This window comes from Podarcis cretensis (genome assembly GCF_951804945.1).
Source record: "Podarcis cretensis genome assembly, chromosome: 7".
Lineage (NCBI taxonomy): Eukaryota > Metazoa > Chordata > Lepidosauria > Squamata > Lacertidae > Podarcis > Podarcis cretensis.
In genome coordinates, this window is record NC_137176.1 from 82,789,097 (window position 1) to 83,335,669 (window position 546,573).

At 44.7% G+C, this 546,573-nt stretch overlaps 8 protein-coding genes, 1 long non-coding RNA gene and 2 pseudogenes across 25 annotated transcripts; 6 read left to right on the forward strand and 5 right to left on the reverse strand.

The window, feature by feature from the left end:
* The first annotated feature begins 9,467 nt into the window (after positions 1-9,467).
* EFR3A (EFR3 homolog A) lies at positions 9,468-97,314 on the forward strand. 4 transcript variants are annotated; one of them, XM_079984243.1, is made up of 25 exons: positions 9,468-9,593; positions 25,481-25,570; positions 30,360-30,436; positions 33,628-33,755; positions 35,809-35,959; positions 38,023-38,144; positions 48,947-49,096; positions 51,739-51,876; positions 53,217-53,295; positions 56,087-56,222; positions 62,819-62,983; positions 64,313-64,427; positions 69,618-69,669; positions 70,079-70,251; positions 73,755-73,830; positions 74,782-74,943; positions 75,725-75,856; positions 76,179-76,246; positions 81,748-81,875; positions 84,967-85,055; positions 85,347-85,395; positions 85,639-85,742; positions 87,543-87,592; positions 88,579-88,712; positions 95,740-97,314. In XM_079984243.1, the coding sequence occupies exons 2-24, from the start codon at positions 25,558-25,560 to the stop codon at positions 88,682-88,684; spliced, it is 2,463 nt and encodes an 820-aa protein (XP_079840369.1). In that variant the 5' UTR covers positions 9,468-9,593; positions 25,481-25,557; the 3' UTR covers positions 88,685-88,712; positions 95,740-97,314. The 4 variants fall into 4 exon arrangements, with proteins under 4 accessions (XP_079840369.1, XP_079840370.1, XP_079840368.1 ...); XM_079984244.1 differs by having other exon boundaries at positions 88,579-88,673; XM_079984242.1 differs by lacking the exon at positions 95,740-97,314 and adding an exon at positions 88,814-89,203.
* A 2,676-nt stretch (positions 97,315-99,990) lies between these two features.
* OC90 (otoconin 90) lies at positions 99,991-128,832 on the reverse strand. Its single transcript, XM_079984583.1, has 19 exons — positions 128,619-128,832; positions 127,177-127,244; positions 124,810-124,875; positions 122,774-122,833; positions 120,718-120,892; positions 119,248-119,360; positions 117,729-117,857; positions 116,555-116,596; positions 116,329-116,385; positions 112,963-113,013; positions 112,778-112,828; positions 111,885-111,935; positions 110,242-110,292; positions 109,714-109,758; positions 108,353-108,472; positions 106,325-106,399; positions 104,553-104,727; positions 103,665-103,771; positions 99,991-100,424 (listed from the first exon to the last, which is right to left on the reverse strand). Exons 2-19 carry the CDS (start codon positions 127,223-127,225, stop codon positions 100,105-100,107), a joined length of 1,737 nt encoding a protein of 578 aa, XP_079840709.1. The 5' UTR covers positions 127,226-127,244; positions 128,619-128,832; the 3' UTR covers positions 99,991-100,104.
* Positions 128,833-133,076: 4,244 nt separating this feature from the next.
* On the reverse strand, positions 133,077-185,505 carry HHLA1 (HHLA1 neighbor of OC90). The gene is made up of 18 exons (XM_079984354.1): positions 185,364-185,505; positions 179,817-179,924; positions 178,913-178,963; positions 176,664-176,744; positions 175,939-176,022; positions 174,848-174,931; positions 174,370-174,453; positions 172,058-172,114; positions 171,353-171,439; positions 169,815-169,907; positions 168,772-169,023; positions 165,987-166,226; positions 152,117-152,194; positions 150,016-150,087; positions 148,382-148,456; positions 136,722-136,872; positions 136,141-136,223; positions 133,077-133,481 (listed from the first exon to the last, which is right to left on the reverse strand). Exons 2-18 carry the CDS (start codon positions 179,890-179,892, stop codon positions 133,438-133,440), a joined length of 1,692 nt encoding a protein of 563 aa, XP_079840480.1. The 5' UTR covers positions 179,893-179,924; positions 185,364-185,505; the 3' UTR covers positions 133,077-133,437.
* A 15,237-nt stretch (positions 185,506-200,742) lies between these two features.
* On the reverse strand, positions 200,743-368,997 carry KCNQ3 (potassium voltage-gated channel subfamily Q member 3). Of its 2 annotated transcripts, XM_079984226.1 has the most exons (16): positions 367,950-368,997; positions 228,507-228,597; positions 226,687-226,813; positions 225,849-226,021; positions 224,710-224,862; positions 223,262-223,372; positions 222,243-222,338; positions 220,820-220,914; positions 218,659-218,682; positions 216,200-216,256; positions 208,489-208,676; positions 206,888-206,990; positions 206,184-206,315; positions 204,788-204,886; positions 203,653-203,737; positions 200,743-202,291 (listed from the first exon to the last, which is right to left on the reverse strand). In XM_079984226.1, the coding sequence occupies exons 1-16, from the start codon at positions 368,327-368,329 to the stop codon at positions 201,575-201,577; spliced, it is 2,631 nt and encodes an 876-aa protein (XP_079840352.1). In that variant the 5' UTR covers positions 368,330-368,997; the 3' UTR covers positions 200,743-201,574. The 2 variants fall into 2 exon arrangements, with proteins under 2 accessions (XP_079840352.1, XP_079840353.1); XM_079984227.1 differs by lacking the exon at positions 216,200-216,256 and having other exon boundaries at positions 367,950-368,991.
* TMEM71 (transmembrane protein 71) lies at positions 252,324-466,312 on the reverse strand. Of its 6 annotated transcripts, XR_013840898.1 has the most exons (9): positions 466,178-466,312; positions 453,014-453,077; positions 451,116-451,328; positions 449,305-449,468; positions 448,989-449,177; positions 447,080-447,155; positions 445,404-445,468; positions 444,314-444,622; positions 252,324-252,352 (listed from the first exon to the last, which is right to left on the reverse strand). XR_013840898.1 is itself a non-coding variant. In XM_079984514.1 (8 exons), exons 1-8 carry the CDS (start codon positions 466,188-466,190, stop codon positions 444,600-444,602), a joined length of 804 nt encoding a protein of 267 aa, XP_079840640.1. In that variant the 5' UTR covers positions 466,191-466,312; the 3' UTR covers positions 443,555-444,599. The 6 variants fall into 6 exon arrangements, 5 of the variants coding, with proteins under 5 accessions (XP_079840640.1, XP_079840639.1, XP_079840641.1 ...); XM_079984514.1 differs by lacking the exon at positions 252,324-252,352 and having other exon boundaries at positions 443,555-444,622; positions 453,014-453,074; XM_079984513.1 differs by lacking the exon at positions 252,324-252,352 and having other exon boundaries at positions 443,555-444,622.
* DNAAF11 (dynein axonemal assembly factor 11) lies at positions 398,443-440,400 on the reverse strand. 3 transcript variants are annotated; one of them, XM_079984399.1, is made up of 12 exons: positions 440,244-440,400; positions 437,737-437,904; positions 436,836-436,913; positions 433,189-433,361; positions 431,733-431,971; positions 431,101-431,289; positions 428,451-428,528; positions 426,371-426,436; positions 425,521-425,590; positions 424,155-424,250; positions 413,069-413,154; positions 398,443-398,759 (listed from the first exon to the last, which is right to left on the reverse strand). In XM_079984399.1, exons 1-12 carry the CDS (start codon positions 440,251-440,253, stop codon positions 398,579-398,581), a joined length of 1,434 nt encoding a protein of 477 aa, XP_079840525.1. In that variant the 5' UTR covers positions 440,254-440,400; the 3' UTR covers positions 398,443-398,578. The 3 variants fall into 3 exon arrangements, with proteins under 3 accessions (XP_079840525.1, XP_079840526.1, XP_079840527.1); XM_079984401.1 differs by lacking the exon at positions 398,443-398,759 and adding an exon at positions 404,155-404,215; XM_079984400.1 differs by lacking the exon at positions 436,836-436,913.
* On the forward strand, positions 454,530-455,953 carry LOC307220507 (phospholipid scramblase 1-like). The gene is made up of 2 exons (XM_079984519.1): positions 454,530-454,919; positions 455,179-455,953. Exons 1-2 carry the CDS (start codon positions 454,874-454,876, stop codon positions 455,910-455,912), a joined length of 780 nt encoding a protein of 259 aa, XP_079840645.1. The 5' UTR covers positions 454,530-454,873; the 3' UTR covers positions 455,913-455,953.
* On the forward strand, positions 457,232-458,587 carry LOC307220491 (phospholipid scramblase 2 pseudogene; annotated as a pseudogene). Its single transcript has one exon. The product of its transcript is annotated as a phospholipid scramblase 2 pseudogene (transcript).
* On the forward strand, positions 459,704-460,872 carry LOC307220502 (phospholipid scramblase 1 pseudogene; annotated as a pseudogene). Its single transcript has one exon. The product of its transcript is annotated as a phospholipid scramblase 1 pseudogene (transcript).
* An 11,807-nt stretch (positions 466,313-478,119) lies between the features above and the next one.
* PHF20L1 (PHD finger protein 20 like 1) lies at positions 478,120-538,375 on the forward strand. Of its 4 annotated transcripts, XM_079984216.1 has the most exons (21): positions 478,120-478,320; positions 480,869-480,982; positions 489,722-489,893; positions 490,094-490,178; positions 491,258-491,346; positions 494,958-495,020; positions 502,564-502,771; positions 503,085-503,210; positions 506,568-506,650; positions 512,913-513,165; positions 517,345-517,530; positions 517,728-517,934; positions 520,572-520,628; positions 521,404-521,508; positions 523,460-523,624; positions 525,184-525,365; positions 526,428-526,527; positions 528,289-528,484; positions 529,849-530,215; positions 534,679-534,844; positions 535,785-538,375. In XM_079984216.1, the coding sequence occupies exons 2-21, from the start codon at positions 480,900-480,902 to the stop codon at positions 535,925-535,927; spliced, it is 3,036 nt and encodes a 1,011-aa protein (XP_079840342.1). In that variant the 5' UTR covers positions 478,120-478,320; positions 480,869-480,899; the 3' UTR covers positions 535,928-538,375. The 4 variants fall into 4 exon arrangements, with proteins under 4 accessions (XP_079840342.1, XP_079840339.1, XP_079840341.1 ...); XM_079984213.1 differs by lacking the exon at positions 517,345-517,530 and having other exon boundaries at positions 478,122-478,320; XM_079984214.1 differs by lacking the exons at positions 494,958-495,020; positions 517,345-517,530 and having other exon boundaries at positions 478,123-478,320.
* Positions 513,172-516,228, forward strand: LOC307220582. The gene is made up of 3 exons (XR_013840949.1): positions 513,172-515,377; positions 515,411-515,633; positions 516,044-516,228. It is a non-coding gene; the product is annotated as an uncharacterized lncRNA (long non-coding RNA).
* Positions 538,376-546,573: the final 8,198 nt, after the last annotated feature.

The following is a 546,573-nucleotide window of genomic DNA, read 5'->3' on the forward strand; positions in this document are numbered from 1 at the left end:
CATAATCAGGCTAGGGAGTCTATAGGCCCGGGATCTGTAACTTATGACTCTCCAGATGTTGTTCGAGTAGAACTCCCATAATCACAGGCCATTGGCCATGGTGGCTGGGGGTGATGGGAGTTCAACAAGTCAAACAACACTTGGAGGGCACAACATTGGCTGTCCCTAAATTATAGCCCCTTGACTGGCAGCAGTGTCCCAGCAGCTCTTAAATCACTTGCTTCCTGACTTTTTTTTAACTGGAAACATTGGGAACATCTCCTGGGACCTTCTATGTACAATGCATGATTTCTGCCACTAAGTTCTGGTCCTTCTCAGATCTCCACAGACTAGCATGACCATGGGAAATGCAGTGAAGTGCCCTGAAAACATAGAGACCAGTGCACTCCTAACTGCGCCTATCCAGAAGTCCCACTGATTTCAGTGGAGCTCGCTCCCAGGGTAACGGGCTCAGGATTGCAGCCGGAGTTTAGAAGAGGAGAACGGGTTCAAAAACCTTTGAGGAATGGCCATAACTCAGGGCTCAGCCGCACTTTCACTTGTGCCGTGCCTAGAAAGATTTCCCACTTGATCTGCGCTTTCTAGACACAGAAAGCCTGAACTGTTTTCTCCTTGCTCTGCCCCTTTTCAAGGGAAAACCTGTTGGGAAACTGTGTGCGTGCAGCTACTAACACAGAGTCAATTAAGGTTTGGCAGACAGCCAGAAGGCAATCTGAAGGAGTAAGTCTGCCTAGTGATAACAGAGACATGGAGAGCGCTCCCTGATTGGTCAAGCTCTCTCAAGGGAGTGATAATTAATGGCCTGCTAACTGGAATGTGTTAGTTCAGAGGTTCATGAGTTCAGAGTTCTGTGTCAGTGTAGGAGTTGTGAGTCATGTCAGAGAGAGCTAGCAAAAGATCCATGTTCTGTTCCTGTAAATAGTCCACTGTATATAATAAACACCTAACTACAAGTTCCTGGTTCCTGCTTCGTCTATCCTGTCTGCAGCCAAGTTGCCAGTTGCTTCTGTGGATTCTGCGTTGACTCTGCTAGGTCTGGCTAAGGTCCTGCAACTAGTCAGAAAGTTGCGAAACACCAAATAGGTTTTGCCAATAAAACCTGCTCTTTAGTGATAGTTTGCAACAAATGGCAATCTGGGGGGGAACCTGAATTGCCTTTGGCTCTGATTGAGCACAAAAGAACAGCGGTTTCCGCAGCAGGACAAGAGGAAGTGCGGAGATGCCCAAAGTGTTAGAGCACCAGCTTTACATAAGAACATAACAAGAGACCTGCTGGATTAGGCCAATGAGTAAACAAACAAACCCCTGTGTTGCAAAATATGAGCCAGCAATATCAAAAGCAACATAATAATAATAATAATAATAATAATAATAATAATAATAATAATAAAATTTTATTTATATCCCGCCCTCCCCAGCCGAAGCTGGGCTCAGGGCGGCTAACAACAATAAAATAATGCAACATTCTAAAAACATTTCATTATAAAAATTAATTAAAATCAAATTGATGGCAACCATTAAGCAAAAATTCTGTGCAGATTGCCAAAGGAGGGAGTCAGGCTGCGCCCTGACCAAAGGCCTGGTGGAACAGCTCTGTCTTGCAGGCCCTGCGGAAAGATGTCATGTCCCGCAGGGCCCTAGTCTCTTGTGACAGAGCGTTCCACCAGATTGGAGCTGCAGCCGAGAAAGCCCTGGCTCTAGTTGAGGCCAGCCTAACCTCTCTATGGCCTGGAACCTTCAGGATGTTTTTATTTGAAGACCATAAGTTCCTCTGTGGGACATTCCAGGAGAGGCGGTCCCGTAGGTACGAGGGTCCTAAGCTGTATAAGGCTTTAAAGGTTAAAACCAGCACCTTAAACCTGATCCTGTACTCCATGGGGAGCCAGTGCAGCTAGTATAGTACTGGGTGAATGTGATCTCGCAGCGAAGACCCCGTAAGGAGTCTCGCTGCGGCATTCTGCACCCACTGGAGTTTCTGGGTCAGTCTCAAGGGCAGCCCCACGTAGAGCGAGTGATTGCCATGAAACAATTACAATATGAAAAACTTTATAGTTCAACACTTAACGAATTGGCTGATGAAGAATTGGCTGATGAAGAATTCAACGAAACAGTAGTTGTTATCTGGAAACACTGTTCAGCAGAGTTCAGAGTTGGACATCAGAATTGGACATTTGCTGATTATACAAAGCTTCACAGCTTGTTCTCCGCCGGGTAAAGTCTGGCACCGTGACTCATTTCAGAGACTTTCAGAGACTTCAGTTTGATAGTTTTGATGTTTTGAATTATTCCATAAAGTTTTTCACATTGTAATTGTTTCTGGCTATCATGTTGCTTTTGATATTGCTGACTGATATTGCTGGATTAGGCCAATGGCGTATCTAGCCCAGCATCCTATTCTTACAGTAGTCAACCAGATGCTTGCAGATGCATAGAGAAGGTCACAGGTTCGTTCTCAAGGAACACCTCCTCTCTGAAATACTGGAAAGCTGATGCCAATCAGTGTGGACTAGGTGGAGGGAATGTTTGGGCCTTCATATGTTGTTGGACTCTCAGTACCCATCATCGCAGTCTATCGGCCATGCTTGCTGGGGCTGATGGGAGCTGTAGTTGCAGCTGGAGGCCCAAGACTTTCCCACACCTGGTGTAGACCATTCTGTGATGGCGTGGGACTTGGACTTGGAGCCAGAGGAGTCTCAGTTCACACCAGATCCTTTGCCTCATGTGGCAGCTGAACCTAGACTGGGGCCTGATTCTGAAGAGTCCCAGTCTGCACAGGTTCCCCTGCAACAAGCACCAGCTGGGCTGAGTCAGGGGTCTGAGCCTGCCCTGGCTCCAGATGCAGGGATTACCTCGTTGCCTTCAGCTGGGCAATCACTTACAGCTGCTCCACTACCAGTTGGGTCAGGAGATGCTGAGGTGGCCTCTGGGTCTAGTAACCCACCGAAATCTCCTGAGCTGCAGAGACTGAGGTCTGAGAGAAGGAGAGACCTGAGTACTCGCAGGAGGAGTGCTCGTCTTTGGGTGAGACAGGGAGGTGAGTCACTGGGGGATCAGGACCGGTGTTACCCTGACAAAGATAAAAGGCTGCTGGACCCCACCCCAGGTTGCGGGAGCAATGTTGATGTTTGCCTAGAACCTGCCTGAGACCCTGTGCCTGACCTTGCCTGGTTTCCTGCCTTGGCCCTGTCAGACTGACTCCTCACGGAACCCTTGGATTCGGGACCGGACCTGGACCGCATTTCATGGGTTACCTCTGGGCCCAGCACACATTCTGAACTACCGTATTTTTCGCACCATAGGATGCACTTTTCCCCTCCAAAAATGAAGGGGAAATGTGTGTGCGTCCTATGGTGCGAATGCAGGCTTTTGCTGAAGCCTGGAGAGTGAGAGGGGTCGGTGCGCACCGACCCCTCACGCTCTCCAGGCTTCGCACACCTCTCCGCAAGCAGCGGGAGCCCAGCGCTGGGCTCCCGCTGCTTGCGGAGAGTTGCCAGCATGCCGAAGCCTGCGCGCGCTGAGCTCAGCGCGCCCAGGCTTCGCGGACCTCTCCGCAAGCAGCGGGAGCGCTCCCACGGCTTGCAGAGAGCTGCCTGTTTGGGGGCTGGGGTTGGGGGAAGCTCGAGCTTCCCCCGCCCCAGCCCTGCGCCTGGGGGGAAAATAATTTTTTCCCCTTTATTTCCCCCCAAAAAAACTGGGTGCGCCCTATGGTCCGGTGCGCCCTATGGTGCGAAAAATACGGTAGATTAACCAAGAGGCTGAGTCAGTATAAGGCAGATTCCTTTCTTCCTTTGCAAATACTGTTCTACATCCTGCAAAACACGTAGTTCATCAACCTAGGCTTTGCTGTTTCCTGTCAACCTTGCGTATATTTCAAACCTTTTATTTTTGCTTTTAAAACTACACCTGAAGAAGATGTTCCTAGTATTCCCCCTCCCCATTAAACACGTCAATAATTGTGCCTGATTATTTCCAGTTTGAAATTGTTCACTGGAATCATTCTGTGGGGATTATTTTTATTCTCTTTTTCTTCAGAGCTGAAGATCACACCTTGGAGACCATTTCGAGAGGTACTCTGTAAAAACTGGTGCTATTAAACTGACTTTTAAAAGTCATGTTAATATCAATGTTGCCAACCTATTAGTAGTCGTATGCCCACGTGGCATTTTTTTTTTTTTTAATAATAATTTTTATTAATTTTCCAAACAAATAATAAAAACAATATAGAACAGTATAACTTCAAGCTCATCAGTTCATACCCTTCTTTCTTTGACTTCCCCATACCTCCCCATCCCTGCATCCTTGTTTAATGCCCACGTGGCATTTTATCTCTCGCTTTAGGGAATTTCAGAAATATAGGATAATGAGTCACCGTCATGACTCAAAATCCAGTCAAGCTCTGCAGGCCTAGGCTTAATTGGGGAAATATCAAGCAGACATTGTTTATTTCCCCATTTTGTAAAAGTCTCATTAATGAGAATTTTAAAAGAGCCCCTTCAAAGTGGCTGTGTGAATTGCACAGATTCTCATACCACCTTATTTTCATCCATACTATGTGTTGCAAAATTATATTTCACTTTAGTTTTTCCTTGGGACCAAAAGAGACTGATGCTGAATTTGTGAATATATTTAATGTGTCTGTTTATCCATCTCCTCCTTGCACTGTGGTTCTGCCAAAAAACCACCCCCCCTTTCCCGAACTGCCATTTCCCCATTTATTGATTGCATCAGTCCTCTACAGCAGGGTTGGGGAGTATTTTTTTAGTCCAGGGGCCACATTCACTTCTCGGCAACCTTTTGAGGGCCATATTCCAATGGAGGACAGGGCCAGAGACAAAAATGGGTGGGGTGACAAATGTAAATTTTACGCACATCTCTCTGTGCCCTCCATTTAAACATGCAATATGTACTATCAGAGGACTTCCTAACAACTCTTGGCACCCTTAACAAACTACAGTTTTCCGATTCCTCTGGGGGAAGCCATGACTGTTTAAAGTGGTGTCACAAGTGCTTTGAATGTATGGTGTGAATCAGGCCCAGGCTGCCCGGAAAGCAATGCAGAGTGAAAAATTTTCCCAACCCTCCTCCATTTGTTGATCACCTCGAGGATCCTTTGGACTCTATCCTTCTTTCATTCTCCCATGCCTAATTTCAATTGCCTTGTCTGTTTCAAGCCTCTCATATGGGATGTGAGGAGGAAGCCGTTTCCATCCCTGTCCTGTATTCCTTGCAACGCTTCTGTTCCACTGCAGTCCGGCTTCCCCTAGAGTCTACCTTGCTTGCCTTGCAGTCTGCTGGAACAAATGTAGCCGGTTATGTAACCAGTTACATAATCAATGTCAATGCATTTCAATGAAGCAAAGCCTTAGAAACAATTCAGGAAACAATGTAACTGCTTACATAAAGCTTGTGGACTAAAAAAATGAAAATGATAGTAAATACCACCTGTATTTCCCTTCTTGACCATCGATGAGCATGTGAATTGCTGCAGTTTCCACTCTCCTTTCTGATGGAAACCTCCTCAGTTTCTAATGCCTCTAACCCTGAACTCCATTGCTTGCAGGCAGGGCCCCCAACGATAATTTCCTTTCTCCTCATATTTTTTTATGTTGGATTCTCTCCCCCGCACCTGTGCTGCTGAGCCTTCATTCCATCCCTTCCCCCACCCAATGTCGTCTTTGTTATTTTCTACTCACACTGGAAAGAGCGAGATGAAATTTGCACCTTCCAACATTACCAACTGTGTCAGACCATCTGTTTAGAAAATTAGAAGAGGAATGTTCTGTCTCTCTTAATGGGCTGAAATGGCTCTATTTTGCTTTGGGAGGTTTCTTCACAGGCTGTGTTTTCCTCTCTGCCCCGCCGATGACTCTCACAATTCCCCCCCCCCCCGGCGCAGCAATTTAAATGTTGTTACGATCAGCGCATTGCTGAGGAGTGGTGGGTTCGTTTTGTTTATTGCTCTTCAGATCTGGATACTTACTGCAATTTCCTGCCTTTGACAACTTTCCCAATTTCAGCACTATCCCGAGCTTGACAATTTTGGCGTTTGAGCTATCAATAAATTACTAAGAAATAATAATAAAAAAGAGTATATTTGCATCTGAAGAAGTGTGCATGCACACGAAAACTCATACCAATACCTAACTTAGCTGGTCTCTAAGGTGCTACTGGAAGGAATATATATATATATATATATATATATATATATATATATATGCAAAGTTATTGTAAACAAATTAAGACGTTAGCAGGGTTAATGTAAACAATGTGCAGTAAGGAACAACAATGATGACGACGACAACAACAACATATAAGTAACATAGAGGGTAAATAACAAATTGGTGTAATATGCAGTAAATTAAAATATAAACAAGGAACCATAGAAGGGGGAGGTCAAAATATGAGAATGATTGTCTGTGAATTTAATTTATTTTTATTTTGTATATTGTAAAAGCTTATTTTTTTTAATTAACAAATAAAATAAAATGTTACCACTTTTCTAGAGGAGGGTGGGATGGGATGAGCAGCGTCAGTTATTCCTGTGGTTTCCTCAATGTATATGGAGCTCTACTGAGTTTCATGAGACAAAGACAGGACCCTGCCCTCAAAGACACTACAGTCAAATTTTATAATTTGTGAGCCCCAAATTTGGCACCCACAAGGGATCCTCTTAGTTATGGATCTTCTCAATGTTGTGCCCCCTTGACTTGGTGCACTGCGTGTGAGAAATGCCTGCATCATCCCAAATCTGGAGCTGAACTGGATCCCCTCTTCTGGTAACACAGCCCCTTTCTATTCTCACCACCCACCTCACTGGGTCAACAGCCTCCACAACAGACTGCAGTGGGGGAAGTATTAAATATTTCCTCCCTCCAGGATGAATTATTCATGGCTGGTATGAGCAAGTCACGCACAAACGGGAGGTTATGCAAACCCTGATTTTTCACACCCGTCCTAGACCGTGTTCCTAGAACTGCTTCGTGCATATTAATCTACTGTCGCAACAGACCCCAAAATCTTAAAATCAAATTAAGCCCCGTGATCCTTAATAGCCTGCAGGCTCTTTCCTTAATAGAAAATGGTCCCCATTTAAATAAGGCATTCTTCTGGGTTGACAATTAGCGCTGCGTGCTTGCTCCAAACTACTGAAGTAATTTGGATTATAAATCAAGCTAAACTTCCACTTACTGTGGAGCCGAGCTGTGAGAGGGAAAATAAGTTGCTGTTTTGTGTTGCGTTTTATGAAAACAGAATCTTTCTGCTATTGCGTACGCATAAGGAAAATATTCCAGTGTGGTGGTGCTTGAGCAAAAAAAAAGGTGTGGAATAGAGCTTATCTGTTAGGGTTGGTGGGCAAAGACATACCACATATGAAGAAAACAATATTTTTATATGCAACAGCAGCTGCCAGGGTAGTGATTGCCACGAAATGGAAATCTCAGGATACACCAACCAAGGAAGAGTGGATTTGTAAATTAAGCGAGTATATAGAATTGGCAAAATGAACTTCAGTTATAAGATATCGATCAAATCAAAAGTTAAGAATGGAGTGGAAGTATTTCGAATATTATATGTCAAAATATTGTTCTAAAAATGACATGCTAATCGGCCTAGAATAAAAAATGTAAGCAATAACAAAACCAATAAAGAAAGAAGGAAAAATCAGAATTTAACAAAAATAAATTATTATAGAATGCAAGGGGTGGGGGGAAGGTAGAAAGAAATATAAAGAAGTCGAATTGCTGTGGAGGGAAGTATAGAGTGGGTGGTGGGTTTTATAATTAAGTGTATAATTATGCCGCTGTTGTAATTTAGATATTATATTTTATTTGAGGGAATCATTGGGAATTTTGGTTATTATGTATATATGTTAAGTTTCAATAAAGATCTGGGGGGGGGGAAATGTGTGGAATTAAGCATTTGCAGGGCTACTTATGGATAGCAGCGCCAGGGTCATCACCAGTGAGGTACCCGTGGCGCCATCAGAGCAATTGCATCTTATAGGGACCTCAAACTGCAGGCACCCAGAGTCTGAGAAAAACATTACGACGTCACTGCCAGTCTGGGTAGACAGTGCTGAGCTGCATGGATGGATTGGCCCAATAGAAGACATGAGCATAGAAGATGGCGTTTATAAGTGGTCCATGTTTCAGAAGCATATACTAAGGTTGGTAGTACAATAGCTTTGTAAACAAGCATTTATGGTTTCCCTTCAGCAATACCCTTTACATAATGATAAAACTGTGGTTAAGAAAATAATAACCTTGTACTGTTTTGATCTCCTGAATGGGGTAACTGTGCCCCTGAAGGACCAGGTGCGCAGCCTGGGAGTCATTTTGGACTCACAGCTGTCCATGGAGGAACAGGTTAAATCTGTGTCCAGGGCAGCTGTTGACCAGCTCCATCTGGTACGTAGGCTGAGACCCTATCTGCCTGCGGACTGTCTTGCCAGAGTGGTGCATGCTCTGATTATCTCCCGCTTGGACTACTGCAATGCACTCTACGTGGGGCTGCCTTTGAAGGTGACTCGGAAACTACAACTAATCCAGAATGCGGCAGCTAGACTGGTGACTGGGGGCGGCCACCGAGACCATATAACACCGGTCTTGAAAGACCTACATTGGCTCCCAGTACGTTTCCGAGCACAATTCAAAGTGTTGGTGCTGACCTTTAAAGCCCTAAACGGCCTCGGTCCAGTATACCTGAAGGAGCGTCTCCACCCCCATCATTCTGCCCGGACGCTGAGGTCCAGCGCCGAGGGCCTTCTGTCGGTTCCCTCATTGCGAGAAGCAAAGCTACAGGGAACCAGGCAGAGGGCCTTCTCGGTAGTGGCGCCCGCCCTGTGGAACGCCCTTCCAGCAGATGTCAAAGCGATAAACAACTACCTGACATTCAGAAGACATCTTAAGGCTCAGGGAAGTTTTTAACGTGTGATATTTTACTGTATTTTTGGTTTCTATGGAAGCCGCCCAGAGTGGCTGGGGAGGCCCAGCCAGATGGGCGGAGTATAAATAAATTATTATTATTATTATTATTATTATTATTATTATTATTATATCAACTTTTTTCTTTATTTGCATTTAATTGCATTGAAACAGTAGAATAAAAAGACAGCATAAAATCACATAAAATAATAATATTTTTCTCTCCCACTTAGGTCTCTTTAACCAAATATTCTCATCCCTGGGGAAGGCGCTCTCTGTACATGCTCAGAGGCACCTCGAAGTAGTCGACACCATTTATTTATTGAACCGAAATATATACCTATGCAAAGCTGGCTAAGGCTGCCTGAACATTCAAGGATATAAGTGCTGAGCCCTGACTTACAAATATGTGCTGCTCTTCGCCCCGCCTTGCGCACAGAGGATGCAGTTGCGGCGACGCTCCGCTGCGCTGCAGCAGCCCCTGGGCATCTTTCTCTGCCGCGCAACAGGGGCGGGAGGAGGAGGAGGAGGAGGAGGGGAGAGAGAAGGACAGAAACTACAGCCCCCATCATGCAGAGCGCCTCGGCGAAGCCTTTAATAGGGCAGGGCGGGAGCAAGATGGCAGCAGCGGCGGCGGCTCCGGCTGCAAAGGGAAAGGGAGCGGCGCAGGTGAGTGCGTGCGCTGCCCGCCGCGGATGTGCGGGCATCGATCTCAGGCGCGGGTATCGCTTTGTAGAGGAGAATGCGCATAGGCTCCCATTTGCAGGGCCAGGGAGACAGCAGCAGCAACAGAGTCCGTCCTCCCTGATTCATTTTTCCTCTCCCCTCCCTTGGCTTGGGCACAGTGGACTGAGGTGCATTGCAATTTTTTTCCTTTTTTGCATGTTGCATTCTTAACATTTTTTACGCCGCCTTTCCTCCCAGGAGCTCAAGGCGGCTTACATGGTCCTCTTCCTCCCCGTTTTTATCCATCCAACAGCCCTGCGAGGGAGCTTAGGCTGAGAGCTGGTGGCTGGACCCAAGGTCACCCAATGAGCGTCATGGTTTTTATCTGAGCGTTTTCCCTTTCCCTTTAATCCCGTTCCCCCTCCATGCTTCCTCTCCCCTCCCGTTTCACCCCAACAACAACCTTGCAAGGTAGGCTAGCCTGGAAACAGCTGGCCAAGATGGTCACTCAAATCAGCTCCGTTGCCTGAAGGAGATTTGAACCCTGGTCACAGCCTTATGCTCTAGCCCAGTAGTTCCCAGTCTCCAGCTGCTTTTGGACTAGAACTCCCATCACCCCTAGCTAGCAAGACCAGTGGTCAGGGGTGATGGGAATTGTAGTCCAAAAAAACAATTGGAGACCCAAGTTTGGGAGACAGTGCTCTAGCCACTTCAACACACTACCTAATTCACACAAAGCGTAGAGCTTTCTTTGCTTATTGAACCCTGTGTCGTTAGCTGCGTCCTTATAATTATATCTGGGGTTTTCTCTCCCCTGCCCCTTTTCTTAACTTTATGCAGTCTGGAGAGGAAAGTATATTTCATATTTAGCAGGACCAGGTGAAAAAATGAGTTAGGTCTCTTGCTTGCCCTTTTAACAGCTGTGTAGACTTTCAGCTTAGCTACACCTGCTGAAATCTAGCTGAAATCTGAAGTCTGTGCGGCTATTAAAGGTGTAGGAACCTTCTTCTCCTTTGCATCTGCCCCCCCCCCACCATATGCAAAGCATGCCTTCTTCAAATGCCCCCTTGCCAAACCCTCTTGCAGTTTGTTGAGCGTGCGCTCATAGCTGTCAGGAAGATTTGACAATCCCTGTCGCTCCTCCATTTGCAGTCAGAACCCGTGGCTGGGAAGGTGGGAAATCCTTGCTGATCAGCTTATAGCTGCTAATCTGTTTGTCATCCCCGCACACACCTGCTTTCCTACGTTCCCTGCCCCTATAGACAAGGCAACTATATCATGTCAGTTCTGATGCTGAGGAGGAAGAGATTCTTCTCTGTTATGAAAAGAAGTGCTTATCAAATCCCCAAGTCTGGATTTGGAGTGGGGTGGATGAGAATGCAGCACAAATGCCAAGATAACCCTTGTTTGTGCCCCTGTTTCCTCTCCTCTCCAGTTTAGGAACCTGAGAAGCAGCCTTTTACAAAGCTTTGCCCCATTTAGCTTAGGATTGCCTACACTGACTGGCAGCAGCTCCCAGGGTTTCAGGCAAGGGACATCCCCAGCCCTGCCTGGAGAGCGAACCTGGAACATTCTGCATGCTAAGCAGGTGCACTAACACAGAGCCCTTAATTTGCCGGTATGCTCAAAGCAATCTCTTTCCCCTTTCCCCAAGGTGTTGGTAATTTGGGGTAGGAGTCAATCGTATGCCAACAGGTTAAGCAATGGGGTGTAGCTCAGTAGGAGAGCACCTATGTTCTACATGCAGAAGGTTCCTGATTTAAAATATAAAAAATCCTTCCAGTAGCACCTTGTTGTTGTTTAGTCGTGTCCTACTCTTCGTGACCCCATGGACCAGAGCACGCCAGGCACTTTTGTCTTCCACTGCCTCCCGCAGTTTGGTCAAACTCATGCTGGTAGCTTCGAGAACACTGTCCAACCATCTCGTCCTCTGCCGTTCCCTTCTCCTAGTGCCCTCCATCTTTCCCAACTTCAGGGTCTTTTCCAGGGAGTCTTCTCTTCTTATGAGGTGGCCAAAGTATTGGAGCCTCAGCTTCAGGATCTGTCCTTCCAGTGAGCACTCAGGGCTGATTTCCTTCAGAATGGAGAGGTTTGGCCTTCTTGCAGTCCATGGGACTCTCAAGAGTCTCCTCCAGCACCATAATTCAAAAGCATCAATTCTTTGGCGATCAGCCTTCTTTATGGTCCAGCTCTAACTTCCATACATCACTACTGGGAAAACCATAGCTTTATAAGGACCTTTGTTGGCAAGGTGATGTCTCTGTTTTTAAGATGCTGTCTAGGTTTGTCATTGCTTTTCTTCCAAGAAGCAGGCGTCTTTAATTTCGTGACTGCTGTCACCATCTGCAGTGATCATAGAGCCCAAGAAAGTAAAATCTCTCACTGCCTCCATTTCTTCCCCTTCTATTTGCCAGGAGTTGATGGGCCCAGTGGCCATGAGTTTGTTATTGGTATGAGCTTTTGTGTGCATGCACAATTCTTCTGACACACCGAAACAGGGTTACCACACCTATCAGCCAATCACCCATTCCCACCACCCTTCTGAGTAATACCCCTCCCCACCCTCTCACTATATATAAGATGTCTGGTGACTTCTGTTTCAATGTATCTGAAGAAGTGTGCATCCACACGAAAGCTCATACCAAGAACAAACTTAGTTGGTCTCTAAGATGCCTGGCGTGCTCTGGTCCATGGGGTCACGAAGAGTCGGACACAACTAAACGACTAAACAACAACAAGGTGCTACTGGAAGGAATTTTTTTATTTTGTTTCAGCTATGGCAGACCAACACGGCTACCTACCTTTTCCTGATTTAGGTAGTGCAATTGTAGTTGATTGGGAGGTTTGGTGCACCAGACTCACTTCCCCCAAAGCTCTGGACTTCTTGCTGTAAATAAAGTGATGGGGAAACTTAACTGGAAATGGTTTAAGGCAACATCATCTGACCTCCTTTCAACCATGCGAACAAATCAGAATGAATGTTCAATGAACAGGTCATCTGGAAGCTCCCTAACCTAGGGAGAAGAAAGGAGGCGTCCATAGGGCACTGACAAGTGCAGTGCATCCAGTTCTCTGTTGTGGCCAACCAGATGGTCCTCTTTAGTTGTTTGCTCCCCGGCAAACTGATAGTCAGATGTACTGCCCCTGAATATGGAACCTCCATGTGGCTATCATGCTTCTGCTGCTGTTAATTTGTTTAATCAACCTCCTGAAAAATCGTCCAAAGCAGGTTTCCTCAACCTTGGCCCTCCAGATGTTTTGAGACTACAATGCCCATCGTCACTGACCACTGGTCCAGCTAGCTAGGGTATCATGGGAGTTGTAGGCCAAAAACATCTGGAGGGCTGAGGTTGAGGAAGCCTGCTCTAAAGTAAGGATGGGGAAGCTGTGGCCTTCCAAATATTGCTGGACTACAACTCCCATCATTCCTGGCCATTGGCTACGCTGGCTGGGACTGATGGGAACTGTATCCCACAGCATCTGGCTGCCTCTGATCTGTAGAGTCACAGATCAGAGTCACTGCTCTAAAGCCAATATCAATCATTATTACATTGTGTGGCTGCACACTCTGTAATTGCCCTTCATGTGATGATGGCTTGGTTTTATTGTCCCAAATCTGCCGCCAATCAGTTTTTATTGGATTTCTGGTTCTAGGAAGCAGGAAGGCAGGAAGTTAATAACCTCTATCTTCGCTCCTCGCTTTCCCTACAACAGGCATAGGAAAACTCAGCCCTCCATATGTTTTGGGACTATAATTCCCATCACCCCTGACCACTGGTCCTGTTAGCTAGGGATGATGGGAGTTGTAGTCCCAAAACATCTGGAGGGCCGAGTTTGCCTAAGTCTGCCCTACAACATTTAAGACTTCTACCCAATCACCCTGGTTTTCTTTTTATTTCTGGTATACTCAAAAGTCCTGCTTCTGAATCTTTTGCATTTTCCCCCATTGGGAAATTCCACCCTCCAACCCATTCATCATTAGGGCTGTCCTATATTGCTTCTTTTCTAACCCTGTGCTCTTCACTTGAGAAAATGTTCCCCGGCTTTCTTTGATTAGAAAACATAGATAAAACACTTAAACAGATGTTGCCATTTTGGAGAATTAAGGGGTGGTATTCAGCTAAGTTTTACTCAGAGTAAACCAACTTAAATTAATGAACATGGCAAATTAATTTCAATGGGTATACTCTGAGTAAAACCTAAGTTGGCTACCACCCACAGTTGTTTAATGTTTAACTCTGAATACCTAGCAGTTCCAGAGTTTGTATGACAGTAGAAGATGGCAATAAATAATAATGCAAATGTTGGGTTTATTGACTCATAGACTCATAGACGTGTAGATGAAACCCCCCCCCCCCCCCCCGGATCATCTAGTCCTATCTTCTGCAATGCAGAAATCACAACTAAAGTACAAGACTCATTAGAGATGCTTAGAACGTCCATTGTTCCGATATGCTGAAGGAATCAAATTCCCTGCTACTGGCAGTGGAGTCTGGCTTGTTATAGTAGATTGTTGTTGTTATTGTTTAGTCATTTAGTCGTGTCCGACTCTTCGTGACCCCATGGACCAGAGCACGCCAGGCACTCCTGGCTTCCTCTGCCTCCCACAGTTTGGTCAAACTCATGCTTCGAGAACACTGTCCAACCATCTCGTCCTCTTGTCGTCCCCTTCTCCTTGTGCCCTCCATCTTTCCCAACATCAGGGTCTTTTCCAGGGAGTCTTTTCTTCTCATGAGGTGGTCAAAGTATTGGAGCCTCAGCTTCAGGATCTGTCCTTCCAGTGAGCACTCAGGGCTGATTTCCTTCAAAATGGAGAGGTTTGATCTTCTTGCAGTCCATGGGACTCTCAAGAGTCTCCTCCAGCACCGTAATTCAAAAGCGTCAATTCTTCGGCGATAGTAGACTGTAGCGGGTGTAAAATGGAATTGTGTCCTGGTTATTTTGTGTGTGTGTGTGTGTGTGTGTGTGGTTGTAGTTTTTCCAATAGCAGATTCCAGGCTGCTGCTATTTTGGGGGGATGGGGGTGGGATTCAATCAGGGCAATTCAGGCTGCATAATTATAGTTGATTGGGAAATCTTTGTGCAGCAAACCTGTTTCCCTGGAAGATCGGTCTTTTTTGCAGTAAGGAAAGTGACGAGAAAATTCAAGACAAAAAGTGTAAGCTAACACTTGCTTTGCTGCAGCTTCACCTAACCTCCCCACAAATGCTCATTAAATAGCCAGCACTGTCTAATCTCATTGTAAACAGATCAGGATATATACTGAACAAAACAGGTCAGCTGGAACTGCCCTCATTTCAGAGGAGGTGTACTCTGCTTGTGAGCTATAGTTTTCTGAAAGACACAACAGCAAAAAGGGATGCATGGTAACTGTAAGCTATGTGTAAATAAAATCCAGTATACCATTACAAAATATAATAGCATTTGCATGGATCGACAGGGGATGCAATCTGCTTCTGAGTGCACCAGCTTTTGCTGTGAAAATGGCAAGCCAGGAATAAGACTGTTGATTGCAAGGCAGCTCATGCTGTGATTATGCTGAGCATATACCGAGATTTTATTTGTCTCTTTAGCTTCTTATTGGCTGTGGTTCTCTAAGGAAATCAGGCAGAGGTCTTTCTCACTCAGGCACACTGTGATCCCTTTAACTGACATTCCAAGGGGATGAATTTGGGAGTGCTTCCTGAAGGATGCACACCAGGAATGGGAAACCAGTGACAGCAGGAAGGCCGCAGGTCTCTTGCTTCTGTCAGCCCCAGGCAGCACAGCCAGTGGTCAGAGATGATGGGTAGTTGCTGTCTTAAAACGTATAGAATCATAGAATTGCAGAGTTGGAAAAGACCATGGGGGTCATCTCGTCCAACCCACTGAAATGCAGGAATCTTTCGCCCAGGGTGGGGACCAAATCCATGAAATTAAGAGTCTCACGCTGTACTGACTGAAGGAGGACCGCAGATTCCCCATCCAACATCTAGCCAAATATGAGTGGTTTCAGAGGAGGGTATAAAAGATGTTTGGTAGAGCACGAGACTCTTAATCTCAGTGGGTTTGAGCCCCACGTTGGGCAAAAGATTCATACATTTCAGGTGGTTGACCCAGAGATGACCCTCTGGGTCCCATTCAGCTCTACATTTTTATGCGTCTTAGGGACTATGCAGGAAGGATGAAGAAATTGTATACCCAGTTATATACCCTTATACAGTGGTACCTCTGGTTAAGAACTTAATTCGTTCCGGAGGTCCGTTCTTAACCTGAAACTGTTCTTAACCTGAGGTATCACTTTAGCTAATGGGGCCTCCTGCTGCCACCGCTCGATTTCTGTTCTCATCCTGAAGCAAAGTTCTTAACCCCAGGTACTATTTCTGGGTTAGTGGAGTCTGTAACCTGAAGCGTCTGTAACCCAAAGTACCACTGTATACGTAATAGATCTCTGTGGTCTGCATTGCATGAATCTCACCTAAAACATCCTTGGCCATCCAACCTTTTCCTGTAAACCACCAAGGAAGGAGAGTCCACCACCTCAAGAAGGTGACCGTTCCATGGTTGAACAGCTCTTAGCACCAGAAAGTTCTTCCTGAAGTTTAGTCGGAATCTAATTTCTTAATAATCATAACAACAACAACAATAATAATTTATTATTTATACTTCACCCATCTGGCTGGGTTTCCCCAGCCACTCTGGGCGGCTTCCAACAGAACACTAAAATACAATATCCTATTAAACATTAAAAGCTTCCCTGAACAGATGTCTTCTGAATGTCAGGTAGTTGTTTATCTCTTTGACATCTGGTGGGAAGGCGTTCCACAGGGTGGGTGCCACTACCAAGAAGGCCCTCTGCCTGGTTCCCTGTAACTTGGCTTCTCGCAGCGAGGGAACCGCCAGAAGGCCCTCGGCGCTGGACCTCAGCGACCAGGCAGAACAGTGGGGGTGGAGACGCTCCTTCCCCCATTGGTTCAAGTCCTACCCACCAGAGCAAGAGAAAACAAGCCCTTATACCGAGTCAGACCACCGATTCATTTAGCTGCATATTGTCTACACTGGCTGGCAGCTGCTCTCCAGAGTTTTGAGCAGGGTTCCCTTCCAGTCCTTCTGGAGATGCTGGAGATTGAACCTGAGCTACAGCCTTTCCCCTTATCATTGCCATCGGTGGACTACATAGACACAATAAATTTGGATGAAAGCACATGTTGAAGTCTGAGCCTGTGTTCTCCATTAAATGAGGCAACCCTGGAAAGCGATGCTGCTGTCCACAGCATTGCTGCAAAGAAGTTATTGCAGTGAAGACGAGCACCGAGGCTCTTGAAATGTTAATGTTGTGCCCGTGTGCTGACACTCCTCTAACAACTCTTCCCAAACGAGGCAAAATAGTTGAGTGTTGTGGGCGGCTTTGCACTTGACATTTTCAGTGTGGGTATAAATACCCAGAGTGCGAAACGGGCAGGTTCCCTGTCAGTTGTCAAAGGCACGTGCAGGGAATGGTGACCGTTCCCTGCAAAACGCGCAGAAGCAAGCGTCTGATTCTTGGCTGCCCCTTCTGCGATAAAGCGTCTATTTATACATGCACCCTCTGTTCACACTGGATGAGGGATGTGTGCATATACGTGTATATATAAAACACCAGATTTTGTTTTAATCTTTAAAAATAGTGGGTTTGAGACACATGTGGGGAGCTGTTTTAGGTTGACACAAATCAAATTAATAGTTGTCGGTTGGGGGAGTGGGCGGGCAATCCTATGGCGAGATCTGTCTGGACGAGCAGTTTAGGATGCGGCCGATCTCTGGCTCGGCCAGCTGATTCCCCTCTTGGCTGGAGTCAAATTCACAACCCTGGCTCAGCCCATTATAGGTAAAGGTAAAGGGACCCCTGACCATTAGGTCCAGTCGTGGCCGACTCTGGGGTTGCGGCGCTCATTTCGCTTTATTGGCCAAGGGAGCCGGCGTACAGCTTCCGGGTCATGTGGAAAGCATGACTAAGCCGCTTCTGGAGAACCAGAGCAGCGCACGGAAACGCCGTTTACCTTCCTTACCTATTTATCTACTTACACTTTGTGCTTTTGAACTGCTAGGTTGGCAGGAGCAGGGACTGAGCAACGGAAGCTCACCCTGTCGCGGGGATTCAAACCGCCGACCTTCTGATTGGCAATCCTAGGCTTTGTGGTTTAACCCACAGCGCCACCCACGTCCCCAGCCCATTATATGTTGGTTTAAATTGCTCATCCAGCCAAAGCTGCTGTAAGTTTGCCAAAGGGGGGGGGGAATCCTAAGCCTGTACACCTCGCAGAGGCCCCCAACTCCTAGGGGCCCAGTTCTTTTGCTCATGTTCTGAATGTTAAGGGGGAGGGGGAGGACGAGTGTTGAACTGAGAGGGGAAGGAGGAGGAAGCTGTCAGGAGTTAAGCCTACACTCGAATAGGACCCTGGCAGAGACACATGCCCGACTGGCATGTTCCCTCCCTCCTGGTTGATCGTTCGGGAGCTTCATAAGCTTTCTTCTGCATGAACATCACAGTGACCGATGCCTACCGACATCGGCACACTTTGGGGATCCGCAGAGCTTACGCATCATGCGCGTGACAGACCGCAGCAACTCAGCATTTTGGCTAATCTAATTTATTTACACATAAACACACACGGAGCACTGCAACATGGCTCCCTCTCTCTCTAGCATCAGACAGCAAAAAGAAAGAACAAAGGACAGTACTCCCACTTCACAGAACACAGTAACACAAACATCCTGTGTCCGTCACTTCCCACTCTGTGGAGTCAAAACATACACCGTCATGTGAAAGACAACAATCACATGACTGCAGTCATGGAGCAGGAATTCTAACAGAAGCAGCCCCTGGCTGGTGGTGGCAGCAGGAGGCGAGGGGAGGCTGATTGTTGAGCCAGCGGCGGCTCCTCCTTCTCCTGCCATGTAAGGAAAAGATGGGGAAGCAGTCCCTGACTGGTGGTGACTGCAGCACGAGGGAGTGGAGGCCAAACAGGAGAGAGGAGGAGCCACCGGCCGTTGAAGTCACACTGCCACTGTGTTCAGCACCACCCCCTGGCTCCCCCCGACGTCCTGACATCACGAAATCACACGCACGACACCCTGAGGTCATGCGCACATCATCACCTCTCCAATCCTTGATGCAAGTTGGCGCCTTTGTCACCTGGTAATGTGGCTACCCAGCATAGAAGACAGTTTTAAAGGCAGGCTTAGGCAGAGCACCAGTCCCAGTCCCGCTGCTGAATAGGGCTTGGGTCTGGTGCAACTGTACTCCAGCTTAACTTACACCAGGGGTCAGCAAACCTTTTCAGCAGGGGGCCGGTCCACTGTCCCTCAGACCTTGTGGGGGGCCAAACTATATTTTGAAAAAATAAATAAATGAATGAATTCCTATGCCCCACAAATAACTCAGAGATGCATTTTAAATAAAAGCACACATTCTACTTATGTGAAAACACCAGGCAGGCCCCACAAATAACCCAGAGATGCATTTTAAATAAAAGGACACATTCTACTCATGTAAAAACACGCTGATTCCCAGACCGTCTGTGGGCTGGATTGAGATGGTGATTGGGTCACATCCGGCCCACGGGTCTTAGTTTGCCTACCCCTGACTTACACCTTCCTGCTATACGCCAGCTTCTTGTGCATAGGATTGCTCTCCTGATGGAACTACCAGCCTTCTTTTATTTAACTGATAAGACTATCATCGCCATGCCCCTCGTTGGCCAGAGTTATGGCTCTGATTTCTCCCACGGCTGTTTGTGTGTTCCGTGATTCTGCAAAACCAAAGGCGGAATTCTTCCTCACAACCTCGGTTTTCATTTAGGGGAGGGGGAAAAAACACACAAAACCCTCAAGTTTCTTGTGCCCGTGGCTGCAATGCTATTATAGGATCATAGACTTGTAAAGTCGGAAGGGACCCCAAGGGTAATCTAGTCCAACCCCCTGCAATCCATGAATCTCAGCTGTTATGCAAAGACAAATGGAAACCCTGAAATATGTTGAACAAATTTACTGGTAATTTATACAACTCAGGGTTTTTCAACACATTGTTTGGATTTCCTTGGTGCATTTGCTTAACCCCACTTGCCCCTCACTTCAACAGTTTTTGACTCCGTTTTAAAGCTCCAGGTTCTAAAAGACCCATCGGCCAGTATTTCCATATCTTGTCCTCAGCCGCTGTGTGTCTCAGCCCTGTGAAAACCCATATTTTTGAGGTCATTAAAATGTTTTGGCAGCTCATTGATTCCCCCCTCCTTTTAAACCATGAAACCTCAGTAAAAGAATTTTTTATTTAGTGTGGGATGACAAAGCTGGTGGGCGACATCTGTTTGACACACTCCTTAGTGGGTCCAATGGTACATTTTTTGGGGGGGGGGAGAGAGAAACTTTGCTTTTTTTCCCCCTTCCCAAAAACCATAGGACATTTTTTTATGTAACTGGGAAAAGTTGCACGCAGCATATTGACAATCTGTCGGTGCTGCTTAACCATTGATTTTTGTTTTGATGCTGCTCCTCGCTGCTGCTTCTTTATTATAAAATCATGTTGATGGATGACAAGCTGCAGGTGGTAGGAGGATGAGAATGGGCCGAGGTGGGAATAGCCCATTCGAGTTGTCTGCTGGAAGTAGGAAACTGATGGGAAGAAAGCAGAAAAGGGAAGGGTGGTGGTTGAGAAGAACAAATGCCAGTTTTGGCTGTAGCCAAGGGTTCACTAGAGACAGAGGTCCTGAAGTTGACTGGAGAGGTTATGAGCTACTAATTCCATCCTCTTCCAGCCTTGCTGGCTCTCAATCCTAGGTCGGCCCCTTCCCATTGCATGCTATTGGGGAGAAAACAGCAAAGACCTGATGAAGAGAGCCCAGCAGAGGTTATATTTTCTGAGAATCCTCCGGAAAAACAATCTCTCAAAGGACCTGTTAATGGCATTTTACCATTGTACTGTGGAGAGTGTATTAACTTATGGTCTGTGTGTGTGGTTTGGGAGCTGCGCGGGCAGGGAAAAAACAATGCTGTCCAGGGTTGTAAAGACTGAGGAGAGAATAATTGGGTGCACTCTTCCCACCTTGGATCAAATCTATGCTTCCAGGTGCCATAAGAAAGCTGCAGAGATAGCGCAGGATAGTGCGCACCCCAGAAATGATCTCTTCAGCTTCTGCCTTCTAGAAGAAGGTACAGGGTTATAAAGACTAGGACTAGCCACCTGAGAAACAGTTTCTACCCTAATGCGATTTTGGTTTTAAATGCAGTGTAAGGAGTCTCTATGGGAGTATATTGTATTTAAAAATGGGGTATCACAGCTTTTAGGGGGCTAACCAGGTTGGGATAGCTGGGATAGCAAGCTTGTTGGGTTTTGAATGTTTTATGTAGATTTTTCAATTTTGTTGTTCTGTATGGGACAATGACAATAAAGATTATTGTATCGTAAAGATTATCGTATCACATTGCGTCCTACATTTTGGGTACCCTTTTATGCACAGTGCTCAATGCATCCGCCTATAAAATGTTCATTTTGCATGCAGCCTCTGTGCACACCAGAAAGCACTTTGATACCACTTTAAACAGCCATGGATCCCCCCCCCAAATAATAATTCTGGGAACTGTAGTTTGTTAAGCGTGCTGATAGTTGTTAGGAGACCCCATTTCCTTTCTCAGAGTTACAGTTCCCAGAGTTCCCTATGAAGAGGGATTGATGGTTGAGCCACTCTGGGAATTGTAGCAAATCCCACCCCCCAGCAACACATACATCTGAAGCAGTATCTGAAGAAGTGTGCATGCACACGAAAGCTCACACCAATAATAAACTTAGTTGGTCTCTAAGGTGCTACTGGAAGGATTTTTTTTATTTTGTTTTGACTACAGCAGACCAACACAGCTACCTACCTGTAACATACACATACACACAGACTGGAGATTTGCATACCCACCAAACCGCTGAACCTTTGAAGGAGAAGGTAGTGGGCAGATATTTAAAAGGGAAGTGTGTCTCTGTTGTTGGTAAACAATTATTTCCCCCCAGCTACTACCAGTGTTACTTGTCCACATCCACTACATTGCGTTACTGGAATATCGCTTTATAAAGAATGTCAAGCAAAGCGCCTGTTTTTCGGGTTTGATTCCACGGTGATATCCAAAAACTAAACTTGTGGTGGCTGTCATGGCAACAGTGTCATAATACTTGCTATTAATATTACACACTGAGAGCATGTTTTGAGGCTTGCCAATTATGTCTATATCTTTATATATCTGATGCTTTCACACACACCCCCATCATTGCGTTTGATCTACAATATGCCTAAATATTTTTGAGGGGAAATGTTATGGAGAAAATGCAACGGGCCTCCTCCCCTCCCCACTCTACAAAATTTTCACAGCAGTATTTCTCACGACCTATTTGATGCTTATTACTGGTTTTCCAGCTAATGGATGTGTGAGTTTCTGCATGCCTTGCTGCACTTTTCGTCCTGGTCAAATTCCCATGTTTATTGTGCAGTGGTTTCAAAGTGTCTTCTGGAGAGTAACAAGTGTGAAATGCTATTAGTGTAAGCCAGGGGCTGACAGCGCAGTATGTTCCCAACCAGGGTCTTCTATGGCAGCTGGAAAGGTTCTAACCAAATGTCTCCATCCACTGCAGTTTTCACCAACTCACCCTCTTCTATATATGGTCCCTTTAAGCACACCTACATTTCATTGGATGCCAGGATTGGACTCCTCATACTTGGGTTCCAGCATGGATCTGGGCCTGAACTTAAGGGCACAGTTATGTAGCCAACATAATCCATGGTTGGGCAGCAGGGAAGGGTTAATCTGGTTGTTGTTCTTGTTGTTATTTATTAAATTTGTATACAGTGGTACCTTGGTTTACGATCTTAATCCGTTTGGAAGTCCATTCTTAAACCAAAACTGTTCTTAAACTGAGGCACACTTTCCCTAATGAGGCCTCCCACCGTTGGTGCCCTTCCACCGTTTGGATTCTGTTCTTAGACCAAGGTAAAGTTCTCAAACCGGGACACTATTTCCAGTTTTGCGGAATTCATAAACCAAATCGTTCTTAAACCGGACTGTCCTTAAACCGAGGTACCAATGTACTGCCCTATATCCACAGGTCTCATGGTGGTTGTCAACATAAAATCACAACATTTAAACACAAAATTCATAATAAACACAAGAACAACCCAATATCTCACACACACACACACACACACACACACACACACACACACTTTATAAGGGCATTGGAAGTCTATCAGGTAGCAGCTTGCGGTCAGCACCTTGGAGAGTTCCCATCACTTGTAGGAATTGCTCCATCACCTGTTGAAGCCCACTGAGCAGTTTTTAAGTAGTGTCTGGAGACGGCCCTAACCCACTCTTGGCCATTATGGGCTGGCAGAAATCCTGGATTGTTCTGTAGCTTTCATGTGTATGTTTTGTCTTCTAAACCCAGAGATTACAGAGATGAGTGCTTTTTAAAGGTAAAGGTAAAGGTACCCCTGCCCGTACGGGCCAGTCTTGCCAGATTCTAGGGTTGTGTGCTCATCTCACTCTATAGGCCGGGAGCCGGCGCTGTCCGCAGACACTGATGGTCCTATATTGAAATGGTCTGGACCTACATTGGCTCCCAGTACATTTCCGAGTACAATTCAAAGTGTTGGTGCTGACCTTTAAAGCCCTAAATGGCCTTGGCCCAGTATACCTGAAGGAACATCTCCACCCCCATCATTCAGCCTGGACACAGGTCCAACGCCGAGGGCCTTCTGGTGGTTCCTCACTGCGAGAAGTGAACTACAGGGAACCAGGCAGAGGGCCATCAGATGTCAAGGAGATAAACAACTATCTGACTTGTAGAAGACATCTGAAGGCAGCCCTATTTAGGGAAGTTTTAAATGTTTGATGTTTTATTGTATTTTTAATATTTTGTTGGAAGCCACCCAGAGTGGCTGGGGAAAACCAGCCAGATGGGCGGGGTATAAATAATAATAATTATTATTATTATTATTATTATTATTATTATTATTATTATTATTACCACTTTAAAAATACGGGGTCTTGGCTTTGAAGATGGTTGTTTGAAAGACTTGCAGTGGACAGTTCCATTACACAAATTTGCATACAATCTGCATGCAATTACTCTGAGTTACAGGATGGGCCTCATACATGGTATGCATGGATTGGGACCTCTGCAAATTAACATGGTGAGTGACTGACCTCTAAGCAAAGGGAATCAATGGTTTTTTGTTTAGAAGGAAATGGATAGGAGATCTAAGGATCAGTGCAAAAGGATTTCCCCCACCTTGGGCTACCACTCTTAACACCAGCACTGGACAGATGACTGCCTAATTTTTCAGGACGTACCCTCGGTTTTCTCTCTTTGTTATTGGACTTTGGGCAGGGAATAAAAGTTCTCTAAGGCAAACCCCACCGTAGCTGCATCTGCAGAACCTTCTATGCCACAGAAACACACTTTCAAGTTGACAGAGAACTGGTCTGTATAAATAGGAAATGTCATGTCAGTTTCTAAGGCAATATGATTGCCTGATCTGTGTTGTTTTATTTTAGTGTGTGTGTGTGTGTGTGTTTAAACATTCTGAAAAGGTTGCTCTTTTCAACTGTCTGGCCTTCTAATTTAGCTTTAGTTCTAAAAGTCAAACTGATACCTTCTTAACCTGTGCATAATTGGTATTAAGAGCTAAGAATACTTTCTGTTGGCCTCTTTCTTTTGCACCTCTTCCATCCTCACTAACGTTAGCTGCTGATTGTTAATGATAATGGCTGGAGAAGAAAGAGCCTGCTTTTCAACTCTGATTTGGAAGAACTTGCAGTGAGCAAAACATTAATTCTGTGTATAATTAAGCAAACTTGTGACCTGAGTGGCTCTCCTGCTATACTGAGAGCTGTGCCAGATGTAGCAATCAGTGCTGTGAGTTTTCCAGGTTTATTTCCTGGAGGTTTTCTCCGTGCATATTGGAGTCGTTTGCACTGTAAACTTTTGGGTTTGCATCAGGAAATTTTCTGATGCCCTAGAAAAGAGTGGTCTCATTTAGCATGTTTGCTTCCCTTGTGTTTAGTATGCAAAGCTAAAATCTTTGAAACTCACAAGCTGGATTTGCAGTTGGCATCTATTCTTTGCTACTAATGGACTTATAAAAACGGGGGAGGGGAAATCCATGGAAAAATAAAGCACTGGAAATTTGATCATGGGGAATTTTCTGCCCCACGTATCTGGTGACAATAAGAGGGGAAGGGTAGACAAGGAGTTGAATTGACCTGTGCTTCCGTATCATGTCTAAATGCAAACTTTTGCACCTCCACTGGGGAGATGTGTGCATGCTTTGAGGAGCAAGAGTGCTATTGTTTCCCTATGTCATCTGGCTGGGACCAAAGGATACTGCTATCTATATACAGTGTGAAATTGGCGATCAATTCAGATTGACCCACATGACGAAACATGTTGATCTTTCATTGTGGCATTCCAGCTCATAATATTAAGTTCTTGAGATGGCGAAAGGAATTACGAATGCTCTCTCTAGCATATATACTGTGGTGAGGCAGAGGTGTGCTTTTCACTGCTAGCACTAGTGTTATGGAATGTATTCCCTCCTGAAATAAGAGCGGCCCCATCAGTATTGGCATCTCGACGGCTTTTGAAAATTTGCTTGTTTATATGAGGGATTTCCTGGATCTCTTGACTTGAGCCTCCTGTTTTAATAGCAGTGCTGTTTTAATGGGATTGCTTTATTGCATATTTTGGTTTCTGGATGTTTACATTTTGATGCTTGTGACACTTCCAGTTATGGAAAACAAATGCTGTAGTTGTGGATTCCAGGGTACAAAATAGACTTTCTTGAACTATCTTTCTCTTGAAACCCTTCTCCTTTCTTTTATTCATTTTTCCCCAGATAAGGCTTTCCATCCAGGTTTCACGCTGGTTTTCAATTAAGCTTCATGTGTAGCATTTGCAGCTGGTCTACACGTCATGGTTCGGAAAGGTGAGTGCATTGGGCGATTTATTCTGTGCACGTCTGGCTTATAGAACTGATATAGATAAGCTTGATGCATATGAATATTTGCATTTTGTCAGGTTGTCAGTGTATGAAAGGCTTTTTAGTTGAGTAAGCACCAGCTTCTTACCAATTAACTGATTAACTGACTGCCGGTGAATAATTTTGCATATTATCTTAATCTCAGTACAGGCACCAGTTTTTAGGCCTTTGAAGGAAGCGAAAATGTAACATGGAACCAAGAAAAGCTATGTTGTCTCCTTTCCTTTTTTCATATAGGGAAAGGCCATCGTTATTTCCTGTTACACTTTTCCAGTGCATTGGAATACCCTCAAGTTATAAATGTGCTGTTTATTTGCAGGCCAGACGATGAAAACTCAAGCTTGATTAAATTGCTTAAACCAGGGGTAGTCAACAGGTTGCACTCCAGATGTTGTTGTTTTTTGGAGTCCAACTTCCATGATCTCAGAACACAGGCTATACAAGCTGAGGGTGAACCAGAATTGTAGCCCAACAGCAACATTTGAAGGTCACTACATGGGCAAGCCCTGAATCAAAACACACAAGCCTGCCATTTTGTATATGCATTCTGCTGTGCCGAGGTGCCTATGTGGAGTTCAAAGGTTACACTGTTTATTACAGCATAATAAACAGTTAACAGCACAATCCTATGCAAGGTCCCATTTTGTATAATAGGACATATTCCCAGATGAGTGCATGCAGTCTTCAAATGTTTATTAACTTAGCCTTTTGACTTGAAAGAAGGGGGGAAAGCACTTCACACAACAGCAAGCAGGGTCAGAAGGTATCCTGTAAAGATGTAAATGTTCTTTGGGCACCATGATAATCATTCAGTATACAAAGCAGCCACAGACAGCCATGTAGGAGAAGTCTATCAATAATCCTGATGGCTGTTAAGTCTAACAACATTGCATAGGATAGGGACCTTGTGACTCTCCAAATGTTGTTGGATGCTGACTCTAATCAGCCTGAGCCAATGAGACCAGTAGCCAGGGATGATCCCTGCATTGCAGGGGGTTGGACTAGATGACCCTCGGTGTCCCTTCCAACTCTATGATTCTGTGATGGGTCTTGTTGTTCAGCAGCATCTGGAGGGACACATGGGGTCCTTATCCCTAGTGTAGGGTTAGGTGTGATGGCAGGTGTTCAGACCTTTTAAGCAAGGGATTCACTGGCAATTATTCAGGATTAGCAGCACTGTGTTTATCTGAGGGGCAAAGAAAACTAATTCAGTCTGAGGTGATAATAATAATAATAATTTATTTTTTTATACCCCACCCATCTGGCTGGGTTTCCCCAGCCACTCTGGGCGGCTTCCAACAAAATATTAAAATACAGTAAAGCATCAAACATTAAAAGCTTCCCTAAACAGGGCTGCCTTCAGATGTCTTCTAAAAGTCTGGTAGTTGTTGTTTTCCTTGACATGTGGTGGGAGGGCGTTCCACAGGGCGGGTGCCACTACTGAGAAGCCCCTCTGCCTGGTTCTCTGTAACTTGGCTTCTCACAGTGAGGGAACCGCCAGAAGGCCCTCGGCGCTGGACCTCAGTGTCTGGGCAGAACGATGGGGGTGGAGATGCTCCTTCAGGTATCTTGGGCCGAGGCCGTTTAGGGCTTTAAAGGTCATCACCAACACTTTGAATTGTGCTCGGAAACGTACTGGGAACCAATGTAGGTCTTTCAGGACTGGTGTTATGTGGTCTCGGTGGCCGCTCCCAATTACCAGTCTAGCTGCCGCATTCTGGATTAGTTGTAGTTTCTGGGTCACCTTCAAAGGTAGCCCCACATAAAGCGCATTGCAGTAGTCCATCTCATTCCTTTTGCCCTCGTGCCTCAGTGTCTTCCAAGTATCAACCAGAAGTGGTTCACTGGGTGGGGCAGAGGCATGTTCCCTGTAGGGGGGGTCGTTGTTGCATACCAGGAGAGAGGGGGCAATGCAGCGGGGCAGTCAGCGCAGTGCAAGCGCTTCTATCAAAGTCTTCTTCTACAGTGGTAAGGGACACGGGTGGCGCTGTGGGTTAAACCACAGAGCCTTGGGCTTGCCGATCAGAAGGTCGGTGGTTCGAATCCCCACGACAGGGTGAGCTCCCATTGCTTGGTCCCTGCTCCTGCCAACCTAGCAGTTCGAAAGCACGTCAAAGTGCAAGTAGATAAATAGGTACCACTCCAGCAGGAAGGTAAACGGCGTTTCCATGTGCTGCTCTGGTTCACCAGAAGCGGCTTAGTCATGCTGGCCACATGATCCGAATGCTGTATGCAGGCTCCCTCGGCCAATAAAGTGAGATGATCACGGCAACCCCAGAGTTGTCCGGGACTGGACCTAATGGTCAGGGGTCCCTTTACCTTTACCTTTACAGTGGTAAATCAAAGTGTTTCTTGCTTTCGTCCCTTTTGGTGGCATATTCCACTGGCGGTTTATTAGGTTTATAGAATACTGTTCAAAGCTGTGAGACAGATAGAAGTGGGTGTAAACATGGGCCTTTTGGAGCATTCCTCCTTTAGCCCCTGGCAAAGTTCAGCACAGAGATGCACAGCTTGCTTCTGTGGATGTTGCCTCCATTTGTACAAGTGGGAGAGAACATTTAAAGAAAAGGGAAACAGAACGACTAGAGAGATAATGGACGTATTACACCAAATTTGACATTTGTAGATGTGACCTGCACTCTCATTCCATTAACATACAGAGGTGAGCTTGAATGCCTGTTAAATACATCTTTCTCGAGCAGAGCTGCCGTTCGGTTGGGTAAAACTCCCAACGATGTTTGACATGTTATAAGCAATGCCGCTGGAGTATATTTAATAATAATTATATAATGACTGAAATGCTGGACCTGTGTTCCTGTTGTGTCATCTCCTTTTTCTTTCAGGAGAACAGAATTGAAATGTCTGTCAAAATATTCTTAGTCAAAATTTCTTGCTTGCTTGAAGGCAGTAAGATGACAGAGATTTCATTTCTGTGTCCTTTATTTGACCCCGTTCCATGTGTGTGCTGTGACTTTGGAGGGGGGGCAAGATACCACTGCGGCATTCTTTAATTATTATTTAAGAAGTGCTGCTTGAAACCTCTCCTACACTGACCTGTGCCAACTATGTGTGAAAGGGTGAAATGCAACCTTTTTTGCAAGTTAGGAAATTAGACTTCAGCCTCTCAGATCGCTAACTATGATCTCATTTAAAACTGTTGTCTTACCTTCCTTGCTTTAGATTTCTCTCTCTTTTTTTCTTTCAAAAAAAAAAAAAAAAAACCCAGGAGTCTTCACACTCCAAAGCAAAAGCTTGAATTTTCTTTCTAAATATACAAAACACTTCCAGTTCAGTGAGTCATTTGGTCATAGGGAAATGAGGTGCTAATTACCAAAACGATAAAAATAGGTGATTTTCTTTTTTAAATAACGAAAACCAAAAAAACACTACAGTAGTTAAGAAGAAAGCACTCAATCTGCTAAATCTATGCATTTTTACAAGTTAATGAAGCAGAACGAGTTTTTGCATGGAAAGATTCAGACATATATGGTAGTGATTGCTATGCTTCAGCTCTGGGGCATGACGAGATATTTCTAGTGGACGAACATTGCAACGGCCCTGTAATATTCTACTGCTTGAGCCAGTAAACTTGATATAACCTTGCTCAGAGCTCTGGCACTCTTTAATAGTTCCCTCGTGTATAGCTTATGAAATTTCATTGTTTCATTAACTGCCAGAGATGATCATTTCATTTCTTAGTGTGAATTCTTTTCATTATCAGCATAATCTAAGTCTGGCTTCTACTTTAAAATGAAAAGCACAGATTGCAGGTTGGGGGAGGCATCAGCCAGGATCAGGTGCTCTTCAGACATGTCAGTGGGATGCTTATCAGTGATTGGGGGAGCATTTAAGTGATCCAATCATGTGAGTGGGTGGAGATAAGGAATAAGGATGTGGATGGTATATACTGAATTCAGTTTTCACTGAAAGACACACCTAACTAATCTGCATTTTCTGAAACAACGCACCAGCTGAAATGCAGCCATTGTTCATAATATGCACTTCTCTGAATTTTTCAACACATTTCAAGTAATTTGTACAAAAATTCATATGTTGCGGTAAAGTGGTGCATTAAAAATGCACACATTAGTGAAAATGACATAGAAGCATTATGCTAGGGAAAATTGCTTTGCAAAAGTGCGTGCAAACATGCATACATGTATAAATGCTACAGAATTTTCAAGACGGCCTCCTCTTAAAAGTAAATACATTGCAAACTGATGCGGTCATGGGAAGAATTGAACTTAATAATGGAAAAATGAGAAAAAATGACAGTCATCCATTCCTCCTCAGGAGTAAAAGGTAAAGGGACCCCTGACCGTTAGGTCCAGTCGCGGACAACTCTGGGGTTGCGGTGCTCATCTCTCTTTACTGCCGAGGGAGCCAGTGTACAGCTTCCGGGTCATGTGGCCAGCATGACTAAGCCGCTTCTGGCGAACCAGAGCAGCACACGGAAACGCCATTTACCTTCCCGCTGGAGCAGTACCTATTTTGCACTTTGCACTACTTGCACTTTGACGTCCTTTCGAACTGTTAGGTTCAGGAGTAGGACCAAGAAAAAAGGCATCAGCCCTAAATAAATTTCATTTATTGTATCACTGAGCAATTTTTCAAATTATTATTTTGGAGGAGGCAGTATTTCATAACTGTTCAAAATCCTTATTGCTACATTCTGGTTCTTACAACTGCATTCCTCCTCATTGCTCACCTGTCTGCCTGGGCCATGTTTTTCCAGGAGTTTGCTGCTGCTGTACTGCTTTGCGCCCTCGCTACAAACGCCTGGTGGATAACATCTTCCCTGAAGACCCAAAAGTAAGTAAAGGAAACGTCAAGCCACGTGCCTCGATTTGTTCCTGTGCTCAGGACCTGCTTGTCGGTTTCCAGACAAGTGTCTGGTTGGCTACCACGAGAACAGGATGCTCGACTAGATGGGCCTGATCCAGCAGACTCTTCTTGCATGTGAAAGGTTCCAAGTTCAGTTCTGGGGAACTTCAGGCTATTGGTTTCCATCTGTCTCTAGAGACCATGGAGCGCAACTCCGGGAATGAAGTCAAACCACTGGAGAGTCACAGCGCCTGCTGTGGCAGCAGAAACCGGTAACTCGTAACTGCTGCCTCCCACATTAATTTTGCTGTGTTAGGAGTACCAAAGTGACTTCTCCAGGGCTGTATGGAGGTCTTGTGTTGATCAGATGACAAGACCCCTGTAGGAAAAACGAGGGTGACAGGAGGTTGGATGCAAGTGAGCTGTGCAGGAGCCAGCTAGCAAGCAAGCTCCAAAACAAGCTGCTGGCTAGCTCTGCAGAGGCTCCTTTTATTAGCAGAAGTCAACACTTGGAAACAGTAGTGAAACCACTTTTATATGCCTGTTGTCTTTGTCCATGGAGTTTTCTTGGCAGGGATACTGGAGTGGCTTGCCAGTTCCTGCTCCAGGTAGATCATGTTTGGTCAAAACTCTCCACTATGACCTGTCCATCTTCGGTGGCCCTGCACAGCATAGCTCATAGCTTCTCTGAGTTATTCAAGCCCCTTCGCCACGTCAAGGCAGTGATCAGCCCTGAGTGCTCACTGGAAGGAAAGATCCTGAAGCTGAGGCTCCAATACTTTGGCCACCTCATGAGAAGAGAAGACTCCCTGGAAAAGAGCCTGACGTTGGGAAAGATGGAGGGTGCACAAGGAGAAGGGGACGACAGAGGATGAGTTGGTTGGACAGTGTTCTCGAAGCTACCAGCTTGAGTTTGACCAAACTGCGGGAGGCAGTGGAAGACAGGAGTGCCTGGCGTGCTCTGGTCCATGGGGTCACGAAAAGACGGACACAACTAAACAACTAAACGACTAAACAACAACAAGTGAAACCACTCTGAACATGACGTATTTCCATCTAAGCACATTTCCAGCATTAGCAGATACACGCGTTAGGAGGTGTTTCCCTAAAATGTCCCCCGATACTTGATTACGTCTGCATCCCTGGTCATGCTCCAGCCAAGCCTTATGTCTAGCAACCAAATCTATGAGAGGGCAAACGGTCAGGGGAAAAACCCTGTTTTCTAGCCAAGAAGGCAAAAGATCAGGGAGTGTGGGCGCAATGCTCCTTGGCACATCGTTGCATGCCTGGTGTGAGGTTTGCCTCAGCACAAGTGGAGCGTCACCTCCACAACCCCCCCCCTCGGCCTTGTTGACGTGGTGCAAAGGAAAGCAGAGCAATACCCTTGGCACCAGCTTGGCTGCAGGAGATACCAGAAGAAGGCATACCAGACTTCATCCAACCCTCTCAGGGACTCCACACCAAATCTGTGTAGGGTTTGCTCCTTAGTCTTTTCTTCTCCCAAAGATGCCCCACCAAACAGCAGAGGACCAGAGTTTTCTTTCTCCTAGATGGGCCACCTTCCCAGGTTGACCAGCCCCATCTGCCCTTCACCTCACTGTACAGCACATGTAGAAACCACCTCCTTGACCATATGACCCACCCTTGATCTTCTCAGTCCACTGGAGCCTGTCTTCACATGCAGGGGAAATCCCTAACTCGCTGAGGGTTTGAAACCCATCGGCTACCCTCACCAGGGCACCCTCCAGGATTTCAAATGTGTTGCCTCTCCCAGTCCTACCTAGAGATATCGGGGAGTGAACCAGGGACCTTCTGCCTGCAAAAGGCAGATGCTCTACCACTGAGCTGTGGGAACCAGTTCCAAATAAGATGCAGCTATTCAGGTGTCCAGCTCTTCAAGCTATTATCCCTCTGAATTTAAATATTGCCTCCAGCTAATGGATCAGCAACATTCCAGTACATTTAGGTTTAGTCCTTTGGGATATTGTAATTCTAATTATTTTTTTCCTTGTCTTGCTAATAACTCATTCATTTTTTAAAATTAAGTGAAGTGTGCTGATAATTTGCATACCTTGCCTCTCCACAATTTAATTTTGCCCTGTGGGAATAATTTCAAGATTATTGTTGTTATTTTTTTAAATAAGTACTTTGACTTGAATTCTTAATTCTCTGTGAAAGAATTTGAAATGCTCTGCCAAACATAATTTGCAAAAAGAAAAGAAGCACTATTTATTTATATCCAAGTAGCTCAAGATGGTGCTCCCTTGTCCTTCCCATCCCCAGCTTTTCCTCACAACAACCCTGTGAGGTAGCATAAGTGGAAAGATGGTAACTGGCCCAAGGTCAGCCAGTGGGGTTGAGATGTGCAATCTGAAACTCGCTCTACTCACTCCTGACACTCTGGCCATGTTGCCACAGCTGGTCCTCTAGTAGATGTTTGGTGGAGGGGTGAGAGCCAAAATTTAGCACCCAGAATTCCTGCTTCTCTCCCCTTCCTATAATGTTCTAGAAAACAGGCCTTCAGTGGCCAGTGTCTACACCAGTGCTTCCCAAACTTGGGTCTCCAGCCTTTTTTTGGACTACAACTCCCATCATTCCTAGCTAGCAGAACCAGTAGTCATGGATGATGGGAATTGTAGTCTAAAAACAGCCAGAGATCCAAGTTTTGGAAACACTGGTCTACATTATTGACTCATTTATTTTATGATATTCATATCCTTACTTTCTTCCATCATGCGACCTAAGATGGCATGTACAGTCATAACTTGGATCCCAAATGCCTTGTGAATTGAACATTTTGGCTCCCGAACCCCATAAACCTGGAAATGAGTGTTCCTGTTTGCAAACGTTCTTTGGAACCCGAACGTCCTGCAGCCAATCGGAAGCCGCGCCTTGGTTTCCAAACGTTTTAGAAGTCGAACGGACTTCCGGAACGGATCCGGTTCGACTTCCGAGCTACCACTGTACATTATTCCCAGACCACCCATCCAAACACTCACCAGACCTGGACCTGCTTAGCTTCAACAAGGAGGTGGCCTTGTATGCCTTTGGTCCATTCCTCAGGACACTATCTTCACCACGTCAATATCTGGCCATAGTATCCAAAGTGCAAATCATAAGTGATTTCTGTCACTGAGGAAAATAGAAAAACATTGACTGGTGATTCTTCTTATGATTAGGATGGGCTTGTCAAAGCTGATATGGAGAAGCTGACTTTTTACGCCGTTTCTGCACCTGAGAAGCTCGATCGAATTGGTGCTTACTTAGCAGAGCGACTGAGCCGGGATGTTGTCAGACACCGTTACGGGTAAGCTTCTTACTCGTTAATGCTGATGTTATCTTCCCACCAGTGATTCTTTCAACTTCCCCCCATAATCTGGGCTAGAACCACGGATGTTAGATGGTGGAGAGGGTGTCTGTGACTCAGGTTGAGCGGCAGTTAAAACCAGTGGGAACTTTTTGCAGGAACTAGCTGTTATCAAGGGACACGGGTGGCGCTGTGGGTTAATCCACAGAGCCTAGGACTTGCCAATCAGAAGGTCGGTGGTTCGAATCCCCGCGATGGGGTGAGCTCCCATTGCTCGGTCCCTGCTCTTGCCAACCTAGCAGTTCGAAAGCACGTCAAAGTGCAAGTAGATAAATAGGTACCGCTCCGGCGGGAAGGTAAACGGCATTTCCGTGCACTGCTCTGGTTCACCAGAAGCAGCTTAGTCATGCTGGCCACATGACCTGGAAGATGTACGCCGGCTCCCTCGGCCAATAAAGCGAGATGAGTGCCGCAACCCTAGAGTCGGTCACGACTGGACCTAATGGTCAGGGGCCCCTTTACCTTTATCTTTAACCTGATATCAGAAGCCTGTCCTCGGAGGAACAAAAGCTTTGTAGGGCTAGAAGTTTTCATTTTCCTTTGTCTTACGCCAAACCTACACATTGGGTGTCCAGCTGTCGTTTCAGCATGGCAACACTCATTACGATCCACTTGACACAGTGATCACGCATCTAAGAATCTGAACTGGGCAGCGTTCAAAGCGTGGATGCGGTCAGGGAGAAAATGAGATGGTTTCATTTCACATTAGGCCAGGCTTGAAATTAGCCTGCGTTCCATTCACCATCTTTATAACTGTTCAGCAATGTGCTTCCGAGCTTGAATGATTGCATTCACATTTAGATGTAATTGCGAGCCATTATCAGTTGTTGCTGTGAAAAGGACAGTGTTTTATATAAGTGACCTCAAGAACATATTACTCCTGAAGTGAGGTGAAGTTGAGTTAGGTGACATCCCACCTTGTTTGCAATAGGTCTGGACCCGTCCTGCTTCTTATGGGCCTGATTCCGTCTTCTAGCCTTGCCCAGGATAAAGCTATTTGTGGAGCTGGGAGTGGCAGAGGGTTCCTCTTTCTTCCAAGGCCGAAGCCCAACAGAGGCTTTGCCAGCCTCTCCTCTTTCCACAAACAGCTCTGGTCCCGGTCAAAGGATTTTTCAAAATGTGGGTGTAGCCCTACACAGCGTAGTATCCTGTGTACATCCATTGAAAAGAATTCTAAAAAGAAGGCTGGTGCTGTGGGTTAAACCACAGAGCCTAGGACTCTCAAGCCTAGGAATCAGAAGGTTGGCGGTTCGAATCCCCACGACGGGGTGAGCTGCCGTTGCTTGGTCCCTGCTCCTGCCAACCAACCTAGCAGTTTGAAAGCTTATCAAAGTGCAAGTAGATAAATAGGTACTGCTCCGGCGGGGAGGTAAACAGCGTTTCCGTGCACTGCTCTGGTTCACCAGAAGCGGCTTAGTCATGCTGGCCACATGACCCAGAAGCTGTATGCCAGCTCCCTCGGGCAATAAAGCGAGATGAGCGCCGCAACCCCAGAGTCGTCCGCGACTGGACCTAATGGTCAGGGGTTCCCTTTACCTCCTATATACCTTAAAGTTACAAAGTTATTCCGATGAACCGGTTAAATAGAAACTGTTGCAGGAGAGTAAGAGCCAAAGGCAGCATGGCTCCCAGCAGAGCCAACAGATTGGGCCTGGTGGAATGGCATACAATTGGACTGGAAGGCTGGCTTTGTTGAAAGACCCAGCCTCTCTTAGGAGGGGGGCAAAAAGGTTTGAAATACTGCTTTATAAGCTATTCCAAACCAGGTTTCCTCCTCCCTCTTTCTCTGGAGCTTAAAACACAGATACAGCAGCCATCAAGAACGAGGGTGCTAGGAATGTAACTAAGCCTAGCGTGGAAGGAGGCTCCATGGAATGCAGCAGGGCTTCCTTTCAAATAAATATGCATAAGAACAGACAAATATAGCTTATTTGGTTTCCTGAGTGCATTTGCTGCCTGACACCTGTGGATCTTTGCTTGCCTGTTCTCTCAGATACGTTTTAATCGCCATGGAAGCCCTGGACCAGCTTCTGATGGCCTGCCGCTCACAGAGCATCAAACCATTTGTCGAGAGCTTCCTTCATATGGTAGCTAAGCTGCTGGAGTCTGGAGAGCCAAAGCTGCAAGTTCTGGGGACCAATTCAGTGAGTAAACCGAAGTTCAGCTGAGCAGGGACCGAAGGAGCAGCGTAAACACTTTCAGTTCCTCTTTTGATGGCTGTAACGAAAGGGGGAAGCATCCTTAAGTTTTGATATCCCTTAGCAGGCAGGCAGAGATGACTAAGGATGATGGAGAACTCCAATGGAGTTCACATTTAAAAGTGAACTTACCTAATTTCAAAACAGTACACGAACAGTACACCCAGCCCTTCTCTGAAATTTGCACTTCTCTGAATTTTGCAGCACTTAAGTTATGTGTGCAAAAATACATATATACGGGTAAAGTACGTTTCCGAGCACAATTCAAAGTGTTGGTGCTGGCCTTTAAAGCCCTAAACGGCCTCGGCCCAGTATATCTGAAGGATCGTCTCCACTCCCATTGTTCTGCCCAGACACTGAGGTCCAGTGCCGAGGGCCTTCTGGCGGTTCCCTCACTGCGAGAAGCAAAGCTACAGGGAACCAGGCAGAGTGCCTTTTCGGTGGTGGTGCCCGCCCTGTGGAACGTCCTCCCATCTATCTGAATTTTAGAAGACATCTGAAGGCAGCCCTGTTCAGGGAAGTTTTTAATGTGTGACATTTTGATGTATTTTTAATCTTTGTTGGAAGCTGCCCCGAGTGGCTGGGAAACCCAGCCAGATGGGCGGGGTACAAATAATAAATTATTATTATAAAGTGTGCATATAAATGAATATATTGCTGAAGATAACATACGTATTAAAGGAAATTACTTTGTATATCAGGCAAAATTTCACACAAATATGTGTACATTAGGAGAATATAAGATGAGCCAGTGGCCCATCTATTCCAGCATCCTGTTCTCACACTGGTCCCCCAGATCCCTGTGGGAAATTTGTGGAAGCAGAGCATAGCCATCATAACTCCATGAATTTGCCCAATCATCTTTTAAAGCCATCCGAATTGGTGGCTTTCCCTAGGTCTTGTGGGAGGGAGTTCCACAGTTCAACTATGAACAAATAATTTCTTTTATCTGTCTTTAATCCTCCAACATTCATCTTTATTGGATGGCCACACAATCTAGTGTTTTGAGAGAGGGAGAAGAACTTTTTCTCTCTCTAATTATGCCCTACATAATTTTATACATCACTGTCATGTCACCTCTTGCTCTTGTTTTCTCTAAACTTTAAAAAGTCCTTAGTGCTGCAGCCTTATCTTACAGGGGAGTTGCTCTATCTCCTTAATAATTTTGGCTGCCTTTTTTCTGAGAAATTAGCACTGAAAGGCTGGTGAATTTCCATGAGAACTGAACTTTAGGCTGAAAAAAATGAGTACCTGAGAGAAGCCAAATTTGCCAATCCCTATTTCAGGTGAACTTTTGTTCATTGAAGAACATTGAAGAAATGTCTGTCCCTCAAATATGTTGGATATAATACGTGCATTAAACACATCATAGTACCTCCCTAACTCTAGCAAATGTTGAAAATGGATGTATTTTGAGTTTCATTCTCCTCAGGTGATATGATGTAGTTCTAAAATCTGTGCAAGCCTTTTCCATAGCAACACAAAAGATTCTACAGTCATAAGGAGGAAAGAGCTATTCTGAGATATCATAAATTATTTTCAATTTCTAACTTTTCAGGTGAATCAGGTTTCAAATTGGCCTCGTGCCTTGGCTACAGCAGAAGGTACATTCACTGGAAATAAAGTAAACTTGATATTTCTAAGAATGTGCGCAGAGATAATTTGCTCCCTGAAAGTAGAACCTTGCCTGGATATTTATGGAAAGGCTGAATTTAACGTGGTGACTTTCAAAGCGAAGTTTTCACGTCTGAACTTCAAGATTTTAGGGGGCTGGTAAAACAAAGTTCACACAGATCTGGCTGCCCTGTGCCTGTAGCAAAGTTAAGAAAAACAAGTTTGTTAGCTGCCTCTGATTAAGTGCACATCCAAGTTGATCTTGGTCTTTCAGTGTAACACCACAAGGGACGTACTCTTTAAGCCAGGAAAGTAGGCAATAGACTGTTATCTCTTTCAAGTATTACCTCTGACCATAATCCAATCTTGTATTCTCTTCCTTCTGATTTCCCTAGTTTGTTAAATTTGCAAACATTGAGGAAGATACTCCTTCATACCACAGGCGCTATGACTTCTTTGTTTCCCAGTTCAGTGCCATGTGTCATTCTTACCACGAGGATCCGGAAGTACAAAATGAGTAAGTAACCAGATATGCATACAGGGCCAGATTTAGGTTGGATGAGGCCCTAAGCTACTGAAGGGAATGGGGCCCTTTATATATCCAGCTGCCCTTTGTCAACAACAAATTGTCGCTGTTTTTGTGTGTGTTGAATATATGCTATATGGTGATTTATGGACATAATAGGTATCTCAAGCCATTTGCCCATGTTGCCATGCAACCAGTCCATGCAGAATGTAGGCACCATATATATAGAAATGAGCAAACCAGTGATATTTTAGGGAGCAGGCTAGCAGGCGGGGCCCATTACTTACATCACAGGAACCTACACAACACAAAACACTGTTGCTGTATGTAGGTTTTGTTTTATTAGTTTTTTATCTTATCTTTTGGAAATGTACATCCAGGTTTTTTTTTCCTTTACATTTTTTTGGCGGGCCCCCAAGAGAGTGGCTCCTAAGCTATATTGGGCCAGTGTGGTGTAGTGGTTAAGAGCGATAGACTCGTAATCTGGTGAACCAAGTTCGCGTCTCCGCTCCTCCACATGCAGCTGCTGGGTGACCTTGGGCCAGTCACACTTCTTTGAAGTCTCTCAGCCCCACACACCTCACAGAGTGTTTGTTGTGGGGGAGGAAGGGAAAGGAGGATGTTAGCCGCTTTGAGACTCCTTAGGATAGTGATAAAGCAGGATATTGAATCCAAACTCCTCCTCCTCCTCCTATAGCTTGTTTACCTTATACGTAAATCTGGCACTCTGCATATTTGCTTCAAGTCCTCTTCCTTGGGCCAGTTCTGGCATCCTGGCTTGTTCACTTCTTCCCACTCACAGGGAGGTCTAAAATGAGCATCTATTTGCAGGATTGTAAACAGCTTTGCAGCCCAAAGCTAATAAAATGGTGTGCAATGAGATACAACCGATTACTGACTCAGTAAACGAAAAGCAATAAATTCGTTGCTGCGATGGTACAATTAATACTCCATAAGATGATTGGGCTACATACCAGGGAAAAAAACCTTCTCAAAGAAGCTGCCTAAATATTAGGATGCTAAATTCCTGCCTAATTTCAGCTGGTAACTAATTCAAGAGGGCAAGAACTGCAACATAAAAAGGCCAATTTTCTGGTAATATTCAGCCGTCCTCTGGTGTACACAATGACTCTTGTCAATGCCCCATCTGAGGAGCAGAGTTTCTGGGCAGGGAATTTAAGGCGGTCCCTTAAATTCTCAGATATTTTTCATTGAAGCTCTAGACTTGCCAGGAGTATGTTTCTTAACTGAGATTGTATCCTTGTCAAAACAGCTGGCTGACTGTTGTACTCGCTTCTCCTTAGAGGAGAGGAGTCAGAAGCTAAATTGCCTTGAAAATTTCCGTGAACTGCTTTCATTTGAAGCCTCTACTCGAGATCAACTGAGGGCTTGTCAGAGGAGAAGGGGGGAGCCCAGGTTTTTCTGCTCCTTCCCCACAGGAAATGAGTCACCAGCCTGCCCCGCAATGTCCCTTGTTGTCAGTCTGATTCACATGACCTCAGTTCATCCCTAAATGTTTTTCATGTTGCAGTCAAAGTTAGCATTGCCCTGACAGAGCAGATGCTGTCCAAAATGGCCGCCTGATAGCCTGGTTCCCCCCACTTTTGCCTCTCTAGTGCAATGTATGTCATGATTATTACTTTTTTGTGGCACCAGAATATATATATATATATATATATTGTGAAGTTGTGGCTCTCTGTCCGTGTTCAAAATGGTTGCCCCATAGTCTGAAATGATACTATCCACTCTTCCGTAGCCACCTCAGCATTCTCACCATTTAATTCTGCAGTGTGCATATTCCAGGCTGTCAAGATTACATAGGAGGAGGGGGAAATCTCAAACCTATGTTTTGCTACCATTGCACCCGCCTTAAATGGGTCTTTATCACCAAGCTGAGACACCTTTTTACAGACCCTTGCCAGTGTCCCTATTTTCCAGGGACAGTCCTGTATTTACAGAAGCTGTCCCGGTTTCTGATTTGATCCCAGAATATCCCACTTTTCCTTGGGACGTCCCTGTTTTCATCAGAGAAATGTTGGAGGGTATAGAGTTATGTGAGCCCCGAGCCAAGGAGATAAGTAACTATACAACCTTTAGAAGACATGTGAAGGCAGTCCTGTATAGAGAAGCTTTTTAATCATGGGTAGGGAAACTAAGGCCCGGGGGCTGGATCCGGCCCAATCGCCTTCTAAATCTGGTCCGCGGACGGTCCAGGAATCAGCGTGTTTTTACATGAGGAGAATGTGCCTTTTTATTTAAAATGCACCTCTGGGTTATTTGTGGAGCATAGGAATTTGTTCATTTTTTTTCTTTCAAAATATAGTCTGGCCCCCCACAAGGTCTGAGGGACAGTGGACCGGCCCCCTGCTGAAAAAGTTTGCTGACCCCTGTTTTTAATCTTTAATGTTTTGTTATGTTTTTATATGATGGAAGTTGCCCAGAGTGGCCGGGGCAACCCAATCAGATGGGCAGCATATTATTATTATTATTATTATTATTATTATTATTATTATTGAATAGGATGTACCCATTTTCATGGGAGAAATGTTGGAGGATATGTTTTTATCACAAATAGTTTGTTTCTTGAAGGAAGCAATCTATGTAAGCATATTGCATTCTGCCTCGGTCCTGTTTCCGATCTCGCGTTCGAGATGGCTGGAGCTGCAGCACAGATTATTCCAGAAAGTTCTGACAGATTTTCAGGTGCTCCCCACCCTTCTGTCAGCTGCAGGGGCCTAGGCGTCCTCACTCAATTCGTTTCTGATTCAAATAGTCTCCAGTGTCAGCCTTCCATCCAAAACACTGTTTCTATTCATAAACATTCATCTTACGGCAATCTCTTTTCCTAAAATAAACTGCTGTGGGTCATGTGTCGGCGTTTTTAATCTCCGGAGCTAGAATTCTGAATGTAGCTTTGGAAAGCAGACGTTGTTAAGGGTACATGCAGTTATAAAATACCTCAAACAGCAGTGTACGGACTTACCGCTGAGGAAATTCGCAAATGAATAAAGTAAGATGGATTATGTATGTTTCACCCTGCAGTTTGCTCACGTCCTTCTAATGACTTGCGCGCAAATAATTTTTGCATCTCAATTTTAAGATAATGTATCATATGAAACCTCAAACAACAGAGAGTCTTATGGCGCCTTTAGAGATCAAGGCTTGCAGCCAGCTAAGTCCTACACAGAGTAGAACCATCGATATTAAAGAAATTCTTCCTGTTCATTAATTTTAGTCTATCTATGAGGCTACGGTGTTAACAAATGAATGGGACTCTAGTCTTTAAAATGCCACAATATTCTTTGCTGCTTTTGCTGCAGTGGGAAATGTGCTCAGCTAGAAGGACTATTTTGGATTTATTTGAATGGATGATTTACCATCCTATTTATTTTATATTTTAAATGTATATCTGTGAAATGGATCTTGCAAAAAAAAAAAGGCAAAATTAAGTAGCTGTGCACAAATGTTAGAAGAGAAAACTGAAATATGGTTTGTGTGCCTGTACAATGAAGTTGTTCCTCTGGTCTTTAGCTCCCTCTAGTGAAAATATGGGTGGTTTTTTTTTTTTTTTTTGCACAAAAGAAAGGTAAGAAGGATCTTTCTGAGGCCTTGTTTACAGTACCTAAGTTCAGTAGCTCACATGAATTGCACTGAGGCAGGCCTAAATTCAAAGGAATCAATTCTTCGGCGATCTGCCTTCTTTATGGTCCAGCTCTCGCTTCCATACATCACTACTGGGAAAACCATAGCTTTTACTATACGGACCTTTGTTGGCAAGGTGATGTCTCTACTTTTTAAGATGCTGTCTAGGTTTGTCATTGCTTTCCTCCCAAGAAGCAGGCGTCTCTTAATTTCGTGGCTGCTGTCACCATCTGCAGTGATCATGGAGCACAAGAAAGTAAAATCTCTCACTGCCTCCATTTCTTCTCCTTCTATTTGCCAGGAGGTGATGGGACCAGTGGCCATGATCTTCGTATAGTAAAAGGTCCGTATAGTAAAAGCTATGGTTTTCCCAGTAGTGATGTATGGAAGCGAGAGCTGGACCATAAAGAAGGCAGATCGCCGAAGAATTGATTCCTTTGAATTATGGTGCTGGAGGAGACTCTTGAGAGTCCCATGGACTGCAAGAAGAACAAACCGATCCATTCTTAAGGAAATCAGCCCTGAGTGCTCACTGGAAGGACAGATCCTGAAGCTGAGGCTCCAATACTTTGGCCACCTCATGAGAAGAGAAGACTCCCTGGAAAAGACCCTGATGTTGGGAAAGATGGAGGGCACAAGGAGAAGGGGACGACAGAGGACGAGATGGTTGGATAGTGTCTTCGAAGCTACAAACATGAGTCTGACCAAACTGCGGGAGGCAGTGGAAGACAGGAGGGCCTGGCGTGCTCTGGTCCATGGGGTCACGAAGAGTCGGACACGACTAAACGACTAAACAACAACAACAACAACAAGGCCTAAATGCCAATGCTTGTTTCTTACTAAATTTATACCTTGCTACCCTTACCTCAAATTCTGTCACGCTGAAAAATGGCTTGGAAGCAACATGACCTAAACAATCGCTTTCCCTTCATATGCATACCCAAACCTTACGATTCTCTTCAGAGGCCATACTTCAAATGTCCCTGACTAGAGAACCTTTTCGGTGGTATCTCCCTCACTGTTGGGCTAATCTCATCCAGCAGTTTTCTTCTCACCTTCCTGGGGGACCTTTTTAAACTTTCTAAATAAATTGTGCTCTTTTTGCTGATCAGAAGGTCGGCAGTTCGAATCCCCACGACGGGGTGAGCTCCCGTTGCTCGGTCCCAGCTCCTGCCAACCTAGCAGTTCGAAAGCACCTCAAAGTGCAAGAAGATAAATAGGTACCACTCCGGCGGGAAGCTAAACGGCGTTTCCATGCGCTGCTCTGGTTCGCCAGAAGCGGCTTAGTCATGCTGGCCACATGACTCGGAAGCTGTACGCCGGCTTCCTTGGTCAATAAAGCGAGATGAGCGCCGCAACCCCAGAGTCGGCCACGACTAGACCTAATGGTCAGGGGTACCTTTACCTTTACCTTTAACCTCATCTCTTAATCTTAACCATCTGCCCCTAATAACCGCCAGCACCCATCAAAACCACAACGCAGAGAATCAAAACCCTCCATCAGTCAGAACATGCCAGCAGAGACTCAAATCATTAATACCAGTAGAATGCGTAAATTACATTAAAACGGTGTTAAAACAGCATTTTAAAGCCTGGGAGAATAAAGGCCTCATACTAATGTGGGCACCTTTTTGAGGCTAGCATTCCACAGCTGGATGCTGGCGGCCATTTTCCTTGTTGCAAATTTTATCCTGAGGAGGCACATAGAGCAGGGCCTCCGTAAGTGATTGTAGGGGTCAGGTATGTATTTATGGTAAGAGAGAGTCCTTTAGCTGTTGGGGCCCCAATCTGTACAGGACTTTTTTAGTTCAAAACCAATACAGTGGTGCCTTGGTTTGCGAAGTTAATCCATTCCAGAAGTCCATTCTTAAACCAAAGCATTCTTAAACCAAGGCGTGCTTTCCCAAAGCAGTGGGGTACCCAATTTACAAATGGAATACACTCGACAGGAAGCGGAACATGTTCTGCTTCCAAGGCAAAGTTCACAAACCAAAACTCCTACTTTGGGTTTGCAGCGTTCTTAATCCAAATTGTTCATTAACTAAGCTGTTCTTAAACCAAGGTACCACTGTAATTTGGATTGGGCCCAGAAATGTATCAGGAGCCAATGAAGGCTCCAGAGAGGTAGTGGAATATGTTTGTACCACATAATGCTCATACCACATAAGGCAAATGCTACCAAAAAAAGGAGAGGTGAGGTCTCAATAACTATCCTGGCAGATCTTCCAGAGAGGCAGAGTCTAACACTCTTCTTAGCCTATATAAGGCTTCATTGGGCTCAAACTCATTGCTGAGGAAACATCTCAGATAGCTTCCTCAGCAGGGCCAAGTGGAGTTGTCCATGGTCCTGAATGCTTTCTGCCTGACACGGACTTTGATTTCTTTTTGTTTCCTCAGCAAACCTTATACTCCCATAGAACTTCCCCCAATGGCTATGACAACATTGTCTCATACTGAGTGTAAACAAACTGTGAAAAAAAGACTTATGAATTGAAAGGGGAGACGTTGTATGTACTTTCCCTTGTTTATTCGTTTGTTTTGTAGTATGGAAAAAAACTTTAATAAAAACCAGTTTTAAAAAGAAATAAAGAACAGGACCTGGTATAAGGTCACTTCCTGTTTTCCTACTGTACTAGTCTGAGGAAACTTGCAGAAGTTTATATTCAGGTTGCAGATAAAGTAAAAACGAATCCTAATGTAATGAATCCAGTAGACTGAAAAGCCACTAATAAAACACTTTTAAAAAGTGTGGGGAGTGTGCTCGTGGACTTGAATGAAGCTGCGGAAGAGCAAATCCTTATAATTATTTGCAGTCGGCCATAAAATTGTCAATGTGTAGCATTCGTTGCTAACTCAGAATGATAGCTCTCGTTTGGATCACGCAGCATGTATAAAATAAGGCTTGAACAAAGTCATTATAAATCCTCTTTTTCTTCACTGAGCGGGATTGCAACTGACAAGAAAGTTGCTCTTGGAGAATTTCAAGTAGGCAACTGAGCCCAGCAAGCACCGTATGTTCCCTTGCCTTTGAAATTACAATTTAAACTGACATTAAAGGTCTTCACTGGCTGATAATTCCACCCCACCCCACATGCGAGGTCCAATTACACTGAACTTTCTCACCTGTCAGTATGTGGTAGATTATCTCCCTTTCTGGAATCTCTTGACTCTGAATCTCCAAAGAACGGGCTTGTCACTTACGAACAAGTTCTCATATTTCTTCAGGGGAAAATATGATTTTTTTGCACACATGACCCTTCTAGATCAGATGGTATTTTGCAAAGTTTCTCAGCATTGGGCATGGGACTGTTGCCCCTGCAGAGGTTGTTGGGACTCCCTGTTGTGACCATTGGGCCACGCTGCCTGGCGTGGATAGAAGTTGGAGTCCATCAGCACCCAGAGGGTTCTCCATCCCTGTCCCTAATAGCAGCTTACTTTAGTAAGCACCTTACTTTACTTTTGAGGGACGCGGGTGGCGCTGTGGGTTAAACCACAGAGCCTAGGACTTGCCAATAAGAAGGTCGGCAGTTCGAATCCCCGCAACAGGGTGAGCTCCCGTTGCTTGGTCCCTGCTTCTGCCAACCTAGCAGTTCAAAAGCACGTCAAAGTGCAAGTACAGTGGTGCCCCGCAAGACGAACGCCTCGCAAGATGGAAAACCCGCTAGACGAAAGGGTTTTCCGTTTTGGAGGCGCTTCGCAAAACGAATTTCCCTATGGGCTTGCTTCGCAAGACGAAAATGTCTTGCGAGTTCCTGCGGGGTTTTTTCCCTCCCCCCTTTTTCTAAGCCGCTAAGCCGCTTATCAGCTGATCCGCTAAGCCGATAAGCCGCTAAAAGCCGCTAATAGCGCTAATCTGCTAAGCCGTCAATGGGCTTGCTTCGCAAGACGAAAAAACTGCTAGACGAAGAGACTCGCGGAACGGATTAATTTTGTCTTGCGAGGCACCACTGTAGATAAATAGATACCACTGTGGAGGGAAGGTAAACGGTGTTTCCGTGCGCTGCTCTGGTTCACCAGAAGCGGCTTAGTCATGTTGGCCACATGACCCGGAAGTTGTACGCCAGCTCCCTCGGCCAATAAAGCGAGATGAGCGTCACAGCCCCAGAGTCGGCCACGACTAGACCTAATGGTCAGGGGTCCCTTTACCTTTTAGTGCTACTTCTGATACCCAAGCCTTCCTTGGAGATATGAGCAGATATCTAGCACCCTGTTCCTTCATCCCAGGCATCCCCAACCTACAGCTCTCCAGATGTTTTGGCCTACAACTCCCATGATCCCTAGCTAACAGGGCCAGTGACTAGGGATGATGGGAATTGTAGTCCAAAACATCTGGAGGGCCAAAGGTTGGGGGTGCCTGTGTTATCCTTTTGTGGTTTCTTTTCTGGAATCCAATTTAACAAATGGAATTCCTAAAATCAATTCTGTGTAATTTGCCACGGACTTCTTGCTCCTCCAGGTCATCTTTGCCTTCCCTGTGAATTGATAATGTGAATCTAAACCAAGGCAAGAAAGCAATCTGGATGTGTATTGTTTAACTCAGCGGTTCTCAACCTGTGGGTCCCCAGGTGTTGTTGGACTACAACTCCCATCATCCCTGAGCTCTGGCCTTGCTAGCTCAGAGTGATGGGAGTTGTAGTTCAACAACAACTGGGGACCCACAGGTTGAGAAATGCCCGAATTTGTGGGGGTGGGGGCACTAGGCACAAAGCCCTCCTGTGGGATTTTCGGCACTCCTCGACGCCGTCCCCGATTTGCGCCGCTGGTTGCAATGATCTTTAAAAGAAATAATTTGGACATGATTAATTGCACATACATCAAGGAAAAAGGGGAGTAAATACTGCTGACAGAAGAGATCTCTGATAACAAGACAACAATAAAATACGAGAAGAACGTCAAGATACGGTAATGACTGAGGGGGGAGGGGGGGAAAAACCTGCCTCTACCTTTTTATGTGATTTAACAAGAATCCCCCTCCCCTAATGAGTCAGAAATTAAGGACTTAAGCTGTGGATTTAAGGCTGTGTGGAGATAAACTTTCGATCCAAAGCAATGTTTCAAGATGAAGCTGGAAAGCTAAGAGTTTTGGAGTGACGCAGTCAGGAAAAAATGCCGTTCGCCATTTTGTGAGGCATTGTGGGAGCTCTTGGGTCTGGGAGGAGAAAGAGAGAAATAGAGTTGTTTACATATCGTGAATCAACTCCTCGGTGGGACTTAAGAGCGACAAATGCCAAAATTTACGATGGATAAAGTGATGTTATCTACGAAGGAGATATATGGAAACCATCTGGACTTAGTGAAGGAACGGGAAATCCACACAGGATTATTACACTTGCTATCGGCTTAAGGAGACTAACAGAAGAGATCGTAAAGGAAAAAGAGAAATTATACGAACAAGATATGATGTGGCAACACCAAGATAAGACTGGATAGAATTATGAACTTTGTTTGGACTGATTGGGACTGATTTGGACATTAACGCAGTAATAAGAAGATGATCTGAATTCCCCTTTGGATCTTGAAGTATGGGTTCCCCCAACAAAATTTAAAAATTTGGCTTTGTAATTCGGAATTTATATGATGTGATTTAATTTGATGTGATTGGCCAGTTAATAAAAATTATTTTAAAAAAAAGAGAGAGAAATGCTGGTTTAACTGGGGTATACCTGCAGCCCTAGTCACTGCTGAAGTTGCACACTATAATAGGTTTCATAGAACTGTTTGTATGATCCCATCAGTGGTACAGCTTTATCAGTGCACTGGCAGTGAAGCCTTGTTTGTTTGTTCATATATTTTATTTTTGGCCTCATATCCTGCCCGTCATCTCAATATTGTCCCCACTCCAGGGCAGGTAGCAGGGGATAGAATACAAATATTTAAAAAAACCAATTCCAATAAGAGTGTAATTAGCTAGTTCGCAGTATAACTGTCAAGGAATGCAGTCTTAAACAGCCTGTACTAAAAGACATGTCTTCAGCTGGTTCCTAAAACAGCATCATCTTGGCATCAGCTAACATGTTATGCAATAAATGCTCACAATGTGTTACTGTACTCTCTTGGCCACATTGTGCTGCAAGCTGTATGCATTTGTGCAGAGGATTACATCGAATCACAGAATTATCAAGTTGGAAGGAACCCCAAGGGCCATCTAGTCCAGGCATAGCCAACCTTTGGCCCTCCAGATGTTTTGGATTACAATCCCCATCATCCCTGACCACTGGTCCTGTTAGCTACGGATGATGGGAGTTGTGGTCCAAAAACATCTGGAGGGCTGAGTTTGAGGCAGGCTGGTGTATACATATTATCAGGAGGTCCATTCTGCAAATTGTAGGAACCAGGCCTTCAATGTGGTGGCACCTACTATTTTGACTTCCCAGCACCTGAGTGCAAGACAGGCATTCTCTGCTGACTTTTTGTGCTTACTGAGGACCTTCCTCTTCCAAGAAACCTTCTAAGTTATCTTTCTGTATTGGAATTTTAGAAAAGGTGTTTCTGTTGTTTTATTACTTGTTTGCTGCCCTTGGGCTCCTTTGGAAGGAAGGGAAGGAAGGGTCATAAATAGGCATGCCATATGTCAGGAAAATTCCTGACATGTCCTGGTTTCCAGTTGTCGTGGGTGAATTTTGACAGGGAGTGGAAACAGCTCAAAGAGCTTAAAATCACTATTTTGGGGTTTCCCCAAATTAGCTCCACAATTTTGGGGTCTTCCTCAAAAAAAGAAGAAGGGCTGAATAATTTTTTTGGTGCCAGGAATTTTTGCTTTTTGGAAGTATGGCAACCCTAGTAATAAATTCAATGCAAAAGTGATTGAATGAGCGGATCATATTGTTGTTAGCTTGGTGTAGTGGTTAAGAGCGGTAGTCTTGTAATCTGGGGAACCGGGTTCGCATCTCCGCTCCTCCACATGCAGCTGCTGGGTGACCTTGGGCCAGTCACACTTCTTTGAAGTCTCTCAGCCCCACTCACCTCACAGAGTGTTTGTTGTGGGGGAGAAAGGGAAAGGAGAATGTTAGCTGCTTTGAGACTCCTTAAAGGGAGTGAAAGGCGGGATATCAAATCCAAACTACTACTACTACTACTCTTCTTCTTCTTCTTCTTCTTCTTCTTCTTCTTCTTCTTCTTCTTCTTCTTCTTCTTCTTCTGTCTTCCTCTAGGATCCGAATTGCCGGAATCAGGGGCATCCAGGGTGTGGTTCGCAAGACTGTTAATGACGAGCTGCAGGCAACCATATGGGAGCCTCAGAACATGGACAAGATAGTGCCCTCCCTGCTGTTCAATATGCACAAGATTGAAGATGTCGACAGGTGTGTACATGCATGCTCGTTAAATCCTATTTAATTTATTTGAAAAATAAAAATGTATATACCACCAAATATCATGGTGGCATGGCCGGATTTAGGTTTGATGAGGCCCTAAGCTACTGAAGGTAATGGGGCCCTTTATATATCCATTCGTCAACAACAAATGGTTCGCTGTTTTTTGTGTTGAATATATGCTATATGGTAATTTATGGACCAAATAGGTATCTAAAGCCATTTGCGCATTTTGCCATGCAACCAGTCCATGCAGAATGTAGGCACCCTATATATAGAAATGAGCAAACCAATGATATTTTAGGGAGCAGGCTAGCAAGCAGGGCCCATTACTTACATCATAGGAGCCTCCACAACACAAAACACCATTGCTGTATGTAGGTTTTATTTTATTTTTATCATATATATTGGAAATGTACATCCAGGTGTTTTTCCCTTTAATTTTTTTGGGGGGCCCCAAGCGAGTGGGGCTCTAAGCTACAGCTTTTTTGGCTTATACGTAAATCTGGCACTGGTCAGAGATGATGGGAACTGTAGTCGAAAAACAGCTGGAGACTCAAGTTTGGGAAACCCTGATCTAAGATATAGCAGGTGGCAAACTGTGAAATGACTTCTTTGGTGATGGTTCCAGGCATGTCAATGGGACCCACATTTTTATCTTTACCGTGCCATGTAAAGCTGTTTTTCTTCTGCTTATTATTCTCCTGTACTCTTAAGATATTAATTGCTTTTAGCTCTGCAAGCGTTGTCAATATTTTTCTGGGCTTGCATTTTTATTCTGTTGAGTGTGTTTAATGTAAGCTGCCCTAAAAGCATGAACGAACTGCTGCTCATACACTTCTAAAATAAAACGATTAAAGTTAAATGGTTCTCAGTCTCAGCTTTTCAGTTCCAAAGACAATCGTGGGTCTAGCTAGAGTTGGAGCCTGGGGATTTTTTGCACCCCGCTGCCCAAAGGGTGATTGTCATAGTTCAGTACTGAAAATCAAGGGAGGAAACATATTTAGTACAGAAGATTTAACAGTGGGAATGAGTTGTGGCAGAGTATTGGTTAATGTTGAATTGGATCTTTGGTTGCTTTTACCCACAGGGTCATGAAACATAAATTCAGCCTGTTTAAAAGCCCCTTTCAGGTGCTGGTTAATTGTATCTATGGAAGGGTTGTGCCTGTGTTGACCTGGGTCAGTGCATTCCGACAAATGCAGTTACAACCCTTCCTGCAATTGGGAACCCCTTTATAGCACATGCATGCATCCTCTAAAAACTGAGAGAAGCTACACTTTCCTCACAAATATTCCTATGCAAATGTGTGGAGATTTAATTAGCTGATTGATTACAATTCAGGCAGTGGATCAACTAAGGCTTTCAAAATTGGTAATAAAAACAGAAATACGTGAGTTAAATTTTAACTCAACTGCTTTGAAATCTTTGTTTGGACATTGCGAATACTCCACCCGAAAAGGCTAATTTCACACGATCGACCCTCTGGATGCACATATAATAAAGAGCTTGAAAACAGTGTTTATGGATTGTTGAACTGTTGGCCTCATACGGTGCAAGCAATAAGTTTCTCGTCTCATTTTCCTTTTGGATATTATGACTCTTTGCATATGGAGGCATTGCAGAGAGAAGCATCTTGAAGAGTGGGAGGAATAAGCAGATGGTGGAGGCAGATGGTTGTGTGTAGGAGAAAATAGTATCTGCAGCCCCACAGCGGAGGGATGGAAGCACTTTCTCCACTTCAGGAAGAAGAAAACTTCAGGGTTGTTGTTTTCTTTCTTTCTTTTGGCAGCGATGTGACGCTGTGTGTCTTCTTAAAAAAACAGCCACTCACAACAGTGGATGCCCTGGTTTGATGAATTGCATTAAGCATAATTAAGCATTGTGGCGATCACACAGGGTCCCCAGACGTTTCACCGTCTATTGATCCCTGTGCCACCACTTTATTTCTCGCTGCCACCATCCAGGCACTACCTGGTACAATACTGAGTCCAGTCAGGGTTAAATTGGAACATAAACTTCTGTTTATTTATTGCAGTTTAACAAGCATGTGGTTTCATAGACGGATGGTATCGGTCAATTACAATCATGGGGTGCCTATCCTGACCTATAACTTCTGCTACCCGCTCTCACTCACTAAACCACCTCTCAGATATTTACTTGTCTTCCCAGCCCCTAACTGTTCCTGACTCAGCTTATTTCGCTACACTAACTCAACCTACCCACAGACTCTATCCCAATTCACTCCCACTCCAACCAACCACCCAACAAACTCCTCCCTTCGCCCCTCCCAGAGCTGGTTTTATAGTCCCTCTGACTCCACCCCCCTGGGTCCTGATTGGGTAACCTGTTTAACTATTTTACCTCCAGCACTCTCATATGTTAACATCACAAGTATATCATGGAATCACAGAATTGTAAAGTTGGCAGGGACTCCTTCTGCTAGGCCATGCCGGTCCGGCCTGCACAGCAGTGTTGGAAGCTGTGTGTGGCATGTGACATTGAGTTGTTTGTGTTTGTGTTTGTGTGTCCATTCTTGGTTGATGACTTGGAAAGATGACTTGGTTGGACACAACCATGCATGCATACGTGTGAATTTAAAATAACTTAGAGGGCATATGGTTTTGTTTCAGTCGGATCTGCCCCTCTTCGTCAGCCTCAGGAGGGGAAAAAGAGGAAAACCCCTCGGCGCTGTCTGAGAATTGTTTCAGGGAACTGCTCGGCCGAGCAACATACGGCAACATGAACCATGCTGTCAGGCCGGTTTTCGCGTGAGTAGGAGATCTGTTTGTGTGTGTGTGTGTGTGTGTGTGTAAAAAGAAAGAAAATGAAATGGCATCTGCAGTCTCACATTTGGGACTGCACAAAAAGAAGCTGATGTGCAGAATCCTATGGGCCACAGCTGTTCTCTTGGGGGACACTGAGGGTGGACCACTCCCCCCCCCAATATAGAAGTTCAGTTGTCCTCTTGAATCATAGCCAGAAGCTTACACCCAGTCATGTGAGTAGCTGCCCCGGTTTGGGATGGGGGAGAAATTCCAACCAGTTTGCATTTCAATGTGTATCTATTCAAATTGTGCTTCTTGAAATAATATGTGAACCCAACCACATCTACCTTTCTAAACGTGCTCTTCTCCAAATTCTGCAATGCCGTTCTCCAACCAAATTATGCAACTATAAGAATATATAATGACGGAAAACGACTTGCCAAAAAGTGCAATATATTAACGTAATGATTTCGAAAATGGGTACCGTATTTTTCGCTCTATAGGACACACCTGATCATAGGATGCCACTTGTTTTAGAGGGGGAGAACAAGGGGGGAAAAAATCTCTCCCTCTCTGCGCAGTGCCCCTTCAGCAAAGCGGCAGGAGAAACAGAGCCCCTTCCATTTCTCCTCCTGCTTCGCTGAAGGGGCGCTACGCAGCTCTTCCTCTCCCACATTCAGTGAAGGCAACCCGAAGCCTCCGGAGCAGGGCGGGAGTTTCTGCTGCGCTCCGGAGGCTTCGGGTTCCTTTCGCTGAAGCCAGGAGAGCAGGACTCTCCTGGCTTCAGCGAAAGGAGAGGCGAAAGGAGCAGCCTTCCCACTGCTCCCCGAGCTTGTCGGGGCTGGCGGGGGAACCCGGGTCCCCCCCCCCAGCCCCAGGGACCACACATTCGTTCCATAAGACGCACAGACATTTCCCCTTAGATTTTAAGAGGAAAAAAGTGTGTCTTATGGAGCAAAAAATACGGTACGTTAGGCAGAAATGCAAACAAAACCTGTGTATTAGGAGAAATGTGCATGGCGATGCTCTCAATTTTTTTATGAGGCTTAAAAAAAAAAGTAAAATTGCAAGCTGATGCAAAAATGTAGAGAAGTGAATTGAAGATTAGAAAAACGAGAAAGGGATAGACTGAAATTGGCATATGCATCGAACCACATACGCAGCACAGTGGTTTGTAGGACTGGGTCATAAGATGTGTTCACTGCTGTCATATAATTGCTCACATTTAGGAATAACTTGATAATGTTTAGGTCCCATTTGCTCTGAGCACAATGCAAAACAATGTTTGGATTAGGGGTAGTTTGGTTTAATTTATTTCATTATATTATACTTTATTTTCTTAGACATTTGGACCACCACAGACTGTGGGATCCCAACGAATTTGCTGTCGCCATTTTCAAAATCATCATGTACTCAATACAGGTAAGGTTTATTTCTCTAACTCTGTCACTTGAAGCAAAACCCAAGGAGGCAGATGTTCTTTGATGACAATCACTCATTGTTTAAATAACAGAAGGCCCCAAAATGCTACCAAATCCCTTCTCCTTCTGAGAAAATGTCAGACACTTACACATTAAATTGGTGCTCCAGAGATAGTTGTTACTCCCCCCCCCCCCCGATCTGAAACATTTGGCTCCCAAGAAAGGCAGCTGTGTTCATCTTCCTAAGCAGCAAATTGTCTTTTAAACAAATACTTGACATCTGTGTTGAAATCTCTTTTAGACACTTGACTTTCTTCTCCAACGTGAATCCCCAGTCGTTTTAAGTAAAATTTTTGCATAGCTGTACAATGTAAGAGCAACTGGAATAATAGAATAATAGAACTGTTGAGTTGGAAAAGACCCCCCAAAGGGTCGTCTATAATAATAATAATAATCATAATTTTTTATTTGTACACCGCCCATCTGGCTGGGTTTCCTCAGCCACCTCTGGGCGGCTTCCAACAAAGATTAAAAATACATTAAAATGTCACACATTAAATAATAATAATAATAATAATAATAATAATAATAATAATAATAATAATTTATTATTTATACCCTGCCCATCTGGCTGGGTTTCCCCAGCCACTCTGGGCGGCTTCCAACAAAGATTAAAAATACATTAAAATGTCACACATTAAATAATAATAATAATAATAATAATAATAATAATAATAATAATTTATTTATACCCTGCCCATCTGGCTGGGCTTCCCCAGCCACTCTGGGCGGCTTCCAAGAAATATTAAAATACTGTAATACATCAAACATTAAAAGCCTCCCTAAACAGGGCTGCCTTCAGATGTCTTCTAAAAGTCTGGTAGTTGTTGTTCTCTTTGACGTCTGGTGGGAGGGTGTTCCACAGGGCGGGCGCCACTACCGAGAAGGCCCTCTGCCTAGTCCCCTGTAACTTGGCTTCTCGCAGTGAGGGACCCGCCAGAAGGCCCTCGGGGCTGGACCTCAGTGTCCGGGCGGAACGATGGAGGTGGAGACGCTCTTTCAGGTATACTGGGCCGAGGCCGTTTAGTCCAGCCCCCTGGAATGCAGGAATCTCAACATACAACCAGTCCTTGAGAACTCTCTGTGTCGCAGTGAGTCAGTGCATCTGACTGTTAACCAGAAGGCTGGAGCTTTGAGCCTATCCAGGGATGGCTGTGGGCCAGATTGCTGCATTGGATTGGACTAGATTACCCCCAGGGTCCTTTGCAGCTCTACACTCCCATGATTCTAAGTGTATGGAGCCTGCAGTAGCTTCAAATTGTAAATGGATGATCTCCTAACTCGGATGGAATGGTGCAAGTGCATAGACCTGTTCCTGAAGGATTCGTACTCAAAGGCCTACCTATGGGTTGGCAAAACCGGCAAGCCCTGGGGACATGCACACACACACACACACACACACACACACACACACCACCTATGGTGGTGGACCACTGCTGTCACAGTGAGATCTAATGTGGCTGAAGCTTCTGCTCCTTCATGCACCGCAACACCTCCATGCACCACAACACTGCAACGAAAAGGTGTCCCCCACCCCCCCAGGAGATGGGATGATGATACAGTTATTTAACAAGGTCACAAGGGACCCTATGCACGATGGATACCATTCAGTTTCGTGGCACAAATAAATGGGTTTGGTTTCAATATTTAAAGCCCTAAACGTCCAGCTCCGAGGGCCTTCTGGCGGTTCCCTCACTGCGAGAAGTGAGGTTGCAGGGAACCAGGCAGAGGGCCTTCTCGGTAGTGGTGCCTGCCCTGTGGAACATCTTCCCATGTATCTGAATTTTAGAAGGCATCTGAAGGCAGCCCTGTTTAGGGAAGTTTTTAATGTTTGATGTCTTATCGTGTTTTTAATATTCTGTTGGGAGGTGCCCAGTATGGCTGGGGAAACCCAGACAAATGGGCATGGTATTATTATTATTATTATTATTAGGCTAGAGTCCATAATTCTTTATTAACTGTATCTTTCCACATGATCCCATCCCCTTTGATGGGTTAACATCACATTTTGAGGAATATCAGGGACTTTCTTATACTGAGTGAAACCATTGGACCATTATTGTCTCCACTGGCTCTGCAGGGTTTTTTCTTAGCCCTACCTGAAGATGCCAAGAATTTAACCTGAGACCTTCTGCATGCAAAGCAGATTCTCCACCGCTGAGCTGTGGTCCTCCCCCAAGATCTTGCTCTGGGTATCAACTCCTCTTGAACCCAGTTTTGCTGAAGCCCATGATATAATTATGTTGCACCAATGGCAGACTTTGGTAATCTGGGCAATCTGGTTCCTTGTGTGAGGATAAAATTTGGTGCCCTCAAGTGGATCTCCTCAGTTATGGATCTTCTGAATTTTGCACCTCTTCAGATCAACACCTTTTGTGGGGGAACAGCCTGCACCACCCTAAATCTGACGCTGGTTGCACATTTTCACCTGCTTGCTGCACCCTTTATATTTAATTAATATGTGGGGGCCCAAACTATCTATCTATCTATCTATCATCTCTCTCTCTCTCTCTCTCTATCTATCTATCTATCTATCTATCATCTATCTATCTAGGAGTGGGGCAAGGGAATAGAGATCTTTGTGTACAGCAGGTAAAAATGTTGTCAACACCAATTAAGTGTTTCCTCAGGCAGTTTGCATGAGAAAGAGAGAAAGAGCAGTTGGAATTAAAGATCACAGGAAGCAGATTTTAATTTACAATTGAAACCGACAAGTATTTTTTGATTTCTAGGCACAGTACTCTCATCATGTTATACAAGAAATTCTGGCACACCTGGATTCTCGCAGGAGAGATTTTCCCCGAGTCCGAGCGGGTATTATCCAGGCCCTTTTGCAAGCAGTGGCCATTGCTGCAAAAGGTTCCATAGGTAAGTGCCATGCTATGAGCATATCTGGGCGGGACTGGACACTAGTTCTCCATCATGTTGAGAGGAGCAAGTTTGCATCTGCTCAAGGGCATCGTTCATATTCATGTGGAAATAGGATGTGTGTTGTGATTGTGATGAAGTAGAGCAGGGATGTCTAGCAGGCCTATCACGATCTGTTGGTAGATCTCCGGGAGGTTTTGATAGATTGCAGTCGATCGCTGGTTAACAACAACAACAACAACAACAACAACAACTATTTATTATTTATACCCTGCCCATCTGGCTGGGTTTCCCCAGCCACTCTGGGCTGCTTCCAACAAAATATAAAAATACAGTGGTCTGTTAAACATTAAAATCTTCCCTAAACAGGGCTGCCTTCAGATGTCTTCTAAAAGTCTGGTACTTGTTTTTCTCTTTGACATCTGGTGGGAGGGTGTTCCACAGGGTGGGCACCACTACCAAGAAGGCCCTCTGCCTGGTTCCCTGTAACGTGGCTTCTCGCAGTTAGGGAACCACCAGAAGGCCCTTGGAGCTGGACCTCAGTGTCTGGGCAGAACGATGGGGGTGGAGATGCTCCTTCAGGTATTCCCTTTCCTCAGTGGTGGTAAAATAGAATCAGGCCCCACCCCCTCGGCCTGCCCTCCATTGTTGCAGGATCTCAGCAACTTTTCCCTGAACACGCCCCCTCTCTGAGGAGTTGGCCATCCTTGAAATAGAGATACTCTCTCCCCTATACTGGAGAAATCAGCTACCCGATTTTGGTCTGTGTCTACTGACTTTTATGTACGTAGGTTTTATTTGTACATTCCATCGCCAAATGGACATGCAAGGACATTGGAGGTGGGTTAGGATACCAGACTAATAAAAAGAACAATTACGTATTTCTTCCCTGCAATGTGATGAGCTGGATCAGGAAAGAAATATTGCCTTCCTCACTGAAATGTCTGGTTTTATATGTGTGTTAGATTTCTGTCCTGCCTCTACTCCCAAAGAAGTCTGGGGCTCCTTGAAACAGATGCAAATGGTTGCAAATGATTTAATAATCTAATAAGTAAAAACAGCCCCATGATTTTCAGTCTAGACTTGAATTACTTTATTTTATTATAATTGTTTTGATACTATTCATATTTTTTCTCTGCCCATCCACTGTTAATGACAAAACCCCCTTTAATTCTTGATTTACGTTATGGAGTGTTTGTTTTATTATTTTTTAATATTTAAAAGGATGCCATCATTTTTTAAGTCCCCAAAAGAACATTTTTATATTTGCAGTTGCAGATCAAACAACAGGTTGTGAAAGCATCGTCAAATGTGTGGAGGGGAAAAAAATAAAAGAACAAACCAGTGACTCATTTCAAAGTCACACTAATTATGGTGCAATCGAGCCAATTGCCTCAGCTGTGTATTTTCATTTGGGAGCATGCACAAATTGCTCCCAGTTGGGAGCCCTGACCGGCTAACAATGAACAGTAGTCTGGCACGATGTGTGTGTACTAGCTCATCAGCGCTTGGGGAACAGCGAACAATAGTATAAATTGCAAATCCCCCAAATGATGGTGAGCTCGTGGTGGCGGTTTTCAGAAAGGCGTAAATAGCCACGGCTGGAGGGGAGGAGTATGGTTGGAACACCCCCTAATTTAAAGTTGCAGCAGAATGATGATTTGGTCAACATTTCCAGAGTTCTTAAGGCTGATTTGGTTTAACTCCAGGAATTCTGGAGGTGGCAATGGAAGGGTTGTGTGATAAACATGTCTGGTTATAAGGCCAGGAGATAAGTTGGCGGCAAAAAGCAAATCATTGGGGTGTGAGTAGTGCGCTGAACTTTGGTTTTGACTTAATTTGATTTATTGCATTTCGATGCCTCTTATTATCATCATCATCATCATTACTAATCTATAAAGCAATATTAACAAATAGCAATTAAAAAAGAAGCTAAACGCTGTTCTCACACACTCTTTCCCCCCACCAATGACTCAGAATCTTTCAGTCTGTTTAGTTCATTAACATAAAAACACACACAAACACATTGATTATACAGGTGTTGTAGAAATTTAAATGGGCTTCCTAGAATGTAGCTCTCCCTTCCAGAAACCCAAAAGGAGAGGATATAGGCTCCAAACGAAAAGTTAGGCCTTTTAAAAGTTGGGGGGTGGGCAAAACGAAGCGGAGCACGGGGCTGATCAGGCTCTGTGGCGAAACGGCGACGAAGTGAGCAGCCTACAGTCCTTTAAAGTGGACGAAATGGTTGTGATGGGGTGGGGGTTCCTTACGGTGCATCGCGTGCAGCGCACGGGTAGCCGGGGAGCGAGGAGATCAGGGAGAAACAGTGACCAAGAGACCAAACCTGTAAAAAAGACCTGAAAGAGCAGCATAAGTAAACCAAGCACACTAACCTAAAGCAAAGTATACAAACCACAGCAAACGTGAGGGCTGGCCAGCAAAAGAGGGCGAGCCCCGGCCACGCCGGCCCTAAATAGGGCAGGCCACGCCCCCCCAGCCACCCGATTGGCTGGCTGGGTGGGCGACACGGCCGGGATTCCCCTGCTCTTGCGGAGGCTGCAAACCAGCACCCGCGCACGTGGGGTGGGCGTGATGCCCGCAACCCCACCTCCTTGCCAGGTCCCGGAAGTGGCTTTATTGAAATATAAATGCACATAGGGACAGCGTCAAAAGTAAGGAGAAGGCATATACACACACAAAAACCCCAAATTTTCACTACAGCCAACCAAAGACAACCAACCACATCCTAGGCCACCCCCCAACCTCTCTTACCACCAAGGAAATACAACAAGCAAATAGTAAGAGAACTCACACAAGTGGCGCTGGCACAAAACCCCACACATACACTAAGTAGAGGAATAGAAGTATTGCCATCCCACCCCACTCACCGTTCCCCCCTCTCCCTCTCTCTCCTTCCTAACCTAACACTGTATGTAGCACAAATGTCTCATAACATATGAAACTGATCTGTAAAAAATGCAACTTGGAAAAAAAGAGACAATGCATGTATTTTTGTAAACTAAGAAATTTTAAATAAAAATATATTTTAAAAATGTAAGGAGGAGGCTGCAAGCAACCACATCCAAAACAATGTTTCTGAAACGCTTCCAGATTGCACACGTGATTTCTGTTCGCTAATCAAAGGGTCACAGCAATCTTATCAATTGCAACCCAATGCCGTCAGCCTGAACCAATCGAAACCATTTGGCTCTTCAAATCAGCCCTCATCATAATATCCTGTGATTACATATAATCATTTTTCCATGTCTTTCTTTATTAAGACTCAGACTAATTTTCCTATTCATTAAATGTCTCCCAATATCCTCTTTCATCTGTCTACAAAACAATTCAAGATTAATCACAATTGCCATGCCTAGCTGATTCTCTGTTCGTGCATACAATGGCCACCATAGATTCTAACAGGTTATTCTTTCCAGTGTTCTGGAATGGGCATTTGCTACACACACAGCCTAAAAGCAGCTAGTTCTGTACTGTAAAAGGCAGGCACAGCCCTCTTCAGTTTACCTAGAGCATAGGCTCAAAAGAAAACGGAATCATCAGAATGGTACAGTTTTATGAAATTATCATTTTCTCCATCACAGGAGGACCCTGCTCTGATAGAAATACATATAATATAATATAATATAATATAATATAATATAATATAATATAATATAATATAATATAATACAGTGGTACCTCAAGTTACATATGCTTCAGGTTACATACGCTTCAGGTTACAGACTCTGCTAACCCAGAAATATTGCCTCAAGTTAAGAACTTTGCTTCAGGATGAGAACAGAAATCGTGCTCCGGCAGCATGGCGGCAGCGGAAGGCCCCATTAGCTAAAGTGGTGCTTCAGGTTAAGAATAGTTTCAGGTTAAGAACGGACCTCTGGAACAAATTAAGTACTTAACCCAAGGTACCACTGTACCTATAACAGAGCCATATTTTAACTTACAAGTTATTAAGTTAAACCTGTGACCTGTCCAGGGCCAGATTTAGGTCTGATGAGGCCCTAAGCTACTGAAGGTAATGGGGCCCTTTACATGTCCAGCTGTTCTTTGTCAACAACAAATGGTTGCTGTTTTTTGTGTTGAATATATGCTATATGGTAATTTATAGGCTTAATAGATATCTAAAGCCATTTGCCACTGTTGCTGTATGTAGGTTTTATTTTATTTCTTTTTTATCTTATATTTTGGAAAAGTACATCCAGTGGTTTTTTTCCTTTACATTTTTTGGGGCGCCCTAAGAGAGTGGGGCCCTAAGTTATAGCTTGTTTAGCTTATACGTAAATCCGGCACTGGACCCATCCCTCCGAAAAGTGGCATTCAAGGCAGCCACCACCAGCAGTACAATTGCAACAAAATGCAACCATCTCAATGCCCTTGGGTTTATTCAGCTGCTTCCCTCTGGGCCTCTGCTGCTATAGCCAATGTTGCTTCATATTAGGGGGTGCACATGACAGTTTGGACTTGATGGTCTGGGTCTGCACTGAGCGACTTGCTGCCGGCGGAACAAGCAAGGAGACTCCAGCTCTCTTGAGTCAACTCCAAGTTGCAGATGCCTCATAGGGAATAGGCCCAAACCTGAGCCCCGGTTACCACCGTTATTGACAAGAAGATGGCAACTTTGGCTTTGTTAAGGCCTTAGCCCTTGTTGCAGACCACCATGCCCTTTGTCCAGGGAATACAGGTCCACACACACGGAGTCACAATAACAACAAGGCCTTCTGCCTGTCCTGGGACTTTATGGAGATCCCCTCTTGAGGCAGCCATAGATACCCATAGTTCGGCCTGGTCCCAGTGTGTTTGGTGGGTTCCGGCTGAGCCCTTCTGAGCCCTTTGACTCCCCAGTAGTTGCTTGCTGTAGGCTGTGGGGTTTGGGTAGGGACAGTTCTAGTGGTCCTCTGGGTGGCAGTTTTATGACCTTCAAAGGTCATAGCCAATGAGCTCATTCCCCAGTTATACCTTTCGCAGTAGAAAGCAAATAAAAAGTGGAGAATGGGTTCTCCATTAATGGTCCATGACTCTCTTCATAAGTTCTTATGAAGAACTTATAATTGAAACAGAACAAGGCTTCAAACTTAGACCATACGAGGAGACAAAAAATCTATTTACTAGTTGGTTGCAATATCACCAGGTGAATGGTTTGTTAAGTGAAGATAAAAAGAAAGTAGGATTTGAAGATAAAAAATCTAGGTTTAATGTGGAGGTGGTAGAGGGAAAGAGTAAAACACTGTCTAAGATATACGATATATTACTGGAGTGGTACACAAAAGATGAGGAGGTGAAGGAGGCGATGACAAAGTGGGCAATGGATGTTGGCTATAACATCAATTTTGAAAGGTGGTTGGAATTATGGAACAATAATACAAAGTTTACGGCATGTATAGCACTGAGGGAAAATATGTGGAAGATGATATATAGGTGGTATCATACGCCGGTGAAACTGGCCAAAATGTACAGGATAAAGAATAGAAGATGCTGGAAATGTGGTGAAGCAGAAGGTGACTTCTACCATATGTGGTGGTTATGTAATAAAGTGAAAGGATTTTGGGAACTAATTTACAATGAACTTAAAAAAATCTTTAAATACACTTTTCCCAAAAAACCTGAAGCCTTTCTGCTAGGAATGATAGGTAAAGAAATCAAAAAAGAAGATAAGATAATATTCCTCTATGCCACTACAGCCGCAAGAATTATGCTGGCACAAAACTGGAAAACGGAAACTATACCTAGTATAAGCGACTGGCAGGTTAAAATGGTGGAATATGCCGAGCTTGATAGATTAACAGGTAGAATTCGAGATCAAGATGAACAAAAATTTCATAAAAATTGGAGTAAATATTGGAAGTATATTGAAAATAAAGTGTAGAGGGCACTGGTGGTGTTGGAATAAATCTAACAGAGAATGATTAAATATTTAGGATTAAAAATAAAATACGAGAATGTAGTACTTATTCGATACTTACCAAAAGGGTGGAGGGGAGTCCAGGGCTCAATTAGAGTCCAAATATGAAGCTTTGTTTATTTTTTGATTATCATTACTATTATTGTTATTTATTTTATTTTATTTTTTAGAGCAATCAGGGGAGGGAATAATCATATTATGTAAAGGAATTATAATTTTTTTATATGTATATTGATATGCTTATTGGTATGTTGATTTTTGTATTGTATGCCTACACGGATATGTTTATTTGTAAAGTTTGAATAAAAAAGTATTTAAAAAAAATGGTCCATGACTCTCAGCGCATTTAGCTGAAGACTACATCTGTGGAGAATTTTTTCACTTTTTTGTGTTTAAGAAAGCTGAAGTAAGATGCCTCCATTCTTGACAATGTCCACTTGAAACAGAGAATCCAACATTTAAGAACATGAGAAGAGCTGGATCGCTGGATCAGGCCACAGGCCCACCTAGTCTAGCATTTGTTGCTCACAGTGGCCAACCAGATGAGTGCAACATCACACTCACTGCCAGTGATTCAAAGCCACTGGTATTCAAAGACGTACTTCTCCAAAATTTGGGTCCCATTGACCCACCCTTTCGTTCCCAAAGGTTGAAGCCATTGGTTTTCGTCTCTCCACAGGCCCAACTGTCTTAGAAGTGTTTAACACCTTACTGAAGCACCTGCGTTTCAGCGTCGATTTCGAATTAAGTGACAGACGTAGCTCAGTGAGCAGTGCCAGCTTCAATGCAAGTGCCAAGGAAAATGACGAGAGAATTGTCCAGAATGCTATCATTCAAACAATTGGTGAGTAATTTTAAATAGTTTCAAGGTTTCATTTGTGGGGTGGAGGCAAAAGAAGTCCTCTGAACTACCCCAGGATCTGCGGGTACAGGGCAGTATACAGATGTAAAATAAATAAAAGCAGCCATGATAATGATTAAAAAAATCATCATCATCATTATCGTTATTAAGGTGGGACATGGAGGTGAAGAGAATGTAATATTATTATTAGTAGTAGTAGTATTACAATTATTTGTTGTCTCCAATGCTAGTCCTACTTAGAGACACATTTCCATGAGTCCATGAGTCTACTCTTGAGTAAAACATAGCTGGATGTTTTTATTTATTACATTTGCTTGCAACGTTATGCAAAAGAAGAAGAAGAAGAAGTCTCAAGGCAACTTAAGCTGAAATAGGTAAAAGGTAAAGGTACCCCTGCCCGTACGGGCCAGTCTTGACAGACTCTGGGGTTGTGCGCCCATTTCACTCAAGAGGCCAGGGGCCAGCGCTGTCCGGAGACACTTCCGGGTCACGTGGCCAGCGTGACATCGCCGTTTACCTTCCCGCTGGTAAGCGGTCCCTATTTATCTACTTGCACCCGGAGGTGCTTTCGAACTGCTAGGTTGGCAGGCGCTGGGACCGAGCAGCGGGAGCGCACCCCGCCGCAGGGATTCGAACCGCCGACCTTTCGATCGGCAAGTCCTAGGCGCTGAGGCTTTAACCCACAGCGCCACCTGCGTCCTAAGCTGAAATACAACATACTAAAAACTAGGAAAACCAGAAAACGCCAAAAATGCTCATCCAGCGACATAACAATGGCAAATTAAAATAAAATAAAATAAAATAAAATAAAATAAAATAAAATAAAATAAAATAAAATAAAATAAAATAAAATAAAATAAAATAAAATAAAATAAGGACTTTTCAAAATTTCACAGTCTCTAGTCCTGATGTAGGAGTAATCCACATAGAGTAACCCCTTCGGATGCTGTTTGACTAAAACTCCCATCAGCTCCAGTCAGTAAGGCTGATGGTTGGGAATGATGGGAGTTGTAGTCCATTTGGAGAGCACCACATTGGCCACATCTGTCCTAATGCATGTTAACTGGAATATTTTGGGTTTCTTTTTCTTCTTAAAATCTAACAAATCATAACAGGAGAAGGAATTTTTTTATATGTAAATCAAGGAAAATAGCAAAAAAAGAGAAGTAAAATCATATGCATAATAAAATCCAGCCTGGGGAGACAGAACAATTACCAATTGCTGGTTTTTCATTCGGGGCAGAAGAAAATCCATTGCTGTTTGTTAATATTTCTTTCTGGAATTTTTTAAAAAAATATTTTTACACCTAGGTTTCTTTGGAAGCAACCTGCCAGACTACCATCGGTCTGAGATTATGTTGTTCATCATGGGGAAAGTTCCTGTTCTGGGAGCAACTTCACACACCCTGGACACAAGCCAGTTTGGGTTTGTTCAGATTGCTACATATTTGGGGCTTCCAGTGGGAAATTTGTTTATCCTAAAAGAGGCAGAAATAAAGGATGGCATGCTTTGCATACAGGCTTGGATCCTGAATACTATGTGCAGATGGAAGCATATAGAGAAGGGGCTTTTCCTATTTGTCCTTCCCCTTTGCAGCTTCTTGCTTCCCCCAGCCAAAGAAATTCTCTGGAGCATCAGGAACACACACAAACACAAACCAGGTTGGCATAGGTCAGGGAGGAATCACTCAAAATGGTGTGAAGAGACTTTGCGTGAACACAACCCAACTCTTAAAATAGACCTATTCTTTTTAATCTGATTTCCATAGAGAAAGTGTGTAGCCATAGGCGGTTTCCAATTTTGTCTGGGAAGCGAATAAAAACTGGAGAGAAATAGAATTGCACTATATATGCTGAAATATGGGTGGCGCTGTGGGTTAAGCCTAGGGCTTGCCGATCAGAAGGTCAGTTGTTCGAATCCCCGCAATAGGGTGAGCTCCCGTTGTTCGGTCCCAGCTCCTGCCAACCTAGCAGTTCAAAAGCAAGTCAAAGTGCAAGTAGATAAATAGGTACCACTCTGGCGGGAAGGGAAACGGCATTTCCGTGCACTGTTCTGGTTTGCCAGAAGCGGCTTAGTTATGCTGGCCACATGACCCGGAAGCTGTACGCCGGCTCCCTCGGCCAGTAAAGCGAGATGAGCGCCGCACCCCAGAGTCGTCCACAACTGGACCTAATGGTCAGGGGTCCCTTTACCTTTACCTTATGCTGCACCAAAGCAAAAGTATGTAAGAACATAAGCCATGCTGAATCAGAAAAAGGGCCCAGCATCCTGTTCTCACAGTGGCCAACCAGATCCCTCTGGGAAGCCCACAAACAGAAGCAGAGCACAAGAGCCCCCTCCCCACCTGCAGTTCCCAGGAAATGGTATTGAGAGGCATACTGCCTCCATCTGTATAGGTAGAACTTAGCCAACATGGTTAAAAGGTAAAGGTAAAGGTACCCCTGCCCGTACGGGCCAGTCTTGACAGACTCTGGGGTTGTGCGCCCATCTCACTCAAGAGGCCAGGGGCCAGTGCTGTCCGGAGACACTTCCGGGTCACGTGGCCAGCGTGACATCGCTGCTCTGGCGAGCCAGAGCCACACACGGAAACGCCGTTTACCTTCCCGCTGGTAAGCGGTCCCTATTTATCTACTTGCACCCGGAGGTGCTTTCGAACTGCTAGGTTGGCAGGCGCTGGGACCGAGCAGTGGGAGCGCACCCCGCCGCAGGGATTCGAACCGCCGACCTTTCGATCGGCAAGCCCTAGGCGCTGAAGCTTTAACCCACAGCGCCACCTGCGTCCCAGCCAACATGGTTAGTGTAGCCTTATCTTCCACAAATATGTCTCATCCTCTTTTGAAGACATCCAAGTGGGTGGTCATCACTACCTCCTGTGAGAGTGAATTTCACAGTTCAGCTGTGCGTCATGTGAAGAAGTACTTCATTTTATTGGTCCTGAATCTTCCAACATTCAACTTCATTGAATGTTTCTGAGTTTTGGTATAATGAGAGAAGGTTGTAAACCTTATCTAGTCACCTACGGCTGGTGAGAATCTCTTTCTTGGTTGTTTTATTTTCTCCCTTTTATGCCACAACTAGCTGACATAGATAGAGAGATATGGAGTCGCAGACCATTCAAGACCTAATAGCTTCTGTAGATTTCTTTGCAAGATTCTAATAAAAGAGCCATTATTTCCAACATCCCCCTTTTGCAGCTTGCCAGTCTCATTGGTGTTTGCCATCAGCTGTTTAAGATAAGTTTGCAAGTGTGTTTTGAGAGATGTTTTTATTATTGAACAAGAATACTTTGTTTTCTTTTACAGCATGATTGGGGGGGGGGAATCATTTTTTCTTGTTTACACTTGAATTTATTGGCTCACTGAGCCCTTTCCAGTCCTGTGTTGCTATGTTGAGCCTTCCGATCACCTACCAAATTAATTTCCCTCTCCAATAATTCGTGAGGGACCCGTCCAGCCATATAGAATGTGGTTAACTGGAAACACCTTCTGCTTTCTATAAAACTAAAAATTCTGACCAGTGTGGTAGAAGGCTGCCTATTTTGGCCTCGATTGATTCTGTAGGCTTCTGAGAAATGCTTTCTAGAGGAGGATGGTGCTGATAAACAGGCTTCTGGTGGAAATGAATAATTCAGAATCATTCAGCTTCGTTCTCTGCTCATCGATTTTCAGACGGGGAGTCACGAAGCAGCGAACCTAAGGCACTCGGGATGATTCCTGTTGTGATGGGGATTTTATTCCTCCGTAAATTCAAATCATCAATACATAGTTATATTTTATTCATTGCTTTTCTAAGGAAACCACCAGACTCCCATGGCTTTTTATTTTAATTGGGCATATCAGCCTCTAGAACTCTTTATCGGTCTGGCTCTTTTCTCTGCTGCATACAAAGGAGCAGACCTCTCTTAGCCTCTTGGTAATTTTTTTCTTTGAATGAGGCTAGCAAATGATGCATAATATACTAGTGTACAACATCTTAAAAAGCAGAGACATCACCTTGCCAACAAAGGTCCATATAGTTAAGGCCATGGTTTTCCCAGTAGTGATATATGGAAGTGAGAGCTGGACCATAAAGAAGGCTGATCGCCAAAGAATTGATGCTTTTGAATTCTGGTGCTGGAGGAGACTCTTGAGAGTCCCATGGACTGCAAGAAGATCAAACCTCTCCATTCTGAAGGAAATCAGCCCTGAGTGCTCACTGGAAGGACAGTTCCTGAAGTTGAGACGCCAATACTTTGGCCACCTCATGAGAAGAGAAGACTCCCTGGAAAAGATCCTGATGTTGGGAAAGATGGAGGGCACAAGGAGAAGGGGACGACAGAGGACAAGATGGTAGGACAGTGTTCTCGAAGCTACCAGCATGAGTTTGACCAAACTGCGGGAGGCAGTGGAAGACAGAAGTGCCTGGCGTGCTCTGGTCCATGGGGTCACGAAGAGTCGGACACGACTAAACAACTAAACAACAACAACAACGTACTAGTGTGCAACTGAGGACTGTCCAGATAGCAGTTGCTCTCCCCAACCCTCTACCACATAGTTTCATGCTGCAGAGAGAAGCGATAAGTGGTCCGAAGCAAATTGTGCTCCGCTGTTCACTACTTCTGATTCTGCAGTGCCATTCTGGTTTTGCTAATCCATCTCAGGTCTGAGAGTTCATCATCAGAATCATTAGTGTTGTCCTCTTGCTTCAGGGTGTCACCCACTTTGAACTTACGTGATGCCCCCTGCCGAACCCCCCAAAATATGTTTGTCTTTTTTTTTTTAATAATATTTATTAAGGTTTTGCATAATAAAACAAATATCACAATCAGAAAAAAAGAAAAAGAAAAGACAATCAAAAACAGCACAGTTTAAAAATGAAAAAAAGAAGGGATAATCAGAAAAAAAACTAAAAACAGAAAAAAAAATTATTTCTTGCTTACTGTCTTTATAGCCCTCTTTCCTGACTTCCTCACATCTCCCTTTTCTGTGTTCCCCTTTACACAATCAAATTCAGCAATTCCCTACCCTCTTTCCAGTCTTATTCAATATTATACACTTCAACCTATTATGCCTTTGGTTTCCTTTCCTTTTAAAACCATTTATCACATGTTGTTTATAACTTAATCCTTTATATCATTTGTTTAGTCTCGAACCCCCCAAAATAATACCGTTCTTTTGGATGGGACCTAAATAGAGCATCAACAGTTTCAAAGGACATGGGGATATTTTGAGGATTCAAAGGGTCAAAGTCCCTCTCTTGTCTTCTACTTCAACCTTTAAGGAAGGAGGTCAGCAGCAGAAGGTCTCTTCAAAGCCAGAAAAGTCTGACAGGTGTCTCTTCCTTCCTGGTAGCCAAAATTAATGGGCCTTGGCAACATAGTGACACTACAGTGGTACCTTGGGTTACATACGCTTCAGGTTACAGACTCCGCTAACCCAGAAATAGTGCTTCAGGTTAAAAACTTTGCTTCAGGATGAGAACAGAAATCGTGCCCCGGCAGCGCGGTGGCAGCAGGAGGCCCCATTAGCTAAAGTGGTGCTTCAGGTTAAGAACAGTTTCATGTTACGAACGGACCTCCGGAACGAATTAAGTACTTAACCTGAGGTACCACTGTACTGGTCTCTTTTTCCACTTAGGAACACGAGGTGTATATAAGATGAATCTCAACTTGGGAGTTAAGCGGGATATAAAGACATCAAATGTTGGATCAATCCATCAACCTCCGATGGATGTTTAAGAAGGATTGGGTCCTGCATCACTTTCGCTGCGTGTGTCGGCCTAGCATATTGGTAGCAGATATATATACAGTGGTACCTCGGCTTACAAACACCTCAGGTTACAAACACTTTGGGTTACAGACTCCGCTAACCCAGAAGTAGTACCTCGGGTTAAGAACTTTACCTCAGGATGAGAACAGAAATCGTGCACCAGTGGCGCAGCAGCAGCAGGAGGCACCATTAGTTAAAGTGGTACCTCAGGTTAAGAATGGTTTCAGGTTAAGAACAGACCTCTGGAATGAATTAAGTTCGTAACCAGAGATACGACTGTACAGACATTCACCACTGCCATGGTCAAGGCATGCTTAGAGTGCAGCAAGAGTCCAAGACTCTGCTTCTCTCACCGCAACCTTTCCACAGCTATTCCTGGCTGTTGCTTTAAAATTGCTAGATACCGCCACTTTCTGGCGAGGCAAATGTGGAAACACAGAACACTGTCTTTCCATCTCTTTACACCGAGGCTGTTACAATGTTGGCTGCTCAGCTCGCAAATCACTGGTTGGTGCGTTGGCTGGGAAACAAACCCAGGTCAACTGCTTGGAAGGCAGTTATGCTCACCACTTCGGCCTTCAGAGTTCTCGTTTGAATATGAATGACCTAGGCATCACTTCTGCTGGTCAGTGTGGATTTTAACTAAAATCCAACAATTTACAGCATTTTGCTCCTTGGGCCACATGGATTCTTCCAACTTTTGCTTCTGTTCTGAGGCTTACTATTCCAGCTTGCCATTTTATCTTAACATTTATCAAGTTCTGCATCCCACCACCAACAACTATGAAAGTTGTTATTGTTTATCTCTTTAAGAGAGAAATAAGTGTTGATTCAAATTAACTTTGGTTTCCCCCTCCATTTCCTTTAGGGATTTGGGAACCAGGCGAATTCAAATTATGTTGCTGAGATCGTTACTGATGGTAAGTGATGGAGGAAATTGACATGATGGCTTTTATGTCCTTATTTTAAAAGATCCATCTTACAGCATGGCTAAGCAGGCAGAATAGCCACTTCTTTAAACTCGAAGCAAAAGTAAATGAGAGTGGTGTTTTCCATAGGACTAGTCTACATGTGCAAATACTTTTGCAAATTACTTGTCTGGTTATCTGTGAGAAATGCTGAGAATGGAGTAGGCAGGGGGGTTTTTTTTGCTGTTGAATGGGCTCAGCTTTCCCTTGTGCAGTTTGTGCAGCTGAATGGACACAGCTCCAGCCTGCATAATTTGTTCAGTTAAATGGGCACAGCTTTTGTACCCAGCTTTTCGCTGTGTGATTTGGCTGAATCTTTTCTTTGGTGACTTCTCTTTATCTTTTCTTTGATTCTCACCAGGTCACAACAGGATACAGTGCCAAGACCATTTCTGCTGCCCTGCCTGCTCCTTTTCTGGATCCTTTGCTCTCTCCTTCACTCATGGATGACTCTGAACTCAGACAGCTGGTCCTAGAAATACTGCACAACGTTATTGATCGGCACGACAACCGAGTGAAGCTCAGAGGGATAAGGTGAATGCTCGAGTCTGACAGGGTCTCAGTTGAGTCCCTATGCAACAGTAGCTCATGCCAGTGTACCATGGGAATCTCGGATGTAGATGCTAAAATTGGTGGCATGCACAAAGAGATTAATCCATCTCTGCCAAAACTCCCATTAACTATGTTCCTTCTGCAGTTCGTGCATTCTTATAAAGCAGTGGGGAAGAAGTTTGTTTGGTCTGCGTTTTGATGCAAACCTATTTAATTTGCAGTTCTCAGGCAGGAAGTGAAGCAAAACACAACTGTCATTCGAAATCTCCACTTCTCCAAACAATTGTGGTGCAACTCCCCAACCAAGATGTGTGCACATGCTAATTTAAATGACATACAAAACTACTATATTATATTGGGCAAAATTCCTGGGTAACTGTACCTGAATTTTTGTGTGGAATATTTAAAGGGAGGGGAATCACAAATGGATGCAGAAATGGGGCGAAGTGACTTAAGATTTGGGAAAATAAGAAACAGAGATTGGCAGATGCTGTTGAATTTGCAGTGTCCCAAGCACAGCGGAATGATGAGGAGTACGTGCCACATACTCTATATTACTTTATTTACACTTCAAAGCTGGTAGATTACAGAAAAACATCTTGCCTCTGCCGGAGCAGAGAAAGCATCCTCTCTCCTCTAAAGCACGGAGAGAACACAGTGAGAACAGTGAAAAACAGGAAACCAGTGTACGTCACATCCAGTCTCCTTTCCCGTGAGAAACTCCAACAGCAACTCTGACTGGAATGTAAACATTGTCTTGTGACAAGCATTTCGCTGCACAGTGAAGAGAGCAGAAACCAACAGATGCATCCATCCCTCCCCAGAGATAGGCAGGGCTTTAGACCACAGTAGTGTGGATCAGGGGATGCAGGTGGTGCTGTAGGTTAAACCACAGAGCCTAGGACTTGCCGATCAGAAGGTCGGCGGTTCAAATCCCTGCGGCGGGGTGAGCTCCTGTTGCTCAGTCCCAGCTCCTGCCAACCTAGCAGTTCAAAAGCACATCAAAGTGCAAGTATATAAATAGGTACTGCTCTGGCAGGAAGGTAAATGGCGTTTCCGTGCGCTGCTCTGGTTCGCCAGAAGCGGCTTAGTCATGCTGGCCACATGACCCGGAAGCTGTACGCCGGCTCCCTGGGCCAATAAAGCGAGATGAGCGCCGCAACCCCAGAGTCGGTCACGACTGGACCTAATGGTCTGGGGTCCCTTTACCTTTAGTGTGGATCAAAGTCCATCCATCCTGCTATAAATCTGCCCCCCATCCTGCTTCACTTTTGCTCCTCTTGTTGTTGTCTTCCAAGGAAAGGAGTAAAAGGTGGAGAGGGACCAAACATTGTCCATGTCAGATTGTCAGGTAGGTGGTCCGGCCCAAAACAGATAAACATTAATGTTTATCAGGTCCTTGGAGGCCTTCAGGCCTGGTGCATGGCATTTATGACATTTCTATGGTCTTGGGACCCAGTCCAGCCCAGATTAATTTTCTAGGTGTCCAGAAGACAATCACTATGGATTGTTTCCAAAGTATGTTGAGAAGAGTGGTGGCTGATTTCTAGGAATGCCAGCAGAGTTGCACCTAGCTGAGCCCTAGGAATATAACCCATCACACTTGCCACCATTTGCCTTGTCCTGAAAGACCTACATTGGTTCCCAGTACATTTCTGAGCACAATTTAAAGTGCTGGTGGTGACCTTTTAAAGCCCTAAATGGCCTCAGCTCAGTATACCTCAAGGAGCATCTCCACCACCATCGTTAAGACACTGAGGTCCAGCTCCGAGGGCCTTCTGGCAGTTTCCTCTCTGCGAGAAGTGAGGTTACAGGGAACCAGGCAGAGGGCCTTCTCAGTAGTTGTACCCACCCTGTGGAATGCCCTCCCATCAGGTGTCAAGGAAATAAACAACTATCTGACTTTTAGAAGGCATCTGAAGGCAGCCCTGTTTGGGGAAGTTTTTAATGTTTAATGTTTTACTGCTTTAATAATAATAATAATAATAATAATAATAATAATAATAATATTCTGTTGGGAGCCACCCAGAGTGGCTGGGGAAACCCAGCCAGATGGGCAGGGTATAAATTATTATTATTATTAGTAGTAGTAGTAGTAGTAGTAGTAGTAGTAGTAGTATTATCTCGTGGGGAAATGCTAAGCTGGATCCAAGGGTGCACTTCCATATGTGGGGCGCCAAAGCTAAAAGTGAGTGCAGCCCCACGCCCTTCTCTTTCTCCTTGGAGACAGACCCATTCAAATGAATGGACTTAAATGTGTCATGCCCACTGATGTTGGTGGGTCCTCTCTGTGCTTGACTTATTTGGATCCAGCCCCCTTTCCACTCTCTCCTTTGTTTTTTCCTTGTGGTCATCCACATGAAATCGAGCCCAGGGCCCCAGTTTGGCCTGTCCATGCATTAAAGACTGTACAGATTAAATGAGACTAAATCCATAGATATTCTTCCACTCGTGTCGCCTCTTATGCAAGCAGAAGCCCAAGAACTGCTCCTTGCAGGAATTCTAGTGCAAACGTCCGTGTTACAATTTTGTTTCTGCTCATGGTGGTTCTTTGGATTCATTCCTCTAGCCATAGATGTGGTAGCCCAGGCTATTTGTAGTTTTGTTCTGAGTTCTGGTTTCCACATCTAACCTCCTAAAGGCAGGCAATTAATAATGAACTACCAGCCTCAAACCTAGAATTGTTTGGGTACTTTAAGAAACCAAGGAAATCAGTGCAGTTTTGAAGGGTTTGGTCCGCCATCTTGATTGAAAATGGTATCTGGTTGTATCCAGTCATCGATGAAAACCTGCTCCTTGATCTCAGGAACCGTCATGCAAAATTTGGTCTCAATATCATAGCTGTCAACTTTTCCATTTTCTTGCGAGGAATCCTATTCGGAATAAGGGAATTTCCCTTAAAAAGAGGGAAACGTTGACAGCTATGCTCAATATCTTAAGAGGTGTCCAGCTTTGTAAGTGAACAAGGTTTCAAAATATATAGCAAATAAGAGAAAACTACAGTAACAAATTATGTTTTCCAACTGTGATCAATAGATGCCATTTTTCTTCTGTTTTCCATGTTCCATTTTGTCAGCGAAGAGAGGAAAAGTGCAGAAATGTAACAGTTGAATGTTTTTCATGCAGCAATTGATAATTTTGTTATCCAGGTGTCCTGCCCTGAATGTTAAATAGCTCTTCCAAATTGCTCCTGGTTTAATTAAGCTTGTAATTATATTTTTGTTTTATACAAAACATAAAATGGACTATTCCTGTACTGAGTCATAATTACTTATTCCCCCCCCCCTTTTTTTGAATAGGAAATCTATTGTTATTGCAAAATGTGGGTTAATTAAAATGGAGATGACTTCAAAAATGCCTGGATAAATTAAATACTTTTCACAGCATGATTCCGAGTGTTCCCATGGCTGAGAAGTAATTTGCTTGCAAATTATAATTATTAATGCTGTTTTGACAAAGTAACATACTGTTTTGTGTCTGCGCAGAATAATACCTGATGTTTCGGATCTAAAGATAAAACGGGACAAAATTTCAAGGCAAGATGCGAATTTCATCAAAAAGGTAATAATATCATTAAAGATCAAACCAATTGTTAGAAGAAAGAGATGTTGCATACTGTTAGGTAAGGGATATAGGGACTCACTGCTCTGTGGGTAGAACCTGTGATTTCAGTGTAGAAGGGCCCAGAATTTATTTTTTGCATCTCCTCTGAATGTAAAGTCTAGTAACAGAGCTGTGCTTCTGCCAGGCAGAATTGACAGTTATGGGCTAGATGAAGATAAGATGAGCCCTGCTGGGTCAGACCAAAGGCTCAGCTGGTTAGTATCCTGTTCTCTTGGTGGTTTACCATGAGAAGCTGCCTTGAGTCCCAGTCTGGGGAAAAGGCAAGCTAGAAATAAATATAACAATATTATTATCATCACCTACAACTCCCATCAACCTTGACGTTTGGCTCCGCTGGCTGGGACTGATGGGAGTCGCGTTCCAAAATATCTGGAGGGCCACTTAATTGAAGAGGCTGCTCTGGCTTTGGTAGAAGCCAATACCTGTATTGTGAATGTGCACCAAGTATTACCTAGTGGCTCCTCAATGGCTCCAAAAAACCTGACATAAACATGCGAACATAAGGAGAGCCTGCAAGATTGGGTCAATGGCCCATCTAGTCCAGCATGCTGTTCTTACAGTGGCTGGCCAGATGCCTGTGGGAAACCAACAAGCAGAACATAAGCCCAAGAGCCCTCTCCCCTCTCGTGGTTTCCAACAATTGGTATTTGAAAGCATTGCTGGCTAGAACTGTCGAGGCAGAAGATAGCCGTCATGGCTACCAGCCATTGATGGCCACCTCCTCCATGAATTTGTCAATTCCCTTTCAAAGCCATCCAACTTGGTGGCCATCACAGCCTCCTGCGATGGAGCAAGTTCCATAGTTTGAGTATGTGTAAAGAAGTCATTTCTTTTATCCTAAATCTTCCAGCAAAAACCTTAATCAAGACTCCTCTCTGCTCTCTCTAGCATGGGCAGCAGCTGTATAGGCATGTCTACTTAGGATGTAAGGAAGAGGACAATGTCCAGAAGAACTTTGAGCTTCTCTACACAACGCTGGCTCTCATGACAATTGAACTAGCCAATGAAGAAGTGGTCATTGACCTCATCAGAGTGGCTATCGCCTTGCAGGTAGGGCTTTCGAAGTGCATCTAGGTGGCTTTGTTGATATCATGTCAACGGATTGGAATCTGTATTTCTGATCAAGAATGGTGTGCTTATTTTGTATGCTTCGAATCTACTTGCTGCATCATTTTGCGCCTTGAGAACCTCACCTTCTTTTTGTACATGCTGTGGTTTCAAAATAAAGCTTAGTTAATGTGTAGAGCAGGCTCAGAAATGAGAAGGGGGCAGTACAGTGTTCCCAGTGTTCATGGGATGGATGGGTAGGGGGCTTTTCTGATACCTGTCCATCACAGTTGTTGCATTCTAGGATCCTACCTGCCTATTGTTCTAGGATCCAAGCTTAGTACATAACATTTTTATTGCTTCTTTTCTTTCTAATGTTGTATTCTATTGCTGGTGTTTTTCACCGACTACCCCCCCCCCTACCCCCGACCACCTGAACAAAGCTCCTGAATGACTGACGGTCCATGGACCACAGTTTGGGAACCCTTGCTCCAATACACTGTCAGATCATAACTACCCATAACTGTTTTAAGATGTGTTGTGCACTGCACAAGCTATTAAGACTAGTTTGTCCTGCAAAATAAATAAATAAATAAATAAATAAATAAATAAATAAATAAATAAAACTTGGACTGACTTCTCCACTCAAAAGACTTAACAGTGACCTGGGACAGGGGGAAAAACTGTTTTACCTTCCTGGCTCTTAGTCTTTTCACCCATATGAAAAAAATATGACCAATGCCAGTCTTGAATGAGGTTCCCTCCTCCCTTTCTTCCATTGTAGGACATTGCAATCCTTAATGAAGACAACTTGCCCATGTTCCATCGCTGTAGTGTGATGGCAGTGGTAGCCGCATACCTCAACTTCCTAAGCCAGATGATCGCTGTTCCTGCTTTTTGCCAACATGTTACTAAGGTGCTGTATCGCTTCTGATTTTCGCGGGTGTGCCTTGCATTGATACACTAGCAGAACTGCCCCCCCGGCTTGGCTAAATCAAGAGCCCAAAGCAAATTTGGGTTGAGGGTTACTTGTAATATGTATGGACTGCAGAGACAGGCCACTGTGAGTGACAGCAGGCATGGGCTGGGGCTTACAGGAAGCAGGCTCGTCCCTCAAACACGTCGTCCACACTTGCAGTGCATATTTATTTATTTATTTGCAAACATATACATTTTAACATAGAATGCAAAGTGAGAAAATCGTCAAACGCTGTCTTGTTTTTCCGCTCGTGTTGCAGGTCATTGAAACCAGACATGTAGAAGCACCCTATTTTTTACCCGAAACAATTTTCAGAGAGAAGTGCAAGTATGTGAAATTTTAAACAACTCGTAAAACATGAGAACCAGTAATGTTTTTGACTTAAGGACTGTGGAAGACCATCTCTGTTGCTGGCATGTCTAGTTAAAGGGCAGTGAGGACAGATCTTCTGCCCAAGACCCTGGAGAGCCTCTGAAACTCAGAGTAGACAGTACTGGGCTGGGTGGACAAAATAGAATCATAGAATTGCAGAGTTGGAAAGGACTGTGAGGGTCATCTAGTCCAACCTCCTGCAGTGCAGGAATCTTTTGCCCAATGTGGGGCTTGAACTCATGACCCGGAGATTAAGTGTCTCATGCTCTACCAACTGAGCCATCCTCAAAACCTATTTGGTGTTTCGCAACTCTCTGACTAGTTGCAGGACCTTAGCCAGACCTAGCAGAGTAAACGCAGAATCCATGGAAGCAATTGGCGACTTGGCTGCAGGCAGGATGGACGAAGCAGAAACCAGGTGTTTATTATATAAAGTGGACTATTTACAGGAACAGAAGAGAACACAGATCTTTAGCTAACTCTCTCATACCCAACTCAAAACTCTCAACCTCCAACTCCTACACTCAACCTCGTACTAACACACATTCCAGTTAGTAGGCCATTAATCATTATTCCCATGAGAGAGCTTGACCAATCATGGAGCTGTCTCCATGCCTCTGTATCACCAGGCATACTTACTCCTTCACATTGCCTTTTGGCTGTCTGCCAAACCCTAATTGAGTCTGTGTGAGTAGCTGCACGTATTCAGATTCCCAACACTGTGTTCCCCAGGTTTTAATGCAAGAGTGGGGGAGCTTTCTCAATCCCTTCTGAGCAATCTCTTGGAGCCAGATTCCAGTGTCAGGCAGAACCAGAGGCAAAAGTGTGCAGAGCAATCAATGCAAATCTTACCTTTGTGCAATAGTTTAGTTTTGACGCACACATGCATCCTGCTCTGCTCTGTATCCTCCATTCAGACAAGCAAGAGACATTATCAGAATTCAAAGACACATTCTAGCCAGGTACAAACACTCCAGGTGTGAAGCAGGGCCAGTGAGGGGTGTGGCCTGTGGAGAAGGGGTGTGGCTTGGTAGAAAGGCCTGGAAGGCACATCCCTGGTCTTGTTGGTGCTAAATACTACAGTGGTACCTCAGGTTACAGACGCTTCAGGTTACAGATGCTTCAGGTTACAGACTCCGCTAACCCAGAAATAGTACCTCAGGTTAAGAATTTTGCTTCAGGATGACAACAGAAATCGCCCACCGGCGGCGCAGTGGCAGCGGGAGGCCCCATTAGCTAAAGTGGTACCTCAGGTTAAGAATAGTTTCAGGTTAAGAACAGATCTCCGGAAAGAATTAAGTTCAGAATTCAGGGCCGGTCAGAGGTATGTGCCTATCTCTCCAGGCACCGGCTGAATTCTTTCGACCTCCCTCCGGCGACTCCCGGTAGGAAAAACACACGAGGTCCGTTCCGGCGATTTTCCTCAGGCTGTGAGAAAAACACACCAAACTGCTTCTCCTCCTCCCTGCTCTCCAGCATATCCCCAGGGAGGGGAATCAGACACAGACAGAAATGTATCTACATGTTTTATTCCTGTCTTCAGCAGTCATATAGAGAAAACATGTCTGCTCTGTTCAACAAACAGAGAGAAACTCCACCCATGTACATCCTGTACAGGTCATATGACACACACACTGAGCTAACATCCGGTGCTCAGTACAGAATGGACTGCCCCTTTGTTTCCATGGCAACAGTCACATACTTCCTGTTTGGCTTTCCAGCCACAAGCAGCAGACTTGGCTGCTATAGCCTTTGCTTGCTGCAGCATTGCTGCTTTAGAATAACATACTCCCCCTAAAGTATCAATGCGTGCTGCGAGCAAAGCGTCATCCAGAGAAGAAAACAAACAGTTGTTATACTTATAACACTCCCCTGTTGTTTCAGTTCCACCCTTGGAACTACTCGCCACTGGTTTTACCAATGTACCTCTCTGGTTGTGTGACTTCCAAGGAATGAGTGCTTCTGCATTACCTTGGTTAGCAACTCTCTGTTGTGCCTTTGTCTCTGACTCAGACACAGCTTCAATTTGACCTTGGTCGTTTACAACAGCAACACATGCAATAGCTAGGTTGGCAAACTCTTGTGAATACCTCTTGGGTGGTACACCCTTCGTTGCTCTCTCAGACCTACGTAAGAGGTGCTGCTCTCCCTTGCTTTCTGGTTCAGCCTCTGAGCTCTCTGGAGAACCAGTACTAAGCTTAATCAGTGGTTCATCCTCCTCTTCTGAGGGTCTAGTCATTGTGTGAGATTTCCTCTCAATGACTGTGACAACTGAGCTGTCTGAGCTATCGCTGTCATCATCAGTACTACTGAACTCAATAAGATCAAACTCATCATCATCATCATAATCATCATCATCTCCTGTGGGAAATGTGTGAACAATCACTCTCTCCTGTTCAGGAGCACTCTCTAGGAATTTTGTGAGAATCACCTGACCAGATTCAGACAAAATTACTCTGTAGAGACCCTTTTCATAACCCACAAAAATGCCTCTGGCATTCTTTACTCCACCTGGAGCTTCTGTTCTCACATGAGACCCAAAAACCTTGAAATGGGCAACAGAAGGTTTTCTGTGGAACAGTTTCTCAAAAGGAGAACATCCCAAGTCTTTTGAAACCTTTCTCAACCACGTGTAACAAAATGACATTAGTGACTCAGCCCAGTACTCATGTGGCAGATGTGAACTAAGCAATTGCGCTTCCATTCCCTTTTGCAATTCTTTGTTCACCCTAACACAGACACATCTGTTCCAAGCTTCTTCGGAAGCTGCAATTTTGTGTCTTATCCCTTTCTTCTTCAGGAACCTCTGGAAATCCTGTAAGAGAAAAATTGGCTTCTCATCTGTGCAAAGACAATCTATGTCAGCATCATGCATATTTTTAACCTTGTCACAAAACTCTTTAAACCTTTCTAAGGCTTCTTTCGGTCTCTCCAAAAGATAAATCCAGACAAAACCTGTAAAAGAATCAACACATATTAGGTAATACTTTGCATTGCCTCTAGATGGTGCTAAAGGACCAATCACATCAGCATACACCCGCTGAAATGCCTTGTCAACCCTCGAGGTGACCTGCTTGGCGTTCTTTTCAGCTACACCTGCAAGAGAAATCATGTTAGAATCACAGGAATTACATTCCATGTAATCACTTTGATCAAAAGTCAACAAATACAGTCCATCTTTCTCTTTGGCAGAAAGATTCGACTCTCCATCTTTGTAGATCTCGCAGTGTTGATCATCATAGGACAGTTTTAGTCCCTTCTTGGCAATCTGCGAAACGCTGAGCAGATTGTACTTCAACTCTGGAACCAAATAAACATCGTTTATAGTCAAGTTCAGACTTTTAAGATACACAGTCCCAATTCCGGTGGCTTCCAGCTCTTGACCGTTGGCTTGTTGTACAACGAAGCTTTGCTTCTTAAACGACGAAAACAAATCCCTGCGATGGGTCATGTGAACCGTCGCTCCCGTGTCTAAAATGAAGGAATTCCCCACTTGTGGTGTGGCTTTTAGGGACATCAAAGCCTTTGCAGGCTTCGCCTGTGACTTGGCACGACTTCTGCCTGACGCCTCAGACTTCGTGGAGCTTCTCTTGGCTCCTTTGTTCTGACGTGGCTTCCTGCAGTACCGCTGAAGATGCCCAGTCTGTCCACAATTGTGGCATCGGACAACGTTCAAAGCTACGGCGTCTCCTCCAGTAGCTACAGCAGTGGGGGTGTCTGAACTCCGTTCTTCACTCCCCCTGTCCTTGACTTCCAGGGCGGCAAGCCTGTCATGTTCGTTCAGGACCACGGCAAAGACCCTGTCCGAAGTCAAATCTTGCGCTGGGAGAGACCCCAGCTGACTGGCAACCGTTTTGTAAGTCTGATTCAGGCTGTTGATCACCATGAAGCAAAACACTTCCTCATCCAGACGGAAATTGCGCTCCACCATCTGCTGACGCAAAAATTTCATTTCCGTCAGGTGCGCTTGAACATCTCCATCAGGCGCAAGCCTCAGGTTAGTCAGCTTCTCAAAATACAGCAACGCTGAAGAACCTGCATCTCTCTGATGTGTCCTTCTCAGCGTGTCCCAAACATCTTTCGCGTGCTGTAAATCTTGTATATGAATAAGCTGAGAATCTGACACGCACAGAATTATAGCAGTTCTGGCCTTCACATCCTGTGACTCCCAAGGACGCGTTGGTGCTGCAGGGATGGGGTTCTCAATCACCCCAAACAGTCTCTGATTCTGCAGCAGGGCCTTCATCTTAATAGACCAAGATGCATAATTGTCACTGGTCAAAAGGGGTGGAGAAGGCAGGCCTTCCCCCTTCTTGGCATCCATTTTGAGTCCTTGCATTGACTCTCAAACACAAGCCTCTAAAATCCAATAGCTGGCTTGTTTACACTCTGTGCACCTGGCAGCTCTAACACTGGCCGCTTGGAAAGTCCCTTTCCAACAGTTCCTTTGTAAAGGCCTAGTCAAAACACGACTTCCAGCCCTTATCTTGAAACTGGCCTGCGTTGCTTAGCAACCACATTCCTTTCCTTGGACAGGAAAAACCACAGGAATGTTTGGAATGCAGACTCTTCTCTCTCGGAGCTGTTTTTCCCAAACGTTGCTCCCATGAAGCAGAGAATTAATCCATCTGCATTCACACTCTTAAGCCCGAAAATCTCATACCTGGGCTCCGTAGCTTGGCTTTCAGCTTCTTCTGGTCAGCTTCTAGCTGCAGAGAATCAGCCTCCATCTCAGGCTTCAATGGAGAGGGATGAATACAGCCTCCTTGATGCAGACTCCCATGGATCGTAGCAACCGTCAACTGCTACCAATGTCAGAATTCAGGGCCGGTCAGAGGTATGTGCCTATCTCTCCAGGCACCGGCTGAATTCTTTCGACCTCCCTCCGGCGACTCCCGGTAGGAAAAACACACGAGGTCCGTTCCGGCGATTTTCCTCAGGCTGTGAGAAAAACACACCAAACTGCTTCTCCTCCTCCCTGCTCTCCAGCATATCCCCAGGGAGGGGAATCAGACACAGACAGAAATGTATCTACATGTTTTATTCCTGTCTTCAGCAGTCATATAGAGAAAACATGTCTGCTCTGTTCAACAAACAGAGAGAAACTCCACCCATGTACATCCTGTACAGGTCATATGACACACACACTGAGCTAACATCCGGTGCTCAGTACAGAATGGACTGCCCCTTTGTTTCCATGGCAACAGTCACATACTTCCTGTTTGGCTTTCCAGCCACAAGCAGCAGACTTGGCTGCTATAGCCTTTGCTTGCTGCAGCATTGCTGCTTTAGAATAACAGGTACCACTGTATTTAAGAATCAGATCTAGGGTGCAATATGCTCCATTGGGTAATTCGCTCTAACCTACGTTCTGAACCATGCCTCTCTTTTTTTCTCATTCTTTGCTTCTTTTATCTAATGGTTTTAAATCCACAATTGCAAATTGTGTTTTGAAGCCTGCCCAAGTCCCTGGAGAAGGACGAAACGAGCTTGTTCTTCTTGACCAACCAAATGGCAGAATCGCTGGGTGGCAGCGGCTACTGCGTGGAGAGACTCTCTGTGCCATATGTACCACTTGTGACAGGTAAGCCCCTGATGGCTCACGCATCCTCTTCACCTGTAGTCATTGACCACTGTTTATCATAGCTGCTTTTTTAAGGGAGGGGGTTGCATATAGCATACTTTGGTGCTTTCCAGCAGTCCAGCAACATTGGAAGTGCAACCAGGCTCCCCATCCTTATTGTAGGAGAATCCCAAATACTCATAATATTATCTGAGTGAAATGCATATGCATACATTTTTAGAAGCATATCCTACTGGCTTTCTTGATTGCAGCTATTTATATCCATCATGGAGGCCCTTTGGAGATGAAGAAATGCTGTGATACATTTCGCTGCTAGTGAACAACGAAGTCTTTTTGGATCTACTTTTAGGCATGCTCAATAGTCTTATTGATTCTGTGTCTCTATAATAATAATATAATAATAATGTATTATTTATACCCTGCCCATCTGGCTGGGTTTCCCCAGCCACTCTGGGCAGCTTCCAACAGAATATTAAAATACAATAACCTATTAAACATTAAAAGCTTCCCTAAACAGGACTGCCTTCAGATGTCTTCTAAAAGTCTGGTGGTTGTTTTCTCTTTGACATCTGGTGGGAAGGCGTTCCACAGGACAGGTGCCACTACCAAGAAGGCCCTCTGCCTGGTTCCCTGTAACTTGGCTTCTTGCAGTGAAGGAACCATCAGAAGGCCCTTGGCGCTGGACCTCAGTGTCTGGGCAGAATGATGGGGGTGGAGACTCTCCATCAGGTATACTGGGCCGAAGGCTGTTTAGGGCTTTAAAGGTCAGCACCAACACTTTGATTTGTGCTTGGAAACGTTCAGGACCAGTGTTATATGGTCTCGGCGGCCGCTCCTAGTCACCAGTCTAGCTGCCGCATTCTGGATTAGTTGTAGTTTCCGAGTCACCTTCAAAGGTAGCCCCACATAGAGCGCATTGCAGTAGTCCAAGCGAGAGATAACTATATGCAGAGTGAGACATGCACACATACATGTTTAGCTCTTGTGGCTGGGGAACAGGCTCCTTCTCCATCACTAACATATTAAATGCAGTTCAAAGCATTGCAAAGGAACTGAGACCCAGAGCCTTTCTTGGGTTGCATAGTTATTTAGATTCTGGCCCAAACGTTGGTGACTTTTCTGCTGCCCCTTTCTTTTTTCTAATTTTCCATATGATATGTCATCCTAAAGCTTCTATTTCCATTCTTATGCATCTTCGGAAATGTAGCTCTATTCCCATCTGGCAAAAAGCCTCATAAATGCAGGCGCAAGTCGAAAGGTAAATTGGAGCTGCCACTGCTTGTTCTAGTTATAGCTTCATTGTGTTAGGACCCAAAGAAAGCCAAATAAGCTCCTTATGCTCATAGATAGAAAACCCCAGTGTTGTGCGATTTTCCTTTATTTCCCCTGCTCCTAGCTGTGACCCACACAACTGTAGACATTAGGGCAACCAGGGCCGGATTTAGGTTTGATGAGGCCCTAAGCTACTGAAGGTAATGGGGCCCTTCATATGTCCCCCTGTACTTTGCCAACAACAAATTGTAGCTGTTTTTTGTGTTAAATATATGCTGTATGGTAATTTATGGACCTAATAGGTATCTAAAGCCATTTGCCCATGTTGCCATGCAACAGTCCATGCAGAATGTAGGCATCCTGTATACAGAAATGAGCAAACCAGTGATATTTTAGGGAGCAGGCTAGCAGGCAGGGCCCATTACTTACATCATAGGAGCCTACACAACACAAAACACTGTTATTTTATTTGTTTTTTATCTTATATTTTGGAAATGTACATCCAGGTTTTTTCCCCCTTTACATTTTTTGGGGGTCCCCAAGAGAGTGGGGCTCTAAGCTATAGCTTTAGCTTATATGTAAATCCGGCACTGATGGCAACCCTAGTAGATGTAGCATATTTGTACGCATCTCATAGGTATTTTCCCCAAATGTTTTTTATCTATCTTCGCATTTATATCCCACCTTTCCTCAAAGGGCTCCCCTCTCCTCCATGTGATCCTCACAGCACCCCCGCGAAGTAGGCCAAACTGAGAGGTAGTAATTGCCCAAAGTCACCCAGTAATTTCCATGGCCAAGTGGGGATTTTAATCTCTGTCTCCCAGATTGCAGCCTAGCATTCTAACCGCTACGATACACTGCCTCTTCACGGACTTCCAGTGTGCTTCTGCGCACAATTTGAGTGGTTGGTATTCTCTTGCAAAGCCCTTGATGGCTTGAAGCCAAGGAATCGGAGGCACTAGCTATGAACCTGTCTGCTTTCTGACACCTTTATGCCTTCCTGTAAATAATAATAATAATAATAATAATAATAATAATAATAATAATATATTATTTATACCCCGCCCATCTGGCTGGGCTTCCCCAGCCACTCTGGGCAGCTTTCAACAAAATATTAAAACACAGAAATGCATCAAACATTAAAAGCATCCCTAAACAGGGCTGCCTTCAGAAATCTGGAAGTTGTTGTTCTCTTTGACTTCTGATGGGAGGGCATTCCACAGGGCGGGTGCAATTACCGATAAGGCCCTCTGCCTGGTTCCCTGTAACTTGGCTTCTTGCAGCGAGGGAACCGCCAGAAGGCCCTTGGCACTGGACCTTAGTGTCCAGGTAGAATGATTGGGGTGGACCCTCCTTCAGGTATACTGGACCAAGGCCGTTTAGGGCTTTAAAGGTCAGCACCAACACTTTGAATTGTGCTCAGAAATGTACTGTAAGTGTCCTATCTTCTGAAATTAAGTAGAAGACAACTGGAGAGAGGACCTTTTCATTGATGGTGACCCAGTCACAGGGCATTTCTCCCAGGGACACTTAGCTGATGCCGACGGTTAGTTAGGGGTTAGTTTTGCCTCCACCCATGCAAGCCAGAGGACTTATTGGAGTTTCAGGATGAATTCCAGCCAGGCAAAAGCACTCAAAGAGAGTGTGAAGCAGGCAGGTGAGGGGTGTGGCCTGGAGACAAGAGGTGTGGCTGGGCAGGGTCCTAATGGGGCCTGGGAGGGGCCACTGAAATTTGAATTGACTCGCTTCAGTTTGGGGCAAAGAAAACAGGAAAGCACAATGATGTCTTGACGAGACAGGCATTTCTCTTTTTGTTCAGATGAAGACAGGTTGTCAAGGAGGAAGAGTATCGTGGACACCTTGTCAATTCAGGTAGACATTCTGCCTGGTTGCAGCCTGGATGAAAAGGTATGTAACAGTTCCATTAAAGAAAAGATCATGCACCTCCCCCCCCCCTAAACATTTTTCAGTGCTTTCAGTCTATCTATATACCACAAGCTGTGGTAGTCAGTATTGTGATTTGCATTTGCAGATCTACTGTACTGCATTTAAAGTAAAAATGTCACCAGGAAAAAACACACACACATGATTCAAAGGGCTGTTTTTCGGGTGGAAAAAATATTTGAGACACTTAAGATGAATTGTAGATGACCTTTTACTGCGGTTGACACAGTAGCCTAAACACTATTGTTTCTTTAGGCAAATAGCACTGAAGAAATCACCTTTGAGACGCTGAAGCAGGCAATAGGTAAGAAGGTTTTGCATTTCTGTATTCACTAGTAAAAATAATATGCTCCTTCAAGGGTGAATTATTTCACTTCACTCTTTATTTAATACATTGGCCCTAAATTGGGATGAGGATGAATAATATTCCTGATGTTTCCCTTTGCTTTGTTCCCATGTTTCTGGTTACTCTGTTGATGCTGTTAGCAGCTTAAAGTCATTGGCTTAAAGTTGGTTGGTTTTCCCCCCACCCTCATCTCTCCCAAAGACAACAATGGCCTTGAGGAACAAGAGAAAGAAAGAAGGCGCCTTGTGATTGAAAAATTCCAGAAGGCTCCTTTTGAAGAAATTGCTGCACAGTGTGAAACCAAGGTAAGTACTCGGGCCATGATCCGTCTACTCTATCCTGCTAAGGGCTTAAACAGATGCACCAGGTACGCTGGACCTCATTAGCGACGAATGTCAGAGAGAAAGTGCTAAGGCTCTCCTGTCTCTGGACTAGGAATAGCAAATATGACACCCTCCAGATGCTTGAGACTGCAACTCCCATAATCCTCAACCATTCACCATGCTGACTAGGGCTGATGGGAGTTGGAGTCCCAAACACCCCTCTATACTTAGATGCCTCATCCTTCAACATGCATACATATACGCTTTGGCAAGCATCTTACAAAGGAATCTTCTAGGGCAGGCTTCGTCAACCTTGGCCCTCCAGATGTTTTGAGACTAAAATTCCTCTCCCTGCCCAACCACTCCTGAGCCAGTGTGGTGTAGTGGTTGGGCAGGCTTCGTCAACCTTGGCCCTCCAGATGTTTTGAGACTAAAATTCCTCTCCCTGCCCAACCACTCCTGAGCCAGTGTGGTGTAGTGGTTAAGAGCGGTAGACTTGTAATCTGGTGAACTGGGTTTGCTTCCCCGCTCCTCCACATGCAGCTGCTGGGTGACCTTGGGCTAGTCACCCTTCTCTGAAGTCTCTCAGCCCCACTCACCTCAGAGGTGTGTTGTGGGGGAGGAAGGGAAATGAGAATGTTAGCCGCTTTGAGACTCCTTAAAGGTAAAGATAAAGGTACCCCTGACCGTTAGGTCGAGTTAGGGACAACTCTGGGGTTGCGCGCTCATCTTGCTCTATAGGCCGAGGGAGCTGGTGTACAGCTTCCAGGTCATGTGGCAAGCATGACTAAGCCGCTTCTGGTGAACCAGAGCAGCACACGAAAGCGCTGTTTACCTTCCAGCCAACCTAATTATCTACTTGCACTTTGATGTGCTTTCGAACTGCTAGGTGGGCAGGAGCTGGGACCGAACAACGGGAGCGCACCCCATCGGGGGGATTCGAACCACCGACTTACTGATCAGCAAGCCCTAGGCTCTGTGGTTTAGACCACAGCCCCTCCCATATCCCCTTGAGACTCCTTCGGGTAGTGATAAAGCAGGATATCAAATCCAAATTCTTCTTCTTCTTCCTGTGGGTCTCTCTGAGATGCTAAAAGATTTGTGTGGAACCCCTCCCCTTTGAGAGACCCTAAAATTTGTCTTGTTAAAAAAAGCGCCAATCCCCATTTCGGCAAGTTGACCATTCCTGCTTTTAAGCGTCAGCAGCTTTGACTTGTGGCCCTTGAAAGGTTGACAACAGATCAACATGGCCTTTGACCCCAAAAATGGTTAGCCACCCCTGCCCTAAGAGTTTGCCTTTACAATTTGTGGCTTACAGACATGTGTTTTGGTGTGGGCAAGTTTCCTTGAAATGGTTAGTCACCTAACTTTTTGCAAGGATATAATCCTGGATGTGTACCCCTGCCCCAGCACATCAGTTGTGTGAATCACTGGCAGTCCCTGGGAAAGGGACGGCACATCTGGGTGTCTCCCCAGTGTCAGGCATGCTGGTGCCACCACCTCAAGACAGTCATGTGTTCCCACAGGCTCTCTGGTAATGGAAGGCAAATGCATAAGGAGCTGTTTGTGCACAAGCTTCCATGCGATTGGGCAATCCCAACTGTGTGGGTGCCCACAACCACCATGTCCAACCCCAGTAACTTCTTGGTGCCCTAGATGCCCACAATGCCAGTAGAGCACTGTTATTGCTGGCTCTGTTTTTCCAGACCAATTTGTCAGAAGGTTGCGGTGGTTACTCAGCACCTCCCTCTCCCTAAAATATTCAATCTGTTCTCCCTGCAGGCAAACTTGCTCCATGACAGGCTGACACAGATACTGGAACGCACCATACGGTAAGAGTTCACAGAAGTGGTTTTGCGTTTGTGAAGAATAGGCAAGGCTACCAGGTTCCTCCTTGTTTCCAAAAATAACTTGTGTTTCCATTTTATTTTGGGGTGGGGGCGGGGGGAGATGTTGGTTGAACTCCCATCCATACTTCCTAGGGTCCCATTAATATCTGTAGCACTTCCTTCTAAGGCAGGGGTCGGCAACATTTTTTGAGACTGGGCTGGTCCACTCCCCGGCAAACCTCTTGGTGGGCCAGAGTGTGTGCACCCACGCATGCGCCCAAGCTATTTCCAGCGCTCTTCTGGGTTGAAAGAACACCAGAAATAGCGTATATGCACACGTACAGGCAATCCTCTGGGATTTCTGGCACACTTCCGACCTGGAAGTCAGTTCCCATTTTGAGGGGGGGAAATGGCGCTGTGGGGGAAGATAGCACGGAATCCCCACCGTGGGCTTGTTCCAGGAAGCTCATGGGCCAGAACCAGCCCATGGACCTTAGGTTGCTGACCTCCCATTCTAAGGGATTAGACCAGGGGTCAGCAAACCTTTTCAGCAGGGGGCCAGTCCACTGTCCCTCAGACTTGGGGGGGGGGGCTGGGCTATATTTTGGAAGAAAAACAATGAACGAATTCCTATGCCCCACAAATAACCCAGAGATGCGATTTAAATAAAGGGAAACGTTCTACTCATGTAAAAACGCATTGATTCCTGGACCGTCCGCGGGCCGGATTGAGAAGGCGATTGGGCCGGATCCAGCCCCTGGGCCTTAGTTTGCCTACCCATGGATTGGACTGTTAGTAAGAGATACCAGTAGACCTAAATTGATTTTCTCAAAGAGCATTTCTGCGCTACAGAGTTAGATTGGTTTAGCAGGCATTCCCTCTCATCAGGAAACCCTCATCAGGAAACTGCGGTTCTGTGAGAGGTGGTGGTAACAATCTCTGTAATTGGCCTAAAAACAATGCCTCGATTTGTTCTCCATCTTCCCCAGGCCTCCTCCGAGCCCTTCTGGAACGGTGGCGATTAACACTGGACACAACCGTTACCAGTCCATCCCAGTCTACGAGATGAAGTTTCCTGATCTTTGTGTGTATTGAGTGTCCTCTGAATTCATCAAAAAGACAGGTTTTTGGCTTCTCAGAACATTATTTCATCAAATTTAATGGGGTGTCTGCCCCGAGCAGATTACATTATATTTTGACTATGTTTTTGTTTTGATTTTATAGGTGAATTCTCCAACACTTCTGCTGTGTCCCAGTAATAGTGCATTACTGATAGATCTATACCGGACTTTCCACACGATTATTTACTTTATTAATAGTTCTATGATGTTTTCCCCAGTGTTAACTGCACTATTGCCAGCTGGTGGGGCACTCATGCGCTATTGTGCAACATGAACAGGACAAGAGAAAGGAAGAGAACATATGTGGCATGAAATGTTGCAGGATTTCAGCAGGGAAGCCGTGGGACATGCACCGATTGGAAACAAAGCAGTATTTCCACCCAAAACAGGCACAAACAGTATTGAAAGCAAGATTGCTTATGAGCACAAATCTTCATAATGAAAAAGATTTCTGGAGGGGTCCTTATTCATCTCCACTGAATTCAAGACATTTTTTTAAAAAAAAAATATTACTATTTGGAAGGCAAACCCTTCTTTCGTCCCGCCCCCTCCGATTTGTTTATTATATCTTAGCATTTTTTAATTTTAGACTACAGTTTGCAAGTGTAGTTTTGGATGGGCTCTGGTTTGGATGGTCTGGTTTGCATGCTAAGCCCAAACCATTGCTTTGCACAAACATGTTAGATCCCAGAGACAATATTGCAGCTGTATCACACCTCCCTAGTCATTTTACTTCTGCACTGCATGGAGCTAAGCTATGGTTTGGCTTAACACATGGTCAAAACCCAGGCTGCAGACAAGAAACAAGCTGTAATGAAAGTTTGTCCTATGGCTTACAAAATGCAGTTTGCCTGGAGAAAGCTAAGCCTGGGTTCAGACAAAATGCGTAGCCAAACCGTGCCTTAGCTCAGGCATAGGAATTCAGGCTCGGTCAGAGGTATGTGCCTATCTCTCCAGGCACCGGCTGAATTCTTTTGACCTCCCTCCGGCGACTCCCGGCAGGAAAAACACACGAGGTCCGTTCCAGCGATTTTCCTCAGGCTGTGAGAAAAACACACCAATTGCTTCTCCTCCTTCTCCTCCCTGCATATCCCCAGGGAGGGGAATCAGACACAGACAGAAATGCATCTACATTGCCTTTATTCCTGTCTTTCACTTCAGTACAGAGAAAACATGTCTGCACTCTTCAACAAACAGAGAGAAACTCCAGACTCCACCCATGTACATCCTGTACAGGTCATATGACACACACACTGAGCTAACATCCGGTGCTCAGTACAGAATGGACTGCCCCTTTGTTCCCATGGCAACAGTCACAAACATCCTGTCTGGCTTTGCAGCCACAAGCAGCTGACTGAGCTGCTGGGGCCTTTGCTTGCTGCAGCATTGCTGCTTTAGAATAACATACTCCCCCTAAAGTATCAATGCGTGCTGCGAGCAAAGCGTCATCCAGAGAAGAAAACAAACAGTTGTTATACTTATAACACTCCCCTGTTGTTTCAGTTCCACCCTTGGAACTACACGCCACTGGTTTTACCAATGTACCTCTCTGGTTGTGTGACTTCCAAGGAATGAGTGCTTCTGCATTACCTTGGTTAGCAACTCTCTGTTGTGCCTTTGTCTCTGACTCAGACACAGCTTCAATTTGACCTTGGTCGTTTACAACAGCAACACATGCAATAGCTTGGTTGGCAAACTCTTTTGAATACCTCTTGGGTGGTACACCCTTCGTTGCTCTCTCAGACCTACGTAAGAGGTGCTGCTCTCCCTTGCTTTCTGGTTCAGCCTCTGAACTCTCTGAAGAACCAGTACTAAGCTTAATCAGTGGTTCATCCTCCTCTTCTGAGGGTCTAGTCATTATGTGAGATTTCCTCTCAATGACTGTGACAACTGAGCTGTCTGAGCTATCGCTGTCATCATCAGTACTACTGAACTCAATAAGATCAAACTCATCATCATCATCATCAGAATCATCATCATCTCCTGTGGGAAATGTGTGAACAACCACTCGCTCCTGTTCAGGAGCACTCTCTAGAAATTTTGTGAGAATCACCTTACCAGATTCAGACAAAATTACTCTGTAGAGACCCTTTTCATAACCCACAAAAATGCCTCTGGCATTCTTTACTCCACCCGGAGCTTCTGTCCTCACATGAGACCCAAAAACCTTGCAATGGGCAACAGAAGGTTTTCTGTGGAACAGTTTCTCAAAAGGAGAACATCCCAAGTCTTTTGAAACCTTTCTCAACCACGTGTAACAATATGACATTAGTGACTCAGCCCAGTACTCATGTGGCAGATGTGAACTAAGCAATTGCGCATGCATTCCCTTTTGCAATTCTTTGTTCACTCTAACACAGACACATCTGTTCCAAGCTTCTTCGGAAGCTGCAATTTTGTGTCTTATCCCTTTCTTCTTCAGGAACCTCTGGAAATCCTGCAAGAGAAAAATTGGCTTCTCATCTGTGCAAAGACAATCTATGTCAGCATCATGCATATTTTTAACCTTGTCACAAAACTCTTTAAACCTTTCTAAGGCTTCTTTCGGTCTCTCCAAAAGATAAATCCAGACAAAACCTGTGAAAGAATCAACACATATTAGGTAATACTTTGCATTGCCTCTAGATGGTGCTAAAGGACCAATCACATCAGCATACACCCGCTGAAATGCCTTGTCGACCCTTGAGGTGACCTGCTTGGCGTTCTTCTTGGCTACACCTGCAAAAGAAATCATGTTAGAATCACAAGAATTACATTCCATGTAATCACTTTGATCAAAAGTCAACAAATACAGTCCATCTTTCTCTTTGGCAGAAAGATACAACTCTCCATCTTTGTAGATCTCGCAGTGTTGATCATCATAGGACAGTTTTAGTCCCTTCTTGGCAATCTGCGAAACGCTGAGCAGATTGTATTTCAACTCTGGAACCAAATAAACATTGTTTATGGTCAAGTTCAGACTTTTAAGATACACAGTCCCAATTCCGGTGGCTTCCAGCTCTTGACCGTTGGCTTGTTGTACAACGAAGCTTTGCTTCTTAAACGACGAAAACAAATCCCTGCGATGGGTCATGTGAACCGTCGCTCCCGTGTCTAAAATGAAGGAATTCCCCACTTGTGGTGTGGCTTTTAGGGACATCAAAGCCTTTGCAGGCTTCGCCTGTGACTTGGCATGACTTTTGCCTGACACCTCAGACTTTGTGGAGCTTCCCTTGGCTCCTTTGTTCTGACGTGGCTTCCTGCAGTTCCGCTGAAGATGCCCAGTCTGTCCACAATTGTGGCATTGGACAACGTTCAAAGCTACGGCGTCTCCTCCAATAGCTACAGCAGTGGGGGTGTCTGAACTCCGTTCTTCCCTCCCCCTGTCCTTGACTTCCAGGGCGGCAAGTCTGTCATGTTCGTTCAGAACCACGGCAAAGACCCTGTCCGAAGTCAAATCTTGTGCTGGGAGAGACCCCAGCTGACTGGCAACCGTTTTGTAAGTCCGATTCAGGCTGTTGATCACCATGAAGCAAAACACTTCCTCCTGCAGACGGAAATTGCGTTCCACCATCTGTTGACGCAGAAATTTCATTTCCGTCAGGTGCGCTTGAACATCTCCATCAGGCGCAAGCCTCAGGTTGGTCAGCTTTTCAAAATACAGCAACGCTGAAGAACCTGCATCTCTCTGATGTGTCCTTCTCAGCGTGTCCCAAACATCTTTCGCGTGCTGTAAATCTTGTATATGAATAAGCTGAGAGTCTGACACGCACAGAATTATAGCGGTTCTGGCCTTCACATCCTGTGACTCCCAAGCACGCGTTGGTGCTGCAGGGATGGGGTTCTCAATCACCTCAAACAGTCTCTGATTCTGCAGCAAGGCCTTCATCTTAATAGACCAAGATGCATAATTGTCACTGGTCAAAAGGGGTGGAGAAGGCAGGCTTCCCTTCTTGGCATCCATTTTGAGTCCTTGCATTGACTCTCAAACACAAGCCTCTAAAATCCAATAGCTGGCTTGTTTACACTCTGTGCACCTGGCAGCTATAACACTGGCCGCTTGGAAAGTCCCCTTTCAACAGTTCCTTTGTAAGGGCCTAGTCTAAACACGAGCTGTTTTAGCCTCTCTGGGCATAGCCTGACTTCCAGCCCTTATCTTGAAACTGGCCTGCGTTGCTAAGCAACCACATTCCTTTCCTTGGACAGGAAAAAACCACAGGAATGTTTGGAATGCAGACTCTTCTCTCTCGGAGCTGTTTTTCCCAAACGTTGCTCCCATGAAGCAGAGAATTAATCCATCTGCATTCACACTCTTAAGCCCGAAAATCTCATACCTGGGCTCCGTAGCTTGGCTTTCAGCTTCTTCTGGTCAGCTTCTAGCTGCAGAGAATCAGCCTCCATCTCAGGCTTCCATGGAGAGGGATGAATACAGTCTCCTTGATGCAGACTCCCATGGATCGAAACCAGCAGCTCTGCTACCAATGTTGGAATTCAGGCTCGGTCAGAGGTATGTGCCTATCTCTCCAGGCACCGGCTGAATTCTTTCGACCTCCCTCCGGCGACTCCCGGCAGGAAAAACACACGAGGTCCGTTCCGGCGATTTTCCTCAGGCTGTGAGAAAAACACACCAATTGCTTCTCCTCCTTCTCCTCCCTGCATATCCCCAGGGAGGGGAATCAGACACAGACAGAAATGCATCTACATTGCCTTTATTCCTGTCTTTCACTTTAGTACAGAGAAAACATGTCTGCACTCTTCAACAAACAGAGAGAAACTCCAGACTCCACCCATGTACATCCTGTACAGGTCATATGACACACACACTGAGCTAACATCCGGTGCTCAGTACAGAATGGACTGCCCCTTTGTTCCCATGGCAACAGTCACAAACATCCTGTCTGGCTTTGCAGCCACAAGCAGCTGACTGAGCTGCTGGGGCCTTTGCTTGCTGCAGCATTGCTGCTTTAGAATAACACTCGGCCCTCTGGATGTTTTGGGACTACAACTCCCATCATCCCTAGCTAACAGGACCAGTGGTCAGGGATGATGGGAGTTGTAGTCGCAAAACATCTGGAGGGCTGAGTTTACCTATGCCTGCCTTAGCTGGCAGCAGTCAGTGTGAAGCAATTTCAATATCCTTTCTGGAAGTCTGGCCACTAGAATCCCAGCCCAGGAACTGGAGCTGCATACAAGTAGCATTTATTGCTACCAGTTATCTGTTGGTGGAGTCTGGGATTCATCTCACCCCAAGTGATTGGCAGCAACTTGACTTGCACAAGATTGGACTTTCAGCCTGGGAAAACTCATGCATGGTTCCCTCTGTCACATATGTGCTTCGTCCTGTTGGATCAGCACCCTGGTGCAGGCCCTAAAAGTTTGTATTCCTTTCAGTGGCAGTGCTCCATATGGGACACGGGTGGCGCCGTGGTCTAAACCACTGAGCCTCTTGGGCTTGCTGATCAGAAGGTCGGCGGTTCAAATCTCCGCGATGGAGTGAGCTCCCGTAACTCGGTCCCAGCTCCTGCCAACCTAGCAGTTTGAAAGCACGCCAGTGCAAGTAGATAAATAGGTACCGCTGTGGCGGGAAGATAAATGGCATTTCTGTGTGCTCTGGTTTCCGTCAAGGGGTTCCATTGCACCAGAAGCGGTATAGTCATGCTAGCCACATGAACCGGAAAGCTCCACATAATGTTTTGGAGCCTTAAATACTTGTTATTATAGAGTATTGGAATGTGCTGTGCATCCTGCCAAAGGCTATAATGTGGAGACCCGTGCATGCATGAGGCTCCTAATGCTGACTGCCCCATATGGAGTATTCCCTTCCACCCACTGCTGGCAGTTGGAGGATTTGCCCCATGTTTGTGGGGCTGCATCACCGGCCCACAGTCAGGGCGTCTTGCTTGAAAGGCAAGAAGCTTTCTGTTGGGGTCTCTGGAATTGCACTATCCCCCCCTCCCCTTCTAAAGGAATATAATTTCTTACAGATTTGTGGTTTTGAAATGCAGAGTATTTTGTTAATGAGAACTTTGGAACAATTAAAGGGAAAGCAAGTTATATATTTGATATGGCAAGGGATATGGTAAAGGCATTTTAAAGAGGTTAAGTATTTCATAATATGCCGAACTGTGAAATGGGTGTGAAGTATTTCTCTGTGTGTGTGTGTTTAGCAAACCTTTGTATTTGATGAAACTTGTATATCTTTAGAATGTTGTTGTCCAGCAATAGCATACAGTGGTACCTCTAGTTGCGGACACGATCCATTCCAGGGTGCCATTTGCACCCCAAAAAGTCCACAACTAGAGCGGCGCTTCTGCGCATGCGCAAAGTGCACAGAACGCTTCTGCACACACACACACGGCGAAACCCGGAAGTAAACACTTCCGGGTTTGCCGGGTTCGCAAGTCGAAAAGACGCAACATGAACCTAATGCAACATGAGGTATGACTGTATTCTATAGCCCTCTTAATTTGTATGTGCTTTACTGGATTTAATGGTTAAGTTAAATTTTGTCGGCCCATGTGTTTGGTGTCAACACATTGCCTGTGCAAGGTTAGAGTGTAACATTCTGTTAAAGCTGAACTGCAAAATGTTGTGTAAAGAATGTGATAATAATCAGCAGGGCTGTTGCCCTTCCCTGTTGTTCTGTACATAACATGAAGTATTGAGTGTTGTGCCAAAGATTTCTCCTGCTTCCCCCCTCTCCCCAACCATTCTCCATCAATTTATGAGAAAAGAAACAGCATTTAGAAAACAGAAGGTATAAAAATTTCTGTGAAATTCTCGTGGGCCAGGAACACTTGTTGCACTTACCTGACTTGCAAGGTGGCCAAGGAGTGTGTATGAATGTTTTGCCTTTCATTCTACACAGCGTCTCTCCAATGGTCTGCACTATGCAGTCTTCCTGGGTGCCTGTTTTTCAGAAAAAAAGCTCCATGACACCTCAGCCAGATCCTTCTGTAAGTACAAGGGAGCTGTCTACTGTCTGCACCTAGCAGCTGGTCAATGCCATTGTCTTTTAAGTGAAGCCTTCCATTTTACTGCTACTTACAGGACTTCCCACACTGCACTGGAATTTTAAAATAAACCAGCATGGAAAGACTCTTTTTTTTAAAAAAAAGACAGGAAAGCGGAAGAACTTCCCTTAAGAACGAAATTGGCAAGCACAGCAGTCTCAAGGGTTTGGTGGTCACATGTACCCAAATATATACCCTGGCTTTTTCCACTCTTCAGTTAAAGTCCAGGGGAAGATGCCATGGGCCTTTTTCAGATCAAGAAACTAGGGAGGCTACAGAGTGCTGCAGAAATGTTTAATGGAGAGAAAAACACAAAGCCGTGGCCTCTTCGCTGCAAGAAAGTTAATCTCAGTCCTGCACCCACCAAAGTCTGAAAAATGGTTCTAAAACACCCTGGGCATAAGGGAAGTCTCTTTTTTCAGGGTAAGAAATCTTCTGAGGAATTGTAGTGCGAATGCCACACACCACTTTTCATGCAAGTTTTCGGATCCTGGCCTGTATACGTCAAGACTAATAGGTCAGCAGCTTTAATCAACTTTGCATTCGTCTCTGTTGTTTTTTAAAATTTTCTTTAGAAATGGTAGGAGATCCATGTGTTGGAATAAAATGAAGATACAGCATTAGGCCCTGTTCGTTTTTCAGGTTAGCTGCTGATTTAACCACTAGGACTAATCTTCCCCAAACTCTCAAGAAATGGGAAGTTTTCATAATGAAGTCTTCTCCTGTTTGGCTAAAGAATGGGGCATCAATGTTTTAAATAATAATTGTTTTAAGAAATTATGGACCCTGTAATCCAGGGGTGACTAACCTTTGGCCCTCCAGATGTTGTTAGTCTACAGTTCCCATTGTCTCTGGCAGTTGGCCTTGCAGGTAGAGAGGTTGACTGGAGTCTAGCAACATCTGAAGAACCCACAGGTTAGCCACCCCTGCTGTGAGCATGTTAAGCCAGTTCTAAAGGGCTACAGACTTCGCTTTTATGCATTGCCCCAGCAGGATTTTGACCCTTCCGGGTAGCGGCACCCACCCTGTGGAACGCCCTCCCATCAGATGCCAAGGAAATAAACTATTTGACTTTTAGAAGACATTTGAAAGCAGGTCTATATAGGGAAAGTTTTAATATTTTATGTTTTATTGTGTTTTTAATCTTTTTGGGGGGAGCTGCCCAGAATGCCTGGGGCAACCCAGTCAGATGGGTGGCATATAAATAATATTTTTTATTATTATTAAATTATTATTCTATTCCTACAGCAGCCCCCATTTTTACACCAAGAGAGAGCTATTCCGGGTGGTTCGGAGATTACCTGGTGCCAAATCTAATGCAACATGAGGACCCGCAATCAGGAAACTCCCCAATATGTTGATTCACAAACTGTCTTAAGGTTCTCATACAGCTCCTTTGATCTGTGATCCCTTGTATGAGGAAAATACTTTGTGTGTGCAAGATAAAGTTGTGCATACAGATGTTGCATGCCCTCCAACATTTCTCCAATGAAAATAGGGGTGCCCCATTCCATCATGATAATTGTACTATTTATAGCCCCCACATCTTACTGGGTTGCCCCAGCCACTCTGGGTGGCTTTCGACATATATGAATACAGTGGTACCTCAGGTTACATATGCTTCAAGTTACATACGCTTCAGGTTACAGACTCCGCTAACCCAGAAATAGTACCTCAGGTTAAGAACTTTGCTTCAGGATGAGAACAGAAATCGTACTCTGGCAGCAGGAGGCCCTATTAGCTAAAGTGGTGCTTCAGGTTAAGAACAGTTTACATAATAAAACATTAAACATTAAAAGTACTTCCGTGTACAGGATTGCCTTCAGATGGCTCAGGGGGTCAGATAACTCCATACCCTCCAACATTTCTCCAATTAATATAGGGATGTCCTAAGGAAAAGTGAAAAGTAAGGGACTCTGGTGGCACTGTGGGTTAAGCCTAGGACTTGCTGATCAGAAGGTTGGCAGTTTGAATCCCCGTGACGGGGTGAGCTCCCATTGCTCGGTCCCTGCTCCTGCCAACCTAGCAGTTCGAAAGCATGAAGTGCAAGTAGATAAATAGGTACCGCTCCGGCGGAAAGGTAAACGGCATTTCCGTGCGCTGCTCTGGTTCGCCAGAAGCGGCTTAGTCATGCTGGCCACATGACCCGGAAGCTGTACACCAGCTCCCTCGGCCAATAAAGCGAGATGAGCGCCGCAACCCCAGAGTCCCTTTACCCTTTACCTTTAAGGAAAAGTGGGATATTCTGGGATCAAACCAGAAACCAGGACAGCTTCTTTAAATCAGGGATGTCCCTCTGAAAATAGGGGCAGTTGTAGGGTCTGGTGTTGTTGAACGAAGGAAAAGACACTGCAGATGTGGCTTCTGCAGAACAAGTATTCTGTGGCTGTTCTCTATACAGTGGTACCTCGGGTTACATACGCTTCAGGTTACAGACGCCGCTAACCCAGAAATATTACCTCGGGTTAAGAACTTTGCTTCAGGATGAGAACAGAAATTGCGCAGCAGAGGTGCAGCGGCAACGGGAGGCCCCATTAGCTAAAGTGGTGCTTCAGGTTAAGAACAGTTTCAGGTTAAGAACGGACCTCCAGAACAAATTAAGTACTTAACCCGAGGTACCGCTGTATGTGCAACCCACTAGAGCCATTTCCCCATGCTGTGCCCCTTTGAAGCTGGTGGGATTTGTACAAGAGACCCCTCACACATCTTCCATGTGCTTCATTGGGGCTGGAGCAGGAGAATGCCTGTGTCTGTAGCTTTTCTCCCACAAAACTTACAATTGAAGTGAAGCAGCAATTTCCCCCTCAGAACCACACCTTGAGCCCTGCAGATGTGATTTCCCTTTTCCTTCAGTCGTGCATGTGAACGAAGCACCTCCAAAGTGTCTAAAAAAACTTCCCTTTGCTTGCACACTTCCAGTATTGCATTGTATGTAATCAATATTTTCTAAAAAAATGTAAAAGACTTGTAGCAGCCAATGGTTTTTGTGCACCATTGGTGCATTCATAGTTGTGTTACTACTGTCTTATTCTTCTTGGTATCCATCTGAAGCATGTCACTTTATCCAACAAACACAAACCCCTTTGTGGGAAATGTCACCTGGTACAGATCTCTACAGACCAGTTGGGATTCATGTGTGAATACTAAAGCCCCTTTCCTGGGATCCACATAGTCCAGCTCTTTGTTTTCATTTCTTTTTCTAGCTTCCTAACTCTCTGGAGGAAAACACTGCTAAATCTAAAAAATGCAGATTCACACGCTTCAGATTTTCAAATTGTCCAGAGTGAAAATATGGCTAGTTTATTCCTTTCACCGCTCATGTTTCCCTGACTTTTACCTAATGAAAAGCTTTTGTGAAATGTAGAACACACTTTCTGTAATCTATATTTAAGCAAATAAAGGGAAAAGTGAAAATAAGCCGCATTGTTTGCACGTGTCTTCCTGAAATTACATGCTATTTTATGGTTGCCTTAGGCTTTTAATGGCCTTGTGATGTGCTGAGCCAAGGATGGAAAAAACAATGCTGTCCAGGGTTGTAAAGACTGCAGAGAGAATAATTGGGTGCATTATTCCCACCTTGGATGAAATCTATGCTTCCAGGTATCATAAGAAAGCTGCAGAGATAGCGCAGGATAGTACACACCCCGGAAATTATCTCTTTCAGCTTCTGCCTTCTGGAAGAAGGTACAGGGTTATAAATACTAGGATTAGCCGCCTGAGAAACAGTTTCTATCCAGATGCGATTTTGGTTTTAAACGCAGTGTAAGATAGACTCAGTGGGAGTATATTGTATTTAATTATGGGGTATCAGAGTTTTTAGGGGGTTAACCAGGCTGGGACAGCTGGGATAGCAGTCTTGTTGGTTTTTGAACGTCTGAGGTAGATTTTTTCAATTTCGTTGTTCTGTATGGGACAATGACAATAAAGATTATCGTATCATTATCGTATCGTAACATTGCTTACCTGAGAGTAAGCCCCACTGAAACCAATGGGACTTACTTCTGAATATACATGGTTAGATTTTCAGCCATAGCTGGCCACTTTATTAAATTTGTCTTTAAGGTGTCACAAGCTTTTTGGGGGGTAATCGTTGCTGCAAAAGACTATCAGGGCTACCCCTCTAGAAATTCTTTAGCTTTGAAAGGGATCATGCAGGGAAGGCTACTGATTTGTAAATATAGTGTGACTCAGCAGCATAGATTATGACAAAATGATGACAACAAACAATATAATGGAGCCATAGCAAACAGCAGGAGGGATAGCAATGTATCCGGCAGGAGCCGAGCAGCAGAGGAACGAAACCAGCTCACTTTAATGTCACATAAAGAGCAGAACAGACAGTACTAATTTCATACATTCCCTACTCCTGATAGCTTCCTAACTGGTGCAAGAGAAACACCAGTTATCTTCTTTGCAGCCGTACAGCTCTGGAGATTCCCCGGGCAAGGCGTGCTGACCTCTTCCTTCTTCCCAAAAGGCTCTTCGCCGGATCGGTCTCCTCACTGCTTCTCTCTTCCTCACTGGAAGCCCTGGAGCTGATCCCAGCGCCGCTCAGGGGTCTTTCATGCCCTCCCCTGCGGCAGAACAATTTAACCTCTGGCTCCGGACAGGCTTGTCTGTTTGGAGACCCCATGCTTTCGTTGAAAGAGGCAGCTGCCATACACTCAGCCGCCGCCTTATCGCAGGAACACTGAAGCTTTTCGCACATCGTCCATCCGATACCTAAGAAAAAGATGGTTCGTGTTAGTTTGTCAAAATTGGACTAGATAACAATCAGGGCCAGCCCTACCATGAGGCAAAGTGGGGCAGCTGCCTCAAATGAATCGGGAGGCAGCAGAGGCAGCTCCTCTGGCTCTCCCTTTTGAGCCCCCCATCCTAGGTTTCTTGTAAAATAATAATAATAATAATAATAATAATAATAATAATAATAATAAATTATTTATACCCTGCCCTCCCCAGCCAGAGCCTTTCCCTTTCCTTGTGAGGAATCCTATTTGGAATAAGGGAATTTCCCTTAAAAAAGAGGGAAATTGGCAGCTGTGCTCAGGGTTGCTAACACCAGTAAAATTACAGTAAAAACATAATAGATTTAAAATACAGGTTAAAATGCAATTTAAAATGCAGCCTCATTTTAAAAGTAGCCCATAGATCAAACCCGCAAGGGGAGGGAAAAATAAGGGTCAGACTGAGTCCAAACCAAAGGCCAGGTGGAACAGCTCTGTTTTGCAGGCCCTGCGGAAAGATGTCAAGTCCCGCAAGGCCCGTGTCTCTTGTGACAGAGCTTTCCACCAAGTCTAGGCTGGTGTTGAAAAGGCCCTGGTCCTAGTTGAGATCAATCTTGCGACCTGGGACCTCCAAAATGTTGTCATTTGTGGACCTTAAGGTCCTCCGCAGGGCATACCAGGAGAGGCGGTCCCGTTCTTGACATGCCTCTACCCTTACTAGCCTGTCCTGGGCCTGTAGGTCAGATGAAGGAGGTTTTCCCCTTCCCACCAGCAATGGTTGTACATTGTGTGGGAATCTGTGGGGGGTTTCAAAGCAGTCCCCCCCCCCAACTGTGGAATTCCCTTTCCTTGGAGGAATGAATGGCTGCATCCATAACAGGTTCCTGTTGCCTAGTAACAATAACTCTGTTTACCCTGGTTTGTGGTGAATTGGCAAAAGCCAAACTCTAGATCAGAGCTTTACGAACTAGGAAAACTGAATTACTGTGTCTCAGAATAATGTATGTCTAAAAAGTGTGTCACCAGTAGTGGGGGTTTTGTTTTCAGGGGCTATGCAGTACCAGCAATTTTTAAAAAAATAAAATAAAAAAGTGGCATTTACTGTAACAACTTCATGGTGAGTGAATACATATTTTTCGGGGGAGTGCTGCTTGTCAAAAAGTTTTGAGATCTCTGCTCTAGATCAAACAATGTTACATTGAAAATGCAGTATTGCTACGTTGATTTTATTTGCTCATTCATTTATGCCGATTTAAGTGGCTGTACTGACTGCATTAGAGGACGCGGGTGGCGCTGTGGGTTAAACCACAGAGCCTAGGACTTGCCGATCAGAAGGTCGGCGGTTCAAATCCCCGCGACGGTGTCAAAGTGCAAGTAGATAAATAGGTACCACTCCAGCAGGAAGGTAAATGGCATTTCCGTGCGCTGCTCTGGTTCGCCAGAAGTGGCTTAGTCATGCTGGCCACATGACCCGGAAGCTGTATGCCGGCTCCCTCGGCCAATAAAGTGAAATGAGTGCCGCAACCCCAGAGTCAGTTACAACTGGACCTATTGGTCAGGGGTTCCTTTAACTTTACCTTTACTGACTGCATTAGAAACCTCTTTTGTTGCAAAAAAAAAAAAAAAAAAAGTATATCAAAGTTGGAAATACATCTTCCCCCCCCCCCTTTGGCTAGATGTGTGATGGGGAATATGCAAGCCTCCAGATGTTGTTGGACTGTAATTCACATCATCCCTGACCATTGGTCATGTTATCTGGGACTGATGGGAGCTGGAGTGCCCATAACATTTGGAGTTTGACCTTGTTGCTGTTAAGAGGACAGAACTATATGTGCAAGATAGTATGCCCTGGATCCCAGGAAGAGCTTCTCTCATCACTGGCACTGAAACAACATTCAGCTAGGCTGGCTGAGTTTGGTACATGGAGCGGGGACAATTTTGTCCTCTGCCTCGGGCAGCTAAATGTCATGAGCCAGTTCTGACACTAAAATAAGGATTGCTTGAAGACGTCTGAAAGATCTGGCTAGGTTTCCCCAGCCACTCTGGGCAGCTCCCAACAGAATATTAAAAATGCGACAAAACATCAAACATTAAAAACTCCCTTAAACAGGGTTGCCTTCAGATGTCTTCTAAAAGTCAGATAGTTGTTTATTTCCTTGACATCTGATGGGAGGGCGTTCCACAGGGTGGGCGCCACTACCGAGAAGGCCCTCTGCCTGGTTCCCTGTAACCTCACTTCTCGTAGCGAGGGAACTTGCAGAAGGCCCTTGGAGCTGGACCTCAGTGTCCAGGCTGAATGATGGGGGTGGAGACACTCCTTCAGGTATACTGGGCCAAGGCTGTTTAGGACTTTAAAGGTCAGCACCAACACTTTGAATTGTGCTTGGAAACATTGGGAGCCAATGTAGGTCTTTTCAGTGTTATATGGTCTTGGCGGTCGCTCCCAGTCACTAGTCTAGCTGCCACATTCTGGATTAATTGCAGTTTCCAGATCACCTTCAAAGGTAGCCCTACATAGAGGGCATTGCAGTAGTCCAAGCGGGAGATAACTAGAGCATGCACCACTCTGGCGAGTCAGTCTGCGGGCAGGTAGAAACTCTGGCCCTATGCAGATGATGTTCCCATTTGAGCATTCTTACACATAGTGGGAAGGGATGCGTGTGGAGCTGTGGGTTAACCACAGAGCCTAGGACTTGCTAATCAGAAGGTTGGCAGTTCAAATCCCCACGATGGGGTGATCTTCTGTTGCTTGGTCCCAGCTCCTGCCCACCTAGCAGTTTGAAAGCACGTCAAAGTGCAAGTAGATAAATAGGTACCACTCCTGCGGGAAGATAAATGGCATTTCCGCGCGCTGCTCTGGTTCACCAGAAGCGGCTTAGTCATGCTGGCCACATGACCCAGAAGCTGTATGCCAGCACCCTCGGACAGTAAAGCGAGATGAGCGCTGCAACCCCAGAGTCAGCCACAACTGGACCTATTGGTCAGGGGTCCCTTTATCTTTACCTTACACATAGTGGGTAAAAAACACTATCATACGAAGATAAGAATAGCCAGTGGCACATCTGTCCAGCATTCTGTTCTCACAAGTGGCCAACCCAACAGCCATGGGAAGCCTGTAAACAAGACCTGAACACAACATCACTCTCTCCTTCTGAGTTCTCCAGCAACTGGTACTGATGTTTATGTTGCCTTTTATTGTAACAGGGAAGAAAGGAATCATCTTTCATCCCAAACTTACACTTTGGCGTGCGATCAAAGCACACAACCTCAGACCGCGAATTTCTTTCTGGACGGCATCCAAGTTTCTTGACTTGCTCCAGGCAGCAGTGATGAGAGAAGCAGCACCTGTAGTTACGCAAAAAGCGCCAAAGTGTTAAGTCTTCTGAATTCTTTGTATTGTCTGGATCCCATAAAAATTTGTCAGTGTTTTTCTAGGTCACTTTTGTCAAATGCCTTGGAATTATCCAAACACTGCTTTGTTGGTCATGACAAGGCATGCTTGTGGAACCATCAGAAACAGAAACAGTGGTTTATTACTCCAAGCACTACACTTCCCAGCACCGTTAGCAAACTATAATTCCCAGGATTCTTTCTCCAAAGTTGTGTGCTTTGAATGTTTGAGACTCTGGACTCAACTATACAGCTGCAAATATAATGTTTTAAGTGTGTTTTAAGTGCATTATACAAATGCAACACTAGATGGCGAGGGTGCGCTTATGGCAAATTCAATATATTTAAAAAACTTTTTTTAAAGCATTTTCACAGCGTTTTTTAAATATGTGTCTATATTCCACTTCTGTCTTTCTGAAATTCTTTCTATTTACTGCATTTCATTGGATTTCATTGATTTTACCAATGACCAGTGCATTTGGTGGGAGTTTTTTTAAAAAAAATATAAACTGTCTGAACAAATATCTTGAAAAGTCCCAATACAAAATGGCTGCCATGGGTTGACTATATATTTTTATTATGTTGCAAGCCATCCTAGGCAGCGTTTGGGGCACAAATGGCGAGATACCCATTTTTTAACATTAAATGTATTTTACTACAGAAATGTGTGCTGGTGCTGCTGAGGTTATTGTTTGCTTGCTGCTATTTTGTGTCAAAAGTGTTTGCCAGGAGCAACCTGTCCAGTTCATCCATTGGGTGGCCTCTTCCTTCCTGCCCACAATAACATCCGTATAACTCAAAGTCCTCTGGGCATCGGTCGGTTAAGCAATACAGCATCTCCCCCAACTGTGGGAGCACTCGCTTGACTCTTCCGTTGTCTCTCAGTTGCAGGAACGTAAACCGGTCACAAACTATAGAAAGAAGTAGAAATCTGAGTCATATGATTCTATCATTGGAGACCTTCTGGTTGTTGTAGTCCTCCCTAGCATTCTTTATGCCAGGGTAGGCAGAAAATAGGTTGGGATCTCCTTGTGATTTGTAGGAAACTGACCCCCTATGACAAAATGACAAACCTAGCAAAGCAATGACAAACCTAGACAGCATCTTAAAAAGCAGAGACATCACCTTGCCAACAAAGGCCCATATAGTTAAAGCTATGTTTTTCCCAGCAGTGATGTATGGAAGTGAGAGCTGGACCATAAAGAAGGCTGATCGCCGAAGAATTGATGCTTTTGAATTATGGTGCTGGAGGAGACTCTTGAGAGTCCCATGGACTGCAAGAAGATCCAACCTCTCCATTCTGAAGGAAATCAGCCCTGAGTGCTCACTGGAAAGACAGATTGTGAAGCAGAGGCTCCAATACTTTGGCCACCTCGTAAGAAGAGAAGACTCCCTGGAAAAGACCCTGATGTTGGGGAAGATGGAGGGCACAAGGAGAAGGGGACGACAGAGGATGAGCTGGTTGGACAGTGTTCTCGAAGCTACCAACATGAGTCTGGCCAAACTGCAGGAGGCAATGGAAGACAGGAGTGCCTGGTGTGCTCTGGTCCATGGGGTCACGAAGAGCTGGGCACGACTAAACAACTAAACAACAACAACCCCCTATCAGGTTTTGAGGAATTGGCTTCCTCCCCCTGTGGCAATAGATAAGAAAATCAAATAAAGGAATATCTTACCGGTTGGAAACTTTAATAATCACAGCGAGAGAACAAAGAACAGATCTCCTAGAAATGGCGGTGCTCCCAATTAAGGATCACACTCCCTTCCATCCCTGTTAATCTACGTCACTACTATGTCTTGTAATCTGAGTTTGTAACTTTCTGTTCTGAGACTTTCTGAGCTCTTCTCGACTTTGTTGAGATCGGAGGAATGCTGTCCAACGACTGTGAATCTGTTAACTCTCTTTCTCCCAGTGTTCCTTCTCCTAGCTGTTCCCCATCCAGTATTTCCCAGCTTCTGCCTTCTGAACTATGACCCTCTGCAAACCACTGTTCCAAATCTATACTGTCCTCCTGCTCCTGGGAAGAGTCAGGATCCAGATCAGAAGTAGGGGGTGGTTCCCACCATTCCTTCTCAGTCCAGCCCTCCTCAGCACAGTCCCTGACCCCCCCCCAACTGTCTGATCATAGAATCATAGAACTGTAGAGTTGGAAGGGACCACGAGGGTTGTCTAGTCCAACCCCTGCAATGCAGGATTTTTTTGCCCCACATGGGGCTCGAACCCATGATCCAGAGATTAGGACTCCCATGCACTACCAGTTGAGCTATGTTGCAGCTTCATAACTTCAGCAACTAAAAAGATTCCCACCCCTCCCCACCTGCTTTAAATTAGGATGCTGAAAAGGAATGTTAGGAGGAAAACCAGGAGTGGATTTCTAGTGCAAAAGGATTTGTGAGGTTAGTTCTGATACTAGTCGCAAATTCCTGAGCTGAGCAGACACACCCTGATCTTTAATTTTTAGTGGATGGGTCAGATCCAGTGAAGGAGCAAGATCATCCTCTTCTCACCTTCTCCAAAGGTTTCATCAGGATCTGGCGTCTCTTCTGGAGATATTGTAGAAAAAGTTCTACCTTCTTCTTCAGCTATTAGATAGATAGACATAGATAGATTCTTTATTGTCATTACACAAGTGCAACATTGCACAAGTGCAACGAAATTGGATGCCATCCCTTAAAAACAACAAAAGCAAAACAACAACAACAACCAAACAAACCACATTCCAGCCACACCCACACCCACACCCATCAAACTCCCAGGTCACACTATCGAGTTACAGCATTTAAAAAGGCCACAGCTCTTGGATAGAAACTATTTTTCAGTCTATTTGTCCTTGACTTGATGTTTCTATATCTCCTGCCAGAAGGCAGTAGTGCAAACAGACTGTATCCCGGGTGAGATGCATCCTGCAGGATGTTGTTTGCTTTCCTAAGACAACGGGAACTGTACAGTTCTTCCAAAGATGGGAGAGGATGACCAATAATCCTTTGGGCTGTGGTTATGACCTTCTGGAGCACCTTCCTCTTCCTAGCTATACAACTGGAGAACCAGGCACAAATACAGTATGTGAGAATGCTCTCTATGGAGCCTCGGTAGAAGGACACCAGCATTTTGAAATGATTCCCTGTAGATCAGATAAAATGAGGTTTTTTGTTTTGTTTTTAGGACCACAAGCTTTAAATAAACCTAACTGGTTTTTAAAAGAACCCCACAAAATAACACAAAGAATCTCCAGGCACTCTTAAAACGAACAATTTATTGTGATATAAACTTGCATGGGTTAGATGTCCATCAAATCAATTGCATCAAGTGGTCAGTTAAAATGGTAAGGATAGATAAATGATAGAGATGATAGATGATAGATAGATAGATAGATAGATAGATAGATAGATAGATAGATAGATAGATATAGATAGATGATAGATAGATAGATAGATAGATAGATAGATAGATAGATAGATAGATAGATAGATAGATAGATAGATATAGATGATAGATAAATAGATAGATGATAGATAGATAGATAGATAGATAGATAGATAGATAGATAGATAGATAGATGATAGATAGATAGATGATAGGTAGATAGATAGATAGATAGATAGATAGATAGATAGATAGATAGATGTTTTGTGTTGATAGACAGTGTTTTGTGTTGTGTAGGCTCCTAGGATGTAAGTAATAGGCCCCGCCTGCTAGCCTGCTCCCTAAAATATCACTGGTTTGCTATTATTATTTTATGTTATAGCAAGTTTCTAGAGACTAGATTACGAGTCTTTGTAAACTCTGTTTCTAAATGAACTTTTGTTATTGCCAAATGCCAATGTGTTTGCATTAGTAAGTTTGTTGTGAATACAAAATCAATTTAAGTTAGAGCTTAACAATTATTTCACTATTAATATACTTCGTCTTAATTGTATTTCACTATTAATATACTTCATCTAAATTGTATTTCAGGTCAATAATTACTTCGATAAAATACATATTTTGTAATGTGCAAATGGCTTTAGATACTTATTAGGTCCAAAAATTACCATATAGCATATATTCAACACAAAAAAACAGTGACAATTTGTTGTTGACAAAGGACAGCTGGACATATAAAGGACCCCATTATCTCCAGTAGCTTAGGGTACTGAATCTGACCCTGATGAGACCAGACAGTCAAGCACTACCAGAGAAGATCAGCATTGCACAATCGGGAATAGGAATGATGCACTCCCTACTAGAGACCGTTGCTGATGAATTGACATAGCAAATAGTATAAATAATCACCTAAACAGAAACAATCACATGTCTATGGACCTCTACAGACACTTTACATTTCCCCTCCATCAGATGGATACCTGAGTCTCAAGACTCAGTGATTCAGTTGTACATAAAATGTTTTAAGTGTGTTGTAAAGTGCAATACTACAAATGTGGCACTAGATGGAGAAAGTGAGCTATGGCAAATTCAATGTATTTTTCAAAATACGTTTTTTGAAAAAGCATTTTCACAGCGTTTTTTTATATGTATGTAGATTCCACCTTACTTACCATTGTCTGTTGATCTCCCAAGAGCATCAGAAGTTGAAACCGACTCAGGCTCTGTTGAGCTAATAATAGCAGGTGGAGCAGCACTGGTTTCTTCTGTGTTGAAGGCTTTCACTGACAGCCCTGAAAGCACACTCATGATTAAATCACTCACCTACTAAACAATAAATTTGATTTATGTCATTGGCTCCCAGTACGTTTCCGAGCACAATTCAAAGTGTTGGTGCTGACCTTTAAAGCCCTAAACGGCCTCGGTCCAGTATATCTGAAGGAGCGTCTCCTCCCCCACCGTTCTGCCTGGACACTGAGGTCCAGCTCCGAGGGCCTTCTGGTGGTTCCCTCCCTGCGAGAGGCCAAGTTACAGGGAACCAGGCAGAGGGCCTTCTCGGTAGTGGCGCCCGCCCTGTGGAACGCCCTTCCAGCAGATGTCAAAGCGATAAACAACTACCTGACCTTCAGAAGACATCTGAAGGCAGCCCTGTTCAGGGAAGTTTTTAATATGTGACATTTTAGTGTATTTTTCATCTTTGTTGGAAGCCGCCCAGAGTGCCTGTGGAAACCCAGCCAGATGGGCGGGGTACAAATAATAAATTATTATTATTATTATTATTATTATTATTATTATTATTATTGGTCTTTATTGGCATAGGTTTAAACCATGGGTAGGCAAACTAAGGCCCAGGGGCCGGATCCGGCCCAATCGCCTTCTCAATCCGGCCCACGGACGGTCTGGGAATCAGTGTGTTTTTACATGAGTAGAATGTGTCCTTTTATTTTAAATGCATCTCTGGGTTATTTGTGGGGCCTGCCTGGTGTTTTTACATGAGTAGAATGTGTCCTTTTATTTTAAATGCACCTCTGGGTTATTTGTGGGGCATAGGAATTTGTTCATTTCCCCCCAAAAAATATAGTCCGCCCCCCCCCACAAGGTCTGAGGGACAGTGGACCAGCCCCCTGCTGAAAAAGTTTGCTGACCCCTGGTTTAAACAGTAAAACCATACAAAGTTAGCCAAATACCTTAATAATCCAAACACATATAATATATATAAAAAACTAGGAAGCCACCACTGAGTAAATCAGGCAACTTTAGATTTAGCTTTAAAAATCTCAGCTAAATTCCCACGAAACAATCTTGGTCATTCCACGGGTGGGGAGGCACCACTAAAAAGTCCCTGGCCTGAAAAGTGTCAGGGTGTAGAGGCCTCATTCCTGGTTTAGTTAAGATATTAAAGACAGGGGTGCTTCTTGACACCTGTGTAGTGTTTTTTCCTGTCCTCTTGATCCATCTTGTCAACATCTGGAATAAGGAAAGAAGAAGGTTCCAGATCACATGGGATATAAACCACAGGGTGATGCTGACTTACCTCTTGGCATGGAGTTTCCAAAAGGTCCAGCAAGGCCTTCCTGCGCTTTAGTCGTGAATAAAGCAGAAAGTATATGTTAGCAAACCAGACAATGTGTTGTACTCTTTGCACAGTATTTGTTGAGGTTTCCCTATCTCAACTCCCCACCCTAAAGCAAAGGCCAAGAAGAATGAGGACTGATCAAGAAGAAGAAGAAGAAGAAGAAGAGGAGGAGGAGTTTGGATTTGATATCCCGCTTTATCACTACCCTGAGGAGTCTCAAAGCGGCTAACATTCTCCTTTCCCTTCCTCCTCCACAACAAACACTCTGTGAGGTGAGTGGGGCTGAGAGACTTCAGAGAAGTGTGACTGGCCCAAGGTCACCCAGCAGCTGCATGTGGAGGCGCGGGGAAGCGAACCCGGTTCACCAGATTACGAGTCCACCGCTCTTAACCACTACACCACACTGGTTTAGAACTTTTTGCACTGAACACCAGTGATTTTTATGAGGGCATTTTAAGCAGAGTGCAGGGACCAGAAACCACATACCTCCATCTCTGATGATTTCGAGGCCTCCGCCGCTCTCCATGTGTGGATTAACTGTTTTGAAAGAAAAGCATCCAGTGCAGAAATAATACTTTGGTCAGAAAAGTCATTCATTCTCCTGTCCATATAAATTCAAGCAAATAACTACTGTACTTACAAAAGATTCACTACAAAGAGGTTTGTCCTCTATCCCTTATCCTGTATCTGGCCTCCTTATTTACTTCTTATAAACTGTTTCCTTTATGAATAATTATTAAGATTTTTCTTATAACTTAAATATCCACAAGGATAAAGGAAGTCTTTTATTTGGTTGTTTGTATTGTTGTATGATATGTTCACATGTTCAAGTTTAATGTGTATTGTGGGGGGGGGGGTTGTGTTACGTTGTAAATAAAATTCCAATAAAAAATTAAAATTAAAATACAAAGAGGATGTGTCTGGTAAGTCCCCTCACCGCTGAAGGAAATTTCAGAGTGGGCCTTAGTGTGTCATTGACATGCTATCAAGTATTTGGTGGAACATTCACTGTGTCATGGACTTTGGTCTACCATGGTCTATCAAAAGCCTCTATCATTGATCTCATCAGCCCTACCACTTTTCCGCTCTCCACGTATGACCCATGAGTTACAAATATAGGGAGATGTTGTTAGATTAAGGTTGCATAGTTGTTCCTTGGTTCCTTTTCTTCTGATAAATGGGGGACGCGGGTGGCACTGTGGGTTAAACCACAGAGCCTAGGGCTTGCCGATCTGAAGGTTGGCAGTTCAAATCCCTGCAACGGGGTGAGCTCCCGTTACTCGATCTCTGCTCCTGCCAACCTAGCATGTTGAAAGCACGTCAAAGTACAAGTAGATAAATAGGTACCATTCTGGTGGGAAGGTAAATGGCATTTCCATGCGCTGCTCTGGTTCGCCAGAAGCAGCTTATTCATGCTGGCCACATGAACTGGAAGCTGTCTGCGGACAAACGCCGGCTTCCTTAGTCAGTAAAGCAAGATGTCATCTGTGACTGGACTTAACAGTGAGGGGTCCCTTTACCCTTACCTATATGATAGACTTTGCAAAACATTTAGCAGCATCACTGTGGTTTAATGCAGAAGTAGAAAACTTGTGGCCCTCCAAATGTTGCTAGACCACAACTACCAAGATCCCTGACCATTGGGTATGCTGACTGGGGCTGATGGGAGTTGGAGTCCCAGCAACATGTGGTGGTCTATTGGTTACCCCATCCCTGATGCTTGTGTTTCAAGCAGGAGTAGCCAACATGGTGTCTTCCTAATGTTGCTGGAATACAACTCCCATCATGTCCAACTATTGATTATGATGGATGGGCTGGTGGGAGTTGGAGCTGAGAACATCACATTGGCTACCCCTGGGTCAGAGTGTTGGACTGGGCTTGAAGAGACCTAAGTTCAAACCCACCACTCAGTCATATGGCATTCACTGGGTAAATGTAACAAACTGGAATTTCTGGAAGAAGAAGAAGAAGAAGAAGAAGAAGAGAAGAAGAAGAAGAAGAAGAAGAAGAAGAAGAAGAAGAAGTTATGAATCAATGATGACTTTGTTTATGTGCTGTGCTGTCAGAAGAGGCTGGAGATGAAGAGTGAGAAGACAGTGATGTTAACCTGTGAGATGTACAGTACTTACCACCTTCTTCTGGGTTTCTCAGCAAGAGGCCACTGGACTCAGGAGAAATGTCTGTCAAGGGAAAAGCAAGAAAGCTCAACATTCTTTAGTTTATTCAGACCATTATAAATCAAAGATTTGGCAACTTCTATGGTGTATCTCATAAGGGACACAGGTGGCACTGTGGGTTAGGCCACAGAGCCTAGGACTTGCTGATCAGAAGGTCAGCGGTTCGAATCCCTGCGACGGGGTGAGCTCCCGTTGCTCGGTCCCTGCTCCTGCCAACCTAGCAGTTTGAAAGCATGTCAAAGTGCAAGTAGATAAATAGGAACCGCTCCGGCAGGAAGGTAAACGGTGTTTCCGTGCGCTGCTCTGGTTCGCCAGAAGCGGCTTAGTCATGCTGGCCACATGACCTGGAAGCTGTATGCCGGCTCCCTCGGCCAGTAAAGCGAGATGAGCGCCGCAACCCCAGAGTCGGCCATGACTGCACCTAATGCTCAGGGGTCCCTTTACCTTTCCTTTACCTATGGTGTATCTCTGGCTGAGCTGATGAAGGAGTCTATCTGGTGAAGTTAGAGATCCACTGGATCCTAACCTGCTCACCCTGGAAGATCTTGCTGTAGGATTGTTCCCAAAGTTAGTTATATCATAGAATTGTAGAGTTGGGATCCAAAGAGCCATCAATGGCAGATGGCCACCCAACCTCTGCTTAAAAACCTCAAATGAAGGGGATTGAAACATATTAGTTTTAATGATCAATTGATTTTATCTTTGTTTTTATGATGATGACTTTAAGCATATTTGATTTAATTGGCTTATGGATTTGGCCATGTTTTATCTGTAAGTTCATCTATATGCCACAGTTTATAATTTTTCTAAACAAGTCTTCTAAAAGCCCTAAAGCCACCACACACCTCCTTCTCTGTGGGCTTCGAGGCCTCCATCACTCATCGCATCTGAAGCAACTGTTTAAAAGAAAATAAACCAGCATGGGAGCAATGCTTTGGTCAGGAAAGTCAAGCATGCTTTGGAAAAGCAACAGAATAAATTAATCATATCAAGGAGACAAACGATAACATGCCTGCGAATAACGACTTACGGTCTGCTCCAGAACTCAGTACAACCATCCCATCTGTGGTCTGTGGGATAACTGAAAGATACACAATATTGATATATGCCTATGAGAGTCTGCAAGCTTCATCATTGTATCCCATAATCAGAGTAACATCTGCTGTGCTATATTTTGTTTTCTGTCTGTGCAGAGGACAGTAAGGAGAAGAGACTGATCTTCTGCAGGAGGGGATAAACCACATATAGCCATATCTGAAAAAATAGGCCCAAATTCTCTCCCAAGGTAAGTCATGATATAATAAGATTTGTGGGGGGATGTCTTGTGAGCCATTCAGTTGAACCCCTGTTATGTACTGAGTTGAATAGGATCCAAAAGGCAGCAGTCTTATTGGTCCTAGAACAATAGGATTCAGAATGCAGCAGTCTGATTGGTCCACAGGAGCCACCCAATCCAGCTCCAGGTGGAAGTGAATCCACAGCCTGATTGGCCTACAGGTGAAACCCGGAATTAGCCAATCACGTGGTGCCCATTGTGTAAATAATGTATATAAAGCAGACATTCTGGGGGAACTTACATTCCTCCTCACCACTATGAGCTGAATAAAGAGCATGAAATCCACTCTCGACTCCGAGTATATTTCAACCCCCTTCAAGATACAAGACACCCAGAGATCTAGAGCATCAGATGGCTGCCCAACCCCTGCTTGAAGACCTCCATCAAATATCAGCCCACCCAACGCACTAGCTAGTTCCATTTTAAATCTGCCCTTAGTAATAATAATAATATTAGTATTTATATCCTGTCATCTGGCTGGGTTCCCCCAGCCCTTGATGTCAAGACATTTCTGATAATGTTCAGCAGCAATTTACCCTCTTGTAACTTAATCCCATTTGATCCGTTCCTGCTCTCTGGGGCAGCAGAGAATATGCCTTTGTTGTCTTCTACCTGGCAGATCTTCAGGTATTTGAAAAGTTATATCATGCCCCCCACGCCTTGCTCATCTTTTCTACAGGAAAAATAGACCTATTTCCTCGAAGCTTTGCTCAACAGGACTTGTTGAACACCCCACTGGCTATTGTTATTGCCATCTTGTGATCCGGTTCCAGTTTGTCTCGGCAGTTTCCCTGAAGAGGCTAACCTGAGCAGCAAAGGCTGGTCATTTAGAACAGATGAAGCACTATGGGGAATTGGCGGAATTGACACACAAACTACGCAATAAGGGCAACTGTGGCTTTAAAGAAGAATGGGAACCTTTCACAAAGTACTTAAAGAAACAACAAAATGAATTGGACTCCTTGGCAGGTTTTGAGTAAACATACACAAACTTTTTATTGGTAATATATAGATATTATCCTGAGGCTCCAAGACTTTGGCCACCTCATGAGAAGAGAAGACTCCCTGGAAAAGACCCTGATGTTGGGAAAGACTGAGGGCAGAAGGAGAAGGGGACGACAGAGGGCGAGATGGTTGGACAGTGTTCTCGAAGCTACAAACATGAGTCTGACCAAACTGCGGGAGGCAGTGGAAAACAGGAGTGCCTGGTGTGCTCTGGTCCATGGGGTCACGAAGAGTCGGACACAACTAAACAACTAAACAACAACAACATAGATATGACCTATCTATAAATTAAGGATCTTTACAATTTTATAATATGCAGAGAATAACATGTGCTGAAAAACCAGTGAGAGGAGCTGAGGGAAGTCTGGGAGGGGGGTTTCTTTTGAGGGGAGGGGGAGGGGGAGGGAAAAATGGGTGGGGAAATGAGGATGATGTATTTTTGATAAATTGTTATATTGAAATTCCTAATAAAAATATTCAAAAAAACCCCAAAAAACCCCAAAGAGATGAAGTACTGCCCCATAGACCTCTGCTGGCCCTTAGCTGGCCCCCACCTGCCTGCCTTCTTACTTATAAACAGTTCAAGGGCTGGCTTGGCTAGCCAGCTTCCTTCCCACTAGACTTCTCTCTCATAGGACTCAGCAAGGAGGAGGATGGAGACAATCAGGGCCAGATTTAGGTTGGATGAGGCCCTAAGCTACTGAAGGTAACGGGGCCCTTTATATGTCCAGCTGCCCTTTGTCAACAACAAATTGTCGCTGTTTTTTTGTATTGTATATTTGCTAAATGGCATGGGTAGGCAGTTCGAAAGCACTTCAAAGTGGAAGGAGATAAATAGGTACCGCTCTGGTGGGAAGGTAAACGGCGTTTCCGTGTGCTGCTCTGGTTCGCCAGAAGTGGCTTAGTCATGCTTGCCACAAGACCTGGAAGCTGTACGCCAGCTCCCTCGGCCAATAAAGCGAGATGAGCACCGCAACCCCAGAGGTCAGGGGGTTGTATATACCATATAGCAGGGGTCCTTAGGCATACTAAAGCCCTGTTTTTACATGAGTAGAATGTGTCCTTTTATTTAAAATGCATCTCTGGGTTATTTGTGGGGCATAGGAATATAGTCCGGCCTCCCACAAGGTCTGAGGGACAGTGGACCGGCCCCCCCTCTGCAGAAGTTTGCTGACCCCTGCTATATGGTATTTTATGGACTTATTTGTATCTATTTTGTACTTTGGGTTACAGATGCTTCAGGTTACAGACTCCGCTAACCCAGAAATATTACCTACAGGATGAGAACAGAAATCGTGGCATGGCAGGAGGCCCCATTAGCTAAAGTGGTACCTCAGGTTAAGAACAGTTTCAGATTAAGAATGGACCTCCAGAACGAATTAAGTTCTTAACCCGAGGTACCACTGTAATAGTGAAGTACAATTAAGAAGTATATTAATAGTGAAATAATTATTAAGCTCTTACTTAAAATGCTTTTTTATTTATAACAAACTTAATAATGCAAACACATTGGCATTTGGCAATAACAGAAGTTACTTTAGAAATGCAATTTACAAAACACTGTTGTTGTATGTAGGTTTTATTTTATTTGTTTTTTATCTTATATTTTGGAAATGTACATCCAGGTGTGTGTTTTTTCCCCTTACATTTTTTGGGGGGCCCCCAAGAGAGTGGGGCCCTAAGCTATAGCTTGTTTAGCTTATACGTAAATCCAGCACTGGAGACAATAGAGTGCATTGGCTCTGCCTGTCATTGGCTATAGCTCCACCTACTGTTGGTCCTCCTTGCCTTCCACCCTACCAATCCCAATGGTCATCACTGCACCCCAGCAAAGAGAAGAGGCATGCAGCTTAGCAGAATGGGAAGATATAATGTGTGGATGAATGTCAACCACTAGCATTTTATGCTGCATTCATACCCTTCTGTGGGAGCAGGAGAAATTAGTCAAAAGATGTCAGAATCACACAAAAAACCTTTTGCAGAATTTACCCTACCTTGGTGCAAAGGTTCATTTTTGATCCCAGCTAAACTAAACAAGAACACTGTCAAACCTACCCTCTGCAAGAGATGTATCTGTCAGCTGAGTATCTTCAGCCCTCTGGTTCTGAAACTCTATGGAAAGAAAGAAAAATAGATTCTTACTGGAAGAGATGGGCATATTTGCATAGTCTCCATCTGGGCCTATTCATCTGGGGGAGTCTGTTTTCTGTTACCTGTCGCTTGTAGACTCCTGCCCCACTTTGGGCTCTGGGAGAGACAGTGTAGGATACACATAGCATACCTGCAGCATGAAGCGTCGTCTGACTTCTCTCGCTGACTGTTTCTGTAAAGAAAAGGGAGCAGGTGTTCCATGATTCATTTTTGTAAAAAATAGTAATAACAAAATGTCCAGGCATATGAAAAACGGACAGTGCGCATGCTAAAGAGGAAAGGAGGGATGAAAAGGAAGGGGTGAGCAGCTCTTCTCAATGCATGAAGTACGTACAGAAATTTGTTCTGCTTTTTAAACTTGATTGACAATCCAGTCCAGAACCCCACATATATCCTGACACACTTACAAAGCACATGTGCTCGAGATGGAGTTTGCTGTTCTGCATCTATTTGTCTTTTGATTGTATTATTGTAGCTCAAACCCAGTCTGTTGCAGTTTGCATTTCATTGAACTTATAGGAGCTCTGCCCAATTTGGTGGCTTGCAGAAACAACTTTATTGTTTTCTGCGTCCTCCTGTTGGGACGCAGGTGGCGCTGTGGGTTAAGCCACAGAGCCTAGGACTTGCCGATCAGAAGGTCGGCAGTTCGAATCCCTGCAACAGGGTGAGCTCCTGTTGCTCAGTCCCTGCTCCTGCCAACCTAGCAGTTCGAAAGCACGTCAAAGTGCAAGTAGATAAATAGGTACCACTCTGGTGGGAAGGTAAACAGCATTTCTGTGCGCTGCTCTGGTTCGCCAGAAGCGGCTTATGCCAGTTATGCTGGCCACATGACCCAGAAGCTGTGCGCCGGCTCCCTCGGCCAATAAAGCGAGATGAGCGCCGCAACCCCAGAGTCGGCCACAATTGGACCTAATGGTCAGGGGTCCCTTTACCTTTAACTTTATCCTCCTGACAGTATTGCAAGCATTCATCGGTGTTGTGGACAGTAACACAGAAGATTGGGCATGAGAGCCAAACCGGTCTTCTTTGGCATGCTTGTCCATCTCTAGCAAGATCTTCTCACTGAGGAACCTTTGATAAGCCTAATTCCCTGGAAAGCAGGCTTAAAACCATTGGCTTGTACTTTTCACTCACTGAGACCCAAACCCAGACACACACAAATTTTCCTGACGTGTGACATAATAGCCAGTAGCAACAAATTAACTTTGCAAGAACACAGTTCATTAAAATTCAAATCAGGGAACAGGGACGTCTACAGACCGCCGAGGAAACAAAATCTCAGAGTTTTTCTTTTATATTCTCACCTGTAACCAGAGAGGGACAGAGTGAAACATCCATGCTGTTCAAGGAAGAGTTAATGTGGGAATGCAGAAAGCATTCAATAGCTGCCTTGTCACAGTTGCAGAGAAGGCGTTCACAGGCATCGTCAGACTCTGGAGACGAAAGAAAACCGAAATGGAGGGGGGTTGGAGAGATCAACATACAAAGTACTATTGAGGTATCTGTTTCCACAATCTGCCTTCTCTCTATAAGGTTTTGACCTGGAGAAGTGCATTTCGTTTTGTAGCTAAGAGTGTATATTGTGCCTCCCACACTATTCAACCAGCATAGAACGAGTTCAAGACTGAGAACAGTTCACAGTGAGAGATGGTTCTAATACACTGGAAAACTCATGCTGATATGAAATTCTCTTCTTTCCAATTACTGATTTGGACAGGATTCTCTTCAGGAAACAATACATGCAAAAATCAGCTGCACCTCTGAAAATATTATAATCTGCCAGTAGATAAAATGCCACCTGGAAATGGAATAAGCAACATTTTTAAAGAAGAAGAAGAAGAATCTAAACTAAAACATGTAGTACAGTATAGTGAAAACCCCAATGTTGATTTCCTTCAGAATGGATAAGTTTGATCTTCTTGCAGTCTCCTCCAGCACCAGCAATCAAACCATGCAGACTTTTGTAAATTTCTCTTGTCAGTTATCATCGGGGTTTTTTCCTAAACTATAAGGCCTCACCTTGCCAACAAAGGTCCGTATAGTTAAAGCTATGGTTTTCCCAGTAGTGATGTATGGAAGTGAGAGCTGGACCATAAAGAAGGCTGATCGCAGAAGAATTGATGCTTTTGAATTATGGTGCTGGAGGAGACTCTTGAGAGTCCCATGGACTGCAAGAAGATCAAACCTATCCATTCTTAAGGAAATCAACCCTGAGTGCTCACTGGAAGGACAGATCCTGAAGCTGAGGCTCCAATACTTTGGCCACCTCATGAGAAGAGAAAACTCCCTGGAAAAAACCCTGAAGTTGGGAAAGATGGAGGGCACAAGGAGAAGGGGACAACAGAGGATGAGATGGTTGGACAGTGTTCTCGAAGCTACCAGCATGAGTTTGACCAAACTGCGGGAGGCAGTGGAAGACAGGAGTGCCTGGCGTGCTCTGGTCCATGGGGTCACGAAGTGTCAGACACGACTAAACAACAACAACAACAAATGTGGCTAATAATAATTAGAAATAATATTTCAGGACAAATACTTTGGCAATCTCACTCACCATTGAGCAGTGGGTTTGGACTAGATGTGATTTTGGCTTTAGGGGCAATCCCCAAAATATAGCCGCTGCGTAAGTTGCAGGCTTACTGTAATGCTGAACAGTTCTTAGAAGTTGCCCGCCACTGTTCATAACATCTAGCCCACCAGACAAAAAACAAGCCAGAATAGGTGTGTCTTAGAGGCCTATTCATCTGAAGGCAAAGGAACCTTGGGAGAGGAGTGGGAACGGGTACGAAGCATTCATAGCATTTATTACAAAGCCCTCAATCTTACCACAGGTGATGTTTTTGGTGAGGCAGCTGACATCTGTCGAAATCTTTGCAGGGTCCCACACACATTCTTCTTCTGTTGCTTCTTCATAACACTTGCGATGCTCAAAACAGCAGCTTGTTTGGCATGCAGGTGTTGGTGGTGTAACAATCAAATAATTAATATAAGGCTATTCAGAATGTGATTCTTGGCTTAGCCACTTAATCTGTTTAGTTTGCATTTTAATACCTAATTTTCACTTCCCGAAAAAAGACATGAACTGTAACACTTCAGCATTCACACTTATCTGAATTCCGTGGTGCGACTCTCTAGTCACCCCTCCCCCCAAAAGTGCACTAAAACGCTAATTTTATTTATTTATTTTGAACATTCTTATTACATTCATGTCCCACCTTTCCTCAAACGATCTCAAGGTGGCACATACAGTTCTCCTCTCCCCCATTTTGTCCTAATAAAACAACCCTGTGAGGTAGGCCAGCCCAAGGGACTGTGACTAGCCCAAGGTAACTCAGTGAGTTTCATGGGTGGGAGGGAATTTGAACCTTGGTCTTGAGGGACCTAGTCCTACCAGGTGCCCAGTCCACTTCATGGGCTGCTAGGGTAAAGTGTGCCTATAGATCTATAGTCCAGAAAGCATTTCAGCCCAAATTCGTGTTAGGATTTTTATCTATATGAGCTGCTCCAGCGAGTGGTACTATGATTGTATACCTCATGTGAGTGTCTGAGAGAGCGTGAGAAAGGAAGTCTGTATTATCTATTCCTGCTAAGTACTGTTGGAAGTTTAGTTTCACTTTTGTGTGTGTCGCAATTCTGTACCAGTGTTCAGAGAGCACAGACGTACTGTTGGCGCCTCTGTATATAGACTGTAAATAAAGTAGTTCAGAATTACGATTGAGTCTTTCTTCTGCTATGATATGACAGAAGTCTGGCATGGTCTTTTTAGGAGAGATGGGTCGCCTATCACCGGTCTCTCTGGAATGAAGGAGATTTATAGCCAGAGAGGACCACCAGAGAGATGCTCCGAAGACTTGGGAAGTTGGCAGCCTTCCCGGGCATTTTTCCAACAATTCGGACTACTGTTGGACTTAAGCCTTTGGGCCAAAGGTAATCCACCCTAGATTTAAGGTGACATGTGAACCAGGTTATAATGCATGGCAGCCTCTTGTTTTTACAGTCCCAGGCAATCAAAAAAGTGAGAATTAATGTGTTCCTACTAGACAGTCTTCCTCAAGAGGTGGTGGACTCTCATTCCTTGGAGGTTTTTAAGCAGAGGTTGGGTGGCCATCTGTAAAGGATGCTTTAGCTGAGATTCCTGCATTGCATGGGGTGACCCTCAGGGTCCCTTCGAATTCTATGATTCTTTGACTCAATAGTCTTACAGGCCATTGTTACAGCAAGCAACCAGACACGGACAGACGTCCCTCACAAAACCTCTGCAAAATGGGAATGTCGTCACGAATATTCCAGACTCACCCATCAAACTCATCTGCGGGGAGACCCTCCATTTCGAATCGGCAGGTGCAGCCGTAGTCTTCGAAATCTCTTGGGCAAATACCGGTCACACACCTCATTTTGCTCACAAAGTTGAGCAGTGCAGGGAAGCTGGTAAAGATGGACTGGAGCCAGGTGAACTGAGAACCCAAACAGTCTGCAGGGACAACCATCATGTGAATTCAGAGTCTGAAGGTTGTTTGCAGTGAGTCAACCGGGCTCATCTCATAAATTGTTAATTTGGAGGTTTTCCAGAGAATGCTCAGAAACACACACACACACACACACACACACACACACACACACCTCAAGGAGACCAGCCCTTTGGAGAAAGGGTCATAGCTCAGTGGTAGAGCATCTGCTGGGAGACAGCCCTGCCTGAAACCTTGGAGAACTACCACCAATTGATGTAGACAGCACAAACCAGTGGTCCGATTCTGTATAATCCTATGTTCTCTTGATCCCCATGCCAGTTCCCCAAGTGAAGTAATCATTGTAAAGTAGGGAGAGAGATGTGAGAGGTCTTGCATACCCCAGTCTTATGGCCTGCATAAAGATAAAGGGACCCCTGACCATTAGGTCCAGTCGTGACTGACTCTGGGGTTGCGGCGCTCATCTTGCTTTATTGGCCGAGGGAGCCGGCGTACAGCTTCCGGGTCATGTGGCCAGCATGACTAAGCCGCTCCTGGCGAACCAGAGCAGCACACGGAACTACCATTTACCTTCCCGCCGGAGCAGTACCTATTTATCTACTTGCACTTTGACGTGCTTTCAAACTGCTAGGTTGGCAGGAGCAGGGACCGAGCAACAGGAGCTCACCCTGTTGCAGGGATTCGAACCGCCGACCTTCTGATTGGCAAGTCCTAGGCTCTGTGGCTTAACCCACAGCGCCACCTGCGTCCCAACAGGAGGACACAGAAAACAATAAGGAGCCGCCGACCTTCTGATCAGCAAGCCCTAGGCTCTGTGGTTTAACCCACAGCGCCACCCACGTCCCCTTATGGCCTGCATAGTCCCAAGCATATTGAGGGGCACATTTCCTGCTTGGATGCATGGGGGGTTTGCAGTTTCCCAGTGCCTCCTAACTGAGTAACTTCAAACATGCTGATTCATTGAATTGGACAGGGAGGCAGAGGAAACTCTAAATCCCATGCCTCCCAACAGAAAATGATACTCCTCAACCCTAATGATCAGACCTATACAGACTCATTTATTCCCAGCAGGTCCTCTCTAGCATGAATTCTCTCCAAGTTTGTTTGGGAAAGTGGGAGACTGGCAAGTGAGTGGCATTGCTTCAGTAGCCAAAGCTCTATCACCCATACAGAAGAGGGAGATATCAGCATGCTTGGGGAGAAGTAGAAAAAAAAAACCTTTAGAAAATCCTCTTAAGGGTGAGGAATAAAAACAGCCCAATGAGGATGGAAAGGGGTCAGTGGGCATGGAATGCTGACTGTTGTGTGGCCAAGTAGGAAATAATAATAATAATAATTTATTATTTTTACCCCGCCCATCTGGCTGAGTTTCCCCAGCCACCCTGGGAGGCTCCCAATCGAGTGTTAAAAACAATACAGCATTAAATACTAAAAACTTCACTAAACAGGGCTGCCTTCAGATGTCTTTTAAAGATAAGATAGCTGTTTATTTCCTTCACATCTGATGGGGGGCATTCCACAGGGCGGGCGCCACTACCGAGAAGGCCCTATGTCTGGTTTTCTGTAATCTCACTTATCACAATGAGGGAACCGCCAGAAGGCCCTCGGCGCTGGACCTCAGTGTCTAGGCTGAATGATGGGGGTGGAGATGCTCCTTCAGGTATATAGGACCAAGGGGTGAGGGAATGGAAGACTGGAATTCAGCAGTTCTCTTCCTGATACACAGCACCACTTTTTTGTTCTGGATTATGCACATAGGCACATTCAGATATGTCCACAATTCAAAGTCATGCACACAAACAAACGTGCAGATATTTAAGTGTCAGGAAGTGTTCTCCCTTTAAAACCAGCCTGATTTTTGTAAAAAAAGAACAATGTTCACTTACCAAAGAACAACGCAACACCTTCCACGTTTGCAAAGACCCCGTTGAAGAATGTAATGTTATCTGAATGTAAATAGTTTTAAAATGTTAAAGTTTATACATGCCCACCTCTCATCTATTTCATTTCATCTACAAACTAAATTGTGGGATAATCACAAAAAAATGAACCATTTCCCAACATTCCGTACCACTCTCCCAGTATTCTGTCACACTTTAGAGTGACCAACAAACCCAACCCGAGGCAGTGAGGCTGTACAGTTAGAAACTGGTTTGGCTCTTAATGGGTGGGACCGCCACAGGAAGGAAATTTTGAAAATCTTTATTATGACAAAGCCAGCTAACATCTGATGGACTTCTGGGAAACCTCTGCCACCCAACCCCTGCTCAGGCTATGAATATTGTTCTATATTCCTCACTACAGGTAATATTCTCATCTGTAGTGTGGATATGCAACACGGCTGCAGCTCCAGTCGATGGGTTTAACAGCAACCATATGGGAATGATGCATTTTTGCAGCTGATCTGAAAAGCATCAGAGCCCATAGAATTGTTCATTGGAGCCACCTAGCTGATCTAGAATCAACTGGCACAGGCAGAAGAATCACAACATATGTCTTTTTCTAGACTGTCCACTCCGCCAGTGTGGGGATCGCATGTTTAATTACTCTTGTCATGAAACATAAACTCCCTGCTTGCAGAAACCAAGAGTGTCAGGGAGAAGGCTATCCTGGATAACATAGGCATGTGATGCCCTCTACTGCAATATGAAACAGTGCACTTCAGCAAGAGCTAAGTCTGCATAAAAAGGTAAAGGTAAAGGTAAAGGACCCCTGACAGTTAAGTCCAGTTGCAGATGATTCTGGGGTTTGCTTTACTGGCCGAGGGAGCTGACGTTTGTCCACAGACAGTTTTTCCAGGTCATGTGGCCAGCATGACTAAGCCGCTTTTGGAGAAACCAGAGCAGCGCATGGAAACACCATTTACCTTCCTGCCGGAGCAGTACCTATTTATCTACTTGCACTGTCATGCTTTCAAACTGCTAGGTTGGCAGGAACTGGGACCGAACAACAGGAGCTCACCCTGTCGTGGGGATTTGAACCGCTGACCTTCCAATCGGCAAGCCCTAGGCTCAGTGGTTTACACCACAGCGCCACCCTCATAGGTTCCACTAAATCCCCATCCCTCGGAAACTGCTGAAGGCAATTCTCACTGGGACAAACTGGTTGTCTGAATCAATTCTTAAATTTCACCTCTTGTAAGCAAACAATTCAGCCCTTTCAGGTAAGGGGCAATAGTTTAGCGACAGTGCATACTTTGCATGCAGATGGTCCAAGAAGTTCAGTCTTATGCCTGCGGTATCCCTAGTCCTACATCTACAGTATCTCCAGTTAAGAAGATCCCAGAGGGCAACACAGCTGGAAACACAGCTGGCCCATGGCCCATGCCACTCAGGTGGCAGAAATGCAAGAGGCAGCACTCGACCCGCCTGACCCTTTGCATCCATTGCTGAGATGGAGGCATGCCAGCGTGAAACAATGCCGCTCGTCTTCCCTGCCCCTGGAGGAGAAGCCAAGCAAGCAGCAAGATTTTGAGGAGCTCTCTGGCTCCTTTAAGTTCAGCAAGAGCTAGGGAACAGCAGGAGCAGAAGAAGTGGAGCATGGCAGAGGGGTAGGAGGTGCCAATTTCCATTTTGCCCCAGGTGGCGAAATTGGCTGGGCTGCCTTTGGTTGGGAGAAACCCCTGCCTGCAGTGGAACTTGGTCCATTAAGAGAAAATGGGGCACTGCCCTGGCAACCTCAGTGAGCCCTCACCTGGTCCATGCCTACCTGCCTTCTTGCACACAGCCTGTCATTGATGCCACCTGCTGCTGGTCTCCCTGGCAACTGCCCTACCCATTGGACACCAGCCATCACAGCCTGCCTGAGACCTGGAGTAGCTATTGCCAGTTTAGGCAGCAATACTTGGCCAAGGTGGACATGCAATGCCCCATATTCATAGGTTCTGTTGCTCCTGGACAGATACAGAACAAGAGCTTCTTACTTAGATCTCTTTCTGCTGCGTGCGGAAGATCCATTGGAATTGCTGGTGTCTCTGATCCTTGACCTCCTGTCTCACCAGTTCCATTCAGAAGGATCACAAATTAAAACAGAAAGATTAATCAATAGAGTGCCTGAAGCCAATTTTCGTCAACTCATTTGTTGGTCTCCATTGCAATATCCAAAGCGCATCTCTTACTTGCTCTCTTACTTGCCCTTCCTGACAGTAAGAGCTGTTCGACAGTGGAATTTGCTGCCAAGGAGTGTGGTGGAGTCTCCTTCTTTGGAGGTCTTTAAGCAGAGGCTTGACAACCATATGTCAGGAGTGCTCTGATGGTGTTTCCTGCTTGGCAGGGGGTTGGACTCGATGGCCCTTGTGGTCTCTTACAACTCTATGATTCTATGATTCCTCTCCTCTATATCTGTTGGTTGACTTCATACATTTACCTTTGCTAGTTATATATTAAACATTCACTGAAATGAAATTCAAGATGAACTTAAAATGTGTAAGTGGGTTGTGTACCCAGGACCAGGTTGCATATGAAGATCTGAAGGCATATGTATCCGACAGATAATAATAACCCCAACCATCTGTTGCGGAGACTTCAAAGTCAGTTCTTTCTGAAATCGGTGGGAATTATCTGCACATCAGCGACACTAAGATCAAATTTCCAGGTTCAATTTTCGCCTTACTCCAACCAGCTTCACTGAAATGGGGGGGGGGGGGGGAATAAGTCTGTAAAACATCACCTTACCCAGAAATTTGGATGGGTATGAAAAAGTACAGGGAGGAAGGATCTTCTCAGAGGAAAAATTATTTATAACGTAATCAACATTTACAAAAATATTTGATTCACTTTAATTTAAGGGGGGGACTACACTTGTGTTTTTTGTAGGATTTTAGTGCATTTTGTGTAGACTTTTAACTTGGTTTAGCAGCTCCGTATAGCTGTGAGAAATTTCCCATTCACTGTGATGGTGGGACACTCTCTGAAGTGAACCCTCTACTGAAGTGAATAGAGACTTCTTCTCTTACACAACTTCTGTATAGCAGAAAATACACAGGCCATTGTAATACGTAGGGCTATTCCCAAAAGTTAGAAGGAACTGATACATCTCTCAGCAGCCGATGCATTGATCTGATAATTTTTTTAAAAAAATCTAATTATGTTTAATACACAATTATTTTATTTTACTGTTTGGCTGACAGCTTGATCTTTGTGTTCTACTCAGATAGAGGTGGGTTTTACTGACTTCATCTAGGCCTACTTATGGATACGTCTGCAGAGGATTGCAACCTTGTCATGTGTTCATCACCTGTTGGCATCCACCTGTCTCAAGAGACAATGGAGTGAGCCTCCAGGGGCAATAATAATAATAATAATAATAATAATAATAATAATAATAATAATTTATTTGTACCCCACTCTTCTGGCTGGGTTTCCCCAGCCACTCTGAGCGGCTTCCAACAAAGATTAAAAATACATTAGAATGTCACATATTAAAAACTTCCCTGAACTTCCCTTCTAAATGTTAGGCAGTTGTTTATCTCTTTGACATCTGCTGGAAGGGCGTTCCACAGGGCGGGCGCCACTACCGAGAAGGCCCTCTGCCTGGTTCCCTGTAGCTTTGCTTCTCGCAGTGAGGGAACCGCCAGAAGGACCTCGGAGCTGGACCTCAGTGTCCAGGCAGAATGATGGGGGTGGAGACGCTCCTTCAGGTATACTGGGCCGAGGCCGTTTAAGGTCAGGGGTGAAGTCTAACAGCTATGTTAGCAGTACTGAAGTGACCTCCCTGGGATGCAAGCCTGGGCAGTGTGCATGGAGGTCCTGGGCTGCCCAAACGACAACACCCCCCTCTCGGCCTCATTGATGTGGTCCAAAAAAAAGCAGAACAAGACGTTTGGCACCAGCTTGGCTGCAGGAGTTGCCAGAAGCAGGCATACAAGGTGCCATCCAACCATATTAGGGACTCTGCTCTGGATTTGTGTAGGGTTTCCTCCTTAGCCCTTTCTTCTCCCAGAGATGTCCCACAAGTTGGTGGAGATTTAGGATCAGAGTTGTATGTACCTATATGTGTTTTATCATCATCATCATCATCAGTTCTTACTATAGAGCAGCCTTCTCTAACCTTGGGTCCCCAGATGTTGTTATGGTATTCCGAATGTTCCAGCTCCCATAATCCCCATTAAACATGGCCAATGTCCATGGATAAAGGAACATGCAACCTGACCAAATCTGTGGATACAAGGCTGGGAAGTTCTGCTGTAAGAGCCTATAGGGTAAACAGTTCTTGAGGCATGCTTGACGCAAAACGTCCATACAGAATGATGACTAGAGCTTGAGAAACAGGAACATTATTTTCCACTTACCACCACTATGCAATACCATCAACATATTCACCAGGAGAATAACCATCATTGTTTTTCAGGAATCTTGCCTGGTGAATTAAGTAAAATGTTAGACCGGGCGTGCGTATTTCCTTTGAAGGTAATACAATATAGCTGCCCCATTGAAAAGCCATCAGATTATTTATGTCTCCTCAGTTCGTTCCACTATTCAACGACAAAAGAGAATATTAGTCCCTGAAAGTGTTTCAGCATAGGAGCCTAACAACTGGCAACGGTGATTCAACAGTCAGCTTGTCTGTGGAAGTAATTGCTCACACAAGGAGAGAATAAAAACACTTAGAGCTTTTCTGTTCATGAAAAGGGGGAAAAAAGACTATAAAGATTTTTTTAAAAAAATCAAATAGTGTGAAAAAAACAGTGGGTGGGACACACAGGGGCAGAATTTCAAATTTCAGCAGACCTCTTGAGATCACCCAATCTCTTATCTACAATTGCTACCTCAAGAATCTCCAGGGTAGGGTTGCTATAGACGGAATACAGCAGTAGGAAGCAATGTCTGGGAAAATCCGGACGTAAGGCAACCCATTTCAGAAGAATTTCCTAAAAGAAATACGTAGCTCAAAAGCTCAACAACTTTGTCAGAAAGGATTTTCACTTTCTGAAATATGGCAACCCTACTCCAAGGGCCCATCCAATTCAAAAAACCCCAAACAGTTTTGTGACTACATCAAACACCTTCTTCCACATCAACCCTTGCTTGGATCCCTGACCCTCCTTCTGAGTTTTCATCACACATAGGCTGCACACATGATTAGAATCTAAACCACACCTTCTGCCTCAAAGGTAAAGTGCAATGCAAATCAGGGATGGAGGAGAAATTCGATTCAGATCACATTGAGAGGCAAACCAACCTAACTGGTACCTTATGAATTAATACACGAACTGAAACACAGCCATCCCTTTGAAATTCTCACTTCTCCAAATGCAGTTCTCCAGCCAAATAAATGCAAAAACAATACATATACATATATAGTGAAAATACCACACCAAGTGCATGATATGAGGGGAAATTGCCTTACAAAAATGTGCAAATTAGGAGAGTTTTGTACTAAAATGCTGGTGGTTTCCATGAAGACTTTTAATAATAATAATAATAATAATAATAATAATAATAATAATAATAATAATAATAGCAAAGTGAAATGTGGAAATGTGGAGAACTAGCAACTGGAAAAATGAGAAACTGAAATCAACAGATCTGGCCATCCCTTGTTCTTTGGAAGAAGTTATCTCACTGGGTTCAACTGGACTAATTCAAGTCCACATGCTGAGGACGGCTGCCTTGTCCCCTTACGGCCACTGGTTTTCATCCTTCCAAGTCAATCACTTTAAGATCAGGGTGCCAGTTCAGATGCTCTCATCATCGCGTAAGATCCCCTTCCAACCAAAAGCGCATGACTTACCTTGAGGGATATTGCTCTAAAGGAGATGGGAAGCAGGAAATGGCCTTTAAAGAAGGTTAGGGCTTAGTGATTTATACTTGCTTGGCTATCCCCCCTCGCCCATGTGACCACTTTCTTCGTCAACCCCACTTTAAGCTTTCTCAATCAGCCCTTTCATGAGGTTTGTGCAGGTCACAATGCTCGCCGCGGTGAGGTTTAACATTATAGATCATTTATATACCTGGGGCTATATTAAATAGGCCTTCTCTCCAGGGGACTGCGAGTTGCCGGAATAATACAGGCCCTGTTGTAATTAAACAACAATTGCCCCTCTGTTATCCCTCTCCTGCCAAGTCGCGTGACGGTGGCGGTAAGAACTTAATAAGAGACAATGTTCCATGTTGAGAGACAGGTGAAAATCTAGACTGATTTGGAGCCCCTGGTTTCTCCAAGTGTTGAAAAGAACAGAGAGTGTTGGAAAAAAACAACATTAAAAGGTCTTTAGGGAGTGTGGGTTGGGGACAGGCAGATGATAGATGATAGATAGATAGATGATAGATGATGATAGATTAGATAGATAGATAGATAGATAGATAGATAGATAGATAGATAGATAAATGATAGATAGATATAGATAAATAGATAGATAGATGATAGATAGATAGAGATATAGAGAGGTAGAGAGATAGATATAGATAGATGATAGATAGCTAGAGATAGATATAGATAAATAGATAGATGATAGATGATAGATAGATAGATAGATAGATAGATAGATAGATAGATAGATATAGATAGAGAGAGAGAGAGAGAGAGAGAGAGAGAGATGATAGATAGATGATAGATAGATAGATAGATAGATAGAGATATAGATAGATAGATGATAGATAGATAGATAGATAGATAGATAGATAGATAGATAGATATAGATGATAGATAGAGATACACACGTATGAAAAAATTGCCCCACTTTTTTTAGAACAGGAAATCAAAGTGGATTGCAGGTTTTTATTAAAGGAAAAATAAATGATAATCAAAAGAGCATAAACGGAATGCTACAAAGAAAAGTCAAAAAGCTTTCTTGAAGAGCCAGGTCTTTGTCAAATGCCAGGAGGCAAGGGAAGGTGGTGGGGAGAGCAGGCAAAAGTGTGCCAAAGAGCCACAACCAAAAAGGCCCAGCAATTCATCTCCACTGACCCGCAACACACTTCCTTTTTAAAAACTCATCTTTCCAACAATGGCAGGGAGCACAGAGCTTCTGGGGTGCTGCAGCAGGCGCCACAACTATGAAGTCAAAGTGAAGGCGAGAGGGGTTCACGTCACACAGGGTGCCACCTAAATCTGAGACGCCACTGTCTGCCACTGTTTCCACTCCCATTCCAACCCTGCGGTGTGAGATTCACTGTACCAGCAAAAGAGAGACCTTAGTTGGAAGCCCCTTGTTGGAGGACTTCCTACGCATCGCTAGTTATGCAGAGCAGGGTCTTTTTGGTTGCGGCACCAAAACTGTGGAGCTTCCTCCCCTGGGAGGCTCAATTTGCTACTTTCCTCTTGTGCTTCTGCTATTTATATAATAATAATAATAATAATAATAATAATAATAATAATAATAATAATAATTTATACCCCGCCCACCTGGCTGGGTTTCCCCAGCCACTCTGGGCAGCTTCCAACAGAACACTAAAATACAATAACCTATTAAACATTAAAAGTTTCCCTAAACAGGATGTCTTCTAAACGTCTGGTAGTTGTTGTTCTCTTTGACATCTGGTGGGAGGGCGATCCACAGGGTGGGTGCCACTACCGAGAAGGCCCTCCGCCTGGTTCCCTGTAACTTGGCTTCTTGCAGCGAGGGAACCACCAGAAGGCCCTCAGCGCTGGACCTCAGTGTCCAGGCAGAATGATGGGGGTGGAGACACTTCTTCAGGTATACTGGACCGAGGCCATTTAGGGCTTTAAAGGTCAGCACCAACACTTTGAATTGTGCTCGGAAACGTACTGGGAGCCAGTGTAGGTCTTTCAAGACTGGTGTTATATGGTCTTGGTGGCTGCTCCCAGTCACCAGTCTAGCTGCCGCATTCTGGATTAGTTGTAGTTTCCAGATCACCTTCAAAGGTAGCCCCACATAGAGCGCATTGCAGTAGTCCAAGCGAGAGATAACTAGAGCATGCACCACTCTGGCGAGACAGTCCGTGGGCAGTCTCAGCCTGCGTACCAGATGGAGCTGGTAAACAGCTGCCCTGGACACAGAAGTGACCTGCGCATTTGGCTATAGCACAGGAGGGGGACCAGAAGCCCTGCACATGTTTGCTGAACGACAAGTTCCATCACCTCTGACCATTGGCCATGCTGCTTGGGACTGATGGGAGTTGGAGGCCAGCATCATTGGGAAAGCCACATGTTCCCTGAACCTGGTTGTGCTATTTCACCAGGACTGGCATATTGTTGTTTGCTAATTTAAATCTTACTCTCCTGCTCATAGATCGCTTTTTAAACTACTTTGAATTCTTTTGCTCCAGTCACCTTTGTGACTAATGCATCCCATCTCTTGCTATGTGTTCCTGAGACATTATTCTTCATTGTATTTGATTGTGGGTTGTTGTTTTTTAAATTAACTGTTATTAGCTACTTTGTGCATCCTCAGTATGGAAAAGCGGGATATGCATTTTAAATAAACAGGCAGAAATATTCAAGGAGCACTCAGAGCTCCTGGGCGGGAAGATATAATTGCACAGGAGCAGGGGGAAATAATGTTCAATTGATCTCCTTAGCAGGAGAATCTAGGCTCTCTCGCAGCATTCTGTGAAGGCAAGCTGGAAACTGAGCAGATACTAACACATACTAACTGAGCAGACACTAACACATAGATATCTGGAGGCAGGGCCAAAAGTGTGGCGCCACAAACCCGGGACTCATGGGATGCCTCCTCCCGTCAGAATTTAGACTTCTCAGAATGTTGCAATGCAGTGTGCAAGTACAGTGGTACCTCGGGTTACATACGCTTCAGGTTACAGACTCCGCTAACCCAGAAATGGTACCTCAGGTTAAGAACTTTGCTTCAGGATGAGAACAGAAGTCGTGCTCCGGCGGTGCGGTGGCAGCAAGAGGCCTCATTGGCTAAAGTGGTACCTCAGGTTAAGAATAGTTTCAGGTTAAGAACGGACCTCCAGAATGAATTAAGTTCTTAACCCGTGGTACCACTGTATGTATATATATCAGGGGAGGAAGTCAGCATTAAAATGCACAGATCCACAAAAACAGCATGCAAAGGTGGGACTCGTGACGTAGCAGAAAATTGCTTGCAAAAAATGTGTGTTTTAGTTCCTCTTAGGATGAAGGAGCTGGGGGTGAAATGAGAGGTCACAACAGCTCTGAAACCATCAGATTCTTCTCCTTCTGTTAGCTCTCCTGCACTTGTCTGAGATGGCCATGGGGAAAGTCTGCTCAGGTGGCCGGCCTCCTTTTTCCTATGCAGCAGCTCATAAAGTGATGCTCTAGGAATGAGCTCATCAGCTTGGGTCCTTTGGGTACATGGGTGGGCAATGCATTTCAAGCTTGACATAAACTTGCCTAGGAAACAGGTTTCCAACCAAGCTGATATCTCGCCCAGTATTAAATGAGAAGCCACCAATCTCCCCGCCCCCAATCCTATGCTCTGTGGCCTATGAAGATCTACACTACTTTCTCCATTGTGGAGTTGGCACAGAGCTTTAACTCCGGCCCCTCGCTCAAAACAGTTGGGCCTGCTGGTCTAGCACCACCTAGAGGCACAGCGGTGTGTCTGCTAATGCCATCTTTAGGATGTAGAAGGTCAAGCCTATCCATTCTTAAGGAAATCAGCCCTGAGTGCTCACTGGAAGGACAGATCCTGAAGCTGAGGCTCCAAGACTTTGGCCACCTCATGAGAAGAGAAGACTCCCTGGAAAAGATCCTGATGTTGGGAAAGATGGAGGGCACAAGGAGAAGGGGACAACAGAGGACAAGATGGTTGGACAGTGTTCTTGAAGCTACTAGCATGAGTTTGACCAAACTGTGGGAGGCAGTGGAAGACAGAAGTGCCTGGTGTGCTCTGGTCCATGGGGTCATGAAGACTCAGATGCGACTAAACGACTAAACAACAACAAGAAGTTTTATCTGCAATTGCCCATTTACACCACAAGTCACATTTAAATCTCACAGTCCCAGGAAGGGTCATAACTCAGTGGCAGAGCATGAATGGTTCCAGATTCAATCACTACTATCTCCAGGCAGGTCTGAGGAAATCTCCTGTCTGAAACCCTTGAGAGCTCGCTGGACCAATGGTCTACTCATTGTTAAAGCAGGTTCTTTGTATACTGCACATGATATGAAACAGCAATAGGTTTCATATCAATTCAGTTAAATATATGCCATTTCATAATAAAAAAAAAGTTCTCCAAGATTTTATCACAATCTAATTCTTGAACATATTTTTATTCAGAGCTGGTTTACCACAGTTAACAACCCTCAACATGCACCCGCAACAATACTAATGATTACACTTTATGAAGTACAATGTACAAAAAAAAAAAAAAAATCATTTAAGTTTAGTTTCATGCTTGAGTTCCACCTCCTATTATTACAGTTCATTTAATCAGTGCTTGGAATGGAAAATATTCTAACCTACTACAGGGAAAAACTCATTCTCCTCTCCTCCTCCTCCTCCTCCTCCTCCTCCTCCTCCTCTTCTTCTTCTTCTTCTTCTTCTTCTTCTTCTTCTTCTTCTTCTTCATACCCAGCAGTGATTTCTTGCCCTGGATAATGGGATGAAGTCTAAGTGTTTGTGTGAGTCTTCTTCTTAGCAATGACTCCTCTTTGGGCTTTAAATAGCTTTGCAAATGCTTGCAAGGCATTTTTGCTTTAAAGCTGAAAAAGCAAAAGGGGAAAGAGGAAACTCTTAACAATCTTAGAATCATAGAAATGTAGAGTTGGGAGGAACCCAAAGGTTTATCTGATCCAGCCCCCTGGGATGCTGTAATCACAGCTGAAGAACCCCTGACAGTTGGTGATCCAACCTCTGCTTAAAAACCTCCAAGGAAGAAGATTCCATCACCTGTTGTGGGAGTCTGTTCCAAGTTGAACAGCTCCTACTGTTAGAAAGTGTGGGATGTGAAACACAAGAGCAGTCAAGTACAACATTCCTAGAGTGAACATGTTTACACATGGGGAGGAATGTTTGTCCAGCCAGCAGGTAAACTTCCTGTTTCCTTCTGGGCTGGGACAAACTTCCTCTGCATGTGGCTAGAGGTGGGTGTGGCCTCACCTGTGCAGATAACGAATGCATAGGACTGGCCACCATCTCTCTCTCTATGACTACTTTCATCGAAGAAGCAACATCTGCTTAGCCAAAGCTGCTCTCTTGGCCTCCAGCCAAGAGAGGACAAAGGGACTATCTCCTTATGGGATAGTTTCCAGGTGTATGTAACTTTTCTAAGCTAAGTCTGCCTCCTGGGATCTGATTGTGAACAGAATGTGAGTAAACTCTTTTCATACTTTTATAGAAGACTGTGTCATGCCTTATTTTTTATGAGGGAATAAGGGGGAAATACCAGAACAGTTATTATAGAGGCTTTAGCGAGCCTGAGCAAGCACATCCGCTGAGAGTTTAAAAGGGGGAATGTTACTCTGCTAAATTGTGAACTTGTTTACACAAGTTGGAAAGGCCATAATCAAACAATATATCCTCTCCTGCATCCCTGAACATTCCCACAGAAAGTTCTTCCTAATGTTTAGTCAGAATCTCCTTTCTTGAAACATGAATCCATTGGTTTGAGTCCTACGCTCTGGTGCAGCAGAAAGCCAGCTTGCTCCATCTTCCATGTGACTGCCCTTCAGATATGGGAAGATGGCTCTCATATCACCTCTCAGTCTTTTCTTATTTGCATATATTTAATATATAGCAATGGTTCACACTCCCAAAATTGTGGCTTCGATGGCACCCTTAAAAAAAATCCTCTGCTTCCACCCACTACCCTCCTTTGGTTCTACCTCCTGAGTGCCTTGAGCATGTGCAAAGTGCAATATTCCGTATGACAGGTGTCTACCACTCATAAGCAATCACTTGGGAAGGTGAGGAGCTAAATGAGCTTGTCTGTGCTTCCTTTTTGTGTGCCACCCATGCACCCCTCCTTTCTTCCATCCTTCCACCCAGAGGTTAGGGACAGCAAGCTGGGCAGGAGGAAGAGAAGCTTGGGAACTGGAAAATGGGAAAGGCCATAGCTCTATGATACAGCATCTGCCTTGCAGGCAGAATGCCCCAGGTTCAGTTCCCAGCATCCCCAGGAAGATCTGCAAGAAAGCCCTCCATGAAACCCTGAAGAACCACTACCAGTATACAGTGCTGAGCTAGATGGTCTGACTCAGTGCAAGGCAGCATCATATGTCCCTGTGAGCAATAGTCCCCTGTGTTAAGGATGGAGTGATGGACTGTCAAGGCTGCAGATAAAGTTACCTGGGTAAAGTCATCTGGGAGCAAGCCACTCTGAAAACATTCTGTGCAAAAGCACAAAGTATTGTATTGTTGTCATCCATTTCTGAATAGCCTTTCAAACCAGTCTCAAGGCTATTTACGAGCATACCATAACAACAATTAAAAGCAATTTTAAAACAATATCCCCAAAGGGGCAGATACAGGTTTTTTAAACAATATAAAAGGAATGCCTAATGAAGTGGCTGGGGAAACCCAGCCAGATGGGCAAGGTATAAATAATAAAATTATTATTATTACTACACCAAGATGGAAAAACCTGTCAAAAAAAAAAAAGACTTCAGTAGTTTCTAGAAAGTACAGGTAGTGAATGCCTGTATGATCTCAACAGAGATGCTGTTCCACAAAACAGGGGAAGTCACAGTGAAAGTCCTGTTTTGAGTTGCTGTGGATCAGGCATCTGATGTTTTAGGGACTTCAGGAAGTGAAGTATAAACCATACTGGGTCTATGATGGTTTCTTAAGTAACCTGGTGCTGTTAAGGGCCTTGTATGTTAATCCAGACTTGAGGTTGCCAGTGCATGGACAGCTGTGGTCAAGCTATCCTGTCCTGTAATCACAGAAGGGTAGTGGGAAAGGAGATAGATTTTGTCTTAGGGAAAAGGAGGCAAGCCTAGGCAATTCAAGTTTATGGTCCCTGCAAGCTCTCCTGCAATCTTGTGAAAAAGGAGGAAATCTGGGTTCTGTTTGCAGCTGGGAAAAGAGCTGAACACCAGGTCTACTTGTTTGTTGAAAACTAATGTCTGCTGCCTAGTCCAAGGTCTACCCATGGCTACTAGCCGGTAGACCCATTAGGATGGACCTGGATTAAGTTCCTCTCACTGATGTTCCACTGAAGGTCATTGTGGAACAACTAGTCATGGCTAACCATATCCTATTGATTAAGTCTTAATATTAATGCAATTAATTTAGTCTTAATATTTTCCATTGTCCATTTCAAGGCCACATCCCCAAAATCCTGCGAGCCAGTTGAAAATTTGTCCCATTATATTTGAGAAAGAAAAGATTATGAAACACCATTGAGGAACATCTACTTACTCCTTGAATGGGCAGCCCTCTTGACTTTTTCACAGATGTATGTTGCATTTTTCAAGAACCAGGAATAGTTTTCAATACAGTACCTAAAAAATTTAACCAGAATCACAAGATCAATACAATATTGATTAGAATAAGATCTGATCATCTAGTCATTTCACAATCGCACAGAACCACCATACAAACTCATGGCAGGGTCATAAGAACAAAGGCAGCAGCAGCAACTATAACATTGGAGATGCACTCCATGATTTTTCAGTCATAAAATGTGAGTTTGGTATTTCCAGTCAGTGAGTGGCAAGACATGAATCTTGGGGCAATCCAGTACTTGGAAAAACCTGGACTGTATAATCTTTTATAGCTAACTTTGGCTATGGGACAATACAGCCCAAGCTTAGAACTCTTGAGGAAGTGGGCAGAGGGACCTCTATATCCAGCAGAATCCAGCATTCTGTGTGTTGAAAACTCTTTGCTATAATTGTATAGGTCTGAACTTCCTCATGCAAACTCAGTGTTCTCAGTTATCCTTCCCTGTCCCCCAAATTTAGGATAAAAACCAAGGTGAGACCGGTTCTACCTTTTACCTCATAGCTTCATCTCTTGAGTAGCTTCTCTCCCTTGCACAGAGGCACTGCTGGAAAAATTTGCACAGCTCCATCACACAAGGGTTTATCTTCTGAGCCGTGATGTATGGTGTAGTCATGGAGGAGCCTTTCTTCATTGCCTGCGGACATCCTACAAGGGAGAAGATAATCTCCAAGTAGACCTTGACAGTAGCTCCATATGTTTGGCACGTCAGAGGCACAGGAATAAGACACTCGCTAAAGTCCAGCCAAAAGGATCAAGGGGCTGGAGTAATTCTCTACAGTGAGAAAGTTGCAATGTTTGGGGCTTTTTAGGTTAGGAAAAAAGATAAGTAAGACTGTGGGGCATGAGAAAGGTGTATAAAATTAGGAAAGGTTTGGAGAAACTGGATCAGGAGAGTTTCCCTCCCGCCCCCACCCTGTGAGAACCTGGGATCATCCAATGAAGGCAAAAGGTGGGACAACTCTTCACACAGCTCATAGTGGAGATTTGCTCCCACTAGAGGTGATGATGGTCACCAACTTGGAAGCCTTCCCACAAGGATTAGGCAAATGCATGCAGGAGAAGACTATCAGTGGCTACCAGCTCTGATTGCTACCTGCAGCCTCCACTGTCAGAGATGGTATGATTCTGAATACCAATAAACCTAGGGAGAGAGCTATTTCACTCATGTCTGCTTTCTGTAGGGATTTGGTTGGCTACAGTGGGGACAGAATGTTGAACTAGGCGTAGAGTCATCAACTAAGCTCTTTAGGCCCTCCAATGATTTTCTTTGCTCCCACCACCCATGTTTTAAAAAGCAAGGGGTGGAGGAGGCCAGGTGCAGAGCCAAGTGTAGCATGGCTTCAGTGGTCAGCTCCTTCTCCTCATCCTCCTGCCACTACATCCTGGCAGTGGTGAGGTCAGAGGATTCTGATGAAAATGGAAAAGGAAGCCAGAATTGCTGAAGTTCGCACATCGATCTGAGATTTAGAACAGAAATCAGCCAAGCATTATCAATACATTGGAACCTCAGTTTTTGAACATAATCCATTCCGCAAGACCATTCGACTTCTGGAACATTCAAAAACCGAGGATCAATGGGCAGTTGGCAAAATCCCCTGAAAAAATGGAAAAACACACAGCGGAAGCCGTTCAACTTCCAAGGAGCATTCAAAAATGGAAGCAATTACTTCTGGGTTTTTGGTGTTCAGGTTCCAAATCGTATGTCAACAGAGGCGTTTGAGAACTGAGGTTCCACTGTATCCATTCACAACGTTGTTGCTGTTTTTAAGCCTACAGATGAAACTTAATTATCTTTTTAAACAGTGTTTTGACATTTCCTTTACATTGAAATGTGTGTAAGCTACGCAACTTACATTAAATAATGGAATATGAGACAAATGGCATAGTATTTTGCAGAAACCAAACTGCAGTGAAATGGAAACAGTGCTGACTGTGTTGAATACAAGTGGAACAGAAATCGCTGCCTTTTTGCATTTCTAGCTGACACTGCCTGTTTATCTCAGTCCAAAGGGGATCACTTACCAGTGGTTCATGATTTTCAGGGGGCACAAGCGAGTCCTGCTAACCCAATGCAGAAAAATAGCCATGCTTCATATACTTGTGTTTGTCTAAAGCCTGGTGCAGCCAATCCTATAGGGATGCTTGTGGTTATTGCTAGCTGCCTTTTGCCAGGCATTTGAAATCAAGGCTCAGCTGTACATCATTTTTGCAAGCTCTCTTAGCCGTAATCTCTTTGGACAAGGTAATTGAATCTCTCCCCACCCACCCAATGCCTTGCATTCCTTATGGCTTTGGTTGTGTTACACGATAGGAGAGGTTATGGAGGTTACCCTTAGAGTAATGAAGCTCTGTTGACATACGCCTGAGTTGTCGGAGCCCATCGCGAATTTAATAAAAAGTGGCATTCATTGATGGCAGAGAAATAAAGCTGCTGTCGTCTTCAAAGAGACAGGCACAAAACTACCTTAAGAGCTGGGTGAGCTAGCGAGCAAAATGGAATCCCGTCTTTTTTAAGTCACCCTGGCCTTTAACCTACTCATTTTCCTGCCCAGAGTTACCCCAAACTCAGCCCAAAAGTACAGCGTGTGGTCTTGCAGCGGTCATTATCTCGTTTCCAAACTTACCTCCCAGGTTTGTCGCAAAGATCTAATGAGAGACAGGGTGAACTGAACTTCTTGGAGCAGAAATGGGATGGGGGGGGTGGCGGAATGGTGATCCAAAAGGCTAGATAACCCAGTAGCAGAGATTAGTGCTGCTGCCTTGATCCCGCGATTAAGGGGGCCTGAGGCCATGTGACAACAGCACGGCCTGCAGCCGTGCCAGGAACCATGCCTTCAGAACCATTGGTCCAATTTTATGGAACTCCCTTCTATCGTCAACATCATTTTATTTGTATGTCGCCTTTCCATAGTTAAAACAGTGCTCAAGGGGCTTACAACATAACAAGATTTACATAATTACCAACATAACAAAAGTCATAAACAATAAATAAAGGTAAAGGTAAAGGGACCCCTGACCATTAGGTCCAGTCACAGACGACTCTGGGGTTGCGGTGCTCATCTAGCTTTATGGCCAAGCGAGCCAGCGTACAGCTTCCGGGTTATGTGGCCAGCATGACTAAGCCGCTTCTGGCAAACAAGAGCAGCGCACGGAAACACCGTTTACCTTCCCGCTGGAGCGGTACCTCTTTATCTACTTACACTTTGATGCGCTTTTGAACTGCTAGGTGGGCAGGAGCTGTGACCGAACAACGGGAGCTCACCCTGTTGTGGGGATTCGAACTGCCGACCTTCTGATCAGCAAGCCCTAGGCTCTGTGGTTTAACCCACAGCACCACCCACGTCCAATAAATAAAACACATCAAAAGGTACACAACCAAATGGAAAACAATTTCCACATAAAACATGAAAACTAAAACTAAAAATACAACATTAATATCAATAACAATTTAAAATGACATAGATAAAAAATAAAAACAATATTAAAGAAGCCCTCTCTGTCGAGCAGCAGCAGCAGTTCTTTATGGAGCCTGTCAGGCCCTGCCCCAAGCCCAGTGGAGAGAGGCAGGATAGGGCCCTTCAGGCTTGCAGCAGGTAGTCATTGCAGCTGAGGACAGACAGACCCTCTCCCTGTTGAACTTACAGCACCTACTGAAGACTGTTTGTTCTAGCAGGCATTTTAAATGAAGTCCGGTTTTATTGTTGGGACTGTTTATTTGTGGGATTTTTTTTACCTCTTCTTTATTGCATTTCTTATACACTTTAGAGACAATCATAGTTAAAGCCGCATATAAATGGCTTGAATAAATAAAACATTCAAGAGCAACGCACATGAACAGTTTTATTGACAGTTTCTTTTTTTATATATATAATAATTTTTATTAATTTTCCAACACAAATTAAAAAAAAACAGCTCACGAAACATAAACAAACAAAACATATAAACATGTATAATTTCAAAATCTCTTTTTCATAAACCTAACTTCCCAGACTTCCCCTTACCTCCCCTTTTCTGCATCCCTGTTTTAAAATTCCTTCAGCAACCCCTCACTTCAGTTAACTAATTACTTATTTTCTTTTTTTACCCTCTTCTCTTACTTAATCAATTACAGCTGTAATTTTATTTTTTCCTTTCCCTTGACATTTTAGCACTCATTAATTTTACAACAATTCTTAAGATATACTTTAAATTTCTTCCAATCTTCTTCCACCGTCTCTTTTCCTTGGTCACGGATTCTGCCAGTCATCTCCGCCAGTCCCATGTAGTCAGTCACCTTCGTCTGCCATTCTTCCAGCGTGGGTAATTCTTGTGTCTTCCTATACTTTGCTAAAAGAATCCTTGCTGCTGTAGTAGCATACATAAAAAACGTCCTATTGACAGTTTCTTAGGTTGAAAGTGATTTGCCCATAACTTGCAAACTGCCTAGGGGCCATCTTGTCAACTGGGCGGCACTTCATGGGCAAGTGACAGAATTCAGAATATAACACATTTATTCATTTTCTTACATATATATCCCACTTCCCATCCACCATGGAGCCCAAGCAGCATACATGTGGTTCCCAGGTGGTCTGCTACCTGGGCACTGACCAGGCCAAGATCTTCAGCAAACAGGTGTCCATTGTGTCTTCAAACTGTACCTTGGGACCCTAGAGGTCATTCTCTATAGTCCCAGTCTCTATCCACATAGGACAAAAATAACTGGTTCAATTTTATTATAATATTAATGAATCAAAAGAATATGATGGATGCAATCTCATTATCTCCTTCTGTAAAATGATTCCTTTGGGATGATGGCTTTGGAGGTGAGGCTTTATTCAGTCTTGATCAGTGATCTGAAGCCCAGAGAGCCTTTTCATTTTCATTTATTTACTCAAGAGTGTTAGCTTTCTTAAAAAACTTTAGAAGCATCTCCTTTGGCAAAGGGAGGAGACTTGCAGCTTCATCACATGGCAGGTACCAACTCTGACCCACCATCTCATTATGTTCCTGTAGAGAAACCAGAGATAATGGATCATTTTTGGGGGGGGGGGGCATTTTAAGGTGAAGAGGGTGTTCTTCAAAGCTGAGAATGTTCACATACACATTTACCTTCTTCCAGGGACAACAGCCTCATTCTTCTCAGAAGTATCCGCCCCTTGTCACCTGCCTGAAAGAAATAGTTGTGTCCCAGTGAACAAAATATATGCTTTAAGTGGATGAAAGCCAAAAGGAGCAAGGGAAAAGTAGAGAAGACAATGGATTACCTTGCTATCATTTCCAGACATGAAGGAGAAAGTCTTTTCAATCCATGCTTTCGTCCCCCCAAGACTTAAGACCAATGTTCTGCTTAGAACAGAAGTTGCAAAGATGGCATGTTGACAGCCTGCAAAGGTAACTCACTCTGGATTCCTGTTATACCATTGCTTTGTTATGGTGGTATGTGTTTTTTGCGTTTCTACATTGTAAACCACCCTGCAACCCTTGAATGAAGGACACTATGGAAATACAGTCGTACCTCAAGTTACGTTACCTTCAGGTAAAGTAATTTTGAGTGGCAAACGCGGCAAACCGGGTTTCGCTTCACGCATGCTCAGAAGCGCTCTATCATGCCGTGCGCATGCACAGAAGTGGTGCCTCTGGATACGGACTTTTCAGGGTAAGTACGGACCCCTGGAATGAATTGAGTTTGTATCTGGAGGGTCCACCGTATAGTATAGAAGGACAGTATAGTAAATCAAATTTACATGTTCCTGTCAGTAGCCATTTTGCTTTGGGCAGCCTATGGTGGGCTGCTTTTGCTGTCCTCATTTCAAAATGATAGAGTGGCTCCACATCAGCAAGTGTGCTACGAGGCAGAAAAAGCAGCTTTATACCAGGGTAGGGACCATGCCTCAGTCCAAGGACCACCTTCCTTTGTGCAGAACCTTCCAGAAACCACACGCCTGTGGTGGGCAGGGCCAAAGGCAAAAGTGTGTGGAGCAATGGGTGCCACTCTTACTTTTATTCAGTGGGCATAAAAGTAAGAGTGCCAGGCAAAAGTACTTGAGGTTGGGCACAGAACAAGGCAAATGTACTTGAGGTGGGCACAGAACAGGGTCGGCGAAAGTTGTGCCCTGAGGAGAGAATTTTAGAGGCCCAGAGGTCTACATTTGGCCCACCCTTACACAACTTCCAACTGCCACGAAAATACTGGGATCATCACAAAAACCCTCACGCTGTCATGGCTTTCCACCTTTCCACACAGAGTCCTGAATACCCCAGCATCCTTCCCTTCTGTACAGCGTTTCAGTGTGTTACTAGAAGGCTAGATCTGTGTGTCCCTTCCCACCGCTCATTCAATATGGCGCCACTTCCTGTTCTTGTGAAAACAAGATCTGGGGCACACGAACACACCTAAGAAAGTTTGTCACTGTTTTCCTCAGTTGGTCAGTTTCCCATAAAGAAAGCGGTGTGTACGGGAGCAAAGGGGCAGGACTTGTCCATGAGGCTGGTGCCATGGCTCCAAGGGGAAGAGCAGACATTGCAGTCGCTTGGCTCTGGCTTGTTTCGTTCGGCCGCTGTTTCTGCATTCCTGCCACAGCCTCTGAGGAAGAGGTGTGCAGGGGGACAGCGACACTGATGTCGAATGTGTCTCTATTTTCATCTGAGGAATGTTGGAGGGCATGCCCTTGCTATATACCAAGGCAAAGAAAGCACAGCTCCATCCATCTAGCCCAGTAGTTTGTTCTCTGACTGATAATGACTCAGGGGTAGCCAAGATGACTGCAATTCCCATCATACCTGACCATTGGCCATGCTGGCTGGGCCTGACAGGATTTGGAGTCCAATAATATCCAGAGGGCACCAAAATTGGCTACCCCTGCTCCAGGGTCTCAAGCAGGAAGGTGTTTGCCCAGTCCTGCTACACGGAGGTCCTTATGAATGGAGATGCCTGGGATTGAACCTGGAACCTTTTACATGCCAAGCATGCACCCTGCCACCAAGCTACAATCTGATGAAGTGACCTGTACCTTTGGTGCTGTTGGTTTTTTTTACCAGCCGTCTATTCAGCTGAAAAGCAGACTGCAGAGAAACATGAGAGAAGCAAACCTGGCAATACGCTTGAGCCATTTGCCCATGCCACAGTTTAACTATCCAATGGCTCAGTACTCAAATAGTAATGTAATTGCATTTCCAACATTCAATCAAGCATATATATGTGTGTGTGTGTGTGTGTGTATATATATATATATATATATATATATATATATATATATATATATGCAGGCACAACCAAGCCAAATCCAGCATTCTGAAGAACTACATATTCCAGTGGGAAGTTTAAAACACATACTTCCTTTCTTCCCATTCAACTCCATGAGGTTGCCGTTGCAATCCTATACCCAACCTTACTGGCACTTAGAGGGGCTTCCACACAGCAGTTTATTGTGGACGTGATGCTAGTCGATCCTGCAGATATTTTTTTGTGTGTGTGCAGCATCCAGAAGATGTCGTCCTCACCCAAAATGGTGCCCCACACAATTGCCTTATTTAATCTGGGTTTACTGTTTCTACAGCATGCAACTCACAGAGGGTCTCAGAGGTACCCCAGTCTTCATTCACTGATATAGGTGTCAACAGCCTACGGACCACCCTGAAGGACTCTGCTGGGCTATTACTCAAGGAAAGATTAAGACCAAGAATAAGAATTTCAAATGATGATGATGATGATTGGACCCATTTGAGTGGACATTTTAAGATTGCTCTGTTAATAAAGGTAAAGGGACCCCTGACCATTAGGTCCAGTTGTAACTGACTCTGAGGTTGCGGTGTTCATCTCGCTTTATTGGCCGAGGGAGCTGGCGTACAGCTTCTGGGTCATGTGGCCAGCATGGCTAAGCCGCTTCTGGCGACCCAAAGCAGTGCACGGAAAGGCCATTTACCTTCCCGCCGGAGTGGTACCTATTTATCTACTTGCACTTTGATGTGCTTCCGAACTGCTAGGTTGGCAGGAGCAGGGACCAAGCAACGGGAGCTCACCCCATTGCGGGGATTTGAACCGCTGACCTTCTGATCGGCAAATCTTAGCAATTTCGGTTGGGTAGCCTCTACATGGGATACATCAGCCTCGCCACTTGAATTTCTGCTTGCTCTGCAGGCATTAATGTCAAAGGAGGGTGCCCAGGGTGGAGGATGTGCGTAGAGACAGCTCTTCAGAGACGGATCAAGTTAAAGTTCACTCAATGGCTTGAAACAGAATCTCCCTCCTCAAGGATTTGGGCTTGTGCACAACACTGCATCCGATTGTGATGAAAAGATGGCCCAGAGGGAAGATGCAGCCAAAGGGGACACCTCTGGGATACCTCCTCCGGGGAATGTGAGCTTCAGAGTTCAGCTGATGCAAGAATGCAGTTGGAGAAGCTCCTCTCCTTTTTCAAGCAAGGGAACACAGCCCATGGATTTAATTGAGGCAAGATTCTCCAGATGCTTTTGCTTATCAGCTTCCCCTTTCTTTCCTGGACAGATCTTGCTGGATACAAAGCAATAGTGGCTTCCCGCCAGCCACTACACATGATGGTGGTGGGTGGCGGCAGAGGCAAAAGGGGGTGGAAAAAAATGTAAATTTTACCTGTGTACAGTGGGCTAGTTTCTCCGCACCCCCACCTCTACCTTCCAACCATGCAAGCAATCACCAGCAAGGTGTGTGTAGGGTTGCCATATGTCCTGGAATTCCTTGACATGTCCTCATTTGGGAGTCCTACATGCCCAGAAATGACTGTCTCGTATACCCCAGGTAGTGTGGTTGCTGACCTTGAACCAGACATCCTGGAGAGTGAAGTCAAATGGCCCTTAGAAAGCACTGCTAATAACAAGGCCAGTGGAAGTGATGATATTCCAGCTGAACTATTTAAAATTTTAAAAGATGATGCTGTCAAGGTGCTACACTCAATATGCCAGCAAATTTGGAAAACTCAGCAGTGGCCAGAGGATTGGAGAAGATCAGTCTACATCCCAATCCCAAAGAAGGGCAGTGCCAAAGAATGCTCCAGCTACCGCACAATTGCACTCATTTCACACACTAGCAAGGTTATGCTTAAAATTCTACAAGGCAGGCTTAAGCGGTATGTGGACCGAGAACTCCCAGAAGAGGCAGAGGAACCAGAGACCAAATTGCAAACATGTGCTGGATTATGGAGAAAGCTAGAGAGTTCCAGAAAGACATCTACTTATGCTTCATTGACTATGCAAAAGCCTTTGACTGTGTTGACCACAGCAAACTATGGCAACTATGGCAAGTTCTTAAAGAAATGGGAGTGCCTGATCACCTCATCTGTCTCCTGAGAAATCTCTATGTGGGACAAGAAGCTACAGTTAGAACTGGATAAGGAACAACTGATTGGTTCAAAATTGGGAAAGGAGTACGGCAAGGCTGTATATTGTCCCCCTGCTTATTTAACTTATATGCAGAATTCATCATGCGAAAGGCTGGGCTGGATGAATCCCAAGCCAGAATTAAGATCCCCGGAAGAAATATCAACAACCTCAGATATGCAGATGACACAACCTTGATGACAGAAAGTGAGGAGGAATTAAAGAACCTTTTATTGAGGGTGAAAGAGGAGAGTGCAAAATATGGTCTGAAGCTCAACATCAAAAAAACAAAGATCATGGCCACTGGTCCCATCACCTCATGGCAAATAGAAGGGGAAGAAATGGAGGCTCCATGATCACTGCAGATGGTGACAGCAGTCATGAAATTAAAAGACGCCTGCTCCTTGGGAGAAAGTCGATGGCAAACCTAGACAGCATCTTAAAAAGCAGAGACATCACCTTGCCAACAAAGGTCCGTATAGTTAAAGCCATGGTTTTCCCAGTAGTGATGTATGGAAGTGAGAGCTGGACCATAAAGAAGGCTGATTGCCAAAGAATTGATGCTTTTGAATTATGGTGCTGGAGGAGACTCTTGAGAGTCCCATGGACTGCAAGAAGATCAAACCTATCCATTCTGAAGGAAATCAGCCCTGAGTGCTCACTGGAAGGACAGATCGTGAAGCTGAGGCTCCAATACTTTGGCAACCTCATGAGAAGAGAAGACTCCCTGGAAAAGACCCTGATGTTGGGAAAGATGGAGGGCACAAGGAGAAGAGGATGACAGAGGACGAGATGGTTGGACAGTGTTCTCGAAGCTACAAACATGAGTCTGACCAAACTGCAGGAGGCAGTGGAAGATAGGAGTGCCTGGCGTGCTCTGGTCCATGGGGTCACGAAGAGTCGGACACGACTAAATGACTAAACAACAACAACATGCCCAGCGGGGTGGAATTTTTACATATCAAAGAAAATCCCCTGGATTTAGGGTTATTTTTGTGTGTGCAGGCAGCTCTGGGTTTGGCTATTATTATTATTTTAATTTATTATTTATACCCCACCCATCTGGCTGGGCTTCCCCAGCCACTCTGGGTGGCCTCCAACAAAATATTAAAATACAGTAATACATCAAGCATTAAAAGCTTCCCTAAACAGGGCTGCCTTCAGATGTCTTCTAAAAGTCTGGTAGTTGTTGTTCTCTTTGACATCTGGTGGGAGGGCGTTCCACAGGGCAGGTGCCACTATCGAGAAGGCCCTCTGCCTGGTCCCCTGTAACTTGGCTTCTTGCAGTGAGGGAACTGCCAGAAGGCCCTCGGTGCTGGACCTCAGTGTCCGGGTAGAACGATGGGGGTGAAGACACTCCTTCACATATACTGGACCGACTGGCTATCATGTGATTGCCCCCCAAAAAGCTCAACAACCTTTTGTGTCCAGATTTTTACCTCTTGAAATATGGCAACCCTAAGTGTGTGGCCTGCAGAGAGCATCAGGGGCCAGGCAGAGGGACCTGGAGGGCCGCATAAAGCTCTAGGCCGGAGATTCCCCACCTCAGCTCTGCACATTCATCTTTAATCCACACAGGGAGCCTAAGTGCTGCTAATGGGTTGTATGGAAGATGCCCACACATGTATAGCTTGTCTGCCACAGGCTGTGTACAAGGGTACATGAATGCATGCATGCCAGGGGTGCAGCCAAAATGCCCTCTGGTGCCCCCCTCCAAAATTGGTGAGCTTTGGGGTCCTTATTTTGAAGCTTGCAAGCTGAATGCATATTATTATTATTATTATTATTATTATTATTATTATTATCGCTCTCATCCACCTAGAGATTCAAGCTCTCTCCCTGCCACCTGGAGTGAAAAGGTAAAGGTAAAGGTACCCCTGCCCATACGGGCCAGTCTTGACAGACTCTGGGGTTGTGCGCCCATCTCACTTAAGAGGCCAGGGGCCAGCGCTGTCCGGAGACACTTCCGGGTCACGTGGCCAGCGTGACATCGCTGCTCTGCCCAGAGCCAGAGCCAGAGCCAGAGCCGCACACGGAAACGCCGTTTACCTTCCCGCTGGTAAGCGGTCCCTATTTATCTACTTGCACCCGGAGGTGCTTTCGAACTGCTAGGTTGGCAGGCGCTGGGACCGAGCAGCGGGAGCGCACCCCGCCGCAGGGATTCGAACCGCCGACCTTTCAATCGGCAAGCCCTAGGCGCTGAGGCTTTAACCCACAGCGCCACCTGCGTCCCATCACCTGGAGTAGGGACAGGCAAACCAGAAGATTTCATGTCAGCCCTGGAACTCTGGCATCCCTATTACATATTGCATTTTAAGATGAAGTACTAGGATGACGTTAAACATGCTTTTAACCTCCTCATCTCAAACCCTAAAAGCTCAGCTTATGAAGCCAAACTTGGAGGTGATATTTTTTGCAGTTAAAGGGCAGTTCCTGGACCCCAAATTGGCCCCAACCCCGTTTCCCTGTCAAATCCATGGCGGATGGAAAGTCTTGACCTTCTGCAGCTGAAGAACCCTGAAACAAGCCAACTTTTTTCCAGCCTGAGGCAAATTCACCGGCACAGATGAATTAGCTGCAGGATGAGACACTTGGTGCATTTGTAAAATTCCCAAACACAAATGAATATGGGGCATTTGCAAAGTTGGATATCTTTGAAGTTGGGATAATATGTGTAGGATCTACAGTAAAGAAAGCTATGGGAACTCATTAAAAAGAAAGAAAAAGATTTGCACGCATGGCAGTAAACAAACTTAGCCTGGTAGCAGTTAGCCATATATGGTTTCCGTTTTATAGCAAATTAGCACAAGACATAGGTACTCACTGGAGGGCACCTTTAGTAAAATGCCCGGCCTTTGTTGTGGCGTAGATGCTGCAGGAAGAGGCATGTTTTCTGCCACTGAAATGAGGAACAGGACATAAAAGATCAGCTGGGCTGCAAGATATGGGTCATAATATAATGTTTGAAGACTGGGAAATATTGTGGAAAACTGATTTAAAATTTACAGATTGTGGAACCCACCCTGTAGAACATCCTCCCATCAGATGTCAAGGATATAAACAAATACAGTGATACCTTGGGTTAAATATTTAATTCGTTCCAGAGGTCTGTTCTTAACCTGAAACTGTTCTTACCCTGAAGACCACTTTAGCTAATGGGGCCTCCTGCTGCCACCGCACCGCAGGAGCACGATTTCTGTTCTCATCCTGAAGCAAAGTTCTTAACCCCAGGTACTATTTCTGGGTTAGCAGAGTCTGTAACCTGAAGCGTATGTAACCCGAGGTACCACTGTACAAATAATCTGCCCTGGCTGAGAGATGCCCGTGCATCCTCATGGGGCCGGTCTTTTCTGCAACCTGATCCTGCAGAATGCAGATATCCACTGACCCAACCATGTGGGTTGGTGAGATTGTGTGGATCTTTGCAGAACGTGCTGAACCATGTGTCACTATTCCAGGCAACCAGCACCTTCTGCAAAGACTCATGGGCCCACCCAGAGTCTTCAGATACAGCCTCTGGACGCCTTAGAACTTGCTGAAGGAACTTGATTCCCCGTGGAGTTGCATGTCCATTCCTAAGAACCAGGAAAGGAAAGTGGACCAAGGCAATTAGAAGTGTATTGTTGTCGAGCAAGAATCATCCCTGCATCCCAGCCTCCTCATACATGCAAATAGGGATGGATGGACCTGTCAGTTTCAACTGGTCCTGGAGGAAGAACTGTGAGGGGAGAGACTCCTTCAAGCAAGGCCTCCTTCCACCTGCCTTGCCCCACCCTCTAGTCTCTGCTTCTCAATTGGTATTGTATTATTTCATGTACTGTGGCTTGCCGTTGTTTTATTGATTATAGTTTAGAAATTATTTATCGTAACTGTTGAGTGGATTTCTGTTTAACTTTTATTTGTTATTATTATTTAATACTATTCTAATGATTGTTGAATTTTACTTTTTTGATGTAGGTTGCCTATTTTAAAGTTTTATTATAACATTTTTGTATTGCATTAGATTGTTATAAGATGGTGTAATACAATATGTGCATGTGGAATATCTAATTGAAAAACTAATAAATATTATTTAGAGGGGGGAAGATTGTTATAAGATGTACATTTTTTGTTTCTTCAGCTTGTAAACTGCCTTGAGTATTGTAAGATAGAAAGATGGTATACAAATTTTAAAAAATGATGATGATCTCAGTTTTCCCCCCAATCTTAAATTCTATTTTCCACATTTGAATTGTTTAAAACAATAAATAAATTTTGAATTTCTAACTATTCTACTGAGAATTGGTCCCAAGAAATACATTTTTTTTTGTATGCATTTTGGACTAATATACATACTTTTGCAACCATTTCCACTAATACATGCAGAAAGGCTGGAGCTAGGGCATGGCTTCCATCATCAAGAAATTCGCAAGATACACCAAAGTGTTGTGGGTTCCTTGCAAGGCAAAATAAGCTCACCTGTCTGCATTGGGCGAGGTGCTTTGGTCCGTTTCAAAGAAGCTGGTCGCGTCCAGAACGTAAGGGCTTCAGCTGAAAAAGTAAAAGCAGAAACATGTATGCTCTTAATTACAGTGGCAAGAAGGAGTACTGTGATGGCCGGGGATTTGGACTCAGAGGCTGAACCTGAGGAATCCCAGCCTGCACAGGAGTCCCCGCCTCCAAAACCAGCTGAGCTGGGGCTGGGGCTTGAGCCTGAAGGGTCCTCACCTGGGCTGGATCCTCAGGTGCAGGCATCAGCTGAGTCTGCTCTGGCTCCTGAGGTGATGGAGGACCCATTGCCTGCAGGTGCTCCACTCTCAGCCCCATCAGAGGAAGCTGAGGTTGCCTCTGGGTCTGGTGACCCTCCAGCCTCTCCTGAGCTGCAGAGGCTCAGGGCAGAGAGGCGGAGGGAAATAAGTTCCTGCAGGAGGAGTGCTCGCCTCCAGGCCAGGAGAGGCGAGTCACCTGTGGACCGGGGCCGCCCTATGCCTCAGGGCAGATAAAAGCCAGCCAGCCCAGTCCCAGGTTGCGGGAGCAACATTGTTGGTAGCCTGTTCCTGCCTGCACCCTGTCCTGCTCTTTTGCCAGAGTTTCTGACCCCACCCGACTCCCTGCCTTGGAGCCAGCTACAGCTTTGATGAGCAGCCTCCATACCGCACCATTGACCTCGGACTGGACTCGGACCTTGCCTCTCGGTTAGCCCCCGGGACCAGCACAAGTACTCTTGTAGCGCCAAGGGTTTCACAGCAGTTACATTAAAGCAGTTCCTCAAACAAGTTAAGAGAGGTGCAGGAGATTCTCCCACGAATCCAAAGGATGTGCAAATGAGGTTTTTAAGGTCCACACAGGCTAACCCCATTCCCTGATGATGAGCCTAGTGAAACTTGTCAGCATTTTGGTACAGATTTCTCCATTGTTTATATGTAATTTTCTCTAAAATACACATTTTTGCAAAACTATTTCCCCATACGTAATGCATTCATGCATTTTCATTTCACTAATATATTTATGTGTACTGTATTTATTTTACCCTAGTATTTCTGTGGACATTGCTTGGCCACAGAACTGCAGTGGAAATAAAATAGAGGAGAATGAGGTGTGTTTAAGTTTGCATACTGTTTCGGCAAGCATAAATTCAGTGAGTTCAGCTTTAAATGCAAACTGAATTAATTTCCCCGCGTTCCTTGTTACTCGTGTTGAGATATCACAGGACTTTATCCATCGCAGGCATCCCCAAACTTGGCCCTCCAGATGTTTTGGGACTACAATTCCCATCATCCCTGACCACTGGTCCTGTTATCTAGGGGGGATGGGAGTTGTAGTCCCTAAACATCTGGAGGGCTGAGTTTGGACTACTGCAATGCACTCTACGTGGGGCTACCTTTGAAGGTGACTCGGAAACTACAACTAATCCAGAATGCGGCAGCTAGACTGGTGACTGGGGGCGGCCACCGAGACCATATAACACCGGTCTTGAAAGACCTACATTGGCTCCCAGTACGTTTCTGAGCACAATTCAAAGTGTTGGTGCTGACCTTTAAAGCCCTAAACGGCCTCGGCCCAGTATACCTGAAGGAGCATCTCCACCCCCATCATTCTGCCCGGACGCTGAGGTCCAGCGCCGAGGGCCTTCTGGCGGTTCCCTCATTGCGAGAAGCAAAGCTACAGGGAACCAGGCAGAGGGCCTTCTCGGTAGTGGCGCCCGCCCTGTGGAACGCCCTTCCAGCAGATGTCAAAGCGATAAACAACTACCTGACATTCAGAAGACATCTTAAGGGAAGTTTTTAACGTGTGATATTTTACGGTATTTTTTGTTTCTATGGAAGCCGCCCAGAGTGGCTGGGGAGGCCCAACCAGATGGGCGGGGTATAAATAAATTATTATTATTATTATTATTATTATTATTATTATTATTATTATTATTATTTGGGGGTGCCAGATCCATCAGAAAAACCAGGCTCTGTTAATCCTTAAAATGACACACAAACAAACTTTGGATTGTTTTTGCTGCAAGAGAGTAACCCATGCAGGATCTTTCCAGTAGATTATTCAGACATTTTCATAGACAATCTCTACTCACAGGAAGGAGGGCGGGTCTTCAACGCATCCTGTACTTGCTCTATGGAAGGAGAAGCCAACGGTAAAGGAATTCCTGTTGCTGAAAGGGTTGAATGTTAAAATTAGTTGCCTCTGATCTGAACTGAATTTAAACATTGCATGGTTTATATCTATGAGAGATAAACATGGACTAAATCTGATGTGGGGTTCTTCCGGAGGCGGCGCGAACGGTAATGGCGGTCCTCTTCCACTAGTGAGGAGGAAGCTCCGCAGAATTGGGTCGTCCGCTACGGCGAAGCGGAGACCCACTTTGGAAACCCACAGGCAGCAAGAGCCTGTGGTCTTGAGACTCGGTGGGCGCCAGAAACGACCCCCAAAGCGCTGAAGGAACCCCGTAAGGGGCTCCGGAACGTGGAGGGGGTAGCGGCGCTGTGAGTCGTTTCGCGATCCGCGGAGTGAAGCTGCGCTGCTGCTGCCGGTGAGCGCTGACCTCTCTTTCTGAAAACTTCTGATTCGGAAAAGCAACAACCCGTGAGTAAAGAAGGACTTTATAAAATCTGAGACTAAAAACTACTGAATTTGGCCGAAAGCGGAGCGACGTAAAAACAGGAAGTCCGTCTTCCGCTGTCACTGAACTTCAAAGCAAAGAGCTGGAGGAGTGGAGGCAAAGAAAGAAATTTTTAACTTAATTGATCTGAGCACCCATTGAATTTTCCTGTAAGCAAACAAGGACTTTAAGCATTTGATTTATGCTCTTTATCTGCATTGTGATACCTTTCTTCTATTGGAAATATAATTTGAGTAAGAAACCCAGGTGTTGGAGCTGCCTGAGCAACTGAGCTGTCAGTTTGCAGATTTGGACACTTTGAATTAAAAATTGCAACAATCTGAGGGAGTTTGGACTTGCTACTTTGAAGTAACATTTGGAATACCAGCATGCACTGTCTGAAAGAATTGTGACTGCCAATATCAACTCTGCTTAAAACTTGTTATTGAAGGTTCCTGGATTTTAAACTTGACTCTAGTAATTTTACCAGAACTGATCTCTTTCCTAAAGACATTTTAAGCTCCCCCTAGAGGATTTGGGATTTATAACAGTGACATTATTTTACTTTCCTTTTCCCGGCCTCCTGTTTGATTGTTAACATCTGGGCTGTTGCTTTCTCATGGGAACAACTCAGCTTGACCTTGACTTTTAGATAACTCTGGAATGAGTGGCGCAAGAAAAAAGGGACCAAAAACCAGACAAACAACTTTAACAACTTTAACCTCAGCCTCACAGACACGTAGATCATCTGTACCTACTCTGCCTTCAGAGGAAGAAGCTGCTTCTCTGCCACAAGCAGGGGAGGGAGAAATTGAGCAATTACAATTGGAAGATATGGCCTCAGGAGCAACTGCTTCTATATTAGAGAAAATTTATGAAAAATTGGAATCTTTGGATAAGAGAGTGGAATCTTTGGATAAGAAAGCTGACGAGCAAACAGCTAAAATTGACCAAAACACAGAATGCCTAAATAGATTAACTGGTCAAGTATCACAGAACGTACAAGCAATTGGAGAACTGACGGAGGCCACAGTAGAAAATCGGAAATTGGCTGAGGATACTAGCCAAAGACTTGGAAATTTAGAACAAGAGGTAAGACCACTCTGCAAACAAGTAGGTGAACACCAGACCTATCTCTCTATGATAGAACTGTGGAATAGGGAGAGTAACCTAAGGATAAGGTCGATACCAGAAGCGGAAGAAGGCAACTTAGCTGAGTTTTTGACCAAAGAATTTTCCAAGTTTTGGAATTTAGAGGAAAAGGACTTTAAAATTGTATCAGCTTTCAGGCTTGGAAGACTGGCAAAGAAAGAGAAGCCCAGAGATTGTTTGATAACATTGAGATCAAAGGAGGAAAGGGATAAGATTTTGGGCCTACACTACGAAAAGTCACTGAACATTTTGGACAAAAGAATTGAAATTTATAAAGACATTCCTAAACAACTGTTGGATCTTAGATCTGCCTACTTGGAATTGGTCAGACTGTTGAGGAGCAACTCAATTATCTTCAGGTGGGAATTTCCTCAAGGATTATCCTTTACCTTCAGAGGGAAGAAGGTCAAAATCAGAACATTGGAAGATAGAGACAAATTTCTGATTGCACACGGAGAGGACCTTCAAAAAGGAATTGAAATACCTCCTGGGCCTGGAGCACCGGCGGTGCCTGCACCTTCGGAACCGGAAGATCCAGTGAATAAGATACCACCCCCAGGAAATTAACCAGATTTATTCAGGATGTCTCTGCAACTTTTGAGTTGGAATATAAATGGCTGTAACATCCCGGAAAAAAGGAGGAAAATATTTCATATATTAAAAAAAAACAATTGGACATTATTTGTTTACAAGAAACACACGTGACTAGGCTCCATAGAAAAGTGTTAATAAATAAAAGACTTGGCCAGAAATTTATATCTTCAGACAGAGTAAAGAAGAGAGCCTGTCACCTAAATTTTTATTTAAAGATGAACATGGAAGAATTTTGGCAATTGAGATACAGCACCAAGGAGAGAAGCTTTTGATATTAGGAATTTATGCACCCAATGAGGGGAAATCGGAATTTTATAAGAAGTTGCATGAGACTATGTTGGATTATCTGGACTACAACAACATCATTATGATGGGAGATATGAATGGGGTCGTATCAACTAACATGGATAAGTCACAAAGCCAAAACGTCACAAAAGACGGCAGACTACCAAAGACTTTTTTTGAAATGACAGACAATATGGATCTGATTGACATCTGGAGAACAAAGAACCCCTTGGGAAGAGAGGGAACATTTTTCTCTGAAACCCAGCTGACCTGGACAAGAATCGACCAAATATGGATATCTAGAGGTCTGGCACCCAAGGCCAGAAAGGTGGAAATCTGCCCAAAGACCTGCTCCGACCATAACGCAGTAAAGATGGATATGACACTATTACCAACCGGTTCCTTTAGATGGAAGATGAATGACAACTTGTTTAGAGATCAGGAGATTATTAAGAAGGCCCAGAAAGCCTTGAAGGGTTACTTCAAGATAAACATGAACACTACGGTGGAAAAAAGAATTATCTGGGATGCAAGTAAGGCTGTGATGAGGGGGTTCTTGATACAACAGAATGCTGTAAAGAAAAAGATACAAAATGAGAGAAAAGATAAGATCTTGGAGAAAATCAAAGAATTAGAGAAGAAGTTAAGATCAAACCCAAAGTCACAGCCGATTCTGAGAGAAATTAAACTTTATCAAGCTCAATATTCTAAATTGATAAATCAGGAAATAGAGTGGAAGGTTAAACTAATGAAACAAAAAACTTTTGAATCGGCGAATAAATGTGGAAAACTGCTAGCTTGGCAGTTGAAGAGGAGACAAAAACTAAATACAGTTACAAATCTAGAGATTGAAGGAAGAAACATTCAGAACCCGGCAGACATTAGAAAGTGCTTCCAGAGATACTTCAAAAAATTATACACTCAAGGGCCGCAAGATGAGGTTGAGATTAAACAATTTTTGGAAAAAAATGGACTACCAAAATTGTCACAAGAAAATAGATTAATCCTGATCTGTAAAATAACACGACAAGAGATTGAACAAGCCATTCAGAACATGCAACTGGGCAAATCTCCAGGGCCAAATGGGTTGACCTCCAAGTATTATAAGACATTAAAAGACTACTTGATACAACCATTGATGGAGGTTAGCAATGAAATTATGGAGGGGAAGAGGGCGCCGGAATCGTGGAAGGAAGCCTTTATCACATTGATACCAAAATCGGAAGCTGAAAAGACACAACTTAAGAACTATCGTCCCATCTCTCTTTTAAATGTGGATTACAAAATATTTGCAGACATTTTGGCAAGTAGACTCAAAAAAGTTCTAAATGAAGTAATCCACAAGGACCAGGCAGGCTTTCTCCCAGGTAGACATTTGCTCGCCAATACAAGGAACATTATTGACATTTTGGAACTTCTGCAAACAGATATAAATACAAAAGCAGTATTAATTTTTATAGATGCGGAGAAGGCCTTTGATAATATTTCCTGGAAATTTATGAAGGGAAATTTAAAAGAAATGGGAGTGGGACGGGGTTTTGAGAATGGGATTGATGCAATATATTCAGAACAAAAGGCTAAACTGATAGTTAACAATGTGGTTACAGAAGAGTTTAAAATTGAAAAAGGAACACGACAAGGCTGCCCCATTTCCCCTTTGATTTTTATTTCGGTCCTGGAGGTGCTCTTGATTAGAGAGGACCGGTTGGTGGAAGGAATTCAGGTCGGAGCGAAACAATATAAACTTAAAGCTTTTGCAGATGACCTAGTTTTGACCCTGCAGGAGCCAGAATCTAGTACGAAAAGAGTATTACAATTGATTCAAGACTTTGGTCGGGTGGCGGGTTTTAAATTAAACAAACAGAAAACTAAGGTGTTGGAAAAAAATTTGACAGATACAGAGTCAGAACGGTTTCAGAGAGAGACAGAATTAAAAGTGGTTAAAAAAGTAAAGTACCTAGGGGTAAACATAACAGCAAAAAATCTGAATCTATTTAAGGATAACTATGAAAAATGTTGGTCAGAAATTAAGAGAGACTTAGATAGTTGGACAAAATTGAAACTTTCCTTGTTAGGCCGAATTGCTGCTATCAAGATGAATGTATTGCCAAAAATGTTGTTTTTGTTCCAAACACTGCAGATTGTGGACAAGACGGAGTGCTTCCGGAAGTGGCAGAGAGACATCTCTAAGTTTGTCTGGCAGGGCAAAAAGCCCAGAATTAAGTTTAAGATATTAACGGATGTGAAAGAAAGAGGGGGCTTTGCCCTGCCAGACCTAAAGTTGTATTATGAAGCCGCAGCTTTCTGCTGGCTAAAAGATTGGCTACTTCTCGAAGACACTGACGTATTGGACTTGGAAGGTTTCAATAACGCTTTTGGTTGGCATGCATACTTATGGTATGACAAGGTTAAGATCAATAAGGCCTTTAAGAACCATATTGTCAGAAAAGCAGTGTTTAATGTCTGGACAAAATATAAAGACTTATTGGAAAACAAAACTCCAAGGTGGCTTTCACCTCTGGAAGCTAAGGCCCGAAAAAGACCCAATATGGAGGCCAAATGGCCAAAATATTGGGAAATACTAGAAAAAGAAGGAGACAATTGGAAATTGCAGAGTTTGGAGAAATTAAAGGATAAAGTGTGAGACTGGTTACACTACGCTCAGATTAAAGAAGTTTTTAAAAATGACAAAAAGTTAGGGTTCCAGGTGGAGAAATCGAAATTGGAAACAGAACTGTTAGAACCTAAGACTAAGGTACTTTCAAGAATGTATAACTTGCTGTTAAAATGGAACACACAAGACGAAACGGTTAAATCGGCTATGATAAAGTGGGCACAGGATATTGGGTATAATATCATGTTTGATGACTGGGAAAGGTTGTGGACCACTGGGTTGAACTTCACTGCTTGTAACGCTTTGAAGGAAAATGTAATGAAAATGATATATAGATGGTACATGACCCCAGTTAAACTTGCCAAAATATACCACCTGTCTGATAATAAATGTTGGAAATGTAAAGAAAATGAAGGAACATTCTTTCACCTCTGGTGGACGTGCCCTAAAGTGAAGGCTTTCTGGGAAATAATATATAATGAGTTGAAAAAGGTATTTAAGTATACCTTCCTTAAGAAACCAGAGGCCTTTCTTCTGGGTATTGTCGGCCAGAGGGTGATAAAGAAGGACAGAACTTTTTTCTTGTATGCAACAACGGCAGCAAGGATACTCATCGCTAAATATTGGAAAACCCAAGATCTACCCACACTGGAAGAATGGCAGATGCAACTGATAGACTATATGGAACTGGCTGAGATGACCGGCAGAATCCGAGACCTGGGAGAGGAGAGGGTTGAAGAAGATTGGAAGAAATTCAAGATTTACCTACAAAAATATTGTAATTTGGCTGAATGTTAATAAGGATGCTAGATCGCAAACAATTGAGCACCACTAAAATAGTTGGAATTAGGATGATAAGTGAGATTGAGGAAAATATAATTTTTTTTGGAGAATTATTAATTATATTTAAACGAGCGGGACATAAGAATGCAAACAAGTTGATAAATTGCTGGCAAAAATTTATAATGATGTAAGTGGGAGTGGGAGACGTGAGGGAGTCCAAAGAAGTTATGAAACTATGTTATGAAATATGTTACATTGTTTACTAATTTTGCATTGGTATTTAAAAATCTCAATTAAATATTATTAAAAAAAAAAAATCTGATGTGGGGTTCTTAAACTGGAGCATCTTCGTAAATTTTCAGATCTGCTTAAAAAGAGAGAACCGATCTCAATTCTTAGGAAGTTTACTGTGGACATATATTTTCTTAAGTACTGGAAACTTTGCTTTAAAAATAATAATCACCATCTGAAATATACTCTGAGTCAAGAGTGGATTTCATGCTCTTTATTCAGCTCATAGTGGTGAGGAGGAATGAATGAAAGTCCCCTCAAAGTATCTGCTTTATATACATTATTTACACAATGGGCTGCACATGATTGGCTAATTCTGGAATTCTACTGTAAGCCAATCAGGTTGTGGATTCATTTGGAAAACTCAGCAGTGGCCAGAAGATTGGAGAAGATCAGTCTACATCCCAATCCCAAAGAAGGGCAGTGCCAAAGAATGCTCCAACTATCGCACAATTGCACTAATTTCTCATGCTAGCAAGGTTATGCTTAAAATTCTACAAGGAAGGCTCAAGCAGTATGTGGACCGAGAACTCCCAGAAGTGCAAGCTGGATTTAGAAGAGGCAGAGGAACCAGAGACCAAATTGCAAACATGCGCTGGATTATGGAGAAAGCTAGAGAGTTCCAGAAAGACATTTACTTCTGCTTCATTGACTATGCAAAAGCCTTTGACTGTGTCGACCATGGCAAACTATGGCAAGTTCTTAAAGAAATGGGAGTGCCTGATCACCTCATCTGTCTCCTGAGAAATCTCTATGTGGGACAAGAAGCTACAGTTAGAACTGGATATGGAACAACTGACTGGTTCAAAATTCGGAAAGGAGTACGACAAGGCTGCATTTTGTCTCCCTGCTTATTTAACTTATATGCAGAATTCATCATGCGAAAGGCTGGGCTGGATGAATCCCTAGCCGGAATTAAGATTGCCGGAAGAAATATCAACAACCTCAGATATGCAGATGACACAACCTTGATGGCAGAAAGTGAGGAGGAATTAAAGAACCTTTTATTGAGGGTGAAAGAGGAGAGTGCAAAATATGGTCTGAAGCTCAACATCAAAAAAACGAAGATCATGGCTACTGGTCCCATCACCTCCTGGCAAATAGAAGGGGAAGAAATGGAGGCAGTGAGAGATTTTACTTTCTTGGGCACCATGATCACTGCAGATGGTGACAGCAGCCACGAAATTAAAAGACGCCTGCTTCTTGGGAGAAGGGCAATGACAGGCCTAGACAGCATCTTGAGAAGTAGAGACATCACCTTGCCAACAAAGGTCCGTATAGTTAAAGCTATGGTTTTCCCAGTAGTGATGTATGGAAGTGAGAGCTGGACCATAAAGAAGGCTGATCGCCGAAGAATTGATGCTTTTGAATTATGGTGCTGGAGGAGACTCTTGAGAGTCCCATGGACTGCAAGAAGATCAAACCTCTCCATTCTGAAGGAAATAAGCCCTGAGTGCTCACTGGAAGGACAGATTGTGAAGCTGAGGCTCCAGTACTTTGGCCACCTCATGAGAAGAGAAGACTCCCTGGAGAAGACCCTGATGTTGGGAAAGATGGAGGGCACAAGGAGAAGGGGGCGACAGTGGACGAGATGGTTGGATAGTGTTTTCGAGGTTACCAGCATGAGTCTGACCAAGCTGCGGGGGGGCAGTGGAGGACAGGAGTGCCTGGCGTTCTCTGGTCCATGGGGTCACGAAGAGTCGGACACGACTAAACGACTAAACAACAACAACTGTAAGCCAATCAGGTTGTGGATTCACTTATATCTGAAGAATGATTGGGTGGTTCCTGCCAACCAATCATACTGCTGCATTGTTCTAGGACCAATCAGACTGCTGCATTCTGAATCCTATTGTTCTAGGACCAATCAGACTGCTGCAATTTGGATCCTATTGTTCTAGGACCAATCAGACTGCTGCATTTTGGATCCTATTCAACTCAGTACATAACACCATCATCAGATTATTTGGCTGAAATGGCATTTCCTCCCACCTTTTGTTTAGATTGGGATAGTCAATGTGGTAGCCTCCATATAACATTATTGGGTTGTATCTCACATCTTCCCTGACTGTTGCCTATGTCAGCAGGGTCTTATGGGAGATAGAGTTCAGCAACATTTAGAAGGCAATACATTGACTGGTCCTATTTTAGATTATGTTGGGGGGGGGTTGGGGGGAAGGACCCCAAAATAATATCAAGATAACTGTAGCTGGAAATACAATTACGCTTTAAAACAAAGTCATAAAGGTTCTGTTATGTACTGAGTTGAATAGGATCCAAACTGCAGCAGTCTGATTGGTCCTAGAACAATAGGATCCAAATTGCAGCAGTCTGATTGGTCCAAGAACAATAGGATTCAGAATGCAGCAGTCTGATTGGTCCTAGAACAATGCAGCAGTATGATTGGTTGGCAGGAAGCATCCAATCATTCTCCAGATATAAGTGAATGCACAACGTGATTGGCTTAAAGTAGAATTCCAGAATTAGCCAATCATGTGCAGCCCATTGTGTAAATAATGTATATAAAGCAGATACTTTGAGGGGACTTTCATTCATTCCTCCTCACCACTATGAGCTGAATAAACAGCATGAAATCACTTTGCGACTCTGAGTATATTTCAGGTTCCCAAACTGTTGGATTTTAATCTTGTACAAATAGAGATTCAAACTGAATGGACACCCAGGAATTAAAGGGTGCAATCTTGTGTACAAGGTACCAGAATCCTTCAACAAAATGAATATTTTCCCCCATGAGGATCTACACGGAATATATACCCACAGAGCTTCCTGATTCATACACAATAACCCATTTAGCCATGCATGCATATCACATGATTGCAGATGATCCACCAATTAATGGGTGAATTAACTACAGTGGTACCTCGGGTTACAGACGCTTCAGGTTACAGACTCCGCTAACCCAGAAATATTACCTTGGGTAATAATAATAATAATAATAATAATAATAATAATATACCCCACCCATCTGGCTGGGCTTCCCCAGCCACTCTGGGTGGCTTCCAACAAAATATAGTAATCCATCAAACATTAAAAGCTCCCCTAAACAGGGCTGCCTTCAGATGTCTTTTAAAAGTCTGGTAGTTGTTGTTCTCTTTGACATCTGGTGGGAGGGTGTTCCACAGGGAGGGCGCCACTACCAAGAAGGCCCTCTGCCTGGTTCCCTGTAACTTGGCTTCTCACAGCGAGGGAACCGCCAGAAGGCCCTCGGCGCTGGACCTCAGTGTTCAGGCAGAATGATGGTTTGCTTTGCTTCAGGATGAGAACAGAAATCGTGCGGTGGCAGCATGGTGGCAGCGGGAGGCCCCATTAGCTAAAGTGGTACCTTTAGGTCAAGAACACTTTCAGGTTAAGAACAGACCTCCAGAACAAATTAAGTTCTTAACCCGAGGTACCACTGTACAACAAAATGTTTTGCACCTGAGGCAATATGCAGGCTGCATCTGTGATGCTAGACTCATCGTGCCTCCTTCATAGACATGACTCATTGCTTCCTGCTGTTGTCACCAAATGATTAACATGAAGGTTGGTGGTTCAAGCACACCCAGGGACAGTCTTTGGGAGGATTCTTGCATTGCTGGGGGTTGGACTAGATAACTCTCAGGCTCCCTTCCAAATCTACAATTCTATGATTCTAAGAAGTATCATATAACACCACCAGCTGAGTCCCTGTTGAACTGGGATGGGGAACATATGCGGGCATATCTCTGGCTGAACCAAGGATGAGAGACTTAAGGTGGCACAGCCAGCTGTTTCAGGAAACTCGCAAGTTCAGCCAGAGATCTGCTGGATCCTAACCTGCTCATCCTGGTGGATCTGGCTATAGGATTCCTCCCAAAGTGTTTCTAAAGCTAAGTACAGTACCCTGTATACAGGCACGTACAACAGGTAGATCGTGATCTACCGGTAGATCACTGGACGTCTGTGGTAGATCACTGCTAGATCATTGGCTCACCTCAAAGAAGCTCAACAATTTTGACCTGAAGCCCTAAAAACGGGGCTTTCCCTCTGAAATATACTCAGAGTCGAGAGTGGATTTCGCTCTCTTTATTCAGCTCATAGTGGTGAGGAGGAATGGAAGTTCCCCCAGAATGTCTGCTTTATATACATTATTTACACAATGGGCCCCATGTGATTGGCTAATTCTGGGATTCACCTGTAGGCCAATCAGGTTGCGGATTCACTTCCACCTGGAGCTGGATTGGGTGGCTCCTGTGGACCAATCAGACCGCTGCATTCTGGATCCTATTGTTCTAGAATCAATCAGACTGCTGCATTCTGAATTCTATTGTTCTATGGCCATTTTGGATCCTATTCAACTCAGTACATAACACCCTCCTAAAAAAAAGCTCTACAACTTTGACCTGAACCCCACAAAAGGGGGTAGATCACTGCCAGTTTTTATTTTTTAAAAAAATAATAATAATATTTATTATGAATTCAAAAAAGTTACAATAATAAAAAAGAAAAGAAAAAGGGAAAAATACAAAACACAAAAAGGTAAAAAACAATTAAAAACAAATCAACCTTTCCATAACTTGACTTTCATTTACTTGTTTCCCTGACCTCCTCGCACCTCCCTTTTTTGTATTCTAGTTCAATTAGTTATTTCAGCAAATCCTTTCCAATTTTGCTTTTATCTTAATAGTTTATCTTAATATATTGCCTCTATTGCATCTGCAGAAAACAGCAGCAGGAGACTTTTTCAGGTGGTTCACAATTTAGCGGAACCACCTGCAACATCGGGGCCCAGTATGGGCCACATGTTCTCCTGCAATGATTTTGCAAAGTTTTTTGCAGATAAAATCACTCAGATTCGGGAAGAAGTAGACTCCACCGTGGGAGCAGGACTGGGGCGGGAGAGTGCTAGAGTTCTGTCTGGTCAAGTTGAGTGGGATCAATTCCAATCTGTTACCTCCGAGGATGTGGACAGGCTGCTTGGACGAGTGAAACCAACCACCTGTCTCCTGGATCCTTGCCCATCCTGGCTTATAAAAGCTAGCCGGGAAGGACTGGGCGATGGGCTTCGTGGGGTGGTGAATGCTTCCCTCCGTGAGGGAGCCTTCCCAGACCCGCTGAAAGAGGCGGTTATTAAACCGCTTCTTAAAAAACCATCTTTAGATGCGGCCACGATGGCCAACTATCGCCCAGTCTCAAATCTTCCATTCTTGGGCAAGGTGATTGAGCGAGCGGTTGCCGAACAACTCCAGGCACGCCTGGAAGAAGCGGACCATTTGGATCCCTTCCAGTCGGGATTCAGGCCTCATCATTGGACTGAAACTGCCTTGGTCGCACTGGTTGATGATCTCCGGCGGGCTAGGGACAAAGGTGAGTGCTGTTTCCTAGTTCTGCTGGATCTCTTAGCGGCGTTTGATACCATCGAGCATAACATCCTTCTGGACCGTCTTGAGGGGCTGGGAGCTGGGGGCACTGTCATACAGTGGTTCCGCTCCTTCCTCCTGGGCCGTGTTCAGAAAGTGGGGGGGGGGATGAGTGTTCAGACCCCTGGGCTCTCACTTGTGGGGTGCCTCAGGGTTCTGTCCTCTCCCCCATGCTTTTCAACATTTACATGCAGCCGCTGGGAGAGATCATCAGGAGGTTTGGGCTGGGTGTTCATCAGTATGCGGATGATACCCAGCTCTACCTCTCTTTTAAATCAGAACCAGTGAAGGCGGTGAAGGTCCTGTGTGAGTGTCTGGAGGCGGTTGGCGGATGGATGGCGGCTAACAGATTGAGGTTGAATCCTGACAAGACAGAAGTACTGTTTTGGGGGGACAGGAGGCGGGCAGGTGTGGAGGATTCCCTGGTCCTGAATGGGGTAACTGTGCCCCTGAAGGACCAGGTGCGCAGCCTGGGAGTCATTTTGGACTCACAGATGTCCATGGAAGCACAGGTCAAATCTGTGTCCAGGGCAGCTGTTTACCAGCTCCATCTGGTACGTAGGCTGAGACCCTATCTGCCTGCGGACTGTCTCGCCAGAGTGGTGCATGCTCTGGTTATCTCCCGCTTGGATTACTGCAATGCACTCTACGTGGGGCTACCTTTGAAGGTGACTCGGAAACTACAACTAATCCAGAATGCGGCAGCTAGACTGGTGACTGGGAGCAGCCGCCGAGACCATATAACACCGGTCTTGAAAGACCTACATTGGCTCCCAGTACGTTTCCGAGCACAATTCAAAGTGTTGGTGCTGACCTTTAAAGCCCTAAACGGCCTCGGTCCAGTATACCTGAAGGAGCGTCTCCACCCCCATCATTCTGCCCGGACGCCGAGGTCCAGCGCCGAGGGCCTTCTGGCGGTTCCCTCATTGCGAGAAGCAAAGCTACAGGGAACCAGGCAGAGGGCCTTCTCGGTAGTGGCGCCCGCCCTGTGGAACGCCCTTCCAGCAGATGTCAAAGCGATAAACAACTACCTGACATTCAGAAGACATCTTAAGGCAGCCCTGTTCAGGGAAGTTTTTAACGTGTGATATTTTACTGTATTTTTGGTTTTTATGGAAGCCGCCCAGAGTGGCTGGGGAGGCCCAGCCAGATGGGCGGGATATAAATAATAATTATTATTATTATTATTATTATTATTATTATTATTATTATTATTATAACTTTACATTCTCACCTGTTAACAATCCATCTTTAAATACTCCTGTCAGGGACTCAGCGGGAGCGCAGGGAGGAGAGGTGATGGAAAGCGAGGGGGAGCAATCCGAGGGCAGCGTAGGAGAATATGACAGCAGCCCGATAGATTCCATGAGCCTCTCCAGCGAATCGGAAGATTCACAGAAGGGGGCGCCGATGGGCAGGGCAAGGGGCGACCCAAGGGGGACACCCCAGAAGCAAGGGGCCAGCGGGGACTCCCAGAGCAGCAGTTGGAAATCAGGAACAGCTTCCCCACCAGAGCGTAGTGGGGGGGAGGAGTCCCAGGTGTCAGAGCCCACATATGCACCACCAGCGAGAGAAGAGGAGTCAGGGTTGACCACGCCTCCATCGGAGAGCGAGTTAACGGTTAAGAGGAAAGCTGCAGGCTGGGCGCGCGCGCCAAGTTCAAAGGTACAGGCGAGCGGCACAGAAGGTAGCCCGGATAGGGAACCAGGTCCTAAAGCCCGCCGGAAGGAGGGGCAAGAATCGTCAGGGTCAGCGTCAGAGGAGTCCAGGAAGGATGAGACCCTAGCGGGCAGGAGGGCCCAGAGGAGAAAGGAACTTAGGAAGAGGTGGAGCAAAGCGAGAGTCTTAAACTGGTGTGGAGGGGGAGGAGACTCAGACAGGACTTCGCCGGTCTAAGGTCGGGACGTAGAGCTGCACGCTGCGGCTTTAAAATGGAGACTGAATCTCAATAAAGACTTTTGTACATAACTACAGCCTAGCGTTGGTCCTCTGTGAGCTGGGACCTGGAGGCAGCTCTGACAACTCCTTTATAACATTACTGCTAAAACCACATAACTTCATTCCAACATCCTTCTAACATTCCTTAAGATCACTGCCAGTTTTTAACTCTGCGAGTAGATCGCAGTCTCTTGGGAGTTGACCACCCCTGCTGTATGCAAAGCAAGGTTTGCTTATATTCACAGTGGGCATCTATCAACCCTCTGCTTCCCACACTCTGAATGCTCACTTGGCACTGGCTGCGTTCCAGGCAGAATCCCATAGCTCAAAGGAGGCAAGGAAGAAGCCATCACAGTAGGTGAGACTGCCCATTCTTTCGCAGCATCCGTCTGCAGCCATGAGGACTCTTGGAAAGACGAAGCCTCAGCACCCTTCAAGCCAGGAGTCTGTTGCCACATGGTGAACGGAGACCAGGATGCCCCATCACCTTTTGCAGCAATGGTCCACGATTGTGCAGGCATCTCTGGAGCTGAAAAATCAAGACGCATAACAGATAGGGTTGCCATATCTTGAAGAGCAAAAAAGAGGGCAGCCCGAGCCGCTGCCAGCCCAGACTGGGGAAAGAGGCGTTTGGGGCAGCCGTCGCACTCGTGCACCTTTTGTGTGGACAGGCGGAGTCTCCTAAAACTCTAGGTGGCCCCTGTGTGGAATAATGACTTAAGACAACGTGCTATGGGGTTAAAATTGGCCACAACTTTATTATGTTTCAGATAATAAAGCATTATCAGGCATTGGGCGTTTATCCCTCCCAGTCCCCTGCCAGAGATCTGGGGAACATCAGGGCTATCCAGAGTGTGTGTGGGGGGGTGGCTCTGGAGAACATATGTTCAAGCAGAGAGAGCCCGCCCCCATTATGCCACAGTCACAGGGGAGAGCAATGACAGCCTCTTGGCATACGGCCAATGCCTCCCCTCAAAACAATCCCTTTAATGGGGAACTCTGGTATCGCCGCTGCAAAGAGGAGGGGGGCATGAGTAACCGCTACATGCCCACCCCCGATTTAGGGAAGATAGATTAAAGGATTCCGCCCAAGGCCTGATACCATCAAAGTTGTGACATTTTGCTAAGGGAAAGGTAAACCTTTCCGGCCCTTCAACAGTGACCTTGATGTAGCAGCGCCCGCGTACCTGTGGAAAAATGGTTAACCTGCAAAAGAAGTCTTAACTGAGGGTGGGTATGGTGGGAGAAGCTCTGGAGCCAACTGACGATTCCTAGGTGAGTTCCTCCCCCTATTGTGTGGGCAGATAGTCCCTCCCCCTATCTGGCTGGATCACCTTGGCAACGCCTCCCCAGGCAGGATTGGGCAACTGGCTGAGGTAGGCAGAGACCTCCAGGTATCCCACCTGGGGGGAGGCAAACCCAAGCCTGTGCTAATGGTGCCACATAGGGTCCCGGGGGCTGCGTGCGACCACGCAAAGGGTGCCCCCCATTTAATGTGGGGAGCGGTCATTTTCATGGCTCAGGCTGGCAGCAGCCATGGCACGAAAAGCAGCCCAAGGCACTGCCAGTCCAAGAGGAGGCAAGACCCCAGCTGCTATCTGATCTTCACTGCAACGGCCTCGCTCTGCTGTCCACTTCCGCTTCCGGATCACAGCACCCTCCTGAGCATGTGTGTGCCCCCAAACCCCTACCCCCCAAATTTATCCAAAAAACCCCAGGCAATTCCTTTAAAATTTAAAAATCTACCCGGATGGGCATGTTGGCACCCAAAAAGAGGACATGTCCGGGTTTTCCCGGACGTATGGCAACCCTAATAACAGATCCTGTGGGCTCACTGAAAAGCCTGTCCAAGAGGCCTGTGGACAAACGTTGGTCTTTTCATTGCCTGTGGTGGAAAGGCAAGGGCAACAATCCTGTGCACAGTTATTTGGGAATACAGTCATATCTTGGGTTACAGATACTTTGGGTTGTGCATTTTCGGGTTGCGCACCATGCTGAACCTTCTGCGTTTCAGCGCTTGCACATGCACAGAAGCACCGAATTGCAACCCGCACTTGTGCAGGCGCGGCGCTGCGGGTTGTGTACATGCCTCCTGCACAGATCATGTTCACAACCTGAGTCTCCACTGTTTGTCCTATTCCCATGAGCCAGGAGTGTGAACTGCCCAAGCCCTGAAAAATGGACATTCCATGGGAGAGGCAAGGGACTGAGCAAGCCAGGGGTACTTACTCTGAATCTTAACTCTGTTCAGCTCAGTCACATGAACTGGCAACTTGGTGGGACTTATGGTGGAACTCAAATGCTATTTTAAAGGCTTGTTTTCCTACTTCCAGTGCAAGTAGGTAAATAGGTACTGATCCGGTGGGAAGGTAAACGGCGTGTGCTGCTCTGGTTTCCATTGTGCCAGAAGTGGCTTAGTCATGCTGGCCACATGACCCAGAAAAACTGTCTGTGGACAAACGCCGGCTCCCTCAGCCTATAAAGTGAGATGAGTGCCGCAACCCCAGAGTCGTCTGCAACTGGACTTAACTGGCAGGGGTCCTTTAGCTTTACCTTTCCTCTGCCAGTCTTAGGTTGGCTCAGCTGGCAGCAGCCCCACTGCTGAATGTAGTTTGAATCTGGCACATGTTACGCTCACTTTATTTAAATTACATTAGCTTTCCATACTTTAGGGAACGAAAAAAAAATGATTTAAAAACGGATTGTGTAGAATGAAGGAAGGACACTCTGAAAGGGTATGGTAGTCTCCTTTTCTTAGCTATTGGTCTTTGATATGAAGATGGATTTGCTGTGGTATGTTGGGATATCTTTTCATGCCTAATGCAGTTTTCAGTGTTTCTGTTGCAACTGCCGATATTCAAGGCGTTTTTTATGTTATCTGCGCAGAGTATGATTGTTTGAAATGAAACGGAGCCGGTTTTAAAAGCGTTCCCAAGGAAAGCAATAAAATCGATTAAAATAAATGTGACACAGAGAAAGCGGTTGTCTGAGTGACAGACTGCAGTTGCCTGCTTTATGCTCACACTTCATCCAGATATGGACTGTGCACCCTCTTCTGAATCCTCAGAACTCACTGAGGGTTGCTGGAGCTTCTGATGGACTGTCATAGCTTCCCAGAGGAGTTGGTGGAGGCCCTGCTGAAGCTGTTGTAGTTGATGAAACCTCATACGCTCTTGAAACCTCAGTCTGCAGCCATAAGGGAACCTCTGATGACGATGATTCGAAGCCTGTTGGACTAACACTCTTTTGTATTGTGGGATCCTGCGTGAAAGGCATCTCCTTTCCTTTCCAGTCACCAGTCTGTGACCACCTAGGTATCTTTGTAGCTGAAATATGTTTAGGAAATATGAAGACAAAATATAGATTAGACATTATGTCATTATCGTTTGCAGATTTATAAACTGCTTCACTGCCCAAAATTACCGAACTGGCATACAGCAATAAAAAATGAGTCTGAATACAAAAAATCAACCCCAAAACGTTCTGAAAAACAATAAAACCATTTATACGGTTGTACAAATAGTATTGCAAAAAATGACTGGGTCACACTTTTGGGAAGGAAAAGGTCTTCAGCAACCACCTAAATGTCAAGTCCTATCTCATTTCAGCTGGCAATTGATTCCAGAGGGCTGGAGCTGCAACTCTAAAAGCCCAGTTTTGCAGTACAAATTAAGTGCACCTCTGGGACATATGGTACCCTCAGCGGTGCCCCATCTGAGGATAAATATATATGTGCTTATATATATTTCAATCATATACATGCGTAAGCACACCACTGTCTCCACCAGTACACACATTGATTTTGTGCTTCCAATACTACTTGGCTAAAAGTCAACACAGTCAGATACAGTCATGGCTTCCCCCAAAGTAGCCAAGGAACTGGGATACAGAAAACAGAGAATGCAACATTTTTAGGAATGGCGAAGATCAGGGCGAGAGCACCTTCCTTTCCCCATCAAAATGATATCATTGGTGGTACAATAAGGTAAGTGAAGGCATTTTGTACTTTAGATGTTTAAGAACATCTAAAAACAACCATGCCCATTGAAAGACAAAGGATTAGTCAGACAAATAAACAAAAGATTGCCTTTTCAAACACAGAGGGATACTTGCGCACTTTTAAATGTCCATGTGTCTTTTGCAGCATCACCTAAGACCTTGTCAGCATCTTCCCATAAAGGAACCAGGCCGGGGAGAATCAAATCTAAACCTTTGAGGGAGGGAGAGAAAAAGAAAGGAAAGCTGTTGCTGCAAAGAAAATGCAATGGCCATCATTACCAAACATTAGAAAACACCACAGGAAACAGGCAATAACTGATTGAGAAGACCTCATCAGTCATCCACCTGCCCATGGTCATGCTGAACAGGAACCAATAACAGAGGCAGTATCTGCAACTTGGAATCTTATGATGAACACTGCAGGTGAGCTTTCACAAATAGCTGGAATGGGGATTACCACCCACCCCCCAGCTTGAGGGCCATGCTCACTTGTAGGCAACCTTTGAAGGGCCACATGCCTGCAATGCAGGGAGGCTGGCCTTGATGGCTCTTGTGGTTCCTCCTAAGTCTACAATTTCTTATTGACCTCTGGGCCTAAGGTTCCCTGCTCATACTGAATGGGATTTGCATGGGAAAGTGTGTTCTCCTTCATAGAGAGCACATGTTGCGGTGGGGTCTGACAGGCCACCCCTCTGTTGCTGGGCGGGTTAGTATGGATGACCATCTGCAGTTATTGGGCGGTTGGGTTACTGGGCAAATTTTGGTGTCGCCATTTAGGGGGACAGACCAAAGGTTATAAAATCAAGTCATGCAGCACTGACTGGGCTCTTTTGCTGTGTGCATTGGATCTAGGGCTATTGCGTTGACCTTGCTATGCCTGTCATGGGGTCATCTGCTTTGGGGGCAGGGGCCTGGTAGGAATTTTTTCCATTTGACTGATTGGCTGATGCCATTTGGTTTTTGCCTACTGCTTAGCAAATCGTCACAACTTGTAAGGTTGCAGCTAGGCATTGGTTAAAAAATTGGTTGGTTGGTGGAGGGGTAAGTGCCTGCCCCTCCAATGCTGCTGCTGCAATGGAATTTTGTTAAAGGAATCCAGGGGCTTGCCATTCTTTCATCTGTACCCCTGAATGGGGCTAAGGGCCACGCAAACCCCCAGGAGCATGTGGGGGGTCTGGTGCCTGGCTCCATGCTCTCCTCAATATTATTTTCCCTGACTGGCTTTCACTGGAATCCGGAAGTCAGTTCTGTCCCTGGGCGTGGGGATAGATAGTCATAACCAATGGCTAAGCAACCACTCACATTTATGTATTTTAATAAAGTTGTGGCCACAACTATGCCAAAACCCTTAAACAAAAATTATGTGTGAATTGTGAATTATTTAAGCGTGGCTTGGGGGACCTCGACACGCAGTAAATGTTAAAGGAGGAATTAGGCCCTGGGAAAGGACATTGGTGGATAGGATTGAGCTATATTAAGTACTACCATTTTGCTTGTGTGCCCAGCTAGCAATGCCTCAGTAGTGCTAAAGGGTCTTAGGATAGAAGCAAGCTTAGCCTCCAAAGATCAAAGCCTGGCCATTTCATGCAACTCAAACACGCTTCTTGTTCATTAACAGCTCGGCCTCCCTCCGTGCTACGTTCAAGATACACTTACCCAGAAGGTCTGACACATTTCCTGAAAAAGTGTAATTAATAAACGGTGACTTTTCAATGGCTTCCCACAAATCGGACAGGTTTCTTCCTGTTGAGAAAACGTGGATTCAGGATGCTTCAATAAAACTGGATGGGACAAGGGGCGAGAGAATGACCTGGGATAGCAGTAGGCAAACAGGCTAGTGCTTGTCCCAGAATCATGGGAAAGGCTGTAGCTCAATGGAAGAGCACCTGAGTAACATGCTCAAGGTCCAAGTATTGGCTAGTGGAAGGTACGGAGGCCAACAGTAGGTGGTACTAGAGCCCATAACTGGCACAGCCAACTAAATTCTAGATTTGTCTCCATCGTCCTTCCCGTTGAGTTCATAAAACGCAAAACAGGGACCATGAAGGTAGATGTTTTCTGTCAGTGCCACATCCTGGATGGGTTATAAGTACCTTCAGCCAGAATGAGGTTGGGGAGGCAGTTCCCCATTCAACCTTAAGGATTGGCCTCCACCGCTACAACCCTTCCTCTTGGCATGTTAGGTTAGCTTGGGCAGAGATTTAGCCCTGAAACACCCCATCCAAAGCAATGAAGCTCTGAACACCCCCGGCTGAAGTGGTCCAGTCCAAGGTGGGTTTTTGTGCACAGGGTTCTTCCAAATACAGAGTTCAGATTTCTAAGCAACATATTTGGGGAAGAGAAGAGCAATTACATGGTTACCTGTGCGGCCTGACATGACACAAATATAGATGCAGTCCGTGTCATTTCCTTGGCTCACTGAAAGACAGATGCTGCTTTAATTAAAACCCATTGAAGAGGAACAACAACAACAAAAAATCAGTTTTCCCATTCACATCACAAAGTCTGCGACAGAAATATCCAAAAATTATCACTAAAGTTGTAGTGCCAAGATCTTTCAAGTTGGAATTTCAAGTGGCAAAGGCAGGGAACAATGCCCTTCTTATAATTATCTCACTGGAACTTCTTTGTAGCATGCATTAAACATACACAAACCACACACACACACACACACACAGCATCCAAGCAAATTGAGTCTAAATCTGATTCCCTCCTGAATTTGTGGAAGCAATCCTATAGAAAGATCCACCAGGAGGAGCAGGATGGGATCCAGCAGATCCTTGGCTGAAACAGGACGATCTCAGCTCAGCCAGGCTACGCCAGCTTAACTCCTTCCACAGCTCAGTTGGTAGAGCACGAGTCTCCTAATCTCAGGGTTGTGGGTTCCAGCTCCACATTGTAAGGGGTTAGACTAGATGACCCTCGTAGTCCCTTCCAAATCTACATTTCTATGACCCTCAACTGAATTGGGATCCAGCTGACTGAGCCAAGCACTTTGGGTCTTTTTTTTTTTTTCCTATCTTGGCCCCCTTTTTGCATTTTATTTATTTGTTAACATTCTTACATTCTTATATTACGTCGGTAAACATTGTCATATTACATTACAGGGTTCATTATAATATACTTTCTAACATGTATACCAAGATTATATACAAATTTTATATACCAAGAAAGAAAGAAAGAAAGAAAGAAAGAAAGAAAGAAAGAAAACCAAGGACATAATTTTTTTCCAAAGTCATATACATGCAAACACATTGGACTTCCTGTCTATCCCGTTGTATATTCCTTTTTTTACAAATGAATGTACTCTTGTTATTGTATATTTCTTTACATTTTATCTAATACATTCCTATATCAATATGTGCTCTTAGTCTTATTTCTCAACCCAGTCTTTCTCCAACATCAATCAAATGCTAGCATAGATAACGAACCTTTACTGTATTTAGCACTGTGGGTCTTAAGCTGCTGTAAATCCTGAAAAAGGGTGCTCCCAGTGCATGGCATGGGCAGCAGTGGTGTAGCGTGGGTTGCCGATTCCCAGGGCATGGCAAGTATTGCGCCCAGTAAGGCAAGTATTGAACCTCCTAACCTGTGCCTCCATGCATCACCAATGCTGCTGCCAGACAGGGCTGTGGAGCATCAGCAGGACATGCATGCATGGCTCCTTGGGCTGGGGCACTGGCACGAGTCTTGCCATCTGCCCGCCTCCCCCACTGGTGGGAGATGCTGCATAGCTAAGGACGGCAAAGGCCCATCCTCTCCCAGCTCCTGCTCAAAGTGCTGCTCAGGTTATGGTTACCAGACGTCCCCATTTCCTGGGGACACTCCCTGGATTTACAAATCTCTCCCCGAAAAAATCCGTCCCCTGAATGTCCCCGGATTTCATTTAATGTCCCCAGATTTATATTTTAAGTGCTGTAGATTTATTACTAGGGAATGAATGTTGCATGATTGGTTCAACAGCACAAGACACATCATATGGGGACTTCTGGCGAGGCAAAATGGCGGGCGCCACGGCAGCGAGCAGCTCCTGAAGCCAGGCAGAGCAAACTGTGCTACCAGGCTGGCTCCGAGCTGCTGAGACTGCCACTGCCAAGGGGGAACTGAGTACACCTGGTGCATCAACTGGGGGAACCGCTGACTGCCCCCCCCCCCACGACCCAAATTGAGCCAGGAGTGAGAGCACCTGGCCACTTGGCTGACTGCCCAGCGGCACTCCGGGGCCAGGAAAACCCCGGAGCCAACACAGGGAGAAGGAGGAGAGGAGAAGGAGAAGGGAGAGAGAGAAAGAGGAAGGAGGGGAGCCCCAACCTTGTTGCGCCGCTGCCACCGCTGAGGAGGAGAAGTAGGAGAGCACCGGGAGGGCAAGGACACTTGGCTAAGCCCAGGCCCGACCCGAGCCTACTCCATGGCTGCTAGCCCTCCAAGAGAGCAGGCTGGGAAGATATTACTTCTTAATTATTATTTTTTAAATTTTTTAAATATCTTTTTTTCCCCTCTTTTTTAAAAAAAGTGTCCCTGGATTCTTTGAAAAAAATCTGAGTGTGGTGGGGAGCCCCTTTGGTCAGGGTGGCAGATGGGGCCCATGGCCTGGCACCCACATTCCCTGTACCTGCCCTGCGATTGACAAGCTTAATGGACTTGGCATCAAATTTGCCAGCAATGACTCTTACCTGACACAATAGAGGTAGACTTGAAAATTTCTTTAAGGGAATCGGTGGAGTTGCCAACGATATCAACTAGCAAAGCGGTAAAATCTGGAGAGAGAAAACCCAGCCAAATAAATAAAGCAAGCACTTGTCTAGTCCAGGACCTTCCCCAAGTCCATCTCTTTACCACCAAAAATGAAGTGATGGAACAGGAAGAGCCAAACTACACATTTCGACGGGGATGGTGGAATCCCTGGTTTACAGGTGGCCACCCTGGTTTACAATAATCTGTAGGGCTGCCATGTTCACCATCCCTGGTTTACAATCATCACTTCCCCCACCCAAAAAAGTGTGTTTAAATTGCCCATTTTTATTTTTAAGTATTGGCACCCAACTCCTGTGCCACGGCATATTGCTTACACGCGAGTAAAGACTGACAAGTTGGGTGTATCCCTCAGATACTTCGGCAATGTCCCCCTGGTATCTTTCATGCACCACTCACCTGTTAAGTCATTTGTCCTGTTGTTCAAGCAATAGCAGTACCTCATGGGGAATTTGGTGGGGTCAATATTCTTCAGGTTGGATACTATAAAGAAAGGAGGGGGACAAAGCAACAAGACATACACTGCAGAGGCATTTAAGACATGGGCAATGTTCAGGAGATGATTTGTTAAATCAGGTAATTTATGTTAGGATTTTTATCCATCCGTGCTGCTCCAGCAGTAGCACTATGTTTTGTGTATATCGTGTGAGTGTCTGAGAGAGCGTGAGACAGGAAGTCTCAGTGCTGTTGGAGTATTGTTGGAAGTTAGTTTCACTTCTGTACTGATGCTGAAAGAACACAGACATGCTGATGGATTCTCTGTACAGTGGTACCTCAGGTTAAGTACTTAATTCGTTCTGGAGGTCTGTTCTTAATCTGAAGCACCACTTTAGCCAATGGGGCCTCCTACTGCTGCCACGCCGCTGCATGATTTCTGTTCTCATCCTGAAGCAAAGTTCTTAACCTGAAGCACTATTTCTGGGTTAGCGGAGTCTGTAACCTGAAGCGTATGTAACCTGAGGTACCACTATATATAGACTGTAAAATAAAGTAGTTTACAGCTACTGATTGACTCTTTCTTCTGCTATGATATGCCAGAAGACGAGTGTGCTCCTCTCAGGAGAGAGGGGTCGCTTATCACTGGTCTCTCTGGACTGAGGGAGATTTACAGACAGGGAGGACCATGGAGAGACACCCTGAAGACTTGGGAAGTTGGCGGCCTTCCCGGGCGTGTTTATTGGACCAGTTGCTGTGTCTCAACCTAACCTACCTCACAGGGTTGTTGTGAAGATAAAGGGGCGAACCATGTGCACTACCTTGAGCTCCTTGGAGGAGAAAGTGGTAGATAAATTCTATAAATATTTATTTAATGGCTTATGTTTTGCTTGTTTCTAAATTAAGAGCTTTCATCCTCCTTTTTATGAAAATCTCATCAAAGAAAGCAGAAAAAGCATGGCATAATTGTCATTGACAAACCACAACGTTTAAAAACCCATTAATGTCTATATATTTATAACCCACCCTTCCTCCCTGAAGGAATATTAGCTTACTGTTGTAGACGACTATGGAAACCTTATGGAAAGCATACGAGCTGTAAGATGTGATGCTCAGCAATGAGAAGAACTTTTTGCTGCCTGTGGAGATATAGACAAAACTTGCCCATCAGTTACATACACATGCAAATGAGTGTTTGGGAAAGGGCCCAAGCTCACAGATATAGCATTTGCTTTCCTCCTGCCCCTGCCTCCTGTCTCCATCACATACCTCCTGTCTCCATCCTCCAATGGGCATGCATTGAATGTAGTTAATCAAGGAGCTTGTCCTACACTCGAGTAGGACCCTGGCAGAGACACATGCCCGACTGGCATGTTCCCTCCCTCCTGGTCAATAGTTCAGGAGCTTCAAAAGCTTTCTTCTGCCCGAACATCACAGAGACCGATGCCAACCGACACCAGCACATTTAGGGATCCGTAGAGTTTACACATCATGCATAACAGACCTCAGCAACTCAGCATTTTGGCTAATCTACTTTATTTACATATAAACACACACGGAGCACTGCAACATGGCTCCCTCTATCTCTAGCATCAGACAGCAAAGAGAAAAAACAAAGGACAATAGTCCAACTTCACGGAACACAGTAACACAAACATCCTGTCTCCGTCACTTCCCACTCTATGGAGTCAAAACATATACTGTCACGTGAAAGACAAAAATCCCATGACTGCAATCATGGAGCAGGAATTCTAACAAATAATAGAAGGGGAACAGATACCTTTGAGAGCTGTGTTTAGCATTCCATTTACCAATTCAGTCAGGTTAATCGCTGCCAGATCAACCGATTTAGCAGGCAACTCTGGAAAAGAAGAAACCATTTCTTATGAGTGCCGACATTCCATGTTGCAGTTATGCCCAAACCAAACACTTCAAAGTGCATAGTTCAGCAACAGTTTTGCGCTTGTGATTGCATATGCAACAGCTATAATGAGGTCGCATAACCCATGCCACATCCAAGACAGTTATGCGCAATATGGTTGGTACAATGCCTGTACCACTTCTCTGGGTCTCACCTCACTAGACTTCTTCTTCTTTGCAAAATTGACAGAGGTGCTCTGTGAGAATCAGTAACACCTGAAATGTTCTCTGGTTATGTCTCAGTTTGGAAGCAGGCAATGGCACACAGAAAACAACAATCAGGTAAACAACCAAGGAGCAAATTCATATGGCTGTTTTCTGCATAAAGTGACTTCTGGTCAGTCAACTTCATGTATGTTGAAACATTCCATTCCACCTTTAGTTACAGACATGGAACTGTTGCATGTCACGTGTCTGTTTACATTCCAGCACAGTCTGCCGGGAACTTCCGTTGTGTATAGCTTTTGCTTTTCTCTGTCTCTCGGAGAAGACAAAGAGAGAGATGACATGTTTCTTTGTCCTGATTTATGATTAATAAATCCGTAGTTGTAGTATGCTTCCACAAGCCTCACGCCTATTCTGTGTGCGCAGTTAACTCTGCTGACATAGTGTGCCCTGGTTTTGAAGCCTGGGTCGCTGATTTACATCAGAGCAGAGGCCAATGGGTCTTCGCAGAGGCATGGCTGGAATGAAACAACCCAGCTGGGGCTAGCCAGCTGGCCTTGTGACCCTCTGCATGCCAACATCCTGATGTTCTTACATTTCTGGAAAGCTTTGAGGCTGTAAGTTCTGAAGTGCTCTGGTTTGGTTGAGGAACTGCATTGTGAAATTTGGATATCTGCGAATTGTGAAGGCTAGCTGTGTACAGTGGTAGCTTGGTTCTCAAACGGCTTAGTTGTCAAACAAATTGGCTCCCGAATGCCAAAAACCCGGAATTAAGTGTTCCGGTTTTTGAACGCTTTTCAGAAGCCAAACATCCAACGCAGCTTCCACTTGAGTGCCGGAAGCTCCTGCAGCCAATCGGAAGCTGCACCTTGGTTTTCTAACAGTTTCGGGAGTCAAACGGACTTCTGGAACGGATTAAGTTCGAGAACCAAGGTACCACTGTATTGGTTTGAGTATTGGTTCGAGAAGTGCAAATCAGGTGGGTTTCATATGTTGGTTCAATTTGGGTAGACAATGATGATATGAAGAAGGTGTTTTAGAGACCCCTAGTGGTTAGCGCCTGTTGTCTGTGTCCATGGAGTTTTCTTGGCAGGGATACTGGAGTGGCTTGACGGTACCTGCTCCAGGTGGATCACGTTTGGTCAAAACTCTCCACTATGACCTGTCTATCTTGGGTGGCCCTGCATGGCATAGCTCATAGCTTCTCTGAGTTATTCAAGCCCCTTTGCCATGGCAAGGCAGTATCTTAAAAAGCAGAGACATCACCTTGCCAACAAAGGTCCCTATAGTTAAAGCTATGGTTTTCCCTGTAGTGATGTATGGAAGTGAGAGCTGGACCATAAAGAAGGCTGATCGCTGAAGAACTGATGCTTTTGAATTATGGTGCTGGAGGAGACTCTTGAGAGTCCCATGGACTGCAAGAAAATCAAACCTATCCATTCTTAAGTAAATCAGCCCTGAGTGCTCACTGGAAGGACAGATCCTGAAGCTGAGGCTCCAATACTTTGGCCACCTCATGAGAAGAGAAGACTCCCTGGAAAAGACCCTGATGTTGGGAAAGATTGAGAGCACAAGGAGAAGGGGACAACAGAGGGCGAGATGGTTGGACAGTATTCTCAAAGCTACCAACATGAGTTTGACCAAACTGCAGAAGGCCATGGAAGACAGGAGTGCCTGGCATGCTCTGGTCCATGGGGTCAAGAAGAGTCGGACACAACTAAACAACAACAGTGCTTAGCACAATCACACCATTTGTCTCAGGAAAAATGTTGTATTAGCTGGCCCCTTTTTGGTGAGTAGGGTGCAAGGGGTGAAATATCAATTTATTCATTTGAAACACTCATCCATCACCCTTCCTGCAGTTCTGATTTTGGCTAGTGTGCAAGACTATATATCAACACACTCCCTTATTTATAACCCTTGAGTTTCCACAGAAAGACTTACCTGCAGTTGCCAGCACCGCCACTTTCTTGCTTTCTCCTTTCACACTTTCAGCTGCAAAAGATATTTAAGAGGCTTCTATGCTTCATGCCACAAGCTATCAAAACAAAACTTGAAGCGTGCTTGAAAATGATGAAAGGCTTCTCTGAGATCTTCTGCATCAGTAATGGTGGGATATAGGGAATGGAAAAGCTTTGAGTTGGAAACCTTTCAGGTGCCCTTGATGAATTGGGATCTGATTCAGAAAGTCTGGTTTATATTTAGTAAATGGAACTTTTTTTTTTTTTTAAAAAAAAAAAAAGCACAGCAGATGCTTTTCATTCAACGTACAAACAACTTCAATCATTTTTCAGGTAGCCAAAAGCAGTTAAACTGAAAAATCAGGGTTGCTTCACCCTGGCAGTGGAATCTTGAACATATCTATTCAGAAGAAAATCCCCTTTGTCCAGTGGGGCTTACTCCCAGGTAAGTGTACACAGGTTTGCAGCCTGAATGGCAGATTTGAGTTCCAGCTTCTCATTTCATAAATTGGTTTAACTCTGAAAGTCTGCAAGTTAATATGAAATGGGTATTTTGTTACCTGCTAAAAGCCTGCTCCTTTGCGGATAGCAAGACCCAGAGGTGGTCCGAGATGTTTTGCAGCACAAAACAGAGCCCCTTCCCTAACTATACTGGTCCAGCAGTTGAATCTTACTTCAACCCTGATGGTAGGAAAGGGTCTCCTTCACTGATAGCTTACGAGATAGCTAGATTACAAGATAGCAGGCAGCCTGTGAGTCACACAAACCACAGGCATTTCGTTGCTGCTTCCAACCTCCCAACATGTGCTGCCCGAGGCACCTGCCTCCTTCTGCCTAATGGCAGAGCCGGCCCTGTAAAGATTTGCCTATGCACATATGTTACTTACCCAAGCTGGAGGCAAACAGGAGGCAAAGGAACCCGAGGGATACATTAACAGCACCATGCAGAGGGAACCATGACATTTTGGAATCTGACTTCCAGTTATGTAAATTGCCTGGAGTGTGAGAAAAGAGAGAGACGGGGGACTCGGTACCTCTGGTGGAAAGGTAAGTTAGTCTACTTGGTTGTCATTGGTTGTCATTGTCATTGTCATTGTCATTATTATTATTATTATTATTATTATTGGATTATTATTTTTTTAAGTCACAAGTATAAACTTCAAACAAAATCAAAGTTATAATGGCCTGCCCTGCCTCTCTCCACCTGGCCTGAGGTGGGGCCTCGAGGGCTCCAGAAAGGACTGCTGCTGCTGTTGCTGCTGCTGCTCGACAGAGATGGCTCCTTTTTTAAATTGCTTTTATTTTTTACCTATGTCATTTTAAATTTTTATTGATATTAATGTTGTATTTTTCAGTTTTAGATTTTATGATTTATGTGGAAATTGCTATCCATTCGGTTTGTGCATTTTGATGTGCTTTATTTATTGTTTATGACTTTTGTTATGTTGGGAATTATGGAAATCTTGACATGTTGTAAGCCGCCTTGGGCATTTGTTTTAACTATGGAAAGGCGGCATACCAACAAAATGATGATGATGAACTTTCCTCATTGCTAGAATGTCATAAAATGATTAATGCATTAATTATACTTCACTGCCATGTTGGCTCATTAAATATTTCCCATCGGTATCTAACCGTCACATTGGCTCATTAAATATTTTCAGTTGATATCATAATGATGATGATGATGATGATAATTTATTTAAACCCTGCTCTTCCCGGCCAGAGCCGGGCTCAGGGCAGCTAACACCAGTAAAATTACAGTAAAAACATAATGGGGGGGGGCAATTTAAAATACAGGTTAAAATGCAATTTAAAATGCAGCTTCATTTTAAAAGTAGCCCATAGATCAAAACCATAAGGGAAGGGAAAACATAAGGGTCAGACTGAGTCCAAACCAAAGGCCAGGCGGAACAGCTCTGTCTTGCAGGCCCTGCAGAAAGATGTCAAGTCCCGCAGGGCCCTGGTCTCTTCTGACAGAGCGTTCCAGCAAGTCGGGGCCAGTACTGAAAAGGCCCTGGCCCCAGTTGAGACCTATCTAACCACCTTGTGACTTGGGACTCCAAAATGTTGTCATTTGTGGACCTTAAGGTCCTCTGTGGGGCATACCAGGAGAAGCGGTCCCACGGCAAGGACCCCGTAAGGAGCCTCGCTGCAGCATTCTGCACCCGCTGGAGTTTCTGGGTCAGCTTCAAGGGCAGCCCCACGTAGAGCGAGTTACAATAATCAAGCCTGGAGGTGACCATCGCAAGGATCACTGTGGCCAGATCAGGGCGAGAAAGTTAAGGGACCAACTGATGGCATTAAAATTGTGCCAAAGGTATCTTTTTTGGAAATGCCTTTTTGAGGGGGCGCGAAGCAAGAGCTCCCAGCCCAGCCAAGTGCTCATCTCCCGACATCAGAGAAAACAACGTTCACTGAGAGGAGCGATAGACTCTTGCCCTGGGCACCGTGAACTTCCGCAATGCCACTGGCCCACAATTCTTTTGGTAAATTAGAAGTTCTCTTCATGAAGGCTTTCTCTCCCCCCCCCCCCAAACTAAAACGCCACGCCCAATGGCTGAGCTGCTCTTGACTTTTCCAGGAGGCCCAAATGGTGTCAGAAGATCGCATGGCTGGGCCAAATTAAAAACCCCACATTGGGATGGCTTTGTGTCATATCTGCAAAATAGCCTCCCTGTTTGGGCGGTCAATTACCAGAGCCTCTGCATTATTGCAACATTTTGGAATGGACGAAGGATAAAAGGAAGACAAATGCCTTTGATGTCTATTAATATTGCACGGAAGAATGAACCGGTCTGTCAGCTGTCCGGCCGTCATTACCAGTTTGGTTCAACACATGGTCACGGATAAAAGGAAACGTTTCTCATATGTCCAAGCAATTTTCCAACCAGGATTCAAGAGTTCTGATTGTACATTCAAACTGGTGGGGGAGCAGTACTGAGCAACACAGAAAGAAAAGAGAAAGGAGCTCTTTGAATATATTAAGATTATTCAAATGGAGTTTGTGGGTGATTGTATTCTGTGACAACATACCAGTTCCCATGAGATTCGTTACTGCTTCTCAAGTTATTCCCAGGTGCTCCATCAGCCCTTATTTACCAGGGACAATTCCCAGTTTCATTGTCACAATTTTTCGCTTTGGGGGCATGGCTTTTGAATGTTTTGTTGGTGTGTGAATTGTCTTTTGTCTGCGCTTTTCTCCTGCCCCACCCAAGAACCCTAGAGGAGGAGTGGGCAGAAGGGAAAGATTTGCAGTAGATCGGCAAGGATGGCTGAAAACTCGCCCCCCACTCTAGTACAGAAATCGTGGGGGGTAATTAAGAATGGACTATTGTGTAGAATGGACACGAGTGGCACTCTGGGTTAAACCACAGAGCCTAGGACTTGCTGATCAGAAGGTCGATGGTTCAAATCCCCACGACGGGGTGAGCTCCCGTTGCTCGGTCCCTGCTCCTGCCAACCTAGCAGTTAGAAAGCACGTCAAGGTGCAAGTAGATAAATAGGTACCACTCCAGCGGGAAGGTAAACGGCATTTCCGTGTGCTGCTCTGGTTCACCAGAAGTGGCTTAGACATGCTGGCCACATGACCCAGAAGCTGCACGCCGGCTCCCTTGGCCAATAAAGCGAGATGAACGCCGCAACCCCAGAGTCGGCCATGACTGGACCTAATGGTCAGGGGTCCCTTTACCTTTACCTATTGTGTAGAAGGGCTGCAAGCTCATCCCAGTTATAATAATAATAATAATAATAATAATAATAATAATAATAATTTATTTATACCTCGCCCATCTGGCTGGGTTTCCCCAGCCACTCTGTGTACCTTCCAACTGAATATTAAAAACAATACAGCATCAGACATTAAAAACTTCGCTAAACAGGGCCACCTTCAGTTGTCTTTTAAAAAAATAGTTGCTTATTGCCTTGACATCTGATGGGAGGGCGTTCCACAGGGCAGGCGCCACCACTGAGAAGGCCCTCTGACTGGTTCCCTGTAACCTCACTTCTCGCAGTGAGGGAACCACCAGAAGACCCTCAGCACTGGACCTCAGTGTCTGGGTAGAACAATGGGAGTGGAGACGCTCTTTCAGGTATACAGGACTGAGGCCATTTAGGGCTTTAAAGGTCAGCACCAACACTTTGAACTGTGCTCGGAAATGTACTGGGAGCCAATGCAGATCTCTCAGGACCGGTGTAATGTGGTCCCGGCGGCCACTCCCAGTCACCAGTCTAGCTCCCGCATTCTGGATTAATTGCAGTTTCCGGATCACCTTCAAAGGTAGCGCCACATAGAGCATGTTGCAGTAGTCCAAGCAGGAGATAACCAGAGCATGCACCACTCTGGCAAGACAGTCCACGGGCAGGTAGGGTCTCAGCCTGCGTACCAGATGGAGCTGGTAGACAGCTGCCCTGGACACAGAATTAACCTGCGCCTCCATAGACAGCTGTGAGTCCAAAATGACTCCCAGGCTGCGCACCTGGTCCCTCAGGGGCACAGTTACCCCATTCAGGACCAGGGAGTCCTCCACACCAGCCTGCCCCCTGCCCCCCAAGAACAGCACTTCTGTCTTGTCAGGATTCAACCTTAATCCGTTAGCTGTCACCCATCCTCCAACTGCCTCTGGACATTCACACAGGACCTTCACCGCCTCAAAACAAATTATTCTGCTTTGTAGCTGTGCAAAGCCTGGACAGCCCATTTGCTTAGAGCATGGTGCTGATAAGGCCAAGGTTACAGGTTCGATCCCTACATGCGACAGTTACATATTCCTGCATTGCAGGGGGTTGGGCTAGATGATCGTTGGGATCCCACTGAAATGAATGGAAATGTCAGCTTTCCAAACTGTGTGTCGCGATGCATTAGTGTGTTGGCTGCAGTGTGTAGGTGTGTCATGCGAACGCTCCCTGCGCTGCTGCCGGGGCTGGAAAAGGGGTTAGTTTAACCTCTGGTTTGCTAATAAAACTGGACGACTGCATCGAGAAATGATTCATGTCTAAAAAGCGTGTCACCAGTTTGGAACAGTTTGGAAAGCTCTGGACTAAGGTCTACTCTGTTTTCAGTAACATTGGATAAAACCCATTTTTGTTATTTATTAGAAAAACATTTTAAATTCATTATTATTATTATTATTCTACATACATAGAAGTCCCAGTGATCTCCCATCCAGATTAAAGACTGCTTTTGTCCCTGCCTAACCCTACTGAAGATATTTTCATTCTGGCCAGCTCTTTGCACAAGAGGGCAAGCTATTTTTAGATGTAGATTTACTGATACTATTTGCTGATCAACTGTTGCTGTTACAACTTTGCAGTTTAACTGAAAGCGGCGTTTTGTATAATTATCCATCTATTAATTTTTTGTCATCCTGAGCTCCAGATCGCAGGAGGGGCAGGATGGAAGACTCTCTAACGAGCAAGCAAATAAATACATAAAACAACTCAGCAACATTTGGCCAAATACAATCCATTGCATTTTGAAACTGTTCAGTAAGCTCATCACTAATATTTTAAAACCTCTTCTGTAGCAGTTTCTAGTGCTGAGCATCTAAGGAGAGACACTGTTAATGATGACTTTTGAAGTCCAGCCTCACACCCACAATTTCATTCAGCTTTAAAAAAATCAATACCAGATAACATACAAATAGAACATTCAAAGAAAGTTTTCCATTTTGTTTTGCTAATATGTGTAGCATTTCTATGACACGCTATTATTTTGACGCCAAGCCTGAACTCAACAAAACATTTATTTTCTAAGACATTTAAGGTTCCTGATGGGGACTGGGCCATTAGCTTCAGCAGGGAAAAGATAGCTTCGTTCCAGATATATCAATTTATAACCTGTTTGATCATCCATAGTCAGACCATTTAATCAGGATTAAATACCTTTTCATTGCTCCGACCCGAGTTAACAAAAACACTAGCCACAGTTCATGTGCACCATTTCACACGACAAGTAACTTATAATGTTCTCCTTTTTGTGTGTTGCCAGTAATGTCAAATCAGGTATCAGGTGTTCCCCCTGCTTTTATCAGTAGCAATAAACAAGGAATTACTGCAAATGCAAAAAACACAGAGAGATCTCTTGTTTCGCGACTCTTCCTGTTTCAGCTCATTTCCAAGCGGCAAAAGGCCGCTGTCTCAGATCTGAAGCTAACTTCAAATATTTATATATATACTGCAAATTAGAAATACTGCAAATTATTTTCTTGATCGCTCATCCTATACTTAAAGCTAGCTTGCTACATTTATCATTCTGTCTGGTCCATTATTAGAGGAGGGTTTTGTGTTGTTGTTTTAAAGCTTTTCAAAAAGGGCTATATTTATGTTGAAACTATCCAGGATATCTCTCTCTCTCTCTCTCTCTCTCTCTCTCTCTCTCTCTCTCTCTCTCTCTCTCTCTCTCCATATCTATGTATCTTTTAGTTTCAACTCACCTGGCTTCTGTGGATGGTGTTGATAAAGCCCTGCAAGAGTACTCAGCCAAAAGGTTATCTCACTCCTTTTGATGAAAGGTGACTAGGCTGCGAATGGACAGGCTCGATAACCTTGTTTTTAAAAGATAAGCCGGTGGAAAAAGAGAAATGTCAGTCTCCATGGGATGGAGGAAGTGAAAGGCAAGCAAAAAGTGCTTGTGGCACGAACTGGAGTGAACCCCTTAGTGGGATGACATAGCAAGGTGCGATGTGAAGCCACTTTTGGCAGTAATTACTTTCCCTGAAAAGTAGAATTGAGAGGATTGTTTCTCCAACATTTAAAGAGACAGGCCCTCTTAGTGTCATAAAGGAACATCCCTTCTGGAACAAAGAGAGGTTGACTTCAGAAAATGGCTCTCTCTGTGTTAGTGCTTTGCATTAGTTCTGAATCCTGACAAGACAGAAGTAATGTTATTGGGGGTCAGGGGGCTGGCAGGTGTGGAGGACTCCCTGGTCTTGAATGGGGTAACTGTGTCCCTGAAGGACCAGGTGCACAGCCTGGGGGTCATTTTGGACTCACAGCTGTCCATGGAGGCGCAGGTCAGTTCTGTGTCCAAGGCAGCTGTCTACCAGCTCTATATGGTACGCAGGCTGAGACCTACCTGCCCACAGACTGTCTTGCCATAGTAGTGCATGCTCTGATTATCACCCCCTTGGACTACTGCAATGCGCTCTACGTGGGGCTACCTTTGTAGGTGACTCGGAAACTGCAATTAATCCAGAATTTGGGAGCTAGACAGGTGACGAGAGTGGCCACCAGGACCACATAACACTGGTCCTGAAAGATCTACATTGGCTCCCAGTACATTTCTGAGCACAATTCAAAGTCTTGGTGCTGAACTTTAAAGCCCTAAATGGCCTCAGCCCAGTATACCTGAAGGAGCGTCTCTACCCCCATCGTTCAGCCTGAGGTCCAGATCCAAGGGCCTTCTGGTGGTTCCCTCACTGGGAGAAGTTGAGGTTGCAGGGAACCAGGCAGAGGGCCTTCTCAGTGGTGGCGCCTGCCCTAGGGAACACCCTCCCATCCAATGTCAAGGAAATAAACAACTATCTGATTTTTAGAAGACATCTGAAGGCAACCATGTTTAGGGAAGTTTTTAATGTTTGATGTTTTGTGGTGTTTTTAATATTCTGTTGGGAGCCGCCCTGAGTGGCTGGGGAAACCCAGCCAGATGGGCAGGGTATAAGTAATAAATTATTATTATTATTATTATTATTATTATTATTATTATTATTATTATTATTATTATTTCCATCGTATGCTAACACATGTGTAATTAGGAGGGGGATTTGACTCAGTTAAGCGGGTATTGGCAGACCCACCTCATTTGCAGCTTCTGAAACATTGCACCAACTGAATTGCAAATGCATAGAATTGCCGAGTTGGAAGGGAACACGGCTAAGAGATGGTGACTGCTCACCCAGTGAACTTCATGGGTGAGCGGGGATTTGAACCCTGGTCTCCCAGATCCTAGCTCAACACTCTAACCATTATGCTACACTGGCTCTTTAAACTGTCAAGACGACACATGATAGGGGAGATCTTCCTGCGGGCTGATCCCAGGGAAGACAGATGGTACAGCACTGGTGGGTTCACCATTATCTTATGCAAACAGAGGACTGTTTTGGGTCCGATGGATATTTGGCTGCACAGGCTTGAATCCAGCCTGTTATGTGCTTAATTCTGCCCAATGTGAAGGGCTTGGTTTTACCAGATCTGAAGATCCGTCAGACTGTTAGAATTCCTGCTCCATGATTGCAGTCATGGGATTGTTGTCTTTCACATGATGGTATATGTTTTGACTCCACAGAGTGGGAAGTGGCGGAGACAGGATGTTTGTGTTACTGTGTTCCGTGAAGTGGGACTATTGTCCTTTGTTCTTTCTCTTTGCTGTCTGATGCTAGAGAGGGAGCCATGTTGCAGTGCTCCGTGTGTGTTTATATGTAAATAAAGCAGATTAGCCAAAATGCTGAGTTGTTGAGGTCTGTTACGCAATGCTGTGCAAACTCTGCAGGTCCCTAAGTGTGCCGGTGTCGGTTGGCATCGGTCGCTGTGATGTTCAGGCTGAAGAAAGCTTTTGAAGCTCCCGAACGAACGACCAGGAGGGAGGGAACATGCCAGTCGGGCATGTGTCCCTGCCAGGGTCCTACTCATGTGTAGGCCGAGCTCCTGACACAGACGTGAAGTCCATTTCTGCTGTTTATTTCTTTGGGTTCAGTCCTGGTCTCAGTCACACGGTACCTTCAGATGTTACTGAGTGCCAACTCCCATCAGATTCACCCAGCATGGTCAAAGGTCAGGGATTATGGGAGTTGTAGTCCAACAAAATCAGGAGGGCATCACATCGACTGCCTCAGTTCTAGACTGTAGGTTCAATGAGAAAGTACTTGAAGAAATTAATTCCTCAGATTTCTGCTTCCTCCTCTGCTGGAGGTTTTGTTGCCATTGACCGCTGCTTGATATTTCATCAATCATACTGGAATGAAAGGGCCTGGGAGAATGATCTATCACAAGACTCTCTAACTGAGAGATAAAGGTGTTCCCTGGGCCACCATCCAAACCGTTTGATGTTTGGATGCGGAGATAATTTGACTTTCAGCAGGACATACATCACACGGCCATTTCGTCTGGGGGCAGTGCAATTTCAGATGTGCTTCCCTGCAAGGCGATGCTCAGCTAAATCACTGTATTGTTCTGCTCTGCCCAGCATACAAAAAGCTTTATTTGGGGCAATAATACATTTTCTGTGAAAGCACAGCTCAGATGAATTATGCAAGGAACTTTCTCAGGGCTATAGTTTAACTTCCCAGCAGGAAACTTTTGACCAATTGCTAAGGGAAGAAACGAAAAAATAAGCCATAGAGCTTCCATCTCTAGGGGCAGTATACCTCTTGCGGACAAACAACAGAAAAATGTTATCTGCATCATGCCCTACTTAAGAGCTTCAGAGAGGTATGGGTCTGCTGCAGACAGAACATAGGTCTTATCTAGCAAGGCGATTGTTATATTATCAAATGGTGTGTGTGTGTGTGTGTGTGTGTGTGTGATGCTACATTCCCTGAAAAATTCACAGTAGTGAATGCAGGAATTTGGAGAAGGAAGGAATACAGTCGTACCTCTGGATGCGAATGGGATCTGTTCCGGAGCCCCATTCACATCCTGAAGCGAACGTAACATGGGACTGCGCATCTGCGTGTGCACAAGTTGCGTTTTGCCACTTCCGCGCATGTGCGTGATGTCATTTTGAGCGTCTGCGCATGCAAGAATGGCGAAACCCAGAAGTAACGTGCTCCGTTACTTACGGGTCGCCACAGAGCACAACCTGAAAATATTCATCCTGAAGCTACTTCAACCCAAGGTATGACTGTAATCCTCCATCTTCAGCTACAATATTCAAGGAGACCACCATTGCAGAAATTAGGCTTGATAAAAGCTAAACCCTCGTTGCCCCTAAGCTTAATAAGGAGGAAGGTGGGTGTGCATCAGAGGGAGGGAGGGACTGTTTGTGTGTGTGTATAAGACAGAGAGAGAGAGAGAGAGAGAGAGAGAGAGAGAGAATGAGTATACAGTACAGTGGTACCTCAGGGTACAGATGCTTCAGGTTACAGACACTTCAGGTTACAGACTCCTCGGGTTAAGAACTTTCCTTCAGGATGAGAACAGAAATCGCTCAGTGGTGGTGGTGCAGCAGCAGGAGGCCCCATTAACTAAAGTGCTACCTCGGGTTAAGAACAGTTTCAGGTTAAGAACAGACCTCCAGAATGAATTAAGTTCTTAACCCGAGGTACCACTGTACTAGATGCTTCACCTCACTTGGTCTGTTCACCAACCCCCCTGCAGTTCTGCCTCCAACATTAACTCCTTTAAGTTCCCTTTCCGTCTCCTTGCATGTACTAAGCTCACCTTCCATAGAACCATAGAATTGTAGAGTTGAAAGGTACTCTGTAAGTCATCTAGTTCACCTCCCTGAAATGCAGGAATCTCCAACCTCTGCCTCAAAACTTCCAATGAAGGAAATTCCACCACTTCCCGAGGAAGACCGTTTCATTGCCGAACAGCTCTTACCATCGGAAAGTTGCCATCCCGCTGAGTGAGGGGTAGCTCATTCAGTACAGCACGAGACTCTTAATCTCAGGGTTGTGGGTTTGAGCCCCATGTTGGGCAAAAGAATTCCTGCATTGCAAGGGGTTGGTCTGGATAACCTTTGGGTCCCTTCCAACTCTGCAGCTGTATGATGCCTCTACAGTGGCTTATTGGTGAATAGGGGGCATTGCTGGTCTCCTCGCACCCTCGTTCGTAGATCTTCACTCACCACTTCTTCCTTGGTGGGGTGGATCTTGTGTGGTTCACCTTGGGTGCTGAAATGTCTTGAGCCATCCCTTCAAGCCCTTAAAGAAATCAATTTGCAGGCTTTGCATGTTCTCTCAAATACAGTGGTACCTCAGGTTACAGACACTTCAGGTTACAGGCTCCGCTAACCCAGAAATAGTACCTCGGGTTGAGAACTGTGCTTCAGTATGAGAACAGAAATTGTGCAGCGGCAGCAGTGGGAGGCCCCATTAGCTAATGAGGTACCTCAGGTTAAGAACAGTTTCAGGTTAAGAACGGACCTCCAGAACGTATTTAGTTCTTAACCAGAGGTACCACTGTACTTAGAAAACTTTTCAAGGCTTTTCGAAGATGCAAATGCGACACTGTAAATGGCCTCGTTCATTTTCTGACGAAGGCAGCTAACTCCTCTCTAGTCAGAACGCATTTTGAAATGAATTCTTTGCACACGACCGGTAATTGAAATTCTATTCATTTATTAATAAGTGGTGCAGGTTGTATATTTTCTTTTTAAAGACAGAACATAAATAAAAAAAAAAAAACAGGTAAGAAGTATTATTTGCATAATATATATATATTTATATATATATATATGTATATATATATATAACACATTGAAATCAACATATTAAAGTTGTTCAAATGTTGGACAGTGCTGGAATATAAATTACACATAACCGTTTAAAAATTACATTAAATGATATTAGAAAGAGCTCTGAAGGCCACTTGTATAAAAGTTGTGTTTCCCTTGTCAGCCCGGATCTGAAGAGCATCTGTTGTAGCGTGGAGAAATTATTTGAATGAGCAAGGCACAATTACAAGTTAGAAGAACAAGAGGCTCTAAGCTAGAAAAGAAAACGCGATTGATCATATAACTGGGCGGCACGTTGGTGCAAGGGGGAGGTGGGTTTACAAAGTGCTTTTTTTAAAAAAAAGAAAGGCTCCATCTCCAACAGTACATTAAAAGCACCATCATACCACTTTAAACTATCACGGCAACCCCTGGGAACAATAGTTTGTTAGGGGTGCTGAGAGATGTTAGGAGACTCCCTTCACAGAGCTACAGCTCACAGAGTTCCCTGGCCAGAGGGATTGATTGTTCAGCCACTCTGGGAATTGTCACTCTTTGCAAACTCTCAAGATCCCTTGGAGTGGTACAAAAGTGCTTCAAATGCATAGTACAGAGGTGGCCGGAGCCTCGTTTGGAGCACCCAATCAGCAATTCATTTTTCACAGGCAATTGTATTTTGAATCAAGCAATGTCTGAAGGGGCAGCAAATATTGGTTCTAGTCCTATCACAAGCTGGTGCTGTGGCTTATCTTCTTTGACACACACATGCACACCACCAATATACAGTCGTACCTTGGTTTTCAAACAGAATGCGTTCCGGAAGTCCGTTCAGCTTCCAAAATGTTCGGGAACCAAGCCGCGGCTTCCGATTGGCTGCAGGAGCGTCCAGCAGCCAATTGGAAGCTGTGGAAGCCGTGCCGGATGTTCAGCTTCTGAGGCAAAGTTTGCAAACCGGAACACCTACCGTATTTTTTGCTCTATAAGACTCACTTTTTCCCTCCTAAAAAGTAAGGGGAAATGTGTGTGCGTCTTATGGAGCGAATGCAGGCTGCGCAGCTATCGCTGAAGCCAGAACAGCAAGAGGGAGAGCTGCACAGCAATCCCTCTTGATGTTCTGGCTTCAGGGATAGCTGTGCAAAGCCTCTTCAACGACATTTGATTCAGAATATTTTTTTTCTTGTTTTCCTCCTCTAAAAACTAGGTGCGTCTTATGGTTGGGTGCGTCTTATAGCTTGGAAAAATACGGAACTTCTAGGTTTGCTGTGTTTGGGTTCCAAGTTGTTCGTGAACTAAGCTTTTAAAAAACCAAGGTACGACTGTATATGTCAACACATTTCGATTGTAAACTTTGCTTGTTAAGAGGAGGGCTGTCCTTATTTATTTCTATATTTATATTTACGGTACAGCTGGAGAGGCTAGTTAACCCCCCCAGTTTGGCAACCTGATCTGCCCCTGCCCCCGATCCTGCAAGAAGGTTTTATTTTTATTTTTGGCTTCCCAAGATCTCATTGATTTTGACAACAGCAGCATGGGAAAGGAGATAAAAACAGCCCAGACTTAGTGCTGAGGTGGGCACCTTGATGGGCATACAAAATGGCCTCTCCCCAGTCATCAGAAGGATCATTCGGCAAGAGGGGGCAATGATATGCCACTCCTTAGCTGATCTCTGCAGATCTAAGAGATGCTCCTTCCATCAGCGGCCTGCAGGAGAAGGTTGAATGCAGCCCTTGTAGCCAAAAGAGTTAGCCACCCTCGCTGTGCAATGCCTACTGGCTTTGTGTGTTTTATCAATATAATAATTGCAGCAGCAGCATCAAGAAGTGCCCTGTGACAGAGTCCTTTGCCTGTCTATGGAGAGAAAGAATCTGGAGTCCTTGGATCAAACTTCCAGACCACCAGTTGTCTATCCCTAGACCAGCCTCCCCAAACATAATACCCATCAGATGGCATGCACTCCAGCTCCCATCATCCTCAGCCAACTTAGCCAAACAGCAATGAAACATGGGAGTTGTAGTCTGGGGAGCCAAGGCTGAAGAACACTGCTTTGGACAGTAACCTTACAACGCAATCCTAACCTGGCCAGGATGAGACAGAGAGGTGTCACTAGCAGGTTGGTGGGCAGAGACCCCATATATGTTTAGAGAATTCTGCAGGTATAAATCCAAAGGCCATCGGGGTTTCGGCCAGCAGTACATGGGACCTTCTGGGACAGATGTGGCCTTGGATCTACTGGATCCCACCCCCAAAAGCCCTGAGAACTTCAAGCCCAATTAGCCACCAGCTGGTGCGGGTCATTTTCTCCCATTGTTTTCAATGGGGAGGGGAGATTTAAAATAAAACAGCAACAAGTCGCTGTGGCTGAAAGAAACACATTACCCAACACCACCACATTCTGCCTTCAGCAGAAAAAGCTGGAGGATTTCATTAGAGGCAGGTCCCAATGAGTTTGATGTACTCTACAGCCCTACCTGCAAGAATGTGGAGTTTATAATGTAGCATTTGCTTAGGAGCCCAGCCGAATCCTAAGGATGTTGACTCAGAAGTAAGCCCTGTAAAATTTGATGATAATGACTCCCATCCCTTAGAACTGAGCATGGCACAGATCCAGGGAGGTGTGTCCCATTTTGCCCATCAAGTTGAAGCAGGAAGTGATGCCTTGCAACTGCCTCACAGCTCCTGCCACTGCTGCCATACCTGTTGCTTCCATTCTGCCACCTCAGCTACTGGCAAAGAAGCAGTGCTGGAATCAGCACAAATTTCAGTTGAGATCCCACCCAATTTGGATGAGATCTCACTAAAATCGCTTGAGATCTTGCACAATCTCATGTAATTCAGGACACTGTTTCAGCCAATGGCAGAGCTGTTTATCTGCCAGCGGCCTCAGTCGGCCTAATGGCAGAGCCGGCACTGGCTAGATCGCTATCCTATTGGTAACTTGGACCTGCTACACAAATGGTCCTGCCATAACACACATTTTAAAAAGCTCTGTTGAGATCAGTGCTAGAGACTTCCCTGAATTTTACCTAAATAAGAACTAAGAGGCTAACTTTGAGGGGTGGGGCTGTGGTCAGGTAAACAAACTAGAGAATGTTGGAACAATTTTGTCGCATTGCCTTTAAAATTTGCCCAGTCCAAATCTGTAGATCTAACGATGAACACACAAACAAACAAATTATAAAATACAATGGACGAAACCTAGACTAAGCTTTGAAATCAATGGGACAAGTCTGTGGAAGAATGGAAGCCCTTTTTTGGACTACTTAAGAAAATATTGCACTATGATGAACTCGTGAGCAGGATTTGAATTATGGGCAACAGAAGGAATTAAAGAATACAATATTGATGTTATGGTATAGGAGAAAGAAAGTAGGGGGTGGGATAAAAAACACCATGGAAAATGGGGTACGAAGTCAAAAGAAGATAAATCTATTATGTATTGAAGTATATATGTAAAATCTTTGAAAACAATAAAATTTATTATTAAAAAATGTTTAGGAATGTAAGAAAACATCAATATTTGTTTGACTCATGTCTGTCAACTACAGCAATGTTTTCATTCCACTGCAGTTCAACCTCTGATGTTATTCATCTTACTGAATGTAACTGTCCACTGTGATGGAGTTTCACATAATTACATAATTAAATCCACACCATTCATTTTGATGCAAAGAACATAAAAAACCGTAAGTTGAGCCTTCTGGAGCGGGCCAATGTCCTATCTAGTCCAGCAATTTGTTCTCTCAGTTGCCAACTGAGTGGAGTATGAGTGGAATAATGTGTCCAGTTCTGGGTGCCACAATTTTAAGGATATTGACAAGCTGGAACATGTGCAGAGGAGGGCAGCCAAGATGATCAAGGGTCTGCAAGCCAAGCCTGATGAGGAACGGTTGAAGGAGCTGGGTATGTTCACCCTGGAAAAGAGGACACTGAGAGGAGATACATCAGCCATCTTCAAATATCTCAAGGGCCGTCACATGGAAGATGGAGCAAGCTTGTTTTCTCCTGCTCTGGAGGGAAGGACTCAAACCAATGGCTTTGAGTTGCAAGAAAGGAGATTCCGACTAAACATCAAGAAGAACTTTTTGACAGAAAGAGCTGTTTGACAGTGGAACAGTCTCCCTTGGAGGTTGTGGACTCTCCTTTCGTGGAGGTGTGACGCGGCAGCTAAAAAAGCCAATGCAATTCTGGGCTGCATCAATAGGAGTATAGCATCTAGATCAAGGGAAGTAATAGTGCCACTGTATTCTGCTCTGGTCAGACCTCACCTGGAGTACTGTGTCCAGTTCTGGGCACCACAGTTCAAGAAGGACACTGACAAACTGGAATGTGTCCAGAGGAGGGCAACCAAAATGGTCAAAGGCCTGGAAACGATGCCTTATGAGGAACGGCTAAGGGAGCTGGGCATGTTTAGCCTGGAGAAGAGGAGGTTAAGGGGTGATATGATAGCCATGTTCAAATATATAAAAGGATGTCACATAGAGGAGGGAGAAAGGTTGTTTTCTGCTGCTCCAGAGAAGCGGACACGGAGCAATGGTTCCAAACTACAAGAAAAAAGATTCCACCTAAATATTAGGAAGAACTTCCTGACAGTAAGAGCTGTTCGACAGTGGAATTTGCTGCCAAGGAGTGTGGTGGAGTCTCCTTCTTTGGAGGTCTTTAAGCAGAGGCTTGACAACCATATGTCAGGAGTGCTCTGTTGGTGTTTCCTGCTTGGCAGGGGGTTGGACTCGATGGCCCTTGTGGTCTCTTCCAACTCTATGATTCTATGAAAACATTGTCTCGTTCATCATTCTATTCAGCAGAATTCTGAATGCCATATGGATCTCAGGTTAGCGGGATCTTTCTGGGCCAATATTCCATATCTGCTCTTGCAGATACACCTGGTTTCCAAAGTGGCAGTGCTATTTAGCTGATGTGCCACCATTTTTTATATATAAAAAAAAAAATCTCATTTTTTGTTTTCTTTTTTTTTTTTAGCCTGATCGCACTTGTTCAGTTGCAGAATCCCTTGAGCTATTTTCTCAGCCAGTCACCTGAAGCAATTCAAAGCAGCTTCTTAGCAGCAGCAGCCTAACAATGCAAAACCTGCTCTCAGTCGACCCGTTAAAAACAATTTGCTCCGTTGTTGATTTTTTTAAGTCACCACGGAGAGAAAACAGATTGAATCAGCCACAACTCCTGGATGAAAACAGGATAATAATCTTGCTAAACGTAGTGGGATATGTAAGGAAAATATTACTGCAACCACAGCAAGGACAACCATGGATAGGATCAGCTTTTCTGCCAAACTGCAACAGATGTAATATACTTTTGATAAAGTTTTTCTTTTTTGCATTCTCTCCCACATGGTCTCAGTGCTGCTTGCAAGGTTAATCTAAGGCCATGTAGAGATGCTATATTTTTCACACACAATAAAGTGATCAGATGGGAATTGGCACATAGCGACAGACTAGGGCTGCCATGGCTTTGCCCCCACCTCCCAAATAGCTCAACAACTTTTGCATCTGGATTTTCACTTTTTGAAATATGGCAACCCACGACAGACACCCTGTGTTGAAAACCTGCTAGGTGCATTAATGAGAAACACTTGTCAGATTTGGACGGCCCATTTTCTTCACAGTGGGCTGCGCCAGCCCCTGTTCCACATGATCAATCGTTAATTGCTTTGCACTCTTCGGAAATTCAGCTACCGCTCTTTTGTAGTGTGGGAGATGTCATGTGCTCCCCCCCCCCAAAAAAAAAGAGATCTGGCATGCTAAGCTTCTCTATGGCCAAGATGGGAGAAAGAAATGCCCTGTTAAAACCCACCATGGGGGAAAGGAATTCAGGTAACTGAAAGGAAATGGATGGCATTTCTAAGCACGATCATTTAAAATGGTGGTTTCCCATGTGACCATAAATTCAGCAAACACACCACTTCCACCTTCACATCACTTGTGAAAGACAGCACCAGTATATAGAATCGGCCGAGTCCGAGTTGTTGTCATGATGGTAGTGGTAGCATATTGCCTACCTTAATTTCCATAAATCCTGACATGATCAATCCTCACCAAATGGTGTATGCATTTCCCCCCCTTGCAATTATTATGGTCCATGGGAGAAGTTTTCCAATGAGAACTGGTGGAAAAGGCTTCACATTCACAAATGGTTCACCTGCCGTGAGTCCTGCAAAAGAGGTCGCCTGCCGACAGTGATGCTCAGGTGACCTCATGATCTAGGCTTGCTTCAGATTTTTACAGCATGGACGATGACATCGTCAGAGGAGCTGGCATGGGCCTGCCATATTCCTGCATTGCAGGGGTTTGAACTATATGATCCACAGGGTCCCTTCCAACTCTACAATTCTACAATTCTGTGGTTCTATGTCCTTGAACCATTTACAGAAATCGGGGTTGGACCACAGCTCAGTGGCAGAGCACACGTTCTTCCTGCAGAGGTTGAAAATCCTGGCCATTTCCAGTTAAAGGAGTTAGGTAGCAGGAGAGATTCTGGAGAGCAGCTGCTGGTCAGAATTGTCAGTACTGAGTTAGATAGCCCTAGTATAAGGAAGCATTCTATGTTCCTAAAGGTGTTCCGTGTAAAGGTCTGTTATGTAGAATGACTTGATTCACATGACTTTATCCCCTTAAAAGGTGGAAGGGGGGAATGCATACAGCCACAATGCACATGGGGTTCTCCAAAAAAGAAAAGAAAAGATGCTCACTCTGCATGTTACATGATGTATGCAGTGCAAGAGCATCTGCCCTCATCTCACCAAATGCATTGCCTCACCAGTCCATCAGGCGTCTGAAGCGAGCCTTACTCCTCTGCAAGACCGTAAATGAGTACCCTTCTCTTCCTGCCAATGGTCCTGCGAATGTGCCCCACAACATACACAGGTAGTAAAAGCGGGGAAATATATCAATGAACTTTCCACTGATTTCAAAGTGCTTGGCAGATGTGGACAAACTGAGCCTCACGTAGTCCTCCGCGGCGAGGTATAATTAGCCCCATTTTACAGATGGGGAAACAGAAGCATGAGGGAACCAGGTCATTCATTGATGCACAGGGGCCTACCAAAAGAGTAAAAAAGGGGGGGGGGCTGGATATACCAAGCTGGCTATTTTACGGGTGATGCGAAATTTCAGTGCCACTGAAACAGAGTGCCAACTTTTTTGCTGATCTCTGCTGGATTAGGATACATCCTTTGCTGTGTGCGGGTTTTGTAATATTAGGAGGAGCAGAAAAGTAGGAGGAGCTCGACTTCAGTTTGTCAAGGGTACCAAGCTGTGTCTCACTGGAGTTATCTCTCCTAATGATTGGTAATAGATTGTTCAGTCTTCCCAAATATTGCACTGCACTCCTTTTGCACAATATATGCTTGCCCTGGACACTGATCATAAATGATGGAGATTCTGGGTGCATTAAAATCACATTCAAACCAATGGAACGTAAGATCACTCTTATGTGCTCCAATACCATAGAGCTCAATGGGATTCAGAGCTGGCCTGCACTCCATGGAGGAATATCTGGCTGCTGTATTGTGGTTTTCCCTACAAGGAGTGTGAAGGGGAGAAGCAAAACTCTGAAACACAGAGCATGCTTCTCAAGGCATGTCCATGGGGTGTCCGTCCTAGTGGTGTAGACTCACATTTCCCTTTGGTATGTGACCTGTTCCCTACAGAGCCAGTACTGGCATAAATGCAGCAAACATGTATGCTACCATAAAGTAATGAAATGTGACGGGGCTGCATTCACATGACAGTTTATCTCATTTCCACGTTTGCCTAACTGTTCATTTCTGCATGATAGGCATCTCCCTGTTTTCACACGTTTAAGGCATGCCCGACTATGCATGTGTGCATTACCACAAACCCAGAAGTGGCACAAAAAGGAGCAAAAACAACCCTCAAAGAACATCCAGCAATCCTACGAGACTTTGCAAGTGCAATTCCATGCCAATAACCTTTGGAGAGCATACCCTCCAAGATTTCTCCAATGAAAATAGGGACGTCCCATTCCCTAATTTATACCCTACACATCTTACTGGGTTGCCCCAGCCACTCTGGGCAGCTTCCAACATATATAGTTAAAAGGTAAAGGGGCCCCTGACCATTAGGTCCAGTCACGGATGACTCTGGGGTTGCGGCGCTCATCTCACTTTATTGGCCAAGGGAGCCGGCGTACAGCTTCTGGGTCATGTGGCCAGCATGACTAAGCTGCTTCTGGAGAACCAGAGCAGCACATGGAAACGCCGTTTACCTTCCCACCGGAGCGGTACCTCTTTATCTACTTGCACTTTGACATGCTTTCGAACTGCTAGGTTGGCAGGAGCAGGGACTGAGCAACGGGAGCTCACCCCATCACGGGGTTCCGAACCGCTGACCTTCTGATCAGCAAGTCCTAGGCTCTGTGGTTTAACCCACAGCGCCACCCGCGTCCTTCAACATATATAAAAATATAATGAAACATTGAACATCTTTTTAAAAGTCTTCCCTATACAGGGGTGCCTTCAGATGGCTCAGAGGTTGGATAACTCCATACCCTCCAAAATTTCTCCAATGAAAATAGTAGGGATGAGCTACAGAAAAGTGGGACATTCTGGGATCAAATGAGAAACCAGGATAGCTTCTCTAGATTAGAGACATCCTTGGAAAAAGGGACACTTGGAGGCTTTGGGAGAGTTGGTAGTTTGAGCAAGGATGTTTGGAGGGAGTGATTGTGGTGCTTTCAGGCTTTTTCAGTGGTTTCCCAAACATGTGGGATTTCACTCAGAACATAAAGGGAGAGTCACTTGTATACTTGAGCTTTCACACAGTGCAAAAGCCACCTCTGAAACTGTAGTGGAATATAATGGGATTGTAGTGAAGCATAGCACAATTTAGCACTCATTTTCATATTATATACTACCTGGGAGCAAATAATATGGAAATTAGCATTAACCTAAGGGACGCGGGTGGCACTGTGGGTTAAATCACTGAGCCTAGGACTTGCCAATCAGAAGATCAGTGGTTCGAGTCCCCGCGATGGGGTGAGCTCCCGTTGCTCAGTCCCTGCTCTTGCCCACCTAGCAGTTCAAAAGCACGTCAAAGTGCAAGTAGATAAATAGGTACTGCTCTGGTGGGAAGGTAAACGGTGTTTCCGTGCACTGCTTTGGTTCACCAGAAGATGAGCGCCACAACCCCAGAGTTGGCCACAACTGGACTAATGGTCAGGGGTCCCTTTACCCTTTACTTTTTAGCATTAACCTTGCACTATAATTTCGTAATAGTTCCAGAAGTAGCTTTCACATTGAATGAAAGCTCAAATACAATGCGGAGCTTAACAGTTAGGGAAAAGTTCTGAAAATGGAATAAAGTAATTTATATGTGACAACGGCAGCCAGAATGTTATATGTGCAAAAATGGAAAGAAGAGGCATTTCCAACAAAGGAGGAATGGCTTTAAAAAGTAATGGGCTATATGAGGTAATGGCAAAGCTGACAGCAATATTAAGAGATCAAAATGATGGATTTTTTTAAAATAGAAGAATGGAGGTCTTTGGGGGATCATTTCGGAAAAAAAACACTGCAAATGAAATCGCAGACAGGATTTGAGATTGGAGCACGGAATAAAAATGATGAAGTAATTGTATTAGAGGGATTTCTGTAGTAGATAAGGGTTTGATATATAATGCAGCGGGGGAAAAGGTTTGGATAAATACATTTTTGAGGTGTGGGTGAGAAGTCCATACACGAACAATGTCAATATTTAATAGGAAGTTGATTTGCAAAAAAAATTGGAAATTTAATTAAAAATATATTATTTTTTTAAAAAAAGAAAATGAAATAAAGTGCCACGTGAATGCAGCCTTGGTCACCTAAAATCCTGTTTAAATTAATGGAATTTAAGGAGTCAGAAACCCACCAAGCTTAGTGAGATGGATGCTCTGAAGGTGATAGGAAGGCTGCCACAACCCACAGAGTGCTAGGGCATATGTAATTCTCATTGAAAAGTGTGCCTACATTCTATGATTTCATATATATATATATATATATATATATATATATATATATATATATATGGACCCCTGACCATTAGGTTCAGTCGTGGCCGACTCTGGGGTTGTGGCGCTCATCTCGCTTTACTGGGCGAGGGAGCCGGTGTCCAGCTTCCAGGTCATGTGGCCAGCAGGACTAAGCCGCTTCTGGTGAACCAGAGCAGCGCACGGAAACGCTGTTTACATTCCCTCCGGAGCGGTACCTATTTATCTACTCGCACTTTGACGTGCTTTCGAACTGCTAGGTTGGCAGGAGCAGGGACTGAGCAACGGGAGCTCACCCCATCGCAGGGATTCGAACCCCCGACCTTCTGATCGGCAAGCTCTAGGCTCTGTGGTTTAACCCACAGCGCCACCCGCGTCCCACTATATATATATATATATATATATATATATATATATATATATATATATATCAATCACTTCTATTACCAGAAGGGGCATGAAGAATGTTCAGTTATCAAAAGGGGCAGTAAGAGCTGTTCCACAGCGAAATGGACTCCTTCGGAAGTTTCTGGGATCTCCTTCATTTGAGGTTTTTAAACAAAGGTTGGGTAAACATCCATCAGGTATTCTTTAGCTCTGGTTCCCATATTGCACGGGGTTGGACTAAAAGACCCTCAGGGTTCATTTTTTAAAAAAGGATATAGTAAAGGAAATTTGGATGAACAGAATGAATTACAGTGATGCCGTCAAACTGGAAAACCGACGTACAGAAAGACAGGATGGGAGGGTGGAATATTCCACAGACATACACACATATATATATATTGAAAAGGGCATTGCTCTGTAACCTAGTGTTTGGTTTTGCTCTGCTTACAAAAATGTAGCATGTGCCACTGTTAGGATATCTTTTTGTGCCCAGAGTTGACCCGGCCCTCGGTATACCGAAGAACATCCATTTTTGCTATGGGTTGTTTTTGTTTTGTTTTTGTTATTTAAAATCACAGAAGAAATTATCTGTACCATTTATAGTGTAAAGTCATGCACAACCATTGCTCAAAACTAAACCGCTTAGTTTTGGCAGCATGAAGAAAACCGCATTAAGCCGACCGTATGAAATGGTGCAGGATGACTACCACTAATACCAGCATGCATTGCAGCCATTGGTGAAATTTGTGTGTGTGTTGGTTTATGAGCTAGGAAGCTTTGGGTGTGTATAGTGAGATATACAAAGTTTATGTTTACATTACGAGAAGAAGAAGCCAGCCAGTGACTCCAACCCCACCCCACCCCACCCCCACTGGATAATTTTTAAACTGGCTTGCTCGGAGTCCATACTGAATCAGAGAAGCCCTCCCCTGTCGAAGAAAGAGGCATGGAACCACTTGGGGTAAAAGGGTCGGTATCTGTGTCCGTTTCGCCCTCGGCCAAGTACCGCTTCTCCTTCATCCAGCTTGAGCCCCCGTTCGACCCGAAAAGGAAGTCGTCCTTGTCTTGAGAGATGCTGAACCCGCTAGGCGATCGTTCAAGTTCCTCGTGGTTGACAGAGAGGAGGGATAAGGGAGTGTCACTGTCTCTCGTCAGGCTATGTTTCTGCCTGGAAGAGATTCTGTCTGAGTGGGGGCTCTGGAGGTCTCCTGGTGGGGAACGGTAGGAAACGTGGGGGTCAATGAAGGTGAGTATAGGCAAAACCGTCGGCCTTTCAGCGTACGAAGTTGAGAACGGCATAGCCTGCCACCTACCGGAGTTCTGACCGCCCAACGGCAACGAGAGTGGGCCAACGTCACAGCCCTGCGTCGTGAAGCCAAAAGGGGGGACTTTGTTCACTGGTACATGGTGGAAACTCGGAGGCATTTCATGAATAGAAGGCTCAGAATATTTGTAAATGATGGACTTCAGTTCAGAATATCTGTTATCCTCTGCTGGGGACACAGTTTCTTTTGAAGGGCACACTTGGACTTGGAGATGCTCCATATGCTGCATGTGCATATCGACCAAAAAATCCAATTTCTTTCCCATGTCATGGACCTGAAAGAGAAGAGCCCATCAGACTGGAGGACAAAGAGCAATTGGCAGTCCAATCACATGCGGCAAGGAACCATTGTTCTTTCTAGCTCATCATGGTCTCCACCAAGGACCATGGAAACCTGAGACCCTCCAGATTTTGTTGGAACTCCAATTCCCATCAGCCTCAGTCAGCATGGCCAACAGTCAGGGATGATGGGAGTAGTAGTCCAGCAACTTCTAGACCAGGTGTGGGGAACCATTGGCCACCCAGATCTTGCTCAACTACAACTCCCATCAGTGCCAGCAAGCATGGCCAATGACCAGAGATGATAGGAGTTGTAATTCTCCACACTTCTACAGGGCCAGACTAGCCATAGTCTACACTGACTTGAAGCCACTCTCTATGGTTTTGAACAGGACGATTTCACAGAATCAGCTAAAACATGAGCTCCACCACAGAAGATAAGCCCTTTCCCCCAGAGTTTTCATGTTAGGCTGTGATGGAGGGAGGAGCTTTCACCTATGAGTTCTACATCTTCTCTTGGAGCAAGTTTGTACCAAGAGCTGGTGTACATGTCCCCTTATCAATAGCTCGCTTTAGCCATTTGGAATCTGTAAGCATGTTCAATCAGGAGGGTGGTATTTCATGTATGGCAGAGGGAAGCAATTTTTGCTTTCGAGTGCTGGACCAACAGTGCATCTGGAAAGCAGCGCATCACTGAGACCAGATGCAAACTCAACACGAACTTCAAGGAAGTCTGGAGTCTCCACCTAAGCCTTTCCACATCTTCTGCAGCCAACTGTAGCAAAAAAGATGGTCACCAGTACAAAATATATATCTCATCATTATAAGCATGTTACACATATGTCAGGGAACTGACATCGGAGCCAGGAGTGGAGGCAGGGCTCCCAAGCGATGCCGGAGAAGGGCCAAGCAGGGAGAGAGGGAACTCATCGGCTGGGGAAGGAAATCAGCGTAACACCAGGGATAAAGGGGGCGGTTGGGGGAATCGGAGGGGGGTCTCCAGGACTCTTCGCTGGAGACCAGTGGGGAGAGCACTGGTCCTCCTCTGCCCACACCCACCCTGCGCAGAAGACTTCCACGCAGGGAAAGTAGGCGTAGACTTGGCGTCAAAGAGCTTTTGTGCTGGAAGAAGTTTAAGAAACGCCCACTGACGGATACTGCTAGCGACTGAACAGCCACGAAGTGAAGGGCTGTCCAGTCAGGAAAAGTTTAACCAGGCTAACTAGCCAGGCATGGTAGCAACTTACACACGAGCAACCCCCATACATTCATTACAACATATATATTGCTATAGGCGTGTTATATGTTATAAGTGGATGTTATAGGGAAAACTTGGGAAGAGCTGAGAATTCCTTACCTGTCTTTCAACTCTGACAAATTTGCCCATCATACTTTGGTCTTCAGGATCTACTGTCGATGCTTTGGCTACATACGGATCATTCCTAAAAGCAAAAAAGGCTCTGGTTTAGGCAAAACCTTTGCTGTTGTTTTCACTCATATTTCCACTTCTTCTGGGCCCAAGGATTTAAGTGCCTCCCACACTACCTCACCAGTCTTATGTGGCATGGTGGAAGGCCATTGGATGAAGGAGAAGTGGCCTTCTCCAGGCTAGGGGATTGGCCCTTTAAGCACCTGCCGTTCTCCAACAAAGGAGGCGGAACATAGGAGAAGGACTGGAGTCAGAGGCTCCAAGACACCATCAGAGCATGCTGCTCAGCAGGAGCTGTCCGTGGTGCTATGACAACTGATATGCTTGACAGTGCATTCTGTAGGTGCTTCCTTGGCTCCAGAGCAAGAGCAGCACAGAAATCTGAATGGGTTGCATGTGGTTTTTGGACTGAGCGGTGCCGAGGCTGCTGAGATGTTGCGGCATCCCTCATGCCCAACTAATGCTTACCATGTCCTCCTTTGAAGAAGCACAGAATGGCCAGCTCAGTGATTCCCAAATTGTGTGGCAGGAGGCACCATGATCAAATTATGAAGGTGCTACAAGATCTTATATAATGAAGTGTGAACCAAAAGGCCCATACACAAATGAGGCTGATCAACGACTTACTGTTCTGGCTTTGCTTACCCCCTTTCAATTAGCCTCTATTAATAGTTTGTAAGTCTGTTGTGTCTTTCTAAGGATGTGCAAACATTCTTTGGCTTAGCTCAGAAAGCCACTTCCGCCTTCCAGAGGAGGTGGGGTTGCGGGCTTCACGCTCCCAGTCCGCGCATGATTGGGGGAATCCCCGGGCACATCACCCCCTGGCCAGCCAATTGGCTGGCTCTGGGGGCGTGGCCTGACCTATTTAACGGGGGCGCGGCCGGGGATCTCCCTCTTTTGCCACCTCCAGCTCCAGAAATGGTCAGGTTTTCCAAGGGTTCACGTAATAGTTTTGGTGGTTGTGGTTTTTGTAAAATCTACAGCAGGGATGGGCAACACTGGCTCTCTAGGTGTTGTTGGACAGTCGTCTATTCTCAACAAGCTGTGCACAGAGGAATTTCACCTTGGAGACTGCTGAGAAGGGTAAGGGAAGGCTCCTCCTTTCTGGGATTTCTTATGCTTGGGAGTGGACGGAGGTCCAGGTGCAAAAATCATATCTATTCTGAAAGAAGACAATAAGAGGACATAATGAAACGGGTGTGATTCTTTCATTGTTGGCCCGCAGCCCCGGTCACATTCTATTTTCTTTTCTTTTCTTTTTCTATTTATTTATTTATTTATTTATTTATTTATTTTTATTGGTTTTCACATATTGCATTACAATACAGATGTACCAAAGCCAACACCATTTCCTCCCCATCCCCCCATACATTTACATTTCTATTTCCTCAATCCATCATATTATTCTTTTCTCCTTCCTCCCACTTCCCTCCGCCCGATCTCGATTTCCTCCACATTATACAATTTACAATAATCTTTGCATTCTACAATCTTCTCAAATCATCTAGATATTTTTATCTTTCCTTACTAAATTTTCTTCCATCCAGTACTTCACATTTTAATCTAGGCATATTAGTGTATCTTTTTTTGGAGCAATATTTTGCCATATATTCATCAAAACATTTCCACTCCTTTTTTTAATTTTTGATCCGACGGATTTCTTATTATAGCAGTTAATTTTGCCAAAATTAAATATTCATTTAGTTTACAAATCCACTCCTCCTTTGTGGGTATAGTTTGTGACCCAGTCACATTCAAGGGTCAAAAGGTGTGCTATAAAACTTCCAAATACATCAATAGCATTAGCTCCCATTTGGTGGTGTTTTTTTTGGGGGGGGGTGTTTTGTTTTTAACCTTTATTGAAGTTCATTGGTATCGTACAATAAAGGTTTTTAACCTTTATTGAAGTTCATTGGTATCGTGCTTCTCTCTCCCCCCCAGCCCCTCCAGCCCCCCTGCCTACCTAGGGTACTGCCAAGAGGCAGAGGCTGGTGGTGGCAGTAGCAGAGGAAGAACAAGCAGCCCAAAAGAATAATGGGTAGCCAGAATAGCTTCTCAGTTAATTTTAATCCTAAATACTATAACGCATCTTTAGAGGCCAGTGCCACATTGTTTAGGTGGCTGCACCTATCGGGGTGTTAAATCGCACTGGGAGACTAGTAGTGAGTTTCCTGCGGCAGACAACTGCCCTGCAATGCATGGTGACATCATGTATGTGGGAATTTATGTGCCTTCCTCCCTTGCCAGACAGAGGATGTGTGAGTTTAAGCACCTTCCAAAATGTGGGCAGGGTTTCCTGTACAAAGCGGTAACTTCTGAATATCTCCTACAGCCATCACTGGTGCATGGGTTGGCAACCCCAAAGAGTCTTCTAATCCATACTGTGAAATTCTGGGCCAGTCCTTGCCAGCTGAACATCTTTACACCTTTAGCACACTGCTGGCAGCAGAGCCACTTACCTCGCTTGAAGGTATTTGATCCTAGTAAGCATGTCAAGGTGTCCTGCTGAATATTGCTCTATCACATCCTTTACATCATAAGGCCTCAAGGTCTCCTTGAATCGCTTCTTATAGAGGCGGAACTGTAGTATTCTGGTAGAAGGAGAGAGTGTTTATCGCTGGGGTTTCCCTTGGCTAGTTCCCGCCATTCTCATAGAGGAAGGGATTGCATATGTATCTGTGTTTAAAGATCAGCCTTGCTTATTAGACTGCTGCGCTAACCATAGTTCAGCCTTTGCCACGCTGGCTCACCTCCAGCGCCCATCAGCCCCACTCAACGTGACCAATTGGCATACATAGCAGGAGGTATAGCCAATAACATCTGCTCTAACTAGCTAACGGGCCGCTCTAGGAAGCTACAATTGGAAATAAAACTGTCAATATCATAATGCCGTTATTAAAAAAAATAGTGTCATTATTCTAAACAAAAAACTAAGGTGAAGCAGCACTTCCCCAAACAACTTGCAAACCGAAACACAGCCACTCATTGAGATTTGCACTTCTCTGAATTTTGCGATGCATTTCCCCAGCTCTAAATGCATCTTGAGACTGGGAAAACGAGAAAAACCAAGTTTTCCCCTAGTTGCAGTCATCACAAAGGTCAGGTTTACAGGAGCCAATATTTTAAACTGAGGCAAAAAGAGGTCAACAAGCACAGACTTTACCTGACAGCTCGGATGACCACTTTCAGCGTGGGGATCATGTCTTCAATGAGGAGTTCATTGCTGTACCCTCTGTCTTCTGCCAGAGGATCCCCAGTTCCAGCATCTAAAAGGTGAGTGAAGAATCCACATGAAGGAAGGGCAGATGCAGAAGAGTTCAGAGCAAAGTGGAGCTGCTCCTACAGTACCAGCTAAATTCTCGTATTATTGGGTTGTATCCATTGAAAATGTCCCAGTAGCACAAGACTTCTGCACGCACAATGGAAAATTCCATTATTCTCTCCCCATGCTCCCCCCCTCCAAAAAAATATTCTCCGGAGGACTGGTGGAACCCCCAGACCAGACCAGATCTGGGGTGCCCACAGGAGGAGAGGAAGATGATATTCCTTTGTACAAGTGGAAGTCTTTGCCCAAACCCATAGTTACCACCCATCAAAACCGTGGTTCTCAAATTTATCCAGGTCAAAAATGTAGAAGTCAGAAACTAGTTCTCTTGCATTCTTCTTTAGCTAAAACAAAACAAAACAAAACCCTGCTCTTTTGACACTTGTTAATTAGCTGTGTTGCCTGAATAAAACCATGCTTAAAGTATTAGTCCCCATTAAGTTGTTGTTGTTGTTGTTGTTGTTGTTGTTGTTGTTGTTGTTGTTTATTGGATTTATATACCACCCTGTACCCAGGGGGCTCAGGGTGGTTCACATAATAAAATCAAGATATAAAACCACAAAATACCTAATGAAAATAAAAACAACAACCTGATAGCCCTGAGGACACAACCTCATGTGTGGCTGAGCAGGATTTCTGACACACATTAACATTCTTCATATTACCTGGCAGTATTCACATGAATTAACCTGGGAGCAAAAGAAAGCACCTCAAGGGCCAAACCATATGTGTACCAAATTCACAAGGTAGAATCAATGTTGGCCACTACTACTCCAAAATACGGGGGGGGGGGGGTTGACCTTAATGTGCACATTACTTCTCATTTCTTTTTCTCTGTCTTCAGGGCAAATATTGAACAGTATCGTGTATGCCTTTTCTGACACTCTTGGAAATGTGTGTATGAAATGAGCTATGGATTCCCTGAAAAATGCGAAAGTTCATAAATGAACACACCAACTTTTACTGCAATGTCATAAGAGTCAAGGAAGGTACTGTTTTGTGGGGGGTTTTCTCATAGTTCACCTCCCCCCCTTTAAAATGGTTATATGGGTCAAACTAGTTTTTAAAACCTGAAATGCAAAATCGTGTCCAGAATGTGTGCACCAAATTTCATTCCAAGATCTAAATATTCAACAAAGTGATAATAAGCAAACAAATAGGGCTCGTGATCAAACTTTGTTTGGACAACAAGTAAGATTTTGCTGTTTTGAAAATGTCCTCCTAATTGAAAATTCAGCGGGGGGGGGGGAGGAGAGAGAGAGAGAGAGAGAGAGAGAGAGAGAGAGAGAGAGACTCAACCGAAAATTCAGAGCTTTGCCAGATGATGCATTTGTGCAACATTCAATTTCAACTCCAGCCAAAGGGACTCAGAAAATGGAGAGAGTGATCGGTGAAATAGCCCAGGAAAATTAAAACAGAAATCAATGTGAACCTTTTACCTTCGGAGCTTTGCCAGAATGCATAAGCTTTCATTCGGAATGCAGTGCGAAAACGCTCCCTATTATTCAAGGCAACAGTCTTAGGTTCTTTAGAAGGACTTTCTTCAATTGCATCTACATTCAGAGGGGTAAATAGCTTTCCTTTAGTATTGGTACCACGAACCCGATCCAAGAGACCCAGCTTTTGGCTAAAAAAATAAGGAAAAGGGATCATTTTCCCCCTCACTCTCACACAGACCTACATTTCAAGGTGCTCCTCATGCATTACATCCCAAGCAAACATATGCATGAAGGATACTATTAAGGACCACGTGGCAGCTGACTGCATAAACCCACAGATCAATGTTTTCATAGGTCTTCAAATAAAATGCCATCAATGGACCACCCAACATCACACTCACCCTACTGAAGAATTAATCACACATATTTATTGGCTGAGCTTGCACCGCTAGTATTTTCTTCGAACAAATGAATCGTGGTGTGTTTCAGCAAGGATTCCTGCAAACAATGATACTTGATTTGCTAAGCAATTCCACTAGTTTACCCCACCAGGGTTAAATGAATCCACCGGTTGGAAGTTTTGATCTGCCATACATATGATTCCAGTCCACCAACATTAACAAATTCAGTCACTCAGCACCCCCGTGTGGCACTGGGAAGGCACTTCTGAAGAATGCTGCGGGAAGGACAAAATTCCAGTTTGTCAATCAAAATGCATGAGCAGGGAGGATGCTGTCAAATGGTGAGCCAACTGTAATTTGCAGTGGAATGTGTAACTTCTGGACAAAGCAGCAATTGTTCTCAAAACTCGGGGATTCTGGGATGGAACTGAAAACTGCATGAGCTGAAGCTGACTTAGCTGACTAGTCCAAAAGTCTGGGAGCCTCATTTGGATGCAGAAGAGAGGGGAGAGGGGTGTTTTTCTTTGATGGGTTGGCGGCTTGAAGCTTGTGGGTTGACTAGGAGGCCTGGTATAAATACTAGGAGCCTGGCCAACAGAGCAGAATATTCTGTCCATTCTGGAAGGTACTTGAGACATCCCTGGTAATGGACAACATAGGCTGGAAAATGGCCGTCTCAGTTGTAGATAGGGCCAGCCCTGCCGTTAGGTCAAGTGAGGAGACAGCCTGAGATGGCAGGTGTTGTGAAGCAGTAGTAGCCCTTGGCTGTCAATCCTAACCCCATTCCCCTCTGTGGGAGGACAGAGTTGTGTCCTACAAGCAGCGGCAGAGGAAGCCGCTTGGGTGCCTGGGGCAGCATGCCTAGGTGCAGGGTGAGCTGGCCATAGGGGAGAGGGTGGGATACACTGTGGGACCTCCAGAGTCTTCCTGCCTCCTCCCACTCAGCTGCCCTACAGCTGGGGGGGGGGGGGAAACAGTGGGTGGACCGTTTCGGCAGCGCAGAACCTGTGCGCGCCCAAGCCACCGCATCTCTCCCAGGAGAGACACGTGGCTCAGGTGCGCTGCAGGCCCTGTGGTGAGTGCCACCCAGCATTTTGTCACCCCCTCAGTGGTGACACCCGGGGTGACCCACACCCACCGCACCCCTTCCTCTGTCCCTGCCTACAAGGCCCTTCTTAACCTGAAACTGTTCTTAACCTGAGGTACCACTTTAGCTAATGGGGCCTCCCGCTGCCGCCACTGAACGATTTCTGTTCTCATCCTGAAGCAAAGTTCTTAACCCGAGGTACTATTTCTGGGTTAGTGGAGTCTGTAACCTGAAGCATCTGTAACCTGAGGTACCACTGTATTCAATGAAGCAGGTCACACCCACATTTAAAGCATTCCTACACCACTTTGTCATGGCTTCCCCCAAAGAATCCTGGGAACTGTAGCTTACCCCTCAATGGAGCTGCAATTCCCAGCACCTTTAGCAATCTAGTTCCCAGGGTTCTTTGGGATGAAGCATGACTAAGTGGTATATGACTGCCTCAGGTGCATGGCAAGAATTTGACCCCAGTCCAGTCATTTTGGGGCAGCAAAAGGTCTTGGACTGGTTCTGGGTCTAGATTTGTGTATGTGGTTGGAGCCGAGGGGCTTCAATAAGTCCAAATGTGCCGTATTAGGTCTCTGCACACATGCGGCCAATGCTTCCAGTGTGTGTCATTCTCCACAATTGTTTGCAGTGGGGTGCGTTGCAAACATGTATGGAGCATTTGAGTGGCCTAAGGCAGGCTTCCTCAACCTTGGGCCTCCAGATGTTTTGAGACTACAGTTCCCACCATTCCTGGCCACTGGTCCTGCTAGCTAGGGATCATGGGAGTTGTAGGCCAAAAACATCTGGAGGCCCAAGGTTGAGGAAGCCTGGCCTAAGGGACATTTCCAGATGGTACTTGCCTTTCCCATATGCCCACTGCAAGGCCTGGTAATAATCTGCATGGGATTCTAGAAGGCAACTTGGGAGGTTTACTGAAATTGGTTCAGTGGGATGGTTTAGCTCCAGCAGACCCTGTGGTTCCACCATAAACACACAAGCTATGATTCAGAGCATTCATCCTGTTTTAGGCTCATACAACCACTGTACTGGATTTGGGATTGTTAATTCGGACGTCAAGCCAATAATTTTGGCTCTTGAGGATTATGTGGTCATCTCTCATGATCACTGTGCAAATGGATGATGTACATGGAGTCCAAATCGGCCCGTCACATTATGGACTCTAATTCCACCATGTTTTACTGCAAACAAGGTTTTTACAATTGGGCAAATGTGTGATAACACAGGAGTCAATCATGGGTCTTAGACATGTTCAAGGCAACTCAGTTCACCACGGACCAGGTAGGAATTGGAAAAAAGTAATATGTGCAACAGTCTGCCCCCAAAAGGTAGAAAACATAATGCATGAACAAAATAGGGTTTTGAACAATATGGTTGCGCCATCATGTCAGAAAGCCAATGGAAGAAAATCAGCAATATATGAACGGTGCAGAGCAAATGCAGAGAAGAGACATCGATTCACACAACTCCATTCAAATAAACAGTGGGGATGTGCCAGTTCTGAGATGTTTCAGTCCTAGATGCCCCAGATCCTAAATAGACAGATAATCAATTGTAGGCACGCATTAAGCATGGTCTGCATTAACAATTTCAGATATTTAAATAATAATGACAACAATCCTTGGCAATGATATTGCATTTGGAATATCCCCAGTGCTGGCACCAGGCTGTTTTGTGGCCCAGGCAAAGCTATTTTGCATCCTAGGTAAAGTTAAATACTTGCACATCCACCCAAAATATATATATGCTAAATTCGATTTTCAAAAACAGATGTCTTGTAGAAATGATAAAATTCTTCAAAATATAAAATAAAAGTAAAATATTATCAGGAATGTATATATTTTTAAAAGAAACTGCATAAAACTTTGCCCCTCAAAGGTCAGGACTGCACCCCTCTGAGATCTGTGCCCTAGACGGCTGCCTAGTTGCCATCAAAACCCAACCCACAGGTCATTTCCGGTAAACTGTAGAGCAATCCTGTAAAATGGCACAATATCATTATCCCTAATAATGCTAGTATTACCCCTGGAGAGCAGAGGCTAAGGTGAGAGAAGTGGGTTCACCAGTTAGTGTGCACAAAAATGATGCAGGACAGAGGACAGTGAAATGAAGAGCACAGTGTCACCAGGCCATGGGCATGTTTTGCCACACAATACTAAAGATGAACTCAATTTTTTAGCATTGACCCTGTGCTCACCAGAATGTCTGTACTGCTCTTAGCCATTATATGAGATCAGGAGTAGCCATCATGGTGCCCTGCAGAGGTTGTTGGACTCCAACTCCCATCAGCCCTAGCCAACACGGCCAACGGTCAGGGATGATGGGAGTTGTAGTCCTGCGGCATCGAGAGGGCAACACAATGACTACCCCTCCACTAGATCATCTTTTGTACAGCAGCCAGAATCAGACGTAATGGCAAACACTCATTTGTGATGACATGAATGACCATGTCATGTAACACCCTTGTCCTTAGTGCACAGGAGGAAACTGGGTTTCCACTTTCATTTTTGAACTTACTACAGTTCCATGTTACACATGTGCACATGGAACTGTGGTTTGTTTTAACTGTGGTTACTTAACTGTGTTCTGACCTCAACCCACATTGGGCTCGGTGTTCATCCAGCCAGATAAGCTTATATCCATGCCACGCTTTCGTGTAAACCACCCTTGAACTTGAACACAGCTTGAACAGCAAATGTAAATGCAAGTGATAAAAATACTTAGCTGTAGAAGTATAGATGGAGGGTTAAATCTGAATGAGATAGAGACTCTATGGATAAGATGAAAAGACAATACTAGACTAGGACCTCCAGGCCAAGTCAAAGAGGAAGAGAATAGAGCCAGAGTCGGGGTGTGTGTGTCTTATTCTGAGAAAAACTGGCCTAAACAGAATTAGTTATCTTATGTAGGAACAACCAATCAACGCATGCTAATAGATATTCAGGCTTGATAAATTGTGAACAGATTAACCCAGAGAAAATTAAAACAGTTGTAAATACAGGGACCAGGGGGAAATAGAACAAATAGCACAATGTCCAAATGGGGCAGAACAAGTTATCAAACTATATAGTTTGAAATCCTCATTTGTTTAAACTAATCACAGTTAAAACATACCACAGTTTCCCGAGTTTGGACATAACAAGGAACTGTGGCAGATTCAAAGTGAAAGCAGAATCTCATGTGTACAAAGGAGGGCGTGCAAGTTAGCCGAAGGGTTGTGCAGACTTCCTCTCATAATGACGAACCCATGATCCAGCCTTTACCTAATACAGTTCTTTAGAATAAACATTGCAAGTCTTCAATGGAAGCTTCTCCACAAAGCATTTGAATATTATTGAATATCTGAAAGTTAATGGGAAGGATAGCGGAGGTCAAACTTTTGCCTCCAATGTGTAAGCAGAACGGAACTTGAATAAGCCTTGGGAACCACTCATGCAACAGCTGAATGCAATTCCTTCTCAGCATGCAAACCAGACACTCCCCTGTTCATTGTCTGATTCTGCAGTTCATAACCAAATAATTAAATAACAAATGGCAGAGCAAAGCATGCCTCTTCCTCCATTTATCAGCCTTTTTTTTTTTTTTTGCAGGAGGAGGGGTGAAAGACCAATAAAAACTGAACAAAAATATAGCAGTTATATTCTTAGATTTTGCAGCCTTAACACTGGAAACACAAGACAACCATGCTTGCTCTGATTTTTACTACATTAGAAAGATGTATGTATCAACATGGCTGAACTCAGCTCCACCAAGCTGCGTAATGTTTGGTAGTGATATCAAAAACACGTAAGATGGACTTACACAATGCTCTGGAAGCCCAGGACAACCTCTAAGCCAAGTGTGGGGAACTTGTGGCTCCCTGACGCTTTTTAACCCCAGCTCCCACCAACCTCAGATGGCGTGGCCAATGGTGAAGCATGATGGGAGTTGTAGTCCAACAACGTCAGCATCCCTGACTCCAAAGAAACCATGCCTCAAAGTAACACAACTCAACATCTGAAGGTCTGTTTGCCTGCTCTTTCTGAACTGCTTTGCTGGAAAGGGTGGAAAGATGTGACAATGGCAGAAGACAATGGACTGAATTTGGCAGATCTGTAACACTACCCAGGAAAGAAATCAAGGAGAAGCCCATTCCACTTAGAATTTGCAAATTGGGATTTGCACCCACAAGGCTTTCTCATGGTGTGGAATGAAATGCCTATGTTACATCAGCTTCTGGTGGACTCCAAAAATTACCTCCAGTGTATTAAGACTTGTATCTAAAGGGAGAAAAGGGAATCCAGGGAGGCTAAGAAAAGAGATGGAGGCAGCAGAGGGAACTAAGGAAAGGGTGAGTAAAGGAACCTAAGAAGCTGAGGTAGCATCGGTCCCTCTAGCTCAGTATTATCTGCATCAAGGATGGAGAACCTATGGCCTTCACAATGCTGTGGGAAGACAGTTCTCATCACTCAAGACCGTTAGGCGATTCTGGTTGGGGCTGAGGTGTGTTGAAGTCCTAGTAACGTAACCTAAGGTTTAGTAGTATTTGGCATGTGCGTTGAAGTCCAGCAACGTCTGGAGGGCTGCAGGTTCCTATCCCTGTTCTATGACAACCACCAGCAGCTGGTCTAGAATTTCAGACATTGTGCCTTTCAGTATCTGCTAAACTAGACTCTAGTATTCCTCAAGTGAGTAAGAGGAAGGATAATTAATAAATCATATATCCTATCCTTCCTTCCAAACCTATCCCATCATGGGCTAGACTGCTCTCTTTCAAAATTTCCAAATTCCTCAATGGCAGTTGATGTTCTACAACAGAATCCAGTTTTCTTCCAGGTTTGCTCACCTCAAGTGCCACCATGATTCTGAAGGTAAGGAAAGGAAGCATTGTCCTGCAGTTCATAATGCAATCTGGGTTGGTTGGGTGGGAGAGAGAGATGAAACCGGCCAGTTCATCACCTCCTTCTCTGCGCTAGAAGTTGCAGGCTGGAGGAGAAGGAGACGAGGGGATTCCTTCTCTCCCAGAGAATCTTATGCCTTCACGTGCAACACAGCAAGGGAAATCTTTTACTTGGGAGCTGCCCTAGCAGTAGGGAGTGAGGCCAGATTGCCTGTGTGTGTTGTGCTACACCTTGCTTCCCCTGTGAGTGCAATAATCTGGGGTGTGGGAGCACCTTCTGGGCTTCACATCACCCCTCCCCATTTAATGAATGAATGAATTGATATCCCACCTTTCGTCCAAGGAGCTCAAGGTGGTGTAAAGAGTTCTCCTTTCCCCCATTTATCCTCACAACAACCCTGTAAGGTAGGTTAGCCTAAGTGTGAGTGACTGGCTTCATGGATGAGTGGGTATTTGAACCCTGGTCTCCCATGGTTCGGATGCATGGTTCATAGCTACCAGGAGCTGTGTGTCCGGTATTGTTGGCCCAATTTTATGGAACTCCCTTCCACCTGAGATTGGACAGGTTCCCTCCCTGTTGAACTTCTGGCATCTACTGATTTTTTAATTATTATTATTCCAGCAAACACTTTTAAATGAAGTCTGGTTTTGCAATTCTAACTTTTCCTCTTCTGTATTGCATTTCTTGCACACTGGATAGAGACAGCTGTAGTTCAGCAGTGTGCACAAATTGTTTTTAAAAAAAGAAGCAAAGAAAGATACAGTGGTACCTTGGGTTAAGTACTTAATTCGTTCTGGAGGTCCATACTTAACCTGAAACTGTTCTTAACCTGAAGCACCACTTTAGCTAATGGGGCCTCCTGCCGCTGCTGCGCCGGTGGAGCACGATTTCTGTTCTCATCCTAAAGCAAAGCTCTTAACCTAAAGCACTATTTCTGTGTTAGTGGAGTCTGTAACCTGAAGCGTATGTAACCCGAGGTACCACTATACTGTGACAAAGGTAACACTCCATTGCTCCACCCACTTTCTGCCCATGGCTCCGCCCACCACAGCATGTGGCCTCAGGCGGTTGTCCAAAATGAAATGTGGCTGTAAAAAAAAGCTTCCTCACCCCTACTTTATAATATATATTAGACATTTATGCTGAAAATTGAATTTGCATGTTCCATGCTAGACAACGCCCTCCCACTTCCATCCCTTCTCCACTTTTGGGTTTGATAAACTACTGTAGTAAAAATGGCTATTCAAAAATTAAAATAAAGGAGGAGATAGATATCGCAGGCAAGAACGGCATGCAGTATATAGAAAAAGATTTGGTTGTTATTCAGATGCATGTACCTAAGTTTTCTGGTGACGCTTGATCCAAAGAAAGCCTCCCTACTAAACATGACATTACTGCAAAGTGAAAAAGATGTCATTGTGAGTGGTTAATGTTCACTTATGAGAATCTACGTGGAGTTAATTAAATGAGTATGGAAACAGGATTACTGGAGCGTCTGGTCCTTCAGCCCTGACCCAGTTTCTCTTCTCAGGAAGGAAGGCTAAAAATAATCACATTTTTACACTTACACCGTTGCTTGCTATATTGCTATCCTCCTTTCGCAACCCACACCTCATTGAACAAAGGAACACAGATTACATACACAAAATACTGGGAAGAGATGCAACATTAAGAATAACAGGCGTTGTGACATTGGGTTGTGTTCAGCAGAGACCTCCCATTACCTCAAAGACTTCTGTTTGCATGAGGAACCTCCCCTACTTCTCCTTTCTCCATGTGCCCCAGCTCTGTCCTGGGGGGGTCAACACAACCCTCTGGAGCAGATTTTGGGGAGCAAGGGGAGAGCAGACTGAAGGGAGGGTTCACTGCCCAAGCAGAAGAGGTTTTGTCATGGTGTGCTTTTGGAGCAACTAGCTACCTCCTGAGATATTTGAAATAACAAGCCATAGCAGTGGTTCTGAACCATGATCTCTCTCTTTCATCATCAGCACGGAAACATCATAACAGAGCACAGAAAGACAGGGTGAGCCTGCCCAATAGCCCTGAGCTGGATCACACGATCCTTCTGGAATATGATCTCATAGAATCATAGAATTGTAGAGTTGGAAGAGACCATGAAATTCATCCTGTCCAACCCCCTGCAATGCCGGAATATGCAGCTGTCCCATATGGCGATGATTACTGACATGCGGACAGCTCCGTTGGTTAGAGCATGGTGCTGATAACGCCAAGGTTGTAGGATCAATCCCCATACTGACTCCCTTCGAACTCTACAATTCTATGATTTGAGATACCTTCCCAGCTGAGAACTGGCTATGTGACTGCGCCAAGATGTATCCCAGTCACAGATCATCATGTTCTCATTCAAAACACTTTCTCATGCCATGACATAGCTGGTTGCTGCTTGGAGACTTGGGTTGGACCCAAAGAATTTCTTGCTCCTGTGGAAATAATCGTTCTACAGCAGATGGATTCTTTCTATTGCTGCAAGGACACCTTTGGACCTAACCACATGCTGTTGATGCAATAAATGGCTTGTTCGGCTTGTTTTCTAAGAGTAATAACCTATTATTTAACATTCTGCCAATACATCTTACACGAACTAAAGCAGATCATTGCAAATTGTCTCAGGTCCCATTTGAAAACAGGTTCATGTCAGACACCAAAAAATGAATGAAAAACAGCACACATGGGGCTGGTTTTTGTACCCAATGTGGGAATGGATGGATATGCAGTCATGGTGCCATAGCATTTAGGGCTGCTTACCACATAGCTCACCCTCACCTTGACCAGAAACGTGCACAGATGACATGAAAATTCCACATCTCATAAGGGCTAGTCCATTTGGTAAGCACTCTCATGCATTACAGCTGCTATGCTGTATCGTGATCTAAGAATCAGTCCTTGATGCTGCTTATGAAAGTGGCCATAGAGTTAAATATATCTGGAAAGAATTTCAGCAGGTCTAGAACTGAGGTGCTAGTTTGCTATGTCTGGGGAGAATTTAAATGAGCGATTCCACCCAGAATCTGAAATGGTATTTTGCCCAGGAAGGTTGGAAGACAAATGTGGTACTATTGATACAAAGAAGTGGGAGCTGTAACAGAATATTGCAGTATGGAGTGCTTCTGTTCAGGGTTCTCCATTCTGTCCCCTGTGATGTGGTTTCCTATTACTCCACCCCAACAATATCACCTGGCCACTGAGCTTGCTCCATCCTGACTGGGCAGCTTTTCGGAAGGTCCTCACCTCACTATCCTGCTGAGACTTCTCACACCCCCCCCTCAATATTCACATTTACTCAAGGTTCCTCTAAGCCTTCGTTCTCATGCACGAATGGTGCAGTTTTGCCAGCACTCGGAGAACTGAGATTGCAATTGGCGGCTTTGATTTGTTCTCATTTGCTTATTAATTTTTCCCACTATGAACATGACAAACAATGATAAATCAATTACGCTGTTGTTCTTTTTGAGAATTATTAGTATGCACCAATTCATTAAAGCCAGCGCATGTAGCAAATTAAGACCATTCTGCTATCAGATCAAAGGTACTGGTGTCCCTTTTGCTTAAAATAATTACTGCAGCAACAGGTCAAATGCTAATCCACGATTATGCTACCCAGACAGTCCATTTTCTGTCATCTGGACAAACAAACAGACTTAGACTACTCAAAACTACTTAGCCCATTACAAACCAGTTATAAGTCACAATAGCGGGGCTGGATTTGCGTTCCTCCATTTAGACATACAACAAATGAATGCACGGCCATAGGAAGCTGAAGATATTGATTACATACCTGGTCCCATCCACTGGCTCTTTCCTTTTGGAGAATTGAAAGCAATGGGAGAAAAGCAAGGAGAAAGGAGGTAGCTGTTAAATTTAGCAGGAAATGCCAAGCATTAGCTTCAAGCCATGCAAAGGCATTTCTAAGTGCTTTTGGTCCTGCCACCTGACCCATAAGAAGCCTACATGTGCTTCTCTGGGGACATATTGGTAATAATAATAATAATAATAATAAATTTTATTTATATCCCGCCCTCCCCAGCCGAAGCCGGGCTCAGGGCGGCTAACAACATTAAAAGAGTGTGACATTATAAACATTATAAAAATGAATTAAAATCAAAATTGATGGCAACCATAAACTAAAGCTTTGTAAAGATTGCCAGAGGAGGGGGTCAGGCTGCGCCCTGACCAAATGCCAGGTGGAACAGCTCTGTCTTGCAGGCCCTGCGGAAAGATGTCAAGTCCTGCAGGGCCCTTGTCTCTTGTGACAGAGCGTTCCACCAGGTTGGAGCCGCAGCCGAAAAAGCCCTGGCTCTAGTTGAGGCCAGCCTAACCTCTCTGAGGCCTGGGACCCTCAAGGTGTTTTTATTTGAAGATCGTAAGTTCCTCTGTGGGGCATACCAGGAGAGGCGGTCCCGTAGGTACGAGGGCCCTAGGCCGTATAGGGCTTTGAAGGTTAAAACCAGCACCTTAAACCTGATCCTGTACTCCACCGGGAGCCAGTGCAGCTGGTATAGCACCGGATGAATGTGATCTCTAAGCGAGGACCCCGTAAGGAGTCTCGCTGCGGCATTCTGCACCCGCTGGAGTTTCTGGGTCAGTCTCAAGGGCAGCCCCACGTAGAGCGAGTTACAATAATCCAGTCTGGAGGTGACCGTCGCGTGGATCACAGTGGCTAGGTCAGGGCGAGAGAGGTAAGGAGCCAACTGCTTAGCTTGGCGGAGATGAAAAAATGCCGCCTTTGTTGTAGCTGCAATCTGCGCCTCCATGGAGAGGGAGGTATCAAAGATTACACCCAAACTCTTAACGGACGGTGCTGGCACTAATTGCACCCCCGCAAGAGATGGGAGTTGCCCCCTCAGTCCCATGTCGTCCCGTCCCAGCCAGAGGACCTCTGTCTTCGAAGGATTTAACTTCAGCCGGCTCCCACGTAACCATCCAGCCACAGCCTCCAAGCATCTGATCAGTGTGTCTGGGGCCGAGTCCGGGTGGCCGTCCATCAACAAATAGAGTTGGGTGTCATCAGCATACTGATGGCAGCCCAGCCCAAAACTCCGGACAAGCTGGGCGAGGGGGCGCATAAAGATGTTAAAAAGCATCGGGGAGAGTATTGCACCCTGAGGCACACCACACACCAAAGAGTGGCGGGATGACAATTCCCCCCCAAGCGCCACCCTCTGTCCCCGACCAGAGAGAAACGAGCGCAGCCATTGAAGGACTGTGCCCTGGATCCCCACGTCGGCAAGGCGGTGGTCCAGAAGTTCGTGATCGACCATGTCGAAGGCTGCTGACAGGTCTAGAAGAATCAGCAGCCCCGACCCGCCTCGATCCAGCTGCCTGCGGAAATCATCTGTTAGGGCGACCAGAGCCGTCTCGGTCCCATGACCAGCGCGGAAGCCGGACTGGAATGGATCCAGAACTGATGTTTCATCCAGAAACCTACCAAGCTGTTCAGCAACCGATAACATTTCTTTATCATGGGGATGTGGAACCTCGTTCCTCTCTAGGTGATGTTGGACTCCAACTCCCATCAGCCCAAGCCAACATGCCCGATGACCAGGGATTATGGGAATTGTAGTTCAACCAAAGTCAGATGTTTCCTCACACGTGCTCACACACCACATATTTCTCCACCCTCCTTCCTGGCGAACACAGTCACTTCTAGTCATGATCGCAGATGACAGTTCAAGGAGCCATTGCAGTCAGGCAAAAGCAGTCCGCAGGGGTGTGGCCTGGGGAAGGGGCATGGCCTGGGAAGATTCCCAAGGGCCAGATAGGCCTGGAAGGGCCAGGAAGTTCCCCGCCCCAGTATGCATACATCACAGGGTACACAATCTTCTCTGCCTGCTCTCAACAAAGCTGCCCCTTTCGTAACGCTCTGGTCTCCTGTTCCATAACCACAAAACAGGCCGTGCTGATTGATCTGGGAGTATGTCTCAAAGCAGAAGACTTACCTGAAATATGGGAATGACACAATTGATTCATAAAACCTCCAAGTGGCAACGAGGTCCAGCCTATTGGGATTAGTAGCATAGTACCTCCAGGCAGCCTAAAGAGACACAAGAGGAGCAACATGGTTAGGAGAAGAAGGGGAACAACCGGAGGCGCATGTTGTGCCTCTGAGCAAATGCAACGGGTGAATGAATGCTTTTGCACCTAGGAGCTGGACGATGAGACAAGATGTAAGAGGTGATTTGGGTGCAGGAAATGGGTAGGGAAGGAAGATGCAAACGGTTCCTTTCCCTGCCTCCTAAGGCTTGTCAGAATGGCCCCGACCCCGACCCAGTCCAGCAGTCCAAGGTTTTTGGGATGTTTGGGGTCACTAATAATAATAATAATAATACATTTTATTTATACCCCACCCTCCCCAGCCAGAGCCAGGCTCAGGGCAGCTAACACCAATAAAATCACAGTAAAAACATAATGGGGGTGAGGGGGGAAACCAATTTAAAATACAGGTCAAAATGCAATTTAAAATGCAGCCTCATTTTAAAAGTAGCCAATAAATCGAGACCATAAGGGGAGGGAAACATAAAGGTCAGACTGAGTCCAAACCAAAGGCCAGACGGAACAGCTCTGTCTTGCAGGCCCTGCGGAAAGATGTCAAGTCCCGCAGGCCTATAGTCTCTAGTGACAGAGCATTCCACCAAGTCGGGGCCAGTGCTGAAAAGGCCCTGGCCCTAGTTGAGACCCATCTAACCACCTTGCGACTTGGGACCTCCAAAATGTTGTTATTTGTGGATCTTAAGGTCCTCCGCGGGGCATACCAGGAGAGGCGGTCCCGTAGGTACGTGGGTCCTAGGCCACACGTAGGACAGAGGCACAGGGATCTGTCCAACTCTGTGGACCACAACGTATTATCATTCCATGACATTCTGGTAAGGACATAGGAATATAGGGATCTCTCCCTTGACCCATTTAGCTTACACTGGTTGGCAGAGGCTCTCTAGGGTTTCAGACAGGCCTCATGCCACTGAACCCAAGAACCTGTGCATGCTAAGAAGGTGCTCTACCACTGCAATCCTGCCCTTCCCACAAAAAAACCCAACCCATGACCACTAGGTTCCAAGAGGGGCACTGGTGAGCTTTGTCCCTGCCCCCTCCACCCCAAAAAATGCAAAAGAAGGAAGGCAACTCCTACCCCACTTTTGCCCTCCAAATACCCCCTTCCCCAAATTTGCCCAAAGGTTCTCATTGGAGAACTTTCAGTCCAGACAGTGACCTTTTCTTCTTGTTAAAGCTGGAAGGGTTTCATAAAGAAATATGTGAAAGGCCAACCCCTCCTCTGTGGCTTCTCGTCCACGAGACCTGGAAGAGGGCAGCTTTCAAAGAGCTGCAAACTGTGTGTGTTTCAAAAAGAGTACGATGAATCCCAACCTGTATGAGTTCCGCTGCAGGCTTTCTTCTTTTCTCAAAATGTTTCTGGCGGTGTTGCTCCTGCACTTTCAGAGCGAGTCCTGAACCCAAAATGCCCTGAAAGCAAAGTTGGGCAAATCATCATCATCGTCATCATCCTGTTGAAAATGGAAATGTCAGACCAAGGGCAAAACGGGAGACAGCTTCTCCCTGGGGCTCAAAAATGGTGGTGGAACCAAGATTGTCCTGGGCAGTGAGAGGTGATGGAGTTAAGGGCAGTGTCTCAAAGCTTAAGCCTTTGTAATAACAACAGCAGCAGCAGCAGCAGCAACATTTTTTTATTTATACCCCGCCCTCCCCAGCCAAGGCCGGGCTCAGGGCGGCTAACAAGCAATAATAAAAATAAGTTGAATGAATACAACTTAAAAACAAAATTAAAATACAACATTAAAATACTGAAACATTAAAATATTAAAATGTAGCCTCATGGCAGGAGGAGAAAGGAAAAGAAAAAAGAAAGAGGGGGAGGGAATCAAATTGATTCCAAGCCAAAGGCCAGGTGGAACAACTCTGTCTTACAGGCCCTGCGGAAAGAAATCAGATCCTGCAGGGCCCTGGTCTCATGAGGCAGAGCGTTCCACCAGGCCGGAGCCAGAGTTGAGAAGCCCTGGCTCTGGTTGAAGCTAATCTGACTTCCTTAGGGCCCATGACCTCTAGGGTGTTGCTATTTATGGATCTGCCCCCTCCACCCCAAAAAATGCAAAAGACCTGTTGAGGTGCTCCTCCCTAGTGGTGGCTGGTGTGTGGGGCAGAAGGCAGAGGAGCCCCCATTGGTGGAACTAGAGCCTCTTCTGAGGAAGGGAGAGGATGAGGTGGATATCTGCATTGGGTGGTGTGTGTTTTTTGTGGGATGGGGGCTTTGATTGGAACACTTGAAATACCTTGCCCCCTTTAAGGGTCACCAGGAGTGACGTCACCCCCCCCCCATTCCCAACCTGTTCACCCATGCCTTCTCTCACGAGGCCACTGGCAGAACTTACAGCTGGAAGAGCAAAGAAGGAAACTCCAACGAGAGAGAATGTTGCTGCTATGAGGCGTCCCTCCCATGTTTTGGGCGTCTTGTCGCCATAGCCGATGGTTGCTAGTGTAATCTGTGGGGAGAAGGTTTGGGACAGTCTGTAAGAAAGACAAATGGGCAAGGACAATGATTTCTTGCACTTTCCAACTCCATAATGCCACTCCTCAATCCCATACACACTCTGTGTTTAAGGCCATATCATTTAAACAGGCATGGCTCTTTCTCCCCGCCCCGCCCCCAGCAAAGAATCCTGGGAACTGTGGTTTGTTAAGATGCCAAGAGTTGTTCCGAGACCCCTGTTTCCCCTCTACAGTTCTCAGAGTCCCCTGTGATGAAAGATTGAATGTTAAGCCACTCTAGGAACTGTGACTCTGGAAGGGGTCTCCTAACAAACCTCAGAACCCTTTGTGAGGAGCTCATCCTACACTTGAGTAGGACCCTGGCAGAGACACATGCCCGACTGGCATGTTCTCTCCCTCCTGGTCAATCGTTCAGGAGCTTCAAAAGCTTTCCTCAGCCCGAACATCACAGTGACTGATGCCAACAGACATCGGCACACTTAGGGATCGACAGAGTCTTTGCAGCTTGCGTGATAGACCTCAGCAACTCAGCATTTTGGCTAATCTACTTTATTTACAGATAAACACACACGGAGCACTGCAACATGGCTCCCTCTCTCTCTAGCATCAGACAGCAAAGAGAAAAAGAACAAAGGACAATAGTCCCACTTCATGGAACACAGTAACACAAACATCCTGTTTCCGTCACTTCCCACTCTGTGGAGTCAAAACATACACCGTCATGTGAAAGACAGCAATCCCATGACTGCAATCACGGAGCAGGAATTCTAACACCCTTAACTACAGTTCCCAGAATCTTTGGGAGAATCTTCAACTATTTAAAGTGGTATGATGCTGCTTTAAATGTTGTGCAGACGGGGCCTCCATGGCTGCATCTTTTCAAGTTGGACTTCGCTTTACTTGACAGCCTCGACCATTTCCCCCAAGCGTGTGCAATAACATTTTCAATTAACTCGGAAGCTGTTGCAGGAAACACTTTTTGGTTCTTTTAAGGTACAGGTGGGCAACCTGTGGCCACAAGTAGCCCCTAGCTAACCCCCAATCTCATTTTATGTATCTCCCCATCTCTGGTTTTCATTCCACCCAATACCAGCATGTGGCCCCTGACAGGTTACTCCAAGGGGATCTGGCCCTCAGCAAGTTAGAGGTTTCCCAGCCCTGTTTGAAGAGGCTGCAATTGGAAGCCGCAAGCTTCCATCATCCTCCCTTCCTTTTCACAATGCAACCCAAGCTGAATAACAGCTAGCATTAAAATGCTAAAGGACCCCAGAACATTCAGACGAACCACCCCAAAGCGACCTCAGTCAGCATAACCCCTGTGGATACTGACCAGTCCCCACCAAAGGGCATCGGCATAGGTTTCAAACTCCCTTTTTTCCTTCCCTTCCTCGTTTTTTTCAGGCACATCTTTCTCCACCAGGTAAACCAGGAATGAGGAGAGGATAAGGGTCAGGAACCCGATGTACCAGGCAGTGATGAGTTCCTAAGAGGGAAATGCACTGCTGTAAGACAGAAAGCAAAGTTCCTGACTGGGCCAGGTCTTGGCCTCACACCCTGACTTTCCTAGTTCAGGAGACCCAATAGTTATTGCTCACCAGGGCGAGATGGTTTGAGCATATAATAGGGTTGCCATACAGCCGGAATTTCCTGGACATATCCAGATTACTGCAGCCACAAGCAGTTTATGGGCAGAAATCGGTGAAATGTCAGGGAAAATCTGGACATATGGCAGCCCATGTACGCAGTGTCGTTTTTGCCAATTTTCCTCAGAAATAGCTCCAAAAAACATCAATTTTTGCAGGAAAAAAAACACAATTTTTCTGTCCAGATTTTCACTTTTTGAAATATGGCAGTCCTAGCATATAACACCAATTATGGCCTGTGTCAGGGTGATATGTGGGTGGTTGCCGAGATAACAGCCCAGGATTCTAGTGTGTCTTTACAAGATTTATTAAGACCAAAACTATGTACAGTACGGAGCTCTTGAAAGCATGTCTGCCTCAGTCGCTATCAGTTGCCGGAAGTGGCTCACGCCTGTTCCCCCTCCAGCAGAGAAACTACCTGAGACACCCCATCCCTTTTCCTCCTCTCCTTATGTGAAAACCTAAGCACCGGAGGCTGCTCCTTTCTCTCTACTATAGCAGCCTTTTCCCTCCCTCTCATTTTCCATGTTTCCATGTTTCCTGATAGTCCCTCCTCCTCTCCCTCTGACGTAGTGCAGCTGCTCATCAAAGGAGGCGGCTCTCAAAGGATTCCGGTGTCTCCCCCCTTCTCTGCCAACTGGTCCCTGACAGTCTGGCTGCCAATTAGTTTCTGGGCCCAATTCAAAGTGCTGGTTTTGACCGAAACAGCCTTTAATGCCTCAGGACCGCAATACTTCAAAGACCACCCCTCCCCATATAAACTGACCCAGACCCTGCCTTCATAGTCTGAGGCCCTTCTTGTTCCAGCCCCACAGTGCTTTCTTACTTTGCTGTGTGCACAAATGGCGGAGCCCAGGAGCTTCCAGGTGCCTCCTCTTCTGTCCATCCGCAACATTCGCAGAATCTGAAGGAAACGGAGGCTTCTCAGCGACGTGGCCAGGACGTTGCCCTGGTTGCCAACAGCCACTACCGGCACAGAGGCGATCAGTACAAAGATATCTGTGGAGCAAAAAATTAAAGTAAGATCTTGCTCAGATAAGGAAGAAAACCTGCCTTGTCTCCTAAAAAAGAGAGATGGGAGGGTTTGAGCAATTTACAAGAACCTCAAGTAGAGACAGGTACAAGAATTGGTAGATATTGAAAGCCTTGGGAGTGAGGAATTGCCTTTTGTGGTTTGTTTGACCCAGTCTCCAACCCTGCTGGACCCTTCAAAGCAATAGAGACCACAAAGGAAAGCAATGGAAAGCCTTGTGGTTAAAAAAAAAAAAAGGCAAAGGACCCCTGGATAGTTAAGTCCAGTCAAAGGCGACTATGGGGTTGCAGTGCTCATCTCGCTTTCGGGCCGAGGGAGAGGGCATTTGTCCATAGACAGCTTTCCAGGTCATGTGGCCTAAACTGCTAAACCGCTTCTGGTGCAATGGGACACCGTGATGGAAACCAGAGCACGTGCAAATGCCATTTACCTTCCTACCACAGTGGTACCTATTTATCTACTTGCACTGGAGTGCTTTCGAACTGCTAGGTTGGCAGGAGCTTGGACAGAACAATGGGAGCTCATCCCGTCACCAGGATTCAAACTGCTGACCTTCTGATCAGCAGACCCAAGAGGCTCAATGGTTTAGATCACACCACCACCTGCATCCCCTGGAAAGGATTGTACTTACCCAACATACACAAAGGTTTCCGGGCAAACTTTAACCTCCCTCGCCATCCTTTGTACCGACAGCAGCAGCCGGCAGCCCAGATCCTTAAGGCAAACTCTGCTCCAAAGATGAAAATGGCAAAGGTTTCCTACACAGAATGGGAAACAAGTAACAAAACAACGTATATTACCAAATACACACAAAAAGTCATAGCTTCTGAAAGAAATCATTGGAAGGAGAAATTTGCTGAGAGCAAGTAAGGTCAGGTAGGGATGGGGGAACCTTGGGCTGGGGGGGGCAAAAGTGTCCCCCTATCTGGCCCGTAGGACTTTCTCCAGGCTATACAACATCCCAAGTCACAACACTCATGACCCCTGCTTTGCACCCTCTAGAACAGCCTTTCTCAACCTGTGGGTCCCCAGATGTTGTTGAACTACAAATCCCATCACTCCTAGCTAGCAAGGCCAGAGCTCAGGGATGATGGGAGTTGTAGTCCAACAACATCTGGGGACCCACATGTTGAGAACCGTTGCTCTAGAATGATGGTTCTCAAACTTTTATTCTCTGGGCCACACTTTCAGAATAAAAATTTGTTCACGCCACACTGAATTTTTTTATTGGAAAACAAAAAGAAACAACTCCTAGCAGTGCTTGATTTATGACATGGAACACGGCTACCTCATAATATGGTTGTGGGACATCCAGCAAGTATAAAACAACGCAGCTACATAAGAACATTAATCGTTCCCAAAATATAATTATAAATGAGCCTCTTACATGTGTACTTTAAGTATGCATACAGACTCCGTGAGAGGTGTGAGTTCACTTTTGCCATGTAATCTCATTTATATTAGGTCCATTTTGGGAGAAACTCCCATCTCCTCATCAACACAAAGAAACCTTTCTTTTTTCTGATCTTTCATGATGGTGAGAGTTGAAAATCCCTGTTCCCAACAATATGTCGGGGAGAACTGCAGAGGAATGGTCAATGCACTTGAAGAGAGGTGTGAACACTGCTTTTGATTGGTTGATCAATCAATAGATAGATGGTAGAGATAAATGATGATGATGATGATGATGATAGATAGATAGATAGATAGATGATAGATAGATGATAGATAGATAGATAGATAGATAGATAGATAGATAGATAGATAGATAGATAACAGATACACTGAAATGATTAAATGTTTCTATTATTGCCCTTGAATCTTCCTGCCATCCTCTCTTTCCTTGGAGGTCTTTAAGCAGAGGTTAGATGGCCATCTGTCATGGAAGCTTTAGCTGAGTTTCCTGCACTGCAGGGGGTTGGACTCCATGACCCTTGAGGTCCCTTCCAACTTTACAGTTCTGTGATTTTCCTACCTCAACTGTGTGGTGTGCCACACATTTGAGAACCCATCAAACCTGTTTATGTTGCCTATGTCATTTTATTCATTCATTCATTCCCCACCTATTTCGCTGATGGGACTCAAGGCACCGGCTTGTTAACCTATAAGGTGCCACCCAGGAGAGGCTTGCAGAGCTGGGAGACATTGTTCACTCGACTTCCCAACAGGGATGTTGCTGCCTGTAACTGAGAGGAGGAAAGGCAAGGCAGCAGAAAGGTTGGCATGATGTTGGAACCATCAGGTTGGCTTCAATGCTGGAACGACATTGTCCTTCCCACTGCCTTGCCCCTCCTTCTCTATCTCTATGTTCCTGACAGCCATGCCCACATTGGGAAGCCAGGTGAACAATGATGGCCACCCTCCAGTGGCTGCTGGCACCATCTGCACCGATAGTAGAATAAGTCAGTATCCTCTTCCTTTCCACCATCCCAGGTAAACACCTGAACTTACCAACAGCAGAAGCCAGTTTCCAGAAACAGTTTCGTATTCCTTGAATGTTGTCAGAACAGCTAATATCAAGCAGCCCAGGACTATCAGAAACCTAGAAGAGATATAGATTTAAAAAAAAAAGGGAAATGGAACGTTAGGAGATGTTCATTCAGTGTGTAGTCCTTTAGAAGGCTCTTGTTCCAAGAATGTAGGGTGCCTTCAATTTGGGATGCAGAGGCAATTAAAGGGATTGGCCTGTCTGCAAAACAAGCGGGCATTCACTGCCCAAGAGATTCCCAGTGTGGTGTAGTGGTTAAGAGCGGTAGTCTCATAATCTGGGGAACCAGGTTCAAGTCTCCGCTCCTCCACATGCAGCTCCTGGGTGACCTTGGGCCAGTCACACTTCTTTGAAGTCTCTCAGCCCCACTCACCTCACAGAGTGTTTGTTGTGGGGGAGAAAGGGAAAGGAAAATGTTAGCCGCTTTGAGACTCCTTAAAGGGAGTGAAAGGCGGGATATCAAATCCAAACTCCTCCTCCTCTTCTTCTTCTTCTTCTTCTTCTTCTTCTTCTTCTTCTTCTTCTTCCCACAAGCCAGGCACTTAATTCTTTCTCCAAGGAAATTGGTCACTTCACAGAGGGCAGTAGCCCTGGGAACAGACTTCCCTGTTGATCTTAACACCCAGGCAGGTCAATGTGAGAGTTCGCACATGAAGATGATGTACAGATGGTACACAACACCAGTGCAGTTAGGGAAAATGTACAAAACTAGTTCGGATATATGTTGGAAGTGTAAGGAAAAGGAGGGGACATTTTATCATATGTGGTGGGATTGTAAGGTAATTAAAAAAGTTTGGGAAATGATATACAATGAATTGAAGAAAATGTTCCATTTAACATTTGTTAAAAAACCCAAAGCATTTTTGTTAGGGATTGTAGGGAAAGATCTGCCAAAAAAGCTGAAAAACATCTTCATGTATGTGACAACGGCCGCAAGAGTTTTAATAGCACAAGGATGGAAGACTGAAGAAACCCCAACTAAAGAATCATGGCAAGAAAAATTGATGGACTATGCAGAACTGGCAAAACTGACATACAAGCTATGGGACAAGGATAACTGTGACTTTAAAGATGAATGGGAACCCTTTACAAGGTATTTGAAGACACAACAAAGTGAACTGGACTCACTGGCTGGCTTTGAATAAACATTCACAAACTTTTTACTGATAATAATCAGCTAAATAGTTTGAGGATCTATACAACTGTGTAACATGCAGAAAACAGCATTTTTAGAGAAATCAAAGACTGGAACTGAGGGAAGTCGGGGGTGGGGGTGGGTGGGTTCTGTGGGGGGAGGGAGGGGAGGGAGGAAAAATGGGGGGAAATAAGGATGATATGTTTCTGGATAATATGTTTTGTTTAAATTTTGAATTTAAAAAGTTTTTAAAAAAAAAACAATGTGAGAGTTCGCACTCCTTCGGCTATAGATCTGAAATTTTGATCTATCACTATAGAATTGTGCCAGTAAAGAATACCAAGGGCATTTCAAAACATCCCTCATTATGCCATACTTTCTTCATGCATGGGCTCTAGTGGTCAGTAATAGCTGTTCGAGTTTTCACCCATAGATTTGTCTATCTATGGAAAAAGAGAGAGATGCTTGTAGGAAAGGGGAGGGGGCAAGAGAGAGAGATTTGTGAATCTTTAGACGTTCTCCTTCTCCAGTCCACACAAGGAAAAGAGGAAGTGCTCTGCTTTGTCCACAGGGAGGCAGCAAATATCTATGCACTTAATGAACAAAGTGATTTTCCAGCTCCGTCTGCCTTGGCCAAGAAAAGAAATATAAGATAAGTGGGCGGGGGGCGGGGGAGTACCAAATCCAAAGAATTACAAAGAATGTTTTTTAAAAAGTAACTTTCAGCTAAACCTGCCAATCCCCCTTTTTCTGCTGGTCAACATTTTAAATCGAGAACCATAATTGTTTTAAATCCAATTAATAAAGGTATTAAAAATATATTTCTTCTGCCACTTGCTTAGCCAATCCACCACAGAGCTTTCCCAACTAAATAAAAGCAAGAATAACGAAACTGCAAAACATTAAAAAGGAAAAAAATAGAAGAGGGAAGGAAATATTGCAAGAAAGACTATGAGGAGAATTATTAGTTAATGATGATTAAGAGTAGTAGAGTAATTAAGAAATGCAGAATAAGTGATAAAGAACAAAAATCATCAGAGGTGTTGATGGAAGTCTAAAACATTGTATAAGATAAGAAGTTATGTTATATGACTGTTGGAAATGATATGTTAAAAAAACCAATGAAAATGTATATATATAAAAAAGAGAACCATAATTGTTTTGACCTCCTTATGATCCATCTACATGTTATGACTGTTTGTTATGGAACCACAATCACCCCACCTTAATGTGGCTGATGCATGGGGGTTTTGGGGGGAAATTTGGGGGGCAACACACAAGCACATGGCCCACTCTGAAGCTCCTTGTGGTTGCTGTTGGATGAGCACAATTTATCCATCAGGAACTACTTCCAAAATAACATTACATCATCATTGCTCCTGAGGGCTGTTGTTGTTGTTGTTCATATGCCACCCTTCTTTTTCAGCAGAGGGAGTTCTGACCTCAAGAAGGATCTTCAGAGAGTTAATCTCCCCCGCCCCCAAATCCCTGAATTTTGCTAGGAGTATTGGCCCTCCCATCAAAAATTCAAGCCAAAATCTTTTGGCTCAGGATGAAAGAACCTCTGTACATCAGTCGTAACATATATAGCTGGCCATTATATGGATTGCCACTATTACTTCCAAAAGTGCTGCTAACTGATCAGGCAAAATGCAGCAATCCAGCTCTGGCTCTGTAGTTACCTGTGGGCCAATTTCTCAATTTTTCTGTCTTGGTAAAACCCAGGAATTTGACCATGTGGTCAGACTTTGAGGATGATGCAAAAAGTCAGTAGCGTTGTATTGCACTCTATGGGTGTCATGGCCCCAATTGCCAGCAGCTCAGACAAAGAGTGGGGGATTAGCGGAGCAGAGTGTGAAGACAAGCCGTGAGTCTGCAATAACCCATGACTGCAGTCCTCATCCTTAGTCACACTGGAGGAGTGTCATTTTCACTCAACAGACCCACGCCTCACAGATCCTGTTTGCTGAACCAGGAAAATATGGTGGTTGAGAAAATATGAAGAGGCCACAGAGTGCTGGGCTGCCCCTTTAAGGTTTTGCAGTCCTCAACAAGTGGGTGGAGCCAGAGTCGGGTCCAGAAAGTATGGAAGGGCTCAGTTGGGACTGAGCTTTCATTGGAACAATGTCTTTACTTGCTGAGCCCTGTCCATGGTTCTGAAAAGCCTGCCTCAAGCTGCTTTTCTTTAATAATAATAATAATAAATTTATTTATATCCCGCCCTCCCCGGCCAAAGCTGCCCTCAGAGTGGCTAACATCATACAAGTAAGACAATACATAAAAGCAAGCGATTAATAAATTAAGATACATCCCACAATTAATTCAAACAAATTAAAATTAAAACTGGACAAGTGGCAATCTTCAAGTTAAAATTGAAGGCAGTTACCAACTGTTTCCACTGATATTATAAGCACCTGTGAGCAGGCTGGGAACCTCCTTCGTGCTTGTTCTTATACAATGAGAAAATGAGTCAGACTGAACCCTGACCAAAGGCCTGGCAGAACTAATGGGAGGTAAGGTCTGAAACTCAAACACCACCTGTTGGTTTCCTGCTCATCTTTCCCTCCATCCCTAACTGCTTGCTGGACCCACATCATCTCAACCTGTCCACAGGCTCCACCTTGTGAGAACCGAGCAATGAGCATGCTTAGATTACGTACCCATCACATGCAAGCTAGAGTGCCAAATTGTTGAGCCAAGTGGCAGCATATCATTTCCAGCCTGCTCCCTAGAATCACAGACCTCTAGATTTGGAAGTGCCTTAAAGGCCCTATGCTCTGCCAATGGTTCCTTCACAGATGATCTCCACAAGTTCTGTTGATCTGAAGGAAGAGTGTGTGGGTCTCACAACAGCACTGGTGAGGTGGCTGGTGTGGCCATGTGGAGTCTGCCCTCCCACCCACTTCCTTCCCATAGCCTTGCCTCCTTCTCACTGCCACATGCTCTTCTCACTGACAACACCCAACTACGAGAACTTTAGAAGTTGGTGATGGTATTTCTATACCATGATTAAGAGCAAAGAAACTTCTCATACAATAACAACGATCACCAAGATTTTTTGCGCATTGTAGCTTCTCCCCACTTTACCATCAGATGGGAGCACTATGCTTTGCAGTAGTCTCTTCCCATCTTCATGTCACTTTTAATTTGTACACCACCTTTCTATGTTAAACAATGCTCAGGGCAGTTTACAACCCATTGGAATGACAAGATGCAGGGGAAAAAAGCCACACAGCCATCTGTCCTGTTCTGGTACTGCAGAGAATTCTGGGGAGCAAGGAAGGCTGGTTATATCAGTACCATGGACAGCTCTTAGCAAACAACCAGTAATATAGCCAATGGCGATTACACTGTCAATCACAAAACAGCAGAAGAAGAACACAACCCAAGAGAAAACTAAAACATATTGACTTTCAGAACTGCAAATTATCAAAACCTAAAATGATGTAGTTACCACAAATCACTTAGGGTTTTTTAAAAAACAAAAAACAAAACAAAACCCCTTGTCAGTTGGCACTATTGAGTCAAAAAAGTAGTCTGTAACTTTCTATTTGCTAGAGCATAAAAAACTACCCAATAGATAACAAACTTCTCTCCATCAGATAATTTTGAAATCATGTGAATTACCTTCTTAAAAAGAAAAAAGAAACTCTGTAAAGTATATAGGAATATAGCCCAAGGGAAATGAAGAGTGATAAAGAGAACATTACAATGCACAATGTCTTCAAACTGGTCTGATCCACAAAGACAAGAAAGTGGTCATTAGTTGGCCTGTTAAATAATTCACTGGTCAGATATGGGATAGTTTGAAATGTGAGCTGAGTAAATACATCTCTAAAAGAAATGTAGTAGATGATAGATATAGATATAGATATAGATATAGATATAGATATAGATATAGATATAGATATAGATATAGATATAGATATAGATATAGATATAGATATAGATATAGATATAGATATAGATATAGATATAGATATATAGGTATAGGTATAGGTATAGGTATAGGTATAGATATAGATATAGATGATAGATGATAGATGATAGATAGATAGAGATAGATATGAGAGAGAGAGAGAGAGATTCCCACACATTAAAAAGTTGGATTTAATTTGTATCTACCAAACTGGACCTCCTCGTATATTCAAAGTTCATTTTGGCATCTTCAGTAAAAATTACATTGCAGATCTTACGCTAAAAAATATGATGAGATAACATTTGAGCAAATTGCCTTGATGAGAGATGGAGTTTGATAAATCTCCTAGAAAAGGAGGGCTTTAACTGGGGTGACTTATTAAAAATGCCCTGCACGTGAGTGGGAACCATCAGCTTTCCTGGGTAAACAGAGGCTGTATGGCCATCTGCTAGGGATTCTTTAGCTGTGATTCCTGCACAGCAGGGAGTTGGACTAGATGACCCTTGGGTGCCTTCCAACCCTACAATTCTATGTGTCAAAGACAGCAGCTGCATTCGGGTTGTGATCTCCCTTGTGCAATCTCAACATGGGGAAGCCAATCACCATTTCTCATTCGGCTTCCAGCTGCTGACTTCCAAAATCCTTGTCTCTGTTTGCTAAACTTTTCAAATGAGCCCAGGCACACTGTTTCAGATTTCACAGCAAGATTACAAGCTCCATTTGTCTGATATCTTCAATATTAAATGGCAAAAAAAGGCGGCACAAATGCATTTTTCATGGTCCTTTTCTTCTTTTTATCCATACCTGGCAAATATGATAGCAATGCAATCAACACAAGCTATTGCACACAAACAAATATATATATATATATATATATATATATATATATATATATATCTTAAAAAAGCAACAGGATTTGTGCATTTGGCATGCACACCTAGACCCATTTGATTGATTGTAACAATGTTCCTTGGGCTGTAAAACCAGTTAGTCAGACAGAGATATAGGAGCTCCCAGGGAGTAAGCTCATGTGGTCTAAAATATGGAGGGAGCTATCCCTCTTTTCCACCACCTTCCAGGTGGTGTTCGACTCCAAGTCCCTTCAGCGCCCGCCAACATAAGTTTTCTATACCTCCTGTGTAAGTTCTGGACCCACCAGCCCTCTTCAAGCATCCATAAAGGAACAAAGACTGTCAGTGCCCATTCTCCACACTTAGGATTCCCAGCAACCATCATTCAGAAGTTTACTGCCTCCAACGTAGGAGGTAGCACTGAAAGAGTTTCACTTGGTTTGTCTTGTTGTAAGAATTCTAAGGTCTCAAATATGAATTGAATGTTCACAAATGTACAAGGCAAACACATACATATGTACATAAACCATGTGTCTGAAATAGTACAGGAGAGCAATCCTGAAGCCATTTTGACTCTCCCAATGACCTCAAATATTCCTGTCTTTTTGCTTTAGGCCACATTTGTGTGTGAATGGGGTGAGCCTGTGACTGGATTCAAGTTAACCATCAGACTGCCCAGGTAATGCAATCAGTGACCATTATCAGGCTTCCTGGCAAACAGGATTTTTGCTGTAGACCACCTCCTCTGCTGTAGACCACCTCCTTCTGTGATGTATGCATGATGTTTCAGGGGGGTAGTCTTGGGCTTTAGGGTGGGCAATTTGAAAAGTCTATATAAGGGCTTGCACACCATGGTTCTGAGTTTGTCCTCCCTCCTGCATGTGGTGAGTGAGGACCCTGTTGCAACAGTTTAATAAAGATCAGGCTTATTAGCTGCTTTCTTCTCAATATACTCTGCTTGGCCTCTGTTATTTTCTCCTACTGATAGGGGGCCCACTTAAGGACTCTATACGGGCTCTTGGATACCCCATAAGGGAAAAGGAGCAGTTTCTTTTTTCTTATAACAGACTTTCCAGCAGCCTTACAAGGTGGATCAGTTCTATCCTCCCTCTGCTGCCATTGTGGGGGTGAGCAGAGCTTGCAGAAGGCCAACTGTGGAATTCATGATGGAGGTGAGATTTGCACCAAGGACTTGCATCTGATTTGTAGCTCTGCGCCACACACTCGGCAATTATTCATTTTTCTGAATGTGAATTGCGAGCGATGGATGTGCAGCTGATGATTCATGCCCTTCCTGAAGGTGAACTTTGCATTAGCCATGCGCCGCTTTTCACGTCACTGGGACTCTGATTTACAATTCAGCAACATAAACCCGTGTATTGTACCTGTGTAAAAACATCTCCCATCCTATATTTCCGTAAGTAATTAATCAGCATCAGAGAAGCTGGAACAAGCATCTGTAAACAAGCAATATTTCAGAAGAAGTCTGAAGTTGAAATCTTCAGAGGAGACTATCAGCTTCCTCCAGAGCCGCTTTGATTATATTCCTGAAACATTTCGCTGGGATGGGCAACGATGATTTCCAACAGAATATACAACACTTCTATTCACTCTGCTGACATGTTAATATTTCAAAAGGCATTATTCCTCTTTAGCGTGACATTTGCAAATGCGGACAGTTTTATCAAACTTCCAACAGAGAATATTATTGCTAGTCTGCTTTATTAATTTTGCAGTCTAAATTCCCACTAAATCTTGTCTGTCGCCCTCGACAGGGGACTGGGGATTTGGAATGTTAAAAGCTAAGTCAAAGAATGAATGCAGATGACCACTTACCAGGTGGTTAACTTACTGTAGGGCGGATGTAATCACTTGGTAAGTGAATCATCCTCTACATCCAGCTATGAATGAAATGAGGTTTTCTCTAAGGATAGGAAAAAGAACCTCTTGATTTCACTACAGAAAGTTTGCACAGACTGAGTCCATTCCTCTCCAGCCAAACTCTTCTGGGTTCCACAATCAGTTCCAAGCATGCACAGAGAGGAGCAGCATGACTCTTCTACAAAGCTTTTAATTTTCAATAAAGCAAGAACAGGCAACGAGATAATTAAGCGTATGTTGGGGGGGGGGGATTTGATTCAGTTTGCATTTACAGGTGAGCCTTCCTAATTTGCACTTTCCTAAGCAATGCTGGACCATAAAGAAGGCTGATCGCTGAAGAATTGATGCTTTTGAATTATGGTGCTGGAGGAGACTCTTGAGAGTCCCATGGACTGCAAGAAGATCAAACCTATCCATTCTGAAGGAAATCAGCCCTGAGTGCTCACTGGAAGGACAGATCCTGAAGCTGAGGCTCCAATACTTTGGCCACCTCATGAGAAGAGAAGACTCCCTGGAAAATACCCTGATCTGGGGAAAGATGGAGGACACAAGGAGAAGGGGATGACAGAGGACGAGATGGTTGGACAGTGTTCTCGAAGCTACCAGCATGAATTTGACCAAACTGTGGGAGGCAGTGAAAGACAGGAGTGCCTGGCTTGCTTTGGTCCATGGGGTCATGAAGAGTCGGACGTGACTAAACGACTAAACAACAACAAGCAATGTGTGAACTAGAACACAGCCAGCTTTCGAATTTCACACTTCCCTGAATTTTGCTCTGCAGTTTTCCAACCAAGATATTGTGAATACTATGGCCCCTGAGGTTTGGACTTTACTGGGGACTGAGCCTTTAGCATGGCAGGCCCTGCCCTGCCCTGTGGAACTCCCTGCCAGTAGAGGTTTGGCAGGAATCATTCCTGCTGTCTTTTAGCTGTCTCCGAAAATTGGTGTTCTTCAGGCAGTGTAGACTTTTAACAGACCAGTATTTATTGATTCTTTTCTGGATGTTTTTGTTGGTGTTTTTATCCCTCTTACTGTAAGATATTGCTTGCTTTTCTTCATAGCTCCCAGAGAAGAAGGATTATCACCAAAACCGAGCAAATTAAATACTTTATTACAAGAAGCATCAGAGGTTGTCTCTTTTCTGGTATAGATATTAGGCTTGCACCTACTCAGACCATGAACCCATCTGGTCCACCCTCGCAACTCTGGCTGGTAACAGTTCTTCAGGGTGCAAAAATACCAGCCTTTTGCCTATGAACCTTTTAACTGTCAGGGATTCTTTGATTACCATTCCAATTCTACAATTCTGTGATTCTATTATTCCAACCTGCAACATCAAGGATCGAATTTGGGTACGTATGCATGCAAAGTGTGCAATCTGCCACTGAGCTATACAGATCACAAGTGATTAAGTGATGCCATACACCAGAGCATGAGTTATCGCTGCAGCTAGGGAATAAATATTAAGACTCTTTCCCCCCCCTCCCGCTGCCATGTTCTCTGCCCTTGGTTTTTAAAACATCCTGTCGGAGGGCTACCAAAGCACACAGACAGTCGTGCTATGCATTCTGAATCACTGCATCAGAAGGTACAGTAGTACCTCAGGTTACAGACACTTCAGGTTACATACGCTTCAGGTTACAGACTCCGCTAACCGAGAAATAGTACCTCAGGTTAAGAACTTTGCTTCAGGATGAGAACAGAAATCGTGCTCCAGCGGTGTGGCGGTAGCTGAAGGTCCCATTAGCTAAAGTGGTGCTTCAGGTTAAGAACAGTTTCTGTTTAAGAACGGACCTCTGGAACGAATTAAGTACTTAACCCAAGGTACCACTGTAATGGCTTCTACTCTGCCTACCTGTCGTTGTGTGTACAGAAGTGAGAGGGGCTCTGTTTTATCCAGATGGCAATGGCTTTCCCCACCTAGAATCATAGAGTTGGAAGAGACCACAAGGGCCATCGAGTCCAACCCCCTGCCAAGCAGGAAACACCATCAGAGCACTCCTGACATATGGTTGTCAAGCCTCTGCTTAAAGACCTCCAAAGAAGGAGACTCCACCACACTCCTTGGCAGCAAATTCCACTGTCGAACAGCTCTTACTGTCAGGAAGTTCTTCCTAATGCTTAGGTGGAATCTTCTTTCTTGTAGGCCCTGCCTTGCCCCATCCTCCAGCCCTAGGAACCTTCAGAAGGAAGCTGTTTCCAGAGAAAGAACTGTGAGGGGGGAGAGACCATCACCATTCCTGACCATTGGCCTTTCTGAATGAGGTTGATTGCCCCTGGAAACCAACATCCATTCCCCTGGTTTAAGGCCAAAACTCCCTCAGCTTCCCAAACGTCTGCATTCATAGGGGATATTTGGCCCAGCCCGTGTCTTGTGTCCTTCTGTGGTGTGCTGCGTCTCCTTGGCAGGCGAATTTGCATGCATAGGATTCCCTAGAGGCAAAAAAAACTCTGAAAACTGGATGTGATACAAAAACAGGGGCTTGATTTATAGCGTGTGAAAACCAGCTGTTAAGTAAAATATAAACCAGTGGTTTTTTTGAACACTTTGGATGTATTTTCCTAGCTCGAAATAAACACCGCCTTGGGAAAATCATGAAGTGTGAAGTAGCCCTTAAGTGCATCCCAAGATTTCCAGCTCCGACACCCGGGAGAAGTTGATGGGTTGGTAGCTTCTGCCCTGTGAACATCAGCTAGAGGCGAGCTGTTTGGAAGAAGCTGACAGCAGATCTTAAAGGAGCACAGAGTGTGCTGAATCAGAGACACGACAGTGGGTGTTTTTCTGCTGCTCAGTTTAGCCCAATCTGTCAGGATTCCCCCCCCCCTTTTCCTTTTTTTGCTCAAGTGGGGTATGTCACACATTCCACAAAGCACTCTCGCCTCTAAAGGAGGGAAGACAAAGTTCTCCTTTTTTAAGTCACTCACCCAGAAGAATATTGAGCACGCACACAGAGAGAGAGAGCTGAAAGGGACATGCAAATGTGGAGAAAAGGGAATGGGCAGTGTCAGAATGAGACCCCTGATAATTTGTCCCCCAACCTCCTCACAGATCCTCCCAACACTTGTTTGGTCCCCACACTTGTGGATATTCACTACCCTGAGGTTCCAGAGAATGTATACAGGATCAGCCCTTCAGGCCAGCAAAAATGCATTTATTTACTTTATTTAAATTATGTCTATATTGCTTTATAGGGACGCAGGTGGAGCTGTGGGTTAAACCACAGAGCCTAGGACCCCACGACAGGGTGAGCTCCCGTTGTTCGGTCCCAGCTCCTGCCAACCTAGCAGCTCGAAAGTATGTCAAAGTGCAAGTAGATAAATAGGTACCGCTCCAGCGGGAAGGTAAACGGAGTTTCTGTGTGCTGATCTGGTTCTTCAGAAGCAGCTTAGTCATGCTGGCCACATGACCCGGAAGCTGTACACCGGCTCCCTCGGCCAATAAAGCGAGATGAGCGCCGCAACCACAGAGTCGGTCAGGACTGAACCTAATGGTCAGTCCTTTACCTTATATTACTTTATATTTTCCTACTAATAATAATAGTCTTAAACCATCAAATGGAACATTCCAAAAGGAGGTCAAGTATACACATTGCCTGCTCCTCTCTAGATTTGTAAGAACATTTGTAAGATTTGTAAGAACATTTCGATTACCAGGGGGAATGCTACTCGTAGCACTGCACCCTGCAGAATATTGTAGGGCAGCGACTCAAAAAATGGGCATTTCCCATGATTGCAACTCTATGATGGAATGCCCTTTCCCCCGTCATACATTGAAGCAGGTATAGCCTTTGCTCCCCCCTCTTTCACCTTTCATCTCCTGCTGGTATGCAGCCCCCAGAAGGCTGTTCATGTGACCCTTAGATTAAAAAACTTTGCCTGAAAGTTCTTCTCCACTTGTACTAGAAAAAGGCTCTCCTGCACATGAGCACAACATATTTCTAAAGGGAAATCTATTCCACATCCAAGCCCATGTCCAACCAGTCTGTCCTCAACCAGCCCTCAACAGCCTGCCTCCACATTTACACCCAAGTTCAAGGGGTGTACCTGGCCATCAGGTTCCTCCTCCTCAACCTCAGTGGAGACTGAGAACTCGGCAGGGAGGAGAACAAAGAGAAAGCTAGAATGAGTTGGCTTGGCTCATCATCAACATTGTGGCTCCATCTATTCTAGGCCACCAGCCCTACCAGTTCCAATGGACGCCATCCGCCACTGCTTTGGGTGTAAAGAAGCTATGGAACTCTGGTTAACGTTTGTATCCAGGCCCTTCAAAACGCAACTAGCCCATAGCACATGCCTTGGCTTTTATTACAGGCTCTGACAGCTCTCCTGTGATTTCATGACCTCTTCAACTTAAAACAAGACAAAGCAATGTCTTCCCAACAAATGCTTTGGTGTTTAGTGCAAATGCTATCACTTGCCCAAATCGGGAGGGGCTGAGTTAATTGAATTTTGATATAGACTGCCTAATGCATGGCACCGCAGCGTCCCTGAGTCCTGCAATTTGTAGGCAGAGAGTGACCTGGCCAATTCAGAGTTCACCCTTCTGCTTCTCCACCCTTCCATTTAGACTAGTGGTTCACAAGGTGGGCAGTATCTGAAGGAGCGTCTCCACCCCCATCGTTCTGCCCGGACACTGAGGTCCAGTGCTGAGGGCCTTCTGGTGGTTCCATCCCTGCGAGAAGCCAAGTTACAGGGAACCAGGCAGAGGGCCTTCTTGGTAGTGGTACCCACCCTGTGGAACGCCCTCCCACCAGATGTCAAAGAGAAAAACAACTACCAGACTTTTAGAAGACATCTGAAGGCAGCCCAGTTTAGGGGAGCTTTTAATGTTTGATGGATTACTGTATTTTAATATTTTGTTGGAAGCCACCCAGAGTGGCAGGAGAAGCCCAGTCAGATGGCTGGGGTATAAATAAATTATTAATATTAATATTAATATTAATATTAAATCTCCCATGGGGCACTAAGAGGCAGGGGGCACTGGAGGTGCAAATGACTATCAGACTTTGAGAAGCTGGTATCACGGCATCAAGCTCATCAGTTTTGTTGAATTAATCGTACTAAACAGTTTCTATTAGGATTTTTGCATGAGTGTGCAGTTAATTGTTATCATTCTGAATTTTATTGTGTTACTACCCATTTAATGTTTGGTTTTTATTATGATTTTATATTCGTTGGAGCAACTGAGTCAGATGGGTGGGGTACAAATAATAAAATTGTTGTTATTGTTATCTTTCTTAGCGGTTTCATGCAAACCACTATTCTGAATAATGTTTTTTATAAGGTAGGGTAGGAGGAATTGGGGTAGACTTTATGGAACCAAAGGGGGTGGGGTGGCGTGGAAAAAATTGAGAACGCAAATGAAGAGCTTTCCTGGTAGATCACAAGGAGTCAGCCCTCTAAAAGCATCACAAATAAACAATGCCATCCATCTCTTCGGCGACGGCTTCAGCCATCATTCCTAAAACAGCTACACTTTCTTTTCCCAGAGGCCCAGCAAGAAACGAAATCCAAGCCTGTGATTCATGCCAATTACTCATCCAGGTTTCTCTAGGCGGTAGGCCATGTTGTGATGTCGCCCCTTGGAGGGCAGGCAAATGAAATCAGCTTTCTCTTTGGGCTGGCATGACGTGATGGATGGTAATCTTGTAAGCAGCCACCGAGACGCGGCAATCTGATTTGCACTTCATGGGCTCCTGCCCAGTTTGCAGAGTGATGGTTCTGCGCAAATTAGGTCCGCTAAGCAAGTTAGCAAGCTATAACGCTTCTCCAGCTCTTTTCCTGCAGTTCAACCACTTGAGAAAAGAGGTATTGTCAGGCTAAGAAAGGGATGCTGATACCGTTTAACTTAATCATTGCAGCAATGTGTATTTTGTTTGTTTGTTTTAAATGCATTTCCTAAAGGAGGAGGGGGAATTAAGAGTATGTGTCTCTCTGTCTAAAATCTCCCCTCCAGTCTAAACATCATTATGAGATTCCCTGTTTGAGCACTCAGTGAACATCTTGCCTCTATCAGCAGACAGAGCAACTAAAGATTATCAAGGCCCTGTGAACACATTACTCTCAGCCCAGCACAGAAGACGTGACTCTGCAAACACAGATATTTTAGACTCATATCCCATACAACCCCTGTTTTAAACAGTTGTGCTGGTTGCCAGTTCATTTCTGGGTCCAGTTCATGGTGCTCATATTAGTATTTTGAGCCTTTAATGACTCAGGCCCCCCCAAAACCTGCAAGACTGCTCCCTACAGAGCTTTTTAGGTGCTTAATATCAGCAGAGGGGGCATTCCTGGTTGTTCCACCATCCTCAGAAGCTTGGGGGGGGGGGTTGACAGCCTCTATTGCAGATATTAATATTGTGAAGCGACTGGATGCATGAAAACTGACTCCTTTTCAGAAATAAAAACATTGTCAAGGCCCATAAGTTTAAATAAAACTTTACTTGCAGAACATTCTTCAAAACAAAACCCAAACGTCAAAGATACATCCAGATAGTTCCACAAGGCATATGCAAGTCTAAGGCATAGGTTCAGCATCTTACAAAATATTATATAATTCCAACAGACCTAGAAGCAGAGGTCTGTCTCCCCCTATAGCCTGCATTCCTGCCTGACCTGGAGAGCTTCATTTACATCCTTACCCTCAGAGTCTGGGAACAAAGAACTGCAACCACTACCCTTCCAAGATGGTAGATTTCAATTCAATACCTTAATTGCCAGATCTAAGGTTAAACACTCATGTCAGAGACAACAGAAAACAACAGTAGTTAATTATCAGCCAAAGCTCAGAGAGCCCTTTTTGCTCTTAAGTTATCTTCAAGGGAATCATCCAGTTAAACTCTTTCACCAATACATATTGCAATTCCCATTTCAGTGCCAATTAAGAAATTATACTTAACAGCCCCAACTTTGGCTCAGTTGAAGATACACTGGTGTAACTTGCTGATCCTGGCTCAGTTGGCTGAGCCTGGGCTGGTGTTATGTCCCCAAAGGGGTGTGTTCCATGGGTGTGGTGCAAGTGTGACTGAGCAGGCATCCTAACTGTGTTCAGCTCAGACATGGGATCCAGCAACCCAGCGAAGAAAAAGAGTGCGAGTCAAACTCTAAAGTCTTCTTTTCCTTCTGACAGATTTGGGCCAGCTCAGCCCACAGCAGCCTTGCTCCTGAACAGGGATTGGATAGGGCATAACTTTATGCCTGCTTAACTTAATGCAGTATAAATTACACTGGCCTCCCATAAGCTTGGACTGCTTCCCCAAAACATGATTGTTGTTGTTTAGTCGTTTAGTCGTGTCCGACTCTTCATGACCCCATGGACTAGACCACGCCAGGCACTCCTGTCTTCCACTGCCTCCCGCAGTTTGGTCAAACTCATGCTGGTAGCTTCAAGAACACTGTCCAACCATCTCATCCTCTGTCGTCGCCTTCTCCTTGTGCCCTCCATCTTTCCCAACATCAGGGTCTTTTCCAGGGAGTCTTCTCTTCTCATGAGGTGGCCAAAGTATTGGAGCCTCAGCTTCAGGATCTGTCCTTCCAGTGAGCACTCAGGGCTGATTTCCTTAAGAATGGATAGGTTTGATCTTCTTGCAGCCCATGGGACTCTCAAGAGTCTCCTCCAGCATCATAATTCAAAACATGATAAACAGTGGTAAAAGGTTGCATTTGGCCTCTTGACTCAAATTTTACAAATGCTTATGTGCCTCAGTTCCTTGGAGCAAGGCCTGCGTTGGACTGTCATTTGCCATTTCCATCTTCCGCCAGGCCTCCAGACGCCATTTATGGGTCAGTCTTTTCAGATTTGTAGCTGTGGGCTTTGCCAGGAAATGAACGTGCAGAAAACAGGACACATATTCATTGCACTCACAACTTATCTGACAGTTTCAAATGCCACCCGCTGCAATAAACATGTAACTGGTGCCCGGGATTCATTTTGTGTTTTCTTTTAAGAAATAGGTCCAGCAAGGAAAGTTCGTGATTCGCAAAAGGGCACTCATCCGGCATCTCTCCTGAGGAAGGATCTCCAAATTCACCATCAGCATTTGGCTATGGGAGAAATGTTCTCCCTCTCCCAGTCCTTTGGTAGCAATTTCTTTCCCTCTGTGAATCAATCCTACTCAAGTCATCTCAGCCAATCTGGGTGATAGATGATATTGTATCAAAACACTATACAGAAAATCAAATTTAGCTACGCATTGCTGTTACCGAGGGTAACTGAAACCCACTAGAATGAGAGGAAATTTAATTACTTAACGGAATTTGCAAATCACTTGATTGCCAAAAAATCCCACCTCTAAGCTGTTTGCAACATAGACAAAACATTAAAATGATTGATAAAAACGGTTAAGAACAGGTCTTAGAAATTATGTTAAGGATTCACATGGGAAATCCTAGACAATCCAATGTAGATACGCACCAAAGTCACCAAGGACAGCTCAGTCAGTAGAGCATGAGGCTCTTAATCTCAGGGTTGTGGATTTGAGCCCCACTTTGGGCAAAATAATTCTGCATTGCAGAGGGTTGGACCAGATGACCCTTTGGGTCCCTTCCAACTCTACAGTCCTATCATTCTAAAATGAAGCCTATTTGAATGAAGGTTATGGTTTCCTCATGTGAGCCATCTAGTGGCTCAAGGATCCTTCTAATAGTTTATTGGAACATTTGAAATGTTCCACGCCAGGGGGTTTCTCCCAAATGGGACAGTGTTCACCTTTCAGTTCTCGTGAATTGAAACTGCCCTTTCTTCCTCTAGTTTGGGCTCAGCACCAATATCATGTGATCCACTGCCAGAAAGAGAAAAAAACATTGTGTTGTGAAGCAATATGAAACATCTATCTGACCTTTCATGGCTTTTATATATCACTTGCAAGTCTGTTTGAAATTAAATTGCTTTCTTCCACAAGCAGACTGAATGCTAAACAGCTTCCCAAGCACACAAAAAGTGTGTGTATGTGTGTGCGCATGCACACACACACTATTTTAAATCTGCACCTATACAAAGTAAAACCAAGAACATGTAGGGCAAAGTTCTTGCTCACCAAAAGTTTCCAAGTGGGTCAGTTACATTTTGATCCCGACTGAGTGATGCATATTTCAGAATGTCGGACGAGACTGTGAAATTGAAGCCATGAAAACTGCTGTCACTTCTTCTTTTTCTGATCCATCCTGGACATATTTTTAATGGCTGAATATTCAATTTCCAGTTAAAGCCAACAGTATAGAATTAATCAAGACCCAATGCATGAATTAATAATTGCTATCCACTGCAATACAGGAATCGTGATCTTTTCTGCAAGTGCTTTCCGAGTTACCACTCTCTCTGTCCAATGCTTCATCTTACGTTATTCACATCTTCTCAGAAAGAGAATTGCAGCCAGAGAGAGTGTAAAATAATTTCCAGTGTTAAAAAGTAAAACTTGTTTCCTCAGAAACTAAAGCAAGGAAGATCTTACGCAAGGGAGGGGGGGGTGTTGTGGAACCACCTTGAAACCTTGAAAATAATCTCACTAGAAGTGATTTATATGAGGGCTAGGCAAAAATGCCTCCCTTGATGCCGCTCTTTTCACAGACTGTGAAATAAAGGAGGATGGTCTTGTCTCCTTTGGGAGTGGGAAGATCTGGTGAAGGGCAAAAATTTAGCAGAGCTCCCTCACACTTCCAATCAGTGGCGTAGCGTGGGGGGTGCAGGGGGGGCCGGCCGCACCGGGCACAACATCTGGGGGGGCGCGCTCGCACTCGCAGCTCTCTGCCCCTACCTGGCTCACTCACTCTCTCTCACTGCTGTGCTGGCTGTGCGAATCCGATCCGAGCCCACTGTGGAGGGGGGGGTGCCAGGCGTGCAGGTTAGGGGGCGCAAATTACTTGCCTTGCCCCGGGTGCTAACAACCCACGCTACGCACTGCTTCCAATTAGCTGGTAAGCTCAATTGCTGCTGATAACGCCAAGGCTGCAGCTTCAATCCCAATATGGGGCAACTGCATTGCAGAGAGTTTGGACTAGATCAGGCTTCCACAACCTTGGCCCTCCAGATGTTTTGAGACTACAATTCCAATCATTCCTGACCACTGGTCCTACTAGCTAGGGATCATGGGAGTTGTAGGCCAAAAACATGTGGAGGGCCAAGGTTGAAGAGGCCTGGACTAGGTGATCTCTAGGTGATCTCTATGATTCTATGATTTTATTTATCATTAAATAATTCATTCAAATAATTTATTATTACTTAATTTTAATTTTTCCATATATTTCTATACATTGGTTCCTCAGTTTAAGAACAGCCCTGTTTACAGTGGTACCTTGGGTTACAGACGCTTCAGGTTACAGACTCCTCTAACCCAGAAATAGTACCTCGGGTTAAGAACTTTGCTTCAGGATGAGAACAGAAATCGTGCGGCAGTGGCGTGGCAGCAGCAGGAGGCCCCATTAGCTAAAGTGGTACCTCAGGTTAAGAACAGTTTCAGGTTAAGAACTGACCTCCAGACCGAATTAAGTTCGCAAATCCCGAAGCAGCGTCCTGGTTTGCGAACTTTACCTCGGTATAAGAATGGAATCTGAATGGTGGAAGGGCATCGGCAGTGGGTGGCCTCATTAGGGAAAGTGTTCACCTCGGTTTAAGGATGGTTTTGGTTTAAGAAAGGACTTCCAGAACGGATTAAGTTCATAAACCGAGGTACCACTGTACTGTTGAATACTTAAAGACGGTCTTTTAAGCAGTTTACAAAATAACAAATGCTACAGAGGCAGATAGATTTATACAGTATAGATGAAACAGATGAGCAGTATAATGCAGTGCAATGGAATATTGAGCAAAACTACAGCACAATGCAAAAAAGCAATAAAATCCCCCCAAACAAGCAATAGTTTCAGCATCTTTGGTGCCAAGGCTTCCCTCCCTCTTCTGCCCTCCTCCAAGGCATGCATTGACTCATAAAAAACAATACTCATCCCACGAGCACACACGCATCACGCCCAAATCTGTCTTAGATCTACACGATTCATTCAGTACCTACTCCTCATTCAGTATATTCATCCCATTCAGCCCTCACATCCAACACACATCAGACAAACAAACCATCCACCGAATCAGTCCAATATCTCCCACTCAACCACTCCTTCCGCTCAGTAAAAAAATAGGTACCGCAAAAGCACCGAAGAGACAATGAAACTATCCACTGATAGTAAAGGTAAAGGTAAAGGGACCCCTGACCATTAGGTCCAGTTACGGACGACTCTGGGGTTGCGGTGCTCATCTCGCTTTATTGGCTGAGGGAGCCAGCATACAGCTTCCGGGTCATGTGGCCAGCATGATTAAGCCGCTTCTGGCGAACCTGAGCAGCGCACGTAAACACCGTTTACCTTCCCACTGGAATGGTACCTATTTATCTACTTGCACTTCATGCTTCCGAACTGCTAGGAAGGCAGGAGCAGGGACCGAGCAACGGGAGCTCACCCCGTCGTGGAGATTCGAACCGCCAACCTTCTAATCGGCAAGCCCTAGGCTCTGTGGTTTAACCCACAGCGCCACCTGCGTCCCATCCATCCACTGATAGTACAACAGTACAAATTGCCACCTATCCATCACAGACATGGACTGTTCCCCATAGCGATCGGGCCTCTCAGCCAGGTTGCTGCCTCCCATCCAAGATTCTCACCTGAGGATGGGAGGAACTGAACCCTCCATCCCTGGTACTTCTTCCTCTCACCAAGGAATGTCCTCAGACCATTCAACCAACACAAGAAGCACACCCCCCCAAAAAAAAAATATGGAGGAGGGCACCCCCTAATAATCCTAGAATCCTAGAGTTAGGAGTAAACGCGAGGGTCATCTAGTCCAACCCCCTGTGATGCAGGAATGTTTTGCCCAACGTGGGGCTCAAACCCACAACCATGAGATTAGAAGTCTCGTGCTTTTCTGACTGAGCTGTGCAGTGTGATGTTATGCATTTTTTATTTTATTTTTTGCGTTTTTATATTGTAAACTGCCCTGGCATCCTTGGATGAAGGGCAGTATAGAAATTTAATTGATTGATTGATTGATTGATTGATTGATTGATTAATAGTGATACTGAGCGACATGGACCAATGGTCTGAGCCCCTTTTGCTTCAATTGTGCTGGTTTTGTAGTTCCCTGGATGACTATCTCTGTAGTTTTGACAGTGCTATCAGTGTGCAAGGGGGTCAGGTGTTCTTATCTCTCTCCTCCATCCTTTAATGCACGTATAATGCATGAGTTTTAAAACCCCAGGCTTCTAGTCCATATGATGAGGCCATGTAGAGCTACTGCCAGTCAAGAGTACTTCCAGGGTAGGGAACCAGCTGCCCTCCAGATTTTGCTGGACTACAAAACATATGATCCATAAAGGTTGGCCATGCTGGCTGGGGCTGATGGGAGTTGGAGTCCACCAACATCAGTAGGACCACAGGATCACGCCCCTAGGATAGACAAAACTGGGCTTGACCTGAGCTGACCCAGCAGTATCGGTCTGTTCCTGCTCCAGACATTTTGATTTGCCTCTCCTAATTGCTTCCAATTTGGCGTTTCACTGCCAACTGGCTTATTAGTTCCCAACTAACACTTGATAAAGCACTTGCGAGATGCTTCTCCAAAATAGGGGGCTATGACATCTGGCTTACATTTCCTGCGTGGTGCTCTACGCGCTTTGGGGTCCCAGGTTGCATCTAAGCCTCGCTCTTTCCTGCCCCCCTGCTAAAGATGAAACATTTAGTGAGCTCACCTGGGTGCCAAGAGGCTTTCTTAATTAACGGGTGGCAATTGCTCAGAGAGACCTAAGCCAAGAGGTGCTGTTAGTGAATCATTACTATGCAAGATAAAGGCCTCAGACGCATCCCATGTGGCACACACACACACAGCCACATGCCTGAGTTAATTGCCTCCGTTAATTACAGGCAGAGTGTTTATGATGACGCTCGTTCATTCTTCTTTTTAGGAAGCCTCCTTGTTGCCAAATGGTCCCACCTCATGGCGCCAATCACCTCACAGACATTGGGCCTTGTCAAGAATCTTCCCCTCAGCGCTCATCAATTCGCGACTGCTGGATCCTTCAGAGGTACCGCAAATCATCCCGCTAACTCAAACCCAGCCATATAAACAATCCCTGGCAGTCAGTCACTGTTGCAGATATTAATTTTGCTCAGTTTGGAGCAACTGGAAGCATAGGAACTGACTCCTTTTGTAAATAAAGCATTGCCCAAGACCCTAGGAAGATTATTCAGACTTTTACTGGCAATAGGCTTCAAAACAGAATTAAAACATCAAATGGACCCATATTAATACCCATAAATGTCTGATGCTGTCCAACACAGGTTCAGCATCTTAGAAAATATGAAATACTCCAAACAGACCTATAAGCAAAGGTCTCTCTCTCTCTTCACAGCCTTCATTGCCCTTAGGCTGTTTACTTTCCCTTCATTTCACATCCTCATTCCACTGAGTTTGGGATACAACGATTCAAAGGCAACTCCCTTCAAAATGGAGATTTTGCAACCCAATACCTTCATCACATGATCTAAGGTTACAACAAGTTAGAGCTCTGAGTACAGTAGGCTACATTGCAGCTGCAGAAAAAAACACTGCACATCTGTCTCCATCCTCCATCCAAGCAGATAGCTACTGTCAGCTGTGTTCAATTGATGACAGAGGGGGAGAGTGTGGAGAGATGGGTGGAGGGAATTAGGCAGGAATGTGGAAGGGGGGAGGACCAGCCAATTTGCAGTAGAAGCCTGAGTGCCGAGAACAAGGAGAAGGGAGGGGGGAGTTCAAGGGAGAAGATGCAGACTGACAGCTGTAGCTCAGACTCAGAAGGAGAGCTACCAAATCAGATTCCAAACCACCAAATGTTCATCAGTGAAACCAGATGACCAATGAGCTGACTATGGTTGCAAGCTGTGGCAAGAGGGAAGGAGATGTCAGCAGCAAAAAGGTTATTAAAAAATTGGGATATTTTAGAACTAGAAGGCCATGACACCCGTTTTGGGTGGCATGGCTATCTTAATTATGGAAAAATAAAGGTGCATAGGAGTTTTTCAAATCATATAATAAGAAATGCTATATATAAGTTATGGGAAAAATACGAAAGATATTTGGAACATAAAATCCCAAGATGGAACTCTCCACTAAAAGCAATCACTGTTAAAAAAACAACAACATCAAAGAGAACTGGATAACATATAACACAATATTAAGGGAGGAGGAGGGTCAACTCATATTGATAAGTTATAGATAGGTAGCCGTGTTGGTCTGCCATAGTCAAAACAAAATAAAAAAATTCCTTCCAGTAGCACCTTAAAGACCAACTAAGTTAGTTCTTGGTATGAGCTTTCGTGTGCATGCACACTTTTTCAGATACACTGAAAGGGTCTGGTGATTTCTGTTTCAGTGTATCTGAAGAAGTGTGCATGCACACGAAAGCTCATACCAAGAACTAACTTAGTTGGTCTTTAAGGTGCTACTGGAAGGAATTTTTTTTATTTTGTTTTTTCATATTGATAAGTTATGAGAAAATAAAAGATCACTTTTCTAGTTGGCTAGATTACTTCCAGGTGAATGAAGTGTTCAGACAGGATAAGCAGATAAGATTTGAAAGAGAACTACTGAATAGTAAAACCAAAATCATTGCAAAAATGTAGAGACTTCTTTTAGACTACGAAGTAATGGATGAGGAGGTTAAGGCTTCAGTGATAAAGTGGGCCCAAGATGTGGGCCGTCCAATTATGCTAAAAGAGAGGTTTTCCTTTTTTCTAATGAGGCTGAAAGAAAAACCCAGCTGAATGCATCTGAACATAACACATTGTAACGTTAGAACTCTTCTGAGTTCTAACCTGAGGCTGCTGCTGCCAAGTCTTTGTCCCACTTTTCATTTCAAAGCCACTTCTTTGTACCAGAAATCTGTGCTATTTATCTTCACGCTTTCCCCCCCACCCCTTATCTAGGCAGCCATCCTTTAATAACAAGGGGCGGCAAATAATGAGAGAGGGTGGAGTGTCTAATGGACTGCAGGGGTCTAATGGACTGCAGGAAGGAGGATAAACAACTTTGCAGATGACACATGGCTCCCATTACAATTTGGACAGTCTAATCACATTTACTAATTGCCCTATTGGACTGCATGTAATTCGCTAGGTAAGAAAGGAGGAATTCATAAAAAAATACACTTTTTTTAAAAAAGCTCCCACAAACCACTACTGTAATGAATGTTGGATACATCATGTTCTGTTAAGTCTGTTCCCCCAAACTGCATGCTTTCCCAAAAGGATGAACACATGAAAACAAATAATGGATTCAAGAACTATCAATGGATAACAAATTTCAGTTCTTGCTTTGTAGGAAAGGATGATGGTGTCGAATCCACTTTGGCATTGTCCAGGAAAATCTATGAAATGGCAATCAATAGTGCTCGCCTATAAAAAATTCAAAATCGAAACAGATGGTGCTAAATCTGAATCACAAGGCTGCAGAGCAGAACTGCTGGAAAATGGGCTCCTTGTTGCTTTGAGCTATGTAGCTTCTCTTTTTAATCTTTCTGTACCAGATTACTCTGGGAAACCCACAACCAGGGCGCAAGAGGGACAGGCCAATCCTGCGCATGCTTTCCTTCAAAGTAAGACCCTCTGAAGTTCAACAGAACTGCAGCCACGAATGCAACTATACTTTGACCTAGGGACATGGGTGGCGCTGTGGTCTAAACCACTGAGCCTCTTGGGCTTGCCGATCAGAAAGTTGGCAATTCGAAACCCTGCAACAGGATGAGCTCCTGTTGCTCTGTCCCAGCTCTTGCCAACCTAGCAGTTTGAAAGCACACCAGTGCAAGTAGATAAATAGGTACTGCTGCGGTGGGAAGGTAAACGGCGTTTCCATACGCTCTGGTTTCTGTCACGGTGTTCCATTGCGCCAGAAGTGGTTTAGTCATTCTGGCCACATGACCCAGAAAGCTGTCCATGGACAAACACCACCTCCCTCGGTCTAAAAGCGAGATGACTGGACTTAACCATCCAGGGGTCTTTTACCTTTACCTTTTTATAACTTGACCTAAAAAACAACAACCTCACAATTGCTTACACAACAGTCCAAAGGCTGTTATCTACTGATTTACACCTGATCCACTGTTAAATCACTCCTGGAGGATGCAGTCAGATAACGCTACATGGGGAGTGTAAGATGTAAAAACTGGGGCAAGAGGAATAGGTTAGGATCTGCTAAGTGATATCTGAATGGGGTGGGGAATATTTTAAATAAGAACAAAGGCTCATCTAGTTCTAGCTTTCTGTTCTCACCTTGGAATAGATCGCTTTAACTTCAAATATTACTCTTCTGTAATAATTCTCTGATTCTGAACTTTCTTGGTCTCTCACCTAGCTACTAAATCTCCCTGGTACAACTTTATATCTCAACCCATCATATGCCATGATAACTCTGAGTTATAAAGCCCCGACATATATTCTGTTTATATGTGTGCATTTGTTCGGTATGTGTAGACAAGGACACACACTAAAAGTGCACCAGTGTGGGAGAAAGAATGTATTAAGTGCAATTATTATTGTGTGGGCGTTAAAACAATTGAGGGGGCGGCGGCTATGAAGTGCTTGCAACAAAACAAGACAAGATGCAAAATAATAAAGCAGGATAATAAAACCAGAGACAAACGGCGAGATAAAACAACAGCACAGAGCATGAAAACAGTCAGTTGTAGTAAAAGTGGTCATTAAAAAATTTCCTTAGGAAGAAATAGCACTATTCCAAAGCCAAAGAGAGGGCATTTCAGCCCTCTAGGGCACTCAGTAAATGACCTCAGAGTGGCCTTTCTGGAGCTGAGGAACCTCAAAGAGAGTACGTGAATGTGAGACAACCTACATGTTGCTATACAGCAAGGGATCCAATGTAATAATTGTGGGCTGGGCTGAGGCAACGGGTTTTTATCACTTTACATATGTCAATCACTTTACCCCTGCCCGGGCATCAGTGTTACCATCAGATGTTTTATTATCATTCATCATTTTCATCATTTTTAATTTGTATACCGCCTTTCGATCTTACAATACTCAAGGCGGTTTACAAGCTGAAGAGACAAAAATTGTACACCTTACAACAATCTAATGCAATACAAAAATGTGATAATAAAACATAACTTTAAAATAGGCAGCCTCCATCAAAAAAGTAACATTCAACAATCATTAGAATAGTATAAAATAATAATATCAACATATAAAAGTTAAACAGAAATCCATTCAACAGTTACAATAATATCTAAACTATAATCAATAAAACAACGGCAAGCCACAGTACATAAAACAATACAATACACATTGAGAAGCAGAGGGTAGAGCAAGGCAGGTGGAAGGAGGCCTTGCCTGATGGAGTGTCTCCCCTCACAGTCAACTGTTAATTATGTACCGTATTTTTCCATACATAAGACACCCCCATGTATAAGACGACCCCTATTTTTTTTTAACCCAAAATTAAGAAATTAAGTTGTTTAGCTTTGGGGTGGGAGAGGTCACTTCTGTCAATTCCTCACCTGCCTGCCCACCACTGCCAATCGCTTGCTACAGGCACTGCCGATCGCACACCTCACCGCAGCTGCCAATTGTCTGCCTGCTCGCTGCCACCAACAGCCGACCCGCCCACTTGTTGCAGCCACCAATCGCCTACCTGCCTTGCCACAGCCACCAATCACCCGCCCAATCGCCGCTGCCAATCTCCTGCTTGCTGCTGCCATTAATCGCACCTCCCCCCCTGCAGTCACTAGCCGTGTATAAGACAACACCCCATTTTTGCCTTTAGAAAAGCAAAAAAGCATCGTCCTATACATGGAAAAATATGGTAATTATCTTTGCCTGCATTTCTCTGCATTCCATTTCCCTCTGACCTTGCAGTTTACAACCCCCCTTCTCCCGCCACCAACCCCCCCCCCCGCCAAAAAAACATGCACACCTGTAACTCAGCATAACACCAATGCTGATAAACCGAACTGCCAAAAGCTTACGGCACAATAAATTTGCTCGTCTTTAAAATGCCACAAGGTTCTGCTGTTGTTGCTCTTTGCTGCAAAAGGCTAACAGAGCTACCCATCAAGAAATTTCTTTAAAAGGGAGGTTCTGATCAGCCTCCCAAATGCCTGGAACTAAGTCCTTTCAAACTCAATAGGACTTCCTTCAGAGTAGACATGCATGTCCAGAATGTTGCCCCAAAAGTCTAGCTTTGCAGCTGAACTATACCAGATTCAGTGGCACTTGTCTCTTTTCCTGCAATGCTTGGCACACCAGGAAGATGTTTTGCAATGTATCAGGTCCAAGCTAGCTCTGACATTTGTACAAGAATTTGGCTAAGCAATAGTAAGGCTGTATTTATAAAGCTCCTTTTCATTCTGGGGGCCTTGGAGACCCAGTGTTTTCGGCAGATATGAATGGATCAGCTGTAGCTTTCTGCACAACTTAAGGGAGATTTGTACTGTCGAGTCCCAGAGAAACCATTATTTTATCATTTTGTCGAAGAACATCTGCTTTTCCTCATGCAAAAAACCCCCCACGTGAGATTAAAGGCTGGCGTTCCACCAGCTCAACTCGTGCCACCAATTTGGCTAATCGGAGCTGTTAGTGTACTTACTCTAGAGAAGCCTTATATTCTCCAGTGGAATTGTGGAGAGGCATCCCGAGAATAACTTACCCTCTAGTAAGCCTGCTTAGCGTGGCTGCCTTATTTTAATTTCTGCTTCATGAACCACAGTACGATCTTATACATGCCTGCTCAGAAATTAGACCCACTGCCATCAATGAGAGTTACTAATGTACAGGACATGTATTTGGGTCATATGTGTGCAATTTAATGGAGAAATATACTGGAGAAAGCACCTGATCCCAAAGGAAAGGGCAGTAATGTGCAAAAGAGAAAAGTGTTCTGAACGTCTCCAGCCAAGAACAATATGTGAGAAAGGAATTTTCCTCGGGGGAAAATGAAACCCTATGACATGATAATTGCTACTTTGACTGCCTTCCAGTTTGGAAAGCAGCCTCAAGAACAATCCAATGGTGGAAGGAGATGAGAGAAAGGATGGACCAATACAGGACAGTCGGGATGCATCTTCATAAAAGTCAATTTCACTTAGTTACTAAAATGACTTTGTGGGGAAACTCATTTTTTTAAAAAAGAAAAGAAAAAGAAAAAGATGGTACTATGGAAAAACTGGATGGAAGCAGGTATACTGACTTTGAACCAACTGATAGGTGAGGCAGATGAATTTTACATGTACAGTCATACCTTGGGTCCCAAACGCCTTCTGTTTTGGTCATAGCTGTCAACTGTCCCTTATTTGGCAGCGCCGTGTCCCGCTGCTACCCCTTATTGATGATGTCCCTTAAATTTCCCGGGTTTCAAAGGAAGCAGCTCCTCTCCCTCCCTCCCTGCCGGCCAGGGAGGAGGGAGGCTCCAACTGTGTTGCTTGGCTGCCCAGCCCGCCCCCCCCCCTCCACCCTCCTCTCACCAGCCTCGGCCCCCGGGAGCCCCTCCCCGCTGGGACTGAGGAGCCTTGAGAGGAGAGCAAGGGCAACCATAGAGAAAGGAGTTCAGAGAGAGGAGGAGGAGGCAACAGAGGAGGAGACGTGGGCAAGTGTTCCAAGGGCTAACCATAGAGGAGGAAAGTGGAGGAAGAACCGCAAGCGCTTCTCCCATAGATTTGTAGTGGTAGATTAGCATAGATAGTCTGATCTGCGGGTTTACTTTGGGCACTATTTCCCCCCCCCCTCTCTTCTTCCTGCCCTGCCTGATGGAACAGAGAGCTACAGATGGAGCATGAAAGAAAAGATACAGAACTGCAGCAGCATCTTCATAGCTTGGACTTCGTTTTGCACGAAAAATGGTTGCTGCTTGTAGTTATTTAATTGCTGTGTTTCATCAGCTGGTGTCTTGAGCAGCAACCTCTGGAAACGAAGGGCTAAAAACTGGCACTGCTCTCCAAAATTATTTGGTCCCTTTTAACTTCGTATTTCAGCTGGTTGACTCAAATCCTTTATTTTGGCTGCTGATCCTTTATTTTCGAGGCTGCTGGTCCCTTATTTTCAAATCTGTAAGTTGACAGCCATGGTTTTGGTTCCCGAACGCCGCAAATCATGAAGTGAGTGTTCCAGTTTGCGGACGTTCTTTGGAGCTTCCTGCAGCCAATCGGAAGCCGTGCCTTGGTTTCTGAAAATCTTGGAAGTAGAATGGACTTCTGGAAAGGATTCTGTTCGACTTCCGAGGTACAACTGACTGTACATTGCCTTGAGAGATAAATATCATCTCTCGAATGCAGCCCAGGCTGCAGTTGCAACATTTACTTTGTTTGGACTGGCAGTTTTTACAGCTTCGGAGATATCAGAGACATTGGAACAATTGGTCAAATCTTTTGAAACTAAAAAACCTATGATTGCTTGTTATAGATATTTGGTATCAACGAATCAATTCAATACGCAGATTTTAAGAAATGAGTGGAACAAAGAATTGGAGGTTCCTTTGTCAACTAGACAGTGGAAAAGTGTTTAAGCTTCTGTAACAAAGGCATCTATGGATCTTAAATTATGACCTCTACAACAGAAAATAATATTTAGAATTTACTGGATTCCATTATGTTTATATAGAAAAGGACTGTCTAAGACAGCATATGGTTTTTACTTCATTATATTTTATTGGTTATTCACTTTTTATTTCCATTTTATTTTGATCAATTGAAATATTCTCTCTCTATCTCTCTCTATATATACAGTGGTACCTCTGGTTACGAACTTAATTCATTCCAGAGGTCCGTTCTTAGCCTCCCACTGCCGCCACGCCGCCACCGTGCAATTTCTGTTCTCATCCTGAGGTAAAGTTCTTAACCCGAGGTACTACATCTGGGTTAGCAGAGTCTGTAACCCAAAGTGTTTGTAACCCAAAGTACCACTGTACATAATTCACTTAGATATTGAGGACTGAGGGACCAATTTCCCTAGACCAGGGCTGGGAAATCTGTGGTCCACTCTGGCCATGCTATCTGCAATATGGCATTTAGCAGGAGTGCCATCTTGGCCCAACGACTGTGAGTGCCCGAGACTGTGGGTGCCATGCAGCATGCATGGCCCTGGCATCAAAATTTGTGGGTGCCTGGCCCCTTCATGGGGAATTTTGTGAGTGCTCAGGCACCCAGGGCCCCAGGTTGGCACCTAAGGCATCTAGCCACAATGACGTCCTTCTACCCATGCTGTTCTCAGGCAATGTGCGCGTCCGAATGCCAATTGCTGGAAATCATGTGGATCTAATCAGTGTCAGAATCTGCGTTCGACCGAGCGACTCCTCCGGTCAAGCCTTCGTTCTCTCCTCCGACGATAATTAACAACCTGAGCCTCTAATAAGGGTCCAAGCACGTTCCCATTCAGCAGAGTTTCAAAGCAGCAGAAGTGATGAGATTTATGAGCTACATCGCTAAGAGTTTTATTTCTAGCTACGCAGACAGAAAAGAAACATCCTCTCTCTGTGAAAGCAGAGAGCAACTGAACAACAAAGGAACAAGAAACCAGTAACGTCACCTCCGTCTCCCATCTTCCGTGAGACTTCCAACAGTCTGGAATGTCTCTGGAATGCAAAACAGAGTTTTGTGACTCCAAGGGCACTTCACGGTGGCAAACAGAAACTAACAATCAGGACTAGGACTGAACAGCACCCAATTATTATCCCCCTCCCCAATGCATTGTGGGTGGGCAAGGAAGCACAATGTCACCTTCCTTGCATGCGCTAGAACTCCAACCGAACCGCTAAATGAGCTAAAAGAACTGTGATGTTGCAGCGCTTGAGATGCAAGTATGAATCAGCCTAGAGAGCCTCCCCTCCCCTCATCCTGACAAAAGAAAAAGTCTCCCTAAAGTATTGTCCGGATGCAAATACAGCATCAGATCATCTTCTTGGATCTGATTGCTGGAGATAACAGCAGGAGCTAGAAAATAATAAGTACAGTCACACAAGCAAGGAAAAGACAACTAGTTCGTCTTTGGGGCTGTTGTTGTTGTTTTAATTAAGGAAGCCCAACTCTGTAGAAGAATCACATTAACCCCCTGCTGATATCCTCAGAAGAGATGGAAGACAAACAAAAATTCAGAACATAAGAAATGAAAGTCGGAAGATGCAACAGAGGCGAGACAATGGGCTTTTATGGGCTTGGAGCGTGCAGAACCTGTATGGAATATCATGGAGCTCATTTGTCCGCTGAAGACTTCTGCCAAACTCAAAGCTTGTGCATGCAGCAAAAGCTTCAACTATGGAACTCGCTTCTGCAGGAGGCCACCAACTTGGAAGACTTAAAAAGAGGATTGGAAAAAATTACGTATGTAGGATAAAGATAACAATGGCTACTAGACAGGATGGCTCTGCACAGTTGGAGACAGCAATGCTGGAAACCGCAGAAGGGGAGAGTGATTCTGTGTTCGAGTCCTGCTTCTGGTTTCCCACAGGCATCTGATTGGCCACTGTGAGGAAAGGAGGCTGAAGTAGATGGGCCATGGGTCTGATCCTGCATGCTCCCCATATGTCTTTGCACATCCTCTGTAAGAGATGCCCTATTACAAACTTTGTATTTTAAAACAAAATAAAAAAATTCCTTCCAGTAGCACCTTAAAGACCAACTAGGTTAGTACTTGGTATGAGCTTTCGTTTGCATGCACACTTCTTCAGATATCTGAAGAAGTGTGCATGCACACGAAAGCTCATACCAAGTACTAACCTAGTTGGTCTTTAAGGTGCTACTGGAAGGAATTTTTTTATTTTGTTTTGACTATGGCAGACCAACACGGCTACCTATCTGTATTTGTATTTTAAGTGAGTTCCCCCCCCCCCCCCCGATACTATGGTTAATCTTAACTGATTTTGCGAAGCATGCTGTATCCCTATTGTACATAGCTTAGAAACTACAGCATTAAGCAATATATAAATTCAAAGAATACACACCCAATAAGGTTGAGATGAGAAAGTGGATTGCTTCACTTCTGATATAGGCGACAGAATGCCATTTTTGAATTCTCCCTGGGTTATTGTTTTTTGAAATAAACCCCCAAAACTCCCTACAGGCATAAAGCACATCAGTGGGAAAAACAGAGCTGAACTTGCTCCCTCCTCTTCTACTTGCCAGGAGCTACTGTTCTTAAAAAGTAGAGACATCACCTTGCCAACAAAGGTCCGTATAGTTAAAGCTATGGTTTTCCCAGTAGTGATGTATGGAAGTGAGAGCTGGACCATAAAGAAGGCTGATCGCCAAAGAATTGATGCTTTTGAATTATGGTGCTGGAGGAGACTCAAGCCCATGGACTGCAAGAAGATCAAACCTATCCATTCTGAAGGAAATCAGCCCTGAGTACTCACTGGAAGGACAGATCCTGAAGCTGAGGCTCCAATACTTTGGCCACCTCATGAGAAGAGAAGACTCCCTGGAAAAGACCTTGATGTTGGGAAAGATGGAGGGCACAAGGAGAAGGGGATGACAAAGGACGAGATGGTTGGACAGTGTTCTCGCAGCTACTAGCATGAGTTTGACCAAACTGCGGGAGGCAGTGGAAGACAGAAGTCCCTGACGTGCTCTGGTCCATGGGGTCACGAAGAGTCGGACACAACTAAACAACAACAACACTGTTCATCTGTTTTTTTTGTGGGGAGTTTTCAAATCAGAGGAGCATTCAAAAACATGATTCCCCCACCTGCAGTCTGAAGTGGAACTGTCCGTACTACTGTTTGTTTATTTACCATCATTTTCAGCCTAATTTAGAGGGGAAATTGGGGAAAGGAGTGAATAGTTTCATGTTGGCAAATGCCGTAGGCTACTAAGTCTCCAGCACTGAAGTTGGTTGAATAATATTTGTTAGATTTGGAAGGGATAACAAAGGGCAGTTCAGGGATCTCTGGGGAGACTGATATGAGCCCTGGGCAATATTACTCGACAGCTCTGACTTATAACTTTCCCTTGTGAAAGCAGCCCATGAAATTGAAGTGCTCACTGCACTGGAAAACCTCTTTTTGCTTATTTCCACCTGTGTGAAGGTCCCTAATTGAAGGCCCGCTTTGCTAGGCCGGAAATAGAATCTATTTTCAATGCTAGATGCAGCATTCCGTAGAACAAGGCTTCTGACAATGACAGGATACTGGAGTGCAAAAAGGCTGTGCCTCTTATAACAATAGGGACGCGGGTGGTGCTGTGGGTTAAACCACAGAGCCTAGGACTTGCCGATCAGAAGGTCGGCGGTTTGAATCCCCGTGACGAGGTGAGCTCCCGTTGCTCAGTCCCAGCTCCTGCCAACCTAGCAGTTCGAAAGCACGTCAAAGTACAAGTAGATAAATAGGTACTGCTCCAGCGGGAAGGTAAACGGCATTTCCGTGCACTGCTCTGGTTTGCCAGAAGCGGCTTAGTCATGCTGGCTACATGACCCGGAAGCTGTACGCCGGCTCCCTTGGCCAATAAAGCGAGATGAGCGCCGCAACCCCAGAGTCGGCCACGACTGGACCTAATGGTCAGGTGTCCCTTTACCTTTACCTTATAGCAATGCAAGATGGCTGCTGATCTGTTGTAACTCGGAACTGCTTTTGAAATTTGTGATGCAATAATAAGACAAAGGACTCCTGGACCGTTAAGTCCAGTCAGAGGCGACTATGCGGTTGTGGTGCTCATCTCGCTTTTCAGGCCAAGGGAGCCAGCGTTTGTCCACGGACAGCTTTCTGGGTCATGTGGCCAGCATGACTAAACTGCTTCTGGTGCACCAGGACACCGTGACAAGAGCCAGAGTGCACAGAAATGCCACTTGCCTTCCCACCGCAGTGATACCTCTTTATCTACTTGCACTGGTGTGCTTTCGAAGTGCTAGGTTGGCAGGAGCTGGGATGGAGCAACAGGAGCTTACTCTATTGTGTATCTATCTATCTATCTATCTATCTATCTATCTATCTATCATCTATCTATATATATATACACACACACACACACACACATATATATATATATATATATATCGAGAAACACCCAGCAACATTTCAAAACACTTGCTGTAGCATGGAAAAGTTTGGAACGAAAAGATACAAAAAATAATCCAGAGGTCTAAGCAAGTGGGAAATTATTTGACTGGCTGCAGCACTGGAGCAGAGGCTTGCTGAGTCCTTGACTGAAAGATCAATAAATCCTAGCCAGCTCAGCTCTGATGGCAGTAATGCTCCTGCGACACATCAGGCACATCAGGGAATCTCTCCAACAACGTAACTTGCCACAAAGGGCTGCCTCAAACCAACAGTAGCAGAGAGACTGGGCAAGCCAGCTGACTGGCCAGCAGCCAGCCAGCAGGAGCTCAAACGATGTGTCAATGCGAATAATATTTTGGCTTTCCAGATACTTTGATGCTCTTAGATTTCAGCCAATGTATCATCTTCTAAGAACGTAAGATGAGAAGAGCTTGGCCAGGGCACCCCCAAAGGTCCTCCTGGTATATACTGTTTCCAAGAGTGGTCTGAAGCTCAACATCAAAAAAACTAAGATCATGGTCCCATCACCTCCTGGCAAATAGAAGGGAAAGAAATGGAGGCAGTGAGAGATTTTACTTTCTTGGGCTCCATGATCACTGCAGAGGATGACAGCAGTCACAAAATTAAAAGACCCCTGCTTCTTGGGAGAAAAGCAATGACAAACCTAGACAGCATCTTAAAAAGCAGAGACATCACCTTGCCAACAACGGTCAGTTTAGTTAAAGCTATGGTTTTCCCAGTAGTGATGTATGGAAGTGAGAGCTGGACCATAAAGAAGGCTGATCACCGAAAAATTGATGCTTTTGAATTCTGGTGCTGGAGGAGACTCTTGAGAGTCCCATGGACTGCAAGAAGATCAAACCAATCCATTCTTATGGAAATCAGCCCTGAGTGCTCACTGGAAGGACAGATCCTGAAGCTGAGGCTCCAATACTCTGGCTACCTCATGAGAAGAGAAGACTCCCTGGAAAAAACCCTGATGTTGGGAAAGATGGAGGGCACAAGGAGAAGGGGACGACAGAGGATGAGATAGTTGGACAGTGTTCTCGAAGCTACCAGCATGAGTTTGACCAAACTGCGAGAGGCAGTGGAAGACAGGAGTGCCTGGCGTGCTCTGGTCATCATGGATCACTGCCTTGCCATGGCGAAGGGGCTTGAATAACTCAGAGAAGCTATGAACTATGCCGAGCAGGGCACCCAAGATGGACAGGTCATAGTGGAGAGTTTTGACCAAACGTGATCCACCTGGAGCAGGAACTGGCAAGCCACTCCAGTATCCCTGCCAATAAAATTCCATGGACAAAGACTTCACCAGCATACTGGAGTCTAACTTTCACACAACAATGGCACACGGTCCTGGAAAGATGGTTGAAGGTGAGGGGGCAGCAGTTTGCAAAGAATGTGTTTCCTGGTCAAGAAGGAGGTGGGGAAGGACCCATTAAATATAATTGTGCCACTGGTTATAGCAACTGGCCTCCGCAGAAGCAAGGAGAAGAAAATTAAAACCAGGAAATTGCAGGTTGCTCATCATGAACTAGATAGGTCATGGATGGTCTCTATCATTAGAAAGTTTTTTAAAAAAGAAAAATAAGTTAGACTAAGACTTTCAGAGGGAAGAACAGGAAGGAACCATCAAGCCTAGATGACAAGATGTAATTAAGAGCGCATTGCTGTCTTTCTCCCCAGTTCCTGCGGTGACATCATCCCTCTCCTTGAATCACTCTTCTCCAAACTGGTGCCCTCAAGATGTTTTGAACTGCAACTCCCATTACTGCTAGCCGGCAGAGCTGTGCAGCCACCAGAACATCTGGAAGGCATCAGGTTTGGGAATCCCCTGCATAAGCTCATGTAATAGTCGGTTCCTGTATTGCCTGCACATTGTGGATGCTGCTGATAATTGGCCCTGGGTCCCTCTAGTAATGTTCACAACAGGAAACATGGACAGGCCTGCAACTGAGAAGGGTCCAATATGCAGACAGGGACACAGGCATGCACAGAGCGCTCCCCCACCTATGTGGGAATCCTGGACAATCAGGGATCCTGACTGGCAGAGCAGTGGTTTCTCCTCAATGCTGAACATGCACATTGTGAGCACATTGTCAGAGCATAAGAAGATCAGGCTAACTGATTAAAGAAGAACATTCCTTCATCTGTCCTGAATCTTCATTCCATAAATGTTCGTGGCAGGGTGGGGAGGTTGTCCAGCTGTCTTACCAAAGGCAAGGTGGTTCTTTTAAATAATAATAATACTACTAATAATAAATTTTATTTATACCCCGCCCTCCCCCGCCAGAGCCAGGCTCAGGGCAGCTAACACCAATAAAATTTCAGAAAAACATAATAAGAAAGAAAAAAAAAACAATTTAAAATACAGGTTAAAATGCCATTTAAAATGCAGCCTCATTTTAAAAGTCAAAACCATAAGGGGAAGGAAACATAAGGGTCAGACTGAGTCCAAACCAAAGGCCAGGCGGAACAGCTCTGTCTTGCAGGCCCTGTGGAAAGATGTCAAGTCCCGCAGGGCCCTTGTCTCTTGTGACAGAGCGTTACACCAAGTTGGGGCCAGAACTGAAAAGGCCCTGGCCCTAACCACCTTGTGACTTGGGACCTCCAAAATGTTGTCATTTGTGGACCATAAGGTCCTCCGCGGGGCATACCAGGAGAGGCGGTCCCGTAGATACGTGGGTCCTAGAATCATAGAATCATAGAGTTGGAAGAGACCACAAGGGCCATCGAGTCCAACCCCCTGCCAAGCAGGAACCCCTGACACCATCAGAGCACTCCTGACATATGGTTGTCAAGCCTCTGCTTAAAGACCTCCAAAGAAGGAGACTCCACCACACTCCTTGGCAGCAAATTCCACTGTCGAACAGCTCTTACTGTCAGGAAGTTCTTCCTAATGTTTAGTTGGAATCTTCTTTCTTGTAGTTTGGAACCATTGCTCCGTGTCTGCTTCTCTGGAGCAGCAGAAAACAACCTTTCTCCCTCCTCTATGTGACATCCTTTTATATATTTGAACATGGCTATCATACCACCCCTTAACCTCCTATTCTCCAGGCTAAACATGCCCAGCTCCCTTAGCCGTTCCTCATAAGGCATCGCTTCCAGGCCTTTGACCATTTTGGTTGCCCTCCTCTGGACGCGTTCCAGTTTCTCAGTGTCCTTCTTGAACTGTGGTGCCCAGAACTGGACACAGTACTCCAGGTGAGGAGTACTGACCAGAGCAGAATACAGTGGCACTATTACTTCCCTTGATCTAGATGCTATACTCCTATTGATGCAGCCCAGAATTGCATTGGCTTTTTTAGCTGCCGCGTCACACTGTTGGCTCATGTCAAGTTTGTGGTCAACCAAGACTCCTAGATCCTTTTCACATGTACTGCTCTCAAGCCAGGTGTCACCCATCTTGTATTTGTGCCTCTCATTTTTTTTTGCCCAAGTGCAATACTTTACATTTCTCCCTGTTGAAATTCATCTTGTTTGTTTTGGCCCAGTTCTCTAATCTGTCAAGGTCGTTTTGAAGTGTGATCCTGTCCTCTGGGGTGTTAGCCACCCCTCCCAGTTTGGTGTCATCTGCAAATTTGATCAGGATGCCCTTGAGTCCATCATCCAAGTCGTTGATAAAGATGTTGAATAAGACCGGGCCCAAGACAGAACCCTGTGGCACCCCACTAGTCACTCTTCTCCAGGATGAAGAGGAACCATTGATGAGCACCCTTTGGGTTCGGTCAGTCAGCCAGTTACAAATCCACTGAGTGGTAGCATAGTCAAGACCGCATTTTACCAGCTTCTTTACAAGAATATCATGGGGCACCTTGTCAAATGCCTTGCTGAAATCAAGGTAGGCTACATCCACTGCGTTCCCTTCATCTACCAGGCTTGTAATTCTGTCAAAAAACGAGATCAGGTTAGTCTGACATGACTTATTTTTCAGAAATCCATGCTGACTATTGGTGATCACAGTATTCCTTTCTAGGTGCTCACAGACTGTTTGCTTAATGATCTGCTCCAGAATCTTCCCTGGTATTGATGTCAGACTGACTGGGTGGTAATTATTTGGGTCCTCTCTTTTCCCCTTTTTGAAAATAGGGACAACATTTGCCCTCCTCCAGTCTGCCAGGACTTCGCCTGTTCTCCAGGAATTCTCAATGATGACTGCCAGTGGTTCTGAGATCACATCTGCCAGTTCTTTTAATACTCTTGGATGCAGTTCATCTGGCCCTGGAGACTTGAATACATCTAAACTAGCCAAGTATTCTTGTACTATCTCCTTAGTTATTCTGGGCTGTGTTTCCTCTGCTGAATCATTTGCTCCAAATTCTTCAGGTCAGGCATTGTTTTCTTTATCGGAGAAGACTGAGGCAAAGAAGGCATTGAGGAGTTCAGCCCTTTCTGTGTCCCCTGTTTGCATTTCACCATCTTCTCCTCTGAGTGACCCCACTGTTTCTTTCTTCTTCCTTTTGCTACGAACATACCCATAAAAGCCTTTTTTGTTGCTTTTAACCTCTCTAGCAAGCCTGAGTTCATTCTGTGCTTTAGCTTTTCGGACTTTGTGTCTACACGTGCTGGCTATTTGTTTGAATTCCTCTTTGGTGGTTTCCCCCCTTTTCCATTTTTTGTACACATCCTTTTTTAATCTTAACTCAGTTAAAAGTTCTTTAGATGGCCACCCTGGCTTCTTTAGGCACCTTCCATGTTTCCGTCTCATTGGTATTGCCTGAAGTTGTGCTTTTACGATCTCCCTCTTAACAAACTCCCAGCCATCATGAACTCCCTTTCCTTTTAGTATTACTGTCCATGGGATCTCACCCAGCACTTCCCTAAGTTTTATGAAGTCGGCTTTCTTAAAGTCAAGAAATTGAGTCCTAGTATGCTCCGCTGTATAGTAAACTTCAGAAGAGCATGATCACTCACGCCTAATGATCCTTCCACTTGTACCCCACTAACCAGGTCATCAGCATTGGTTAGGACCAGATCTAAAATGGCTGTTCCTCTTGTTGCTTCTCCCACTTTCTGGACAATGAAGTTGTCTGCAAGGCCAGTGAGGAATCTGTTTGACCTTATGCTCTTGGCTGAGTTTGACATCCAGCAAATATCCGGGTAATTGAAGTCCCCCATTACTACTATCTCCCTTCCTTTTGCATGCTTGGTCATCTGTTCCAGGAAGGCATCATCTATGTCCTCCGTTTGGCTTGGGGATCTATAGTAAACTCCCACAATGAGGTCCCTGTTATTCATCTCTCCCTTAATTTTGACCCAAATGCTCTCACTTTGGCTTTGAGGTTCTAAATCTTGGATCTCTTCACAGGTATACACATCCCTGACATATAACGCCACTCCTCCTCCTTTCTTGTCTGGTCTGTTTCTCTGAAATAGATTGTATCCCTCCATTATTACATTCCAATCGTGGGACTTATCCCACCAGGTTTCAGTGATGCCTATTATGTCATATTTAGTTTGCTGTACCAAGAGCTCAAGCTCATCTTGTTTATTTCCCATGCTTTGTGCATTAGTGTACAGACATTGAAGTCCATTAATCATTCCCCCGTGTCTCTTATTTAAGGATTTTTTCCTCCCACCACTAGGTCTGCGTGCTGTTTGCTCCATTTGGTCTATGACATTTGGATGATCATCTTCATCAATTGATAGACTCCTACCTTCAGGAGCACTGTCTCCCTCTCCCACATTAGTCAGTTTAAAGCTCTCCTGATGAGGTTTCTGAGATTTTTGGCAAAAACATTCCTCCCAACCGTTGTGAGGTGCAGCCCATCGCTTGCCAGAAGTCCATCTTCAAGAAACTGCAGTCCGTGATCTAAGAATCCAAACCGTTCCTGTTTACACCATTTGCGAAGCCAGCTGTTCACTTCCACTATTTTTCTCTCTCTCCCTGGGCCACGTTGTTCAACTGGGAGGACAGATGAGATGACAATTTGTGCATTTAATTGCTTCAATTTCCTGCCCAAAGCCTCGTAGTCTCTTTTGATCTTCTGGAGGCTATTGCTTGCAGTGTCATTGGTTCCCACATGAACCAAGAGGAAGGGGTATTTGTCAGTGGGTTTTATGATTCCTTGCAGTCGTTCAGTTACATCTTGGATCTTAGCCCCGGGGAGACAGCACACTTCCCGAGACATCTTGTCAGGCCCACAGATCACTGCTTCTGTTCCCCTCAGTAGGGAATCCCCTATCACCACTACACGCCTCCTCTTAGGCCTGGTCGGGGTTCTTCTGTGAGCTGTCCGTTCCAAGGTCGCCTGCACATTCCCTGAGGACTGACTTTGCTGCTCGTCTTCATATACCTGATCGACTGTAATGAGGGAGAGATCCTCAAATGGAGTCTGCTCTTCGTCTTCCATGCTAGGGGAGAGGACCTCAAAGCGATTGTGTATTTCTAAACAATCAGAGCGAACCCTGGGCCTCCTACTTCTTTGAGTCACGTTTCTCCAAATATCTGGCTCCTGTGTTGGCGAACTAGCCTCCTTCTCAGGGGAGTCCCCTGTCTCCTCCTTGGTGGAGACGGTGTGCTTTGTTGCTTCCAAGAAGTGCTCCAGCTCTCTAATTCTTTAGAGCATAGCTACACGTTCCTCCAGTTGCTGGACTTTGTCTTCTAAGAGGGCAATCAACATGCAATTGCTGCAGGTAAAGCTGCCTGCAACCTTTGGCAAGATGGCAAACATTGTGCAGGAACCGCAGGCGACTGCAGCTGTTCCCTCACTCTCCATCTTGAGAACGTGTCGTTGGGGGTGGCTACAGCGGTCCTCCATCATAAGAAGCATGCAGACAGGACAAATAATTTCCCCCCAAAAAAAACCCTAGGTCTCCCCCAACAAACGTTTGAGACTAGCTCCCCTAAATCTAAAAGATGGATCAAACTGTGCGCGCCGCTAGGGGCGCGTCCCTGCCCTGCAAGCTCTGATAAGCTCCTCCCACAGCTAATCACCTGCCTCAACAGAAACCCTGCCCCCTCTGACCTTTGCACAGGGAGAGCAGCTAAACAGCCACAAAGAAACACACACACAAGAAACCCCTTTTTGCTCCTTCTTCAGCTGCTGCCCTGCAAGCTCTGATAAGCTCCTCCCACAGCTAATCACCTGCCTCAACAGAAACCCTGCCCCCTCTGACCTTTGCACAGGGAGAGCAGCTAAACAGCCACAAAGAAACACACACACAAGAAACCCCTTTTTGCTCCTTCTTCAGCTGCTGCCCTGCAAGCTCTGATAAGCTCCTCCCACAGCTAATCACCTGCCTCAACAGAAACCCTGCCCCCTCTGACCTTTGCACAGGGAGAGCAGCTAACCAGCCACAAAGAAACACACACACGAGAAAACCCTTTTTGCTCCTAGGGTCCTAGGCCACATAGAGCTTTAAAGGTCAAAACCAGCACCTTAAACCTGACCCTGTACTCCACCGGGAGCCAGTGCAGTTGGTAAAGCACTGGATGAATGTGATCCCGCAGCAAGGACCTTGTAAGGAGCCTCGCCGCGGCATTCTGCACCCGCTGGAGTTTCTGGGTCAGCTTCAAGGGCAGCCCTGCATAGAGCGAGTTAGAATAATCAAGCCTGGAGGTGACCGTCGCATGGATCACTGTGTTCAGATCAGGGTGAGAAAGGTAAGGGAGATTCAGAAGCAATACAAAATACACAAATGGGTGAGAAGATTACAGGTTTTGTTCCCAAACAGCAGGCAATGCGTACATACCAAGCAAACATTTCAATCTGCCACTTGGAAGCCCTCAAGAAGCAGTGAAGGTGACTCCCCCAACTAGCCTCCGTTTGCATGCCCCTGCGGCTGATCAGTCCATGCACAAGCTTCAAAGAAACTCTGCCCAAATGGTCCGATTTTACAGGTAGCCTGTGTGGCTTCCGACTGGCTACGTGCAGATAATCCATTAGCCACCCCCTCCTAATGCCTCACTTTCTCAAAACAAAGTCCGGCATCAAAGAAGGTAGCCAGCATTATCCTCCACAGCTGATTAAGGCAGCTGTGTGGGGGGTCTTCACCTCCTCCCAACGTTCTCAGGACATTGAAGGCTGTTCTCACACCATCCAAAAACTTAACAAGAGCGCGGGAAGGGAAAGGAACAGAGGCAGGGAGAGCTCCATGTTAGATCATTAACTCCCCGATACAGCTTTCGGTCTTCCGGGTGCATTTCCCATTCACCAGCTTTTGTTGCGCTATAGGGCAAAAGATCCCCTCCAGATGGCAATAATCGGGGCTTTTTTTAAGCTGGAATTCACTAAAACTCAGTTCCAGCACCTCTCAGGTGGGCGCTATTGCCATTATAAGAAAACATGGGAGGCGTTCATGGTGAGTTCCGACATCTCTTTTTCTCGAAAAATCACTGGCAATAATACAGCAGCACTGGGAAGCATCACGGAATGACTAATGAAGCAGGATGATCCAGTATAAACCCACCACTTAAGAACTATTATTGCATCAATTCATAGAATCATAGAACTCTAGAGCTGGAAGGGGACACGAGGGTCATCTAGTCCAACCCCCCTGAATGTTTGACGTTTTATTATGTTTTTATATCAGCCAGAAGCCTCCCAGAGTGGCTGGTGAAACCCAGACAGATGGGCGGGCTATAAATAATAAAATTATTATTGTTATCAATGTATGAATCTTTTGCCCTATGTGGGGCTGAAACCCATGATAAGGAGATTAAGAATCTCATGCTCTACCAAGCTGAGCTGCTACAATATTCAGTTGTTGCAGAACACACACACACACACACACACACACACACACACACAGTGTCTGGTGGGGCCCTAAATGTTTCCAGGGTTCACAGATTGCTGACTGCTGTGACAGAAACATAAAACTGGGGAGGAGGGATGGAGCGGAGCCCCTGGAACCGTGAACTGCAGGGCTCCACACTGCAACAAAAGGTTGCAAGTTTTTATACCCCAAAAACTCCAGTGACAGCACAGCACTCAACTATCGTGTGCCTGGCTGCCAAGTCCCCAGGAGCAGATTAGGTAATCGCCTTCCTCAATATTTCATTAGCTGTAAATTTCTACTATTCCCTCTTGGTGTATTGAAATGTGCTGGGAATTGCAGTTTCGATATTATACCAGGGAAGAAAAAAAAGGTTGACCCGTTAAGTAAGCCATTTAGAGTATTTTATTACAAATCCCATAAAATAGGCTGGCAGAGGGGAGGGAGAGAGAGAGAGAGAAATGTCCGCCCAGGAAAGACTCTCAGAGACTTTAAATCTCCGACATGGAGCCATCTTTGAAATGCGCCCCTTTAAGAGACAAAGAGATAAAACAAGAGTTTAAATCAGATGCTGATATGTATCTGCAGGTTCAAAATGTAGCAATGGAATGGCCGCAAGGAAACATTGGAGAACAGGGTAACCTTCTAACACCACAGTAGTGAGATGCACCCTCAGTTGCACCCAGCATTCTGTGAAGCCCAGAGGTCAACAAGCATGGTTGGCCTCATTCAGTTGCATATCTTCCCTTTTTTAAATGAGCAATCATGTTCTTGGTCTTGTCCCTTCAATCCGCCGGAGCCTGTCTTGCATTCAGAGGAAGAGTCCCTAACTCACCGAGGGTTTGAGACCCATCGGCTACCCACACCTGGTGTCAGGCTTCAGGGAATAGGATCCCTCCTTTGGTGGCAGTAAATAAGCAGATCAAAAGAAAGGAACATTCTTACCAGTTAAAGGTAAAGGTACCCCTGACCGTTAGGTCCGGTCACGGATGACTCTGGGGTTGCGGCGCTCATCTCACTCTATAGGCCGAGGGAGCCAGCGTACAGCTTCCGGGTCATGTGGCCAGCATGACTAAGCTGCTTCTGGTGAACCAGAGCGGCACACGGAAACACCATTTACCTTCCCACCGGAATGGTACCTATTTATCTACTTGCACTTTGATGTGCTTTCGAACTGCTAGGTTGGCAGGAGCTGGGACCAAACAACAGGAGCTCACCCCATCGCGGGGATTCGAACCGCTGACCTTCTGATCGGCAAGTCCTAGGCTCTGTGGTTTAGACCACAGGGCCACCAGCGTCCCTTACCAGTTAGTTTCTTTAATAATCACAGCCACAGATAAAGGAATGCATATCTCTCTGGAAATGGCATTGCTCCCAGTACATGTTCATCCCCTCCGTCCCCAATTAATCTATGTTCTAGTCCAGGGACGTCCAACTCCCAAGAGGCTGCATCTACTCACAGTGTAAAAAAACTAGCAGTGATCTACCCATTGTCGTTGGATGGATCAAAGTTGTTGGACTTTTTCTGGGAAGCCAAAGTTGTTCAGCTTTTTTTAGGAAGCAAATGAATGAAGGAAATGGAATATATGAATGAATGAATGAAACTGAATGAGCGTTGTGATATACACAGAACATAATCAAAAGTTGATTATATAAAACACAGTTTAGGGTCCTGAATCTGCAGTCAAACAGTGGACCTTAATCTGATGGTCAACTTTTTGGCTAGGAACCAAAAGTTGCTGAGCTATTTTTGGGGAAAGGCAAAGTTGTTCAGCTTTCCTTAGGAAGCCAGAGTGGTTGAACTTTTTTTTTATGAAACAGTAGTTGTTGAGCTTTTTTATATATTTTTTTTGTTTTACTTTTTATTTTGGGGGGGAAGGAGATCCATGAGAGACCAGAGATCTACCAGGAACACTCTGCGATCTACCAGTAGATCGTGATCTACCTGTTGGATGTGCCTGATCTAGTCTTAGGTGAAGGGGGTCAGGAATGCTGTCCAAGGACACTGAATCTGCTAGCTGTCCGTCTCCTGGTGTTCCCTCTTCTAGCTGTTCTCACCCAGTATTTCCCAGCTTTTGCCCTCTAGACTATGCCCCTCTGAAAACCACTGTTCTAAATCAATACTGTCCTCCAGCCCTTGGGAAGGTTCAGGAAAACGAGGGAGTGGCTCCCACCATTCCTCCTCAGTCCAGCCCCTGACACCTGGTTTAGCCAGCCAGTCAAAGCTGTTTCCCAGGTGTAGCCACTGCCACATTCTGACAGCGTATCTAGGAGCCACAGGTGAGAGCCAAGTCCAGGGTGGGGACCAAAGGCTTCAATTAAGATGGTCGAATACGTGGAGTTGGCAAAGCTGACGGGGAAGATCCGGAATCAGTGTGATGAACTGTTTCAAAAGGACTGGAGCAAATTTATATTCTATTTGAAAGAAAATTGTAAACAGTTGAAAACGTTTGTAGGTTTGAGTTGAAGTGTTTGGTTGAAAATAAGGAGCTGATTTACATATAAGAAGGTGAATGCTAAAAGATAGATAGAAATGTGGTAATAGAAATGTGAAGAAATTGGTAAAGTTGTGTGGAAGGTTGATGCTTTATGTAAGCAATGTCTTAAGTTATGGATTTATATGAAATTGCAATGAAATATGGAAAACCTAATAAAAATCATGTATTTTTTTTAAAAAAATAGATAACATAAGAACATAAGAAGAACCATTTGATTCAGCACCCTGTTGTTCCTGCAGCCAACCAGACACCCATGGGAAGTCTACAGGCAGCACCTGAGAGCATCGGGACTCTCATCTCCTGGGATTCCTAGCAACCAGTAATTTGGAAACATAATGTCTCAAAGAGTGGCAGCAGAACATTTTGTGGTTTTCCTACGGAGCCTCCGGTCGTCTCACGGACTATTGACCCTTACATCACTAATCCGCTGCCACCAACCAGGTCCTCCCCGGTAAATCTCTTTAATCTCAGTCAGGTTCTCATGTTAACAAAGAAGAATGTAGTTTATTGCAGACACAAACAAACTTTAACCGCATTCCAAACCATAGCTGTCAACTTTTCCCTTTTCTTGCGAGGAATCCTATTCGGAATAAGGGAATTTCCCTTCCCTTAAAAAAAGGGAAAACGTTGACAGCTATGTTCCAAACGTTGTTACTCTTTACCTTCTTAGTCTTATTGTATCCTGTCTCTATCTCTTCTACCTCCCCTCACTCTCAAACCCACTGCACTAACTGTCTCTCTATTTGCAACTGCCTGCCAATTGCTTTTCCAACTGCCTTTCCCAACCAACTAACCACACTCAAACCTCGGGCTAAGCCCTTTTATAAACAGGTGGGCTCCGCCTCCCGCTTTCCTATTGGTCTACATTTTAACCCTTTCTCTCTCCCCTGTACAGACATTTTCAAACGAACGGGCAAACGCCACAATAGCCATCATGGCAAGTAGGCACTGGTTGCCTTATTTTCCACAAATGTATCTAATCCCCTTTCAAAGCCATTGAAGTTGGTAGCCATCACCATTATTCTTGCATTGCAGGGGGTTGGACTAGATGACCCCTGGGGTCCCTTCCAACTCTGTGATTCTGTGATCTTTTGTGGGAAAGAATTGCACCACTTTACAAAATGCTGTGTGAAAAAGCACTTTCTTTTCTCTGCCCTCAATCTTCCAGCATTCAGCTCTGCTGGATGCTCCCAAGTTTTAGTGTTTTGTGGGGGGGGGGGAGAGAGAGAGAGAGAAAAGAAGAAGAAGAAGAAGAAGAAGAAGAAGAAGAAGAAGAAGAAGAAGAGGAGGAGGAGGAGGAGTAGTTTGGATTTGATATCCCGCCTTTCACTCCCTTTAAGGAGTCTCAACGTGGCTCACATTCTCCTTTCCCTTCCTCCCCCACAACAAACACTCTGTGGGGTGAGTGGGGCTGAGAGACTTCACAGAAGTGTGACTGGCCCAAGGTCACCCAGCAGCTGCATGTGGAGGAGCGGAGACGCGAACCCGGTTCCCCAGATTATGAGACTACCGCTCTTAACCACTACACAACACTGGTGAGAGAGAGAGAAGCAAATTTTTTATACACTTCTGCTTCCTCTTCCTCAGATTCTAAACATACTTACTAGAAAGCAGCCTCCCTCAACCTCCATGTGATTTGCTTCTGAGTAAAATTATCTTTATTTACACATTAAAAATTGCACATAATAAAACACATTGTTCTGTTATGAAAGAAAAAAATTACACAAAAAGAAAATAGAAAAGAAAAAAGGAAGAACGGGAAAGTAGAAAACAGAAGAAAAAATAGAAAGTTAAAAGAAAAATCTTATCAAAGACAGTTTTTTAAGAAATATGAACCATCATTATAAACATATATTTCCAGTAAGAAGTCCTTTTATCTTCACCTTATCGATTTCTCCTCACTACTCTTACTTTCTTATCTATGCCTAATCTCTGGTTTTACTCCCTGATTTATTTAATGACTTCCTTCTACCTCTATGTGGTTCCTAATTTCTCATATCTTAAAACTTCAGCATCCAGAATGCAGAAATTTGGATTGCATTCCAAGTTACCAGCACGCGTGCAGAACTGAAACTCACTCTTCAAAGTTCAGCCGTCACGGCAAAGCTGAGTGTGCCTGTCCTTATCTGGAGTTGCCAGCTGGCACTAGGACTAGGACTGGATCCGGGCCATCATTTTTCCTGTACAACCCAAGTGCTTGACATTGTGCCAAGTGTCTGATATCCAAAGGTCAGCAAGAAGCATCTGTTCCTACAGAGCCACCAATCTCTTCTTCGCCCCCCAAAAGTGTAAGTTGCAGAAACCGCTAGAAATCTCTTCCCCAGACAGGAACATTCCTCCTCCTTCTTTTCATCTTCTTCTTTGCTTGTTCCTGAGCCAAGACATTCTGCCTATGTGACGTCGCGTCTAGCACCTGGGACAGCCAGGGAGCGCTTGCCTGTGTTGCTGAATTCATTTGCCACCTGAACGGCAAAGTACCCTTGCGAGCACAAAGGAAGCTTGCCAAAAACCTCCCATCTGTCAGGGCACCGGTTAGAAATAAAATGTTCTGCTTGTTCCAGCTTCACCTGCACCAGTAGGATTGCGTTGGCATCACTTATACATCTTTGGATTTTCCCCAGGGCAGTTTATATCTCATGCAACTTTGGGGATCACATTGTGTAAGTATAATGGAAAGTATCAGCTTTAATTTAGAGCAAAAACAAAACCCAGACAACAAGGGTGGAATGTAACCAAAGCAAGGGGTTGCCATATTTCAAAAAGTGAAAATCCGGACACAAAAGTTGCTGGGCTTTTTTGTGTGTGCAAAATCTCAAAGAAAATATTAGTTTTTGAGCTATTTTTAATGAAATTCATCAAAATCTACATTGTCCCGGACATTCCAGCAATTTCCCCCTGGGAAATTCCCCTATTTGGCTTAAGAGGGCCAAATACTGGCTATGTCCGGGAAGTTCTGGACGTATAGCAACTCTAATTAAGTCTCTTGTTCCATCACTGCAAGTATTTCCCCTTCTGCAATGAAACATTCTCCCACTCTCATACCCTGGATGCAGATCCTTGCTCTGATGGGACATGGTAGTTGAATACCACCTTCAGCTTCCAAACCCTTATCGGAAGTGCTTTTTTTTTTCTTTCTAGAAAAATAGGGGCCGGTACTCACCATGAAGTTGTTACAGTAAGCATCACACTTTTTAACAACAACAAAAAGAGGTGCCAGTACTGCGTACCCTTGAGTAAAAGGTAAAGGTAAAGGGACCCCTGACAATTAAGTCCAATCATGAATGACTGGGGTTGTGGCGCTCATCTCGCTTCACATGCCGAAGGAGCTGGCGTTTTTCCACAGACAGTTTTTCCGGGTCATGAGGCCAGCATGACTAAGGCGAAACCAGAGCAGCGCACGGAAATGCCGTTTACCTTCCCACCAGAGCGGTACCTATTTATCTACTTACACTGTGTGCTTTCGAACTGCTAAGTTGGCAGGAGCTGGGACCAAACAATGGGAGCTCACCCTGTCGAAGGAATTCGAACTGCCGACCTTTCGATCGGCAAGTTCAAGCGGCACAGTGGTTTAACCCACAGCGCCACCCATGTAAAAAAAAGCACTGCTTGTTGGGCAATGCCTAGTTAAACAGTAATGCAGAAATGAAGGTTACAGCAACAGGACTCTTTCATTTCTCTGTGCAACATCTTACACCTAGACCAAAGGAGGAACAAAGCTGTATTGCTATGGGCACTTACTCGGAAGTAAACAAAATTGAACACTGTTGGGTAGATTATAAATTAACACAGTTCGGATTGTGCTGTAGATTGTGCAAAACAAGCAAACTAGCATAAACTTGCTTGCTTTGCATGACCTGGGCTGAGTCCACTTGCCAGTTCCTGGCTCAAATGTGTTGTTTCAAAACCGGGTTTTTGGCTATGTGCTCTTTGCAGTATATGCTACAATGAGTTCTGCAGCTGCTTGTTTAACAAACAAGAGTTTCCTTTAAACCACACCGTGTCCTTCTGTACCCACAGAGCATGGGGGTCAGTCCTTACTGAGATTTGGGGAAGGGTCTTCTCCTTAGGAGTTTTCTTCCTCTTTTTTTAAAAAAAAAAAATACTCCTGCAAAACCTGAGTTACCTGCACATATGAATGGTGCTCTTTTGACCACATGAAGATCCATGACGCAATTCATGGACGCAATTCAATGCACAAGAAGTTGGTATAAAGCATGCCTCTGTAAATTAAGCTGGCATAAAGCTACACCAGATCCAAACCCATTCAGTAGTGGGGTGGCTGCTCTGCCTAAGCCCACGGCTGGAATGTTCAGCCAGCTGAGCCCCAGCTGTACAAATTACCCTGGCATATATTCGACTAAGCCAGGGTTGGAGAGCCAACAGCATCCTAAACTGCCAACAACTGTTGCCATAGGATTGCCCATTTAGGCAGCTGTTCGCACGTATGATAAATATGGCTAGTTCCTTTTACTGTTTGCCTCCAAAACGATGCACTGGGCTTCTACAGACGAGTTTGTTTGCCCAGATCAAACTTGCAGATCAAGAAGAACAGAAACTGGGCTTCTGATTGTACATTTGCACACATATACCTTTGCTGGTCCTTCAAAAAAAGAGAGTTTTCTTTCAAGCCAGCCAAAGCTTCATAATGCTCCATCAGGTCACTGTGTGAGCCAGACTGGGCAGAATCCTCCAAGAACATCTGCTCCCCAAGAGAGAGAGAGATGATTCAGTGATCTATAATGACTTGGCGTTTTATGCCTCTCAGATTTATGTGGTCAATAGATCTAAAAAGTGTTAGCCATGTTCCCATAAAATCCTTGACTTATTTCTTACAAGGCTCCCCACCGCCACCCCAACGCCGTTCTGCAGGTCAGCATATTGCTTTGATGCCCTGGTTTTGGCAACGCAGGAAAGACGAGCCCTAAAAACTGATTTGCAGGTGGCAAACTGGGGGCTTCTCTCTTTTACAGAATGGGTGGGTGTTTCTCAAAGTTAGACAAAGGCAGGCACTTATCAATTGGCAAACACAACTTTTTAAGTCGAAAAATGAATCTTCTCCCCTCTCATTTTTTGTGCCCACCGTGGCTGTACGAGAGCACAGAATATGGGACATTGTGCTCAACTTTGCTTCCTCCCTGACAATCTAAGCCTTCTTTTTTTAAAAGGAGAGAGAGCAGGTTTCTAGTCCTTATGGCTACAAAGCTAGGATTAAAGTTTCCAAAGTAAGAATCAGTAGAGCTCAGTCTGCAAAATTCAGAATTTGGTTGTTCTTGGCAGAGAATTTCAATTTTGAGAGGGTGGTGAGATACATACTGTACCATATTTTTAGTTTAGTTTAGCACTCTGTACTGCATGAAATCTAGAACATGCTGTTCAATTACATTCTCCACTAAAATAAAGATGGATTATCCCAAAAACTCAGAAAAGGCAGTGGCTGAGTGAGACAGACAGGACTCCCCCCCCCCCCCTTCAGACTGTCACTATTTTGCAGGAGAGATCCAAACATGTACTGGGAATTTTGGTGGATGACAGTTTTCTGCCTCCCTAGAGCAACAAACCCACTTTTTAAAATAAAAAATGAACTTTTTGCAGTTAGGAAAGTGATGGGGAAATGCACAGAAAAGTGTGTGTTTAATGATTAATAGAATTATAGGGTTGGAAGGGACCCTGAGGGTCATCTAGTCCAACCCCCCGCAATGCAGGAATCTCAAGTAAAGCATCCCTGCCAGCAGCCCATTGAGCCTCTGCTGAAAAACCTCCAAAAAAAGGAGAGTCTACAATCTTCTGGAGGAGTCCACTGTCGAACACCTCATACTATCAGAAATTTCTTCCTGGAGTTTAGCTGGAATCTCCATTGGTTCAAGTCCTACTGTCCCAACCTGAAGAGCAGGAAAACACAAGCTTGATCCATCTTCCATGTGACAGCCCTTGAGATATTTGAAGAAGGCTGTGGCGTTTGCCCTCCTAGGTGTGTGACATCATACTGGGTTCATAGGGAAAGAGTTAACTGATTGTAAAATGACTAACCAATGGGAACCCAACGGGCGGAGTTAACTGTGTATAAGGTTTAAGCACAGAGAGGTTTTGGGAGGAGTTAGGAGTTAGGGTGGTTGAGAAGACAGTCTGGAGTTAGAAGAGACAGAGAGGATAAGTCTATGGGTTGGGCTAGTCTGATGTGAGAGAATTTGTTAAGAGGAGTCAGTCAAACAGTTGAGATAATCAATCAGAAGGTATTAGGAAGGTATAGGCCGGTAAAGAAACTAAAGTTCAGATACTGACAGGAATATTATCTGAGAAACCATAAACTTGTTAATGCTTATAAAATAAACATGTTTATTTGGTTCACTTTTAACAACTGTCTGGACTCAGTGTTTTACCCGAGAGTAACGGGTTGGTTGAGAAGAGAAGACTCCCTGGAGAAGACCCTGATGCTGGGAAAGATGGAGGGCACAAGGAGAAGGGGGCGACAGAGGACGAGATGGTTGGATAGTGTTTTCGAGGTTACCAGCATGAGTCTGACCAAGCTGCGGGGGGCAGTGGAGGACAGGAGTGCCTGGCGTTCTCTGGTCCATGGGGTCACGAAGAGTCGGACACGACTAAACGACTAAACAACAACGGGTTGGTGGCAGCGGGGAAGTGAGCACAGTGGTGGCACAGGGATCAATAGACCGTTAAACATCCGGGGACCCTGTGTGATCGCCACAGAGGCTTTCATAGCTCCCTCTCAGTTTCTTCTCTTCCAGGCTAAGCATACTCAGCTCCCTCAATCGTTCCTCATAAGGCTTGGTTTCCAGACCCTTGATCACCTTGGTCCTGAATCATTGATGGGAAGACATGTACACACCCATCACACAAATCAGGATGAATGCTCATTGTCATATATAACAAATCAGAATAGATGCTTATTATAGACCAGACCTCTGTGTGAGCAAGCAAATCAGGACAAATGCTCAACGAAAGGTCATCTGGAGGGAGCGATGTCGAAAGGAAGCGATTTCCATTCTGACCTCCATTAATCACAACCAGCATTGTTTCTTGGTTTCCACCTTATACTAAGTCCACTAATTGAAATAAGTTACATAATTTACATAACTTGCGTTCATTTCAATGTAAAACAAATGTCAAAACAGGGCAAAACAGCCTGTCATTAATTACATATCGTTTGCAGAACAACAATGAAGCAAATGAATACTCATCGTGTTGATTTGACCAGTTTCCATTTCTGACCACACAAACTGCAGCAATTTCTGGAAATGTTTATAGTGGCCTTAGGCAAATTACTAATCTCTTGTCCTCGGATTTCCATCACATACCCTCTGAAATATGGGCACGATAAATACCAGCATACCTTTCAGGGCTGGTGTGCATATGAATGTGTTTTAACTTTTGGAGTCCTATTAATGTTTGTTATTCTTACAGGGAGGAGAGTTTTCCTGGATTACATCCGTTAGCTTCTGATGGGGTACCCTAGATGCTAAAAATTGGATTAAAACTGTGATTCTTTGTGAATTTACAGTGGTGCCCCGCAAGACGAATGCCTCGCAAGACGGAAAACCCGCTAGACGAAAGGGTTTTCCGTTTTGGAGGCGCTTCGCAAAACGAATTTCCCTATGGGCTTGCTTCGCAAGACGAAAATGTCTTGCGAGTTCCTGCGGTTTTTTTCCCCTTCCCCCCCCCTTTTCCTAAGCCGCTAAGCCGCTTATCAGCTGATCCGCTGATAAGCCGCTAAACCACTAATAGCGCTAATCCGCTAAGCTGTCAATGGGCTTGCTTCGCAAGACGAAAAAACCGCTATACGAAGAGCCTCACGGAACGGATTAATTTCGTCTTGCGAGGCACCACTGTACACACAAGTAAACATGTATTGGCTCACACCTTTGCTGTGCAATTTACTGGAACCAAAGAAATGCAAAAGGTAGGTCACAAACAATAAACTGAAAAAAAGGATCCCCACACATCCTATTAACACATCCTTCTAATAATTAACTTTGCCTGATAAAAATCTGTGAGGAAAGATTTTCAGCCTACACCGGACAGAAATTGACTTTGAATGCCTTTCGGAAAAATCGTTTACCAGGTTAGTATGTAGGTTAACAGTCACACGAGAGGTTCTGTTTTCACAAGCGCAGCAAAAAGCATAATTACGGACAGATCTGACCTATTTCGGTCAATAATCCATTAATGTACAAGCGAAACCGCAATGAATGTATGGCTCTTTATCAGATTTTGTGTTCCCCCCTCTCCCCGTTCAGTGCTATGGGATTATTAAATTTCCTGAGAAGTCAAACAAAAACCGCTGAAGAAAGTAGTTACCACCAGCCAGGACATCTGAAAGGTCATGAGCTTCTCAGCGAAACAGCAACTTAGGTGCCAGGAAAGAACTTGGTTAAGATCCGCAGGCGGAGAAAACAAGGTCAACTGTTCTGGTGATGCCTTGGAACCCAGGCCATTTCCCAGCAAAACATTTCATTTCCTTCTGCAATAGCTGAACTCAGAGATAGGCTGCATTCAAGCCATGTAAGAGCCAGAGGTTTTTAGACATCCACGGTTAATAAGACATACGCATGCACATCTTTCCACAATCCATCCAAGCAAGGAAGAGACATTATCACAGTTTAAAGAGGCCTGAAAAACATTTGAGGAGGGCATGGAGCAAGGCTGCGCTGTAAGAATTCTAAGGTTTCCTAAATAAAATGCACGTTCACAGGTGCACAAGGTGAACACCCATAGGTAAAGGTAAAGGGACCCCTGACCATTAGGTCCAGTCGTGGCCGATTCTGGGGTTGCAGCGCTCATCTCGCTTTATTGGCCGAGGGAGCCGGTTTACAGCTTCCAGGTCATGTGGCCAGCATGACTAAGCCGCTTCTGGCGAACCAGAGCAGCGCACGGAAATGCCGTTTACCTTCCCGCCAGAGTGGTACCTATTTATCTACTTGCACTTTGACGTGCTTTCAAACTGCTAGGTTGGCAGGAGCAGGGACCGAGCAACGGGAGCTCAACCCGTCACGGGGATTCAAACCGCTGACCTTCTGATCGGCAAGCCCTAGGTTCTGTGGTTTAACCCACAGTGCCACCCGTGTCCCATAAGTGCATAAACCATGTGCCTGAAATAGTACAGAGAGCAGTACAGCAGCCAGGTTTAGCCCCTACTCAACCTCGAGACACTCTCAAGTCATGTAGCAGGAAATTCCTGTTAGTGTTGGCATGCACCCAAGGAAACGGGGGCAATTGGCAGGCCCCAGCCCACTGGCCAGTGTGCCGGATGAACTCTGGTCCTTGGTGCAGCATTAAACTGTGACCCAGGCTTTAGAAGACTGAGCACGGTATCCAGCATAGAAAACACTTGGCTGTGTGAGCATATTTACAAGCAGGTTTTATTAAGCGTAGATCAGGACAAAAGGAAACATGTCTGATCTCCTTCGTGTCCAAAGCAAAAGAGAAAGCTATACACAAACGGAAGTTCCCAGCTACTGTGCTGGAATGTAAACAGACATGTGACATGCAACAATTCCACACATCTGTTCCTTAAGGTGGAATGGAATTCTAAACAGATAGGTCCCTCACACCCTGCAAACCAGATTACAAGTATCTGTTGAATGCCCATGGTGAACTATGAAAAGAGCAGGTATCTGTGTATGAATGAAACAACGGATTCTAGAGACAAGGTATTCTCCAGTTCAGAAGGATGCTTCCGACAAGCCAGGAAGAACAATTGGCAAGTATTATCAGGCATCTTGATTGACAGGCTTGTAAATATGTTGGAGAAACATGAACTCTGATTTACATGTACAACGCATGCTGTGGTGCGTCTGTGACATTTTTGGGGAGGTCTTTCTGTGATGAGGCAGAGTTTAAGAATTCTAACATGCTTTCGTTCTGGGCTCCTGTTCACCTCTTTGCATGGGGAGGTGGACTCTTCTGCAACAGACCAATAATGATCAACAGCTTGCCTTGCTTCCTTGATAGCCTCCTTTTGCATCTCTGACTGATAGCGCACCTCAAGGGATGGGGAGTCGGGCTGTAAAAGCCAACCTCAATTTCCCTACAACAGCTGGTAAGGGGTATGGTCTGGGAAGAAGTCCAAGGGCCAGACAGAGATGCCTAAGGGCCTGCATTCAGTTCCTGGACTTTTGAAGTTCCTCACCTCTGGTTTAACACTTAACACCAGGGCTTTTTTCCAGGCGGAACTCACAAGTGGGTTCTTGCATCTCTCAGGTGGGTACTACTGCCATTCTAAGAGAAAGAGGGAAGTGTTCATGGTGAGTTCCAGAACCTCTTTTCCTAGAAAAAAAATAGCACTGATTAACACCTAGTCTCTTCCTGGCTCTTCCTGGCCTTTGACCGTTCCCTCAGTGCAAGAAGTGAAGCTACAGGGAACCAGGCAGAGGGCCTTCTTGGTAGTGACGCCCTCCCTGTGAAATGCCCTCCCATCAGATGTCAAGGAAATAAACAACTATCTGACTTTTAGAGGACATCTGAAGGCAGCCCTGTTTAGGGAAGCTTTTAATGTTTGATGTTTTAGCATGTTTTTAATATTCTGTTGGGAGCTGCCCAGAGTGGCTGGGGAAACCCAGCCAGATGGGCGGGCTATAAGTAATAAACAACTTATTATTATTATTATTATTATTATTATTATTATTATTATTATTATTATTTCTCTGGCCTTCCTGTAAAGAGTAGAAGCTTTCACTCCCCTTTTTCAATTAACCATGGTTTGTTATGCTTTTAAAATCCATCAAACTGTGGTTAGCTTTAACTATGACTTATGAAACAAACCATAGTCAAGACTACCAGAGTTTAAGGGATAGACGCAATGCTAAACTGAAATTGGAAGTGAAGCTTTCAAACTCTGCACAACCACACTGGAGGCAGGGAGGAGAGGAGGAAGCTTGTGAGTCTGGGTAGAGGTTAGGTTCATCTCCTTATAATAAACCACAGCTTATCCCAAATGAAACCCGTAACGTGATCTGAAAAGGCCAACATTCCCCACTCGTTTCTTTGTCCCTTTCCCCTTTCCAGTCAAAAGGTTCTCATGCGTTTCTGAAGATCCATGGGGAGAAAACTCCACAAATGTTGTCAGCAGAAATGATGGTGAGATAAGCATTCACAACACACCGTATGCCAAGAATGCTTTTCCCCCCACACTGCCTTCAATTTTGAGAAAATACATAGCATATTGTCCACCTCCAGGCTTTGAATTGCAGCCAAGCACAACAAAGGTCCTTTCCAATATAAGTTCGAAATGCAAACCTACATCTGGTATTTTGCAGCAAAGAAACAGAACACTTTAGAGTGGAAGGATGCATTCTGCAAAAGTGAAGGGCGACGCTTACCATCAAACAATGCTTAGTTTATTGCATGGATCTACCTTGCATTATAAGGGTTAAACCACAGAGCCTAGGGCTTCCTGATCAGAAGGTCGCGGTTCGAATCCCCGCGATGGGGTGAGCTCCTGTTGCTCGGTCCCTGCTCCTGCCAACCTAGCAGTTCAAAAGCACATCAAAGTGCAAGTAGATAAATAGGTACCACTCTGGTGGGAAGGTAAACAGCATTTCTGTGAGCTGCTCTGGCCAGCCAGAAGCGGCTTAGTCATACTGGCCACATGACCTGGAAGCTGTACGCCGACTCCCCCGGCCAGTAAAGCGAGATGAGCGCCGCAACCCCGGAGTCGTCCGCAACTGGACCTAATGGTCAGGGGTCCCTTTACCTTTATCTTGCATTATAATGTAGTGGGGGCAGGGGGATAGGAAAAAAGAAATGCCTGAAGTTTCACCATTTATCTCTCATTCTTTAAATGTTGATTACTACCTTGGCAAAGGACACATCCTCTTTTTAAAAATGAGAGTCGTCATAGCGATCCTAGTTAAAAGTAGAAGTCGGAAAATGTGCCCTCCTTTTTGCTCTTCGAAATATGGCAACCCTACCCATACCTTGCTACTGCAGGCTGAACAAATCCTCTCTTTTCCCACCCTGGTGTGATTATTAACTTGTCATCCCAGTATTGGACTTTTGCCCTCTCAGCGTGGCAGTGACTGCCTTTTGGACCTTCCTTCCATTATATATCAGACAAGCACATATTTTAAAGACCTTCCTCTTCCAACAAGGCTTTTAAGTGGAGACATTTGTCTCAGTCAGCAATAGTCCCCGTATTGGATTTGAACAGAATTGTGGTGTTGGGTTTTTGTTGTTGTTGAATCGCTTCAAGATGTTTCATGGAAAGCGATTCATAAATGAAATGAAATGTGTAGAATCATTTGCTTGGGTTTGCAAAACTTGGATTGATTAATAAAAAATAATAACAATAGTTATAATAACAGTAATAACAGGAATCAAATAACGAGACTTCATTCAATAAAGACACAGTGCATGATCATCCAATCGCAGAGCAAGCCACAGTGTTGAAATCTTCAGATAATTACTTTAAAGTGTTAGTCTAATCTGCTTAATACAGACTAGTCAAATAACTACTCTCCAGGCATGCAGATGACAAGGGAGAGAAAGCAGGCAAGGCTATCTTTCTTGTGCTGCTATTTCCACCGCTGCACAGACTCGCATTACAAGAATAGGAGACTTTGCCTGAAAAAGCAGATATGTACAGTGGTACTTCGGGTTACATACGTGTCAGGGAACTGCCATCGGAAGGACAGGTGGTGAGAAGGCTTCAGGAGAATAGGAGAGACACTTCTTCAGCAGAAGAGGGAACCAGTAGGGGGAGTGCGGGAGCTCCAAAGGAAAGGGAGTCGGAGGGGAGGCTCTGGGATACTTCCAGTGAGAACAGTGAGGAGGTATCAGGACACCCTTTAAGGACCCCCACCCCTCGCTGGAAACTGTCACGCAGGGAATCCAGGAGGCGCATGTCCGTGAAACAGCTTTTATGTTGGAAACGTTTCCGCAAACGCCCACTGTCAGATTCTACCAGCGACTGACGGAGCCACCCCGAAGGGCTCCGCTCAAGGCAGGGCTTCACTACACTGAGTGAGCTCTGAGGGATCAAGCTTTAACGCACAAGCAGCTCATTATCCCACCACAGCAATCTGACAGTCCCTGAAAGCAGCTTGTGCAAAGAGAGGCATCATGAGCAACCCAGCCGGAGCCGGAGATGGGGGAGCAGCTGCAGCCGGTCCTAGCCTGGAAGAAAGGTACAGGATGTTGGAGGTACAGTTAGCTCTGCAAACGGCGAGGCTTGAGGAGAGGAGGGCTCATGATGCAGAAAAGGGGAAAGCCGCCCAGCTCTCGAGGAAAGTGCCTGGACTGGTGCAGAAGTTTGGGGGTGATCCCAGGAATTATCAAGCCTTCAGGACAGAGATGCAATATGCCCTCAATCTGCAGTTTGATGATTTTCCTGATGAGGATTCGAGGGTTGCTTATGTGATTGGGCATCTCGAAGGCGGAGCCAAAGATTGGGTGAGGCCACTAATGGCAGCCAATAATGAAGCCCTAAGGGACACAAGGAAGTTTTTTCGCGCCATGGATCTGATGTTTTCCAGCGAGATTGAGCAGGGAGTGGCGCGCAGGCAGTTAATGGCGTGTAAACAAGGGAACCGATCTGTCCGTGAATACTGGACTGAGTTCACCATGTTGATCCATAAATTAGGTTGGGATTTGTCAGCGGAACCGATACAAATGCTGTTCGAAGAAGGACTATCTTCGGCAGTGAAAGACGAACTTTCCCGGGGGCCCAGGGCGGAGTCTATGGACCATCTGACTAAATCAGCGCTGGCCATAGGATCACGCCAGGAGGCCAGAGCCTTGGAGAAGCGGGAAGGGAAAGGGGAGCGTTGGAGGGATTTCCGCATTCCAGAGATTCCAGAGCAGCCTTCTCTGCCAGCAGAGCCGATGGAAATCGGAACAGCGCGCGCGCGCGCAATTTCAAACCCCAGTGAAGGGCGGAAGAAGGAGGGAAAAGGCGCCAAGAAATGTTTTCTCTGCCAACAGCCAGGTCACTTTGCCAGAGTTTGTCCGCAAAGAAAGGAATGGCAAGGAATGGCGGGAGCTGTGGGGGAGGAGGGAGAAGGAGCTAAGGAGCAAGTAAAAGCCAACGCCTGGCTGCCACCGACGGGGCACAGCAGCCAGGCCAAGAAACAGTAAATGTGCCCACGCCAGAACCCCCAAGACCAGCTCTTGTAATAGAGGTATTGCTGGAGCTGGCAAACGGACACCCACTAAAGGTGAAGGCGCTATTAGACTCAGGCAGCTCCTGCAACTTTATGAGTAAGGAGTTTGCAGCCGCACATCAGATACAGACCATCCCTTTAAAAAATCCCCTGCAGGTGACCACGATTGATGGGAGGGCGCTGTTGGGGGGAGAAGTAAACCAGCAGACTGTCCCCATGACAATGAGGGTGGCAAGACACACGGAACTGATAGCGTTTAATATAGCCACTTTGGGAGGAGCGCCCATCATTTTGGGGATGAGCTGGCTAGCGCTGCATGATCCGCTTGTGGGATGGCATCAGAGAGTGGTTTCCTTTGGGTCAGCACATTGTATGGGACACTGCACAGAAAAAGGGGGCCAAGTAGGCACTCAGGCCACGTTAGCAAAGATAGAAGCAACGGATCAAGGTAGGGTACCACGAGAATATGCAGATTTTGCCGACGTCTTCAGCGAAAGGGAAGCAGATAAACTACCCCCGCACAGACCCTTTGACTGCCAAATCAACTTACTCCCAGGAGCACAATTGCCAGTGGGCAAGGTGTATGCAATGTCTGACAGGGAGATGCAGGAGCTAAGGGAGTTTATTGACAAAAACCTCAAGCGTGGGTTCATCAGAGAGTCACGAGCGGTGGGGGGTAGCCCAGTGTTCTTTGTGGACAAAAAAAATTCGGACAAACCGAGATTAATTGTGGACTTCCGGGCCCTAAACGCAGTGTCTGAACCCGTGACTTTCCCTATGCCCAGAATCGATGACATTCTGACCCGGGTGAGAAAAGGGAAGATTTTTACCAAGCTGGACCTGAGGGGGGCGTATAACCTGATACGTATGAGAAAGGGAGATGAGTGGAAAACCACTATGTTCACCCCCTTGGGAGCATTTGAGTACTGCGTTATGCCTTTCGGCCTCCAGGCGGGATCGACAGTATTTCAATCATTCATGAATCACGTACTAGGACCATTGCTGTACAAGAACTGCGCTGCGTTCTTGGATGATGTACTGGTGTACTCAGAGGATGAAGAGCAGCATGTGCGAGATGTACGAGAGGTACTGAGGAAACTGCAAGAAAACCAGCTGTGGGTGAAACTGGAGAAGTGTCAGTTTCACACCAGGGAGGTGGAATTCCTAGGGTACCGGTTGTCGGACAAGGGGCTGGCCATGGATCCTAGCAAGGTGCAAGCGGTGCTGGAATGGAGGCCACCGAAAACTAAGAAAGATGTGCAGAGGTTTTTGGGGTTCGGAAACTTCTATCGGAAGTTCATCAAGAACTTCGCCCACTTAACAGCCCCCATCACGGATTGTCTCAGCAGTAAGAAGAAATTTGTCTGGACGGAAGAAGCACAGCGAGCTTTCGAAAGTTTAAAGAGGGCGTTTGCTTCGGAAGAACAACTCTTACACGTGGATCTGCAGCAGCCGATGAGGGTGGAAACCGACGCGTCTGACAGAGCGGTGGGCGCCGTGCTCCTGCAGCCAGGACCGAATACGTCAGAATGGAGACCGTGTGCCTTCTTCTCGAGGAAATTGAACAAATCTGAGAGGAATTATACAGTGTACGACAGAGAATTACTCGCCGTCCACGAAGCGTTCAAGAGATGGAGACACCTGTTGATTGGGGCGCAACACAAGGTTCAAGTGCGGACAGACCACAAAAATCTAGAATACTGGAGGACAGCCCGAGTATTGAACCAGAGACAAGTAAGATGGGCGCAAGAGTTCTCCAAGTTCAATTTTGAAATTCGCTACGTGCCAGGGGCTGAGAATGTCAGGGCGGACGCTCTCTCCAGAAAACCTGAGTACTTGGAGGGGGAAGGAGGGGCGGAAGAAAGACATATCATCTCGGAGGACCACTGGGTTTGTGGGGCGGCATTGGTGGGGCAAAGAGAACTGGTAGAGGGTATTGAGAATGATGAATATGCCCAAGAAAAACTTAGGGAACTCAGGGAGACAGGTGAGAACGCAGGGGGTTTTGAGGAAAAGAACGGAAAACTATATTACAAAGGGGCACTCTACATACCAGATGGGGAACTAAGAGGGCGGGTGCTCAAACAGTTGCATGACAGCCCCACGGCGGGGCACTTCGGGCAGCACAAGACCATGTGGTTGGTTACCAGGGAGTTTTGGTGGCCCAAGGTGCGGGAAGACGTGCGGGAGTATGTCAGGGGATGCGACAGGTGCCAAAGAGCAAAGGGAGAGAGGTTGGCGCCAGCAGGGTTATTAGAACCCTTACCCACCCCAGAAAGGCCATGGGAGATGGTATCCATAGACTTCATGACCGATCTACCGAGATCCAAAGGGAAAACCGCGGTCATGGTGGTGGTAGATCTACTAACTAAGATGTGCCACTTTATAGCTTGTTCACATGCAGTGACAGCGGAAGAAACCGCAAGGTTGTTTGTGAAGCACATTTTTAGGTTGCATGGCGCCCCCTTGAGGGTTTTGAGCGACAGAGGAAAACAATTTACTTCCAGGTTCTGGAGGAAACTAATGAGCATGTTGCATGTGGAGGTAAGTTTTTCCACCGCCAGGCACCCAGAAACAAATGGGCAAGCAGAGAGGGCAAACGGGGTTTTGCAACAATATCTGAGGTGTTATGTAAAGGACAGAGAAACTGATTGGGTAGACAGGTTACCTCTGGCAGAATTTGCCTACAACAACGCGGAGAACGTGTCCACAGGGATGAGTCCCTTTCTAGCCAATTATGGGTGTCATCCTCGGGCGTTTCCAGGGGAAGGAGGGGGGAGGTGGAGTGTACCTGCAGCGGAAAATTTTGTTGAAGAGATGGAAGCGATCCACCGTCAGCTCCAACTCAACTTAGAGAAAGCCAAAGAAGAATATAAGAAGCAAGCAGACAGAAATAGGAGGGAAGGCGAAACCATAAGGGTGGGTAACCGGGTGTGGCTATCCACCCAAGGACTGCCGTTCAAGGGAGGGTGTAAGAAATTGAGACCCAAACGGTTGGGACCCTTTGAGGTCATACAGCAGGTCAACCCAGTAGCATTCAAACTCCGATTGCCCAGTCACATGAAATTGCACCCAGTATTTCACAGGTCATTACTGTCGCTGTACAGAGAGGGACGTGAGTGGGGGGAACATGAGAGGGAGGTCACCCGGACACCCGTCATAGAAGAGAGAGAAGGCAACATGGATGTGGCAGGGATCATTGATTCCAGGTGGAAGGGAAATCAGGTGGAATACTTGGTAGAATGGGAGGGGGAGGAAGAGTCAGAAAACACATGGGTACCGGCAGAGGAAGTCAAAGACGAGATTTTAATAGAAACGTTTCATCGGCGTTTCCCAAGAAAACCACAACCAGTGGCAAGATTTAGGAGGGAACACTTCGGTACTACAGATGAGGAAGGGGAGTTTGAAGGGTTCCCAGAGTCGGGGGTGGAGGTGGAAACAGATTCCGACGAAGGAGAGGAAGATGGGGAAAGAGACGGAAGGCCGTGGTTAGAAGTGTTTGAATCCTCGGAGGATGAGGGGAGTTCCTTCCAGGGATTTCCGTCCTCGCCGCCAGTAAGAGAAGAGGCGGGAGGGGGTGAAGGGGGCCCTGGGGGGGAGGTGGATGTCAGGGAACTGCCATCGGAAGGACAGGTGGTGAGAAGGCTTCAGGAGAATAGGAGAGACACTTCTTCAGCAGAAGAGGGAACCAGTAGGGGGAGTGCGGGAGCTCCAAAGGAAAGGGAGTCGGAGGGGAGGCTCTGGGATACTTCCAGTGAGAACAGTGAGGAGGTATCAGGACACCCTTTAAGGACCCCCACCCCTCGCCGGAAACTGTCACGCAGGGAATCCAGGAGGCGCATGTCCGTGAAACAGCTTTTATGTTGGAAACGTTTCCGCAAACGCCCACTGTCAGATTCTACCAGCGACTGACGGAGCCACCCCGAAGGGCTCCGCTCAAGGCAGGGCTTCACTACACTGAGTGAGCTCTGAGGGATCAAGCTTTAACGCACAAGCAGCTCATTATCCCACCACAATACGCTTCAGGTTACAGACTCCGCTAACCCAGAAATAGTACCTCGGGTTAAGAACTTTGCTTCAGGATGAGAACAGAAATTGTGCTCTGGCAGTGCAGCAGCAGTAGGAGGCCCTATTAGCTAAAGTGGTGCTTCAGGTTAAGAACAGTTTCAGATTAAGAACAGACCTCCAGAACGAATTAAGTTCTTAACCCGAGGTACCACTGTAGTTTTTTTTGCCAAAGACAGCCAGACCAAAGTGGCAAATACATGCATGTTTATCTGCAATCGCATATCATGTGTTCTCATCCAGAAGCAGTATAGATAGGGATCCCTGCTGAACATCACACAGGCCCCATTTAAAAAGAGCAACGTAAATCCGAATTACCTTTGAGCATTACTCACACAATCAAGTTCTGACGGGCTTCCCCCTCTGCTCAATTTTCTTTCGGGGATCCATTTATAACGCTGGAAAATGTGCTGCCTACTCAGGACACTTCCCCAAACAATGTTTTTTTTTAGTTAGGAATGATGGGAACAGCTATGATTTTCTACATCCGAACAATAACCAAGAGTTGGGAGGAAATTAAGGAAAGACAGCTCTGACTTTTCAGCAGAACAGAGTCAATTTGCATCTGCCTTTGCATCTGGCAGCAATGTATAAAGTCTCCCCAGTTCAACCAGCCAACGAATTACCATCATGACCTGCGTCATCATCATCATCATCATAATAATAATAATAATAATAATGTTATTATTTATACCCCGCCCATCTGGTGGCTCACAGCATATGTCAGAACATACTAAAACATCAAGCATTTACAAGTTCACCACATGTGCTAAAAGATACCTTCCTTTTCTTTACATTTCCAGCACTCATTAGTTCTTGTCTTATACATTTTGGCCTACTGAGTGGTCCACTGAGCTTGGTCCTGTCTCCACTGACTAACAACAGCAGCCATCTGGGGTTTTGGCCGTGGCCGCAGCTTGGTGGAACACTCTCCCACAAAAGAACAGGGTCCTGCGGGATTTGACATCTTTCCACAGGGCCTGCAAGACGGAGCTGTTCCGCCAGGCCTTTGGTCAGGGTTCAGTCTGATTCTTCTCTTTCTGTATAAGAACAAGCATTAAAGAGGCCTCCTAGCCCGCTCTCAGGTCCTTTATAAGACCAGTGGTAACAGTTGGCCCTGGAGAATATTAACCAGTCTCAAATTTACCATCTGTCCATATTTTTATTTGCTGTGAAATAATTTAAAGATGTATTTTAATTAATTGATTGCCTGTTTTATGTTTATATGTTCTTTGTATACAGTAGTACCTTGGGTTAAGAACTTAATTCGTTCTGGAGGTCCATTCTTGACCTGAAACTGTTCTTAACCTGAAGCACCACTTTAGCTAATGGGGCCTCCCACTGCCGCCGCTGTGCGATTTCTGTTCTCATCCTGAAGCAAATTTCTTAACCTGAGGTACTATTTCTGGGTTAACAGAGTCTGTAACCTGAAGCGTCTGTAACCCGAGGTACCACTGTAGTTTTATGACGTTAGCCGCCCTGAGCCCGGCTCCGGCCGGGGAGGATGGAGTACAAATAAATTTTTATTTATTTAGTCATTCATTCATTCATTCATTCATTTAAAGAGATGAATTTCCCCAGCTGTACCTGGAGATGCCAGGAATCAAACATCATGTTCTGTACCACAAAGCAACTGCCCTTCCCCAGAAATGCCATCAGGGGTATTTTCCTTCTCCCTGATGGGGCTCGAAACCCCACTGGAAAAGGAGTTTGGATTTGATATCCCGCTTTATCACTACCTGAAGGAGTCTCAAAGCAGCTAACATTCTCCTTTCCCTTCCTCCCCCACAACAAACACTCTGTGAGGTGAGTGGGGCTGAGAGACTTCAGAGAAGTGTGACTGGCCCAAGGTCACCCGGCAGCTGCATGTGGAGGAGCGGAGACGCGAACCCAGTTCCCCAGATTACGAGACTACTGCTCTTAACCACCACACCACTCTGGCTCTCCACTGGAGGCTGCAGCAATAGCAGAGATGGAACAGAATTCAAAACAGGTCTTATTAATAGGGATGTTGCTCATGGGATTGGCTCGCCATCTACACAGCTTCATTTCCTCGATGCTTTTCAGAGGCAGAACCCCCAAACACAGGAGACTTCATTTGCATGATGCGAAACCCTGTGTGTGTGTGTGTCCGTGTGTCTATATATTCACAACTGAGCCTCGTGGCGTGTCTTCGCACTGAATAGTTCTCGCATTTCTAATCAAAATATGCAAATGCTTCTGACGAAGCAGACTATGGCTTATAAATCTGTTAGTCCCAAAGGTACAATGGGACACTTTGCACATTTGCTGTTTCTTATTTAGCAGATTAGCAACAGAGAAACATCACGCTGAAGGTATCTCATGTATTGCGTGCAGATAGCCTGGCACTGATAGTCATTTCCGGTGGGGAGGGTCTCTGGGAGACTTTGCATGTCGCTTCCCTCCCTGTTGCTGTTGTTGGAAAGGGAGGGAATGGGGAAATGCTGAACACATGCCTGTCTCATGTTCGAGTGACAAAATGCAAATTTGACACACAGGATCTGACTCAGAAGGTTGGCAAGTCCCATGCATAAGTACTTCCTTGATGGTTTAGATCCAAGGCTCATCTAGTTCCCCAGTCTAGGAGCTGCCTCATATCAAGTTCAACAATATGCAGTAGTCTAGTTATCTCCCGCTTGGACTACTGCAATGCGCTCTACATGGGGCTACCTTCGAAGGTGGCTCGGAAACTGCAATTAATCCAGAATGCAGCAGCTAGACTGCTGACTGGGAGTGGCCACTGAGACCATATAACACCGGTCCTGAAAGATCTTCATTGGCTCCCAGTACATTTCCGAGCACAATTCAAAGTGTTGGTGCTGACCTTTAAAGCCCTAAACAACCTCGGGCCTGTATACCTGAGGGAGCGTCTCCACCACCATCATCTAGCCTGGACACTGAGGTCCAGCTCCTAGGGCCTTCTGGCAGTTCCCTCGCTGCGAGAAGTGCGGTTACAGGGAACCAGGCAGAGGGCCTTCTCGGTAGTGGCGCTGGCCCTGTGGAATGCCCTCCCAGCAGATGTCAAGGCAATAAACAACTATTTTACTTTCAAAAGACAACTGATGGCGGCCCTGTTTAGGGAAGTTGTTAATGTCTGGTGCTGTATTGTTTTTAATATTTGGTTGGAAGACACCTCTATAAGCCATATTTCGAAGAGCAAAAAGGAGGACACATTTTCCGACTTCTACTTTTAACTAGGATCACTATGACGACTCTCATTTTTAAAAAGAGGATGTGTCCTTTGCCAATTTAGTAGTCAACATTTAAAGAATGAGAGATAAATGGTGAAACTTCACGCATTTCTTTTTTCCTACCCCCCGCCCCCCCACTACATTATAATGCAAGATAAAGGTAAAGGTACCCCTGACCTTTAGGTCCAGTCGTGACCAACTCTGGGGTTGCGGCGCTCATCTCGCTTTATTGGCCGAGGGAGCCGGCGTACAGCTTCCGGGTCATGTGGCCAACATGACTAAGCCACTTCTGAGGAAACTAGAGCAGCGCATGGAAATGCCATTTACCTTCCCACTGGAGTGGTACCTATTTATCTATTTGCACTTTGACGTGCTCTCGAACTGCTAGGTTGGCAGGAGCAGGGACCGAGCAACGGGAGCTCACCCCGTCATGGGATTCAAACCTCCAACCTTCTAATCGGCAAGCCCAAGAGGCTCTGTGGTTTAAACCACAGCTCCATCCGCGTCCCTACTCATTGCCATATAACCTTCCTGCAAACAAATGACCTATTGAGCCACATTCTAACCTCCATGTAAGCAAATCAAGATGGATACGCGATAAACAGGTCATCTGTAGGAGCCCTCAATACCTAACAACTCAAACCTGGCACTTGCTCCTTTCTGTGTTATAACCACTAAATTAGTGGGGGGTTTTAAGCAACTGAGGATCCTCCACAGTTTCAGGCTTGCTGAGGCAGTGAAGCATTTTAGCGCTGATGTCAAAGTATGAGTAAGCCTGTGCTCTCCAATTGGTGGGTGCAAATAATACATTATTTAAAGCACTTTGTGCCATCCAGAGCTTTCAGGGTGAACAAGGGGGGCAGGAACGAATGCAAATGAAAGGCAGTGATTTATCACCATCGTCCAGAAGCTACATAAAAATAGGAGTCGTGTTCCACCATATGTTACAAATGGCTACTAAAAGGACAAGTTTCTCTGCATTTGCTGTTAAACAAGGAAAGTTAGAAAGATCACTCTTTCTATCTCATACGTTAAGCTACTCTCCCCCCCCCCAATCTAGTAAGAATAATGCCTGAGATTAATGTTGGGAGGGTAGAATAAGAAAAGCAAATCTACATTTATCCAGCCACATTAACCCTATAAATTTTATCGCATAAAGGCACATTATACTTGATTAGCGGTTTAAGCTGCTCTTTATTTGCTCTGAGAAGAAGGTTCCCCAAAGGGATGGGAGAATCTGTCAATTTTGGTTTCTCATTTTCCCCACTCTTCAATTCAAATCTCCAGGTTTCCACATCAGTCTGCAAATTCCATTTTTCTTCTAAAAGGCCCCATGGAAATTCATTCACACTTTACTTAGTATATGCATTCTGAACGCATTAAAGTGGTACCTCGGGTTACAGACGCTTCAAGTTACAGACTCCACTAACCCAGAAATAGTACCTTGGGTTAAGAACTTTGCTTCAGGATGAGAACAGAAATCGCGCAGTGGCAGCAGGAGGCCCTATTAGCTAAAGTGGTCTTCAGGTTAAGAACAGTTTCAGGTTAAGAACGGACCTCCGGAACGAATTAAGTTCTTAACCCGAGGTACCACTGTACTTGTCTGGAGAACTACTTTGCAAAATTCAGAGAAGTGCAGATTTAGGAGGTTGACTGCATTTTTGTTTGTGCATTGCGGGGGGGGGGGAGAGACACACCCTACACCTGAAGTCATACATGACATCAGGCATGGGGCAAATATGGGCTTCCTAGTCATTTTCTGGTGGAGCAGGACATTTTCCCAACAGCAGATCAGCTGATGGGCTGCAGGAATGTGCCTTGCTCAAAGAGGGGAAAGCAGTTTTCATTCAGTTGAAATGACTTCTCTCTCCCAGCACTGCTCTGTGAAGCAGCCCCAACGCAAACTGCTTTCTGCTGCTCCCTGTAACCTCCAGAACGGAAAGTTGAAGAAAGAAGCCCAGGGCGGCTTGCAAAGGGCTTTGTGCTGTTTCTTTGAAACTGGAGGTTGAAAGGAGCAGCATGAACCAGCTTGCAAAGAATAGGCCTGCCACTGCCCCTTGCACTGTCTTTCCCAATTTCCAGAACACGACGAAAAAGGATTTTGACAGGTGGGTGGGATACACCACCAGTCAATCATGTGATGCCATAATGACATCATGAGGGCAACAGGTGGGTTGCCCCATCTAACTATCAGAGTTGGCCTGTGGAGTGGGACCAATAAAGATCTGGGCGAAAAAGGTTCCTCGCCCTTGCTGTATTGTTTCAGGAAGTGCAAATTAGGTAATTTGCCTTACAATGCAAACGGAATCAGATTTCTCCCCCATCTCGAGTTCCCTGCAGACAAAGGCAAATGAATACAGGTGACAATGGGATGAGAGCTTTCAGCTGCATACAAATCAGATGTTTAAAGAACATTTAAAACAAACACACACACACCAAGAATCCAGGTAGCAGCAATTTCTTAATTGGAAATTACAGCTCTGTGATAGGTATACTACAGTTTGCAGGATTCTTTCAGGGTGTGTACCTACTTTAACTCTTGAGAGTCGCCTGGACTACAAGAAGATCAAACCTCTCCATTCTGAAAGAAATCAGCCCTGAGTGCTCACTGGAAGGACAGATCCTGAAGCTGAGGCTCCAATACTTTGGCCACCTCATGAGAAGAGAAGACTCCCTGGAAAAGACCCTGATGTTGGGAAAGATGGAGGGCACAAGGAGAAGGGGACGAAAGAGGACAAGATGGTTGGACAGTGTTCTCGAAGCTACCAGCATGAGTTTGACCAAACTGCGGGAGGCAGTGGAAGACAGGAGTGCCTGGCGTGCTCTGGTCCATGGGGTCACGAAAAGTCAGACATGACTAAACGACTAAACAACAACAACAACTTTAAATGTGTGGTGTTTACCCAGCCTTCATCAAGAGACAAGTTTTTCCCCCTCTGCCAAGAGAGCTCATAAACACGGCTAAAGGAACCCTTGAAAAGTTACATAGAAGGCATCACACCAATTCAAATTAACTTGGGACAGACGTGGGACTAGATGCAAAATCAGTGATCTCAGTGCTGCTAAGAATGTGAAATATACTCAGAGTCGCAAAGTGATTTCATGCTGTTTATTCAGCTCATAGTGGTGAGGAGGAATGAATGAAAGTCCCCTCAAAGTATCTGCTTTATATACATTATTTACACAATGGGCTGCACATGATTGGCTAATTCCGGAATTCTACTGTAAGCCAATCAGGTTGTGGATTCACTTCAATCTGGAGCATGATTGGGTGGTTCCTGCCAACCAATCATACTGCTGCATTGTTCTAGGACCAATCAGACTGCTGCATTTTGAATCCTATTGTTCTAGGACCAATCAGACTGCTGCCTTTTGGATCCTATTGTTCTAGGACCAATCAGACTGCTGCAGTTTGGATCCTATTCGACTCAGTACATAACAGAATGTGTGGTTTTTAAGCTGAGAATTGGGGAGGAGGGGTGCTTGATCCTTCTCCACCCACCATTTCTCTCATCTGAATAAACTTCCTGGGTGTGTGGGGGGGGGGTTGATTCAAACACATGCATGGAACTCTGCAAAGGGGGAAAGCAGTTGGACGGGCTTGGATTGCAGAAGCAGAAGCAGGAAAGGTTATGTGCCTCCCCTTGGCACTTTTCATCTTCACATCACTGCATCCCCAAAGCTGCTTTTCTTCTTTAAAATACAGTGGGCACTTGGGTTGTGAACGTGATACATGCAGATCTACCCACCCGGGAAGAATGGCAGATGAAGGTGATAGAGTACATGAAACTGGCTGAGATGACTGGCAGAATCCGGGACCAAGGAGAAGAGTCGGTGGAAGAAGATTGGAAAAAAATTAAAGTTTATCTTCAAAAATATTGCAAAATTAAGGATTGCTAGAAAAATGTTGGGAAAAGAAAATTATGTGGTTTTAGTAGAAATGACATAAAGGATTAAGTAAAAATGAGTTGGTGAAAGAGAGAATGTAAAATTATAGTATATTAAGACAAATTATTAAGATAAAAATAAGGTTGGAAGGATTTGCTGAAATAACAAATTGAATTAGAATACAAAAATGGGAGGTGTGAGGAGGTCAGGGAGAAATAAGTGAATGTAAGTAAGTGATGTACAGGTTTGACTTGTTTTTTATCTTTTTTCTTCTGTTTTCTGGTTTTTGATGATGTTTTTTTTTTATATGTATTGTTTTTTCTTTTTTTCCTTGATTGTTATTCTTTTCTCTTTTTTTCTGTAATCTGTAAAATCTTAATAAAAATTTATTTTTTTAAAAAAAAGAACGTGATCCATGCAGGAGGCACGTTTGCAACCCGCAGTGTTCGCAACCCACAGAACCGCATCTGCGCACATGCGGGTTGTGATTCGGTGCTTCTGCACATGCGCACAGTGCAATTTAGTGCTTCTGCGCATGCGTGACCGCAGAAACCCAGAAGTAACCCATTCCGGTACTTCCGGGTTTTGGCAGGTCTGTAACCCAAAAAACGCAACCTGAAGCATCTGTAATCCAAGGTATGACTGTAAAAATAAGGGAGGCTTCCAATGTTTGTTTGTAATGGCTTATTTGGCACCTTCCCACTCTAAGCTTAAAAGCTAATCATAGAGTTGAAAGCATAAGAAAGAGGGATTTATATATGGATGCTAGGATAGAGATGATAAGGAAAACCGGAAAACAGGAAGACACAATGAGAGGTAAAAGAGGTGCTGTTGGATTGGTGGAAGTTAATGTTTGTTTTTCTTTTTAGTGTTCATATTATTAATTTGTAAGATATGGATTTGTTTTATTTGTGGTTTTTTTGAATGTCGGTTTTTGTCCTTTATGTATTGTTACTTTCCGATATTTTTCGTGTTGTTGTTGTGCGGAAATTGCTGATAAAATTGATAATAAAAATATTTTTTGAAAAAATAAATAAATCATAGAGTTGAAAGGGACCCTGAGGATCATCTAGTCCAACCCAGCAGCAGAGCATATGTCCATGCTGTCCAGGGTGGGCATGCTCCCGAGGGAGGCATGGCACGGAGGGTGCCCTCCCAGGTGTGGAATAGCCGCTCAGGTACCTGGAGTGGCACATGCACCATGCAGCTGCCCATGGGGGCAGAGCAAGTTGCCCATGGGGGCAAAGCGAGCCGCCCATGGTGGACATTCGGTGTGCCACTTGCCCGCGACTCCCAAACCTCCCCCAAGCTGTCAAAATGAAGGGGGAAGCGGGGAATGCTGCCGGCAAAGCGGTGCAGCTCTCCCCTTACCCCAACAGCTCGGGGTAGGCTTGGGAGTCACGGGCAGGCAGCATGCCAAATGTCACCCCCCCCCTCAGTGAGGGCACCCGGGGTGGTCCGCCCCACTGCCCCCTTTCCTACGCCCCTGGTCCAATTCCCTGCAATGCAGAAGTATGCAGCTGTCCTGTATGGGGAATGTGTGGGATGTGAAACACAAGAGCAGTCAAGTACAACATTCCTAGAGTGAAGATGTTTACACATGGGGAGGAATGTTTGTCCAGCCAGCAGATAAAATTCCTGTTTCCTTCTGGGCTGGGACAGAATTCCACTGCATGTGACTAGAGGTGGGTGTGGCCTCACCTGTGCCGGTAATGACAAAAAGCACAGGGCAGGGCAGCCATCTCTCTCTCTTTGACTACATGCGTCAAAGAAGCAACATCTTCTTAGCCAAAGATGCCCTCTTGGCTTCCAGCTAAGAGAGGGCAAAGGGACTGTCTCCTTATGAGAGACAGGTGTATGTTACTTTTCTAAGCTAAGTCTGCCTTCCGGGATCCTATTGTGAACAGAATGATGTATGAGTAAACCTTTTTATACTTTTATAGAAGACTATGTCGTGTCTTATCTTTTATGAGGGAATAAAGGGAAAATACCAGAACAGTTATTCTAGAGGCTTTAGCGAGCCTGAGCAAACGCATCTGCTGCAAGTTTAAAAGGGGAATGTCACTCTGCTAAATTGTGAACTTGTTAACACAAGTTGGAAAAGGTATTATCAGACAATATATCCTCTCCTGCATCCCTGAACATTCCCACAGATTGAACCTGCAACCTTGATGTTATCAGCACAGCAGTCTAACCAACTGAGTTATCCAGTGGTAACTAAGCTCTCCTTCTGCAGTGCCCTCCACATTCAGGCTGGGATAACGAATCGAAGGCTAAATCCTAAGCAGACTTGGGAGTACGCTGAACCAAGTCAGCCTGACTTCCAAGCAAAATCCCCTCTCTCACTGCAGGTAGACATGGCTCATGCAGATGTGTAAGTGGCTGTTCACAAAGAGTAAGTAGTCCAATAACCCACTTGGGTCCATTGTACTTCATCAAGGACCAAGCTATGCCAAACTTGGGACAACTGCATCTTTCCCCTTTGTCCAATGCAACGGCATGGCCCCCAATGACATAAAGCAGAGTTTACATCAAGGTGAAATATTGTACTTGTGTGCACAGTACATTAAAGGCAATTTGCCCCTTCATCCATGGACTACAACTTGGAGGGAAAATCTGTCACTCCATGATGCATGGGCTTGAACGTCTCTCAATCCATCTCCCCAAGATGCCTATTCAATAGCTACACAGCTGGAATTCATCTTGTCAGACTTAATGACAAAAAATTGAATTAAAAACATTTTGTAACAGAACTTGGATATGGATTCTCCTGTGTTTTCTCAAACCTAATCATGTCCTGTTACAGTAGCAAGGCTGTGTGTGTGTGTGTGTGTGTGTGTGTGTGTGCAGTTGCAATCGAAATTATTCAACCCCCATTCCAAATCAGGTTTATTATTATCAAAATTTACAGACCTTCGGCTGTTTGCAATGAGCAAATCAAACAAAAGCAATTGAAATAGCTCAACACAAGGAATGCTTCAGGTGATTTCCCCAAAATTCAGCAGGAAGAGCAGCCTTTTGCCCATTGCTCAGGAATGCTGCGGGAAGCAGCTGTCTGGCTATGCATTACATTTGCAGCAGGTCATAGCAGCAGAAGGCTGCTCTACTAAGTATGAAAGATGCTTGTCATAAGGGGTTGAATACTAGTGAGACTGGAGAAACAAGTGTAAGTTGCATTTCCAGCTGAATTCGGGGGAACCACTTGAAGCATCCGTTGCGTTGAGCTACTTCAATTGCTGAATGATTTCGAATGCAACAGTATACTCTTCTGATTTCTCATCAAAGTAGGTCTGTGCCAGAAGTGGGGAGAAAGAAAAGCTTGGGGTAGAAGCTTGGGAAAGAATGCTCCTCCAATTTCCCCAGTTCTGCTGTTTCCCCATATATAGGTGACATATCACATTCTTATTCAGTAGGTGTTTGGCTGGTTATGGAATGCAGAGATTGCTATAGCCATTTCCTTCAATGTTGGTTTGTCTCTCCTCTTCATCCTGTTCCTTAATCCTTGAATTCTAGATTCAGGTAGGTAGCCGTGTTGGTCTGACGCAGATGAAATAAAAATGAAAAAAATAAAAAACTGCCCAGTAGCACCTTATAAACCCACTAAGTTCGTTCTGGTATAAGCGTTTGTGTATCTGAAGAAGTGTGCATGCACACGAAAGCTTATACCAGAACAAACTTAGTTGGGCTATAAGGTGCTACTGGACATTTTTATTATTATTATTAATCCTTGGAGTATGACCACATGGCTCTGGTTGGGGGGGTAATCTCAGGATTTTAGTGAAAAAACAAAGAGCATTCCCACTTCTAGTCCAGAGGAAAACTCTATTCTCCAGGCAGTGATTCAAGAACTCTATAAACAGTGGTACCTCGGGTTACATACACTTCAGGTTACAGACTCCGCTAACCCAGAAATAGTACCTCGGGTTAAGAACTTTGCTTCAGGATGAGAACAGAAATCGTGCTCCGGCGGCGCGGCGGCAACGGGAGGCCCCATTAGCTAAAGTGGTGCTTCAGGTTAAGAACAGTTTCAGGTTAAGAACAGACCTCCGGAACGAATTAAGTACTTAGCCCGAGGTACCACTGTATGTATGTATGTGTATATATATATGGACCATACAACCCCCCTCATTGGAAATCAACTTCTTTGATACAATTGACATAATTTGGTGCCAATTAACCCTTGTTAACTATGAAAAACCTTTAATAAAAACTGAAAAATTACGAGCATGTGTGTATTGTTCGGGAGAAAGTTACCCTAGAACTTGGTGGGGAAATCTGTACTCATATTCAATGTGAACGTAATGCAACCGTCAACCCATTTCCAGCTATGTCCCGCTAACTCAGCAATTACAGGATTTTTTCCCCTTTAAACTCTGAGTACATTCACTCACAGCCGAGAAACAGAGTCTGACATTCTGTTAGATCAAAGCTAATGTTCTGCTGCAGAACAGCATCCAGGCTTCCGGGATCTGGTCCTTGCTTTTTCAGGCTTCACGATTAGGATTAGAGCCATGTGATGTTTGTTGACACAAGCTAATATTGACTTTGACGTTAATCATAATTAAAAAAGCTGAACGATCTCACTGAGCTTTCTTGGGAGAGAGTAGAAATGACATAATTTGTGTGGACACTGCAAAGCATTAAACGGCGTAAGAATACCACCCATGGAATATCACCCATTTGTATGTGATAGCCATGACGATATTTCTAAATCTATTGCTTCAGATCAGAGGTTTACAAACTTTCTACTGTCAAGGAAGCTTTTCTACAATGATTCAACGGCAGTAGAACTTCTCTGTGTTGCAGGCAATTCTGGAGAGTGCATTCAGATGAACAATGACGAATTGTCCAGGACTCTTGGGTCACACCAGCACATACCACAAGAGCTGAGAGCCACTAGAGGTGATGAAGGCTGTCCTGTATAGTGGTTATAGTACCCAACCAGGACCAGGGAGGTCCAGGTTCAAATTCCCATTCAGCTATGGAACCAGAGTTCCCTGTGAAGAGGTTATTAAACCATTCTGAGCATTGTAGCTCTATGAGGGCTCTTAAGACATACCCTCAAAGTGTCCCAATTTTCCCTGGACGGAATTGGAATTACAGAAGTCATCCCAGCTTCTTTGATTTGATCCAGGAATATCCTGATTTCCCCTGCTAGCTGCACCAGTGCCAAGCTCTGGGAGGAGGATGAGCAGGTGTTTGTCCTGAGTAACAACAATGAAGGCGGTTGCGACTGCAAGGGAGCTTCTTCTTGCCTCTCCATGGCCACTGCCAACCTCCTCTCTTGGGCAGCTGCTGGAGACCAGGCCCTTCCTCTCCCTCTCTCTCTTCTTGTACATGATCTCTTCCCTCATACATTTTTCCTTTACAACAATCCTGCGAGGTAGGTTGAGTGGTTGTAATTGGCTCAAGGTGACAGATCAGAAATTGAAATTGAAATACCGTATTTTTCACTCCATAAGACACGCTGTTCCCCTCCTAAAACGTAAGGGGAAATGTCCCTGGAATCGAATTGCCCAGGGGCAAAAGGCAAATTGTGGAGGGGGGAGGTAAAGACAGTGAACTTGCAAGGAGAGGAGACTGGAAGATTAAAGCAATGAGGAGAGAAATTAGAAGAAAAGGAGGAGCAAAATACTGCTCCAGCTAAGGAAATGACACTAAGGCAAACAAGGGGGTATTGAAACAAAGCTGCTGAGCAGCTGATCAGCAAGGGATCGGGAGGGAGATAAGGGACTCTAGAGATAAAGGAGGCTGCCTGGGAGGGAGGTGGTAAAAGCACATGGATCCTCAGGATTTTTGCATTGGGTCACCCCAAATTCTCCATCAGATCACATAGCATGTCCATGGTGTGAATCATGCCTGAGAATTTTCCTCACTCTCCTGAGACAACGTTCTTCCACTATTTCATCCAGTGGATTCATGGGACAGCCCATAATATCTTGTGCTGTATTCACCACCCTCTGTAGGCACTTACTATCAGTTGATGTCAAACCAGCTTACCACACCGTGATGCAGTATGAAAGGACACTTTCTATTGTTGACCGGTAGAAGGAGATCATCAAATGTTCCTGGTGTAGAATAGAATGTCCCTATTTTCATCTGTGAAATGTTGGCAGGTGTGTTAACAACTCTGACAACTCTAAACAAACTACAGCTCCCACAATTTGGTGGTGGGGTTCGGGAAATTCACCATGAACACTTGTTGTCTTATAATGGCAATGGTATCCACCTAAGACGTGCCAGAACTGTGTTCTGGTGAGCTCAGAAAAAGCCCTGGAAGCTTCCAACGTATATAAAAACATAATTAAACATTGAGTATTAAACAACTTCCTGATACAGGGCTGCCTTCAGATGTCTTCTAAAGGATGTATCTTATCTCCTTGGCTCGGAGGTCACATAACACCAGACCCTCCAACATTTCTCCAGTGAAAATAGGTATGTCCTAAGGAAAAGCAGGACATTCTGGGATCAAATTATATTTATTGTATAATAATAATAATTTATTATTTATACCCCACCCATCTGGCTGGGCTTCCCCAGCCACTTTGGGTGGCTTGCAACAAAATATTAAAATACCGTAATGCATCAAACATTAAAAGCTTCCCTAAACAGGGCTGCCTTCAGATGTCTTCTAAAAGTCTGGTAGTTGTTGTTCTCTTTGACATCTGATGGGAGGGAGTTCCACAGGGTGGACGCCAATACCCAGAAGGCCCTCTGCCCGGCTCCCTGTAACTTAAGTTCTCACAGTGAGGGAACTGCCAGAAGGTCCTCAGCGCTGGACCTCAGCGTCCGGGTAGAATGATGCGGGTGGAGACACTCCTTCAGATTTACAAGACCAAGGCCATTTAGGGCTTTAAAGGTCAGCACCAACACTTTGAATTGTGCTCGGAAACGTACTGGAGCCAATGTAGGTCTTTCAAGACCGGTGTTATGTGGTCTCAGCAGCCGCTCCCAGTCACCAGTCTAGCTGCCGCATTCTGGATTAGTTGTAGTTTCCAGGTCACCTTCAAAGGTAGCCCCACATAGAGCACATTGCAGTAGTCCAAGCAGGAGATACCCAGAGCATGCACCACTCTGGTGAGGCAGTCTGTGGGCAGATAGGGTCTCAGCCTGCGTACCAGATGGAGCTGGTAAACAGTTGACCTGGACACAGAATTGACCTGTGCCTCCATGGAGGCAGAACCCAAGATGGCTTCTGTAAATCTGGGACTGTCCCTGGAAAATAGGGACACTTGGAGGGTCTGGGCCTTTGTCTTCTGCACAGCTGGGCTCTAGCTGGTACATCTCAGAGTTATAGTAAAATGCAAATTAGATCCCGCAAGCTTGAAGCCTTCCCTCTCCTGCCTTGTGAGAATCACACTATGAAAATGGAGGTATGATCAGCAGCGATACCTGTCATTTGCTCCAAGCCCTGTTTGTGAAATGCTGAGCTTATATATTAGACTCCCTGAAGGTAAAAATGGCTTCTTGTGAAACACACCCATGATAATAGCATCATGGGGCATTTTGTTTTTTACTGATCAAGGGAAAAAAGTATTGCAATCTGGCATACTCTGGCCAACAGAGACACAAGGGCCTCTGTTCAGTTTCACCGCTCAGCACTGCTGCGATGAGGCCGCATGCCCCAGAGGCCTGGCTGATTTTCACTCAGGTACGAAAATTCCCGCTCCCAAATCGTCAGCTCCATTTATGCACAGAGCCAGGTGGGAATGATCCCTGCGGGCTTCTGTACCAAAAACTGCCTGGGCCTAGTCCCAGAGAGATGTGATGATGTTACAGCAAGAAACGAATACCTCTTGGTTCTGCATGCCCTAATTCAGCAGTTCCAAGTTAGACATAAGCAGCAGTAATTTACTTAGCTGACTCGGTAACTTTGGGCTGAAGCATGCCTGACAGGAAAGCTGTAGGCAAATTACTATTACAGTGGTACCTCAGGTTAAGAACTTAATTTGTTCCAGAGGTCTGTTCTTAACCTAAAACTGTTCTTAACCTGAGGTACCACTTTAGCTAATGGGGTTTCCCGCTGCCGCCACACCGCCGCCACACGATTTCTGTTCTCATCCTGAAGCAAGCCATTCAGGTACAGTGGCACCTCGGGTTACATACGCTTCAGGTTACATACGGTTCAGGTAACAGACTCCGCTAACCCAGAAATAGTGCTTCAGGTTAAGAACTTTGCTTCAGGATAAGAACAGAAATCATGCTCCGGCGGCGTGGCAGCAGCAGGAGGCCCCATTAGCTAAAGTGGTGCTTCAGGTTAAGAACAGTTTCAGGTTAAGAACGGACCTCCGGAATGAATTAAGTACTTAACCTGAGGTACCACTGTATTCATGTCCCAGATCAGCAGCAGACCTGGAGGTCTCAAATTTCAGCAACACCAAAATTCTGCAACCTCTGCCTTTTGCCTTCCTGTTCTATATCATAGTTGCTCCATGCCCAAACTGGCCACACTCCCCTAAATCTCGTCAGAAATTGGTCACACTCCCCTAAATCTGCCTCTGCCCAGATCCATGCCCCCTGCTAGTTGCTGGAAGGAGCATCTAGAATGATACAATGGCATTCAACTAAGTTTTACTCAGAGTAGACTCACTGAACTGAAAGGACCTAACTTAGGGCTCACACACACTTATATTTTGCCCTGCTCTTTCCAGGCACAGTCCACACTTTAAACTTCTGTGTCCGAGCGACCTTTTTTTTTTTTTAGCTCTGGATCTTCCCCCGTGAAAACTCGCTCTTTCACACTGAATCAGGGCAAACGGCCATTCACCTTTCCCTTTGTGTTTACAAGCAAATAGGCTCTGTCGGACCTTAGTAATAGGCTAGACATTATCTCTGCTACGTGCAGTCAGCTGGCTAGCAACTTGTCAGATAAGATGCCTTTCACAAGCAGCCAATAAGAAAATGAAATAGCGGGGGATGGGACTTTTTCAAGGGAACTCTAGCCAAGTGCGAAAATTCATTTTCAAAGAAGGACAGGCTTGTAAGAATCTGAAATACCGTGCAGGTGGCAGGGGGAGCAGCGAAGCGAGAGTGGAATAACATTGCTAGGAATGGAGGAGAACACAAGGACATAGGAAGGTGCCTTTTACTGAGTCAGACCCATGCATCCATTTAGATCTGTGCTCTCTACACCATGGGTCAGCAAACTAAGGGCCGGGGGATGAATCAGGCCCAATTGCCTTCTGGATCCGGCCCGCGGACGGTCCGGGAATCGCCGCGTGGATCACCAGCACACACGTTCTTTCCGTCTCCCTCACATGGCGGCGGCGCCTCCTCCCTCCCTCCTCCTGGCTTCAGAATGCTGCAGCGAGGCTCCTTACGGGGTCCCTGCCATGGGAGCATATTCACCCAGTGCTTTACCAGTTGCACTGGCTCCCGGTGGAGTATAGGGTCAGGTTCAAGGTGCTGGTCTTGACCTTTAAAGCCCTTTGTGGCTTAGGGCCCTCCTATTTACAGGACCGCCTCTCCTGGTATGCCCCGCAGAGGACCTTAAGGTCCATGGATAACCATAGTTTAGAGGTCCCGGGCCCTAAGGAAGTCAGACTATCCTCCACCAGGACCAGGGCCTTTTCAGTGATGGCTCCGACCTGTTGGAATGCTCTGTCCCATGAGACTAGGGCCCTTCAGGATTTAACCTCCTTCCGTCATGCCTGTAAGACAGAGCTATTCCGCCTGGCCTTTAATTTGAATTCAGCCTGGTCTTTTATTTCCCTTCTCTTCCCTCCCCCTCCTCTTTTATGAAGATCACCCACTCTGAGACCCCAGAGTTAATTCTCCCCTGGCGTCCTTGCTGTCCCAGGTAGGACCAATTCAGCCAGCTAGCCCTGGGGATTATCTAATGCTTATTTCCCCTAAATTGATTTCTGAATTTTGAATTTTATTGTTATTCATGTTTTTATACTGTATTTTATGCTGCTTTTACAATTAAGTGTTTTAAATTTGTTGTTAGCTGCCCTAAGCCCGGGAAGGGCAGGGTATAAAAAAACTTCTTGATGATGATGATGATGATGATGATGATGATGATGATGATGATTCTCCCCGCCCTGCCTAGAGGAGGAAGGGGGATGGGCTTTATTGGTGCCAGCAGCAACAGCGCTCAAGCAGCCACCATTTTAAGCAGCCCCTCTCAACAGCCCTTTCGTCCACCACTCACCATATCACCACTGCTGCCACCGCCAGTCCCTGCCGCTCTCAGGTAAGCAGCCACAGGGGCTCGTGACGCTCTTGCATCATTCTCACCCCCCCCAAAAAATATATAGTCCAGCCCCCCACAAGGTCTGAGGGACAGTGGACCGGCCCCTTGCTGGAAAAGTTTACTGACCCCTGCTCTGCACTGACTGGCAGGAGATCTCCAGGGTTTTGAAAGGGAGTCTCTCCCAGCCCCACCGAGAGATACTGGAGATTGAACCTGTGACCTTCTGCATTCACGATAGATGCTCTAACCAGTGAGCTATGACCCTCCCCTGTTCTTTTTGCTTGTGCATTTTGCATTTCAGCGCGTGAACCCGCCTAATTCGCACTTCCTGAAGGAATACACAACCTGAAATGCAGCTATCATTTGAAATTTGCGCTTTGCTCCGACAACCAACAGAAAATACACACAGTAGTCCAAAAATTGCATGTATTAGTGAAATGCCACATATAAGTGAAAAAAGCAATATAGGCAAATGCATTGGGGGGAGGGAAATCGCTCCCCAAAATGTGTGTGTCAGCCACAAATATGTGTTGCGCTAGGAGAAATGCGTGCTAAAATGCCAGTGAATTTTCGTGAGGAATATCGCAATGTTTCATGGAATTGGATAGAAGAGTGTCTTTAAGCGTTCTAACTGCTTTTAATGGTTATTGTTTTTTAGAACATTTCAATCTGTTTTAGAAGGTTTTTGCTTTGGTCTTAAATCAGGGGTAGGCAACCTAAGGCCCGTGGGCCAGATGCAGCCCAATTGCCTTCTCAGTCCGACCTGCAGATGGTCTGGGAATCAGCGTGTTTTTACATGAGTAGAATGTGTCCTTTTATTTAAAATGCATCTCTGGGTTATTTGTGGGGCCTGCCTGGTGTTTTTACATGAGTAGAATGTGTGCTTTTATTTAAAATGCATCTCTGGGTTATTTGTGGGGCATAGGAATTCATTCATATTTTTTTATAAATATAGTCCGGCCCACCACATGATCTGAAATGATGGCTGAAAAAGGTTGCTGACCCCTGTCTTAAATTGTCTATCTCTTTGCTACCCTGGGATCCTTGGGAGAAAAGGGGCAAGATATAAATTCAAAAATCGATAGTAAAAATAGTTCAAGGACAAACAGATATCTGGCCCTTTCCATAAGGAAACGCAATGGGGTGATAGTGTTTTGGGGTGGGAACACAAGCCCAGAGGGGCACAAATCCTGCTGCTTCTTCACTCAAATGACTGCGCACACCATTAGCACAGCCAGAGTATAGTACACACAGTGTCATCAGAGGGTGGAGAACTGTGCAGAGCACAAATGAGTGGAGGAATAAATGCCAAGAATTTCTGCAAAATTAACACTGCATTCAAGCGGCAGACAGAAAGACAGAAAAATACCACCTTACATAGAAAATGGCAACCTTTCAGAAACTATTGGGAGAGGCGGCATCTGTCATTTAGAAACAAGCTTTGTGCTTGACCTACTGCCGTTCTAATTCTTCTCACTTGTTTTCCTCCTTTTCTGCATCTATTTTTGCAACTTAAAAATAATAATTAACTGCAGCATTTATCAGATATGCAGCCGGTACACATCACCTTAAAGGGGCACCTCCCCCCCCCTTTAACTCTCACACAGGAATGTGAATTTTCTCAAATGCACATGTCTGTGTGGGAGGGGCTGTTTTCCATTTGGTTTGCAACTTTGCAGAAATTTATTCAATTAATGCCTCAGTTCATTGACTAACACCCAGGTGATCCGCTGACACTGAGCAGTGCATTCCTATACAGCAATACTCCAAAGCAAATCCTGCTGAACTCAGTGAGGCTTACTTCTGAGTAGGCATGTACAGGACAAGTGAATTGCAACCGGGTAGCTGCCTCCTTTTCTCTCTTTTCCTTTTCCTTATGAGTGAAACCGTAGACAACCTTGTTCCCACGCTGTGATTAAAATTTGGCAGAGCTACCGAGAAGGCAGGTAAAATGATTCCGTGAACACAGCCAGTCATCCCCAGATTAAGGCATAAGGGTATGGAGACAGAGGCAGTTGTTAATGTCTTTATAGTTTTTCCTCGGCCACACAGTGACTTCTCGAAGGCCAGGGCTTGGTCTGGGGGTGTTCAGTCGCCGCTTTCTTGCTATATTTTCTACCTCCTTGAAAACCACCTAGAGAAGAGGATCTGTTCTGCAAGTCAGCAGTTACTCACCCAAGCCTTAATTGAGTTTCCCTGCCTTTTTCACTGCACTAAATATAGCCTTATTTACAGCCAGATGTCAAAGATTAATTGCATTTGGAGGATAGCAGGGAACCTGCAAACAACTTCAAAGGCCAGATGGAAGAAAAGGAACTTCAGAGTTTCCCTCCTGTACATGTCATCGCTCAAGACAGTCATTTGCAATTCCCCAGAGCGGCACCAATTACAGGGAGATTTTTTAAAGAAAGAAAGAAAGAAAGAAAGAAAGAAAGAAAGAAAGAAAGAAAGAAAGAAAGAAAGAAAGAAAGAAAAGTGTGATAGGTTCAGCATAGCTGAAGGAAATTCTCCCTCCGTGAGCTGGAACAAAGATGACGTCAGAGACTGAGACTGGATCTCCCCAGTATTATTATTACTGTTCACTTAAGCAGAGCTGAGAAAAGCAAGGGCCACATTCCCTGCTAGGCATTCTCACGGGGGCCGTATGCCAGCAGCGAACACAGCCAGAAGCAAAAAGTGAGTGGAACAATTGATGCACATATTAGCTTTGGACAGCAAGCTGGTTTCTCCACCTTATCCAGGCAAGTGAGAGTCATTGTCAGAGTCCAATGACATATTTCATCCAGGCAGAAACACACCAAGAGGGTGAAAAGGAGATCTGGTGATGGGAGTGGTCTGGAGAGAGGGGGGCAGCTGGGGACAGTCCCAAGAGCCAGATACAGAGGCCTTAAGGGCACATAGACAGCATCTTAAAAAGCAGAGACATCACCTTGCCAACAAAGGTCCGTATAGTTAAAGCTATGGTTTTCCCAGTAGTGATGTATGGAAGTGAGAGCTGGACCATAAAGAAGGCTGATCGCCAAATAATTGATGCTTTTGAATTATGGTGCTGGAGGAGACGCTTGAGAGTCCCATGGACTGCAAGAAGATCAAACCTATCCATTCTGAAGGAAATCAGCCCCGAGTGCTCACTGGAAGGACAGATCCTGAAGCTGAGGCTCCAGTACTTTGGCCACCTCATGAGAAGAGAAGACTCCCTGGAAAAGACCCTGATGTTGGGAAAGATGGAGGGCACAAGGAGAAGGGGATGACAGAGGACGAGATGGTTGGACAGTGTTCTCAAAGCTACCAGCATGAGTTTGACCAAACTGCGGGAGGCAGTGGAAGACAGGAGTGCCTGGCGTGCTCTGGTCCATGGGGTCACGAAGAGTCGGACACGACTAAACGACTAAACAACAAGGGCCACATTCAGCCCCCAGACCTGAGGTTCCCCACGCCTGATTTAAAGCATAGGAACATCATTTGAAGCATCAGAAGCTGCCTTCTGCTGAGTAGGATCCCTAGTTCATCTCGCCCAGCATTTCCAACAGTGACCGGCAGTGGTTCTCATGGGTTTCATACAATGGCCTCTTCTGGCCCTACTGTCATGGACTGGTTGGATGCAGAGGAACAGTGGGATGAATCATCTGGGGAACCAACAAGGGAAGAAGGCTCAGAGCAGGCTCCTAGAGCCCTCATGCCTCCTTCCCAAAGGTGGGCAAGTGCTAACTGGACTTCAGGAAGGGGGATGGAGGACTCTAGGACCCTGTCAGAGCCCTCATGCCTCCTTCCCAAAGGCCAGCACTTACTAGACTTTGGGAAGGAGGTAGAAAAGGTCCCACCTTGGCCCTTGAGCCCTGTGCAGGCGAACCAGCCATGGTGCTCTAAATCTGCCTCTAAAGTACATTTATATTCCACCAAGGATCTTTATTATTTATCATCATCACATTCTGTAGACCACTCAGAGACTGAAGCAAGCTGAATTGATCGTGATATGTTTTTTGGGAGGGGTGGGATATTTCTGTAGGCTTTGGATAATTGTTTGATTTAGAGTCAGGATAAGGAGCTCGTGTCCCTCCTGATGTTGTGGGACTACAACTCCCATCTTCCCTGACCATTGGCCATGCCGACTGCAACTGATGGAAGCTGGAGTTCTCAAGAACATCTGGACACCTCTGTTCCTGTTCCCGAATTAAAGAACAGCAGCCGAGGTGGAGAAATATTACAATACATTGCAATTTGGCTTCCCTTATTTTGTGCTTTGGTTGTTGATTACAGTCACACTGGAGAGCCAGTGTGGTGTCATGGTTAAGAGCAGCTGACTCGTAATCTGGTGAATCGGGTTTGCGTCTCTGCTCCTCCACATGCAGCTGCTGGGTGACCTTGGGCTAGTCATACTTCTCTGAAATCTCTCAGCCTCACTCACCTCACAGAGTGTTTGTTGTGGGGGAGGAAGGGAAAGGAGAATGTTAGCTGCTTTGAGACTCCTTAGGGTAGTGATAAAGCGGGATATCAAATCCAAACTCTTCATACCTCATGTTACGTCTGCTTCATGTTACGTTCTTTCAGGTTATGTCCTGCAGCGACCCAGAAGTACTGCAAAGGGTTACTTCCAGGTTTCGCTGCTCGCGCATGCGCAGAAGCACAAAATGATGTCACACGCATGTGCAGAAGCGGCGCATCGCAACCCACGCGTGCGCAAATGTGCCACTGCGGATTGCGCTCTTTTCATGTTGTGAACCGGCTTCTGGAACGGATCCCATTCGCAACCAGAGGTACCACTGTATTTCATTTTAAAAAACAACCAAACCCAGGCTAAAGATGTGAGAACGTGCACTTCCTTAATTGGGATTTTTGCTCCAGCAGTGACGTCAGAATGACAACTGAATTAAGAGCAGGGCTTGTTTGGATGAAACATTGAATGGCTGTGATGCAAAATCTGCCCCTGCAGTAATGTAAGAACAGCGAAGGTGGGTTGCCTGTTTCTGAGGCTGATTTATATCCTTGCCAGACATTTCCCTTCCCCCTCCCCTAGTTCCTCCATTCTGAGGTTTTCTTCTGTTTACTCTTTGCACGTTACTGCAGGCATGAGCTATATATAGCTCTGTACGGCGGGGATACCCTTGCCATTACTCCCGGATTTATGATCACCCATGAAAAGTTAATTCATCTCCAACTCTGCTTATGGAGCTGGAAAGGCAACCTCTGAATAATTCATCTTTATACACTCCTCTGAGCCTTTCTGGAGGCTGAGCAGGCCGGGAACAACATCATGCCATTAGCAGCAGGAGGTCCTGCTCAATACTAAGGCCACTTCAAGGTTACACGACGCATATGCTTCACGATGCCTTCCAGGGCTGCCAACCTGGCAGACTTTCATAATTGAAAGAAAAAGGAAGGCAGCTCTCAGAATGAATAGGAAAGATGATTGTTATTATTTATTAAACTTATACGGTGCACTTCATCCAAGGATCACAGGGTGGTTCATGGTATAGGAACACAAAACTACATAACACGGAACAATAACACTCACCAACATAGTTTAAAAGGCCATAAAGGTCCAGTTGTGACCGACTCGCTTTATTGGCCGAGGGAGCCGGTGTACAGCTTACAGGTCACGTGGCCAGCATGACTAAGCTGCTTCTGGTGAACCAGAGCAGCACACAGAAATGCCGTTCATCTTCCCGCTGGAGTGGTACCTATTTATCTACTTGCACTTTGACGTGCTTTCGAACTGCTAGGTTGGCAGGAGCTGGGACCGAGCAACGGGAGCTCAGCCCGTCGCGGGGATTCAAACCGCCAACCTTCTGAATGGCAAATCCTAGGCCCTGTGGTTTAACCCACAGCGCCACCCGTGTCCCATTAAAAGGCCATAGATTAATTAGCCAAAGGCCTGGTAGAAGAGGAACGTTTTCTCCTGGTGCCTAAAAATGTGTAATGAAGGCGCCAAGTGAGTCTCCCTGGAGAGAGGATTTTCACAAATGGGGAGCCACTACAGAAAAGGCTTGTTCTCCTGTTGCCATCCTCTGGACCTCTTGGGGAAGGGACACACAAAGGAGGACCTCAGATGATGATTGCAAGGACCAGGTTGTTTCAAATGGGGAAAGGCAGTGCTTGAGGTATTGCAGTCCTGTGGCATTTAAGGGCCCAGAAACTAAATGAAAGCCATTGAAAAACGGCCTCGGTCTAGTATACTTGAAGGAGCATCACCACCTCCATCGTTCTGCCCGGACACTGACGTCCAGTGCCGAGGGCCTTCTGGCGGTTCCCTCACTGCAAGAAGCCAAATTACAGGGAACCAGGCAGAGGGCCTTCTCAGTAGTGGCACCCGCCCTGTGGAATGCCCTCCCAGCAGATGTCAAAGAGAAAAATAACTACCAAACTTTTAGAAGACATCTGACGGCAGCCCTGTTTAGGGAAGCTTTTAATGTTTAATAGGTTATTGTATTTTAGTGTTTTGTTGAAAGCCGCCCAGAGTGGCTGGGGAAACCTCGCCAGATGGGTGGGGTATAAATAATAAATTATTGTTGTTGTTGTTGTTGTTGTTAGCTTTTATAAAATGGGGAACACCTGACTTATCTGCACATGTGAAAAGCTACTGTACATGTGAAAAGGTTCTAGGGGTCTAACTGGATCACAAACTTAACACGAGTCAACCATGTGATGCAGCAACAAAGAAAGATAGCTAATGCTATTCTAGACTGCATCAATGGAAGTATAGTGTCCAGTTCAAGGGAAGTAATAGTATCACTCTATTCTGCCTTGCTCAGACCACACCTGAAGTATTGTGTCCCATTCTGGACATCGCAATTTAAGAAGCTGAGGTGGGTGACCAAGATGATCAAGGGTCTGGAAACCAAGACTTATGAGGAAAGGTTAAAGGAGCTGGGTGTGTTTTGCCTGGAAAAGAGGAGACTGAGAGGAGATAGATAGCCATCTTCAAATATCTAAAGGGCTGTCAGATGGGAACAAGCTAGTTTTCTCTTGCTCTGGAGGGTAAGACCCAAAACAATGGCTTCAAGTTACAAGAAAGGAGATTCCAACAAAACATCAGGAATAACTTTCTGACAGTAAGAGCTGTTTGCCAGTGGAGCCGACTCCCTCAGTTTTTTAAAAAGCAATCCCCTGAACTTGTGCGTTGCCAAGGAAAAAATGCACTGCATAGAAATGATCAGTCCCTCGCTTTATTTACTATGAATTTTGAAATGTTTCTGGACGTGCGATTAATGATTTTAATGAACTGGGCTGCTGTTCTTAGCATTAACTCTATTCTGCCTTCCTTGGCACGGACAGCCGCCCTCAAACAAGGCAAATTTGCCAAACTGCACTGGGCACTTGTCACCTATAAAAATTCACTATCTATCTGGTGCCAGCTTTGAGGCTTGCCTCGTGAAAACCCACTATGTCGCAAAGACGCCGTTAGAATTTGATGAGCTTTTGTCAGATTATCTCGCGCGTTTCCACACCTCCAGCGTTTCGGCCCCCTCCCATCCCTTGCCGTTTCGAAAACGCCTTGTTATTTGCTTGGAGGGAAAGGGAGTAAGAGCAGCCGAGAGGGAGAGCAAGGGAGAAGGGAATCCCAACTCATTCGATACATTGGAATCAATATTCTGCTTGGCAGGCTGCTGTGCGGGGGTGGAACTCGAGCCAAAATCAAAGGGCAGGCGAGACAGCGCGAGACCACACGCTTGTTAGCAGGCATCTGGACTGACACAAAGCAAGCGCAGAGATAAGCAGGGAGGGAGCAGGAGCAACGATCACAATCCAGAGAAACTGGGGCACTTTTTTTCCAAGCCTCAATCTGCTGAAGAAGCTAAAACGAGAGCTTAAAATGGCCAAATATGTATCCAGTGCTGTCTATTTATAAATGCATACTGGTGTTTATTATTTATTCATTTAGTGTGCATTTATATCTCCCCTTTCTCCAAGGAGCACAAAGTGGTTCAAGTGGTTCTCTTCCTCCACCTTTTAGCAACAATCCTGTGAGGTAGGTTAGGCTGAGAGGCAGCGAGCGGCCCAAGCAATGGCTTAGCAGGGATTCAAACCCTCATCTCCCAGCCCATAGCTTTAACCTCTACACTACACTGAGGTTTATTTGTTTACTGAAGCCCACCCTTTTCTGAAAGGAGCTCAAGGTGGTGTAAATGGTTTTCACTCCACCTCACCCCACAACAGCCCTGCAAGGTAGGTTTGACTGAGAGGCAGTGATAATAATAAGAATAATAACAATTTATTATTTATACCCTGCCCATCTGGCTGGGCTTCCCCAGCCACTCTGGGTGGGTCCAACAGAATATTAAAATACAATAATCTATTAAACATTAAAAGCTTCCCTAAACAGGGCTGCCTTCAGATGTCTTCTAAAAGTCTGGTAGTTGTTTTTCTCTTTGACATCTGGTGGGAGGGCATTCCACAGGGCGAGTGCCACCACCGAGAAGGCCCTCTGCCTGGTTCCCTGTAGCTTCACATCTAACAGTGAGGGAACCACCAGAAGGCCCTCGGAGCTGGACCTCAGTGTCCTGGTAGAACGATGGGGGTGGGGACGCGCCTTCAGGTATACTGGGCTGAGGCTGTTTAGGGCTTTAAAGGTCAGCACCAACACTGTGAATTGTGCTCGGAAACGTACTGGGGGCCAATGTAGGTCTTTCAGGACCAGTGTTATGTGGTCTTGGTTTGACTGAGAGGAAGTGACTCTCATGGCTGCGAATTTCATGGCTGAGCAGGGATTTGAACTCCAGCCTCCCAGGCCCTCGTCCATCACTCTAAGCACTACACCACACTGAGGTTTCTCTCCTTCCCTCACAAGGCTAGAAACATAATTTTCCACATAGGAAACCCATTGCTTTGCATTGTCTACTCTGTCTGGTCACAGGATTTCCAGCAGGGCTGTTGATACCAGAGTGGTTTCACAGCCAAGCTCTGTGAGGGGAATAGGGTTCTCCTAACAGCTCTCAGTACCCATAACAAATGACAGTCCCCAGAATTCTTTGTGGGGAGACATGACAGTTACTTTGACGCCATAGGGTTTTAACAGCAGGGTATGGGTGTTGTTCACCTTGGCCGGGGGATTCCAGGCCATGCTCTGAAGAGGATTCCAACACTGGGAGCATGACAACTCTCAGACAATATAATATCAGTGGTTGCTTGTGAAATATGTTGCACAAGCGCAAGGTACCCATTGGATTTGGCTACTGCACAGCACTAAGAACCATGGTTCCACTAGCAGGGTGGTTATTTCACAACCAGGCAGCCCACAACTGTATATCAGCCCTAAATGGCTTTAGACAGTGGTACCTCAGGTTACATACGCTTCAGGTTACATACGCTTCAGGTTACAGACTCTGCTAACCCAGAAATAGTACCTCGGGTTAAGAACTTTGCTTCAGGATGAGAACAGAAATCGTGCTCCGGTGGTGCAGCGGCAGCAGGAGGCCCCATTAGCTAAAGTGGTGCTTCAGGTTAAGAACAGTTTCAGGTTAAGAACAGACCTCCAGAACGAATTAAGTTCTTAACCCGAGGTACCACTGTACTTGACTTTGTTGTTCGTTTTACTGTTTTATAAGGTTTACATTTGCTGACAGTGTTTTACTCAGATATTTAAATATATATTAGGTACACCACGCTGTGAACCTGCTTTAGAAGGCAATTGGATAAATACTGTAAATATGCCTCATGGGGTGAGGATTAAAATACGGTCTGTTAGCAACTAGAACCTTAATCAAGCCAAGGAGGAGAAGGAGGAGGAGGAGGAACCTACAGTTTGACAACAGGAAAAACAAAATATAGGCAGCACACAGCAGCTTGGAATTGGTGTGTATTGTTCCATTACAGACAATGAGAAATCAAATGGAAGGAAATAATGTAGGCAGTCAAAAATAACCCACCAGATTACCGGGAAAGAACAACAAGCTGGTATTCCAAAGCATTACAATTGTGGAGGCAGAGCAGAACTGTTGTGGCTAGTAGCCATTAATAACCCTCTGGTTGCCCTCCAAAACATCTGAGAGGCACCAGGCTGGAGAAGGCTGCCTTCGAGCATCTTAGCTCCCTTCTCAGCCAGCTGCATTTCGCTCCAGCAAAGGCTGTTGTAACAGGAACCTCTCCTTTGCCCGGCAGCTCAGAATGTTGCCAGCTAAGCAGCTTACATAATTGTAGTAGAAGACTGTGGACTTCATTTGGCCCAGCCAGAACCTAAGAGCCTCTTGTTGTTCTGAACTTTGCAGAGCCTGGTCGATAGATGGAACACCGGCAAGTCACACACACACACACAACCCTGTCTAGTGCTGGAAAAGGTTCGAAGGGGGAGACAAAGAAAGTTCTCACAGTTCAGCAAGCTCAGCAACAAAGTACTTTCTATGCCAAATCATTTCCTTTCTTCTCTTTAGGCAGTTTGTGATGTTGGGGCAGAATGTGAACACTTTCCCAAAGTTTTCGGAGTTTTTATTCCTGATATAGTAACACCCACACCCACACACCCGTGGATTATGGCAGAAGCAGGTGGGTCAGTGGAGGAGCCTATGGGGAGCCGAACAAATACCGTATTTTTCACTCTATAAGACGCGCCAGACCACAAGACACACCTAGTTTTTGGAGGAGGAAAACAAGAAAAAAATATTCTGAATCTCAGAAGCCGGAACAGCAAGAGGGATCGCTGCGCAGTGAAAGCAGCAATCCCTCTTGCTGTTCTGGCTTCTGTGATAGCTGCGCACACACATTTCCCCTTACTTTTTAGGAGGGAACAAGTGAGTCTTATAGAGCAAAAAATAAATGAAAACAGCTTTGTTGCACCAACTCTTACATTTACTGAAGACGATCATCAACTCAAGTACATTTGCAGCCAGATAAATCACTTCCCAAACACTTGTAGACAATTAATAGCAGCCACACAGTGAGCTGTCCATGGTGCTGACCACCTGCGATTTAGCCTGACTTCTTCCTTCGTATACAGCAGTGGGTCCCAAATTTTCTTCCCCAGTGACCTCTACCCTATATAAAGCACTATTCAAAATAGCGGTTTGCACAGCCCACTACGGAAGATAACAACACAACACAACTCAAAACAGTAGCAATTAATTGCACATTTGTTCAGAATCCAATGAAAACTCTTTGGTTTAATTAATTCAACAAAACTGATGAACTTGATCCAGTCAGAGCAGATTTTCAGAGTCTGGTAGCCATCTACACAGGCCCTGACTCCCCCTTGCCTCTTAGCACACCCCCCCAGTAATCACCCAGGGGTCAGTACCACCCACTTTGGAACCACTGACACACAGCTATTGCGTTGTATGGAATTTTCACCAGTAGCCCAGTGGGGCAGAGCCATCCTCCCAGCCCCAGTGTTTCTGCATCTTACCAGGAAGGCAGTGGCAAGGTTGGGGCTGACTCAAAGGAGTAGCCCACAAAGAAAACAGCATGCCCATGGACTGTGTATTGTTGTCAGCTCACATCTGATCTTGAAGGACAGGCCTTTGGTTAGGTTGAAACAGAGAGGAAAGTATGCTAGCTAGAGTGATTATTGTCGTTAATGGGAAACTAAGGAAGTCACATCATTTACTCTCCTGGGTGTTATGTAAATAGTTATCTCACGATCAGCTAAATACAGGATGCAATCAAGAATATTTATAAGCACATGATCTCCTCAGCTGAATTCAGATCTAGGCATGGCTGCTGTTTACCAAAGGCGGAGGCAATTCCGTGCAGCCAGTATGTTCTTCGGAGCTGCAGGTCTAATTAATCACAAGGCAAAATTAAGAAGTTGCGTTCACATTCCGCATACAAAAATCCTCCAGCATCTGCTGTGCCAATCTCTTCCAAACACTTGTCATGCCCGTGGCAGATGCAAATTCTTTCAGCCAAACTTGAGAGATGGTTGGATGAGAGATGGTGGGGCGATGGGGTGTCGGAAGATGGTTGGGCAGAGAATGAAATAGCCGAGATGAGGTGTTGTTCCTGGATGGTCTGTTCTATAGGAGAGCCAGTGTGGTGTAGTGGTTAAGAGTGGTAGTCTCGTAATCTGGTGAACCGGGTTCGTGTCTCCGCTCCTCCACATGCAGCTGCTGGGTGACCTTGGGCTAGTCACACTTCTCTGAAGTCTCTCAGCCCCACTCACCTCACAGAGTGTTTGTTGTGGGGGAGGAAGGGAAAGGAGAATGTTAGCCGCTTTGAGACTTCTTCAGGTAGTGATAAAGCAGGATATCAAATCCAAATTACTACTCTTCCTCCTCCTCCTCTTCTTCTTCTTCTGGATATGCTTTCACGGGCTTTCTGGACTGAATAAAGTCTGAGCCTCAACATTGAACCCCCAAAGGGAACACACACACACACACACACTTTCCCTGATGGTTTGTTTCTCCTTCTGAAATCATTTGGGTGTCCCAGGCAACCTCCTCTTGCAAGACTTCCAAAGTCAGCAATTCGGATTGGTGTCTGCCATTGATTCCCCTCCGCAGCCTTGACTGCCCACACACCAGACACAGAAAGGTGTCAGCTAACAAATCATACTCTAAATCAATGTTTACCTGGGCTGTTGTTAATCATGCACGGTGTAATTGACTCTCCCCAAGCATCCAGCAGGAACTGTCCCTGTTCTCCTTCTCAAGTACCTGCAGGTGGCTGCAATTTAGTGCTGTGTTTGCACTTGAGTTGGGGGGGGGAAGGGAGGGGAGAAAACAAAGCACCCCCAACACTGAAACATATAATGAACTGCTCAGGTAATTGGAAGAGAAGTCCTGGGAGGCAGGAAATGCCACTGTAGGCAGGCTGGGAGCTCAGGGAGGGCGGCGATGCGATGCCAGCTGCTGTGAAAAATTGCCTCGAATCCTTAGCACGAGCCACGCAGGGCATGATTTCGGTGAGTGTAGGAACCGACAGCTAAATTAAGACCCTGCAGCTAGACGAGATGGATGGCGTCCTTTGCGCAAGGGATGGAGCGAAGGGCAGCGGTGATTCTCCTCCCGCAGAGTGGAATAAGGAAGTCGCTGTGCTTCCTTCCAGTTCAGCGAGTCAATCATGAGAGTATTAAGGCAGTAGGAGCAACTACGCTAAGAGTGAGGGATGGATAAAAGTTGTAGCTGGGTGCCAAAGCTCGGCCACACTGCACGAGCTGTCCCACATTATAAGAAGAGATTAAGAGGTCGCTGGATCAGGCCAGGGGCCCATCTAGTCCATCAGCCCATGCACACAGCAGCCACCCAGTTGCCTGCTGGAAACCTTCTGAAATGGGATACTATCAAAAAAAGAAAAGAAAATTGGCCACACTCACTGTTACACTTCAGTTGTACCCACTTAAGACATCCCATCCTGCAGATGTCCTAAGCATCCTTTACTCTCTCAACCCCTGAAAATCAGCTAACTTTTTACTGATTTTGGAAATGGAGAGAGGCTCAAATTGTGCCATGGCTCTAACCAACTAAAAGATGTTCTCCGAAAATAAAGTTTCATGGAAGCATCTGAGAATGTGAGTAGCCCGAGGGTCCACTTCTACAGAGATGGGAGTCAGGCAGGCGCACTAGAAGAGCCGAGCTCCTCATAAGCTTTTGTAGCTGTTTGTATGCATATAGCCCTACAGAGGATATTGGATGGCCTCATTCTAATTGCCCATCTACCTTTTGGCCAGCTTTGTATATGCCAGCCGTCCAACTGCCACATCAGAGAACTGTGCAATCGCTCAACATGTGTTCCTGCACCTATTTGGCAAGACGGCCCAAGATGCGATTCATGCTCTAGCCAGCTCACTCACTCGCTTGCACATCGTGTCGCGAAAGTCCCACAGACTGCAGTGGTGATGATTCAACAGAACACAAGGCGTCCAAGAAGGCTTGATGATGCCTGAACTGCGACGGGGAGCTGGGAGCAGGAGAAGAGCAACAGCCCAAGCAAAGAGTGGGTGGTGCATGAGGTCATAGCTCAGGGTGCTAATACCCTGTCACCTGTCATGCCCTCTCCCCACCACCCACACACAAATGTGGAGAAGGCACGGGGAAATAAATGCTCTTGAACTCCAGACTTTGATGAGGCCTTAACAGATTTTATCCTCCCTCCTCACAATATTCTGGGAACAGAGAGTGTGAGAAAGAAGGAGGCTGGTGAAACCCTTTGACACTCAGAAACTGTGGATCCTGCAGGTCTTAAGAGAGTTTTGGATCGATTGTGTCCTAGATAAGGAGCCAGGAACCTTTTTTCAGATTGAAGGCTGCCCCATTCCCTTCTGAGCAACCCTTTGAGGGTCATAGAGTCATAGAACTATAGAGTTGGAAGGTACCAAGAGGGTCATCTAGTCCAGTGTTTCCCAACCTTGGGTCTCCAGCTGTTTTTGGACTACAGCTCCCATCATCCCTAGCTAGCAAGACCAGTGTTCAGGGATGATGGGAACTGTAGTCCAGAAAAAAAACAGCTGGAGACCCTAGGTTGGGAAACACTGATCTAGTCCAACCCCCTGCAATATGCCAGGGGTGGACAGTGTTGGCATGTAACCAAGGAAATGGGGCAATTGGCAGGCCCCCAGCTGGCTCCAGCCCACTGGCCGGTGTGCCAGGCAATCTCCAGCTTGGTGTGAATCTGCGACCCAAGCTTCAGAAGCTAGGGCATGCTACTCAGCAGAGTAAACACTACGCAACAGAAGGAAACATGTCTGATCTCCTTTGTGCCCAAAGCAAGACAGCCTAAGCAAAAGCTATACACAAATGGAAATTCCCAGCAAGCTGTGCTGGAGTGTACACAGACATGTGACATGCAACAATTCCACACGTCTGTTCTTAAGGTGGAACGGAATATCCCAACAGGCAGAACCTGAGACAAAAGTGGGCGAAGCAACAAATGTCAACTGCATCTTTGTGCAGTAGGCCAGTATCATTCTACAGAGACTTCTCTCTATTCTCCTTCCAGACTAACAAGAGGAAGGACCAGAGTTTAAGGACACAGCCAGGCAAAAACACTTGGGATACAAAACAAGGAGAAGTGAGGGGTTTAGGTCAGTCAGAGAGGCTTGGGGAAAGCATTTAGCTCCTGGGCCTGATGTTCCCCACACCTGGCCAAATTAGTATTACTGTATTAATAATATTGATTAAATTTGTATAACAACCTGTCATCCGAAGATCACAGGACAGTTCACAACATAAAAATACAAAACGAGAACACAAAAGACATAATAAAGCATAAACGGAAACCAATAACACCCCACTCACAAACACATTTAAAAGGCCATGGAATGTTAATCCAACCATGAAAGCAGAGCACAGCTGACATGACTAGAAGTGATTAATAAATTTATCTTCTATGATTTGTCTAAACCTCTATGAATTTGTCTAATCCACTTGTGAGTTTCATAGAACGATGATAGGTTAATGAGAAAGGACTTGCCCTTGCAGAAGCCATGCTGGCTTTGCTTCAGCAGGGCTTGTTCTATATGTGTGGTTGTTTTAACTAGACTTTCAACCAGCTTTCCCAGGATGCATGTGACACTCACTGTAATTTCCATCATCTCCCCTGGATCCCCTTTTGAAAACTGGCATTACAACAGCTACTTTCTGGTCCTCAGGTACGGAGGCTGATCTGAGAGGCAAGTTACATGTTTTTGTTAGAAGATAAGCATTTTCACATGTGAGTTATTTGAGAACTCTCAGGTGGAGGCCATTAGGATCTGTCAATTTCTCCATTTTTCTTTTATCTATTAGGCCTAGAACAGGCATAGGTAAACTCGGCCCTCCAGATGTTTTGGGACTACAACTCCCATCATCCCTAGTTAACATGACCAGGGGTCAGGGATGATGGGAGTTGTAGTCCCAAAACATATGGAGGGCTTAGTTTGCCTATGCCTGGCCTAGAACTTCATCTTTCATCAGTTCCTGATGATGCCCTTTAGAAAATGGGATGCCCAGAACGGCAAGCAGTCACATTTCCAAAAGTGGCTGTCCCAAGGATTTGTACAGAAAGCCTTGCAAAAACAGCCTGTCTTATTTTCAATCAAGGTTAAGGGGAGGGGCTCCAGTGCCCTGTAGCACTTTGTTCCTCAACCACGACCAACAAAGTAATCCTATTCACACTTACTGGCAGCATGGGCCATTGCACTTAATGAGAAATGGCTCAAAGTAAACATGCATAGGATTGGCCGGCATATTATGCCAAATAAGCACGCCTCTGCTGATCGGATTAATTTGCAGCAAATACAATTAGCTGCATCGTTTATACAGATTACATAAATCAGCTGCCCTTGGAACAGAAACTGGGTTTTCCTTTTGCTGGGTTTGAATTTCTCTCTCTCTCTCTCTCTCTTTAAAAGTGAGGTATATATGGTTCTGGTGCTGGAGGAGACTCGTGAGAGTCCCATGGACTGCAAGAAGATCAAACCAATCCATTCTTAAGGAAATCAGCCCTGAGTGCTCACTGGAAGGACAGATCCTGAAGCTGAGGCTCCAATACTTTAGCCACCTCATGAGAAGAGAAGACTCCCTGGAAAAGACCCTGATGTTGGGAAAGATGGAGGGCACAAGGAGAAGGGGACGACAGAGGACGAGAGGGTTGGACAGTGTTCTCGAAGCTACCAGCATGAGTTTGACCAAACTGCGGGAGGCAGTGGAAGACAGGAGTGCCTGGCATGCTCTGGTCCGAAGAGTCGGACACGACTAAACAACAACAACAAGTAAAATATATGGTTCTAGCAGAAACAGGACCAGCCCTGCCATTAGGCAGAATGAGACAACTGCCTCAGGTGGCAAATACCGATGAGCAGAAACGGCAGCCCCCAGCCGCTCCTGCTGAGTTCCCCAAAACCATCCTCCTCTGTTGCCAACACCGCCTCTTCTGAGGCCCAGTAAACTGGGGTTGAAGGAAGATTAAACTGCCAGTCCAGACGGCTTCCATTTGTGAAGATGACTCTTGTTCTTCATTTCAGGTAGGAAATTGTCTTGGGCTGGCCCCGAGCAGTCATATTGTAAGACTCCCTGAAGAGGGCGCGAGAAAAAAGTTACCAGTGAGTGGCAAGGTGAGATGCGCACACACGCACACACAAACCCTGCAAAGATGCACTTCAGAAGCAATGGGATGTTCGTAAAAGCGTCGCAGGAGATCTTGCCATGATTGGATTAGTGAGGCATGCTGGTGGTGAGGAAATAACAGGGTGAGAGAATAGGATGCTGTCTGTTGAAGTGTTTTGCACTTGGAAAAGCGCTACCGACTTGAACAACAACATGGCAGCCCCAGCTAAGGGCAAAGCTTAGCAGCTCCCTGTCAGTACCTTGAAAAAGCTGTAGGAGGAAAACGCACACCGCCGCACCATAAGGAGCTTAAATAAAACATCACCAAAGACTGGGGATGTGATAAAAATAAATAAATAAAAATGGGGAAATATACATGAGGAACTGAAAAAAAAAAATGTTTAAAACAACAATTGGTAAGAAGCCAGAAACATTCCTTTTAGGAATTATAACAAATGACATCCCCAAAGATATGAAGAGAATCTTTTTATATGCAACAGCCGCCGCAAGGTTATTGATTGCAAAAAATTGGAAATCAGAAGAAGTACCAACACTGAAAGATGGGCAACATAATTTTTTTGAAATGATTGAATTAGCAAAAAATGGCGGCAACAATTAGAATGCAATCTAATCAAAATCTCAAAGAGGAATGGAAATGTGTAGAAGAATACATGACCAAAAGATGCTCCAACAAGAATTTATTGATATGTATAAGACTAATTTCACAAAGTTAAGCTAAACTAAAGAGCTATATAAGATTGAACATTTAATTATTAAGATACAAAATTACAATCTCAATAAATAAAGTTACAAAATAATAGCGAGGAAGTCACGCACGGGTGGAGGGAAGACACAGGGCGAGAAATAAGAAATGGATAAATGTTGGTACATAATGAAATGTGAAAATGTGAATTTACGAATATAATGTACATGTATAATTATGTAAAGATTTCATATATGTATTGCAACATAATAAATAAATAAATAAATAAATAAATAAATAAATAAATAAATAAACAAATGGGGGGGAATACAACATCACCAAAGACTCGCAACGTAGCAGCTTGGGTAGAGGGGTGCTGAAATGGCAAACAGCATCACCAGATAGATGGAATGACTGAGCAGTCACCAGCTCCACTGAATATTCAGTTGGGTTGATCTGTGCTTTGAGAGGGTAAAGAAACAAAAACATCCCCACATTCCCCCAAGCTTCCCTGTCTTCTCTGCTCTCACTCTTTTCCAGAGATATCCTTTTCAGAGAGAAAGGTTTGCCAGGTGATGGAGGGTCTGCAAAGGCTTTACGAACTCACTTTAGTAGGCAATGATCCACGCACATATTATTTCCTGTAGAGCAGGAGGGGGGAACGCTTTTCAAACTGAGAGCCACATTTCCCTTCTGGGAAACCTTAGAAAGGCTGCATGCTCTCATAATAAGAGAAACCCCATCAGTACTGGCACTCTGCCAGCTCTTGAAAATACACCGGTCTAGCCAAACGTTCGGCTGAACTGGTGACTGGGAGTGGCCGCCAAGACCATGTAACACCGGCCTTGAAAGACCTACACTGGCTCCCAGTACGTTTCCAAGCACAATTCAAAGTGTTGGTGCTGACCTTTAAAGCCCTAAACAGCCTTAGTCCAGTATACCTGAAGGAGCGTCTCCACCCCAATCATTCTGCCCGGACACTGAGGTCCAGCGCCGAGGGCCTTCTGGCGGTTCCCTCGCTGCGAGAAGCCAAGTTACAGGGAACTAGGCAGAGGGCCTTCTCAGTGGTGGTGCCTGCCCTGTGGAACGCCCTCCCATCAGATGTCAAAGAGAAAAACAACTACCAGACTTTTAGAAGACATCTGAAGGCAGCACTGTTTAGGGAAGCATTCAATGTTTAATAGGTTATTGTACAGTGGTACCTCAGGTTACATACACTTCAGGTTACATACGCTTCAGGTTACAGACTCCGCTAACCCAGAAATAGTACCTTGGGTTAAGAACTTTGCTTCAGGATGAGAACATAAATTGTGCTCCGGCGGCAGCAGGAGGCCCCATTAGCTAAAGTGGTGCTTCAGGTTAAGAACAGTTTAAGGTTAAGAAAGGACCTCTAGAATGAATTAAGTACTTAACACGAGGTACCACTGTATTTTAATATTCTGTTGGAAGCCACCCAGAGTGGCTGGGGAAACCCAGCCAGATGGGCTGGGTATAAATATATTATTATTATTATTATTATTATTATTATTATTATTATTATTATCACTCCTACTACTTGTGGTTTTATTGTGTTAACTGTTTCTTAAACATTTTAACCATTATGTATTTGAACTGTTTGTTTCATTATATCTTTTAATTGGGGGTATTTTAATGTCACTGCGTATTTTAATTGAGAACTGACTTTTGAGCTGTAAACGTGCACAGGGCCAGAGGCAAAAGTGAATGGAAGGATTAATGAAACTTTTGCATTTCTTTGAAAATCAGGCTAGTTTCTACAGTCTCTCACACACCAATAGCTTTACCCTCCTTCCGGGTAAGCAAGAACAGGCACTGTCACAGTTCAAGCCATGCAATCAATGGAGATGCAATGCAAGGGGAGTGGGGGAGCGGTTGGGGAGGATCCCAAGGGCCAGATAGGGAGAATCAGAGGGCCGCATTTGGTCTCTGGGTCCAAGGTTTCCCCCTCCTTCTTTGAAATATTACTTGCTGGGAAAATACGCGTCTACCTAACAAGTATCCCTGCATGCTCATTCCTGTACTCCCAGCTGTCTTAAAACTGTTGAAATAATCTCTGTCTTGGTTTTAAAGGGGATGGGGAGAGGAGGAGGAGGAGGAGGAAAGCTGTATCGCTATCGAGCCAAATTGCCTTTTATGTAACTGGATGTGCTCTGGAAATTTTAGGGGCATTTTCACACGCGATGCTTAAATTGCCTCTGAGCCTCTCTGGTGCAATCCATGCAAATGTGAGACTGCTGTGAAAGCAAAACAGGAAGTGCAAGAGAGGCATTTGCAATCCAAATAGATCTATAGGTTTTACAATCATATTACGAGCCAATTTGAAAGAGAGTGCGTTTAAAGCCCCATGTGTGAACAGGGCTTCGGGGAATATCAACTCTGCAGAGTTAAACTGGCTTAAGAATAATTGCTTCTCTTCAGGGAACCCTGAGAGTTGTAGTTTTTGGAGCAGGGAGGACACAAAAGTGACTTTGACACAGAATTATCAGTTCCTTCAAAGAACTACAATTCCCAAGAGTCTTTGTGGGGAAACCATGCTAGTTCTGTCACAGAATTGTAGAGTTGGAAGGGACCCTGAGGATCATAGAGCTCAACCCCATGTGATGCAGGAATATGGGGCTGTCCCATACGGGAATCGAACCTGCAACCTTGGCATTATCAGTGCCCACGCTCTAACCAGCTGAGCTATCCAGGCTGTAGGGATCACAAGCAGATAACGCTTGTGGAACCCTTTAAACCCTTAAAAGCACTGTGCAAACATAACAGACTATGAAGGTCCTATGAAGGACCTATGAAGGTCCACATAGTTAAAGCTATGGTTTTCCCAGTAGTGATGTATGGAAGTGAGAGCTGGACCATAAAGAAGGCTGATCGCCAAAGAATTGATGCTTTTGAATTATGGTGCGGGAATAGACTCTTGAGAGTGCCATGGACTGCAAGAAGACCAAACCGATCCATTCTTAAGGAAATCAGCCCTGAGTGCTCACTGGAAGGACAGATCCTGAAGCTGAGGCTCCAATACTTTGGCCACCTCATGAGAAGACAAGACTCTCTGGAAAAGACCCTAATGTTGGGAAAGATTTAGGGCACAAGGAGAAGGGGACGACAGAAGATGAGATGGTTGGATAGTGTTCTCGAAGCTACCAGCATGAGTTTGACTAAACTGCGGGAGGCAGTGGAAGACAGGAGTGCCTGGCGTGCTCTGGTCCATGGGGTCATGAAGAGTCGGACACGACTAATCGACTAAACAACAAAAGGTTCAGCTTCCTTGAAGGAAGGAAGGTGGCTTGGCACTTGAGGGGCTTTCTATGCCAGTGGGCCTCCACAATGTTATTTACCAGTGACGCTGCTTCTCTGATCAGAGCCAGGCAGCTACCATTCTGTTTTACCCACAATGCCCCTGAGGTAGCACCACTCCAACACACCACAAGAAATTAAGATGGCTGCCAACGGTGGGAGATGCCCATTCAGTACCCCACAATTCCCTGGAGTGCCATTTTGATTTACCCACAATGCCCCTGCATCACTCCAACACACCACAAGAAATTAAGATGGCCGCCAACGGTGGGAGATGCCCATTCAGTACCCCACAATTCCCTGGAGTGCCATTTTGATTTACTCACAATGCCCCTGAGGTAGCACCACTCCAACAAACCACAAGAAATTAAGATGGCCGCCAATGGTAGGAGATGCCCATTCAGTACCCCACAATTCCCTGGAGTGGCACTGCCTGGCCACATAGCACTGAGTACCTCAAAAATAAAATTAATAAAGGGTGCACCAGTAAGCAATGGTGGTAGGTCTTGCCCAGGTTGCTTTTGCCTGGCAGGTGCCCAAGGGTACCATATGATGAGGCAAGGCTTAACAGTGCTGAAACTGATTGTTGTTGTTGTTTAGTCATTTAGTCATGTCCGACTCTTCCTGACCCCCTGGACCAGAGCACGCCAGGCACTCCTGTCTTCCACTGCCTCCCACAGTTTGGTCAGACTCATGTTTGTAGCTTAGAGAACATTGTCCAACCATCTCGTCCTCTGTCGTCCCCTTCTCCTTGTGCCCTTCAGCTTTCCCAACATCAGGGTCTTTTCCAGGGAGTCTTGTCTTCTCATGAGGTGGCCAAAGTATTGGAGCCTCAGCTTCACGATCTGTCCTTCCAGTGAGCACTCAGGGCTAATTTCCTTCAGAATGGATGTGTTTGATCTTCTTGCAGTCCATGGGACTCTCAAGAGTCTCCTCCAGCACCATAATTCAAAAGCATCAATTCTTTGGCGATCAGCTTTCTTTATGGTCCAGCTCTCACTTCCATACATCACTACCAGGAAAACCATGGCTTTAACTATACGGACCTTTGTTGGCAAGGTGATGTCTCTGCTTTTTAAGATGCTGTCTAGGTTTGCCATCGCCTTTCTCCCAAGGAGCAGGCGTCTTTTAATTTCGTGGCTGCTGTCACCATCTGCAGTGATCATGGAGCCCAAGAAAGTAAAATCTCTCACTGCCTCCATTTCTTCCCCTTCTATTTGCCAGGAGGTGATGGGCTCAGTGGCCATGATCTTCGTTTTTTTGATGTTGAGCTTCAGACCATATTTTGCGCTCTCCTCTTTCACCCTCAATAAAAGGTTCTTTAATTCCTCCTCACTTTCTGCCATCAAGGTTGTGTCATCTGCATATCTGAGGTTGTTGATATTTCTTCCAGCAATCTTAATTCCGGCTTGGGATTCATCCAGCCCAGCCTTTCACATGATGAATTCTGCATATAAGTTAAATAAGCAGGGAGACAATATACAGCCTTGCCGTACTCCTTTCCCAATTTTGAACCAGTCAGTTGTTCCATATCCAGTTCTAACTGTAGCTTCTTGTCCCACATAGAGATTTCTCAGGAGACAGATGAGGTGATCAGGCACTCCCATTTCTTTAAGAACTTGCCATAGTTTGCTGTGGTCGACACAGTCAAAGGCTTTTGCATAGTCAATGAAGCATAAGTAGATGTCTTTCTGGAACTCTCTAGCTTTCTCAATAATCCAGCGCATGTTTGCAATTTGGTCTCTGGTTCCTCTGCCTTCGAAATCCAGCTTGCACTTCTGGGAGTTCTCGGTCCACATACTGCTTAAGCCTGCCTTGTAGAATTTTAAGCATAACCTTGCTAGCATGTGAAATGAGTGCAATTGTGCGGTAGCTGGAGCATTCTTTGGCACTACCCTTCTTTGGGACTGGGATGTAGTCTGATCTTCTCCAATCCTCTGGCCACTGCTGAGTTTTCCAAATTTGCTGGCATATTTAGTGTAGCACCTTAACAGCATCATCTTTTAAAATTTTAAATAGTTCAGCTGGAATATCATCACTTCCACTGGCCTTGTTATTAGCAGTGCTTTCTAAGGCCCATTTGACTTCACTCTCCAGGATGTCTGGCTCAAGGTCAGCAACCACACTACCTGGGGTGTACGAGACATCCATATATTTCTGGTATAATTCCTCTTCTTGATGTCTTCTGCTTCTGTTAGGTCCTTTCCACTTTTGTCTTTTATTATGGTAATCTTTGTACGAAATGTTCCTTTCATATCTCCAATTTTCTTGAACAGATCTCTGGTTCTTCCCATTCTATTGCTTTCCTCTATTTCTTTGCATTGCTCGTTTAAGAAGGCCTTCTTGTCTCTCCTTGCTATTCTTTGGAAATCTGCATTCAATTTCCTGTATGTTTCACGATCTCCCTTGCATTTTGCTTGCCTTCTCTCCCCCGCTATTTGTAAGGCCTCATTGGACAGCCACTTTGCTTTCTTGCATTTCCTTTTCATTGGGATGGTTTTCGTTGCTGCCTCCTGTATAATGTTACGAGCCTCCATCCATAGTTCTTCAGGCACTCTGTCCACCAAATCTAAATCCTTAAACCTGTTCCTCACTTCCACTGTGTATTCATAAGGGATTTGACTTAGATTGTATCTTACCGGCCCAGTGGTTTTTCCTACTTTTTCTTCAGTTTAAGCTTGAATTTTGCTATAAGAAGCTGATGATCTGAGCCACAGTCAGCTCCAGGTCTTGTTTTTGCTGACTGTATAGAGCTTCTCCATCTTTGGCTGCAGAGAATATAATCAATCTGATTTCGATGCTGCCCATCTGGTGATGTCCATGTGTAGAGTCATCTCTTGTGTTGTTGGAAAAGCGTGTTTGTGATGACCAGCTTGTTCTCTTGGCAGAACTCTATTAGCCTTTGCCCTGCTTTGTTTTGAACTCCAAGGCCAAACTTGCCAGTTGTTCCTTTTATCTCTTGACTCCCTACTTTAGCATTCCAATCCCCTATAATGAGAAGAACATCCTTCTTTGGTGTCATTTCTATAAGGTGTTGTAAGTCTTCATAGAATTGGTCAATTTCAGTTTCTTCAGCACTAGTGGTTGGTGCATAAACTTGGATTACTGTGATGTTAAAAGGTCTGCCTTGGATTCGTATCGAGATCATTCTATCATTTATGAGATTGCATCCCAGTACAGTTTTCGCCACTCTTTTGTTGACTATGAGGGCCACTCCATTTCTTTTACGGGATTCTTGCCCACAGTAGTAGATATGATGGTCATCCAAAATTAATTCGCCCATTCCCGTCCATTTTAGTTCACTGATGCCCAGGATGTCAATATTTATTCTTGCCATCTCATTTTTGACCACATCCAACTTACCAAGGTTCATGGTTCTTACATTCCACGTTCCTATGCAATATTTTTCTTTACAGCATTGGATTTTCCTTTCGCTTCCAGGCATATCTGCAACTGAGCGTCCTTTCGGCTTTGGCCCAGCCACTTCATCAGCTCTGGATCTACTTGTACTTGTCCTCCACTCTTCCCCAGTAGCATGTTGGAGCCTTCCGACCTGAGGGGCTCATCTTCCAGCATCATAACTTTTATATGCCTGTTGTCTTTGTCCATGGAGTTTTCTTGGCAGTGGCTTGCCGGTTCCTCCTCCAGGTGGATCACATTTGGTCAAAACTCTCCACTATGACCTGTCCATTTTGGGTGGCCCTGCACAGCATAGCTCATAGCTTCTCTGAGTTATTCAAGCCCCTTCCCCACAGCAAGGCAGTAATCCATGAAACTGATTATAAGTATTTTATTATTTTATTTTATTTTATTTTTATTTTATTTTATTTTATTATTTTATTTTATTATTATTATTTCATTTATATCCCACATTTTCTCCAAGGAGCTCCATCTCCTCGTTTTAATCCCTACAACAAAATTGTAAGGTAGGTTAGGCTGAGACCTGCCCAAGGTTACCCAGTGAGGCCAAATGGGGACTTGAACCCTGGTCTCTCAGGTCTTAGTCCAACACTCTAACCACTGGGCTATACTGGCTCTCTAAGAACATGAAAAATATTGGATCCCAATACACGGAGCCACACACAAGCACATGCTTACTGCACAAATACACACTGATTTCCCCTAACTGGGGAACTCCAGAAATTCCATGGGGCTAGTGGGAAGGTTTTTAGAAAAGTTTTTATTAAAGATTTTTTTGTGTGACATACAAATGAACAGGGGTTGATGGGAGTTGTAGTCCAAAACACCCGGAGGGGACCATATTGAGAAGGTCAACATAAAATGTCTTTGTACACTGCAGTGAAGAAGAAGAAGAGTTTGGATTTGATATCCCGCTTTATCACTATCCGAAGGAGTCTCAAAGCGGCTAACATTCTCCTTTCCCTTCCTCCCCCACAACAAACACTCTGTGAGGTGAGTGGGGCTGAGAGACTTCAGAGAAGTGTGACTAGCCCAAGGTCACCCAGCAGCTGCATGTGGAGGAGCGGAGACGCGAACCCAGTTCACCAGATTATGAGTTCACCACCACTCTTAACCACTACACCACACTGAGTATCAAGGCTCTTTCATGAGGAGCAACACAAGTCCATGTGTACAAAAGTACCGATAAACGTATCCAGGCTCAATTGAAATTTAATTTATTTTGACCTAGTGCCAAAAAATTAAAAACAAAGTTGCATCTGAAAATGAATAGACCAATAGAAGCACCATCTGTTGTCCAATTCAGTGGTTAACAAAGGGCCTGCTTCTCTGTTTCAGCAAGCCAAAAGCCAAATCCATATTTACCGTTTAAAAACAACAGCGAAGGGAGAAAAATAGTTAATAAACTCCGTCTTGCTTTTTTAAAAAGAAAGAAAAATGCCTAAATCTGTTCTCAGTTAAGAGCTCTTTAATTGCTGCAAACATTCCCTTGAAAATCCCCCACAGGCCAGTTCTGACCAGCTCTTTCCCAGGGCTGCCCGACTACGAATCACTTGGTTTCAGCGAGGAAAATATATTTTTTTCGGACATAATGGCCTTGAAATTGAGACTCGTGAGAACTCTGTGAGCATGCTTGGGGGGTTGGGGAAAGAACTGCAGCCATGGATTTCTAGCTGCTTTCCAAGGAATTCTTATCAGGCAATATAGTGCCACTGTATTCTGCTCTGGTCAGACCTCACCTGGAGTACTGTGTCCAGTTCTGGGCACCACAGTTCAAGAAGGACACTGACAAACTGGAACGTGTCCAGAGGAGGGCAACCAAAATGGTCAAAGGCCTGGAAACGATGCCTTATGAGGAACGGCTAAGGGAGCTGGGCATGTTTAGCCTGGAGAAGAGGAGGTTAAGGGGTGATATGATAGCCATGTTCAAATATATAAAAGGATGTCACATAGAGGAGGGAGAAAGGTTGTTTTCTGCTGCTCCAGAGAAGCGGACACGGAGCAATGGCTCCAAACTACAAGAAAGAAGATTCCACCTAAACATTAGGAAGAACTTCCTGACAGTAAGAGCTGTTTGACAATGGAATTTGCTGCCAAGGATTGTGGTGGAGTCTCCTTCTTTGGAGGTCTTTAAGCAGAGGCTTGACAACCATGTGTCAGGAGTGCTCTGATGGTGTTTTCTGCTTGGCAGGGGGTTGGACTCGATGGCCCTTGTGGTCTCTTCCAACTCTATGATTCTATGAGAGATGGATAATAGGGAGGGAGTTTCTGTAAAAGAGAGCTTGGTCTTCCAACATTCCCTGCTCTCGGGATGTAGATAAGGAGGACAGCCCCATTTCATGGAGGAAAAGAGCATGAGTGGCTTCTACCCAAGATGGCTAAGCTGTACCTCCCCTGTTGGGGGCAGTATGCTGGGGAATCACAAATGAGAAGTAGGTTTCTGTGCTCAGTTTTTGCTTAAGAGCATGGGTAGGCAAACTAAGGCCCAGGGGCCGGATCCGTCCCAATCGCCGCCTAAATCCGGCTCACGGACGGTCTGGGAATCAGTGTGTTTTTACATGAGTAGAAAGGGACACAGGTGGCATCCCTAGGGCTTGCCAATCAGAAGGTTCCCAGGGCTTGCCAATCGGAAGATCGGCAGTTCGAATCCCCACAACATTGTTCGGTCCCTGCTCCTGCCACCCTAGCAGTTCAAAAGCAGGTCAAAGTGCAAGTAGATAAATAGGTACCGCTCCAGCGGGAAGATAAACAGCGTTTCCGTGTGCTGCTCTGGTTCGCCAGAAGCGGCTTGGTCATGCTGGCCACAAGACCCGGAAGCTATCTGCGGACAAAAGCCAGCTCCCTCGGCATATAGAGCAAGATGAACGCCGCAACCCCAGTCATCCGTGACTGGACCTAATGGTCAGGGGTACCTTTACCTTTACATGAGTAGAATGTGTCCTTTTATTTAAAATGCATCTCTGGGTTATTTGTGGAGCATAGGAATTCGTTCATTTCCCCCAAAAAATAGTCTGGCCCCCCACAAGGTCTGAGGGACAGTGGACCGGCCCCCTGCTGAAAAAGTTTGCTGACCCCTTCCTAAGATTTTCCCAAAGGCATCTGGTTGGCCACGGTGAGAAGAGAATTCTGGACTGGATGGGTCTTTGGCCTGATCCAGTAAGATTCTTCTTATGTGACATGTTGGGAGTGCTCCTGCCGTGCACCCTTGTTTGTACGGCATAATGGAGAAGCCCAGTAGCTCACTACAGGCAACTCCTCACTTCTGCAGGGCTTACGTTCCACACACACACACACACACACACACCATGCACATAAGTGAAATCATGTAAAGTGGGGAGGACGCTCTAAACACCTTTTCAAAGCCCTCTCTTCTGCTCTCTCTGCAATCCATACCCAAAATACTGTATCTAAAAATATCCACAACTAGAATGGAAGCTCTGGGGCTTTGCGGGAGAGCAACTGCCACTGCTGCGCTACCTTGCGCGCCAGCTGTTAGGCAGGGAGGCTGAGCAGCCTAAAAAATGCCTTGCTGTGCCTCCAATCTCTTTGAGGCTTCCTCTGCCCTCACTGATGTCCTATTGGGGCTCCGAGAAGGGCCTTCCCACAAGCCACAAGGACTCTCCAGCTCTCTCCCGCCATTTCTAGGTTTGAAATCAAGTATTTAATTATTTCCTGGCACCATGTGTATTCACGGTCGTGCAAGAGAGAGCTGAGGGTTTGTCTGGACCCTGGGTGAGAACCCAGAGGCTGAGAGAGAAGGTGTGTCAGAAGGAAAATGACTATGAATGAATTGCGTATATATTTGTCATGTTGTATTAACACATTTATATGTAACTGTGTGTTTTTGTGATACTTTTGTTTAAGATGTCTGTTGTTGCTTCAGTTTTCTGTACACCACTTTAGAGATATTTTTAATCAGCAGGAAAGAAATTAAATAGTCGTCATCATCAATCGTCACTCACATTGCCAACTTCCCCAGCAGCTCACCCATTTCCCCCGTAGGGGAAATAGAGATTGCTGGAGGAAAAAAGAAAGAGCTGAAGATCAAAAGAAAGAAGTCAGGACAGAGATGGCTGCAGCGGATCCAGACTCCAGGGGGAATAGAAGCTGAGCTGAAATGGCTGAAAGTTCCACTGCCAATAGAACAGAATGAGTTGAAACTGCTTTATTGATACGTAACGGTTAAGTAGCAAAACTAGCACCTTGCAACTTCCCATAACGAGCACAAGTTGAATAAATTATGCAAAGTATGCGATAATGTGAGCATTTAGTTCCATTCAATAATTTAAAATAAGATGAGGATTCCATCTTTTCTTGGCAGAGAATTTAAAATGTCTGGATACAGGAGCATAGATTCTCTCTCTCTCCACCCCACCACAAGTTGTGAGAAGAAGGTGCTCTCATTCAGGCAGGCTTCTGACGCTCTTTGATGCCTTTAGAAGTTAGACACCAAACAATTTGATGGCCAGAGCAGAAAATCCAAATGGCAGCTCCTCCAGGGGTGGGGAACACAAAACTGTAATAAACTAAATAACTGACAATTTGCTACCTTTTAATTCTGCTCTGAAATCCGCTGCCTAAGAATTTACCTCTGCCTAAAAGTAGGGCAAGCCCAGGGTTTCGCTCAAACAGTTCCTGTGGGTTGCAGCTGAAAAAAAGCCCTGGTCTCAATTCAGAAGTTTCAAGCTATTCCCTACACACACACACACACACACACACACACACACACACACACAGTCGTACCTTTGAAGCCAAATGGAATCCGTTCCAGAAGTCCGTTCGGCTTCCAAAATGTTCAGAAATCAAGGTGCGGCTTCTGATTGGCTGCAGGAAGCTCCTGCAGCCAATCAGAAGCCAAGGAAGCCATGCCAGACATTCAGTTTCCAACGAACCTTCGCAAACTGGAACACTCACTTCTGGGTTTGTGGCATATGTTGTGGGTTGACATAGCAGACGACACAGCGATTTCTCCAAGTAGCTCTTTATTTTGTAAGCTGGAATAGAACTGACTGCAAACAGCTCAGCCGGCCTGCTTTTATAGGCAGCCGGCTGTCAACATTGTAGCAACAACAGCCCAGCGTTTCCCGCCTAAAATAACTGACGTGGACCTGAGTGAAAACTATCTACAGACCTGAGTGAAAACTATATACAGTATCCCCCTGCTGGCCCAGGGTGAAACTTCACTACATAACACCCCTCCCCACCGAGATAAGGCGTTAGTTACAATCGTAATGGTTTCCTTATATACAGCACCACGCGTAATGGTTCAATTAGGCACAAAAGCATATCGGTTACATTTCCCATACTTAGACCAACAGTGATACATGTCCAACAACATAGTCCTTTAAATAAGTTGGGCGCTTGGAAACTCTGCCAGACCGCCGGGGACTGGTAGCCAAGTCCAGAGGGCCACACAGTTCTTGCTGAGGCTGTGGTGCGACTCTAGGTGGCGTTGGAACCAACTCCCCTGGATCCGCTGCTGTGGGTGGAGCCTCCGCAAGTGGAGTGGTCTGAGTCTGTGGTAAGTCTGGCAGACCCTCTGAAACGGCTTGGTTCGGCTCCACGCTGGCAGTTTGCGAGGGAGGTGTAGGTGGGGCCTCGCCATCTGTACGTGTCTCTTCTTGAGCCGCAAGCGCAGTTGGGGGCACCACGGTAGTGTCCAAGTCCCCAATCCTACGCCTAAGCTGGTCTATGTGCCGTCACCACAAGCGTCCGTCTTCGAGTGCCACCTGGTACGAGCGAGGTCCAGTGACTCCCACTACTGTGGCTGGCACCCAAGGAATGTCCCCCACATAGTTCCGGGCAAAGACCTGGTTTCCTGGGACAAATGACCGTGGCGCGTTGGCACAGCCTGGGGGTTCAGCCACGGCAAAGTCCGGGTGTAGCCGGTCGAGTGGTGACCTGAGGCGGCGGCCCATAAGCAGTTCAGCAGGACTCCGCCCTGTGGCCGCATGAGGGGTTATGTGTTACACGAACAAGTATTCGGCGACCCGCTCATGCCAGTCTCCCCGGTCCAGGCGCGCCAGTGCCTCTTTTGCCGAGCGCACCATTCTTTCCGCTTGCCCGTTGCTGGATGGATGAAAGGGTGCCGTTAGGGCATGGCAGATGCCCAGTCCCAAAAGATACCGCTCAAACGTGCCTGACGTGAACTGCGGTCCGTTGTCAGAGACAAGGACATCAGGACACCCATGCGTTGCAAACAGGCCTCGCAGCACCCCGATGACGGCTTCGGTAGTGGTGGAGGGCATCAGGGTGACCTCCAGCCATTTGGAATAGGCGTCCACCACTACCATAAAGGTGCGGCCGTGAAAGGGGCCAGCCAGATCGATGTGCACCCTCGACCAGGGTGTCTTTGGCGTCTCCCAGGTGTGTCCCTTAGCTGCCGGTGGTGCAGGCCTCGACTCTTGGCACGCTTGACAGGCGGACACCCAGGCAGTGATGGCATCGTCCATATTAGGCCACCAGATGTAACACCGAGCCAACGCCTTCATTTTGACAATTGCCGGGTGGCCAACATGCAGAGCCTCCAGGATGCGCTGACGGAGTCCCTGGGGAATCACGACGTGGTCTCCCCACAGCAGACAGCCGCGATGAGCTGAGAGTTCATGTTGTCTGGTTGCGAAGGGCTGGAACTCCGATGCAAAGGCCCTTGTGGCCACCCCCTCCACACCCAGTTGAGCACCCGGCTGATGGTGCGATCCTGGGCAGACACGGAGGCCACAGTGGCAGCCGATACAGGTGCTGCCGGAAGATCCTCAATCAGAAGGAGCGATGAAGCTGGAGCCGGGTCTTCCACAAATGCTGGAAGAGGGCAACGGCTGAGGGCGTCGGCATGGCCCATCGATTTCCCCGGGCGATGGATGAGCCGGTAGTGGTAGGCAGCCAGGAAAACAGTCCATCGCAGCATGCGTGGCGAGAGGACCGGTGGAGTTGGACGATCACCGGCAAGGAGGCCCAGGAGTGGCTTGTGGTCAGTGATGAGGTCAAAAGTCCTGCCATAGAGGTATTCATGGAACCTCTTCACTCCAGCCACAAGTGCCAGTGCCTCCTTGTCGAGCTGGCTGTAATTTCGTTCCGTCAGAGATAGCGTCCTGGAAAAGTAGGCGAGCGGTGCTTCACTTCCGTCTGGAAAACGGTGACTAAGGACAGCACCGATGCCAAAAGGTGAGGCGTCGCAGGCAAGGACCAGCGGCCTGGATTCACTGTACTGTACCAGCACACTGTCTGATGAAAGGAGAGCCTTGACTCCGTTGAAGGCCGCCGTCTCCCGATGACCCCAGGCCCAAGGCGTCTTTGTGCTAAGGAGTCGGTGAAGAGGCTCAGCCACTGTGGCTTTGTGGGGCAGGAACATGTTATAAAAGTTCAGCAGCCCCAGGAACGCCTGCAACTCCGTCTTGTTCTTTGGGGTGGGGGCCTGCTGGATAGCGCGGATCTTGGATGTGGTCGGGTGAAGGCCAGAGGCATCAATAAGATAGCCCAGGAACTCTACCTGTGGAACGGCGATCTGGCACTTTTCCCTCTTTACCTTGAGCCCAGCCTCTTGGAACCTGGTCAGCACGGCACGGAGGCGCTCGAACAGTTGCTGGTGTGAGTCTGCAGACACCAAGACGTCATCAAAATATAGTACCACGCCCGGAAGCCTTTGCAGGAGACGCTCCATAAGGCTTTGGAAGATGCCAGGAGCCACACTCACCCCGAACTGCAACCGGCGGCAACGGAATGCCCCCCGGTGGGTGACGATCGTCTGGGCTTCAGCAGTGGCATCATCGACGGGCAGTTGTTGATAGGCTTGGGCAAGGTCCAGCTTAGCGAAGACCTTACCCTCACCCAGGGAATGCAGCAGGTGTTGGACAACAGGAACCGGATAAGCGTGCTGCTGAAGTGCCTTGTTGATCGTGCACTTGTAGTCAGCGCAGATTCTCACTGACCCATCTGGCTTGGCAGGTGTGACGATGGGGGTTTCCCACTTGGCGTGGTCAACCGGCTCCAAAACTCCTTGGGCGATCAGTTTGTCCAGTTGTTCGTCCACCTTAGCCTTGAGAGCAAAGGGAACCCGGCGTGGCTTTAGCTTGATGGGGGCGACTTGTGGATCAAGGCTAAAGGAGATGGGCGTACCTGTATATTGCCCCAAGGTGCCGTCGAAAACCTCGGCAAAGTCTTTGACCAGACCCTCAGTCTCTGCGTTAGAGATGCAGTTGATGCCGGTGACTTCCAGGCCGAGGGCATCAAACCAGTCTAGCCCTAGGAGGCTTGGCCGCTGACCTTCGACCACCACCAACCGGAGCAGGCCCGAAAAATCCTTGAAGGCAATCCGGAACCGGCCAACGCCTACCACGGGAATGTCGTTTCCCTGGTAGTCTCTCAGGTGTACGCGGTGAGAGTCGAGTTGCCTTTTGGACACTCTGGGTACCAGTCTTTTGATGGTGCTCCATGACACGATGGACAGGGCAGACCCGGTGTCGATCTCCATGTCACATGGAGCTCCTTCAATGAGCACCGTGGCGTTCAGCTTGCGTCACGTAGGCGAGTCGGTTTGGCCAATCGTGGTTCCAGACGGGCAGCGGCAGTTGGTGAGAGCGAAACAACTTTCCTTGGCAGACTGGAGTGAAGACTTGGACTTGCGAGTCGATGAAGGGGGGGTGTCAGACGGAGCCGATCGGCAGACCTTAGCGATGTGGCCCCTTCTGGAACACTTCCTACAGATGGCGTCTCTGAATCGACACTTGGCACGGGAATGGTTGCCTCCGCAGCCGGCACATTCCGGTTGGCCCTTGGACTTCTGTTGGAACTTCCTGCGCTCCCGCTTTGTCTGGTGCACGTCATCGTCTTCACTGGAGGATGCCTCATCACTGCTGGCCTCTTCATGATGCACCAGAACTGGCTCCCTAGCAAGACGCGGGCTGCTGGACTTGCGGATCTCCTGGGCGGAGCGTTCAGCAGCTTCTGAGGCCACAGCCTCCTCAATGGCTTTCTGTAGCGTGAGGTCTGGCTTGGCGAGGAGATGCCGTTGCAGATGGATGTCCCGGACCCCGCAGACGATTCGATCCATCAGGGCATCGTCTAAGTCTCGGAACTCACAGTGCATTGCAGCCTGTCGCAGGGCGGTGGTGTACTTGTTGATTGACTCCCCCTCTGCCTGGTTCCGGTGGTAGAACGCATGGCGGGCAGCAATCTTGGACGGCTTTGGTGCGTAGTGGTTGCGGAGCTTCTCTTGGATCGTGTCCCATGGTGTTGCCTGGACTGCTTCAGGCGCAACCAATGCTCGGGCCGTCTCAAACACCTCAGGCCCACAGAGGCTGAGGAATAGGCCCCGCTTCCGATCCTTTGATACTGCTGTCAGCTCGTTGGCTTGGAGGTAGCAGTTGAACCGAGCGAGGTAGGAGTCCCATGATTCAGAGGCTGGCGCAAACAGAGGTAGAGGCACAAGTGAAGCCATGATTCCGATGCCGGCGTGAAGGGCGATGGATGGAACACAGTGCTCTTAGCCAGAACAGTCAGCTCTGAATTGGTTCTGTCCAGTGATTTCGCTCAGTGATTTCGCTCTGTGATTCAGCTCAGTGATTCAGCTCAGTTCAGAGGCTGGCCGCATCTGGCTGTGCTCTGATGTCCATCGATCCCATCCTCGTCGCCAGTGTTAAGTTGTGGGTTGACATAGCAGACGACACAGCGATTTCTCCAAGTAGCTCTTTATTTTGTAAGCTGGAATAGAACTAACTGCAAACAGCTCAGCCGGCCTGCTTTTATAGGCAGCCGGCTGTCAACACTGTAGCAACAACAGCCCAGCGTTTCCCTCCTAAAATAACTGACGTGGACCTGAGTGAAAACTATCTACAGACCTGAGTGAAAACTATATACAGTATCCCCCTGCTGGCCCAGGGTGAAACTTCACTACATAACAGTATATATTATAGCCAGTGTAAACAGAAGCGTAAACTCAGGGCCAGCCCTATCATTATACAAAATAAGGTGATGGCCTCAGGAAGCCCATAAGAAAAGTCCTGCTGGACCCAACTAAAGGCCCATCTAGTCCAGCATCCTGTTCTCACAGTGGACTACCCAGGTCATAGAGTTGTAGGAAGGGACCAATAGGATCATCTAATCCAACTCCCTGCAATGCAGGAATCTTTTGCCCAACGTGGAGTTTGAACTTATGACCCTGAGATTAAGAGTCTCATGCTCTATCAGCTAGGCTATTTGGGAAAGGGGGGGTGAAGTGACATGAGGCAGGAGTTGGTAATGCAGGTGAGCTGTGCACAAGCAAGCTGTCAGCTAGCTTTGTGGAGGCTCCTTTTATTGGCACAATATGCAAACTCAGGCAGATACATTTGGGCTGTGACCTTTACACATCTTCCAGTCCCGAGATCGTGTGGTGGTACAAAGTTATTTTGGCACCTGTTTCCACCGCGTCATTTTCCCCTTGCGGAATGTATGACGAAGGAGACAAAGGTCTCAGAGACAAAGGTCACAGACAGGACACAGCAGACTACTAAGATCGCAAAAGGTTAGACAGAGGGCAAGATGCTCAGACAGCTGCGGCTTTATCTGGGAGAGGGAGTGTGCTCCACAACCCAGCGATCATTCCTACAGGGGGGTGCCTGTGGGAAGTCCACTAGCAGGATCTGAGCACAAGAGTAGAGCCACTTGGAGGGTCTGCCATATGTGATATTTAGATATTTCTAAAACTCTGCATTTCCTAATAGGGATGGGGAAAACGCTTGCCTGGGACCCTGGAGAGTCAATACCAGCCAAATTAGGCAATACTGAGCTATGTCCCCGGCAGTGCAGTGCCTTCACTAGAAAAAAGAGGGGCTCCCCTTTATTGCAAGCCCACCCCACATGGGCTAGACCTGTTCATCACCATCTCATGGTTAATGGAATCTTGGCCTTATTTCCCCTGCTCTTGTTTTAGGTAGTCAGCTAGTTGCTTTCTGGGAGAGCCAGAGACCAAGAGAGCCAAAAAGGACTTGTGGGAAAATGCCAAGCATATCAATTATTTGGGGAGGGTGGGTGGGAATCATCTCCCTAGACAGAGCTGACAGCTTTTACGCCGGCAACTACACTGTAATCACTTTTTAAGTAACCCAGAATTATAGGTTAGATGCTGGCAGAGCGAAGCGGATAGAAACTTAGCCAGGGAGTCTGCAAGAATCTCAAAGCCAAGAGTGGGAAAGGCTCTTCACCTCTAACTCAGAAACGTTTCCAGGCCAAGGGCTGCATTTCCTTCTAAGCAATCTTCCCAGGGCCACATGCAAGTGGTGGGTGGGGACAGAGGCAAAAGTGGGCGGGGCAATGGATGCAAATTTTTAGCAAGGTGGACAACAGTGCGTCTGTATGTTTGTGGCTGAAGACGGGAGACGGCACGTCCACTGCACTGAACGTCCATGTTGATTTCTAATTGTATTTTTATGGCTCCTTCCATTTCTTACGTTGCAGTTCACTACATTGTGTGGAGGTAACGCTCCGCTTTGCAAAGGCAAACCTTGCACCAGACATGCAACACTATGTCAAGGAGCGTTACGTTTGCTTTCCCTGACCTTTTGCTTTCTCGGCTAGAAGACAGGGTTTTCCCCTGACTGTTTGTCCTCTCACAGATTTGTTTACTAGACATAATGCTTGGCTGGAGCATGACCAGGGACGCAGACGAAATCAAGTATCGGGGGAACATCTGAGGGGAAACACCTGCTGACACGTGTATTTGCTAATGCTGGAAATGTGCTTATATGGAAAGTAAGAGCTGAACAGTAAGAGCTGTTCGACAGTGAAGTAGTCTCCCTTGGAGGTTGTGGACTCTACTCCTCGTACCTACGGGACCGCCTCTCCCGGTATGCCCCACGGAGGACCTTAAGGTCCATAAATAGCAACACCCAAGAGGTCCCGGGCCTTAAGGAAGTTAGCTTAGCCTCAACCAGAGCCAGGGCCTTTTCAACTCTGGCTCCGGCCTGGTGGAACGCTCTGCCTCATGAGACCAGGGCCCTGCAGGATCTGATTTCTTTCCGCAGGGCCTGTAAGACAGAGTTGTTCCGCCTGGCCTTTGGCTTGGAGCCAATTTGATTCCCTTCCCATCTTTGTTTTTTCTTTTTCTTTTCTCCTCCTGTGATGAGGCTGCATTTTAATATTTTAATGTTTCAATATTTTAATGTTGTATTTTAATCTTGTTTTTAAGTTGTATTCATTCAACTTGTTTTTGTTATTGCTTGTTAGCTGCCCTGAGCCCGGCCGTGGCTGGGGAGGGCGGGGTATAAATAAAAATTATTATTATTATTATTATTATTATTATTATTATTATTATTATTATTATTTCCCTGCAGGTTTTTAAGCATAGGCTGGGTGGCCATCTGTCATGGATGCCTCAGTTGAGATTCCTGCATTGCAGGGCGTTGGGCTAGAGGACTCTTGCGATCCCTTTCAGCTCTACAATTCTATGATGCTATGAATAAAATTCAGTCAGTCAGAAATAAAAGAAGCCATAAAATACAATTAGCAAGCATGCAGCATGTTGAATGGTGCGTTGCAATGGATACAACATGCAGGAAAAATCATCCAGTGGTTTGACAAGACCCTCCATTACAGTGGTACCTCGGGTTACATACGCTTCAGGTTACAGACGCTTCAGGTTACAGACTCCACTAACTCAGAAATATTACCTCAGGTTAAGAACTTTGCTTCAGGATGAGAACAGAAATTGTGCTCTGGTGGTGCAGCGGCAGCAGGTGGCCCCATTAGCTAAAGTGGTGCTTCAGGTTAAGAACAGTTTCAGGTTAAGAACGGACCTCCAGAACGAATTAAGTTCTTAACCCGAGGTACCACTGTAATTTGTAAGTGGTCCGTGGGGGTTGGGGTGGAATTTGGGAACCAGTGAGCTACTCTTTCTACTCACCAGCGGCGTAGCGTGGGTTGTCAGCACCCAGGGCAAGGCAAGTAATTTGCGCCCCCTAACCCGGGGCAAGGCAAGTAATTTGCGCCCCTAACCCCTAACCTGCCGCCGCTGCCAGCTTCTTCTTGCTGCTGCCTGGGCTGGGGTATTTATGGTAAGGTAGCTACGGCGGCGGCGGCGGGTCCGTGTCAGGTGATCTGAGGCGAGTTGCCGCTGGCGCTGCCGCCCAAACGACGCCGCTTGCCCGGTGGAGGAGGAGGGCAGAGAGGCGAGGAAAATGCAACATGGCCCAGCAGCTGCAGCAGCAGCAGTGGCGGCGGGGCTGTGAGGAGGGCTGTGACGCGCGGGGACCGCGGCGAGTGCTGAGAGCCGCTGCCTGCCAGACGCCTTCAGCCCGGACGCGTGCACAGCTCGTCGGTTCCGCGAGACATGGGGCTCTGCTACAGCCTGCGCCCGAGGCTCTTCGGCGACTCCGGAGGCGGCGAGCATGCCCCCCCCGATGTTGCGCCCAGTGCAGCTGGCCCCCCTCCTGCACCCCCCACACTACGCCACTGCTACTCACAAGCCTCTCAGTCCTCCATCCAGGTGAGCAATTGGCCTCATCGGAGTCCAAGGCCACTTTCCAGCCAAACACTCAAAGAGGGCGTGAAATGAGGCTGGTGGCAGATCTGGCCTGAGGAGAGTCCCATGGGCCAAACAGAAATGCTTGAAAATATGTACTTGATCTTTGTAGGGAAAGATTTGCCAAAAAAGCTGAAAAACATCTTCATGTATGCGACAACGGCCACGAGAGTTTTAATAGCAAAAGCATGGAAGACTGAAGAAACCCCAACTAAAGAATCATGGCAAGAAAAATTGATGGACTATGCAGAACTGGCAAAACTGACATACAAGCTACGGGACAAGGATAACTGTGACTTTAAAGATGAATGGGAACCCTTTACAAAGTATCTGAAGATGCAACAAAGCAAACTGGACTCCTTGGCTGGCTTTGAATAAACATTCACAAACTTTTTATTGATAATAATCAGCTAAATAGTTTGAGGATCTATACAACTGTGTAACATGCAGAAAACAGCATTTTTTGAGAAATCAAAGACTGGAACCGAGGGAAGTCGGGGGTGGGGGTGGGTGGGTTCTGTGGGGGGAGGGAGGAAAAATGGGGGAGGAAATAAGGATGATATGTCTCTGGATAATATGTTTTGTTTAATTTTGAATAAAAAGTTATTAAATGAAAATATGTACTTGATCTTCAGGCCTGAGGTTGTCCACTCTTGTCCTCTGCTCTGCCCTTGTGCCATTGCTATCCCAATAGGGGAAAGAGCATGGCCCCACTCACTGGCCCCACCCCTTCGGTCATGCCCCCATCACCTGCCCTTGTCAGGAGTGATAAGCCAGCACTTCGGTTCATGAACTGGACCAGTGGCTCACGAGGGGGTCATTATTCCCTCCCCTCCGCAGCTCACGGAGAATTCAAGCCGTCTTGCTGACAGATGCAAAGAGGTAGCAATTGATCAAAACCATTCTGCACGCAATAGATAGCCATTGAACGAAAGGTCCTCCTTATCTCTGAAGGAATAGTTGCTCCTGCCAAATGCAGATACCACTGAGGTGGAAATTAAGCTTGGAATCTCAAGCGGAAGGACAAAAAAAAATGCTCTCCTTGTGTTTTAAGCAAACTGGAACCGCTCCAAAAGTGCCTGTCTGTAAAGAGTCTGGATTTGATATCCCGCTTTATCACTACCTGAAGGAGTCTCAAAGCGGCTAACAATCTCCTTTCCCTTCCTCCCCCACAACAAACACTCTGTGAGGTGAGTGAGGCTGAGAGACTTCAGAGAAGTGTGACTGGCCCAAGGTCCCCCAGCAGCTGCATGTGGAGGAGCAGAGACGCGAACCCAGTTCACCAGATTACGAGTTCACCGCTCTTAACCACTACACCACACTGGCTCTCAATAATAAATTGTTATTATTATTCATAGAATCGTAGAGATGGGAGGGACCCTTTAGGATCATTTACTCCAGCCCCCTGAAACCCAGGAATATACAGCTATCCCACAGGGGAATCGAACCTGCGACCTTCATGTTATCAGCACCATGCTCTAACCAGCTGAGCTATCCTTTAACTTTAAACAGGGTAGCATCTCAGGTGCGTGTCTTGCAAAGGAATTTGAACTTTCCCCAAGGTGATGGGAGATCTTCCCACCCTTGCTCTTTTGTCCTCACAACAGCATATCTGCCCCCCCTTTAAATACATACACGCCTATGAGAATCAAAAGCAGACTTAAAGCGTAGCTTTCAGCCTTGCTTTGCGCTTCAGACGTCATCTCATTTTCACACCCACTCATGCAGCATCTTTTGGCGAGGAACATCACAGCACAATGTGTCAGAGCAAGAGGCCTGATGTAAAAATAAGAGTTCTTCTGTCTACTTTCCTTGGTTGAGAGTCTCAACTCAAAGCAACCGCGCGGGGCAGAGCTTGTGACTCCCAAGAGGAGTCCTGGCCTGCAAGTCTTACCCAAACCTCTGGTATTGATCTCAACACTGATGTGCTCAGAGAAGATCACTGCAGTTGTGGACAACTCAGTCCTGAGCCACGATAGGTAAACTCTGCATTTCCCCCCTCTATTTTCTCTACTTCGTATCAAACTGCTATGCTTTCTTTAGAGTCTAGGTGTTCTTATTTCTTTAGATTAGGCGTATTAACATGTTATTATGTTAGCAGCGAAAAGATCAAGGAGTGAACCAGGAAACAGAAAGATAATCTGTGCAGACAAGTTCAACATCACAATTTTCAGAAGAAAAATGCATCTCTATCCTTTGGGCTACAGTTTCAGCACTAAAAGGATCAAGAGGACTAGGGGAGTTTTGCTCAAAGACATCTATCTGCCTTCTGACATTGCTTCACAAGCAGAGGAGCCACTCCCAAAGAGTTTCGACCACACAGGGCAAATTGCTTAGCATCTTCTCCTATCCCATATGAACCAATCCAGACCCTGAAATCATCATAGACTGGAAGTGTCCGCCGAGACCACATACAGTAACACTGGCCCTGAAAGACCTACACCACCAGTGTGGTGTAGTGGTTAAGAGCAGTAGACTCGTAATCTGGGGAACCGGGTTCGTGTCTCCGCTCCTCCACTTGCAGCTGCTGGGTGACCTTGGGCTAGTCACACTTCTCTGAAGAGTGTTTGTTGTGGGGGAGGAAGAGAAAGGAGAATGTTAGCCGCTTTGAGACCCCTTCGGTTAATGATAAAGCAGGATATCAAATCCAAACTCTTCTTCTACATTGGCATTTCCGAGCACAATTCAAAATGCTGCTGCTGACCTTTAAAGCCCTAAATCAGGGGTAGGCAACCTAAGGCCCATGGGCCAGATGCAGCCCAATTGCCTTCTCAATCTGACCCACGGACGGTCTGGGAATCAGTGTGTTTTTACATGAGTAGAATGTGTCCTTTTATTTAAAATGCATCTCTGCGTTATTCGTGGGGCATAGGAATTCATTCATATTTTTTTATAAATATAGTCTGGCCCACCACATGGTCTGAGGGATGGTGGACCGGCCCACGGCTGAAAAAGTTTGCTGACCCCTGCCCTAAACGGACTTGGCCCAGTATACCTGAAGGAGCATCTCCACACCCATTGTTCAGCCCAGACGCTGAGGTACAGCTGTTCCCTCGCTGTGAGAAGTGAGGTTACAGGGAACCAGGCAGAGGGCCTTCTCGATGGTGGCACCCGCCCTGTGGAACGCCCTCCCACCAGATGTCAAGGAAATGAATAATTACCTGACTTTTAGAAGACATCTGAAGGCAGCCCTGTTTAGGGAAGTTTATAATGTTTGATGCTTTATTGTGCTTTTGGTGTTCTGTTGGGAGCTGCCCAGAGTGGCTGGGGAAACCCAGCCAGATGGGTGGGGTATAAATAATATATTATTATTATTATTATTATTATTATTATTATTATTATTATTATTAATGAATCACAGAATCATAGAGCTGGAAGGGACCCTGAGGGTCATCTAGTCCAACCCCTGCAATGCAGGAATATCAGCTAAAGCATCCATGAGAGATGGCCACCCAACCTCTGTTTAAAAACCTCCAGTGAAGGAGAGTCCACAACCTCCCAAGGGAGTCCATTCCACTGTCAAACAATCCTTACTGTCAGAGAACTCTTCTGGTTAAATATATATTGTAATAAATAATCTGAGGCCCTTCTTCGTGTGCCTCCTCCATGAGAGGTCCAGAGAGGGCGGCAACAAAATGTGATAGGAATTTTGAGGTCTTAAAGGTAAAGGTACCCCTGCCCGTACAGGCCAGTCTTGACAGACTCTGGGGTTGTGCGCCCATCTCACTCAAGAGGCCGGGGGCCAGCGCTGTCCGGAGACACTTCCGGGTCACGTGGCCAGCGTGACAAAGCTGCATCTGGCGAGCCAGAGCCGCACACGGAAACGCCGTTTACCTTCCCGCTGGTAAGCAGTCCCTATTTATCTACTTGCACCCGGAGGTGCTTTCGAACTGCTAGGTTGGCAGGCGCTGGGACCAAGCAGCGGGAGCGCACCCCGCCGCGGGGATTCGAACCGCCGACCTTTTGATCGGCAAGCCCTAGGCGCTGAGGCTTTTACCCACAGCGCCACCCGCGTCCCGTTTGAGGTCTTAGATATATATTAAATGTTCATAAGTGTACCAACCAAGCACGGACATAGATCAGCACAGGAAGACCAACCTGAAACCAATTTTGATTCCCAAACTGACCAAATGTTTTCTCTGCAAGGTCAAAGGAAAACGGAAAAGCCTCCCCATTGTCTTTTCCTTCACAAATCCTGTCTTAAGGGCACATTTAAGATATGAATAGGGTGTGAGCCTGTGACCTGGCTCAGGAACTAAGTATTTATCATTACAAAAGACTGGCCAGGCTCCCCAGGCAATCCAATCAAGTGACCATTAAACAGGTAACCTGGCAGCCAGGAGGTAAACAAAGCACTCAGATTTCTGCTGTAGACCGCCCTTTCTGTGATGTAGGTATGATGTATCTGGAGTGGTGGTCTTGAGCTACACCCCTTCTGTGATGTATGTATGATGTTTCTGGGGGTGGTCTTGGACTCCAGGGAGGGAATTTAAATTGTCTATATAAGGGCAGGCACACTTTTGTTCGGGGTTCCTCCTCCTTTCCTGCGTGTGAGGAGAGCACCCTGTTGCAATAGATCAATAAAGATCAGGCTTACGAGCTGCTTTGCTTCTCAATATTCTCTGGTTGGCCTCTGTTATTTTCTCCTACCAACAGGGAACCTATGTAAGGACTCTATATGGGCTCTTGGATACCCCATAAGGGGGAAAAGGGCAGATTTTTGTTTACAACATACAACTACAGGCCTTTTCTCTGGTGGCACCCTGAATATGAGGCTCACCTGTCACCTTCATTATATAATGCCATGCCAAAAAGAAATTCATTTTTTCCCAGGCCTTTGGCTGATTAAAAAAATCTATGGACTTTTAAATGTGTTTTTGGAGGGGTGTTTCTGGGTGGGTTTTGTTGTTGTTATGCTATTATTTTGTGTTTTGTTTTGTATTTTTATGCTGTAAATTGCCGTGTGAGTGTCACAGGAAGGGCAGTATATAAATCTAATAATGAATGATGAATAGGCATTGCCTGATGAGGAAAAAAATGAAAAGTTAATGGGACGGTCAAACACAATTGGCTTCCTTCCTCTTTGCCTCTGAAAGGATTCTAAGGGGAAGTGGGGATCAAACTCAGTGATCACACTTCATCAAAGTCCAATTCTCCCTCCCTCTGCAAATTTTAAGCCCCATTGAAGCTGTGGTCCTTTTTCAGCTGGGAAATGACTGGATGAGAGCGACCTGAATGAGGAGTCTGTGAGCAGGGACTGCTAGATTTGGGGTTCCTGTTTACTAGCTCTGCTTCAGAGAAAGTGGTGATGTAAGAACCAATATCTGTTTCCATGGGAATTGGGAATGAAGCCCAAAGTTGATACTGATCAAGTTTAGCAGTGCTTAATTCCACAAGTCTAATGTCTCTGAGGGATGATGGTGCAATCCTTAACCTATTGCCAGTGCTCAAGATCTACCTCTTATTTTGTTTTGATGGTAAAAATAGCAAATTTTAATGGTGTGTTGATTCATATGCAAGCTCCATCACCACCCGGTTGTGTGGCAATGTGCCTGTGTGCATCGGAACACACCTGAAGGCTCTGAGTGGATCAGAGTGATCAATCGAAAGATCGCCAATCCCCTGTCACGCTCATTGCAACACAGAGCCTGAAAACCAGGAGGTTTTGGAGTGTCGACCTTAAGCCAGCACTGGTTGCTAGATCTAGCCGCTCACAGAGTTTCCACTGGGGGGTGCAAAATGTCCCCACGCTGTACCGTTTGAGAAAGGATAACCTTGAAAACAGCAGCACTAAGCAGGGGGAGACAGCACCACACACACAAAAAATAGCAAATATCATTATTCAGCAAAAACAGCAGCAGTTCATAATGCAATATGACAGCGAAAGAGGGAACTGGGGATTTAATAAGCAAAGGTGTTCTATTACATCCCGGAGTTCTGGAAGAATGCAGCGCTGCATTTATTCCGGATGCTTCTATCAGAAGATTGCTTGAAGGAATGGCTCAAACATTACAGATTTGCCCGTGTGCTGTGGGGAAAGGGCCTCCTAGTGGTGGTGCAATGAACTGCAGGGGGAGCCTTATCGGTGGTGGCTCCCCGCCTGTGGAACTCCCTCCCCTCTGAGCAAAATCTGACTTTGACAAGGTTTCAGCACCACTTGAAAAAAAAAACTCATTCTGTTGTGAGTTCCTGCTTTACTGGTTGACAACAGTGGGAAATGCATGCTTGTGATCTGTTTTAGGGGTTGTTTTAAAATTGCCATGTATCCCACTAGGTGGAAGAGTGGGTAGCAAAATAAATAAATAAAAATTTATTATTATTATTATTATTATTATTATTATTATTATTATTTTGGGAGAAAAGCAATGGCAACCCTAGACAGCATCTTAAAAAGCAGAGACATCACCTTGCCAACAAAGGTCTGTATAGTTAAAGCTCTGGTTTTCCCAGTAGTGATGTATGGAAGTGAGAGCTGGACCATAAAGAAGGCTGATCGCCGAAGAATTGATGCTTTTGAATTATGGTGCTGGAGGAGACTCTTGAGAGTCCCATGGACTGCAAGAAGATCAAACCAATCCATTCTGAAGGAAATCCGCCCTGAGTTCTCACTGGAAGTACAGATCGTGAAGCTGAGGCTCCAATACTTTGGCCACCTCATGAGAAGAGAAGATTCCCTGGAAGAGACCCTGATGTTGGGAAAGATGGAGGGCACAAGGAGAAGGGGACGACAGAGGACGAGATGGTTGGACAGTGTTCTCGAAGCTACCAGCATGAGTTTGACCAAACTGCGGGAGGCAGTGGAAGACAGGAGTGCCTGGCGTGCTCTGGTCCATGGGGTCACGAAGAGTCAGAGACGACTAAATGACTAAACAACAACAACAATTATTATTATTATTATTATTATTATTATTATTATTATTATTATTATTTAAGAGTCTCATGCTCTACTAACTGAGCTATTGTCCTAGGTTTTATTAAGGTGATTCCTTCCCAATGTCATAGGGAGGGAACAAAGACAGGGCTGCCAACTCCTACCCCAAGAGTAAAGAATAAGTCAAAAGGGGAAGGGGAGGAGAGAGATTTAAAACACACCAGCCCAATCAGTCTGACTTCCAGACCGAGAAAGGCACTCAGATAGATTTTAAAGCAGTCAGTCTGCAAACATATTGATAGCAAAACTGTGATAAAGTAGAAGTCAGCACAGATTCGGCAAGAATAAATCCTGCCAGACTAGTCTTATCTCTTTCTTTGATCAGGTTACTCACTTTGTGGATTGTAAGAATGCTGCGGGTGGAATTTATTTTGATTTCAGCAAAGCTTTTAACAAAATCCTCTGTGATATTTCAGCGAAGTGGCTAAAGGCAGGCTAGGTGATAAAACTGCAAGGTGGATTGCAGCTAGGGGAAAGGGCTGTAGGTTCAAGAGAGCACCTGCTCTGCATGCAAAAAAAAGTCCCCAAATTTAGTCCTCAGCATCGCCTGGTAGGGCCAGGAATGATGCTTCTCGTCAGTGCAGACAAAAATGGACTGAAGTTACACAGCAGATTCCTATATTACTAATTCACAGCTGTTTGGAGCCCACACTCAAAGAGTGCTTTTCAATGGGCCATTCCCTTTGTAATGTAAGGGTTAACGGTTTTAAAGTCTAGCCAAGGGGTGTGTGTGGAAATGTTGCTTAGCAACCAGGCAGAGCAGCATGAGCTCCACTGAGGTAGCACATCTCTGATTGGCTGTTCAGTTCGGAGGGAGTTTTCTTCTGTATATTTGGTTGAATGTCTCTGTGTGATGTACAAGGCCCACAAAGAAAAGACCAAATCTCCCTGCTTATTTCTCTTCAAAGTATACACTGCTTGGTTCAGTCTCCTCAGTTAAGTGTTATCAAGATTTTTCTCTCTGGGCTCCAGCTGCATTAGTTAAGTGACCTTGCTAATGCTTCTGAACTGAAGAGGATCATAATATAAGGATTGCAGCCTTACATGGGAGTAAGTCATTGGGGCAAAATAGAGCTTACTTTTGAGCATGCATGCACAGGAGTCTAACTGTGCAATCTTATAATATTCATTTACACTCAAAAGTTAAGTCCCGCTGACTTAAATGAAGCTTAGCCCCAGGTATAAGTAGGAATAGGATTGTAGCCATTAATGGTTTGGGGAACAGAAGAGGCTGAATTAAATTTAACATGTTGCTTTATAGGCAAAACTCTTCTTCTTCTTCTTCTTTTAAGTGCAGCTGATCCTGAAGTCAGTGCTTTGCAGTCTTATTCCAAAGTTCTTGGGCGTCTTATCTTTTTTCCATGCACGAGCCGATCAGTCTCGCACAGATAGCTCCAAAATGAAATTGGAGGTGACACATATTTAATGGTTCTTCGCCCATTTTCTTTTCAAAGTTATTAATAGTTGAGGTTCTCCCTTTTAATTTTCTTCCACGCCAGAAGCAATTTTGAGGCAAGCTATGCCTGTGGCTTTGTTAAAAATGTGCAGTATCAAAGTACAATGGCAATAATAATAAAAATGTAAGAATTGCCTTTCTGGGGTCACATCTAAAGGTCCCCATATACCCAGCCCTCTGTTTCCACAGGGGGTGAAGTCAGATGCCTGCAAGAAAGGAATCGCAGTGGTGGAAATAGACATCACCTTCCTTTTACTCAGCACTGCATACTTCATTTCATCAATATCAAAGCAACGCCACAATGAGAGACTTATTGCCCGTGAATTTTCCTAATCCAACTTTCTCTAACAATGTCATCAGGGGTTGCTAGGACATAATTTGACGCCCTACCACCACATTTCTAGTTATTAATTCATCAATTTAAAATATTTATATCCCAGCTTTTCCATTTTTTAAAATGGAAACAACAAGAAGAGGCAGAACTGAGATGGGCAGATATGCTTCAGAGATCCAGACTGTGGGGAGCTCCCAAAAATTAATAATTATAATTTGGTCTTTTTATTTTAATTGGAGTATTATGATTGGCTATATTAATTGGATTTTTTTTATTGGAAAATCAATAAAAATGATTTTTTAAAAAAGACTCCAAGGAAGATATGGGCATGGGCATTTTAAGTTAAAATTAAGGCGATGTGCAGTGTGCAGCTTGACATGCTGCACACTGCAGACGCCGAAGGTCACGCCAAGCTGCAATAAAGGTAAAGGGACCCCTGACCATTAAGTCCAGTCGTGGACGACTCTGGGGTTGTGGCGCTCATCTCGCTTTATTGGCCGAAGGAGCCGGCATACAGCTTCCGGGTCATGTGGCCAGCATGACTAAGCCGCTTCTGGCAAACCAGAGCAGTGCACGGAAACACCGTTTACCTTCCCACTGGAGCAGTACCTATTTATCTACTTGCACTTTGACGTGCTTTCGAACTGCTAGGTTGGCAGAAGCAGGGACCGAGCAACGGGAGCTCACCCCGTCATGGGGATTCGAACCGCCGACCTTCTGATTGGCAAGTCCTAGGCTCTGTGGTTTAACCCACAGCACCACCCGCGTCCCTCCAAACTGCAATAGTGCACTAGTAAACACTTTATTTTTTCCAAGTGTATCTTTAAGCAAGAGGAAACAATGTCCCTCCTGGCTCAACCAGAAGACTGGCAGTTGCAAAGTAAATTAATGTGGCATACAACAGATACAGTAGCAGGAAAACAAAAAACCTGCCATGCACTCTGGACTTAGCCACAACTCCATTTACCCTGCTGATTTCCCCAGGAAAACCCATGGTTTGGCACTGAATCGGGACAAACAGCAATTGACTTTTCCACAGATCGCTGTTTGTTCCGATGGAGTGCTAAAGAGGGGGTTTTCCAGTGGCAAATGGCAGGACAAAGGCAGACCTGCTCAGACCCACGCCTAGAAACACGGGACAAGCAGAAAATCACTTGGATCCAGGCATTCCAGGCCCAGGAGAAGCAGAAATGTGGATGAGCCCAGAGTCAGGCCATGGGCCCATTTACCTTCATATTGTCTACACAGACAGGCAACAGCTCTCTAAAATTTCACACAGCAGACATTCCCAGTCCTTCTTGAAGATACCAAGTATTGAACCTGGGACTTTCTGCCTCCAAAGCTCCACCACTGGCCTACAGCCCTCGCCCAAATTACTTGAAGATAATATGGTAGGGCAGCCTTTGATATGAGAACAGGAGTTTTGCAAGGTTTGCCCCTGGGACCCACGTACCTATGGGACCGCCTCTCCTGGTATGCCCCGCGGAGGACCTTAAGGCCCACAAATGACAATATTTTCAACGTCCCAAGTCACAAGGTGGTTATATTGGTCTCAACTAGGGCCAGGGCCTTTTCAGTACTGGCCCCAACTTGGTGGAACGCTCTGTCACAAGAGACTAGCGCCCTGCAGGACTTGACATCTTTCCGCAGGGCCTGCAGGACAGAGCTGTTCCACCTGGCCTTTGGTTTGGACTCAGTCTGACCCTTATGATTCCCTCCCCTTATGGTTTTGATCTATGGGCTACTTTTGAAATGAGGCTGCATTTTAAATTGCATTTTAGCCTGTATTTTAAATTGGGTGTTTTTTTCCTATTATGATTTTACTGTAATGTTAGCCGCCCTGAGCCCAGCTCTGGCCGGGGAGGGCAGGGTATAAATAAAATTTATTATTATTATTATTATTATTATTATTATTATTATTATTTGCAAAGTGTTGGGCAGCAGGTAAATATCTTTCCTGCAGAAAACAGCAAGGCCTCAGGAACCCACACGGTTTACACACAAGCACACACTGGGGTCCTAGATTGTGTTATCCTTGCAGATAATGCATGGTTTCTCTCTCACACATAAACAACCACACACAGAGAGAAGGGGAATACTCTGGCTATTGCTCCAACTTGCAGCAAAGATTTAATAGCAGAAAGTTTGTGGTTGAGATCCCAAATTGCTGAGGCTTCATTACTCTTACACAGCACACTGCCAAATATTTATTAGCGCAACATGAAGTATTAGCATCAATAATTAAAACCAAACTAAATAAACCAAGCAGAAAGGGCCTTTGCTAATGCAGCAATAATGCGCAAGGCAAAGCGACGACCAGGCTTGAAGCATGGGCAGAGTTCCACCAGGGCTGCAGCAAGGCACTTCTTCAACCCAGGTTAGCACAGAAGCCCACAGGGAACCGACCTCAGCAGGATCTCTCAGATTTCACCAGGCAGTTTCCGTATGCTTTCAAACTCATCTTCAGAGACCTTGACGGCTAGGAACTTGCCATTTTCAAAACAACAACAACAACAACCTGGAAACAGATTTTTTTCGGGGCGGCAAATCTCGTGTCACGTTCTGCACTTGTGCAACGGGACTGCAGAAAAGATAGAGATACATTTGCCTTTTCCAAAGGCGTCGGGGCTGGCTGGGAAGACGAGAAATGGAGAAACAACCACGTCTCTTAATTGTCTGTTGCATGGATGAGTCACCTTTGCCGTTCAAAACCGGCTCTTATTTTTATTCATTCCACTTTGGCTTTTACAGGCCGGTTCCTTTTCCTTCTCTCATCCAAGTGCCTGATCCTTTCGACCTCAAGCAGCAGAGATCCCGCTTTCCTCCTTTTTGAGGCCAGATCAAGCGAAACAGCCAGTTGCAACACACCCCTGGTTAACCCACCGCTGGCTTGTTATGACAAGATGCCAAAGTGATGTGTTATCTCCGAGTGTAAAACAGAAGAGCGAAAAGGTGCCAAAAGCACCGTGGAATATGAACATCATTTCAGATGGGGAGAGCAGGAAGCTGCCAATAACCCTGTACCAATAACTATTGCACCCTCTTGTGCACAGGAATGGCTTGTGGGGACATGCATCCCCACTCAGGACCAGTGTTAGAAATTAGCCGGGCGCCAGGCGCAATTTGCGTCTGGCTTGGGTCCATTTGCAACCACGGGGAGATCTCTGGATGCCAGGTTGCCGACTGGGGAAAGGAAAATGCTGCTTAGAAATATTTCTCTTGATGTTTGGATTTGTTTTATACTGGATTGTTATACACTGATACCTCAGGTTACATATGCTTCAGGTTACATACGCTTCAGGTTACAGACTCTGCTAGCCCAGAAATAGTGCTTCAGGTTAAGAACTTTGCTTAAGGATGAGAACAGAAATCATGCTCAGGCAGTGAGGCAGCAGCGGGAGGCCGCATTAGCTAAAGTGGTACCTCAGGTTAAGAACAGTTTCAGGTTAAGAACAGACCTCCGGAACGAATTAAGTTCTTAACCCAAGGTACCACTGTACTCAGTTAATGTCTGGTTGCAGACGGGCCATTTGAAATCTCTAACTTTTGCAGAAATGGAAGGAAGAAGAAGTTCCCACAAAAGAAAAACGGATAAATAAGGTAATGGACTATGCGGAACTGTCCAAAATAAACAGCAAAATTAAGAGACTCTAATGATGAGTTTTTCGTGGAAGAATGGATGCCCTTTTAGGACTATTTAAAGGAATATTACAGTACAATGAAATTGCAAGAAGGATTTGAGCTATGAGCAAAAGAAGCAATTGGATTATAATATTGTGGTTGTGATTTGATAGCTAGGCTGTGGCAGAAGGGGAAGAAACAACAATTCCAAGAGAAAAAGGGTGAGAAGTCTACAAAAATAAGAGGCAGAGGGTGAAAATGTGTTTTGACTGTACAGTACATATTTGAAATATTTAAACTTAATAAAATATAATTGGGGGAAAAATTGAAATCTCTGACTGTTTAGAGCAAGATGCTTTTTATCTTTCCCCGCCGCCTTCCATAGCCTAAACTGTATAAAGGAGAAGAAAAAATTGCAGGAGAGCAACATTAATTCTACAGAGCTGCTACCATTAATAATACATTGACCCCGGCACGTCATTAAAAGGTTTTCAGAGCAAGTCGGAGTATCTCAGCAGAATGGAAAGGGCTCAGTCACGAGCTTGGGGCACAGCAAAAGCTCCTTTGCGGAGACCACTGGAGTTGCATATACGCTGCTCTGAGGTTTCCAGGAAAGTAAGGGATATTAAGGTAATGAAGTGCAGGTCCCAAATCTGCTGGCTTTCCTAGAAACTTAGGAAGCTGCCTTATAGCAAGTCAGATCCACTAGTCCAACTAGCTTACCAGGGTTTCAGATAAGGGATGTTCCCAGCCCTACTTGAACCCGAAACCTTCTGCGTGCAAATCAGAGGCTCATCCGCTGAGCTATCGCTCTTCCACATCTCTCTCTCTCCCTCCCCCACTTTTTTGGAGTGCAAGACAGAAAAGTCTTCCTGCATGCACTGCAGTGTTTGGAATTCATGGTCACAAGATTTGGCGACCTTTCCCCTTAAAGTCAGATCATTGGACCATTTAGCGCAGTACTGCTTCCACCGACTAGCACCAGCTCTCTGGGATTTCAGGCATGGGTTTCTCGCATCCCTACCAGGGGATGCCAGGAATTAAACCTGGGACCTTCTGAATGCAAATCGGATGCTCTACCACTGAGCCATGCAGTGTCTGAGGTCTAACGGGGAGGGCTGTTGATTTCATGCCCTGCTTTGTAGGCATCCAGCTCTTAGAAACACCAAGACTCTGTTGCTCCAGAGGGCAAGGCTAGAGAAGCAATAGGTGGAAACTGCAAGTAATGAGGTGTGGGCTAAATATTAGCAGAACCCTCCTAAGAACGATTGGACAGAGGCACAGAAACAGCCTCAGATAGTGGCAGGGCTCTATTGCTGGAGGTATTTAAGCAGAGCATCTGCCAGGAATGCTGTAAGTGCATCTTGCATTTCAGATCCTGCATTAAGAGTGGGGTTGGTCTAGATGACTTCTTGGGGTCTCTTAGAACTCCATACATTATATAGTCCTGTGGCTAGATGGACTGATCCAGCAATGCAATTCTTAACATTTTCTTCTGCTCCTTTTAATATTTCAAATGATTCTTTTCCACCACCCGGCACTACTGTCCACAAGCGTGCAATATAAAACACAAAAGGAATACTATCTATCTATCTATCTATCTATCTATATCTATCTATCTATCTATCATCTATGTAAAACTAAGTCCTACTGAGAGCAGACCTCCTAAAATCAACAGAAGTAAGTCATGCCCATTAATTCCACTGGGTTTACTCTGAGCTACAGCTCACAGAACATGTTAAAGATTAAAAAGCATTTATGTAAAACGGGTTTTAAAAGATTCCATTAAACATAAAACTTGCGTATCCCCAGCCACGAAGTGTTGCCAAAATAAGGAAGTGCATCATTGCCTCCAGTAATAAATATTCAAGCTGAGACATAGACAAATGGCAAGAGAATTTTAGCCATGGTGAGTATGAAGTAAGTATTAGCAAAATATAACACACTAAGTATTCCCGGGGGAAAGGAATAGCATAGTGGGTCCGACATGCAAGACAGAACTGCAAGCGGTTTCTTTATTCCATCAGATGCATGAATCTATTTTTAAAAACTTTTCATCAACTAACTAAAGACGCTGATTAATCAGGCAGCCAAACTTTCTGTAGGCTGTAAGCACTCAAAACTGCAGATGCGAAGCACCACCCTATTAGTTTTTATAACTTTTTTATCCCAAATGAATGGTGGCAAAGAACAAAACTACTGTAAAAAAAAAATTGAGAACATTTAACAACAGTCACATATCCTCATGGCTAATAATTTCAAGATTACCAGGAACAGCCTCTTTCAGCCACCAAACGCCTGAGGGAAGAGAAATTCTGCCCGGACACTGAGGTCCAGCGCCGAGGGCATTCTGGCAGTTCCCTCGCTGCGAGAAGTCAAGTTACAGGGAACCAGGCAGAGGGCCTTCTCGGTAGTGGCACCCACCCTGTGGAACGTCAAAGAGAAAAATAACTACTAAACTTTTAGAAGACATCTAAAGGCAGCCCTGTTTAGGGAAGCGTTTAATAGGTTATTGTATTTTAGTGTTTTGTTGGAAGCCGCCCAGCGTGGCTGGGGAAACCCAGCCAGATGGGCGGGGTATAATTTATTATTATTATTATTATTATTATTATTATTATTATTATTATTATTAAAGATCCCTCCCGAATGTTAATAATGAGGGAGACTGACACACCTCAACAGGGAGGGCGTTTCACAAACAGGTAGACACCACTGAGGAGACCCTGCTATGGGTCAATGAGGGGAGAGACTCCATCAGGCAAGGCCTCCTTCCACCTGCCTTGCCCCACCCTCTAGTCTCTGCTTCTCAATTTGTATTGTATTATTTTATGCACTGTGGCTTGCCGTTGTTTTATTGATTATAGTTTAGAAATTATTTATCGTAACTGTTGAGTGGATTTCTGTTTAACTTTTATATGTTGATATTATTTTATACTACTCTAATTGCTGAAAGTTACTTTTTGACGTAGGTTGCTTATTTTAAAGTTTTGTTTTATTATCACGTTTTTGTATTGCATTAGATTGTTATAAGGTGTACATTCTATGTTTCTTCAGCTTGTAAACCGCCTTGAGTATTGTAAGATAGAAAGACGGTATACAAATAAAAAAATGACAATGATGCCCACCAAACAGCACCACAAGCAGGGCTGCCCTTCTGATCATATGGCCCAAGATGGTTGATACTGGTGGAGTCAGCTTTGTGGCTACTGGAGTCTTGGCACACTAGTACGACCACCTTGAATTGTAGCACCTTTGAATCACAGAATTGAAGAGCTGGGTCATCTGGTCCAACCCCCTGGAAATCAAGGAATCACAGCTAAGGGATCCCTGACAGATGACCGCCCAACCACTGGCTAAAGACCTCCAACGATGGAGAGTCCACCATATCTTCCACTGTTGAACAGCTCTTACCATCAGAAAGTTTCCATGGGAATCTCCTTCCTTGTAATTTGAATCCCATTGGTTCAGGTCCTAGCAGCAGCAGAAAACAAGCTCGCTCCATCTTCCATGTGACAGCCCTTGCTCTCAAGTCTTCTCTTCTCCAGAATAAGCACACCCAACTCCCTCAACTGCTCCTCCTAAGGCTTGGTTTCCAGACTCTTGGTCCTCTTAAAAGAGGCAATCTCCCTTCTCCCTCAAGCAGCAAGGAATGTCCCATAGGATCACAGAATTCTAGAGCTGGAAGGTCAAGATCAAGACAGGACCTCTTCTTAGACATGCCGGCTACGACATTTGCAGCACCATTGAAAAACAAAATAGCCCTTTTGTTTCAAAACTATTTGTTTCACTCGCATACACAGGCAAGCAAATTCAGCCAGCCAGCCAACCAATATTTAAATGGTTGACTGATTGATTTTAATTGCGTGCCAGCCCTTTTTATGAGAGACTGGTGAAGAGACACAGAAACTTTGACAGCTGTCAAAGTAGCTGTCAAAGCAGGAAAATAAAAGAGAACTTTGTTACGATGGCTTTGCTGGTTAGATTTGTTACAATTTGGACATAAATTATTGGAAATAAAGGCAACAAGTTATTTGACTTTTGGGTCTGATTTTGAAAGAAATTAAGTTACCATATTCCCTCTAGAGGGAGGCTGGGACATTGCAACAGTAGCAGCAAGTGGAAAAATACTATGAATTTGAGCAGGATCTGTTATCTCTTGGGAAAGCTGCAAAAACGAAGCATTATTTTGTCTACAGAGGTTTCTATACTAAAGGAGACAATGGATTTATCTATTGAAGAAAGGAAGGGACTTGACGCAAGTTATGTTCCTGAATAACAAAAGCCTCTGTGGAGAACAAGAAGTTTCTGAATTAGAAGGTTTCTGCAGCAGAACAGGAAAAAGCAACCTGAGGAATAAGAGCTGGACCAAATTTGAAGCCGGAGTATTTGGAACATCCAGACTTTAAAAGGACCAAGAAATAGAATTTAAGTTAGACTCTTAAACATAGAGGTCTGGATGGAAGAACAATGACTTTTTCTGAGAGTTTTTTCGAGATTGGACTTTCTGAAATTAAAAGCTATCAAAAGACGGCAAAGTGGAGTTGAGATATAGACGTGGATACACCAGGCTGGCAGTAGACAATGGATGAACTTTGGGGATTGGAACCGGGGAATGGGGGGGGGAGAGATTTGGAATCCAAAGGCTGTAAAATTATATATTATTTCTTTCTTTTCTTTTTTCATGTTTGTTGTTTGAAAATAGGGGAATTCGTGGAAGGGAAATGGGGTCGATCTTAGGGAATTATATAAAATATAAGGAGAAATGGTTCATTAAGATAAATAAGATGAATTAATTTGGAATAAATGGGTTATTTAAAATTACAAATAAGGTTTTAAAATTTGGGGTAAGAATCTGTGGAATCAATTTAAGGGAAATGGAATACAAGAGGGGGAGGGGGGGAAGTCCGGGAAAGACGCCACTGAAACCAAGTGTAAATCATATTTGTTTTTTCTTTCTTTCTTGCTATCTTTCCTTTTTATTCTGGAAAATTTTTAATAAATATTATTTTTTTAAAAAAAGAAAAACAAAATAGCCCTTTTGTTTCAAAACTATTTGTTTCACTCGCATACACAGGTAAGCAAATTCAGCCAGCCAGCCAACCAATATTTAAATGGTTGACTGATTGATTTTAATTGCGTGCCAGCCCTAATTTATATATCCTGCTCTTCCTTGGGGGGTCAGTTTTATGCAGTCTCTGCCACGAGAACTTGGAGCAGAATCACAGAATTGTAGAGTCGGAAGAGACCATGAAGATCATGGAGTCCAGGCTTTCCCAAACTTGGGTCTCCAGTTGTTTTTGCACTACCATTCCCATTATCCCTGAGCACTGGTCCTGCTAGCTAGGGATGATGGGAGCTGTAGTCCAAAAACAGCTGGAGACCTAAGTTTGGGAAAGTCCTTCCCCCTGCAATGCAAGAATCTTTAGCCCAAGGTGGAGCTCAAACCTACTGCGCTGAGATTAAGAGTCTCATTCTCTACCGACCAAGCTGCCCCTCAGAGTACTGTATGCACAATCCCCGGGCAATCTCACATCACCTCACAACCAGAGGCATAGGAAGGTCAGGTGGTACCTGGTGAGGAAAATTTCTTGTCAACCCCCCCCCCCCCGCAACACACACACACACATTGATTTTTTTTAATTGATTTTTTTTGCCTGCAAAATTGGTTTTACGTTATTTCATATTTTCCAACAAAGGAATGTGGATTCTGGGCCTCTGATAACAAGTAGGCGACTATGAACAGATACTTAAATCTACAGGATGGATTGGGTTTTGGCTTGTGTTATTTTATTTATATTTATTGCTTATTTATTTAATAAATTTTATTTTTTTAAAAACCTGCAAAGTGGTTTACCAAAACACAAAAAACCACCACAGCAGTAAAATAAAATAAAAAATTAACAATCCTACTTTAAAACATACAAAAGCTAAAATATTAAGATTAAAATTACTTCAACTTCCTAAGCATCTAGGTATGCTTGCCTAAAGAAGAATGCTTTTAGCTGGTGCCCAAAAAGAGTCTAGTAAAGGCACGTGCTTTGTTGCAATAGGCGGGGAGTTCCAAAGTGCAGGTGCTGTCACAGGAAACAATGCAGTGCAGATATTATGTGGAACCTGTAGTATCTGAAAATTCAGGCATATCAGTTAATATCTTGACCCTGCTCCACTGAATTGAAATTTCAGCCTTCACGACATAGGAAAACGGCCAAGTAAACAGCTATTTTCATGGAGGAGGGTCAAGTTATTAACTGATATGCATGAAATTTCTTATATAGTTATATAATCCCAAGTGTGGTAAGATAAGACCTTTGGAGCAGGCATTTTTTTTAAAAAATAATAATATTATGAACCGCCCTAGTAGGGCAGTAATTGTTCCTTGATAATTTGTCAACCCCCCTCCATGATGGCACCTGGGGCGACCCACCCACCCCCTTTCCTACACCCCTGCTCACAACCCCTGAAGCCCTCTTAAGTTTCATTCATGGGACTGTTATATGCCCCTCCGCAACATTTTCTAGGTTGGGTAAGAGAAGCTGCAGCCCTTCAGATGCTGGTGGATTCCCATCAGCTCCAACCTTCACAGTCAATGGTCAGGAATGATGGGAGTAGCATCTGCACGGCCACACATTACCCACCACTGCTCTAGACCGATTGGAATCGCCCACACTACAAACACTGCTATGTATCTCTTGTTGTTGTCGGTCTTAAGATACAATGGAGTGCACCTCTGGGGGGTGAAGCCAAAAGCTGGAGAATCGCAGCACCTGCTGTGGCTGCTGAGACCTTGTAACTGCTGCCTCCCGCATTGTTTTTGCTGCGCTAGCAGCACGGAAGTGACCACTCTGGGGCACAAGCCTGGGCAGGGTATATGGAGATCCTGGTCTGCCCAGAGGGCAAGACCACCCCTCCCTCGGCCTCGCTGATGGGGTCCAAAGGAAAGCAGACCAAGACATTCAGCACCAGCTTGGCTGCAGGAGTTGCCGGAAGGAAGTACAGTGGTACCTCGGGTTACATATGCTTCAGGTTACAGACTCCGCTAACCCAGAAATAGTACCTTGGGTTAAGAACTTTGCTTCAGGATGAGAACAGCAGGAGGCCCCATTAGCTAAAGTGGTGCTTCAGGTTAAGAACAGTTTCAGGTTAAGAACGGACCTCCAGAACGAATTAAGTTCTTAACCCGAGGTGCCACTGTATGTATACAAGGCGTCATCCAGTTGTCTTAAGGACTTCACTTTGGATTTGTGTAGGGTTTTACTTCTCTTCTCCTAGAGATGTCCCACATGACAGCTATAAACCGCTTTTATGGTGTGGCTGTTAATATCATCATCATCTTCATCATCATCATCTCACCATGCCTCCAAGGACCTAAGAGTGAGTCTCCTTCCCTTTGTATCGTCACAACAACCCTGTGAGGCAGACTTGACTGTGAGATACCAACTGGTCTAAGATCGACAAGGGTTCTTGGTTACCCACCCGGGATTCGAACCCACACCTTCTCAGCTTTAAGTCCAACACTGCAACCACTGCACTGGCCTGACATCTGTAAAAATACGTGTGGTTTCTCTGCACAGGCCCTGCACTGTTCCATAGCTGTTGTTGTTGCTTAGTCGTTTAGTCATGTCCGACTCTTCGTGACCATTCATTTTACTGGTTTTACGCAGGAAAGCCACACTAAATGTACCCATACTAAAAGTGAGACATAGTCGTCAGCCTTCCATTTGCCCTTTTTGCATTTTGGATATATTTATTTCACAAAAGCCCACAGCACGATAAGCCACGCCATACATTCAAAGAAGATCCTTCCCCAAGAATCCTGGGAGCTGTAGTTTGCCTCCTCCCAGAGCTATGATTTCCAGCACCCATAACAAACTACAGTTCCCAGAGTTCTTTGGGAAATCCATGGTGTGGGTGTGGCCCCAGTCACTAAAGATGCCATTCGGCTGCTAGGGGGTATTCCAGCTTTTATATTGTGGAATACAGTTGGTGTGTGACCCTTCCATTTCACCCATGTCCTTTGTATAAGTCTCTTTCTTGCAAAGTTCTCCACACTGCAAAACGTTGAGTTGTTAGTAATGCACAGAAACCTTATTGATCACTGTCAATTAATTCAATATTTAAATAAAAGTATGGTGGGTTATCAGTTTGCCACGATTCATAATAGAGAACCTCCATGCCCAAGGGAAGTATACCTGCAAACAGCAGGTGCAGACAGTAACCACCTTCACACCCAGATTGTGGATGTAGTGCAGCTGACCAGCGCTGAAAAGAAAATCCAGTATTAAGTGGACTCTTGGTCCGATCCGCTAAAGCAGTGTTGTTTCCTTGTTGTTTTAATTTCTCGCTGATCTTGCTTTTCCTTAAAAACAGAAAAAAGCTTATTCATCTCCATATTTAATTGCAGAGGTGCGTTTCAGGGGCATCTTATTTTTTAAAAAACGAATAAGCCTTTTCACCACAACTCATCTAGAGAAGCGTCTTTGAAGCAGCGTTTTCAATCTACGTGCCTTTTTACAAACTCCCCAGAGAACATCATATCGCCCCCCCCAAAAAAAAAGAGCACAAATGTTGCTCCCGGAGAAACACACACAGGGACCCAAACAACCGCCTGCAATTCTTTTTGTTGACAACAAGTTTCCATGAGGCTGTTGCCTAGACTAGAATGATAAAGCACCACAGCCAGATCATCAAAAACATTCCTGTTTCTATGGCAAATTCCCCACAACACCTTGAGCGCTTTCGACTTTCAGGAAAACATGTTCTCTTCCATGTGACCAAGATAACATTACGTTATCACAGCCCTCACATCTTCAGGCGTTGCATCTCTCGAGGGCTCAGAGTACCCCCCCCCCCTTTTTTTTTTTACAGGAAGAAAATAAAGCCATGCTTTCTATCTTTGCAACGAGCTTCCATCATCCAGCATCGTGGAAGGTTTTACCTTGCAGGAAAAGAACCCAGCCGATCACCTAGTGCCACAATTTAACTCCGTTATCGGAACGCACCCTAGCTATTGATAGCGATTAGTCCACCTCAGAAAGCAAATTCTTATCACGCGTTTTCCCCAACAACCCAGAATTCATATGCTTTTTTCCCTATGCCGATAACCCACAACCCGCCATCACCAGTCCAGATTTATTTACCAGGGTGTTTTTCTGCCCTTACAAACCACCACGGTTTCTTGCAAAGAGCCCTTTGGGTAAAAGAGGCACGTGAATGAGAAGCATCTCTGAGCGTTACATGCGTGCCACGAGCCTTCCCAAAGGCTGATTCACACATTACATTCAGCGCAAAACGCAAAACACCACCGAGGTGGATTTGCAGACACGTGCATCTTACTGGGAGCCCGGGATCAAGGGCAACTCCCGGCTGGGTTGTCTGCACACCCCTTTGCTGCAGCAAACCCGTGTGTGCTGCCACATAACGTGGGAAACGGCCCTAAAGCTACGCTCTCCGTTCCAGGATCTGGGTCTGCAGCTTGCTAGAACCCAACCAGAAACATGTTGTTGTTGGCATCGTGGCATCAGCCCACCAAATGACACCCCCCCTCCTAATATCCATCCCACTGAGGAATGCCAACCCATATGGACATGAGTCCTCACCCCTGGTCCCATCCAACCCACCCACCCCCCGAACATTTTATCCTGGCCCATCGCTCAAGCAATCCAACAACCGCGCGCCCAGGTGTCATGGGGTGCCAGCAGCGACTCACACGAAGGCGTGATAGAGCAGCGCCCAGCCCCTCGGCCTCTCCAGGGCGTCGTAGATCAAAGTTTGCATCCGCCTGTATTTCACGTTGTTCCTCTTGACGGGTCGGCTGAGCGGCGTCTTGGCCAGCAGCCCAATCCCTTGCGCGGACCTCTTGCCGCCGTCTTCCTTGCCCGCCCCTTCCAGCAGGAGGGTCCCATCTTTGTCCGCCCCGGCGCCCAAAGCCAGAGCGCCCTGCTCCAGGTCCCCAGCGGCCAGCCCCACTTTCTTCTCGTCCCCGACGTGGCCGCCGCTGCCACCACCATCAGCCCCTGGAGGTGGTAGCGGCGGCGATGCTCCTGCTGCTGCTGCCGCCGCTGCCGCCTTCCTGGATTTTAGTCCCATCTTCCTCTCCTCCTCCTTCTTCTTCTGCCCTGGTCCTCAGAGGTGAGCAAGGGGTGCGCAGGAACAGCAGCCGCGGGGAGCCAAAGGCCATGGTCTGCGACCACCCTCCGATTTTCTGGGGGGGGAGGGAGAGGGGAGGGCTCCCCCCTCCCCAGCAGGGCAGGGCAAGGGAGGAGAGAGAGGGGGGAGAGCTGGAGAAGGAAGGAAAGGAAGGGCGAGGGAATCACATCCTCCGTCAGGTCATCGCCTCCCCAGGGGAGATGGACATCAGCTCCGCGGGCACCGAGGAGGCATCAGCGGCGAGGATGCTCCGGAGGAATAGGAGGAGGAGGAGAAGGAGGAAGAGAGAGGAAGCTGGCAGCGGCAACAACACCTGGTCCAGCCGGGCAGGGGCGAGCAGCTCATCGCAGGGTTTATTTCCCAGCCCGACGCATGAGAGCCCCGGCTCAGCCCCCCGACCCTCCTCGCGCGCTCCAGCTTCCGATGCCAGCCAGGGAGCGAGTTTTCTCTCTCCTCTCTCTCTCTCCGCCCAGCCCTGCCCAACCTCACCGTAGGGCGTGGTCCATTGTAGAGATGGGAAGCCAGCAAATCGCAGCAGAGCCTCAACCGGCTCCTCCTTCTCTTCTTTCTCCTCCTCCTCCTCCTGCCCAGTTTGGCGAGCGCCCGGCGCGTAATTGCGCACAGAGCGGTGGCGAGAAAGGAGGCTGGCGTGCGCTCTCCACGCGCCACCTTTTATGATCGCGATTGTCGATGGGTGCAAAAATATAAAATAAAGGGAGAGGTGGGTGTGTGGGTGTGAATCCCCCAGAACCAGGCGCGAGGGATTGCCCCTCTCTCCGGTAGAGGCAGTAGCGGCGATCGCGCCACCAAGCTGGCTGTTTTCGTGGCGCTCTCTTTCCGTTCCAGGCTTGGCTCTGGTAAGAGACGGGAGGAGGAGGAGGAGGAGGCCAGGAGGCTAGGGGGTTGCCGGGACTCCCCGCGGCTTTCGGGCTGGGAGGAGGTGCGGGGAGGCTGCGAGGGGGAGGGGTGCTGGCGTCACACACAGACACACACCTGCACGATCACCTTCTTCCCCTGCCTCGTTCCCAACGCTCCCAAAAAGCCCACAGCTGCAGCCTGCAGCTTCTGGATCCCGAAAGGAGCCGCGTTCATCGGTACGATTTTCAGAACGGTCTGTGATGACGCCTGTTTTCCCAGGGCTCGGTCATAGGAGGAGGGTTTGCGAGAAAGTGTCCCTAAAACACACGTAGGGGTCCTCTTCTGAATTTGCAAAGAGTGCCCCAAAGCACATGCAGAGTGCCCTCTTTTGAATTTGCAAAGGGACATGCAGAGTGCCCTCCCCTCATTTTTGTGAGGTGCCAGGATGTGAACCTGTTATGATAGAGCTGTGAAGTTGGAAGGGACCCTACCCTGAGGATCATCTAGTCCAACCCCCCTGCAATGCAGGGATGTGCAGCTGTCCATAGGAGAATCGAACCTGTGACCATGGCGTTACCAGCACCATGCTCTAACTAACCAATTGAGCTAGAATGTAATCATACACAAAAAACCAAAGACATGTTGTTAGACTGAGGTGTAAAATCCATCAACTGCCCTTTGTGGTCTATTCACAGCATGGTGCAACCCTGTGCACATTTACTTGGGGGAAATTCCAGCTCAGCCCACTGAAAGAAAAAACCTGATTCAGACTAATGGCCCATCTGGGCCAGCAATATTATTATTTTCCTGGGGTAGCCAATGTGTCCTGCAGATGTTGCTGAACATCCCATAAGCCCTGGCCAGCATGCCCAATGGTCGGGGATAATGGACATTGTAATCCAGACACATCTAGTGGGTACCACATTGCCTACCTCTGGGCTTTATATGGACTGGCAGTGCTCTGACCCTTCTACTTCAAGTCCTTCAGTTGACTGGATAGCTCAGTTGGTTAGAGTGTGGTGCAGATGATGCCAAGGTTGCAGGTTCGATCCAGGTATGGGGCAATTGCATATTCCTTCATGGCAGAGGGTTGGACTAGAAACTAGATGATCGTTGGGGTCCCACCCAACTCTGTTGTTCTGCAGGAGCTGGGGTTTGGCCACAGAATCTTTTCCATCTTTTCCATCTTGCTTCTGAGTAAACATGCATGGGAGCAAATCAGGCAGTCGGGTGATAAACCATAATTCCTGGGACTCTCCTATTGCACTCATGTATATAACCAATATCAGTGTCAAATAAATGTATGTTATGGCCCAAAGGATGGATTGGAAATGGGGAAAGAAAGCTATCAAGAACCGTGGCTCCCAAACTAGATGAATGGCCCATACATTGCCAGCAACATCTCATGGCTGCCAGATGGCGGGTAGTGCATCAGAGCAGAACGTAGGCTTTTCTGCATGTAGCCAGCCAATTATTAATTTTTCCTTATCTCCCCACCCCCACCCCCCCCGCCGTATCCAAATAACAAATGGCAGCATCAATGCCAAAACGATGATCTTATTATCAGTTTTGGTGATAAAAGAACACAAGGTAACATTTCTTCAGCAAGATGCAAACGTAATCCCGGCTGACTAATGCTCCACCAACCACACGCACCTCAGCCTTTCCTAATATTGAATCAGAAGCGGTTTGGGAAGGTCTGAAAGGGCTGTCACACCCAAGCGCTGACCACAGAACAGGGCATCCCAGCAACCACTTGTAGACTGCAGACAGATAAATCTACACACATCCTTGCGGTTGTTCCCAAATTACTTTTACTGAAGAAAAATGCTAGTCTACAGTAGACTGCAAAGATTTTTTTTCACGATGCATAAAGAAACAAATTCTCAAAGCTATTCTGAAAATTATAGCCACTCTGGTTGTGCGCTATTTTTAGTTAGCAATTGTATTTATTTTATTATTGCTATCTACACACACCTAGATAGCAGGGTAGAACAACCAGACAGCAGAGGTGCTGCCTTTGGGGAAACCCAGCCAGATAGGTGGGGTATAAATTTTTTATTATTATTATTATTATTATTATTATTATTATTATTATTATTACCCCCCACCCACCTATATCAATGCCTGTGATCTTAATTCCTCGAGTTCAGCCACCTTCCACTGTCCAAACCTATCCTCCCTTTCTCCCTTGCTGCCTTGTATGCTTGGAACTGCACCCCAGGACACTGGTCTTAACATAATTCAGATACCTCCTCAATTCCACCTTTTCCATGACGTCTTCCATGACCATTGTGTGCTATCCCAGACTCTGAGCACTTGGAGACTCCAGGGGTACCTGCACTTAACCCAGGTTTTGGCTTCCCTGGAATGAAGGTTAGCAGAGACTGTGGTGCCTTTCAGATATATGGTTTCATTTAAACATACGTATGCACAAGGGACGCAGGTGGTGCTGTGGGTTCAACCACAGAGTCTAGGGCTTGCCGATCAGAAGGTCGGCGGTTCGAATCCCCGCGATGGGGTGAGCTCCCTTTGCTCGGTCCCTGCTCCTGCCCATCTAGTAGTTCGAAAGCACATCAAAGTTCAAGTAGATAAATAGGTACCTCTCCAGCAGGAAGGTAAACGGCGTTTCCATGCACTGTTCTGGTTAGCCAGAAGCGGCTTAGTCATGCTGGCTGCATGACCCGGAAGCTGTACACCGGCTCCCTCAGCCACTAAAGCGAGATGAGCGCACAACCCCAGAGTCAGCGACTGGACCTAACGGTCAGGGATCTCTTTACCTTTACCTTTATGCACAACCTGAGCATAGGATGGAGGGGCTCACAGCATTAACACCCCAACAAATCTTGCTTCTCCATTAGGTTTACAGAGAAGCCCCCAAGCCACAGCTTCGGATCCACCACAGAGCTGACATGACTCTGTGTCTAGATTCCAGCATCAGCCCAGCCCACACCCCCAACTCTCTCTTTTAGCCTATTGCTCTTTATCCAGGAAGAACCCCCTATTTCCCAGAGAGCACCATCACTTATTGTTGGCCTCCATCTGTCTCGAGAAACAATGGAGTGTGTCTCCAGGGGTGAAGTCAAACTGCTGCATTAGCAGCAGCAAAGTGACCTCTCTGGGGCGCAAGCCTGGGCAGTGTGTATGGAGGTCCTGGGCAGCCCAGATGACAAGATTCTCCCTTGTTCTCGCTGATGTGGTCCAAAGGAAAGGAGAGCAAATATGTTTGGCACCAGCTCGGCTGCAGGAGTTGCCAGAAGGAGGTGTACAAGGCACCATCTTACGAACTCCACTTCAGATTGGTGTAGGGCAGGGGTCAGCAAACTTTTTCAGCAGGGGGCCGGTCCACGGTCCCTCAGACCTTGTGGGGGGCTGGACTGTATTTTGAAAAAGAAAAAGAAATGAACGAATTCCTATGCCCCACAAATAACCCAGAGATGCATTTCAAATAAAAGGACACATTCTACTCATGTAAAAACACACTGATTCTCGGACTGTGTGCCGGCCAGATTTAGAAGGTGATTGGGCCAGATCCAGCCCCCGGGCCTTAGTTTGCCTACCCATGGTGTAGGGTTTTACTCTTTAGACATTTCTACTAAAGATGTCCTGCAAAGCAGCTATACACTGCTTTTATGGTGTGGACATGAATATCATCATCATCCCACCATGGATAAAGAGAAACACAGGACTGGAAGGGACCCAATGATATTATCCAGGCTGGCTCTCCCAAGTTCGTAACAATATGGTCATTTTCATGCCCTACCTCAGACTCTAACTAAACCTAAGCATGTGCAACTGACCCATCACTTCTCTGTTTATGCTATCCTTCCCTTTCTTGCTTCCTGTGTCAAATACAGTGTGGTACCTTGGGTTACAGACGCTTCAGGTTACAGACTCCACTAACTCAGAAACAGTACCTCAGGTTAAGAACTTTGCTTCAGGATGAGAACAGAAATCGTGCTTTGGCAGTGCGGCGGCAGCAGGAGGCCGCATTAGCTAAAGTGGTGCTTCAGGTTAAGAACAGTTTCAGGTTAAGAATGGACCTCCAGAACGAATTAAGTTCTTAACCCGAGGTACCACTGTATTAGATAGTAAACCACTCAACGGCAGGGACCTGGCCCCTTGTACTCAGGTGGCACTATATAAATTATAATTAACTAGAGGTGCATCAAGGGACGCAGGTGGCGCTGTGGGTTAAAGCCTCAGCGCCTAGGACTTGCCGATCGAAAGGTCGGCGGTTCGAATCCCTGCGGCGGGGTGTGCTCCCGCTGCTCGGTCCCAGCGCCTGCCAACCTAGCAGTTCGAAAGCACCTCCGGGTGCAAGTAGATAAATAGGGACCGCTTACCAGCGGGAAGGTAAACGGCGTTTCCGTGTGCGGCTCTGGCTCGCCAGAGCAGCGATGTCACGCTGGCCACGTGACCCGGAAGTGTCTCCGGACAGCGCTGGCCCCTGGCCTCTTAAGTGAGATGGGCGCACAACCCCAGAGTCTGTCAAGACTGGCCCGTACGGGCAGGGGTACCTTTACCTTTACCTTTAAAGGGGGATTAGACAAACTATTGAAAGAAGTGGCTATCGACTGCTTCTCTCCATGATGCTCTCTGGCCTACTTCCAAAGCCAGAGGTGATTTGCCTAGGAATGCCGGTGGCCAGGAAGCAGAAGGAGGGAGAGTGTGTTGCTCTCAGGTTCTGCTCCTTCTGGGCTTCCGGTTGGCCACTTGAGGAATAGGATACTGGACTAAATGGGTCTTTAATCCAACAGGGCTCTTACTTTTCTCCTAAGGTGAAGGTGGGAGGTGGCAAGGAGGACTATAACAGTGCTGCAACTGAGTCCCTCTGATTCCGACACATGTCAAATCTTTAGGCACCAGTCAAAAGCATCCCTCTTCTCCCAGGCCTCTGACTAATGAAACCTCAGGCAGGGCTGGAAATATAAACAAAGGAATGAGAACGATAAAGGAATCGAATGTAGGACATATGTTCTAGAAATAAGTACAGTGGTACCTTGGGACGCGGGTGGCACTGTGGGTTAAACCACAGAGCCTAGGACTTGCCGATCAGAAGGTTGGTGGTTCGAATCCCCATGATGGGGTGAGCTCCCGTTGCTCAGTCCCTGCTCCTGCCAACCTAGCAGTTCGAAAGCACGTCAAGTGCAAGTAGATCAATAGGTACCGCTCCGGCGGGAAGGTAAACGGCATTTCCGTGCACTGCTCTGGTTTGCCAGAAATGGCTTAGTCATGCTGGCCACATGACCCAGAAGCTGTACGCCAGCTCCCTCGGCCAATAAAGCGAGATGATCACCACAACCCCAGAGTCGGCCATGACTGGACCTAATGGTCAGGGGTCCCTTTACCTTTTCCTTGGGTTAAGAACTTAATTCGTTCTGGAGGTCCATTCTTAACCTGAAACTGTTCTTAACCTGAGGTACCACTTTAGCTAATGGGGCCTCCCACTGCTGCCGCCATGTGATTTCTGTTCTCATCCTGAAGCAAAATTCTTAACCCAAGGTACTATTTCTGGGTTAGTGGAGTCTGTAACCTGAAGTGTCTGTAACCTGAAGCGTAACCGAGGGACCACTGTATTAAATTTAAGGCAGCAGATAAAAGGATTTGAACAGAAGCATCCTGGAAGTAAGGATGAGGATGCTAAGGGAATATTGTATGGAAACTGAGTTGAATTTGTTAAATTGTATGAAAATCAATAAAAAAATGTGACTAAATGTGTAGAATAAAAGAGGGTAACTTCCTTCATATGTGGTGGACATGTGAGGAAGTGAAGAAATTTTGGGACTTAATTTATAATGAGTTAAAAAAAAATATTTAAATACACCTTTCCTAAAAGACCAGAAGCCTTTCTATTAGGAATTATTGGGGATGAAATCAGAAAAGAAGACAAAACCTTGTTTCAATATTCGACAGCAGCGGCCAGAATACTAATTGCACAAAATTGGAAAAGTACAAATATTCCAACGGTGAGGGAGTGGCAATCTAAATTATTTGAATTTGTTGAATTAGCAAAAATGACACAAAAAATTAGAGACCAAAAAAATACAAAGTTTATTGGCGACTGGAATAAATTTATGGTATATATAGAAGGAAATCATAGAAACTTAACAACTATAGCAGGTCTGTTATAAAACTTACGATGTACAATCCAGTAACAATACCAGCTGCAGAAAACGGAGTTTTTTAATTAAGAAAACCAAATCCAGCAGGGAAGGAAGTCAGCTTGTATGTTCAAAATGGTTTTTGTCATGCATATCTGTTTTTCTGTCTTTTTTGTTTTGTCTTTTCTTTATTTTTGGTGCCTTTTTAATTTTTCCATTCTTTATGTATCTTTGTTGGTTGTAAAGGAAATTCAATAAAAAAGAACTTTAAAAAAAAAACCCCAATCTCTGGCTTTTTAAACTGTATGTGTGGGAGGGAATTTGTTATGTATTTTTGCATTTTAATATTGTAAACCGCCCTGTAATCCCCAGATGAAGAGGGGTATAGAAATTTAATTAACAACAATAACCACTGGCCTCAGTCTGTTTCATGCCCAGTTCAGAGGCGGGATCACTGGATTAATACTGTGGCAGATCTGAGTGGGTGTGGCTATCACTATTTCAAAGAACCCTTGTACTTCTGTGGTCCAGCACTGACGTTGTCTGGGCTGTGTTTCCATCATCTTCGGTCGTGTGGTGTAGGATTTAACTTCTGCACATTCTCGCCAGCTTTTGTATGTAACACGATGTTTTCACTGGACGATAATCTCACGAAGGCAACCAACATCCATGGAGGCTCTGCGCAGAAGATCTGATGAATGTGTGGCGCTCAGGGATGAGGTCAGCCAGCGCAACTCCCGCCTCCCTTCATGTATTGGTTGTGCCTGGATCTGCAGGTACCAATGGGAAGGGATGTAGTTCAATGGTAGGACATCTGCTTTGCATGCACAAGTTCAGTCCCACAGCATCTCCAGGTAGGACTGGTCAGACCTGGTCAGACCTCACCTGGAGTACTGTGTCCAGTTCTGGGCACCACAGTTCAAGAAGGACACTGACGAACTGGAACGTGTCCAGAGGAGGGCAACCAAAATGGTCAAAGGCCTGGAAACGATGCCTTATGAGGAACGGCTAAGGGAGCTGGGCATGTTTAGCCTGGAGAAGAGGAGGTTAAGGGGTGATATGATAGCCATGTTCAAATATATAAAAGGATATCACATAGAGGAGGGAGAAAGGTTGTTTTCTGCTGCTCCAGAGAAGCGGACACGGAGCAATGGATCCAAACTACAAGAAAGAAGATTCCACCTAAACATTAGGAAGAACTTCCTGACAGTAAGAGCTGTTTGACAGTGGAATTTACTGCCAAGGAGTGTGGTGGAGTCTCCTTCTTTGGAGGTCTTTAAGCAGAGGCTTGACAACCATATGTCAGGAGTGCTCTGATGGTGTTTCCTGCTTGACAGGGGGTTGGACTCGATGGCCCTTGTGGTCTCTTCCAACTCTATGATTCTATGATTCTGCACTGCGATAACCTGTTCAGAGCACACTTCTTGCTTTTCCCGTGTTTCACCAAGGTCTCAGGTAAGTCTTTCTTAATATTCCTACCTGGAGTCCTTGAGGTTAGAGATGTTGGGGATTGAATTTTGGACCTCCTGCATACAAAGCATGAGGCTGTATCATTAATATCAGAGTCTGCTCCCTGAACTTTATGGAGGGGGAGGGAAAATGGGTTGCAGCTATCAGAATTAAGGATGTTATCATCCATCAAGTTGAAGAGGCAATCAAATTACTGGAAGCCAGATGCAATGGTATTCAGTGGGGTAAAAAATATTAGGCGTTGCAGAAGAATGGGAGAACTGGAATCTAGCAAAGGAAGGGGGTGCACATCTGCCCATTTCTTCCTCGCCAGATGGCTCCGTTGTAGTGGCTGGATTTTGTTTCTTTCGCTGCTGATCAAGCCGTCTTCAGCAGCTGCTTTTAAAGACATAGCCAAGCAGCCGCCCAGAACGATTGTTGCTGTGTGCTTGGGTGACGTGACTCAAAACAAGCCTGGGTAAATACACAGAGCTGGATAGCTCAGTTGGTAGAGCATGAGACTCTTAATCACAGGGCCGTGGGTTTGAGCCCCACGTTGGGCGAAAGATTCCGGCATTGCAGGGGGTTGGACTAGATGGCCCAACCAACTCTACAATTCTGTGATTGAGATCCAGGGTGGCGCAATGGTTAGAGTGTTAGACTAGGACCTGGGAGAGCAGGGTTCGAATCCCCACTCAGCCATGAAGCTCACTGGGTGACCTTGAGCCAGTCATCATCTCTTAGCCTAACCAATTTCACAGGGTTGCTTTGAAGATGTAACGGGGAGGAGGAGAAACATGTAAGTCACCTTGATATTCTTGGAAGAGAAAGGTGGTATAAAGGTAAAGGTAAAGGGACCCCTGACCATTAAGGTCCAGTCGTGGCCGACTCTGGGGTTGCGGCGCTCATCTTGCTTTATTGGCCGAGGGAGCCAGCGTACAGCTTCCGGGTCACATGGCCACCATGACTAAGCCGCTTAGGCGAAACCAGAGCAGCACACGGAAACACCGTTTACCTTCCTGCTGGAGTGGTACCTATTTATCTACTTGCACTTTGACGTGCTTTCGGACTGCTAGGTTGGCAGGAGCAGGGACCGAGCAACGGGAGCTCACCCCGTCGTGGGTATTCGAACCGCCAACCTTCTGATCGGCAAATCCTAGGCTCTGTGGTTTAACCCACAGTGCCACCCGCATCCCTAAAGGTGGTATACAAATGTAATAAATACTAATAAATAAATAAAACTATTTGAACACTGTTCTGGATATATCTGTGCTCAGGAGTTTTGCGGGGAGTGGGAGAGAGATGACCTGAATCAATGGGAAGAACAAAGCGGGTTTGCATGCTGAACGTCCCAGGTTCAATCCTAAAAGGACATCACCCTGGTTGAGGTGTGGTGAACCAGTCACCAACACAGCCCACTTGCCCTCCTGGTAAACAGCGGTGACACCACTGCCAGGAGGCTATTTCTGTGCTCTGCCCCCAACAGGTGAGCTGCTCCTATATTGCAGCAGGTTCGGTGGGAGTGAATCCTCAGCAGATGCTCAACCATTCAGATTCTTGCCATGGGCCCCGCATGGATGGGATCCTCCGTAAACCCATCCATAAATATGCCAGACAGTACAGTTTTACATGATGAGTTATAAATGATGGTCAGGGACCGTGCTGGGAGGGCTGCAATGAGGAGGAATGGTGGGAGCATCCCCCTCCCTCTGCTCCTGCTCCTGCTCCTGCTCCTGCTCAGAATCCTGAATCTTCCCACAGTATAGATTTGGAACAGTGGTTTGCAGAGGGACATAGTTCAGAAGGCAGGAGCTGGGAAATACTGGATGGGGAACAGCTAGGAGAAGCAACACTGGGAGAGAGAGGGTTAACAGATTCACAGTCTCTAGACAGCATTCCTCCACTCAGCACAAGGTCAAGAAGAGCTCAGAAAGTGGCAGAACAGAAAGCACAGAGGGTACAAACTCAGATTACAAGACGTAGGAATGAGGTATATTAATAGGGGTGGAAGGGGTGCAATCCTTAATTGGGAGCACCGCCATTTCTAGAAGAGGTGTTCTTTGTTCTCTTGGTATATACAGAGATGGCAAAATTGACGCCGCTGATAGAAGATGTAAATTTAGAATCCTTTAAAGAGAACTGGACTCATAATCTGAAGGACCGGTGGACTCGTAATCTGGTGAACCAGGTTCGCTTCCCCGCTCCTCCACATGCAGCTGCTGGGTGACCTTGGGCTAGTCAAACTTCTCTCCACACGTCTCTCAACCCCACTCACCTCACAGAGCATTTGTTGTGGGGGAGGAGACGAAAGGAGATTGTTAGCCACTTTGAGACTCCTTAGGGTAGTGATAAAGCGGGATATCAAATCCAAACTGGAAACCCTTTCTAGTCTTTTTAAAAAGTTGTTTCCCTTATGCGAAGACTACAGCAGGGTCTGAAGTATAAGGAAACAGCAGAATATATTAAGAAACATGTTAGAGTGGATGAAATTAGGTAAGACGGAACCTTAAAATGCAATTGTATGTAATTTGAGTTACAAACATCAATGGTGGGTGAGCAGGAAGTCACTAGCTTTGCTGAATTGGAATATAATTGTTGAGTAACAACTGTAACTTTCTATATGGGAAAAAAATATTTTTACTACACACACACACACACACACACACACACACACTTCTGGAAATTTCACATTTTCACCTACATCAACCTTAAAGCCAAGGTGCAAATTAATTTCTGTGTAAGATTTGCAGTGCAATTACATATCCCAGTCTGAGGAGATTTAACTATGCAGAGCCAAATGCAAGAAGTTCTTATCACTGCCCCTGGGGACACAAGATTGTTTAAGACTTTTGCCCTGTGGGTCTGCTCTTAGTAATTTCCAGTTTCAGCAAGTATTGATCCTTCATGGCTATTTTATATATCAAGGCATTTATTGGTTTCATTCCTTTGCAATATCTCAGCACCTGGAACTCATATTCCTCTCACAATTGATTCATTATTATTTTCGGCCTCGTGATTGCTGCTAGGAAAATAAAACAGCAATTTTAGATGGCATAAAGGGGAAATTATCTTTAAATTCAATTAAGAGAATGGATGGGTGGATTTCCGCTCTGGCACCCTACTCTGGAAAGCTGATGACTTCTTTTTTTCTTACCTCATAAATACAACTGAAGCCTTCACAGAGGCAGCCATCTTGGTTTGTGGCTCTTTTAAAAAAAGCTAACCAGCAGCTCTGCAAAGTGTTTGCTGGCAAAAAAAAATGCCCAGTACTAGCTGCCCTCTGGTTTTAAGACTTCAAGAATAATATATTATGGTTCAGGGGCGTAGCGTGGGTTGCCGGTGCTCGGGGCAGGACAGGTGTCGGGACAGCCAGCGTCTAAGCAAGGGAATCTCTCCTTGCAAACTAACCCCAACCTGGGAGCAGAGATAAGGCAGAGAAAAATGGATGCAGAGAAAATTCTCATCTGGGAGGCAGAACAGGCATGGTCTGGGGAGTGTTCTGAGGGGATGCATAGAGAAGCCTGGAGGGTTGCATCCAGCCCCCAGGGCCTGAGGCTCTGACCCCTGCCCTATCATTGCCTCCTTTCATATTGATGCTTGCCACTTACTCCTGTATATGCCTGCATCCTCCAAGACCTTTGTAGAGCCAGGAGAAAAAGGAATGAATAAATCTGGGGTGGGGTGGTTAGACAGGTCAGGCAGTTGCCAGGGTACCTAATAATAATAATAATAATAATAATAATAATAATAATAATAATAATTTATTATTTATAAATTAGTAACTCTGGGCAGCTTCCAACAAAGATTAAAAATACATTAAAATATCACACATTAAAAACTTCCTTGAACAGGGCTGCCTTCAGATGTCTTCTAAATGTCAGGTAGTTATTTATCTCTTTAACATCTGGTGGGAGTGTGTTCCACAGGGTGGGTGCCACTACCAAAAAGGCCCCCTGCCCAGTTCCCTGTAACTTGGCTTCTCGCAGTGAGGGAACTGCCAGAAGGCCCTCGGCGCTGGACCTCAGTGCCCGGGCAGAATGATGGGGGTGGAGACACTCCTTCAGGTATACTGGGCTAAGGCTGTTTAGGGCTTTAAAGGTCAGCACCAACACCTTGAATTGTGCTTGTAAACATACTGGGAACCAATGTAGGTCTTTCAAGACTGGTGTTATGTGGTCTCGGCGGCTGCTCCCAGTCACCAGTCTAGCTGCCACATTCTGGATTAGTTGTAGTTTCCGGGTCACCTTCAAAGGTAGTCCCACATAATGCGCATTGCAGTAGTCCAAGCGGGAGATAACCAGAGCATGCACCACTCTGGCGAGACAGTCTGCAGGCAGGTAGGGTTTCAGCCTGCATACCAGATGGAGCTGGTAAACAGCTGCCCTGGACACAAACCGAAAACCAGCCAGGCCTAGCCCTATCATCAAGAAGAGTGAGGCGGCTGCCTCGGATGGCAGATCCCAAGCGACTGGTGGAGGACACGGTTGTGTGTTTCTTGCACCCCGTAAGCTAGTCCGTTGCCATTGCCGAAATTAAGCTTGGCTTTTGTACATGAACCAGTACATTTGGTCCTTTGCCTCAGGCAGCAAAATGCCTCGGGTTGGCCCCGAACAATCAGAAAAGTCTCCAACCTGCCCTGAGAACAGAACTACAAAAGAACTACACAGGAAGAACAATTCATACAGAGAGGAAGGGGGAAATGTTGTATAAGGCCCAAAGTATTTTGTAGAGAGTTCTTCCTCAGGGTAACCCTTCCCTTACAATTTTCAGTCCGTGATCAAACCCATGCAACGAAAGGTTCACCAGGTTGAAACTTGCCATTCCAGAAGGTCCCTGAGGAAGAACTTGGTTCAAAATGCATCAAGAGGAATAATAAAAAAAACATTTTTTCCTCATACACCTGGAGGTTTCTTCCCTTTCTTTCTCAGAGACCAGAGCTAACTATTATTATCATTAGTAGAAGTAGTATCCCGTCCTTCCCCTGTAGCTCTCAGGGTGGTTCATAGCATAAATTACATGATTAAAACAAGAAGATAAAAACACAAACCAAAAAACATGCAAACTGGATAATGCTAGGGGAAATTCCCTGCAAAAAAATGTGTGTATTAGGGGGAATTTGTGCTAAAATGCTCTTGAATTTTCAGGAAGACTTAAAAAAAAAATTATAATCACAAATTAACTGATGTGGAAAACTGAACTTAAGATGGAAACCAAAATGGACTGATTTCTCCATCTCAATGGATTCAAGTTCCTAGAAAGCAGATTCTGACTAAACATCAGGAAGAACTCTTTGACAGTAAGAGCTGCTCGACCGTGGAATGGACTCCCTCTGGAAGTGGTGGACTCTCCTTCCTTGAAGGTTTTTAAGCAGAGTTTGGCTGGCCATCTGTCATTTGTGCCTTAGTTGAGATGACCCTCGAGGTCCCTTCCAACTCTACAAATCTTATGATCCTAACTCCTACAATGACTTTCTACATGGATCTACAGTCATACCTCGGGTTACAGCCGCTTCAGGTTGCATTTTTTCCGGTTACGGACCGCTGAAACCTGGAAGTACTGTAATGGGTTACTTCCAGGTTTCAGCGATCACGCATGCACAGAAGCACTAAATCAATCTTTGCGCATGCACAGAAGCGTCGAATCACAACCCACACGTGCACAGACGCGGGATGTGAAGACTGCGGGTTGCAAACGTGCATTCCGCACAGATCAGGTTTGCAACCTGAGCGTCCACTGTACTATGTGTCACTTTTACAACTCACCTTGTTGTCTCTGATACTGAAGCAGGTACAGATTGCATCTTTGCAGCCATGCAGAACAGCGCAAGTTCCTGGCACAAAGGTTTCAATATCTGAAGCACGGTAAGATGCATTTTGGCCTTTTGGACAGGCACGAGTCTATTGATTTCCGCCGTCACTAGAGAAAGACAAGCAATATAAATACATTAGTAAAAGAACACTTTCCCGTTCAAAAGGAATCAACAAACAAGGGATGAAGGGCACACAGCGTAACTCTAGCATCAAAAGCTAGAAGGAGTCGCAGAGCAGAAACCCGACTCTTGACATGCTCCTTGCACGTCTTCCAGAGCTGTCATCTGGAGGTTTTGCCTCCCTGCTGCCTTTTCATATTTGTGGTTTTATGACGGAATCCCGCAAAGCCACCTCTTCTGGTGTAGTGGCCAGAGTGATGGGATAGAACCTGCAAGTCCAGGGTTCAAATCCCCATGAAGCTCAGTGGGTGAACCTGAGTCAGTTACTGTCTCTCAGTGCAACCTACCTCACAGGATTGTTTGTGGGGATTCAATGGGGAGAGGAGGACCATGTATGCCATCTTTTGGACAGGCACGAGTCTATGGATTTCTGCTGTCACTAGAGAAAGACAAGCAATATAAATACATTAGTAAAAGAACACTTTCCCGTTCAAAAGGAATCAACAAACAAGGGAGGTTTGAATCCTGACAAGACAGAAGTACTGTTTTGGGGGGACAGGAGGCGGGCGGGTGTGGAGGACTCCCTGGTCCTGAATGGGGTAACTGTGCCCCTGAAGGACCAGGTGCGCAGCCTGGTTGTCATTCTGGGCTCACAGCTGTCCATGGAGTTACAGGTCAAATCTGTGTCCAGGGCAGCTGTTTATCAGCTCCATCTGGTACACTGGGTGAGACCCTACCTGCCCACAGACTGTCTCGCCAGAGTGGTGCATGCTCTAGTTATCTCCCGCTTGGATTACTGCAATGTGCTCTATGTGGGGCTACCTTTGAAGGTGATCCAGAAAGTACAACTAATCCAGAATGCGGCAGCTAGACTGGTGACTGGAAGCGGCCGCTGAAACCACATAACTTGAGAGACCTACACTGGCTCCCAATACATTTCCAAGCACAATTCAAAGTGTTGGTGCTGACCTCTTGAACTCCTTGGAGAGAAGGCGGGACTTTAATGTAATAGTAAATAAATAATACTTTGCTTTTATTGGAATTCATGAATTACATATCTCCTTGAGATCTGATTGGATGAACGACGGTTCAGAATTAACATAGTGGAGACATAGAGATATAATCGGAGAAGGGCTTGCAGAGTCCTTATGGATATTATGTGGGGTGTGTAAAATGCAGTCAAAACCAACAATTAGGTTTTTTTCTAGATAGGCCCATGACAGGAGCTGGAGCTCACAGAGCTTTCCTGTAAGTTTGCTAGAAAGAACTCTGTGAGAGACATTCCCACTGTGCCCTGACAGGGGAGGGGGTAGCCATTTTTATTTCCTTACCTACCTGGAAGCATCCTCTTTTTTCACTATCAATCCAGAAATGTGAAGAACACCTGCTGTGTCTGAACTCCAAAACTCAGACACCATTTTGAACTTGACTGAAGTATGTCTTTGTAACTGAATTGCCATTTTAAACCTTCTGTATCTGTATTCTGAGTGAGTAAATGTCTGTGTGTGGTTGTTGTTTTAAGGGGGAGAAAAGGGGGGCATACTAGGAGAATCCAATATGCCTTAAAGCATCCTAGATTACTTAAGCCAAACGGCTAAAATTAGCCTATCTAAGCTTCCCTTTTAAGCTGCAAAGGGGTGCACTCTGCTGAACTCACAAATGTGAGGAAGGAAGTACGGACAGAGGCCCAGGTGGGTGCAAAAATCATGCTTGTTCACTCTGGCTTGGATTGGCTAGGGACCCCATCTGCATGCTCCCTGGACAGCTCCTTTACTGCTCTGGACCAGGGGTCGGCAACCTAAGGCCCATGGGCCACAAGCAGCCTGCGGGGGTCATTTAACCGGCCCACAAGCCAGCCCTGAACTGAGCTGCTCGCTAAACCGGTGTGGAGTGGCGCAGCGTGGCACGGCAACTCACTCCGTGGCACCGGAAATCATGTCTGCGCATGCTCAGACGCTGAAAATTGCATCTGTGCAGACGCAGACGCCAGAAACTGCACAGATACCGGAAATCACGGGCGCATGTGATCCGGCCCACGGAGGGATCTCTGCTGGAGTGAACCGGCCCAGGTTGGGTAAACCTTGCTGAGTCCTGCTGTGGACAGCTGGATGAGGCACACAGGCTCCTCTGGGTGCCTCAATGGAGGAAGGAAGACAGAGAGGGTGGGTGAGAGTTTTAGGAGGAGGAGAAAGGGAGGAACAAGGCAGAAGAGAAAGTGGAAGGGGAGAGGAAGGCAGACAGATGGAGTGATAGAGCAGGGGGAGGGGAGAGCAGAGCAGAGCAGACCCCAATAGCTGTGGAGGAAGCCACTGGCGGAGTGTGAAAGGGAACTGTGCTAGGCCCGGGGGTAACCCGAGAACTGTGATCCGGGTCCGGTCCAGAATCTGAAGCTTCCGCTAGGAGTCAGTCTGACAGGACCAAGGCAGGAAACCAGGCTAGGTCAGGCACAGGGTCTCAGGCAGAATCTGGCATACAGCAATGTTGCTCCCGCAACCTGGGGTTGCGTCCGACAGCCTTTTATCTTTGTCGGGGTAATAGCCAGTCCTGATCCCCTGGCGACTCACCTCCCTGTTTCGCCCAAAGGCGAACACTCCTCCTGCGAGTACTCAGGTCTCTCCTTCTCTCAGACCTGAGTCTCTGCAGATCGGGAGACGGTGGGTTACTAGACCCAGGGGCCGCCTCAGCCTCCCCTGACCAAGCCGGTAGTGGAGCAGCTGTAAGTGATGGCCCAGCTGAAGGCAACCAGGTAATCCCCGCATCTGGAGCCAGGGCAGGCTCAGGCCCCTGACTCGGCCCAGCTGGTGCTTGTTGCAGGGGAACCTGTGCAGACTGGGACTCTTCAGGATCAGGCCCCAGACTTGGTTCAGATGATGCCTGAGGCAAAGGATCCAGTGTAGACTGAGACTCCTCTGGTTCTGAGTCTGAGCCCGAGTCCCAGGCCATTACAGGGGCGAAAACTTTGGTCTATGGTCTCTCCTGGCTTTGGCGGCACCAATGCATCTCCTTGGCAAGGGTGCAAGGGATGAGGGTGCCAATAGAGGTCCGTGCCAAGGGAGCAAAGGATGCATGTTGATACAGATTCTTGCCATGGGCAAAAGGGAACCTAGGTATGCCTCTGCTTGGTGGCACAACTGGGGAGAAGCATAGGCTTCAAAGCATCCTACCGATTGGATTCTGGCTGCACCGATCCAGAAGCAGAGAGGCTGCAGAAGCCTTGGCAACCTGGGACTGGCAGGTAAAGATGGACCCTTTGCACCATGCAATGCTACCCTCTTGGCAGACAGAGAAGAGATTAATTGAACATAATGTGCCCACTGCCTTCCAGGGATGTACCATACGAGAGACTTGATACTTAAAACTGGAGGCGCGTGTAGCACTATGTGACAGGCTGGCAAGGAGGGTGCGTTCTGGAGGGCGTTCTCCATGGATCCAGTCACCTTCTGCTGCACAGCGCTGAGAATGGCAAGAGGGAAAACAGAGTGGGAGGCCAGCTCTGGTGCTTCAGGCAAGAGGGAAGCTTCCCAAATCTCCCAGAAAGGCTTCGAAAGAACCCTTCTGCGTTTCCTTCCTAAAGGAGTGCCAAAAAAAATTCCTCTCAAAACAGAGAAAGTCAATATGCGTATATGTATGTAAAGATTGGGACGCAGGTGGCGCTGTGGGTTAAAGCCTCAGCGCCTAGGACTTGCCGATCGAAAGGTCGGCGGTTCGAATCCCTGCGGCGGGGTGCGCTCCCGCTGCTCGGTCCCAGCGCCTGCCAACCTAGCAGTTCGAAAGCACCTCCGGGTGCAAGTAGATAAATAGGGACCGCTTACCAGCGGGAAGGTAAACGGCGTTTCCGTGTGTGGCTCTGGCTCGCCAGAGCAGCGATGTCACGCTGGCCACGTGACCCGGAAGTGTCTCCGGACAGCGCTGGCCCCTGGCCTCTTAAGTGAGATGGGCGCACAACCCCAGAGTCTGTCAAGACTGGCCCGTACGGGCAGGGGTACCTTTACCTTTACCTTTTATGTAAAGATTATTATGATGGCATGGTTTTCTTTGTAGGTGTGTTTTGTTTTGGTTTTGTTTGCTTTGCTTTGTTTTTTTGGATTTTATGTTTGTAATTTTTGTTGTAATTTTTGCATTGAAAATAATAAAAAACAATTAAAAATTCCAGCAATTACTAGTCCAAACAGAATTATTTGGTAACTAGAGATCTGGCTATTCAGGGTTCTGCATGAGTGTGGGACAGCGCAAGCCATGCCATCTTTTAGCCATCCGGATATTGTAGGACTCCCAACTCCCATCAACATAAACCAGCATAGTCGGTGGTCAGAGGTGATGGGAGTTTTAGTCCAACAACCCTTCTGAGAAATACCCCCTCCCCACCCTCTCACTATATAGAAGGGTTTGGGGACTTCTGTTTCAGTGTATCTGAAGAAGTGTGCATGCACACGAAAGCTTATACCAATAACAAACTTAGTTGGTCTCTAAGGTGCTACTGGAAGGAATTATTATTTTTTTAAATTTTGTTTTGACTACAGCAGACCAACATGGCTACCTACTTGTAACTAGAACTTCTGGGGGGTTACAGCTAGAAGCAGAAAGCAGGGTAGCAGTGGCAGTGAAATTGTTTGTTGGGGAAGAAGAAGAAGAAGAAGAAGAAGAAGAAGAAGAAGAAGAAGAAGAAGAAGAAGAAGAAGAAGAAGAAGAAGATCTTTGGAAGGGAGATGCCAGGCCTCTGACAGGATGCTGATGCCCTTCTGCCGCCTCTGCAAAGGTGAGAAGCTGGCAGTTGGGGGCTTGGCACCCCAATGGAGCATCATGCCTCCCTCCCTAAGCCAGGCAGAAGCTTCCTTGGCTTTGGGGAGGCACCAGGTTTTAATACTTTAATACTCTAACCAGGAACATTTAGGGGACTAGCCTAGTCCCCCTAGTCCACTGACCCCACACCACTGTTGGGCAGGGCAGCATTGCTCAGTTGATCTTCCTCCTGCTGAGTTGCTGCTGTATACCTGTATGGAGAGGGGGAGGGATGCTGCCACGATGGCAAAGTTTGCATGGTGCAAACACTCTAGCAGGGGTGATGGATGGGCTCCGCCGTTACACTTGCCCTGCGCTGACCTCACCACTGTCTCACTCTCTGCCATCTCATTCCAGTATGCTGCAGTGATTCATCCCAATGAGCACCACGTCACCCATCATGTCACCCACTGCTTTGGCTCCAACTCTCAGACACAGCGCTCAGACTCTGGGCTTGGTTTTTACCCAAAGGTTTCGTTTTGCAAGTCAGTGCACGGCTTAAATGTAGATCAGGATCCAGGCTACCCAGTTCAGTCATTCAGAAGCAGAGCTCTACTACTGTACATAACTAGGCATGAACATCATCTCAACAACTCCTCTCCTTCAACTGGCCCATTGGGGTAGCCATTCCATCTGATTGCCGCAGTGGGAGAGATGGGGTGCTGGGCTCATTCCATTGGCTTTGTCAAAAAAAACAACCTAGCTGCATTGGGTACCTTTTCCACTGAACTGCGCCAGCCAGTCATTATAAGAACAGCTGTTTAAAAACTGGTGTCTGAGTTCGATTTTTTCCTCTCCCTGTCCCCTTCCCCTTGTTCACTGTAGGTTTCTTAGATTGTAAGCCTGCAGGTAGGGAATGTCTTGTTTTATCTGCCAGGGATAGCCTAACTACGGTTGTCTATGCTCTTGTAACCTGTAGGATAGATTACTGCAACATGTTATATGTAAGGCTGCTCTGAAGACAGTTCGGAAACTTCAGCTGGTGCAGAATTTGGTAGCCAGGTTGCTCACTGCTCACATAATAAAACATTAAACAAAAACTTCCTGACACAGGTGAAAGTTTTCTGGGAGGTATTTAATGAGGGGGGGGGAGGAGGTTGAAAATAACCTTTTCTAAGAAACCAGGAGCTTTTCTTTTAGGAATTTTAGGTGTAGAGATTCCGAAGGACCAGAACAATCTGTTTATGTACGCGACCACAGCTGCCCGGACTTTGCTAGCCCAGAGATGGAAAGATATAGTCCCGGCCAAGGAAGAGTGGCAGATAAAATGAATGAACTATGCTGAAATGGAAAAACTCACAGGAAAAATCAGGAACCAGGAAGAATCAAACTTTAATAAAGAATGGGGAAAGTATATAATGTATTTGAAAAATTATTGTAGACAACTCCAACCATAAGTAGGATTGACAGAAAACCTGCATTAAATTTTGAATTATGGGTTGATTAAGGATTTATAATAATTGGAGTTATTGAGGAGATGCAGATGAAAAATAATAACATAAGGATCCACAAAGGGGGGGATGTCAAAGGGGATATTTTGTTTGTATTCTGTTTGATTTTTTTTGCTATTGTTTGTAAAATCGAAAATGCAAAAATAAATAAAAAAGAAAAGAAAAAGAAAAAACTTCCCTACAAAGGGCTGCCTTCAGATGTCTTCTAAAGGCTGTATAGTTACTTATCTCCTTGGATCAGGGGTCGCAAAACTCCATAACCTCCAACATTTCTCTGATGAAAACAGGGACGTCCTGAGGAAAAACAGGACATTCTGGGATCAAATCAGACACCGGGATGGCTTCTGTAAATCTGGGATTATCCCTGGAAAACAGGGACACTTGGAAGGTCTGTACATTTCATTGGATTTGTTTCCCAGCCTGTTTCTCGCAGTGGCCAACCAGATGCCTTCAGGAAGCCAGAAAAGCAGGATATAAGGAAAATAGCCTTCTCCTGCTGTCCTCCCCTCAAAAAAGTTTCTTAATAGCATACAGCCTGAGAACCTTTATAGTCATCACAACTAGTAGCCATTGACAGACTGATCCCCTGCAATGTTAAATTGCACCAGCAAAGCCTTTCCAAGGAACCCACAGAATCTTTTTCACAGGACAAAGCAGGAGCAGTGATTTAGGAAATGGAGATTGCCCCAGATAAGCAAGGACCGTTGAAGCATCTGCACCCTCGCAGATCCTTGGAGCCAACGTGTTTCTTTTCAGTTGTTTCTCATCTTTCATTTCCTCACCATTAGCAGTTGTGCCAAGGCTGCCGTATGCTGAGCTGTATGCCTATTAATTTTTAGAGATGGCATTTAGACGCTTGGCAAAGAACACGGGCACAATTTCACAGAACAGCTTCTCTGCCACTTCCTTTAGACATCATGTATTAAACCATGGGTAAGCAAACCAGGATGCAGGTGGTGCTGTGGGTTAAACCACAGAGCCTAGGACTTGCTGATCAGAAGGTCGGCGGTTCGAATCCCCGCAACGGGGTGAGCTCCTGTTGCTCGGTCCCTGCTCTTGCCAACCTAGCAGTTCGAAAGCACGTCAAAGTGCAAGTAGATAAATAGTAGGCTACATATATCAGTCGAGAAATTAAATGGCTGGCTGAACTGAGCAGGTGTCCTAATAATTCTGCATGCAAACCTGACTGAAGAATAAAGGAGAGGGGGCGCATGTCATGAGGGTTTTCAAATATTTAAAAGGATTTTTTTAAAAAAATACTTGCAGAATCAGAGGTGGGTGTTGAACAATCTCCCAACCCCAGGGAGCTCTGGCATCTGAAGGTATAGGGACACATAGTGCTTTTTTCTGGGGGGGACGGAGGGGTATGCATACCCCTAAACATTTTGTGAATCTAATGGGAGAAGAAACTACATGATTTAAAATTTTTAGTTTCTTCTCCACCATGGTGAATTGTCAGTTCCACTGCTGCCCCCAATGGCGGCTTCATTTCCTGTCATGGTGCTTCCTGAGTCTCAGACGGAAGCGAGCATTTAATGTGTGAAGTAGGAGTTAGAATATAGCATGGTGATTGGTCAATTCTGTTGTTACCACTTCCGATGGTGGCTTCATATCCTTTCCTGGTGATTGTCTCAAGTCAAAATGACAGTACACCTAAACATTTTTTGGGGGGGGAAAAAGCACTGGGGACACCCATCTCCAGCATGCTAGCCTCGAGGCCCAGAAGAACCAGGAAACTTGGAAGTGGGGACCCCCTAGGAAGCAATAATCTTTGGACTAACCAGTTCCAGCTGGGTTTGAGGAAACATGTGAATTTAAAGCACAGTCAACTCAGATTTAAGGCACATGTTCTTCTTCCAATGAATCCTGGGAACTGAGTGTTGAAGTCTTTTCTTTTCTCTCTCCTGAATCTTCCAACAACCAGCATCATTGGCCACCCATGAGTTCTAGTGAGAAACTGTTTTCCATCCACTCTCTCCATGTGCCATGCACAACGTCTATGTCACCAAAGACCAGAGATCCATCTATCGTTCCGCATCCTGCATCCCACAGTGCAGGATCGGCTCAAGACGTTTTGTTGCCAGGGATGAAGAACAAGATGGCGGCCACATGCCATTTCATGTCACTCACAGAAACCAGCTGGGCCAGCAGTTGAGTCTTGCTTCTACTTTGGTGGTGGAGCAATGCTGTCCGCTGCATTTGACGAAAACTGTCTAGCTTAGGAAGGTGCACAGCTGTATCGTCCCAACACCTTGACATCACTTCCAGCGTCTGTTACCTGCAGAGGCCACTACTCACTTTGCCTCAAGATAGGGCTGGCATTGCCACTGTGGTCAGTCATATATTTCTGGGAAGCTTCTCAACAGGGTATGAAGGCAGTAGATCTCCAGAAACTGTTACTCACTGCAGTATCCTCTGAACCTCTTGCCTGTTCCTCCTTAGGTTTGCTCCTTAGCAGTGAGACCTTATCTTCTTCTTGTTGTTGTTGTTTAGTCGTTTAGTCGCGTCCGACTCTTCGTGACCCCATGGACCAGAGCATGCCAGGCACTCCTGTCTTCCACTGCCTCCTGCAGTTTAGTCAAACTCATGCTAGTAGCTTTGAGAACACTATCCAACCATCTCATCCTCTGTCGTCCCCTTCTCCTTGTGCCCTCCATCTTTCCCAACATCAGGGTCTTTTCCAGGGAGTCTTCTCTTCTCATGAGGTGGCCAAAGTACTGGAGTCTCAGCTTCAGGATCTGTCCTTCCAGCGAGCACTCAGGGCTGATTTCCTTAAGAATGGACATGTTTTACCTTCTTGCAGTCCATGGGACTCTCAAGAGTCTCCTCCAGCACCATAATTCAAAAGCATCAATTCTTCGGCGATCTTATCTTATACCCTACCAAAAGTGTCACCACCAGAAAAGGACCAGGAGGCATCAAGAGAGGCTCATCATGTTGTGCCTGTAGACCAGGCAGATCTGCACTTGAGAACGTAGGTCTTTTTAATTAACTACAAAGCAACAGTACCCACTTCTCCCTCACAGACAGGAGTCAGAAATAGCATCAGCGACCCGAGCTGAATACATTGAGGGTGTTAGCGAGACTGAACTGCTGTCACCAGGCAGTGAGAAGCATTTGGAGCAAGAGCTGTCGAATTAGTATTTGAGAGCAGCACAAGAACTCCCTTTTATCCAGCTCCAACTCTGCATGCAGAGCTATTAAAAATATATCTCTTGCACGTCACAGCCGAGAGAACCAGACACATAGCTAAACCCACTGCGATGCTTTAAGAGACGCATCTCGTGTTCTTCATAATCCAGCAGGATCCATTTCAAAGATTTCATATATATATTTCATATCGCAGAAACTGAAGGCATCCGATAAGGAGATTAATGGGCGACATGGTTTCTACTGGAAGTTTAAACAAAGCCATTTTGCTTGCCGAAATTGAGGGAAAAAATGGGCCTTTCAGAGAATTAGGCCACTTTTAACATTCTCTGCTCTCTCTTGGCAAATGCTTTCTTTTTCCTTCCCCCTCAAAGCTTCACCCATGCAGCCCAAGCCTTAGCAGACTTACTCATGAGTAGGGATCGAGGAAACCATCAGTTTTGGTTGTCTGCATTTCTGATTTTCCTAGTACAAAAACTCTCTTCTCTACATTTCTGCGGCGATTTACATTTTTAAAAAATATACTCAGGAATATCCATCATTAATGCAAATTTCTCCTAATAAACATGTTTATATATTGTTAGGACTAGAATACACATTTTTGCAAGCAATTTTCCATAATATCATTCATGTTTGTGCTATATTCCATAATATGTGCATTTTACACACATCTCTCTCGAGGATAATACTATCTCTGTACATACTCTTTGGTTGGAGAACTACACCACAAAATTCAGTGAAATACAAATTTCAAAGGGCCAATCTCTTGACATAATACAGTTGTACCTCCGGTTGCAAACGGGATCCGTTCCAGAGCTCTGGTCACATCCCGATGAATTAGAAACTGGACATGCTGCTTCTGCGCATGCGCACGGTGCAGTTTAGTGCTTCTGCGCATGCGCACAGCATGTAGTTTGCCACATACCTATCCCGAGAGATAAGTAACCGGAGGTGAACGCAAGTAGAGGTACCACTGTATTAGGCGGTCAGCTTTGTCCTACATACGGACCATGGGATTCCTTATGTTCCAGCTCAATCACGGAGATCTTCTGATGGGACCCTTTGGGTAGTTCCCAGTGCCCCTGTAGTTCGGTCGGTCATCACTAAGGACTGAGCCTGTAATGTATCAGGTCCTGCCCTGTGGAAACTTCTGGCCAGTAAAAGAAGGCAAGTGTCTTACCCATTTTCTTTTAGATGTCTTTTAAAAACTGCATTGTTCAGACAGATTAATGTAATTGTAGTATTATGTCTCGTATCACTCTACTGTCCTTCTTTATCGAAGTGGGGTTTACAACTATGCTCCAAGGGATAAAATCTCTAGTAAGAGCCCGACAGCCATGCCCTGCAGCAGTCATAATCCTCAAATATCCTTGAAAGGATCGTTCTAGGCAGCTCTGATTTTCTAATTGTAAAGACAGTCCGGGTCACACTCAAGACCACCCCCACCTCCAGCGCTTGCCTTCAGAGGGTATTTACTGCTAATTTGTCCTCCTCATCTTCATTAATCAAACCTTGCAGCTCCAACACAGGAGCTATTTTTAGAAAGTGAAGTCATCTTGGGATTACAATATCCTTTCACATAGAAATCGCGCAAGTTTCCTTGAGTAAAAGAGCGCTTTTTAAAAATGACATGCCATCTTTTTGCATTACCCTTTCAAGGGCAAGTTGAGGAGGCTTGAGTCACCTCCCAGACTGGCGGCAATAAATCTGGTGGGAGACCAGCGACCATTGAAAAAACACAATCAATCATTCCTCATTGACCTTTATTCATGCTCGCTAGAGAAGACACATTACACAGAGATATGTCGTTATTTGAATTGTGTTTAGATTTATAGGATGCTTTATTTGTTTACATTTATTTTTATCGCTTTTCTGCAAGATGCAGAGCCCCAATGCTGATGTAATTTAATGTAAAAGTCTTCCCTTTGTGTGGTGAGCCAGTGTGGTGCAGTGGTTAAGAGCGGTAGACTCGTAATCTGGGGAACTGGGTTCGATTCCCCGCTCCTCCACATGCAGCTGCTGGGTGACCTTGGGCTAGTCACACTTCTCTGAAGTCTCTCAGCCCCACTCACCTCACAGAGTGTTTGTTGTGGGGGAGGAAGGGAAAGGAGATTGTTAGCTGCTTTGAGACTCCTTCAGGTAGTGATAAAGCGGGATATCAAATCCAAACTCCTCCTCCTCTTCTTCTTCTTCTTCTTTGTGGGATATGACAGAACCAATGCTCAGTCTTGTTCTGTTTACGTACTGGAGACTGACCACTTGTAGCATCTTAGGTTTTCATGTCGGGGTTTAACCAAGGCGATGTGAACCCTCAAAGCAATAGCCCTCATTTATTATTGTGGCAACCTGGGAGATGATTCGTTGTAATTTCATCCCTTAGTGCCACGGTAACATTTGGAAACTGGAACTACGCAGCTTGACCCAAGTGCATGGGTCCTTCCGCTCGATAATGACCCAGCCAGGAGGGAGGGCAACTGCATTCTGGGAAGGAAAAGTACAATTGGCCCAGGACACATATTTCCTGTTTCCACATGCTACTATGAGGCCTTGAGAAAAAGCTGTGGAGAAGCAGCTTCTGCAGTAATGTATGAAATTGACTGATTGATGTGTGTTCCAGAGCAGTAGCAACCTCTGTATTTCTTGGGGCCATGGACATGAGCCCCAGGCTATTGTGTTTTTCCGGGGGTAAGGGAAGGTGCCCTTTGGGAAGAATAACATCAAATGTCTCCTGTGACTCAGAAAAGCCCAAAGACTTTAGAGACCCCTAAAAATGCAAGCTTCATGGATCAGACTGAACCCATTCACTGTCTTACGCTAAGCCAGACCACCAGTCCATCTAGGTTAGTTTTGCTGATGCTAGCTGGCAACAGCTCTCCAGGGTTTCAGACAGGAATCCGCCCCCCCCCCCCAGCCCAACCTGGAGATGATGGGGATTGAATCAGAGACATGCATGCAATGCATGTGCTCAGGGAAAACTACAGGTCTCTCTAAGTTACCCTCCTTCTTCTCACAGTGGCTAAGCTGATGCCTCCAGGAAGCCAACAAGTTGAGCTTGAAGCAATACCTTTCTCCTGTTTCTTCCCAGCGGCTGGGGTTCAATGGCATAAACATGGAGATTCCATATGGCCATCATGACTAATACCCATTGATAGATCTATTGACAGTATGGGGCAGAGCATTTTGGCACCACTCTACACCGCTCCAGTAGTTCATGCCTGCTTCTGAGTTCCCACCTGCAATGAACATGCAGTCCAAGCTCCCTTGAGCCAGCAGGGTCTCAGCAATTACCTGACCTTGCTATTTGAGAATGAAGGGCAAGCAGGCTAGTGAGGTCCCTTGCATGTGTACTGTAAGGCTCCAGGTGTACTGGTCCCGTGGGTTACCTGAGAGGCAAGGTCCAAGTCCGGTCCGTGGTCAAAGGTGCAACATGGAGGCAGTCCGTAGTAGCTGAAGCTGGGTGCAGGGGAGGGAGTTGGGTGAAGTCAGGAACAGCCTTGCAAGGAGGGAGCCAGGGCAGATCAGGAGCTCAGGCAGGAAAGCAGGACAGGGTTCAGGCAGGAACTAGCAACCAACAATGTTGCTCCTGCAACTTGGGACTGGGGCTGGCTGGCTTTTATCTGTCCTGAGGCATAGGGCAGCCCTGATCCTCTGGTGACTCGCCTCTCCTGGCCTGGAGGCGAGCACTCCTCCTGTGGGAACATAGTTCCCTCCGCCTCTCTGCCCTGAGCCTCTGCAGCTCAAGAGAGGCTGGAGGGTTACCGGACCCAGAGGCAACCTCAGCTTCCTCTGATGGGGCTGAGAGTGGAGCACCTGCAGGCAATGGGTCCTCCATCACCTCAGGAGCCAGAGCAGACTCAGCTGATGCCTGCACCTGAGGATCCAGCACAGGTGATGACCCTTCAGACTCATGCCCCAGGCCCGGCTCAGCTGGTTCTGGAGGCGGGGAATCCTGTGCAGGCTGGGATCCCTCAGGTTTAGCATCCGAGTCCGAATCCCAGACCATCACACCAGGGGGATGTCTGCTCCCAGTTTTCCAGAGTCCTTCCCAATGTAGAACGTCTTATGCCAAATACTCTTCTCTGAAGTGATTTTAAAAAGTTAAAAGTAGACCTGAGCACAGAAGTGAAATCACAGTCTGGTCCTTGCCTTGCTTTGACAACTAACAGCTGGCCTTCCGCAGGTGTTCTGACAGAAAGCGATGCCAAGGTAACCTTTATTGTGGCATGAAGAGGCAACAGTCCACTGCACTGGATGCATGGATTTCCATGTGTTATTACATTTATATCCCACCTTTCTTCTGTGGTTGTGTTGCACAAACTGATCACTTGCATCTCTGAGTTGCACAAAACAATAAAAACTGGAGTGTCAGGAAGAAGGATAAGCTAAAATACTTCTCCCAGACATGGAAGAGTGATGTTTGCCCTCTTCAGATGCTGCAGTGCTGACACAGGTATACCACTTCAGAGAGAACCAGGCCAAGTCTTGCAGAAAATTATAACTGCCGCAAAGTGAGTTAGCTTATTGGCCTATTTATTCCAGTACTTCAGTTCAGATTGATAATGGTAGTATGTCCAAAACTGTGAGTGCACAGAGGACACAAGGCAAAGTGGCAATGCTTTCCCCCTGCCTTTAGGAGACATTGTGAGATCTGCAAAAGTTAATCCAATGCTCCCCATCATCTTAGCCCTATTAGAATGCCTAGCAACCAACTAAGGCAAGGGACTGAGCAGAACCTTAGCCACAGGGTGATATTGAGCAAAAAGGGGGTGAGGTTATGGTTTGTATCCAATGTAGTAAGCCTCCCACCATTGCAAGGATTCCTGCATGTGCAACTAGACTTCCCCCATTTCCTCTCCACACACATCCTAAACTCTTCTGGGGTTTTCCCCAACCCGCCGGAGCAGATTTTGGGAGGGTGCGGGGTACGTGCAGCAGGGGAAGCCCCATTGCATAATCAACCATTATTGCGCCGACAGGATGGGGGAGTTCGATGCTGTCCACTCCCCCCTATCCCCTCCCACTTCCAGGGATGCTGCCATCATCACTTGAAGGCCAGCAGCAGCAGCAGCAGCAGCAGCAGCAGGAGCTGCCACAACTTTACAGTTCCGCTCATTTCAACTGGGCTAGTAAAGGTAATCTAGAAAGGTAGGGGAAAGTGAAATGGGGGTGGAAATCACAAGTATGGTTGCTAGGCAACCACACAAGTGTTCATTTTGGTATCTAGGTTAGCAGGAAGCATAGAAGATGTTTGTGTGGTTGCTAAGCAGCAATACAGATGATTTCACCCCCCTGGGCTTAATCTTCACTCATCCCATTGATATGAAAACATCGGGCACGTTGTACGATTTCCTGTGAATCTGAAGTGGTGGAGGGGAGGGGAGGGGAAGGGAAGGGAAGGATTATGACCAACCACTTCCTTTTGTCTGTGAGTTGTCTCAGCAATGCTGTTGCTGCCTAGGCTTGGGATGCATGAAGAAGGGAGAAAAGATTAGGCCAGGCTGCCCCACCCCCCACTAGGTGTTTTGCACTGGATTAGTTCACTGGCCTATCTAAGTTGCCAACTGCTGCAGCATGGAAAGCGACAAGACTTCCTTCACCTCACTTAACAGTTCAGGAACTAGTGTACTTTTGTAGAAGTAAATAACAATCTTCATAGTGATTTTCCAGAAGAACAGCAGAGACACAGTGTAGGATTCGTGGAAGCAGAGACGGGAGGGAGGGCATTGCGGGGGAGAGAAAAAGAGAGAGAGAAGAGAAAGCTGGAGTGACAAAGTTAACTAGGCAGGCTAACTCACCCATCCCAAGCTAACTTACCCATCCCAAGCTAACTCACCCATCCCAACCATTTACAACCCATCTTTGCAGCCATCTTTCCATACCCATTTCCAGTATTTGGTCAGAATCCCACTAGCTCAAAAGAAATTATCAACCTGGGTGCTTTGGCTAGGACTCTGATGAGTGCTCCACATCTAGAAACTATTCACCACTGTCCCCTTGACTCTGAACTTTGGAACAACGATCACAATTTTCTCTTTCCCTTCTAAACCATTGCAGGAAAAGATACAACATGGATTTGCTTTGCCTCCTTTCCCCCTCCCCACCTCAGCTGCTTAGAACAAGCCTGGCCTTGAGTCTTGAGGCAATTTCAGTACATGCAAGAAAGAGAGATTTGCCTCAGACCCCGAAAACAATTCACACCATCTCCAAGGTTGATGTAAGAATGCTGGCAAAGCACGGTATGTGAAAAAAGGCCTGTGCAATTTGGAACTGATGTGCTGTTTAGTAAAGCAGAACTCCACTCCAACAGGGATTTCAATTACCACCAGAGACAGCTGAAGTAGATGGGTTTATAGAGAAGCACATCCATTTGTTTGTACAACAGAATAAGGGAATCAGCTAAAAGGCAAGGCACTTATCTTTAGACAGGTCTATGGTGTTCTAAAGTCAAAAGAAACTCCATATCAATCTTTCAAATTAAAGGAGGAACATCTGGGTCATCATCAAAGCTCATGTTATTAGCATCTACAGTTTTCTGCCGCTGAAGCCTTATAGGTCCTTGTCCAATCCGATCCTTTTCCTGGACAATGTTTGCTACATCAGGGAATGAATACTTGCTAGGGTCCACTTCCAGCTTCTCTGTACACTCATTTCTGTAATAATAATAATAATAATAATAATAATAATAATAATTAAAAGACTTCAAAGATTTATCCACGTTAGCAGGATTTGGACAATTTTATCCAAGACAGACAGATACTCATCCTGTAGCTTCTTCAAATCTCCAGAGACAACAATTTCACAATCAAGAATGTTAAATCAAGAATGGTTCTAAAACCAGGACAAGTCAAACTGTGTGTGTTTTCATAGGTTTACTCACATATGTAAACTACATACGATTTAATACATAGAAGGCCTACAAACACCGGTTTTTATATTTTTCAAACTCATTTTAATCCAGATACTTACTTTGCACCAAGAATATGCATCAAGGTATAATTTGCCAGCTTCTGAAAAAGCACCTATTTTAAATGCATTATTTTCATTGCAGATGTATCTCACTTGCTTCAATCCAGCAATTTATCCTTCTCAACATCCCAATTACACAAAAATGCTGGAAAGCAGTGATAAAAACCAAACCTTTTGTTGACAACAAGCAAAACATTAGTTGCTATTTAAATTGAATGGTATGTTTATATCAGTTCGTGCTTATTTCAGTTGGCCGCTTTTCTATGTCCTTTTGTTAAGTAATGAGTTTCAAAACTGTACAGTAAAAAACAGTAGTACCTAAACTCGTCTCCTGCAAAGAGTTCCACCTTCACCCCTGAACAAAATTAAAACAGCAGTCAACAGATTAGCATTCACTATTCTCATTTGTCAGGGCCAATGCAGCAAGGAAAGTATGTACAGTGGTGCCTCGCAAGACAAAAATAATTCGTTCCGCGAGTTGCTTCGTCTTGCAATTTTTTCGTCTTGCAGAGCGCGGATTCCCCGGGTATTAACGGTTTTACGAAAAAGGAAGCAAACCCGCAAGACGTTTTCGTCTTGCGAAGCAAGCCCATAGGGAAATTCGTCTTGCGAAGCACCTCGAAAAACGAAAAACTCTTTCGTCTAGCGAGTTTTTCATCTTGCGAGGCATTCGTCTTGCGGGGCACCACTGTACACTGATGCTTGGTGCATAGAATATGAACTCAAAATTGCTGCAAAACAGACTAGACATATACGGAAGCATGTCCCAGTCCACTCCAGTACAGTTCCACTGCTTGCTGTGCAACTGGGAAGAATGGAGCTGGTCCACTTAACTGGCCCTTCTGCCACCAGGCCAATCAGGACACGGTTGCTGTTATAACCACACACTACCTACTGCTGGAAGAACAACACTAAAAAAGGGGTGATCGGAAATGCTGCTCACACGAGCTACATTACACATTTCAGGATGGCCTCCTTGCATAAGGTAAAAGGTAAAGGCAAAGGACTGCTGGACGGTTACGTCCAGTCAAAGGCGACTATGGGGTTGCAGCTGCTAATCTCGCTTTCAAGCTGAGGGAGCCAGCGTTTGTCCACAGACAGCTTTCTGGGTCATGCTGGCCAGCAGGACTACACTGCTTCTGGAGCACAGGACACTGTGACGAGTACCAGAGCGCACGGAAATGCCATTTACCTTCCCACTGCAGCAGTACCCATTCCTCTACAGTGGTAGGGTTACAGCCACTTCAGGTTATAGATGCTTCAGGTTACAGACTCTGCTAACCCAGAAATAGTACCTCGGGTTAAGAACTTTGCTTCAGGATGAGAATAGAAATTGTGCAGTGGCAGTGCAGAGGCAGCGGGAGACCCCATTAGCTAAAGTGGTACCTCAGGTTAAGAACAGTTTCAGGTTAAGAACGGACCTCCAGAACGAATTAAGTTCTTAACCCGAGGTACCCCTGTACTTGCACTGGCATGCTTTCAAACTGCTAGGTTGGCAGGAGCTGGGACAGAGCAACAGGAGCTCACCCTGTTGCGGGGATTTGAACCATCAACCTTCTGATCGGCAGGCCCAAGAGGCTCAATGGTTTAGACCACAGTACCACATGCAGCATCCCAAGCCAGGTTAGGGGAGCTGTCCAGCAGTGTCAGCGACAGCAACCAATGAGAAAAGACAAAATGGCAATGCAAAGCAGTCAAGAAAATTCATAAATGCACAAATTCAAAGGCCACCAAGACATGTAAATAGTTACATATTGACTAGGTGACTAAAAAAATTAGTTATACAGATGCCAGGAACATGCAAACAGAACTTAATTTTACGGTGTTCAAAAAGCAACTATGCATTCTTTTTCCTTGGATGATCCTGATACTTTAATTTTATCTAGCAGTGCCAACTGTTCATCTGAGGCATCTCCCCAGCCAAAGAGCCCAGAGTGAAATGCAACAACAAATGAAGTCTTCCACTGGATGCAGCATGTATTTATTCTCAGCCACTGCTCAGCGGAGCTTCACAACTGCTTGTTCTCTCTATCTAGAAAGAACAAACAATCATGAAGTTCCACTGAAGGATTGTGAAGGGTCATTCACTGGCCAAAATGATGAAACAGAAGACACCGAAAGGAGAAAGCTAGGTGCTTTTCACACATTGTTATGATTTAAACTACTTTTAAAAGTATTTGCATTTCAAGGGAAACTCCCACTGATTCTCCTAGGCATGCAAATAGGAGCTGTGGAGAAGTTATTTTGCAAGGAGAGAAAAAGCTACATTCCCCTCAGTACTCCCTACCCTCTTGCCCAGTCTGGAGGCTACTCAGCAGCTACTTGCAGAATGCATAACAAAAAACAAAACAGAAACTTGCAAGTTAATTGCATTCATGTAATTAACATCACGTTTAGTTTCACCCTTAGTGAGCAAGGCTCAATCATCCCCCTCTTTTGCTGAACACACTTTAGCCGTACAGATCTTTCATGCTGTTCAAGTTTAATAAAGTGGATTTAATATTACGGTAGGCACACTACAAATGGACATTTCTGAGAGGTAATTAACTGCTGTCTCCCCAGCTCATTTGCAAGAATGTGTTATGATTCTGATTCAGATTATTAGTCGCTTTGAGGCAGGCGCTAAAGACACTTACTCTACAACCACACCTCTGCATCTATCATGTAATTTAATATTCTAGACTAACCATCCAACCCCAAGCAAAGCCAAAACAATAGAGAGAAGAAAAGTGGTTTTAACCAACTCTGATTCCAATTTTCGGAACCAGAAATTGAAAGACTTGTTTAGCAAAGTTTGGAAAGCAATTGTGTGGGGGTGGGCATAACTTCCCCAAACTATCTGAAATCATTATCCAGCCCTATCTGGATATCATAATTAAACTAGAGTCCAAGACAAGGATGTCCTTAGCATATTATCACAATTACTTGGATCAGTGTTTTTCTTAACCTGAGGACAACACAGACAATGTGCTTGGTGAAGCGTTGGCAACTGCACACACCCTGGGCTGTTGCCCATCCTGGCATCCTAAATTTTACCAGGAGAGATTGGCTCCATTTGTAGGAGTCATCGAAAATGCTTCTACAGTGGTACCTCGGGTTACAGGCGCTTCAGGTTACAGACTCCGCTAACCCAGAAATAGTACCTCAGGTTAAGAACTTTGCTTCAGGATGCGAACAGAAATTGTGCGGCGGTGGCACAGCGGCAGCAGGAGGCCTCATTAGCTAAAGTGGTACCTCAGGTTAAGAACAGTTTTAGGTTAAGAACGGACCTCCAGAACGAATTAAGTTTTTAACCCAAGGTACTACTGTACTCATAAGAAGATGCTAACATTAAGGGATCGACAACTGTTAAGCATTCCATGTAGGGCTATGTAGTCTCTTCAGAAGCTGCACTTAGTGCTGTCTACATCTGCCAGAATCTGACCCCATTTGCAGGCTGTCTTTGAACTTGGACAAGGCCTGGCACCTCATGAAGACACAGGATTAAAAGGTGGGACTGGGATAGGAATGCCTAATATTAACACAAATATGAAAGAAAAGTATTCATGAGTAAAAGGTAAAGGTAAAGGTAAAAAGGGTAAAGGACCCCTGGATGGTTAAGTCCAGTCAAAGGCAACTATGGGGTTGTGGCACTCATCTCGCCTTCAGGCTAAGGGAGCCAGCATTTGTTCACAGACAGCTTTCCAGGTCATGTGACAAGCATGACTAATCCGCTTCTAGCTCAACAGGACATTGTGACGGAAGCCAGAGGACATGGAAACACTGTTTACCTTCCTGCCGCATTAGTACCTATTTATCTACTTGCACTGGTGTGCTTTCGAACTTCTAGGTTGGCAGGAGCTGGGAAAGAGCAACGGGAGCTCACCCCATAGTGCGGATTCGAACCGCCAATCTTCCAATCAGCAAGCCAAAGAGGCTCAGTGGTTTAGACCACAGTGCCACCTGCTCCCTTCCATGAGTAAAGGCAGCCCAGCCATATATGAGCCATATCTACAAGTGCCTTGCATGTTCATCTTTCTCTTTGTCATTCCAATACAGATTATTTGAACTTACATACATACATACATTGTTCTTGTTTAGTCGTTTAGTCGTGTCTGACTCTTCGTGACCCCATGGACCAGAGCACGCCAGGCACTCCTGTCTTCCACTGCCTCCCGCAGTTTGGTCAGACTCATGTTTGTAGCTTCAAGAACACCGTCCAACCATCTCGTCCTCTGTCGTCCCCTTCTCCTCGTGCCCTCCATCTTTCCCAACATCAGGGTCTTTTCCAGGGAGTCTTCTCTTCTCATGAGGTGGCCAATGTATTGGAGCCTCAGCTTCAGGATCTGTCCTTCCGGTGACCACTCAGGGCTGATTTCCTTCAGAATGGATACGTTTGATCTTCTTGCAGTCCATGGGACTCTCAAGAGTCTCCTCCAGCACCATAATTCAAAAGCATCAATTCTTCGGTGATCTGCTTTCTTTATGGTCCAGCTCTCACTTCCATACATCACTACTGGGAAAACCATGGCTTTAACTATACGGAGCTTTGTTGGCAAGGTGATGTCTCTGCTTTTTAAGATACTGTCTAGGTTTGCCATCGCCTTTCTCCCAAGGAGCAGGCGTCTTTTAATTTCGTGACTGCTGTCACCATCTGCAGTGATCATGGAGCCCAAGAAAGTAATATATACATATATACATACTGTATAGATAAAACCAAATAGACAAGGGGTTTGTCGCCTCCAACAGTTTACCTCCTACTTTTTCTTTTGTAAATGTGAACATGTTCTAAGTTATGAAAAATGCAAGAGCATTTATTATCTGTGATAGCAGCAGCAAAATAAAAGTCACCATCCCAACGCTCTCCTAGCCTGACTTATAATGGAGCTTCTGTCCATCATCTAGAAATGGTGCCAGAAGACCACAGTGAAAAGGGCCACAGTGCTTTATAGCCACTTGAAACGTCGCTCAGGGAAATTGAATTGGGTTATACTTTGTTCAACAGACTTTATGTTTACTTGCAATATACTTACTTATCTCTGCTATTACATTATATATACACAAACACCATCTAATTCTGGAGACGCGAAAAGTACACAAAATCAAAAGCAGCAATGTTCATTGCCAGTCGTAAATCAGACCTCAAGGCTCAGGTCCTTTCCTTCGAAAAGATTACTGGAAGCTTTACAATGCTCAGAAGTTCAAGCCCTTTTACAACATTGGAAGATGATGCTGGGTACTACAAAGTCCCGTGGAAGGAACTTCAATCGTCTCCCATCGCATCCCCCACTGCCCAAGGAAATTCTGGACCTAGCAAAGTACTGCAGTATAACTGTCTGGAATGGGCCTGTTGTGGCATGTCTACTAAGCCAGTGTGGTGTAGTGGTTAAGAGCAGTAGACTTGTAATCTGGTGAACCGGGTTCGCGTCTCCGCTCCTCCACATGCAGCTGCTGGGTGACCTTGGGCTAGTCACACATCTTTGAATTCCCTCAGCCCCACTCACCTCACAGAGTGTTTGTTGTGGGGGAGGAAGGGAAAAGGAGAATGTTAGCCGCTTTAAGACTCCTTCAGGTAGTGATAAAGCGGGATATCAAATCCAAACTCTTCTTCTCTTCTAACTGCCCACCACACAAAATGGTCAGGCTAACTGATTTTGTGATTACAAAATCAGGCTACATCACCTGCCGCTGAATTGCAATGACACCTGGGTTTACTACCCACCTCTCAAACCAGCCTGAATTTTTTGCCTCGTTGCAGACATGAGCAGCCTGCTGGAACATCTTGTCTTTAAACATCAGCACTTCTGAGGTGTTATATATCAAGCACCTGGAAGCTCAGAGCCAAGCTTTTTCTCTTAGCATGCCAGGTATTGGGAGGGGGGCAGCATTCAAAGGCCATCACACATCTTTCCAAAGAACAATGGTATCCCCCAGCTGGGAACAACCTGATTTTCCTCTCCTACTTGAAGAAGGCTGGAACTCGTTTGGCTTCTGTTCTCATGCCTTTAACAACGCTGAACTATATTTCCTTAACCTGCAAACCTCCTGTGGAGAAAAGAGTGTCTTTTCTTGAAAAAGAAGTTCTTCCCTAGCCTCAAGATATTCAAACAACTTCTTGCAAGTTCTGTCCTTTCGTCACAGAACCTTGTGGGATATTTAGTGAAAATCCATTGACGAATATGGTGGTACCTCTGGTTAAGAACTTAATTTGTTCTGGAGGTCCGTTCTTCACCTGAAACTGTTCTTAATCTGAGGTACCACTTTAGCTAATGGGGCCTCCCACTGCCGCTGCACGATTTCTTTTTATATATATATATGATATTTTATTAGATTTTAACAAGAAAAAAGATTACAAAGACAACAACAGAAATTAAACACCAAAAGATTACAAAAAACTTACGAAAACCAAAAATTCAACTCAAAAACAAGACAAAAAGAAAAAATAAAGAAAAAAAGAAAATAAATAAAATCCCTTTCAAATTTTTCGACATTCTTTCACTTATTTTCCTGACTTCCTCCCACCTCCCTCTTTGTATTCCATTTAAAAAAATTGTTCAGCAAATTCGCCCTTATTACTCAAACCTCTTCATTTTTTATATTAATCTCATTAATTTTTATCTTATCCTCTTAATCTTGAAAATTATTAAGTTTACACCATATTTAACTTTTTGCTAAAGCCAATTATTCCTTTCCAGCATCTCTTAATATTTCATTAGTATTACACTAATTCCATAAATATAGGTTTATTACAAAAAGCATTTCTCATTCTAAGTTTATCCAACGTCCCTTTTTCTGGTTCCGGATAATGTCAGTCCTTATATCATTATGTCATCCTCAGTCCGGTGTTCTAATGTCTGAGGCCCTCAGGTCACTTCTAAGCCCCATCTGCGGGTTTTCTTGTTTCTGTTTGTGGTTGCATACATCCTTGTTCCCCGTTGGGTTCTTTCGAATTTTCTTCTCTTTCTCTTTGGGGAGCCAATCTCCGGGCAGTAATATTCTTCATTTCCTTTCATCCAGTTGTCCCATTCCCCGGTGATGCACTCCCCCTCATTTAGTTTGTAATCCAGAAAGCAGTTATTCCAGAGATGATCTTCCACCTGTTTCACAGTCCCACCAGAGATAAAACTTTTCTTAAATCCAAAATTTAGCCAGTGTCCTCCAAGTTCCATTTCCCAATGTTGCAACTTTTGGTCATGTAGGACTTGAAGTCTCTTTATCTTTTGCGGTGCATTCACAGCCTCTTCCATTTTTCTCTGCCCTTGCACTTGCTCTGTTAGGCCAGCTTCCTGAGTAACTTGTTGTGCAGTTTCTGTAACTACATTTCCCATTGGCACCTCCTTGCTGACTGCAGCTGTTATATAGACCATCTGTTGATTCATCAGAGATACTTTCTCATCCAGCTGGAGCAGCACATCATATATTTTGTCCAGGGTAGATAAAACTTCCTTTCTAGTCATTTTGTCAAGGTCAGGGAGCTAGTCCCACGGTCTATTTTTCCCAGTTACAGTGTTCTCTTTGTAAATTGTAGCAAACACACTGGCAAGCTTCCTCTAGGGGGTGTAGTTACTTTTTGGCATCCATTTTTAAAGTGTAACCAGGAAGGAAAAAGTTACTTTCAATTCTCAGATATTTTGTTTCCTTTCAACGTAAAACAAACAGGCAGAAGAGAGCATTAGAATTATTTTTTCCCCTTTTCCAATTCTATCTGTCAATTTTCCTAAAATCAAATTGTAGGCATCACCGACGGTTTCTTTCCTGTCATTCCGTCCCCAGATTAGGGACAGTGGAGGCTTACTTTCTTAACACACTCTCAGCAGGATTTAAAAGTCAATTTTTTCCCCCTTTCCTCCTGCTGGCTAGGGGGGATTGATGACTAGAAATGCAGGAAATTCCCAGCTGTCAATTTACCCGGCTTTTAGCTTGTAAGATCTTTGCTTTATACTTTATACAAGGAAACGGGAGGCGGACTTCCTGTTTACACCTTCCCCTCTCGGTTCAAATTCAGAGATGTTTTTTAAGTCCAAAAGTTTCAATTATCCTACTCACGGGTTGTCGTTTATAGTCCGAATTGTCACAGGAAAAAGGACAGCGCTCTCCGACATCGGCTATGCAGCTTCGCTCCGCAGAAGTAGCGATTGACTCTCAGCACCACGTCAACCCCCGTCTCAGTCCGGAGCCCTTAATAGGGTCCCTTTGCTAAACGGGGGGGCGCAAACGGTGCCCGCCGAGTCCCACAGTCGCAGGCTTCTTCCGCCTGCGGTTTTTGAAAGGGTCCCCGCTTCGCTGCAGCGGTAAGACCCAGTTTCTGTGGAGCTGTCCCCCTCTGGATCACAGGGAATCCGCCATTGTCGGAGGCGCCGCCTCCAGAAGTCCGCTGCACGATTTCTGTTCTCATCCTGAAGCAAAGTTCCTAACCCGAGGTACTATTTCTGGGTTAGCAGAGTCTGTAACTTGAAGCGTCTGTAACCTGAAGCGTCTGTGACCCCAGGTACCACTGCAATGATGTTCTGAGCAGGGCATCTCCACTCTCTCCGTATTAAAAAGAAAGTGAGGTCCATGACTGTTTCTGCATTATCATGTGAAAATGAATGTACTAGGTTCTGTCTAGAAGATCATGAAAATTTAGACCGATCACCAAAAGAATGTTCTTGGCCACTCTTTAATGTTGTGATAGAATATTAATTGAAAAGGACATTTACCATGTAATACTAAAACTAGCCTTGGAGGAAACAGAAAGCAGTCTATCTGCTGCGTTGTGGCAGGGTAGAAATGAGGGTGCTTTGCAATTCTCTGTCCTGCTTCCTGTTTTGTCTTTTCTTAATGGGGAGGAGATAAAACCGTTGTGAGCTACACCAGCTCCAGGGCTGGAGTAATTCAATCTCCAGTTTGGGGGCATGTTGGGGGACTGAAAAGGCACTGGATCCTTCAGATCTAAGCCTTTGCCATGTCCTCCCCTGGCATGCCCCCAATGCGTTCCTAGTGCACCCAGTTTTCTGCTCTATGGAGTACAAGCTGCTAGGACAGTGGGGAGGCAGAAGCTAACATCAGATCTTCCTCTCTGAGGTTGGAACTCCATTCTCTTTTTTTTTTATAATAATTTTTATTATTATACATTTTATAAATTTCCCTCCAATTCTTCGTTCAATCCCGCATACAACAAATCATAGTTATTTTTTTGACTTCCTTCAACGTCTCTGACAATCATCCGTAGTTACACCTTTAATACACATTCCCTTCTTTCGTATTGCCATTTTTCCTCCTTACTCCTATTATTTCTCATAAACAATACTTATTTTCTTTTTTCACAGTGCCTCTTTAAATCCCGCTAGCGTTGTATTCACACCACATATATTTTTCAGATAATCCACAAATTTCCCCCAGTCTTCGATGAACTTTTGATCTTTAGTATATCTAATTTTCCAAGTTAATTTGTCCAGTTCTGCATAGTCTATCATTTTTAGTCTCCATTCTTCTATCGTCGGTATTTCCTCTTGTTTCCACTTCTGAGCCAACAGGATTCTGGCTGCCGTTGAGGTTGGAACTCCATTCTCAGGGAGGTCTAATGCCTTGGAGAAGGAGAGGCCTCCTAGAGGTCATAAGTTTGCAAGGACAATGTATGGTTTTTTTTATCTATGCAAGTCCTTCTCCCTTGGGTCTTATTCCTCTTAATTTGTTTATCTGCCTGTAAGCAGATGATAATGATTATGGTTGTGATATCATGGGGAAGAGAGAATCTGTTTCCTGGATATGCAGATAATCTATATTTCAAAATATATTTCAGCTATGTGAAGCTGCTACCTTATACTGAGTGAGACCACTGGTGCAGCTTTTCCAGTATTCAGTATTATAGCACCTCTGAAGACTTGAGACACAGATAATTTAACTGGGGATGCTGGGAATTGAACCCAGAATTGAGCTATGGCTTCCCTCCAACGGATAATTTGAATTGTTCCCCAAATGCAACAGGTTGCCATTGCAGTCCCTGAAGAATTTGTCGGAGCTGAAGTCTATGAAATGCTGGATTTTGTATAAGCCACAGCCTCTCATTAAATCTACACTATTATTTAAATGATATCATTTATGAAATGTTAGTGCTCTGTGGTTCTTGCCATTTATGTAGCGATCTTAATACCTCTAAGTGCTTTACAGTCATTCTCATTCGTCTTTACACCCAGTGAGGTTATTGCTATTAACTGAGAGTAATCATGAGACCATAAAAAGATTACAAGCCGACAGCACAAGCAGACATGCCAGTTCAGGCCCAGAATTTGTGCTCTCTTTCTCTTTCTCTCTCCCCCCCCCCCATTTGATTTTATAGGAATCTTGCCTGACTTGGTATAGCTATTTGTACATATAGAACAGTAGTTTGACTGGCAGTGTTTACTAGCAGATGAACACAGGACTAGGCTCCCATCTAGGTCTTTGAAAATGTCTTAGTATAGTTGTTACACAAGGAAAATAGATATTTAAGACAAAGGCATATGATATGAGTTTCCAAGAGCCTGTCTGACTCTTGCAATCAAGCAGCAGTCTGAAGAACATCCATTGAAGAACATCCATTGAACTGGAAGTGCAAGGACACCTATGACTTTCAAAATCAGGGTCTGATCGGGAAGAACATGCCTTTACAAGTATTATTTAGAGGAAGACATCAATCATGGGAAACAAGGTCTTAGTCACAATTCATGTTGTCTAGGTCACCTTGTTCCCTAAGCTCAGTACATGTCATAAATATGATTAATTAAAGTTTTTAAAAATCTGCCCATGTTCCTACTGGAGGCTCTCAGGTTACTGGGGGGTGAGATTCACGCCAACTCTTTGACATGTTTAGGAATTGTCCTTGCTAAAATGGAGCAACGATAAAAGGGATTATTTATTTATTTAGATATCTACTGCACTTTCATAAAAATATAACAAGGTGATGTACAACATAAAAATATAATGTGAACATCAATGAAAACATTAATAAATACTGTTTGTTTGGTTGTTGTTGTTTTTTAAAAATAACATTCCAAAGGCCTGTCTGAACAAGACTGTTTTTAAAAGACTTTTTTTAAAAAAAGAAAAAAAAGGCAGGAATGAATTCTACTGGGACTTCTACTGGCAAGGAGTTCCACAGGGCAGAGCTAATCACACAATTGAATCGGTCCTTGGAAAAGGCCAAAATGAATCGCAGGGGTATGACTAACCACCAAAAGCGTCCCATCAGAAGATGGAGCAGGAGATTCTTAATCTCAGAGTCATGGATTCAAGCCACACATTGGGCAAAAGATTCTTGCATTGCAAGGGGTGGACTGGAAGTTCCTAGTGGCCCCCTGCAACTTTACAATTCTCTGAATCCATCCATTCCAGCATCCACCTTTGGATCTGAGGAAACGTCTATGCGATCTGTTAAGTAGCCAAGCTCCCACTGCCAGATCTTCCAATCCATGTTAAGCTGTCCACGCAGCACCAGGCAGAACATTTGCTCCTATAAATTTTATTCCTCAAAGCCCTTGCAACTGATGCCAAGAGGAGAGGCTTGACTTTGCAAATAAGCCATTGGGTCAGCACCACCCTGAAGGTAAGACTCTTAAGACTGACTCCCACAAGAATCACCCAGTCTGCTTTACAAGAATCTTCTCTCTCTGTGTGTAAGAGAGAGATGAAGCTCCTGTTACAGTCCCCACAACAATACTCCCCACCAGCTCATCAATTGTGCTTTGCTTTTTTGGATGAGAAACCTGAAGAACTAAAGTGGCTGGCAGAGGGGTTTTGGTTTTTTTTACAAGAAATGCTAAACTAAACAGTTATCAAATCACTTCCCCACAAGGCATTCGCCTAAGCAGTGGTTCTCAACCTGGGTTCCAAGGATCCTGGATTTCCTCATTTATTTATTTCAGTTCCTCAGTGAGAAGATCCATAATGATGGTCAATCTCCTTCAGAGACAGATAATCAAAAGCTACTGATTTTTCTCTGTGAGGTGCAGGTTCAACGAGAGAGACATTATTGGCTGTGCAGTCAGTTCATGTGAAGCAAGGGGAGTTTGGCCAGTACCCTACAGAAACTGAGTGTGCCCTACAAAACTTTCAGCAACATGTAAGAGAGTCCAATATCAAACACAGAAATGATGGTGGTGACAATCTACAATTCTCTGATTCTGGTAGATTTTGATTTTAAAGTATTTTTATCCCATCCTTCACCAAAAAGATGGTCCACTATGCACTGTCCCTCCAGCCCCAGTGTTAACACTCATCTTTCTCCAGCTAGTGATGCAGAAAGTAAACTGCTAGCACGTTTGCAAAGCTAAGCAGGGTCAGGCATAGTTTCAAACTGAATGTGTGTTAAGATTCCGGAGGGTTGGAATAGATGACTCTCCTCATCCCTTCCAACTCTACAATCCTATGATTCTATGACACATGATCTAGTGCAGAGATTTCCTAGTCCACTAGCAGAATGTTACCTTTGTTCAGAACACAACAGACAAATATAATCCTTTCCTCCTTGCCAATGAGAACCTATGCTGCCTTGTGTTATTGATCAATAACTTTGAAAATTTCAGCCCTTGAACGCCCTAAACTAAATGAGATGGAATTCAAATAGATGACTTGTTTCTTCCTAAGTTGTTCAGGCACCCAGGAAATATCGCTTAGCAGAGTGAAAAACCTGCAAAGTCCTTTCTTGATCAAGAATTTGAGCTTCATTAAGAGATTATGATGAGATCAAAGACCACTTTCAGAGTTGGTTGCATTATCGACAACTGCATGAAACATATAAAGAAGACAGTAAGAAAGGATTTAGTTATACTAGATCTAGGTTTCAAATGGAAGTGATTGAAGGGAAAGTGAAACTACTATTAGAATGGGAGACGAAAGATGAAGAGGTAAAATCAGTTATGATTAAATGGGCACAAGATGTAGGTCACAACATCATGATGGAGGATTGGGTTAAATTATGGAAAACTGACTTAAAATTTACAGACTGTTCCCTATTGAAGGAGAATTACATGAAGATGATGTATACAGATGGTACACAACACCAGTGCAGTTAGGGAAAATGTACAAAACTAGTTCAAACATATGTTGGAAGCGTAAGGAAAAGGAGGGAACATTTTATCATATGTGGTGGGATTATAAGGTAATTAAAAAAAATTGGGAAATGATATACAATGAACTGAAGAAAATGTCCCATCTAACATTTGTTTAAAAACCCGAGGCATTTTTGTTGGGGATCGTAGGGAAAGACCTGTCCAAAAAGTTGAAAAACATCTTCATGTATGCGACAATGGCCGCCAGAATTCTGATAGCACAAGGATGGAAGACTGAAGAAATCCCAACTAAAGAATTATGGCAAGAAAAATTGATGGATTATGCAGAACTGGCAAAATTGACTCATAAGCCACGGGACAAGGATAACTGTGACTTTAAGGATGAATGGGAACCTTTCACAAAGTATTTGAAGACGCAACAAAGCGAACTGAACTCCTTGGCAGGTTTTGAATAAACATCCACAATTTTTTTTTACTGATAATAATTAGCTAAACAGTTGGAGGATCTATACAACTCTGTAGCATGCAGAAAATAGCATTATTGGAGAAACCAAAGACTGGAACTGAGGGAAGTCGGGGGGTGGGGTGGGGGATGGCTTTTGTGGGGGGAGGGGGGAGGAAAAATGGGGAGGGAATAAGGATATGTTTTTGGAAAATATGTTTTGTTATAACTCTGAATAAAAAAAATTATAAAAAAAAGAATTTGAGCTTCAATTCATAACGCTGTAGAAGAGGCCAAGTGACAGTCAATGCAATAAATCTGACTTGCGGCTGTAAGAACTTTCTTGGGTTGGCCACCAAAGCAGACGTTTATAAAGGCATTGGACAAGGCTCCACATAAAGCTATATTTCATACAAATCAATATTTATTTTTGTTATTCCACACAACTGTGCATTCCATGAGAAGAAATATCCTCGCAACTGAAAAACCCATTTCCAGCATATATAAAAACTGAGGTGCTAGATAGATTAATCATAACTATTACCTTCTTAGATTTTTTTGAAGCCTACTGGTGTCAGAGGGTTTCTTAGAAGTGGATACGTCTTGCTTAGCCACAATTATTTCTTTAGCCTGAAAAGAAAAGTATATTGGTTTCATCATTAGGTTGCATTTTTCTGTAGGATAGAAAATTTTATAAACACAAATACTTCAGGTAAAATGTGTTTATTTAACATTTCAGTCCACCATATCTGAACATCAAGGTTAGGGAGCACAAATTATCTCAGTTCAGCTCCAGGCACTGAAAATAAATAAAATCTTCTGAATAAAGGGTGTGTGTGTACACACACACACACACACACACACACACACAGAGTTATATTTGCTGCCTAAAGCAGACAATGATTCAGAAAGAATGAAGTCCAAACCTTCTGTATTCTTTAAAAATCATGGAGCACAATGCAGCCAAAGTTAAGCACATCTAAAACCCAACGATTTCAATGGCAGAATTATGCCTATGCTTCACCCTCTCTCTTACTTAAATCAGTGAGACCTAGAGGTGCTCCGCTTTAGCTAGATTGTGTGTTTGATAAAGAATATGCTATTTATGTTCTGAGTCTAATGCAAAAACTGTTCTGGACTTCCAAGTTGTGTAACATTTTATGCAAATTCTGAAGATATCTGCACAAAATGTTCCCAGAATTATAGAGCACCAGCATGTCAATGATCATTCAATTTGATGGTGGAAATTGTATATTTTTGTTATAAATTATAGGTTTGGGTTTTCAGAGTTCAACTGCCATTAATTTTTAGATATTTAGTTTATTAATGGCATCTGAAGCCCAATAAATTTGCCTATTAGTTTGCCTAGTACTGCAGAACTGTGAGAAAGCATACTCTGGTACCATCCATCAGAGGTCAAAGATGGGGCCAAAACAAACAAGATGAATTTTAACAGGGAGAAATGTAAAGTATTGCACTTGGGCAAAAAAAATGAGAGCACAAATACAAGATGGGTGACACCTGGCTTGAGAGCAGTACATGTGAAAAGGATCTAGGAGTCTTGGTTGACCACAAACTTGACATGAGCCAACAGAGTGACGCGGCAGCTAAAAAAGCCAATGCAATTCTGGGCTGCATCAATAGGAGTATAGCATCTAGATCAAGGGAAGTAATAGTGCCACTGTATTCTGCTCAGGTCAGACCTCACCTGGAGTACTGTGTCCAGTTCTGGGCACCACAGTTCAAGAAGGACACTGACAAACTGGAACGTGTCCAGAGGAGGGCAACCAAAATGGTCAAAGGCCTGGAAACGATGCCTTATGAGGAACGGCTAAGGGAGCTGGGCATGTTTAGCCTGGAGAAGAGGAGGTTAAGGGGTGATATGATAGCCATGTTCAAATATATAAAAGGATGTCACATAGAGGAGGGAGAAAGGTTGTTTTCTGCTGCTCCAGAGAAGCGGACACGGAGCAATGGATCCAAACTACAAGAAAGAAGATTCCACCTAAACATTAGGAAGAACTTCCTGACAGTAAGAGCTGTTTGACAGTGGAATTTGCTGCCAAGGAGTGTGGTGGAGTCTCCTTCTTTGGAGGTCTTTAAGCAGAGGCTTGACAACCATATGTCAGGAGTGCTCTGATGGTGTTTCCTGCTTGGCAGGGGGTTGGACTCGATGGCCCTTGTGGTCTCTTCCAACTCTACGATTCTATGCTTCTAAGATCTACTGGGAGATCACATCTACCTCCAAGGAAGAACAGCATGGCAAGAGGAAGTCTAGCCCAACCTTCAGCCAGCAGGGAAGCAAACATAGGAAGCTTGCTTCCCCCTCTCTGCTAGAAGGAACACTAAGCTCCAAGTTGTCCCAGGGCTGCTAAGCAAAACAAATCTACATTCTGGCCAGCCACTCCCATCAGCCAGAGGACCACAAACCACTGGGAAGTCAAAACCCATGCCTCTCAGGAAGAATATCATGGCAAGATCAAGACCAATCTAGTCCTTTTCATCAGACAAAGAAGGAGAAGCTGCTGAGAGCTGATTCCCCCCATCCCAGCCAGGAATAACTCTGCACTGCAACTGGTTTCCCAGTGGGAACTGTACAGTCTGGCCCCATCCATCAGCCAGAAAACTAAGGGCTGCTGGGTTATCTGTGTATGTGCTGGTTCTTGTTTTATTTAAATCACTGCAATCTGTTGCAAGCCTCCTTAAGAATTTGATCAAAAGATGGGTACAGCAACATTCCTTACAAATGCATCTGCTGAACTTTACTTTTTCGGATGATAAACCTGGACAGCTGTGAAAGCTGATGTTGCTAGGAGACATTTATCTTCATTTTTAATGTTTTCCTTTGTCATCAACTGGGCATCTGGTGTCAGAAACAAAGAAGGCTGCAACTCTGCAATGCATTTCCCTCATAGTGATTCTGTACAGATTCACTACAGATTCATCAGCTCCTTTGTTTGGGGTAATTCTTACAAATCACTCGTCGCTGAGTAAGAATGTCTTCCATCAACACAGTCTTGATAGTGAGTCTGTAACTGTGGAGGCCAATTCTGGATCCACATGTCCTTCCACAGTGGGGACATAGGTTTCCAGGTGAGAGTTGATCATGATGAGGATTTGCCAAATGTGTCTTCCTCTTAGAACGTTTCTCCCTTTCATCCTTAGCTTGAGCATCTTCATAGCCCATGACTCCTTTGGTAAAGGCTGTTCTCCAATTGGAGCACTCGCAGGCCAGCGTTTTCCAATTGTTGGTGTTTATACTACATTTTTTAAGATTTGCCTTGAGAGAGTCTTTAAACCTCTTTTGTTGACCACCAGCATTACACTTTCCATTTTTAAGTTCAGAATAGAGTAGTTGCTTTGGAAGACGATCATCAGGCATCCACACAACATGACTAGTCCAGTGAAGTTGATGTTGAAGAATCATTGCTTCGACACTGTTGATCTTTGCTTCTTCCAGCACACTGGCACTAGGTCACCTGTCTTTCCAACAATTTTTTTCAGAGACACCACTGATGGAATCTTTTGAGAAGCTGGAGATGGCGTTTTTAAGTGGTCCATGTTTCACAAGCATACAGTAAGGTTGGTAATACAACAGCTTTGTAAATAAGCATTTTGGCTTCCCTGTGAGTGTCCCGGTCCTCAAACACTTTGCACTTCAATAGGGAGAAAGCTGCACTCACCGATTTCAGGCGATGCTGGATTTTGGTATCAATGTCAGCCCTTGTGGAAAGACAGCTGCCCAGGTAGAAGATGTGGTGATCAACATTTTCCAATGTTACACCATTAAGTTGGATTTGTGGCGCTGCAGGGGGGGTTATTTTGTGCTTCTGGATGCAGTACTTTGGTTTGTTGGATGTTGAGCAATAGGCCAATAGGCCAAGCTTTTCGTAAGCTTCTGCAAAGCTATTTAGAATGGTTTGGAGCTCATCCTCTGAGTGTGAACACACTATGTTGTCATCAGCATACTGAAGCTCTATGACGGAAGTTATGGTAACCTCAGTCTTTGCTTTCAGCCTACTCAACTTAAAAGAGCTTTCCATCTGTTCAATATATGATTTCTACTCTGGTGGGGAGTTTCTCTTTGACAATGTGTAGGATCATGGCAATTAAAATAATAAATAGAGTTGGGGCGATAACACAACCCTGTTTAACACCTGATTCAACTGTGAATGGTTCATTTTAAGAGCCACTGTAATCTGCGACTGTTGCTATCATATTATCATGGAGGAGCTGAAGGATGGTCACAAATTTATCTGGGCAGCCGATTAGAGATGAGATTAGAAACAAGAATGCAGTATCTCCATGATGTGTTGTGTACAGCTATTAACCAAATGAAAAACAACAAAGCTAGCAAACCTGATGCTGCTGAAATCTTGATTTCTTATTCATCCGGTAAGTATTGCCATTTCTGCACAATCCATAAGTTTTTGTATCCATTCATCTCTTGTCAGGACTTCTTCTTTCCATTTTTGGGCAAGTAACATTCTTGCAGCTGTAGTTGCATACATAAATCAATTTCTACACTGTTTGGGTAGTTCTACATCTATAATTCCCAAGAGAAAAGCTTCTGTGTTTTTTTTTTTAACAAATGTTATCTTAAACATCTTTTTCAATTCATTAGACATCATTTTCCAGGAAGCTTTAACCTTACTACAAGACTACCACATATGATAAAAGTATCTTCTTTTTCTTTGCATTTCCAACACTTACTCGATTTTGATTCATAAATTTTTGCCAATCTACTAGTTGTTAGATACCATCTATATAACATTTTCAGGATTTTCTCTTAAATTTTATATCCGTAAAAGGCGAAAGATTTATACGATCTGAAGAGAAATCGTGGTTAAGAATGTAAAATATTTGGGGATCAATATGACAGCTAAAAATATGAATTTATTTAAAGACAATTATGAGAAATGTTGGAAACAAGTGAAAAAAGACTTAGAAATTTGGTCAAATTTGAAGCTTTCCTTGTCTGGTCGAATAGCAGTTATAAAGATGAATGTATTGCCTAGAATGTTGTTTTTGTTTCAAACTTTGCAGATTGTGGACAAGATGGAATGTTTCAAGGGTTAGCAGCAAGACATTTCTAAATTTATCTGGCAGGGCAAAAAGCCCAGGATAAAATTTAAGATTTTAACTGATGCAAAGGAAAGAAGGGGATTTGCCCTGCCAGATTTGAAACTTTATTATGAATCAGCAGCTTTCTGCTGGTTAAAGGACTGGCTGCTTCTCGAGAACACAGACATTTTAGATTTGGAAGGTTTTAACAATTTCTTTGGATGGCATGCATATTTGTGGTACGACAAGGTTAAGGCTCATAAAGGCTTTAAAAACCATATTGTCAGGAAAGCATTGTATAATGTCTGGATTAAATATAAAGATCTGCTGGAGAACAAAACTCCAAGGTGGCTGTCACCAATGGAGGCAAAAGCTTTGAAAAAACTTAATATGGAGGCTAAATGGCCAAAATATTGTGAAATTTTAGAACAGGAAGGCAATAAGTGGAAATTGCAGAGTTTTGAGAATCTAAAAGACAAAGTGTGAGACTGGCTTCACTATTATCAAATACTGGAGGTCTATAAGTTGGATAGGAAAATTGGCTTTCAGGTGGAAAAATCAAAACTGGAAACAGAGTTGTTAGAATCCAAAACTAAGAATTTGTCAAAAATGTATAACTTGCTGTTGAAATGGAATACACAGGATGAAACAGTTAAATCAGCTATGATTAAGTGGGCACAAGATATTGGTCATAACATTATGTTTGCTGACTGGGAAAGGTTGTGGACCACCGGTATGAAATTCACGGCATGTAATGCCTTGAGAGAGAATATTATGAAAATGATCTATAGGTGGTACATGACCCCAGTCAAGCTTGCAAAAATTTACCACTTATCAGATAATAAATGTTGGAAATGTAAAGAAAATGAAGGTACATTCTTTCACCTCTGGTGGACATGCCCAAGGATCAAGGCTTTCTGGGAAATGATATATAATGAAATGAAAAAGGTATTTAAATATACCTTCTTGAAGAAACCAGAGGCCTTTCTCCTGGGTATGGTTAGCCATGTGGTGTTAAAGAAGGACAGAACTTTATTTATGTATGCTACTACAGCAGCAAGGATTCTTATTGCAAAGTATTGGAAGACACCAGATCTACCCACCCTGGAAGAATGGCAGATGAAGATGACAGATTATATGGGACTGGCAGAGATGACTGGCAGAATCCGAGACCAGGACAAAGAGACAGTGGAAGAAGATTGGAAGAAGTTTAAAGACTATCTTAATAAACATTATAAAATTAATGAAGGCTAGAAAGACATGGGTTTAAAAATTAGTGGTTTGCAGGGGCGTTGAAAAAGAACAGAATTATTAAAAACTATGGGAAATATGGGGATGGATTTGCTGACAAGATAAATGAGATTAGAATACAGAAGGGGGAGGTGTGAGGAGGTCGGGGAAATTAGGTTTAGAAAATAAGGTTTGAATTTATACTTGTTTTTGGTTTGTTGGTTTATGTATGTTTTTATTGTTGTCTGTGTTTATATGTTTTTATTCGAAACTTTAATAAATATCATTTTAAAAAAAATTAAATTTTATATCCGTATTCCACAATCGTTCCCATGCTTCCATGTCTATATTATAACAAGTATCTATGGCCCAATGTATTATTGAAGATTTTACTTGCTCATCCTTTGTCTCCCATTGCAATAATATCTTATACATTTTAGACAGCACTTTAACATTACATTCCAACAGGTCTCTCTCGAACTGTGATATTTGTTCACCAAACCCTTGTTTCCTATCCTCCTTAAATATTTTGTTCAAGTGATGATATTGCATCCACGTTGTTAACATTTCTGATAATTCCTTAAATTCTTTTAATTTAAACTCTCCTCCTTCCTCTCTTAATAAATTTCTATAAGTTGCCTAACCTTCCATCATATTCTTTTTCTTTACCACTATGTCTTCCAATGGTGAAAGCCAAAGTGGTGTTTCTGTCTCCAATAAATTTTTATATTGATCCCATACTCTATACATTTTTTCTTAATTATATGGTTTGTGAATCCTTTATGTACTATCACCTTTCCATACCTCAAATAAGTGTGCCAACGGACCATTGCATTTTTCAGTCTCAACCCAGCACACTTATAAAATGCTTTGAAAAGTGGGTTGAAGTAGACCAGCAGAGTACATACATAACTCAAGAAGCCAACTTGCACTGACTTTGTGAAACATAAAATGTCTATGGAAACCCACCCTATGCAAAAACTTGAAAGTCTCCCTTTTGGTTAGCTTTGTGATGAAAAATGTCCTGTTCTATTTGTCTAAAACCTTTTGCTGCCCTTATTACTTGCTTTGGAAGAAGGAAGGACATTAATTTTCAGACTTAATAAAAGTGTGTCCGGGAACATGAAATGCTTTCATTTACTTGACGCAGAAATTTATTCTCTTCAGGATCTTTGCTACCACAAGGTCACTAGAAAGGCAGTATTTTATTTTTTATTTTTTTTAAGGACTGCAAGTTCTGAAAAGCTGGAGGAGTTTTGCAAAATTAACAAGCTATCCAATGTAGGCTTTGCACTGAGATGTAAGAATTTCAAACAGGATGCTTATGAATCAATACAATTGAGGAATTACTATTCTTGTGCTGCATGTGCACTTTGGATGACCATAGATCCAGAGTCCTCAGATCTGCGTAGTGAATACATATGAGACCCTACACTTTTGCAAAGGCTTGCCAAGAAGACCAGCTCTGAACGTAGCGAAGGTTCCTTTCCAGACACTGGGTTTATTTGACAAATATTTGTATGGCGCAATTGAGTCACATACTTGTAAGACACGCATCAACTCTGTAAGGCGGACTGGTGTTACTCTTTGCAAATGACACAAGCAACAAAATGTTGCAGTGCATCATTCCTTCTAAAAGGAGTGTTCCAGTTCACTGTTCTAGCCGGCCGTTCCCTCCGGATAAATTATTCCATAGTCTCTCCTCCTCTCCACCCATTCTAACGTTTTCCAACTGTCAATCTACATTCCTGGCTATTTAGCATACTCAGTCCTCTTTTGGCTGTATTTTGGGACTTTTAGGCTTGTTTTTTTTGTGAGGGGTTGGTTGGAATTTGTTTGTACTTCTACAAACCTTGAAAGGATGCTGATACTTCACTCCTGCTTCTTAATGGCCCTGTTCTGGTAACAATCCTGGCAACATTCACTGACTGAGTTCCATATTGGAAAAAAGTGGTATTTTACTGGGGGGGGGGTATCTAAGACCCTAGGAGAACTTGTTAAGTTTGCAGCAGTTGACATTTGGACCAAGGGTGTCTTGATTTACAGTTCAGACTTTCAGCCCTATGCCACACCAGCTCTCTGTATTGCATGGCAAGGCAGTGGTATATCACTGCACTGCAAATGTCGAGATTCACCTGTCATTCCTCAGGCCTCCAAGTTATCAAGGTATTCTTCTGGATGAGCCTGTTCATTTGCAGAGATCAATCTCTGCTGTGGATGCCCTTCTTGGGCAGTGAAGTCAGCGGCAGTTGCAGACAAGGCCTTTTCCGTGAAGGCTCCCTCATTGTAGACTTTTCTTCCCAGACACCTTTGCCAATTGTCCTGTCCTGTGGGCTGCAGTCCTATGCATGGTTAAAAGGTAAAGGTAAAAGGACCCCTGACCATTAGGTCCAGTCGTGACAAACTCTGGGGTTGCGGCGCTCATCTTGCTTTATTGGCCGAGGGAGCCGGTGTACAGCTTCTGGGTCATGTGGCCAGCATGACTAACCCGCTTCTGGCAAACCATAGCAGCGCACGGAAACGCTATTTACCTTGCCGCCGGAGCGGTGCCTATTTATCTACTTGCACTTTGGCGTGCTTTTGAACTGCTAGGTTGGCAGGAGCAGGGACCGAGCAACGGGAGCTCACCCCGTCGCGGCAATTTGAACCGCCAACCTTCTGATCGGCAAGTCCTAGGCTCTGTGCTTTAACCCACTTAGGCAAGAAGAACCAGCTGCACAAATATAAGATGGAGGACACCTGGATTGCCACTAGCACATGTGAAAAGGATCTAGGGGACTTAGCAGACCACAAGCTGAACATGAGGCAACAGTGTGATGCAGCAGCAAGAAAAGCTAATGCTATTCTAGACTGCATCAACAGTAATAGTCTCGCTCTGTTCAGCCTTGGTCAGACTGCACCTGGAGTACTGTGTCTAGTTCTGGGTGCCACAATTTAAGAAGGATATTGAGAAGCTGGAACATGTGCAGAGAGGACAACCAAGATGATCAAGGGTCTGGTAACCAAGCCTTATGAAGAACACTTGAAGGAGCTGGATATGTTTAGCCCGGAAAAGAGGAGACTGAGAGGAGACATGATAGGCATCTTCAAATATCTGAAGACCTGCCACATGGAAAAAGCAATAAACTTGCTTTCTCCTGCTCCAGAGGACAGGATCCGAACCAGTGGCTTCAAGTTACAAGAAAGTAGATTCTGACTAAACATCAGGAAGATCTGTCCAATAGTAAGAGTTGTTCAACAGTGGAACAGACTCCCACAAGAGGTTTTTAAGCAGAGGTTGGATGGTTATCTGCTATGTATGATCTAGTTGAGATTATTGCATTCCAGGGGGTTGGACTAGATGAACCTTGAGATCCCTTCCAACTCTACAACTCTATGATTCTATTATTTAGAAGTGTGATAAATATGCATTTTAAGTGTATTCTGAATGTTTTGGAGAAGTGGATTTTGGTCAAATGAATAACATTTCAGGCACAATTCCAGCTACTGATGAGGCTGCAAACCTGTCATTACAAATGCACCATTGGAATTAATGAGAGGCCTAGCAAGACAAGACAGATGGTATGAACTTGAAGGAGACTGGCTACATACATCTCAGCAGAGGAGTCATATTTTAAAAAAAGATTTAAGAACAAACGTAAAAAAAAAAAAGTAAAGAAGGAACACACTATCTTGCTAATGCCTTCCGTTAATAACTTAGGGGTGTGGGAGAAAAGGCCAGCATCTTGATGCATTAGCTTTGAGCATTCATGGCTCAAGGGGAAGAAAACATGTCCTGAAAGCAGCTCAGGAGCAGTTTTCAACATCAGAACAGTTAAAACGCTACACAGCCATCTCTGTTTTTGCCTCTGTGTGTATTCCAGACCAGGAATACAAACTAAAGCTGTGCAACCTGCTACTGGAGTAAAATTTTGCTTTCCATAACTTTAGCTTTTATTTAATTTTCATTACAGTAAGTTCAAACATACCCACAAGAGAAAATAAAATAAGAAATCATTTGTTGTTGAAGCAGGGGTGGCCAACGTGGTACCCTCCAAATGAGATTGGACTCAAACTCCCATCAGTCCCAGCTGTTATAGCCAATGTCCAGAGGGGATGGGAGTTGTAGTCCAACACTACCAGTAGGACAGCCACATTGGTGACCACTGATTTCAGGCGTCTGTTGAACACTTTGCATGTCTGAACTCATGTATAGAAAAGCTGCAAAAAATAAAGTAAAATTGGCAATGAAGATACTGGAGAACTGAGGCAATAAAAACAAGAGCAAGCAGCAGAACAAGCATTAAGCAGCCATTAAAACCCACAAACCAGAAAAACTGTAAAAGAGTAACACAATTAAAAGACTTATTAAATAAAAAGCTTTTAACCCGACACCTAAATGTCACCAACGAAGGTGCCTCCTGTTTTCTGCTGTGGGGAGGGCATCCCAAAGATGAGGCACAACCACTTGATTGCATGTTACAAGTATGATACGCAATAAAATAATTAAATAAAACGCCAGACCAAAGTTCCACTCTGCGGTCCGCATCCATCTGGAAAATGACGCTCCTGATGAGCTCTCTGCTCAGCGGCTGAGAACATGCTTTGTTTGGATGCAGAACATCCCATGTTCAATCCCTGTCATTTCCAGGAAAAAGGATGCTGGGCAGTAGACAAAACTAGGCCAGTACAAATAGTCTGAACTTGCTATAAGGCAGCGTCCTACATCCTTAGTCTACTAAAAGGTATCACTGCTTCTGCCAAAGCTTCTTTCAGAGAGCAAGATCTCAAGTCCCTAAAGCAGAGCACTCCAAACTTTTCATGTTGGTGACACAATTTTTAGACATGCACCGTTTCACGACACAGTAATAGAGTTTCACTAGCAAACCGGAGGTTAAACTAACCCCTTTCCAGCCCCAGGAGAAGCACAGTTCGCGTGACACACCTATACACTGCAGCCGACACGCTAATGTGTCACAACGCACAGTTTGGGAAGCTCTGCCCTAAAGACTATGTTGTGAAAAAACCTTGAAATGCTTGCAGAAACAGGCAAGGCATCAAATCAGCATCATGACAACATGGGCTTAGCTCTGAAGGTGCTACTGAAGAGGCAGTCCACTCAGAACTGAGGCTCAAGTTTGCCATGTTTCTTCTTTTCGGAGGCTATGTTGTTTATCCAGTCTTTCGCATTTGATGTTGTTCCACTTTGGTGGTAACACTGTGCTCTGGGGGGCATTTTGCTCTGAGTTTTGCAATGCCTCAAGGGCAGAACATACGGGGAGAGGAAGAAGAAAGTGCAGACAAGCAGATCCAAGGCAAAACTGAATTCTGAGCATCGTAGGAACATCTTGCCCTACCTTTGGTAGGCTGATAACCAAATGTCCAGTTGTTTGAGATCTTTTAGCAGCGCTGTTATCTGGCTTCACTTCTGCAGGAAGCACAAGTTGAAACGCCTGAAAAAACCCAAAACACAAAGACAAGGAACTACACCATTTGTGATATAGATACTACAAAAATCATAAGTTTACCAGACTTAGTTTTGTGGGTTTACAGGGATGTGAAGTATGAATCAGAAAGAATAAAGCATTTGTGGCCCAGATAGAAAAACGTGCAGTTATATGAATAACATGTCTTTGATCCGAGAGGATTTTTTTTGACTTAAATCTCTCTTGTGGTATATATTAATACCAATCCTAACGGGTGATTTGCATCTTAAACAGTCCTCATTTACGTTGTAAGTATGATGAGTGTGTGTGTGTGTGTGCGCCTTCAAACATACACGTATGCCTTGTGTTGTCAGTGAAATGTATGACATTTTAAAGAAGGTTATAGCATGGTACTTAGGTTATATTGGCAACTAAATGAGAATAATTATGCTAGTCTATTTTAGACTGAAAGTAATTTTTAATCTGCATTTAGTAGTATGATTACGAATAGAGCTTCTAATGTTTAGCTTAGCAGCACTGGCATTTTTAAAATAAAAAAAATGAAGAAAATGCAAGATCTACAGGGATTTAAAAAAATGCTCCATCTCTCTATTCATGATATATTACAGCTCTTAGGATGATAACTCAACTTCAAGTTATCCTAAATAAAAGTTTTAGCAAGATCAAAAATGGCATGGAAGGGGAACTTGACTCCCCATCTTAGGGCCTTTCTACATCATCAGTTAAATATATCTTCCAATTTTGCTTTTGCATAATACTCCCGAAATGGCTAATTTCAAAAGTTAAGATAGCCCACCTGAATGTAACTGATGCAGTGTGGTGAAGCTGCATTCCAAAAGTTAGCTAAGAAGTATTCTCCAGCCAAGAAAGTGAGTGCAAAAGCAACTTTGCATGGACTAAGCCTTTTCTTGCCACAATATCTTGGTGCCTGTCACCTTATTTCATTTTCACTGACATCATGAGATGCAAAAACTATCAGGGTTCATTAGACTTGGGTCTCAGAGTGAAAACCCACAAGGAACTGAAGGGAGAAGAAAGAGGGCAGGCTTTCTTTGCCTTCTTTGAGTCCCCCAGATTGAAGTGATAAGACTGGAAGGGTGAGGTAACAGTAGGTTTCCTCCTTCACTCCTAGAACTCTTCCCACCAGGCCAATAACATCCATTGAACAAGTACAGGATTGACACGTTGAAGGAGCCAATATTAGGAAGTGGAAAGGAGTCCAAATTAAACTTCTGAAAAACATAAAATAAAAGCAATAACAACAAAGCGTACTAACCTTTCCCTTGATCATTACTCGGACGTAAGTAGGCTGTACATCAATATCAAGCAGGGAGGTGTCTAGATGTCTTTGAAATGGGGAGGGAAGGGAGTCCATTTAGTTTAGTAGTTCCTTAATTTATGAGCCTTCCTTAGGAGGATTAAACTCCTCTCTGTTCCCTCCTACTGTGGCTCATGTTACACCAAGAGTCACATGGTTGCATTCAACACTTTTACTCAGACCAGACCCAAAGGAGAAGGGGAGAGAAAGAACAGTGATATCACTCGAGGGACTGAAACAAGATTCAAACCCAAGAAGCAAATCACCCATAGAAGAATACAGGCACACCCAACAGTCAACACAGACTGGGTCTCAATTTGCATGAAACCACAGGTGAGAAATGTTTACTGCTGTAGTGAGATAACAAACCTGTCTGGATTAAGGGTTGATGAAATTGCATCAAACCTGCAAATGAAATCCAGTTCAGTACCTCTGCACTAAGGGCCAAAGTAGATGAGATGCCTTCAGATCGCCCATCTCTTTATTTCATTTTTTTAAAGCAGCCTTGGGGGAGCATGACTCGGGTTGAGGATTGTGTGAGTGTGCTAATGCTCTGCCCTGAAGCATTTTCCTTGATGTCAAAACTCTCCCTTCTCCCACAACACTGGTATTTGGCCCAGTTATGGAAAACAAACAGGCAAACATGTGCAATATAATATTTGCTGCTTCACAGAGCCAATCTAATACTATCCACTGTGCATATGAAAGTATGAATGGAAAGCCAACAGTAGTTGAGTAACTAATAACATTCAGCAGTGTCCAAAAGCAGGCACAGCGGCGGTGCAAATATAGTGATTTTTTTCCTGACCTGTAAACAGCAAGATCCAGGATGAATTGGTTGTTTGCTTCATCATCTTTTAAAGAGAAAGGAAGCCTAGCAATAATAGCAAAAAGATTTACACATTACTAGAATTGAAAGAAACAATGTGCAGACTTCAACTGCCAGTTGCTTTAGATTTAGCATTAACAAAGACATACATCCTTCTTTTAACATATCTGCAGAATCCTACAGAACATCACACAAACTGTGCTCTGGTTTATTGCTTGTGAGTGACACGAGGTCAGTTTAATTCAAAGCTATATATCAGTGCTGGAAGAGAGACACCTGCTGGCCAAAAACTAACAAGAAGGGGTGATGGTCGAACATTATTCTTCTATCAGGAACAGAATTTGTTTTGCAAAGTGCTTTCCAGGTCCCATTATTTCAACAAGCTTTACTGAGCTATGCATTATTCTGCAAACTGAAATCCTTGAGCAAACAATTGAGAAAATAAGTATATAAGATGATACAAGAATTTGGGATAGGAACATACGAATCTGCCATCGGGCCCATTTTGGTCTACTCTGACCAGTGCAGCGCTCCAGTCTCTCACACAGAAACTACTGGATACCTAGGGACTGAACCTGGGGCTTCCTCCATGCAAAACATGGTCCTTCTCTATAGCTCTGATAGATCTGTTTTAAACTCATTTTGATTTCAGTGTTCTCCATGCAGTACAGGTCAGGTTATCACACAGGTTAACACCAGAGTGAGAAGGGCGAGAGTTTAGTATAGTAGCTAAGAGACTGATCATTTTTTTAAAAAAACTGTTTCGTATCTTGCCTCTTGATAGCCTTAGGGAAGCCATTGTTTTCTTAGTCTCAACCCCTGCTCTGCAATGTAAGCTAATATAATGGGCAGTATCTGACAAAAGTCAAGGACTTTGGGCTGTGCAATGGAACTTCCCCTTCTTCTCCTCAAGAAATCCACACATGCCCCCTAAATCTGTTCTGGAAAGGTTCCCCTAATGCTCCAGAGCACATTTGGGAAGGGCACACAGGGAGAAAAGAGGGAGGGGAAGTTTCATGGCTCAAAGAGAAATCTCTGCACAAATGGAGCTACACTGTCGGATGTTGCCCACCATTTGTAAAACCTTTGGAATGCTCCAAAGTGCTATTTAAAGGCTAAGAATTATAATAACCTTGGTATAGTTCGATCTCAGCAATCCAAAATTTTTCATATGCATTCAAACAGGGATGGGGAACCATCTTATCGGACTCTAACTCAAATCAGCCTCAGCCCCCATGTCCACTGGCCAGGAACAATTGTAGGCCAGCAAATAGAAGGGTCAAAGATTCCCCATCTCTGCATTAAAATGATGTTGTGAAACTGAGTTGCACCGGGTGTGGGGGGTATTACTGCTTCTCACAAACCTGCTTAACAGTTTATAAAAATCTGGCCCTCAATATGAATCCATTGAAAGAAGGCAATAGTACATATCATTCAGTAACTATTGACAACACGAGTCTCTGGGGCTCTAGAGCTTTCTTCAATATGTCTGTAGCTCCCAGAACCATAATTCCGATCTGTCAACACAACATTTTAAGATATTACACACTTGACATCTTCACACAAGCAAGCTACTCCTATTTTTGTACAGCTGTCAACACATTTTTACAGCAAAGCAGAGACATCGATAAAACGGTGCACTTCTTGTGAGACACTGTAGGTAAACATCAATATTTCCTTCCTGCCACTATTCTTCTTTCTTCTCATGGCACTCAGGTACGCAGCAGAGATTTATTCATTCTCTTTGTGACTTGATCTGAATAAAGAAAAGCAGCAAAGGCCAGATGGTCTTTAATGTCGAAATCCTACCTAAGGCGTTGGAGGAACCTAAGTGTGGGGTCTTGATGTCTATTCAAAAATTATCCATACCTTGAAGCAAGTGTATGCAGCATATGGATTTGGGGAAATATGGAAAATTCATATGTGCATATACATTTATATCATGAGACTTTAGATTCTGACACAACAATTTCTGGTAAATTCTCAAAACTGTGTATAACTTAACCAATTCCATCACTAAAAGGCCACACAACCCAAGTGATCATTCCTCCTTACATACTTAGGTTCATTTATATTCAGAACTCTTCCTTCTGGAGTGATTAAAGTCCTCGGTGGTTTCTCTTTCTTGGTTTGTTCTCTAACAAAGAAAAGTGAGGAAAGGATTTTCAGTATTTTATTGTTTTTTCTCTCTTTCTCATCCCTTCTGTGAGGTAACCAAGACAGAAATGGGAAGACAAGAGAAAGATTTTTGGGCTTTTAAATAAAACACAAAAACATTTGCTTAATGCAAGGGAAACACCTGGCATGTTGCTCTACTTTAGAAATGCAAATAAAGTTAAAACTGCAGTCAGTTATGTTCTCATCCCCCAATTGGCTCAGTCCTTGGATAATAAATGCCAGTCCAAACAGAAGGATCTTATGCTGTTTCCAAATAACTGCTCTGTCAATGCTAGTCTTAAGAACCTAATTTTAATGAAACTTACTCCCAAAGGAGTATACTTATAACCAAGGTGCCTGTGCCCCTGCTGTTTGAACATGGTGCATGGATAACATTGTAAAGAAGGAGTGCTTGGCTGATTTCAATGCATGCAATGGAACCTTAAAAAGAGGAGCTCTCCATGGTACTTTGAAAGCAAGTCATGTATGGTTATCGCAACGAGTTCTAATGTAGAGATGGTGGCTGCTTCTTCGTGAGCACTGGAGCCAGCAAATATTCCACAAACAGAACTGCAAGAATCTAATCCCCAATCTCTCTACAAAATCTTCCCCTCCTGGCCTTAGCAAAATATAAGCATGTTGGAATATACAGTGGTACCTCTAGTTGCGTTCTGCTCGTTACGGACTTTCAACTTACAAACACAGCAAACCCAGAAGTGTTTACTTCCGGGTTTGGCACACGCGCATGTGCAGAAGCGATCTGTGCACTTTGCGCATGCGCAGAAGCGATCTGCGCACTTCGTGCATGCACAGAAGCGCTCAATCACGCTGCACACATGCGTGGAAGAGGTGCTCTAGTTGGGGACTTTTCAGGGTGCGAACGGCACCCCGAAACGGATTAAGTCCGCAACTAGAGGTACCACTGTACTCCATATGCTTAAGTCAGTGTTTTTTTTTAAACTGAAAGGCTTATGCCCTCCCATGGGGAGAGTGTGTCACAAGCATGTATTTTGTGCAATGGGTCTGCAAAAGTACAGTGAAAATGCCTGCCTGATTTGAAGAGGAAAGGATAGGTTCCAAAGCATAGGTTTTGCCACACTTAAAGACTGATTTCTTACAGGTGCTGAATGAGAAGTATGTGGCACTTATAACAGTGCCAGTTCTGCAGATCAAAGTGATCAAGTGGTCATATATGGGGTGAAGCAATCCCGCAAGTAAACTGGTCCCAATCTATTAAGGCAGTGGTTTTCAACCTGTGTGCCAGCCATGACACCCTGGGGTGAGTTGAATGATGGTCAGGGGTGCCACGGACAACACTGGCCTCTGTCCCTCTTTCCTTCCCTCCCTCCTCTGATGCCCTCTCACGTCCCTGCCTCTCAAAGGCTTGCACAGCTGTTTATTGCAGCAGCCCTGGCTATAAGCTCTGCAGGCGAATGGTGCCTCTGGGAAGCACCTCTCTTTGGGGCAGGGGGGGCAGCTCAGAGACCAGGGACAACAGCAGCATCTGCCCGAAGGACTCCCAAGGAGAGGGGAGAGGAGAAGTGGCTGAAGGAACACTCCACAAGGGAGTGTATTTGAAAAAGGGTGAGAGGCTGTCATTTCTACAGGCAACGGGTGACATAACTGGGCTCCTGAGCCCTACAGAAGTGCTGCAGAAAGAATGTAGTTGGTTAAGGGAGCCATGGACTCAAAAAGGTTAAAAACCTCTGTATTAAGGGCTTAATATACTGATAGTAAGACCTTGAACTTGGTCCAGTAGGAAATAGGCAACCAGTGCAGATCTAGAGCATAGAGTATATGAAGTGCTTCATATTCATTATCTCAGGAACCTCCACAAAGACACTGCAAAGTAGGCCAGTATTATTTCCCACCCACCAAACACACTGGTGCTGAAGGAGAACATCTTGCCTATTCTCCCAGCTACATGGGAGTATCTTATCTAAGAGTAGCTCCTGCAACACTGGGATAAATTTTAAACTACTCAACCACCTGGGCAGAACCAGAGTGCAATTCTGGCACAGATACAAGATTTGAACCTGAGATTTCATGGCTCAGTCACCATTCAGCCAGTCTCATGAGAGAATTGGATTAGTCCCGTCTAGTGGAGCAAATGGAAGCAATCCACCCACAGATCCCCTTCTCTACTGGAGGGAGATCACTGCCAAGCTTTTACCATTTCCTGTACTCAAGCATCACCTCACTTACCTTAACTTTTACTTGTAACCATGCACCTTGCTTTAACCACTGCTTTAAACTACTGCAGGGTACCACAGGGCATTTATATGGGTACAATCTACAGCAGACACTCATAGGCAACAACTGCAATATTTTTGTGGCCTAATAGTTATTGCCCTAATAAGGATTCTAGATCTTTTCTTACAGTCCCACACAGCTATCTTTACTTTTTTATTTTTGCAATAAAGATGTTGCGCAGATTATAGTCATTAGACCTAAGCGATGCTGAATGCCACTGAGATAGAAGGGGCAAAGATTTGTTATTGTGGATAAGTGAAAATCAGTGCAAACATGGCAAAAGTGCATTAGAATTATACCTGTTTTCTTTTGCTTTATTTTTCTCTTCAATATATCTGTGAGCTTCTAACCTAGCCTCCGGAGTATGAGGCACAGGTTCCTCCCAAAAGGCTCTCTCTTCTTCGTCATCTTCCTTTATCACTAAATAACGGTATTCATTTCCTTCTTCAGCCTTCTGCTGGTTCTCTTTCTCTCTTACAGAATATGGGCTGAAAAAAGCAACACGCACGCAAAGTATCTTTGAAACTTTATTAATTTTAACTCATACCCCGCTTTTCAATAATATTTCTGGCATGCATTACATTGTAATAAAATATGATTGAAAGTGGCAGCTAAAAATGTAAAAATCTGGGAATAAAAATGTTTTCACCAGGCGCTTAAAGTTTAGCAATGTGGGTGCTAGGCAAGTCTCATAGAGGAAGTAATTCCATAATTATGGTGCCACCACAGAGAAGGCCATTTCTCCAGGTTACACCCATTTTGCTTCAGATGGCAGGGCAGATACTGATGGAGATTATCAGCACATGAGAGCCCCGTGTGACCTAAAGAGACATATGATAGCCTACCATTATGCTATACATACGTCTTTCCAGGGCAGAAAAAAAATCTGTATCAAGAGAAAGATATAAAATAGGCTAATAAAAACACATACATGCTGTTATTGATGTCTGTGTACCACCGTCCATCGTATCCTGGATTATATTTCTTTTGATTCTCATTTTTCTTCTTCTTCTCCTGCTTTTCTTGTATCCTTCTCTGTGCCTCTTCTTTTTCTTGTCTTCTTTTAATCAGGTAGGCCTTCTCCTGCTCTTGGATTTGTTTTGCTACCTCAGTGTAGCTCTGTAAAGCCTGAATCCTCTCTGAACGCCCTATCTCTTTAGAATCCAAAAACTTAAAGGGAGGGAACAAAATAAAAGCTCAATACTGTACAAACACCAAAGAAATCCATCCCCCATTCAATCATTTTTATTAAATCCATTTTAGTATACAACAGAAATAAAAACTACCCACTGTTTCTCCATGATGCTTGACCTCAGCAAACTATAGCCCAGGTGACTAACCTTCTTCAGGCCAAGGATCACATCGGCTTATTGCAAACCCTTCCAGAGTTGTACACCCAAAGTGGCTTATTGTGGCTCTTTCACGTCACGGCAAAGTATGATTTCCTGTTATACCTGAACTGGGTCATTGTGGTGGTTACTTGATGCCACACTGTATATGTTTCTTAAAGTTACTTTACGCAAATCATTTTTAACTTCATGAAGGAATTAGAAGTTTTAGAGTCTAAAATGTAATTACATGTGGTTTAGTTTTTACAACCTATTAACAAGACTGGTGTGCATATAGTTATATTTTGCTCCAGGAAAAATCAAAAGCAAGTCAGTCAGTGGTCATAAACTTGACTTTTACCAATTCCTTCTTTTCATCTTGCCTAGTAAATATCAGGTGAAAAGATTAAAATATGCAAAATTTGCCTCTGGTTAAAAACCATAGTTTTTAACATACTTCCTTTATTTTTAGATCATGTATCCATGTGTTGGAAGAAGTATCATCTTAGAGAAGGAAATCCATCCTATGTTCCTCTTTTAGGATGGTACTGGCAATATACATACTTATAAGCACATGTATTAAAAATAATTAAGGAATTATATCCTGCCCAATGAATCAAATGCATGTTTTTAGTTGATTAACAGTTCAGACCTATACTATGCAAACCTATACAACTCTCCACGTTAGCTCTTTTTAGAAAACAGGTCAAAACATAATTATTTGCCCCAGCCTTTGGAACCTGATAGTGATGGATACTGGTTAGAGTGGAGGCTTAGTGCTGCTGTTTTTACAGTAGATATATGGTTTTGCTTTGTTTTATATTACTGTTTATACTGCCTGTTGTATTATCAGCCACACTGTGCTCTAATCTGGAGGAAGGGCAGAGTATAAAGACTTTGAATTAATTAATTCGTGTCTAAGCCCTACTGAGTTCAACTGGTAAAACAAATGAACCAAATTAATGCTACATCTCTAATCTATATTTTGCTTTAGTGTGTTGGATTAACCTGGCCCTTGACACAAAGGTGCTTGCAGTTAATATTTTACATGAGACGTACTTTGAGTTGATGAAGGGTAGCAACGACAAACTGCCTATAACCTTCAAAATCAGTGCAGGGGTTTCCGGTAAGGAAGAGCTCTTTAAGGTGTATGTTGTTTTTCAGGGTCTTAACACTGGACAATTCTCCAACGAAATTAGCTGTCAAATCCAGCTTCTGCAATTCTTCACAGCCTATTTGGCAAATATGAGAGGGTGTTTTTTTTTAAAAAAGAAATCATTATTAACTCTGCATTTAATAAGCACACCCTCTCACCTCCGAGTCATCATGGGACACAGCTCTTGCTTGCCTTTCATTTCACAAACACAAACGTCAGATTCTAAGAAGACAACTGACATCTTAAAAATTAGGAAAGTGTGCTTGTTTTTAACTCAGACTTCTTGTAAAACAGAAGAGTCAATTAAAGATGATGTTCATTTGATATGTGTAAAAATTGAGAACTACGTGCAGAGTTTGCTTCTGACCTATCTAGTCCAGCATCCTGTTCTCACAGTGGCCAACCAAATGCCTGTGGGAAATGAGCAGGATTCGAGCACAACAGCACTCTCTCTTCCTGAGCTTTCCAGCAGCTGGTATTCAGATAGCATTGCTGCCTCCAACTGTGGAGGTGAAGCACAAGCATCATTACTAACAGCCTACATGAATTTGTCTAATCCTCTTTTAAAGCAATCTAAGTTGGTGGCCATCACTGCTTCATGAGGGAGCAAGTTCCACAGTTTAACTAAGTACTGTGTGAAGAAGTACTTTATTTTGTCTTTATTTATTTATCCATCTTAATAGCCTTAACAAGAACACATCTGTAGCCCTAAATAAACAGAACAATTAATGTCTCTCTACTGACTTGCTATTTGGTAATCCCATTTATAGCTGATACCTTTTCAGATCATATACAGCAGAATTATTTAAATTGTTTTAGCAACCTTGCCCTGAAACATTGCCCCTTTGCTGGACTGCTGCTTTGCCCAGCCAGCATACAAGAAATCTTAGCCTTAACACTCCTGTAGCAGAGGGAATAATACAGAACTGTAATTGCTATCATTTCTGTCTTGCACCTGCTTCCTGTATTTAGACCATTTGCTCTACATGTGGTCACTAGGAACTTTTGCTTTCCTTTGATCGTAGGCATGTTCTTATAAGATATAATCTATTAGAGGTGCTTAGCCTGGGGTGGAGACCCCAGTTCAAAAAAGGGAAAAATTCGATCAGATTATATATAACACGTCTAAGATTTATAGTTTTATGTGACCCAGATGATTAGAGGGTTAATTTTGCAACTCTGAGCTTCCAAGGTGGAAATTTTTTCGTCGATACAGTTGTCTCACAGAAAAGCAGGATGAAATCAGAAGGGAGAAACAGTAGTTCTCCAGACTTATATGCAACAATATACCGGGAACTTCATTTATATTCTGATTAATCTTAGCATTCATTTGGGCTGTTATCAGTTTCCATTTTTAAAGAGACTCTAGCTACAGTAATATGTTTCTGCCTTGCACACTGAATGTTTCTCCTGCAATTGGTTGCTAAATTGGTCTGTGATTTTTCCACATTCTTTCATAACTGGCTTGCGCTGTGAAGAATGTAACTAACATTCAGAAGTGATTCCCCCTAAGCTCAGTCAGACTTAATTTTGGGCAAATGGATCTAGAACACAGCCTCGCACTGCAATCTTACACAGGTCTACTGAGAAGTAAACTCCACAGTTTTCAGTGGAACTGATTTACTCTGCTGAAAGATGGGATAACAAGATGAAAAGGTGGACAGGGCTCCTGAACCTTTAAGAGATGTATAGAAAAGTGGATTTCAGCCCTGAAGCACATCATGCAAGCGGCACCTGCTGAAGTCCCCTCTTCTACACGACTACTAAAGGTGCTATAGTTTTCAAATGGCTGCCCTCCTACACAATCAGATTAACATATGAAGCTGATATTGAGCCAGATCATTTTTCATGGCCACAGCCTCCAGCTCAGAGTCAGTCAGAAGAGCTGGCCAAGTCTAGGGCTGCTGCATGGCCAGCTGGGGAATTGGACCTGGTTCTCAAGGCTGATGGTTTGGAGCCCATGGAACCTTACGCTGGTGGTCGAGAACTTGTAGAGCCTGAGTCAGGAAACTCACAGATGCCGTCCTCTGAGCCTGACTCGGTGGAGGAATCTAGTCCCTCCTGCAATGCTGTGTCTGCAAGCCAGGTGGGAGTTCACAGAAAGAATGCGAGGCACTTGTCTTCAAGCCAAGGAGACAACCCTCTAAGATCCATAGTCTTCAGGCCAAAGGAAGACTAGAGCCTGGAAAGGGCAGAGTGGAGGAAAGTACTCATAAAAGCCTGTTTACCTCCAGCCTTTGTTGGAACAAGCTGCTCACTTGGATCTACCCATGGCTGGCTGGCCTTGACTCTATTGCCACCTGGTATAGTCAGGACATCACTGAGCCAGCAGCATCTACTCTAGCTGGCAGTAGCTCTCCGAGATTTCAGACATAAAGCAGAGATTCCAAGGGTGAAACTAAGCTATGTTCCTTTCTGCTTGCGTGCACACCTGCTTTCCATCTGCCCAACCTGCACATTATATAAACAAAAAAACCAGGTCTCCAGCATTTTCTCCTCACAATAAAAGTCTCCCCCTGGAGCTTCCTGTTTTTTGTGGGAAAGAAACAGTGACATGCTTGAAATGTTAGAAGCTCACATTTTGTTCTCAAAATCAAGTCATCCCCCTACCCCTAAGAATTCTAGAAACAGCATAGCCAAGAATCCATTTCTAGAGATGAGGCTGAGGCAGGCATACTAGAATATAATGGCTCTAAATTAATCTTACCACCATTTAAATGCACAGCCTTACAGAATATATTTGATTAACCAGTCCGATTGCACAGCTACCTTTTGGCTAGCTTGCATAGTTCAGCAGTCCAACTGCCGCACTGGAGAACTGGGCAATCACTCAAAATATATTGCCATGACTATTTAAACACAATACAGTCATACCTCATGTTGCGTCCGCTTCAGGTTACATGTTTTCGTGTTGTGTCCCACGACAACCCAGAAGTACCAGAACGGGTTACTTCGGGGTTTTGCGCATGTGCAGACACGGCACTTCAGCTTGCGTCAGTTCCATGTTATGGACAGGCCTCCGGAACGGATCCTGTCCATAACACGAGGTTCCACTGTACTCCAAGCTTCAATCTAGTGTTGTGCCAACTCACTCAAACAACGTTATCAACAAAATTATGTGGGCTGGAGAACCTAATGTGTGAAGATCACATACAATGTTTTGATGTCACAGACTGTTGGGAAAGGATCCCCTGCAGACAAAACTAAAGTGAGAGCAGGTCTCTTTCTCACCCAAAATAATGAATAAGCCTGGAATGGAAGTACTTATATTGAGCATCACCTATCAATTCAAGGAGGTGTCTCAAGCTGGATAAAGTTTGTTCCACTTGCTGAATGCAAACATCTCTGCTTGATATTCCTTCTGTTGACAGGTTCAATAACTTGAACCTAGACAAGTTAATAAATGTCTGCTTATGAGAAACAGAAAATCCATGTGTGCCCAGAATCCAGCAGGGTTTCAGCAGTACCATTCTCTATCATAAAAAGATGAATCCTTTTCCATATTCACAAGCATGACTTACATTTTTTTTTTGTAAGGCAAAGATCTTACCTTCCAAATTCTCAATTTTTTCAATGTTGTTTAAAGCCAAATTTAAATATTCAAGCTTCTTCAGTTTGCTAACGTTTTCTGAAACAGAATTTATTACAAATCACGTCAATCTGCAAGGTTAGGCTTAATGAAGAAGATACAGTAATAGTTTTTAAATTACCAACCGAACAGAAATTAAAACAGACAAAAAAAAAAGTCTTCAAGAAGCCAAAAGACCACCGTGTTATTATTACTATTATTATTCATTTCATTTCTGCACGTCTCTCTATATTTTTAAGGGGATGAATCAAAGCATTACCATTTCATTCAGAAAAATTAGAATACTAGTGAATGAATTCAGTTCAAATGGAAGGGGAATTGAGATGACAGTGGCTCTGCTAAGAATGAGATTGGATTTCTGTCCCCCAATAGCAGCATTCTGGGAGCAGGAACAGGCAGCAGGGATTTAAGCAGGATGCTCATATGACCTGGCAAAAAATGGAAGTGTAAGACAAGCTATTTTAAAGGCTTGTTTTCTTTTTTGATAGGCTTGAACCAGCTCAGCAGACGGCAGAAGGCTTGCTCCTGAAGGAGTTTTGGATCTGGCATCACTCTATGCTGGCTTAAAATGACAGCTTGCTTTACACCAGCTTCTTGAGATTAAGGGAGTGACCCTATACACAATTTACTCACCGCAGTTTCAGAGGAAGCAGAAAGGTAAATTAATGAACAACTTCCTGGTTATAGCCTATGAACTATTTGTATAGGACAAAACAGAAAGGAGTTTTTGAAAGCTGTTTTCTCTTCTTAAAACGTTATGGGCCTTGAACAGCTTATCCCTTTTAAAACTTTCCCCCTCCCAATATCATCTTAGACCATTTTCAGCTGTCAGACAGATTAACATATCACTGAGTTTACTCACCAATTCTGGGGATCAGATTATTTTGAAGATACAGAATTTTCAAATCCCGGCACCATTTGTCAAGATGCTCTATTTTCTCTATATTCTGCTGGTGTAAGGAAATTTCTTCCAAGGAAAAGATTTCACAGTTGTTATGTTCTGCCCTTTGTCTAACTAGCTCTTCTGTGACTGAAAGAAATATCATAGTAAATATAGAAGCAATTCCTTCCATAAAGTAAGGCCACATTCATTGCTTTAGAAAGATATCAAAACCAGAAGTGGGTTTTATATTCTCACTTCTGTATTTGATACTTTCTAAGGCAATACTTCTTGCAATAGCATAGAAAAATAGAAGCTGCCCATTGGTCCATCCAGCTCATTAATGTTGACACTGACTGGCAGCAGTTCTCCAGAGTCTCAGACAGGACTCTTTCCTAGTCTTACCTGAAGATGCTGGGGAGTGAACCTGAGAACTTCTGTGGTGTATAAAATATGTGTTTTGTGGGGAAATTAATCTCATCACAGGAAAAAACAACAACATCAGCTTGGTTAAATGATGTGCAGAACTGATCTCATAAAGAATGCACTCCAATGCTGTTTTTGTGGGAGATTTTGCAATTAAACCTAACAATGCATGTCTATGCTAGTTAGTAAATAAAGACCATAGAGCTGTAAATTTCTAGAGAAGGCTCAGCTAGGTCATGCTCCCGCATTTTGGGGGAGGGAGGAAGTACGGCTTGTTTCCTATTCCTTTTGCTCTCTTTTCTCTTCTTTTTGAACCACATAAGTGACCAGGCGCATGAGACTGGGGCTCCTGAGTGCCAGACTCCATGTTTGAAACTAACTGTTGCAATTTGTACTGCAGAAGTCTTTACCTGTGTTGTTTTTGCTGTAGCGCTGAACAATGCATGAATGAGACCTCTGGTTACCGTAAGTAAAGCGTTTAAACTTACTTAAGTTTGTAGTCTATTCACTATGAAAGAGGGATAGAGGAGGGGAGCACATTGTGAGCGCTCAGTAGTTTTAAATTACTTTCTATTGATCCGAAGTGCTCAGAAAAAATATGTCTAAACCTTTCTACAATTTCTACTTTTAGTTAAGTATTTTTATTTATTTACTTGATGGGGGCCAGCTAGCCCCACCACCACTACTGCTGCCCCCTTGCCTCTGCACATGCTCTTGACTTGGAAATCCCTTCTGCACATGTTTTTGGGCCGTCAGAACCAGGAACGCCCTTTGCATATGCACAGAGATGAGCTCCCCTTCCGCAGGCTGGAAAACGCTTCCTGTAGGTGCCCTTGCCTCTTAGCTTATTCAGCATCCCCTTTCCACGTGCTCCCTGTACAGGAAGATGTCCTCTGCACGTGCTCAAGCCCACCGGCTTCAAAGTCATTCCCCCTTGGCTTGAGAAGCACTCTCTGCACATGCACTTGGCTTGGGAGGAAATGCCTCCTCAATAATATTGTTCCAGATTTACGTACAAGCTAAACAAGCTATAGCTTAGGGCTCCACTCTCTTGGGGACCCCCCAAAAATTAAAGGAAATACAACAACTGGGTGTACATTTCCAAAATATAAGATAAAATACAAATAAAATAAAATTATTTTAATAATTATTTCACTATTAATATACTTCTTCCTAATTCTATTTCAGTTCAACAATAACGTTGATAAAATTCATATTTTGTTATGAGCAAATGACTTTATATATACCTATTAGGTTCATAAATTACCATATAGCATATATTCAACACAAAAAACAGTGACAATTTGTTGTTGACAAAGGGCAGCTGGACATATAAAGGGCCCCATTACCTTCAGTAGCTTAGGGCCTCATCGAACCTAAATCCAGCCCTGAATAATAATAATAGTGCTCCGTCCATCTGACTGGGTTGCCCCAGGCATTCTGGGATATAATAATAATAATAATAATAAGGCCCCATCAGTCTGGCTGGGTTGCCCCAGGCACTCTGGTAAATAATAATAATAATAATAATAATAATAATAATAGGGCCCCGCCCAGCTAACACGACACATTAGAAGAAACTTCCCTATATATGACTGCCTTCAGATGTTTTCTAAAGGTTATGCAGCTGTTTAGCTGCGGTGTGGGGAGAAAGAACGCTCCCTGCCCTCTGCACATGCTCCAGAGACAGGCGGGAGGTGGCAGCAAACACCTGAAGCCACGAGGCGCAGGGGGGGGGGTGAGGAAAAAGCGTGGGAACTGCATTTCCCAGGAGGCTTTGCGCGAGGGGCAGGGACAGGGTCACGTGCTTTGAGCAACCGTTACAAACGACGGTTGGCCGCGTTCTAAATGCACGGCGAGGTCCTGCTCTGAAGGCACCGCAAGGCCCCCTGCTGTTCTCTCAGGGAAAACCGGCTCCGGGGTTTCTCCCTCCCCCCCCCAAAAAAAAAAAACACACACACACCCTCTGCCCCATTTTTCCCTCAGGCTCGGCGCCGAGCGGTTCGCACCCCCTCCCCCCCCACACACCCCGCCGGCGAAGACGCGAGGAAAGCGGGACTCACTGCGCCCCATGGTCGCTGACTGGGCCTTCGCTTTGCTTCGGCGGCGGCCTCCTCCTCACGGCCGACGCCGTCGCCATGGCAACCGAGCGCAGGAGGCGGGGCCTACCCGGCGGTTTATATTACGTTCCTCTTTCCTCGCGGCGGCTAAAGAGGTAAGGGCTTAGGGGGCGGGGAAATGGAACTCCCTTCGTACAATTCCGGCACCGAACCGGAGGACGCTGAGTGGCTTTTCTCGCGGGGGTTTTGCCCACACTTGTATTCTAAGGCTCCAGAGCTGGCTCCCAGCAACGCGGATGCACAGACAAGCCGACAGGGGCGGGGGGGGGGTGCATTGTAGGCCAACGAAATGCCTAGCCAGCCCCGGGCTCGCTATCTGGACTTGGGGAGGGGGTTAGGAAGTGGGGAGGCAGTTCGGTTTTGTGCCGGAAGTGTAGGACGGCAGATTCACTCATGAATCTCAAAGCGGCTTAAAAAACAATGGATAACGCCAACATTATAGAGCAACACGAATGCGGCGTGGATCAAGCCACGGGCTCACCTGCGCTTTGCGAAATAAGCATTTTAATCTCGAAAGTGGCTTCGCTTGGGTTGGAAGGCATGCTAAACAACGCCCCACTGTGGCTTTAAAAGGGAAGTAATAATAATAATAATAATATTTTTTTATTTATACCCCGCCCTCCCCAGCCAAGGCCGGGCTCAGAGCGGCTTACAAGCAATAATAAAAACAAGATGAATGATTACAAACTTAAAAACAAAAATAAAATACTGAGGCATCTAATCATAAGCCTGCATTTTTATTAAAGTTTATATGTTTAATCAGGGCTTGTATTTTAAAATGAGCTTAAAGATTTTCAAATGTTTTATGCCAGGCAGAAGAGCAGCTGCCTAAGAACCTTGGCAAAATGTTTTTCTCCTAGACAAGGGGGCCCCCTGATTTATAGCAGAAAACAATTCTCAAAGTCGTAAAAAGGGAATTACAGGCTGACAGCCAAGGTTACACTGACCCTACAAATTAAGGGTGGATAAATAGTAAAATGAGCCATATCTTCTTCCTAAGGTTAAAAAGGTCAAGAGCAGTGAAAAAGCAACTGGTCTGGCTGGCAGAAAGAGAACATTTTTGGGAAGTCTTTTCTAAAGCTGTTTCTTTCTTAAACTAAGATCCTTTTAAGATTTCTTTTCCTTTTAAAAGGTTATTTATGTATTGAATATATTAGTTTAAATATAATTATGCAAAGGATTTAAGAAATGCTAGATTCTTATTTCATATAGTTGGAAGAGATCACAGGGGCCATCAGCCACCAGCCTCCTGCCAGACAGGAGACGCCATCGAGCACTCCTGATATATGGTTGTCAGGCCTTTTGTTTAGAAACCTTCAAATGAAGGAGATCTCTCAATGTTGATGTGAACTCAAAATCCTTGACATATGTTTAAGATAAAAATTCAAGATTAACCATCTGTTTTGGAAGGCAATAGGGCAAGGAGGGCAAGAGGTGAGCTGGTAATTAAGATTCCTTGTTGAGACACGTGTAAGATATATTACTACTTATTTGTCATTTATAGATAGCTCTTTGTGTCCCATAAAAGGGCAAAAGGAAATGGGTGTATCTTTTGTGATTGGTTCTAGCAAATAGCCAATAGGAATTTCAACCAGGCTGATTGGACAGAGGCAGCCACAGGAGGAGCAAGGGGGCTGGATTAAGGAAATATAAGTGCTGGCCAGAATGGCAGGAGGCCAGGCCAGAGCTTGGTAACCATATACCACTGTGCCTCATATTTATTTGTCTGACAAATAAATTATTATTTTAAATTCTCTATTGCTGCGTTGAATATTTCATTCCAGCTAAGCGTTAACCACAAGCAGGGTGCTACAATACAACATTAAAATAATGGAACATTAAATATTAAAATGTAGCCTCATCGCAGGAGGAGAAAGAAAGTAGTGTTGTTTGTCAAATTTGTATACCACTCCTTCACCCAAAGATCTTAAAGAGGAATTTCACAGCATGAAAATGCAAAACACAAAACAAATAAATACAAAACAAGCCAGTAACACACACACACTTAAAAGGACAGGATGTTGATCAACAGGAGGCCTGGTTGAAGAGGAACATTTTCGCTGGGGCCTGAATCTGTGCGATTTTATTTTATTTTATTATTCAATTTCTAGGTTGCTCTTCATCCATACAGTGGTACCTCGGGTTACAGACGCTTCAGGTTACAGACTCCGCTAACCCAGAAGTAGTACTTCGGGTCAAGAACTTTGTTTCAGGATGAGAACAGAAATCGTGCTCCAGCGGTGCAGCAGCAGCTGGAGGCCCCATTAGCTAAAGTGGGGCTTCAGGTTAAGAACAGTTTCAGGTTAAGTACGGACCTCTGGAACGAATTAAGTTCTTAACCCGAGGTACCGCTGTACATGGAACTCGTGGACTTAATTAAACCTATGGAACTCACTGCTCATAGTCACATCTTTAAAATCTTCCTGAGATTGGACTGATTCGGGACCCTCAGGACTTTTATGGCTTATTGGCCATGGCAGCTAAATGGAACCTCCAGGTGCAGAAGCAGCATACCTTTATTAAGGGGCAGTTGTGGCAGAGAGGGAAGGGATTAGCGCCTTTGGGTTCACATGGTGGATACCTGCAGGAAAGACCACAAACTCAGCTGTAAAATTGCACCATCTGGTGGCTCAAGGTGCACTTTATAGAGAATCGGTCTAACTTCTACAATGCTTTCTGCATGTGTGTGTGTGTGTGTGTACAAAACAAAAAGTGCAAGCATAACACAAAGAATACAAAGAACCAAAAATGTAAACCATAAAGCGTCACAGCCTGGAAGCACTGGAAGTACAAAAATACAGTGCACTAGTCATCTGTCTGGCAGGGAGCACTTCCTCGTGGTCTTTTGCAGGGATACCTTCCTAGCGCTTACTCCCTGGGACTGCTTTTGGACTGGTGTTTGCCAAGGATCAAACCTGGGGGCTCAAAGGATGTGTTCTGCCTCTGAGCTATGGTCCCACTGCAGACGAGTAATAGGATGATGGAAGATGGGGGAAAGCAGATGGACAGGTAGATGGTTGCATATGCAACCTTCTTGCCTGCCACAATTTTGCACACCAAGTTGAATGTGTAGTGCTCTGCATTGCCCCACAAACTTGGAACCAAGCAATTTCTTCAGATTTCAAAATAACAAGTGTATCTGCAACATAAAAATAATGATAATTGCACTAATGTGCATCAAAAACTTTATTGTAAAATATGTGTTCAAATACAAGTACAGTATAGGTTTCAGGATTAGGTGCCTTGATGATAAGTATCACTAAAATGTGGCGATTTGCTCTTATTGTAGTTTATACAGTATTACAAGTAAGAAAGGTGCACGAATGATACAAAAATCCTGAACTTTTCTTGACCAAGAAATTTATAGTGCAGGGAATCAGAGTGACACAGCTGGACTGAATGCAAGACATTATTTATTCTAATTTACTGAGTTATTTACAGCCTGCCTTTCCTCCAAGTAACTCAGAGTGGTGCTTTATCCTCACAACAGCCCTGTAAGGTAGGCATATTCTGAGAGAGACAATGGTACGTCTAGGCCCTCCAGACCTGAGTGGGAAGTCTGAACCTAAGCTTCCCCATATCCACTCCCAACCCAGTTTGGAAAGCTGGATGCAGGTCATCAAACATCAACCTTTTATAAAATCAGTTTGGACGTATCCTGTCTACTGATAAACTGGAAAACAAAGTGAACAAACAGTCCCGCACTGGATTAAGGGAGGGCAGCAGTTTTCAAACTGTGTTGTGTGGGGAAGCCTCTCTGGGTTCTCCAACAAGAACATCAGAAATAGTGGGCAAGCATTTCTTAAGGGTCATTTGCCTACCACTGACTGTCTTTCCCATGCAATGCACACATAGCCAAAGGATGAGGCTAGTTTGCTAGCACTCTATCCTTTCTGGGATTAGCAGTTTGATCAGCATATTGGCTCGTGTGTTATAACTGCCAAGGTAAGTGAGATGAGTGCCGCACCCCATAGTTGCCTTTGATTGGACTTAACCATCCAGGGGTCCTTTACCTTGATTGCCAACCCAATGTCCTGGCCCAGCTTGGGTTTTTACCAGTTCCTAAATCCTGAAAATTGTGAGATGCTGTCAGATTCCTCATTCCTCAAAATTCTTTTTCATCAGTGTCCCTGTAGCTTGAAGGCACATGGTTTAAAAAAAAAAAAAAACCATTGCAGATGTTCCTACAGGTAGCTAGGCAAGGATTCCAGAAGAATGTGGAAACAAACAAGATTCTGAAGGGAAAGGATGATTATTCTCCGCAGATCACATGAACTGACAGGTGGTCCCATGAAGGGACTAGTACAAAAGTGCCAGTGAACCTGATAGAAGAAGGGGAAAGAATGACAAGTATTACACAGCTGAAAACCATCTAACATTCTCACATTTGTCAGTATAACTTAAGGCACAATCATTTAGGCATGTTGATTCCTAGTCATGCAGCCGTCTGTAAGTTGATGGAAATAAACATCTTGGTAAATTTGATTAGAGAAGTTTTATATCTTGGTTAAGAAATTATTATGAAGTCCAAATTAGCAGTGAAATAGGAATGAAATAGCACTGCAAAATAAGTTCATAAACCTATTCTTTTGGTGTTTTATTAAAAATAAAATATAGATGATTATGGTGATTGCTTAATGGGCACAGCACACACTTGTTTTCAGAAGAATTAGGTACCTCCAGTCAGGACTCATGCAGACTTTTGTGCCACACTTTCCAGGTGTGGGTCTGCGCTTCAAAGCTCCATACCCAAGCGGTTTGTTTGTTGTCCCAGCGCTTTCCCTGGGAAAACCCACATTTTACCACTGAATGGCAAATGGCAATCCATGGGGAAGCCCTTTGCCATTTGCTCCAATTCAGCGGAAAAATGGGGGGTTTCCCGGGGAATGCGCCGGGACAAAAAGGAAACCACTCAGGCACAGAGCTTTAAAGCTTGGCCCTGTGCCTAAAAACGTGGCCAAAAGGAAGTCTGGGTGAACCCTCAATCCCACAAATCATAGAATTGTAGGGTTGGAAGGGACCCCAAGGGTCATCTAGTCCAGCCCCCTGCAATGTAGGAATCGCCTGGCATGTAGCAAGGATAAGCATTTATTTTTTGCTTACAAATTAAAAGGATGATCAACAGCAAGAAGCTCAGCAGAGTTGTAAACAGTCCTCCCAGAAAGAATCTGAAACGACAAGAATCAACATAAATCACATATTAAGCATTATTTATTTGTTTATATTCTGGTTAAATGCCCAGGCGGCTTCTAAGCAGCTTGCAAATCATTTAAAAAAATGCACAACATTGCTAAAATTCAAATTAAAGCCACAGTGCAATTGAATTAGAATGGACTATAAATTAAAGTAAGATTGTATGGGGACTGTTTGTGGGGTAAGGAACTGTGCCCAAATTCAGATGAATTCTCCATATGCTTTTCTTGACATTCAAAACAGTTTTGACCTCAAACCCTACTTGGATTTAAGCATGGGACCCTGCAAGCCCACCTTATTTACACCACCATTTACTTTGGTATTACACTAAGCCTGCAACTTATGTGCATTTAACTTGTGCATATTCAGCTTTAATCACTTGGCAAAAAAATATAGAAAAATTAAAAAGGGGGAATGGGGGCAGGTGTCCCAGGAAAAAAGACTTTATCACTCCTACCTGCTATTGCACACAATGTGTTTTGACTATACACAATTTTGCCCTTAGGTGTGATCCCCCAGAATGCAATCTTTGCGTAAGTTGTGGGCTTACCGTATATGACAACAATCCAATTTGAGATGCCCCGCAAAGGCTTGCACATTGTCAGAGGCAGAGATGTCCTACCCGAGAGATAGCAATTCCCTAGTATGTTGTCCTTACATTAATAACTTTTAGAATCCAGGATGTCCCTATACATAAGGTAAAGTTTATGAAGTACTTACAGAATGAGGAGTCTCTGTTAAAGGAAGCCACAGCTTCTCTAAGGCTGAGTCCTCTCCCTACCCAGAGGCCTCTTCCAGTTTCATCTAATTCACTTAAGTGCAAACCCACTCCAAAAGACAGTGTCCTCCCACCACAGACCTCTCCTTATTTTAGTCTTTTATTAAAAGCGTATTTATTGAATATTAATAAAAATATTAATAAAATTGAATATTAATATGGATCAAAAGGCTCAAAGCAGGAAAGCAGGAATAGACAATAATCAATGCAAATATAATTAATTCATTTCCCTTCTGTGTCAAAGTCACATCATCTTAATATTAAATCAGGCAGGGAGATCTGCAGAGCAATGACAGCTATGTGTTTCATTCATCCTCCAGCCATGAACTCAAGAGCCTGTCAACAAGGTCGGGCTAAGCTAGTGGCTTTTCACATCAGGAGCCAAGATAACAACCAGCTTGGCATTCTCCAAATCTCTCCCAGAAATTCACCCTGGTCACTAGTTTGTAAGTGAGCATCAAAATGGCTTTCATTTGGCTCTCCTTGGAGATCAGTTTTCTGTTAAATGGCTAAATAGGAAGTGGGTGGTCATCTGGATATGCCGCTCATTAGTATTTGATTTTTTTAAAAAAGTTCAACCTAAACTAGAGCAACACACTATGGTATCATTTCACAAACTGATTTTGAAGCCTGCCTGAATTTTCCATTCAACAGAACCAAGAGGCTGCTGTTAATCCAAAGGACCCTTGAGCTCCCATGTCTGGTCACATGATTTGCCGAAGGACAGTTTATATAGCTTCTTTGAAAAACTCTTTGAATGCATTATAGATGAAAGTGCTGCTATATATAAAAAGACATTCAGATTTACCTTACGCAGAGGGAAATGATCAAACACATGGAGAGCGCGATAACTGGGCAGAGGTCGTGCCTTACTGTAAAAGGCTCTATTTAGAACACACACACACACACAGAGAGAGAGAGAGAGAGAGAGAGAGAGAGAGAGAGTGTTATTGCAAGAATGTTACCTTCCCGATAACAGGAAGCCACAGGTCAGGTTATTTTTCCACCTAGTGCTGTCTACTCTGACTGGCCTTCCAGGGTCTTGGGCAAGAGGTGTTTCCTATCTCATGATGCCTGTCCCTTTTGCCTGGAGATGCTGGAGACTGAACCTAGTAGCTTCTGCTTTCAAAACTCTGGTTTCTGTGTTGCATGGGGTTGGACTAGGTAACCGTCTGGATCCCTTCCAACTCTACAGTCTTAGGATTCTATGAATACATGTGCTCTGCCATTGAGCCACGTTCCCTTCCACCCCTTAATGCCATTTTTCCACAAGGAGTTTTCATTATATCTTCCCCTGGAATTTAACTGTAGCATGGGCCCCTGAAAAAGGCTGCAGAGCACAGGCTGTTGGTGAGATGATTTGTAGAATGAAAGAAGAGACTTTTGGCCACCTCAAAAGTAAGGTAAAGGTAAAGGGACCCCTGACCATTAGGTCCAGTCGTGACCGACTCTGGGGTTGCGGCGCTCATCTCGCTTTATTGGCCGAGGGAGCCGGCGTACAGCTTCTGGGTCATGTGGCCAGCATGACTAAGCCGCTTCTGGGCAAACCGGAGCAGCACACAGAAACGCCGTATACCTTCCCACCAGAGCGGTACCTGTTTATCTATTTGCACTTTGACGTGCTTTCAAACTGCTAGGTTGGCAGGAGCAGGGACCGAGCATTGGGAGCTCACCCTGTCGCGGGGATTCAAACCGCCAACCTTCTGATCGGCAAGTCCTAGTCGTCTCTGTGGTTTAACCCACAGTGCCACCCGCGTCCACAAAAGTAAGGTAAGGGCAGCTAAAACTCTGCATCTCGCCTGTGAGCATTTCCCCAAAATGTTATATCGCCTTTGGTGATGTTTTGATGCTCCTTTTTCTCATTAATCAATGAAGAAGGATTGTAAAGAATGAAGGAGAAATTTCCAGTGCTGTGCTAGCTTTAATCCAGAAGACCTGTTCCGGACTAGATCACACCTTGACCAGCACAAAACACCTAGTACAGGCAAGGCCTCGGTAAAGAATGACTGATAGGGAATGAACAGTGCACCAAAGCATTTGTATAAATGAGGTTACATATTGCAGAGCTCAGGCATTCCTGGAGCCATAATAATGTAAGTGGAGAATTAGGTCATAATTAAGCTGATTTAATCCTCCTGATTTTTTTTAAGCCCACCAAATACGACATGACAGATGTTACAGAATGTATTCAATGTATTCATCTTAGCTACTGTTATTATGTTCTTGGGCTTTTTTTTAATTAAAGAGCATCTTCCTAGCAACTTCTGCTTGTTTTCTTTCTTTTTAATGATCATAAGTGGGGCTGTGGATTTATATCCCTTCTATCCTGCTCCTCACAACAGAACATACTGTGGCTGACAACCTTCATAAAAAACACAAATAAAATACAATTAAAATCCCAGTTCTAAAACCACAAATACAAAATACACCATGATGGTCAGCAATAAGCAGCAGATAACAAGATGTCAAGTCTGTACCAAATGTCTGCAAGAATGAGCCCAACATATGTGGCAACCAGATCTCCACTGAGAGAGTTCCACAGCTGAGGTGCCACCACTGAGAAGGTTCTGTTTCATGTGGCAGCCCCACAAGCTGCAGTCATCAAAGGCATGACAGGCAGAACCTCCCATGCCAATCTTAAAACCCAGGATAGTTTGTACAAGGAAAGGCATATCATAAACAGAGAGCTCTGTAACACAGAGAAGGGTTTAACTCACTTGAACAGTCCAAAGATTTTTCATAGAAGTACTCTTCTTCTGCTGGGGGAAAGATACAAGTAGGTGAATAATGCTGCTCTTTTCTGGGTTTTGTCCAAGTTGCATCTTTCGAAGAAGAGGGCTTCTTTTGTACCAGACTGTGTCTCTCTGCCCTTTGGGCTTTGCAATTGAAAGCAGAATCAATGGCACCTGTAAAAAAACCATTGAAAAACATATATCGTAAGCACAGATGTTCTGCGCCTTGTCACAGGTCTTCCTTTAAGTACAATACCTATTAGAATAGCTGCTGGCTTTCATGAGCAAAGTCAATGCTCACCAGTGTCGTAATATTCATTGGCGTCCCCCTTCATGTCTCCGTTAAACCAAGCATCCTCTATGTGAGGTAAGTCCATAGTGGTGCTGTTCAACCATGATTTAGAGGCTCCAATACTGAACAAACTAGCAAGGGATCGGCGGATTCTCTTTCTTCTCCGAAATATTCTGGCACGAAAAAATAAACCAGAACATTAGTACATAACTGATCTACAAATGCCTATGAAGCATTTAACCCATTAAGTTCTCATCTGTAACAGAAACAAAGTACTTAACTTACATGTAATTAAGTTTTACACATATTCTTCTGCTACCCTCTTTCTTTCTTTCTTTCTTTCTTTCTTTCTTTCTTTCTTTCTTTCCTGTTTCTTTCCTGTTTTCAATTCTGTACCCAGGGCAGCTGTCTACCAGATCCATCTGGTACGCAGGCTGAGACCCTATCTGCCTGCGGACTGTCTCTCCAGAGTGGTGCATGCTCTGGTTATCTATCGCTTGGACTACTGCAATGCGCTTTACATGGGGCTACCTTTGAAGGAGACCCGGAAACTGCAATTAATCCAGAATGTGGCAGCTAGACTGGTGACTGGGAGCAGCTGCTGAGACCATATAACACCAGTTCTGAAAGTCCTACATTGGCACCCAGTATGTTTCCGAGCACAATTCAAAGTGTTGGTGTTGACCTTTAAAGCCCTAAACAGCCTCGGTCCAGTATACCTGAAGGAGGGCCTCCACCCCGATTGTTCTGCCCGGACACTGATGTCCAGTGCCGACGGCCTTCTGGCTGTTCCCTCACTGCGAGAAACAAAGCTACAGGGAATCAGGCAGAGGGCCTTCTCGGTGGTGGCCCCCCAACCTGTGAAACGCCTCCCATCAGATGTCAAAGAGATAAACAACTTCCTGACATTTAGAAGACATCTGAAGGCAGCCCTGTTTAGGGATGTTTTTAATGTGTGACATTTTAATGTATTTTTAACCTTTGTTGGAAGCCGCCCAGAGTGTCTGGGGAAACCCAGCCAGATGGGTGGGGTACAAATAATAAATTATTATTATTACTATTATTATTCCTCCCTGCCAGAATTTAGGTTGTAAGCTCTGTGGCAGAGAGGTCTCTATTGTTAATGGCCCTTGCAAAGCACTGTCCTACTGATGGTGAATTTTCATTGTTATCAACAGCAACATGGTTCAGAGCAGAGAACCAAGATTTATCTCTTGGGAATCTGCACCATCGGTGGAGAACCTCAGATGTGGTGGCCAAATGCAGCCCTCCAGTGCTCTCTTTGTTTCCCACTTCTCTTCAGCCCAAACCCCTGTTCCCGGTCTTCCTCAAGTGTTTTACAGGTATTCAATTGTTACTGAGCTGTGATTGTATCTCTTTCTTGCCTGGATCCAAGATGTCTCTATGTTGAGACCTCTGACTTTTGTGTGCCTGGAATGTAGCTTGTTGTACAATGGTAAAAGTCACACACTCTTGCCCTGGGCCCCACTCAATTTTCCCTCTGGCCTCTTCCGCCACTGGCATGTGATCCCTAGACGGCTAATTATGAGTGAAAGTTGCTCGGGTTGAAAAAAGTTCTCCACTCCTAATCTGCACTTTTGTAAAGAATATAGATTCTCAACAAGCTACCAGAGGCAGCAAACCATAACAGTGAACTCATAGGCTGGTTTGTATAGTAGTTAATTCCTTTGAAAAGGCCTCCTATAAGCAGGGAGATGGTGCATGAAAGTAACAGAACAGGACTCAGTAACATTGGTTTTGCAGAATGTGTGGAAGGCACTTGCTTCTGCAATAGAACTTATACACGAGGTCACATTTACCTAACTAATTTCTCTTTATAGGTAACACTTGTTTGGGATAGACTCAGTGTGACGTTGCCGTCTTCATCAGACAGAAAACTGTCCTCCGTGAGTAAGTAGTAGCCGTTAGTAAGAAGCCGAGGGCTCCGGCGACAAGCCAAGACACAGCCTGTGCAGGGGTTGGTGGAACAACATTCATAGGACGTCTCGTGGTCCAGGAAAGCATCTGTGCATCTATGACAATAATATCAAAAATTTTGTTACTCAGACATCTGGCAGAAGACCACAAGACAGCAAGTTCCCGAGCTGGTAGGTCTGTTGGTCTGTTGCAGTTAGTGCAACAAGGAGCCTTGTGGAACACTTACAACAAACAGATTTATAGTTATTTATATAGAAATTATATAAACATTTAGCAACATCTGGAGAGCCACAGGTTCCCTACCTCTGATGTGGAGAGTTCTGAGCCGGATGGACCGGATGTTTTTATCTGGTATCTATGCTAAGGCATGTATAATCACATTCCAACATACACATGATATTTCCAAGGGGTTATAATGCCTAGGGCAAACGAAATTACCCTACATGCTTTTCCAAAATTTAGCAAAATACTTATGGGTTCAAAATGTACTAGAATGCACGAAAACGGGCATTTTGGGATAAAATATATCAAAAAATGAGACAACCATGTTAAAAATATGAGTATGGGTTTTCATGTAGGTTTTAAAAAATGGTGTATTAATGTAGAAACGGGATAGAAGGAATAAACACATGCAAAATTGACACAGACTAGACATGGAGCTACCCATTCATCCCTGCTTCCTCAAGCAATCAAGTGGCTCTAACTTGTTCTACATTGTTCATCCCACCTAGAAATACCCCAGCCCCATAGCAGCTATTATTTATTTTAAATGTTTCTGGCCTGCTCCTTCATTTCAAGCGACAATTTTGAAGTAGGTATCAATAAGATACACACAACATAAAAGATAACAGCATAAAACAAGGCAAGTAAATCACAGCTACAAAAAGCATTCCACCTGGCATCCTACCACATCCAAGACTTGGGTGAATTCCCACATCTTTACATGGTGCTAGGTAGATCTTAAAAAGCAGAGACATCACTTTGCCGACAAAGGTCCGTATAGTTAAAGCTATTCTTTTCCCAGTAGTGATGTATGGAAGTGAGAGCTAGACCATAAAGAAGGCTGATCGCCAAAGAATAGATGCTTTTGAATTATGGTGCTGGAGGAGACTCTTGAGAGTCCCATGGACTGCAAGAAGATCAAACCGATCCATTCTGAAGGAAATCAGCCCTAAGTGCTCACTGGAAGGACAGATCCTGAAGCTGAGGCTCCAATACTTTGGCCACCTCATGATGAGATGACTCCCTGGAAAAGACCTTGATGTTGGGAAAGATGGAGGGCACAAGGAGAAGGGGTCGACAGAGGACGAGATGGTTGGACAGTGTTCTCGAAGCTACCAGCTTGAGTTTGACCAAACTGCGGGAGGCAGTGGAAGACAGGAGTGCCTGGCGTGCTCTGGTCCATGGGGTCACGAAGAGTCAGACACTACTAAACAACTAAACAGCAACAGGTGGATCTTTGTGGGAGGAAGTTGCAAAGCTCAGGCTCCACTACTGCAAAAGATAGCTTTTTTGCCCTGTAGTATATGTTATCCATGCATAGCGCTGGCATATGCATGAGTGAAACATTACTTTTCCTAATGCATACATTTAAACATTACATCCCACCCCCCGCAACATGTCAGTGACCAGCATAGGAAATGGCTTTTTGGTAGCAGCCATGAGCAAGAGATTGTGACATCTGATCTGGCCCAGGGACAATAAGGACGGGCAACATGTGCATTTAGCATACCATCTCTAGTACTGTTGTAGACTGGTGATATAAAAATGTATAAGTAACCTGGGTGTGATGAGTTCTGATGTCATCTTCTTCCTGGGCTCCTTTTCAAGCAGTGGAGAACCTGCTAATGCAGAGAACAGATAAGCAGAATGGTCAGTTATGATTTGTTCCTCAGGGACAAGATGCATAGCTGAAGCATATATCCTTTCACACATATTATGCACATGAAAAATATGTGTTATCTATCTCCCTCTCTCATTTAGATGGAAGGACCAGGCATGTACCATTCACAAGGCAAGGTCAATTCAATGAAGGTCACTTCTGATTGAGTAGGCATGTTTAGGATTGTACTCCCAACAGCCATCCAGAGCAAGGTAGGGATGGCTTGTGCCTAAAAGATGGCAAAGGAGGTGTTAGGTAGATACAGGTAGGGCCATGGTCCATCTACAGGAAGTCCCAGGTTCAATCCTTGCCATCTCCAGGTGGAGCTGGAAAGGGAGACCTACTGGAAAATCTGGAGAGTCACTGTCTTCAACAGAGTCTTCAACATTTTCATATCTGGGCCCCACCTTTAGCCAAAACATCATTATCATCATCATCATCATCATCATCATTATTATTATTACTACCGTATATTTGCAAGGTGACAGTTCTACTGCTGTGCCTCACCTTAGATCAAGTTGCAATCTAGTAGTGGGTTCTGGTGACTTGCCAGTTGAACCAATGGAGGATACTGAGCCAGATGGACCAATGGTCTGACATAATATAAGGCAGCTTCTTGTGGGTAATTTGGGTACCACCACAGAGAAGGTCTTTCTCTAGTAGTTATCCACCTAACCTCCAGAAGCAGGAGCACCTGGAAGAGGGTCCATGGACCGGTTCCATAGAATAAGTTTGTTGGATGGTATAAAAGTGTGCAATGCAACCTAAATAGTTTCTGGTCCAAGATGACCCACAAAATTATTTGCAAATTAATGGGTATCATGTTATAGTTCAGCCTCTCTTTTCTACTCTGTAAAACCCAATTTGCACGAGTGGTGTTACATAATCCATAGGCATAATGCACACACGCGCGCACACACACACACACACATATACATCTCCAGGTTCCATTTGCAATAAGTTGTGATTTTTTCAGCTACTTCTTTCCTATGCCAGTGGGGCTTGCTTTCTGCAAAACCCAAACAGTTTAATTAGCAATGCCAAATGTAGATTAACAGTCATGTTATGGGAAAATCACCTGATGGATTGCATTGTTGATTCACACTACGGTGCTAAATTATTACTTTGCAAACATTTACACAGTGTTTACTGATTAATGGTTGTAGCCATGCTAGCCAGAGGGAAATCCGTTATTCATTTGCAAGCCTGAGGGAAATCAGGTACCCTTAATTTGACATGCAGTGTTTCATTCAAATGCTTTATTTGTTTACTTGATGTTTATAATGAATGCAAACATTTGTGTGTGTGTGTGTGTGTGTGTGTGTGTGAGAGAGAGAGAGAGAGAGAGAGAGAGAGAGAGAGAAGTTCCTTGGTGCTGCCTCATAGGTCCAGCTTAAGGATCGACAGAGGACAATGACAGTTGCAACCATTGTGACTCAACAACAGGCCCATGGATGCTTAGTTCAACTTGTGTATGGGTTATACCATTTCAGTCTGCAGGTGGAGGCTCACATCATCTGAATGGTCCTCCTTCAAAAAACCATTCCCCCTTTTCTTAGCAGCAACCTGAGCCCAGTAACTGCGAAACAGTGCACTGAGAGAACAACACAGCTCCCAATGAAACAGATGTTGACAGACTCACAGTAATGCCATCAAGACAATTCCCCCGCAAGCTCATAGAAAAGCTGGCCCTACACCACAGGCAATGTAGGATGGGACAGTCAACAAGCCCCTGGGCCACATTAACCAGGACCGCTAATGAACACACCCCAGCGTCCTCAAGGAGCTTATGGAGCTCCCCCAGGTCAGTGAGAGCCAGTGTGGTGTAGTGGTTAAAAGCGGTGGACTTGTAATCTGGTGAACCGGGTTCGATTCCCCGCTCCTCCACATGCAGCTGCTGGGTGACCTTGGGCTAGTCACACTTCTCTGAAGTCTCTCAGCCCCACTCACCTCACAGAGTGTTTGTTGTGGGGGAGGAAGGGAAAGGAGAATGTTGGCCGCTTTGAGACTCCTTCGGGTAGTGATAAAGTGGGATATCAAATCCAAACTCTTCTTCTCTTCAGGTCAAAGATATGCACGTCCTATAACTTGGATGCCAGCTCCACCTCCACTTCCCAACTGCCCCCCAGGATTGGAATATTTAAGCCAGGTTGATCAAATGATTATTCATCAACAGATTGAGCTTCTGGAAATCATCACTGGCTTTGAAACCAGCAACAAGTATGAAGTAAAAAACGCTTGGGGGCAAATGGTTTACTCGGCGATTGAGGACACCGACTGCTGCACACGAAACTGCTGTGGAACACTGCGGCCATTTACAATTAAAATCACGGACAACGTGGGCCAGGAAGTGATTGAGCTCCAGCGACCTCTGCGATGCTCCAGCTGCTTGTACCCTTGCTGCTTGCAAGAGCTTGAAGTCCATGCCCCTCCAGGCACACCCGTTGGGTATATTAAGCAGACGTGGCACCCCTTTCTGCCTAAATTCACTATCCAAAATGAACTCCATCAGGATGTCCTTAAAATCACCGGGCCCTGTATAGTGTGCAGCATGTGCCAAGATATTAATTTTGAGGTGCTGTCACTGGATGAGCAGACAGCGGTTGGAAGGATTTCTAAGCACTGGTCTGGCTTTCTGAAAGAGGCCTTCACCGACACTGACAACTTTGGAGTCCAGTTCCCATTGGACCTTGATGTCAGAATGAAAGCTGTCCTGCTGGGGGCCTGCTTCCTGGTGGATTTCATGTTTTTTGAATCCGCGGGAGGAGGCCGGCAGCGAATGGGCGTCTGGGGTTAGGCCAGGCTACCGCCTTATAAATAAATGCCTTGGAGAAAGTCCTCTGGTTTCTTCTGTTTTTGCTTTGCTTAGATGGAGTCTTAAGCCTGCTCACAAGAGGGTTTTTTTGTTTGTTGAAACCAGGGTTTTTTTTGTATTGTTGCTGCAGCTCTTGCATTTATAGAGGCAGAATTTTCTTAAAGGTAAAGGGACCCCTGACCATCAGGTCCAGTCGTGACCGACCCTGGGGTTGCGGCGCTCATCTCGCTTTATTGGCCGAGGGAGCCGGCGTACAGCTTCTGGGTCATGTGGCCAGCATGACTAAGCCGCTTCTGGCGAACCAGAGCAGCGCACGGAAACGCCGTTTACCTTCCTGCTGGAGCAGTATCTATTTATCTACTTGCACTTTGACATGCTTTCAAACTGCTAGGTTGGCAGGAGCAGGGACCGAGCAACCGGAGCTCACTCCGTCGCGGGGATTTGAACCACCGACCTTCTGATCGGCAAGTCCTAGGCTCTGTGGTTCAACCCACAGAAGCACCCTAGAGTCTCTGTCAGGTGGGGTATAAATTTATATATAAGAAGATGATGGTGACTTTGTGTACATAAGCATTATGGTAGCTAACACCCCTGTATCTTATCTGTTGCTTTATTTCCAGTGTAGCAGTAGCTGTATTACTGCTGATCCTATACAGTACTCATCTAGCCAACTTTGCTTCATATCCCAACTGGCTAAACTTCCAACTGACTCTCAACTGTCTCCTCCCTCGCATTCAGAGTCTTAGCCAATCCTCCATTCCAGCTCACTCTCTCCCCTTCCCTATCTAACATTACCTTAATTCTATTATTTACTTACCACTGCAGGGGTACCTCTGGTTAAGAACTTAATTTGTTCTGGAGGTCCGTTCTTAACCTGAAACTGTTCTGAACCTGAGGTACCACTTTAGCTAATGGGGCCTCCCGCTGCCACCGCGCATTTTCTGTTCTCATCCTGAAGCAATGTTCTTTACCCGAGGTACTATTTCTGGGTTAGCGGCATCTGTATCCTGAAGCGTCTGTAACCCAAGGTACCACTGTATTACAATATCACCTTATTTGTTATCAATGTACAGTACATACGTTATTATATGCAAACACTGGAACGCCACAGAGACCCCTCCATCTGAAGTTGGCCATCCAAGGGACCGATTTGGGAAGGGGATGATGGTGTGTTGCACGCTCTGCTTCCCAGTGATATCTGGTGTGGTTCTGGAGAACCCTAAGACTTCTGGGGGAGTTCAATGTCCACACAACCACTGTGACTCAACAATAGGTCCATGGATGTTTAGAACTTAGTTCAACTTAGTATCATTCCAGCCTCCTGGTTGGAGACTCACATCCTTTGAATGGTCCTCTGTGCAAAATATATAAGTAAGTAAGTCCCACATCCTTGGGCATCAACCTGAGCCCAGTAACGGTGAAGAGGCACATTGAGAGCCTGGCATGGCTCCCAAAGAAGCAGATGAACACAGACCCACAAAAATGCTACAAAAACATTTGCCCACAGCAGTTAGAAAAGCTGGCCCCAGACCAGTGAGAATGCCTGGACACGGTGTACAGAACAGCGCTGATGAGCTACTTTATCCAGGAGAGCTGATGAGCATAAAGCAAGGTTATCCCGGAGTTTATGGATCTTCCCTATCTTCTTGTAAGCTAAAAATGGGTGATGTTTGCATCCCCCAGGCTGTAACCTGGATGCGGGCAACCATTCCAGATCTCAGCTGTCCTCCCGGATTAGAATATTTAAGTCTCTTGGATCAAATAGTCGTTCACCAGCAGATTGAGCTTCTGAAAATAATAATGGGCTTTGAAAATTGCAACAAATACGAAATAAAAAATGGCTGGGGGCAAAGGATATACTTGGCAGTTGAGGAAACAGACTGCTGTGCGAGAAACTGCTGTGGAGCAGCATGTCCATTTACAGTAAAAATCATGGACCATGTGGGCCAGGAAGTAATTGAGCTCCAGCGACCTCTCCGGTGCTCCAGCTGCTGTTTTCCGTGCTGCTTGCAAGAGCTTGAAGTCCATGCCCCTCCAGGCACCCCTGTGGGGTACATTAAGCAGACATGGCACCCCTTTCTGCCTAAATTTGCAATCCAAAATGAACTCCATCAGGATGTCCTTAAAATCACCGGGCCCTGTGTACTGTGCAGCTTGTGTCAAGATATGAACTTTGAGGTGATGTTGTTGGACGAGGAGACCAAGGTTGGAAGGATTTCTAAGCACTGGACTGGCTTTCTGGAAGAGGCCTTCCCCAATACTGACAACTTTGGAATTAAGTTCTCGTTGGACCTTGATGTTAGAATGAAAGCTGTCCTGCTGGGGGCCTGCTTCCTGATGGATTTCATGTTTTTTGAATGCGCAGGAAGAGGGCAGCAGAGAACAGGGGTCTGACAATAGACCTGGAAGCTGCTTCGAAGAAATGCCTCATGTTGCTACTTCTACTTTTCCTTTGCTAAGATGGAGCGTTAAGTTGGTGAATAAGAGGGCTTCTTGTTAAAACTACTTATTTTTGAATTGCGGCTGCAGCTCTTGCACCTATCGTGGTGGGACATTCCAATTTATGGGTGCTGCTCTAGAATTCATAATGCATTGAAATGGAAACACTTTTTTAAAAAAAACAACAACAACAATTAAAATGTATGTATTTTTCTGTGTATGAGTCACACCTGGCATATTTATGCAGAAGGTACCTCCTAGTCTGATGCCCCTTGGCATCAATTGTCAGATCTATTAGTATTTCTGTATGGTTATTATTGACTAGCTGGCTGTGTGTGGAATGCCACTGTGTGTTCAATATGTGTCTGGGAAGTGTTGGGCTTGGTGAGAGTGTGGGTGCCTCTTCTATTTCAGTGGCCATTGGGGAAGTTCAGGAGGGTGGGACCTGAAACAATGAATTCAAGTTACAAGAAAGGAGATGATTCTGACTAAACATTAGGAAGAACTGTCTTGATGGTTCAGATAGTTTAAGCCCAGGTTGGATGGCCACCTGTCATGTACGATCTAGAAGAGATTCCTGCATTGCCTGGGTTGGACCTCAATGGACCTCACAGTCCCTTCCAACTCTACAATTCACTGAATCTATTATTGCCCTGTGCCTCTCAGTCTCAGCCTGGGTTTCTCTCTCTCTCTTTCACCATAAATTGCCACAAAGAGAGGCTACAGTGCTGTATATCCACATATAACCAGAGGGTTTTCCAGCCTCTGCCATAATGGAAGCAGATGAACAACTTGAGTCACAACAAAATAAAAGAAAAAAAATTCCTTCCAGTAGCACCTTAAAGACCAACTGAGTTAGTTCTAGGTATGAGCTTTCGTGTGCATGCACACTTCTTCAGATGCACTGAAACAGAAGTCACCAGACCCTTCTATATAGTGAGAAGGTGGGGAGGGGTATTACTCTATACAAGATCTCAAAGTAGCTGTTCTATTACAAAGGAATTTCAGAAATATACTGGAAAGAGAAGCTGCTGAATTGCAACTTATCACCAAACTTAAAACCATGGAGAGACCTGGTCTTAACAAAGACATTGGATTCTTATCTCATTATACATGACAAAGCCATTTTTCACCTTCTCACCCCTTGCTTTTTCCTGTAAGACCTATTGCAGTCGTTAAGAGTCGTCAACAGGCTCATCACAGCTATCTGCCAATCACCCATTCCCACCACCCTTCTGAGCAGGCAACAACCGGGACTCTTGAATCTTATCACTGGGCCAGCTTGGTTGGGGCTGCCCAACCCACAAGTGGTTTTTGTGGTGGAGCTCAATGACTGACCCTTTAAAAAAAGAAGGAAAGATTCCTCACCGCTGCCTCATGGGTACAGCTTCGGAACTGATAGTTGCAGTTGCCATTGTCCTCTCTATCGTGACTCAACAATAGGCCCACTGATGTGTAGTATGTGGTTAAAACTCTGTATGGGCTGCATTATTTCAGCCTCCAGGTGGTGGCTCAGCCCACCTGGATGACCGTCCTTCACAAAACAATCTCCTCCTCCTTGGGCAGCCCACTAACTGCAAAGAGGCACCCTCAGAACATGGCCTAGCTCCTCAAGAAACAACAGATTCATGCGGACCCACGGAAATGCCACCAAAACAACCCCCCCAGCGTGGCCCTACACCACAGGTAGCATACGGATATGTTCCACATGCCCCAGGAGCTCATCCTGTTCACGGTCAGGCGCTTCAGGGCGTTGTGTGGATGCCAGCTCCAATTCCGCCTCCCAACTGCCCCCCGGGATTGGAATATTTAAGCCAGATTGACCAGATGATAATTCAGCAAAAGATTGAGCTTGTGGAAATCATAATTGGCTTTGAAACCAGCAACAGGTATGAAGTGAAAAACGCTTGGGGGCAAAGGATCTACTTTGCAGCCGAAGATACCGACTGCTGCACGCGACTCTGCTGTGGAATGGATCGGCCATTTACCATTAAAATCATGGACAACGTGGGCCAGGAAGTGATTGAGCTCCAGCGACCTCTCCGGTGCTCCAGCTGCTGTTTTCCGTGCTGCTTGCAAGAGCTTGAAGTCCATGCCCCTCCAGGCACGCCCGTTGGGTATATTAAGCAGACGTGGGATCCCTGTCTGCCTAAGTTCACTATCCAAAATGAACTCCAACAGGATGTCCTTAAAATCACCGGGCCCTGCATAGCATGCAGCTTTTGTGAAGATGTTCATTTTGAGGTCCTGTCGCTGGATGAACAGACGGCTGTCGGGAGGATTTCTAAGCACTGGACTGGCATTGTGAAAGAGCTCTTCACCGATACTGACAACTTTGGGATCCAGTTCCCGTTGGACCTTGATGTTAAAATCAAGGCTGTCATGCTTGGCGCTGCCTTCCTTGTCGATTTCATGTTCTTTGAAGCTGGAGGAGGAGGAGGCCAGCGAATGGGGGTCTGGGGTTAGGTCTAGCTGCTGCCTTATAAATACTTTGGAGAAAGCCCTCGCGTTCCTTCTCCTTTTGCTTTGCCAAAACAGGGCATTAAGCCTGTCCGTAAAAGATAATTTCGTTAAAAGCAGCGTTAGAAATTCTCCAGCCACCGGGTGCATTTTGCACCTGGCTATCGGCCACTTGCGACCAATTGACCTACATCTCCGAAATCTGGCGGCTCATGCCTGGGGATTCTTGGATCTGGGCTGTTTTCACACACTAGCAACACATCCTGTAGAATTCTATCCACTATGTTTTATCTGCACAATCAGAATGAATTTCAGGAACCAAAAGTCACCTTGAAAAAATACGACCTTTGAGGTGTCTGGCTCCAAAATGGCAACTAGGCATTCCATTTTGGCGACTGTAACCCTGGTTTAAGGAGCCATTTAGCACCTAGCTGACATATCTTGAGTTTCTAACACTGGTTAAAAGTACTTATTTTTTAAAATAATTATGGCGCATATATATCTGCTTATGAGGGTTCTCTAGAATTAATAACACACTGACATGTAAAAAAGGTAAAGGTAAAGGTACCCCTGCCCGTACGGGCCAGTCTTGACAGACTCTGGGGTTGTGCACCCATCTCACTTAAGAGGCCAGGGGCCAGCGCTGTCCAGAGACACTTCCGGGTCACGTGGCCAACATGACATCGCTGCTCTGGCCAGAGCCAGAGCCAGAGCCGCACACGGAAACGCCGTTTACCTTCCCGCTGGTAAGCGGTCCCTATTTATCTACTTGCACCCGGAGGTGCTTTCGAACTGCTAGGTTGGCAGGCGCTGGGACCGAGCAGCGGGAGCGCACCCCGCCGCAGGGATTCGAACCGCCGACCTTTCGATCGGCAAGTCCTAAGCGCTGAGGCTTTAACCCACAGCGCCACCTGCGTCCTACACTGACATGTATTCTTATATAATTTTTGATACATCTAAAGGTATACATATACGAGGAAGCCCTCCCCTGTGCAGGCGGAGTGTTTACGAAAAGGCCACAGAATCATAGAATGGTAGAGTTGGAAGGGACCCTGAGGATCATCTAGCCCAACCCCCTGCAATGCAGGAATATGCAGCTGTCCCATACGGGGAACAAACATGCAACCTTGGCATTATCAGCACCATGCTCTAAACAACTGAGCTAAGTCCCTATGGACCAATGCATGGGTGAGAAATGGGAAGTCCCAGTGCCTTGTGGCTGTTAAGGCAGGGATCATACCCATGGAAAGGATAATATACAACCAACACTAATAGATATTATTTTTGGTTTAGGACATTTTGCTTAAGTCAGATCCCACCTATAGTAACCAGAGCCGTCTTTCCCATTGGTGTTAGTGGTTCGTTGCGCCAGGGCGCCAGCGTCTCAGGGGCACCCTAGAGAGTGGGGGAGCTGCATGGTTTGCCAGCAGCCTCCCCTTTCCTTGCACACCCGCCAGCTGTGCCCCACCAAGTATATGGCTGGCGGGTGTGCAGCTTCCTTCCCAAGCTTCCGCGGGAGGAGAGCGATCCCCGCAGAGGCTTAGGACTACTGCAATGTGCTCTATGTGGGCTACCTTTAAAGGTGACCCGGAAACTACAACTAATCCGGAATGCGGCAGCTAGACTGGTGACTGGGGGCGGCTGCCGAGACCATATAACACCAGTCTTGAAAGACCTACACTGACTACCAGTACGTTTCTGAGCACAATTCAGAGTGTTCATGTTGACCTTTAAAGCCCTAAATGGCCTTGGCCCAGGATACCTGAAGGAGTGTCTTCACCCCCATCGTTCTGCCCGGACACTGAGGTCCAGCGCCGAGGGCCTTCTGGCGGTTCCCTCATTGCGAGAAGCAAAGCTACAGGGAACCAGGCAGAGGGCCTTTTTGGTAGTGGCGCCTGCCCTGTGGAATCCCCTCCCATCAGATGTCAAAGAGATATACCTGACATTTAGAAGACATCTGAAGGCAGCCCTGTTTAGGGAAGTTTTTAATGTGTGACATTTTAACGTATTTTTAACCTTTGTTGGAAGCCGCCCACAGTAGCTGGGGAAACCCAGCCAGATGGGCAGGGTACAAATAATAAATTATTATTATTATTATTATTATTATTATTATTAGGATGGAAGCTGCACACAGCTTCCCTCCCAAGCCTCTGCATCTGCTAAAGACAGCACGCAGCCTTCCCAGGCTGCCTTCTCGGGCGCCCTGACGCTGCAGAGCATGTCCGCCAGCACCTTTTCCTGCTTGATCGCCACCACCATGCAAGGGATCGGAGCGATGGGGGAGGCAGAGAACATTTTCCACACACACCCTCCCTTGTTTTGGAGTTGCCGGGGGTGTGGGTGTGCCAGACGGATTTTTGCACCACAGCGCCGGATATGCTTAAGACGGCCCTGATAGTAATACATAGTACAGTGGTACCTCGGGTTACATACGCTTCAGGTTACAGACTCCGCTAACCCAGAAATAGTGCTTCAGGTTAAGAACTTTGCTTCAGGATGAGAAAAGAAAGTGGGCTCCGGCAGCAGCAGGAGGCCCCATTAGCTAAAGTGGTGCTTCAGGTTAAGCACAGTTTCAGGTTAAGAACCGACCTCCGGAACAAATTAAGTACTTAACCCAAGGTACCACTGTACAAACATAATATTTCCAAGCCCAGGATCAGGTTTGAGGACTCCACAGGTAAGTTGCCCAGTGCGGGGGCTAGTGTCTCCCTCGGAGATCCTTCAGGGTGGTCCAGTCCCCTCCCCTGACGGCCTGCGTTCCCCCGCTGCCGCAGCCTCCCTTACCTGGGTTGTGCGGCAGTGCTTGCGAAATGGCGACAACGGTGGGTTCCACCAAGATCTCATGGAGCACATGAGATCCAGCGAGACTTCTGTGAGATCTCGCTGGAAACCTGCTGCTGCCGCTGCTGCTACAGCAGGTAGCAGGGTGCCTGCAAGGTTGCCGTTTCTTGGGTTTCTGCCATCTGAGGAAACCGTCTTGAGTGGGCCAGCCCTGCCGTTGGCCTTTGTAGTGATCCTGTATCTAGGGTTGCCACCTTTGTTCTGGCAAAATACAGGGCGGGGCAATTGGTGGACCACCCCAATCTGGTTTTGAAGTGACTTCAAAACAATCCATTACAATCTATTGCAGCCTAACAGGATTGCCCCTCTGGAATTTGTCCCTCACACACACCACACATGTGTGCGCGCACACACATAAACATGAATCTGTAAATCTCTCTGTGCTTGGCTACCCAGAGTTTAAATGCATGACCTTTCAAGCTCATGCATTTGGAGAAGACCCCTAACTTGGCGGAGGGAGAGAATATCTGAAATACAGGACAAAACTGCATCAATACAGGACGTAGCACTTTACACTGAAACACAGGATGGTCCTGTACTGCACAGGACAGGTGGCAACCTCTACCTTTACCATACTCCCCATTAAGTTTACCAGGTTATAGAGAAGATAGCCGAGGCTGCTGTTTAGTCCCCTCTGTGCAATGCTTCTTTCAGCACTGTGTCCTTGAAAAGCCAGAAGTGGAGGGAGATAACTAAAGCTGGTCTGCCTGAAATTCCTTTCAAAGGGGCATTTCACATGCACACACCTTTCAAGGACCTGTTGTGGCATTTGCCTCCTAGGATGGGTCATAAGGAAAGGGTTAAAATAGGTGTGATGTGATTGGCCAGTGAGAATGCAAGGGGGGAATAAAAGTTAGAGTGGGAGGTTTTGAAAGTCAGTCAGTTGAGTGGGTTGAGGTTTGGGAGTTGAAGAAGGAAGAGGGAGGTTTAGGCAGTGGGTTGGTAGAGTTGTATTGTGAGAGAGTGAGAGGAATTGTTAGGTGGAGTCAGATAGATAGTTGGGAATAATCAGTTTGAAGTTGTTAGGAACTAAGATTAAGAAACTGCTAAGAAAAATTAACTGTAACCATAAGCTTGTTCCTGCATTTAAAAATAAACTTGATTATTTGTTAATGTTAACAACGGACTGGACTGTGTGTGTCCCCGTGAGATACGGGGTGGTGGTAGCGAAAAAAGCAATCGCAGTGCTGGCACAGGGTCAATAGACCGGGGGCCCTGTGTGATCGCCACACTGGTGCTGGAAGAAGAGCCGCTGAGGCAAACAGCCCTGCATTCTGGCATAACCTTTTTATAAACCACAATCCACCAACAGATGTATGATGAATGAAGGGGACCATAGTTCGCAAACACTAATGCCATCACAAATCTGTCGGTCTTTAAGGTACCCTACGATTCCCTGTTGTTTTAAAAACCAATAATCAGAACACTTCTATACTTCAGACATGGGAAACCTGCAGCCCTCCAGAAATTGCTAGACGACAAAGCCCAGTAAGCCTTTAATTTTCACATTTACATCAAACATGCAAAGAATGAAGGGAATTCCAATTTTCATATTAAGATCAGTGTCGGTATTTTGTATACGGATTTAAATGGTACTGGTTGAAGTGGGTTGTGATTATTCTTAAAAAAAATAAAATCAGATAGATATATATGCTTGAAGCCACATACTGTTAAGGTTGTTTACCCCTAGGCACACAGAGCAAGAAGTAAGTCTCATAAACAGCAGTGGGCCTTACTTATGAGGAGACACCTATAGTATTGAGCTGCAAACAGCCAGGTTGGAGGGCATAATTCCTGATAAGGTGGGCAGAAGCAAAAGAGGACAAGTCTCCTGTCCTGCACCTTGAAAAGCAGCACCAAAATGGGAATGTCAGGAGTGAAGTTCACTCTTCTGCACAGTTAAGTGTGCAGAAGCTGCTTCCCCTCTTTCGCCTGTTCTGATCACCTTTCTTACTACGTAAAACTGATTTCTAAACCAACAATGCCCCTCAACTGGCAGCCAGGCTACTTTCTTTACATGGCACATTCTGCACTGCAAGCATTTACAATGGGAACTAGGTCATGTGATGGGGGGGGGGAGAAACTAACTTGGCATATCATCATCTTTAGTTTACCGTGACAGATAAAAGTCTGATCTTGGAAAGCTGAGATTTTTTTCCCCTTAAAACAACAACAACAACAACAACAACAAAAAACCAAAGAAGAAAACAACATTGCTAACCATACAAAACTGCTTTGGTGTGCACACTTTCCTGGTGGTAAATCTCACCTAAAACAATCGTACTTATTTCCCAATAAACATGCACATTATTCAAATATTTATCACATCTGCCACATCTTTGCACATATTTTCGTACAGCATTGCAGTTGATGTGACTTGTGTATCCCGCTTAAATCTTTTCTCTCTGCAGATAAAAAGTTCCCATCTTTTAATGGCTTCTGAAGCAACCCTTTCTTACAATATTGGTATCAAGAAAGCATCTGACATGGTAAAAAATCTTGCAGACCTGGAAGAGCCATGTTGCCAGTTGGTAAGACTCCACCAGCAGCTTATCCATCCAACAGGCGAGACTGTGGACTGTAAGTGTTGAGTGCCTGATAGCGCTTGCTTCCTGCAGCCGAAAGAGCAATGGGTCTTCGAAAGTGCAGGAGGAGCACTAAAGAGCTTGCTTGTTTCCTTTTGAAAACAGACTGTGCAATAGGAAGCACAGAAGCAGAATGAGGTCATGTTTCCTGCTAAGTCTAGCTTCGCATCACAAGCATTCTTTCTGAAGAGTCCGTTGCAGATTAGAGATTAGCCCACTGGAGAATTTAGATGTTAAGGTATCTTCAGCTATGAATAGAAGGGTCTTGCTTGTTGCATTGTTATTGGCAAAGAACAAATTTCAGAAACAGTGGGAGGTGGTAGATGAGGAGTTCACTAGGTCCAAGAGAAAGGTCTGGTTTGGATGAGTTACTATCAAAACAGGTGAGAGTGGTGTGAGGGGAGAGATAATCTGAGAAATAAAGTGATATTATACATGCATGCATTTGTTGTCTTGTGCCCTGCTCCATATGCCACTCCCACATGCCCACCTCCACCTGTCAAGAAAAGAATCATTGCTGCCCAGGGATGGGTGAATAATGACAGTTTCATTTTTTCAATCTTTATTTTGTTTTTTCACAATTTGCAAATTCTTTTTTTTTTTTAAAAAAAAAAAGTTCACTGGCATTTTAATGTCAGTTTCTCCTAAAATTATTGATTTACATATTTTTGCAAGCAATTTCCCCTAATGTAATGTGTTTTTTGCATTCTACTCCAATATGTACATTTCTATACTATTTTGCCTAGCCTATGCATTTTCTGTATCTGTCACATGGTTGGGAAATGCATTGCAGAATCCAGAGATGTGCACATTTTGAAGGATGTTTCAGTTGGTGCATTCCTTCAAGAAGTGTGAATTAGGTAGATTCACCCTCAGACTGAATCAAATTTGTCCTCAAGCCCTCAAGTGACCCCAGAAACACCAGCTCTCAACATAAGCACAGTGGTGCCCCACAAGACGAACACCTCGCAAGACGGAAAACCCGCTAGACAAAAGGGTTTTCCGTTTTGGAGGCGCTTCGCAAAACGAATTTCCCTATGGGCTTGCTTCGCAAGACGAAAATGTCTTGCGAGTTCCTGTGAGGTTTTTTCCCTCCCTCCCTTTTCCTAAGGCCTAAGCCGCTTATCAGCTGATCCGTTGATAAGCCGCTTATCAGCTGATCCGCTAAAAGCAGCTAAACCGCTAATAGCGCTAATCCGCTAAGCTGTCAATGGGCTTGCTTCGCAAGACGAAAAAACCGCTATACGAAGAGCCTCACGGAACGGATTAATTTCGTCTTGCGAGGCACCACTGCATATGGCAATTAGAAAACGTGCAGGTGAACAAAAAGCAAACAGTGTCATGAGGAAAGGAACAGTGTCATTCTCTTTGGGTGCTTCCACATCAACCGGCTTCTCTGCTATTGACACCGTTTACTCACAGTTTTATTCATCCAAAATTCTCCCAAACTGCTACATTTCCAGGGATTCCACATTGTCAGCATCCCCCACCCTTCAGATTAAATGCAATTTTAAGATAAGCACAATTGCACTGCAGACTGTCTGTTGTCCAATTGCCTTAGGGTGGAGGAGTGGCTGGTGATTCTCCCGAATACTGCTTCACCAACCGCAGTGGCATTTTCACCTGTCCACTGTTGCTGCTACATTAAACAGGAGAAACTGATAAAAGTTATTGCTCTTCTTAGCAGTGAAGTTAGAATAGTCTGGTGCAACTGTTAAGGTTGTAGTCAGTGTGACTCCTACTTAAGAGTAGACACACTGAAATTTAATGGGCATGACTAACTTGGGTTCATTAATACTGGCACATCTACTTTGAGTAAAACTTAGCTGGCTACAACCAATAGCTTTATCAGTTCCACCATCAAGGTTGGACCAAATTCTCCTGTTTTACCCACCTCAAAATCAGCTGTCGACTATATATATTTTTGTGCTGACCAGACAGGCTCCTTCCTTGCTGTCCTTCCACTGGCTTTTGGAACAGACTGCTTCTAAGTATTATTATTATTATTTAAGTTTGTATGTGGGTGGCACTGTGGTCTAAAGCTCTGAGCCTCTTGGGCTTCCTGATCAGAAGGTCGGCAGTTCAAATCCGCTCGACAGGGTGAGCTCCTGCCAACCTAGCAGTTTGAAAGCACACCAGCAGAAGTAGATAAATAGGTACTGCTGCGGCGGGAAGATAAAGAGTTTCCATGCACTTTGGTTTCCGTCATGGTGTTCTATTGTGCCAGAAGCGGTTTAGTCCTGCTAGCCACATGACCTGGAAAGCTGTTTGCGGACAAATGCCAGCTCCCTCGACCTGAAACTGAGATGAGCACCGTAACCCCATAGTCATCTTTGACGGGACTTAACCACCTAGGGGTCCTTTACCTTTTTACCTATTTAAAGTTGTACACCAAACTTCTGTTGGGATTCAGAACTTACTGGGTTAATTTTGTTCTGAGTTGTGCCTCCCATTCTGACGTGTGGAAGGAGGGAGGAGCTCTACTTGTTGTTCTCTCTTTGTCTCTGAGAGAGACGGACGCCATGAATGCTAGCAGTCCAGGAGAATCTGAGAAATGCTGAGCTGTAAATATTTGCTGCAATAAAGAACTGATGAATTTGGACACACAGTGCTTGGTGTGTTTATCTGGATCTGAAGCAGGCTGCAACAGTTTTTGTTCCGCTGTGTTTTTTTACTCTGCAAGGCGAAAGAGGAGAGAAGCAGGTCTGCGCAGCTTGTTGCTGGGAAGTGTGCCGGACCACAATAACTGAGGCTAATTGGGCCATAAAGTAATTAGCCAATAAAGATCTTATCACAGATCTCGTCACAGGTTATGGGGGACCTAATTACCGCTAATAAAACTGTTGCTGAGAGTCTGCCGGTGAGCTTTGAAGTTTTGAAGTCGGCTTGAATAGCTGGAAGACGCTACCGAAGCGGAGCGGAGATCTGCGTTCTGTGTTTTGCCTGCTGCCAAGAGGCAAGAGCTGCTGAGAGCTGAGAGCTGGGAAAGCAGCTGAGAAATCGGGTGCCGGAGAGCTGGTGATACGTGAGTACAGCTGGGGCCCCGGGGAAGAGGAGAGAATGGCAGACAGCCAGGTCCTTGAGGACGTTCCGCTTGAAAAGCTCACTTTAAGAAGTTGGGCAACCTGGTCCAGAAGAGTAAGGGGTTGGTTTCTGGTTACTGGGCTTTGGGATGTAAGCCAGAAAGAGCCATTACCCCTGAATTCAGGTCCTGAAGGGACAGACATTACAGGCTTTGAGGCTGCGTTGCCTGAAGATAGCCAGCAGAGAATGCAAAGAGAGCTTGCTATGCTGAAAGCATGTGTACACGCATCACTTTTGCCCAGTTTGGAGGGCGTAAAGTCAGCAAGGGCTGCCTGGGAGGTGCTGAGATGTTTGTGTGAAACTTCAGCAGGAGGCCAGGGCCCTGGAGAAGTCATGGAGAGCCTGGAGATGGCTGTAGCCCCAGTCCCTGAGGTGCAAGTCGGGGGGGCTGAGAATTCCAAAGGCAAGTTTCAAAAGTTTTCCACTGTGAGTGCTGAAGTGAAACGCAGTTTCAGCGAGGGCAGGGCTGGCACAGAGTGCTCTTCCGGAAGAAGGGGGGCCAGGCCAGCTGAAAGGAGCCCTGGGCAGTATTTTTTCACTGGGGATTGTCGTCGTCAGCCAAAGTCTGGAAGGCTGCGGAGAGGAGCTAGACGCTTCAAGGTCGGCCACCTGGACAAAGTGAAGATAAGGCCTAAAGAGTCGCGTGGGAACGCAGAGACCAGTCCGGTCTCCAAGGCAACGGAGGAGGCTACTTCTACGGAAGCTGCCAAGGTCCTGAGCAAGGGGGAGTTGGTTGCCGAGACAACCAGAGAGAACTGCTGCAGAAGCCCAAAGAGAGGGGGCAGCGGGACGTTTGTTGCCAGTATGGCTTTGTTTGAGAACAGCTCTGAGAGACACACTGACTTTCGCTTTGTAATCGACTCAGCAGCTAACTGCAACCTGATTCCAGAGACCCCTGCAGTCGAGATGTGGAATTGCAAGGCAATTCCGGCTGGGAAAACTGTTCAGTTTGCAAATGGGGAAAAGAAAAATGTGAATAATGTTGCAAATGTCTTTTTTTCTGTTTTGCAGGAGCAGATGGAAGTTTGCATTGTGCCAGGAGTGCAACACTGTATTTTATCTGTGCCTTATTTGTTGAAAAAGGGGTTTAAGGTTTGCTTTGAACACGATGTTTGCACAATCTCCAAAGGAGGGAAGCAACTGGTTAGAGTTGCAAAGGGGCAGAATGATCTCTTCATTCTTAAAACGTCTCTGGAGGGTGAGGGGAAGGTTGAGAAAGCACAAGCCCTGCGTGCTACAGTTCCCACTCACGTTTCATGTTCTTGTGCGTGGCATAAGAAGACAGCTCATGCTTGTCTTGAAGAACTACAGGTGCTACCTGAGGTTTGCAAAGGCTGTAGAATTGAGGAATGTGCAAGAGTCCTAGATTGTCAGGCTTGCAGACAGGCAAAGGTAAGAGGGTGCAGTTACCCCAGGGTGGAGAGGGTAACCACAAAACCTTTTGATCTTGTGCACATAGATCTGTTGGGTCCCATGAAGGAACCAAGTTTGGGAGGGGCCAGGTTTCTGCTGACGCTGCAGGATGATTTTTCGCAGAACACCTGGACACATGGTCTCAAATCCAAGGAAGATGCAGCACAGCTGATTAGACGTTGGATTGAGGAGGTGGAACTAAGGTTCTCCACGAAGGTGCAGGAAATTGCTAGTGACAGAGGTTCACAGTTTACTGGGTCTGCTTTGCAGAAGTTCTTTCACAAGAAAGGGATAAGTCACACAGTGACTTCTCCTCAACAGAGGGGGGTGGCAGAGCTAAGAAGTGAGGCTCTGGTTAAGGCTGCACAGGTGATGCTGTCAGATTCTGGGTTATCTCCAAGGTTTTGGATGGAGGCAGTTAAATATGTGAGCTTCACCTGGAATCGGTCCTACAATTCAGTGGTAGGAGACACACCGTTTTTCATGCTTCACGGGAGGAAACCGCAGGTACATTTCCTCCGTGCGTTTGGATTAACGGCCTCGGTGCCAGTGCCTGAAGCTTTGCGGGGGCCAGGTGAACCCAAGTTCCAGAAAATGATCTTCTGTGGGTATGAGCCAGCGGCTCGTGCATGGAGGTTTGCGTACCCGTCAGGTGATCAGAGTAAGCTGCTGATCAGTAAACACGCTGAGTTCTGTAAGCAGGAGGAAAGGTCAAAGACCCCTGCCAGACGCGATATTCTTTCAGAATGTCTTTCCGATTCAGAGCAGGAAGGTTCTGATGAGGAGGAAGGAGAGCCAGGGGCTGAGTCTGCTGATGACGATCAGCTCACTGACCAAAGTCAGGAGCAGGATGGGGCATCTCCGCAAGTTGTAAAAAGAGAGCCCAAGAGTGAGCCTAGTTCTCCTGTGAGGGTAATTCCAAGGGTTCGAAGACGCGTTAAGTCAGAGGGGGAATCCCAGGATGCAGAGGACACACCTGCTGACCACAGTGAGTCAGAGGCAGTGCCTGAGTTAGTGCCCAGGCGGTCCAGTCGCACAACGAAGGGAATTCCACCTGAGAGGTATCAGGCCACAGGTGCGTGGGTAAGTTTCGCACAGTGCGAATCTGAGAGTTGTGAGGATGTTCCACAGATGCCTGACAGGAACGCCAGGAGAGGGCGCAAGGCATTGGGGAAGGGATTGATCTCACAGAGGTCTGCAAAGGTACATCCACAAATCACCTCAGGAATGGAGGCAAGAGGGGGTGTTGGGATTCAGAACTTACTGGGTTAATTTTGTTCTGAGTTGTGCCTCCCATTCTGACGTGTGGAAGGAGGGAGGAGCTCTACTTGTTGTTCTCTCTTTGTCTCTGAGAGAGACGGACGCCATGAATGCTAGCAGTCCAGGAGAATCTGAGAAATGCTGAGCTGTAAATATTTGCTGCAATAAAGAACTGATGAATTTGGACACACAGTGCTTGGTGTGTTTATCTGGATCTGAAGCAGGCTGCAACAGTTTTTGTTCCGCTGTGTTTTTTTACTCTGCAAGGCGAAAGAGGAGAGAAGCAGGTCTGCGCAGCTTGTTGCTGGGAAGTGTGCCGGACCACAATAACTGAGGCTAATTGGGCCATAAAGTAATTAGCCAATAAAGATCTTATCACAGATCTCGTCACAACTTCATCAGAAGTTGGTTCTATTGAAAGGCCTAGTGCCATTCTGCTTTTATTGTAATTATTGGCATGGTTTTAATAATTATACGTGTGTGTGCTTATAAAAATGTTTATTTGTGTGGATGCTCATAATTCTATCAATGTTTAACTGTACTGTTTTTGGTTGTTATTTCTACCTACAGGTAGGTAGCCATGTTGGTCTGCCATAGTCAAAACAAAATAAAAAAATTCCTTCCAGTAGCGCCTTAGAGACCAACTAAATTTGTTATTGGTATGAGCTTTGGTGTGCATGAACACTTCTTCACCTTCTTCTTCCTCGTACCTACGGAGAGCCTCAAGGTCCGTAAATAGCAACACCCTAGTGGTCCCGGCCCTAAGGAAGTTAGATTGGCTTCAACCATAGCCAGGGCCTTTTCAACTCTGGCTCCAGCCTGATGGAACGCTCTGTCTCATGAGACCAGGGCCCTGCAGGATCTGATTTCTTTCCGCAGGGCGTGTAAGACAGAGTTGTTCCAAGTGGCCTTTGGCTTGGAGCCAATTTGATTCCCTCCCTCTTTCTTTTTCCTTTCTCCTCCTGTGATGAGGCTGCATTTTAATATTTTAATGTTTCAATATTTTAATGTATTTTAATCTTGTTTTTAAGTTGTATTCATTCAACTTAACACGTATAATAATAATGATAATAATTATGAAGGGAGATGGGAAGGGTTTCTCTCAATATTCTCTGTACTTTGTACCTAAGAAGGGTTGCCCTCAAATATTATCTGCAGTAAATTTCTGTGCTAATCCTGTGCTAATCCTACTTCTGCAATTGTGGTCAGACAGTTAGCAAACAGCCGGTGGCCATCATGGTTTATGGATGGAAGCAGCTTTATTGAGGCTGGACACCGGAAGCAGGTTACGCAGTGGTAGCCCTGGAAGACCAGGAGATCGAGGCAAAGCCACTCCCGCCTGGAACATCGGCCCAGCTGGCAGAATTAACTGCGCTCACCAGAGCCCTAAACCTGGCAAAGGGGCAGAAGTTGACAATGGACCAGCCTTTGTTCACTCAGTATTGCAGGAGTTGGCTAAGGCACTACAAATCAACTGAAAGTTGCATACCGCTTACAGACCCCAGAATCAGCTATCCAAGCTGACACAGGAAACTGGGTCTAATTGGGTGACAATGTTACCTCTGGCATTACTCCGGGTCCGCAGTCTCCCATTAAGACGGACCCATCTGTCACCCTTTGAAATTGTGTTTGGGAGACCGGTCCCATATGTCAGAATGTTGTCCCCACATGCTGGTCAGGATATGCAATTGAATAATTATGTCCAGACATTCTTCCAAGTTTTCTTTTGTCTCAACAGGTGGACCCAGGCTCGCAACCCCTGTGTGTTGGCTGCATCAGTTCGAGCCAGGTGATGAAGTGTGGGTAAAAGATTGGGCACGGACGCCGCTACAACTGTGCTGGAAGGGACCTTATACCGTCCTGCTCTCCACACCCACCGCCGTGAAAGTCGCCGGCATCACCCCTTGGGTCCACCACACCAGAGTGAAAAGGAGCCGCTACAGATTGGACTGTGCAACTAAATCCTGATCAACCCCTTCGGCTGATCATCACCTTGTGTCTGACGCTACCGGGAAACGCGTTGGGCCACGGGCACCGAGATCCTGCAGCTGATCATCACAAGGACTTTCATAAGGACTTTCTCTTTTCTTTTTTCTGTCATGTTCTGTATTGATTTGCTCTATGCCCCACAGCCCTGACCCCGAGCCATACCGCCCTTACTGGCCTGCTGGCCTCTGCTACGACTGGTTCGTCTTGCCGGTGGTAAGAGACGGCATGCTCATTGGCCATTGGAAACAGGGGTTTGATGAGGTTACCATATTAAAACATCCCACTATCCCGTTGTGGCTCCTCTTCCACGCCACTATCCAGCACGCGTGGGTAGTGCTCCTACGGGAAGTTGCAGAGACGGTCGAAATCTATCGAGTTCTGGACTGCTCTTGCTGTTGTGGGGAGGTAACCAACTGTCATTCGGGGGGTAGAGCACTGTACCAACCTCATCTGATGGACCAGGTCCTAATCTTAATCCAGGCGTTAGATGGGACGGAACCTATTTTAATGCAAGTGTTGCAGGGGAGGGAGCCTGAACTAGGTGTGCATTGAAATTGCTGAATAAGTGCCAGTAAATTCTGCAGCACCACCTCTGACAATCGTGGTGGCTCGAGCCTCCCAAAATAAGAATTGCCACCCCAGGATTTCAGCCTCCATATGCCCTGGTCAGTAGGGAGGCAGCACGAGAGTTCAATCCACCCAACAGGGTTAGGGAGCATCAGCTCACCGGTGGGCTCTCACCCTTGAGGCTCAACAGGTAATCGAGCACGAATATCAGTGGGCTCTTCAACAATGAGCACACTCCCTGAATGTTGGTGGGAGGAACCATGGAGTGATTGGGGATGGTGGATAGGGGTTATTTCAACTGCCCTTGCCATATGGATGTGCCTTTTCTTTTGCCGGCATGAGCGTCACAGGTTCTGCGGGAGGCAACGGCCAAATCCTTCTATCCCCTTGATGATCCTCCTAGTATTCCTCGTTCTCATAGTTGTAGGAGACAAGGAAGGTGCTGCACCTGGTGAACATGGGCAGATGGGGACTAGATTATTGAATAAAATATCACGAGGAGAAAATTATCATAAGATGTGGAAAGACAATATTTATATCAAGGATATGTTTAAGTTCACCACAATGTTAAATCTCTCCAATTGTTGGCTGTGTATGCACATACCACCTTATGCTAAAAGGCCAGGTTTGATGCTACATGGAATTCCCATTGATGATATCTTCAATATAGAAAATAGAAAAAACCCTGAAGAAGCTCAGTGGCCGCCCGTAAAATTGGCCCTGTCCGAGCCGGCTTTTATTTGTTTAAAATTTTCTGAAGGGTCAACCCCACGAGGGATTTACCCTGATTGCTTACATGTATTGAACTTTGTATTTGATAGGGCCTGCTCTGCCTTCGTTAATTATGGAAATACCTCACGGTGTTATCAATCCGATACTAGCGCCAAGTTAATGACTGATATGCACCACCTCCACAAAAGCTCTAGTTCCAATTCCTCTGTTCAGACCCTATTAAATTTTACCCAGGAGCTATGGCACGTAAGCCTTCTGTTTTCACAAGCTTTCAAGTGGTCGGAGCAACACCGAAACATCAGTCACCTTCTTCCGGAAGAACTCTGGCTAATTTGTGGCGATGCAGCATTCAAATCCGTTCCCCGAGATCTTACTGGAGTTTGTACCCTAGGAGTGGTGGTTCCCCTTTTATATAAGATAGGAGAGTTACCAGCGTCTCTCAGACTGCGTAACCGCAGGGCAGTGAATACACCTATTAACCACTATGTTGGGACCCAGGTATCGCGGGCCCTACTACCCTCCTTAGGGGCAGCCATGAATTATAGAGATCTTCATTTGCTCGCCAATTGGACAGAAGGATTATTTAATGATACCATTAAGGCATTAAAGGACCTCAATCAAGAGGTGTCTGCTATGAGGGAGGTCGTTTTGCAAAATCGTTATGCTTTAGATGTAATGTTGGCCTCGAAGGGAGGAGTTTGTGCGTTAGTTCATTCTCATTGCTGCATGTTTATCCCAGATAATGTCAGCATTTCATCCACAATTGACCACATGGAAACAATGATAGCCGAAAACCCGCTAAAAACTACAGAAGGTGATCCATGGAATTGGTTATATTCTTGGCTGCCCGATGGTGGTTGGATCAGGCATATTATGGTATTGATAGCAGGGCCACTTATGGTATTGATAGCAGGGCCACTTATAATCCTTTTGCTTTTCTGCTTCTGTATGCCCTGCTTGATGCAATGTATGCAAAATATGATGGAAAAGATGATGTCCCGCACGATGGGTCCGCATGTGATTGCTTTTATGAGAGAATATAGACCCTTACCCCAGAACGAATCTAAGTAATAGATTGTTCAAAAGAAGAGGAGGGAGTGAAGGGAGATGGGAAGGGTTTCTCTCAATATTCTCTGTACTTTGTACCTAAGAAGGGTTGCCCTCAAATATTATCTGCAGTAAATTTCTGTGCTAATCCTACTTCTGCAATTGTGGTCAGACAGCTGTTTGCAAATTTAACCAGGCCTGCTAAGGAGGTCGTTTTCTGCCTTGCGCTTCCTGCCTTAGTAATGCAAAGATAAGAAAAGACACGAATAAGCAAAAGGGGAGGGGAAGTGCTTAGCCAGCAGAAAGACATGTATGAGGGAATGTTTAGCAAGCAATATAGATGTGCCATGTAAGGGAATAAGTTGAACATTTGCCAGCTGATTGGAGAAGTTTGGGGAAGGAATGGGAGGGGGAAGAATGTTCAGAAAGTATAAGAAAGCTTGCTGAAGTATATTGCTTCACAACCAGTTTTTCAGAACCTATTCTGCTGGTTGTGCACAGATTACAATAAACTCTTTTCTCCAAAGAAGAATCTTTCCTGGTGCTTTTTGCTCTCTCTTCGGTACTGGGGATGCGGGCGAACGATTCCCTGGCGAGGACAAGGTTCAGGCTACAATTATACCAATAACAAATTTAGTTGGTCTCTAAGGTGCTCCTGGAAGGAATTTTTAAAATCTTTTTTTTTTTTAAATAAATTTTTTTATTAATTTCCAAATTTTTAACAAACACAAAAACAACATAAAAACAAACATAAAAAGTCATACTTTCTTTACCTCATTTCCATAAGCCTCTTTTCCCGGACTTCCCCATACCTTCCCCTTTTTGCATCCTTTATTTTAAACAATTGTTCAGCAACCCTTCTTAGCCAATTAAATATAAATTCATTCTCCTTTTCAATTTCACCCTAAACTTAACACAATTTATCGCTGCAATTCTACGTCTTCCTCTCCCTCTGCATTTTAGCACTCCTCAATTTTATAGTAACTCTTAAGATATATTTTAAACTTCTTCCAATCTTCTTCCACAGTCTCTTTCTCTTGGTCGCGGATTCTGCCGGTCATTTCTGCCAGGAATTTTTAAAATCTTATTTCTACCTGTAAGTCACCTTGAATCCCTGCCTAGGAAGGTAGGGTATAAATTAATCTATAATACAAATAACGATGATGACAACTCTTCTTTAAAGCTTAGGCGCTCGAGGACCTCAAGGTGCCTTTTGGAAAGTGTTTTGGCCGCTTTAAACTTTTAGAGGCGAAAAGAAGCAACCGGCCGCTTTCAAATGCGGAGCTCCCTCGCCTGCAAACCCTCCTCGCCTGCGCGCAACGCCGGAACCCGACCAGGGCATGCAATCCGACGCCTCCGCACGAGGCTCCCAGGTCACGGCCAAAGAGGTCAGAGGAGGAGAAGCGCGGCGAGGGCAGCCTCCACCCCCGGTTTCCTCTCGACCGCCTCTACTTGAGTGGGGCGGCAAAAGCTCCGCCATTCACCGCCACCCTCCCCCAAAACACCTCGCACCGTTCGCTTGTGCAGGCATTTATTGAAACAAAAACTAAAAACCTGCAACCCCCCCCACCCCCATGTCTGGCTATGCCCGCATTCCGCAGCTTGCCCACCCTGTCTTCGATCTGCAGCCGGAAGTGTTCTATAGCACCTCCGCGCCGTGCGGTGACCTAGCCGCTTTGGCTCTTTCCAAAGAGCGTTGGGCGCGTTGGCGTCACGTGACGGTGGCGGAAGGGGAGGGGAAGACGGCGTCTCCTTGCGTCGCGCAGCAGTGACGCGAGCGCGCCGTCGCTGGGACGCGAGAGGCGGGGCCGGGAGGAGACTGGCGATGGGTCCCGCTGAGGAGGAAGAAGCGGGTCGGAGGCGGCGGCGCTGCTGCTGCTGCTGCTGCTGCTGCTGCTGCTGAGGGCCTTCCCTCCGGGGGAAGCGAGAAGGGACGCCGCGCTGCCCCGACGGGGCCTGGTAGCGGCCCGCGGGTAAGGACAGGCCGGAGCCGCTCGACGGCGGGCAGGCCCCGGAGCGGCGCCTCAGCTGCGGCCTCCCAGGCCCGCGAAGGGGCTCCCCCTCGCCCGCACCCGCGCCAGGGACCTGCCCCGGAGGCGGCCGCGGGCAGGGGAGGCCGGCAAGCCGGGGCCGCGGAGCGTGGCCTTTCCGGTGGCGGCGCCTCCCGTCCCCCGGCGAGGGAGGCGCTCTAGGCCCGCCCTCGCCTCCCAAGGGTGGCCGTGGGGTGGGGGGAAGCGGCCTCTTCGGTGCTCGCGGAGGGTTTCGAGCCCGCAACTTGCGCGGGAGGGAGGAGGAGGGCGGGTGGTTAGCCCGGCCTGCCTCACAGGGTTGTTGTGGGGAGGAAACGGAGAGCAGGGCCGCCTTGAGTTCCTTGGGGGAGAAAGGCGGCATAATATCAGTGCAGGGAGTGAGGTGCTCCCCCAGGGCTCCTGCTTAAAGCCAAACGTCGTGTATAGTCAAAATGCACTGGGTTTTCTTCCCCTGGGACACCCTCACACCCTTTCCAGTTTCTCCATAAAGAATACAGCGGTACCTCAGGTTACAGACGCTTCAGGTTACGGACTCCGCTAACCCAGAAATAGTGCTTCAGGTTAAGAACTTTGCTTTAGGATGAGAACAGAAATCGTGCTCCAGCAGCGGGAAGCCCCATTAGCTAAAGTTGTGCTTCAGGTTAAGAATGGACCTCCGGAACGAATTAAGTACTTAACCCGAGGTAACCCTGTAATGCACACGTAAGCGAGTGCAAGTTGCAGGGTTACTGTAACCCGAGAGGACTTTGGTAATAGGTGCCCTGAGCAAAGACAGAATTTGGTTTGTGTCCCCCGTTCATTCTGCACATGCCCTCAAGTGCCCTATGTGATAGTTTTGCCCCCCTTTCGCCCTAAATGAATTTCACTCTTAGTTTAGGGAAGCTCCACTGCACTGCTCTTTCTTAATTTGTATACCATGTTCTACTATGTCAAAAGCTGTTTTTTGTTTTTAACTTAAAGATGGTTTTCATTTTTAAAAAATAATAAATGTTAAGTCGCTGGGATAGTTCTGGGACCCCCAAAAGTATGTGTGTGTGTGTATATATATATATATATATATATTGCATAACTATGTATTTGTGGGAAATCTCATCTGGCCAGAGGTTGTGTAGGTGGCTGTGAATTTAGCCACATGCAATTGGAATTGCAGCCAGAGAGGTATTGGGATTATTAAAAACCGGGCAGAATAAAACAAGGAAGGTTCTTTATTAGAAAGAGGATCTCTATTCAAAAAATTTAAAATTAAAGCATGCATTGTCACTTATTCCTAAAGACCATTTTTAACAGTGGAGTTTCCTTTCTAGCTTGGATGATTTTTGCACAAATTGACATAGGTAGAAAGCCAATGTCTGAAATATGGGCTAATTTATAAACATACACTGCTTTTTTCTAAAGCACATTTGGGACTTAAGTTTAAGTTGGTAGGGACTGTGGTTTTACTTGTTGTAGTGCTTAGGCCAAGGCAAGGGTGAGAATGTTACATTCAAGAAAGAGTGGGGCTGTAGACTTTTCTTTCTTTTTTGAGGTCAAGGATGTTAAGTGTTAAGATACTTTTCTTGCATTCAGAAAGTTCCAGGTTCGATTCCTGGCTCCTGCTCCATCTCTGAAACCCTAGATAGCTACTGCCCATATATACAATAGTGAACTAGATTGAGCAAATTTCTGACTTGGTATAAGGCAACTTCCTATGTTCCTTGTGTCTAGAAGTCTTTGCCCTTAGTATCAACTGGGACCTGGAGATCACTGTTTGCCATGACTCCTTAGGTAATGCATAGTGGAGTTTGGGTTCCCAGGAAAACTGGGTTCTGCTGGACCCTCTGAATCCAAGTTCCTACATGATCTCCTGTGATGGACTCAGAGGACTACGATACCTTCTGAGTGCTTGCACCATTCCACCTAAGTCATTGACACAGTAACAGTTCAGTGAAAGATCTTGCTTAGAGATACATACATTTCAACTTTTGCCCGTTCTGTTGAGTTAAGTGCAACTTTCTGCCATGGGAACCCTTTCTGTGGCAAGCTGGTTTAATGTGTATGGGATTGTATATGCAGTAGATAGCAAGCATTGGAAGGTGACATGTATCAGTTCTGAGGCCCCCTAAGCAGGCGAGGTTTGTGTTCTGCATTCAGTTTTCTGAATTGATAAAGATAATAACACCATAGTGTAAACTTATGTGGTTTCCTGCTTTAAGAAATACACTAGTTAAGTGGGCATTACATGATTGCCCTATCACTAGCCAGCAGACTTTAGGAACTAATCAGTGCTACAGTTTTTGGGTTAAGACTGCAATCTGTCACCCACTCACCTTGGTGTAAGCCTCATTATCTTCATCTGGACATTTGAGTAAACATGCATAAGATTATGCTTTTAGTGTTCGATTTGCTGCTTTTTTGACTGTGACCCAACTTTCTAAAGGACAAATACAGGAATATCACCATAAACAACATTTTCTGTGGCAGTAACAGCTTTTATTTCTTTTTCTTTCTACAGCTAAGAGGAGAGAGGAGTAGAAGCTGTCAAGATGAGCAGAAAGCCTCCAAATCGTCCTGGGATCACATTTGAGATCGGTGCTCGTCTGGAAGCACTTGATTACCTACAAAAATGGTATGGAAGTTGATGTCTGTGCCTGGTTTAGATTAGAAATTATTTCACACGTGATGCATGATGGATGTGCCTTGAACTTCTGTTTTCATTTATATGCATTTTCATTCCTTGTTCATAAACTAACTTAAAATACGGTCACTTCTTCCAAAAAGAGTTGTTAAGGTACCAAAAAGAGTTGTTAAGATTTGATAGGGTTGTATCTGGAATCATTAACTTGGTAGACTGAAGTTATTAGAGTTGCTGAAGGTGGCATGTTGGAAGATTTGGAGCTGCCCTTGAAGATCACTCGGAAACTACAGCTGGTGAATAATAATGCTGTCTGTCTCCTAATGGAATTTGGAAGATGAGTGGTTGTTCAGCCTGAGCTCTACCAGTTGCACTGGCTTTCTGCTGGTTTCCTAGCCCAATTTGTAGTCCTGGTTTTAACTCTTAAAACTAGACAGCCTGAGACTCACAACTCAGATTTTTTGTTTTCTCTGTGCTATCTGCAGTCTTCAGATCAGGTTCTACTTCAGTGTATTAGTTGTGGTCAACCACCGTGATTGCCCTGAGACTTTGGAATGTGTCCTCAATCCATGACAAATTCCCTTCCCTTTCTGTCTTTAGGAGGGGGTTGTTGTTTGTTTATTTATTAAGATACTTTTAACATAGCTTCTCATAACATTGTTGAGGCAGTGTACAAAAAACCCCCTCATGTTAATAAAAAACACATTGCAATAAAATAGCTGTGGCTGTAAATTGGCGGAAATTAAATAGATCAGATATTGGAACTAAGCAGTAGGAAAGGTCTGGTTTGCAGGACTTTCCTTATTTGTATAGTATAAAGGATTTGTTGATTTTCGTAAGGCTGAGTATGGAAACAGAGGTCATTAATAAAATCTGCTTACATACATGTTAGATATTAGCCCTTTAGATTTTTTTCTTCAGTGTTACATTAACATCAGGGGGGGGGCGGTGTGCAGTCGGGGAAACAAGCATGGTAGGTCTGTCCCATCACTGTTTCCAGTGTTCTAATATATGTGGGGGATTAGTAGGAAGCTATCTCCCTGCTTCAGAGCTTCACCCTCCCAAGTAAGAGGGCAGTGGGGGAGACCTGGTATGCTCCCTTTCTTAGCAGATTGGCTCTCTTGAACGATGCCCGAAGAGGGCTATTTTGGTTTTAATAAACCGTTACTGATGTGCATCCCTTGGACTGCCTTATTCTTGGGAGGCCCAAGTCACTTGGATGACGCCTCGTCTTTTCTCCGCTTCCTACCCACAAGGTTGAAGCTCAGTGGTACAGCACCTCGCAGGTTCAATCCCTGGCTTTTCCAGAGAGGGTTGGGAGAGACTGCTCTCTGAAACCCTGGAAATTTTGCCCCAGTCACCAAGGACAATACCAGGCTAGATGGAGCAGTGGCCTGACTTTGTATTAGGCAAATTCCTGTTCTCCATCTCCCCGTGTGACTTTAGAAGTAACCACATTTTGTTAATTATCTGTAGTAATATAGTGAATCAGGAGTGACAGTTTTATAGAAAGTGTCATAAAAACCTATGGATAATTGCAGCCACTTGCATCACAAGGTAAAGTGGTAAAGAAAATCTATGTGATCTCAGGAATGTCCCTTGGATTACTTCAGAATTAAGCTGCAATATCACTGTGTTCTCTATCAGAAAATTCTTGAGACGCATTTAAATTTCTGACATAGAGCGAAGTGACTTTTGTGGGGAGTAAGAACATAATGCTTTGAAGTGGCACATGTAAGAGATATATGAAATAAAGTTGGTTCTTATGCACTCATGAGAGTTTACCTTATGAAATATGTGGAACTTCTTAGTTATAGGGTTCTAATGCAGAAATATGCTTCGGCAGGTGGCATTAGTTGTGGCATCTCGTAGATTGAGTGCTTTCACCAGGCATCCTACCTGTTGCCCAGTTTGCTTCCCCCCCCCTTCTTCACCAGTTTGAAGCCTTTTAATTTCCCAGGCACTCAAAGATGTACTGTGGTTGTTTTATGGTTTCTGGTGGATTATATTGATTGTAGTTGATGCTTTTGCAATTTCATATTGATTTTATTGCATGTCTCTTAGTTTTTGCTGTTCTAAAATGTACATGGAGCCGCGGGTTTTATGCCGATGGGTGTCTTATAAATTTACTAAATAACTAATTATGTTGGTGTGTTTACCTTTTGAAACAAAGTGGGAATGATATCACTTCCTGAACAGTTTACCCCCTTGCCTTTAGTAATTTCTGCCATTGCATTGAGAAACAAATAGCATACTACATATTTGCTTATCCTTTGCAGAGAGCTACCATAGACCTCTAGATACTCAAGATTTCCATTTGCTTCAATTTTGTGATAGATTAATACACAGCTCATAGTTGACAAGGCATGTCGACCAGGAGGGATTTGTTTATAGAGTTTTGTACCTCAGCTGGCAATTTGTGAACCACATCAGGCGCTTCCAAATTTTTTAAATGGCTTGCAAAGGCTCTGCTTTCTCCTCCCATTTGCACCTTTCTATGCTTTTCTAAACCACTGAACCTAGGGCTTGCCGATCAGAAGGTTGGCGGTTCGAATCCCCACGACGGGGTGAGCTCCCGTTGTTCGGTCCCAGCTCCTGCCCACCTAGCAGTTTGAAAGCACGTCAGTGTACAAGTAGATAAATAGGTACTGCTCCAGCGGGAAGGTAAATGGCGTTTCTGTGCGCTGCTCTGGTTCGCCAGAAGCGGCTTAGTCATGCTGGCCATATGACCCAGAAAACTGTCTGTGGTCAAACACCGGCTCCCTCAGCCAGTAAAGCAAGATGAGCGCCGCAACCCCAGAGTCGTCCGCAACTGGACCTAACGGTCAGAGGTACCTTTATGCTTTTCTGGCTTGCCTGCTCACATCACCAGTCTTGGATGCTATGTTTTTCTACTGCAGGTTGTTTCCATGGCTGTCCACGCACTAGTGGAAAGGGTGTCTGCCTATGCAACAGAACTTCACCTTCCTCTCCTTTCCCCTGCATACTTCCACACATCCTTAAAATTACTTTGGAGAGTTGAGGGAGATCCTCAGGGTTAGATTTTGGAGACATGTGGAGGACTGCAGGGGGAAGGAGTTCCCCTGCACAACCAGAAGTCCATCCATGCAATATTGGATTCTGCCCTGCATGTGTGGACACGCCATCTAGGACATGCCATCTAGCTCAGTACATCAGGCTGGAATGTAGCTGTTATACCAGGGGTGCCCAAACAAAGAGGGCCAGATTTGATGAAGTGAACATGCGTGAGGGCTATTGAGCTTTTTTTGGGATTTTATTCCAGGACATATACTGTCATGGGGGCCAGATTAGGCCCCTGAAACGGACTTTGGACATGCCTGTGTGACACAGGTAATTTGAAGTGTTTCTGTAGAGTAGAGGGTTATTGTGTTGAAGATCATACTAAAAGTAAATCTGTTGGATATGAGCACATTTTAGGGACAGTTAATTTTCCCTTGCTGTGCATATTTTACTGTTCTAATTTTATGCTTTAGGCTATGATTGGTGTCATTTTTAAATTCTTAGACAGATGGAAGTTTCTACCTTTTTCTCTTGGTGTATCATCACTGAAGTACTCCCCCATCCTCTACAGTCCATTTCAATAAGATTTGTTTCATTGTTAACGCTACAGCTTTGTGAGATGTATAATGGAGCTGGCATGAAAAGGTGCCTCTACCCTACCTTGTGAATGAGAAGGAAGAGAGTTTGCTGTGTAGCCCACTAAAGTTCCTACTGTGTAAAAACAAAGGGGGGTGTCTCAAAATGTTGGGGTTGAATTTACTTTGCTATCCAACTGTTATGCCCAGTGTTGGACTTGCGATTCTTAGACTAGGAGCCAGCTCTTTTTGGTGTCTCTTTTATCTTTACAGTTTGTTTTTCTTTGATTATAAACCACATAGCACATTTTGTTTTAAAAGGAAACATTAACGTTAAACAATTCAGTTAAAATAAATCCTTGCTTATTTACTAAGGTTGCTATCCTAACCTCACTTAGCTGGAAGTAGATCCCAGTGAATTCGATAGGACTTGCTTTTGAGTAGATATGGTTAATACTGTGCTGTTAATATCTTGAATAGATATCTATGTATTGCTTCCAGGGAAAAAAAATCTGGTTTTCTCACATATCAGGTGAATGGAAGCTCCTATGCCCAAAGCCTCTTGCATGCTTTTGTTTTCTCAAAATTCATTTACTACTTTATTTGCTATTTCATTTATTTACTACTACTACCTATCGGTTGATTTTATTTTTATACTGAAGCATCAGCTAAACTTAGTTATGTGGTTTGAGTGATTCAGTCAATACCATCAGATTCTCTGGAGGTATAAGCCTCCTTTCCGTCCCCACACTTTCTGATCTTGGAAACAATTTGTGGAAACAGTACAGTGGAACCTCTACTCACGTACAGAATCCGTTCCCGAGGTCCGTTCGTGAGTCGATCCATACTGTGGTTAAAACTAGGAGCCTTCCCAGACCCGCTGAAAGAGGCGGTTATTAAATCGCTTCTTAAAAAAACATATTTGGACCTGGTCAGTATGGCCAGCTATCAACCAGTCTCAAATTTTCCATCCCTGGGCAAGGTGATTGAGCGGGTGGTCGTTAAACAACTCCTGGCACGCCTGGAGGATACGGACCATTTGGATCCCTTCCTGCTGGGATTCAGTCCTCATCATGGGACTGAAACTGCCTTGGTCGTCCTGGTCGATGATCTCTGGTGGTTTAGGGATACAGGTGTAAGTTGTTTCCTAGTTCTGCTGGATCTCTCAGCGGCCTTTGATACCGTCGACCATGACATCCTTTTGAACTGTCTAGAGGAGCTGGGGACACTGTTATGCAGCGGTTCCACTATTTCCTCCTGCAGCTTCCTGCAGCCAGTGGGAAGCCGGCCAGCATTGCGGAAGGCGTTCCCCACTCTGCTCCGCACTAGCTTATTGAGGCGCACAGGAGCCGACCGAGCAGGCAGCGGGGGTCCATGGGCCGGTTAAACGACCCCATGGGCTGCTTGTGGCCCATGGGCCTTAGGTTGCCAACCCCTGGTCTAGAATGATTTATAGTCCAGCAGGCTCTGGGGGGGGGCATCACATTATTTACTTCTGTTCTACATAATTCCAGTGAAGAAGTGTTATTAGACCCAATATTATTTATTTATTTATTTATTTACTTGGATATTCATAAACCACATATTCGAAAGAAATTCCCCAAACCGTGTATCTGTGCGCACTCATCTATTGAATATGTTAAGAAGAGGAGTGAAAAAACATCCCCTGCACAGGTGGAGCTATGTGTAGGATATAGTTTGTTAAGTATTTTTAGGCGCCGGGCGGGGGTGGGACTGGTTTCAACAGCAAAGAAATAGCTTCTCAAGATATTCCAGAAGCTGACTATGGCTGTATGGAGGGTTGTTGTTGGGTTGTTATTTTTTTAGTTTAAATGAATGAGGTCTAGTAAGATTGAGTGACTTTTGTACAAGGAGCAGGGAGTTATTGAAGTCTATGCCATTTTAGGGAATTGGGATGGCTGGATGTTGAGGCTGGGTGTGCTTGTTATCATGTATTTAATAGATTTGTTTACCTGATTCCTGGATCTCTAAATCGTGATAAGTTAGGATGCAGTTTGGTTGTAACTTTTTCTGGCCAAGATTGTTGTAGTCCTTAGTTACCCCACCTGTAAAAGGGATAAAATGATTTATGCACTAGAAAGGTGGTTGTCTGAATAAATAACTCTGTTAAAGGAAGATAGTAAATAAATAATAGGCTTACTGTAAATTTTAAGAAGGCAGAACTGAAATGTTCTATAGTGTAAAGTCTTGTATTCAATCTTACATAAAGATAGGCTTAAAGCTACTCTCCTGATTGCTTATGGTTTGTAAGATTCAGCACAGTCTGGAAGATAAACTTAATTCATTTTCTTCCATTTGCAAGCCACATAGAGTTAACATTAGGGTGTGTTGGCATACAACTTTATATTTACAAAATGACATCTTAGTTGCTTTGTCTTTTTCCATCCTTGCTAATTTGATAGCTCAGAAGAATCCTAACTACAGCATGAATACATCTCAATAGGCAACCTAAAATGCTGGGGTGGGGGTAGTTAGGGGAGGAAGTCTGAGTAACACCAAGAGGCTGAGCCTTTTCACCTGTCTTCTCCCCCTCATCTACCGTGGAGCCTGATATGCTGTTGCCTTGAAAGGGTGTTGGGAGAGAAATGAAGGAATATCAAGGGGCTATGTATGTTTGAAGGAAAACTGGTGGTTTGAAGGAAGCCCCCTCCCCCCTTAATACAGCCTCCTTAGTGAAATAAATTTGTATATGATCTTGTTTGTGCTGTATTTTAGTTCTGTATTACACCACAGCCCCATACACTTCAGTGGGGCTTACTCCCTGGTCAGTGTGTATGGGCTTGATTCCATAGGTTTTTCTCTGTCTCCTGATTAGTTTTCATCTGATACATATTTTTATATTGTTTTATTCTTGTTTTAGCTTGAGATTTCTTGATAGTATGCGTTGAATTAATGACATGTTTTTCTGGCTGCTGCTGCTGATAAATATTGATATTTGTAATTGTTGGTCACAGTTTGAATTTCATTGTCTGTATTGTTTATTGCTGCTGATGTTCAGTATGTTGTAAACCACTTTGGGCAATGTCTTGTGGAACAGTAGCAGACACATTTCACACACATCTGTAAGACATTCTTGCTAACAAAAAGTAAAGGTTTTGCACTCACTGCCTTTGATGTCAGTACTATGGTGCATCAGATGTTTTGCAAGTATAAAAGATTTCCTTTAGGAACTTTAGACCTGACATACATGATGAATATGGAAGGAAATTACCCAAATATATGTATGTGTCAAGACATCATTGAGAAACACCTTTTTATTGTCAGGGATGTTCTGCTTCAGGGTTTTTGTGGTTTTTTGCACCTGTGATTAACATTTTTCAGAAAGTAGTATCTTAAGAGATGCTTTATGGAAATATTAGCACATCTTTGTGTAATTCTAAAAGCTTGCATAGGCAAAAAAGTAGAATTTGCATAATTCCCTAAGATACACAGGGCTGGTCCACGCGTCCATGTTCATCTGCTAATTTGCAGCTAAAAGTTTGAACCCACTCCATTGAAAAATACTGCTGTAAAACCATTGAACCACATATTTTTACTTAAAATGTTAATGCTTTCTAGACAGCATGGTTGTTTAGCAAGGTTAACCTTCCACAATATTATTGCAACATTTGTTTCCATCTATTGCCAAGCGTGTTTGTTTTTTTAACAGCTTTCTATGGTGTGGCCCATTTTTGATGTGCATACATACAGCGTATTAAGCTGAAATGTAAATGAACTTTCTACCCTGCACTCTTGTTTTCCTACGTCGCCTTCCATCCTCCTTTCTTAGTGCACTGTATACCTAATTGGGTAAATTACGCTTAGTTTTCTGTTACGCCTGAACTGGTAAGCTATGGCTAATAGCTTTTGACAAATCAGGGTCTGAAATCAGAGTTTGGAATGGGTTTTAGGGCCAGGTTCTGAACCTGGTAACTGTATTTCTCCTGTTCTCATGTAATGGGATACTACCTAAGAACAGCCCTGTTGGATCATATTTAAGACCCATTTAGTTCAGCATCCTGTTCTCACAGTGACCAGCCAGATACCTATCAGAAGCCCTTAATCAGACATTGAGTTTAACTGCACTCTTCCAGTTAGTGATTCCCACCAACAGGTGCCTGTACAGAGGCATACTGCCTCCGTCTGTGGAGGTACCACATAACCATCATGGCTAGCCATCATTATGCTTAATTGAAGTACAGTCGTACCTTGGTTGATGAATGCCTTGCAAATCGAACGTTTTGGCTCCCAAATGCCGCAAACCCGGAAGTGAGTGTTCCGGTTTGTGAATGTTCTTTGGAACCCGAATGTCCATTGTGGCTTCCGATTGGCTGCAGGAGCTTCCTGCAGCCAATCGGAAGCCGTGCCTTGGTTTCTGAACGTTTTGGAATTTGAACAGACTTCTGGAATGGATTCCATTTGACTTCTGAGGTACAACTGTATTCATTTACAGTGAGTGAGGGCAGAGAGGAAAGATCCATTTATATGGCTTAATAACGCCACTGAACCATTGTAGCATTTTTCCACTGTTAGCACTGTATTGTAAATCTCTGATTCAAGCCATGGCCATATTTATGAAACTACGGCTGTAGTCCTAACCCCACTTACCTGAGAGCAAGTCCCATTGAATAAAACAGGACTGACTTCTGAGTAGACATGGTTAGGATTGTCCTTTGTATGGGCTGTACACATTATCTATTCCAATCATCAGTGTTACAGCTACTCTGGCTGTGTTCATGCTTAATTTAGTTGGATAGTTCTTTGGGGTGGAGAAATAAAAGATATAGGGGTAGGCTGTATTTGTCCTGCGACCATTTACAGAGCTAACCCAAATAGCTAACTAGTGCATGTTTCTACCTGTAATTTCAGAAACTTTCTGGTTGTACAAAAATATTCTGAATATTTATGCTGTCAGTAGTATTTGTGTTTGGTGCATATGATGGGGGTGCAACTGGCTGTGTAGATCCGGGATGTATGATGCCTTCTATTTTGAATTACTGCAGTTTCATCCTGAACTCTCTTAACCATTCATATGGAAAATTATATACGCAGCCAAACAGGCCTGTGAGTCTTTAGTACGTTGAAATACAGAGGTTATAGCCTGCCGAAACAGCATCTTTTGTTTTGTTTCTTGAAGGTATCCTTCACGAATTGAGAAGATAGACTATGAAGAGGGGAAGATGCTTGTCCACTTTGAGCGCTGGAGTCATCGTTATGATGAATGGATTTATTGGGACAGCAATCGGTTGCGACCCCTTGAACGGCCATCGCTGAGGAAAGAGGGTCTGAAAGATGATGATGAATTTATTGTAAGTGTTTATCTCTCCCCTTATGAGAATATCTTCATATGGAAGTCTTGGGTCATAATAATAAATATGCTTTCATGGAAAGTAGAGAAATAAGTAGATCTTCCATATCGTTTGTTCAGGTATTTAAGTTCTCTATATAATAGCACTGAATACATTTTCAGTCATGTTAACACACTATTTTCTTAAACCTTTTAAAAAAGGATTTTCAACCTGGAGAAGAGGTTCTAGCTCGTTGGACAGACTGTCGATATTATCCTGCAAAGATTGAAGCAATTAACAAAGAAGGTATGTATAATTTAGCCTACTGGCTTGAACCAAAAGTTCATCTGATCTACTGTTCCATTTCCACAAGTGCTTTGTTGGGTTTTAACTTGAAGTCACTACATCCAGTATTCATTGGCAGACATTATTTCCACCCGAGATATACATGCAGCAATCACACTTTGTCTGAAAATGGAGTGCATCTTTGGTTAATCTTTCCCACCCTTTATGGAAGGTGACTGTTGTTAGCAGTTGCTGGCCCCAAATTTGTAATGAATTTAATAATAGAATCCCAATAAAAGAAATGTACTTTCATCTTTTTACATGAATGAATGTAAAATCCAGGTAATTTGTGATTGCACTCTGCAAATCTTATTTGGGTTGCATGTCTGAAAAATTCAAGAATTCACAATCCTGGATTTGTTACTGGACTGGTTCATGCATAATGCTAAACCATGGTTTGCTTATCCCAAAGACAGTTAAACCACGGCTTCCTTCTCCCAAATTTCATTTCATTGCTGATCTTGCCTGTTTAATGCTGCTATGGTTTGGCAATTGAAATTTTATTTCCTGAAATTTCATTTCATCGCTGATCTTGCCTGTTTAATGCTGTTGTAGTTTTGGTATATGAGGGACGCAGGTGGCGCTGTGGTCTAAACCACCGAGCCTCTTGGGCTTGCTGATCGGAAGGTCAGGGGTTCAAATCGCCATGACAGGGTGAGCTCCTGTTGCTCTGTCACAGCTTCTGCCAGTCTAGCAGTTCAAAGGCATACCAGTGCAAGTAGATAAATAGGTACCTCTGCAGTGGGAAGGTAAATGGCATTTCCATGTACTCTAGCTTCAATCATGGTGTCCCATTGTGCCAGAAGCAGTTTAGTCCTTTTGGCCACACGACCTGGAAAGCTGTCTGTGGACAAATGCCGGCTCCTTTGACCTGAAAGCGAGATGAGTGTCGCAACCCCATAGTCGCCTTTGACTGGACTTAACCGTCCAGGGGTCCTTTACCTTTAGTTTTGGTATAGCACCATGTGACATCTCTGAGGTGGTGTGCTAATATGTAGCTTAAATTTTACTTCCTTATCTCCACATCATTCTTTTTCTAGGAACCTTTACTGTACAGTTTTACGATGGAGTGATTCGGTGTCTTAAACGAATGCATATAAAATCTATGCCAGAAGATGCCAAAGGTCAGGTAAGTGAACATCCATGTTAGATTATCACTACATATTATTTATTCATATTCTGCTTAATTGCCAAAGCAGATTCTAAGCTGTATAAATCCAATTGTGGAAAATATAAATCACACCCCTTCACTCTTAATTCATCTATCCAGAGTGATCAGGCCCTTCAGATTCTGTATTCCCAGTTACTAGTTTGCCATCCACAGGTGGAAAGTGAGGAAACTATGTTATCCCACTAACCAACTATTAATCACTCTGGTTGAAGTCTGCAAGGTGGTTAACATCAGACGATCCTTAGAATTTAGCATTTTGATTAGAAGGGTTCTTGCCATTGTGTGCCTTAAAAAAAAGTTCCCAGTTTTTATGTGGAAGGCCGTTGTTTCTCGCTAGGCAATTTCTGGCATTTGGTTCTCCTTGCTTATGCCTGGCATTATCAGCAGGCAGATGGTTCTCACACATAGCTGTCACATGGGAAGGAAATCTCTGCCATGGTTCTACCTAGAATTCTTTATCTAGAAGAGTCAAGGAAGGAGCTAAGCCTTCCAGCCTGCCACCTTTGCTTGGAGATTGCTAGGGAATACTAATCCTGAAGGGGATCTGATTTGTTGCTTGGTTTAGAAGTGTGCATGACATTGGTCTGCAGATATAGTATCCACACAATATATTTCTCTTTCTTTGCTGTCCTTGGATTTCTGCTGCCTGTCATGGTAGATGTGGACACTAGGATATGTTCTAGTTGTGGTTATTGAAGTTTTGCCTACCTATGTAGAACTACAGTTTGCCAACCACTGCCAGCACCAGAAGGGTCTACACAGGCATTCAAAAGTACAACAAGGTTTAGATTAGCTGTAGCCCACTGGTATAGAGCAGTCCCTTTTCTTTCCCTGTCATGCCCAGTCAAAAGATCATAACTGTACAGGTAAAGAAAGACCTCTGTTTGAGACCTGTAAGAGCAGCTGCCAATCAGAGTAAATAAAAATTGTGCCAGATAGATCAATGATATGACTTGACACGAGGCAGCTTTTTATCTTCATATCTAGGTTTTGAACTTAGGCAGTGCACTAAGAATGAACTGGGTTGTTGTTTTTTAATGTGGGCCTTCAAGACACTGTGGAATATTTCCCCAGGAAAGTGAAAAGTTTGCCTGCTCAGTTGCATAGCTACAGCAGTAGATACACAACATCCAAGTAGTCATTGCTTGGAAAATAAGGACCATTCTTCCTTGGGAAAGGTAGAGAGAACGATTCAGAGTTTGCATTCTGGGGTTTTAATTTTTTATTATTGTTTAGTATTTTCTTGGAGGCATTTTTAAGATGAGCAAAGCTAGGTTCGTTTTGTTTCTGAAGCATACTTTAGAAATTTCACTTTGTCTAAAACAAACTATTGGCCTGAGCTTTCCAATAAAATATGTCTTTGTAACAAGCAGAAAGTTAAACACCGTTTGTCATCGCCCATTTTTTGAGTACAACTGACTCTTTGCTCTGACATGATTAATGGAATAATGTCCACGCAGCCAAACTGCAAACCTAAAGTGGGCAAAGAAGGAATTTCCAGGTGTCTTTCAGATACAGTGTTTTTTAATGCCTGCTAAAAAAAAGAGGAGAAAGCTAGAGGGTTTGTACCCCTCACCTATGTTTTCTCTGCAGAATGGGGTCCCTTCTTAAGCATAACAGCACAGAATTATCAAATGGTTGCCAGCAGTCCTGATGCAGGGACTTCCGTTTCATCAGGATTGGCTTGACTTTAAAATCTTAGCATAGAATGAGTCATGATGATGTGCAGTCTCCCCCAAGTCTTTCTCATATGTAAGGAACCACTTACAAGTTCTTTGAGTTACCCCTTAAGCAAAACTTTATGGCTTTTTAGAAGTGTGAAGAGTGCCTCTGAGAAACTTTGTTAACACTTAGCAAAAGTCTCTTGGATTCTCAGGGCATTCCTGATCTGTTTAGTCTGTGGAGAAGCCTTCAAATTTCATTTTAGATGAAATTTGAGGAGCAACTGTACTGCATCTCCATATTGGGAGTAGTTTAGATGTTGCCCCGACTAGTCACTCACCCCCTCTCCCTGACATACTTTATTCAGCAGACAGATCTCATCTTAGATTCCCCGCAGTGAAGCACTTGATGTCGGTGTCAGGTCTTGCGTTTTTAGGAGTATAATACGGCACTTTCCCACAAAAAGATTGAAGCTTACTTGGCTTCCATTCAAAAGTGCCGCTGCTGCTCTGGGAGAAGATCACCCAAACCAGCAGAGCAAATGGTGGTAGAGGCAGCAGCACTGAGCAGGGGGATAAGGTCAGAGTTGAGCAGCACCCATTTTGAGGCAGGATTCTGAAAATGTTCCATAGTTCAAACATCTCTTGAACATCACGGGATGTCAAAATAATAGGTCCTTGTATTTCACGTACATCTGTGCAATGTAATGTTGGCTGCATTCCTCGGTTGTAGGTTGCGAACCATTTTCTTGGCAAACCGGTGTGGTACAATTGCATGGGCCCCCAATGCGTAACGCAGGAAAATAGCCACTCTTAGTTTTTGAAAACGTGTGGTCAAAACAAGGCTTTCTGTTCTCAAGAACGTGCTCCATCTTAGATGCACTTGTGATCTGCACAGTGGTAGAGCCACCGCCAATAAAAATGTTGTTTATGCGTAATGTGTTATCATCATAGAGCTGTGGGAAATTTTGAACATGAAGTAAGCCCATATTGTAAAATAATGCAGGGTGCAACTAGCCATAGCAAAAAAAATGATTGAAGGACTTTTAAATGGTTAGGATGTGGTCCAACAGCGCGGAACTTGTATAAAAGAAAACCAGCATGAGACATTGGTCATAATTCCTTTCAAATCATTTTGTGATGGAGCATTTCAGATAGATAAACGCAGCAAAATTTTGTTTTTGCTATGTTGCCAAAAATACTACTTTTCTGTCTACTATTTTCAAATTGCATCTTCATAGCATTTAGTTGCAATATGGAAATGAAATGGCAAATGTACCACCGCTAGATACATTTGTGTCCAACAATATGTATGTATCCAACAGAAATGGGGGGGGGGGGTTGGAGCAAACTTGGTTGGGTGTAGTGTCTGAGCCTTTAAAACTGCATGCTTATGCATTTCAGTATTCACTTTTAGATTCCTCACCTATTTTCTCTCATTTCAATCTCAGAAATTTACTTGCATTTGATTGAGAGCAACTACATGAGTGATACAACAATATGCACATAGATATATAAGCCACCAATTAACAAAAATGCGTTGTTAAAATTTCTCTCCCTGTGTCACTTAATGTAGAAGTTGTAATACCTTGTATTAATTTTGCAGAAGAAAATATTATTCTTCCAGTAGTTTTCTAGCATTGGGGTACTGTTGATTTTCTGACTTTGGTTGACCCCAAAACATGACACTGGTGGGCGCGGCAAAGTGAATTAACGGCATAGATTTTGCAGGTTGTGTTTTTATTTAGAAAAAGATTTAAACTGTTGAGTTTGGAGGCAGATATTATTGAGGGAGGGATATGAGGTATTATGAAAGATGTGTGCACGGGAGTCTTCTGGTGGAGTGACGTTTATGATAACTTGTCTCTTTCTGTTTCCATGTTTGTGTTTTATCTTCGATATAATTAGGCGCGTGAGTGGCAGCAGATAGCGCCGGAGCTGAGATTAGTGACGGATAACGATCCACATGAAGTGAGTTTTGAGGGACTTGAAGGAGAGGGAGGGCTCTTGGCACACAGGAAACGGAAGCTGAGGAGAAGCCATGAAAACCCGGTTGTGCCAGGACCAGCAGAAGAGGTGACAGTAGGTGGAAAATGAGAGCTGTCAGAGAGGTGGGGCAGAGCTGTGTAGATCCTCAGAAGGTGAGAGCGAGCAGTCCAGTGTTGGTTCAGGTGTGCCCAGGATGGATGATGTTTCAGGTAGGCATAATGTTTCCAGCGAGAACAAAAGCTTCTTGTAGAGGACAAGCATCTGAAAGGTGACAATAAGGTAGCTATCTGTTACTGATGAAACTGTTGGTGGTGGAATGTTGCTCTCTGTTTTGCTTTCTCACTTGTAAAGCTGAAAGGTGGTTCTGAAATGTGCCTCTAGCAAAATTTGCTTAGACAACCACAGTGGAGTGAAACTGGTTTGGGCCTGGTCAGTGCCTGGGTGGAGGACCTTGGATCCGCATGTATGCCACCTTGTTCTCCATAGTGGAAGAAAGGTGGGTTAGGAACGTAAGAAAACGAAATAAAGTGGTAGTTTTATCTTAAGACAAAGGAATTTTGTACAGCCTCTGAGGGTCTGGGTTAGTGTTCATGGTTTCTGTGCCTTGCTTACACAGTTTCCTGCGCTTTGACTCAACGGTAGCAGCTTTCAGATTTTGCAAACAATCAAAATTATTACATGTAGCTCTTGGTTAGCTGTTTGGGTCACTGGAGATGTCTGGGATGGCGGAGGTAGGAAAGAGATGCTAGGTGGTTGGAGAAGTAGATGATCAATTTTGGGTGGTCAGATCATCCAAGCTTTGCAAATAACTGTCAGGAAGCTTGCAAGTTTGCATAATTCTCTACAGAGATTTGCTCCTCAAAAGTTATCTCCTTCCTTTCTTTGTGTGGTTGGTCTCCCGTTCCAACGCAGCACACAAACTCATTGTAGCATTCAAGAGAAGCGTTGTGAATTCATGCTGCTTTTTGGCTACTCTGCCATACATAATTTTGTGTGTGCGTGTGTGCAGAAGGCAAATATTTTAATATGCAAGCACATTTCTGCAGATGCTTGCATTATAAAGGTACAGGTGCCAGAGGTGAGGCTTGTGGCTCCTTGCAGCTTTTAGAGGGGAAACTCTTTGCCCTGCATAATGCAGCTCTTTTAAAATTCACAGTTGGGGGGGGGGGAAATCATCTAAATTATGAGCATATCTGAATACATTTAATTTTGGAGCACAGATTCTTAATACATAGGTGGGAAAAGCCCGTGCAAGATCACTATCACCCAGCAGCTGGAATTCTGGGCAGTGTTATATATGACATGACCTTTTTCCCTAGCCAGTGATAATGGAGTGGAAATGTCCCACAAACTTTCCCACTGCTTTGGTTTCATACAGAAAATAACCCATTTCAGAAAATGCATTGTTTCATAGGATTATGCTGGAGTTCTTCTCTACACAGTGCATAGTTAAACAAGGCAATTCCCTCCCATGTGATGATAGCTATCAGCTTAGATGAATTTAAAAGGGAATTAGACAGATACATGGAAGATAAGGCTAGCAATGTCTACTAGCCATGCCAACCATGTTTCCTATACTGCCTCTGAATACCTGTTTCTAGGAATCACAAGTGTGCAGCGGTCCTGCTTGCAAGCTTCCCAGAGGCTGGCCACAATGAGAACTGGTTGCTGTACTAGTTGGGCCTTTGACCTGATCCAGCAGTGGTCTTGCTGCAACCTTATCCATTCATAACAATGAATGGGTCGTATCCAAACTGAGTTACTGATTGCAGGTCGCATTGAAATCAGTTGGTCAAGTTAGTCATTAATTGGCTTGTTCCGTTGATTTCAGCAGAAGCTAAATAAATTAGCCTGGATTCAACTCAGGGGATAGAACACCAGTAAAAATTGGCAGCCCCAAAGGTATAAGTAATGTTTTTCAGGTGGCTGTCATTGGGAATAATGCATGCATATATAATGTAATTGCACAGCTCTTTAGTGCCTTTACAATTTAAACAGTGTAAAGAAGTGTTTGTATTGATTTGCCATGTCTTAAAAATATTTACAAGTTTTCCAGTAGAAATAATTGGCAAGCTAAGTTGCAAATTGTTGCAAGCCAAGTTTTTTAAATATAAATTGTAAACTACATTAGGTATGCTTTATTCCCTCCCCCCCGCCTCTTCAAAAAACGAATTTCAGTTCAGATACTTTGGCAGTTTGAAAAACTATTGATTTATCCAGCATGGAAACTTAATGTTGGACATTTTTTAGTTCAGTTCACAAAATCAAAGTGAAACCAGATCTCCCATAAACAAATCTTAGTTATCATTTTGAAAATTCAGTTCACGTTTGTCCTGAAAAGCCATGTCATAGCTTGCCTATACTCTAAATAACCTTAGACTTTGAGATAATTTATGAATATAAGAAGCCAAAATAGTAGTTGAGTAGCCTGTGCCAGTGGACGGTTATAGGCAGCTTTCCAATTACACTTAGATGAATGCCTAAATATGTAAAGTGTGAATGTGACAAATGTGTTGCTGTATAGATATATGTGTCATGGAGCTAGGATTGGCTGTAGGTTCCCTGCCTTAGTGACATATGTGGGTTTTTGAAATAACGCTGTGAACAGGTGAGATAAGGTTTTGATTCCATAGCATCCTGATGTTTGCATGCAGATTTAACATGCAGGTACTAGATGGGCGCACAACCCCAGAGTCTGGCAAGACTGGCCCGTATGGGCAGGGGTACCTTTACCTTTACCTTTTTACTATCATGCTCTGGATTGATTTTGACATAATCCCACAGGAAACGTGGCAACTTCAAACAGTGTGATAACTCTTATCTGAGGGTTAATTACAGTGATTTCTTGTATGCAAATTCACCATGAAACCTTATTGCGGCTGGCCAGGTAGGGAAATGGTTATTAGATGGCTTTTATCAGCCACCAACTCTAAAGATAGTATAATCTATTTCCTGATTAAACTTGCTATTAGAGTGTCTTAACAGTTGTTTCCTTTTCCCCGGTCTTGCATTTAAATGTACATTTTTTTAAATTTAAAGACAGTGGAGATGTGATAAAGCCAAACATTTGCAGGGAGAGGATATATTAGCAGATTTTTAAGAAGAATGGTAGAGATATGCTGAGTGTGTGTAGCTCCCAAATAGGAGTCTAGGAGCAAGTCGAGCGACGGACCCATCGCAAGCGAGATTTTCTCAGTAAGAGAAAGTCCAGGTTCTTGAGGGTAAAAGGGGGTGCTACAGGGCACGATAGCCCCCCCAAACCCCTCTGGAGGGAAACCAGAGGGTCAGGATCCCAGCGGAGCCGTTTGCAGATTGCCCGGCCACCAGGTAACTCCGTAATAGGAGTGAAGAGAGCGGCGGGCGGAGAAAGCAGGCACCGGGAAGCCATTGTCTCACTCTCGAGAACGCAGCCCCAGGCTTGCAGGGCGAGTGACCGATTCTCAAAAGCAATCAATCAAAGCCTAAATTGGATTACAACTGGAGTATGAAAGAAAGGCTTTGAAAAAAAAAGGAGATAAAAAAGAGGTCAGTTTTGACTGCAGTCTGAGAGGTGCGCAAGACTACGAGCGGAGCGTGGAGTGGAGGTTGGTAAAACGGCAAGCGGTTTGAACTTCTCACTCTTAGAGAACTTGTCAAAAGAGAAATAAATTGTTGCAAAAGTAACAAAAAGTTGCAGAAAAAGAGGATAACTAAAAGAGGGAGCAGAGGGTAACTACTTTGTGACTTTAAAAGGTCTTTGATACAATGAACGGTCTGAGCGAAGTTAGAAAGAAAGAAAGTCACTTCTTGGTACTTTCGGTTTTGAAAAAAAACTGCGCAACGAAATAGAACTTTTGTTTCTCCATTTTAAGTTGAAGGAAGTCATCCAGTGACAAAAAATATAATAAAGGGATGGAAAGACAATATTGAACAGTAAAAAATTTTCTTATATGATTGGATACCTCTGCATTTAATTTAATTAAACTCGAACGTTTAAATATAAAAGGAAAGAAAAAGGGACTATGTTGGAATGAGGCTATCTACCCAAGTTGTTTTTGCTTTTTTTGTGTGTTTTTTTCTGTGAGTCCGCGGAATGAACTGAGAAAAGAACAGCTTAGCTGTCTGTCTTCAGTATTATATTTTTATTTGGAGCTAAGGAAAATTGGAGAGGAAGAAACAAGAGAAGTGGAGCCAGGAATGGAGGCGGCAGGAAGAGTGGACCCGGATGAATTAGAGGAAGAAAGAAAGAGGGAAGAAGAAGAGGAAGAAGAAGAAGAAGAGGTAGACGAATTATAAAATTTGTAATAAAGAATTCAAAATGGCGAAAATGGAGCTAAAGTTATGGACTTGGAATATTAATGGGATTAACGATAAAAAAAACGAAACAAAGTCAAACAACATTTAAAAAAGAAAAATTTGGATATCATTTGTCTACAAGAAACTCACGTGGCAAGAAGACATAAAAAAAATAAAAGACTGGGAACTGAATTTATATCTTTGGATAGGAGTAAAAAAAGAGGAGTAGTTTTGTACATCAGAAAAAAATTTGAAGCTCAACAAATTTCTAAAGATGAAGAAGGCAGAGTTATGGCAGTTCAAATTAAGTGGCAAGGAGAAAAAATAATAATTGTCGGGATCTATGCACCAAATGGAAACAAGACAGAATTTTATAAAAATTTAGAAGAAAGACTGTGGATCAGAAAATTATAATAATGGGAGACCTGAATGGAGTGGTGTCAGTGGAAATGGACAGACTGAGAACAATAGGGGTGAGCAAAGATGGGAAATTACCTAAGACTTTTTTCTCAATGACTAAGAATTGTAATTTGATTGACATTTGGAGACTTAGACACCCACTGGAGAAACAATTCACATTTTATTCAGAACCAAACCAATCCATGTCAAGAATAGACCAGGTGTGGGTCTCAAATGAATTAACTCCAAGAATCTCGAAAATTGAAATTCAACCAAGAGTGATTTCGGACCATAGTACAATAAAATTTGAACTAAAAGGTTTTGAAGAAAGAACGTTTAGATGGAGAATAAACGACTATCTTCTAGATGATCAGAAAGTAGTAGAAAATGCTCAAAAGAACCTGTTGGAGTATTTTGTAAATAACTGTAATAAGGGAACAAAAATGAGTACGGTCTGGGATGCCAGCAAAGCTGTGATGAGGGGCTTTTTCATTCAACAAAATGCCCTGAAAAATAAAAATAGGGAAAAGAACAAAAAGGAATTATTGAGACAAATAATGGAGAATGAACAAAAATTGATAAGGAGTCTAGGAGCAGGTCTCTCATACAGGTCTTAAAATGCTGTAGTTCTAAGTAATACACACATCCCACCTGCCAGGAAAACTTCTGTTTTCCCATCAAGTTGCTTGTTTTCTGTCTTCCTTTCCATTACTAACCTACCCCTCTTCTCATTGTTCCAGTATCATGCTCCCCATTCGGAAAATTGTGTCTCAGGATGACTGTGTAGCAAAACACTGAATAGAAAAGAAATGAAAGAACACTAATAAAGCAGATTTGAATGCTATGGTCTCTGCTTAGAGGCAGTTTGCCACTCAATATCAATTGCTGGAGGGCAACAGCAGGGACGTGCTGTCACTTTCATGCCCTGCTTGTGAGACATATGACAGGCAGATATAGGAAACAGGGTAGTCGATTAGAAGTGGACTGTCAAGTCTGATTCAGCCTGGCTGCTTTTATTCAGAGATATTTAATTAATAGACTTTAATACCATAAACATAAATGGTAATGTAGTCTCTGCCTTCAGTGTCACTCAGATGGCACCAAAATACATATGCTGCCGTTCTGTAAAATAGCTCTCATGTGACACAGCTTTAGTTTGGGGAATAAGTGTCTGGAAGGCATGGAATCACTGGCTGTGGTTTGTTTTCCCTGTGGTTTCTTCAGCAAACCTTGGGTGCTCTGTCAGATAAGCATACAAGCCACAGCTTATTTCTTCAGAGCTTGGGAAAGTAGCTTAGTAGCTTGGCAAGCATCTTGAGGTGTGGTAATCAAACAGTGGTTAAGCAACACTGTTAAGTAGTGCCAAACCATAGCTAAAAACAAGCCATGGTTTGTGAGCCAACAAAAAACCATGACTTCATGATTTGCTGGAGCTAGGTTCAGATATTTAAGTAAACTATGGATTAACATTATGTGCAAAGCAGACTACTGTCTGCTTTACTGTGCATCTGAAACTTTCTTTGCAAAGCTGATCTTGTGAAGGTGGCTGTTGTAAAATAAAGCTCTCTCTTGATGTGGTGTTGGAAAAATAACATGCAGCCAGTTTGTCGAGAGATTGAACTCCGTGTGAAATAATCCCACCCATAAAACTTTTCTTTCTTCATGCAAGGTGTGTTTGAGCGTTTAGATTACATGTACTATGGGTACATCCATGTTCAGGCTACATTCTATGTTTATCAAGCCCTTGGTTCCACCTTTAAAGATTCTCAGATCTCTGTGGTGCTTGCAAAACAGTAGGTCAAGGAACAGAGGAGATGCTAGTTTATCACTAACTGCTCTAGATGTTTTCTTTCAAAGAACAGCTCAAAAGCCTGGGGAGAAATTAAGCCTTGATGTTGCAGTGGGATGCAGTAATCTTGCTTTAACGGAAAACCTAGCTAAATTATCAAAGTATGTTTCCCTTTTTTGAGCACTAACCTTAGCAAATTGTGGAGATAGTTGAGACGATAGAATCATAAGAGGTGTTGTTTTGCCTGCAAGACAGGGATGTTTCAGTGGGGGGGGGGGAAATAAAATTTAAATTCTAAATTTATTTTTCCACAGAACATTTTCTTCTTCCTAAATTAATTGCTAACAATAAACACATGCCATTCGCAAATGCAATATTACACAAGTTTGGCAGTTTCAGAACTTATAGCTTTGTTTTCAAAATTTGAGAAAACATGCCAAATTAGGACGTAAGAAAAATTTCCAAAGCAAACTGAATATTATCCGACACAAATTACCCTGAAATAGGATCCCCCCCCCCAGTTTACAGTTTCTTGAAAATGCACGTCACTGATACAGAAGGTTCTAGGTTCATTCTGAACACTGGTGATGTGAAAGTTCCTTGAGACCCTGCAGAGCTCCTACCAGTCAAAATAGACATAGCTAGGCTAGCTGGACACATGGTCTGACCTAGTATAAAGCATCTTTTCTACGTCTTGGTTTGTATAGTTCCAAATTTATAGATGCTTAAGAAATACGATTAGCACCTTTGAGTGCCAGGGAGAAAAACGGCTAAGCTAAACTGGTGTTTTCGGCTGCCACAAACCTCCCCCCCCAAAAAAAAATGCTTCTTTCTTTTTTTTGCATGCATGTGTACATGCTATATGTTAAATATGTGACAGGTATCTATTTCCTTTCAGTTTGCATGAAAATGGAAAGCTCAGTGGAATGCACAAATCTATAAAAATGCATTTAACATGAAAAAAGTTCCCTTTCTCCCAAGACCCTCTTAGCCACAGTTGGATTTCATTTTGGCCTAGTTCACCCCCTTGTTCTTTCCCTCTTTTCTCCTTCGCGGCGAAAGGACTGGATCGCTCTGGTCAAAGCTGCGGCGGTGGCCGCTGCCAAAAACAAAGCGGGAGTTAAACCTCGGACCAGCGCGAACAGCAATAAAGACAAAGAGGAGAGAAAGTGGTTTAAAGTTCCTTCAAAGAAGGAAGAAACGTCAACCTCAGCAATTGTCCAGGAAGTTCAGAAGAAGGAAGAGCAGCCTACATCCAGTGAGACACTTGGTACAACTAAATTTTTATACATCCTTCCCTACCCTGCCGCAGAAAAAGTAGACTGTGTAGGTGGGTGTTAGCAACCTGTCTATTACCTCCCCGGGTGACTTAGATTTATGAAACAGCAACTGCAAGCAGAAGAACTTCCATGTTTAAAAACATCAGATAAAGCTGTCACACACTTTTGAATATTCTTTCAGAAATCAGTAAATAAATCTTCTGGTGTCTTACTGCGCTGCACAATATATTTCTTAAGTATTTGTGTTTGGGCAAGGTTTTTTGAGATATGACCTTATTCTGGTTTCATCTCTTATAAACGCAGGATTCCCTCTAGTGGACGTCCCAAAGATTGCCTTTGCACAGGCAGAGAATGCATTGGCGCACAAGAGGAAAAATAACCTAGGCAACTCATTTCAGGCAAAGAGGGCTCGGCTTAACAAGATCACTGGTAAGCTCTCCTTTAAGACTTGGCATTGTGGCTGCTTTTGCCTTTGTTTGCTACAAATATCCATACTACTACTCTAAGTTGCTGCATTGTGTGCATGCTCACGTGCTGTGCTTATTTTGCATTGTCGGGGAGCTTTCTAAATCTTTGAAAAGTGAATTGTTCATTGGTTTGGTGCTTTTGGATCATTCACATAAGGTGCTCTTTAAGTGTGTATTAGGAGAGAGTGGGGTCATTTGTATGACTGTGGCATTGGTCACATTGCCATGTTGATTAGCTGTTCTTTAGATGGATAGGAACCGACTTGCTGGATCAGACGAAAAGTGTATCAAGTCCAGCTTTCTGTCCTCAGTAGCAGCCAGGATATGAAAGTGATGTTTGCCCTCTACATCCTGTACTATAGTTAGAAATATGTTGAACCATGGAGGGGATTCCATTACTTGGGAGTGCCTAGTCACTTCTGACATGCCCCTGTTTCCTTCGTCTAATCCTTACTCTCTGTTAAATATCTGGGGACCACATTTTAAGAAATGACAGTGTGATGGGGTTGCTCTCCCTCCAAATACTCTGACTCTCTTCGACCCAGCCTTAGACCTGACTTTCCAGGAGACCTTTGCATAATTAAGAATAGGGTTTTGTTTTTGCCACCTACATCCCTTTCTTGACCCTATGATGATCCATGCCTTAAAGTTGCCTCTCACCTGGATTATTGTAACATGCTCTGTGGGGCTCCTGTGTTTTAAAACCATTTAGAAACTTGAGTTGGTTCAGAATGTTGCAGCCAGGCTTTCTATGGGGCTGGGATATAGGAGGGTTCATGTTACCCCTACTTCACTGACTGCCTATTCATTTGTGAGCGCAATCCGAAATTCTGATTTTGACCTATAAATCCTCAAATGGCTTGGGATCAGGTTACTTACCACTTCACTGCTTGTTCATGTTTGGTTACTGTTTTCAATATACACCGCTCAGTTCTCCTTAAGGAGAAAGAACAAGGTAGAAATTATTTCAAATAAACAATTAGTGCTGTTCCTCACGACTGGAAATTTCTGTTGATTAGAAGAAACCTAGGGAAACTTACAAGCAGGCTCAGCTGAAAAGCATGTTTAATTGCTTTGGGCTTCTGGCTTGCTTTTCTCCATCAAAAAGAGGCCAAAATGTTATCTTGCCTGCTGGGTCTTCTAATTCAAGTTGGAAACCACATAAACCCTGTTGCTTTATAATAAGAAACTGACTTCAGGGTCATCCAAATATATTTTGGAAGGCAGCATATAAATGTGCTCTGTTCTCTCTGCTTTTATTAACCTTACACTTTTAATCAAGGTCAAGGTTTACTTGTATCATGCATAAGTATGACAGCATCAAACTGCAAGTCTGCATTAAAGCTACACTCCCACTATGTTTTTATATATGCTGGAAGCCACCCAGAGTGCCTGGGACAACCCAGTCAGATGGGCAGGGTACAAATAATAAATAATAATTGTTATTATTACAAACCTTATAATTCAACTGAAACGCTGATTGACTACTGATTAACAGATTTTATGAGCAACAAAGAAATACGTCATTATTCATCTCAGTTACAGTGGAACCTCGGTTGGGGAATGCTTCGGAAGCCGAACAATTCAAAACCTGAATGCTGACAACCCAGAAGTGAACGCTTCTATTTTTGAACGATTTTCGGAAGTTGAATGGCTTCCCGAGACTTTTTTCTCTCTTTTTTTGCTATTGACTTTGCAGCCAGCCCATTGATCCTTGGTTTTCAAACGTTTTGGAAGCCGAATGGTCTTCCGGAGTAGATTAAGTTTGAAAACCCAAGGTTCCACTGTGCCTCTATCTCACTGAATAAAAACAACAGTTTTACCTGTGATTGACTGTTGCAACAGTTATAATTAGATGCTGCTTACCTGTTACATCACTGTACAAAGGGCTATAAAACAAGTGATATGAGAAGGGCCCAGTGATATCTAACTTGCAAATACAAATTTGCTTTGGCGGGCGCCCTTCAGGAATTCATGTGTGCTTGCTCATACTGCAGCTGCAGTGCAGTAGCAGTAGGTGTATAAGGAAGAGAAGACTTTCCTCTGTGGGGTGCCATTTTTTTAAAAAAAGAAAGAAACCAGCCTGGGAGGGTTCCTGCAGCTTTAGTCAAACCCAGGTCCTGCTGCTGGAGAACATACTAAGTCTGATTTTAGTAAGATCCTTGCACTCTTATTCGCATGTTTGTCAGAATGCATGCAGGCTTGAACTGGGTCGAGGGCATGTGTGGAAGCCCTGACCCCAGCACACGGGTTGCACTGAAGATGTACAGGCAGCCCTGTGTAGGGAAGCTTTTAATGTTTGATGCATTACTGTATTCTAATATTTTGTTGAAAGCCGCCCAGAGTGGCTGGGGAAGCCCAACCGGATGGGCGGGGTATAAATAAATAAATAAATAAATAAATAAATAAATAAATAAATAATTCTATGAAAACAGGGTCTGGGACTAGATGTGCCACTGGCCTGATTCAGCAGGCTCTTCTTACCCTCTTAGACAGGGTTTAGCAAACTTTTTCAGCAGGGGGCGGGTCCTCTGTCCCTCAGACCTTGTGGGGGGCCGGACTATATTTTGGGGAAAAAAATGATGCAAGAGCACCACAAGCCCCTGTGTCTTGTGAGCGGCAGGGTCTGGCGGCGGTGATGGAGGGACGGTTAGCGGCGGGCGAAAGTGGCTGCTGCTGGCAGCAACAAAGCCCAGCCCCCTTCCTCCTCTAGGCAGGTCAGGGAGAAGCCAGGAGGAGGGTAGGAGGAGGCGCCACCGCCACGTGAGGGAGAGGGAAAGTATGCGCCCTGGCGATCCATGCAGCGATTCCTAGACCATCCGTGGGCTGGATCCAGAAGGCAGTTGGGCCTGACCTGGCCCTCGAGCCTTAGTTTGCCTACCCATGTTCCTAGATGTTCTCACGTCCAGCAGGGGTCCTGGAAAACAAGGCTCCTAATCACAGGCCACTTCTAAGCTTATTTAGCTGAATGTAGTTGGCATCTCCTTTCATATCTTGGCTCTCAACTTCTGAAGCTTGGAAGTGGAGTTGGCAGGTGCAGGGATGTTGATGGCAGGGCTTGAGTGAATGCTCCCTCCTCACTTTGAAGCCTACATGCATTTACCTGAATATATATAGAAGACTTTGGGCACCAAGGGTTCTGTCAAAGCCAATGTCAGGACAGTGTAAAACTACCAGTCAGTAATAAATCATCAGACTTTGCTGTTTCAACCTTGTGTTTCCATAAAGCTCAGATCCACCCGTAAGATTATACTTGTCGTCAAGTAGACGGAAGTGAATTCAAAACAATCCTATCTCTGTGTTCCTTTTTCTTTTGCAGGGTTGTTGGCATCGAAAGCCGTCAGCGCTGATGGTGCTGAAAAAAAGGAAGGCAACAAACAAGCAGCTCCAGTCTTGGAGCAGGTATGAAATTGTAGAGTTTGATTCTTTTGCAAGGGTCCTACTGGAATGTACCATGGGAAATATCAGGTCCATGATGTTAACGTTACTCTGCCAGACAGAAAGTAAATAGGGGACTAAAGAATTATGTTTACACTTCTGCATAAATGGAGTTAATGAAAGCAAGTCTGCAATCCTAAGGATGCATAGCATGGAAGCAGGTTCAAATTTAAGTCTGGGCTTGACTTCTGTGGTATGGACCTTTGGATCAGACAGCTTGATGTCCCAGATGGTGGCTACCTTTATTTTCATAAGCGAACATCCCGAGAATCAAAAGCTCAGAGATGTCTGTCCCCTGGTACCGTTTCAATATAGCTGGAATTGTGCCTACAAGTGGCTTAGAAGACCCTTGACACAAATTCAGTTTGTGCTTTTCGACACAGGGTTTTTTGGGGTTTCTTTTTTTTTACATCTGCCAGAACTTCTTTTGTAAGAAGTTTCCTTTCTATTGTAAGAATTGGTGTTGTAAACTTGTATGTGTTTTATGAAACTGTTCAATGAGCCATACCTTTTTTTGCTAGGATGTATATTTTTTAATAAATACGAGGAAAAAAGAAGACATTAAAAATATCTTAGGGGTCTGGTTTGAGTCCACATCTAAAGTGGAGGATGGCCACATTGTCTCCAGCCTGTTCCACTCAGTTGACTTTTCTCCGGTCGCGCATTTTGTGCATGGCTGTGCCTACTATTAACAAGTCTTGATAAGTAACCACAGTCGTAGGTGCTGCTTTTATGCTATTAGTTGACACATAGGAATGACTTCCAGGAATGAGCCTGTATCTGAAAATGTGCTAGATATGTTAGTTTATAGGCATGTGCACACAGAGAAGAACAAACTATTCTTCAAAGCCCCTACATGCTTATTAATTCCATTTCTTCAGAACATTCTCATAGTCTGCAATTTGGATGCAGAAACAGAAGAAGAATGACTATCCATAAGCAGGTAGCTTCCCATGCCATATGTGGTTGCAACCCAGCCTCCTAACTCACGAGTAGGCGTATTGTCAGGGAGAATTTGAGTCTCCAGCTTAAAACCAAGCTCTTTCCAGCTTGCAACTCTTTAAACTGGGTGCTTCCCAGTCAACAGAGCCAACATAGCTCACCTAGCCTGCCCGCTCATTCTTGAAGAAGAGGGCAATCCTCTAAATTCACTTTACCTGCAGCACCGCACCCCCCGCAAGTAGAGCTCTGATTCCTCCCAGGGTTTATACACGTGCGCCTTTGCTTGGCCAGAACCCGTAAACTAAAAGCCATACTGGAGTCACTTACAGACCCATTGCATGATGGTGCCTTTGACTTCCTGTTCTGTTTTGAAGCCTGTGCATCAAACAGGAAGTGAAGGCGGACAAGAATTGGTGTTCTGCTCACTTTGGCCACATAGGCTGCAACCCCACCCACCCAGTTGCTGGCAGCTTCCCTTGTGGATGGGTGGAGACACCCACAGGGTGATGTCACAGGTGCATGTGGGTTGTTTCCTGGACTCCTGTTCACCTTCCTATAAACTACCATGTTCAGCACATTTCAGGCAAGAATGAATCAAGGAAGTGTTTCTGTGTTAGTTAATTCTGCCCGAAAGGTAGCTAAAGAGAGCCCTAAATCTATACATCTTTTTAATTTATTCAGATCAGAGCCTTAATATAGTTTTTAATGTGGATTTTTGTTGTCTAGTGGGTAGTTCATTTCTTTTTTCTTTTTTAAAAAGACCCCCCTTTTAAGAAGAGTGCTTTTCGTCTACCACCCCCCCCCCCAACAAACCCCAACCCTTTTCTGAAACATACCTCCATATTGCGTTAAATAATTGGGTCAAATGAAGTAACCTATACAAGCAACTACATTTCCTCCCCACTCTTTCCCCTCATTAAACCTGTGCTGGTTTTGGTAGCTCATTAATTATGGTATGTGCAGCTTTCACTTACTCCCAGTGCAGATTTCACCATTGAGCCTGGATTTAGGAATTGGGCCGTGGAACTGGGAGTCAATTTCCCCCTGCCCTTCTGTAACTGGCTTTGGAGCTGTGTGACTCCCAAGCCAGATGAAAATGGATCTGATACTCTCCTTAACTCACTTGTGTGTTTGAGGGGAAATGTTTGTGTGTGTGAGAGAGAAAGAGATCCCACAACTTCTCCCGATCCCTAAACTAGGGTTCAATTGTGAGTTGTGACTAGGTCTTAACAGCCCTTTTTGAGTCACTGCGGTGTCAATGCATTGCCATAATGTATTTTTTCTTTTGCTTAAGAGCTGAGAATGTGTTGCTATGCGTTGCAGCTTCTTAAGGCAGTACTGCATGTTTCAAAGAACACACGGCTGCCACTAAAAATGGCAGGCTTCTATTGAGTCACCTCCATAACATCTAGCCTAGTGGCCTTCAAACTTTGCACCCAGAGCTCTTGTTTAGCTCCAGTCTGCAAGATGGACACAGTTCTAATTTATTTTAATGTTCTCGCTCTTTTTCTTTTTTCACTTCCTGTCTCCCTATCCCTCTGCTTTTCCTACTGTCCACCCCACCCCCTTTTCCACTTTGGTTTTTTGTTTAAAAAAACCAAAGTTGTACAGGCAAAAAGTAATATGGTGGTGGCACTTAGAGCATGACTCATGACCCACCATTTGAAGGCTTTGCCATTGTAGCCCTTGTCCTGATGTCGTGTGCTTTCCCTGCAAGAGCAGGGGGAAAAGCACATTGCAAGTGACATCAGGACATGCAGTAAGTGAAATAGACATTATGGAAGGTATGTGTGTTTGTGTTGGCGGGTGTGGGGCGAGACTCAGCATAGGAATTAGTATTTTTCCAGTGGCAGCGTTGTGTTTTTTGTAACATGTAGTTCCACCCTTACCTTTTTCTTCTCGCGTATTTAAGGATCAAGGCTGCAGCCCCCAAATTGGCTGATCAAGTAGTTGTAGGCATCATAAAAGCAGAGGTGCTGGAAGGCACTCAAAATGTGAAAACCCAGCCCCTTAAGCCCTCTTCTCTTGCTCACTTCTTAACCACACCCACACCAAATGCTCCACGCCCTTACAAAACCTGGATTTGATTCTGCAGAGAAACCCACATATTCCAAGACCACAGTATGCAAGAAACAGGGAGTTAGACAGACTATTTCTCACCAAATGTGCCTGGCAACACATAATGGAAAAGCAATCTTTTTTGTGGCATCCCAATGAATCTGCCCCCTAGGAAATAGTTTGGGGCATTGCAGCCAGTTTCCTTCTACAGTGTAGACATGTGCCCCCCCCCAAATTAAAATAAGTTATGGAATGATTGACAACCTGATGACTCTTCCACAAACAGTGCAGCACTAACCTTAACGTACCAAGCAGAGCCACTATTGAAACTATCTCAGTTTTGCAGACTTTGTTCTGTAGCAACAAAATACTTGTGTATTTTAAACTAAACATGGCTGGTTTTTGTTTCTGTCGGAAGTTTACAATTGCGTATCTACAGGTTGTTGTCAGCATTTCAAATTAACAGCCTATGAAATGTGTCTTTGCAAACACTTTGGTTATGTGGACTCTCTTTTATAACTTGTTTAGTTATTAGCAAATGTTTTCACGGGAAACCAAACTTGAGCTTTTTGCTTCTCCCTCTCTTTTTTGGTAGGGAAAATTCTGAATTTGCACACCTTTTTAAAGTTAGCCACTAGCGCTGTTGAAACAAACGACGACTGAGGAGTGAAACCTTAGAGGTCTTGGGCAGATGTAACACTGGCTCCCAGCAAAAAATAATAAAAAAAAGGCATGCAGATTGGAAGCCAGACATATGAACACCTAAGAGTGATCCTTCCCACCTAGTATTAGCCATGGTTTAAAGTTACATCTAAATCAATGCAAACCACAGTTCCTTTAGAACCCACGTGACCATGGTTTTAAGTGGGTTTTCAAACCATGGTTATAGGAAACCCCAGTACATGTTAGTTATGGTCTGCATCAGTGCATATATGACTCTAAACTATGGTTAATTTAGGGAAAGGAATGGAGGAGGGAGAGCATTCTTTCATGAGTCTGGTTCCCAATTTGTATTTTGAGGGGAGCCAGCATTAATCCGTCTCGGGCCAGAATGACTTTGCAATGGCTAAGCTATCTACAGCGATAACATTTATGGTTAAATTATGGCTCAGTCCCCCCCCCCAAGTGTAATACAGAGGAGAATTTCAGGCCAGCAGTCTTATTAGGCTGCTGATCCCCCCCCCTTTTTCTGGTTTACAACTGTTTTAACCCTAAACCCTCAGGTTACATGAAGCAGGTACAGTAGTCTATTTAACTGTATTAGGGTTGGGCCATGTTTTCTTTCCTTTTTGAGCAACAACTGCTTAGATGAACTAGTAACATTCGTTTAAGGTTTTTTTCTAATGTTTAATTTTGTCCTTGTTAAGAGGTTAAGCACCTTATTAGAACAAGTTTTAAAACCTTGTTTTAAATAATTTTGTAACTTTGAAAGTAATGGTTGCTGTAGTGATGTCTTTCACACATGTGAAGATAAACAATAAAATCATTTATTTACAAGTTACGGCTCTAATTAATTTTTGGTAAATAAGTTTCTCAATCAGCCTAGATATGTTCTGCAATCCTTCAAATCCTTGTTGGACATGAATAAATTATACTCTCAATGTGCATGAATTGCTGGTTCATTGGTAGCTGGACGGGACATTTCACACCACCAGGCCCTTATGTGGTACTTCCAGTGTGGCTTTTTAGTGTCTAGAGCACGAGTGGTGGACAACTTAAGGACTTTATACTCGTTTGCAGACCCACCTTATCCTGTCTTTCATCCGTAATGCCAAATGCAACATTAATCTTACTGTACTTTTGACAAATGCCTGTACCCACTTGGGTGGCTGGTTTGCACATTTATCTGGTGGCACGGATAGGTCGGGTGCGTGATTTGAGAAGACTATAGCAAAAATGGCTCAGTTTAGAAGTTGTCCACTCCTCTTCTCTTACTCTGAATGTCCAGAACCACCGGAAGAGAAAGCAGTCAATACCAAAATTACATTACTTGCGTATACAAAGGTTTGAAAATTGGAGAACGCTCTTGCATATTAGGAGTGTGGCGGCTCTTCTTGCGTGGTGTTCAGCTGTGTTTGTTTGCTTTTACCAAAAGCGGTGACACATAGTCTGAATTTCTTCTATGGTTTGATGAAAGGTTTTACTTGCACAGCGATCTTGCCTACCAGATGGAAAATCATTTTTAACTCCATGTGGGAAAGTAGCTACAAACCTAAAATGCTAGTATTTGTTAAACATAGATAGGTCTGTCTTGACACAATTATCCTTTACGTTTATTGGACAAAAATACAATGCAGACAATCACATGTTCAAAAATGCAGTATGCTTTGATTTTTTCCAAATCAATTAGCCTGCAACGCTTTTGTTATGTTTTTGTTGTTGTTGGAGAAAATGGGTGATATCCTAATGCTAATACATGTGGTGACATTCAGATTACTTCGGGGGTGGAAATCCTTAATTGTTGTTGTTTTTTTTTAAATATAATAATAATAATAACAAAGGGACACTGCCAGACTCTTTCATGTCTTGTTTTAAAATTGAACTGAATTTGCAGAGAATCAGGGACACCGCAACCACACACCTAATTGTAAGCTGTTGGGGCTGACAACAATTAAAGCAGAATATTTGCTTTCTGAGGGGGGCGGGTAGTGCTTTGAAGAATTAGCGGTAAAGTTGCTATGGTGATGGTGTCTGCAGAAACGTGGCAAAAAAATTGGTTTTGTTGAATGTATCAGTATGATTGAAGAGCCACTACGCGTTCAGTTTATGAGAACTGAAGACATGTTTAAGGCCTCACATCCTGGTCCAGAGATCCATGTGTAGTATAGGCTGCAGGATTCCACCTCCCCTTTCTATAGAGAATGAGCCCATCCACACATTCATTGGACTGCATGTGGGGATCAGTCTTTCTCTGTTGAAACGAGGGGGGAATCGAGAGAAGGAAATTAAAAGGGCATATCCTGGCTCCTGCACCTTGGAGCAGCTCACTGGATTGGGATGGTGGTCTTTGGCTGAGTCCCCTTTTTGAAGTTTCAGCTTGCTTATTTCTTAACTTTGTTTATTATTATTATTATTATTATTTATTTGTGTGTGGGGGGGAATGTTCTGAAAATGTGCTGTTGTTAAGTACTGAAGTTGCTTTTAAAAAAAAATAAGTCGAAATAGAATACAAGAGCTGCAATGAAGAAACTGCAATAAAAGTATCAATTTCTTATTATTTATTCAGGAGATATCACCTAAGCCTCAAAGTCAGAAAAAAAATGAAGCTGATATTAGCAGTTCTGCCAACATTCAGAAATCTGCACTGTTGCCCTCAACTTTGTCTTCAGGAAAGGCTCGCAGCAAGAAATGCAAACAAGAATCTGGAGATTCTGCAGGGTGTATAAAGTCCCTTAAATCACCAATTTCCCCAGAGTTAATACAAGTGGAGGATTTGACCCTGGTCTCCCAGCTTCCTTCTTCTGTGATAAATAAAACTAGTGAGCACAGACATTTTAAAACATACCATAATTACTTCTATTACAGTCATATTGGGAAATAATCATCATTGGGGTGGTTCTTTTTCTTTCCTTTTTTTTCCTTTTCTTTTGAATGTGACTTGTTTTTAACAGACTGGTTTGGGGGGGGGGGCTGGGAGAGTGGAATGCAAGTGTGACATGGGATAGTACATGCAATTAAGTTCACCACTGAAGTTATCCCCCACCCCCAAGTCCTTAGTAGCCAGTACTGGAAACTCCTTGCACATCGGTCATCTGAAAGGAGGAAGGAAACAAAACCCAAACCAACTCTTTTTGTCGCTTCCAAAAGTTTTCCTATATGGTTGCCTGGAAGTTTTGGGTTGTGTGTGTGTGGGGGGGGGGTTGTGTGTGGTTTTTTTTTTTTTTTTTTTTTTTGTTTTGTAAACCCATTTGTTCCCAAGACGGAAATATCAAACACACACAGTATGGCACTTGTACGATGGCTGAAATTCATGGCAAGAGCCCAACTCGTCATGTTACACGGAGCAGCAAAGGCTACAGCTGATCTGCTTTGGAGGCCCTGATTCTTCAAAAAGAAGATGAGCCATTCTTGTGTGGTGTTGGTGTTTTTGTTTTTTGTTTTTTGTTGTTGTTCCCCCACCACCACCCTCATCCTGGAGAAAATCTACTGGCATGATTTGCCTGCTGGACCTACTGGCTCTTGCTCTCTGTGTGACAATTCCTCTTACTTTTAGTGCTATAGAAGACAAACAAAAAAATAGGTTTCAGTCCCTGGGATGAGGGTCCAAAGGAGGCTGGTTTGGATGGAGGAACAGGAATGTACAAAACTGCAAGAAAACTGATCAGCGAAATGTTTGCAGTTGTAGAAATGTCCAAATCCCTTTGGTAGGGAAATGGATGAGGATAATACTTGCTTTCTTCTGCCCCCCCCCTTTCAGACCGTACCATTTAACATTTCCCTGCCAGAGGGTTTAATCCCTTGTCAGCGGTAAAGTAGAGAATGGGGGATTCTGTCAAGTGCTGCTCTAGATCTTTTGCATCTCTCCGGGAAATGAAGAATGACACACAAAAAACTTCCTAGGGCTGCTTTCTTCCATCTCCGAGTTAAAATTATCTTCCGCTGAATGTTATGATCCAGCCATAGCTACTTAACAAATCTCGCTGATTTGAAAGGGACTTGCACACACCTAACGTCTGGTTGGATTGTGCTGCTAATTAATTGAGAAGGGGGAAACAGCTTGTGCAAATGTAATTCTCTCCCCCTGCCCCCTTTTGCACTGAAACGCTTCATCAGTCAATGACACTCTAAATCTTCCCTCATTAAATGTTGCCGTCCACACTTGTTGCGATTGCACATGATGTCGGTAAGTAACCTTCACTGAGGATGATTTGTACCTTTTAACAATGCAAAGATAGCACTGTAAAGGAAATCCCTCTTAACAATCTGCAGCTATTGTGGTAGACTTGAAAACCATAGTTATAGCTTTTGTAGAGAGTTGAGCATTTTGCAGGTCTTCCCCCCCTTTCCTCAATTTTTTTAAACCTGGGGATTATATATATTTTTTTCCAATTATGAAGCTTCTTAAGCTGTGTTTATTTTAATTTATACACTGCTTTTTGAGAAACATTTTCCATAAAGTGGCTTCCATTGGATCTAAAGTTGTTTACAATATATAAAATAAAAGAAGCATCCATTCCACAAATTAATAAATAAAAGAGCAGAACAACAGAAGCTAAAAATGCACAACATAAAATCCCCTGTATATTGAAAGCCGTTGAAAGGAGGTAGGTTTTCAAATTAGACTTCGTGATGCGAGCTTTTAAAGTGATCGCTTGAATGTAGATATGTGGAAATTAACTTTGCTGAGTTCTCTTCCTCCAAACCATTGCAGTCCCGTTGCTTTCAGCAGAAGAGTTAACCATGGACTTGAATTTCTTCCACTGAAATCAGTGAGATTGCAAAGTGCTTTGCTTTGGTTGAATTTGAACCCATTGGAAACCTCCGCCCCTCCCAAAAATAAATTAAAAATCCTGGAATTTGACCAAAGGAAAATAAAGGACCCTTCATGCCTCTTGGCAACTTCCCTGTGTATAACTCTTGTGTATAAATCAAATCCAGCATAGTTCACTCACATACGCATGATTATGAGATCATTTCAATATGCATAGCAAACACAGCTTGCTGTATTAGTGGTAGCGTTGGAGGAAGGGGGTGAGGAGCAAAATTCTAAAACTGAATCCAAAGGCCCAGTATTGGGATTCACTGAATCAGTGATATGATAATGGCTTACAATGGCATGGCTAATACGATGCACTCCAGATCTTGTTGTCATTCACCCTTCGCCAGGCTCCTGTGTTTTAATGGAAGTTCTAGTCCACAGCACCTGGCAAGCATGTTGACTTACCCCCTGGTTTTAACTAACGATTGCTTAGTGCATTATCAAACCTACCATACTTAATTTCTCAAGGCAAAAATATTGTAAACTGTATGAATGTTAAGCAGGATGCTTGATTTTAGACAAATTGGCACCATCAAAATAGATGAAGTAAATCATGAAGATAATTTAAATATAAGATGAAAAACCTATTTTTTTTTTAGATAATTATTAGGCTAAATTAAATTTTCTTTTGTAAGGATTGGAATAAACGTATCTAAAATTTGAAATATATTCGAAATTTGACAGTAAGGATGGAGATAAGGGAATAAATTGTTGTTTTAAGTGTATTAAACTAGAACGTAGGAGCGGGAGATGTGAGGAAGTCCAGAAGTGATAAGAAAATATGTGATATGCAAAGTTATGTTCATTTTTTTTTTTTTACTGTAAATGAAAAATTCTTAATAAATATTTTAAAAAAATAATAATAATAATTTCTCAAGGATGTTATAAGCTGAAACACATGCGTGTGTGCACACACCTTCATTCCAAGGTAGCTTACATGCTATTGAAATTATAAATGACTATAAAAATCAAGTGAAACAGGATTTAACCGATTTAGTACATTCAGACCGAAGTAAAAGAACAATAGGCACATTGTGAGTGCTTTTCCAAAACCTATCCGAAAGGCTAGCGCAACAAATAAGTTAATATTAGTTGCCGAAAAGTTACCAGGCCCTGCAATCCCACAGAGGGCATTCAGCAGATATTGCATTGTTGCAAAAACAATGGAAGAGTTTTGTATCAGAAAGTTTATCATTTTTTGCTTGCTTCAGGAATGTTAGGAAATGGTATGCATTTATTTATAACATCCTATTGTGGGAACAGGGAACCTATGGTCCTCTAGTTGTTGTTGGATTCCAGCTCCCATCTTCTCTGGTCATCAGCTTGCGCTGATGGGGGTTTGAAGCCCCAACAACACACAGACAACCACAGGTTCAGCATCCCTGGTTTATAATTTTCTCCTAGCAGTTAAGAAGGAAGTGAGAGAGTCAGAAATCAAATGTATCAGGGAGCTTAGGTATATTAGTGCTGCCTATGACCTTTCGTGCCAGGTTTGTTCCATCACAAGGGATCCCCCCCCATTGCAAGCCTTTTCATTAAAAGCCTGCTTCTACTAACTGAAGCTAAAAACCATTCCTCTAGTCTCCTGGTATCCCCCATGTTTCTATTTGTAAAGAGCGATGCTGTGATAGCTGGGGAACCACTTAAGGCAAGCGCCTTATGACCTCCTTAGAAATATTAGAGTAAGATGGAAGACTGGAAGAAATTTAAGATTTATTTTAAAAAGCATTGTAATTTGGTTGAATGTTAAGAAGGATGCTAGATCATAAATAATTGACCACCACTAAATTAGATGGAATTAGGACGATAAGTAGATCGAGGAAAATATAAACCATTTGGAGAACAATTAGATTATGTTTAAAAGATTGGGACCTAGGAATATAAATAAGATGATAATTTGCTGGGTAAAATTTAAGATGATGTAAGTGGGAGCGGGAGATGTGAGGGAGTCCAAAGAGGTTTTGAAAATATGTCATGATATATGCTATATTGTTGATTATTTTTGCATTTGTATTTAAAAATTTTAATAAACATTTATAAAAAAAATAAAATAAAAACAGACTTCCAGAACGAATTAAGTTCTTAACCCCCCCCCCCCAAAAAAAAAAGAAAGAAAGAAATATTAGAGTAAGATGATGACCTGTGTCTGCTTCATGAACATTGCAAGGTCTCTTTTTAGGTCCATCACAGCCAGTGAGTGCCCTTAGATCCTTCAAAAATAGCCAGCGGAGAAGAAGATCACAGCGCTTAGCGACTGGTTCGTTGCCTCATGGTTCACTAGAAAAAGTTCCTTCTCCCTCTCCAGTCACTGATAGAAAAGTGTTCTCCATCAGTGCCCCAAATCAGCCGCCAGCATTACTGGAGGGTAATGTATTTCAGTCTAAAGTAAAGAACCAGTGAGAATCCAAGTGTTAAACATAGGACCTTCGCAAGACATGTCCTGCCAGACAAGAGCTTCTGGCTAATAGACGAGATCTGTGCCACGTTAGGTGTGTAACTCAGCGACCTCAAGGAACGCGGTGCTTGTCTGTCGTTTAATATCCCGTTCTTTCTTTTATGTAGTTCCCAATGTTGCTCATGTCTCTCTTGAGAAGCGCGGACTCTGCCTCCCTCTTGACTTAAGCCGCAACTTGGATGTGTCGGCGCTGTTAACTGCGGAGGCTGCTTTCTGCAGTGACTACCCCATTAAAGAGAAGGAAGATAATCAGATGGTGTTGTGCCATTCTTCTAAAGCGGCAACTGATGGCAGAGTAGCCCCAGTGGCATCAGGTAAAACGTCAGCAGCTTTCAAGAGTGTATTAGGTCATTCAGAATGCTATAGGCCACTGCGTTTAGAACATTTCTGGATGTAAATTGTTGTTGTTTAGTCGTGTCCAACTCTTTGTGACCTGACCCCATGGACCAGAGCACGCCAGGCACTCCTGTCTTCCACTGCCTCCCACAATTTGGTCAAACTCATGTTAGTAGCTTCAATAACACTGTCCAACCATCTCGCCCTCTGTCGTCCCCTTCTCCTTGTGCCCTCCATCTTTCCCAACATCAGGGTCTTTTCCAGGGAGTTTTCTCTTCTCATGAGGTGGCCAAGGTATTGGAGCCTCAGCTTCATGATCTGTTCTTCCAGTGAGCACTCAGGGCTGATTTCCTTAAGAGTGGATAGGTTTGATCTTCTTACAGTCCATGGGACTCTCAAGAGTCTCCTCCAGCAGCATAATTCAAAAGCATCAATTCTTTGGCGATCAGCCTTCTTTATGGTCCAGCTCTCACTTCCATACATCACTACTGAGAAAACTGTAGCTTTAACTAAACAAACCTTTGTTGGCAAGGTGATGTCTCTGCTTTTTAAGATGCTGTCTAGATGTATATTAGAGTATGTGGGTTTTTTTTGAAAAAAATATATTTGATTTTTCAAGTATAAGTTAAAGATTCCTCTGAATCTCTGGACTTCCCACCCTCTCCCCTCCATAAGTCCCATTGTCAACCCTTTCAACTGCATATTATTCAGTAGTCCATATTTTATATTACTCCGTTGTCTCCAATATATTTGCTACACAACAAGTGTTATTGCAGTCCTGCTAACGTTTTCATCTGCTTACAGTGGTCTCCAAGATAAATTATAAATCTTTCCCATTCCTTATTAAAGTTTTGGTCTTCTTGGTTTCTGAGCTTCCCGGTCAGTTTTGCCATTTCAGCATAGTCCAACAGTTTAATTTGCCACTCTTCTCTGGTAGGGACTTAGTCTTCTTTCCATCTCTGGGCTAGCAACGTCTATGCAGCTGTCGTTGCATATGTTTAGAGTATGTTAACTCATATAGGAAATACATTGTGTGAATGCAATGAGTGTGTGTGTGTGTGTGTGTGTATCATTCAGGTACACTTATCTGTAAGGAGAGGTTGGTTGAATTCTCTTGTTTCAGTGCGTGGGTCCACTTTTCATGCCATATTGTGTATGAAAAGGACCCTGCTATTTGCTGTTTTAGTTATGGCCGTGTTTGGGCCACCCCTTGGGCCACTAAGCTGTGTATCCAACTAAGTCATTGTGCGCACCAAACTTCTCCTTCTTCTTCGCACCCCCTGCCCCAAATCTGTTCTGGCGGGTAGAGAGGGAGGGGAAGTTCAGTTGTGCTTGCAGAAGTCATTCCACTCGGGCAGTGATTTAGTCGGATTCCACCCACTGTAGTTAGCCATAGAATCATAGAATCATAGAGTTGGAAGAGACCACAAGGGCCATCGAGTCCAACCCCTCCAAGCAGGTTCTGCTTACACCTTCATTCAGCTATCTTCGGAAGCAACCATTTTGGAAACAGCTTAAATCTCTGATACTGCTCTGCATTGTTGGTGGCAACCCAGCCACACCCAGTTTTCTGAAATGGAAGCATGATGATTTGCCAATGTATACAACATAAGGAGACTGCAAATAAACTGTGCCGGTCTTTTCCAGAAGCAAAGCAATACACGAAAACTGAAGTTTACTTCAGGAAACAAATAATTCTGGAGGAGGGGGGAGACAAGTGGAATGGGAGATTCCCATGGCACTTTCTCAAAAAATCTGGCTTAAAAAGATTGCTGACCCTTTATCTAAAAGTAAATCACATCTGTCTTCTCAGTGCTGTTCAGGCCTCACAGAATTCTTGGGATGCAAAGAATTAGGAAAAGATGCAGGAGGATAAGTTGGTTACTGTGCTGGCTTGGAGAATTCATCTCTTCTTTAATGTCAGGACCTCTCATCCTGTTCGCAGCACCTTCTTTACTCTACCTTCTGTGCAAAACATATTCAGATAATAATCTCTAGCAGCTTCTTTAGCCCAGAGGATCACACATGAAATGAATCATAGTCATACATGGAGGCTGCAGCTAATTTAGAAATGGAAATTTCAGAGTAACATAATTCAGTGCCCCTTTTCGTTAGTATGGTAAATGCTTTTTAAAAAATTTGTTTTACAACAGATATAAATATTTCCCACTTACATCTCTTATTCAGAGAACAGTGAATGTGAAAGCCAGTGTGGTGTAGTGGTTAAGAGCAGTAGTCTTGTAATCTGGGGAACCGGGTTCGCATCTCCACTCCTCCACATGCAGCTGCTGGGTGACCTTGGGCCAGTCACACTTCTTTGAAGTCTCTCAGCCCCACTCACCTCACAGAGTGTTTGTCGTGGGGGAGGAAGGAAAAGGAGAATGTTAGCCGCTTTGAGATTCCTTAAAGGGAGTGAAAGGCAGGATATCAAATCCAAACTCTTCTTCTTCTTCTTCGATTCGTTTCCTTGTTTCTCATCCTCCGTTGTTTAATCTTTTCAGATCTAGCAGTATAAATGAACTAAAGCTTGGTCCCTAGTGCTTGCCACAAGAGACTTAACACACTGTTGCCAGCAGTGTTCTGCTAAGCTTCTGTTTCCTTTCTTACATCCACAGGAATGCTGAAAACGGAGAGAAAAACGAAATTGGAAGACAGATGCTCGTCACTGCTTGGTATGGACAAAAAAAAACCATTTTCAGCAAAAACAAAACAAAATTGTAGCTTGAGAGAGCAGGAATGTAGCCTGTCTGTTATATTATTATTATTATTATTATTATTATTATTATTATTATTATTATTATTTATTATTTCCACCTGTTAACACTTTTTAAGGTTTTAAGGGGTCACAGGACAAAGGAATGTACTTCTTCACACAGAACATAGTTAAACTATGGAATTTGCTCCCATAAGGCTGCCAGCTTAGATGGCTTTAAAAGGGGATTAAATAAATTCGTAGAAGTGGTGTAGATATATGTAGCGTAGCTCCATTGTTGGAGACAGCATTCCTCTCAATACCAGCTGTTAGGAATTGCAGGTGAGGAGAGTGCTGCTGCAGTCAGGTCTTCCTTGTCTAGCTGCTCTCGTTCAAACACAACTAACCTTGAGCTATGACTGTAATTCTGAGTTACGACTTGTCATTGTCATTAAATCTCATTGCCTTTGTAGATTTTTTTTGCAAGGCTCAGTTCTTGGTTCATCTCTAAAACTCCTTCTCCTTTGAAAATTGAAAACGTTTGGCCACTTCACCTGCAATCCTAAATACACTTACTAGTAAGCCCAGTTTGTCTCCGTAGAGCTTGCCTCTGAGTAAATAGGCATAAGTACTGTTGTAAGCGAACAGTTCCACTCGCAGACAGGTGGCTGGAAGCACATGACGTAATCTTGGAACAGGCTGCGTTTGTTTTGCACTGATGCCCTTTGTTTAATAAAGATCCATTTGCAATGTAGGTAAAAAGAAGGAGAAGGATAAAGAAAGGAAGGAGAAGAAGGAGAAAGATCACAAGTCGAAACAGAAAAAGAAGAAAAAGAAAAAGAAGAAATCAAAGCAGCATGGTACAGTTTAGAATATAGTAAATCTAGCTAAAGACTTTGCCTGTTGTTTCAGACTTTGCTCGCTAGTTTGATCTCCATGCATTATGAGCTTTAAGCATAAATTGCTCCAGTGTTGCTTCAGGATGTGTTTATTAGATCTGTTGAGATACTGCCCGTTGACCAAATTGCTCTTTTGACATCATACGCCACTGTCCTCATTCACCTATAACACTAAGCCAATCTATGGCCCAGCATGAAGGACAGGCAGGCTGGTGCCTATTTAAATAATTGTAGCCATTTTGCTCCTCTGCCAGGTCCAGCTGCTTCCGTTTGTACCAAGATGTTAGCCATGGTTTGGCTTAGTATTGCATGCAAGCTTGGGCTTATGCTTTGTTATTCTAGAAACAAACCAGCAAATGGTAAGCCAATAACAAACCTTGGTTTTTGTTCATGGTTTGTTTGGCAAGTTACAAAACCATGAATCACCAGAATGCCTATATTAAGCAGATCCAATTGAAAACACACGTAAATGTAATAGGCCGTATAGTAACAATCACAAAGTTATTTACTAGAACTACTTCTAAAAACGTAGATACCAGAAAAATACAAAATACAAGAGAGATGAAGAAATTGGAAAAGAATGTACTACGGCACTGACTATATAGGACTTGTATTTTGTACATACTGGACTTATTGGTCAACTGAAAAGTTACATTTTTATTATATTATGTCATGATGTTGAATTTGACATTATGGGAAGTGGTATCATGGTTTGTTTGGAGCATGACAAACCAGGAGTCAAGATTCTGATGTAACACTGAGCCAAACTGTGGCTCAGCTATGCACTCAGAGTTTTCTAAATGTGCACCAACATGTTTGCTCATTCATGATAAGCCATACTTTGGCTTAGCGTTACGTGCAAGGGTAACATGTTGCGTCCTCTGTATTAGACACATGAGATGTTGATAAATTACTTATTCTTGGCCATATGCTCTTTGAATGTGCTGCTCATAAACATCTCTGTCAATCATCTTGAGATCTTGAGATTTGGTGATAAGGGACTGGAGTGGGCGCTTACTGAAAACCCTGCGACAGACCTGCGTTGCACATTCACAGGAGTGAGAAATTATTGCAGGAATCACTTGTGCATCTGGGTAGCATGTGAAGGGAGCACTTCCACACCTGCCCTACGGGAAGATGTATGAAATCCATACAAGAATTCATACATCTTGTAATGGAAACATGCAAGTTTCATTTTTGCGTGTTACAGCACAGGAAAGGGAAGAGCAAGTGACTCATGCTGCTGTAATTCATCACTTCTTACCTGAATGTGCAAACATATCCAAAATTGCCTGTTGGAGGCTAGCAGTGTTCTAAAACCACGTGAATCTGCTTAAGGTAGCTATTTCCTGTTTGTTAGTTTTAGAAGCTATGTGCTTCTTCTTCTTCTTCTTCTTCTTCTTTGGCGATCACTTGTAGCCGAATAAAATTGTCTTCCATAAACACGATTTTAACAACGAGTCTATAAGTGACTGTGGAGGCCAGTTCTGGATCCACACGTCCTTCCACAGTGGGGGCATTGGTTTCCGGGCGGGAGTTGATCACGGTGTGGATTTGCCAAGCGTACCTTCCTCTTAGCACGTTTCTCCCTTGCATCCTGAGTTCAAGTGTCTTCAAAGCCCATGACACCTTTGGTCAAGGTTGTTCTCCAACTGGAGCGCTCGCAGGCCAGTGTTTCCCAATTGTCAGTTTTTATACTACATTTTTTTAGATTTGCCTTGACACAGTCTTTAAACCTCTTTTGTTGACTATGTGCATACAGTGCTAAAAGGAGTGACTTTTTAAGCAAGGGTGGTTTTTGTTTTTACCTTTTATATTTGGGGTGTGTGTGTGTGTGTGTGTGTTAGCAAAAAACATCTTGATGTAGGTAGACAGTGAGACCATGTGGTCGTGTTTTGTGATTACTTTGCAGATTATTCGGATTTTGACGATAGTTCTCTCGAGTACTTGGACAGGTGCTCCTCTCCATTCACAAGGTCTTCTGGGAGCTCGCTGACACTACGGAGCACAACCGTGGAGAAGAACACAACCTATCAGTACCCAAGGGCTATTCTGTCTGTCGACCTTAGTGGTGAAAGTAGGTTTCCTGTCTTGTATGTTGTTCTGCTTAAATCTTAATTTCGTTTTTCATCTAGAGAAATTGAGGAATTAACCAAATATGTTCTGATTTATCTATAAATTTTTTGTTTTTGCATTTCTGAAGAGTAATTTCTCTTTCTTTATAAACGACTCTTCAGATGAGCCAAGTGCTTCATGTAGATTCCCGCCCCCCCCAAACCTAATAACAGCCCTCTAAAAGTAGCCTGTTTCCATTTGTTTCCCTAAGCCAGCCAGATGCCTCTGGAATCTTGCAAGCAGGACATGTTGCAGATTGTCGTCTCCTGTTTTTTCTGCTCCAGCATCTCATAATTTCAGAGATTCTGCCTCTGAACACAAATGCTCAGCATAGCTAGTGTGCCCTTATATATTCTATAAACCTAATTGTTTTGCTTTGTTTATGGGGGGGAACGGGAACCAAACCTTATCTACTGTATTTTTCGCTCTATAGGACGCATCCGACCATAGGACGCACCTTGTTTTAGAGGGGGAGAACAAGAAAAAAAAATTCTCCCTCTCTCTGTTCAGCGCCCCTTCAGCGAAGTGGCAGGAGAAACGGAGCCCCTTCCATTTCTCTTCCCGCTTCGCTGAAGGGGCGCTGCGCAGCTCTCCCTCTCTGCTGCAGCCAGGAGAGTCTTGCTCTCCCGGCTTCAGCAAAAGGAACCCGAAGCCTCCAGAACGCAGTGGGACCTCCCGCTGCGCTCCGGAGGCTTCAGGTGGCTATCCCTGAAGTTTGGAGAGCGAGAGGGGTTGGAAGCAACGCAAAGCCTCCGGAGCGCGGAGGGAGCGCTCCCTCTGCGCTTTGGAGGCTTCGCGTTGCTTCCGCTGAAGCCAGGGAGCCTGCATTCACTCCATAGGACACACACACATTTCCCCTTAATTTTTGGAGGGGGAAAAGTGTGTCCTATAGAGCGAAAAATACGGTAGATGTCTTTGCCACATCTTTTGGTAGTAGCTTGTCCGAGCTCATCCAGTGAACTCATCAGCAAAGTTTGCTCATGCTTTTGGCTACTGTTGTGAAAGAAATGCTTCCCAAGAGCAATGCACACCCCTATTTTTCTTCTGTCGGTACTCCCATCACACAGGTGGCAAATAGGAAGAAGGCTTTTTCAGTTATGTTGCCTCCATATCTGGAATGCTTTCCCCAGAAAGGCTTACCTGGTGTTGAATATTACAACTTCTGGTCACTGGGTAAAATAAATAAATAAATAAAATCCCAGTCCTTTCCGTTTTGATTGCACTACTGCTTGTGGGTTTTTTTATTGGTGTTTTACTGTGTAATGATGTTTTATATTTCAGTTCCTGCTTTATAGTAAACTGAGTTGGAAGATCTCTGAACGAAAGCATGGGGGGTATTAAATCTTTTTAACCTGTAAAATAATAAGATTGATACTCTGTTTTTGAAGTAGGCAGTTTTTGTGAGCACAGCATCATACCAATGTCAATCCAAAGAGGAAGTTTGAATGTCTGCTGTTCCAAATGCACACAGTCTAATCCAATGCTACCCACTTGCCAAATTGTATTGTTTTCAAATTTCAGACCTCTCTGATATGGAGTTTCTAGATGACTCTTCTACCGAGAGCTTGCTGCTGAGTGGCGATGAGTACAATCAGGACTTTGATTCAACCAATTTCGAAGAATCTCAGGATGAAGAGGATACTCTCAATGAAATTGTCAGGTGTATCTGTGAAATGGATGAGGAAAATGGGTTCATGATTCAGGTAAGGAGTCTGCTCACAGTACAGTTTTCTATGGAATTTTTTATCCAGTTATTCAGAACCTTTTTCCCTTTGGGATATATATATATATATATATATATATATATATATATATATATATATATATATATATACACACACCTTATAGAATGGTATGATTCAGGCTGGTTTGAATTAGTACTGTGCCTGCGTTCAGTCTCTGTGGAGCTCCCCAGTGGAGGTGGGGGAGATAATACATATTTTTATTCTTACAGTGGCACAGTTAATACTTTTTCCTCCAGAGACCATTCTAAGAGTTCTGTCTCATGCAATTTATGGGGAATAGTTGGAACTACCTTATACTGGAGTTGCCCTTGGCCCTTCTAACTCCAGGCAGTCTACTCTGACAGCCAGCAGTTTTCCTGAGGTCTGAGCAGGTTCTGAGAAATCAGATGTGGAATAAACATGAGCGAGAGACGGTCCTTGGTTCTCTTTATCGCTAACCATTATTTGTTTCAGTATTTATAAGCCGTCTTTCTAGACAAGCTAGGGACGCAGGTGGCGCTGTGGGTTAAACCACAGAGCCTAGGACTTGCCAATCAGAAGGCCGGCGGTTCGAATCCCCGTGACGGGGTGAGCTCCCGTTGCTCGGTCCTAGCTCCTGCCAACCTAGCAGTTCGAAACCACGTCAAAGTGCAAGTAGATAAATAGGTACCGCACTGGCGGGAAGGTAAACGGTGTTTGCGCGTGCTGCTCTGGTTTGCCAGAAGTGGCTTAGTCATGCTGGCCACATGACCCGGAAGCTGTACGCTGGCTCCCTTGGCCAATAAAGCGAGTTGAGTGCCGCAACCCCAGAGTCGGTCACGACTGGACCTAATGGTCAGGGGTCCCTTTACCTTTACCTTTTTCTAGACAAAGCATCCAGAGACTGGTGCCTCCTTAGATACTTTGAACCAAAGCTTCCACCAGCCATGACTGCATGTTGTTGTTGTTGTTGTTGTCATTTTAACCAAGCGAGGGTTGGACCTGAAATTCCTTCTCACGTTATGATGCATTATTTCCTTTCTCTTTGAATCACCGCCACAGTGTGAAGAGTGCCTGTGTTGGCAGCACAGCGTGTGCATGGGATTGTTGGAAGACAGCATTCCGGAGCAATACATCTGCTACGTTTGCAGGGACCCACCTGGTAGGAGCAAATTTTCAAGCTAAGCCCCAGCGTTTCCAAGCCCCTGTAGTAGCTCACACAACCGCCACTGCTCCCATTTCCCACACACTTAAGGCTGTGTTTCTATAGCCAGCATTTGTGGTGATATAGTCTAGGATCTGGCCTTGGCAGTCAGCAGAAATCCATGGTGCAGTTGTTGCTCAGACTTCAGGAGGTGCGCTACATGCCCCCCAAAAAACTGTCTGGGGAAAGGCAGCACGTCAGGATGAAATGTTCTAGCTCAGTTCTCCAACATGCTAGTTTTCCATCTACAGAGATACAGAGGGGAGATTTTTGTGATGTGGTCAGTAAATTCAAAGAAGCGTGACACTTTCTGCAGTTGTTTTCCTGGGTTTGTCTGCAGAGTTCTGTGGCCACTAACGTGTAGCCTTTCCTTGCCCTCCTGTCCCATCCTTGTGGAGGCCCAATGCTATATTCTACCCTTATAAGCATCTAAGACAGGGGAGGGGTGGGGAGTTTCTGTTCTCATCCTGAAGCAAAGTTCTTAACCTGAAGCACTATTTCTGGGTTAGCAAAGTCTGTAGCCTGAAGTGTATGTAACCTGAAGCATATGTAACCTGAGGGTACCACTGTATTTTGTGGTTTTATATTTTGATTTTATTCTGTGAACTGCCCTGAGATCTCCAGGTATAGGGCGGTATATAAATAATAATAATAATAATAATAATAATAATAATAATAATAATACAGTGGTACCTCGGGTTACATACGCTTCAGGTTACAGACTCCGCTAACCCAGAAATAGTACCTCGGGTTAAGAACTTTGCTTCAGTATGAGAACAGAAACCGCACAGCGGCGGTACAGCAGGTCCCATTAGCTAAAGTGGTCTTCAGGTTAAGAACAGTTTCAGGTTAAGAATGGACCTCTGGAACGAATTAAGTACATAACCAGAGGTACCACTGTAATAGTAGTAGTAGTAGTAATAATAATAATAATAATAATAATAATAATAATAATAATAATAATATAATGGCATGATGTGGCAGGTGGGTATGGCTTGGCCAAATGGCCTGTTGGGCCAAATGAACAGGTCTGACAGGCCAAATTAGGCCCTTGGGTCAGAGGCTCTCTACCCTTCCACCAGGGCAATGCTTCCTCTCTCTCACTCTATTTATGATTTATAATCCACTGTATACCCAAAGGCTGCAGGCAGATTAATTTTTTTTAAAGTACGCCCCAATGAAAGAGAATAAAACAAATACAATTAAATGAAAAAAAATTCAATCTGTGTGCCATTTTAATTCTTCCCCTGGTGTTCCAAATCCTGAAGATGCTCAGGGTCCAAATTTGGCAAATCACCACACCTCAAAACGACCACAAATGGGGCTTCATGGTGCAGACCCAGGAACATCCCAAAGTTGCAAAACCAGGTGATTGGGCAGGCAGGCAAATCTCTTCTGTGATAGGAACCTACCCAAGTTATAGTAAGAGCCCATAAGCCTTCCCGGCACCAATACTGACATGCATTTGAGGGCCCCTTCACACATTTCTTCTCCCGTTTACGAGTTTTAAACCTATATAGGCTTATGAATGTGTTTAGTTGGTCTGTTTATTAAACGGAGTGCATCGTTTCTCAGTGCCTGTAACTGCAGCTGTTGTGGCACTTGTGCAAATACACACCTGTGCATCCACCCTTTTGCATTATTCACCCTCCGATAGAAAACAAAAAGTTTCCACAGCGATAGCAAGAGAATAAGATCTGAATCCCTCGTTGTCTCTAGGTCAGAGATGGAGTGCCAAATATCTCTACGATAAAGATTGGTTGAATAACGGCCACATGTGTGGTCTGTCGTTTTTAAAAGAGAACTACTCTCATTTGAATGCCAAAAAGATTGTGTCGACGCACCACCTCCTGGCTGACGTGTATGGTGTTACGGAAATACTGCGCGGGCTGCAGCTGAAGATTGGAATACTAAAGTAAGCATGCATTCTGGTGTTGCATATTACTGATTAGGGATATGCTCTCTTTACCTTGGTAGAACAATAAGACACTTAAAAATTGGGGTTGCTGCGTGGCAGGGATAGAATGGTTTCCCTGGAGCAGGGGCCAGTTTTTGTTTTTGTTTATAAATTTTATTTTCAATGCAAAATTACAACAAAAATTACAAACACTGAATTCAAAATAAAACTATACAAACAAGAAAGAAAAACAGAAAAAAGAAAAGAAAAACATCTACAAATAAAACCATATTTTCATTCTAATCTAGTCATTACATACATATGCACATAATGACTTCCTTCCTTTGTTCTGAGACCTCAAAAATTTTACTCTTTCTAAATTGTTGTGTCTAATGTAGATTACTTCTACCTTTATACTTTTTACACCATTTTTCTTTTTCTTTAACCCTGTTAAGCATCATTAATTACATACCGATATGCTTACTCCAGAACAATGTTTTTTCATATACTCTTTAGCACATCCCCATTCTTTTAGTAATTTCTGGTCCGATTGTCCCCTTAAAAATGCTGTGAGTCTTGCCAGATTTATATATTCACAAAATTTAATTTGCCATTCTTTCATTGGAATTTTTCTCCCTTTCCAATTTTTTGCTATAAGCATCCTGGCGGCTGTCATTGCATAAAGGAATACTTTCCTTTGATTGTCAGGAATATCGTTTGTGATTATACCTAAAAGGAATGCCTCCGGTTTTTTACTGGGGCCAGTTTTGATGTGGAGGAGCTCAGCTCTCCAACCATAGTTTCCCCTGATGGTTTCGACCAGCTGTTATCGCCGTTAGGTATTTGTTTAAGAAGAACAAAGTGCCGAGCTCCGTGCAGTGCTTGTGCAATGCAATGGTCCTGCCACGAGAAATTACAATGTGTTCCAATTTCAGTGTCACATTGTTCAGCTGTACCGTCTCTGGGTGCTCAGGTGAGCATGCCTGGTCATTGCAGGACTTCGGTAATTTGTTTTGACAAGTTGCCCCCTGTGCCACATCGGACTGAGTTCCAGAAAGAGAAAAGGCCCCGCTTTGCATTCAGGCGTCGAACCAGACGTTTTCTGGTTCGCTGCCTCCATAAGTGGAGACAGAAGTGTTGACGTACAGAGATTTGAGCCAGTTCCCCCGCCGCCCCCACGTCAACTGACTTATGTGTATCATGAGACAAACTTGGTTCCACTTGATGGACTTGTGAACACTGCAGACTTCACATGTCGTGGAACTGCTTACCCAAATCTCTTTCTTAAAAAATGTCAACACAGATCCCCTCTTCAGGCTGCTTAAATCGACTTGGTTTCTCTACCGCTTTGACCCCTTAATTTTTCTTTTTTCTCTCCCCAGGAACAAGCACCATCCTGACCTCCATTTGTGGGCTTGCACAGGTGTGCGGAAGGATCCAGACCAAATAACTCTTGGAGTGGAAAGAAGGGTATTGGCTGTGCCAGATACCCTTAACCCCCCTGAAAGGACGTATCATGGTCAAAACCATAGAGAGCCCCCTAGTTTACCCCAGAAGATGGAGGAAACGTACATTACGAGCGAGCACAGTTACCAGAAACCTCAGAGTTACAGTCAGGACTGCAAAATGATGGCCGATCCTATAAGCTCAGACGACGACACCAGCAGTTTTGAAGACGATCAGGAGCTTCCCTTAGAGGATAAAAACTGTTTACAATATTCATCTAAAGAAGATGGTTTCAGCCATCAGGTAAAACTACCCATTTGTTTGTGCAACCTTCCAAGAATTACAGTGCAATCGTAACCATGACTATTCAGAAGTAACTCAATGGGAATGGGGGCTTACTCCCAGGTAAGTGGGGTTAGGCGTGAAGGCAGAAGCAACAAAGAATCCCATAGCACCTAAAGACTAAAAAAGTTATTGTTGCCTCTGATGGAAGTAGACCAGGCATAGGCAAACTCAGCCCTCCAGATGTTTTGGGACTACAACTCCCATCATCCCTAGCTAACAAGACCAGTGGTCAGGGATGGTGGGAATTGTAGTCCCAAAACATCTGGAGGGCCGTGTTTGCCTATGCCTGAAGTAGACTCTGGTCCAGGTATTTTCAACCTTTTCAGATACAGGGCATCCTTTTAACCCAAACATGCATTTGGGGACCCATTTCTTAACCTTTTCCTATATATTTGCGTGCCGGTAGTCCTCTTGTTGCAACCTGCCTTGGGTCAGGCCATGCCCCTCTAGTGCAGGGTTTCTCCAGCTGTTGTTGTACTACAACTCCCATCATCCCTAGCTAGGAGGACCAGTGGTCAGGGATGATGGGAATTGTAGTCCAAAAACAGACAGAGACCCAACCTGCATTAGTGTATCCTGACCCACCAGTTTGAAGACAAGTGTCCTAGTCCACAAAAACTTGTGCTGTGTTTATTTTGGTTACTTCCTAAGCGCTACATAACTCCTAACTTGTTTTTGCTGCGACAGGCTATCCTGGCTGCCCTTCTGTCAATTTTTATGAAGGCAAAATTAGCTTCAGATATCAGAGGAGAAAAGTCTAGTATCTTCAGCCCAGAGAAAAGAGGGTGTGGGCAAAGGAGCATGCTGACAGTTTTACAGTATTTAAAAGTTTCTTGGAAAGAGCAGCTGGAATGATGGGTCAGTGCTGTCCATCATTCCAGCATTGGACAGAAGGACAGAATTTGAGTTGGGAAGTTTTATGCTTGTTCATCACATGCTGAAGATGCCTTTCTTTACCTACCTTGGCCTTTGACACCTGAAATGCATAGTTTTAGGACCCACTCTGTTATTTTGATTGCATTTGCTTTTAAACTGATTTTAATTTTGCTTTTTAAGATTGCTGTAGCCCATCCCTGGGACCTTTTGGTGAGGGGCGGGTCAGAAGTTGAATTAACGATCACTGTAACAGTGATAACAATAGATAACGCTACAGAGATAAATTTTGGCTGGACACACCAGAAAGCATTTCCTTGTCTATAGAAGCAGTTCAAGCAAAAGGGGTCACAGCCACATCTCCCTACCGCTTGCTCCCTTTGTGTCCCTCCCCCACTGCAGGTTGCCTCCATGACTTAACACATAAAACTACATTATCCAGACCTGTTTCCTATTCACAATATGCCTCCCCACCCCCCATCCACTCGAGTAAGAGGAGTGAAACTCATTTCAAAATTTCTCTTCTGTTACTCGACAGTTACATTTCCAGCTTGGCATTTTAGGAACTCATGCTCAGTGTTTTGTTGTTTGTTTGTTTGTAGGCAGCAGCAGACATAATATCATGATTTTTTCTTTTTCTAAAAGATGTAGTTTCCACTTCCTTTCCTGCATTTTATTTCTCTTCCTGCTAAAACTTGCCCGGTTCACAGGCAGTTCCACAGTTGCTCGGTCTTCCATTTCAGCTGTTTGCAAATCCATAGCTGTTTTTCAGCTGATGCTCTCCCCATAGTCCATGTGTGCAAGGACTGCCTCCCAGGCTCCAGTTTCCTGCCCGTCTGCCCAGTTGAAGGAGTACTAATGATGGTGTTGTTGTTTAGTCGTGTCCGACTCTTCGTGACCCCATGGACCAGAGCACGCCAGGCACTCCTGTCTTCCACTGCCTCCCACAGTTTGCTCAGACTCATGTTTGTAGCTTCGAGAACACTGTCCAACCATCTCATCCTCTGTCGTCCGCTTCTCCTTGTGCCCTCAATCTTTCCCAACATCAGGATCTTTTCCAGGGAGTCTTCTCTTCTCATGAGATGGCCAAAGTATTGGAGTCTCAGCTTCAGGATCTGTCCTTCCAGTGAGCACTCAGGGCTAATTTCCTTAAGAATGGATAGGTTTGATCTTCTTGCAGTCCATGGGACTCTCAAGAGTCTCCTCCAGCACCATAATTCAAAAGCATCAATTTTTCGGTGATCAGCCTTCTTTATGGTCCAGCTCTCACTTCCATACATCACTACTGGGAAAACTGTAGCTTTAACTATACGGACCTTTGTTGGCAAGGTGATGTCTCTGCTTTTTAACATGCTGTCTAGGTTTGCCATCGCCTTTCTCCCAAGGAGCAGGCGTCTTTTAATTTTGTGACTGCTGTCACCATCTGCAGTGATCATGGAGCCCAAGAAAGTAAAATCTCTCACTGCCTCTATTTCTTCCCCTTCTATTTGCCAGGAGGTGATGGGCCCAGTGGCCATGATCTTCGTTTTTTTGATGTTGAGCTTCAGACCATATTTTGCGCTCTCCTCTTTCACCCTCATTAAAAGGTTCTTTAATTCCTCCTCACTTTCTGCCATCAAGGTTGTGTCATCTGCATATCTGAGGTTGTTGATATTTTTTCCGGCGATCTTAATTCCGGCTTGGGATTCATTCAGCCCAGCCTTTCGCATGATGAATTCTGCATATAAGTTAAATAAGCAGGGAGACAATATACAGCCTTGCCGTACTCCTTTCCCAATTTTGAACCAATCAGTTGTTCCATATGATGGTGTAATGTGTACTTAATCTATAACGCACCGTTGGGGTTAAAAGTCTATGCCTTTACTAGCGACCTTTGCATTTGTGGTCATCTGCTATAGAGCCCTGTTCTGTGTGTGCTTGGTAGGTTGAGAGCGAACAACAGCTGAACCTTGACGTTCTACCTAGCACTTTTAATTTTCATTGTACTTCACCTGGTGCCTTAAATCAACAAAACCTGAAACTTGTTTATCTTTTTCTGTAACTGATTAACAGTGCATGGAGAGCTGTGTTGGGTGCAATGATTTTTCTACACATATTACATGGCACAGATCATACTCTAGAATAAAATAGCTTACTAGGGAAATGCTGAAGTCGTCCTTTGGGGTGCCTCAGGGTCAATTTTTATGGTAGCCCAAATCTCAGTTGTACAGGTGTATGTATATATCTCAATTTTAATTCATGAGCTATGCTGCAATCTGCTCTGATTGTATATTTTATCCTTATGAACGCTGTTTTTATTGTGTTATGCGAGCTGGTCTTTGACCATAATAAATTATCTACACATATTACAGTTATGTACCAGATGCACATAGGAGCACATGAACTGTACAGGAAATACTAATAATTATTATTTTTGTACCCCACCCATCTGAATGGGTTGTCCTAGCCCTTCTGGGCAGCTTCCAAGAGATACAAGAACACAATAAAACATCAAGTATTGAAAACTTCCCTAAACAGAGCTGCCTTCAGATGTCTTCTGAAAGTTGTATAGCTGTTCAACTCCTTGACATCTGACTAGAGGGCATTCCACAGGGAGGGCGCCACTGCCGAGAAGGCCCTCTGCCTGGTTCCCTGTAACCTCACTTCTCGCAGTGAGGGAACCACCAGAAGACCCTCAGCACTGGACCTCAGTGTCTGGGCTGAACGATAGGGGTGGAGACGATCTTTCAGGTATACTGGGCTGAGGCCGTTTAGGGCTTTAAAGGTCAGCACCAACATTTTGAATTTATAGTACCACACAAACTCCCTTTGAAATTTGCAAAACTTAAATGTTATTTGCTAGCCTCCTCCCCTTTCTTTCTTTCTTTCTTCTCTCACCAAAATGTCCATCTCTGACAAACAAACACTGGAAGTCTGTGCAGATTCCCCATTGCCTTGTGAAATTGTTATCATAGATAGCTGGGCCGTTCCTTACAAATATGAGGTCTAGAAGTATGCCGCAATAATGATGATGATGATGATGATAAGAAGAAGAAGAAGAAGAAGAAGAAGAAGAAGAAGAAGAAGAAGCTAGCCAGAGCTAACTCTTTAAGGTCCTGTTGATTTCACTGGGAAAATTCAAGCATGTGCTTAAGTCTCACCAAAATTTTGAAATCAGAGGTGCCCATAATCCATTTGCTGGATTGTGTCTTACATTTTTACTACCAGCATATTTTGCTGGAGAACTTCAAGTGCATATTAACGAGGATATGATTTACAATGTGTAGTGCTGCTTTACAGCCATTATTATAAGTTGTATTAACCTATACGGTAGTTGTATAGTCCTCAACAAATCACCTCCAATGCTCTCTTGCTATGCTGTATCATTTAAGAGGAGCGGTTTTGTTTAATCTCACTCTTCAGCTACTGGGAAGCATCTTCAATCAGGCTGTATCTGTGGGCAGGTGTGGTGTAGAGACAGCCTTAAATTGTGACTACGCATTTTGCTAATTCCACTCTCTCTCTCTCTCTCCCCACCACCCAATCTTTGTTTTGTGGATATCAAACAGAGGCATTTGGCTGAAGGGAACACTGTGTTTGTATTTAATGAAAAAAGAGGAGCCGAAGAACATGTGGACTCCCATCTTCAGTGGCAGCTAAACCTCCTCACCCATATAGAGAACGTACAGAACGAAGTTGCTAGCAGAATGGACCTTATCGAAAAGGAAGTGGATGGTAACTATCTTAAAGCAATAAGCGCATATATTGAAATTTGGAACCTGCCCCATCCCAAAGTTTCTGGAATGGTAACATGTTTAGAAACTGGTGCGTAATGTGCAATGCAAGGTTCACAATCATCACTTTTTGAGCAAGCCTCTAATTATTATTATTATTATTATTATTATTATTATTATTATTATTATTATTTATACCCCTCCCATCTGACTGGGCTTCCCCAGCCACTCTGGGCGGCTCCCAACAGAGTAATAATAATAATTATTATAAGGCAACAGAACATCAAACATTAAAACTTTCCCTAAACAGGGCTGCCTTTGGATGTCTTCTAAAAGTCAGATAGTTGTTTATTTCCTTGACATCTGATGGAAGGGTGTTCCACAGGGCGGGCGCCACTACCAAGAAGGCCCTCTGCCTGGTTCCCTGTTCCCTGTAGCTTCACTTCTTGCAGTGAGGGAACTGCCAGAAGGCCCTTGGAGCTGGACCTCAGCGTCCGGGCTGAGCGATGGGATGTATTCAGTTTGGTTGACAGCTCTAGGAATCATGGAATTCTAGAACTGTAGAGTTGGAAGGGACTCTGAGGATCATCTAGTCCAACCCACTCCAATGCAGGAATATGCAGCTGTCCCTTACAGGAATCGAACCTGCAACCTTGGCATTATCAACACCATGCTCTAACCAACCGAGAATAGCTGAATGCCCTGTGTTTGTCCATTTGCGATCTGTTCAGATTAAATGACACAATACAGTTAGTTGAAATCAGAAGTGGGTGCTTCCTATCTCCCCACAGCTGTCCCAGAGCGGAAAAGGGATCAGGATTGTTCTCAGAATGCTGAGAAGCTTGGGGGCTTCCCGGTTTAGTGCGACTCCAGAACCAAGCCTAAATATTGCTGCGTCTTGCTATCCCTAACTGCGCTCGTATCTCTTTTTGTCTGTGCAGTTTTAGAAAGCTGGCTTGACTTCACCGGGGAATTGGAGCCGCCGGACCCCCTTGCACGGCTGCCTCAGCTCAAGCGCCGGATCAAGCAGCTCATATCTGACATGGGGAAAGTTCAGCAAATAGCAACCTTTTGTTCCGTATGACAAAGCGGAAGCTGAAAGGAATACGCAGATAGGCTCTTGACAATGGATTTCTTGCGCTTCTTCGCGAGACTGACGAAGGGGTGAAATACAAAAATAAAAAGACGCTTGAACACTATTCCTTTGTTCTGTGCTGGATGTCCCGTTATCCCGAAGGTCTTGAGAAAAGGGGAAAGAGGAGGAAAGCATCAAGGAAGGGGCAAACGATATGGCCTGCCAGGATGTTCCCACAGGCCATGTCGGGAAAATCTTCAGACTGGTGTTTCCTTAAGGGGGAAAAAAATTAAGAAGCTGTGTTGGAGAAGGAATGAAAGCGCAATGTTTTCTTTCAGTGTGATAGTAGAGAAAGATTTGCACCCCATGGTATGTTGAAGGATAGGTAAAATGGAGCCAATGCCTGTTTTTCCTGGTGCAACAAATATTACCCAGGAAAATGAAAAATACTAGCTTCCCTTTTTTAAAAAGAAAAAAAGAGAGACTGTTTTCTGTGGTGGCTTCTTCACGAATATTATTTTTTAAAACTAAACCTTCCTTGCGGGGATCTTGCGCTCCTTGTTAGAAACAGGTATGGGGAGGGTAATTGTCAGAAGTGCCAAATAAAGTTTTCGAAAACCACTGAAATGGGAGGATGAGAGTCGTCTGCCGTGTGTTGCTCCCTTTTCCTCTTCCCATGCTCCCCTAGCAGAGTCCTCCATAATGCCAGCCAGCAAACCATCCAATATTCTATTTAAATCATATTTGCGTTTAGCTGCAACAGTATTCAGGGCTACAGTGCATTTTTTAAAGAACTTTTTTTGTCCTGGACGACTGCTTAGCATTAGCTCTCTGAACTACTGTTGCTCCTCAGCTGGATTGAGGAATGACCAGAACATTCAGAATGCCAGCAGATGGGCTGTGAAATCGGGTCGTTTCCCGTGTTAACATGTTTTTAGATTTTGGGCAGCATCCAAGCAATGCGTCCCGCCAGTGCAAGAATTTCCATTTGTTGCAGCAAGACTTGCACCTGTCTCCTCTCCCCTGCATCGTCCCCAAATCTGCTCTGAAGGGTTGGGAATCCCTAGAACAGATTTAGAGGGGTGTGGTGAGAAGTGGGGGAGGCCTGTAGAAATCCTCACGCCAATGGGACCATGACTTGGTGCTGTTTTTGCAGACAACCCTTTGGGAGTCGGGAACAGCACAGAATGAAATTGCAACATCTGTACAGGTGTCTCCTGATGGGATTCACTTGTGTTGCATGCCAAGGAGCTTGGAATGGGTCGGCCTGTTCCCGTTGTCATTTTTCCCAAATCTTTCCCACGCTTATTTGTAACCCTGGAGCAGGGGTCGGCAACCTAAGGCCCGTGGGGGTCATTTAACCGCCGCTCGCTCAGTTGGCTCCCATGCGCCGCACTAAACCAGCGCAGAGCAGAGCGGGGACCGCCTTCCTCGATGCTATCTGGCTTCCCATTGGCTGCAGGAAGCTCCTGCAGCCAATGGGAAGCTGCACGTGCCTCCTGTGCACCGGAAGGATGCCGGAAATAATATTTGCGCGTGCATGCGCACTCCAGCCCACTGCGGCATCTGTGGGACTGTGAACCAGCCCATGCCACAAAAACTTAGCCAACCCCTGCCCTGGAGTGACTTGCAGGATCACCCCCTATGAATCAAAATCTGAGTGTTGGTAGCTGCCCTTGTAGAGCTGATATGGCGAAAAACCTATTACTTGTACTGAGCGCCTCTAATGGAGAACAACTTCACTATCTGTTAGGGACACTTAATTATGAGTTTGCGAAGCATTGTGAAACCAAAGTCAACCTAGTTGCTGTGCGGTTTTTGTTTTTGTTTTTATTGTTTCTGCACCGAGTCCAGAGCCTTCACTTCACTTCTGTTCATCTGCAATTTTGCTGCACCCTCTGCTACAATACACCTTTTATTATGTGTATATGTCTCTCTGTGTGTTGGTGTGATACACACATACAGGCGCTCATATACATAATACAACCTAGAGACATATTTATATTGACAAGTCTAGTTTTATTACAATAGACTAAGACCTTGGTGACAAAATATTTAAAACGTTGCCTTTTAACACGCAGCTTCTAAAAGAGAGAGAGAGATGAAGAAAATGAAAATAATGTATGTACAGGTTTTGAAATTTGTAAAAAAGAAAGAAGAGAAAATGAAATGCAAAATTTTAAAATATTGACTGTTCAGAAGAGGTTGTGTAACTAACGGCAGCACGATACTTGAACTCTTTACGCCTCCCTTGCAATTTCAGTGCTGGTGATATGTATAAAAGCATACGAGAACTGTATGACAGGCCATAAACTTGAAGTTCCCCCGGGATAAGAGTACAAGCCACTGTACATTTTTTTTTTTAAAAAAAAATGTATTTAAATTTGCAGATACACTGTTCTATATGTAAGGTACTGTATGTAAAGCTGTTTATTAAACTATTCTGCATACTCTGCATCCTTTCACTTTTCACGGCCTGCTTAACATTTTATTTTCAATTTACAGATCATCCGATTTGCCAAAGCCTTTCAGGAGGCTGAGAAATGTGCAGTTCATGTGACAATTGCAATTTGCAGTATGGAATTGCCTTATGATGAGTCAGGCTATTGCTCTGTCTAGCCCAGTCATTTGACCTGCTTGATGGCAGATGGTGTAGTAGGCTGGCAGTACTCAGCTGACCATGAGCCATGTTGCCGCATACTAGGAAGGGGTAGGACAAGGTCATTGTGGTGCAAACACATCAGATTGGCTCCACCAGTGTACTTCTCAGTTGCCTTGAAGCCATGGAGTGACCTCCTTGGATTTCCAGAGACCATTTAAAACCCCTACACCAAGAGTCTTTTGGCCACCGAGTCTTGATGCCCGCTCTTGCTTCTGCTACATCTTAAGTATATCTCACATTTTGGATAAGCTTTAAAATGTGTTCATGAAGCAATGCTCAAAATGCTCTGCATGGCTTTCTAGGCTAGGACCTAGTCAAAGTGGGAAGGTCTTAATCAAGTAGTATAGCAAATAGTTTGCTCTATCTATCTATCATCTATCTATCTTATCTATCTATCTATCTATCTATCTATCTATCATCTATCTATCTATCTATCTATCTATCTATCTATCTATCTATCTATCTATCATTCCCCGCCCCCCCCCCGCCGCCACTCTGGGCAGCTCCCAACAGAATACAGTGGTACCTTGGGTTGAGTACTTAATTTGTTCCGGAGGTCTGTTCTTAAACTGAAACTGTTCTTAACCTGAAGCACCACTTTAGCTAATGGGGCCTCCTGCTGCCGCCGCGCCGCCATAGCACGATTTCTGTTCTCATCCTGAAGCAAAGTTCTTAACCCGAGGTAATATTTCTGGGTTAGCGGAGTCTGTAGCCTGAAGCGTATGTAACCTGAGGTACCACTGTATTAAAAACACAATAAAACAGGGGTGGCCAACTCTCAAGAGACTGCAATCTACTTCCAGAATTAAAAACGGGCAGTGGTCTACCCCCACTTTTGAGAGGTTCAGCTCAAAGTTTTTGAGCTTTTTTTTTTGGGAGGAGAGAAGTTTTATTTTTGAGGGAGGTTAAAGGCAAGGGACGAAGCGGTAAAGTCACTCACAAAAAGATCACTATGGATCAAAACAGCACCACAGAAAAAGCTCTGTCTTCCCTTCCAGAGATCATACAACAGTGGAGGGAGAGGACGGGGCAGGAGTCAGTTTTAGCAATGCTAAGGAGAGGGAGCCAGGGATCGACTGCGATCTACCAAAACCTCACGAGAATCTACCAGTAGATTGCGATCGACCTGTTGGACATCCCTGCGATAAAAATCAAACCTTACAAACTTCCCTAAATAGGGCTGCCTTCAGATGTCTTCTAAAAGTCGGGTAGTTGTTTATTTCCTTGACATCTGATGGGAGGGCGTTCCACAGGGCGGGTGCCACTACCGAGAAGGCCCTCTGCCTGGTTCCCTGTAACTTCACTTCTCGCAGTGAGGGAATCACCACAAGACCCTCAGAGGACAGTGTCCGGGGTGGGGTGAGGTCGAGACGCTCCTTCAGGTATACTGGGCCAAGGCCGTTGAGGGCTTTAATGGTCAGACCAGCACTTTGAATTGTGCTCAGAAACGTATTGGGACCCAATGTAGGTCTTTCAGGACAGGTGGCCAGTCCCAGTCACCAGTCTAGCTGCCACGTTCTGGATTAAAAAGGCTCCAGATGCAGTCATCAACATCTCCAGGTGGAGTTGGAGCAAGCTTCCTATCTGAAACACTAGAGAGCCACTAGGTAAAGGTAAAGGGACCCCTGACCATTAGGTCCAGTCGTGACCGACTCTGGGGTTGCGGCGCTCATCTCACTTTATTGGCCGAGGGAGCCGGCGTACAGTTTCCGGGTCCTGTGGCCAGCATGACTAAGCTGCTCCTGGTGAACCAGAGCAGCGCACGGAAACGCCGTTTACCTTTCCGCCAGAGCGGTACCTATTTATCTACTTGCACTTTGATGTGCTTTCGAATTGCTAGGTTGGCAGGAGCAGGGACCGAGCAATGGGAGCTCACCCCGTCACGGGGATTCGAACCGCCAACCTTCTGATCGGCAAGTCCTAGGCTCTGTGGTTTAACCCACAGCGCCACCCGCGTCCCTCAAGAGAGCCACTACCAGCTTGCATTAAGTAACACTGAACTAGATGGACCAGTGGTCTGACTCAATATATAAAGCAGCAGCTTAAAGCCAGTGAAATCCATTATCTGTAGTTGCAGGAAAATACTAGGACGGTTTCCACCAGAACCATGTCATTGTTCTGAGTTTTCCTACAGCTGGGTTTTCCCCTTGTCATGTGAATATGAAACCTGATGTGTGTCTTGGTCTGGGAAATATTAAACCAGAGCTTTCCCAAGTGACACACTTTTTAGATGTGTATCATTTCGCGACACAGTAATTCACTTTTGCTAGCAAACCAGAGGTTAAACTAGCCCCCTTTCCAGCCCCGGGAGAAGATCGGGCAACACACTTACACACTAGTGTCACAGCACACAGTTTGGAAAGCTCTGTGTTAAGCTAACAGTGGGAGCAGGATCAGTGCACATTCCACACACAAGGACCCATGGCCATCTTGCAAGGATTGCAAGTTCAGTGGGCCCTGAATCTCTATTGTACTAACTATTCAGTAATGGAAGCCACAAAGATGCAATTGGCACATGGTCTTTCGTTCTGAATTATTGGGATTGTGCTCCTGGATCCAAAAGTGTTCTGCAAATATGGCAGCTGTATGCATTGTGCTGTTACCCGTTCTAATTTTTTGCTGATTCATTTGAGTCCTGTGACCCCTGTGCTTTTCGCATGTGACGCTTCTCCAGATCTGTCCTTTTTTCCTAAGTGGCTGGGGGGGGGGGGGGGAACACTCATGCTGCTTGGAGGGAAACCAAGGAAGAAATCTCAGGTGGGAGTAGGCCAACTCAATGGCCCTTGTGAAACAAAATGTGCGTCATTAGCCCACTTTAATGCCCAGTCTTCCACTTCGTAGCTGAAGGTATCTGGGCAGCATCAGCTATAAAAGCTTGGTCCAAAAGATGGGCTGAGCGAGATCCCTCTACCTGCTCAGAGGGGCTCAGTCTTACTGTCCCCCACAATGGGGCCCTTACTTCTCATCACTCTGCTTTGCTTTGTTAATACGGCATCTGCCGACCTGTTTGGTAAGTGACGCTTCCCTCATTTCTTTGCTTACAGGTGTCTCTTGATTTTAGAAAAATAGGAATGCAAGCTTTGCCTTTCCCTATTCAAAAGCTGGACTGGTGGATGGGCAACTTGTGTTTGGCTGGTGGCGAGAGCTTGGTTTGAATTCCCCAGTGCTGCTGCTGCTGCTGCTGCTGCTGCTAATAATAATAATAATAATAATAATAATAATAATAATAATTTATTTATACCCCGCCCATCTGGCTGGGTTTCCCCAGCCACTCTGGGCGGTTTCCAACAAAACACTAAAATACAATAACCTATTAAACATTAAAAGCTTCCCTAAACAGGGCTGCCTTCAGATGTCTTCTAAACGTTTGGTAGTTATTTTTCTCCTTGACATCTGGTGGGAGGGCGTTCCACAGGGCGGGTGCCACTACCGAGAAGGCCCTCTGCCTGGTTCCCTGTAACTTGGCTTCTCGTAGCGAGGGAACCGCCAGAAGGCCCTTGGCGCTAGATGTCAGTGTCCGGGTAGAATGATGGGGGTGGAGACGCTCCTTCAGGTATACTGGGCCGAGGCCGTTTAGGGCTTTAAAGGTCAGCACCAACACTTTGAATTGTGCTCGGAAATGTACTGGGAGCCAGTGTAGGTCTTTCAAGACCGGTGTTATATGGTCTCGGCGGCTGCTCCCAGTCACCAGTCTAGCTGCCGCATTCTGGATTAGTTGTAGTTTCTAAGAATGCCTTTTAGCTGAAAATATGGAATTTGTGCATTAAAAACAAATTAAATGTGACGTAGGCATGAGCGTCGCTTCAACCCCCCGGATGGTATAGGTTTTGTGTTTGAATTAAAAGTACAGAGATATAATAAGAAATCAGTCGAATGAAAAATTAAAAAAGGAGTGGAAATGTTTTGATGAATATATGGCAAAATATTGCTCAAAAAAGATATGCTAATATGACTAGATTAAAATGTGAAGTACTGGATGGAAAAAATAAGATAAGGAAAGAAGAATATATAGATGATTTGAGAAGATTGTAGAATGCAAAGATTATTGTAAATTGTATAATGTGGAGGAAATTGAGAGGGGGCAGAGGGAAGTGGGAGGAAGGAGAAAAGAATAATATGATGGATCGAGGAAACAGAAATGTAAATATATGGGGGGATGGGAAGGAAATGGTGTTGGCTTTGGTATATTTGTATTGTTATGTAGTATGTGAAAACCAATTAAAAAAGAAGTACAGAGACAGCAAAAGCCGTTTTAAGTATGCACTTATAGAAAAGGATATTAGATTTGAAGATTGCCAAGAAGCTGCTACTGTGAGCCCAAGTTCTTTGGGAAAGGGTAGAAAGTAAGTACACTTAACCTACATTTTCCTAATTATTTGTGTACTGTTGTACACCAAGAACTGCATCAATTGCATGCATACTTGCAGTTTGACACTGATGAGAATTGTGGGGTTGCAAGAGACCACATGGGTCGCCTAATCCAGTGTAGGATTGGCAGCTAAAGAATCCTTGACAGATGGCCATCCAATCTGTTTAAAAACTTCCAGTGAAGGAGAGTCCACAACCTCCCAAAGGCGTCCATTCCACTGTCAAACAGCTCTTACTCTCAGAAAGTTTTCCTGATGTTTAGTTAGAATCTCCTTTATTGCAACTTGAAGCCATTAGTTCGAGTCCTACCCTCCAGAACAGGAGAAAACAAGCCTCCACCTTCCATGTGACGACGACGACGACAACAACAACAACAATAATAATAAATTATTTATACCCTGGTCTCCCCAGCCAAGACCGGGCTCAGGGCAGCTGACAACCGATATAAAAACAAATTGATTGAAATACAACTTAAAAAACAAGATTAAAATACAACATTAAAACCTTAAAACATTAAAATGCAGCCTCATTTCATTGGAAAAAGTTTTTGGGGGGGATGAAAAGGACAAATCTTCACCAAGGCTAACTATCCAGGCTGGTCCTACATGGACCAGAAAAAAGCCAGGGAAGTCCCCAAACAGGACTTCCGTTACAGGAGGAGAAAGGAACGTAGGAGTAAAAAATGGGTCAACATTTGCAGGAACTGTAATGTCGCCATTACAAAAGTCCACGGATGCAGAAGACAATGTATTTTGAGAAACGGAATAGCCAGATGGACTTGCTACTGCCATTGGTCTACTCTCCCGGGGAAGGCAGAAGGAAGGTTAGGACTGGAACAGGTACAGCAAAGATGAAGAACCTGTGAACATCAATGTCACAGGTTCATGTGTCATCAGCTCCACGCAGCAGTCAATGGTCAAGGATGATGAGAGCTGTGGTCCAACAACATCTGAACAGCCACAGGTTCTCAATCCCTGTCTTTTGAAGGCATAGAAACCATGTCCTTTGTGGGATAAGGCCATCCTTCAACCAGCCATAGTAGCAAGATGTGGAAAACTGGCCCTCCAGATGTTGCTAGGAGTCCAGCTCCCAACACCCCCAATTACTGGCCATGTTGACTGGGGCTGATGGGCTTTGGCATGCACCAAAATCTGGAGAGCCACAGGTTCCCCATTTCTGCTGTAGGATGATGCACAAAAGGTGTAACAGCTCTGTTGGAATGAAGTTGGGATCAGCTGCCCCAATAATTGTGCACATTCTTCCTGCATTCAGAGTACCAGGCAGAAAGCCAACCTCTTCGCCCATGTGAGCTTCGAAGGGCAAAGGCCTTTCAAGAAGGCGAAGACTATGTCCCTCAGTGCTTGGAAGATGGCCGGTTCAGGTAATGAGCTTATAGTATGATGAGACGTTTCAGGCAGGAAGACGATAATGCTGAGTCCCAATATAAGGGCGTTAAGATGAACAATAGTACCTGGTTAGTCTTACCATGGCCTGATAAAGATCAGGCTGGGATGACATAGAGGCAGAATGTTTCACTGGTGGCCTTGGTGTTGTAGAACACTCTCCCTCCTGAAATATGATATGTTCCATCTGTATTGGCATTCCGTCGGCATTTGAAGATGCACCTGTTTACATATGTACATACCCGGTAGGTGTTCCCTTGATCACTCTACCTGAGCTTCTTGCCTTAATCACAGTACTCTTTTAATGGGAGTGTTTTACTGTTACGAAAAGGAGCAATGCAACAGCGAGCTGCAGCTGGCTGGAAAAACCAAACAGGGTGTTGATGTTTGGGGCTGTACCGTGGGAGCAAAGGGACAGCCTATTCACAGTACTGAGCACCAGATGTTAGCTCAGTGTGTCATCTGATCTGTACTGGAAGTACAGGGGTGGAGTTTCTCTCTCTGCTGTTGGTGTTTGGAGAGTGCAGACATGTTTCTCTGTACTGCTGCATAGACAGAAATAAAGGCATGTAAATACATTTCTATCTGTCTCTCTCCCCTTCCTGGGGAAGGCAGGGAGGAGGGAAGAGTGGTGTGTTCTTCTCACGTTTGAGGAGGATCGCTGATAGAGACCTAGCCTGCATCCTGCCGGGAGTCGCTGACAGGGAGGTCAACAAGGAACTCAAGCCGGGTGCCTGGAGAGTGGCACATTCCTCTGACAAGGCTAAAGATATTTTGATTATGGATGCTTATATGTTAATGATTTTACATTATTATTTTATTGTATTTCTGTTTTAATAACTGCACATTTTTAATTACCGTTGTGCAATTGGTTTTTATATTTTGCAAGCTGCTTAGAAGTCTATTTTGGCATTAAGCAGTATATAAATGAATGAATGAATGAATGAATGAATGAATGAAATGCAAAGAATGAAGACTAAACCTCCTGTGTTCAAATCATGCGCTCTGCCACTGACCCATGGCCCCATTTCCCAGCCTAGCATGCCAAGGTTTATCACCTAGGCCTGGTGCACATGAACAGTAGAAAGGTGGTAGAATCCCCATCTTGAGACGGAAGTGCAGATTGTGTCACACTGGGCTACTGGTAGGAGATGACATTTTAAATAAAAGAGTTCTACAGTAAAATAAAATCCCAATAGTAATACGTCTCCAGTCATACCAGGGAGAGAGGTTTTATCCAGGCTTCCTTCTTGCTATGCTAGATCCCTACTTGCGACGAGCCTTGCATTTTTACATTCGAAAACATGATTCTCCACCACCTGCATTGCAAAGTGGTGCAGCCTATTCTACCACTTTAAGGACTCTACCACATTCAGGGACTCTACCATGTAGTTGGCACCCGCTGCCTTGTTTTCCTCAGCCCCTCTTACATTTGTCCATAGGGTGCAGGAGGGTTTCACTAAGGCTGTAGTGTGGCCAGGCAACTTTTTTGAAGGTGTTTGATCATCATCACCATAATTTATTATTAAACCACAGAGCCTAGGATTTGCCGATCAGAAGGTTGGCGGTTCGAATCCCCGCGACAGGGTGAGCTCCCGTTGTTTGGTCCCTGCTCCTGCCAACCTAGCAGTTCAAAAGCACGTCAAAGTGCAAGTAGATAAATAGGTACCACTCTGGCAGGAAGGTCAACAGCGTTTCTGTGCACTGCTCTGGTTCGCCAGAAGCGGCTTAGTCATGCTGGCCACATGACCCGGAAGCTGTACGCCGGCTCCCTCAGCCAATAAAGAGAGAGAGCGCCGCAACCCCAGAGTTGGTCACGACTGGACCTAATGGTCAGGGGTCCCTTTACCTTTACACAGTGCCTATCTGGCTGGGTTTCCCCAGCCACTCTGGGCACCATCCAACAGAATATTAAACAGACTTCAAACATTAAAAACTTCCCTAAACTTCAAACATTAAAAACTTGGTGACAGCTCTTGGGCTCATCTGCAGTGATGAAGCTTGAGAACCTCTGCCTGGTGACACTGGAAATCTATCATTTGTCCACCAGGAACATCCAGTGCAAGAAGAAAGATACTTCCTGCTGGTGTGTAGATGGCAATGGAGCTGAAATAGCAGGGAGCAAGCAGACCGGATCCTCAGTAGCTTGTGAGTAAACCATGCAATGTTTAATTCTCTTCATTGTCACGAGTGCCTGGCTGGGCTCCTCTTCAGCCACACCA

Bases quoted from the DNA above. Each gene is read 5' to 3' on its own strand.
- KCNQ3 (XM_079984226.1), bottom strand. From the start codon at position 368,329: ATGGGACTAAAATCCAGGAAGGCGGCAGCGGCGGCAGCAGCAGCAGGA. The intron at 208,677-216,199 runs GTACATGCATCT...TTATTTTTTTAG, and splicing joins AGCGTCACCAGAAAACTTAG to CCAAAAGCTGGGTCTCTTGG. The intron at 203,738-204,787 runs GTGAAATTCCTC...TTTTGCTTTTAG, and splicing joins CCTTCTCAGCAGTCTCCAAG to GAATGATCCGTATGTAGCCA.
- DNAAF11 (XM_079984399.1), bottom strand. The intron at 428,529-431,100 runs GTATAATTCTAA...TTTCTTTGTTAG, and splicing joins AATAAAGCAAAAGAAAACAG to AGAACAAACCAAGAAAGAGA. The intron at 425,591-426,370 runs GTCAGGAAAAAA...CCCATTTCAAAG, and splicing joins CTGGATCTTGCTGTTTACAG to ACATCTAGACACCTCCCTGC.
- EFR3A (XM_079984241.1), top strand. The intron at 73,831-74,781 runs GTAATAATATCA...TGCTCTCTCTAG, and splicing joins ATGCGAATTTCATCAAAAAG to CATGGGCAGCAGCTGTATAG. The intron at 87,593-88,578 runs GTAAGAGTTCAC...CATCTTCCCCAG, and splicing joins ATACTGGAACGCACCATACG to GCCTCCTCCGAGCCCTTCTG.
- OC90 (XM_079984583.1), bottom strand. From the start codon at position 127,225: ATGATGGTTATTCTCCTGGTGAATATGTTGATGGTATTGCATAGTGGT. The intron at 117,858-119,247 runs GTAAGATTGAGG...TTTCGTCTCCAG, and splicing joins CACCAAAAACATCACCTGTG to AGTCTGACGATGCCTGTGAA. The intron at 113,014-116,328 runs GTAGGTTTGACA...TGTATCTTTCAG, and splicing joins AGATACATCTCTTGCAGAGG to TTATCCCACAGACCACAGAT.
- PHF20L1 (XM_079984216.1), top strand. From the start codon at position 480,900: ATGAGCAGAAAGCCTCCAAATCGTCCTGGGATCACATTTGAGATCGGT. The intron at 502,772-503,084 runs GTACAACTAAAT...TTATAAACGCAG, and splicing joins TACATCCAGTGAGACACTTG to GATTCCCTCTAGTGGACGTC. The intron at 528,485-529,848 runs GTAAGCATGCAT...TTCTCTCCCCAG, and splicing joins CTGAAGATTGGAATACTAAA to GAACAAGCACCATCCTGACC.
- HHLA1 (XM_079984354.1), bottom strand. From the start codon at position 179,892: ATGTCATGGTTCCCTCTGCATGGTGCTGTTAATGTATCCCTCGGGTTC. The intron at 178,964-179,816 runs GTAAGTAACATA...TATCTTTTGCAG, and splicing joins CCTGTTTGCCTCCAGCTTGG to CTGAAAGTGTGAAAGGAGAA. The intron at 166,227-168,771 runs GTGAGTTCTGAG...TTGATTTTTCAG, and splicing joins AGAAGCTCCAGCAACCCTCA to CTCCAGAGATGCCTGCACAA.
- TMEM71 (XM_079984513.1), bottom strand. The intron at 449,178-449,304 runs GTGAGCATTGAC...GTTTTTTTACAG, and splicing joins CAATGAATATTACGACACTG to GTGCCATTGATTCTGCTTTC. The intron at 447,156-448,988 runs GTGAGTTAAACC...TGTTCTAAATAG, and splicing joins AAAATCTTTGGACTGTTCAA to AGCCTTTTACAGTAAGGCAC.
- LOC307220507 (XM_079984519.1), top strand. From the start codon at position 454,874: ATGAACACACCCCAGCGTCCTCAAGGAGCTTATGGAGCTCCCCCAG. The intron at 454,920-455,178 runs GTCAGTGAGAGC...TCTTCTCTTCAG, and splicing joins AGCTTATGGAGCTCCCCCAG to GTCAAAGATATGCACGTCCT.